This window comes from Lutra lutra, chromosome 13 (assembly GCF_902655055.1).
Source record: "Lutra lutra chromosome 13, mLutLut1.2, whole genome shotgun sequence".
NCBI lineage: Eukaryota > Metazoa > Chordata > Mammalia > Carnivora > Mustelidae > Lutra > Lutra lutra.
The window spans coordinates 17,006,089-17,550,870 of NC_062290.1; the positions used below are offsets into that span (position 1 = coordinate 17,006,089).

Sequence of the window (544,782 nt, forward strand, 5' to 3'; positions counted from 1 at the left end):
ATAAAGGAGACTTTTATCCACCTCGCTCTTGTAATCCCACCAGTTTTGGCCGAAGTACAGTGGTAGTTAGCCTTTCATAGCAGAACAAACTATACTTGGACCTCGTTCAGATCATATTTCCCCAAACGTAGCAGTTATGTGCTGTAAAAATAAAATTCCAGCAATGTATGCTCTCCTTTAAGATACCAACTTTATAAAGCCAGTGTTCTTAGGATGTGCTTTCATGTGGTGTGTTCGTGGTTGCGTGTGTATACTATATATATAATAGTTATTTTGTTTCATGAAAATTTTCGAATACAAAATTGAAATTTTTCAAATAGAAATGTAGATAGAATAGCTCATTTGACTTTTTCTTATTTATCACCTAGCCTTGACGGTTATCAATGCATGGCCAGTTTTTTTCATTAATACTTACAATTTCTATCACCACTCCCTGGCACCCTCCCCCGCCAAAAAACCCCTAGATTCTTTTGAGGCATATCCAAAGCATATCATTCCATTCACAAAACCTTAAAAAAGAGACATACTTTTTAAATCCCTATCAATATTACTTTTATCTGCACATCTCCCAGAATTGATGTGAGCCATCAGTCTACTCCGGAAATGAAAGACTCCAGAATTATTCATGCAACAGGCAGATATTAGGCACCTAACACGCACGTATTACTTAGGATAGAAAAGAGAATTGGACATGCTGTATGCCTTCAGGAGTTTAAGATCAGTGCGTGTATGTGCGTGCGCACTCTCACGCACGCGTGTGCGTGTGTGCGCGCATGCGCGCGTGAGTAGACGGGAGTGTGGATAGGTAGCTGGAGGGAGAGGCAGAAATAGAAAGGCGTAGGGTTGGCTACAGTGCGGTTTGCTGCAGGCAAGGGAGGACACGGTTTGGGGAAAGGCTTTTTGCGAAAACTGATTCCTTGCGTGAATCTAGAAAATTTATCTCAAAGCGATGATGCAAAGGGTGAAGGAAATTCCAAGTAGTGGGAAGAACACTGTGAACATCCTGACTTGTACAACATGCGAAATGCCTACTTGCCCATCTGTTGAAATGGCTCTATCCAATCAGCTCCCCAAAGGGGCCATTTGGCATCACTCTGACAGTTGGCTACAGCCAACCACTCCTTTCTCCAGACAGAACCTCTGAAATGAATCTAGTCTCAAAGAGAGGGCAGGTTTACTCATCTGTGACCTCTGACAGCATGCACTAGGATTTGTATCTTAGATCTCTTCGCCCACCTAGAAAAATTCTCAGTAGATACTGCATGGAAGGAGACATATGTGCATCCGGGCAAATCAGAAAGCATCAGCTACGGAGGGTGACTCTGTGCCATAATCCCTGCATGATATTACCCAATGGGTCTATTGGATTTGAGTATTTGTGGTGGAACGTGGCATAGTAGATAAATGATAGTTGGCATGCTAACAAAATCAATGAAATAGTCTCTAAATGTTGAGTTGTTCTTTTATGTGCTCCAATGAAAAATCGTTAAAATACTTGCAGGGAGAAATTGGAATACCACTGGATGGTATGTATTTAGAGGTATTTTGGTCTATGTAAGTATTACATAGACTATGATATTAATAAAAATATCATCTACTCCTAATTCCTATTAAGAAACCACTATGTGAAATAACTTGCTAAATCCCTTTTTATAAATGATTTAATCATGCATCTGCTATAGACTTATGAAATAGATCCTAGAACTATACCCATTTTACAGATAAAGAAAAAGTTTGAGGAATTTACTCAAGATCATAGAAGCAGTAAATTTGGTGTTAGCACCTAGGCAGTGTGATTTCAGAATCCATAGTGTTAACACCATGAAATATACCTTCATTATTAATTTTTTGACATTTTATGATTTCCATGTAGAGTCAGGCTATGCCATGGATCATTATGGAACTGTGAAGTTTCCTCTGTGAAAATCATTTGACTTTGATAACTTATGACCAAAAAGATGTACCTGTATACATATGTCAATACAGTATTATCTGTAATATAGTCCCAAATTGGAAATGGCTTAGATTGTCCACAATAGAATAATGGTTATGTATGTGTGTATATACTGTATGTGTGTGTGTGTGTGTATGTGTAATATGTCCATATGATAGATAGCCATGAAAAGGTATATTTAAAAAAATAAATGGGGAAATAGAATATAATTGAAATAAGGAAGTAAAAGTAAATTAAAGTAACTAAAAGTGTTAAATTTGGATAGAACTGCGAGTGTGTGTATATATGTATGTGTGTATGTATATATATGTGTGTGTAAGACACATAGGTAATTTGATATATATTGGATATTATCTATATCTATACACATTACATCTATATCTATCTGTGTATCTATCAAGAGAGGAAGATAAAGAGAAAAGACAGGATTAAAATGTATATATGCCAATATAGTGATTAGTAGTGTTTTAGGATGGGGAGGTTATGGAATACTTTTATTTCTTTTACTGTTTTCTACAATAAACTTATACTGATCCATTCAGAGAAAATTTTTATTCATGAGTATGTCTACCTCTATCCTTGAGGTATTTAAACTTTTGGTTGAAAATGTGTCCTAAATATAAGAGAATCATACATTTTACAAACCATACTTGTGTTCCAATGCAACTGACATTCCATTTTGGTTTTTTGTTTTGGGAGGAAGAGTCAAAGAAATCTTTATATTTAAATGTTGTGATCAGCATTTCTAGTCTTGCCTTCATCTCGGCCCATTTCTAAAGGATCTTAACAGAAAAGGATGATATACTTTCACTTATGTCACCTCTCTTCAAGCTCCTGAAGGTCTTTTCTTCATTGATAGTTATCTGTCATAGTGAACAAAATGATCAGTTAGTTCATATTGGCAGGAGGAAACATTAAAATAAAAGATGATTAGAAACTGCAAAATATTCTGTACTAAAGAGCACGCTGCTACGAAATATTACCCAGCTTCCTTCAATTTTACATGGAGTCATACTTCCTTCATGCCTCCTGCAACCTCAGAACCGTCTTCTTTAAATAATGCAGTGAGGAAATTAAATAATTAAACCTGCAGACAAGAAGTGTTAAAGACTTTACACAGAAAAGGAGGGAAGAGGACAAAGAAAGAAGTTCAAGTTCTCAGAGAAAACACTTGAAACTTTCAATGCATCTGCTATTTAAAGAGAAAGCCCACGTGAAGGAGATCTGAAGGGTTAGGGGAAGTGGCTTTATTTGTTGTTTTTTTTTTTTTTTTTTTTTTTTAGTTAGGCAGTAAATTTTAAATTACAGACCCATCAAGCCTCCTTCCGGATGCTGGGACTCATTGGAAACATGTCCTTGTTCTCTGGTTATTGTAGAAGCCAAAAGCTGACTTTGGGCAATATTGCTGGCAGACTGGCAACTTGTATGGGCAAAGTTCATGGTATTCCATTTTTCCTACCCAAGTCTGGTTTTCTCCATATGTTGAGAACTAGATTACTTTTAATGGATTTTAGATGTCTCAGAGAACAGACCCATTTTCCCTAATCTGATCAAGAATTTAGATCCTCATACTTCACTCAGAAATTGACTTTTATACTTAAGGGAAGACACAAAGTCATAAAGATTTTTCATTGGCTGAAGAGGGATTATTTGGTTCTTTTCAACTTGGAGAGTTGGAAAACTTTGGTCGAAGGTATAGAAAAATTTCAAGATCCCCAATAAATGGCCCTGAGAAGTATACCGATGACCAGAATCTTGTGTTACTTTTACTCTATTCAAACTCAACCCTCAAACTGTCTTTTAAAATTTATCTCAAGCTCTGCTTTCTCCCTGAAATCACCTAGACCACTCCAGTAGCATCTTCCGGATTCCCCTCAACACCTCTTAGTGTCAGCACTTCACACTGACAGTCAAGCAAATTAATTAATAACAGTTCACCACATGGTTTAGAGCTTTGCGAAATTGTGGCTTCTCTATTAGTCATTGATCACGGCACCTCACCCAGTGTTAAAAAAAAAAAAAAATTCTGCTGAGTAAATTTATAGATCTTATTGGCTTTATTCATCGATTTATGAATTGGGGAGCATCCAACCTAGCAGATAGGAAAAAAGCTCTGAGGGGCTGTACAAAATTAGAGACTTTTATAGGCAGAAGGGAGAAGGAACAAGGAAGTTGTCGGAGACAAAAAGTGGCTGGTTATTGTAAGGTCATTTTCCTTTAGGGGACGGCAGGGGTTTATTAGGCAGATGACGTAACTAATGCTGATAGGACGATTCCTAATTGGTTTAAGATTTCATTTCTGAGAGACCTGAACCTGTAATTAAGTCTCAGTTTGTTGATGTGGGGCTTGGCTTAGCAATGTCATTTTGGACCTGTTGTCTTTAACATCAGTATAGACTGACTGATAGACGGACAGAAGTATGGGTGGATGAACGGATAGATGAGTGGATGGATGGACAGATGAAAGCATCAATATTGTTAGTCAGGGCAGTAGATTTGGGGAATGCTGTCAGAGCTGAGATAAAAACTAATTTATTCACTGTATTTACTGGGCCACTTTGTTTGTTTAAATTACATGCCTGGTTCCTGTAGAGTTTGTGGCTACAAACCATTCTCTAATTTTTGGAATATGGGAGACCGAATGGATGTTAATCCATCCTAAGGAAAAAAAAATCTAAAACACACACAGCCTTTATTCATGTAGATATTCTCTGCAGTACTATTTACACCAAGGAAAAATTGGAAACAATTTAAGTGTCTTACACTAGAGTATAGTAAATTATGAGGCATCAACCCAATGGAGTATCATCATTAAAATGCTAATAGCAAAGACCATAGAGATATATTTATAGAATATATTATGTGAAAAATGCAGAATGTAAAAGTGGGTATGTATCATGTTTTTAACTTAATAAAGATACAATTTCCAGACCAATATGAGGAGGGAATACCTAAATATGAAAACAGCTACGTTTCAGCCATGGAAACATTACTATATTTTTCCTGTTTCCAAACCACTCTAAATGTTTTTCTATTGTTATTATTTATGAAGAGCTCAGTGATGGAAAGTAACATGTCATGAGTAGAAAAAGTGGTAGGGAACTTGGAACGAGGGAGCTATGGGAAGAAGAAGGGATAACGTGGGGTGAAGAAGTGAAATTTGCCATGCAGGAAAGAAGGAGATTCAGTTCATGCTGCGTCGCCCATGGTGAATTTCACTTGTATCAGACACCTGGCCAGTTACTTTTGCAAGCAGCTTTGTCTGTGGCTCTCAAAGTCCTACTAATAATTATGTGTGTCACCTGTATGTGTGGTAGGAGAACACAATGTTTGAAACCGCTTTATACGCACAATTGATGTAAGGAGGGGAGGGTCCAATTTTACAAATTCACCTTTGGCCATCTAGTGATCGCTGACTGAACCGCTTATGAGACAAGCCTAAGCTGGGATCCTTACAAGGATCCATTATAAGCAGACTCTTTTTTTTTTAAGGATTTTATTTATTTATTTGACAGACAGAGATCACAAGTAGGCAGAGCAGCAGGCGGCGGGGGGGTGGGGGTCGGGGGCAGGGGAGCAGCCTCCCTGCTGAGCAGAGAGCCCCATGCGGGGCTCCATCCCAGGACCCTGAGATCATGACCTGAGCCGAAGGCAGAGGCTTAACTCACTGAGCCACCCAGGCGCCCCTACAAGCAGACTCTTATCATGAATTCCAATAAGACCTCGCAACCGCTTCTGATAAAAGTGATGACATTTCATCATGAGTAAATCGCCATTACTCACATCTGTAGTTTGTAGGATATGGATAATTAGCAAGTGAAAAGAAGAGCTCTGAATTCAGTCGGGAAAGGAGTAAAGGCTTTGTAGACACAACCCATCGTACATACACATGCTTCCTAGAAACTTATGGGGCAGTGTTGATTCGGATCTGCATCTGGGGACGGAACTGAGGAGTGATTGGACTTTGAGGTGAAGAGAGGTGAAATGGGGGTGGAGAGAGGTCACTACAGCTTGATGATAAACTCAGGAAGCCCTGGAGGAAGGCCCTTGGCTTTGAATTCTCTAGTCTCTCTTCTCAATGATCACACAAGAATTTTCCACGGCAAAGTGACTGACAAAATGCACAGGGACAGAAGTGTATACATTGGAGGGCTTACCCCTGTAGAGACCCTGCTGTGACTCTGGGAAGGGTGAACTTGGCAGGATCTGGAACACCTGGATTCGGCCCACGTGCTCCCACTGACTAGCCGAGTGCAGCTGGGGACAGCATTTCAACTCCACGGTGTTAAGATCATGACCACATCACTTGGCGTGTCACCGTGAGGAGTGAACATGATAATAACTAGAAGGACCTTTGGAAAGGCTATGCAAACCCTATAGCAGTAGGGCTCTTTTAACAGTGGTCACCAAGATCATCTTCTGGGGCACAGTTCATCCAACCGATGCGATGGGATTACTTTGCCCTTACTATAGAGATTTGCCAATTTCCGTGTTTCCTTTTGATCCAGATGTTTTCAGGGCATTTTACTTTGAATTTGGAGAAAGGAAAAGGCCTGTTCCTGTCTAGACTCCGTTTGGCAGAGAGTTTATCATTAAACATACAGAGGGCATGACTAACAGGAAAATCGCGGCTCTTCAGGCCCAGTGTAAGTACAGGGCTATTGGATAATAGAATATTGATTAGATTATTTGCTCCAGACTCATTAATTTCCACACATAACTGAACCACTTCTGGAACTTCACATCTCGCAAATCACAGGACTCCATCGGCTAAACTCAGAGCTCCCCCCACCGCACACACACACTTGGGTAGTAAAAGTGTCTTCCAAAGTATCCTCATTAAATGCAAAATGAATTCCGTGTGGATCCAATTCTTTCAGTTAGTCCAGGATTTGGCCTTGAATATTTCACTGACCTTTGGGTGGTCAGGTTTTTTTTAGTTTTAACTTTCCTTCTCCATCTAACACCCAGCATCTGGATCTTTTGTACCTAGAAGTCTTAACTTCCCCCAACCCTTATGATTTTTTTCCTGATAATGCTTAGCCCAGTTTTATAGAATATCACTAAGTTTTGCATTGCTGACATTTTCTGCAAAATTCTTTTATTTGTCGTTTCGCTGCCAAAATGTCAAGATGCAAATATCCTATGAATTTGTCAAGTTGTATCTGTATGGACACACACACACACACACACACACACACACACACACATGACAAAGACTAGAATAAGAAATGATTAATGATACCAAATATATTGCCTGTTCTTTCTACACAGGATTCAGTCCATGCTCACCCTTCACCAGAGCTCAAACCAATGCTCTGATTATTTTCTTAAATAAACAGCAATACAACAGTATAGAGAAAGATATTTTCCTTACCCCCAACTCTAACTATGATGCATAGTATTTTCATAAACTTGGTTTCATCGTCACTCACAGAAGGCGATATTTAGCATTTACATGGCAAATTTATATTATAGTCTTATTGAGTACATCTCTGAAACAGGCTTTCACTGTTCAGATTTGGAGAAAATTGAAGAGAGAAGCCTGCCTCAGGGTCTCCAGTGATGTAGTGGACTCTCGATGCTTGATTTTCTGGGGAAGCCAACTAAGTCATAGGACTTAAAAGAGTAGCACTTGCCAGAGTTCAAATGAGAGTTAGCGTTTTCTTTATTCAGTCTCTGGCTTTGAGCTGTCACAGGGAAATTGTAAACACAGAGCCAAGGAAATCTTACACTTTTTAAAATTGGAAAGCCCTGAAAAGCTTCCTATTGAATTGTATTCCACCGCCTTTAGAAAAACAAAATTTTTATCAATGAATTATTTGTGAGTATGGAATAAGCTTTTTGAAAATGGAACGTTGCTGTCATTCTATATACAGAGTAGGAAAGACTAGGGGTGGCTCATTAGCATACGTTGAAACTGAACTCCTTCTGTTCCTGGTAAATTATGGCAGTGAGGTTGGGCCCTAGACTAGCTCACTGATAACTACCTTTACTGTGCATCTAAGGGTTAAGGTGAGAAAAGATATGCTTCTTTCCAATACATTACTAAAATCTGAAATAGGGACAGGGAAGCTTGTTAGGGAGGTGCTTGAATGATTGGGTACACAATGGTTTTGTAATACCTACATCCTGCATACGCCATGGGAAGAATGAAGTTATGTCATGCATAGTGACCTGGATATACAATTTCTGGAAATGGTGGAATGTAATAAGCATGAAGTATGTGCTTATGCAAGAGATTTGTGAAATAATTTTATCATAATTTATCTTGCTTCAGATAAACAAGTAAAAGTCATACTGAATATGTTTTGAATTACAATGTATCATTTGGCATCAACGAATGAGAGCTACTGCCCGGACTCCAAAAAAAAAAAAAAAAAAATTAAATTCATAGGGTCCATTTAACTTGGTCTTCTAAAGCAAGATCATATTATTAAGTCGGTAGTTGTTTAACTCCTGATGCTCTGAGAGGTTTAAGAATAAAAATAAAAGCCAAGAAAATGTTTTGGAAAAAAAGGGTCCAGAGGCACCCCAAAAAGATCAAGTCTTGATACTTGGAGGAGGGCTTCTACCATCGACATAGGATTGATTCCTTTTGGTGGGGGAGAAGTTCCAAGACCCTAGCCTGCATTTTTTAATTTTTTCCCACCCTTTCTGTACTGGCTTTTCTCGGGATTAGTGTCTAAGGTGAGAAGTGACATCACATCCATCCATCAAATCCATCTTGGAGGGACCCTGCTCTGGGATCAGGGGCAGAGGCTAGAAGGTGATAGACAGTTGGTGTCACTTTAAGCTTTGCTTTCAGCGGACAGCCTTTCGGAACCAGCTTGTCATTGCAGGATGTAAATGTCTACAGAAGAGGGCCAACTACGCCCAAGGAAATCCACTTCAAACAGGTCAAAGAAGCCTCCTGAAATCTGCCGGGTATTAGCATCCCATTAGCTACGTATTTCGCCATAAAGACAAAATTGAGCCCTGAGTTAACTCCCTGTCCTGGCTCCTGTGTGTTGTGGGTGACATTGTGTAATGGTGGTGGTGGAACACCTATGAAATTGGAGACATTAAGTCAAGTTTTCATTCTATTGAAAGTTATTTTATTAACCCTGGTTTGCCAGTCCGATCAAAGTCAATCCCAGGTTCATAGCACACTATCACTTTTGGTCTTCATGGCCATTCCTTTGTTTTATTTATATTATTCATGCATTGCAAACTTATTTTCCCATGATAGGATTGCTGTCTTCCAATTTAGTTTTATATTGGCCTTAGTTTTCTTCTTTATGAAATAAAGAAGTTAGATTCTCTGATATGTAGGTTCTCTTTCAGCTCTGATGCTCTAGGAATGAGATTAAGGCCTGAAATGTGTTTGGCTCAGTGCCTGGCATATTACTAGTCCTTAATAAATGGTAGTTATTATTACCATTTATTATTATCATTAAATCTGACAAATTTTCACTGCCAACCCTGAATCTGATATACTAGAAAACGGATTAGAATCTCCATAAATTTGGTGACTCTTCTCCCAGGCAGCGAAATTCCCAGCGGCATTTCCCCCCCTTCTCAGTCAGCTCCCAACTGTCCATTACCAATTTATTATTGATTCACAGAATCTCAGATTAGAAGAGCCCTTAAAGGTCAATTTCCAGCCCAAGGATGTAGCAGAGGAAGAAATGAGGTGTCTCATCAGGCAAGCTCTTTCCGGAATAATTCTCGTTCGTAGCGTTTAAGGATGAATCCTTACAGGGCTCTTGTTCACCTATCCTACGGAACTGCCTGGATTTCTGTTCATTGCCTTTCACTGCAATTTTCCTTTAAAGCTGTGAGGGACCTTGGCAGAGAGGCCAAACACTAGTGGGCCCTCATTATCAAGTAATATGTTGTTCAGTATAAGGCAGAGTTAAACTTAGAACTGCCTGATTTCCTGCCATATGGCACGCTCAGGAGGAAGAGTCGAGGGTCAGACTTGTGGAGCTACTCCTTGCATACAAAAAAATCTTGGATTTAGCTTCTTTGCCAACCTTAGGGATGGTTTTGCACTAACCGGTTCTATTCTATTAGTTCCTTGTTCCTTTGGCTACTGAAGCATTTCGAGCAGAGCCAACTGTGAGAACCAGCAGAGCCGAACGTCCTGAAAGATGATTTTTTTTTTTTTTTTTTTTTGCTGTAGCTCCTGATCCTTATCTGGAAGATTCTGGCTCTAATCAAGGAGGCTAGTGAGTTCATGAAGGCAGATCCCAAAGCCATGGCATGAATCGCAGGGGGGCTTCTTGGGTCTCACTGAAGTCTAAGAATCACACTCTTTGTAAGTGAACTTAGCGAAGGGAGCTACAAAAGTGATGGAGAAGACGATGAATGAGTCTACGCTCAGGAGTTTGAGTTGACAGATGTATGGGGTCCCAGATCTTGTTTATTTCTGGAACAGAGCTAGGATTTTCCCTTCCAAATACATACGCTTCCAAACGAAAGAATATACCCTTTGAGCAAAGCTAAAATGCTGGCCCAGGGATCGGTTTACAAAGCAGAAAAGAGGTTTGCCTGTTTCCTACCTCATTTTCCAATTCTGTCTCACGTTCAACGCAGTGAATGCTGTGTGCGCGTGCCAAGCTGGGCATGAGTGTTCATTGGAAAGAAAAAGGGAAAGACACCACAGAGAAAAAAATAGCAAGGAGTAGTTTTGCTGCTCTGAGGAAACAACCTCTAGGCCTCAGGAGACCAGGCTCAGGGATTCCCTCTTCATTTTATTCAAAAGTGGAAGCCCAGAGGCAACATGGCTTTCAAAGAGAAGCATTTTGTGCTGTCTTTGTGGTCCTAAACAAGAATGGCACCAGAGTCCCTGAGAAAACCACAGGCCATGCTTCCGGCTTGACTCATGGTGTACCTTGTGAGGTCCTCACAGGGGCCACCCTCCTGGGGATCATCCCCAGACGGGCTCTCCCTATCCTCTGACAGCTAATGCCCCCAGTTCCGAAGGGAGGACTGACTGATGTACATTGAGATTTGGATTTTGATTGAGCTCTTCCCATCCCAGAGGCTTCTGGAAGAATCATCCAAAGCCTGGGGATGGATGCAGGTGGCCTGGGAGGCAATGAACAGTGATCTAATTAGATTGTACACTTTCTGGATTCCAGACTGGGAATGGAGGAAGTGGTGTGAGCAGAGGGACTGGCGGGTAGCAAGACCATACTGAAACCGGAAAGCCCAGGCATAGAACTTATGCTTTTCTGCCTATAAATAACAATGACAACAATAGTAATAAACCACATCTAGAGTTATTCAGAGCCTGAATTCTGCTAATCCTTTGTGCTCCCTTTCCTCACCCTCCTCCCCTTTCTCCAAAGTCTAGCACAATGCCCGGCAAGTTCTAGGTGTTCAAGAGATGTGCCAAATCAGTCAAACAAACAGAATAAACTCTATGTCTTTCTGCAAAATGATTGAGCTTTTCTGACCTTCCACTTCATCGGTTAAGGAGCGGGGTGATGCTATTTGGTGAGTCTGGTTTCAGGATCCGATAACATGGCATCCCTTATGCAATGTGTAAATCGTCCTAAAGTGGTAATTAGTTACTAATTGATGAGTTACGAATTTCACTTTTTGAATTTGATGAACTAAATTTACGAATTTGAGTTTGCTGGTATGGTTCAGCTGAAGGGAGAAGGGTAGAAAGTGAAGCCCTAGGCAGATAAAAGAATCATTATCCAAAGCTAGAGATGGGGATTGGTTAATTAATCTCAGATACATTTAACCAGTGCTTAAGAAGAAAGATGTTCGGGGCACCTGGGTGGCTCAGTGGGTTAAGCCTCTGCTTTCTGCTCAGGTCATGATCCCAGGACCCTGGAATAGAGTCCCTTGTCGGGCTCTCTGCTCAGCAGGGAGCCTGCTTTCTCCTCTCTCTGCCTGCCTCTCTGCCTACTTGTGAACTCTCTCTGTCAAATAAATAAGTAAAAAAAAAAAAAACTTAAAAAAAAAGAAGAAAGATGGTGGTTTGGGAAAAGGAGGTGGAAAAAGGAGGTGGGTGGGAGTTAGGGGTATGGTAAATACTTGAAGCCAATTGAGCTATTTACATAAAGCATACATTTCCTTTTCATGGGAAATCATCCTGTGGCACCAAAAGAGGCAGGGAAGTTTTTCAGCAGAAACAGGGTTAATCCAAGCTCACTCCTGCCCACTTCAGTCACAGCGCTGGAGAGAGCCGTGGAGCCGACGCGGGCCCATATTTCATCTGAACTTTCTCTGTGGTCCTTTTTATATTGAAGTCTCTCACTGTTACAGGGCCGCGCTTGGAAAAGTTGGAAAACTTTTGCCTCGGTGGAGAAAAAGCCGCCCTCATCAGACTCAGTGGAACGAATGAATGAAGTTATTCCCTTGGCCCAACGTCTCCATCCGCTTTCATACCAAGTATTCATAGAAACATCTTTGCTCAATTCCGGGACTGGAATTTTACTCTCCCGTGGCGTTGCCTCGTATCAGATGCACAGATTTCGAAAGTCAGCAGGCAACAGACTTGGCTTGGGAGGCACCGGGGTTGGCTTTCAAGAGTCGATGCGCCTTACGGTCCTGCGTGGTAGCTTCTCCCGGGAACAGAGCGTGTAAAATAAACAGTTGCTGGAAAGCATGAAGAATTAACGAAGTGAAAAGGTCGGGTTATTTGTTCGGCAGTTGGCACGCAAGTGACCTTCCTAAATACTTCGTTGTTTAAGGAGGTTCAGAGCTAGGATGAATGAATCCTGGGGCGCTTGACTCGCACCAACGAGTAGATTTCCTAAGTCTTTCAGGAAGGGGCGGTAAATCGATTCAAATCCAAGGAGGAAAGGAAGAGAACGGGGCAGAGCGGCGACACCGGGAGCTCTGCTCCCAGCCCTTCGGAAAAGACTCGCTTTTGCAGCCCGGGACCGTTGGAGGTTCCAGCCCGGAGAACCCGGCGGCGCTAGGACCTGGTTGGTGCCTGGCTGCGGCCGCGCTCCGGCGGGCGGAGGAGGGAGAGGAGGAGGGGGCTGTGGGAGAGGAGGGGTGTTAGGAGGGCGGGGGAGTCATTTATGCAGAGCGGGCGCTGCTGCCATTGCCACTCACACTCCCCGCGCGCCGCTCGGAGCCGGAGGGAGCGCAGGGAGCGAGCTAGCGAGCGCTCGGAGCCCAGGCCAGCAGAGGGGGCGCCCGGCCGCTGTCTGCACCGCCGCCTCCGCCACGCTCCGGGGCCCGGGGAGGAGCGAGGGAGAGTCGGGAGCCCAGCCGGCGAGATCTAACTGCGGGAGGGCGCCCGCCCCGCGCCCGCCCCACTCCGCCGCCTCCTGCGCGCGAGCCGGAGAGCCCCCGCCGATCGCCCCGCGGGCCGAAGGGCAGGGAGCACAGGTCCCCGCAGCCCCAGGGATGGTCTAGGAGCCGGCGCGAGGCTCGCCGTCTGCTCCCAGCCGGGGCTCGCCGCCTGCTGCGGATCGGCCAGGGGCTGCCGGGGTCTGCGCGCCGGGCCGGCCCAGGCCGGAGAAGTTAGTTGTGTGCGCCGCTCCAGCGCGGAGTCCGCGAGCGAGCGAGGGAGGCGGAGAGGCGCCGCGGCCATGGGCTGGGGGAGCCGCTGGGGCTGCCCGGGACGCCTGGACCTGCTGTGCGTGCTGGCGCTGCTCGGGGGCTGCCTGCTCCCCGTTTGCCGGACGCGAGTCTACACCAACCACTGGGCAGTCAAAATCGCCGGCGGCTTCGCGGAGGCCAACCGCATCGCCAGCAAGTACGGATTCATCAACATGGGACAGGTAACGGCAGGCTGGCCCGGTCCTCGGCCCTGAAGCTGCCGGGGCTGGGGGGGAGGCCCCCGGCGACCTCGCGCTTCTTGCCCCCTCCTTGTCAACCCCCTTCCCCCTCTTCCAGATGTGCTCTTGCAGCTGTTGCCCTAACTCCTGCGCGATTTTTTCCTCTCTCTTTCATACACACACACACGCACGCACGCACACACTCCCCCAAAGTTACCGGGGGTGGTTTTGTTTACTTGTTGGTTTTTTTGTTTGTTTTTGGTTTTGGTTTTGGTTTTTTTTGCAAGCCACAAGGGACAGGTAGGGTCTCTGGAAAACTCCGGAGTGTGCATTCCCTGGTGGTGGTTTCAGACCCGAGCGGATCTTTTGGGCTGCGAAGTCGGGGAGCACTGGTAGCCTGAGCTCTTTCGGGGGGTAGGGGGGGTGAGCGCGCTCCTTGCGGTTCCTGAGAGCCAGGGTGAGGAGAAGGCGAGGAAGGGAAAGCCTTTTCTGCTCAGACCTGAATTTAGCCCAGAAAGTAGTTTCTGCTCTTGGGGAAGAGAACCGCTGGGCTCCGGAGGCGCGGGAGGAGCGGGGACGGGAGCGGGGACTGGAGCGGGGACTGGAGCGGGGACTGGAGCGGGGACTGGAGCGGGGACTGGAGGAGGGAGGCGGAGGGAGGGGAAGAGAGGGCCGGACCCGGCGTGAGCGCAGATCTGGGGAGAGACCTCCCGGCTTCCTTGTCTCTCTCAGGGGATCCGCGTGGGGGGCTCTCGGATCCGGGTCGAAAAAGGAGGTGAGACACTTCCAAGGCCCGCTGACTGGGTTCTGCTCTGGGGGAACTGCAAGCCTCCCCGCGGACAGGAACGTGCGGGGCCCAGAGGTGGCGCCGTGGGGCGAGAGCTGGACCGGCCGCAAGGCGCGGATTTTTTGCGGGGTGCCGCTCCCGGGCTTTCGGCAGGGCTGCCTGACTGGGGAACAATGAATTAAATGGGATTATGAGTATGATTGGAAGAGGAACAGATTTGGAGGTCCTTCCGAGCTAAACGGTGTTGGCTTCCCCGCTCTGCTTCCTGCAAGAAATGGGAGTGGAGAGGGCGGCGTACCCGGGTCCCAGAAAGTGACCCGATCATCCCTCACCAGCTCTGTACCCACACCCCTTAAACTCATTTCTCTAGGCTTGGCTGGAGGATGGGGCTCTGGCCAGATCTTGGCCTGACTCTGCCGGGGGTGGAAGGCGAAGGTGATGGGGCACCTTCGCAGCCTACCGGCTCTGGAGACAGCTCCGGATGCACGTGCCCTGCGTGCTCTGCCAGGGCGAAGGGAGAGGAGGGTGCTGCTCGTGCCCCGGGGCCAAGAGGGCACAGACGGGTTCTGATGCCATCGGGCTCCTTGGCCAGGAACCAGAGCCCTGGAGCACTGGGACCGCCGCTGCCTGGGGTATGCAGCACTGAGCCTGGAGGCAGGGCTGCCGTCACTACATCTGGAAGGAGATAGGGAGCGCTGGAGGGTTCAACGGAGCAGGAGCCAGAGGTTTGGGGCTTTGCGGGTCCAGAGGGAGGACGTGTTCCTGAGAAGCCAGTCCTGTGGAGGGCTGAAACCAGGGCAAGGGGCAAGGTCCTTATCTACCCCCACCACACCCCCTACTCTCTCTCTCTCTCTCTCTCTCCTAGGTCTGTATCTCACATACACTCCCTGAAGGAAGTAAAGGAAACCAGCCAGATTTTGTTGTCTGAGTGCCCGTTCTCTTTAGCAGAGATCATCCTGATGGTGTGTTAGGATTCTCCTAGCTTCTTACTTCGTCAGAAGAAAATAGAGTCTCTTCCTCCTTTTATAGGAGCTTCAAGTTGGGTGCTGGGTTGTGCCCCTGGTCTGGAACTGGGAACCCTAACAATGAATGTGGCCTTGTTAGTAATCTTTGTAGAGAAGCATCTCTCAGGTTCAACGAACAGGGAGCATCTCCCATATATGAGACATAATTAGAAAATAAGGTCTTGGATATACACTTTTTTGGTAATGGGCAAAATGAGCATTTGGGGTGGCTGTTCCCCAACATCCAAGACCCTGGAGAAGTTGACCCGCACAGGATCACCCAGCTAGACGGTGGCAAAACCATGATTCAGACCTAGGACTCTCAGGCCCAGTCCTCCTCCTGCATGAATCCCCCTTTTAGGGTATCCTCCCCAGCCCACAGGAGGAAGGAGGCACAAAGTAACAGCTCCAATCCCCTGAATTCTGATTCAGTGACTCAGTAGATGGGAAGCAAACATTCAGTTTTAATTCACAGACACTTAGTTCAAACAGACCTGTACTTGGTGACTCTAAGAAGCTTCGTGACCAGCAAGCGCAGAAGTACCTGTTTCTTGATGAACTCATTCAATAGAACTTGGATATCTCAGAACCCAGCAGAGTGAGGGAGGAGGTTCTGTCCCTGAACCCACTTCGAACAAGCAGACACTGTAGGGTTCCGTAACTTCACCTGACTGCGTTTTCAGGGGGCCCTCTAATGAAGAGCTGCGGCTTTTTATCTAAAAAGTAACGCGAAGAAACTTCCCATGCAGATGACCCCAAACACTATTTATTGTGGTTTTTATAAGGCCAATGAAGAAATTTAGTGCTTTTAAAGGTTATGGAGGACCCTTGACCTGATGCCATAACCAGTGTAAAAAGGTCAGCAAGTCTTACAGTGTGAAGCATTTGCTCTGTAGATCAAAGGGGAGTAACCCTATGCTAAGTCTTCGGGGCATAAATTGAGTTCACACCTACTCTATCCATACACTGTTAGGGCCAAACTAATATCTTATTCTTCCTTTACTGTTCTGACCTTTTAACCCTTTAGACATCCTCTTGTTATTCTTTCTTTTCATCAGTAAACCCGTTGAGGTTCCATGGAGGGCAGTGACTTATTTGCGAATGTCTCTGGAATGTTCTCCTGGTTTTGCCCATTTGGGCTTGGGGGTACCCACCTCATGGGTCACAAATTATGACTGAGACCTCTTTTTGTGACCGATGTCATTCAGTATCTTGGTGGTGTAAATTAAAAGCTTTAGTGTAATCTATCAGGGGATAAGGTAGTGAATTTTTGACCACCATAAAGGTACAGTTTTTACTACTCAGAATTTCTTTGTGATGTTTTCTGTAGCATCTTAGCACTTAGAACGGCCAGAGGTAAAATGTCTGGCCTTGAGATTTCTACAGAAAAAGAATAGGTGTGCCTCTTGTGCTCATGAAAAACAGAATATGTGGGGTAACATGAGGGCAAGCAAGCAAACAGGTGAGAAGGGCTCACTCCACGTCCTGGAAGGGAAGAAGAATGAGGCTTATCTTGTTGGCTGCAGAGATAGCATTATGTTTTGGGAGGTTTTCTGCCTAACGTTAGTACTTGCGAATGGTGATGCCTTGACAATCTGAAATGATGTCATAATCAGTAGTAGTAGTTGTCATCACATTGGTGCATATCAAGTTTCGCTCGGTGATCGATTTGCTAGAATGCCCTGCCTTTCTTCCCCTGCAGACCCCAACTGCCAGCCCTCCTAGGCTCCAGTAGGCCTCACACAGAGGGAAGGCAGGCCTTGGTCCCCCCTCCCAGATGGCTGATCTGACTCTTTGAACTAGCAGGTTCGTGGGCAGAGGGTAGCAATGACAGAAAGGAATGAAGACCTGACATCAAATTAATTGCGAACCTTTGTGTGGACTAACTCTACCAACCATGGGGCTTAATTTCTGGTTATTTGAACTCAGGGGGAAGGTCCCTCGTGAAGGTTGTTTGCAGTGGTCAAGAGCTGTTTATCCTTCTGTGAATTGCGTACAATCCTGGATCCCAAGCTGAGATTATCAGTAGTGGAAAAGCTCTTTTCAAACTGTGTGACTTACCTTGAGCAAGATTCCAGAAGGATAAAGCCAGATGCAAGCAATACTGGGGAAATATTTTACCTGGAGTTCCCATTGGAAGCAGAGACTTGGAAACTCCAGGAATGCCCCTTGCAAGGTCTTTGAAAGCAGCAAAGTCCATGAACTTAATGGAGCTCCTATTCCTCTGTCTGTAAAATGATGAATCTGTAGACGGTAGGCTGAGTTGACTCTGCAACGCTCAGTGCCTAGGTAGACTTGCAGCAAAAGGTTTGTTGAATCTGAGTCTGAAATCAGTGAGACTCAAACTTTATTTAGATAGGGTGAAAAGAAGACTTTTTTTTTTTTTTTTTTAATGGGAGATGCAAAATGTGACGATCAGGAAAATAAATTTTTAATGGCTGAGGAAAAAGAGCTAAATTAGAGCTTTGTAGACAGGGAAAATGGTTTTCCATTTCAACTAACAATATAAAATACTTAAAAAATAGTTTCTGTTGGACTCTAAACAATTCTAGCTGATTCCCATGGCGATGTCTTCCTCCCTGGTTGATCCTTTTTGTAGCCCATTAAATGTTATAGGATAAGCTCGCTGGAGATGGAAGACAGGGGAGAAAAATATCTGAAGACTGATAATTTTAGAAAACACGTTACCTTGGTACATTATGTGAGATCGTATTTGAATTTGCATTTTACTTCTGAATGTAGTTTGTATGAGGAAAGTTAGAAGCAGCATTTCCCGGATATCTTTAGCAGGAAGAGCTTTGTTCGGAGCTCTGCGGAAGGCCTCCCACTCTGCTGTTTAATTCTGACCTGCGGGTAACATGGGATGATTGAAATGTTGGTAAACAGCGGCCAGTGGGTTCTGGGTGCATACGGATGGCAGGGACACGGCCCGCCTGCTGGGCCGAATGGGAAACGGACCATGCTCCCCCTAGTTGAATTTTTAGGCACATTGTAAACAGCCAAAGAAATTAGGGTGGGAATCCCTCTGGCTTTGCGTGGGGCGGCCCTTCACACCCAAGAACCTCAGCCCTGACCTCCGCTAGCAGCTATCACATGCTTCGTTCTCATGAGCAGGAGAACCTTTACTGAAGAAAAAAAAAGAAAAAGCAATTCAGAGAGCTTGGCCTGATGATGGTGGTTCTGTTGCATTAACCTCATAGGCCAGGAATGGCTCATATGTGGCCCTTGGGATTTTCAGGATCTATTGGAAATGAAAAACTGCATTTTTGTGCACCCAAAGGCAGCTGAATTTGCCTTATCACTGTCTTTCGTGAGCTGCTATCCAGAGGTCTTAACCTTAAAGGTCAGCCAGAGAAGCAGGGTAGTGTGCTGGGAAAATGGCCAGCCATGTCTGACTCTTTGGTTAAGGGAGGGAGTCCTGACCCAGAAAGCTCCCCTGGGCAGGGAAGGGTATTTGCCCTGTCTGTTCCAGTTATGTGAAGCAGTGTCTGGGTTTTTCCCCGAGGCTGTAGTATCTCCAGGCATCGAGGCTGTAGTATCTCCAGGCATCGCTGTGCCTTGGGACTTTATCACTTGGCTAATTCAGGTTGGAATCAATGATAGAGAAGGCTTTGGCTTCCTGGATAGGAAAACTGAATGCTTACAGACCTTCATGCATGCAAAACGATAGCATGCAGATATCTGGACACGTGTATATCCATATATATGTATATATCTTAATTTTTATTTTTACCAAAGTAAATATGCACATCACTAGAATGGAATTGCTCATGCGGTATTTGTCCGGGTTTGAACAGATCAGATGTCTACATCTAAAGGTAGCGAGAAAGGACAATCAGTGCCCATAAACTCTTCACTGTGGGTTAATCCCTGCAGGGCAATGAGGTCAGGAAGAAAACATGAGTGGGAGTCAGCAAGTTGGTGGAGGGCTCTTTCTCTCATTAACCAACTTGACCCTCTTTGCCTCCTTTTTCAAAGAGGGGACCCTGACCCTAATACCTGCTCCAGCCAGTGGCAGGGTTGCTGAGAGATCACGTGCCTAATACAGAAAATGAATATACAAAGGAAATAAGACTAGGAAGCATCAGGTAGTCTGCAGGGGCTCTAAGGAGATGCAGAAGCTGCTCGAAGGAAAGTAAGAGCTTATCTGTAAGTGGAGTGACTGGTGATTTTCTAGATTCTTGTGCTTGCCCCTGGGGATCTAGTAGGGGTTGCAAGGAGATGGGGTCAGTGTTGGTCCTTAGCTTCCCCTGAAAGGACAGTGATAGCTGTACTTTTTCCCTGAGAGCCATGGACAGAGGTATAGGGCTGGGAGAACAGACTAGAAATTCAGCCCACTAAGGTCCTCCATCTCTAGGTTGGGCAGCTTTGTCTCTAAGGCACAGACAGCATGGAAGAAGCAGAAAAGTCAAAACACGGTCTTTTTTCTTATTGAAGTATAATTAGCATACGATGTTCTAGTTGTTTCAGATTTACAACATGTTGATCCAACCATTCTGTCCGGCAGTCAGCGGTCCCCCTGATAAGTGTGGTCACTGTCCGTCAGCATACGACATTATTACAATATTGCTGACTATATTCCCTATGCTATCCTTTTTTTTTTTTTTTAATTTTATTTTTTATAAACATATATTTTTATCCCCAGGGGTACAGGTCTGCAAATCGCCAGGTTTACACACTTCACAGCACTCACCATAGCACATACCCTCCCCAATATCCATAACCCCACCCCCCCTCTCCCAACCCCCCTCCCCTCATCAACCCTCAGTTTGTTTTGTGAGATTAAGAGTCACTTATGGTTTGTCTCCCTCCCAATCCCATCTTGTTTCATTTATTCTTCTCCTACCCCCTTAACCCCCCATGTTGCATCTCCTCTCCATCATATCAGGGAGATCGTATGATAGTTGTCTTTCTCCGATTGACTTATTTCGCTAAGCATGATACCCTCTAGTTCCATCCACGTCGTCGCAAATGGCAAGATTTCATTTCTTTTGATGGCTGCATAGTATTCCATTGTGTATATATACCACATCTTCTTTATCCATTCATCTGTTGATGGACATCTAGGTTCTTTCCATAGTTTGGCTATTGTAGACATTGCTGCTATAAACATTCGGGTGCACGTGCGCCTTCGGATCACTACGTTTGTATCTTTAGGGTAAATACCCAGCAGTGCAATTGCTGGGTCATAGGGTAGTTCTATTTTCAACATTTTGAGGAACCTCCATGCTGTTTTCCAGAGTGGTTGCACCAGCTTGCATTCCCACCAACAGTGTAGGAGGGTTCCCCTTTCCGCATCCTCGCCAGCATCTGTCATTTCCTGACTTGTTAATTTTAGCCATTCTGACTGGTGTGAGGTGATATCTCGTTGTGGTTTTGATTTGTATTTCCCTGATGCCGAGTGATATGGAGCACTTTTTCATGTGTCTGTTGGCCATCTGGATGTCTTCTTTGCAGAAATGTCTGTTCATGTCCTCTGCCCATTTCTTGATTGGATTCCTTGTTCTTTGGGTGTTGAGTTTGCTAAGTTCTTTATAGATTTTGGACACTAGCCCTTTATCTGATATGTCATTTGCAAATATCTTCTCCCATTCTGTCAGTTGTCTTTTGGTTTTGTTAACTGTTTCCTTTGCTGTGCAAAAGCTTTTGATCTTGATAAAATCCCAATAGTTCATTTTTGCCCTTGCTTCCCTTGCCTTTGGTGATGTTCCTAGAAAGATGTTGCTGCGGCTGAGGTCAAAGAGGTTGCTGCCTATGTTCTCCTCAAGGATTTTGATGGATTCCTTTCTCACATTGAGATCCTTCATCCATTTTGAGTCTATTTTCGTGTGTGGTGTAAGGAAATGATCCAATTTCATTTTTCTGCATGTGGCTGTCCAATTTTCCCAACACCATTTATTGAAGAGGCTGTCTTTTTTCCATTGGACATTCTTTCCTGCTTTGTCGAAGATGAGTTGACCATAGAGTTGAGGGTCTATTTCTGGGCTCTCTCTTCTGCTCCATTGATCTATGTGTCTGTTTTTGTGCCAGTACCATGCTGTCTTGATGATGACAGCTTTGTAATAGAGCTTGAAGTCTGGAATTGTGATGCCACCAACTTTGGCTTTCTTTTTCAATATTCCTTTGGCTATTCGAGGTCTTTTCTGGTTCCATATAAATTTTAGGATTATTTGTTCCATTTCTTTGAAAAAAATGGATGGTACTTTGATAGGAATTGCATTAAATGTGTAGATTGCTTTAGGTAGCATAGATATTTTCACAATATTTATTCTTCCAATCCAGGAGCATGGAACATTTTTCCATTTCTTTGTGTCTTCCTCAAATTCTTTCATGAGTACTTTATAGTTTTCTGTGTATAGATTCTTAGTCTCTTTGGTTAGGTTTATTCCTAGGTATCTTATAGTTTTGGGTGCAATTGTAAATGGGATGGACTCCTTAATTTCTCTTTCTTCTGTCTTGTTGTTGGTGTAGAGAAATGCAACTGATTTCTGTGCATTGATTTTATATCCTGACACTTTACTGAATTCCTGTACAAGTTCTAGCAGTTTTGGAGTGGAGTCTTTTGGGTTTTCCACATATAGTATCATATCATCTGCGAAGAGTGATAGTTTGACTTCTTCTTTGCCGATTCGGATGCCTTTAATTTCCTTTTGTTGTCTGATTGCTGAGGCTAGGACTTCTAGTACTATGTTGAATAGCAGTGGTGATAACGGACATCCCTGCCGTGTTCCTGACCTTAGCGGAAAAGCTTTCAGTTTTTCTCCATTGAGAATGATATTTGCGGTGGGTTTTTCATAGATGGCTTTGATATATTGAGGTATGTGCCGTCTATCCCTACACTTTGAAGAGTTTTGATCAGGAAGGGATGCTGTACTTTGTCAAATGCTTTTTCAGCATCTATGGAGAGTATCATATGGTTCTTGTTCTTTCTTTTATTAATGTGTTGTATCACATTGATTGATTTGCGGATGTTGAACCAACCTTGCAGCCCTGGAATAAATCCCACTTGGTCGTGGTGAATAATCCTTTTAATGTACTGTTGAATCCTATTGGCTAGTATTTTGGCGAGAATTTTTGCATCTGTGTTCATCAGGGATATTGGTCTGTAGTTCTCTTTTTTGATGGGATCCTTGTCTGGTTTTGGGGTCAAGGTGATGCTGGCCTCATAAAATGAGTTTGGAAGTTTTCCTTCTATTTCTATTTTTTGGAACAGTTTCAGGAGAATAGGAATTAGTTCTTCTTTAAATGTTTGGTAGAATTCCCCCGGGAAGCCATCTGGCCCTGGGCTTTTGTTTGTTTGGAGATTTTTGATGACTGTTTCAGTCTCCTTACTGGTTATGGGTCTGTTCAGGCTTTCCATTTCTTCCTGGTTCAGTTGTGGTAGTTTATATGTCTCTAGGAATGCATCCATTTCTTCCAGATTGTCAAATTTGTTGGCGTAGAGTTGCTCATAGTATGTTCTTATAATTGTCTGTATTTCTTTGGTGTTCGTTGTGATCTCTCCTCTTTCATTCATGATTTTATTTATTTGGGTCCTTTCTCTTTTCTTTTTGATAAGTCTGGCCAGGGGTTTATCAATCTTATTAATTCTTTCAAAGAACCAGCTCCTAGTTTCGTTGATTTGTTCTATTGTTTTTTTGGTTTCTATTTCATTGATTTCTGCTCTGATCTTTATGATTTCTCTTCTCCTGCTGGGTTTAGGGTTTCTTTCTTGTTGTTTCTCCAGCTCCTTTAGGTGTAGGGTTAGGTTGTGTACCTGAGACCTTTCTTGTTTCTTGAGAAAGGCTTGTACCGCTATATATTTTCCTCTCAGGACTGCCTTTGTTGTGTCCCACAGATTCTGAACCATTGTGTTTTCATTATCATTTGTTTCCATACATTTTTTCAATTCTTAATTTCCTGGTTGACCCATTCATTCTTTAGAAGGATGCTGTTTAGCCTCCATGTATTTGGGTTCTTTCCAAATTTCCTCTTGTGATTGAGTTCTAGCTTTAGAGCATTGTGGTCTGAAAACATGCAGGGAATGATCCCAAACTTTTGATACCGGTTGAGACTTGATTTAGGACCAAGAATGTGATCTATTCTGGAGAATGTTCCATGTGCACTAGAGAAGAATGTGTATTCTGTTGCTTTGGGATGAAATGTTCTGAATATAGCTGTGATGTCCATCTGGTCCAGTGTGTCATTTAAGGCCTTTATTTCCTTGTTGATCTTTTGCTTGGATAATCTGTCCATTTCAGTGAGGGGAGTGTTATTGTATTCTTGTATTCTTGTATTGTATTCTTGTCGATGTGTTTCTTTGATTTTGTTATTAATTGGTTTATATAGTTGGCTGCTCCCACGTTAGGGGCATAGATATTTAAAATTGTTAGATCTTCTTGTTGGACAGTTCCTTTGAGTATGATATGGTGTCCTTCCTCATCTCTTATTATAGTCTTTGGCTTAAAATCTAATTGATCTGATATAAGGATTGCCACTCCTGCTTTCTTCTGATGTTCATTAGCATGGTAAATTCTTTCCCACCCCCTCACTTTAAACCTAGAGGTGTCTTCGGGTTTAAGATGAGTTTCTTGTAGGCAACATATAGATGGGTTTTGTTTTTTTATCCATTCTGATACCCTGTGTCTTTTGATTGGGGCATTTAGCCCATTAACATTCAGGGTAAGTATTGAGAGATATGAATTTAGTGCCGTTGTATTGCCTGTAAGGTGACTGTTATTGTATATTGTCTCTGTTTCTTTCTGATCTACTACTTTTAGGGTCTCTCTTTGCTTAGAGGACCCCTTTCAATATTTCCTGTAGAGCTGGTTTGGTATTTGCAAATTCTTTCAGTTTTTGTTTGTCCTGGAAGCTTTTAATCTCTCCTTCTATTTTCAATGATAGCCTAGCTGGATATAGTATTCTTGGCTGCATGTTTTTCTCATTTAGTACTCTGAATATATCATGCCAGCTCTTTCTGGCCTGCCAGGTCTCTGTGGATAAGTCTGCTGCCAATCGAATATTTTTACCATTGTACGTTACAGACTTCTTTTCCCGGGCTGCTTTCAGGATCTCTTCTTTGTCACTAAGACTTGTCAATTTTACTATTAGGTGACGGGGTGTGGACCTATTCTTATTGATTTTGAGGGGGGTTCTCTGAACCTCCTGGATTTTGATGCTTGTTCCCTTTGCCATATTGGGGAAATTCTCTCCAATAATTCTCTCCAATATACCTTCTGCGCCCCTCTCTGTTTCCTCTTCTTCTGGAATCCCAATTATTCTAATGTTGTTTCGTCTTATGGTGTCACTTATCTCTCGAATTCTCCCCTCGTGGTCCAGTAGCTGTTTGTCCCTCTTTTGCTCAGCTTCTTTATTCTCTGTCATTTGGTCTTCTATATCGCTAATTCTTTCTTCTGCCTCATTTATCCTAGCAGTGAGAGCCTCCGTTTTTGATTGCACCTCATTAATAGCTTTTTTGATTTCAACTTGGTTAGATTTTAGTTCTTTTATTTCTCCAGAAAGGGCTTTTCTATCTCCCGAGAGGGTTGCTTTAATATCTTCCATGCCTTTTTCAAGCCCGGCTAGAACCTTGAGAATCGTCATTCTGAACTCTATATCAGACATGTTACCAATGTCTGTATTGATTAGGTCCCTAGCCTTTGGTACTGCTTCTTGTTCTTTTTTTTGTTGTGAATTTTTCCGCCTTGTCATTTTGTCCAGATAAGAGTATATGAAGGAGCAAGTAAAATACTAAAAGGGTGGCAACAACGTCAGGAAAATATGCTTTAGCCAAATCAGAAGAGATCCCAAATCGTGAGGGGGGAGAAAGGGGATAAAAAGGGGTTCAGAAAGAAAAAAAAAAAGAAACTATTAAAAAAAGAAAGCCGATAAAAAATATAAAAAGGAAAAAAAAATATATATATTAGATAAACTATTTAAAAAAACGTTATAAAAGAAAACGGTAAAAGTTAAAAAAATTTAGCAGAAGAAGAGAAAAAAATTGAAAAAGAAAACAAAAATAAATTAACTGCAAGGCTAAAGAATCATGGGGAGAAAGCCATGAGTTCCGTGCTTTGCTTTCTCCTCCTCTGGAATTCCGCCGCTCTCCTTGGTATTGAAACTGCACTCCTTGGTAGGTGAACTTGGTCCTGGCTGGGTTTCTTGTTGATCTTCTGGCGGAGGGGCCTGTTGTAGTGATTCTCAAGCGTCTTTGCCCCCGGCGGAGTTGCACCGCCAATCTGGGCCACTCTCTGTGGTCGGTGGGAGTTTCTCGCCTCCTCCTCTTTCTTGCCGGTTCCGAACAGCTGGACGGTTAATCACTGAAGGGACTGGAGAGGCAGCGGCGGGGACGAGGGCAGCAGCTGCTGCAGCAGCCTCTGGCCGAGGTGCGGTGCCTCCTGCTCCGCCCGCCAGCCCCCTATGCTATCCTTTTGCGTTCGACTCAGATGTGAGTACGCATGGAGTAGTAATGGAAAATAAAATTGAAATATAGGAATATGGGAATACAGATGGGACTCTCATAGGTGCCAGTGTTGAAAACCCAATCTCTTGCTGCTGAAATAAAACTAATAATCAGATAAGGTTTACACAGATCTCCATGCCATTAGGTGTGGTTCTGAAAACAGCAGCTGAACCCTGGGTGCAGACAGGCCTTACCTGATGTGTGCTTTCTTCAGGGCAAAACCTATCCCGACCTAAACTGGCATTAATTAGAGCATCAACTTGTTGTTGTTGCAGAAATACATTAATGAGTTTGTTTATGAGAATGGTGTCCTTGAGGCCGGCGGAGGCGTATATAATACGCGTATGGGCCCCTAGTACATGTCTCACCTAGAGAGTTCTGAATTTTGAAACATTCGAGATCCAAGAGTTTTTAAAAGGTGCTCATAAGTCTGTCCAGCTGAAAGTCCAGAGGTAGTGCTGATATCCTACTCTCACACAGGCCCTTTCCCCAAAGACAGCAAAGCTCCTACGATTCTTACTATCTCCCTTACCCGCTGTTGAAATTAACCCTGAAGAAGACTCCAGTTCTTCCTGAAAGGGTCATCTCTCTACTCAGAGGTCACAGACTTTGTCCACCGGGATGGCCATATGGGGGTGGGTCACCTTGGATCATGTGTTCACCCTTGAAGTGAGGGAGATGTTGACCATTGATGGGAGAGACAGTTCCCCAAGGGAAAAGGGGGGTGCTTTTGCTGGGGAATAAGGGAAAGCGGATGCAGGACGTGAAAACTTCCTCCTACAGATCTGGTTCTGTAAGACTTTAAATGCTTACGCTAGGGAGTTTCAAGTTCATCACGTCATCATGGAAGATAAAGAGTTGGGTTGAAATTCCCTGAGAAGAGACAACAACTTGCCACCTCAACCAACATGGGAGTCCACCGTGTAATACGTGAGACGTTCTGTGCTTTCCAGGAAGTAGGACATTTTTACTCACAGCTGCCATTCAGTGGAGGACAGATATGAGTGGGGTTACAGGCCGCATGTATCAGCAAAGGCTGTTGGTCGTGACACAGAAGCTGGCACGATGGGAAGAGAACAGCCTTGGATCCTTGCAGGGTCAGACTCAGTATGGCTCAGGAACTAAGTGGAAGTGGAGGATGAGGAGGAGGGAGAAGGTGAAGTTAACTATCAAGTTGATGGCCACAGGACCAGGAGGTCGAGGCGGTCTGCAGGAGCGCTCAAGAACCAAAGGATGTGTTCAAGCTCAGCGTCGTCATTCCAGAGAAGAGCATGCAGATAGAATGGGATTGCTAAGGGATATAGCATGAGGAGTGGAAGGTCGAGGGGGCGGCAGACAGAACTCTATGGGAATGTCTCCTCTTAGGGGTAAAGGGATAAAGGGATATTGAGGGCCACGGAGTCCCCGAAAGTACAGCCCAGAAGCCACGAGAACAGGTGTTCCCTTTCTAGGATGTGCACTAGTGGGAAGAGCTGTAGAGAGAATCTGGCCTGTGGGAACTGAAAAGTGGCTTAAAGATTTGGTGATGAGGAGGTTAACTTGATCTTGGTGCCAGAGCTTGGTTGAATGATGAGGGGGAACTTGAGGATGTGGGACAGGAGAGGAAATGAGTATAGAAGTTTCTTATTACATCTGCCTCGATACCTGTGTTCTTGCCCTGTCTCTGTCTCATGGATGCCCTGGGGTAGCTAGGTCACAGGTCTAGAACCAGAAGGGTTTGAGTCCTAACACTGCTGCTTCCAAGCTGGGAGACCGTAGGCAAGTGCCTTAAGCTCTTCGTGTCTCAGTATGTTCGTGTGTGAAAAAGATCCGATAGTATTTCCGTCATAGAATCCTTGAGGGGATTAGCTAAAAGCAGTGGACAGTAGTGCCCGGCACATACTATGTGCTCAGTGGATGTCCCTCATTATATCTTGCTTTTTGTTCTTAACCAAGTGATGCTCAGTCTCTATATACGGTTTCATCCTGTTGTTCTCACTTAACATTATATTGTGAGCCTTTCCCAGGGTTACTAAATAATTTTAGACAAATTTTAACAGCTCCATAGTTGAAGGTATCCTACCATGTTGTAGTTTGTGTGACGGTACCTCCTGTTTTTCCTGGGATGGTCCTGGCTTATGCGTTTACCTCCATTAAGTCTTTTCTAATATCCCCTTTTCCTTTCAGACATGTCTGAGTTTGGAAGAGAAATGATATGGTTACCCTAATTGTATGCATATTTGTGTGTGTGTGTGTGTGTGTGTGTGTGTGTAAGTAATTGCACATCTTTTCACTAGCTGGGAGCCGGACCCATGCCCTGGTCCTGTTTGTGTCCCCAGCATCTAGCACGGTGTGCACTTGGGATAGGAAGGGCCATGCAGGGAGCAATAGGTTTGGAAGACAAGAGGAGCTCAGCCCTCCCTGTGCCTCGAACTAAGGAGGACTGCAGGGTGAGTGGAAGACATAGGGGAGTTCAAGTTGAGGGGGAAAGGAACTATGTGTTGCATAGTTCAATCTTGTGAGTCACTTCTGAGGTGAGGGCCATTGGCAGAGACCGGGGAGAGCTGGGGGACGTTGGTGTCCAGCAGCCCCAGTGCTTTGATGCATGGTGCAGAAATTCTGGTAAGAAGCCATTAAAAAAGGATCAGATTGTGCCATTTGTGACAGTGGGGGTGGACATAGAGGTTTCATGCTAAGGGAAGTGAGTCCAGCGGAGAAAGACAAAAACCATATGATTCCCTCGTATATGGAATTAAAAAAACACCAATGAAGAAACAAACAAAAAAGCAGAAGCGGATTTATAAATACAGAGAACAAACTGGTGGTTGCCAGAGGGGAGGGGATGGGGGATGGGCATGATGGGTGAAGGGGAGCCAGCGGTGTGGGCTTCCAGGGGCGAAGTGAACAAGTCACAGAGGTGAAAGGCACAGCATGAGGAACAGCGTCAGTGGTGTCGCACCAGTGTTGCACAGTGACCGACGGTAGCTACACTTGGGTGAGCATGGAGTGACACCTAGACGAGTCCAGTCCCTACACCATGCCCCTGAAACTAGTGGAACATCGTGTCTCCACCATGCTCAGACTCAAAAAGAGTCATCAATGAGGAGTGACTATGAAAAGATTAGCTGAATCGCCCAATAACAATGAGGGTATTTGCTGCTTGTACTTAGTCACCGCTCAGAAAGTAGCAGTTGACTGTTACTAGTGAACAAAGGAAGCAATCCTTACTGTTCTGTGCTTTTGTCTCTCAGAAACCTGAGATTGGGAAAGGACAGAACAGGGAATAAGCATTTGCCAGTGTGAGGGAGAAGGGAGGAGATCGGCGGGAAGCTGCAGGTGGGGTCGGGGTACCCAGGACAGAATCGAAGTGCTCTTGGATAGGAGGGGGAGCACCTTTGACATGATGCAGCGCAGTGTCCAGGCTTTGAGCAGGGCGGAGGGGACCAAATAGGCCTAATGGGTCAAAGGAGTGGAGCGGGTATAGGAGCTGTGAGTACAAAGTCAAAATAGAGGGCCTGTTGGACTAGAATGGCAGAAGTGGAAACATGGGATGGAGGCATCCCACAGGTGTGTGTGTGTGTGTGTACTTTTTTTTTTTTTTTTTTTTTTTTTTTGGTAAGCTCTAGGTTGGAGCTGCTCTGTGTCATGATAAGGTCCCAGGTGTCGACATTCTGGTGAGCCGATCACGTAGAGAACAGGTGAAGGCCACTGGGTTAGACAGAATCAACTGGGATAGGCTGGGATACTGGAAGTCTTACCAGTTTGCATAAGATGAGGATTCCAAGTCATCTTGCCGGCATACTCCCGAGGCAGGGAAACATGGGGTTTGCCCCACACTGCAGTTCTCCTTCTATAAATTTAGGTATTATCTCTACTTTACCCATCCGTGTGCTATTATTTACACTGGAGGTCCTGTATCAACTTAAGGGATAAAAGGCAGATACCTGGGTGATTGCTTTCAACTCCCAAATGAGTCTTCCTGTATTTGATTTTAAAACTGAAGATTGCATTGAACATTGACTATAGAGGGAAGAGTGTCAGCAGGAAATGTGAAACCAGAAGTAATATTTAAGGATAATTTTAAGATGGTATATACTTGGTTACATTTTATGTTTGCCTCCACCTTAAGTTGTCATGTAGCCCACTTCCATTACAATAAATAATTATACCTATAACTTATTCACATGTCATGGATTCTGCCCTTTTAATATATAGAGTATAACAAAGCTGTGTTCTGAACATGTCTTTTATTTATTCTTAGTCCACACTTTATTGCCCTATAGGAATAGACATATATTTTTAAATATGTGTTTTAAAAATTATTTATAGATTGCTCTCTAATATATAATATTTTTAGATTGCTTCTATATAGTATTAGATTAATCTTGTCTGCATTCTTACATAACCTGATCATTAATTTAGGGTTAGCATCCCAAAGGAAGCATTAAATTTCTATTTAAATCCATGCATTATCTAAGAGGTTAACTCTGTCTTGGAAAGATCACAATGTGGGTCCCATACCAGCTTTGGAACTAGTTAAGTTTTATTTAAACCAAGTCCTTTCCATATATATATATATGAGATATACATCTATATTTGTACTAAGTACTTAAGGTCTGATATTTTTGCAATAAGTGCTTCAGGTCTGGTATTTCTCTACTCTGAGAAGCTCTTCCAGCTGTACAAATATCCCAGTTCCCTCCATGTCACTGTTCCCAGGCTTGTACCTTGTTTTTACTAGTTGATGTTTCTCAACCAAAATAAAACTGGGCAGTGCTCTCTAGCTCAAATGCAGTGCAGGGAGGGAGACCCTTCCAGTGCCTTTAATCTTGTAAGCAGATATCCAGAACTATAGGTTTAGAAGTTTACTGCATACTCGTTGGCCTGTTGTACTTATTTGCATTTAACTAATACCTATTTTTTTTTCCTGTGTGTATGCAGCCCGATTCATCAACTTCAGAGTTTTCCAAGAGAAAACTGAATTGTAGGCTGCTTAGGATTTATTACAGCATAGCTCCCAGCAAATCCTTTTTTCTTTCCTTTTGCTTTTCCTTTTCCTTTCCTTTTTTTTTTTTTTTTAAACTCTGGAGCATCTTTCTGTTTGGTTAGTGCTCCTGAGCCAATTTGCCAAATGCTACATTCCTTGAATTATCGTAGGATGATGTCATTGCTTGTGGGATGGATGGACACTGCTCTGAGAACCAGTAAGTGAAACCTAAGACAGAAGACAGGTGACTTGCATTCCCCTCTAAGTCCCATCCTGCCACTAATTTGCCATACACTTATGAGCTGGTCTGAGGCTTTCTCTGCCTTAAAGATTGGTTTTATTCATGGCTTTATTTAAAAAATTGTTACTGAAGGACACACCCGAGGAAGTGAAAAGGCAGACCACACAATGGGAGAAAATATCTGCAAACCATACCTCATAAGAGAGTTCGGTCCAGAAGATGCATTAGTAATAAAAAGACAAATAGCCCAATTAAAAATGGGCATAAAGGATCTGAATGGACATTTGTCCCCAGAACATCTACAAATGGGCATAAGCACATGAACTATATATAACATCAGGGAAATGCAAATCAAAACCACAGTGAGATACTAGTTTACACTCGGATGGCTGTCACAGATAATCACAAGTGTGGGCAAGGATGTAAAGCCATCAGAACCCTTGTACATGCTGGTAGAAACATAAAGTGTTAGAATCACTGTTGGAAAACAGTCTAGTGGTTCCTCAAAAGGTCAAATGTAGAGTTACCATGTGACCCAGCAATTCCACTCCTAGCTATATACCCCAAAGAAGTGAAAACCTTTGTTCCCACAAAAACACTCCCAAGTGGAAACAACCCAGATTCTATCAATTGATGAATGGTTAAACAAAATAAACAGGACTTTATTTTTCAATAAAAATGCATGAGGTCCTGATCCATGCTATAATATGGACGAACCTTGAAAGGACTTATGCTACATGAAAAGGGCCAGTCATAAAAGGCCACAGACAATGTGGTTCTGTTTTTATGAAATGTCCAGAATAGGCAAATCCAAAGAGATGGAAGGTATATTAGTGGTCCCATCGGGCTGGAATGGTTGATGGGGATAGGGTAATGGGGGTGGAGGGAGGGTATGGGGTTTCTTTTGGGGCTGAGAAAAAATGTTCTAAAATGAGTTGTGGTCATTTTCACACAACTCTGAAAATAACAAAAACATTGGGCAGTGAATTTTAAATAGGCAAAATCTATAGTATGTGAAGTAGGTCTTAATACAGCTGTTAAAGATTGTTACAGAGTGCCTGTTGCTTATCACCCAATCCGAGAGGCACAGTGCTGCTGTATTTGCCATTGATAAAGTACCTGCTCACGGGGAGCTTATAGGAAAGTAGGAGGAGACATATAAGCCAGTGATGAAATGAGTAAAACAATATCAATTATGATAAGTGTTGTTGGAAAGCAAAACGAAATGGTAGGGGTGGCGAGGCGTTCTGTAGACCCGGCTGGTCAGGGAGGCTCAATGGGGAGGAGACTCTTGAGGCAGAGACCTGAATATTAAGAAGGAACCAGCTACATGGAAGTCTGGGTTGGGGTCCTGTCCCTGCAGAGGAGATAGCCAGGGCCAACACTCCTGAGGAACAGAAAGCTGCTAATATCAGGAGAGTCTAGTTAACAAGTGGTTGAGCTTGAGATTGGAGAGTGTGATCTTAAAGCTTATTTTGGGGATGCCGTGTCCCCATTGAGAAACCACCAGTAGCTCCCGTTTCCTGCTGTCTTCAAAAGTTTTCTTCTCTGGGCTTTTCAAGACCTCTCCCCACTTGTCCTGAGATCCTTTTTTTTTTTATCATCTTTCTTGTTCTGTCCCTTAATACAGCCAACCTGGACTTCCCAGTGTTCCCCAGGTATTATGCTCAATGCTTTCCTGTTTCTGTGCCAGTCTTTCCGCATGGAATATTCACCTGACCTCCTTGCTCTTCTGGAAATCCTATCTCCTCTTGTTCTCTGTCTTTTTTTTTTTTTAAGATTTTATTTATTTATTTGTCAGAGAGGGTAGAGCGTGTACAAGAAGGCAGAAGAGCAGGCAGAGATGGAGAGAGAAGCAGGCTCCCTGCTGAGCTGAGAGCCCCATGCAGGACCCGATCCCAGGACCCTGGGATCACAATGTGAGCCAAAGGCAGACATTTACCAACTGAGCCACCCAGGTGCTCCAGCAACCCAGGTGCCCCATTCCCAGAGGAAGGCACATCTCCGTGTCATTTCTTTGTTATACCTTGCTGTGAAAGTATAGGTAAAATGTAGATAGAGTTTGCCCAAAATTCTCTTAGGGAATTTAGTGTAGTTTTTCTTTCTTTTCCCCCTCTACTCTTTTGGGGGATTTAATTATTATTCTGTATCATGCCAAGTGGTCTCAATCTATATAAATAATCATTAAATATCAGTTGAATCCTGAAATATTTTATAGACATGCAATGCATATAAAGTGAAAAATAAATCTGAACTGGAGAAAAATTACAAAAGAATTCTAGCCAGTCAATAAAGATGGCTCACAGCGTATGGTATAGTCTAGGAAGGACGATGAGTAGAGAGCGGTGATCTAGGATTGATGAGTCATTTGTGTGTGGATTCTAAAGTCCCGGGCTTCCTGGGAACTACCCTAAACCTTATCTTTAAGGGTTTCAGATCCTAGCACCATCAGCCGGGTCATTGCTTGTGCCTTTGACTTCCGTGAAGATTCTTGGTGTGAGAATCAGAGTACACTTGTATGTCATTGTCCACTCAGAGCTGAGTCTCAGATCATCCTACAACTGCTTCCCCATGGATCCCAGGGAACCTTAAGAACCCTGCCAGCTGTGATCATCTTCCTGGGGGAGGTGATTGAAGTCCTGGGTCTCTTGGAACAGGGAGAACAGCCCAGAAAGTTCCCCCAGGGAAAAAAGGGATCTGTCATTAAGAGGCCATTTCAGATCGCAGGCAAACTGTACTGTTCGTGTGGAATCGGTGGGCAGTAGCAAAAATAGGCAGATTTGGTGCATAGGAACGTCCTAAAGCTCAGGATAATGTAAGCAGTAGAATCTTCTGATGGCCAACGTCTCATGGCAGGGCTCACCTGGATCGGCCATTTTGAAGGACCAAAATGCCGAAGCAAAATTGGCATGGGAGATCTCAGGCTCTGGGACAAACAGACATAAAATTAAGCCCTGCAGCTTAGTCCTTAGGGAGTGGCTTCAGAAATATCCTTGAAGGTGGGAAGTAAGCTCAAGACAAATAGAGCAAATATCCATTGGGAATTAATCCCGTTGTAAAAGGAACACTCCCTTGTTTGGATGACATGGCCAGAAGCCAGTCTCTCCATCGAGATGGGTCTCCCTTTCTGACCTTTTCACTCTGATAAGATCTAAGCCTCAAATGACCAGTCTCTCAGGCCTACACAGAGGGAAAAGTGAGTTGTATTTTCTGGGTCAGATGAAAGGGAAATGGGAAAGTGCAGTGTTCTCATGCAGTTCTACAGTTCTAGGGTGGCACTCTTCTCTCCTCTCAGTTGGGATGGTCTCCTGTAGCTGGGCCCCTTGTTGCTTCTTGTTGGTACTATTGCACCAGTCCTACCCTATCCCCATTGTCTTCTCCTTCAAAGCTTGCCGCAATTGGCAGAATCATTTTCTTAGCACCCAATCTGGTCAAAAAGATTACTTCTCCCCCTTCTTCCTTCTCCTCCTCCTCTATTCGAAACATAATTCAGCCTGCACTCTTCGTCGTTCTTTGTACATGAACTGCCACACCCTACTCTTCTGCCCCAACTCATGTCATTCCTGCTGCCTGGACATCCTCATGTGCAGTGATCGCTCTGCAAAGCCCTTCTCAGATGGAATCAACTGGAGTAAAACTGCCTGTGGCTAGAACCTCCTTCCTTTAAATGCTCACTGAAATTTGTTTGCTGCTTTCCCCTGGCATTTGACATATTTAGATTGCACTCACTCTGTTTATGTGAGCATGCATGCGCATGTGCTAGATAGCCATCTCCTTAAAGACAGGATTTTTTTTGCTAGTTTATCTTTGTTTTGCATATGGTGCCTAGAAGAGCCCACACTACCGTTCAAACACCCTCAGAAAAATATTCTGAAATGGATAAATGGCTGTGTGTAAATAAAGGGGGAGGATAAATCAAAAGTGTAGCAGACATGAGTATGGTCCACTGGATATTTCTGCCGCTCCTCCTAGCCATGTGATAGGATTGTACTTCCCTATTTTTGGTGTCAAGGCAAGGCAGGGGTGTGTGTAACCTCTGCTGGCCAACGTCAAAATGTCGGAAATGGGAGCAGACGTGACCTGTTTCCCTTCTTTAACAGCGTGTGCATGATTTGCTGTGATCTGCAAAGCTCCAAGGGGTGGATGCCCCATTAGCCAAGGGTCCTTATGGGATCTGATGAACAGCCCTCCGCCAACGCCCAGTAGACATGTAATATGAATCTGAAACAAGTGTTTATTGTTTTAAGTCCCTGAGATGCATGGGTTCATTTGTTCCGTGCTGTGGAACCTTGCCCACTCCAACTAAGGCAAAAATACAATAGCTTTTCTCCTTAGCCTTGCACACAGCATAGGCTACTATGGAGGAAGGAAAAAAAGATAGTGATCGTTTGGATAAGAACCCTGTGACTCGCTGGGAAGACCTCAGTGGTCTCGTCTACATTTTCCTCATTATGCAAGTGATAATTAGATGGGTTCCAAAAAAAAAAAAAAAATCAGAAGCCAGAGATTAGATTTCTCCAAATGTATGTGTGTGCTTCTGTTGCTTAGAGATTTGCACTTCCAGAAAGAAACCCTAAAGGTACCAGAGCTTAATTGCACCGGGTTGCTTCTGTCTGGCCTCGCCAGCTCTCTGGATGAAACTCGTTCCGTGCGTTCAGATGTCCTGGAAGGCTCTTTGGAAAACGGAGGGTTTGTTCTTTTCCAAGAAGATGGAAACTTTGTGTATTACCGTTCGTCTTTAATCTTTCCCCATGACATGAAAACAATGTGCTACCTTTGTAGCTCAAATGATTGTTTAATAGGGAACGTGCTTTCTGCTGGCGGGTTCCACTTGCTTCTGCCTTCTTGGGGGGGCCACGCTGTGCCTTCAGAATTCTGACACCCACTGCTTAAGAGTCCACTTAAATTTGCCTCCCCGTTCTGCTGGCCGGGATGCCTCAGTTGTCAGAGAACCGGCCTCACCCACATGGGTATCTCTGTGCTTCCTGATTACGTGATGTGGACACAGCGGGGAACATCTGAGATTTAAAATGTTATGGCCTGAATTTTCCAACTGTTGAAACGAATCCAAAGCAGCAGATTTTTCTTCTTTGGCAAGACAGAATTGAAGCACCATGCAGAGATTTGGTTCGCTGATTTGCGAGCTTTTAAAAATCAGAATAACTTACGACGAGGAGAGTAAGGGCTGCATAACGTGAAAAATACTCTAAAGGTCACATGGTTGTGCGGTCTCAGACAAGTTAAGCCCCATGACACTAGGATGATTTTAAATGTATTTGAAACACCACATGTGAACACGTGAATTTTTTTTTTAATTTTTGCTCAAGTAGCCTGTTACCAAAGTAGTCAGAATCTTACTTAGTTCACTCCACCTTGGAAGAGACCAAGGTTATCATGACCCCAGAAGGTCCTTCTTCTCCTGCCTTCTAATCTCTCAGCGATGGAGGTCATTCCTGGTATTCACTTCCTTCATTTGTCGTTGTTCCCTTTGCCATCAGTCTGTCTTTTAACATTCACTTGCAAATATTTCAGAATAACCTCCCTATGCTAAGTACTTCTAAGCCCTGGAGATGTAGCTGGGCACAAAAATCTCTACTTGTTGGAATTTCAATACTCGTAGGAGGAGTGTACAGTCATATGTGAGCTTGCGAATGGACTGGTAGGTTCAGCTGCAGGGTCAGCCAGAGCCTGGCTGGTCTTAGATGCCTTCACTCCCCTTCCTGGTGACTGATGCTGGTTGCTGGCTTGGATTGGGGAGTGGGTAGTTGGCCACATGCCTCCCATTATTCATTCCAGGCTGGCGTGGGCTGCTTCTTCCCATGAGGACAGGTAGGTTCCCCAGTAGCCAGTGAGGGGGAATCCTTACAGTGTGAGCCCTTTGCAGACTTCTGCCTCGGTCTTCTGTACTACCGTCCCTGAAGTCAAAACAAGCCACGTGACCAAGCCGAGCTTCAAGAGGTGGAGAATTAAACTTCACTCCTTCACAGGGAGGGATGCAAAGAATGTGGCCATATTTTGCAATCCACCCCAGGGAGATTGTTGATAAACAGTTGAAAAGAAAAGCACAAAGTATGTCCATTGGCAGCAAGTGCTGTGGACAGAAAGCAGGGAAGGGGGAATGTCTGGACATTTCTTTTTTTTCCCCCAGTTGTAAACAGATTGCCTAGGGAAGGTTTTCATGGAGAAGGTGATATAAGAAGGTGATGTGAGTAAGGAGCCAGAAGAGGTGAGGTAAAGAAATGAGCCTTACATATATCTGGGGGAAACACATTCCGGTAGAGGACCCAGCCAGTGCAAAGGCCCTGGATACGAGAGAGCCTGCTATGATGAAGGAAGTGTAGGACCACCAGTGCTCCTGAGTCAGGTAGCAGGTGGACTGGGGAGGTCCCTGGGTGGGGGGGGGGGTGGGCTGGAGAGTGGAGATCGATCCTATAGATTGGTGCTTCTCACATCTTAATGTGCGTGGAAGTCCCTTGGGGATCTTGTTAAAAATGAGGATTCTGATTTAGTAAGTCTGGGATGGGCGCTGAGGTTCTGTGCTTCTAAAGGGCTCTTGTCGTTCCTCACGGCTGCTGCCCCTGGCCCGAGGACCACACTTTGAGGAGCGAGCCTGCTGGTTTTTGTAAGCCAAGCATAGTAAGCAGTAGGTTTTCTCTGAGGGGCTAGGAAGGCTGTCGGACAGTTTCGAGCAGAGCTCTGACCCGTTCTCTACTACGTGATAGGAGACGGAAAGGTTTACATACGGACGGTGCTGGGAGATGGAGTTGTCATGCAGCCCAGTGTGAAGGAGAACATTGTCTGAATTTAGCTTGCTATATAGGTTCAGTCATCTGAATGTCCTTCCCTCTCCAGGGCTGCGTCCTGACACTCCGTTGGTAAGTAAGCAAGAGCTGTATCTCCTGATGCCTCTTATCCCATCCCACTTCTGATCTGTTCTAGAATGACTGGGCTGTCTTCTCATAGTCACCCAAATTCTGATCACTGGAGCCGTTCTTACGTGGCCTTTTTGGTCCCTGATTCTCAACCCTGTTGACTCTGGTTCTCATTTGCTGGCCACACATTCTGGTCAGCTGGGAACCTTCGCTGATCTGTAACTGGCCTTAAGAGGGGTCTGGGCATTGGTATTCTTCAGTATGCAGCCAGGGTTGAGAACAACCCCTGTGCTCACTTCTTCCTGGGCACCTGACACATTGGCGGATCCCCCACAGCTCACTCAGGGCCTCTCTTTCCCTCAGAGATCCATTTTCTACCTGCCCCCCTCCGCTGCCCCCACCCCTACTCCCCCCAACTCTGGCCTCAGCCTTCGGTTTTCTCATTACCATCAATACACGTGAAACATTAGCCCATTTTCAACCCCATTGCATTTTGATGATTCCAGCCTCACTGCTCAGATTTTGTTAAATTACAATCTATCTGTGTTCAGAAAGGGGGATGATCTTTGTATAGACACACATATATGTAGTTTCCACATAGAGTGCCCATTTTGTGCTTTTTTTTTTTTTTTTTTTCATATAATGGCTCTCAAAGGCAATAGGCACATCACAGACCTTTAAGTGAACTCTAGGATCTTACCCAAGGAACAGGATCCCAGGAACATGGGCCAGAAGATCATTTGGCTCCAGGTTTGATGTTTACAAAATAACCCCCAATGAGCTTATGCATACAGTTTTGTGCTCTGGTTGAATTGAAATACAATGTCCATTTGAAAACTTCCATCTCGTGTCTCATTACTGCACTGTTCATGGGAAGTATACTCCTAATGAATGTGCATTGCACATTCTAAAACTATCCGGTGAATTGCATAGTTAGATTTTTGTATTAAGTAAATATGCTGCATATTTTAGCATTTTCTTTATCTTATAATACAACAGGCAGCTCAAAATATGGAAGTGGCCCAGGGTCTGTCTTAGCCTTTGAGAGGTCCTTCTGAAACCCGATGGGATTCCTGAGAATGCTTTTTCCCTCCCCTTTGAATTCAGTAGGTGTATATGTCTTATTTGAAGGTCCTGCTTGTTCTTTAATGACTTTATTTTCTAATCAGAGTAGGAAATAAGGAAAAATGAAAGGCACTGCAAAATGTTATCTGTAAATTGTATCACAAACTTGCTGTATCATCATGTACCCAGAATGACTTGTATGTGCATCATTAACTTGTAACAGATTTAAACTAATTATTAACTCAACCAGATGGGTTTACTTGAGTGTTATCATAAAGGGCTTTGTGATGTGAGAGGATGGCAAAGTTCCATAAAATTTATTGCTTGAATCTTGCTGGATCCAGGGTTCTACTAAGGCTCTGCCTTTGTCCCCACATCACCATATCATATCTGATTATTCCTTATAGTTGGGAAGGAAGTGTGTGTGAGGGGCATAGGAGGTGTATTAATTAATGATAATTTGTTTGTCTTGAAGGAAATGCCTTTTTCAACATTCTGTGGCTTGAGAAGGGTCCCCTTGATAATGTCCCCTAAAAACTGTAAATGCCCCTTACGTAGTTAGAACCATTGGATTGTAGAATTGTGGGCAGTGGTGTCACGTCACGCCTCACTCCTTCCCCCTTATAAAGAGGAAAGAAACTGAAACCCAAAGAGAAGAGGCTTGGATAAGCAGGGCACTTGGTGTTTAGCAGACCTGAGTTCTAGTGTCTTTAAGCTCCGGTTTTAAAAGTGATCCCGTGAGAGTTGCCTTATTACGTAGAGAAGGTTTTCTAGTCATCTTTTGTAGGATGTATACATATTTCTTTAAATGATTATTGCTAAAAATTTTTATATTTATCAGGGACTCTAGGAGAGAGAGAAAGAGGCATGTGGGAAAATTTTGTTAAGGGAATTAGAGTATATACATATGTGGTGTATGAGCAAATAAGTCGATTTGGGGGTCACTCTTTTTTTTTCTCTAGTTTTGTGAAAATCTGACTATTAAACCCTTTTTATTAAACTACAGTGAAGGGAAATATTAACTATTTTTTCATGCCTTCGATATAGCAAAATGTCAATTTTACCATTGTGTAGGAAGGGAAATGATTGATCTAATGGTTAAACGAAAGCATGAACGTTCTCAGTGGGTCCCCGGAACTAGAGAACTCTTTGCTGAGGAAAGTCAGAAGGCTCATATGGGGAAAGGTACGTGTAGTAATCACTTTTGCAAGTAGGAATATGGCCAGCTTATAATGGGGGTGCCTTTACCTGTTGTAAGGGTTGTAACTGCTGGCTAAACTCGGTGTTCCTTGGCTGATCGTGACTGCCTTACGGGATTTTATTAAACTGTGCAATGAGGGGTAAATTGCTTCATTCATCGTGGTGAGCATGTAAGTTCCTTTTATAGATCTCTGGAAGTTATGCAGTAACAAAAACAACAGAATAGAGACGTGCCCGCCTATCTAGTGCAGCCATGGTAAGAATTGAAATTAACACGATACATTTGAAACGGGAGAAAATGCTTGTGGCCGCTCAGAACCATTCTCCACCCTGAGTCTTTATCACTTTAGTTTATTGGGACTTTAAACCTATTTCACAACTTAGCTACAGAATGTTGCCATGTTGGAACTAAGAGGGAGGAAAGCGGTGAAGCCCTGTTCTTCTTCTAAATTGCCTGCATCTGTTTGAGGGATACAAATGTAGCAATCAGGCAGTATCCAGTGTTCGGAATATTAAAATAATTCATGGATTAATTTTCAGTCCTTTAGAAGCCTCAGATAGAAGGTGAATATATATTAAATACACTTTTTCTTCATTTATCCAGATATGAGGTATTTGTCCAGATAAGTGTATGTCTTCAGTTACTGTAAAAATCCGTAAACATTGCAATGATTCTTTCGGCAAAACACTGTATTGGGTTTATCTTTTATGTCCACAGTAAGTACTTAGGAATGATAGAAGAGAGATAACTTAAAACTCAATCTACTGCACCGAGTACATTTTCTTAAACGTCACTTCTACCTTTCTATTTTATGGATACAAACGTTTACTTGGTAGGCATAATAGTTATTTAAACTCTCTTTTTGGGTTTATTGGACATACATTTAAGACCCAGCAGGCTGCTGAGATAAAGGTCAATGGACGTTTTATGGTAAGAAAAAAAAAGTAAAAGCTTGGCACATTAGCCAGACTCAAGGATTGTTGAGATAAAGATATTAATCCTAAAAGTAACCAGGTTGGTGTTGAACCTTTAATAAAAATTTTAGCACAAATTATGATATTCTTTAAACTACTTGGGTTTGGTATAGAATAGTGAAAATGGCACTGAGCTTGGCATCACAAAAACCTGGTTTCCATCACTTGCCTGTAGTAAAAAGTTGGGTAAATCCCTGAATTTAGCTGGGCCTCTGTTGTGTTGTTTGGAAAATGAGGATGGTAATTCTAATTTCGCGGTTTTCATTCATGCACTCACTCATTCATTTTGTAAGTGCTTATTGGGCCCACTGTGTGCCAAGCACTGTGATGGGTGTGGGCAATATTGCAATATTTTAAAAGTTAGTAAAGAAATAAGCAACTTGACCAGAGAGAGAGAGAGTAACTGGGAAGGTCACTCAGTAGGGAACATAGAGAAGACTTTTTCTGATGAACTGTTGTTGGAGCTAAGATCTAAAAGACAAGAAAGGATTAGACAATAGGAGATTGGAAAAAAGGGAATCCAGGGAGATGGGGTAGCAGGTGCAAATGTCCTGAGGCTAGGTAGGAGAAGGCTAGTGAAAGAAGAGGAGGTGTTAGGAAATGGTGCTAGAAAGGTAGACAGGAGACAGATCTGATAGCTCCTCATGGGCCAAACAAGGACATTTTTTATTTTACTGTGAAAGTAACAAGAAGTAACTGGCCAGTTTTACCAAAGGGTATGACATTATCTTAATTACCCATATAAAACGATGTACGGAGAAGTACTTTAAAGATGGAAACAGCATGTGAATATAAGCAATTTTTTGTTACCTGGGATGGAATGAGACAAAAACATGTGACCCGGTGAATTATTTATCCTGTTTACAAGGTTGTAAAATTCTTCAAGTGGGCAGTGGGGCTAAAGCACGCAGATCATCCAAAACACCGGCATTCTTTTTTACATGTTTCAGGGCCAAGTGTGTGTGTGGAGGTGAGAGGCAGTAGATCTACTCTGGTAGTGTTTTGCTTAAGACAGTGTTTAGATTTTGTTGCCTGTGACCCGTGCGTCAACTGAAGAACTAGATGTCAACTGAGAACAAACATCGTAGGAAATATTTTACCCCAAGGTGATTGAAAGGCTAGATGGTCCGTGTATGTAAAATTATGAATTTGTAGTTTTTGAATATCATGGACAGATAGTGTTAATAAAAGAGGACTCCCAAGAGGAGATGTTGACATTTAATGGAAATAAAGCCTTGTTTTGTAAACGGAGCATATCTGTGGATATAATTGTGGCCATATTGGGGACAACTTTATCCTCTTCTCTGTACTTAATGAACCTTCATTCGGATAGCTGAAAATAACATTTTGCTACAAAGACATCCATGGAGATAGCAAAGCCCTTTTCTTGAGAAGAAAGAAAGACCTGATCTTTGTGCCTGAGACATGTATTGAAAATTTAGAAATCATTATTGATCTTCCTGTTTGGAAAGCAGAAGCTAAGGAGATAGAGTCCATGTAAAGCAGAATATGACAGGACCTAATGGTTATTATAGGACAACTTTTAATTTTTAATAGTTATAATTATTAACATGTATATCACCTGTGAAATTTTAGTTCCAAAACTTTACTCACTTGGTTCTGAAATGAACTGATCTATCACAGATAACTACACCTCTCTTAGTGCTGTGAACATTATTAATGTTTTTAATTATCTCCCAGAATTGAGGTTGGATAAAATTCTACTTAAAATCCAATTTTATTGTAAACTGCAATTGGGCTCCTCACATTATAAAAGGGTGAAACCTAGAATTAACCCCCTTTTTAACTATAGAGGTTGTGCAGGCTTGTGGAAGGCTAGGTTTGGCTTTATCTTGACTGCGCATGTCAAGAGAGACAACAGTGTGCTCATGTCCTATTTTATAAATGTTGCTTCATCATTAGGGGCCCCTGGGTGGCTCAGTAGGTAGTACCTCTGACTCTTGATTTTTGCTCTGCTCATGATCTCAAGATTGTGAGATCGAGCCCCACGTCAGGCTCAATGCTCAGCGTGGAGTCTGCTTGAGGATTCTCTCTCCCTCCCCATCCCTCCCCCCACTAGCACATGCACAAGTGCTCTCTCTCTCTCTCTAAATAAATAAATAAATAAAATCTTTAATAAAAAATGTTGCTTCTTCAGTCATGCATGGTGGCCATTTCCTCGTCTCTTCCTCTTGAGTTGGTTGAACAGGGCGATGACTGGACTCTGCTTCAGGTTGGGGGTGGGGCACGTCAGTCTGCCTTTGTACCAGGTTTACAGGTGACACCAGTCCTACTGGTTTGATGCTTCGAGTCCCAGAGCCACACTTGGAGAATCACTGATTCATAGATTTTTGCTTACTTTCCAACCATGTATTTTAAGGTGTGTGGTTAACAGCGCTCAGGAGACCCTGAGCCATTTATGTGTCCTTATCTTTGTTTCAGAATCGCCAGCCATATTTTCAGAGGTTACAGTCGTAGTTCATTTAGCACAGTCCGTCATGTTCTGTTGTGACTGAGTTCATCATGTTAGTGGAAAGCAGTACTGGACTAAGAAATGTCAAAATACTTCATCCCCTTGATAAAGCTTTGTATCTTCTGAATGATTCTCAGGGTTGCTATGTGTGTTGTGTAATTCCAAGAGTGGAAATGGTTGCTATAGTTTTAGAAAAGCCTCTCAATTGAGGAATGTCAATTTGATCATATATTTCTACCTGAACAACTTCTTAACTTTTTGCTTTTTTCATTTGCATCACCTTTCCAGTAGACACATTTTGATGTCTGAGCTTTTCCTTATGGACTTTAAATAAAAATGGGACCAGGTTTCCTGAGATGTCATTGCATACAGTAAAATTCATGTACAGCCCTGTAATTTTGGACAAATGAATGTAGTCATGTAACCATCTTCATAATAGAGAACTATTTTGTCACCTCAAAAGACTTTTGTCGTACTCCTTTGTAGTCGGCCTCTTTCCATGACCTCTAACTCCTGGCAGCCATTAATGTAATTTCTGGTCTATATGGCCTTTTCTAGAATGTCCTATAAATTAGAATAATATAGTATGCAACCTTTTGAGCCTGGCTTCTTCCCCTTCCTATAATGAGTTTGAGTTCATCCCTGATTAATTAATCAGTAGGTTGGCCCTTTTTATTGATGAAAAATACTATGTCGTGTGGATATACAAGTTTGTTTATCTGTTCTCCAGTTGTAAGATACTGAGTTGTCCTACTTGCTGGTGATTATCACTACAGACACTACAGACATTCAGGTACAAGTTTTTGCGTAAACGTAAGGTTTTGTTTTCCTTGGGGACAACATTTAAGAGTGGGGTTTCTGGGTCATCTAGTAAGTGAATGTTTACTCTTTTATGAAACTACCAAACTGTTTTTCAAGGATTCCCAGTAACCAGTATGAGCCCTTCATTGACTCACATCCTCATTATCGCTTGGTATTGGCATTTTTCCTCTTATCTTCTCTATTTTAACAGATGTGTATCTGTGGCATCTTTGATTCATATGACCTGTCCACAGTGGCAGAGTCTCATGAGCTATAAAAATAGGACCTAGTCTCCGCACTGCCAAATGCAGAACTTCTCATCTCGCTGGAAACCACACTTACTTTCCCTCTGCCGTTATGTTATAGGTGACAGTCATTTATCACCTGCTCTGTGCCCAGTTTGGGGGTCACTACCGTGCAAGTGCTACCTCTGGTAATCCCTAAGGAGGACCAAGATGGTGACAAAGCATCTGTGAGAAGCCATTACAAAGATGTGGGGGAACTTATCCTCCTAATAATTTTCTTTAGTAACTGGAAGTTTGTATCTCTTTGTTCCCCTTATCTATGTCACCCCTCCCCCACATACATCCCTTCCAGCAACTGCCCATTTGTTCTGTGTATTTAAGAGTTTGTTTGTTTGCTTTTTAGATTCCACACGTAAGTGAAATCATATGGTATGTGTCTTTCTCTGTCTTTCTTATTTCACTTTGCGTAACACCTTCCAGTTCCATCCATGTTGTAGTAATGGCAGGATCTTATTCATTCTTCCAGCACATCTTTATCCATTCATCCATCAGTGAACACTTGGGTTGCTTCCGTATCTTGGCCATTGTAAATAAGAATGCAGTGACCGTGGGGGTGCACCTGTCTTTTCAAGATAGTGTCTTTGTTTCCTTCAGATAAATACTCAGAAGCAAAATTGCTGGATCATATGGGGTAGTATGTTTAATTTTCTGAGGAACCTCCATACTGTTTTCCACAGTGATTGCACCAATTTACATTCCCACCAAGAGTGCACAGAGGTTCTCTTTTCACCATATTCTGCTAACACGTGTTATTTCTTGTGCCTTTGATACTATGCCTTCTGACTGGTATGGGGTGATCTCTCATGGTGGTTTTGATTTGCATTTCCCTGATGATGAGTGATGATGAACTCCTTTCCACGTGTCTGTTGGCCATCTATATGTCTTCTTTGGAAAGAATGCTTATTCGGGTCCTCTACCCATTTTTTTTTAAATTGGATTGTATTTTTGGTGTTTAGCTGTATAAGTCCTTTATTTATTTTGGCTATTAGCCCCTTATTAGATACATCATTTGCAAATTCAGTAGGTTGCCTTTTTGTTTTGTGGAGGGTTTCCTTCACTGCGCAAAAGCTTTTTATTTTGATGTAATCCTGATAGTTTATTTTTGCTTTTGTTTCCTTTGCCTGAGGAGACATATCCAGAAATATGTTGCTAAAACTGATGTCCAAGAGATTACTGCCTGTGTTTTCTTTTAGTAGTTTTATGGCTTCAGGTCTTCAATCCATATTGAGTTTATTTTTGTGTATGGTGTAAGAAAGTGGTCCAATTCCATTCTTTTCCTTGTAGCTATCTAGTTCTCCCAGCACCATTTGTTGAAGGGAGACTGTCTTTTCCCCCTTGTATGTTCTCACTTCCTTTATCATAGGTTAATTGACCATATAGTTGTGGGTTTATTTCTGGGATCTCTGTTATGTTCCATTGATCTGTGTGTCTTTTTTCAAGCCAGCACCATACTGTGTTGATTTGTAGTATGTCTTGAAATCTGGGATAGTGACACTTCCTAGTAAGTTTGTTCTGTTGTCTTTTTTTTTTTTTTTTTTTTTTTTTTAATTAAGGATGACAAAGCCATTAACTGTCCTGAATACACTTAGGCTCTATCACACACGTTTTGAATGCTCACAGCCTTTACACCCAGAATCTTCCCTTTTAAGAGTAAAATCTACCCTTTAAAATGCTGTAAAGCTCCAAATAGACTCTATTTACCAATATGATAAGATATTAGGATTTTTAAATCTGGTTATACTAAATTCATTTTTCTAATTTTTTTTTTGAAGGTGAGGAGGGCTTTTAAAATAATTAAAGAAATGAATTAAAAGAGCAAAGCATGCCAGTCTTTGGTGGCTGCCAATTAGAGATTTTTCTCATTTAAATGTATTTTAACTAATTAGATAGGAATATCTGAATGGGGACTGCCAAACTCAGAGTAAATTATTCTGTTTCTGCAGAATGTGATGATTGGGTTAGAACAGTGATTCTTCACCTTGGTTTGTATTAGAATGACCTAGCAAGCTCTTTAAAAATATACTGATACCCTGACCTTAATTCAGACACTTACATCAGAAGCTCTGGGATGGGTGTGGGGGGGGGACAAACACGAGTATTTTATTGAGGGCCCATATAATTCCAATGTATGGCTGGAGTTGAGAGTCATTGTATCTAAAGAGAAGATTTACCATTTCAGGAGTAATTCCAGAAACGTTTCCACCTATCAAAATACGTACTCTTCTCTGTTTGTTTCCATATACGCGGATAGACTTCAAGTTGCGCAGGTGGTCAGTAATGAAAAGAATCCAGACCTAAAGGCAGGCTACGTGTGCTCCCTCTCCCTCAGCCTCTCTCGGACGATTTCCTTTGTGGGTGTGCGATGTATGTCTTAAAGTGGGTGGAAGAGCTTAAATATTAAACAATAACTTCTTTTAGTTTCTCCAGAAATTACTTACAGCTGGGTTTTGAAGAACTTCGTAGAAAAATAGCTGATTATAAATAGCAGTAATGGATGTTCTTATCTGTGGAATGTACAAGGACTGTTTTACATGAAGGACGTAATTATTCATTGTGGGTAAAAAGGGACTGGAGAACATAAAAGCCTGATGCTATTTACAGCTCATTCTTAAAGAACTGTTACAAACATCGTATATGTTGGATGCTGAACCCAGTCGTTATCTCTAATCTACTAATAGGAAAAATTGAGTTTCTTTGGGGGGAAGTACTCTGAGTACAGAAGACGTAACTTTCAGACTTGTAGTTGACACAGTGAGGTTGTCGGAGTCAAGTCAGAAGTCATCTCTGCAGGGGTGTCTGGGTGGCTCAGTCGTTAAGAGTCTGCCTTCGGCTCAGGTCATGGTCCCAGGGTCCTGGGATCAAGCTCCACGTTGGGCTTCCTGCTCATCGGGGAGTCTGCTTCTCCCCTCTGCCTCTGCCTGCTGCTCCCCCTGCTTGTGCTTTCTCTCTCTCTCTCTGTGAAATACATAAATAAAATCCTAAAAAAAAAAAAAAAAGTTCTGCATTTTAGCAGAGGCTTTGTTTTTGTTTGCTCTGTCAGCAGCATCTTCGGATTGGTGCTTGACATCTCGTACACACTCAGTAAATACTTAATGTCTCGGCAGGCTGTGAAAGTACAGAGTAGAATATAGAAAATGACATTTAATATTCACATTGACACTGACACTTAAGAAAATAAAAATAGAGACTGGAGGAGAATCACATTAAAAAGGGTTTCTGAGGACTTGTTTGTTGACTAAGTTCATTCTGCTACAAACAGTTCAATTTTAAGCGACTTCTTCAGTTAGAAGAGCATCACCAAGAGAAGTCACGGGGTCATGGACTGCATCCGGGGTCCAGCATACCTGGAATTAACATGTGTTCTCTTCTGGGCCCCAAGCTTTCTGGGGAGGTGTTATACATGTTGACTTGTCTAGGAAAAGCAAGACCTGGGAAGACTTCTTGCATGAGGTAGAAAAAAAAAAAAAAGGAAAAACTTGGGTGTTCAGCCAAGAACAGGGAAGACTGAATAGGGATGTGTTGGCTGTCTGGCTTGGACTGGAGAGTTTGACCCTTCTGGGTTGGCTCCACAGGCTAGAACCAGGAGTAGTAAGTGGAGTCAGGCCAATTATCTGGGAGAAGTTTCTGACAAATGGGCTACCCCAGGAAATGCAGTGCAGCAGACCAGTCTGAAGAATGGATTCTTCCTCCAACGGAGTGAGTCAGATTAAAATCCTGCTAAGGTTATTTTTTGTTTTGTTTTGTTTATTTTGTTTTGTTTTTCCAATTCTGATATTCTGTGATTTGTTTTGAGGCAAGTCTCATGTCCCATGTGAATAGTGGGGCAGACTGCAGATTTCTCATTTGAAATTGGGAAAAGTTGTTCTTACTCTGTTTTCTGTCGCTTGCATTTCCTTGGTGAAATTGTATCTCTGTTTCTTGCTTGCTTGGGATTTGGAATAGAATGTTTTTGATAACTCCCTCTTAAGGTGAACTACAGGGACCTAGATTCTCCCACACTCTGCTGATCGGATAACTGTAGAATGAAATAATGAGGCCTCGTATTACTGAGGGCAAGGAGGTGGGATGGTGTGGGAATACTTGAGTATGCCTATTGAATCACATATGGTAAATCAAAACCCCTTGAAATATATTTTAGGCAGAAGTCAAAGTGCTATAGAAAAGGCTTAGCTTTTTGGAGTCAAACTCAGCTACTTTTTCATTTGGGCACATAACTTACCTTTTCTCGTGTTTGGATTCCATTTCCTTCTCCCTAAAATTAAAATACTTCTTCCTTTGTTGGAAAGATTGGAGATAATGTAGGAAAGCTTCAGTAAGTGGTAGCTTTGGTTATTAGTAGTGTTAATTACATGATGGCTTAGAAGAAATAAGCCATTTGCTAATTCTCTTTTGTTGGGCAAATATCCTGGTTTTCGAGTTTTTTGTTTTGTTTTGCTTTTGAGCATTAAACTTGATAATGCTAATGTAGGACTTAGCAGAGTGCTGAGGCAATATTCAACACTGTTATTATATTGGTATAGTTATTTGAAAATTGGTCATTAAATGCCCAGAGGGTCCCCAAAATAATGAAATATAAATTGGCCCCAAATATGAATAGTCCAACTTTATTTTCTTTGCTTCTCATGGATGTCTACTGAGGTGCTAGTTCTACCATCTAGTAGTTCCCTGTTGCTCCCGTAACAAATAACCACCCACTTAGTGGCTTCCAACAACACAAACTTACTATCTTACAATCCTGGTGGCCGGAAGTGCTAACCTACAATGAAGGTGTCCTCAGAGCTGCGTTCCTTCTGGAGAGTCTAGAGAAGACCCATTTCCTTGCCTTTTCCAGCCTCCAGAGGCCAACCACATTCCCTGGATTGTGGTTCCTTCTTCCACCTTCAGAACCAGCCATAGCCTTTTCAAATCACTCCCTCTCTCTTTTCCTCTCTTTATTTCTCCCCCTGACCCCGCATCTCTGCTCTGTGCTTCCATCTCTCTGTCTGACCTCTGCTCCCACGATCGCATCTTCTCTGAGTTTGCTGCCTTCCTCTTATAAGGACCCCTGTGATTACACTGGATCCACCCAGATAATCCAGGATAATCTCCCCATCTCAAAATCCTCAAACACAGCTGCAAAGTCCTTTTGCCATATCCAGTGACGTAGTCCTAGATTCTGGGAATTGGGATGTGAACATATCGGTGGGCGTGGGGGGATAGGGTGTCACTATTCAACCCATCATATACCCACAAATTTCAGAACACAGATTATACATCTTCCCTTGAGCACCCTGATTTAAGGAAAAAATTGTCATAGGGCTCTGCCTATGATTCACATACTCTGATGCCATTCTCTGAAGACCTCTCCAAAGAGCTCAAATGCTGAGCCCGAACTAGAAGGAATTCAGGAAGAAATCAGAAATATGCTCTGAGCGACTGATCGAAACTCAAGTGTAGGAAAGTTATCTGTGTAGTGTAGGAAAGAAATTACATCTTCACCTAATTTTGTGGCATTCTACGGCCCAGTGCAATGGTATCTAAGATGTGTGGAGCCAAGTAGTTCTTGTGTAATGTGAAATTCCCTTTGAACTTAAGAAGATATGTCTTAAAGGTACTTTCTCACATGGAGACACTAATGTAAGTCTCTTCTGCATGTGCTCCCAAGTCGATAGAACTATCCCTAGAAAACATCCGCTCTATGTACAGCTCTTAGGAATACAGTTTTTTGGGTCTCCCATCCAAATACTAGCCAGGCCTGACCCTGCTTAGCTTCCGAGATCAGATGAGATTGGGCATGTTCAGGGTGGTATGGCTGTAGACTAGTTTTCTGGGTAATTGAGATCTCTGGGTAGCTGTGGTTTTATGTATTATTTATTTATTTAAGATTTCATTCATTGTAGAGAGAGCACACACGTGCGAGCGGGAGGGGCAGAGGGAAAGGGAAAGAGATCCCAAGCAGACTCCACGCTCAGCGTGGAGGCCGACTCGGAGCTTGAGATCATGACCAGAGCACAAACCAAGAATCAGATGCTTAACCGACTGTGCCACCCAGGCGCCCTTGGTTAGCTGTGGTTTTAAATTCATCCTTAGAAACCTTTTATTTCAAACATCTCTTAGAGTAGTTAAGAACATATGCTCTAGGGTTAGGTTACCTGGGATCCTCCTTCGCAAGCTGTGTGGGCCAAGGTAAACTCTTAAACTTTGTGAGCTTCTGCTTTCTTGCGTGTAACATGTCCATCATGATACTTACTTCCTGCCGTTGTGTGATGAGGACACGGTATAGTAATGCTGGCACTTAGTCTGTGCTCTGTAAATATTAGCAGTTCATCATGTATCTGCTTTTATTTGCCTTCTCATTTACTATTTAATGAATTCAACAGCCTTGTTATAAATACCACTTTCGTTCAGTGATTCCAAGAGGTCATTGACTATGAAGGGACAAGGGAGGGAACTAAGAAACCTAAAAGTAGATTTTGGTGAGTAAGTGGTTGTTGGTGGTCGATTCTTGAATTTTGGACATGTTTACATGTGGTGACTTTATTCATTCAACATTTAGTAAGCATAAAGAGTCTGTTACATTATCTGTTAAAGTTATGTCTCAGGAAGGGTCATTAAGAAATGAGCAAGAAACTTTCCCAAAGGTTTAGATGCTCACTATTGTGTTAATTTCCCCCAGGGCAGAAGCCATTCACTCATTCTGCACCTTTGTTGGGTAAGCCTGGCTCTGTTAAGAGGAGCTAAAACTCATCCATCTGTGAGTCAAATAAAAATCCGTGCGTGCCCTTAGGGAGCTAACATTCTAATGGGGAAAGACCAATAATAAATGGGATAAATAAAAGGAATATATAATATGTTCATGGTGAGAAGTGTTACAGGGAGAAATAAATCAGGCAAGGGAGTGTGGTATGCGGGAGCGCATGATGGCAGTTTTAAGTTGGGAGAGGGTCAGTGAAAGCCTCCATGAGAAGTAGACATTTGACCAAAGATCTGAAAGCAGAGAGGGTGTGAGTCATAGAAATTTTAAAGAGTATTTCAGGCAGAGGAAAAGCAGGGACAGAGACCCTAAGGTTGGAGTGTTCTTGGTGACTTTGAGGCAAGCAGTCATGGCCAACCTCTCTTTGGTTCTTTTTTGAATGTTATAGAGTCTGGAACACAGAAGGCAAATTACTATAGTGGTTTTAATATTCTTAGGGAAGCAGAGAAGATACATCACAGTCAGTATTTAAAACAAAGAGAAGCAATTTATCCAGGTGCTGTGTCTACAAGCGCAAATGGAATTCAGCAAGTTAAAGTTTCCCACTTTTCCACTTTGGGCATCGGAAGAGGTTAGTCTGCAAGAACAGTGGCCTTAGTGACTTGGTTCTTCCCCATCCCACCTGAGGGGGTGGGACAAGGTGCAAACTGGAAGGTAAATTCCAGCTCCAGGTAACTGGGTTCTTGAGTTTTCCAGTCTGTCAGTCTACAGAATGACAGTAGAGGGGAATTTATAACTTTCCAAATCACCATTATTGATGTTTAATTTACATACCTCCGAATGCAGCCATTTTCGTAGAAGGCGGGATGAGTGTTGAACAATGTCTGTACTCCATGGTGTGCTGATGAATACTGAAAAGTGACTTGTCAGGAGGGTAAGAAGCCCTTATTTGTAAACTTTGCCAATTTCTTTGATAGGTTAATATTTCCGTCATTGTTGATTTCAAGTCATCAGTGTGATGTCATTGGACGGGGTGTTGGGAAGATAAGAAATTGGATCTTGTAAGTCTACGATGAGCTGGTTCCAGTTCATGGAAGCACTCGTTACCCAGTAATTACCACTATAATAAAGATACTGAATATTCCCAACATTCCAGATTTCTCCAGGTTTTCCCAGTCGATCCCTACTCCACACCCAGATGGTCACTCTAGACACAGATGTCTTCTATCATCATAGATCCCCTGTCCTAGGATTTCACACCAGTGGAACTATACCATGTGCGTTCTTCTGCATCAGCATCATGGTTTGATTGTCATGTTGTCATGTTTATCAACAGTTTGTTCCTCTTTATTGCAGCTTGTTCCACTGTGTGGATATACCACGATATATTTCCCCAACTACCTATTGATTGACATCTGCATTGTTTCCAGCGCAGGAGTGTTACTAAGAAAGCTGGTGTAAACATTTGTGTATGAGTTTTGTTTCAAAGCAGGGTTTCCTTTTTTGGGGGTAAACATGTAGAAATGAATTGTTTGGGTCATGAGGAGGATGTGTGTTTCATAAGAAATTACCAAACGATTTTCCAAAGAGGTTGAACCATTTTATACTCCCGCTGGCAATGTGTGAGAGCGCCAGTGCTCTAGCATCTCGTCAGAGCTTGGCGTTGTCTGTCCTTTAACCTGTAGCCATTCGGGTGTGTGTACAGTGCTTTTATGATTTTAATTTGCACTTAAGCATCTTTTTTAATGCTTATTGGCTGTTTGTATATCTCCTTTGGTGAAGTATCTTTTCAAATTTTGCCCATTTAAAAATATTTCTGGAGTGGAGATAAATAGCTTTTCAAAAGGGAGTTCAGAATTTGGATAAATGTATAAATTGGAGCGGGCAGGAGGGAGAACAAGGCAGACAAGTTTTATGGAGGTGGCCACAGGGCCCTTGACCTTGCTGCTTCATAATCAGGGTGACCGAATTTGATGGGGACTGCTCAGTTTAAGTATTGAAAAGTTCTGTGTCTCTGGAAACACTTCAATCCTGGGAAAACCAACATGGTTGGTCACCCTGTAGGACTATGTGTGAAAGATTTGCCTGCTATATGCCTGGAGTCATTAGACTAGAAGGGATTTTAGTCACAAGCATGGGTGAGATGGTTGGTGGTAAATGTATTCAGAAAGGCCACACAGCTCCTCATTGGGGTCAAAGCCATTGCAAAACGTTAGTCTTCTGGCTCCTAACTTGGCTCAGAATTCAATAGCTCCCTTGTGATGTGAGAATTCAGGTACACAGGGAAGGTTCCCTCTTGCTAGCAGAAAAACAAAAACCAAAGCAAAAACCCTCCCATAATTGTTTTCTGACAGTGATTGTTTTTGGAAATTGGAAACACAATGGTCTCATTTATTTGGCTTAAGTTTTAATTTTCTTATCAAATGCAGTTGTTCCTGAAAGAATGGAGACATTGAGTCTTAACCAGTCATTTACACTTTAGTATAAAATAATTCATTAAAAATAAAACTTCCTAAGAAGAGTTTGGTTTGCAAAAGGGTCGCGATAGGAAAACCCTGGGTGCAAGGGTGAGAGGCGGCCACTAAGGAAGAAAAGGCACAAACACTTGACAGAATTGGGAACAAAAGATGAAATTTATCAGCTTACTGTTGTATAGAATCATGTTGTGCTGATTGGCAGGGAAGAGTGTTTTGTGTGTGATTATAGAGAAAAGAAGCTTAAGAGGGTCAAGAAGGAAAGAATCATTCTCCTTCCTTTATGTGGAATTAAGGAAAAGGTTCAGTTTAGGCCATTCTCCTATTGATTTTGTACTTCATATATGCTAATAGCTTCTGATTTATTTATAAAACCCCCCTATGTTAGTTACAAATTCCTTCTTGTTTTAGCCCTTGTTGGTATTAGGTAACATACAAACACAGTCATTTTTTGTTTTACATTACCCTGGAGGAGCTGGGTGGAATGTCAGGTTATAGATAATATTACTGCTTTGTTTTCATACACTGTCTTTCTTTTGAATAGCTCTCAATATGTTATGATATTTTTCTTCCTAATGTTTATTAAATGCCCTCAGCATGCTCAGTGCTGTTGAAAGGATATGAAAGACACAATTCTCACCAATAAGGGACATGCATGTTAATAGACAAGAGACATAAACACGCTTTTAAATATAGATATTTAGATTAAAAAATGTGTATAACTCCATAAGGTGACAGATTATTTTGTGCAAATGATGTAGAATGATGGAGCTAACATGTGCTACCCTTAAGCTGTTGTCTTGCAACAAAAAGGAAAAAAAAGACTTAGGCAAAGCATGCAGGAGAGTTCTTGGCGTAACATTGATGTTGATATGATATTATTATTCTGATTTACTTTAGAAACTATAATATTCAGTAATATTCAATGTTAATTATTACTGTTTCTTTTCAGAACAGAGAGAAGCCCCTAGAAATTTTAGACAGGAGTATGACCAGATTTGCATTTTCTGGCCTTTTTCTGGCTGTGGTGTAGAAAACAGATTTGAAAGAGGAGGTTGGTGCGTATGGCTCTGAGAGCGCTGGAAGCAAGTGTGTTCATTTAACAGGTGGTCAGAACACAGTGAGTCCCCCGGGGGCCTGGGCCTCACTGGGGCCCATAAGCGTTCATGACTCAAGAGGTACATAACTTGGAGGGTCTCTAAGTTGTATGAGATTGTGTAAATGAGCAGCTACTTTTCCGTAAGTTTTGATCTCTCCAATTTTAGATTTAGCAGGGAGCCTTCTGCAGAATCCACTTAGTCATTCTACTTTGGAAGGCATTCAGTATAGACTATTAAATAGCCTGTAGAATCATTCGAGAAGACAAAGCTTTCAGAAGTGTTCCCCAATGCCACCTCACACAATAGGCCTCCCCAAGAGTTGCTGCTTCATCCCCAACAAAAAACCGAGGCACGAGGAAGCTACTCTGTTGCCCCCATAGCTCTTCTGTGATCTCTTAGCAATTTATCAACAAAGCAGGATGTTGCGAAACAAATGCGCAGAAAGCTAGCAGCCGGCATTAAGACCTCTGCCAGCATAACCGCTAAACACATAATGGCCCCCAAGAGCCCACCCCAGGATGCTGTAGTCTGCCTTTGATTGGCAGAACCTTAATCACATCAGAACCCTGGCTGCAAAGAGTGGAGCCCTTTAGCTCTGCAGTGCAGAGAAGCTCACGGAAGGTTGCTGGACCCGAGCCCACCTGTGGGATGAACTGTGCAGCCTAAGCTCAGATGCTAGCTAGCCATTCAGCAGGGATTTACATCCCCCGCCCCGCCCCCAGCCGGCCCTTTACCGTCCTAGCTGTGTAGGTGTGGGCACTCCCCGAGCTCCCACAACCTCATTGATCAAAGTGGAGGTAACGATCTTTATCTTCTAGGGTTCCTGGGGGAATTCAGTTAAATACAATCACCTGCAGAAGAGCTGGGCGATGCCTGGCACATGGTAGGCCTTTAGTCAATGAGCCATCACTCAGTCATAGAACACCGTTCCCTGACTCTGTAGAGGAAACAGGACCCCTGCAAGGAGGAGGTAAAGCAGAGCTTCCTGCTAGAGGGATCTCACGGCCTGGAGAAAGGTGGCCCTTGTACCAGGCACACAGACGTTGGGAAGTGGATTTGCCCCCGGAAGAGTAGGTGCCACCTGCGGGTGTACGCTAGTTCATTTAGGTGCTATTTCTTTCATTTTTAATTAGTTTTTTAAATTTAAGAAATAATACATACACATAAACAATGAAAAGAAAAGCGATCTCTGTAGTTCAAGTATTCTTCTTGAGATATCCTGTGCGTATAAGCATACATGGAGTACAGATTCTTTGTTCTCCTACAAAAACGGGGTCCTATTTTCTCCCTCCCTCCCTCCTTTTCTCTTTCTATTTCTTTCTCTCCTTCCTCCCTCCCTCCCCCATCCGTCCTTCCTTCCTTTTTTCTTTCCATCCTTCCTTTGAGATCAATGCTTTCAGCTCATATGGAGCCAAACACCTCCTGACTATAGCTAGTTGTTTGAGTTATTTTGCTTTACAGAATTTCTCCAACATCCATTCTTATACATAAGTGACTATATCTGTATAATTATTAGAAGTGGAAAAGCTGGGTCAGAGGTTGGGTACAGTTTATAATTTTACTGATATTACCGAATGGCTTTCCAAACAGTTGTCCCAAGGAGTGCTCTTTCCCAGTCCTGCGTATGCTGCATTTGTGCCTACATCCTTGCCAACAGTGTATCATCAGACTTTTTGAAGTTGGCCAGTTAAGATGAGGGAAGTCAAGAGGTGATACTAGGTAGGGCACAGCAAGAGGAATTCTGACCAAGGGATAGAGGTAAGAGATTGCAGGACAAGAGGTGAGAGAAGGTAGGAGTGAAATTTAAATTTAGAAGGGAAACCGATAATCAGAAACTACATACCCAGCAAGGCCTTGACCAGGCAGTGCACCTGTTATGCTTCTCAGTCCTTATAACCACACTCACCTGTACACATTTTTATCCCTCATCTGACTCTGATACCCAGTCTCTGTCCGCTGTGCCTGCTGTGTCCTTATTTTACAGTGAGGAACCAAAGCCCAACATAGTTCAGTGGTGTATCCAACATCCCAAAGCATGTTAAGTCAGGACGAGAGTTCTGTTTTCCAGCTTCGTACACGCTATGTAAGTCCAGGATTCCAGTCTTTACCAAAGAGGCCACAAAGGATCAGAATTAAATCTTCAGGACATATTTCATCCACATTTGAGTTTAATGGTTCAGTTGAATTCAACTATTTCCTATCATTAAAGAGGTTCCATTGTAGTTGCATGGGCATGGTCTGAAACTCATGGACCATATGCACACTGGTGCTAGGTTCTGTATAAAGTTCTTCCCCAAAGATTTTATGTCCCTTTCCACAGAAACTACTGCGTTTACCCAAGGAGCCTCTTGACAAAAGCTACATGAGATGAAAGCTCTAAGCTCCTTGGGATTTTAAGATTTTCTTATAAAGGATTACACAGCCCATTGTGAATTCTACCCTTAGTCCTCTGGAATCTTAAAATTGGCCTGTAAATCCCTCCTTGAAACCCTCTTGGACACTGAGGATATCTGTGGACATCTGTGTCTTCTTCCTCATTGTTTGCTGCTGTTTCTGAGTTCCCGATCTTTTCCTGTGTATATCTGGGCAGTTTCCACTTGAGTTAAAAATGTGTGACTTCAGACTGTCCTATCCAATGATAATTTGAGTCATTCATTTAGAGTGTAAAGTCCCAGGTAGGAGGTGACTCTTCAATGGCACAGTAGCTGGGTCAGTCATCTCACCAGAGAGATAGAATGATGCTCGAGAATCAGTGGAAAGAAGGGAATTAAAAAAATAAAACTTTTATCTGGAAAAATGAAGATGGGCCAATGAAGTTTTTTCCTTTTTTTTTTTTAATTAAGAAAGCCAACTGTTGAATTGTCCCCATTGGAAACCATCCTGTTGATGGTTATTCTTTTAGGGTAGAGCCATGATGTTCTGGAGAAATAGCCCATTTGATGTATTTGGGCAAAGCAAAGAAGGAAAAAAAAGTGTCATTGTCAAAGAGTAGAATTTGATGGAATTTGAGAGCTGCAGTGATCTTAGAAGTTAACCAGCCCAGGGGTGCCTGGGTGGCTCAGTGGGTTAAAGCCTCTGCCTTTGGCTCAGGTCTCGATCCCAGGGTCCTGGGATTGAGCCCACATGAGGCTCTCTGTTCAGCAGGGTGCCTGCTTCCCTTCCCCTCTCCCTGCTGCCTCTCTGCCTACTTGTGATCTCTGTCTGTCAAATAAATAAATAAACTCTTAAAAAAATAAAAAGACGTTACCCAGCCCAACACCTGGTTTTATAGGAATGGAAATGGAGGCATAGTAAGTACATGGGATTTAGCTAAGAAGCCACTTCTGAGCAGTGTCACCCAGAGCGAGAACCAGGCTCTTGGGTGTTCATTTGCTGTCTTGTTCCATTTCCATATATGTGACCCACATCTGATAATCTGCTGAGAGAACCTGATTATCTGGGATTTTGTTTGTTTTCTGAAAGTGCCAGTGACTTATTTTCAAAGCTATCCTAAGCAGACTGAAATGTTTTCAACAAAAGGGAGGGGTGCGCAGGTGAGAAGATGAGTATGTTGAAAGAAGGGGTTGTGATCGACTGGCTTGCACTGGCTTTACCCGGGTTGCTTAGCTGGTAGCTAGGGTATGCGATCTTCGTCTGGTTCCAGATACCGCCGCCCACTTTTAGTTTGTAATAAATGCATAACTGCGATGTTGTTATACTGCCGACTGAAGGCAGGAAACAAACTTAAGTAGTGTTTCCTTTGTGAATGACCAACTGCTCAGGACTGATTTCAAACTGATGATATAAATAATCTAACGAGGTCCTTCATTGTACATTTCTCGGAGCAAACAGAATGCAGCGTGTTTTTATAACCCGATCGCTATTTGATTTTTTTTTTCTCTTTCCCACATTTGGATATAAATGGATATAGAATTACTTAAAATGCTGCATATAAATTAAACATTAAAAGGGAGATACGGAGAGCTAAGCTTCCCCATTATAATCTTGAGTTCCGCAGTCACTGCCTCAAGGACACTCCATTTCATGTCACATGTCCTTCTTTGGAAAAGTGATCACCAGGGTTCAAGTAACATTTAAGCATAGAGGCAACTGTATAATTTATGGACCTTTTTTTGTTTTGTTTTGTTTTGTGTTCTTATTTTCATGCAACACAGGAACACAGAAGACTCTTTAATTCCCACTAACTCCCTTCTGGGCTTCTCCTCCTGTCTTTGCAGATCGGGGCCCTCAAGGACTACTACCACTTCTACCATAGCAGGACGATTAAAAGGTCAGTTCTCTCGAGCAGAGGAACCCACAGTTTCATTTCAATGGAACCAAAGGTAAGAAGAACCAGTTGGGGGTGGGAACCAAGAGGCGAAAGCTACTGCATTTTTCATTGGTAATAGCACACCAGCAACTGATGACCAGCGCGAAGACTCACATTTCGGGAGCCGTCCTATTATCCTTGGATCTAGTGTCTTGGCTTCCGCTTCAGACCAAAATAGATGAGGGCTTGATTTTCACCAAAAATGCCGTTATCGTCCCGCTGGTATGACAGCCCAGGGGTATCATGAGTATGGGTTTTCATGGAGAATGGAGGAGTGTGTGGGAGGGGAGATACCGATTGATTCGGATGTGTTGAAATAAGAAGAGTACCACACTGTGTACTGATTTGCGTGTAGATCTGAGGTTCTAGCCGAACTCCATAGAGGGGTCCCTAATAGAACCCTTAGGTCAGGTGTCAGGTCACCACGGATCCTTGCAATTTCCGCTGACGCTGGTAGAGCCATGCCCTTGGCAGCCGGAGGACTAGATCATATTGGGGATGGGAGGGATACTGAGCACAGAAGGAATGGAAGCTGGCTCCTGATCCCGAGGTAGGGCTCATCAGGTAATGTTCTTGCCCGTTGTCTTTACTCCGTGTCCTTTGGGGTTATATAAACAACATCCCCTTGGGAGTACCTAGAAGGAGATGTGATACGTCTACCTTCTCCCACTTCATTCTAGAGAGGCGAGGCAGCTTCAAACTGGGAGATAGGAAGCGGAAAGGTGTTGTTAGGGACAAATCAACCAGTAGCTGGCAGCTAACGCTCAGGGCGAGTTACACCCCTGTCCTTGTCAAGTTAGAGGAGGGCATTGACTCTGAGGGGGAGCTAGTTGGCCCCCCAGTTGTGGCAAGTAAAATGGAGAGCAAGGCAGCTGTACCAGCCTGCCCCAGTTCTTCTGTGGGCTCACTGGTGATTCCTTATTCATTAAGAAGGGTTTTTTTCCCCCATCCCCATTATGTTTTAGATTTCAAATAAGTTGGTGAACAAGTCCCTACAAGTGAGCACAGCAATCTCACCTAGAGATTCCACGAAAATTGTATTCCTCATTAAAGCAAAAAGTCCTTCTTTGCATTAATATGCAAATCAGGTTTGCCATTTGGAGTCCTGCCCTCTCTTATGTGCCACGGTTTGCCTTGTTTAATTTGTCTCTGGAATATTATCACATGGTGTTCATGATTGTGAACTTGGATCTCGGTGATCCGAGAAAGCACATTTCTTGTAGGTCCCAATTTTCTATAACCCAGTTTTGGGTTATAGGAACATCCCCTAAGACTTACACTCTGGTGGCCCGAGGATTGTTTTCCCCCAACCCCCTTTCATCTCTATTCAGACTTGAATGTCTCTGGAAAAGCAATCTGTTGGGATGGTCTTGAATTAGCTGAATTTTTGAAGCAAAGTCACGTTTTTCATCTGCTAAACAACTTTTTTCGAAGCTTTCTTGAACTTTGGTAATTAAAATGATTCCAATTTCATACCTCATGTGTGTAGTCAGTGTGAATTTGAGAAACCAAGTGCTAGTCGGTTTGGGAGGTAAGAACAGAATGTAATGAGGCATTGTGTTCATAATGAAGTATTTATTGACTAGGGAGCTGTTTCAGTCTTTAATGTCATCTTGGGGAATCTTGGTCTACTTGTTTTCCTCCTCCTCCCTTGCTTCTTCTTCTTCTTCTTTTAGATTTTTATTTATTTTTATTGGGGGTGCAGAGGCAGAGAAGCTTCAAGCAGCCTCCTCGCTGAGCATGGAGCCCAACGTGGGGCTCAATCCCACCACCCATGAGATCTCGACCTGAACTGAAACCAGGAGTCAGACACTTAACTGACTGAGCCACCCAGGGGGCCCTCCCTGGTCTTCATTTCTGTTCATCTCAGTACATCAGATAGCTTATGTGGGATCCCCCAGAGACCTTGGGCACTGGCGCACATCGTACCTGGAACGTATGCCCTCCCTCCCCCAGTCCAGAGAGTAGGGCCGTTTCAGGACAACTCTAGGACACATGTTCAGTTACCATTCCTCCTCAATAAAGAGAATACCCCTTGGGAGAACCATATCTTACTCTTTATTCGGATGCCTCCTGCCCCTCATTCCCACCTAGCCATTTATACAAGAGTGCCATACTCTACCGACTTTGCGGCTGGAGCACCCTGGTGGGGGCTGTCCCCGGTTTCTCTCAGAGACTTCTCATAGCTCATTCACTCATTGACCATTTCTTGAGCCATCAGTATATGGCAGGCCCTGTACTAGGCTTTGGGGCTCTGGAGATCTAGCGGTGCCCTGGGCGAACTCACCGTAGGCTTCCAAAGTAGCTGTCAGGGAAACTAACAAAAATCCGATGCTTCTCAGGTGTTGGGGATGGGGGAGCAGATGGATGGGACGGAGATGGGATATTCCTCCTCCTTCTCCAGCTCCGTCCTTGGAAAGCTCAGACCCACTTGGGTCATTATTATTGTTTTTTAAACTTGAAAAGCTTTTTACTTGGAGAAGTCATGGAAATGTGAGGAATCCCTATGTAAGCTTCCCACATTCCCCAAATGTTGATGTTTGTGTTTTACATGTTACCATACTTATTTGATCATATTCTCTCTCTCCTCTCTATACACACACCCACACCCACACACATGTCCATGTGTGTGTACAAATATATGTACATAACTTTTTTTTTTTTTTTTTTCTGAAAATTTGGGAGCAAGTTACACACACGATGCCCCTATGACTTTATGGATTTCACTGTGTATTTACTCAAACCAAGAACATTCTGTTATTATAAGCACAAGTACAGACAGTTAACATTCTGTAAAAATCTGGATATTAACAATGATTTAATATTATTATCCAGTCTACAGATTTCATTCAAGTTTTGCCAGTTGTCTCTTTTCTTGGCCAAGAACACATTTAGCTGTCAATTTGTCTGATGTCCCCTTTGTAGACTGTGTCATACTTCTTTTCCTTTTCTTTTCTTTCTTTTTTTTTTTTCCTTTCACAACTAACACTTTTTTACTTTTAAAGATTATTTTAGGGGCGCCTGGGTGGCTCAGTGGGTTAAGCCACTGCCTTCGGCTCAGGTCATGATCTCAGGGTCCTGGGATCGAGCCCCGCATCGGGCTCTCTGCTCAGCAGGGAGCCTGCTTCCTCTTCTCTCTCTACCTGCCTCTCTGCCTGCTTGTGATCTCTCTCTGTCAAATAAATAAATAAAATCTTTAAAGATTATTTTAGAGAACGAGAGAGAGAGCATGCACACATGCAAGTGGGGGGAAGGGCAGAGGGAGAGAATCTCAAGGATACTCCCGGCTGAGTGTGGGCCCATCACGAGGCTCAATCCTGGGACCCTGAGGTCATGACCTGAGCTGAAAGCAATAGTCAGATGCTTAACCGACTGAGCCACCCAGGCGCTCAGGCAGCTAGCAGTCTTTCTGAAGGTTACAGGCCTGGTATTTTGTAGATTATCTAATGTCATGATTAATTCAGGTTTAGCAAGAACACCAGAGGAGTGCTGGGTTCTAAGCACATCAGATCAGGAAGTGCGTGATGCCAACTTGGTTCGTTACTCGTGATTTTAACTTTGGTCCCTTGGTGGTGACACACATAGCGTCTGCCAGTCTTCTCCACATTAAAATGACTGGTTTCCTCTTTCCATGAGTAAGTGTTTGATGGGGAGATACTTTGAGACCACGTGAATGTGTGTGGGCTGACTTTGTATGTTTCACTCCTGGCAGATCCCATTGGGGGTGTAAAGCTAGTGTCTGTGTGACTTGCTTTCTTAGGAAGGTCTTCTTTTCTTGATTGTTGGGTGGGTGTATGGTGGACGGTTAGTGTACCAGAGTGGAGACGCGTGTGTGATTTGGGTGGTGGGACCGTGTGGCGTGGCTTGGTGGCAAACATCAGTGGTATAGCGAAGTTATTTTTGATTATCATTTTCTTAAGAAGGGGCATACCAGTGAATTGCAGGGAATACACACGCTAAATGGATCCTGGCTTTTACTTGCTGTAGTAAGTTGCACATTTGTTTGTTTTTTTTCCTCTGCTTTTTTTTTTTATTTAAAGGGTTCTAAAGAAGGAAATGCAGAAGTGGCCAGAAGGGTTGTAAGACCAACCCTTCTGGTGCTAAGAAAATGCTGTGGTCAGTAGGGGCACCTGAGCCTGGAGAACAAGGATAGCCTGGTTTCCATATGTTAACATTATGTTATGATTAGCTTTTTAAATGACAGAGCTGCACAGACTTCTAAGACAGCGCCACTAGTACAGTAATAACAGTTTTGCAGAAAATGTTGGTGCCGTGTTACAGTGACTCGACCAGTGAGTCTACAATATTCATATCCATACCTTTCCTTTTAAGTGGCCAGCTTTCTTCTCCAAGAGACCCAAGCTGTATCTTAGAAACAATGGTTTTGAGTTCACATTCTCAGAAGCCTCTCATTAATCTGTTTAGAAATCTTTGCCAGCCCTGTGGCATTTGGTCAAAGAGGCTGTCATCTGCGGATGGAAGTTCTTTTTTTTTTTTTTTTTCTTTAAGATTAGTTATTTATTTAAGAGAGAGAGAGAGGAAGAGTGCGTATGTGAGCAGGGGGAGGGGGTGGGGGGAGGAGAGACTCTCAGGCTGACTCCCTGCTGAGTGTAGAGCCAGATGTTGGAGCTTAATCTCATGACCCTGAGATCACGACCTGAGCCGAAATCAAGATTTGGACACTTGACTGACTGAGCCACCCAGGCGCCCCAGAATGGAAATTTTTTATAGCTTCTGTGCTGCTCATGCAGACATGGGCACGGGGCAGAGGCGAGATTTTTCATTCTCCTCCTTACCCAGAGTAGAAAAACCAGGATCCGAATTTTCCTATTAGAGTAAGCATTTAAAATTTTTAAAAAGGTAAACAAAACAAAAAACAAACAAACAACAACAACAAAACCCCATGCCATTAAGTTTGGTCCTCATGTCCTATCCATGTGTAATTTACAAGTATAGCTCCCTTTGCCCATTGGATTTGATCCTAAAGGTTCTGTCCTTTCAGTCTTATTATTTTTTCCAGCCCTTTTTCTGAGTTCAGGTCTGTTGACTGGTCAGTTTTTATCCAAATCTAGGTTAGAATCACCCTCTGCTATGGAGTAAGGGCTATCCACCTCTCCTGTCTAGTTTTTCCCTGAAGCTCATGTTTGTTCAACTATCCCATCGCATGGCTGTACGACAATGTATGTTATCGTGGAAAGACTATTCCTATGATACTATTTACTGCAGAATTGTAGGATCTTTAGATTGAGACTTTTCTCTTTCTTAGTCAGTGCTGGCGTCCCTTCCACTGTGCTGCTAAGAGGGATTTTGTTCAGATCTGTTAAGCATGCCCAGTGACGGGCTTCAGCACTGGACAAAGCAAACACCGCTATAATTGAAGATTTAACTTGGTGAATTCTAATCGGCTTGCCTGTAACATCTACCCGTTGGTTCTCTTTTTTTTGCCTTCCATGTTTATATATATATATATGTTTACATATATATATATATATATATATATATATATATATATAAAAACAGTTCAGTAAATATCAAAGGCTTCTTCTCCAGGAGCAGCAATTGTGCCCCTGTAAATGTGGCCCAGAGTTAAGTGCAAACCTTTAGCTCACAGAGCGAGTGCCCATTCATGACGTTGATCCATAAGCTATTTCGTCTGAAGAGAACTTTCTGGCAAAGCATTCAGGTATTATATAGCGACAAATAAAGGGGTCTGAGGAAGGAGTGCTTGGATGTAGTTAGCAAGATTAGAGGGAAATTAGCCCTGGGCAAGAAGACCGGGAAGCTAAGTTTCCTTACCAACCCAGGCTGGTACCTCTTGTGCCCAGGACTTGGTTTTCCGATGATTGGCATTTTCCTCTTGTTGCCTCAAGAGCGAAAGACCTGCGGTCACATGATGGAGGAAGGGTCCAGAAGGACCTCCCTCCGCCTAGCTGCCATGTTCCTGAGACGCTGCACAAATCCACTTCTCAGTCAAACCCCATCTCCCCCATGGACTCACTTTGTAATTTTGGAATATTCTAGCTCCGCTTCTGATTGATCTTTAATTGATCCATGGAGACCACAGCATCTGCCTTCCCTCTTGTTCTTAGCTCGGAGCCAAACCAGTTAGAAGTCGTTCACATGCACCCGATCTCCTAGCGGAGCCTCGGAAGGAAAGAAACCTCATTTACTGAGAAATAGATGCTCAGAAGTGTCTGACCTCTGCCTTCCCTGGCTCCAGGCATGAATCGCAGCCACGCCTTTTTACCCAGAAGATTCCATTGGGCCTGATGCAGCTGTGGGATTTGCCTTCACCTGAGTTCAGGTGCTTCCTGTTGGGGCCACGCTCCACTTCCTCCCGCCCCGCCTGCCCTCATTCCAGCTGCTGCTCCTGCGAGCTGTTTTCTTTGGCAGGTTAATTTTCCACTCTTTGCTTTTAAATGTGATAATAACTTAATGGTTTGACTTTCTTTTGTGAAGTACGGTTTTATCATCTCACGTTCCTGGGGGGGTGCTCGCCCAGCTGTGCAGGATGACCCCCGGCGTGTGGAGGTGGGATGACGGTGGCGGTGTTGTCTCGGGCAGGCACCCGAGTCCTCGTGTTCTCAGCATATGTCATAACTGTGATCGTTGCGCCTATGCCCCTCGGCATCTCGCAGGTGAATGGCAGTCACCAAGTATCCTGAGAATGGATTCCTTCAGAAGCAGCAGAAGCAGCGTGGGCTCACATCTGACAATGCACGGGGAGGACATGGACATGGCAGTCAAGGGGGCACATTGGGGGCTGTCTTGTTCCAAACTGTCTCCTCTTCGCCACCTTTCCAGCTGTGACATGTAACCATTATAGCGAAGTCCCATCTGGTTTTTGGTGGCATTTCTTTGTCTTTGAAAACCCTACTAAGAAGCATATATATTCTTGGCAGAAGCATTCCAGTTCACAATTTTTTGCACATTTTTGGTGATGGGATGGCCAGGAATTTGAGGAAGGCAGAAGGGGGTATGTGGGTGCAGCGTTCACTGTGTTCCCCACTGGCCCTCCTTTCCTGTCTCGTTTCCAGGTCTTCCAGAGGCCTGGATGGTCAGAAAACCAGAGAGTCAGAGTGTACGCTGCTGGGTTATCTGATGGGAAAGTTTCAGTCACGACCCAAATCCCTTATAAGCAGGAGTGAATTAAAAAATTAAATAAATACAATTCTCAGCTACTTTGGAAATGTTGCCAAATCTTTATTAGAGAGTGGTTGGCAGGACTTTGTTTTCAAAGGTTATAAACTCGCATGCCTACGGTGGGAGTGCAGATAACAAGAATGAGTGAGATGGGCCAGATAGAAAATAATGGGGCAAACAGCAAAGTGGAGAACCCTTGCTGTGGGGGGAGGGAACAGGTGCCTCTCTGCTGGGACCCCTGGTCATGTGGACAGGCTGGCTCGGTTCTGCCCCTTCTGAAGAACTGGCCAGTTTGGATGGCGACATTGCATTTCCCGATTTTAAAGGCTGGCAAATAATTGCAAAGCTCAAAAATATTTGTGTGGGCCAAAGACAACATGGCCGAGAGGCATCCCAGCTTGTGACCCCTTGAATAGGCTGTGTTGGGAGAAAGGGAGGAAGGCATGGAAGATTCCAGCACTTTTGAAACTTTGCCTGGGTCTTACCCTCACCTGAACACCAGCATTTGCTCTGTTGGTCATGCTCCCCTGAGTGGCTCACATGTGATTTTTCTCGGTGTCTTCATCTCCAAGTTGAAATACGAGGATCTTTTGGGCATAAGGTCACTCAAGTTCTGTAGCAAAGGGTCCTACCACCGAGGACAGGATGGAGGGCTCATTCTAGCTTCGCCTGAGCTTTGCCCCCTTTTCCACTGACACCTGTAATGTGCTGGGAGAAATAGTCTTAACAGGGAATGAAGGTTGGGGAAACAGGGTAAGTTGAAGAAAAGAACAAATGAAAGTGATGGTCATGGGAAAATAGGAAGAGAGATTTGACGGGGCAGAGGAGAGTCGCTACATATTTTGCATAAGTCACGTCAGCTGCTTGAAGGAAGGGTACCACATGTAAAATCTTTATTATTTTCTTAGATGAGATAGTATTGCCAGATGTCCGAACCTAAAGAAGTAGATGCTGGGTCTAGAACATGAAGGGTGATGACAACATTCTGAATTTCTAAGATTGGACGGTCTTACCTTTGTTCTGTTTACTTTGTAATAGGATACCAGAGTCTGGGTGGTTTATAAACAGCAGAAATGTATTTCTTTTAGTCCTGGAGCTGGCAAGTCCAAGACTGAGGTGCCGGTCAACTTGGTGTCTGGTGAGAACTCAGTTCCTGGTTCACAGAGACCTGTCCTCCTGTTGTGTCCTTACCTGGGTGCAGGAGCAGGGGAGATTTCTGGGCTCTCCTTTATAAGGGCACTTGTCCTATCCCTGTGAGCTCCAGCCTTGTGACCTGTTCACCTCCCAAAGGCCCCACCTTCTAATACCATCACATCGGATATTAGGGGTTTCAACGTTTGAAGTTTGGGGGTCGCAAACATGTCGTCTGTAACAGGTTTTCAGAAGGGGATTTTGGAGCCACAGGACATGCAAACCTAAAGAGTAAGTGAAAACAGTAAACAAGAAACAAAACCGAGCAGCAACAACACAACCCATAATCGTTTTAATTGCCTGGCTTTGAAGGGAAATCATACTGGTCCATGTATTTATTTTAATGAATGCAAGAGTGAATAAGAAATCTAATTAGAAGATCACCATTGAAAAGACCTGATTTGTTAATAAGTACCTGTAAATTTTGTTTCTGTGCTCAGTTTCACCAAATGTCAACCAATTCTCGCAACACCGAAGGAGGTAATATGGTGCAACAGAAAGACTCTTTGAGTTTTTGGTTCCAGCTCTGATCTCTGTGGGGTCATCCCTTAGCTGTCTGATTCTCTCCCACATTAGAACATCCATCATTGTCGCTGAATGCACACAAACAGAACACTTGAGAAGTATAGTGTCCAACACAGTATAATGAATTACACAGTGCAAGGAGAGATCAAAGGTACGGGTTAAATCCTTGTAACAAAGTAGTAAGTAGCCGATAAAGTGATGTTCTAAGTCTGTATGTACTGATAAGGAGAGTTCTTCAAAATGAGCCATATAAAAAGAACATCTAAGAGGTGTTCTCATTTATGTTTTAGGTTCAAAGGACAAAAAAAGGACCTGTGTGTATGTGGGTATAATTCCATGCAAGGTAGTTTTGGAAATGACTGAAAATGACTCTTAATAGTTACCTTCCACACCGTATGCTTTTTTTTTTTTTTTAAGATTTTATTTAATATTTATTTGACAGACAGAGATCACAAGTAGGCAGAGAGGCAGACAGAGAGAGAAGAAGGGAAACAGGACCCTGGGATCATGACCTGAGCTGAAGGCAGAGGTTTTAACCCACTGAGCCACCCAGGCGCCCCACTGTATGCTTTTTTAAAAAAACTATAGTGCATCTGCTTTTGTTGACATCCATAATGCTTTGATATCTCAAATCCCATGAGTGTATCTCTAGCCTCATCTGACTCTACCTTTCCTTTGACATAGTGGTCAGGCATTTGTTCCTTCTTGAAAAAAAGGACTCAGTTTCTCGAGACTACCTTCTTTCAGTTTTTTGTGTTTTTTTTTTGCCTCTCCTGCACCTTTCATCTTTGTCATTGATGGCATCCTTTCCACCTCACTTACCAATTTTGGAGAGCCCAGGGCTCACTTTTATGCTGGTGTCTTTGCTTCAAATTTATATCTCCTTCTCTCATTCACCTGACAACCCAAATTAAATGTCTAGTAAGCATCTAAAACATAGTATGACACAGACGATACTTTTCATTTCTACACATCACCTTAACCCTCAGCCCTTTTCTTTCCAGCGAATGGCAACATGATTTATCCAGTTGCTCAAGCAAAAACGGAGTGGTCTGCAAATCTGTGGACTTTCCTCTCCTGCACCACCACGGGTCTGGTCAGTCCCACTGTCATCTTTGATCTGGACCACAGCAAAGGGCTCCATTTCCACTCTTGCTCTTCTCCGCAGTCCTAGTCCACCGAGAGTATGCCTCTTAAGATACACAAAGATAAAATATTTCAATGACTTGCTATTGACTTGAGATTAAAATCTAGTTTTTTTGTAATGATCTTCAAAGGCCATCCTGACCTCGGCTCTTCCTACCTCTTCCTACCTCCCTGAGCTAGTTTTTGAAATGCCTCCCTTTTGCTTATTACGCTTTAGTATCTTGGCCTCTCTACCTCTCAAAACACTGAATTCTTTCTCTTTTTCCCTTTGCCTGGAATGCATTTCCTTTGGGCTTTTCCTGATGGTTATCTTCTCACCTTTTACACACCAAAGCAAAGGTCACCTCCTTTGAGGAACCTTCCCCAGTCCCCCTTCCTAAAGTAGACCTTCAATCTCATCCACCCACCGACTGTCTAGTTATGTCTTGACATGTCTTGACATGTGGCTTTCCTCTTTGTTACCTACCAGAATGCAAAACCATAGCTTCTTTATTTGGTTGTTGTTGGTTTTCCCCTTCCTGGATATAAACTCAGTGGAGGCAGGAGCCCCAGACATCTTGTTAATTGTGGTAATTTCTTGACAGTATAGTATCTGGCTCATGAAAGATCATCAGTAGAAGAATGAATGGACGGATGATATTTGAATGTTAATTTTTATGACAGATCAATGATGGGAGACAATAATAAAGCTATAATCTGTGATTTTTCTCTTAATTTTGCTAGAACCTAAATCCTCTTATGGTGGCATGCACAATACTGGCTCATTTTGCTGCAGACCTGGGAGCAACCAGTTGGACAGGCTCTCTGTTATCAGAGCCATTGGCCAGGCTTGTGATATTTGGATTCTGGTCTCGGCTTTACTGCTATCTCAGAGTTGCTATTAGCATGTCACTCCTCATTGAGCTTATCTCACTTATAAAACCACGGAGCAGATGAGCTACTTTCTAATGTTCATTCCGATCCATTAATTACCATCTTGAACCAATGTCACTTATGATTTCACTGCTGGTCCGCAGTGCCCACCGTGTGCCCTTCTCATATTCTCTTTCTAGTGTCTTTCCAAACTTTCTCCCTCTCCATTTCTCCCCAGGATTTAGAATGTTTCTTAGCACATTTAGCTCTCCTCCAAGACACTGTTTTACCTGGAAGAGCTGATTGTGCAATGAGACTTGAGATGAACCTTGAGGTTAGACTTAAGGCAACACACAGGATAAATGAGGAACAAATAATGCTGCTTCTTTGTGGTCGTCGTACACGTCGGTCACTGATATGAGAGTCTGATAACGGGAGTGGTCAGGATTATTGCTGATGTGCATGGATTTCAGAAGAAGGCCGTATCGAATAGCAAAACGTGGTACTTCATACAAGTTCTTCTAAAGGAAAATGGGATACCTTCTGGAATGACAACACGATGGAACAAATCTTTAAAAGCCTGGCCGCACAAATGAGAAATGAGCAGTATCTTCGGAGGGTGGTGGTAGGGGTATGGGTAGGAGGTGGAAAATAGAAGAGGCCAAAAATAAGATCAGATTGAATCAATGGTGGGCCCAGTTAATGAAAATTGTTGGTGGATATGTAGATTCTTTTCTTAATACATTGGCAAAGCTAAGTAAGCATTTTCATATCTGAGCTGTCAGGCCCAAGCTGCCATTCCAGAAAAAAAAAAATTATCAAAACACTTTAAAAAAAAAATGAACAAAACAAAAAACAAGTGTAGAAGACCAGCAAAGCTAGTAGCTGAGTAACAAGATGGTGTCCTTAGTACGAACTTGCTTGGCCCCAGATCAAGGGCAGCCTTTGCTCTAGGTGGAATGTTTCAGTAACTTGTCTTAAGATGGAGACATGCTTGGGGCACCTGGGTGGTTCAGTCTTTTCAGCGTCTGCCTGCAGCTCAGGTCATGATCTTAGCGTCCTGGGATCGAACCCCTGCATCCAGCTCCTTGCTCAGTGGGGAACCTGTTTCTCTCTCCTTCTGCCTCTGCCCCCTGTGCTTGTGTTATCTCTCTCTCTTTCTCTCTCTCACAAATAAATATGAAATCTTAAAAGAAAAAAAAAAGATATAGACATGCTTTTCAGATTTACCTTTGAACCAGTGGGAAACCCCTTTTCAACCCATCTGTGCACAGAGAGAAAATGACACAGTTGGAGCTTTCTTGAAAGATCGGGGAAAAAATGTGGTGATTCCTTAACACAGGGAAACCTGAAGTCCTCCGGGAATGAGGTAGCATGAGAGAGAGATCAGACATCACCCATTCATTTGCTTTCCCCATAGATGGGTTTTAGAGCTAATTGTGTAAAAGGTGCTGGGCCAGACATCAGAGATAAAACGGAAAAAGCAGATGTAGTTCTTGTCCTCGGGAAGCTTACCATCTAGTAAACCTGGAGTCCAGGTCTGAGGCCAAAAACCTAGTTTTCAGCCTCAGTTTTGATCCCCATATGCTGGCAACTGTGGAAAGCTGAGACTTTTGACGGCGTCATTTAACATATTTTAAAAGCTTTTCACTAACTCATATCAAGTTTATATTTACACCTCGGGCCATCAGAATTAAAAGAACACATTTTAACATGAGCGTGACCCAGATACTGGGCCATATCTATGCGAAAATAAATTATTCGTTGTGTCCTTGAAACTCAAATTTAACTGAGTATTTCGTGTTATTATTTAGTTAGTCCGGCAACCCTAGTTTATACCTAAATAATCTTGAGATTACATTTGGGAAAAAAACCTAGTGGTTCTGAGACACGTACACATAGTGAGGCACAGCTAAGATTGGCAGAGACTGACCGAAATCCCAGTACATGTTCCCCTCGTAGCTAAAAGTGGAGCGTTCCAAGGAACAAAATGGCATAAAGCGAAGGACCAGTGACCATTCATTTATATGGGGGAAAAAAAAACTGAGCATTTCCAGACCCCAAAAGTAACCCTTCATACGCTTTTCTGATGCTTTAGGCAATGTCTTGCTAATAGATGCACAGAGTAAATGGAGATACAGGTGCTCCCAGACCTAGTGCAAAGCTGTGGTGGCCGGCTTGAGGCAGAGGTGCTGAGTGTGGTTCCCCGGGAAGGAGCTCGGTGGTGCCGGGCTTGTGGCTTGGGGGGCGGGTGTGCTCTGCATTTATAATGGCTTGCTGCAAAATCACCATGTAGTTCTAGGTTTGTTTTTTTGTAAAAGTGAAAATACTCTTTGGATTTCTTCCAGTTGGCAAAAACAGGTACGAATGTAGGTCTTTTGCAAAAGTGAAGGGGAATAGTGCAAACTTTTGAAAAGTCAGGGATACTTGTATCTCATGAGTATGTTGGGGCATTTTGATTGGTTTCCCAGCTTATAATAGTACCTGTAATCCAGCCCTCAAATTCTCCCTGCTGCCCCGGCCCAATGATTGCTTCTTTGTTGTTTAGTAGAAAGGCAAAGAGAGAGAGAGAGAGAGTGTGTGTGTGTGTGTGTGTGTGTGCGCGCGTGTGCGTGTGTGTTGGGGTAGAGCATCGCTATGACTAACCTGGGAGCTGTCACTAGAAGGGCATTCTAAATGAGAGCATCAGCCTGATCAGCTCTCAGCTTTTGGGCTATGATTGTAAGCAAAGCAACACAATTTGTAGATTTCTAGATTTTGGAAATTTCAAAGCAGTGTAGTTGTAGCACTGCACCTGCATGGGGACAGTTCCGACTTCATAGGCATAAGCTCTAACCAGGGTATGGAATTAGCTGATAGGAACAGGGTCAGAAGTCCAGCCTGGAACAAATCTGAGAATGCTGAATTAACCCGAGAGGGCAAAGGCTCCCCATGTAGACCTGATAGCAAGATGAATCACCAGTCAGTAAGTTGGCCTTTTTCCTCTTTGATGACTCCATAGCTCAGAGCATGGGGAGCACTGGGATTACATCACTGAGAATAAAATTATAGACCCCTCTTCCCTCTGCACCAGTTCCAGCATCGTGAGTGAATTCGGTGGCAGGGAATTAAGATTCTGTAAGGGTTGGTTTTCTCCTATCATCAGTGGATAAGTAGATCCCATGCTCAGCCTTGTGTGTCTAATTCAAGTTTGTCGTGGAACAGACCCTGTGAAGCGACAGGCACAGCTGTGCATTTGTGGCAACATTTACAAGCTTTGAATCTGAATAATACAGAATAGGATGGGAGTGGAGTCATAAGAAAAACGATAGCTCACATCTTTCCAAGAGTTAATGGCATATAGTGTTATTAAGTCCTTTAAAATCCTCATTAGATGGCATGTATATTTTAGTTCTTCAGAATGGATTTTTTCCTATGTCGTGACCACAGTTTTCAAGCGCACAGCAAAATTAGAGAATTCAAAGTGAACACCCTTCTCCTTAGCATCTAGATCCACGATTTCCTTTACTTCCTTCATCACGTGTCTCCGCACCTGCCCGTCTTTATTCATCTGTTAATCCATCTCATTTCTCCAGGCATTTGAAAGTACGTTGCAGACATCTGCCTCTTCCTCCTAAATACGTCAGGGGGCATGTCATTAATAGGCTTATTTTTGGTTTCTTTTCTGTTGATATAAAATCTGCATATGGTGAAACTCACAGGTGTTAAACACAGAGTCTTCGAGGTGTGACCAGTGCGTACACGTACGTAACCGGAACCTCTGGTAAGATGGGACTATTCCCATCACCCCAGAAGCTTCTCTCCAACCCCTTTCCTACTAGTTAGTTGTCTTCCCCTAGAGGCTACCACTGTTTGGTCCCCTCCCCCACCATCAATTAGTTTTGAAGGGCTTATTTTTTTAATTAAGGTACAATATACAAAGAGTAAAATTTGTCTTTTATAGGGTGCAGTACTGTGAGTTTTGATAAATGTATAAAGTTGTGTCACCATGAAGTCAAGATCTAGAACACTGCCGAAGTCAAGATCTAGAACACTGAAAAATTGTCACCACCAAAAATTTTCTTGGGTTCCTTTATAGTCAGTCCCTCCCCCTATCCCCAGCTCTGACAAGCACTCATCTGTTCTCTGTCCTATAGTTGCCCTTTCTAGGATGTTCTATGAATGGAATAATATAATATGTAGCTTTTCGAATCTGGATACTTTCACATAACCTGATGCATTTGAGAGTGTGTGTCAGTGTTTGTCAGTGGTTTGTTCCGTTTTATATACTGAGTATGAGTATGATGGAATACTGCGTAGTATTCCATTTTGGGGACAAATCCCAGTTTATCCATTTACCAGATGAAGGACATCTGGGTTATAACAGGTTTCAACGATTACGAGTAAAGCTACTACCAAGTGAATGGAGTATGTTTTCTAGTCTGAAACAAGGCAAATTTGCCACTATGTAGGTTTTGTATTTATTTGTTAATTCTTAGTCCACTCCCAGAAATAAGACGAATGCACAATCGGGATTGCTAGAAGTGTGCACTGTATGACTTGGAAGGAAATTCAGTTCTCTCGCTCCCATGCAGTTTGCAGATTGTAAACCCAGGTTATCAGTATGCATTACATTTGCCATTTTGACTTTGGGAACCTGAATAACATTTCAGTAACTCTTTAAATTTCATAGTTTAAAATGTCTGTCTCGTGGGTGTTTTTTAGTTTTCTTTTTTTTTCTTTTTTCCAAGGGGGTTTTGCATATTTTTCTTTGCTGGGCAGGGCAAATGTTTTGATTTAACAGTTTCATCTCAGGAACAAGAATGTATAATCCAGGGGTGCCTGGGTGGCTCAGTGGGTTAAGCCTCTGCCTTCAGCTCAGGTCATGATCTCGGGGTCCTGGGCTCGAGTCCCGCATCAGGGTCTCTGCTCAGCGGGGAGCCTGCTTCCCACCCCCCTCTCTCTGCCTGCCTCTCTGCCAATTTGCGATCTCTGTCTGTCAAATAAATAAATACAGTTTAAAAAAAAAAAAAGAATGTATAATCCACCCTTCTGTTTCGAGCACCAAAGGTAATGATTTGAGGGTGAGGAGGCAAGAAAAGTGAGACTGGGGAAAAGGGGTAGGGAGAGGGGAGGGCTTCAAGAAGCGTTAACAAGCACTAATAAATATTTTATCGAGTCGCTATGTGGCAGTGGTTATACCAGGTCAAATTGCCTAACAGTAAGTCAGGTGGGTACACGGTTTAGTGAGCTGAGCGGAGGATGAAGGGATGCATTTCACCGTAGGACTGCGCTTTAGTTTTGGCCCGAAATCTGGAGCCAAATGTGAGAAGCCGCTGCCAGGTGCCTGCTGGGATGAGACCTGTTTGTCTCTTCTTGCTTCTCGAATTTTCTGTGAAAGCAGAAACAGTGTGGTAGTTTTATTTACGTGCACGCGCGTGCATGTGTGTACGTACACACACCCATTTATAATAGAGATGGGGATAACAAAAGAAAATATTTGCTTTGTTCGTTTACTCACTTAATTATTGAACAGAAATGGGTAAGCATCTGTCAAATCCCCACACTCTGGAAACTGTAAGTCAGAATAATCAGATCTTAATAAAAGAAAAAAAGATGTGGTGGTGTCACTGTGGTAAGAGTTAAAGGTAGAGATGGAATTTTACTCAAGAGCTTTTGTAAAACCCTGTGGGATGGGAAGCTTCCTTCTCTTCTTTAAACTCAGGAAAGGTCCTGAGTCAGTCTCATAAACCAAAGGTAGGAGAAGGAGATGGTGATGCAGAAAACTCTTTTCAGCATTGCCTGGGAAGGTATTAAGCTGATAAACTTCAAATAGTAACAGTGACATTATAGAGCATCTGAATGGTATGGCTTAAAGATCCACCAAAACATAGAAACCAAGCGATGGTGCAACATACCTGGTATATTGTTTCTAAAAAGAGGCCGGATTTTTTTTTCTCCCATACAAGAGTTTGTGTGAGGGTTCTGGAATTATCATCACAGAAGCATTTTTCTTTTTATGTCCATTATTGTTCAGATTAGGTTCATCAGTCACTTTAACACACAACTGACATCAATCATCTGTCTTTGTGTTTGTAAACCGTGATGTGGCTTATGAATTTATAAGCACCTAAGTTGGTTAATGAGCCTCCTGGGAGGGAGGGGCGGTGCATCCTTGAACGTCTCCCTCCCCCACTTCTGGTGTCCAAGAAAGCTGATGAAGCACCCGGGAAAACATTGTAGCACTTTATCCTTATTAGAATGATAGCTTTGTAACAAAGTTATTGAGTTACTGTGCCTTGGCTTCTTTCAAGATCAAATTTACTCATAATTGCAGCTGGTACAATGGCAATTTGTTACGCTTAAAATGCTTGGCTCTCCAGAACGTCACTATTAAGGAGAGTTAAGTGGGGGGTTGGCTGCATGGATCAAGTGGATTTAGCACTCAGGAACAAGGAAGGGGAGTGCAGGGTACCACTCGGGAGTGCGCAGCTGCAGACTCAAGCCAGCTCACAGGGAATGTGGCCTCAGAAGACACCCTACCCTTTTGCTCTGGAGCTTTCTTGACAGGAGACCCGACTGGTACCGCACTGTCCAGGGAGAAAGGAAAATTATGAGAGGACACACTTTACTTAGTACTTTACATAGTTCTATACTCAGTATTGGCTGACTACATATCTTTGAAATGTTGTCTATTTGCACATTCTGTAAGAACAATGAAATTCCTTCCTTCCTTCCTTCCCTCCCTCCCACCCTCCTCCCTCTTTCCCTCCCTTCCTTCCTTTCTCCCCTCTTCCTCCCTTCCTCCTTCTTCCCTCCCTTCCTCCTTCTTCCCTCCCTTCCTTTCTTCTTTCCCTCTCTCCATCCTCCCTCTTTCCCTTCCTCCCTTCTCTCTATAGACATCTTTCTTCCAAATATTTTTTAAATTCTACACTAAATATTGACTGTATCCTAAAAAAAAAAAATATTGACTGTATCCTAAGGCAAAACTCCATTGTATGGTTCATAGTAATTCAAAATACATAATTGGAAGGGAAAACTACCATGTATCAAGCCCCTATGCTGTGCTGAGCTCTGGGTTATACAGTTCCTGAGTGATGTCATTTGATGCTCTTGACAAACTTGTGAGAAAGGGGTGCTTCTTTCCGGGGAGCAGACCCAGAAAGACTAGGTCACTAGTCTTACCAAAGCATAGGTTATTTTCCTGCACCAGCTTTCTCTTGCCTTTGTCTTTCTTCTTTCTGACAAAGATACAAAGTTTGAGGGTAAAAAGTAACTGTTAAGGAAAATTGACATGATTTTGGCCGGAACTCTCAGGCGTGGCTGAAAATCAGCTTCCCTTCTCCCAACCTTGAAAGCCTTTTCACCAACACCCATTCTTTCAAGTCATTTTTAATGATTTAAATAATGTTAAATAGGTTAAAACACTTCAACTTTAGTCGCAAACTGTAGCTTCCAATTAATTCAACAATAGCATTTAATTGGAGCTGGGGTACCACGTCTCTAAAAATCAGAATAAAAATCATCACAATAGATACTTCCTGTGTACTTATTACATGTTATATATACTAACTCAGTGTTTCTCAATCTTTGTTTCATTACTGCCCTGCTAAGGAGAAAAATTTAATTTAATTTAAAATGAATGAAATTAAGTTGAATTTGAATTACATTTAATTTCTCCATAATGAGGAAAATTAAATATTGAGAGATACGTTTTTGTGAGGCAAGGTTGGGCTTTAGAGGATCATAGGCTGTTAAAATTTTCTAAGATTTTTTTCACCATTCAAACTAATATCCCTCTTGTTAAGAATGTGTGCACTCACTCAAATCATGTGATGCTCTGGTCACCCTGAGAGTTCGGTGCTCTTAATTAGTCTTTCCATTTTACAGATGAGAAAACAAAGACCCAGAGAGGTTAAGTAACTTGCTCAAGGCGGATTCACTAACAAGTTGCCAAAGCTTTCAATCTGTACGTCCTTAAGCACTGCAACCTGTTACCTCTGACTCCCTAGTCATAAGGCAGTGACGTCATCAGCAAACGCGTTTTATACAGTTGTTTCCCCCGATCCACTGGAAATATGTTCCCAGAGCCCCATCAGTGGCCGCCTGAGATGGCAGATTGTATCAAACCCTGTATTTACTGTGTTTCTTTCTATAGGTACACACCCGTGATAAAGTTTAACTGATGAATTAGACATAGTAAGAGATGAACAATAACCAACAATAAAACAGAACAATGCAACAATGTATTAGAATGAAAATTACATGATTGTGGTCTCTTTCTCAGAAGGTTTGGTTGGACCATACTTCCCTTCCTTGTGCTGATGTGAGATGATAAAATGCCCATCTGGTGAGCGGAAGTGAGGGGAATGACACAGGCATTGTGGCTTAGCGTGAGGCTACCGCTAACCTTCTGACAGTTTCTCAGAAGGGGGAGCATCTGCTTCTGGACCCCTGCTACCTGTGGGTGACCGAAGCTGGGGAAAGCAAAACCACGGGCAAGTGGGGACAGCCGTATTTATAAAACAGTAATATTTGATCACAGTATGTGACTGAGTGTGTCCTTCCTGGTTAACATAGAGTCAGATTCTGGCCTTGGCATACTTTGTGATGCTCCGTATGAACCCTTTCCTCTTTACCCTGCCTCAGTCCTTTCTTAAGTTCCTTGCGATGTTCTCTACTTCAATCCTCCTGATACCGGTGGAGCAGTGGGGGCTGTCACCCTCGTTTTACAGAGACGTCAGTGAGCTTAGGGAAGCTGCCCACAGCCACGGCCAGGAAACTTCTGGCCTGGGCAGACCCTCCAGACTGGTCACGTTCCCAGGCCCATGTGTCTCTTTGGTCCTTTCTGGACCATCTTCCAGGGCAGTCTCGGCTCGGGGGGGGAGGCGCTTCCGACATCTCATCACACATTTGAAAAGACGTTAATGTCCCTCAAATGTTTCTTTGAGATAATTCTAGATTCATGGACGAAACAGTGTGGCTCAAACTGAAGCTTCTGTGAAAGATAAGCGATTCATAGTAACAGTTGTGCATAATTGAAGGTACAAACTCCAGAGAAGTATTGGAACTCCGGCGGGCAGGCATTGCGGCCTGGAGCTCAGTTAGAGAGGAAAGCAAAACACTTTAGAACTTGGGGGGCGCCTGGGTGGCTCAGTGGGTTAAGCCGCTGCCTTCGGCTCAGGTCATGATCCCAGGTCCTGGGTTCGAGCCCCACATCGGGCTTTCTGCTCAGCGGGGAGCCTGCTTCCTCCTCTCTCTCTGCCTGCCTCTCTGCCTACTTGTGATTTCTCTCTGTCAAATAAATAAATAAAATCTTTAAAAAAAAAAAAAAAGAACTTGGGCAGGATTACTACTTAGATGCAGTTTTTTTTTTTTTCCCCTTGGTGGCCTGCCTCTCGTTGGTCTCCCCTCCATCCTTCGCCTTTTTGTCTTTCTGTTCTCAGTGCGCTCGCATCGTCTTCCTCAGCGATTCTCGGATGGGCTTTGGAAGCCTTCGTTCACAAGAAGCTGTGACAGGCCACTAATAGCTTAGGCAGAAATTAAAGCTTAGGGGATCAAATATGAAGGGGACAGTTGAGACTTGGAGCAGGGAAACTCCTTGGAGGGCCTCACTGAGCCCCTGGTATCGTACCCAATGGCTGATGTCCACAGACTCGCCCTAGGGCTGTTCCTCGGGTTCTGAGTCACACTGAGTGTTGGTTTCATGGGATTTCCTGTACCCCCACCTTTCCCGAGACCGGAGCGCCTGTGCTCAGGGAGGCCCACCTTCCTCTTCTGGTTACGGGGCCTCGTTTGAACCCAAATCTTGATTCAGTCCCAGCAGAAGGATGTGGGTCGAGTGATGAGCGATACGGCTCCTGCTCTTGGCTTCTCAGGGTGACTGTGTTGGTGGTCTTGTGTGCCTTAGTTTCTCCATCTGTTTCCGTGGAAAGGATCATCACATTCTTGGAGATCCCAGAATGGAATGTGCTGTATAAACATCAGGCAGTGTTGTTACAATAAATAGCAAATTAGTGACTCTTGCTTAGATTTCCTACACTTGATGACTTGTGGGTGGACCAAAGAATCAGAAATTGTTGCTGGGAGAAAAAAAAAAAAAGTACCCTCCCTCCTATCTTCTCACAGAAATAGAATTTGAGGATTTTGGCTACTATATTCTGAGAAACACAGTCCTGCTTCTCCCTATGGAGGGCTGACATGGTGTTTCCAGTTGAGTCTAGAATCCTGCTAATTATCTGGCTTGTTGATATCTGCCTCAAAGGTTCTAAACTGTCTAGCTTGTTGGTTTTCTCCTTCTAATTTTTACAAATCTCATTTTTTAATTTAAAATATTCTATTCAAATACACTGTAATAGTAATGCTAGTAACATTTTCCGTTAGGCAAGAAGAGAGGAGACTCTCTCTCTTTAATGGTCTGGTTTCTTCACAGGAAACACTCATATACATAGAGAGTAATTGTTTGCTGGTGGTTGTATGGCGAGACGGTTTCTCTCAGGTAATTTTGTTTTGAGAGATTCTGTTCCCATTGAGCGTCTCACCAAGGATCTGGGAGCCGGCAAGCATCCTCCTCTCTTACCTGAGAGGGAGAGTTTATGAAGCCAAAGAAAGAACAGTGACTTCCTCCCTGAATTCCAGATCTTACATTTCTCTCATGCTGTATGTGGTCATTTATTAGGAATACTAATATCTACTAATACTAATATCTGCCCTGTCTAAGTGGGTTGTTGTGACGTTCTAATGATATTTAAAACTGCTTGGTAAATTCAAGAAGATTATGTAAAAGCAACACATTATCGGTGGTTAAGTGTAAGGTCCAAATTGGAAAGGCCCACTTTGCTTTCTGCGATGCCTGAGCAAGAACAAGTCCCTTGTTCTAGAATCAATTAGCCTTTGCCCCGGTCCAGGCTCAGCGGTGCTCAGGACCTGCCCGTGGCTCGCTCCTGCCCCAATGGGGATACGGGGAGATTCGGGAGTGGGGACGGACGCAGTTTTATGAGGACATTTTCAGCAGACTCTACACTTAAAAGTGGTCTGTCCAGCCTGACTGTGAAGGACAGCTGGAAGAAATTCTGCTTTCCGAGTACCCACGTTTATCTACCAAGCACGCAGCTTGGAGACACGTTGTTCAGGAGGAAGGCATGAGCTTCAGAGGCCAAAACCTTGTGGTTACCCCCTAGGTAAGTGTCGTAAGCTTCAATCTGTGCCTCAGTTTATTCTGTCTTGCAGGGTTGTTTTGTAGATGAATTGAGATAATGTCTATGGAATTTTCTTCTTTCCATGGGAGACTGGACCCTTGATTTGGAGTCAGAAGAACTAATTCTATCGATCGCTCCATTGCACTGACAAAGAACACTGGGGCAAATGACTTTAGCTCTAGGAGCAAATGTTTCCTTCTGTACAAAATGGAGATGGTAATAAGCTCTCCCAGCGGTAGGAGGATTGCAGAGGTTAATTTCTGCAAAAGGCCTGTTGTAAATTTGAAAGCAGTATGCTAATTCATTTGTTGATCCAGTCCACACCGCGCGTCTACTTTGGAGTCTGGCCCACAAGGAGTTAGCAATCTAGAGGCCAGACAGTGACAACAAGGATGCCGTTAGGCCCCTGATAGAGGTATGCCCACAACGAGGAGGAACATGGAGAGAAGAGTTGGGGACTCTGCAATAGCTTCCCAGGGGATGGGGCGACCCTGGAGCCAACCCTTAAGAGAGAGAAGTTGGCTGGTGGACAAGAAAATTTCAGTGGCACAAGGACATTCTAAGGGAGAAGATGGGCCGAGTTTCAGATGTGTGACCAGAAAGGTCATTATTAAGGCCGCATCTCATTTTGGCTAGAGCTTAGGCATGTGTATATGGGGCGAGTGGGGTGGGGAGGGGAAGGGGTGGATAAGGCGGATGCTCTAGGGACCAGGTCTCAAAGCTCTGCTCATTCAGGGCTGAAGAGCTTAGGCTTCATCTTGCATGCCCTGGGGTGTCCTTTTGTATATTTGTGACACTAGAATTCCATGTTCTTATAGGAGGTGATGCTGCTGAGTCACCATGAGCTGTGTGTGCAATCTGGTACCCTCCTACCGACCGAAGGATTTGCATTCACCTGGTTAAGTTCTTGTTTGGCATTCCATGTCCAGCCGTGGTACACATTCTAGTGTGGCTGGTCTTGGGGCCAGCTTGGTGGCCGTGGGACAGACTGAGCTATTTGCCAGGTGAAACTTAAGAAGCCTGATGAGAGTCCTCCCCCACTGATGTCATATGCAACAATAAACATTCAGCTAGGAAGGCCATTCATTGGGCACTTGGTGTGTGTATGGCTTAGCACTGGGCTAAGTGCAGGGGAGAAATAAGAATGAGTAAGACAAGGTTAAAGACCTACAGGAATGATACTAGCCTTTTATGGGGTACTCAGTATGGGTCTGGTGTGGTTTTAAGTACTTCACTTGTATTAACTCATTTCAATATTCCAAAGCCCACTGAGAAGTGTGTTGTATTCCCTTTTCTCGTAGGTTGACATGAGTGCTTTTGTACACACAGTCCATTTTTTTTAAAGTAGGCAGAGAGGCAGGCAGAGAGAGAGGGAGGAGGAAGCAGGCTCCCCGCCAAGCAGAGAATCCGATGCGGGACTTGATCTCAGGACCCTGAGATCACGACCCGAGCCGAAGGCAGATGCTTAACCCACTGAGCCATCCAGGTGCCCCACACAGTCCATTTGTAGAGGAGCTGAGACTTGGACTCACACGTCCAGCCACAAAGGGCGTGCTCTAGCTCCTACTTCTGGTGGGCAATGGACACGTGCATACGACCAACTGTATGGGAGGCGAAGATTGAGATGGAGGGAAGTTGTAGGAAAAAATTATATAGGCTAGAACTAGGGTCCTTTTTCAACTGTAAAATCAGAATCACGCTGACAAATCTTTGTTTTGCCCTCATTTCTTAAATCCGGTCAGAAGAATCAATCAGAGCAATTGTCACATTCTAACAAGCTAGCGAGTTGGGGGAAATGGAGGGGTGGAGTGGGGAGGAACGGGATTCGCCTGAAACAGCCGGAGGTCAGGGAAGCTCAACAGACCAGATTTATGTGGGATTGAAAAATCTGAGAGATCTCCCAAAGCCCTGTGGGCAGCTAATCACCAAAAGGAAATGGAAAAAGAAGAAGAAGGAAAACAAAACAAAACAAAAAAGCATCAAGGCAATAGAGAGAAAGTATCAGAGAAAAATGTTAATATTCAGGGGAAAGAAAGGGCATGAGATCATGGGGGAAAGACATGATTAAGGAAAAACTGCAGCAGAGCAAAGGGAAATTTAAAACGCCCAAGACTGAAAATTGAATTCTGTTCGTATAAAGGCCAGTTTAGGCTTTTTATATCTCACAGGGTTCTGTTTGTGTGTTGTTCCCCCAAGTTGGATTTAGAGAGGAGAAGGTCAGAGGCAAGCATCAGGTGCACTCGGGACTCCAGCCGTGCTCTGCTCATTAATATCCAACAGCTGTTTCCCAGGTGCCTGCGAGGAGCTTGGTTCTCTGTAAGCTTCCATGACACATTAGAACCTTCCAGAATTTTGAGAGTGGAAAGAGGTGCAGATGACACCAGGACCCGAGGTTTGAACCGCAATTGTGCCGGTCCAGGGATGAATAATTTTAAAACTTAGCCTTGACTCAGTGACTAGGAGATGTGTACCTGTGTTTGATACAATTTGGATCGGTGAGTCTACTCTTTGAAGGGTCAGTTTTATGGACTCTAAATACGAATCAGGTATTTCCAGTGGAAATTTGGTATCCACGTTGAGACGTGTTGTGTGAAGCACATACCCGATTTCAAGGCCTTGGAACTGAGACACAGAACGTAAAATGGCTCCTTGATAATTTCTCTTTTGCTTACGTGATGAAGTGATAACAGCTTGGATGAATCGGACTGAAGCAGAGTATTAAAATTTATTTCACCTGTTTCTTTTTGCGTCTTTAATGTGGCCCCTAGTGAATTTAATCTCAGCAAGCACGTGGCTTGCATTCTCTTTATATTGGCTAGCCCTGGCTCGGGCTGTGTTCGCCACAGACAACAAGCATGGAGGCCGTGAGGTTATGGCCTCAGCAGAGCACAGGGGGTTCCTGTGGGAGGATGGACAGTGAACAGATACATGGAAATAATCAGCCTACATTCGGACTGTGGTAAGTCCTGGGAAGCGGTTAGGCAGGGGGTGCTCGGGCCCTGGGGGGAGAGACGCCATGTTTAGAGAGTGTGGTTGGTGGTGGTGGTGGGAGAGGGGGTGCCTCTAAAGGAATAATTGAGCCTGGAAGCCTGAGGGAGAGCTAGGAGAGATCATGAGTGTTCTTAAAAGAGGTCTTTGCTCAGGGCCTTGAAGGGTGGCTCTGCCTTGCTTCCCGGCCCTCATTCAGAAACCCTCCTTGGGCTCCCGGGTCAAAAGGAGGATGTAGAGAAAGCCGCTGGCTTGTGACCAGGCCTGGCAATTTGGGAGGCTCAGGTCAAGCTGGGCCAGGGGTCCGGCAGGCAGCCAGCATGTGGGGCGAGAGTCTGTTGGCAGATTCGTCATCCGGGAGCCTGCTGGATGTTCAGGGCTCGGAATGTGACAGGGTGGCTGTTCCTTAGGAATCAAAACCCTCCCCGTCTTGATGGCTGGGTATTCACAGCAGAACTCCTAGCAGGTTTAAGTGGGGGTGTGGGGGGGTGTGTCTGGCTCAACTTGGGTAAGGGGTAGGTCGCCCAAGGACACATACTCATTGTTCTCTGCTCCTGGAGGTCTCAGTGGAGATCTGGAAGTGGACCAAGAACCAGCGCTGGTGATGGGCACACGGGATCTGCCCCATGTGTAGAGAGGGGCCCTATCAGCGGGTGCCAGGGAGCTGGGAAGACCTCACCCCCGAGGCTGAGCCTGAAAAGGGACCAACAGAGGCGATGAGTAGCAACCGAGTTCTGAATAAGCCTCTTGACAGATCCAGCTTGGGTCCTGCCTCGCTTCATGTGAAAGAGGGTGTGTAGGCGTTCATTCAGTGGGTCCTGGAGGCAGATCTGGTCCGAGTCCTGGCTTTGCCAATTCCTGGCAGCGGGAACCTGGGCAAAGCACTAAACCTTGCTGAGTCCCAGTTTCCCGGCTTCCACGAGGCCAGCCAACCTGCTAGGACTGTTACAGGGATTACATGATGGGATTTATAAACAGCGTCTTACTCCTAGAAGGTGCCCGGTAAATTGTGGCTGTCATTATTGGCACTATTTTCATTAGTCACCTTTCTCTTTTTCTGAAAACACGACCGTATAAAAGCAAAGTTTAAAGAGACGGTGAGGCTGTGGCTCACAGGTTAGCGTTTTGGGGAAACTCGATCTGACATAATCAAGAGATTGCCCTGCTAACACCACTCTATGGGAAAAATCCTTTAATCCTGGCTCTTCTGGGCCGTAGACTTTGGCAAACCCACAGAACTCACAGCTTTCCTCTGCGCTTATTCTCACATTTCTAGTTCTAACAATTTACAGTGAAAATCTAAGGCGCTTTTGTGTTTAAAGTAAGCATCTTGGAGGAGCAACTGTAGAGGGGCATCTTTACCTGAATGGTTTTGTTGACAGTGTCTGCTGCACGGAGTGTCCTGACATTTACTTCCTGTGGTCCTTAGCCAACATAAAGTGGCATAGACTCGGTGCCAGGCTGGGGAGGGGCGGCTCGTGTAAGAGCGTTTGCTTGAGTTCATTTTTACTTTTGGTTAAAGAGTAATTCAGCGATTGAGTATCATCTAGTGGAAAAGCATGGGCTTTTCAGTTGACATCCCAGCTCTCGTATCCATGTGGTTAAGTTGGGACACTTCGCTGGGCATTTGGAATCTTCAGTGCTCAGTCTGAGAGATGGGCACAATATCCAACCTTTTGTTAAGAGGATTAGAGGTGAGGTAGGTCGAGTGCCTGGGACTGATACTGTGGATCTTGGCAAGCAAATGTGGGGACACTGGGGGCTGTTGTTCTCCTCTCCTGAGGGAACATGCTTAACAGTGCCTAGGGTGGGATGGTGTGGGCCAGGATACCTGAAAAGTCTAAATTCCATACCTAGGTAGGTCACCTCATAACAGGGGGAATGTCCTCTGGTAAGAATACCAACAGGTCAGGGCTCTAAGAACTTATATTGCAGTGTTTTTCTTTTTCTTGATATTTTTTACCTCAAGAGTGAACGTTTATTGCTCGGCTAATGTGTTTGAGAATATTGAGAGCGTTCTCAGAACACTCTGCCTGACATTAGCTCAGTGTGCCTGAATATTTTACACACATCTTGAGATAAAAACAGTGACATAACACTTGTGTTGAGAACACAGTTGAAAAAAAAATGCCAACATTGGAGTGAGTTCACAGGTGTGTGCATGTTTTCGAATGACTGACGGAATACGGCCCACAAATACCAATGCGTGACTAATAACAGAATTTCAGTTTGATGAATGCCATTATTAATTCATGGTTCATTTCAACTTCACATAGTAAGCCCGCACCACGTACTTACTGTCTGTGTGTGACAAGGCAATTTCCTTGTAGGAAATTCCGAATTCCATATTCCGATTCCATATTCCGAATCAGTACTTCATTGCCAGATTATATAAAGCTAAAAGTTTGTTTTAAAGAGCACCTTTGACATTGGGGAATGTATGTGCTATGGTGAGTGCTGTGAAGTGTGTAAACCTGGCGATTCACAGACCTGTACCCCTGGGGCTAATAATACATTATATGTTAATAAAAAAATAAAAAATTATAAAAAATAATAAAGAGTAACTTTGTCTCTTCTTGCCCGTATTTGGTGGGGAGTAGGGGAGGGTGTCCTTATCCATATTGGTTCAGTGATCCTACAGGCCAAGCATCCAGTGTTAGGCTGTGTAATGGTGGTGAAAAGACAGACCCAAGAGGAGAAAGACCTTTCTTATCACACACAAAAAGTATTACCTTGCTTGGATTCAAGTTCCTCATTTGTAAAATGAAGGGTTTGAGCTTGATGATCTCTAAGATCCCTGCCCGAATAGTCAAGGATCCATGGCAGAACACAAAAAGTGAACTAAAGAAAGCATACCGTTGGCTTTTGTCTTGTGTTTATTGGCGACTTCTTTGGTAAGGCTATTTTCCCCTTCCTTAGGTGTATGAATCAAAGACTAAAAGGTGTAGAAAGCTAGCTGGTAGCTTTTTTTAAGTCACTGATTCCAGAATAGGAGGGAATTCTTGGGAAAAACCGTAACCTGAACTTCCCAGCTGCCTCCCCGAGGGCCCTGGATTCCCAACAGAGATGCGGTTTGCAGTTAGGGAGCAGACTCCAGCATGTTGAGGCATCCAGGGCTTGTTGGAGAGACACGGCAGGCGGTACATGAAATACAGAAACAAGGAGCCGGGGTTTGCCCTGTGAGGCCATGTTGGCTGCCCTGGGCCCTAGTATCCGCTAATGCATCTAGAAGTTACTCTAGGGTAATTCTTTGGGGGCATATCAGCCAGTCCTGAGGCAGGACTGGAAGAGCCATGGTTTCTCACCCTGGAGAGACAGAGAGAAAGGAGAAATTTCTTTAGAAGTCTTTATGGAACTCAGTCTTAGCAGGTGGTTTGCCAACTGGGAACTGGCCACAGCGCCTGTCGGGCATTGTGGTAGGAGTGATTGGGGAACAAAACTCTAACCGTCGAATCATATTCTGGAGAGTATGAGCTCAGAGGTGAAAAATGACCTCACACTTGTCACTCCCCTAGAGAGTGGTTTTTAAATACCTACTTAAGATGGGTTATTTATTGAGTATTCCACCCCAAACCAAAAACTCTCTATCCCAACCTTGTGAGAATGTGCTCTTGAAAAATCTCCTTTCTTTCTCTAGAGACTGTTATGTTTGTAGTGGCTTCATGGATTTCCAGACAATTGAGTGAATTGCCGGTGGACTGACCCATGTTTGAACCCCCAGCATGTCCTCCTGACCTGTCGCTAAACATAAGACAATTTTGCCCCAGACTGATGGTGGGGGAGGGTGCGGGTTGGAAAGGAAATATTTTCTATCATCCCTACTGTGTGCTCTGCACGTTGGGTCACAAGAAGATGAGGCAACTGATAATGAGATGGGTCCAGTCCCTCCGTCAGTTGACCGAGTAAGTGTTGCTTCCTAGAATTAAATCTAGAGCCATCTAGTTTTGTCACCCCTATTTCTACACAACAAATACTGGGAAACCACTCATGGCTGCAATTTCTTTTATGTAAAGGAAAAGTAGTCCTGTCCCTACCTGGCTTCTGGTCCCATTGGTCTGGGTCATAGCCCGTCTCAGTAGACAGGAAAACTCCAAAGGGAAGGGGCTATTTCCCCTGGAGTCTTGCTACACCTACAAGGTGACAGGTGTGAGCCACAGCCCTGAAGCAACTAAAAGGTGCTAAGATGGACAGATTTTAGCAACAGCACTTGAGGATGAGGATTCCAGGTTTCTGTAGGGTCAACCCACTTCCCAGAGCGCAGTGTGAGAATATGCTGAAGCCTTCAAAAGGTTGTAGGAACGAACATTTGAGAGAAAGAAGGGACCAAAGGGAATCTTCTGTTGCTAAGACATGTGCCCCTTGGTGTTACAATAAGTCCACCCACTGGGCTGTGAGCGATGGAGGGCAGAGACCAGCCTTCCAGTTAATTGTCAGCAATTTACTAAATTGTCTTCCCTGTTCCAGGAAGGCAGAGGCTTGCTGGTGGGATGACTGATAAACCTGTGCCAGGCATGTGACAGGTGCTCAGCGAAGGAGTGTTGAACCAAACTGATTTGAAAGTTGAGCAAGGATTACCTGTATCCTCAAGGGTTGAAGTCAGTTCCAGGAACTATACCAGTTCCCCGGAAGTGGCCTTGACCACCAGTCTAAGTACGTTACAAAGTCCTCTGTAGGAATAGACAGATTAGTCACTTAACAGGCACTTCACGTCCCTGGTCCGCCAGGTGACCTGCCAAATGCCAGGGACAGTGATATGGAAAATATGGTCTCTTCCTTCTAGGAATGTGTGCTTTCATGGAGAAACCCGGTAAATAATTAAAATGCTTCTTAATTGTAGTTGTGGGAGAGAGAACCAGGTGCTCAGAAAATACCATAGAAGGAAAGACGCCCCTAAAGAAGGAATTTACTTACTGAGGTCCTCTGGCAAGTGCTTGGAAGGTGTAAGAAACAAGGGCCAAACTTGATAGAAATCCCAACAGGAGGATTCGGGATCTCCGTAAGCAAGAGAAGACAAAGTAAGGGTCTAAGTTAGGCTTAATGGCTAAGGAAATGCTAAAAGTGGTCCGATCTGATTTTCTCAAGGAGACAGACTTACCAGCTCTCTTGTCAGTGGTTGGGACCATGTGGAATGGTTTGTGGAATCCTTTGTGACCTTCTTTGTTGTGAGCTTGCTTACTTACATTACCGCAGACCTCATTATGTACATTGCTTCTTTGAACTTGGCTTTGGAATATTCTAAGACCTCAGTGTTCATTAGGATTCTTCTTCGAAGGATCTTGAAATCTACTTTGATGAGAAACATCCTGGCTGCCCTCAGTGGAGCTCTGACATCAACATAGCTTTCCTTGGTTCCAGTCTTCAAGGCTACTGCTGATGACTCCGTCAGGAAAAAAAAAAAAAAAAATTGAAAATTGATCTGCATAAAACAATGAAAATTCCTTAAAACAGCTTTAATTATTAATGATCTGGTTGCCAACTTTTGAAGGTTAATGCAGATCATCCTAACGCTAGACAAAATGTAGGTCTAAAAATTTCAGAGACTGCGTAGAATTTTACTAACCAAGGGATCTCCAGTCCTTTGAGAGTCTTCTTGGGTTATTGTATTCGAGACATGGCCCACTTTGGAGGGTGGAGAGGAGGGGGCCTAGAGCACTGATTGGTGCCATGGCTTAACACCTCCTTACCCCTTTGCTGGACTTGGTGGCAACTTTTTCACCCCTGGGGTCAAATCCCTAATCTGATTTTAACCTGTAAACTCATAGGGAAGGAAAGTGAAATCAAAGAGGTACAGGGCTGGATAAGAGCAGATCTCCTGACTTCCGGTCCGGTGTGCCTTTATAAAACTTCACGCTCAGTGTCACACTTGGTCATCTGGGAGTAAACCGGAGCTTGCAGCTCTTGGGCTAATGAAAGAATTCCACTCCTCAGGGGGCATCGTTTGGCACAGCAATGCCTTCATTGCATGGTGGGTATTCCCGTGCCAGGAACTGTGCTAAGCATTTCACGTGAAATCAACTCATTTACTCTTTGGATCCAATTACCTTCCCCATTTGACGTCCAGAGGTTAAGTAACTTGTCTGAGGTTAGCCTGCTTTTCAAGGGACGAGCAAGAATTCTGCAACACGGGCTCCTTGGACTATAGAGACCCAACTTTTTTTTTTTTTTTTTTTAAAGATTTTATTTATTTATTTGACAGAGAGAGATCACAAGCAGGCAGAGAGGCAGGCAGAGAGAGAGGAGGAAGCAGGCTCCCTGCTGAGCAGAGAGCCCGATGCGGGGCTCGATCCCAGGACCCTGAGATCATGACCTGAGCCGAAGGCAGCGGCTTAACCCACTGAGCCACCCAGGCGCCCCTAGAGACCCAACTTTTAATCAGTAACCATCATGTCTCCCTTTGTCTCCTCTCATCTTGTCAATTCCGTTTAATTCAGAGCCACGGGGTAACTAAGGATTTTAGTCGTGGTGAGTTCTTTTTGTTTTTGTTTGTTTGTTTTTTTAATTTGGGAAATTTTCAGACCTTGAACTTCATGTGCTCTTAAATTACAAGTCAGAAGGTGCCCTTGAGGGGGGAAAAAGAGGATTTTTGTCGTCATTGCCAATACTGGGCTAAGAATTCTCTTCCTGATTCAGATTTTTATCTTTCACTCGTTCGATATTTCTCCTGCCATTTGCAGACTCAGTGCGTGTCTTAACCCATTTTACAGTACTTGTAGCTGAGTCACTGAAGACTTCTGCAAAATTCCTTGGGTGGATGATAAAAGCTCCAACATGACTCTGTTTTCTATCTTCTCTCCCCTCCTTCCCTCACCCTTCACCCAGGAAGGCCTCTAGTATAATAATGGGATCAGCTTTGACTAAGCTCCAGGCATAGAAATGTTGCGATGGCCTAAAGGAAAGAGAAGAAGATGTGACCCCAACCTCTTCCATCAGCCACATACTTCAGAAGGGAGCTGCTGCTGGGGCGCCTGGGTGGCTCAGTGGGTTAAAGCCTCTGCCTTCGGCTCAGGTCATGATCACAGGGTCCTGGGATCCAGCCCCGCATCGGGCTCTCTGCTCAGCGGGGAGCCTGCCTCCCCCCTCTCTCTCTGCCTGCTTGTGATCTCTGTCTGTCAAATAAATAAAATCTTTAAAAAAAAAGGGGGGGGGGAGCTGCTGTGCTCTGTGGAAACAGACCTGGGCATGGGTTTACTTCATCAGAATGGTTTCTGGTCCCTTACTATCCAGTGACTTGACTTCCCTGTGCCTCAGGATCCCCACTGGTTAAACGATGATCCTTTCTTGGGACATGTGGGTGGTATAAAGAAACAGTAGGTAGACCTTATTCTGCACAGAACACGAACAAAAGATCAAGTAGTTGTGCTTCCCAAATCATTGTCACCAATGATTTCGAGACCCATTGGAAATCAAAGGACTGGAAAAGCCTACGACCATCTGTGTGATTTATCCCTTAGCTCAGCACACGATCACTTCCTTGTTTTCTCTTGAGCCTAATCCTGTCTGAAAATGTCATAAAATTGTTTCCCTCCTCTTTCCAGTAAGAGTAACTGAGAGCTTGCTTTTCTGGTTTCCTTTACACGTATGGGGCTGGGCCAGCAATGATTCCTGTAAGAGCAATGAATACAGTCCTCCCTTCTCTAAACCCCTAAGTGGGGCCCACTCTGGGCAAGGCACCGCGTGGCTGCTGTGGGGGGTCGAAGATGGTCTGAGGCTGCCCTTGCCCTCTTGGACCTTCACGAAATCACGGGATAATCCTCAAACTCTCTCTGGCTCGGAGGACCGCACTTTATCCTCTGCCTTCCCTCACCGGGAGCCAAGCTGCTAAGTGTCACACTCCGTGAAGTCTCAGGAGTGTGCTTGGGTGCGATAGTTTTGATGGCCCGTTCCCGGGTAGCCAAGACTCGGTAGGGTTGCTGGGAACTGTGGCCCAGGCCGGCTGCCGCTCCGGTGCTGAGAGCCCGAATGTGCCAGAGTGGAGCTCGGCGGAGGTGGGGCCGGGGGAGCCTAGAGACGATTGCTGACAACCCCCGGGTGCGTGCGGTAAATGCATCACATTTCCATGAACATTGACACCACGGACTCCGGGGTGAGGCATCCAAAACACACAGCGGGAAAGAAGGAAGCTGGATGGGGGAGAGCCTCCGCTCCTGGGTCTTCACGCTGAAAATGTGTCAGGTTTGATGACAGTGATGAAAATGTGTTTTCTCTCTCCTTCCTTGAGCCTCTGCCCCGGGGCTCCTGTAACTGACTGTGGTGGGTATGAATTACGAGCGCAGGGAGCGGGAGGCCCGTTGGAGTGACTTAACACTCCTCTGCTATGTCAGCGGGCCACCGGGGAGCTGGGAGCTGGCTCTGCCTCGTCTTCGCGGGGTGCAGGTGGAACCCCCAGCCCGTGCCCTCCAGCATCACGTCCCGTGCCAGATTTTTATGGGCTCCGACCTGCAGGTTTTGTCAAGTACCACCTCGCTGGAAGCCTCCTTGGTGGTTTCTGAGGTGAGGGAATGACCCTGAAATTGAGAAAACGTTTGGTTTGCTTTGGGCAACGGGATCTAGGTGGGAATATGCCAATTTTTTTCCTCTTTGGCCTGGGGATTTTGGACCACATTTTCCACCCCTGAGGCTCAAAGGCAGGCTTCTCCCCTTCCCTGACCAAAGTAGCTGTTTGCTAAATATTTCAGGGGGAGATGAGGGTATAGAAGATCTGCCACAATTCCAGTGTTTTTGTTGCAAAATACCCCTGCCCTCTCTGCCTAGTATAAGGTTAAGAGTTCCGGGGATTAAAAAAAAAAAAAAGAATATAATAGAAACCCAAGTCAGACACCCACTCCAAAGACAGAACTTTCTCACTTCTCTCTGCTGTTTGGCGAGGGGGGGCCCACCGTGGGGGTCTTCGTCCAGACTTCTCCCCACCGGTGACTTCATACTACTCACTTATGGATTTTTGAGCTCATTTTAGGTTTAAAAAATGTAGATGAAGCTCCAAAGAACATAGAACATTTAAGCAGACCTCATGCATTCACCCCTAAAATTACATATTTATCTTTTAGCAGCAGGGGGAAGAAAAGACATGGACTTTTAATCCAACCCCCGTTTGATTCATAGCTGGAGCTCGCCAACCTAACAATTGGTACTTTCTTGATTTCCGAGATTTGAAATCTTGACAATGAAGAGATTTAAGAGAAAGATTAAAAATCGGAAGTGACCGGAATATTGAGGACGCCTCACATTGAGAAAAGGAATTCAGTGGATGAAATGAAAACTTGAGGTACCAGACGGTGAAGTTAGGGGGTTCACCCTCCCACCCCCTACTTCGATCTTTCCAGTGTGGTCCAAATAGTAGAAGTAGGGTCCATGGAAATTTAGAAACAAATGCCATTGTTATTTGTATTTAAATAGCTAGGAAAACAAGTCATTCTGTGCAGTGAAGCTGTATTAGTCACTGGGGAAGAGTTTTTCTCCCCATGTGAATAGAACTTTCAGGATCATTGTTTGTGAGCTGTGGAATGAAGAAGCAAGATGCTGACATACTTTGGAGACTTAGCAGATCACCCCGTGTCCTCTGCATAGAGAAATAATAAGAATGACTCCCTTTCCTTTGCCAGAATTTGGCTCTTTTTTGACTAATCTCAGCTGAATCGAACAATTTCTCCACTCTGTGCAAAATAATGCTCGTCTTTGTATTCACTTGATAGGCAAGGGCATTCAGTCTTTGCAAATGCGGGTCTGGGAATATCCTGACTGATTGATACAGAGTTGCAGGATCCGTCAAAGAGAACCAAAATCCGTCAAGTGATTAACACTTGGTGGTAAGGTAAAATTGTCACTCTTTCAGGTGTCCCCACCTTCCCAGGTGCTAAGGACAGAATGAGAGGTAACTTGTCATGTCAAATAGGTTTTATTCCATTGCCTTGGCTTTCAAATTGCTTAGAGGATGATTATTCAAAAAAACAAATACATAGAGCATGAAGTCATGCCACTGTATTTTTAGTGCAGTGATAATCTTGATCCCAGGGTGAAGCTGGAGGGAATTATGTGCTGTCCCAGTTTAATCCCTGAATTAAGATTGCATTTAATCAAAAGTGTGAATTTAACCCCAGGTGGCATTCAGACAAGTAGGATTAATTTTAGATATTCTAAAATTTACTTTAGAATTCTATTTTCCTTGTAATACTTTTAAGCAATCAAAATTGTTTTCAAATTGCTTAAATTAATTGTCCTAAAGTTCCAAATAGAAGAAACTGAAATCCAAGTTAGAATATGCAAGATTCTGGGTGCCTGGGGGGCTCAGTTGTTAAGTGTCTGCCTTCGGCTCCGGTCATGATCCCAGAGTCCTGGGATGGAGTTCCACATTGGGCTCCCTGCTTGGCGGGAAGCCTGCTTCTCCCTCTCCCACTCCCCCTGCTTGTGTTCCCTCTCTCGCTGTCTCTCTATCAAATACATAAATAAAATCTTAAAAAAAAAAAAAAGAATATGCAAGATTCTTTTGAAATAATTTTGCTATTCAACAAGTTCTCTAATGAAATCACATCACCACGTGCTGGGTTTATGTGTGCACATGTGCGTGCGTGCGTGTGTGCGCACACACACGCTTTTTTTTTTTTTTAATTCTGTTTTACCCATTGGAAAGCATTTTGGCATGACTAGGAATAGGAAGCTTTTTTTCTTTTTTTTCTTTGAGAGGGCAAATTAAACTTGTCTCAAGAAACAAGTGCATTACATTTGAGACAGATATATAAGTATCTTGCCTTCAGGGGATTTTAATAATGTTTAAAGAGGGACACATCAATGAGGAAATGAACCTGAAATCTTCTGAGATTAGCTTTCCTAGAAAGGTAAAGGTAAAACAAATACAATATATTATCATTGAAAGTCAGCAAGAAACTGTTGATGATGTTGCTGTTGATATTATTACTGGTGACCAGGATGGGCAAAGCCTTAAATTTTAATGTTTAAAAATAAGCTTTCTTTAAAGAAATAGGTTCTAACATTTTCTTTTCTCATCGGTTTCGCACCTCTTCTCACTTATCTTTGAGTTGGTTTCTAGTTATTGCCTTGATCTTTGTATTTCTCCCTCCATAAATGCTTTTAAAGATTTTATTTATTTATTAGAGAATGAGAAAGCAAACCAGAAGGGGCAGGGGCTGGAGGGAGAGGGAGAGAGGGAATCAAGTAGACTCTATGTTGCGCGTGGAGCCCGATGTGGGGCTTGATCTCATGACCTGAACTTAAAATCAAGAATCAGATGCTTAATCAGTTAAGCCACCCAGGCGCCCCCATAAATGCTTGTAAAATCACACTTTGTCTGCTGAGTGATCTGACTGTGGACTAGTCCAGGCCCACTAAAATGTGGGAGACTTACTTTACCACTGGGAGAAAGTATCACTAGTGCTCTGGATCCATCAAATTTATTTAATCTTTGGGACTTTCTTGCAGGTTATGGGATGATGACTGGTATCCTCAGTAATGTTCCAGGTTCTCGACCTTTGTCAACAACTACTTAATTCTTCTCTGTATATCCATTTTAATTGTGAACCCTTTTTCGTTGCTTCTGAGATTTAGACTAGGGGTGGGGGGATGATCCCATCTCAAAAGATCAAAGTCTATAGAGCAGTAGGTTCCAAGTTGAGGGCGGGGGTGGTTGTCAAGCCAGGAAGGGTCCCATGATACATTAAAAATATATGGAATTTGCATGTCAAGCCTGGTTTTTCTCAATATACCTTTAAAGGTTTTTACATTGTTCCATATCTGGTCAAGTTGAGATTTTAAGAACCTCATTTTTAATTTGTAATAAAATTTTACAACTTTTTTTTTCCAAAAAAGTCAATGAACAGCAAGCACCTATTAATAAAGTTCTTAATAATTTTAAAAATGGAATTATGTATAGAAAGAACACATCCTTCATTAATACCTTGACATCTTCTTCATTCCTGGCAGCATGATCATCCTTGTGCTACCATCTAACTGTTGAAAAACAAAATATCCTATTATACTTGGTAGGATTAAGCAGATAAACCTTTTTTTGTACTCTCTCCAGTTTAAAATTTCCGGATTTTTTTGAAATAACCAGAAAACTTAGATATACTGAAAAATGTATTAATGCGATGTGAAAATACAGTCCATCCATCTCCAACTGTTTATGGAGGCCCTACTGCTAAACATTGCCCTTGATACTAGGGATACTAAGACCTAGTTCCTTTCTTCCAAGGAAATGGGAGGAAACGTGCCATATTAAGTCCTGCAGAGCCTCCATTTGTAAAACATACTATTTTGAGTCACACACCAATTTTAAGACATTTTACCTACGAAAATATAGAATGCCAGAATTTATTGTGATTTGCCCAGAGTGGCCAGGCTAATGATGGGTGGTCTACCAAGAACTCATGTGGCCTGTTTTCCCATATCAGGACCCTGCACTGCCGATCTGTGGCGTAGTCTAGTTAGTGCAGCTCTACCCACCACGTGTGTAAAGAACACACACTAGATAATTCTACGTAGAGCCCCACCAGTATTACTTTGTTTTTAATGTAACCTGTTTCAGTGTTAAATTGTTTTTGCAAGGTTTGTCCAACAGGTAGGATGTCCTTTTTCAGAGTTGCAGAGGTGGTCGCTGATAATGGCTGAGGTGGCCAGATTAAGCAACTGTGTCTTCTGATACCTCATATGATGTTCTAAACCTGCTCCTACACCAAATACCATTTTCTGCCCCCTCCTCTTCCCCTGTACTTGAATAGCTCACACTTGGGACACTTTCTGCCCTAGAAATCATTTAATAGTTTTTCTGCTGTTTAGATGACATCGAACTTGTGACTTTTTTCTGTACAAGGGAAAGAAAGGTCAGAATCTGCCTTACAGCCCCTTATTGGACCGGTTTATTGTGATGAGCGTCCCAAGGGTACGGTCGATAGATGTGGGCAAGGGTGTCCCCTGATGAGAACTTTCTTTAGGCTTCTTTCAGCTGAATTTGTTCCCATCAGCTGAAAAGGTGGTGAGTCTTCAGGGACATGCCTACCTTGAACCTGTGTCACTTTTAGATCGTATTTTTGTTGTCCAGAACCCCAGAACTGATGATCCGATGATGATCCGATGTTGATCCGACGTCTGTGAATCAGTTTCCATGACCTGTGAGACCCTCATTCTTTATCCACTGGAGGGTGCAGTGCACTGCTGGTATACTCGCCCCTGGGCCCTGACGGATGGTGATGGGCATCTGTGGCCTGTGGATAAGCTGCAGACAAACACACAGACATCGGGTCATTCCAGGTCTTCTGCATGAACGACTCCTGTCGCCTGTAGTATTTTCTTCTGAGCCATTTGTATGACTGGGTTCTTATTCAGAATTCTATTAAAATTCTATTAAAATCCTTTCTCAACCACCTTCGCTATAATATCGCCCTCCTTGACAGTCTCCAACACTGTATGCTAATTACTTTTTGTGCTATGAAAGTCTGTTACATAATCTTTTATTTATTTATGTGCTTATGCCTACCTTTCATTAGAATGGAAACTGCCCGAAAGTGGGAAATGGGTTATTTTGTTCTGTGCCATCCTATAGCAGTAGCTACTTTATATAGTATTTCTGGAGTGAATAGACAAAGGGTCTTGAAGGTGAGAGTAAATTTTGCTACTTTAATTGGATGCAACATGTATATTTTCGTTCCACGTGTCCTCTTATCAGAAGTGGGGAGGGGAAAAAAAAACTGGAAACAAATTAGGAAATTAAATGTTGAGAAGCATGCACGGGTTAGTGGAATCACTTAAGCCGCAAAGTAGGACTCCAATTCCCTGAAAGTAAGTAACGTGGTTAGACCAAGGAGGCTACAAGTTTTCCACGAAACAAAGAGTGCTGGGAAATTGATGACCCACTTCTGAAAGTTTGGTGCTGTCGGAGAAAGCCAGCTAATTGGAAAATGTTACAGTAGTTAAAGTTTCTCACTTGGGCCTGTATTGTCTTCAGTTACACTGTTCTGAACGCGCATGCAGTGTTTATTTCACAACTTTCTTCTCAATGACCTTCCAAAATTGGTGTGATTCCTTGTATTCCCAGCTAGATGGTTCTCTAATATAAGACTCTAATGTTTACAGTCATTAAATGGGATTCAAAGTGCCTATATCTCAAGCACATCAAGTAAAATCCTCCCTTTTGTTCACAAGTAGCTCTCTTAAATAAGCAGGCTCCAAGCAATTGGTGTTGTTTTTGTTATTTTTGTTTTTTTCTTTTTAAAGTATGGCTTGAATGAAATACCGATGTCAATATTGAGTAACTTGCTAATTACCGGGTAGTTACTAACTGGGGTAAGGCTTAAAGACCACAGTACCCTCGTTTAAGCACATACTTTTACTAGATTCTTTGCTGCTTTTACTGGTTAACTCTGAATTCTGGATCAGAGTTTTAGAAAAATTTTGGGATATGTTGGCTTCAGATTTTAGGGTTTGGGAGTGACTTGTCAGTACTAAGTTGTCTTCATCGACCATTCTCTTTCACAGTGAACAAGTACACAGCCCTCGTGCACTTAACTGATATATGTATATATATTTTAATCAAGGCAACTCTGTATATTTTGTTCTCAAAGTCAGAGAAGAAAAAGGAGGGGAGAGATCAGTACATAATCTTTTTTTTTGCGCCCTGTTTTGTCGATGGTGCTCAAAGAAGGATACAAACTATGGAATCCTACATATTTTATTTCCTGGCAACAGCTTCATCAGATCATGAAAGGAATAATATAATTTACTACACTCCTTTCTAAATATTAATCTCGTATCTTCACGGAATGACTTAAGATCATTTATCACCTGAAGCACCTATGTACCTTTATTGCATTTTGCACAAACTTTTTATTCCCAGTCAAATCGTAGAATAGAATATATAGATAAAATTTCAAAGCTAGAAGGAGACTAGAGGCATATTTTGTCTGTCTTCTCTCATTTTACAGATAAAAGAGACCAAGAAGATTTTTGCAAGGTCACACAGGTGGCCGATGGCAAATCTAACAGTAGAAGCCAGTTTCCCCAAATTCCAACCACTTCTTTTTGTTATCTGCATTTTCTCAATACTCGCCATGTTAAAACATTATACAAAGTCATTTGAGATGTTTTTTATATACTATTTTTCTCAGGCCTTCAAAAAATATGTTGTAATTCACACATTCGGTCACATTTGAGATCACTGGACTATACGACAGTAATCAACCAATACAATATATGTGTGTGTGTGTGTGTATGTATGTATGTGTATACAGACATAAATACATATTTGGTGGGCAGCAAAGCAAAGTTTATTGCACGATAATATGAAGCTCCTGAAGAGGGAGGGGCCCTGAAAGGGTTGCCCCCCAATGGAACTTATTAACTCAAAAGAAATTTTAAGTTGTTTTTGTAGATAACATATTCACGTAGTCCAAAGGTAACAAAGTATTAAAGGGCATGTAGTAAAGGTTTCCCTCCTATACCGAGGATTCTGTGTGTAATTACTGGAGAAATGTAAAGATTATAGTGTTTTTTCATAGACTGTGTCTTTCTTTTTTTTTAAAGATTTTATTTATTTATTTGACAGAGATCACAAGTAGGCAGAGGGAGAGGAAGGGAAGCAGGCTCCCTGCTGAGCAGAGAGCCCAATGTGGGGCTTGATCCCAGGACTCTGGGATTATGACCTGAGCCTAAGGCAGAGGCTTTAACGCACTGAGCCACCCAGGCACCCCTCTGTCTTTCCTTTCATTTCAAGTTGTATCATGGAGACTGTTTTCTGCCAGTACATAACTTAGTTACATTGTCTTTTATGGTTGCATTGTACTCCAATGTATTGCTATGTCATGATTGATTAATCTCTTTCAGTATACATTCAGGTTGTTTACAACTTGCATTTACTACTAACAGCGCTTTAGTAAATAGCCTTGCATATTTACATGTGTAAATAAATATGTAGGATAAATTCCTAAAAGTAGAATGACTTCTTATGAAATTTTTTTTAAATATTGTCCAATTACATTCCAAAGAGCTAGACAGATTTACATTCCCATCATTGTTACATGAGAGTGATTGCTATATCATGCCCTCACTAGTAGGATGTTATTTCGTTATATTGTTTTATCTGAAAGGTAGAAAAGTGATGATCTTGGTGTGGTTTTCATTTACTTTTGTCTTTATCTGCATGAGGCTAGGCATATTTTTATATGAATAGTTTAGTTTAAGAAACTATCTTTTCAGAGATTACTGTACTCCTATCCTTTGCTTGTTTTCCTCCTGAATTTTTGTCTTACTGATTGCATAAACTCTTTATATATGACGGAAATAGCCTTTTGTCCATAGTAGAGGCTGGAAACTTTCCCCGTTTGTCTTTTCAGAGATTACTGTGTTCCTATCCTTTGCCTGTGTTCTTACTGAATTTTTCTCTTATTGATTATAGCAACTCTTTATATATTAGGGAAATCACCTTTTGTCTGTAGTAGGAGCTAGAAACACTTCCTGTTTGTCATCTGCCTCGCTTTTGAGGTTTTTTTCGGCCATGCCACATTTATTTTTTTACGTTGTTAAATGTAGCACTTTTTCTCAATCACTTTTTTTGATTTGCATTATACTTCAACAAGCATCTTGCACGCTAAGATGATTTTTTCTAAATCTCCCATGTTTTTCAGGATACCTTTATGGTTTTGTTTAGTTTTACATTTCAATATCATTCATTTGGAATTAGTCCTGATGTAAGATGGTCGCATGATTTCAATTTTTATTCCCCCCCCCCCCCCAGTGGCTTGTTGTTGAGACATCACTTATGAAGGACTCTGTTTCTCTCCACATGATTTAGGAGAGCGCCCTTATCATGTACTATATTTTCATCTAATTGGGGGGTCAATTTCTTGACTTTCCATTCCATTAAAATCTGTTGACGTTTGCTACCAGTGTAAGTTTTAATCATTAGTTTTAATATATTTTCATATCTAAAGGGCTACCTCCTCCCTACTACAAGGCACACTTTTAAAGTGGCACCTTTTTTTTTTTTTTTAAATTCAGCCTTATTGAGGCATAATCAACATAGAAAATTGTAAGGTATTTAAAGTATATATTGTAGTGATTATATATATATGATCATATATGTATATAAATAAATATATATATTTATATGTATAAAATATAAGGATTTCCTCCATCTAGTTAATTGACATTTATCACCATATGTGCTGTGTGTGTGTGTGTGTGTGTGTGTGTGTATAGAGACATATACTAATTATTTTTTATTTTTTCTTTATTTGGTGAGAACATTTAGGTTTTACTTCCTTAGCAGATTTCAATTATAGGACCCAGTGTTATCAACTGTCATCACCATTCTATTCAATCTTCAGTCATACACTAGATCCTGAGACACGACTCCCCTTCCTGTTGAATGTTTATACCCTTTTACCAACCTGCTCCTGTTTCTCCCACCCCTCAACCTCTGGCAAATCCCTTTCTTACTCTTTCTACAAGTCTGGCTTTTTTTTTTTTTTTTTTTTTTTTTAAGAGTCTGCATATAAGTGATGACATGCAGTATTTGTCTTTTTTTGTGCTATCACAATTTGTTTTCCAAGTATATATAATAACTTCCATAATCTGTATTCCTAGAACTTCTTTTTTATCCTATTTCAGAAAGTTGTTAAGTTGCAAAATAATGGGATAGAAGCTCAACTGAGATGGTTGAGGGGAGGGGAGGTTTCCCAGAATGATCACTTAATGTGCTTTGCTTGACACGTGATATCTGATGAAAGAAAACCCCTTTCGACAAAGATTCTGGTGAGGCGGATGCCCCCTGTTCACTTGGGTCATATGGGGAGGAGAGCTGTGTTGGTAGAGGGAGGGAGTGTCCTTAAAACCATGGAGCGCACGTATGTTGAAGTTCGTGGAGGATACACTGATGACTTCAGAGGTCCTGTGGTTTTTATGGTCTGGATTATCTGTAGTTCCTTTATATACAAGAAATAGAACCTTCCGAAGTTAAACCAGTGGGGGAAAGCACACAGTTTTCATATTTTCCTGGACTGGCCCTAGTTTTATGAAAATGAATTTCTAAGCATCTTTTCTATGCATTGGGGCCTCTTGGCAAAAAGCGAAATCTGTGTAATGCATTACCTCTGAGCTTTTTCTTAAAGGGCTCAAGGACAGGCATATGGATAATGGCTTAAAAATATAAAACTAGTCTTTCCACTCATAGAAATCTTCCGATCCAAGAGGTGTTTTTCCCACTTTCCAAAATATGTAGGGCCATCTACTTATACTCCTAAAGCACCAAGACAAAATACATGATATCTGACACTAAAACAAAACAAAACAACAACAACAAAAAAACACTGTACTTTTCTTGCCTATTTCAACCCTGTGATCAGACGGAGAGACTTGTAGTCAGATCTAGATGCCAACGTGCGTGCCACCTTCCAGCCACCAAGCCTGTAACTAAGCACTTTTGTTTGGTTAAATTACAGAAGGGATGCTGTTCTGTAAGATATTTTGTTCTATTTTTGAACCTGCAGTTCGTCTTGGAAAATGGCTGTCACTTGGTTTTCTCACATACTTATCCCACATTTGTCTGTGTGTACGTGTGTGCTTCTGGGAAGCGCCGACTTCCAGGGTTGTTGCCGAAACAATGGTACACAACGAGACGCACCCCTACCCCCCACCCCAGCGTAGACTGGTTCTGCTCTCCAGCACTCCGTTTGAGATGACACCCCGGGATTTGACACTTTGTGGTTTAGGTGCACATCTAGGTGGCGATTCAGAATTTATGGAGGCTCTGTTAGGAAGAGCCACTGCCAATGTAGGAGTAGTTTGGAAAGCGTTCCATCTACACAGATCTGCAGCCTTCTTTTACCACACACGCAAACATGTACAAGTTGAATCTCAACTGGGATACGCCTCAGACAGCAACGTAAGGATTGCACGTAGAATCTGCCTGGTCAAAAATTTCACAAATGCTCTAATTAATAGAGCGATGGGCGTCATTCATGATGATAACTACATCTTTACGAAGTGGAGAATTGTGGAATATTCGCTAACTCTTTTTTTTTAAGATTTATTTATTTATTTAATTTGACAGACAGAGATCACAAGTAGGCAGAGAGGCAGGCAGAGAGAGAGGGAAGCAGGCTCCACGCTGAGCAGAGAGCCGGATGTAGGCCTCGATCCCAGGACCCTGAGATCCTGACCCGAGCTGAAGGCAGAGGCTTAACCCACTGAGCCACCCAGGCGCCCCAGGAATATTCGCTAAATCTTTCTTGGTAAAATGTTAAGTTCTTCAAAGCCGAAGACTGTTTTTGTTCGTCTTCATATTACCAGCACAGTGTCGGTGCCGAATAGACACTTAATGCTCATTGAATGAGTAAGTGGGCAAATGAAACTCCTTCCATAGCAAGATTATTTGAAAGGAAGAGATTAAAATGTTTCCTGGAAATAGAAAAAGTGCATGCATGCCCGTATGTGCTGCTCCACCTTGAGAAAGAAATTGATTTTTTTCACTTGTATTTTTAGAAGCCTGGTCACTTAAACATTACCCTCTTCATTGAGAAAAAATTTTACACGCATTGTTAATGCCACATTAGTCTCGATGTGATTTCTAAAGAGCAGTCTCTCGAGTCCAGGAAAAAAACGAGATCCTTCTTTGCTTCCCTGACAACCATGGTCCAGTGGTTCAAAGAGAGATACACAATCCCTTCTCCCCGGTGTGCACAGGTGTGTGTGTTGGGGGTGGTGGTGTGGAGAATGGTTCAGTGCTAGGGAGTCACTTAATTCACATTAATTAAAACAGGAGCGGAAGCAGCTTTCATTTTCTAGAATATTATTTTTCATTTATTGGCTTTTTTGCTGTCCTGATAATGTTGCCTAAATTACCTGTTGTGGAAGGCACATAGATGATGCTTAGCTGCGATCCTAATCATAAATGGATTTTTTATTTATTTAGGAGGCCATGTGATTCCATTTGCTTTGTTAGTGCTATAACTAGGAATTGGCTATTTAAATTCGTCTTGCGTATCAGAAGTCTCGTTGAATATATTTCCCGATATGAGAATCCGAGGAATTTATTAGCTTGGCTTTTGGCCTTAGTACCTTGTGTCGAGCAGTGCATTTAGAGCCCGTTAATCAGTGCCTTAGTAGCCCTTCTCCTCCAGCGATCTTTAATCAAGTGGGCAAAAGTGGTTTGGAGACTTTTACTCAATGGATGGATGTGGAATCGCTAGTGCACTACAAAATCTCCCTGCCCTCAATTTTTAATCCCTTTGTGTGGAGGAGGGATAAATGGTGGAACAGAACATTTTAGAGTATTGTGGCTAAAATGGCAGGAGCGATCGAACACAGGAGAACTTAGAAACAAATTGTAGAAGGCTACCAGGGCCGATAGGTCATTTCAGAGGCACCAGTCAAAATAGAACATGCTTGGGGCGCCTGGGTGGCTCAGTCAGTTAAGCCTCTGCCTTTGGCTCAGGTCATGATCCCAGGGTCCTGGGATCGAGACCCGCATCAGGTTCCTTGCTCAGTGGGGGCAGAGGGGCCTGCTTCTCCCTCTCCCTCTGCCTGCCGCTCCCCCTGCTTGTGCTCTTTCCTCTCTCTTTCTGACAAATAAATAAAATCTTAACCAAAGAAAAAAAAAGAACATGCTTAGTTTTTTTTTGTTTTGTTTTTTAAAATTTTTTTTTTAAGATTTTATTTATTTATTAGACAGAGATCACAAATAGGCAGAGAGGCAGGCAGAGAGAGAGGAAGGGAAGCAGGCTCCCTGCTGAGCAGAGAGCCCGATGCAGGGCTTGATTCCAGGACCCTGGGATCATGACCTGAGCTGAAGGCAAAGGCTTTAACCCACTGAGCCACCCAGGCGCCCCGAACATGCTTAGTTTTATGTTGCCTTAGTAATGACCTGTTTTTAAATAAGTGCCCCCATACGTAGCCCTAACATTTAGGTTACAATTCGGTATTAAACTCAGAAGTGCTCAATTGCTTTGCTTCAGCCAAATTTGTGGCTAAATATTCTGAGTTGCTCAAGGGTGGTAGGTTTGAATTTGAGCTGGCACAGAGCCTTTGGCTCAGGCAATTGAGTGATTTCCAATTTTGTGCCATAGACGCTTTGGGGCTTTGGTTGTCTAATTTCCCAAATATTGCTGTTTCCACCAAACCGTGTTGTAGAAAGCCATTTCTTTAAAAAAAAAAAAAAAAAAAAAAGTGATCCTAGAGCATTTGATCCCAGGATAGGTTTAAAATTTACTGTGTAATCCCAGAACATTAAAAAAAAAAAAAAATGTGGGTGTAGTATAAGGCAAAGGTCATAAACTGTGGCCCATGGGCCACATCCAGCCTGTCCTTTGCTTCTTTAAGTAAACTTACTGGAACGTCGTCCCACCTGTTCATTTATGTGTGTCTGTGGTGTAGGACAGTAGGAAGAGTAGTTACAGCAGAGATCCTATGACCTGCAAAGCCTATAGCATTTCTGGACCGGGACCTTTCTAGAAAAAGTATGTTGATCCTTCATAGAAGATAAGGGCAAAAAAACAAAAAAATTAGCATAAAAATTAACATGATCGGGTGCCTGGGTGGCTCAGTGGGTTAAAGCCTCTGCCTTTGGCTCAGGTCATGATCCCAGGGTCCTGGGATGGAGCCCCACATCGGGGTCTCTGCTCAGCAGGGAGCCTGCTTCCCTTCCTCTCTCTCTGCCTACTTATGATCTTTGTCTGTCAAATAAATAAATAAAATCTTTTTTTAAAAAATTAACATAATTTGCAACAAATTTTGAACAAAATACACTTTCTGAAGAAGCTAAAAAGTTAGCATGTTGTTGAGAGATAGGGATGACCTGTCATTAAAGACTAGAAAGTCGACCTGCGTTGAGAATAAAGGCGAACAAGGTCTCCGGAGACTCGGAGCCCCTAGACTGAGCATCGAGCTGCCGGCCCGAAGTCTGTGACTTGAACAGCCTTGGCTCAGGAGGGGACCTGCCCCTGACTGTCATTTGTATTGTGCTAACCCTGGTGGAACTTGAACACTCACCACATGTCCTTCTTCTTGGCAGGTGGAGTGGATCCAACAGCAAGTGGTAAAAAAACGGACAAAGAGGGATTATGACTTCAGTCGTGCCCAGCCGACTTACTTCAACGATCCCAAGTGGCCGAGCATGTGGTATATGGTGAGGCCTGGCCTGGGGCGGTGTTGTGCAGGGGACATCTTTGGGGTCTGGGAGGACACAGAAGCAGTTCGAGGGGACATTTTCCTGTTTCCAGACCCGCCACGGGAGATTGCTTGATGACTCGTGCTATTTTCTGGATCTTTTTGGAACTTAGCTCTTTGGTTCTAAGAAGGAAGAGAAGGGATTTGGGACTTACAGATCTTCTGTTTGAGAGCTTACTCTGTGTGGCTTTCTAAATCTGAGCCAGGGGATAGAAGGATCTACTGATCCTTCTATCAAGGCAGTTTTCTCTGCCTTGAAACCAGACTGGGTAGTGGATACTGGCTCCTTGGATTTATTGAAATGACCTTGCCCTGACTTAGGTCATCTGATAGGTGCCTGCCCACAGGAGATAATCCTTGATAAAAGCTAGGGAGAATAATATTTTAAACTAAGGATAAAATGAGTTGGAAAGTGAGTGTGCAGTGGTTCAAGCAAAAACTGTGAGTGAGGGGAATGTCCCTAAGTGTGGGGAAGAGCAGTCTGCCTGTCCACTTGACCTTGCCTCCTTTGAAGACCTACGTCTTTAGTCTCAGGGTTTTATGGTCACGATCACTGAGAACGATGTTACTTCTTCATGAAATCCCCATGTCTCCAGTTTGCGCTATAATCTACAAAGATACCTTTATCTTTTGTGGAAGTCTTGATTGCTCATTATTGCCAGGGGTTTCTCCCCTCATGTATTTTATTTTTTGCAGTCCCTCCTCTCCTTCCCTTTAAATCCATAGCATTGTGTGAACCTGTCTTATGCTTTTCTGCCTTCACCCTTTTCATTCTGTCTGCCTGGGGGTCTCTTTCTGCCCTTCCCCACCACCTTAGCGGCCACTGGCCCATTCTTCACGACACACCCCCGCGGCCCACGGCTTCCAGTTTCCGTTGTCCTCCCCTGTCCGCTCTTTCCTTCCTCAGCTGTCCTGGGCTTTCTGTCTCTGCTACACATGGCATCCTTCCCTTGGCTCTTTGTTTCCTAGCTGTCAATATTTTAATCATACTCCTCTGTTACACTGGGTGAGGGCTGGGGTCTCCTAGCCCCCAGAGAACCTGACCCAGCACCTGGCAATGACAGGAATTTGTGCTTATTGTGAGATGGTGGTGAAAGTGGTCGGTTTCTCCCCATTTCCCTTTTCTCACTCTTACCTAGAAGTGGAGGGTTGTGGCAACGTTTGGGACCCAAAGAGAATTTTACATAGAAGACTCTTTCAGACATAACAGAAAAAAAGAGAGGAGGGAAAGAGAGAGAGTTCCCTAAAGCTAAGTTCAAAGGGAGGTGGGACTCCAAATAGCCTTTGAGTAGAAATCACCTGAGGGGACAGTAGACACTTGACAGCTCGTTAGCTCTAACACCAAGGAAGGATGTGCCACATGGGAAGGCATTAGAATGCCTGTTGTCCAGGCAGACAAAATGATAAGAGTGCAGTGGGATTAAGAGGCAGGATGGAAGCGAAGTCCCTGTCTACTTCTGTTCATCAGGCCAGGGAGAGGCAGACCGTCCTTGCCTTCCATTTCTTCTTGCAAGAAAGAGCCAGACGGGACATTTGCACGTGTCCCACTGGATGGTTCACACAGATGGCAGCTTTCCCTGACCCTCTCATCACTCCAGAAGGGCAGCCTGGGATCTGGTAGGAACCATGGTCAAGGCATAACATGTTGACCAGCCCATAGAGTGAAATCTCTACCCATCCCCCAAGAACCATTGCTCTTTCTTTGGAAGTATGAGAAAAGGTTGAGGGAAGAGCTTTTGCCTGGGCATTTAAAATGTTCAGTGTTTTTCAACACCTATTTGATAATTCAAGTAGGTCACATTTTTATGGAGCCCTTCCTGTGTGCCAGGCAGATGTGCTCCTACTTTGAGTATGTTTGTAATGCAGTGTGAACAAAAGTATATGTATGAATATTGGTCGTTTTAAGAGTGAGGAATCGGTAGCTCCTGAAATTTAGACAACTTGCCTAAAATCAGCAAGCCTGAAAGTGGTAGAGCAGAGTTTCCAGACCTTTAGGCAGGTGGACGGTGTCTGTGGGATCGACACGGCCTCCTGCCCTCACGCTCTGCTACTGACCAGCACTATCAGAAGAAAGACCCTCTGTTCCAGCCTTCCAGGAACTTCTACCCATAGAGAAATGGCTAAAATTCAAGGCGGAAGTGGGTGGGTGCCATGGCAGGTGGACACAGTCTCTTGGAACAACTCAAGGGTTAAAAAGTTTCCTATTAAGTAGTTGCTTTTCCCTTAACAAAAGGGATGGGAAATCAATCACACACCTTAGGTTTATCTGTCGGAAGTAAGAGGACAGAATGAGAACTAGAACTTCAAGTCCGCCAACCTGGATGCAGATCCCCATTGCTTCACCCACTGTGTCCATGAGTGAATCACTTTAACTCGCCTCAACTATAAAATAAGCGTATCTGGTGCTTACATATTGGTTAGCTATCACTGTGTAACAAATCACAGGACGTAGTTTTTTAAACAATTGCCTCCTGGGTGCTGCGGGTCAGGCACTGAGGGCCCAGCAGTGATGGCTTCTCTTTCTGGGGTGTCTGGGGCTTGAGCTGGATGACTCAAAGGCTTGGCCACCGCTGGAGGATTCACTCGCAAGTGGCCTAGTTTTTGGCCTCACCACAGGGCAGCCCCAGTGTCCTCTTGAGGTGGTGCTGGCTTCCCCCAGGGCTGGTGATCCAAGAGATCATGTTAGAAGTGGTGACATCTTCTTTCATCTAAGCTCAGAAGTCACAGACTGTTTCTTCTGGAATTTTCTATCGGTCGCATGTGCCAGCTCTGACTCAGTGTGTGAGGGGAGTGTGTGGTGAGGGCGTGTATGCTAGGAGGTGTGAGGACTGTTTGGGAAGCTGGTCACCACAATTAAATGAAGAGAAGCCCTTAGCACAGTGCCTCTTTGGACACTAGAAAACCGCCAATAAATCTTAACTGCTATTACTCTCTGACCTTTTAATGTAAGACATGCTGTTTCCTTTTGTCTGTTGTTTAAACCGCCGCTAGTCAAGGAAGCGGGGGATCCTATGTCCAATGGGAACTCTTCAGAGCATTCTGGTGACCTATCAGTGACCCAGCTGAGGCAAGGTGCTGATTTTCTTCTTCCTCTTGCTGAGCCCTGGGCCCTGCTGCCGTGTTTCCGAGGGCTGCTTGGCGAGTCTCCATAGGGTCCTGCCTTCTACTCATTAGCCTGGGCCTGGACCTGTCATTCTATATTTATCACAGGAGAGTGGAGATTAAAGAATGGCATGAAGTGTGCCTGAGTGTCTCTTTTAATTAATTTAAAAGCTTTGCCCCTGTTGCTCCTCCCCTTGGAAACTGGTGTGTGAAACCATTATGTCTGGCCTTGGGGCTTGGGCAATTTATGCAGGGAAGCGCACATCTGCATCTATAGGAGTTGGTTACAGAGGAGACGATGGCTGTATAATTACTCCTCTGTCCTGAAACACGGTGCTCAGGCTTCCCGGAGCTGGGAGGGCCCGATCCTAAAAACAGCACTCATGCTCGTTACACTGACGGACTTCCTTCTGTACCACTCTTTGTCTGGCAAAGGGGGCAAGCCCTGAGGATTGAGAAAAACAGGATTTGTGCTTCCTATGAAGGTCAGTAAAGCCGGAGAGGAATATATAAGCCCAAAGGAAAGCTTGCTGGGCAAAGCACCCCTTCCAGAAGTTTCTCTGGGATCATGTACATACATGCAGCCTCTGCTCCTTGGGCTTGGGGCTATAATTCTTGTTTACAGGTCTGCTACTTTCTTTGGAAGAAACTAAAACTTCCTGAGCAGCTTTTTCAAACTTATCCAAGCTTGGGGCCACCCATCGGAGATCCTTGATGTTTTCGGAAATAGGACTCCAGTGGTGGGATTTCATCGGCACTCAGTCAGGACGGAGACGCACGGTAGCTAGATCAAAATGCTGTGTTACTCAGTGCCCTGAGTCTGGTTTGTAGGAAATGCTCAATAAATGCTAAGCAAATCAACAGTTGAGTAAACTGAACTAAAAGCAAATCTTCGATGATCTCCATAGCAGAGAACATAATGGCTCACACTTATTGAGTGCTTAGTATGTGTTAAGCACATTGCCAAACCTTTGCATGTATCCTCTTACCACCAGTGTTCCGGTGAGCTAGGGATGAGTACTGTCCTTATTTTACAGTTGAGGAACTTAAAGAAGAGACAAATTAAGTAACTTGTCCAAAGTCACCCTATTTACCAGGGATAGGCCCTAGTATTCAAACCCTCTGACCACAGAGGCTAGACTTCTAACCTGGACATCCAATTTGCACACTGGCAGGGGTCAGAATCATCTGGAGGGATTGCTGCCCGCCTCTCCTACACTCCCTAGCCCAGATCTGGAAATTTGTGTTTATAACAGATTCCCAATCTTTGCTGACGTTAGAGTCCCGGGACCCCTTTGAGACCTACTTTGGTCTCCCCTACCTCAAACATGAGTGTTACACGAACACAGCTGGCTTCTGTCTTCCCGTCCTCAGCTGGGGTAAGGAGGGGTTTTCAAACTTAGGGGACACTTTAAAGCACACTTGGTCAATTCAACTTGTTTTTTCTTGATCTACTTTTTTTGTACAACATTTTCTATTTGGGAAGCCGACAACTTTAATATGAGAGGATACTTTTACTTTGCTTCACTGATTGAAAATACTCTTGGCTTATATATTCTTTCAAGATGCTCCACAGACAAAGGTTATCTGACAGGAAAGGTCGTGAAGATCTGGCCAAGTCATTCGGAATTTAGTATAACAGAGTATCTATCTATCTATCTATGACTTTATTTATTCATCAGAGAGAGCACGGAAACGCACAAGCAGGGGGAGTGGCCAGTAGAGGGAGAAGCAGGCTCCCTGCTGAGCAGGGAGTTCAACTAGGGACTCGATCCCAGGACCCCAGGATCATGGCCTGAGCCAAGGCAGACACTTAACCGACTGAGCTGCCTAGGCACCCGAGAAATGCTTTTAATGTACCCATTTGGTGTAATGGATTATTTTGATCCTACTAAAGAAAATTCAGTGGGGCTCTAGAGACAACAGGCTAAGTAAGGTTACCCCCCTCAGGAATCTAGAAATGTCTATCAAACCCATCCAGGGAGTTAAATATTTTTTAACTTATTGTAAACTCTTTCTGATACACAGAAATTGTAAAGAATACCACAAGTGCTAACCACCCATTCCTGAACTAAGGACTAGAACATGACACTGTCGAAGCCCCTTCTGAGCCGGGTCCTAATAGCATCCCTTCGCCCCCCACGGAGTGAGCGCAGATGCTCCATTTGAAGTATGTGGGGGAGATCCCCCTTGTGGGCAGCTGCTTCTCTCTGTGGGAAGAAGATTCAATTTGCAGCAGATTAGCATTATTGGAAATCATCCTAAAACACCCATTCGTGGATAGAATTTGACACTTGGGCTCTTGACGAGCAGTCCCCAGAAGACCACCTTTCCGTGAAACTTGGGTGAAAAATTAAGTTTGATAGAAAAGGTCTTTGGTTCATTTTTGTCATGTAAATATTTTATTACATCAAGAACGTGATGTTGCATTGTATGATATCTCTTGTCTGACTTATGGAACTATTAATCTGAAAAGAAAAGAAAAAAGAACTAATAATGATTTTAGACAAGCCCATAGCAAATAACTTAAATTTTTATTTTTTATTTATATTTATTTATTTTTTTGCTTCTGCCTTATGGGAGGCAGGCTCAGTTCAAAAGAGAAAAGTAAAGAAGGGCTTGTGAAATCTCGCTCTTTGACTTTGAGACTCCAGTCGTTAGTATGACTGATATTCTGAACTCGTCATGTTAGCACAGTAGAATTTTATGTGATGACTCTAGGGTGGCCTATTTAATATGCATTTTTCAAGCCAGGCTCTAATAAATGGGCTCACTTTTTTGATGTACCACCTCAAGATTTCCTCAAACCTTGCTGGGTGGCTTTTCTGAGGCAGGGGTGGGGGGATTATATTTGTCGATCCGCAGAGTGAAAAATAGCTGAGTTCGACTATGCCTGTGGGGCAGATCTGCCAAAAATGATGAACTAGCTAGGATAGTAATTGTGAAAAATGATTTTAAGCCACATGATTCGTTCTCAGCCAACTGGATGGTATTCAGTACTCCAAGAGTTTGGGACATTGCTGTTTCTGTGGTTGGCACACATTTTCCTAATGATTTATACTGTCATTTGACTCTAATAAAAATCTGGTGGAGTTTGTGGCATTATTGTCCTGGCAGCTTGGAAATCATCCTTTTAAAACACCCCATTTAGCGGGTTTAATTGAAAATGCAACATGGTGCAGATCGGCGACCATGTGGTGCGTCTTGCTGCAAACAGGAGGTCTTCTGAGAAAGGACGGACTCCAGCCAAGCAACAAATGAGGTCCTGATAGGAACTAGTGGGGGCTGCGACACAATTTTGGTACACTTAAAGTTATTTCTAACTCGCTCTGTGGCCTGCAAAAAGGTATTTTAGATCAACCTTAGCCCATCTGAAAAAATGAGCCATGTGGACTAGATCTATTTTCTTCAGTTCATTCTTGCTTGAAGGTTCTCCACTTGGAGAACGTGGCAAATTCAGCTGGCCCCTGGGTGAAGGGAAACCACACACCACCCGTGGGCCCATGTCTTGATTTACAGCTCAGATAAATCCCATGAACTCCCAGCTGTTACGGACGATGCCTTGGTTTCCATGATGACTTCAGATTCACTATGTCCCCTCTGTTGGGGTTCTGCAAGACCACCCCAGGTTTGGTGATTCATGAGGAAGACTCTCATGATTCAGCATATAGTCTCACTGATGGCTATAATTTATTTCAGTGAAAGGGTACAACACAGAATCAGAAAAAAAAAAAAAAAAAGCCACATGGAGCAAAGTCCAGAGGAAACCAAGCCTAAGCTTCCAAGAGACTTATTTCAGTGGAGTCATCCAGGAAGCACTTAATTCCTCCAGCAACGAATTGTGACATGACGTGTGAGTTGTTGCCTACCGCAGAAACTCATTAGGAACTCATGTTGAGGGGTTTTTATTGGGGGCGGTTGTATAGAAACCCAGCGCCTCCCATGTATCCAAATTCAATGTTCTCAGAAGGTATGTAGCGTAGACCATATTGTTTGCATAAACACTTTAGGCACGATGAAACATTTTGTTGAAGGAGCAGGGAGAACTCTACCCAAATCCAAGTTCCCAGATGCCAGCCAAGGATATTTAGGGGGCCAAGCACACAAGTGGATGGGTCAAAGAGTAGCTCCAGCTTTATTAAAACTTTGTGTTCGGGTGCCTGGGTGGCTCAGTGGGTTAAAGCCTCTGCCTTCGGCTCAGGTCATGATCTCAGGGTCCTGGGATCGAGCCCTCCATCCCCCACCGCCTGCCTCTCTGCCTACTTGTGATCTCTCTCTCTGTCAAATAAATAAAATCTTTTAAAAAAATTTTATAAAACTTCACGTTCACTGAACAAATAAATTAACACTAAAGAAAAAGACTCCTAAGTATTCCTTCCCAAAAAGCCACCTAAATCCCCAGTTTGGTCCGTACTTATTTTACAGACTGAAAAATCTAGCTGAATCAAAGTTCTTGTAGTTATTCATTCATTGACTCATTGATTCAGTCATTCCTATTTAGCAGAGACACACTTTCCTCCCAGCACTTAAAATAATTCCAACACCAAGGATAAAATGGTAAATAAGGTGGCCACTTTAATGAAGAGTAAGTGCAACGTTTTATGGGTAGAAATTTGGATTATTTTACTTGGCCTAATCAATTGATGGTAGTCTGCAGAGACTGACGTAGCAGAACTCTGTTGCTTCCTTATTATCGTGACGATTGTGAGGACTTCCTGTGATGTCACCATCCCCCATGATGGTTGTGATGGAAGTCCCTCTATTAGGAATATGCAGTTAACCTATAATTAACTGGTCGTAGTGCTTCTAGAAGAGGCCAGTAGTTGATCATGATCCACTTGAAAAAAAAATTTTTTTTCAGTTAATCTTCATTCTTGGCAGGTGCAAAATATGACAATCTTGATGAATTTCCTTGAGTAAGTTAGAACTTAGCCTGTCCTGGTCACTCATCTTCTCTGCTTTATTTTCGAAGAGTAAAAATATGTGGGTAGTCTGTTCCTGTGGGCCCCACTCTAAGGTGATGAAGGGTCTGTTCACAGAAACAAAGTTGTGTTTATCAAGATTTTAGGCAAACCCTTTCTTTAATTAGTAACTCATTTTCTGTTAGAGAGTAGATAGTCACCGACCCTTGAGCTCACCTAATCTGTGGTTGTCTTCTTAACGGGCTGAAGACAGCTTCTTTTATCAAACCGTTTTCTCTGGATTCCTCACTTCTCATTTACTTTTCACCCCGTGGTAGAGCCCATTCCAGTGATTAAAGCATACTTTTGGCCTATTTTACTCCTCTCTCTGCCAATAAGTAGGATCCTCTTAGTAAGTACTCAATAAATGTCGTTAGGAAGTGAGGAGAGGATCAGTGGTTCAGCCTTCATCTGAAATTTTCCAAATTCATAGGACGGAGTTGGCTCTTCTTAAAAGATGATGATGACGTCTTCAAATGTCCTGTGTTGAGCAGTCAAATGCTACAATTATCTGAGGCATCTGGAATGCTGTTTTTCCTTCATTTTGGTTAGCAGTGAGCTACTGGAAATCAGTAGAATAAAGAAATAATTCTTAGCATTGCAGGGATGAAAAGAATCAAAACGCCCCAGCTGCCTGGGGAAGGGGAAAGTAATAACTGTCTTCAAATAGAATACACATACACATCAATGTGATTTTTCCAGTTTCTGAAGTGTGAGAAAACCCTTGGTAGACTGTCTCAGCCGATGGGATGGGATTCTGGGCTAGCAGTGGATAATCCAATATGGATATGGTACATGCTGAGAGACTCACTGCGCAACAGATGAAGGCAAATCACAGGGAGAGCGGTAGATTGAACCTAGAAATTCCAGAAAGAGAATTTGATTACTTAATTGCCTAGGTCAGAGTCAAAATTTGCTTCTAATGCGAAGCTCCTCTTCCTGACGGGAGAGGACGTGGACCAAGGAAAGAATGCGTTCAATGATTAATCTTTCCTTGATTAAAAGGAGAAGAACCTGGTAGATAATTTCTTCTTTTATGCTAAGAAAAAAAAAAAAGTCAGTTTGGATGGTGTCTATTCAAATCCTTAGTATAAAATTTATAGGATAGTCTTTAACAACTACTTGGAAGAAATGTAGCTTTTTTTTTTTTTTTGTCTGTCTTTTTTAGTTTCCTGGTGAGTCGAATTTTGACCCTTGTAAAAACCCTACTGGGATGGAAGTTCTGATCTAAACAGACTAAATTAGCACGTCTGAAGTAAAGAAAATTATGCCCAGGTAGCTCAGGATTGAGTTCGTTTAATGATCTCTTTGCGTGGTTTCCGGAAACCGAGTTAAATTAGTGTTTCAAAGCCTGACGTTTGGGGTTGTTACCTAGTGATAGAGAAACCATTTTTATTTTTCAGGGAACTAAAAGAAATTCACCAGGACTCCCAGCAGTCTTAAGTTAAGCATAGCAGGGCTACGTAAATGTGGTTTTAGATCATTCCTGTTCTGCTGAAATGTTTTATATGCCTGTTCTCATTTTTCTTTCATGCCTATGCCCTGAATCCCAGGCCCTTCTGCTTCACATCCATGCACACGACCTACATAAGCACACAGAGACCAGTGCTGTGCATGTTTTTGCAATTAGGAGTCTGAGTCAGGTGGTCTTTAAGAAGATGCGGGGGTGGGGAGGGGAGTTCATAGACCACCACGTTGGAATGAATCTGAAAAATAACTTAATGCAAGCCTTCAGCTCATGTTCAATACCCACGTTGTATATTTTCAGTAGCCAGAAGTGTACTCTCCTCAGCTAGCCCTTTCTTCCCATAATGAACAATTTCGTTCAAAAACACTTCCTTGCACTTGATCAGAAACTGATGTCCCTGTCCCTTTACGCACTCCTAAATTCCAGGTCGAAATTTCAGGTTGGGGATCACATCTGATTCCTCTTTCCCCAGCTTTCACTGCAAACAGTACAGAAACTTGGTGGAAATTGAAAGCAAAAGTGGAGACTATAATATAATGAACACCGTGTCCCCATCACCAGTTGCAATGATGATCAACTCAAGACCAATGTCCATTCATTTATTGCCCCCTCTACTCGATTATCTTAGAGCAATTCATACACTTCATTTCATCCCTGAATATTACAGCATGTATCTCTGTAAGATAATGGCCATTTTTTCCCACAATACAATCATCCTATCATTATCACTTTTAATAATAATTTCTTCATGTTCTCAAACACCCCATCTGTTTCAAATTTTCTCTGTGGCCTCCTAAGTTTTTGTTTTGTAATTTGTTGGAGTCAGGATCCAAATAGGGCTCATGCCTTGTGAGGGGTTGGTATTTCTCTTAAATTTCTTTGCTTCTATAGTTTACCTCCATTTTGAAAATTTGGGGTGGGGGAGGAAGAATGTAGGTTATGTAGAGCCCGGTGTGGCCGAGATTTTGCTGATTGTGTTTTCGTGGGGTCCTTGAGCATGTTCTGTGGCTAATCTTACCCCTAACTTGGTAGGTAGTAAGAGGGAGGTAAAGTCTCGATCAGATTCAAGTTCAAATTTATTTTTGAGAGGGTGAACGTAAGACTGAGCATTACCTCATTGGTGTGTGCGTCCCCTCAGCAGGTGCAGGGTGTCTGCCTGTGATCTTAGCAGCACTGTCCCCCCTAGATCCTTCCATTCTTTCTTAGGGTTTGCAAAACAGTGATCTTCTCTTTCCGTGATCCCTTCTTCACTTAATTGGCTGCAATGCTTTAATGGAGCGGGATGACTCCTCAGTTCTTTGGCATTATGACATATAGTTCCTACAGCTCTTTCATTATTGGAGATGACTTCCCTAGTGTTCACGGAAAGCTACCAGTACGTTTTTTTTTTTTTTTAAGTTTCATCACAAATGTGTGGATATAAATATACTTCATAGGTTTTATTTCATTGACATTATAAACCTTGTTCTTGCAGAAGGTGCCCCATCTTTGGTCAGTGAGAGCCCATCAGGTTAGCTCCTAGGTCCTTTTGACATGACCCCAGTAATCTTTTTGTGTGGTATGACAAGCTGTTCCATACTCCGCTTGTGTATTTCCTGTTCTAGACATGGAATCAACCATTTCTCCAAAGACCTCTTGCTGCCCCCTTTTCTTATTTTTTATTTTATTTTTTTTTAATATTTTATTTATCTGAGAGAGCATGAAAGTGAGAGAGATCACAGAGGGAGAGGGAGAAGCAGGCTCCCCGCTGAGCACAGAGCCCGATGCGGGGCTTGATCCCAGGATTCTGGGATCATGACCTGAGCTGAAGGCAGACACTTAACCGCCTAAGCTGCCCAGGTGCCCCACCTATTTTTAATTAAATTGATATTTAGAGACCACAATATGAGTTCTGAGATTCTCACTAGGAAATGTGCATTTTTATGTGTAAAATACACCCTGAGTTTATACAGATATATCTGATTTGAAAGCCATTCTACAGAGTTTATTTACCCCCATGAGTCTGACATCTGTATCTTTTCCTAGGCTGACAATTCTGTTCTCTGTGACACCAACCAAATTCCCCACTGCTTTAAATCTATTCTACCATCGTAGTAGTTATTTTTTTTTATTAACATGTTTTAGTTTATTCCACATTCTGTCTTGCCATTGGAAGAATAGGAAATATTACAAAGACATGCATTTCTCTAGCTTGTACAGGCAATAGATGGAGAGGAGTAAAACCATCTGTTCCAGCAACCTAATGTCTGGGAATTAATATTCTATTTTGAAGGAATGAAATTAACTTTACTATGTCTATGCACAATAGCATATAATTATTTCCCCTAATGTGCCTACTTTAGAAAAGAGTATATTAAACTTGCCATTCTTTATTAGTTTGAAAGAGGAAGTAAAACAGGACTAGAAACATGTCTAATTGTAGAAGTTTGTCCGAGGTAATGAAAGATTAAAGAGATCCGTAATGATCAAACCTGATTCAATCTGGACAAGAAAAAGGGAATGTGCAATGAACAAATCATTTAAACTGTTGTACACACTAATGAACATTGAATTAGTTCTGTCCTCCCAGGACTTAAGAATGGGGAGTTACCACGGACCGTTCAATAAAAGCATTAATTCAATGTGTAACAGAAGGGAAAATGAAGGAAGGGAACAGGAAAAGTAATTCCCACAGAAAAAAGTAAATTGGTAATGATTTTATTCATTCAACAACATTTATTGAGCTCCTCCTATGTATCAGACATAATTCAACCTGCAGGGGATACAAGTATGAAAAGATTGTGTGCTCTGCTCTGTGGCCAGGTCATCAGCAGACTAAGCAATCGCTAAATTTCTGTGCTAACAGTATAGGACAGGCACGCACGAATACTGTGGGGACCCCTCCAAGTATATTTAAGCTCTTTGATACTGAGCTACAATCTTTCATTTCAGTACCTAGGTCTCAAGTTTCTAGTGTGGAAATGAAGTGATTGAGATTAAGTGATGGTACATGATAGGATTTCTTTTTCAGGCAAATGAATAATTGCCACGGTCATTGTAAACCTTGTTTCTGATGGAACACAACTTTTAAGGGTGCCTAATATTTATCTCCAAAGTCCAGTGGTCTGGGACACACTGGTCTAAACAAACTTAAAAATGTTTCTTTACTGCAGGACTTCTCAGAGCCTTTATTATCCTAATACGTTTTGTGAGTTGGTAAGAGAGGGATGTAGATGTAAATAAATAGTTGTTTCTCTAATTTATTTGACCCACGAAAATATTTATGTATATATTTTTTAAAGATTTTATTTATTTGACAGATCACAAGTAGGCAGAGAGGCAGGCAGAGAGAGAGGAGGAAGCAGGCTCCCCGCTGAGCAGAGAGCCCGACGTGGGGCTCCATCCCAGGACCCTGAGATCATGACCTGAGCCGAAGGCAGAGGCTTTAACCCACTGAGCCACCCAGGCGCCCCCCACGAAAATATATTTTAATGAAATGTTTCATTTGATATTGTTTAAACTCTCAGTTATCAGAAAATTCAGTCCAGGCTGAGGGAAGGAAAAGTAATAGAAAAGAAGGAATTGATGGGCTCATGTAACTTCAGACTGACACGCCTCTCTTAATCCAGGAGATAAAGCTGCTGTCTAGGACTCTGGTTCTTCCTGCCACTCAGTGTGCTCTGCTCTTTCCACTTGTTGGTTTCATTCTCCACCAAGCTTTCTGCTCATGGTTACAAGATAGCTGTCAATAATTCTGAGTTCAGATCTACTGGAACAATGAGAGCTTTTGCTCTGATAATTCTGAGAAAAGTTCTTGGGGGCACAGACCTTCTTGTCCATCTCCCCTTCCCCCTTCTCCCCCTTCCCTAGTCTATTCTTGTTTTCTGACCAGTGAGCCTTGTCTGGTTGTTGGACACCTTTGGGACAATGTGACTTAGAGGGAGAGCTCTAGGAAGGAGGTCTCTCCACCATGTCCAAAATCATGGGTCATGGGTGGGCATCCTTGTCATGCGTGTTCCATGCCCAAGTGAAAGCAGCTGTTAATACAAATCCCTCACCCAACAGCTTAAAGAAGAGACAGCTGGCATGCCTCCTTGGCGAGGGCGCAGCATCTGAGGGCAGTGGGTGGTCTGTGGGACACTTGGCATCACAGCCACTTGGCTCCTGGTGCTGCCAGATGCCGGCTGCCTCTCCCTGGATCTTCTCGAAGTCTTTCATTATGGCAGGAACTCCTTGCTTTATGCCCTTTGGGGCTTCACAATTAAAAAAAAAAAAAAAAAAAAAAAAAAAAGTTGTGCCTGTAGTACTTTCTCCCCAGTGGTTCATTTTGATAAATTTGAAAGGTACACATGAGCTGAATGACGAGTAGGAATGTGTACATTTCATTCACCTTGATTTTTACCAGAAGTTAATATTCTGTCTCTCTTCATACACACACGCACACATTTTCCCTGAATTCTGAAAGTTGCAGACATTATAAAAACATACCCCTTAATATTTCAAAGAGCCTTTCCTAAGACTACTTTCCCATATAACCACAATATCATTCTCCTCACTTCTATGAAAGTGATCTTACCCAATTTATTATCTTCAGATCTCCCCAGTGGTCACAAAATATATTTTTGTCGATCTATTCCTTTTCATCCAGAACTTAGAATCCTATATTCCCATTATTCATTCCATGTCTTTATTTCTTGTAATCTAGAAGGTTCCCCTCCTTTTACTGGGGGTGGGGAGTGGTCTTTCATACCGATGGTTTTGATGAGTGCATGTTAGTGGTTGTAGAATAAATCACACTTTGGATTTGTTTGGTTTTGTTTTGTTTTTCTGTTTTTCGGGACAACAGGGAGGCTTGACCATTTTTGGTACAAAAATGATCCAGGTAAAATTATACCCTTTTCTGTGCTTCGTGTCAGAAGGGTAGAAGTCCTATTTTTGGTGGTGGTAAATTTATTTACTTGGTTGGTCGAGGTCTCTGCTAGATTTCTCCATTGTAAATGTATATTTTGTCTCTTTAATCACAATTTTGGGCAGTACTATTTCAGGTCTTGTGAATATCATGTTGCCAGTCCCCAAGACTTTAACATCCACTGAAGATTCCTGTCTACATTGATCACTAGGTCAGTGGTTGCAAGATGAGGCTTTAATTTTCTAATTCTAATTTTCTAATTCTGTAACCCCTTCTTCATTATTCTTCCTTTTCAATATTGTTAGGAGCGCATGGATTCTTTCTTTCTTTCTTTTTTTTTTTTTTTGTTAAAGATTTTATTTATTTATTTGACGGACAGAGAAGCAGGCAGAGAGAGGGAGAAGCAGGCTCCCTGCTGAGCCGAGAGCCTAATGCAGGGCTCGATCTCAGGCCCTGACAGGTCAGGACTCTGACCTTCGAAGGCAGAGGCTTTAACCCACTGAGCCACCCAGGTGGCCCGGATTCTTTCTAAATATAATGACTCATTACTGACATGATTTCTTTTCGGTTCTTAAAGTGTGCCAAGTTTGAGGAGTGGGCGACTTTTCCCGTTGACTCCTGTGTCGTTTTGGGAAGTCCCCAATCAGGTTTGCAGTGCTTTCTTCCTCTGGAATGGAACAACAAAATGTTCACTTTGTATTTTCTCTACCTCCGACCTAGAGAGACCCATTTCTTCAACTAGATGGTTTCTCTTATTGAGGAATGGTATTTTAAAGTCCAGATTTTGGTAGTAAGGGGGTCCTTCATTCTAGGCCCCTTATCCATGGGCAGGGCCTAGAGATCTGTATCTGGAGTGTCCTCGTTTCACCCCAGGCTTGATCCAGTAGCACACGTGCACCCACTGTGAGCCAATTTCAGATTCTGTCCCCTCCATCCCACAGTGAGAATTCTGGTTCTCATCAGTATAATAAATGTACTACTGTACACAGAAATGGTACTGAAATTACGTTACCAATACCACTGCCAATGACAGACTTAAGTAAAATTCAAGATTTCTTTTTGTTGTTAGAATAAATCCCACAGAAACAACACAGTCAGGCTACCGGAATCAAAAATTGCTTGAATAGGGGCGCCTGGGTGGCTCAGTGGGTTAAAGCCTCTGCCTTCAGCTCCGGTCATGATCCCAGGGTCCTGGGATCCAGCCCTGCATCGGGCTCTCTGCTCACAGCAGGGAGCCTGCTTCCTCCTCTCTCTCTGCCTACTTGTGATCTCTGTCTGTCAAATAAATAAAATCTTAAAAAAAAAAAAGTTGCTTGAATAAATACTTTTCTCCTCTATGATTTGATCATTAATTTGATATATAGCTAGCTTAATCTGTTTCTGTTTTGTTCCACTTTAGAGCTCTCTCCCCCATTTTTGTATATTTCATTTTATTTCTTTTCTTTTTGGAATATGTAAAACATATGGTTCAAAATAAAATGCATAGAATACTATACATGCATTTTTTTTCTTTTTGCTTTTATCAACTCATATACCCGAGAAATCACTCCGTATTAGTTCATAGAGATCTTTTTTGTTTCCTTACAGCTGTATTGCAGAAGAGTTACCGTAATTTATTTAACTAGACATCAATGAATGCAGTTCAGTTCTTTGCAATATTTCGATTTTATAAGTAACTCCATACTGGGTAACCTTGTGCGTAAGCTATTAGAGTTTTATTTTCAGAGTAAATTCCTAGTTATGGGAGTGCTCAGTCAAAAGGCAGAAGCAAGGGTGCCTGGTGGCTCAGTCGGTTAAGCATCTGCCTTCGGCTCAGGTCATGGTCCCAGGGTGCTGGGATCGAACCCCACATTGGGCTCTCTGCTCCTCAGGAAGCCTGCTTCTCCCTCTCCCACTCCCCCTCTGTGTTCCCTCTCTCGTTGTCTCCCTCTGTGTCAAATAAGTAAATAAAATCTTTAAAAAAGGGCAGAAGCAAGGGTTAGAGTTTGCCTAACCAGCTCCCCCTCCCCCACCGACGTCCAAGCTGGGGCTAGAAGACTTTACATCACTGTCAGTTCTGTTTAGGAGGACCTGCTCCCCTCATCTGACTGTGCTGTCACTCATGATCTGGGCTAATTTGGGAAGTGAGATTTCTGTGTATGTTATCTGATATTAGGATTACAGTGCCTGCCTTGGCCATTCCTTATTCTTAAACATTGGAAATACTCTGTTTTAGGAGTTAGATTCTGTCTTATGAGCCAATTTAAACATATTTTTTTAGTGGTGACCTTTAAGCTCATTGACATTTATAAATATGACCAAAAAGTCTCAACTCCTTTATAGTACTTTATATATATCTGTATCTATATAGATATCTATAACATACATATGTGTTTTATATACATACACATACATAAATATGTATTTAAGGCACAAATATATTTTGCATACATACATTTTATATACATATATGTATGTTACTTTATGTTATATACATTATATACATTATATATTATATACATGTATATATTATATACATATTATATATTATATACTATATATATACATTATATATTATATACATTATATATGTATTTATCTGTAATGTGTTATTTTTACTGTGTTTCCTTGTATGTTTTTTGCTCTTTTAAAAAACTTCTGGTTTTGGGGAAGGTTTCTATTATTTTAGTGATTATTACAAATAACATTTATGTGCTTTCAGTTCCTGTTTTCCTCCCTTAGGCTCCTGTGTTTGGATTGTCAGCTTTAAAGGATATTCTTCAACTCTTACCTATCCAATCATTCATTAGTTTATTCGGTTTTATCATTTCTATTTTTTTCTTCTTCCATTTCAGTTAATTTCTCCTGCTTTGTCAGAGCATGTACCATAAACTTACTTTTCTTCCATCCTTGTTCCTACCTTTGCTTTTGGTGTAAGATTTACAATTAAATATATTTCATGCTCATTGTCAGTTCGTTTGCCTATTGTGTTTTGGTTGGATGAAGCATACCCTTTGCTACACTACCTAGAAAGCATTTATTAATGTCATAAATGTAGACTTGATACTTGAAAGATACCTTGATTGATTGTTTTTTACCTTGCTAGTGACTGTTTTCTCTCTCTCCCTCTTTCTCTCTCTCTCTTTTTGATCCAGAGACACAAAATTTTTTTTTCTTTTAGAGTAGTGTTAAAAATTAGACACTGTTGTAAGTATATTGGATCTTCTTTGCCTATTTTCTTTATTAGTTATTTGCCCTTAGTTATTTATTAGTTATTTGTCCTTTTGACCTCTACTATGCTGTTTTATTCTTTTTATACATTTATGCGTTTCCTCAGTGCTCCTGATTATAGCTTCAGTTGAATCCATTCTCTGCTGGAGACCTTGTAATTTAATTATTATTTTTAGTATAGTTTCATCTTTGATTTATTTCCAGGGTTTTAATCAACATTAGTTTCACATCTTTCTGGGTTTTTTTTTTTCCCTATCCATATGCTTTTAAATTTTTAATTAGAGCTATATTCTCATATCTGCAGGTTCTATTTCAGTGTGTTTCATTTGGGTTCAGGTGTTACAGTTTTGTTCTGTTGCAGATTTATGAGCAGGATTTCACTAAGCTGGAATATTTTGATTCCCTTCATATTTTGTTCTGTAGAAACCTTGCATGGATATTTGTCTACTGGTTTCCATTCATTTTGAACTGTTTTATTTTCTGAGACCATTAGTAGCAGCTGTGTGTAGAAGGAGGCGGGAGTTTGGACGACTAGTTAAGTTCTACAGTTCAAGAGCACACTGGCCTTTGGAGGGCTTTGTTCACCTGTTTTGATCAAAGTTTTTAAGAGGATATGGTCTTCTGACGTTCTTTCTTTTCTTTCTTTTTTTTGACTTCTTTCTGTCTTTTTCTTATCATCTCCTTCTCCATCAAGTCCTCAAAGTGTGCCCCCCGACAAGGTGCTCCCTAGTACCCGTAAGTGATGTCTTCCAAGACAGCCACCTCTGCTCCTTTGGATTTTGAACCCTAGCCAGTCTTCAGATCTGTTGTTACAATTCCTCTACTGAAGATGAAGCTTTCTCATTATGTAGTACTTGCATCTGTGTTCTACCACCATTGGGATTCTGCTGCCTCCTTACTCCACATAGGTGCTTTTTGAAGGAGGCGTGAAGAGGTTACAATTTAGGTGGTTTTCATCATCGTAGTCAAGCCAGCATTAGATTCTCAGAGCCTATTCTGGGTATGAAGAAAATGGAACACTGTGTTTTTTCTTCTCTATGCATTCCTACTCTAGCAATCTTAATTCTTCTCTAAGAAACACAGAGGCAATTGGTTGAACTAGGAGACATCATAATCAATAATAGACAATTATTATCATCCTACAGAGTTTCCTTCTATCAGAATTGTGGTACTAAAGGTTGCCATATTTAGCTAATAAAAATATAAGAAACCTAGTGAAATTTGATAAATAGTAATTCAGATAAATAATGAATAATTTTTTAGTATGTCAGGTTAAGGATGGGTCTGATACTGATGGGCTTCTTCCTCTTGTGAGGAAAAGCTTGTTGTCACTTCCTCCTTCCTTCTGCATGGGATACTAGTGAGAGATGTCAGATGTGAAGCTGTGGCAGTTTTCTTGCAACCAGGAGGCACTTTAAGGGGGCAGAGGTCAGCTAAGCATGGTGGCTGAACAGGCAAGACCCTGGTTCCATAGTGATACCATTAAGCTGCTGTGCCAACCTTGGAATCCCCTAGTACCTGATTTCTTGAGTAATAATTAAGTATCTCTGACTTTGATTCATTTGGTCTTCTTTTCTTTGTAGCTGAAAACATTCCAAGTTAGTAGAAACTCATTCCAACTAGAAAGTAACTGCAGAAATTTTAAAGGTTAAATCCATCTTTTTATAGGAAGTTTTATTTTTTGTTTGTTTTAGTTCCCAGGCTCTTGGGAACCATGACCTTTCACTTTATCGTTTATTGGCCTTTTCTTCCCTCCTACTAAAAATATGGAGAAGGCTAGGTTTTCTCTCCTAGCCATCAAGCAGCCATTTGAATCTCTTTAACACCCGATTTAACATCTTTCAAGATCATTCTCCACTTTCTCAATGTTGGAAATTTCTCCCCTAAATCAAAGGTGGAAACATAACTGCTGTTAGACATCAGGGTGTTTGGGACCATGACCAACTGTGAAGTACTTATATTAGTTCTCCATGAAGAGCCTCCTAACTGAGTAGATAGATATGACAACAGATGTTTGGGAAACTGTGTTGTAAGATAGATAGTGTAGTCCTGGCGTGTGTGTCCATGGAAAGTGCAAACACTAGTGTAGAATTTAACTGATGAAACATTCCTCCCATTAGTAAATGGGGGGGCGGGAGTGACCTGTGTTACAGGAGCAGTGTTCTAAGAGTTTACCCTGTGGTAGGAGTTGCCACAGAGAAGGTCTGGTGTCCATGCCCTGAAAATGAAGATGTCTTACTATGTTTGTATAGTGCTTTCCTGGAATTACTATGTTTCTCCTAGCAAAGAAATTCTGTACGATGCTCTTAAAGCGAGTTGTTTGGTTAGATTCTTTAAAGGATTTGACTTTTTTTTTTTTTTTTTTTTTTGGTGAGAAGAACATTTGCAATTACCCTTGCTAGTGTAGGATAAAAATGACTTTGTTTTCTTCCTCATTATACTTCTGGGTCTGAGGAGAATCTTCACCAGGTTGAAGAAGCAATCTTTTCTGTGGTCTCCTTTATTGAGTAGCTCATCAAATGTATTATGGAATCCTTCATCTTTTCTGCAGCATCTACTGCTTGTGCCATAGTGGAAGAAGCACTAGATTTATTATTGGCCTGTCCAAGCAAAGTGTTTCCTGGTCCTTACAAACAACTTTGTAGATTTTATTCTAGTTGGTGTCTTTAAATAAACATTGAAAGCAACGATGTCAGGTAGATTTGGACAATTATTTTGACTCGGTCTAGAGGGAACAATATTAAAATGGGCTTTTCGGTAGCTATCTGAATTGATTTTGTTGATTGTCAAAGGCGAGATTGTTTTTGCTTGGCGGTAAAAATAGATTTATTTTTCTCTGGAGCCATCACAGTAATAGCACATTTCACACTCTATATTGTTGGGGGTTCTTGGACTTGGGAAATTTTTTGTTCTTAAATTTGTATTTGGAATGGTTTTTGTTTTGCTTTTGTTTTCATTTTAAATGGCCATAGGTCTGGAACCTCAATTTTGCTCTGGCATGCTCTTCTCGGGCTGGGATTTATTGCCTCCTCCTCATAAAGATCTCTTTTCAAAATGAAGTTTCTGTGTTCATTGAGTAAAGTTCAGCTTAGTAATAGCAAAATGGTTAAAAAACTCAATGTATACATTTAATAACACGTTTCCCCTGATGTTTTCTAAAATCTCTTTTGTTTCTTCTGTAACTATGACCATAATCTCTCATTATACTGTGTGTCTCATTTGTCTGTTTATAATCTGTCTACTCCAACTTGAATGGAAACTTGGTGAAGGCCAGACCCTGTTTTCTCATTACCTGGTGAAGACTCAACCTCCAGAAAACCGTTGAATTAGTATTGCTTAGGAAGTTAAAAACAAACTTATATAACATAAGTGAATGAAAGATATGTCTTGACAGTTAACAGCTGTAGAGAAATGGTATAATGTAATTCCCATTCCTCTGGCTATTATGGGATACCATCATTACACAATAGGTACATGTCCTTTGGGAGGACTTGGAGATCACTCAACCGGGACAAATAGACCTTAATAACTAAATCTTACACATAAGGTTTGAAGATTCTCCAGCTGAATAAAGAAGCCATCTTAAATTTCCATATCCGTCGAGCCTTCAGGGACCTACAGCCCCAGGGATGTCTGGCGGCAACTGAATGGGAGGCCCCAGTTAGAGCCACCCACAAAGCAGACCCTCATGGAGCACAGCACTATAAGCCATGGTAGTTGGGTTTTCGGCCATTAAGTTTTGGGGTAGTTGGTTTACACTACCCCAAAAGGGTAGGAAAGTGTAGGAAAGAGAGAAAGTTGACAGTACAACCTGCATTTATTGATACTAATGACTTTCCTCTTTTTCTAAGTGGCACACTTTTTTGGTTCCATTGTACATACCAAGCCAATTCCTTGATCATATAAAAACATAAAGACTAGATGACACTTGGAGAATTCATGTTACTAGGAAAAAGAAAAGATGTGTAGGTGTCAACACAGGCTCTTTGGCTTGGTGGGAAAGTGTAGGGGAATTGCGATTTTGTCTGCAACTGGTTATGACTCAGTGGGTCTTGACCATGCTCTCTCTCCGGATACGATTGCTTGATTTTTAAGAATAAGAATTTGACACACTGATATTATTATTCCATCTTTTGGGAGTTTCTATACAATTACTGTGGGTTTCTTATAGAAATAAATGTATTTGAGGTAATGACTTATTAAAGTGTGTGGTGAAACCTTCAGAGACTTGAGAGTGTTCAGAAAGTTGAGTCAGTAATCTATCCAGAGAGAAAGCTAAAAATCCAAAAGGCTGTTTGAAATTCCACGTCCCATTAGTTTTTATATATAATTCCAACAGACCACCAAATCTTACTTGTCCTTTAATGGTATCTACTTCAGTGCCTTTTCTTGAGACAAAAATTAGGGCGATGAGCCACTGTTAAAGTTTAAGGCCAAACTTCTGCTTGACTGTATCTTAAATTTTGACAAGTTAAGCTTGTGTTTTATAAGGGAAGTTCAAGTGGTTTTTTACTCTGGAAGGGAGGAGCTTATATAATAGTTCTACACATCACTTGAATACCGGAGGCTTCGCTTTTCTTTTTCTTCCATTCCTCTGTATCCTCTTCCACGTACATATCATGTGACTTGGTCTCGATTGACAACTTCCTTTCGGAACATCCAATCTGTGGGAATTTGGGGAGGTGACTTAGTGAAGCTGAAGTAGCTTTTACTGTTCCGAAGTTCTGCGGAGTTCTAGAAAGGGGCTCATCCTTCATTAAAACTTTGACAGAAGTCAAAGCATGGTAGGACTTGCAAGGTTACCTGCATGTATCATTTATTTGTTTTCTGTCTGTCGATCTGTACATCCACACATCTATTTAAGAGAAACCATTGATGTGGTCAAACCTTACCACAGAACAACGGAGGGTTTGGGAGGATCTTGTATAAGTTTGTCCCTGTTCTTTATTAGTTTTTTTTTTTTTAATTGAAAAATGGATTTTTTTCCTCACCTTAAAAATAGCTGCCACTACCATTATTTTTCAAGACAATATTGCCATTTTCGAAATAATACATATGAAGAGACATGACCCCTTAGTAAGATTGTGTTTAAATATCTTCAAATGATATTCAGATTCTTTCTCCCTGACCTTAAATGTCTCCAGTGTTAGAAAAAATTGTTTTCTGTTTTTCCTCCAGATTTCTTTTGTGATTTTGAAAGGATAAAGAGAGGGGCGCTTGAGTTCTGAAGTCAGTTGTTAACGCTTACCCTAACCATACTACATTCTGCTCCTGGCAAGGGGAAAGTCCTGCAATCTCTTAACTCCTCTTCCTGGGATCTCAGTGGAAAAAAGTAGAAAAATTTTCTGAGCCAGATTTGTGCATAGAGATCCAGAAGGTGAAGAGTTCCGTGCCAGCAGAATTGTGTACACAATGTAAACAAAGAAATTACATTTTAGAAAGAATAAGGCTCATTATTGATGTTCGCATAATTATTAAATAATGCTACTCCATTGCTTCTAAAATTCATTTTCATGAGCTCCAACATAGAAATTGTTTCTTGGATTTATAGGCGCTTAGGGAAAACATTTTAATTGAGATCATCCTTAAGTAAACACAACTTAACTAATTTACTGATTGCTCCATTTGAGGCAAGAGGAGTGCATTACGAATCCCAGGTTCTTGATGCACAGTCAGCCAGAAAGAAAGGCCTTTAGTCAAACTGAGTTTTTCCTCAACTCATAGAAGAGTTTACCTCCTGACCAGAAGGCAAAACCATATTAGAAATTAACCACTGACCCAGGACTGGAGAAGAGTCAAGAAGTGCTTACGTCCATTGTGCCATGTGTTGGTCCAAGGGAAACAGACCTGTGCCCTGAGCTTCTCTCTAGCCTGGCGAGATCTCCCATCAGGCCTGTAAGGGGATAACAGCGTGTCTGTCCCTGTGTTGTGTCTCTTCTGAGTTCTTCTGCCAGAACTACTAACTGAACGTCACCAGTGGCCCATTAGCATAATCAGGACCCTCAAGTGAATGTCTTCTTTTCTTCTCCCATAATTCTTTGCGAAGCCTTCAGTCCCTGCACATTTCCTATGCGGTTTCTTGAATCTTCTCACTGGCAAAGTTGAATCAGCAGGTGCACCCTTTTAGGAGTCCATGTGTGGAAGACCAAGATTTCTAGATCCCACTTGAACCTTTTCTAATACCTGTTACCTGCATGACGTGTCTTAACTATGTAAATTACCTTCTGCATTTTACCCAGTTTACTTCTGCCTTCTCTGTTCAATAAATACAAACTTAACAATGATTGAGTATTTCTACCGTGAACTCTAGAGGTTACAAAGACACAGAATACAGACGCTAGTTCTTCAAGAGTCTTGTCATTTCATTGTGAAAATAAAACCCATATATCATCAGAGATTTCTGGTGTGAGTGCTGAATGGGGGAAGCAGGGAAATGCCAGGCTCTCTGAAGGGAAGGTTCGAACAAATGCACAGCGATCCCAGAATTCACTTTAGAATCCCATATATATATATACACACACCCATTTACGTGTCCTCCTGGCTGTTCCTCTGTGATGTGTCTGTGATGACACAGACAACCCTTCTCTTCCACATAAGTTCTGCCAACCGAATGCTCTCATTTTTTCCTAGGTTTCTGGGTTCGGCCTACTTCCTTTAGACAGATAACCTCATATGCCCGTTAGCTTTTGCTGTCTAAAAGCCACTCTCAGAACTTTGTGCTTTTGAAACACAGATATTTATTGTTTTTATGATTCTTCACATCCTCTGTTGGGGCTGAGCTCAGCTGAGCCACTCTCTGGTTTCATGTGGGGTCACTCATGACTCCGTGTGCCATTCTGGGTCTGCTGGGGGCTCGAGAGTCTAGCATGGCTTTAGCTGGGACAGCTTTCATCTCTTCAGTGTGGTCACTAATCTTTTAACAGGTCCCCTTCTCTTGCTCACATGGCCACTGGGAAGGGTGACAAGAAAGAGCGTGGGAGGTGTGGGACTGGAGCGCTGTCACTTCTGTTACGTTTTTAGGGGCCAAAGCAAGTCGCCAAGCCAGCCGGAAATTGAGGAGGAAGGAATACCCTCATAGTTTGATGGGAGGAATTCCAAGTGCCACAGGTGTAGGGGAGCGGTGGAGAATTATGTCCGTTTTAGCTTCAAACACATCTGATGATTACCCCAAATTTTGCTAAGACCATCACATTTACACAGTATATGCTGCCCTTAGGCATTGTTTAACTTTGAGGCAACAAATGGCACCAAGACAGTGTGCTCACTGCCAGATGATGGAGTGACTTAAGGGGCGAAGATGTTAATGTTTTATAGACATGAACAGATTTGAGATGGGAAATAGCCCAATGCCAAAATTGTAGGAAGAAATCACTTGTGGATCTGAGCAGATACTTGAGATCCACGTATCCGATTGTTACAGGCTACTGCTATGGGGATGTCACTGTAATTTCCATATTTCTAGAACTGAAGTCGGTATTTTCATTCCCTAACCAAACTTCATCCCGTGCTGCTTTTCTCAGGAAATGATCCTACCATTTGCTGTGTAGCCCAAGCCACCATCTGATGATTCTTGGTTTTTCTCTCTCTCACCATATTTAGTCATTGTTACTAACAATAACTCTTTGGGATGCCTATTAGGTATCACATGCTGGAGTGTCTCCTGTCTCCGCTAATCTAGACCACTGTCCTCTCTCCCTCAGTAGAGCTGTCTCCCAACTAATTGGTCTCCATGCCTTCCTTCATGTTCTGTAGGACCCACTGTGACTTCTTAAATGTTCATCCAGTTGGCATCCAATGACTGAGTTTTGACTATGTGTTAGACTCTGTGGATACAGAAATCAAGGCAAAGTGACTGCCTCTGGCAGTCTGTAATCTGGTGTGGGAGACATGATAGAGACAAGTTGATAGATGACACAGTAATTAGGAGTGCTGTGAAGAAAAGGAAATCAGAGTCAAGAGTAGAGAGTGACGCAGTGCTATTTCACATCGCTGGCTTAGGGAAGGCCTGTCTCCGGAAGTGATCGTGGAACATCAGAGAGGGAACTGTGTGGCTATCTGAGTCAGTATCAGCAAATAGCAAGATTTCCAAACCTTGGGATAGGAGTAGGGTTGGGATGGAACAGAATAGTTAGTGGAACTGAATGAGTAATAGGGCAGGGAAGTGGCTTCCCATCAGTCCATGGAATAGATTTGGTATATTATTGAAACTGTGAGGGGAGGGGTGCCTGGGTGGCTCAGTGGATTAAAGCCTCTGCCTTCTGCTCAGGTCATGATCCCAGGGTCCTGGGATTGAGCCCTGCATCAGGCTCTCTGCTCAGCAGGGAGCCTGCTTCCTCCTCTCTCTCTCTCTTCCTGCCTCTCTGCCTACTTGTGATCTCTGTCAAATAAATAAATAAAATCTTTAAGAAACTGTGAGGGCAAAGTCATTGGAACTGGAGAATGATTGGCCATGTTTATTGAGAATACCTCTGACTTCATTTACGACCGCTTACAATGACCACTGCTACAAGGAAAAGAGGCTGTAGGGGAATAAGAGGGAATAGTAGCTTGAATCAATGTGTAGCCCTGAAGATGGTGGGAAGAGGTCAGGTTTCAGAGTTCCTTTGAAGGATCTCCTGACGGGCGTTTGCAAGGAAGGCAAGGAGGCCCAGGTGGTGTAAACTGGCATGGGGAGCATGGAAAATCCCGGGTACGAATGGATTTGTAGGAACCAGAAGGAGAAATCAAGTGGTTTTCTTGGAATTCGGTTTGACATACATTTTTTAAAATTTATTTTAAGATTTTTATTTACAAGAGAGAGAGAGAGAGCATGGGGAGGAGCAGAGGGAGAGGGACAACCAGACTCTGCACTGAGAACAGAGCCTGATACGGGGCTTATTCCCAGGACCCTGAGATCAGAACCTGACCTGAAACTAAGAGTCAGACACTTCACTGACTGAGCCACCCAGCGCCCCCAGTTTGAGATGCATTTCAGACATCCAAACTACATTAATCCCTGTCTTAAAACCCTTAAGTGATTTTACACTGAATTGTGGTAAAACTTCAAATATAACGAACAAACATGGCTTGTAAGAGCATTTACGGCCTGGCCCCAGTGTCTCTGCCGTATGATCTCATTCTACTTGCTCTCCTCCCTCACTCCTCTCCCATCTGTACGTGGCAGTGGTACCAGGTTTCTTTCATTTCCTTTACTGCTAGAGTCTCTCTTTGATTGTTCTCTCCCCTTCCCCCGGATGAGCACCTCCTCTCCATCCCTTGCTTACCAACCCCAGCTCAGTCAGCTCCTCTGGAAGCTCCGCTGAAGTGTCACTTTCTTTAGGAAGTGCACTCAGCCTCTCTTCACCTCCCCCTGACTAAGCGTCACCTTCCCACGGTCTTCTGGCAACCCTAGTTCTAGTGCTAGGCAGGTGTTTTTGTGAAATTGCTTGGTGGTCACACAGACAAGACTTGAAGGACTTGAGCACAGGGACAGTGTCCGAGCCCCCATAGAGCGACCAGAATATAGTAAGAGCTTGATAAAAATATTTTTTAGATGACAGAGAAATAGATTGGAAGCCTAAGATTGGTTAGGGAGGTAAAAAGTCCTGGATTGGGGCCAACAGCCTACACTTCAAGGCTCTGTGAACACTGGGGGCACTGCGGCAGAATTATAGGAAGAAAAGAGGAAGGGGCAGAGGTTTCAGACCCAGGCTTCCAAAATCCGAGTGTTTTTAGACCTGCTGCATTCGAGAGTGGTGTGAATCCCGGCAGTGCAGCGGGCTGTGCACGTCAAGTGAAGCTTGGTCTCAGGGTCTCGGAAACGTCCAGTGAGTTTTAGGGCTTTGGGTTACCCTTTAGCAACAACGCTGGGTGATGCAGCTCAGACCCGTTCTCTGAACATGAAGACAGGACATGTAGACGTTCTGGGAAGGAGAAAAGATTTGTTTGTTGGCTTCTTGGGTTTCGCTTTGATACATATCTTTAGGACTGAAAGTTTCTAATTCAAGACGCATCAGGGGCGACCAGATGCAAAGAGGATCCCACAGTTTACACATGAGAGAAACGGCTGCTCACCTAAATGCACAGACTGTCCAGTGATCCTCTGGTGGTTCTGCCTCAATGCTGCTGCTGCTTTTTTTTTTTTTTTTTCCCAAGATCGCTTTTTTTTTTTTTTTTTTTTTTACAATGGTTTCAGCTTCACAGTAAACTTGAGAGGAAGGTATAGAGGTTTCCCCTATGCCTCCTGCACCAACACCTGCGTAGCTGCCCACATTCTCACCGTCCCCCACCAGGGTGGCCCCTTTCTTGTAGTTGATGAACTTACACTGATGCGTAACCACCCCAAGTCCGTGGTTTGCATTAGGGTCGCCCTTGGTATTGTACCTTCTGTGGTTTGGGACCAACGTATAATGACCTGTATCCAGCACGGGAGGATCCCGGACAGCATTTGCACCACTCTGAAAATTCTCTGTGCTCCCCTTACCCTTCCTCTCATCCCCAATCCCCAGCAACCACTGATCTTTCTACGGTCTTCATAGTTTCGCCTCTTTCCACAGTGTTCTATAGTTGGAATCTTCTGGGGTGTAGCCTTTTCAGATCAGCTCCTTTCACTGAGTAATTTAAATTTCCTCCATGGCTTTTCATGGCTTGAGAGCTCATTTCTTTCTAGCACTGAGTAATGTTCCGTTGTCTGGACGTACCACAGTTTGTGCGTTAACCTGCTGAAAGCCATCTTGGTGGCTTCTGAGTTTTGGCATATGTGAATAAACACACTGTAAATAAGCACCCGTTTGCAGTGTTTTGGTGTATGGATATAAGTGTTCAACTCCTTATAGTAAATGCCAAGGAGTGTAACAGTTGTATGGCAAGAGCCTGTTTTGTTTTGTAAGACACTGCCAAACCGTCTTCCAGTGTGGCTGCCATTTGCCTTCCTGCCTCCATGAATGAAAGTTCCTGTCACTCCACAGCCTCACCGGTGTTTGACAGGGTCCGTGTTCTGGATTTCGGCCATTCTAATAGTTGTGTGGTGGTATCTGATTTTTTTTTAAAGATATTATTTATTTATTTGACAGAAAGATCACAAGTAGGCAGAGAAGCAGGCAGGGGGATGGTGGGATTCATGCTCCCTGCTGAGCAGAGAGCTGGATGTGGAGCTTGATCCCAGGACCCTGAGATCACGACCTGAGCCGAAGGCAGAGGCTCAACCCACTGAGCCACCCAGGCGCCCCTGGTATCTCATTTTTATTTGCATTTTTCTGCTGACCAATGACATGGAACATCTTTTCATATGCTTATTTGCCCTTTATGTCTTCTTTGGTGAGGGGTCTGTTAAGGTCTTTGGCCCATTTTTTAAAAAGATTGTTTGCTTCTTTATTGTTGAATTTAAGAGTTCTTTGTATATTTTGGACATGTCCTTTATTAGATGTGTCTTTTGCAAATATTTTCTCCTAGTCTGTGGATCATCTTCTCAATGTGTTGATATTATCTTTCACAGAGCAGAAGTTTTTAATTTTAATGAAGTTCAGCTTTTCAGTTATTTCTTTCACAGATTGTGCCTCTGGTGTCGTATCTAAAAAGGCATCCTCGTACCCAAGGTCATCTAGCTTTTCTCCTGTGTTATCTTCCAGGAATTTTAGTTTTGCATTTTACATTGAGGTCTCAGATCCAGTTTGAGTGAATTTTTGTGAAGGATGTAGGGTCTGTGTCTAGATGGACTTTAGTCATGTGCATGTCCCATTGTTCCAGCACCATTATTATCTTTGGTCCGTTGTAGTGCCCTTGCTCCTTTGTCAAAGATGGGTTGACTATACTGCCTCAAATTCTTGATCCCCAGTTACCAGTAGAATTTTTTTGGAACTGGATTTTTTCCCTCATGTTCCTCTGTCTAGGCATGTTTTGTACCCCCCGAGGCCTTTCTTCTTCTTAACGTCCGCTGTTTTCTGATGTTTCTTGGGTGTTATGTGGGACATCCTTGAGATTTTGTAACTGAGAAATGATCCTCTGTCAAAATGGTATTATAGTAAATGTGAACCATGGTTCTGGAAGGGTTGGAATACTGGTATAAATGTGTGGAGTTTTAAAAAAAAAATGAAATGATTCATAGGAGGCCAGCTGACCAGTGTAACAAGGAAGAGTTGGACACTGTTTTCTACTCGCACATCTCATCCCTAGTCTCTAGACCTGCAGCCACAAAGGTAAAATATTCAGGTCATCCCAGCTATCCTTACAAAGGATCAAGTGACAAAAAAAGAAAGAAAAGAAAACAAAAACATTAACAAAACAAAACAAACAAAAAAGGATCAAGTGCCCCTTCAAGTTTGTCTGACCTGCCTTTCCAGACAATGAAGAAAACCGTTATCGTATTATTTTTGTAGTAATCCTCTCTCTCTCTCTCTCTCTCCATAATTAGTGTTCTTTTCTAAACTATTGTGTACACTCATGCCTCCTATGACTGTGTTCTCATCAACAAAGGATTGTAGTAACAGCAGCCATTTCTTATGTACTTTATCTTCTTTAATCTTTATGGCAATTCTCTACATTCAAACTATAGGTTAGGTTTTAAGAATGTAGGGAATTTAACAAACTTATGTAGCTGGAAAGTGGCAGAGGTGGGATTTAATTTTTCTGATAACTCCAGCTATAGTACTTAGTTGCTATGCTGAGTTTCATGTCGTTAAAATAGACTGGGCTTCTTTGGAATTTCTGGAAAATCTACAAATTGAATAATCCTCCTTGAATAATTGGTTGTTAGAACTGTTTTGGCTAGGGACAGCTTTTTGTTGTTGTTGTTGTTGTTGTTGTTTTTGACCCCATATGTGTGATAACAAAGGATTTCAAGTCCATCAAATTGACCCATAAATAGAATAGTACATGTCTAAGGGCTCTAACTTAACTGAGATTTTCAAAAATCTGTGAAGTCATCTTTGGTTTTGGAGTTATAGAATCTCTACTTCATCTATCCCAAGAAGAAGCATCAATTTATGGCCTCACAAAAGTCCAAAGTCCAATATCTCTAGCTAACCCTGAGAAAGAAGTCAAGGAAAGACCTTTTCCAAATAGACACAAGAAGTAAAATGATTGTCTGAAACTGTGAAGGGGACTACTAAGCCTAGGTACTTAGCAATAGTTCCCAAGTACTGAGAAGCAGATATCAGATCCATTGGAGGGGACAATTTCATCTTAAATGGAGCAAGACTAACAGTGGAGTGAGCCATTTCCTGTGGTGTTTTGGATATGCCTTCTGAGAGCTCATAAGAACTTACTGTTACAGACTCAGGAATTTTGTGGAGTGTGATAGTTTAAAACTCTCCATGATGTGGGTATTTACACCATGGAAATTGGCAAACACTACAAATAAGGGATTTTTTTTTTTAAGGTTATTTAGGTTTTTTTTAGTAATCTCTATGTCCAATATGGGGCTCGAACTCACAACCCCCAGATCAAGGTCATATGCTCTTCTGAGGCAGCCTGGAGACCCAAAGGAATTTTCTTTTCTTTTCTTTTCTTTTTTTTTTCTTAAATGAATTGAGAGGTACCTTGGGGGCTCAGTCAGGAGAGCCTCAAATTCTTGATTTTAGCTCGGGTCCTGATCTCAGGGTCATGAGATGGAGCCCCATGTTGGGCTCTGCACTCAGTGCAGAATCTGCTTTGGATTCTCTTTCTCTCTCCCTCTGTCCCTCCTCTCTCTTTTTCTCTCTCTCTCTCAATGAATGAATGGATGAATGAATTAAGTAAAATCTTTTAAAAACTGATTTGCCAGCACATCTTTGGCTATTTAGCAAAGAAGTGAGCTCTATGTCACTGCAACTAAGAAAATAGAAACTTTACGATTTCCTGAAAGATATGTTGGAATACGTGGAATTAGGGAAAAATTAGGTCCCTGCGGTCTTACTCAGCTGTGTTCTACCTTATCCCCTGAATGCACTAATCTCAGTGCTAAGGCAAGTGAGATTTGTGATTTGAATGCCTTTACCGATGCTCTTTTGTCGAACACCCACTCCTAACCTACTCCTGATTTCTCACATGTTACATCTTCCTCTAAGCCCCTTCTGTTTTAACTTCTAACAGAAGAGTTTCCATAACCCTGTAGTCTGGTGTCAGATTGTTTCCTTTTGAATCCTAATTTTAATATTGACTAGCTGTGTGAACTCTGGAAGGCTACTGAGGTTGATTAAGCACTCCCCCCCTCCTTTCTTTTAATCTGTTAAAAGCAAATGGTTGGAATACCTCCTTCAAACAGTTGTTCTGAGTCTTAAATGAAGTAATTAGTCCAATGCTTGGTCATGATAAGACTCTTGTAGGTGTCAGTTCTATTTCCCCTAAGGGAGTATCGATCCTGGGTTTTGTTTTTTTGTTTTGCTTTTTTTTTCTTTTCAATTTCTTACACCTTTTGGACTCCAGCTTCTACAAAAAATTTCAAGTATATATACACTGTACTAGGTTGACTAGCTATGTTTTTGAATTAGTCTATAAAACAGAATTTTTGTGTATTCTGCATTCTCACAAAGCGTGTATTCTCAGAAATGCAGTCTGTGGAGCCACTGTATTGATAATAACAAGAGATGTTTTCAATGTTAGTGAGTGAGCTGTTGGCAGCATATAAGGGTCCTTTGAAGACCCTCAGAACTTGGAGAAGTTTAAAAAGAATGACCTTGAGAGTCATCCCCCATCCATCCCCCAAGAAAAGGATGGCAAAAACATAACAAAAGTGTTTATTTTTAGTAGAAACTGTTCTTTCATTGAGCAAGCACTGTGATGTGTTCGTGAAAACACAAGAAAAGGAGACACACCCAGAGTGATTTATTTTTTTTTTAATTTTTATTATTATGTTCAGTTAGCCAACATATAGTACATATTCGGTTTTTAGTGTAGTGTTCAGTGGTCCCTTAGTTGCATATAACACCAGTGCTCATCACAACACGTGCCGTCCTTAATGCCCATCACCCGGTTATCCCATCCCCCCACCCTCCTCCCTTCTTTAACCCATAGTTTTTTTCCCCCGAGTCCAGAGTCTCTCATGGTTTGCCTCCCTCTCTGATATCTTTGTCTTCAGTTTTCCCTCCCTTCCCCTATGGTCCTGTGTGCTAGTCCTTAAGCAGAACAGCTCATAACCCGGGTGTGGAAAAGGTCACTTCTAGAGCCCACAGAGCAAACTCTTTCAAATTGCATTCCCAAATAAAAGCTTTTATGGATAAGGAAGTGAGAGATGCAGGTGGCAAGCATCGTTCCTATTTTCCATTTTGTGTCATTTCTCTAAATATTTAGTCACTTGTGCATAGGCCATCATTGAAAATATAGTACATTATTCAGAAACAAATGCGCGTACATTTACTGTAAGTATTTATATATACTGAGCATATATGTGGTTTGCATCATCTTCAGAGATCCTAGAGGCTCTGAGTGGACTCTTTTTGAATACCGGTCGATGGACCACATATGTGGTGACACATTTCTGGAAACTAGCCTTGAGTTCAGCTCTGGCTGAGATCTTCGCAACATTGATTGACTATGTCTGAGGAAATTCGAACTAATCTATGTTCTTTTTGCCTTCGGGTGATGCTATAGCATCGATTCCTGTCAAGGAAATAGAGCCCAGTTTAGAGACCATTTCAGTGAGGCAGTTAAGGAAGTGATGAATTCATTCTCCTCTTGGGTCATTTTGTTGACTGGCACTAGTATATTCCATAGTCTTTGCTCTCTGGATACCTTGGGTATATGAAACAACCACATCAGAAACATGTTTGGAAGCCTAGACCACTGGAAATGTGTGTTTAAAAAAAAAAAAAAAAAAAAAAAAACAACTAAAGATCACATTCAGAATTTAGGATTCTGATTTAAGGGTCCTCTAACCTTACTACTCATTTGCAGGAAACACCCCAGGCCCTGATTTCTTTTTCTTTTGACATGTTGGCCACTTGCTATATTAGATGATCCGAATGAATTAGCTGTTTCCCCTCCTTCCCTTTCCATGTTGGCAGATGAAAAGAAAAAAAGATGGTACAAAAATATTTAATCTGTAAAAGTCGGTTTCAACAGGGGCAGAGGTGGAAGAAAGAAACCTAATTGCTGCACTTTTAACACACACGTTTTCCATAGACGGCTGGTTTTCTTCAGTTTTCATAATTACAATTTCAGGCAGCATCCCTCCACTCCAGGATGGCTATCCCATTTGTGGGTCACTCATTTCCTACACATTTCCTTCCTCCAGCCCACCTCTTGGCCACATTAACATTACTTCATGTCACAAACGATACCCCAGGTGGCCAGAGTTCTGAGAAAGGGAAAATGACGTGGAAACCTGTCAAGGTTGCTTTCTGTTACATGAAAGTGTTCGGTGAGGAGAGGCCCACACTCTTGGCCAGAAGGAGACTTCTGGAAAACATAGACATTTCGGAAATCATTTCTTTCATGATTATCTCCATTAAGTAAGCATTAGCTGGCTAGGCATCCCTGACAAGGTTGGAGCAGCGAGCATCACAGCAGCTGTGAACTTGGAAATGAGGTTGAGGATATGCCTTCACTTCTGGCATGTGATCTGTCGGCCCAGTATTTACCACAGTCCTAGGTTAGACTTGGTTTAATGCGTAGTCTTAGAGGGGCTTACAGTCAATAAGACAAAATTCACATACAAGATCCAACAGTCAAGAGCAGTTCAGAATTTATTAAGGGGTTGGATTTATTAGGGATTGGGTTGTGTAGGACAGAATGTGTGTGTCTGTGTCTGTCTGTCTGCCTATATCCTTGAGTTCAGGGATGGGATAGAGACCGATGAGTTGGCTGAAGTCCATGAGAAGTCTTTGTGAGAAGAAGTGTAGGAGCCGGGCTACGCCTGGAAAACTGGGGGGAGGTGGAGAGAGTGGAATCTGGGTCAGTGTCATAGTAGAGTGAATGTGTGGGTGTGTGCAGAGCCTCAAATGCCAGAAAGAAGTCAAGAAGGTGAGGAAAACATACAGATGTTCAAAAAATATATAAGCCCTCATCCTCCACGAAATTGATATTACCTGCAGTGAAAAGTGGGTACACCCTTTGTGAGAATGAATCCTCAAAACTGTCAAGTGTGTTGATAACATTGGATGAAAGGCAGTCTCATTTGGAGAATAAATTTACAAATTCTTATCAGAGGCTGTTAGAGGCATCCATCTCTCATTAGCTCCAGATTTTGATGGATGACGTTCGGAAAGAGATGAGCTTCCATTGCTTTAGATTGTTGTTGGAACAAAAGCCCTGTCATGCCTACAAAGCCCTGGATGGTCTGACCTCTCTTCTGCTTCTGATTGGCTGTCTTCCAGACCATTCTGTCTCTCATTCCCTGAGCTTCAGCCATACACCACCTTCTTTCTCTTTCTTCGGTATGCTAAGCTGTTCCCCACCTTACGTTACCCTGGCATTGACTGTGTCCTCTACCGAGAAGAGACGAATGTCTAGGCTGTTGGGCAGAGCAGCTCTTTCTCACCATTCATGCGTCAGCTCTGATTTCACTTCCTGAGACCAGAGAGTCGTGAGCCCTGGTCCCCTGGCATTAGCCGTCATATCACCCTCTTTCATTCCTTTAAAACCCAAGGAGGGCTCTGAATGGTGTCTCTCCTTTGGAAGGCTCATTAGGACAGGAAACTTACCTGCCTGCTTGCCGCCATACCCCAGCGGGTAGTAGGTGCTCAGGAAACTGAGTCAGGGGCAGTGGGGGCTCCATTATACTCAGAGCCTATAAAGCTGGCATTCTTTCCCACTCCCGAAGATCTGAAGTGTTACAAAGGCAGCAAGAAAATGGAGAATGGTAAGGTCCGGGGCGGCCCATGTCACAACGGCATTATGTTACAGCACGTCTTTTCTCCTTTGTTCCTCTGTGAAGTCTTCTTTTTTTTTTTTTAAGATTTTATTTATCTATTTGACAGACAGAGATCACAAGTAGGCAGAGAGTCAGGCAGAGAGAGGAGGAAGCAGGCCCCCCGCTGCACAGAGAGCCCGATGCGGGGCTGGATCCCAGGACCCTGAGACCATGACCTGAGCCGAAGGCAGAGGCTTTAACCCACTGAGCCACCCAGGCGCCCCTCCTCTGTGAAGTCTTAAGAACCTGGGAAACAACACCCCTTAGGGATATTTCAAAGAGGTGGACTTGGAGGGGTCATTGTGTGGATTGGATGAATGTTAGTCTAACAGGAAAAGCTGCTGGTTTCATGCATTTCTTACTATGTTTATACGTTGTAGCCATTGTGGAACCAAATGACTCTGAACCTAATGAGCTAAGACCCGATGTTTCTCCAGCCTGCTCTCTGCTCGTGGCACACATTCCTGTCCCCTTGCTCGTTCCCTTCTCCAAGTACCACTGACCAAGTATGTCTGCCCCCTACCTGTCTTGGTGTGACAGCTCTGGTTAATTCCACAAAAGGGATATGACGAATCTGTTACTTTGTTTCTCATTCATGGTTTCTGACAGTAGCCCCTCTCCCCCTGACACCGTCCAAAAGCTGCCTGAGTTCTCAGCTTTGGCTTGTTTGGCTTCCAGGCGCCTGGTTAAGAAAGGATCAAGTGGGTGTTGTGTCCTTGCCTAGTTTGGGTTTATGAATGAAATGTTACAATGTGGGAGCCTGGGTGGCTCCGTGGGTTAAAGCCTCTGCTTTCGGCTCAGGTCATGATCCCAGGGTCCTGGGATCGAGCCCCGTATTGGGTTCTCTGCTCAGCAGGGAGCCTCCTTTCCTTCCTGCCTCTCTGTCTACTTGTATTCTCTATCAAATAAATTAAAAAAAAAAAAAATTAAAAAAAAAAAAAAGAAAGGATCAAGTGGGTGTTCTGTCCTTGCCTAGTTTGGGTTTATGAATGAAATGTTACAGTGCGGGCGCTTGGGTGGCTCCATGGGTTAAGGCCTCTGCTTTCGTCTCAGGTCATGATCCCAGAGTCCTAGGATTGAGCCCCGTATCAGGCTCATGTGCAACGTGGGGAGCCTGTTTCCCCTCCTCTCTCTCTGCCTGCCTCTCTGCCTACTTGTGGTCTCTGTCTGTCAAATAAATAAAAATCTTAAAAAAACCCAAAAAACAGAAATGTTACAATGCCTTTTTACGTGCCACTAATACGTGCTACGATAAAATGACACACCCCCAATTGTGCCACTGGGGTGTAATTTATTTGACTCTCTTTTTTCTAAAGGATCTATGGCATTAGGATAGGGCAGAGCTGGCAGAAGATTTCTGTCCCACTTGCCTTCCCCAATCTACCCTTCCCACCTTCTCTTGGTACTATGCTAGAGACCCGTGCTCCTGCTCCATGGGCCACCTCCACATTTCCATTAATGCGCTCCATTACCTCCACAAGGAGGTGATTTTCCCATCTTCCGATGATTAGTCCTCCACGCTAATTCTCCCTCCTTCTTCCTTAGCACTGCAGTGACAACACACATCCCTGCCAATCAGACATGAACATCGAAGGAGCCTGGAAGAGAGGCTACACGGGAAAGAACATCGTGGTGACCATCCTGGATGACGGCATTGAGAGAACCCACCCAGATCTGATGCAGAACTATGTGAGTGTGTGCTGTGGTCGGAACCCCTTCCCTCCTGGGAAGTAAGGGGACATGAGTGAAGATTGTCAGGAAGTAGGGATATTACTGAAAAACTCAGCTAACAGAGTAGGCTCTGCGTATTGCTTCGTCTTATGAAAAGACGTGCCCTCTGAGTACAGGGAGCACGAGCTACTGCTTTCAACTTTCCAATGCCTTTGATGTTCTAATGACACAAAGCAGGGGATAAAGCGGCAGAAACCCCACCCCACCACCCTCTGCTCCAGAAAATGACCGCTCTTCTCAAAGACTCAGCCTCGCAGCCATGCAACGGGCTCTGTTTCTCTTATGGAAGAAAACATACTTAGAACATTCCTCAAGTTTTTCTACTGGCCTTTCTCTCTCTCTTTTTTTTTTTTTTTTTTTTAAATTCTTCTTTTTCAAAGGACAATAGTGATCAGCCTCCTGCTTGTCCTAGAAGCAGTCACTTCCCTTTCTTAAGAAGGAAGTGTGATTCCAGGACTCCAAGAGAACGTAGGATGAGCCCAAGACCACAGAGCAAGGAAAGTGCTGACACGCAGTACTTTGAAAATCCTGGTTTTGATACCCAGGGCCCATGGAACATTGGGGTCAATTTCTGCCCCTTGGGTCTCTGGGTCCCCTCTACCACAATTGATATCTACTGCCCGGAAGAAATGTGTCCATGATCTCTCTAAACTCTACCCTCCAAGCTCATTCCTTCCATTGGCTTCTGCTTTCTAAGTTCGGTTGAGAGTGCCATAATTATCTCTCAGTATGCCATTCTCTGTCGGCTCCAAATTTGCTTCCTGACACCTTAGTGTTCTGTCTAAAATATAGAGCATGGGGACACCTGGGGCCTCAGTCGGTTAAGCAGCTGCCTTCAGCTCAGGTCATGATCCCAAGGTCCTGGGATCGAGTCCTGCATCGGGCTCCTTGCTCAGCAGGGACCCTGTTTCTCTCTCTGCCTCTGCCTGCCGCTCTGCCTACTTGGGCTTTCTCTCTGACAAAAAATAAATCTTAAAAAAAAAAAGTAAAATATAGAGCATGCAACAATCCCCTGTTATCTGCAAATATAATTCTGATTCCCATGACGGCTCGGCAGAAAATCCCGTGGACCCCACTCACACCCATGTTTTCTGACTTCCCCTCAGTCCTCTTGTGACAAATGTTTCCACCCAGAAACACTGATATCACTGAATGCCACTTTAACGAACCCCTTCACCCCGCCTTCCTTCCTGATTCCAAAATCTGGGCTGTGTCAAGTGTCCCCAAATTATATTTCATGTTGATACTGAAAAAATTTCTCTTAAAATCGGTGATTTTCTAGCCACTGAAAGTTTCCTCTCCTATCCCTGGAAATACAAGCAGCTCTAAATCATGGTGAAGTCTACTTTGCTACCCTTTGCAGGAGTCTTACTGACCCCAAAGGAGGAAAGTCACAGGTCGGGGTGGGAAGCTTTGCCCCATGTTTATGGAGGGGACCCATAAGGAATCCTGAGCTATATGACTGGGAGGACCCCGTCTCTGCAGAATTTTGTCTTCTATATTCCCTTTCATGGTCATTAAAGGAGTGACTTCAGCCAGCCCAACCCACCACCCTGTGCCTGAGCTGGCAGAGAATGGTGAGGCAGGCCCTGCCCCATGGTTGCCCCTGCCCAACGGCACAGATGACTTCCCGGCATGCTTGCTGCCTCAGTGGACACAGAGTGGCCCTGGGGGATGTTGTCCTGGGCTCACTCAGAACGGACCTAACTTTTTCCTGAAGGCCAAGTTTCAGAGACAGGGATATGATGCCTTCTTGAAATCCAATCTCTCTCTCTCCTCATCTCCATCTCCCTCAGCATGAGAGGGTTTAGTTTCTGGGCACCACAGGTATCCCCTCCATGTCTTCTCTGGCCCCACTCCCTCTGCCTCTCCCTCTCTTTCTCTCTCTCTCTCTCACGTACTGCTTCAGCTTCTGAAACCATGTAGAGAGAGCTCGCCATATTGTTTCCAATGTTCCTTTCTCATTCGCTCAGTCTCACTTCTTTCAAGATACTGACTCTCAAATTAATTCTCCTGAAGAGACTCCATTTTTTTTTGCAAATAAAATACCTTCAAGCCACTTCTTTGGTGCCCGGGAAACTCCCACTGGCTCACAGTGACCCATATTTCTGACCCACGGAGACCTTCCTCCACACGAACCCCCGGCGTCACCTCACACTTGAATCTTTCCTCACAGTCTTCCATCCTGTCAGCCATTTCGTGTCAAACATTCAGCCAAGAAACTTCACAAATTAATTTTTTACAATGACATACTGAAACAATTTCCACTAAATTAGATGATTTTTCCCTAAGGTTAAAAAGAGAGAGAAAGAAGGAACTGCAAATTCATTTCCTTCTCATTTGAACAAAATGTTTGAGTGGCTGCTCTCACCCTGCCTCCAAGCACACACAGGCATTCACAGCGTAGAATTTGAGAGCTAAAAAGAAATTTCTGTTCATCTCCTCTCTTGATAACGGTAGAAGCTGGGGCCTGACTGCTACAGTGAGTGAGCCCAGGTCAAATAAAGAACAGAATTGTGGGGACCTCTCTCCCAGCAGAGAAGTCTTTCTGGTCATACACAGCGTCGGTTTTGGGGGGGGGGTTCCTGCCCCCCCATGAGCTAGAAATGTATTTGATGAAACACAGACAGCTTTAACCTAATTGTGATTGCATTGCTTGCCCCTTTCGTTTTTATCCTCCCTTGAAACAGAATTCTCTAGAACATATCTGTGTGGTGAGCAGTACCAATGATTGTCAGTTGTCCCATGTTGGATCTGGTAAAGTGCAGAGAAAAGCACATTGGATGGGGTCAGGGGGCACATGGCCTGGGTTTGAGTCTTGGTTCCACAGGCTGGTATGCTTCATGCCTTTGGCCAAGTTATTTAGCCTGTCTTAAGCCTCTCTTTCCTTGCAAGTAAAATTAGTCGGTTACACTTGATACCATTCATGCTCTAGTGACCCGTATGGCGGGGGGGGGGGGGGGCTGTGGGGCCACCTTTGTATGAGAAGCAGGGACTTACCTACCACCTTTGTATGTCCAGTGGATTTTACATAATTTCTCCCGCTATCAGACTCTTTGGTACTACACATTATTTCCAGAAACCAGAGCCTTTGATAAAGCCTGAAAACAAAGATAGCATTGACTTTCACTAAAACTGAAATCAGGAGTTACCCTAAAGCATCAGAAAATACAAAACTTTCTAAATTAGTCCTACCTACTGTGATTTAAATTGGAGTAAAAGTATAAGCCGGTAATTTGTTTTTGGAAATTTAGAAAATCGAAACAAAGAAATGTGGGAATCCAGAGATCTTTCACAATCACTTTTAAAAGCAGACAGACCCAGCTTTGGCTTCACAAATGCTTTTGCCTCATTCCGAAGCCTTGACCTACAATAAAACTGTGTTCTTTATTTTGGTTGGGGCAGAGGGTCACTGGTTATTAGTAAAAAGTCTGAATTACAGACTCTTCTATGATAGTTACAACATCTGGAACCAGACAGCTCTTGCCTGGTGGAGATACGACGATAACCCAATATAATAAATTTCTAATACTGATTTTTAATTGGCTGGCCAGTTATTTGTGAATCATCTTCCAAAATCTTTGAATTACCAGGAATTTGCACACTCCTGAAATGAAGCAAGGAATTGAGAGAGAATCCCTGGAAAATAAATCACTTGGCTTCTAGAGAGTCCAAGAATACTTGGTGGTCACTGGGGACCTCTTCAGAGGAATTGGGTGAGAGGTCAGTTCCAGAGATGAGGGAAAATGTGTTGGCAACAATCGTCTGGGTTCTTCCTTGGTCTGTGGAGAGTATGTCTTCACCTTAAGGAAAAAAATACAACAGTGATTATCACTGAACAAGGCATCCTGACACCACTGAACCATGAATGTATTATTTAATCTAATTACTCTCTTGCAGAAATATGTTTAAGAATGTATGAGCCTTCAGGTTAATGGCTAATTACTAAACGTCTGTCTCCTCCTCTTTCTTGCTCTCCTCTGTGGCTGTAGGATGCCCTGGCGAGTTGTGATGTGAATGGGAATGACCTGGACCCAATGCCTCGATACGATGCAAGCAATGAGAACAAGTAAGGCCCAGCTGAAGGGTGGGTGGCTTGTGGCTGCCAGGGATTTTTGCTTTCTACTCTTACTGAGGGAAGTATTTCCTTAGAAAGCCTTGGTAACAAATGATCTGTAAATTTGCTCCAAGGTGTCCTTCCACTAGCTTCTGGGTAATCAAAAGGGGATGGCCTCCATGGCGAGAACGGTGACAGAGAGAGCCCTGGGGAATGACTCAGCATTTCCATATCTTGAGGGCACAGCTGGGGAATACTGCCTCTCATGAGGTAGTTGGCCCCTGAACCGTTTTGGGGGGTGGGGTGCTAAAGGGAAAGGCAAAACAAAGTATACCCCCCAAAAGTTACTTTATTGGGTTAAATTCAACAAATTGGGTTGACTCCTTTGCTTGAGGTCTCTGCCAGGGGCTTTCTTATTAGCTGCTCTGTTCTGTAGTGATTGTGTTTTCCACTAATAGACGTGAAATACCTATAAGGTTCACCATGTACAGAACCCATTACCTTTCTTATCTTCACATTCAAGAGTCATAGAAACCCATTTAAGCACTTTTCCACTCTCCAGTCAGTACAGTAGTTCTTGTGAGAGCAGATGAAAACATACAACCATTTGATACCATGGAATATCTTAACATTCTTCAGAAAGTAAATGGGAATGGTTTTTCTTGCTTAAGATGACCCAGATTCTTTAAAGGATTCTTTAAAGTAGATATTTCTAATCTCTAGATCACATTAGCTTTTTTCCTTTTACTGCAAACCTCCTCCAGGATAATGCTATGATTGAAACGCTATCATTTTGATTTTTACTTCCATGTTTTAGTCTGGAATCTCAGAAGTAGCAAAGAGGGGTGTTTTGCCCATTTTTTAATGTACGATTTTCAGCCTGTGTTTTTCTTCAGGAAAAAATTTCTCAGCAAGTTTGATCTGATTAACTAACTCAATAAGTTTAGCTAAAATCATCTGACCTAGATAATTGTGACTGCACGTGGGTTTCTTCTTTGTCTTTTTTTCCTCTTTTCACCATCTCCAAAGAAGCCTCAAGAAAGTTACTGTGGAAAGCGTGCCGTTTGATAATAATTCGGTAAACATTACAGAGCAGATTCAGCGGTAAAAGCATTAATGCATAAATTGATTTTGATAGAATTTTTCAGAGCCTTCTAAACAAAAAAACAAAGGAGTCTGAATTAAACTGGATAGCTTTCTTTTAGTCCTGGCCATTGCTGTCCAGATTACACTGTTTAAAGTTAATAGTGACTATCACACCAAGGGTTAGAAGGTGAGGCAATGTGAACTAATGTATTTAACCTAATTTATGAACTAGCCTGAAACACTGATAAAGAAGCTTGAAGCTTCTTTTTTTTTTTTTTTAAGATTTTATTTATTTATTTGACAGACAGAGATCACAAGTAGAGAGTCAGGCAGAGAGAGAGAGGAGGAAACAGGCTTCCCACTGAGCAGAGAGCCCAATGCGGGGCTCGATCTCAGGACCCTGAGACCATGACCCGAGTTGAAGGCAGAGGCTTTAACCCACTGAGCCACCCAGGTGCCCCAAAGCTTGAAGCTTCAATACCAAAAAGTCTCCACTGATAAGTTTCGCTATACAGATCATTCTACTGTAGTGCGACATAGGCCTCCCTAAAAACACTTGTGCTCTGCAAAATCTAAAACCGCCAAGTATAAGACTGTGAAATTTGAGCTCAGCCCTCAAAGACTTCATTGGTGATGCACACACAAAAAATGGTAGGGATCTATTTTTAAAAAATAACCCGGTTGTACCCATGTTAAATGGTTATGAGATATGTAAAGTTATAATAAATGCACCACTTTATCTAGAAAAACACCTGAAGTTTGCTTGTGGAAGTGTGTGCACATTCCATCCGATCCTACTCCCATGGCTGCCGCTTTGTGTGCAAGAGTAAAAAAGGAGGGGGGAAAAGAGATGAAAATTTTGAAAAAAGAACAAAGAATAGGGAGGAAAATTAATCAGTTGAGAGGAGAGGGGAAAAGAAACAAAATGGAAGACACCCCCTCCCGCGGCCCCCCCAGTAGCCTTGGGAATCATGACAACTTGCCAGTTACCGTAAGGTGGAAGGTGAGGTACTCGAAACCAGAGAGTAGGAGCTTCAAATGTGGACAAGTGTGGAGCACGGCGCAGCTCGGGTGTGTAGTTGTGCGGGGTTTGTATTCCCATGGCGATGCGTTTTCTACATTCACTGAGAGTTTCTAGGACCAAATTGTGCATCGACACATGTAAATTTCACATTACGCTTACACTGCTCTCCAGTACATCAGTGGTATCGGGAGAAATCTGTGTTTCTGAGGCAAGCTTTAAGGAGAACTGTACGATACTAGATCCATGCATTTGCTTTATTCCACCAACATTTGTAGAGCGCAAAGAGGGACAGGAAAGCTACAGGAAAGACTCAATCATGTTCACACCCAGGGTATTTTGAGGCAGGATATTGAAGGGCAAGAGCGACTACAGGTAGAAACCAGAAACAAATCATATCCTATAGGCCATCTTGTCTGAATTCATATGTGGTGAGTTTTTGCATTGAAACTCTCCGTGATGATGGTGACTGTTTCCCAGGGCGTGTCAGACGTGTGACTAACATTGCGAACTACAGAGGCTCTGCTTCACAAGAGACAGCTCTTGGAGTGTCGGCTTGGATGGCTTTTTACAGGCTGCCTTTTAAGAAACCGTATCCTTTGCGAGGATTCCTTTCAAACTTGGCCCTCTCCAAGACCTGTTCTCAAGAAGCATGGCCATGGTTCTGCTCGCTCTGGCTTACTCTGGTGTGCCCTGTTTTAACCCCTTCCAAGTATGGTCCAAGGTTCATTGAGGGCCGCGTGGGTTTGGTTCTTGGAGCACGTGGGCATTGTTCCTGATATGGGCTTGCCTTTGTAGTCTTGACGGTGAAATATGGCATTTCCAGAGGTACACCACCAGCATTCCCTACCTCTGTTTTAGGAGTGTGACCTGGGACAACAGACGTCCCTTTACCTCCTCTCAGGAGTGCCCCCTGATTTTTTTCTTGGCCAAACGCAAGCCATGTACTCTGGCATTTGGGGTTAAGATATCCTCTCTGCTCATTAGACCATAATTATAGATGTGATTGATGGATCTGTCTTTAAGCTAGATAATTCTGTTGGAATAGAAGTCACTTGGCACCAGGAAATTAGCAGTGACTTTGTAGTTCAGAAGAGCTGACGGTTAGTTTAGGGTCTCCTGAATCAGCTTTATAATCTTTGGGCCTGAGTCCTCTGAGCTTTCCTCCTTTTTGTTGTTGTTGTTTTTATTCTCTTAAATTACTATAATAATACTTCCGCAGTTTAGCAGTAAAATACCTAAAACACCAGATGTACAACTGACTACATATTAGGCGCTAGATAATTTATAATTATGATTACAGCTGTTACTATAAATTATGTGTTCTATTCTTCTATCTCGTTCTTGATAAATAATCGATTGAAAATCACGGTCACCTCAAAATATATGTGCCTATGAATATTTCAGATTTAATGTAAGACTTAGAGGTCTCTATCTCCGAAGTTAGTGGTTTCGGTAGGTTTTTCTGCTGCTTTAGGTGGCGAGAGCGGTGACTCACTCAGTCTGCAGTAAATCTGCTTTTCTGTAGTTCCATTTACCCACCTCCTGGAGCAGAGCATGAGTCTTTGAATCTGGTGCCAGATAGCGAAGGGGAGAAATTTCTAATCGTCGTCAGAATGAAGCGGTTCAGGCATCTGCTGTGCGAACACCTCCTCTTTGTGTGATCTGACCAGTAGGCTCCAGAGCTTATGTGGAATAATTTCCTGCTTAGCTACATCTGTTCATTGATTCCACGGCACTCCGCGAGATCCTGCTTTGCGAATGGCTCTGTGCTACATGCTTGGGGGTTACGCGATGAAAAAACTTGGGCTCCGACCTAATGGATTTAATTGGTGGATGACTTGAGAAGTCCTAATGCCGGATGGGCTTTAGTACAAAGAGAGAAAGCACCCTCAAAACTCCATGCCAGTCATCTCTTTTAGACTGACATGATTACATTTCTAGCGCTAAAGCTATTTACTGGGTGACAGAAATCACTGCAGAAGTACAAAAGTTATATATAAAAATTCCTTTTTTGTCACTCTTTCACATCCCCCATAAGAGGTGCATAAAGAACTAGCCTCAGTAGAGGAGACCATAAAAGCTGTCCTTCCGTTCAGCTTTGCCTGCGTTCGTATTAGCTTGTCGAGTAAAGGTGACTGTATTGTTCTAGGCTTAAAATAGAAAATGCCTCCCTACAAATGAAAGAGTCTCCTGGCATTTCATACCACTACTCCTATTTCTGATAAATGAATTATTGATGTCTGTGTTAGATCTTCCCTTCCCTAGGTTGCTTCTTGTTAAATGTTCCCTCCATTTAAAAGTCATAGCAACATATTTAGTGGGAGGTGAGAGCACACATTGTATCTTGAATGGGTGATATGTGGGCCCAGAATCCAATTCCTTTTGAAAATGAACCAATCCATAGGTAGATGACTTATTTTTTAAAAGGAATTAATCTTTTTTTCATTTTTCTTTCTGATCTCTATTTTTCAGGAAGATTTAAGCAGAGTAGATGGAAGCACATTTTTTCTGGTTCTTTAGTCTACTTGTACATGTCATTTCTGGTTTTAAGAATGTCACTGTATTGTAGAAACCAAAGTGTGCGTGGCCTTCTCTTCCTCTTACCTGCAGATGAGGACTGTTTTCAGGAGACAGTGTTCCCAAGCAAAGCCAATGAATGTAACCAGTGTTTTCTAAATATAAAGGAAATATTTTAACTCCATTCTAGAGGGGAAAGAAACTAGATCTATGACCTTATCTTTCGATCTATAACCTTAACAGTTAGAAGCATTATTTATTTATGTAAATTTTTTTAATTCAAGTACAATTAACATACAGTGTTAAATTAATTTCTGGTGTACACTTCAACGATTCAACACTTCTATACATCTCTCAGTGCTCATCAGTAGAAGCGCACTCTTAATTCCCTTTATCTATTTTGCCCATCGCCTTTACCTGCCTCCCCTTTGGCAACCACCAGTTTGTTTTCCATATTTAATAGTCTGGCTTCTTGTTTGTCTCTTTTTTTTTTCTTTGTTCTTTTGTTTGTTAAATTCCACATGAGGGAAATTATATGGTATTTTTCTTCCTCTGACTTAATTCACTTATTAGCATAATACTCTCCAGGTCCATCTAAGTTGTTGCAAATTGTAAGATTTCTTTCTTTTTTATGGCTGAATAATATTCCTGTGTGTGTGTGTGTGTGTGTGTGTGTGACATCTTCTTCATCCATCTGTCAGTGGACACTTGGGCTGCTTCCATATCTTGGCTATTGTGGATAATGCTTCAGTGAACATAGAGGTACATGTATCTTTTCGAATTAGTGCTTTCATTTTCTTTGGGTAAATACCCAGATGTGCAATTACTGGATCATATGGTAATTCTATTTTTAATTGTTTGAGGAACCTCCATACTGTCTTCCACAGTGGCTGCCCCAGTTTGCATTCCCACCAGTAGTTCGCAAGGGTTCCTATTTCTCCGCATCCTTGCCAACACTTGGTATTTCTTGTCTTTTTGATTTTAGCCATCCTGACAGGTACAAAGTGATATTTCACTGTGGTTTTAATTTGTATTTCCCCAGTGATTTGTGATGGTGAGTATGTTTTGTCTTTTGGCTGTATGTATGTCTTCTCAAAGCAATCTTCAGAGTTAATGCCATCCCTATCAAAATACATTTTTCACAGAACTAAAACAAATAATCCTAAAATTTGCATGGAACTACGAACAACGACAACAACAACAAAAAAACCCAAAGAGCCAAAGCAATCCTTGAAAAAGAACAAAGCTGGAGGTATCACAATCTGAAATTTCAAGACATACTACAAAGCTATAGTCATCAAAGCACTATTGCCCTGTCACAAAAACAGACACCAAGAACAATGGAACCGAACCGGAGAGCCCAGAAATAAACACACGTTTTTATGGTCAATTAACCTATGACCTAGGAGCCAAGAATATACAGTGGGAAAAAGTCTCTTCAACAAATGGTAGTGGGGAGACTCAACAGCCACATGCAAAAGAGTGAAACACAAAAATAAACTCGAAATGGACCCACATGTGGGACCTGAGACCATAAAATTCCTAGACAAAAATCTGTTAAACAGTAATTTCTCTGACATCGGCCTTAGTGACATTTTTTTAGGTGTGTCTCCTAAGGCAAAGGAAACAAAAGCAAAATTAAACTATTGGGACTATCCCAAAATAAAAAACTTCGCAAAGCAAAGGAAACCATCCTCAAAACAAAAAGGCAGCCTATTTAATGGGAGAAGATATTTGCAAATGCTGTATCCATTCAGGGGTAAATATCAAAAAAATATAAAGAACTTACACAACTCAACCAAACAACCAAAAAACAATGAATGGAATTTAAAAAAAATAGAGTACCTGAAGAAACATTTTTCCATAGGAGCCTTATTCCTTTATACCCAGGATTTAGCCAAACACTTCAGATGAAATTATCTTATAGCTAAATAGTTCAGAAAAAAATCTGCCAAAGATGAGCAGAGCCAGTATCAGTGGCCGATTTATTTTTCCAAATATTTCCAATATTTTTCCTCCAGTCTTTTTGCAAAAGAGCACTGTAATAGACTACACAGTAGTTAATCTGTGATTATCAAATGAATTCACAGGACATTGACTACAATTGTACATGTTAGAGGCTTAATGTACCTAAAGCAGATAGTTGTGAAAAATACCTGACCCTTTTTTTTTTTTATAAGCATACACTCTATGTCCAGGAAGGAACACACCGTAAATATTTTAGAAAATCTGTTTCTGTCACATGGCGTCATGATGCAATACTTTGAGATCAGTAGAATTTTTGACCTATCTTCTCGATTCTGGAAAGTGGCTGGGTCTGGGGCCTCAGAAAAGTTGGAATAGAGCAGGTAACGGCTTCTCTCAGCCAAGAAAGCAGCCCACCCTTACCAGCCGTTGGTCACCAGCCCTGCCTTCCTCAGCATGTTCGTCCTCCTCTTCAGTATCTTCCCCAAGAGTCACACGCCTCCATCCCTCCCTCCACTCGAGCTGTCTGTTGGTTTGTCCCTTCTCCCACCTGCCTCCTTGTAAAACTTCCTCAATGGTTTCCCTGTCTCCAGGCTCACCCCAACCTGCTCTATAAATAATTTATAAATATAAAATGTACATTATAAAAATTATTTTATAAATAATTTAGAAAAATATTTTCTATATTCTAAAAATATACAATTATATAAATTAAAATTAAAATTAAATATACATAAATAAAATAATAAATATATATATATAAATATATAGATTTTTTAAAAAAATCTTTAGTGTCTTGACATTTTTTTGAAAGTACAAGACATTCTGTTCCCCACTCCTCCCTCATTAGTAAGCCTGCTCTGCCCCATGTGTCCCTTCCTCTCCCACTGTATTTATCATCCCTGCCGATTTGTGGAGTTCCCTTCATGTGCTGCAGCAATACAGCCTTCTACCCATCTGCACCTGTGTGATCCCTCCTCCCCCTCTGGCTCCTGTCACTTCCCCATGATGCCTTCTCTCACTTCCCTCATCTGAGCTAGATACCCTCCTGTGCATTGTCAAAGCACCTGTGAGTTTACTGCTTTTATGAAACCCTTCACGTTATAGGTAGGGTTGCATTTACCATGATAGAGAGGCAAGAGGCAAGAAGAGATAGGGAGATTTCCAGTGTAGTTTGGGGTATAAAATATTTGTTAGGGGGTGCCTGGGTGGCTCAGCGGGTTAAGCCTCTGCCTTTGGCTCAGATCATGATCTCAGGGTCCTGGGATCGAGCCCCTCATCAGGCTCTCTGCTTGGCAGGGAGCCTGCTTCCCCCTCTCTCTCTGTCTGCCTCTCTGCCTACTTGTGATCTCTGTCTGTCAAATAAATAAATAAAATCTTAAAAGATCTATATCTGCTAGGTCTTACAGTAATTAGAAGACTATCAACCTTGATTGCTCATATAGATGAATTAGTGAAATGTATCCCAAAATAGTAACTATTAAAAAGGTGATACACACACACACACACACACACACACACACACACACACACACTGGCTTTTGTGCTGAGTATCTTCTTCTTCTTCTTCTTTTTTGACCCTCCTCCCTGCTATGTATTCCAGAAACCTGACCTCTAAGGACTGTATCAACAGACTCCCTTGTCCTCTGGCTTCCCATTGGATTAGGCCAATGGAAGTTTCAAGTAGGAGATCACTGAGATACCAAAGCATAAAGAAGGAGTATTTCTTCTCTGCATCCTCCTCACTGGACCGCTGGGGACTAGCTAGGTACCTGAAGATCCTAGCTAGTGTCCAGTGGCCATAAGGCTGACTTGCTGAGGGTTGTCCTTTATGGGCATCGGTACCCACTCATTCCCCACAGCCCCTTAGATCTAGGGGTTTCTGGGGCACCTGGGTGGCTCAGTGGGTTGGGGCCTCTGCCTTCCACTCAGGTCATGATCCCAGGGTCTTGGGATGGAGCCCCGCATTGGGCTCTCGCTCGGCGGGGAGTCTGTTTCCTCCTCTCTCTCTCTGCCTGCTTCTCTGCCTACTTGTGATCTCTCTCTCTGTCAAATAAATAAAATTAAAAAAAAAAAAGATCTAGGGGTTTCTAATTAAGAACACCGCACTATTCCCTATTGGTTTCTCCAAGTCCTGCCTGCCTCTTTATGTGAAGTCCCTTGAGTAAATTATTCTCACATTACCCAGTGTAAAAATGCCCAGTGTTTCCTGATCAGCCCTGACTGACACAGGTATCTGAGTTTTTTTAGCCTGGTATCCTTGGTCGACTAAGAGAAAAAATATCCAGGCATTTCCAAGAGAGAAAATAACTAGATTCATAGGTGTGTAAAGGGCTATGGATTTTTTAATGAGAACTGATAAATACAGAAAATAGTTATCTAATCTAGAACTCCTCTATACCTATCACTTGAAGTATAAGTATTAATTTTTATAAAACAATCCAGTAATTATTCTAGGGATTAGAACCGTGATAAGGCAGGATTCATACTCCTTTGTTCTTTGTCGATTTCAGTGTGTTCTCCTCCAAGATTTGGGGATATGGTATCTTGGGGTTCTCAGTAACCGTTTCAATAAAGAGGCTGATTGATGCTATAGGTTAAAATGAGGTTTGGGTATAATTTATGCAAACCCAGTACACTATTGACATGAATAATTGATAGTTGCTTCAATTTAAATTTCTTATTTAAAAAACAAACTCACAAATTCCTGAGGCCTCTAAAGCAGATGGAAATTGCAGTAAGGGAAAGATAAGTATCCTTTTTAAATAATGGATTAAGAATTTGAGCCGGGTTTCCAGATAGGTGTATTTATTTATCTTTCTCTTTTCCTTTTCTCCTCTAACCTCCACCTTGGATCTTTCTATGTTCTCTTCTTTCTTTAAACCCTGAAATATGTAAAATTGAGAACACGAAGACCTTGAGAGGTCACTGTGAGCAATGCATTACCTGTATTATTCAGAGCCGTGGAAAAGTCATCCAAGACGCTCCAAGTGCATTTAGCCAATGGACACTCGTGTTAGATGCTGAAAAAGAAGGCAAACTCTTGAAAAAAAGAGCCATGTTCTGCTTATCTTGCTCCATGTATGGATACTAAAAGAGGCTGAAAATGTTGTCAAGCTGCAGAGTGGCTAATTGTTCATTTTAGTATTAACAAGATATTATTTAAATATTGATTGTCTTCCTATTCAGATCAAATGCTTTCTAAGTTAAGGACTCAAGTTAGAATCTTTTTCTTTTCTTTTTTTTCTTTCTTTTCTTTTTTCTTTTTTTTTTTTTTTTTACTAACTGAAAGGGATGTCGTAATTTTTATGTTTGAGCAATTCGGCTAATTATAGTCGAAGCCTGTTGTTCCGATGGCCTTAGGTATGTGTGTTTGATATCAGCAGTCAGGTGTGTATTTCAATTACAATCCTCAATAAAAGGTGGAAAGGCAGAAAATAGAACTTTTAGGTCAGAATATATTTGATTAGTTCTCATAAAATAGGTCACCAATGAAGGCAAGGTGATAGAGATTAAAAAAATAATAATAAAATAAAAGTCCTGCTTTTGGATGGACTTGGAGAAGCATCTCTATCAGAGACTCCCTTGCCCACATCAGGATGTCAATGTCCCTGGCCGACTCAACCAAAAAAAAGATCTGAACGTCTGCGGGGTTGCTCCTTGACTATATATGAATGTGGTATAAGCAACTGCTCATAAAATTAACACATCTGGTTGCTCTCTCGGTGACTGCTCACAGCAGCCCACATTCAGAGCGAAAGTCGAGAGAGGTGGAGTAAAATGCCTAATGTCACCCGGTGACAGTCAGAATTCGAGCTCATTTATTCCTGCAGCATCTTTTTACCTGCATAGCTTAATTAATCTGTGGTCAAGTAGGTGAGAAATTAATTCCCGTGTTGAGCCCGTGCTTCAGTAACTTTACTACTTTGGGAAAACTGTAATCACTGGAATGCTGCACTACAGTGCTCCGTAAATATTCAGGAGCTTGGCTCTCCCAAGTCCTGGTATTCTGAGCCATTTCTCCCCAGAGAGGGGATTGGGCCACGAAGGTCGCCAGCACCTTGTGTACATGTGACTTCGAACGAGGGACAGAGATTGTTTATTACAGACCATGATTGTATAAGCCTGACTTTACATTGGATTTGTTCTATGGAAATAAATGAAGGCCACCCAAATGAATCTGGGGGCTATTTAGTCACAGCTTGCTATAGCGAGGGACTCTGCCACCATCCCTTGAAGGGACACAAGGGCAGACACATGACTGGGAAAGCTTTATCCCTGAAAGAAAAGGAAAGAAAGGGGGAAAAGGAAGGTTTCAGATATGTTCTGATCAGGGTTTGGCATGGAGAAGACACAGTTAGAATCTCAAGCAATTTTAGTTCTCAAGCAATTCTGGTGTATATTGATAGCTTTGAAAGAAAATTGAATGAAAACCAGGTGATAATAATGTAAATAAATGTTTTGGGAAATTATATGAAATTGTCAAAGGTATGGATGTTTCTAATATTATTAAGGTAGTAGTAAGAAATAAGGTAAAGTCTTAGTCTAATTCACAGAGGGCAGGAGTTAATTTTCACATCTCTCTATATGGACTCTTTGAGGTTGGAATCACGTAACAAACAGACACTTTCCTGAAATTTTTGTATTTAAATGACAGCCCCAAGAAGGTGCTCTGGAAATGTGGGCTGTGCAAGATTCTCTGTAGGAGGGCAAGACTGAGCCCAAGTATATCAGAAGTCTTCTCCTGCCTTAAGAAGGGTGTGGGGTCTTGAGGATGTGTCCTGCTTTGGGGAATTGTGGTGAATCATTTTGCAACTAAAAATAGCTTGAAGAAATTGAGAAGAATGGTTGACTACTGGAGGTTTTCCAGCAAATTTCCCTGAATCCCCATTTTCTCTGCAGCATGTTCTCATCACAAGCTGCCATCTCATGAGTTTTAAAAAAGACTGACCTTTGTTAGGAGAGTTTACCTCTTCCTATTTTTAGATACCCCCACACCACCTGCATATAATTTACATATGCTAGTAAATGCATTTGAATTTGCATGAATTGCAGATAAAATACCTTGTGGTGACACCCTGGGCAGAGATCAGCTGACTGCTAAGGATTTTCTATGATCTTTTTGCTCTTGGTTGGTTATGCTCCTTCTGAGGTTCATCCTTACAGGGTCACACTCCCTCCCACCCCCATCCCCAGTACCAAATAGAGACTTATCCCCCCACCCCCCTCCGCAGCCCCACCTGTATCAGGCTGTTATAGATCCTTTTCTTTTCTCACCATCCTGATACCTTGGTCTTCCCATAGGCACCCGCATGATGCTGTCTCCATACGGAGGAGGCACACATCTGCCTTGAGCAATGGCCCCAGTCTTGGCACCAATTTATATACTTTGTACTAGAGGTGATTCGACTTTTGAACTTAGGTGTTCGGTAATCTTAATTGCAACCCTTGTTGTTACTTTTATTGAACATCAACTCTTCCATAAAATTTATTTATTTTTCTTCATAACAGAATGATAAGTCCCTTTCATGCTTTTCAAAGGAGTGGCAGTATAGGACACGAAAACACTTGGTTGTGTTTTGTTTCTTGTCCATCCATCTCGTGCCTCATGTGGGAAGTATGGGGGTGATACAGCAGAGCATCTGAGAAGGAGATGTGGTTTGAATTGAGAAGAGCAAAGAGTTATAGCCCTTGGGTTTGTTGACATTGAATTCAAATGGAGACAAATGGGGTCTTCAAGTGAGGGGCGATCTCAGAAGCAGCTCCATTAACAACCGTGCATTTGCCTGATCATCCACACTTTGAGACATACCATTCTTGGGGCAGCAGTGGCCCCAGTTGTGATTAGAATATTTCCCACTATGGAGATGCCACAGCAACTGTGGACGAACTCTTCTGAGGGTTGAATTTATATCAAACTCTTTGGTTCACAGTGGGGAGTAATATTAGTTGCACTGTCATAGTGGAACCAAGTTCCATAGTCTGGAAATATGGAACAAGGGCCCTTTCAGTGGTGCATTTATAGGAGTGTTTATTCAAATTTATTGAAGTCTTTGTAGCTCAAATGCAGTGAGCTGGTACTCAGGAAAGCCATTGCAAATTATGTGGATGTCCATTCTTTCATGTTTTGTGATCTTGCATACTATTTTACATCCATTGATTCCATTTATCCTCATCCAGCTTTCTCATTGTGTTTCTATGAGCTTTTGTTAGAATCCCCATTGTAAAACTGATTTCAGTTATAGGGGATACTAGCTCATGTTTAATCCATCCTGGTTGGAAAAAAAATATTTAAAACTCTGTTATGTTTTATCTTTGTCTTTGAATAGGGAGATTCTTCTTATGCTAAGTAAACTTTGTGAAGGATCCGTACTCCTATTCACCTGTTTTTCTTACAAGATTTATGGGTTTCTGAAGTCTATGAGAATATAACACATTTAGATTTCTAAGATGTATATTTGGAGTGAAACAGGACTATGTATATGGGGAGGGAGGTCCAAGTAACTGCTTGCTAGGTATGTTGTTTAATAAAATAGAATAATCCTTTTATCCACTGAGAGGGTATTTTGAGCAAATAACCTATAGAACTGAGCCTATGCACACATGGACAGACACTACATGTGGTTCATACTGGAAAAGTTTCTGTTGTTATTATAATAATTTTAAAATTATTTGGCTTTCTGTGAGCAGTTCTATAGCTTTGAGAAGTTTGGTACATGATTTGGGTGGGGGATGCAGAGAACAACTCCGTCTCCCTAGAAACCCTTGACTTGTTTTGCCCTGGGCTAGAAATTCAGCAAATTCTAAATCGAGTTCAGTGGGGGGGTCACTATATGTTTTTCATGAGAGAATGAGAAAAAAGAGGAGGTTTTCTAGTTCCCTCGAATGACATTAATCCTTCCGAGTCATCTCAGAGCTCATCGTCTCGAATACAGAGGAGTCACCTATAAAAATACTTATCTAGAACTTTACAGTTCACAAAGCATGCCTACACATATTCTCGCTTGACTTGTAAAATTTTCATGTCAGAGAAATAGTAGGTAATTGTTTTGGAGCCCCGGTATCTGAATTCTTTACATAGGAAGAATTCTCTGTCTCAGTGGAGAGCAAAGACTATTTTCTAGTATGGCAGCTGAAAATGGCGGATGCTATTAACTTGCTCAACCTTCCTTGCTCTATTCTAGGGCCCAGGCCAGGGGATATTGATTCTAAATCAGACCAGTTGTGCAGGCTAGTGACCTCAAGGCCAGGCAAGCTCTCAGTCATTTACTTGGGTTCTCCTCCCTGTCCCCCTCTCTCTCTCTCAGCAGAGCAGCTGTGGTTTTCTTCACCCTTATCCTCCATCTTGGTTACTTTGTTCTCCTAACAATTCTGAGCTTCCCAATATCTTTTTAATAAACTCTTTTCTCCTTCATTCTGCCAGTTACAGTAAAGATGCTGTAATTAAATCTCATTATGGTTGCCCCTCCTTCCAGAGGAAGAAAGTGAAATTCGAGGCAGATTCACATAACTTATGAAAGTGAGTCTGGCTTCGAAACTCATGTTCTCTGTGTCACATAATATACTCTAATTTGGAGCGTGGTACTAGATGTTCTTTTTTTGAATATAGTATTTGTAAACAATAGACACTTTTTAATTCATGTAAATGTAGTAAGTTGATGAGAATTTAGTGCTTATTTTGTGGCATATAATTTCATTCAGAAAAGACTTTTTGAATACTTATTGGGAGAATAGCATTTTGCTTTGGTTATTTCTTAAAAATCAAACTAGTGACGTAGTGATGGTATGTAGACATTGAACATTGATCCATCACTTAACGAATAAGGTACAACAGGTAAACCAGTAGCCAGGATGTGGACTGGAGACCACTGGTTTTCGAAAGGTATTTCACGGAAGCCTAGATTCTGTTGATGGATCTCTCAGATTGCCCAAGTGTCACTCAGGTGACCATATGGAATGAGTAGAGCCCTCTGTTCCTCAACCAAGTCACACCCCTTTTTAAAATCTACACCAAAATCTATTTTGGGCTGTTGGATTTCTCCTAAGATTATATTTGAAGTAACAAGCTCTATTTATACAAAACAAACCATGGTAAACCAGTGCTACAGGCCAGAGGAGTGGGTTTGGAGGGAGTGTTACTGGAGGGAGGCAAAAATTATAGGGAAGGCTTCTAGAGGGGGTAGCATTTGACGTGGGTTTTGGTAAAGGACTGATCGAAAGTAGTAATCATTACTGAGAGAATGTCTCTAATGGCCGAAAATGTCTCGGTATTAGTGAGCTCCTTACGAGCTTTGGGATAAAAGGCATCCTTTTTTTTGGCCATTTGGGGTTGTTTTTTTTTTTTTTTTTCTTTTTTGTTAAAAGAAAAATCCACACATTTTTCATTTTCTCTAGAGCCTTTATCTAAAACTCAAATCTGAACATGTTTTCCCCCTACCTTCAAACCCTTTATGACCAGGTCCTTAGGTGTGTGCAGAGAATTTATAATAGATCCATTGTCTCTTAGCCTCATCACCTAACACTGCATTACGCTCTCGTTTTAACTGATCTTTTTACAGCTCTCTGGAAAGAGCATGCTTCATTTGTACTGGAGACTGGTGACTCGTAAGCGCTCCGTAAGTGGTTATGTTGTTATCATTCTACCATGCTTATCAGTTGTTAAATAGAGGTAATCTTGATGTGCATTGTGGCCATTACTGGTTTAACCCAGTTAGAAGCTGAGAATTGCTGTGCCCCCGCTCTGTGGCGGGCTCGCTGTCCCCTTTTCACTTTAGAAAACAGGGAAGCAGAAAAGGCCAAGAAATGTAAAACACCATACTTTATGGTTGAAGAATCTAAAACCAGTGTCCGAGATAAAGGTTTGAGTGAAATTGAATATGTTCTTATCCTTATAATCCAAATTATTGTGCAAAATTGCCCTGCCATTTTTGGGTTTGTTTCTGTTTGTTTTAAATAACTATAAATAACTAATTGTTTCAGTAACAGGGAAAAACCTCTTTATACCAAGTACTTATTGCAGGTATTTTCTGTGGTTAAAATTAAGAAGCTTCAGTTTAGACTTGACAAACAGAGTGCTGTTTGCAGGGAAATAAAATATTGCAGATTACCTGGGGCTGTGTTCATTAACATCAACTGATTCTTATTCTTAGCCAACAGAAAGGAAATTATAAATTAATTAAACTTTGATTTAGGTTTTAATTTTCTTTCAGGTGTTGTGTGCAGGCCTTTCTTGAAATAAGGAGGTAAATCAAGTAGTAGAACTTTTGAAAAATGTTTTTACTAAGTAATTTTAGGATGAGAAGGTAAAAATGGGCCATGCACATATAATTACTGATAAGCAAAACTTCTAAGATAATTCTTTGAGAGATTTGAAACTTAGTGAAAATCAATTTCTTTCTCCTTCTGTCTCCTTATATATGCACACACAAACCCACACACGCACACCCCTACTTTCTTATTAAAATTGTATTCTTATTAGCTGTAATGTTGATCTTAAAAATTAAGGTCAAACTCTTAAATATTTAGCATAAGTAGGAAAGCAGTCAGAAATAATTGAACCACTTAAGGAACACCTTCAGATCTAAAAGTTAGCTGAAAACTTAGAAATAATAATAATCATGAATGAATTGTGCATACTCGAAAAATAGCAGTGGTTGAGGTCAGGCTTTTCTGCATATATTTATCTTGTACTAATATGAGAAGATTAGAATTGAGGAGATTAGAAATAGACATGGTGATATTTTTTAATTGGGGTTACAAACTGGAAATAGGAAAGTGTGTCTGGACAGGAGGATTATGAAAATCAAAGTCTGAAACAGGTAAATAAGCTCAGTGATTGTAGGGATGACTTGGGCAAGACTTTTGGCCACTGGGAGACCTAATTGTCTTCTGCATATAAAATGAGGACGAAATGAGCTACTTGGAGTTTGCTTTGAGAACTAGAGATAATGCATTCTGAATGTTCAGGATACCATGAGCCCAGCTAACCTTCATACTAACTGATGGTATTAGAGTTAATGTAAAGATTTTGTCACCAGGAATGCCTAGTGACAGAGCTGCAAGTCAGATGAATCATCGACACTTTTCATCCTGTTATTTGTCTGGAGGAAATTATTTCCACCCAACTTACAACACTTATATTCTACATGTGCAAACAGTGGGAGTGGAATCTGGATTTTTTTCTGGCAGAGGAGGACATCGGTCTGAAATTCTCCTGGAAAGATTACATGGACCTAAGAGTTTCAGAGATCATCTCTGCTCTGTTACCGTTGGTTATCTCAGTGGTCCTTTCAAAGTCAGGTTTTTTTATTGCGGAGTTCCAAAAAAATGGAATACTGCTTCTAAGGAAATAAAATGGACTACAGTACACTCATTCTCTGTAAATCTCCATATCCTGCCTCATGTGTTTGGTAAGAGAAGATAGAAGAGGAACATGATCATAAATTTTGAAAAGAGTTATTAGATCTAGTGGATTACTCCAAGCTTTTCTTAATAAACACCCTTTAAAACTCATTTGATATTCACATTTTATTATAGTATTCATCTGTGGGACTTACCGCAATTCATCCTCTAAAGAGTGACCAAAAAAACACACACAAAAACTATAATTACTGTGATATGGGAAGAGTCGCAACAGTAAACCAGTGGTGAATTGCTTGCCCACCCAGACATCTCTGCGTGTTCTTGAGCTTAAACTACGCTCTTTGTCCAGATGCAAGAGAAAAGTTTTAAAAGAGTGATTATTTCAACATTCTTGTTCAAAAATTTGATCTACCTTGTTTTCACCAGTTGGTGACTAGTTTCCATGGAAATAGAAATGGAATAAGCATTCCTCATTTTAGATTCTCAGCTGCCCTATGCCAACTGAGAGCTGTAAATGCCATTTGGTTAACAGCAAGGATCCAGAATTCTTCCATTTTAAAGTGGCAGAGGGAGAGGAAAAGAAAATGTTTGCCAAGTCATTTTGCTTTTCTTCCTCTGAAAAGGACACAATTTTAAGATCGTCTGAGATATTGACTGACAGTTATCGGACACATACGAGGTCTAGTAGTGCCTCTTCTAGCTAATCAATTTAACTGTCTTTTCCACCCTTCACAGAGTTCCTTACCTCATTGTGATTTAACTGGCCTGCGGTTGCCTTCCTGGTTGTCCACCTGCTGTTCCAGAGATGGGCACTGAGTAGGAAAGTCGTCAAAATGTCGGAAAGAGTTCAGTGTTCTCAGTGATCTATGACCTGAAGGGGCAAAAAAAAAAAAAAAAAAAGAAAGAAAGAAAGAAAGGAAGAAAGAAAGAGAGAAAAATATCTATTGGTAGGAGGAGTGAGTAGGGGACAATTTACAAAATCCTCACTCATGAGAGAATGTCCATTAATTTTGCCATTAGCATCCTCCATTTCTGAGCAGTTGTCACCTATGCTACATTTTCTGGAACTTTTCCATGAGGGAGATAGTGGAGAATATTATAACAGAGGCTTTCCCATAAAATGTTTGCCTATCAATACAGTTGTTTTCTTTTGTCTTGTTTTTTTGGAGCCTGAAAAGTTGAATCAGTGTAAATGCTACAATAAAACTTTAATAGCCTTAACCCATGATATTTTCTTTTCTATTTTAAGATGTTTAGATACTAGATGGAGGGCAGTGTGATTCTAGCTCTTAAACATCACCCAGCGTGGTTCTATGAGCACACTTCTCTTGGGGCATAAGAAGGAGTTTCTCTATGTCCCAAAGTCTAAATTTAATAAAGGAAACCAGACATAATGGCTTCCAGCCATGGGCTGCCCCTGCGTCTCTAAGTGTGGTCTCACACCTAGCCAAAGCAAGTAATGTGTCAACTAAGGAAATACGATCCTTATCCGAGGCTTGCAAAACTGCATGAATACTGCGGGGGAAATTGCCCAGATGCTAGGCATGCAGTTCAGGGCCTGACATTTTCTATTATGACATTGTGTTCATGGGGGGATATCACCGCGATAACTGTTTTGGCATAAACAGCTTGTGTGCTCCAGTGTCTTGGGAAAGAAGCATTTAGGGTACAGAAAGGAGCCTGCTTAGAATATACATTGAAGTTCAAGATTACAAGCCAAAAGGGATATGACAGGAACTGCGTAACCTCTGTGACTCCTTCTGCTTCCCAGGATAGGGGAGCCGGTTCCTGGGTCTCTTAATCCACAGCTTTCCTGCACTGGAGAAGCCATGCGGGGAGGGACTCAGTACCGAGATAAATGGGAGATGGGGGAGAAGACATTAAAAAATGAATCCACTCAAATTGAGGCCAGAGTCTTGTAATGAGCGATGAAAATGGTGTTTTATTTTAAACAATAAAACCCAAATGATGAAAATACATGTAGTTTATTACCAACAGCATATGTAGCTATAGCCATTCTTACGTCAAACAAAAATGAATCATGTTTAAAGTTGTAGTCTTTCTGTAATATTACAAAATTCGAATTTTAGTAGAGTCATAAATGGACTCAGTTTATAAAAATGTTTATCAGTTTTCTAAGGGCCATTTGGAATCATTTTATTGACAAATCATTCTCATTTAAAGCCACTGTCACATTGCCAGCCTTTTTCCATTTTTACTAAGTCTCGCTCTTCTGGATTCTTGTTCGACACAGCTTTCAGTGCGATTAAAGCTGCTCTGAAACTCACTGATTGCATGAAATCCTGTGTCTTTTGAAAGTTCATTAGGCAATTGATTTGCTTGATTTGCCTTGTATTGTTTGTTTGCATTTTATGTTTACGCAAAGAGAAAATTCTGGCACTGGGAGAGGATAGGGCTGCTTGAGTCAGCAGTAATTTCATTAGTGATGGGATCAGTCGTGAGTTATCTTTTTTACTTATTTAGTTAGGAAACCTAGTAATTATGATACCCTTTAAAAAAAAAAAAAAAACTCATGGGCAGTGATCCAAAAAGCTTCAAAGATGCAACTTCTGAGCCTTCTTCTCAGGAAAGGTCTCAAGTCATCTTTATTTTGTTCCACCCCACTAAGTATATGCATGCCAGAGGTCGTATGTGTGTCCTTCTCTAAACATACTGTGCCTTCACTGTTGCAGAAACACTAGGACCCAGTGTTGGGGGATTTGGGTTCATGTTCTTTGGCAGTACACTGGCTCTATTACCTTGGTGAAGCTACTTACCCATAAGAATTTCTATTTCCTTACCTCTGACATGCGGATAAAGGTACATGTGATGTGTGCAAGATTATTGGAGAGAGCAAATGAAATATGCGAACCTAGGCAAGTAAAACTACCTGGCAAGTAATTAATAAGTCATCTTTATCACCTTTATTGATTTGATGTTTGTTTTGAGAGAGAGAGCATGTGTGTGCACATGAGCAGGTTTGGGGGGGGTGGTGCAGAGCAAGAAGGGGAAAGAGAGAATCTTAAGCAGGCTCCTTGGAGCCTGTCGTGGGGCTCAATCTCATGACCCTGAGATCATGACCTGAACAGAAATGAAGAGGCAGAGGCTTAACTGGCTGAGCCACCCAGGCGCCCCCTGATTTGATGTTTCAGTTGCCCGTTGGATTTCGCATTCTTTCAGATGGAAATTATTACATCAGTGGAGATGAACCAATAATGCGTTATATTTGTTGAGGTGATTAATCTACATAAAATAGCATTCAGTGTGAATATCAAATCAAAGGAAGTGGAGTTAGAAAGGCAGAAGCATATGTTTCTTGGTTCCCCAGAACTCGTAAGGAGCTAGGACTATATTTACCCTTCATGCCTAGAAACCACAGGTTAGCAAACTACTGGCTGCACGTCAGATCTGCCTGGTGACTCTGAGAATGTTTTTTATTTTTTCAAAGGATTAAAAAAGGGGTGGGGGGAGGCGGATAATGTGATGGAGACTGTATATGGCCCTGTAAAGCCTAGAATATTTGCTATTTGGCCCATTACAGATGTTTGCCAACCTCCGCTGACATACTCATGCACACACCATCATCATAAAAACCGACTCTTTGTGTCACGCCCAAGTTAAAGAGGTATATGCTAGAAGGTTAAATCGATAATTAGGGATATGCTAAATCTACGCTTTGGAAGGGAGGCATTCCTTCATTATCGTTTTTGTAGTACCCTAATTTTGAGAACATTCCATTGTGTAAGGACATGACTCGGGTGAGCTCCGCAAGGAACACCAAGAGCAGTGATCAGTGAATGGAAGGGCTGGCAGCCACTTGGTGTAGCTGAGCTGAAATGAGGTCAGCTCAGTGAATATAAGGGGTATAAGTTTCCTGTCTCTACTTGAGGACCCGTTTCTCCAAGTGCCAAGAACCCCGGGACCACGGGCCACCAGACTTCTCAGAACCCTGAGTGTGTTGCAAGAAGGAGGACCAAGGGAGTCCTCTTGGATCCTCATTCTGGAGCCATAGTTTACCTATATTTCAGACAAATAGGATTATGTAATAGTCACTTCTTTAAGATCTTTTGTCCCTGCAAAGGAATGCTAAAGTCTTCAGAAGTGTTTTGACAGTTTGTTTATGATCTGGAAACCATCTCGAGCTAAGTGAAGTCAAACACTTACAGAATCACCTTTTGCTATCAGTTAGTCAGGAACAGATTTTGAGCAAAGCAGCAAACCATTTTAGCCTGTTTTACAGTGTATAGTTATTGAATGATATCTTTACCAGAATAATTGAGGAAAAACAAATAGAAGCAGAACCGTTAAATTGATTACCGCTAAGTGAACAGAGACTTGTGAATTATTGCCTCTTATTCAGGATTTCCAGGCCAATGGAATTCATTGAAACTATATTATATCATGTCTGTTTTTCTCACTATTGATTCCTTAGTGACTATTTCATTCCTCAGCATGTGGTAGGTACTCAATAAATATTTGCTGAATGAATGATTCAGAAAAGTTAATTAATTATGGGCCAGTATATGGGAATAGTCTCATTATGTCTACTTAACTATGTCATTATAAGAATAGTCATAAAAATGGAAGTTTATATATAGGAAGGTGTCAAGTTGAAATATTGTCCGGGTAGAGCACATTCTAGCATTTTGGTCTCTGATTTTTAGGATTATAGGAATGAGGTGGCTTTCAGCATACATTGGGAGAAGAGAAATATGTATGGAAAGAACTAGACCACAAGAAAATCAAAATTATAATTTGATACAGGCCATTATTTCTTTCATTATCTTTATTGATCTTTCTCCAGTCTCTCAGTGTATACACTCAGTATATACTTCATATTTCATGCTTTGGTGAGTTGTAATTATGAAATTTCCTTTTAATTATGATGCTACAAAATTATAGGAAAATCAGTTCAGGTGGAAGGAGGAGAAAGTTGTTTAGATTGCATACCAAGCATTTTCGCAAACACCAACTTCAAGCCAGAACCCTTGGAGCAGAAATTCCTATAACACTTTGTCCATAAACCTTGATTAGCGTGGACCTCGGTACTTGGTTAATTACTTGCATAAATCTTACGACACCCCCATCCGTGGTCGTAGGTTCAATTGGTGGTCAGTTGAACTCCTAGAACTATTAGTGGTCATTAGGAAGATAAGAATATAATGTACCTGTGGGCTAACATCAGCTGTACTTCTCCAGTAAGGGTGTTCACCAGTCCCCAGATTATTTTCTATTCCTCTCCTTTCCCCTCGATGCCCAAATGACACCTCAGTTGCACAAGAAAGAGCCATGCGAGTGGGTAGAAAAGTCACTTTGCCTTAAAAGCCCTATGCTATTAGGAACAATGCTGTTCCTTTAAATAGCCTATGGCATCCAAGGAAAGCCACACCCAATTTCTAGAGTCTCCTCTCAGAAGCCCAAAGTGCAAGACTTCTCATCATGTATCCAGCATCCTGGCCACAGACCTCTCAGTGCATGGTCATTCACCAAACAGGGTTCCTTTTTACCATGAGCAGTGATCCTTGGTAGCGGTATCTCACCTTTGCCCGATATCAAGGGGGGACAGAGCTAGAAAGTTGAACCAAAGTAGTTTTCCCGTAGAAAAGGAAAAGAGGTTTTGTTCATCCTTTACTCAGAATCTTCTCCACCAAGATCGTGAGCACCACAGCTGCTGATTCAACTGCGTGTATCCCTGGCTTAGAAAATGCTTGGGGCATAGGATGTGAATTCTCTGGGCTTGAGGAAGGAAGGAAGGAGCGAGGAAGGAACTAATATTGTTAACTAGAATCTTTCTTGGGAGGTACTTTGATAATTTTCAAGAAAACATTCCTGACAGAGTTTATTCTTTCCATTAAAAAAAAAAGTGTTACAGTTCTGTTTTCCAGAATTATAGGTAGTACTTAACCCAGGAAAGCAGACAGATGTCCAGTGGAAAAGATCGGCATCACTTTGTGCCCTCTGGTTCTGAGGAAGAGTTGGAAGCTCCAGATCCACATTTATGAACTTGGAAGAGAAAACACTTGACTCCATGCTCACTGAGAACAAACCTAAAATGAATCAGCAGGAATGACTAATTTCTGTCTATTCATAGTCAAAGGGTAAGGGAGACAGTTTTGCAGTCTTCCATTCGTGGTAGAAAATGAGAGCAAGCTGTTCCCAAAGTTCTAACTACATAGAGTGAAAACTAGTAGATCTGAGTTTCAGACAGTAAACAGAACCCTCTCGTAGAAGTTAGAGAGCTTGGAGAGTAGGGTTGTCAGCTCTTAATAGACCCCGTGGGGGAGAAATAGCAGCACGCAATCACCGGGGAGTATAAATAAGCACAGACAATCTGAATTCATAGAAATAATTTCATGTATGTCAAGAAAAACTAATCATTAGAATAAAAAAAAAACTGAAAAGCATGCTAGGTAAATCGATAGAGAACCAGCGAGCGGAGAAAAAGGGCGTCATTCCCTCATAATTAGTAGATTTCATCAACAAGGATCTCTCACATCCTGTGGCTTTGATTATGGTGTTGATCTTTAAGATAAGGGTAGGAAGAGAGTTATGCTAACTGAGATCTTGGTCGGGACTATATACATACACTCGTATGTGCTTGTCGTGCCTTAATGTACTTCAGTCCATGCAACTTCATATTTGAGAAAGCAGCAGAAGTGAGGTAACAAACTAGATTTTCTGACAAACCAAGCTATTTTCTCGTTGATATACAGGCTGCCATAGTTAACAATGAATTCAGGTAGTAATGAATAAGCTATTTTCCTAGGCTGGGGCAGACAGAAGGAGGAGGGGGAAAGAAAAGATGTCAAAGGTCTAGGCTGGAAGAGGGTAAAGAAGAGGGGACGTGGCAGAGGTAAGAGAACACTTTTAAAACCACATATTGACAAGAACAATAAGTATCTAAACTGCAAAGGAAGACATGAAAGTTTCATTTTTTGCTGATGACATGATACTCTATAGAGAAAATTCTGGAGACTGTGCCGGTAAATACCAGAACTGATAAATGAATTCAGTAAAGTCTCAGAACACAAAAGTAATGTAGAGAAATCTGTTTCATTTATATGCACTAATAACGAAGGGGATAGAAAAAGAAATTAAGAAAACAATTATAATTGTACCAAAAATAATAAAATAGCTAAGAGTAAACTTAAATAAGGAGGTAAAAGACCTGTACTCTGAAAATGATAAAAAACTAATGGAAGAAATTTGAAGATGACACAAACCAGTGGAAAGATAGGCCATACTTGTAGATTGGAAGAACCTGTGTTGTTAAAATGTTCATACGGCCCAAAGCGATTTACAGATCTAAAGCAATCCCTATGAGAATACCAACGTTTTTCACAGAACTGGAGCAAATAGTTCTAGAATTTATATGGGACCACAAAAGTCCCTAAGTAGCCAAAGCAATCTTGAGAAAGAACAACAAAGCTGGAGATATCGCAGTCTCAAATTTCAAGATACACTACAAAGCTGTAGTAATCAAGAGAGTATGGTACTGGCACAAAAATAGAGATCAGTGGAACAGAATAGAGAGCCCAGAAATAATAAACCAATGCGTATATGGTCAATTAATCTACAACAGAAGAGGAAAGGATAGAAAATGGGGAGAAGACAGTCTTTTCAACGAATGGTGGTAGGAAAACTGGACCATTTTCTCACACTATAAACTTGAATAAACTCAAAATGGATTAAAGACCTAAATGTGTGTCCTCAAAACCATAAGCTTCCTAGAAGAAAACATAGTAATTTCTTTGACATTGGCCTTAGCAACATTTTTCTAGCTATGCCTCCTAAGGCAAGAGAAATCAAAGTAAAAATAAACGTTGAGACCACACCAAGACAAAAAGCTTTTGCACAGCAAAGGAAACCACCAACAAAATGACAAGGCAATTTACTGAAAGGGAGAAGATATTTGCAAGTAATATATCTGATAAGGGGTTCAGATCCAAAATATGTAAAGAACTTAACACCAATAAATAACCCAAAAAAATAGAGGACCTGAATAAACATTTCTCCAAAGAAGACATACAGATGGCCAATGCACACATGAAAAGATACTCAACATCACCAATCAGGGAAATGCAAATCAAAACCACAGTGTGAAATCCCCTCATACCTGTCAGAATGGCTAAAATCAAAAAGACAAGAAACAGCATATGTTGGCAAGGATGTGGAGATAAAGGAACCCTCGCGCTCTGTTGGTGGGAATGCAAACGGGTGCAGCCACTGTGGAAGACATTATGGAGGTTGTTAAAAATTAACAGTGAAATTACCGTATGATCCAGTGATTTCACTGCTGGGTATTTAGCCGAAGGAAGTAAAACACGAATTCAAAAGGATACAAACACCACTCTGTTTATTGCAGTATTATTTATAATAGCCAAGATATGGAAGCAACCCAACGGTCCATCAATAGATGGATGGATGAAGATGTGGTGTACACACACACACACACACACAAAATGGAATTCTATTCAGCTATAAAAAAGAAAGAAATCTTACTTTTTGCAACAATACGGTTGGACCTAGAGGGTATTATGCTAAGTGAAATAAGTCAGAGAAAGACAAATACCATTTGATTTCACTCCTATATGTACTTTAAGAAACAGAAGAACAAAGGAAAAAGAGACAAAAAACAGACTTAAATCTGGAGAACAAACATGGTTGCCAGAAGGGGAGTAGGAATGAATGAAATAGATAAAAGGGATTGAGTGTGCACTTATCGTGAGCGCCGAGAAATGTATAGAATTGTTAAATCATTATTTTGTACACCTGAAACTAGTATAACATTGTGTTACTTATACTTTAATTTTAAAAAATAATTTTAAAAATTTATGAAAAATATAAAAAAATGTATAAAAGGCAGTATACTGACCACTAGGGTTTTATTTATTTTATCGTCAATATTTTGTGTCCTGACTAAAATACCCATCTTGAATTATAGTCAGTATTTCAAATAACTATAGGTTCTTCAGACCTACAATCATTTTTAAGTTTAAAAAGATTACAAATCTCAAGAGGTTGCAAAAATAGTACAAGACCCCCATATCCTTCATCTTGACTCCCCCACTGATGACAGCTTATGCAATTCCAGTGAAATACCAAAACCAGGAAATTGGCCTTAATACACTCTGCAGACCATGTTCAGATTTCACCAGTTTCTGTGTGTACTTGATGTGTGCCTGTGTGTGTATGTGTCAAACTAACAGTACGTTTAAAGCTCTCAAAAAATCTGCTTTTTAAAATCCTTTGCTGGTCATTGACCTGTGATATATCTGATGCCTTTTAGTAGTGTCCTATTACTAGTTAATATTATAAAATATATTTTTTATTCTCTTGCCCACAACATATCTGTTCCAACTTTGGAACAGTTGATGAATGCTAACTTTTATTAATTTCTTTAACTATTGTATATCTCTCCTTGAAGACGGAGAGGAAGATTCACAATGTCTTTAGCTAAGTATAAAGGCTGTGATATTTAAAGTTTATGCTGAAGATTCTAACAGTATTTGGTGATCAGAGTGTCTCTGTATATCTTGTTTTATATAGCTATTGGTTATTGTCTTAGTTGAAGCTGCGATAATGGAGTCCCATAGAGGGGGTGGCTGAAGTAGTAAATACTTATTTTTCACAGTTCTGGAAGCTGGACAGTCCAAGATTTAGTTTCCAGGGAGGGCTCTCTCCTGGTTTGCAGAAATGTGTGCGCACAGGATGGAGAGAAAGAAAGGAAGTTTGTTCTCTGCTGTTCCTAATCCTATCATGAGGCCTCCACCTGTGTGACCTAAAAGCCTCCCGAAGTCCCCAGCTCCAGAGACCATCACACTGGGATTAGGTTTTCAGCATATGAATGGAGGGTGGGGATGGGCGCAAACATTCAGCCCTTAGCAGTTATTTTCAATGAGTTTTTCTGAATTCCTTCCTTGTATTAAAAAAAAAAAAAAAAGTAATATTATGGAAGCCTCAGGGACTGCTTGTAATTGTAGTCACATCAGAAGCTAGGATTTTAATTGTCTCACAAAAACTCATCACCAAAAAGTGGAATGGATGATTTTTCTACTTTTTAAAAGTTTTAATTTACCTTTTCTTTTTTTTTTTTCCTAACATGTTTCGTGAGCTTTAGTAAAGCTTTTTGCTAAAGACAGGGCCATAATCTATTTTCAGCTGTTTTCCATTCTTCTTAAGTTTTCATTTTTAAGATTCCTGGCATTTTCTCCTTCTCACTCAAGGTGAATAATTTATTAGGGAGATTCTATAAAATATACTGTCAAATATCCTGTCATCAATAGTAATGAAGGAATAAGGTCACCACCATGGCATGGAATAAGTAGGGGAGCCAGCAAAGAATTCGTGAAATCTTGGCATCCGTTCAAAGGCAGGACTGTGGGCCCTTCTGACTTCTGTTGGAACCACGAAAAGACCTCACAGAAGGATTCCGGAGAGCTGGATCTAGTCTTTGCCCTGCCGTGTTTTGTACCTTCCAGTCCCCATCTGACTGCTGGAATATTCTCATTTGTCAAACTAGAGAAGTGATACCTGTTTTGCTCCAGAGGGTTGAGGTGAGAATCCATTGAAGTTCAAATACTTAGAAATGGTTGGCGTGATGTAAGCACAAGGTGGGAATATTATCAAGAACAATGCGAGCAGTCAGAAACATGAGTTCGAAGTGGTAGTTTGGAGAACACATCAAATACATCATTATTTCTTGCCCTCCCTTTCTAAGGGAGCCTTTGAAATGGAAAGTTTTCACTCCGGTTTAAACAAAACCAAAATACGCCAAAGAGAAAGGGCACACCAGATGTCAAAAGGGAATTTCTATTCAGTGAGGGGGTAGACCGAATCCATGAACAGCTGAAGATGTTTGTTTCAAGAAGGAAATGGGATAGAAGGTCTTTCAAAAAAAAAAAAAAAAAGTAGTTTTTCTCCAACTTGTTGTTGCTCGATTCAGACAAGTGTAATTTTGACTTGTGAGCAATGAGGTAGCAACGTAGGGGTAGACATTTTCCATGTGTCTTGATGTCTCAGATTCGTTGCTGAGCTGACTTGCATCTTCACATCTACAGTAAAGCTCAAGTACGTTAGTATTTTCATCCCCACTCATTTATACAGAAGAAACAAAGTACACAAAGCAGTGGGACTTTGTGACTAGTCTGGGGCTAGGAGAAAGCAAGAGAATACACGTAGGCAGTATTTTGGGGTCAACTACGAATTCATATTCTGTATTCACTTCACTTCGCTTGTTTGAGTTCACAATATTATAGAAATGAATTAGCAGGCACTCTCTGATCTCATTTTCCTTGTTTTCAATCACAGAGCCCAGGTAAAACTTCTAAGATCTTTAATTGCAGTGGTTTATTGTTGGGAACAGATCATGTAATAGATGAGAAGACTTGGAATGGTAGAACAAGGACTCTCATGATCTGTCAGTCAAGATGCTCTTTAAGAGCCAAACAGTTTATTTAAATAAAAATTATATGACAGAGCATTTTGTGACTTACTAGGGCACTGGCAGCAATGCCAATATGCTTAAGAGAATTGGAGAAGCGATGCCTTTTTCAATTCCTAGTTTGTGTGCATCTCTTTTTTTTCTTTTTTCCTAATAATGTCTAACTTACTTTGCCACTTGTCTAAATATCCATTATAATTTATATCATTGGGTTATCTTCTGGGGTCTCAGAAAAGAATGTGTCTTAGCAGTAGCATAAACATATACAAAGAAGCTAAACAGCTAACTAATTTTCCAAGGGGTGTTAATGTAGAAGTTGGCTAGTAAATTCTTATCCAGGTGCATGTAGGTCAGAATGTAATAGAATGAGCCCATCGTTTTTTGGACTAAGATCTACTGAAATGGTCCTACTTACACTGAAAATACTCTAAATGCTCATCCTCTATTGTCTCTGAAGAAAAATACATCTGAAGCAAAGACGATTGTCTGTTTTTGTGACTTTTATAATTAATGGACATCACGAATATACTTAATGCTGATCACCCTTATTCTTTAAGGAAGAAATTGAATCTTGTTCCTACACTTGAACAGGTCTTGATGATATCCATTGTTCTATGATCTGTTTTAAATCCATCAAAACACTGAATCCAACTAAGGTACAAAAATAAAAAGATGATTAGTACTTTCCTTGGAGTAATGATCATTGTCATCTGAAGAGAGTGGGCTGTTTAAATGTAGTTGAGTTAGCAATTTGGACCCTCAACTACAGCATGTTACAGTCTATTACTTAAGTGATACTTAAAATATATACATCAGTGGTAGAGCAATAACTCCCCTGTTTCCCAAAGATGGTTCATCATTGGTCATGATATAGAGCGATATACAGAAATCTTTGCAAAAATGTTTTTATAAGGAAATAGTCACTCTTTCTCTTCACATAGGAGAATTCACTGTACATTAATGATGCACATAATATGTGCAGGGTTTTATTGAATTTTAGGAATACAGAGCCAAGTTACTTCTTATGTTTTAAAAATATTATGGTAGAAAAGATATTTAATTAAATCTCTCCTATTGTAGTACATCTAAAACTCCTGGGAAAATACTAAAGAATTTTTTAGTGCATGGTGGGGCTAATGGGACACACAGAGTATTTCTTTGTGAAAGCTCGGATCTGTAAAGGGCGTAGGCAATAGGTGGACACTAGGAATTTTCCAGAGTGATCAGCTAAACCCAGCCAGCCTGGAGCTGGATTTTTAAAAGTGCAAGGATGGTAGTGAAGTGAGAAAACACTTGCATAAAACAGAACCCTTGATGCATCACCCAGTCCAGCCTCAAAGAATTCACAAAGATAAAAGCAAACAACATGACCACCTAAATGGACCGTTCACCCCCCACATGGGGAAAACATCACCATGGAAACAATCTAGCAGCAAAAAGAGCAGAAGTAGATTGAAATGTTTGAGAATTATTACATATAATTCACATATATCAAGAAATGTATGTTTCAGTACATAGAATTGAACAGTTTTTTTTTTTTAAAGAAACTATTCAAATTAACCAGGTGGGTTTGAAAAAGAACTTTAAAAAAAAGTAAATAAAACATATAACACTTAACACGAATAATGCAGTGATGGGCTAAATAGCAAGTTAGGCATGGCTGAAGGTAAGTGAAATACAGAACTGAGCAAATTATGGGGAGAGCAGCCTAGGGAGAGAAAGCTATGCGAAATCTGAAGGTGAAATGGAAGATTAAGATAGCTTTCAAAGGTAGCAGCTGAGACTCTTGATGATTTAAGCATTAAATCACAGGTCTAGGAATTCTAAGAAAGAATTTTTTTTTTTAAGATTTTATTTATTTATTTGGCAGAGATCACAAGTAGGCAGAGAGGCAGGCAGAGAGAGAGGAGGAAGCAGGCTCCCCGCGGAGCAGAGAGCCCGATGTGGGGCTCGATCCCAGGAACCTGGGATCATGACCCGAGCTGAAGGCAGAGGCTTAACCCACTGAGCCACTCAGGCTCCCCCTAAGAAAGAATTTTTAAAAATTCAAACATCAATGTCTTAATGAACCTGCAGAGTAGAAAAGACAAAGAGAAGATCTGAAAAGTGCCCAGAGAGAACTAAAACGCCAAGATGGCTGATTTCTCATTAGAAACAATAAAAGCTTGAAGACAGTGGAATGGCATTTTTGAAGGGCCATTAGTCTAGATTGTTATTCCCAGTAAAATTATTTTTCAAAAACAACAGTAAAATAAAGTCATTTTCTAAGGCCACCAAGAGACTCCCTGATGGACGCATTTATACAATATTCTTCAGGAAAAAAAAAAAAAAAATCCAGGATCCTAGAAGGAGTTATAACTAAAAAAACAAATAGAGCAAAGACTATTTGTATATCTAAACAAACGTTGATTATTCAAAATAATGACACTAATGGGTTCGTTTCCAAAGTCAAAAATTCCAATGTATAACTGTAATCATGGGGATTTCATGTGCTAAAGAGTAATCACAATTAAAACATTCTAGTCTGTGGGACACCTGGGTGATTTAATCAGTTAAGCATTCGCCTTTGGCTCAGGTCATGATCCTGGGGACCTGGGATCAAGTCTCACATCAGGCTTCTTGCTCAGTGGGGAGCCTGCTTCTCCCCCTGCTTGTGCTCTCTGTCTCTCTGACAAATATATAAAGTCTTTTAAATAAATAAATAAATAAATAAAGCATTCTAGTCTGTATCGTTTGGGAAAAATTGAAAAACGTATTGATGACTTATAGACTTTGTGGAGTTAGGTATCCTTGAGCAAATAGCAAATAGCTACAGTAAGCATTAATATAACAATGGGATTTAGTCTCTGTAAATGGACCTATTTTTAGTTAAAGACAAACGTAGCCTAGCTTCAAAAAAATGTAATTATATTCTATTTATAAGAGATATAAGGGGCGCCTGGGTGGCTCAGTTGGTTAAGCAACTGCCTTCAGCTCAGGTCATGATCTCAGAGTCCCGGGATTGAGTCCCACATCAGGCTCCCTGCTCAGCAGCGACCCTGCTTCTCCCTCTGACCTCTTCCCTCTCATGCGGTCTTTCCCATTCTCACTCTCTCATTCAAATAAATAAATAAAATCTCTTAAAAAAAAAAAAAGTACTCAAAAAGTTTGGGGCACCTGGGTGGCTTAGTTGGTTAAGTGGCTGCCTTTGGCTCAGGTCATGATCCCAGGGTCCTGAGATCAAGCCCCGCATTGGGCTCCCTGCTCAGCGGGGAGCCGGCTTCTCCCTCTCCCTCTGCCTGCTGCTCTGCCTACTTGTGCTCTCTCTCTCTGTGTCAAATAAAAAAAAAGAGAGGTATAACTGATATGAACACAGAATGTTTGATAGTAAAGGGGACAAAGAGGTATGCGATTTAATTATTAGCCCGGTTATTAGCCTGGTTTCTTTAATTTTTGTTTTGTTTTGTTTTTACTGCAGGAATCCCAGAGTTTTACTGAATTTTCATAAATAGTTTCATGAGGAAGATTTAATCATTCCATTCTAAATAAAATAAAAATTGACAGAACTGCAGAAAACAATATCAAATCCATAATACAATGAGCAAACTTGTCATAATGGACTCATAAATAACAATTGGAGAATGAGAATCAGATCCTTATGATCCCATAGCACTTTTCTTAGTTAATGATAGATATAGTGAAGTTTAAGAACAATGGACTCATAAAGGGTATTTGACGTGTGAAGAAAAAATTACACCATGAAGTAATACATAATCAGAGACTAATGAAGAATTATAGTAAATACTTGCTGAGCTCAGGGGTAAAATTAGTAGTTCAGCTTGTAGTTTACAAATCTTTTTTTCTTTTAAAAATGGATCATTTTTTTGATGATGAAAGTGGTATGACCAGATATCAGTAGGGCAAGGTAATTATGAGTGCATCAAAATTAATTGCTTTGCGGAACATCCTAAAATTGCCATAAATACGATTGCTGTGTTCCAAATAACACATATGGAAATGTATGTACAATAGCTATGATGGGAAAACAATAAGAAATTTTGGTCAAAAGACATAAACGATTATTCTCAAAGCAAGAAATAGAAATAGCTAATAAATATTTGAAAAGATGGACAATAACAAATGTAATCTGAGGGGATAAAAAGAGAAGCAACAATGAGATAACATTTTTCATGTCAGATTGGCAAGGATGAAAAGATTAAAAAACATACCTAGGGGTTTATAGACATGGGTCTGTTCAGATATTTTCTCCATTCTTCATATTGTCATTTGAGTAGGCTTATGGTCTTTTTTTTTTTTTTGGTCATGCATAAAAATATGTTTTTTAATAATATTTATCCATCTTGCAAAGGTTTTTTTTGAGGTTTGGTTTTATTACTTTAATCTTCCATTAACAACTTGACAATATATTCTGCACTCTTTGATCCAGTCATTCCACTTGTAGAATTTATCTCAAGTTATCCAAGTATATAAAGGCTCGAGATTGTCTTTCATAGCCTTGTTACTCTCAGTGAAAAACTGGGTCAATTTCCAGAAATCAAGCACTTGAGAAATAGATTATGGGCGGGGTACCATTTAAAAGATTACAGGGGGTAATAGTTAGCTTTTTAACGACATACAGGCTAATATTGACATAGTAAGATAAGCGTGACATTAGTAAGTGGACTAAGCAGAACATATGTCTGTTATATGAACTTGTGTGTGTACGTGTCCATTTGTAAGCAGTCACTCATTTACAGTTGCACAGATGGTAATCCTAGCCCATGATGAACGTGGTCTATGTTGTAAAATAAAAAATAATGACATAGTATTTGGGGGACCTGAGTCCTAGTCACTATTAGGCTGATTTCACCCTATCTTCTTACATCTCAGGGCTCCTTAAGCATCCCCATCTCTAAAAATGAGGGTGAGGGGTTGAGCCTTGGACTTCATTAGCAATAACTGATACCCCCGTAGCGGTTATCATACGCCTCATACCCCTGTTCTGCATTCAGGGCAGTTAGTAGCCATCAGCCCTAGTCTCCTTTCCCTGGGCTCAGCCAGACCTCGGGATTCTTCTCAGCAGAGCGTTAGGTCAACATTTCTAAACAGACTGTACTTTGCACTTGGAACTTCTTTGCTATCCTTGCATGGGATGGTCTTAGAAGTCCTTTCAACAAAAGGATTTTTTCCTGAGGAACAAAGTCACTGTGATGAGAAATAAAAGGAATGTTTTCCAGAAAAAGGTGTCTGCTTTTCTAGTAGCCGTGTTTTTAAAGTGGTGGAAACAGGTGAAGTAAATACGGGTGATACATTTTATTAAATAACAGATTTCATTTCATTTATAGAAAACAAGTATCGTGGACTATTTCACGTTGTTTTCTCATTTACAAAATCTTAGAAATCCGGTGTATAGTTACAGCACATATTTTAGATGACATTTCACTGCAGATACTTGATCTCTACTTAAATTTACAGTAAGAAGCAGATTCGCATATACTGACGTTCTTAAATTTCGTAGTAATTGAATTGAGTGCCAGTTCCTTAATTAAAATTAAAGTTGAGATAAGGTCACACAAGCAGCATTTCAAGTACCCAATAGCCACAGATGGCTGGTAGTTACCATTATTGGACAATGGGAGTTTAGAGAATACAAAGAAACACACTATTCGAGTTTAGCTTTCAAGGAGATTTCCTGATTGGGAAGTCAAGGTATAAGGAATATGTATATCAATCAGAATCCGAAACAGAATATAATTAAAAGCTGGCAGTGGGTAGGCTAAGGGCTACTTGGGTAGAAGTTCCAGAAACATCCACAGCTTGACGCAGGCTTCACGCCTCTGGAGTCCAGCTGGTGGAGAGGACATTGCGAGTTGGGAAGAATGGAGTGTCTTCCTTGAACACGTCTGTGTGTTCTCCCTGCAGGCACGGGACCCGCTGTGCTGGAGAAGTGGCAGCAGCAGCAAACAACTCTCACTGCACGGTCGGAATTGCTTTCAATGCCAAGATCGGAGGTACGGGAAACAAACGTGGGTAGATGGAGCACTCTTTCAGAGCTCAAGACAGGGCTGCGTTGGCAGGGCAGTGTTCAACTGTGGCCGAAAAGGACCGTCTTCACGTGTGTTATTAAATAAAGTTCAGGGCTTTTGAAGCAGTACCCTTCTGGGGGTGCGAGCACAGATGTTTCTTGATTTAAAACAGGCATGAAGAACATGTCCAGTCATGAATTTGGGGTCATTGACATCTGTCCCGATCTATCCAGTGGCTGCCTGGGTCGCAAAGAACTGATCACCTTAATATCAGCCCGTAGTGTCTCTATGGAGAGAGACATTCTGAAAGTAATGTCAGAACAGAAAATCCATTTTTTTCCCTTTTTCCTTATGTTTTACCGAAAGTTCCTTTTTAATGGAAATTAAAATGGGAAATGGTATAATCTCCTTTTGTAGACCCATAATAAAGCAATAGAGTAGTTGTTAATAATCCCAGATTTTGTATGTACATTACACACACATGCGCAAACTCAGATATAAGTATGCCTACCACAAGGACCTGACTAAGGGAGTATCAACGTAGGCATTGACAGAAGCAAACTCCTTCACATTTGTAACCATCCTCGTCAGCTGTCACCTGATACGGTAGGCACATGGTAAGAGACAGGATAGATCCTAGTGGCTTGAAGGTGTCCCCTAGGGGGTTTTCCTAACCAGTGTCACAGATGAATGACCTTCCTGGTAACTAGACTGACATCTTCATTTCCAGTACACTATTGTTGCCAAGTGGTATATAGAATTGCATTTAAAATAAAAATAACTGTCCTTCCTAGAGTAAATGTAGAGATCTCGTAACGTGACATATTGGGGGTGTTTAGTAACGGTGCTAAGAAAAGGTTCCTGACACTACCTCAAATATCAGTGCTCAGTGCATTTGACCTCTTTCTGTCATTTATTTCACACTGAATTCTTAGAGTATGGCAGCTTGTTAACCAGTAATTAGCTGTACTCTGAGAGCATCTGTTGTGCGTCAGGGGGAAGTTCATGAGGGAGCTAAGGAAAGGAGACAGAAACTTCCCCTGAAGAACGATGAGGGTGCCGGACACCCTTGATAGTCTCAAGAGTTTCCAGTGACCATGGTAGCTGCTAATCAACCCTGCTTGCTGTCCCAGACACGACACACACAGTCCCTCACATGCACCAACACACATCCATGTTCGTGTCCTCCCTCTCCCGTGCTAACCCAGCATTCACTGACCTTGAGGGGCTGAAGGAACAAAACCACAGACAAGCTGCGGATCTCGCCAAACAGGACTTCAATGAGAAAATGAACGGATGGCAGTGACTCACCAATGTTCTGTCATCCCCCAAACAGGAGCATTCTGAATTATAAATTAACCCCCCGGTCCCAAAGCATGAAGGCTTACAGTCAGATAAAGAAAATTGGACCTTTCATCTTAAAACTTGAGGAAACAAAAATAATTACTTGTTAATATTTGGTCAGAAAAGGAATATTATCCTCTAGATACGATTTCATCAAGCTTTTTTTTTCCCGGACTTCCATCAGTTGTAGACCTAGAAACTACACCCAAATATTGTGTAACTATTCCTCTGTGTTGGCAGTGGTACAACCCAGTGTTTATTTCTTTGTACCGATAAAATACAGTTGATCCTTAAACAGCACAGGTTTGAACCGCGTGTGTCCACTTAAATACAATTTTTTTTCAGTACATACGGTTCAGTACTATAAGCGGACTATGTCCTCTGTAAGATTTTCTTAATAACCTTTTCTTTTCTTGAACTTACTTTATTGTAAGAATATAATCTGTAACGCACATATCTTATAAAATATGTGTTCATCAACTGTGTATGTTATCGGGAAGGCTTCCAGGCAATAGTAGGTTATTAGTAGTTATATGTTTGGGGAGTCAAGGTTGTACGTGGATTTTTGACGGCGTGGTGTTGGGGGAAGGTTAGCGCATCTAACCTTGAGTTGTTGAAGGGTCAACTGTAGTTCATTTTATCCTTTGAAATAGCAAGAAGTAAAAATGGAGGGCCTACGAAATAGTTCTTGTTTTCAGTAAAAACCGTGCAGATGAATTTTGAATATTCATGTCAAATTAAACCAAACCAGTGGCTGCTTAGGACCCAGTACACACAAAGAGCATCCAGCTGGACATTCTACTCCCCTAAAACAGAGTGCTGAAAAGCCTTCTAAGTACAGTTTCCTTTTGATAATTTTTAAAGTAATGTATTTATAACCCTTGTGATCCACGTCACTTGTCTATACATCCCTTTAAAAATCCAAAGGTCTCAAGGAAATGACAGTCAAGAGATATTACAAGCAAGTGCAGTGTCTTTAGGGGCGCTGGGAGGAAATGTAATATGTCCCGAGTGTTGACTTCCACTGTTCTTTTGGAAGTAATTATTCAAGGATATAGGACCTATCTGTCATGTAGCTGAGAAAGGTTCCCCTGGAAATATGGCAGAATGTCACCAGTTAAATGTTGTCTGTCTCCGGCCTCATGGTCATTTCTTCTGTTTTGTATGTTTGCAAATTTTAGAGTTTAAAGTTAAACATTTTTTTAAAGCACAAAGAAGGTGTAGTCTTTTCAAGAATTTGTTGATTTTCCACCAGAAGTCCCGCCTCAAACCTCCTAGTATCAAAGCTGCCTGATTAGGGTTTTTATTATTTAAGCCCCACGTGTTGGTGGCCAGAAAAACTTGAAATCCCGCTAGAGAACAAGATTTTTCTAAGGAGTAAACTTGAGCTGTAAAGATAGAATTGTAAAATAATACAGCGTCTCAATGGTGCTTATTAGCTTAAGCTGAAGGAGATATATGTTTACTTCACAATTAGAAGTTTCATTGTCGTTCAGAGTCTCCAGAATAGAAGGACAGAGAGAAGGCCTGACATTTGATGTGTAATTTATTCTTGGGTGTCTGTGTCTATTTTTTTCCTGTTAAGGTTAATAACAAATCCCTGTCTGTCTGGCGGGAATATACATAAATGAAGATTAATGACTGAACATGGTTAAAACCCTTTGAGACATAATTGATGTGTTACATGCACAGAGAGCATTCTCATTTATTATTTGACTTATAAATAACTTGGCAAAGAAATAATATATTAAGTTCACATCAGTCTTACAGATTAGGAGATATTAAGGAGAGAGGAAATTAGACCAACCTAACTAGGCAGCTTTCCAAATTTTGTCAGCCCGCTAAGGTCAGAATGCTTTATACCAATTATGAACACAAGTTACCTAATAAAGAGAAATTTAGGGAAGATGGATTGCTTGAGGCTCTCTGTCAAGTACTCTCTGAAGACAGGAATAAAGAGAAGAGAGAGATTGTGGGAACTTTCAAAAAGAGAATAATGAATAAAAAAAAAAGGTTTTAAAGAAGTTTTGCTCTCTCACATACGACATAACTTACTTTCTCTCCAAGAAAACTTTGGAAGAGTCTGTGTTATCTTTTTCAGGGGGGAGAAGATGCTCACTTAAGTGTTGATTAAATGTTGATTCTTTGCCCCCCAATTGCTGTAATTGGAATATGTCTTGGGCTGTCTGGGGGTTCTACAGTGAATGCTCTATTCAAGCTAATTCCCTTCTGTCTGGAAGGGGTTCGGATGCTGGATGGAGATGTCACGGACATGGTTGAAGCAAAATCGGTTAGCTTCAATCCCCAGCACGTGCATATCTACAGTGCAAGCTGGGGCCCGGATGATGATGGCAAGACCGTGGATGGACCGGCTCCACTCACCCGCCAAGCCTTTGAAAACGGCGTTAGAATGGTAGGTTTTAAAAGCACCTTGGCTCATACTTTGTCCTTCGGTGATGGTTCTCGTGGGAAACCGTCTCTGCAACTGTGGGTTCCAGTCCTTGGGTCTAGAGGAATGGACAGAGTCCATAGCTGAGCCAGAAGACAGGTTTATAGAAAGAGGGACTGAACCCTTAGTATTGTGTGTTGCATCCGTTTTGCAAATGAGCTAAGAGCTAGAGAGTTTCCCCTGACCAGAACAGAGGTGTATTTGACTGCTTAGGTTTGCTCAAAGGAAATGTATCCGCTAATATGTGAATCTTGCTTTTGGAGCAATAAATTCTTAGCTCCGTGAGATGGAAGAGAAATGAAAATACTGAATCTCTCCAGTTGAGGTCATCCAGCAGTGCCCTTCTGCGCCTCCCCCTTTCATACACCCTTCCCAGGTTTCACTTCTTTCCCAGGAGAATATTATTGTTATCCTGGCTCCCAAGTTCTCTAATGAGGCTGCTCATCAGCATTTTTCTTCATTTCACTAAGAAATTCACACACCACTCCTCCCCTCAAAACCTGACCAGGAAATCTACTGTAATAGAATTTCTCCTTCAAATTACAGCTCTTGGGCGCCTGGGTGGCTCAGTGGGTTAAGCCGCTGCCTTCGGCTCGGGTCATGATCTCAGGGTCCTGGGATCGAGTCCCGCATCGGGCTCTCTGCTCAGCAGGAAGCCTGCTTCCCTCTCTCTCTCTCTCTCTCTGCCTGCCTCTCCGTCTACTTGTGATCTCTCTCTGTCAAATAAATAAATAAATAATCTTTAAAAAAAAAAATTACAGCTCTTAAAAAAATCCCATTTTATTTTCATTAAATAAAAAATAAGGTCACCCTATAGTTGTAATCATGGAAGGAGGAGCGCTCTGTCAGAAGATCTCCTTTCTGTTTCTTACTTGTGAATGAAACCTTGGGTGATTTAAAGCATGCATTTTAATCATGACCTGGGCCCATCCTCCCTTTCCTTCATCATCTCTTTTTACGTTTTCTGTAATGGAAGCGCAGTTGGCTCTTCCTATCCTTTACCATGTACTGTTTTCCCTGCCTCATCCCTATGCCTTATGATTATACAGCCCATGCTCTTCCACCAGCAAGCCTCCATTAAAATGCTGCCTCTCCCCAGAAGCCTCGTCACTGCCTGAACTAGAACCAAGGGCCAGCAATCCCTACTCTGCACCCACGAAACTGCGTATTCTTCCCAGTGTCACACAAAGTCATTATCATAGTGTGCTTTATGTCCGTTATTCTGGTCTGTGTCTTCCTCATTAAATTCTGTGTCGTGGGATAGTAGGGCTTATGCCCATCTTGGGAGGCTTTGCAAAACCCACGAGTGCACAGAACTCTAGGGAGTGCTCAGTAAATGTTTGTTGAATTTCATGTAATTTACTACGAATTACGCCAGCCACGGGACGGTTGTGCATTTAGCCCAGATCTGGGGTGGTGGAATACGTGCAGCAGGTTAATGCAGTGTTGGCAGCTGGAGTACAAGTAACCCTGCTGCTTCCACCTTGGGGGGGTTGGTGCTGGGGTGAACTCACAAGACTAAGCCAAGCTGTCTCCCGGTTCTTTTGAAACAGACTGGAAGGGAAGTTTACGCACTCGTTCAGAATATACTTCCTAACTGAAAAATAGTTCAGGCTTGGTTAAGACATCCTTTCTAGTTCTGTCCATTTTTAGGTACTCGAGAGCCCTTTAAAGCTATAGAATAGGGTATAAAATTGCTTTGCCTAGAATTTTCCTTTCAAGGTGTCTGAACACCAAATGAATGTGCTCTAAGTAATCTGGAGATTGCATTACCAAAGCCCTAGACTGCAGAGTTGTATTCTCTCCAGGCCATCCACTGAATGGTCATTCAAGTGAAAGAAATCAAACTTAGTTCATATTTAATTTTCGAATTGTATGTGTATGGCCTTTGATATAATAAAAAGAGTAGGCTGGGATTTCTCATTGGTATAATGTATTAGTAATTAGTAATTACTAATCTCAGTAGCGTACATATTGAGATAATGGGGACCGATGTTTTTCAAGTTTTTGCTAAGGCCTCTCATTCAGTGGTAATCTCACCTGGAAGTTCAATGTGTAAAACAAATTAAAAATCTGGTACTTCGGTAGGAGGAGGAAAGGGTTAAGAAAGAAAATCATCTGAGGAAGCTATTCAAACTTATGGGAAGATTATATTTAGAAACAAACAGTTGTGAAAAAAAATTATATTCATTATTAAGTACAAAAGTAACCCATGCTTATGAAAATAAATCCTACTACAAAGATGAAATTAAAAACAGATTCCCCACACAAGTAGATAACCATTGTTTTTGGTGGTTTTTTTAAAGATTTTATTTATTTATTTGTCAGAGAAAGGAAGAAGTGAGAGAGAGAGACTGGGCACAAGCAGGGGGAGCGGCAGGCAGAGGGAGAGGGAGAAACAGGCTCCCCATTGAGAAAGAGCCTGATGCGGGGCTTGATCCCATGACCTGAGCTGAAGGCAGACACCTAACTGACTGAGCCACCCAGGCATCCCCTAGATAACCATTATTAAGAGTATGGATTCCACCTTTCCCTACTTCCATGTGCATTTCCACAGCAAACAGGGACCACTGGCCTCTATGTTGCTGTTTTTACTTAACTGTGTGTGACAGGCATTCTTCCAGGGTAATTCATAATGATAGAACTCTTTTGTATTAGAATGTTTCACCCTTTTTGGAATATGGCAATACCATAATTTATTCAACATTTCACTGAAGATCTTTCAAGGTTTTAATCTAAAAAAGGCGAGGGGGGCATTTAGCTATTCATTTTTAGAGTTAAGGTAGTAACAAAAGAAATAACTCTTGAAAAACAACAGACTATTCTCTGGCTGCTATCATGACACATGCAATTATGGAAGACCAGCAGCGACCCATTTAAATGTGTTTAGATCAACAGGATAGAGGTTTAGTGTGTTTACTACACCTAGGCTTCGAACTCAACCAGCCAGAGTCCGGGATCTGTCATTTACTGCTCTCTGACCTGATACAAATCAAATTACCTCTGCTCCCATTTCCTCATCTAAAGTAAGGCAATAAAAGTTCTCACAGAGATGTCATGAGTGTTAGATGATAATGCTGCTAAAGCTATTGACAGAATCCCTGGAATATAATAGGTGCTTAAGAAATACACTTTATAGATATCTGTGCATGTAAATATACATTTTTTTTTTCGGAGAAGAGATCATGTCCTTTCAAAAAACTTTCTAGTTCTCCTCAGTCCCCGAACCTTGTGTACCGTTTCTGCACTACAAAATTCTAGATGATCCCGTAGAGTTACTTGTAGTGGTGGATTAGAAACAGTATATAGAAATAAGCATAGACTTCCTGTGTTCTTGCCTGTCATAGACTTTTTTCTTCCTATGTCTGTACTCACCTTCAATTTCATTTGCCCTTAAAGTACCTCTTCCATTTCGAGGTAACCTCCTGATAACAAATTCATTCTACTTATCTCTGTTCATCGTCTTGAATTTAATTTATATTTTCCCAAGGGAGGTTTCTCTAAATACCTACGAATATATAATTTAACATTTTTAAAGCAGTATATTAGTCTTCCGGAAGAAAGAAGGCTTCCACTTCTTTATTATCAAACACCATATGGTACAGTACATTCTATAGTCTTTGAGATTTTATTCTAATTCGTGTTCTTTATATAATTGTCAAACATATAGAAAATGATAGGATGAAAACTTTATACAAAGTTAGATTATAAAGTGCAACTAAGAAATGAGTGATTTATTGGCTGCATGACTTAAGGAATGAGGGAATAAATAACTACTAAAGTAAGTCCCTCAGGTAGCTGGCTAAAACCCTGTGTGATGGCTTAAAGTCACTCTGGCCTGTTAGGGTTTTGACTACATCACTTACAAAAATACAGGAATTGAAATTTATATATTCTTTCTATAAAATTTAGTGAGCTCCCACTTTCTGTACCACATGGATAAAGCAATGAAGGCAACATCTAAGTTTTATATGCAACACATGAAACTGTACATTCTAGCAACAAGACAGGAAACAAACATAGATGCCATCAAAGATGATAAGCTAATGATAAGTGTTAGAAATGAGAACAGGTGAGGGGGCAGGACAGAATTGTCGTTCAGGAGGATAGAGAGTCCTTTCTGAGGAGGGGGGCACATGAATGGGGACATAAATGGTAAGAGGCCAGTCCTGTCGAAGGAATGAGTTCTGCAGAAGGAACAGCAAGAGGAAAACACCCCGAGTGGAGGGCGATTGGGGTGTGTTCATGGAACAAAATGCTGATTCAGGTGATGGGAGCGATGTGGGCGGAAAGCAGGAGGTAGGAGATGGTTTGGAGAGGTAGTTAAGGGCCGGCTCCACAGGGCTTTGTGAACCATGAAGGGTGTTTGCGATTTATCCCATTGTGGAAAACCCTCGGAGGTTTTCCAAGTAGTGGCCCATTGGGACACAAAACTTTTCAAAGGTCAGTGCCGTACAGGGAATGGACTCTGTGGGAGAGGGACAGGGAGGTAGGAGCGGAAGACTGAAGTGGTCCAAGAAAGAGGTGACGATGAGCCGGACTTGGGGAGGGAGGGGGGGTGGCAAGCAGGAGAAGCCTACATATCAAGACAGATTTTCCACAAAGGAAATATATTTTGTTCAGGGAATCCAAGTATTGATCACATCCACTCCTTCTGCTTGCTAATCAGAAAGTGTAGCAAATATTGGATTTCAAAATGCTCCCTACTTGTTTTTCTATAACACAAGTATTGGGTTCAGTAGAATGTAACGCTCTTCAAAGACTAACAAAGTCAGAATTGATTCAATTTACGGCCTGAGACAAAACTGTGTTGAACAAATCAAGTTACAATTGACAACTTGCTCTTTTCCCCAGAGACTGTATTTTATTTGATGCTAAGGAGCTGTAAAATTAAATGCAGGAATTAGAGGTCCATAATTTGAGTTGTGTACAATTAATAATGATGATGATACCAGTAGTGGTAATCATCCTAATAATAATGATCCTAAAACACTCAACTTTTGTCAATCTGTTAGCATATGGTCAGTCCTTTGAGTCCCAAAATAGATACCATTTTTTTTTCAGTTTTATTTTTTTTCAGTGTTGCAAAATTCATTGTTTATGCACCACACCCACTGCTCCATGCAATACGTGCCCTCCATTATACCCACCACCAGGCTCACCCCACCGCCCCCCTCAAAACCCTCAGTTTGTCTCTCAGAGTCCACAGTCTCTCATGGTTTTTCTCCCCCTCTGATTTCCCCCAACTCACTTCTAATTTTTAATCTTCACAGTGGTCACCTAAGATAGGTCCTATTCTCCCCAGTTTTACAAAAAATAGATACTCAGCAGGGCTAAACAAGTCACAATGTGGCCCTCAAAGCAATTGAATAAATTATTTTGCGTGTCATCATTTCCGCTTTATTCGGCACAACCGACCTCCTTGTATCATCCGTGACCGCATAGCAGAGCTTTTCCCCTGTCGTTGTGGTGAATGAATTTCTCACCTTCTGCCTAATTCTACCTCCTCCATTTCTTCACTGGATACCTCAACCTCTCGCCTCAACTAAAGGTGCGGTTCAATCAGTTCTGTCTTCTCTCGTCATCGAAACTTCCCTCTCCTGTGTGTTGCTGTCGTCCACATACTGTCAAGTTCTTTCTCAGAAGACAGAGGGGAGACTCTCTCTGTGGTTTTCTTCTATTTTTCCAATTACTCATTTCCAGAAACCATTGTCCATACTTGTCCTCTACAAGCTCTTTTCCACTGTCTTTTGAAGCCACTCATCAGAACCCTGACCCCTCACTGCACCGTGACTGTTCTTGTCAGGGCCACCGTGACCTTCCTGTGTGAAACCCAGGGCTCCTCTCTGATCCATTGTGTCATTTGTCCTGGGAAGGAGGCCTGCCTGCTTCTTCTGGTCCACAATAAAATACACACGCTCCAACCCTTCAGACCCTTTTTCTCCTTCTATTTAGTATATTTCCTTATCTTGTTGATGAATTGTCCCCACCCCGCCCCACAAAGGCTCGGAGACAGAGTGTTTTGTTCTGTGCTAGATCCCAAGGACCTGCAAGAGGGTCTGTTGAGTGATAGGTGAGCAAACGTGGGTGAATTCCATGCCCATTTGCTGTGCATACTGAATGATAATTTATTTAAGGATCACACTTGCATTGGTTTTCTTTTTTTAATTAATAATATGGAAATTAGTTACTAACATACATGGTATATTCTGGTGATTAATGCGCGCAGACCGTGGATTCAGACTCTCTGGTGGGTTCCGGTACGTTCTTAACCGTGTTCAAGTTAATTAGCCTGAGGATCAGTTTGTTCCTCTATGAAATGGAGCTAACTGCTAGTAATTACTTTATAGGACTGTTGTGAGGATTGTATGATTAATGCCTGTAAAATATGCAGCAGAGTTTCAGGAACATAGTGAAGTCTCTAATTATGTTATGAGTCTTAATCACTATCACTTCTGAAAAGGCCAGGGTAATAAACGTGAAATGCCAGTTAATTGTGTAGAATACCATAAAAAGCCTTAATTGTCCAAAATCTCTGGGTTAGTGAATTAATTCATTTAGTATTTCTGAGTGATCCTTAAAGAAGTTAAATATGCAGTCTTGAGAGTATTATTAAGGCATGGCCAAAATAAATGGGACAAAATAGCCAAGAGATTTTTTCCTGAATTCTATTCCACAAAACACTAATTAATGAAATACCTCAAAGAGGGGTGGGGGTGGGTGAAGGATTTTGCTATCAAATAGGCTCAAGAAACACCACTTCTTATTTCCTCCCTTTCAGAACTTGAAAGATATTAAAGGCTCTGAGAAGTTCCGCAGTAGAGATGTGTGTAACTTGATTTACTCAACGTTCTAAACTTTACCCAAAAGCTTTTATTTTTGTGACTTGTTTCGAATTGGTGTTAAATTTAATTTCATTTTACATTGTTTGGAACTGCTTCACAAAGATTCAGCTAAACCCATTAGACCTTAAGAAACAGAATATTAGAACTGGAAACAGTTTGAATGGCGGAATTGTTCTTACCAACATTTGTATATTTGTTTCCTGGTTGATGTCACTCCGGTTCACCCCATCTACCTTCCTAAAATGTGTGATTTCTTCTTTTCTTCATCCAGTAAGTCTTTCTTTCCTATCTTCCTAAAAGTCTATGGAATGTGTCCTCTTGTCCTCACAATTAGAACCAGAATCTCTCAGATGGACTTGAGCCCACAACATCCTTCCAAAGCTTCCATCCTCCTCGCTTGAGCTCCAACTTTCAATTCAGCATGAGCCTTGCAGCCAAAGAAGTATTTTTTTGGTATGTAAATCTTGTCCTTTGTCTTCTCTTTAAAACTCACTTCTCCCGGGTGCCTGGGTGGCTCAGTGGGTTAAAGCCTCTGCCTTCAGCTCAGGTCATGATCCCAGGGTTCTGGGATCGAGCCCCACATCGGGCTCTCTGCTCAGCAGGGAGCCTGCTTCCTCCTCTCTCTCTGCCTGCCTCTCTGCCTACTTGCGATCTCTGTCTGTCAAATGAATAAGTAAAATCTTTAAAACAAAACAAAACAAAACAAAACTCACTTCTCCCTAGGATTGACGAAGAATATTCTAAGCTTCTTAGAAGGCCACAGAGGTCTCTCACCATCTTTGCAGGGGTCTCAGAATCGAAATCTTACATGTCATCAAAGGAAAGGACCATTGAAACGTTACTCTTGTTAAAACTGACACGATTCCACTTACCACGGTGAACCTTTGGCCTGCCTCCTCGGCATGCCTGGCAAAGACTTCCTTCAGGGGAAACTCTTTGCTTTGTCCATCCAGAAGGTTCTAAATAGGAAAATGGTTTTATAACATGAATGAGTCTGTTGACAGTGTTTCAGATATAAGTGACCCGAGTCTTGGTACCAGAATAAGAAGCTAACTGCCTGAGCTTTTCTTGGGTAGGCTCTCTATTCATTCATTTATTCCGGATTGCATTCAGGAGACATCCACATTGGGTGATTATCAATATTCTGGGTACTTTGCGAGCTGGTAGTGAAAGAAAAATAACACCAAGTTGTTGCCTTTGGGAAGCTCACCATGTAATGTTGAATAAATGTTTTAAATAAAGTGTAAAGCAAATTCCCCAAGTCCCTTCAGTGGCTAGAATCTTGTAAGCGATGAGGAGGACAGATTACATAGCACATAATTACAAAACTTTTTGTGTTCCGTCTAGTTGCCTTGCAGTCATCTTTCTTTTTTTCCCCCCCATTTGGGTTATTAAATTTATTAATACTTGGGACCTTTTTACATTTGTCAGCAGATATCTCGCACACTGACAGCTTTTCACAATTTCCTGACAAGGGTATTTTATAACATCCTTTAGAAAACAAGCAAAAAATTAGAACTGAATCTCTTCCTTTTTTCATAATCATACAACCCTTTATTCAGATTAGCAGTACTTCCCTTATTGTCTTAATCAAGAAATAGTTCTCGAGTCCCCATTACATACCAAGCACTGATTTGGTATTTATCTTACTCAGAGCTGGAGAAATCGTGTGGCTCATTGCACATATTCTAGAAGCATAGAGTCTAGATTTCACTTAATTATACTATCTACAAGTATACTTTCAATTCCAGATCATTTTTCTTTGGGATTATCCATGAAAGCCTTCCAGGGCATTCGTAACAGAACCAATGTCAAGGGTGGGAAACAAAATTGGGGGAAATCCAGATGACTGGCCCCTAATCTCCCTTCATGGCATCCTCTCTCTGTTTTCCAGATGGAAAGCAGGACATTTGATGAACATCTATTACTACATGCCTGGCTTTTGAGCCTCTTATGAAGTCTCTGATTAATGTATCCCTTTCCCATCATCAATTTCCTTTTCACTTTACCAGATATGACACCTGATTGGATATTTGGAATATTTGCTGAAAGCACAGAGTTTCTTTACAAGCACAACCTGGCCCTTATATGCTCATACGTGCACATACACACGTTTCTCCACCCTTAAATTAAAGGCATATGTTCACCAGAAGGGGAGAGAAGAAGTATAATGAGCTCGTATAATAAACGCAGTAATAATAATCATAATAAAATTAACCAATTCCACTTGGGAAGAATATATTTTTATCTGATACACATCTTGCTGTAGCAGGCTTGGTACCAGTTTGGATTTTAATAAATGACAGATTGCTGTTAAATTAGTTGGCAAATGTTTTAAAACTTTGGAACGGTCTGTGGATAGGCAAAGATAGACAAGGGAGTTTATTTAATATTGGCTCCGCGTAATCAAAATTGACTTTAACTGGGGTTTGTTTTAAAAATCCTCCGTTAGTATTTAACTGTATCCTGGTGGAAACTCTGTGTCTTTAGGGCTGTAACAAAGCTAAGAAGTGATTTGCCAAATGGACCCAATCTAACGTTTTCCACTTTGGAAACAAAGAATTGTTTGTCTCTGTAAATACATGTGTGGTTTCACATTCTGTAATCTTCACCAAGTTATCTGTTATCCAAGGATCAGATTTCGATTCCTATGTTATTGTGACCTGTGATGCATTTGTATGACAGGAGCACAGATCTCTCCTAGCCTTGTGTAGGTGCAAAGGTCAAATATTTACTGTCACCTTCTTTTTAGTCATAGAGATTCATTTTTAACTCCGTGAGTGGTTAATACTGACTTGAGCAAATGCCATTCTAATTGCCTCTGTTCTACTTAGGGATTAACCAGATATCGGTAGCAATCCTTTTTTCTTTTCTTTTGTTTCATTCTATATATACTGACATATAGGGGAGGATATGAAGCCTTTATCATGGGCATCATCCTACTATAGTCTGGATGTTCCTAGTTACAGGGAAAATATAAAAATCATACAGGGATTGGATTAGGGCAAATTGAGGTCCAGACCAGTCCTGAATTTCTGTGATTCAGAGCATAAATTTAAGAAAGGTAATTGAAATTTTCTTTAACAAAACTTGGAAGTAGCTGGGATTTAAAAAAAAAAGCCACTGTGAAATAAACAAGGATAAATTGGACTGGGTTGATAATAACAAATGATTTTAAAGTACATAGGACTTTTATAACAGATTTTGTTCATTTGCCCTGAGCTTATGGTTCTCCTCTTTTAAGAGGAAGACAATCAAACTTTAATATTCAGGATTGTAAACGTTATGAGGACTTAATTCTGAGAACCACTTGGGTTAGGAATAAGAATGCTCTTCATAGGACCTCACCAGTTTATAGACTTGGAAACTAAGTCTTAGCAAAGTAGGCAACCTGACCATTATGAAGCATAAGTGTGGCCCTGACTCGGTCTGTCTTCTTCACCACCATGTTGTGTGAATCCACTCCTGTCAGGTGTGTCATATGGGCCTGTCTGTGTCCATTCTCTCTGTCAGTGGTAGCTGTCATTATGGTCATAGAAGTGGACGCTACCACAGGGACCTCTCGCTTCCCTGAAGTCCTGGGAAGCATGGTTGGGACAAACTGACTTGGCATATTCTCAACTTCATTGTATTGTCTCTTTCTCGTCCTCCCTGGAGACAAGCTGTGACAATGTAGAAAGTACTGACCTTCAAGTCACAGAGAGCCAGGTTGAAATCTTCTTGGTTTTCCTCCAGTGTTTTGACCCGGGTTAAGTTTCTAAGTTATCAGAGCTTCTGCTTTCCTAAGAAAAAAAAACTATGATGATGCCACTTTGTGGAGCCCTCAGAAAGACTGGCTGAGACCACACATATGCAGTGTTCAGACCTGCTGCTTGTCTTCTCCTCAGAGGAGAGACCATGTTTGATGAATCTGTGATGTATCTACCACGGAATCTTGTAAATAATAGAAGCTTAGTATCAAGTGTCATCTTTTCAGAAGTGTGATTTGCTTTCATTGATACCAGGATTGTGTTTATGGGAAGAAACTGTGAAGGGCTGATTTTCTGTGTTTCAGAAATGTTATGGGCTGCTTCACAAAGACTGAGGCTGTGACCTTCAAACCCCCTGGTGGGCTTTGCGGAGGGGGCGGGGGACAGCTTGCTTGCCCTTTCCCAAACTGGGAGTTGGGACCAGTCCACCATGGTGAAGCATTCTGTGACCTAACATAGAGAAGAGTAGTAACCTTTCATTACAGCTAGAGTTTCCCTCTGTCTTCCTTTCCAAATGCCTTTCCAAACATTTGCAATAAATTCCTTTCATTCCCCTGTTGATAGTAAATACTTTTTTCTTCTCTTTGAAAGGAATCTTTCAAATTTAACTCATTTAATAGAAATTTAAAGGTGTGGTATCTTCCTGGGCAGTTTCAGAATAGGTACCTAATATTAATATTGGAAATGTCTTTCTCCATTTCATAAACCTGTCTCTGCTAAAACAACCCTGAGCATGATTTTGCCTTTGCTCTGGGATGATCCAAAATACAGAAACTTTTCTCACATATGCTGTCTTTTTCTCCCCAAAATGGGAATGCGGGAATAGTGGGTGTACCCAGAATGGCTGCATCGGTCTGATGGGGCGCCTGGGTGGTTCAGTTGGTTAGGCGGCTGCCTTCCATTCAGGTCATGATCTGGGGGTCCTGGGATCAAGCCCTGTGTCAGGTCCCCTGGTCAGCGGGGAATCTGTTTCTCCATCTCCCTCTGCCTCTCCCCACCGCTCATACTCACTCTCTCTCAAATAAACAAATAAAATCTTTTTTAAATTATTGATTGTGATTAGTTCAGAGAGCATATAAGATTCACAGGTATTGTTAAAGCGGGTTGGAATGAGGAATTGAGAAACATAATTTGCATGTTCCTCCTCCAAGCCAGCTTTCGAGGCACCCCCGGCCATGGGAAAACAGCTTCAGTAGGGCTCAAATCCTGAAGGCTGTGGGAGTGACCAGAAGTAAATAATAACCTGGGTTCGCTGAGTTTCATTGAGTCTGATGAGAAAAACAAGGCCTGAGAAAAAATGGAGGATTGACCATTATGAGTTGACCATAGAAAAAATAATAATAGCAGACAATTATTTGGGAATTGTTGATTTGGCAAATGAGACAAGGCAGGAAGAGAAAGGAGTTTTGTCCAATCCACTACCGTTTAGCAGCTTTCCCTAAACCATATTATTACACACTTTTAGGAACACCCCCGTTGCATTCCTAGTCAGTGGGGACCAGCATTTCAGTCGAAGTGGAAGTGGACCCATCTAGTTCTGGCTCTGCCAACTTCATTTCCTTCATTTTCCAATGTAGGAATTTAAAATTTTGATGGATGAACCTCTCATGGGTCCAGTTTTAAGTAATATCTATAGCACATTATTCAGCTCCAAATTTTCATTCTATAAAGTTCCTAAATGTACAGACTATCTAAAGGATCATAGGAATACAATTCTTTTGCTTGAAAACATATTTATTTCCATTAGTAAACACACCTGGTTTTTATTTCCTCCTAGATCTTCTACCTTTTCTCCATGAAGGACTGATTTTCTTTTTCCAGTTATACTTTACAAATAAACAAAGCGAAAGAAGTCCACCCTGTTGTAATACTGTTGTTGGAAGCCAAGGACCAGACCATTGTGCACTTTGGTGATAAAATGTCAAAAGCTATATTATGTGTACAAACCCTCAGTGTTAACATTCTGAGGAAGAGGCAGCTCTAGGACAGGGTTGGTCCTACCAAGCCTTTAATGAGTGGATGTTCTACTAAATTTATACTCTGGCAGATAGGGTGGATAACAACTCACTTTTTAAAAAAAAAATTTTTTTTTTTCTATTCACTTGATAAACATAAATGTAGCCTTTTATCAGGAACCTGAGTCTGGGGAAGTTCTGAATTTATAGAATTGACTAATTTTTATGTTTGTTTTGACCATTTTTTCCAAATTCCTTTTATAAAACTGAGCCAAAGTCACCTTTAGGTTCCCTGAGTTGAGAGCATCAAGCTGCTTGTTCAGGTACTAGAATGTGAACAATGTAAAAAGATGTAGCTTATAAGCATAAATGAATTTATTATTTCACCAGAAATGCTTGCAACTACTGTCACCAATAGTCAATCCCACAGTCATAAATTGAGTTCTCTATTCCTTTATAAAGGGAAGTTGTCTACCTTTGGTGTGCTTAGAAAGCATATAAGACGGCTTTTTGTTAAATTAATATGATCGCTAATAACTGCATCTAATATTTTCAACATATTAAAAAGCCTACAAAACATTTAGAAAATGCTTAGTATTCACAGATGAGCCACCCATCATGTACACAGCAAACGAGAAGAGAGAAAACCTGACTAGGGGTGGAAAAGATGGGTGAGGTTGAGATGAAGGGGAAGAGAGGCTGAAGTCCTATCACACAAGAAAAGCTAGGAAGACAAAAAATGGGGAGAAACAGCTCACATTCACAAAAGCCTTCTTCACGTCACTTTTAGTACTTAAAAAAAAAAATAACTGCATATGTATTTTCAGTATTTTTCAATCATCAACCATGCTTGGACAGGGTAAATAGCATAGAATGAGAAGAGTGAAGACCCACCCCCAGAGTGTTTTTTGTAAGTCCGTCTCTTGAGGTTTCGACAGTCCTTCCTCCAAATTGGATTTAGAGCTACGTGGCAGCCTGGGGGGTGGCCATGCTAAAGTGGGTATGAATAGATTAAGAATAGCAGTTGGGGGAGGCGCTGGGGTCCAGGGAAGGTTGAACATCAGCAGGTGTTGACTATCTGTTGAATCGTCTTTGGGAAGCATTGCTAAGCATTTTCAATCCTAGAACGTTTGCTTGGAAATGAGTGGAATTAGTGAGCTATTGGCTGCAGTCTAATTACCAAATAAACCATCATTGATGACAGTTTGGTTTTTCCTGAAAGTAGTTCTTCTGTTTCACTTAACGATTCTGAGAGCACAAGAATGAAGTATTCTGAGAACGGAAGTAGAATCCAGTGAAACCTGTATACTCTTTACATCAGGCACTCTGACTCAAGGAGTGAGTAAATCATACAAATAAGGGTTCCACTTGCATATTTTTTGGGTGAGGAAAGACATTGCAGTAGAATCCTCACTCTAACAAATTTAGGACTCTGGCACAGCACTGACAAAGCAGCACTTAACCTCCAGATTCCTAACCCTCAGAAGACCATCTCCTTTTACTCTTTAAGAACATTTCATTATCTGTCATCTTGGATTCCCTTGTGTTTTGGTGGGGGTGACCCACTGTCTTCCCTGGGTCCAGATGAATCTCACCTAGAGCTGCCCCTTGAACAATGTGGAGATGAGGGACACTGAACTCCTACACAGTCCAAAATCCATGTATGATTTTGAACTCCCCCAAAACTTAACTACTTGATCAGTAGTCTTATTGATAGCACTGTCAATTAACATGCATTGTATATGTTATATGTATTACATACTGTCTTCTTATAATAAAGTAGGCTAGAGAAAAAATGTTATTAAGAAAGTCATAAGGAAGGGAAGATAAATTTACACTGCTGTACTGTATTTATTTTAAAAATTAACATATGAGTGGGTTCGTACAGTTCAAACCTGAGGTATTCAAGGGTCAACTGTAATTAATTTTCCTACCCTAATCCCCATCCTACTCCAAGGAACTGATTGAAGAGACAAGTCACAGGGTTTAGTCTTTCCCAAAAACGTCTTACTGAATCTATATCATGACTACATTTTCTTGTTGGATTCCCAAAGAAGACTTTGTCCCACCAAGTTCCACCGAAGTTTTCTCCAGGCATTGGGTGACTATCTGCTCCTGACATGTCCTCAATTATGGGTTGTATTTCTTCTTGGATTACTTTTTAGGTCACCTTTAAGATGCCTTTGTTTTCATGTGAATCATCTGTTCTACAGGTGATAATGATTCAAAGGATTATTAACTATTAACTTTAAAAAGTAATACATATTTTAGAATTCTGGGACATTTTGTGTGAGAACTAGAAAAACCTTTCAGAAGTGTGTTGTTGTCATCTTGCCTTTGTATTATGTTTCTAGACCAGACCTATTTTTGTCAATGAACCTGCTCTGTTGAGGAACCAGATTGATTTTGTTAAAAAGATGATTGATTCTGTTTAAAAAAGATGAACAGTTCTTCATATCTCAGCTACCACATATTGTAGGTGTCCTTTCCTATGCCTCTTCTGGTCTCAAGCCCCTTTATCTCTTATCCGAGTGTGGAAGAGCTTCCTGGAGGGTGATACTCTTTTCTCACTGAGAGAACGAACACCCAAAAAAGATGGCAAGTGGAATGGTAAAGGGCTTTAGTAATTGGGTACGCAGGCTAGGCTTGGAAGATGTCACAGATAAAGGAAATTTCCTTATCATGTGTTGTGTCATCTTGTCTCTTTGTGTTGACACATACAGATCCGCGCCTTCTGATCAGCGTCCTTGGGACCTCCATCCTCTGTCTCTACCACATTCTGGTGATATGACAGCATACCTATTACTTAGTGTTACTTGGTTTTCTAATCTGTAAAATACATATCTGACTTGCTGGAATTGCCTAAATTAACTAATATTTGTGAAAGCACCAGCACAATGTCCAGCCACATTTTTTTTTTTTCTTTTTTTTTTGTATTTCAGAAGTCTCTGGTCACTTATTCATGCCCCTTCAAGAATTTTTTTTTTCACTTACTCATGCCCCTTCAAGAATATTTTCTAAGTGATAGGGGAAAGAAAGTAATATTAAAATTCCAAATAAAATCTAATTGCATTGGCTGGAAAATTATCACAGCATTTTAAAGAAATGTGGTTCTCTCAACTCTCTAGATTTCAAAACCTGGCTTGGGGCATAGGACTTAATTGGTAACACAGCATAAAGTAGCCTTTTCTGATCTCCAGAAACATAAGAAGTTCAGTTCCTACCTAGCCTTTAGTAATAAAACTGTGGGAGTTGTAAATTGATGTTTGTAGGGGCATACATGAGAAGAAACACATGCAGAATTAAATACACAATGAAAAAGAATAGAGTTTGGCCAAATGGATCTTTTATGGATTTCACAATATATTTTGCCTTGAGTTTACTTTTAACTTCTTACTCAACTAAATTGGAAGATTTTTTTTTTTCATCCAAAGTCATATTTAAATAACCAGTTGCAATCACAATACTTGAAAATGTCATTTCCTACACTTCAGGAAAATATGTGTCTCAAGAGTCTTTACTCTCTATTCTACTCTGCCCACCTTCCTTTCTCCCTACGTCCCACATTAGGATTTAATTCTTCAATTACTCTGAATTTTGGAGAAATGTCTAGATTCTCTTTTGCCACATATGTTTTGATTTTCTGAATATTGCACTCTAATGGGAATCTGCTGTGCATCTGTAGTAAATAAATCTTTGAATTGCTAATTGTTTCAGATTAACCCCATAGATCTTTAGCATAGATCTTTATGGCATTTTCAGCCCACAAATTAGCCTGTTTATTTCTGGGACTTTAATCAGAAACCCTACACACACGCACAAGGGTCAGAATGCCTGGTGGATAGTGTAGCAGCGGTGTCTATATATTCTGTTGCCTCCTTGGGGGGCAGGCCACCCTCTATTTCCCCCTCCCCTCTTGTATGAGTCAGCTTGCGCTGCCATAACGGAAAACTGCAGGCTGGGTTGCTTAACAGCAGAAATGTATTTTCTCGAAGTCTGGAGGCTAGAAGACTGGAAGTCCATGATTTCAGGGTAGCAGCAGAGTTGGGTTCTGGTGATAACCTCTCTCCTCAGCTTAAGAGACAGCCACCTTCTTGCTTGTCTCCTCTGTATTTAATATAGTCACACTGGGGGTTATAGTGTCACCAAATGAATTTGAAGGGGAGGGGATGCAACTCACTCTGTAACATACCTTAAGGACAGTGCCAGTTGTCTCCCATGGGATTTTCCAGATGCTCTCTCCCCGTCTCTCCACAAGCTCCGTGCTCAGGGAAAATGATCCATATGACTTCTGGTTTCTGGGAGAGAGATGATCCATATGATCCATATGACCTCTGGTTTCTGGGAGAGAGATGGGAGAGAAGAAAGAGATAAGGGTCTCAGTTCATATTCCCCTGGTCCCCTCCCAGCAGGGCCAGCAGGGGTTGGTATGTCCCTATTCATGTCTTAACTCCTGTTAGCCCTTCTGTTTCTAGTTCCCGTGACAACCCCTCCCCACCACTCCCCAGCTTCTTTCTATCCTATGGGGGGTTGGGATAGTTATTGATCTCATACTGTCCTTTGATGTTTCCCTTCACCATGCCCAGTTATAAAGTAATTCCCTCAAATCATCTTTGATGGAGGGATATCACTTCTATCTCTAAAGGGCATTTTTGAGGGCAGTGGCAACCCACTGTTCTTTTAGCCATTCCTTCTGTCATCCCAGCGAATCTCCAGAGGACTCCATAATAAGTCCTGTTTCCTTTACAGTGGTGTTCCCTCTGGATGCCGCCATGATGGAATGACTTGTGGTCCTACTTCTGAGGGAGCTCCGGTCAGGTTGGGATTTCTAGGCAGAATTTTGCGTCTGAACCTATGTCCTTTCCCCTTAGAATGCTCAGGACCATACATGCCTCCTTTCTTTATCATTTTAATCCTGTGACCAATCTGGAAAGAGCTTAGAGGGCTGGTCTGCTCTTAGGTTTGAAAGCCGAACTTCAATGAAGACACTGGAGCTTTGGCTAAAAATAGTACAGCAACAACCAACCAGCCTTCTTTTTGCCCAAAAGAAGACTATTGTTGAGGGTAAAGAGCACAGGCTTTAGCTCTAGTTGGATTTCAAGGTCTGGCCCTAGCATTCATGAGCATTTCTGAGCCCCAGTTTACCCATCTGTGAAATGATATAGACTTAAATTGTGCAGAATAATGTTTATATAGTGCTTGGTGCATAATAAATGTCGATAAATGTTAGTCTCTTTAGTGCACAATGAACCTTCTGTGTGTAAAACCTCTTGTGATCATAAAGTAAAAATTATCTTTTAAGAATTGGCCCTGTGTTTCCCCTTGTAAGAGGGGAATAGATGCGTTTGTTTCTGTTTATAAAAATTGCATATGGTCATGGAAGGATGATATGAAGAAGAAAGAAAAAAAAAAATCTTTCCTAATCTTACCAAACAGAATTAAGTTCTGTTACATTGTCACTTTATGGTAACTTTATGCATTTAACTTTATACACATTAACTTTTTAAACACACCACACACACACATACACGCGCACACACACACACACACACACACAGGCACACATACATTCTTTTTCTAAACTGAGACCACATTACATCATTTTGTATCCTCCATTTGTAATTACATTGTCAAAACTACCTTCTAAATATTTCTTATTAAATATTCTTTTAAAACCAAGTATGATCTTTTCAGTGAATTATACACATAGGCACCCAGTCATAATTTTGAATGTGTGTGTGTGTGTGTGTGTGTGTTTGTGCCAGACGTGCTTTTTCGTGGTTTTGTGGTTCTTAATCTATTATCTGTTCCAGTGCTGTTTAAACCAGGAGTGGTTTTTGCTTATGTCATACATTCTGTGGACCTGTCAGATAAAGCTACAGTGTGACCACGTCTTTGCCAGCAACACAGCCTCTCAGTCTGTGATAGAGAGGGTACCTATTGATGATGAATTGGACCCTTCCTTCTCTGGCTATGATGTTCTCTCTCTGAGGTGAGGGTATGAGTCAGTCATTAGAGTTTCTCAGTCTGGCCATCCACACCATAGTGAGCGGTAATTCCTTCTAGAGATTTGCAAAGCATTGAACAAAATCCCTCATTTATGATGGCTGAGTGAATTTTGCATCCTTCTGTACATTTCCTGAATAGTCTGATGACAACCTGAAGGATGGTAAACCAGATCCAGCTGTCAAGTGGCAGTAGTATCCAGAACTTTTTCTCCCTCTCTCTTCATGAATTTTCCCCATTCCTGTGCAATCATATTGTATTTTCCACATTGAAAGACAAAAAGAAATCCACGTTCAGGTCAAATCATGTCATAAATATTCTGTTTCTTGAGGTTTCGAGGTCAGAGACAGTTTATCAAGGATATTTCAAATTCTTTCTCGTCTCTTTCCTTGGCTCTTTTACCAAAAATTCCAATACCACATCCCAAACTACTTTCTTTCCACCTGAGACCATAAAAGCTAGGGCCTGAAAGCAAAAAAGAGGGTCTGCCATCACCAGCTAGTGACTTCTGTTCTCATTCCCTAATTACCAAATAATAGATTTGGCCTGTGTGTCCTTCAGGGTGACTTCCAGTTTTAAAAAAGTAAAATTTCTGAGGGATTCCACTCCACCTGTTCAGAAAGATACACATCACTTTGGCCAACTTCTCTCTTTTCTTATGAAGATCTTTTTTTTTTTTTTTTTTTTAAAGATTTTATTTATTTATTTGACAGAGAGAGATCACAAGTAGATGGAGAGGCAGGCAGAGAGAGAGAGAGAGAGGGAAGCAGGCTCCCTGCCGAGCAGAGAGCCCGACGCGGGACTCGATCCCAGGACCCCGAGATCATGACCTGAGCCGAAGGCAGCGGCTCAACCCACTGAGCCACCCAGGCGCCCTCTTATGAAGATCTTATCTTACGGAACCAACTAGTCCTTATGCTTTGGTACCTCTATGTTCTACTTTGCTTCTTCTCCTTAATTATTTTATGACCTGAGGAAACGCTGTGGATGGATGCCACGTTTTGACATGAAGACTGTAACCCCATCTCCTAGCTTTGTAAGAAAAATTTCACGGATGGGGTGGAAGAAAGTATCCCACCGTCAAATAGGTTTGGAAAAAAAACCATAGGATAATATCTCCCATAGAGTTTTGCAAAGAACAATCACTGAGTTCTACAGTAGGGGAATCTGTTTCATTTTGATTAACTTAGAATTTCCCAAACATACTTAATCTTGATATTTTTTTTTCATCTCGGGAAGCATCTGTTAACATCCTTCATTAGTGTTCATTGCATACATAAGGGAGGCACAGCTCTGGAAGTCTCATTGTCCCTAGTTCTGCTCCTCACCAACAGTGTGACCTAAGGATAGATCGCACAACCTCTCCACTCCTCATGTTGCTCATATGTCGACTGAGGGAGCAGAAGAGCACCATTTCATGTGGAAGGAGACTCATAGCCCTAGTATAGGTCTGTAGTAATCACAGCTAATGACATGCCCACTCTGCGGTCTGGCTGGGGGGTTCAAATTTCGTCTTTCCACTTTCTAGCTATATGACCTTGGGAACATTTCTTAATTTCTGTAGCTCAATTCTTCATCTGTGTAATAAGGACAAAATCGTACCATTCCCACAGCTGTTGTTGGAAGAGTTGAGTCTGATTCATGTAAAACAATTACAATTGTGCCTGGTCTGTGATGGGACCTCTTATTGTTGTCATTGGTACGCTTGTGACCTCTATGACTGTGGCGTGTGAAAAGGATTATTTTAGGGTTTTTTATTGGGATGTAATTGACATGTAACATTATATTCAAGCATACAAAATGCTGCTTTGGTATTTGTATATATTGGAAAATGAATACCACAGTGAGTCTAGTACCATAGTCTTTAACGATGCTGAGTTACATTTTTTTTTCTAGTGTTGAGAATTTTTAAGATCTACTCTCTTAGCGACTTACGTATAAACAATACAGGATTATTAACTGGAGTCACTGGGCTATACATTACATCAGATTATTTTAGTTTCTGAAAGTAACTCCTCTTGGCCTGGGTGGGTGAGTAATTAAGTGTCCAGTTCTTAATTTCAGCTCAGGTCGTGATCTCAGAGTCATGACATCGAGCCCTGGGTCAGGCTCCACGCTCATCACAGGGTCTACTTAAGATTCTCCCCATCTGCCTCTCCCCACCACCCCGGCCACAGGCTCATGCTCTCTTTCTCTCTTAAAAAAAAAAAATATATATATATATATATGTGTGTGTGTGTGTGTGTGTGTGTGTATGATAAAAAGCAATTCTTCTGACCTCAAAAAACAGCCTACATCCAGCGCATTACTAAAATAGCATCACACCCCTCCTACAGCTATTTGATGTGCCCCCTTGCTATTGCTCTCTTCACTTAGAGTCTGTGATCTGTGTCTTCTGTCATTTAACTTTTTCTGTTTGTGAACAGGGGCGGAGAGGCCTCGGCTCTGTTTTTGTCTGGGCCTCAGGAAACGGTGGAAGGAGCAAAGATCACTGTTCCTGTGACGGCTACACCAACAGCATCTACACCATCTCCATCAGCAGCACGGCCGAGAGTGGGAAGAAGCCTTGGTACCTGGAAGAGTGTTCGTCCACACTGGCCACCACGTACAGCAGCGGAGAGTCGTACGACAAGAAAATAGTACGTAACATTTGAGTGTCCGTGACTTACTCATTTATCTTTCCCGGTGAAAGACAAAGGAAGAACCATAAACTTATATGCACAAGCAGTATACAGAAATAGACAAGTAATATGTGGGAGTCAGCTGCTGGCTCAACCCACGTATTTTTAAGTGTTGTCGTTCCATTACCAATTCATTGGTAATTCGCTCAAGGAAGGTTCTGGCTTTTTGGGTGCGTCTGATGGAAAATTTCAAACACCTTTGCAGTTTGCTCTTGATCATAGTTTTATAAACTGTCTCAGGGTTTGTCTTTCTAAAGCGGAGCTAGGCTGCTTCTCTTGATACTTTTCAGCTGTGGCTGAGACCCTGCTCTCAAGTCTTAGAGATTCATGCAAATCTGGGTCACCTCTGACTTTCACACAGCGGTGGAGAGACAGGTGATATGATACAACTTGCTTTATGTAGTGCTTCATTCACATCCTTTTAGTTCTTCTTGATTCCTGGTTCTATGTAATTGTCATGTGTGACTTCTCAGCTATTTTTTACTAACTTCTTTAATTGCATTTTTTTTACTGATTTAAGTAGAAAGTGCCTACCTATATATATCCCATATACCCCTATCTTTCCCTAATTCCTCCACAATAACTGGATTAAAAAACATGCATTGGGAATGCCTGGGTGGCTCAGTCATTCAAGCATCTGCCTTTAGCTCAGATCATGATCCCAGAGTCCTGGGATCGAGTCCTGCCTCAGGGCCCTTGCTCAGTGGGGAGCCTCCTCCTCCCTCTGCTTGTTCTCTCTCTCTCTCAAATAAATGAATACAGTCTTAAGAAGAAGAAGAAGAAGAAGAAGAAGAAGAAGAAGAAGAAAAAACACATGCATGAGTCCACTTTTAAGTACCTCCATCATTCATTAGTGAACATGACCCTGCAGTACAAAGTAAAATGTAAAAGGAGAAAATATGGAGGTGACAAGTTTCACAGTGTCCTGGCTTTTGTAACGAAAAGTGACATTCCATGTTTTACCTTCATTATGAAAATGTTATAATCCAGGAGTACCCCTTATGCTCTCATATATGCTTGTCTCTCAGTACTTAGGGTCACGGTCCTCTAAATCTGAGTGGCATCCGTCAGTTCTGCACCATAAAAATCCTGATGGAACTCTCTGGAGTAAGAGTTCTCTTCCAGTACCTCTCAGATCTGAAAGCAAACTTGCCGTTGCTTCGAAGTAAATATGCCCATCGACTCCTGTTTTTGCTTATGGGCTGGTTGCCATGGAGGGGGAATTGTTAAGTTCATAAAGGTCTCTCTTAAGAGAAATGTACAATCCAGCGGGCAAAATCTCCAAGGAGAAGGAAGGGTTTTCTGGGTCCTGGATGGGAGAATGCAGTATGGACAGAGGGACCTCAAAATCCTTATGTGAGATTTACTCCCCAGACCTGACCTTCCTGGGCCCCCATCGTGCTATGATGCTTTGATCGCTGCTATGACTGCCCCTGCCTCCATGACGACAGGTGATCACTTAGGATTCTCCTGGGAAAGGACAGAGTGATCCAGTCACTGGGTAAATCCAGTCCATCATAATAGACTTCACTTTCTTTTTTTTTAAGTATTTTTTTTATTTATTTGACAGAGAGATCACAAGTAGGCAGAGAGGCAGGCAGAGAGAGAGGGGGAAGCAGGCTCCCTGCTGAGCAGAGAGCCCAATGTGGGGGCTCGATCCCAGGACCTGCGAACTTGACCTGAGCCGAAGGCAGGGGCTTTAACCCACTGAGCCACCCAGGCACCCCAGTCTTCACTTTCTCCAGACTTGCTACTTCTGATACCAAAACCTTTACAGACTCACTCTATATATTTAACTTAAACCTGTTTCTACCTTCTGTTCGATCTCTTTCTCCCATGTTCATCACAGCAATCTGTTAGTAATTTTTCTCCATCCGGTTCTTAGAGTTTCTTTATTTTGTGAGACTCCCCAGATCACCATAAATTGGAGAGGAAGTTTGGTAGTTCTTCCAAGCTAGAGTCTCTGGCTTCAGACACATCTCAGTGGCTCAGTGAACCTTACTGAGTCTTGGTTACATCATCTGTAAAATGCAGGCAAAACCCTCACCAGCCTCATTGATTTTGGGGGAAGATGAGGTGCTGGACATCAGGGACTCACACCGCACCAACACAACAAGCCTCTCAGGAGTGGCTGGTGCCACTGTTCCCTAGGACGGTGTCCTGTTCTGAATCCTGGGAGGCGAGGCTGGCCATTTTTCCAACTGTTGTTAATCAGGGCTCTTGTGGCACCTCTGTCTTTCCAATCTACAAAATACTGCGATCTGCACCACCTACCCCATAAAGAAAGGCACTTTGAACATGAACATGTTAACGGTTTGAACGTGAGTAGAGTTGGCAACGATGTCAGCCTTTTCTGGTCCAGCTGACCCCTTTTCCTCCTAGATGTCAGAATGACAAATAATCCTGCATCGTGCCTGGGACCTTTTCTCCAGCAGGCTTTGAACCAGATGCCCTGAGTCCCTCAGAGATGCCCGCTTCCTGGCCATGGCATTGTGATTGAGTGTTGCAGAAATGGCGGCGTCTGTCTCCCTTTGTTCTGGGGCTCTCCTCCCCGGGCTATTCATTTCCTTGTGCCACTGGCAGCTTCTTCGGGAGAGCACGGTTGTCATGTCTTATTTGTAGAGCACCTTTGTGATTTGACCCAGGCAAATGGCAAGGATTCAGAAGAGAGGAAAGATCCCTCTGCTTCTGGAAAAGCACTTTGAATAAATTTCATTTGCCTTCAACAGAATGTCTTGTCATGGTATGCAAGCAGGAAAACCTTGCCCTGGGTTTCCAAACAGCCAGATCTCTGTCTCTTGGTTTCCTGCCCCTGTTATTAGTACAGTCATGGACCTTGGTATTTCATTCATGCTTTAACAGATTCAGATCAGCCATGGCCTTATGTCTCTTTACAGCGAGGGAAGCATCCAAAATACCAAGACGACTACAACAAGAAACTCCCCATTAGCTAAACAGAAATCAGTTGAAATGCCTGGCTATTCTAAAGCTCTGTGATCAAAAAATACGGTTTTATTAATAATAATGCATACATCTTATTCCATGTTGAATACATCCTACATTCACCGTGATATTAACATGCCATAAATATGGAATTTTTGTTATTCCTCCAATTAGTACCAGGTACTGCACTGTGCATATTAAATGGACCATCTCCTAGTATCCTCAGAACACTGCCCAGGATGAACAGGTGCCGTCCTGCCTTTAAAGATGAAGAAATTAGTGCTAGAAAGGGTAAAAGAAAGCCAGGCAGGAAGTGGTAGAGCCTGGATTTCTACCAAAGTCAGGATGGACACCCACGCCCGTCTTGTCACCAGTACGTGGTCGTGCTCTGGGTTCTTTAAAAGGATGCCTGCTCTGGAGGCGTCCACAAGCAATGGTGCTGCTCTGGCCCATGTGGGGTTCTTTTCACAGTGATAAAATACACACACACACACACACACACACGTGTGTGTGTGTGTGTGTGTATGTATATGTGTGTGTATATCCAGAGAGAATATGTAGTTATCCATTATTTTTCACTACTTGGTGGATTTATTTTAATTCTCATGTTGTAAGACCTTCTCACAATCCCCTCAGACCGTCCGTCCTCTTGCAAAAACCTGTAGCTCTTCGCCAGTCTGGATTGCTGGGTCCTGTGGCAGGATATCAGCACTGAATTCCTCCAGGTTACGCCTTTTGTGTGACCTCCAAGCCACGGCTCTCTGTCTTGCGGCAGGTGTCATCTGTTAAGGCGCTGTTCCCCCCAGATAGCCTTAATTTATGCCTCTTGTAAAGCATCAGCTCAAGGAGGATTTTCTTTCCCACCTCCCTTAAAATCAGGGCACTCCCACCCCCCACTCTTTATCTGTTCAATTTTCTTCCTCGTGTCCTTAGAACGATTTAGGATGTTGCACGTTTTCTTGCTGTCTGTTTTGGAAAAACAGATTGGAAACTGTTTGTGAAACACTAGATTGGAAACTACACGAGGTTGAAGACTTTGCCTTATTCCTTCCCAGAGCCTGAGCTGAGTAAATATTGGTGCATAAATCACCATCAGACACTGGGAAGGATGGGACCTTCACGAGCTGTTTGTATAGCTACAGAAAGACAGGAAGATGTTCTATTTCTTTAAGAGGAACTCCTTCTACTGGTCAGTCGGTGAAAGGCTAAGGGTATTTGACGGTAAAATATTTGGCATAGGAAATGGCCCACAGGACTCTTGCTACGTGATAAAGCTGTACCTACAACCTTTGTTCCGGTCAAAGGGCATCAAAGGTCCCGCCTGTCACCCTTCACTGCCTCCTGACATCTCTCCCTGGTTCTGTTTGGGGAATAAAGCTTCCCTCTCTCCCCAGCCCCTCCTGTCATTAAATGATCCCTTTCTTTGGGGACTAGTTCAACCTTTGCCCTTTTTCCTCTAGTAATTTGTCTTAGGGCTTGGCATGTGGCAATGATCGGATTCCTCCTGGGAGGGGTCTTGTGAGCCAAGGGTTGAGAATATAGGCTGTGCTCAGCCCTCTCCTGACGTCATGTTATTTTTTGTGTTCAAAACAAACTTGCCTCCTGGAGTATCTCAGGCTTGGACTGAGTGACCAACTCCATGTGGAGGAATTCTCTTATTGCTCTCAGGGTTCCTAAGCAGCTATGCATTTTCTTTTTTTGCAGAAACATCTCGCTCCCCGCTCCCGCCCTCCCCCGCCATCCCAATCCTTATTCCGTTACAGCTACCGTTCGTGCTGGGGTTGATTTCTATCATCTCTCTGTTTCTTCTTTCGATTTGAGAAATGTTATTATTTTTCAAGCAGAAGACGAGCAAACCCAGATGTCTGTAGTGCGTTTGGAAAGTTGGACACATCATCTCTAGAGAATGTTAAAAAGAAGAAAGGACAGGGGCACCTGAGTGGCTCAGTCAGTTAAGCGTCTGCCTTTGGCTCAGATCATGATCCCAGGGTCCTGGGTTTGAGCCCCACGTCAGGCTCTCTGCTCAGTGGGAAGTCGACTTCCCTCTCTCCCTCTCCTTCTCCCCACTCTCCTGCTCATGCTTGCTTTCTCTCATTTAGTTTCTCTCTCAAATAAATAAAATCTTTAAAAAAAAAAAAGAGGAAAGGACAGTTTATTCCTCAAAACTTCTAATTTCCACTGTGGCCCAAAGGAAAACGTCGATCAATGCCCACTTGCTGATGGGAGCTGGATCTCAAGACCAGTTCTACCGCCATGGCCGGGGGTGGCCTGGAGTGGCCATCTTGGCTTTCATGGAACGGCTACCCCCTGTGACTCAGCTTTTCCTTTTGGGGCCATGTCAGGATTTTTTTTTTTTTAATTTTTTATTTTTTCAGCATAACAGTATTCATTATTTTTGCACCACACCCAGTGCTCCATGCAATCCGTGCCCTCTACAATACCCACCACCTGGTGCCCCCAACCTCCCACCCCCCACCCCTTCAAAATTCTCAGATCGTTTTTCAGAGTCCATAGTCTCTCATGGTTCACCTCCCCTTCCAATTTCCCTCAACTCCCTTCTCTTCTCCATCTCCCCTTGTCCTCCATGCTATTTGTTATGCTCCACAAATAAGTGAAACCATATGATAATTGACTCTCTCTGCTTGCCATGTCAGGATTTTATCCTCTACCACTTACCCATCTCTTTAGTAGCTACGCTTCCTTGGGCAAGTTGTTCCCTCTGAGCCTCCCACTTCCTGAGTTAATAGTGTACTGAGTGTGCAGAGGTTCTGTGGATTTAAATGTAGTTTTATGCACACTCATGCGTGTGCACACATGTAAACACCTGTTGTGTGCCATCCCCCTTGTTGCAAGTGGTGATGGTTTTCTTTTTTTTTTTTTTTAGATTTTATTTATTCATTTGATAGATAGAGATCACAAGTAGGCAGAGAGGCAGAGAGAGAGAGAGGAGGAAGCAGTCCCGGCTGAGCAGAGAGCCGGACGTGGGGCTCGATCCCAGGACCCTGGGATCATGACCCGAGCCGAAGGCAGAGGCTTTAACCCACTGAGCCACCCAGGTGCCCCTGGTGATGGTTTTCTAAGCCATCCAGCATGGGGTAGCAACAGCGGTGGTGAGGAAGAGCTCTACTTTAGGCCCTGGATTACACGCACACGTATACACACGTACTCTTCTATAGGTGGCTTCTAAGTGTATGTGAGCTTTATTTAGAGATTTGACAAAAACAAACAAACAAACAACAACAACAAAACCTTAAAGTCTTTCTTAATAATTGGAGGGACTTCAAGTAGAGTCTGAGGGAGCTTGATGTTAATAATTCAGCTTAGCCAATAAATACTGTGCTGCTGCTCCCTACCTAGCACAGAGCTGAACATGATAGAAATGCAAAAATCATCGATGATGGCAGACTCCTCCAGCAACAGCGGCCTCGCCTTTGTAAGCAGAACCTCCCATTTGCACTTCTCACCTCCAGATTCCCCTAGCAACACGGGGCTGGAGTGCTGTGTGGCCTCCTCGGTCACGACTGTGTTTTAGACCAGACTTCGGTTGAACCCAGGGAGCATGAATTGGTCCTCCATTGCATTTTATTTTGCTGTGGTTAATAAATCAGCTTCTTCTGTTTTATTCATTGACACATTGAAGATTTATTTTCTGCCTTCATTCCCCCATCGCTTGTTTGAAACAGCTTTTCTGGCACATTCCTCATCCAAATCAAACTCCACACCAGAAACAAATTCAACGTAACAGACAGTAGAATCATTTCATGTTTTAAAAATATCTGCTCGGTTGCTCTTTTAAAAGCTAGGAGACAATATGGCCCCTTCAAAATAAAACCAGTCGCAAGATATCAGGGAGATAGAAACTCTTAACTCCAGGGTTGCTGTTAAGACTTGCCACTCATGGCCAAAGTCCGCCTGAGCTGAGGTTCCCTGGAGAATTTCCTCAACAGGCTGGAATAAAAGATCCAATCAGCCCAGCTAATGAAATGTGAAATATTAGGAAATAAGAGTTTAGGATGAGAAAAGGCCAGGGTTCTGCTCAGAGGGTGAGCCGAGAGCTGAACGACACCCACCCCTTCTCACCAAACACCAAGGACATCCCTAATGCGCTGGCATTCCCCAAACCATCTGCTCTTCATCCTGGGACAGGCCAAACGTCTAATTTGCTCACCAGGATAGCTTTGATCTGGCTCGAGGCCCGGTGTCCTCTCCTGTTTCCCCCACTCTGATGGGTAGGGAGGATATTTTCTTGAGCAATCTGAGAAGTCGCATGCAGGAGAATTCTGTTTCTGATTTGGTAGTGAACTGAGGGAACCTGGAGCGCGCGAGATGCATCCCCGGGGATCAAAACCAAATTTCGAGACTTGCTTTAAAATGGAATCGAAACTTCCAGGCTTTAGTTTTCTGTTCTCACACGTAGAGCCTCCAGCCTCCGTGACGCAGGCCGACTGTTCCACGCAACTTGGCTTTTAAATTATGCTGTCAAGGTTTGCGTGCACGCGTTGTGATTAATGGGGTCCCCCATGTGGTTCCAGTTTTGGGGACATCATTTTTCTTCGAGACTGCATTCTCCTTGGTGGTCTTTGCCTTTTCGTTCTAAAGAGACACCTCCAAATTCCCTGATACTGTGACTTCTCCTTATGATGAAAAGCCTGCCTTAGATCTTTCCAGTAATTTATGCCTAAATATTTCCACCAGTGACAGTAACTTCCTCTTGAAAAGACCCAGCTGGAATTTCCCCTGAAAGCAGGGTGAGAAGGAGGGAGAGGGAGACTGCTTTTGTTTCTTTCCTCTCCGTTCCTTTTTCCCTTCCACTCTCCCTGGCCTTCATACCTCACCCCCTTTTCGCTCTTTTTTCACTTCTTAGGTTTCCTTTACATAAAGTGCTTGAAAAATAAATTTAAAAAGGAGAGCCCAGCGCCAGTCGGGAATTCCACAAGCGTGGCCATATTGAGAGCGTGTAACATGTGGTTGGTGTTTGTATAGAAAAGTACAGAGCGGCTTTTTATTTACGCGTATAGCATGTACGTCTCTACCTGGGGACTCTGTAGGGATTAGCCTTCTTCCTGTTGTGGACCTGACATCCCAAAGTTTTTATCATTCATGTTGAAGGTTGGTGGGAGGTGGCTCTTTATTCGACTCAAAAACGTTGCACACACTTGGAGTGTTTATCCTGGATGAGTTTCTGTGCACAGCAAGGGTCTGGTACAGCTGAAGGACAGGCAAAAGGAGCCAAGTGGGGAGACTTCGTGAAAAATCTTGAATCCAGGCACAAGTCATTGAAAAAAAAAGAAAATTTGGCCAAGGAATGTGACCATGAGAGTGAGGTAAAATGAGAAGAATGCAGGCAGGGCCATCTCTCAACAACAGAGGATCTGGAGACTCGGAAACAGACTGTTTCTGGGGTGTTTATGCCTTGACGTACGGACCAGGACTTTGGAAAACAAGGCTGCGCGTTGACCAGCAATTTCAAATGAAGTAGATGTCCCTTTAATGGTCCAGCAGTCCCACTTTTGGTCACTTAGTCAAAAGAATTGAAAACAGGATTGTGAAGAGATCTTTGCTTCTCTGTGCTCTTGGCAGCATTATTCACAAGAGCCAAGAGACGGAAGGCACCCAAATGTCCACTGACGAAGAAAGAAAATGTGGTAAATACATACAATGAAATATTATACAGCCTAAAAGAAGGAAATCCTGCCCTGTACTATAACAAAACGAGACTTGAGGACATTATTCTGAGTGAAATAAGCCAGATCTCTCTCTCTCTCTCTCTCTCTCACACACATGCGCGCGTGCGTGCGCGCGCAAAGACAAATACATACAATTATGTTTATATGAGGTACCTTGGAATAGTTAAACTCATAGAAACAGAGAGTAAAATGGTGGTTACCAAAGGCTGGGAGGAGGGGAGAATGGAGAGTTGTTTAGTGGGTGGAGTTTTTTATTCATACAAGATAAAAATGTGCTAGAGAGATCTTTTGTACAACAGCGTGCATATAGTTAACAATACTATACTCGACCCTTAAAAAGTTGTTGAAATGGTAAATTTGCGTTACATGCTTTTTTACCTCAACAACAACAACAACAACAAAAACAAAAAAAACTCAAAAAATACCTTTTAAAGTCAATGAATAAAGATCCAGAAAGTTTCTTATGCAGGAGTGGGTAGGGCTCTGTTTACCCAAACATCTTATAAGCATCCAACACGGAGGTTCAGAAGATGGCTAGTTAACCACGTCTGTTCATCAAGAAACAACCTCCCTCGCTTGCCAGACACACTGTGGGGGCTCTTGGCCACCATTCACTTATTTAAGAAAAGAGGGTAAGGCTTGCCTCCTCTCTCCCGCCACCATGGCTTATGGCTCTCTATATTTTTGTTATATATTTTTGTTCATTCTGCCACTCCTTGGGTATCGGTGCCTCTCTGGTATGGATGGTCTGGTGACATTAAAAGTGTCAAAAGGAACAAAGAAAAGAGAACTGTTGGCCCTGTGTGAAACTAGGTCAGCTATCTTGTCAATGTAGATCTATACCAGATAATTAAAGAGTCCATTCATACATCCTCAGGGGACTCTGAGGAAACTATTAGGGGAAGGCTCATTTCTGAAGACTTAGGCAGCACTTTCTTCCTGTGAAGATCAGATTTCTTTCCAAATCAACCAGTCTCCACACTCTTCTGGAAGGATACACCTTAGAACCACAGGACTTTGCCTTCAACTGCCTTTGTCCCCCCACACCTTTCTGATGAACTTTCACCTCAGTTATCCTATTTGTCCTGATGCCAAACAAAGCTTAACCGCTATCTTCCAGTAACTTCGAGATGGGCTCCAGCTCACCTCACGAGGCTTGTGCATTCCTGGCAGGAGCAATATCAGCCCCAAGGAGACAAAAGTAGATGCTTCTTGGGGAGGGAGGGTTTTTTAAATCTTAGCTATTTCACTGGTTTGCAAAATCTTACCCCAGCGTGTTTCATTTGTCTTGTGAAGGAGAATCTCACTTCAACTTCTTCTCCCTGAGTGAAATGATCATGAAGGGGAGGTTTAAAAGCAGGGCTCTTGCTGATAGGAATGTTATTCAGCCGCAGCTGAAGTAAACTGGATTCAAACCAAGAGGAAAAAAACGATCTAGTTCTCACATTCTGATTTCAAAAATGGAGAAATGGCGAAATGTCCTTCTGTAATATACCGCCAGGCCCTCAGTGCGGTAACTTCCCCTCAGGCACCCTGGGTTCAACCTTGTTTTGGGTATTCACGTTAAATCTTTGAGGAGGTCTTGGTTCTTCCCTGCATCATTTCTGTGGATGCCGAAAACCCACGTTCCATCGATGGCAGAGCACGCCTTTGCTTAAAACCCTTGCTCCTCCCAAGGAATCCGTTCTGGAAGGGCAAGGCCAGACCGTGTGCTTTCATGCTTCTAATGCCTACCTCAGCGTCTGGTGGTTGCTTCAACATATCTGATCATGAAAAATGTTGGGGTCATGAAAGAACTTTAGTTTTAACTAGAGCTGGGTCTGGAGTGAAGCAAGTGGCAAGAGGGGGTTTGAGGGGAAAATGGAAGGGCACACCGGCATAACCCCTATGTTCCCAGCCAAAGACTTGCCCTAGTCCTGACCCCAGTTTTAACAGAAGTGGAGTCTGATTTCCAAATGCTTCTCTTTTCAAAGTTGATTTGCACAGGCGATTCTCTAGAAGTGATACAGTCACGGAAGTACAGGAACAAGGAATTTAAAACAACTGTTTGAACACCCCCCCTCCGTTCTGCTTTTATGAGGGAATTTCATTCTACTTGCATGTGACTCCCATGGCCCCAGAACCCTAAATTTTTCATTTCTGTCTTCTAGATTACTACAGATCTGAGGCAGCGCTGCACGGACAACCACACTGGGACCTCGGCCTCGGCCCCCATGGCCGCGGGCATCATCGCACTGGCCCTGGAAGCCAAGTAAGCCTTTATCTCCCTATGTCTCCGCTGATGACAGCCCCTCATCTCAAGGACCACTTACCCATCCCCTATGATAGAATCCCTAGCACAAGAACCCAGAATGGAACCTTCTAAGTCCCACCTTTAAAACGCCAAAGATGAAGATTTTAGCAAGAATTGTTTCCCTATATTAAGGGAAAAAAAAAAAAAAACAAAAAACACTTTTTTTTTTTTTTTTTGGTTTTTATATCCTTAAAAAATCAAACTGTGTAATTATTTTATTATGGAGTCATAGTGCAAGCGTGCCAATTGGCTCCAACACTCTTGCCTTGTTGAGGTTTTTATTCTAGTCTGGGAATGTTCCTGTGAGTCTCAGAGCAGTCGGGGCCCCTTTCCCTGAGGAACAGTGAGGCAGCTCAAATTCCAGGACAATAGCGCTTCCCCTGGGGGACAGACTGTGTCCAGGTCCTATGACGGAAGCGCAGGGACAGGAACAACCCATCTACCTTCTGTCCTGTTCAACACGGTCAAATTCTATGTCTGAAAGACCCGTTTGAAGAGGCCCCTTGGATGATGTGCGGTCGGTCTCACCTTTTTCTAAACACCAACAGATTTTTCTCTCTTAACTCTTTGAAATCACTGACCTTAATTCTTTCAAAACCTCATACAGATCTACACTCTCTTACCCTCACTTTCAAAATCCAAAACGTCCAGAAAACGGGAAGTTCTTTTGCACATTTGACACACAATGTCCTCTCATGGCAAAGCTTGCCCTGAGCTGGTGTGAGGCCTTCTACAGTCTTTGTTGTGAAAATTCCTACATTTTATCACAGAAACATGAATGTATTTGATTACAAGGTGCTGGCTCAGACCCCCCCACCCCCACCACCTCCATTGGAAGTTTTGTGTAATATGTGCTCTGGATGCCATATCTGAAAAATTTTTGAATTCCAAGCACATCAGGTCCAAAGATTTTAGAAAAGGGACGGTGGGCCTGCACTCTGACCCCTCCTACAAGGGGACCATAAAAGCAACTGAAGTAATAACATAAGTGTTTTTCCAAAAATAGCCTTGCACCTCTGCCTGAGGGAGGAAGGGAAAGATCCTTCGATTTAGTCCTACCCTAACGTACAACAAATGCAAAAATCATGACAAGACTCAGTACTTCAATAAGAAAGGTTCTGGCTTGTTCTCAGTACCTTTACAGCTGCTGCTTTTTAAGGCAGGGGGCCTGGTGAAGGCTCTCGGGCCTTAAAGTAATATAGAAAGTGTACATTATAAGCCATGGAAAGCCTTGGAGTAAGACAGGCAGAAAAACAGAGCTTTGGTTGTGGGCTGCTGTAGTCTGTTCAGACCACTATCACAAAATACCATAACTGGGGTAACTTATAAACTACAGACACTTTTTTTCTGCTTTTTTTTTTTGGAGGTCTGGAAGTCTAAAGTCGAGATACGGGCAGATTCGGTGTCTGGTGAAGGTCCATTTCCTAAGTGGGTCCCGTGGTAGCAAGAAGGGGCTAGACAAGGGAGCTCTCTGGGGTCTCTTAAAAGGGTACTAATCTCACTCATGAAGGCTCCACCCTCCTGACCTAATCACCTCCCAAAGGCCGCACGTCCTAGTACCATCATGGTGGGCAGTAGGTGTCTACATATGAATTTTGTGGGGATGAAAACATTTTGGACATGGCAGGTGTCGTATCTCTTCTTGGCCTCTTGCCTAAGCATTGGTGCTAAGGGAAGCCCAGCTTCCCACAGATGTTTGTTTTCCTTCCTTTTGCATGAGGTTAAATATTAGTCATTTCAGCATATTCTATCTTTTAAAGATTTTATTTATTTATTTATTTATTTGTCAGAGGGAGAGAGAGAGAGCACCCAAGCAGGTAGAACATTCTGTCTTTTAACGTGGTGGAAGTTCGGGTGTAGCAAAGAACTTGCACTGACCCTGTTACATTTCACTGGGCTGTTCTGCCCCCGGAAGTCTCCATTAACTGTCTGTTTTTAAGATGGTCACTGTTGGATTTTTGAAAATATATTATCTTCATCCTGAAATTCTGGGGTGTTTCTCGGGAGTATTTCCTGAGGCACAAAATACCGAAGGGAAAGAAAAGTCTGCATCTCCCCGTTCCCCCCCAAAATGGTTGTCATCTCAAACTCAGCAACCAAGGGTCCTGTCTGTGACTGTAGACCTACGTGATACTCAGTTCCTCGGGATATTGCTGTAACACTAATATTTCAACAATTCTTTTGAGCACTATTTAAGCTCAAATGGAAAATCCTTAACATTTGTGCCCCAAACAGCCCACTCAGAGAAGTTCACTTTGGGGCTGGGAACACTCTGAAAGTCTTCGTCTGTTTTCTCTTTGTCAGCATTTTGAGCATTTTTAAAGACTCATTTTTGCCACAACTGTGATGGGTGGAAGGAAGGTTGCAGGATATACTCTACCTGGCAAAATGGACTGTAGATTAAGATTTTAAGCAGTTCAGTTGGATCATGGGGCCAAAGTAGAAGGCCAGTAATCTGATGAAATAAGAAAGGATTGGCCTCGCTCTTAACTCCATTGGCTTGTTCTACAGGCCAGTCTTTGCCTCCGAGTGAAGGTGGAGGCTAGGAGAAAGCCGTCTGAGGATTAAATGAAAGGGTCAGACCTGATTGATCTATGGGGATCAATAATTTCCTCCCACATAAGGAAGATGTACCTGGAACTAAGAAATTGGAGCCAGGAGCTCCGCCAACCTCACCCACTCCACAGCCCCCACACCCTTTCCCGAAGATCTCCTCTTATCCTAGTACTTTCTAGCAATACTTGGACCTTGGTATTTGGAGAGTCTCCCTCTCCTCTCACAAGCTGAAAAGCCTCATCTACAAGATAGTCCCTTGTAAGAATAGAGGAGAAAAAGGCAGAGTGAGGCAGTTATGCCCCAGGACACTGCCACACTGCAGACACGCATCCCCTGTGCAGGTCAGTGAGGAACAGCGAGACTCAGGGCTGGGATGAAGAACCACCGGCGCGGGCTTCGGTCCCTGTTGATTGGCATCGCCCAACCCTCCGTGTCCTGGAGGGAAGCAGCTTCATTTCTCCGAAGGTCACTAGACTACAGTATCTACTCAGGGAAAGCTCCCACCTCCTGACCTCCCCGCAGCCTGATTTCTCCACACCTGCAGGTGCCTGCCTGCGTCAGAACAGTAGATCTCCCTTTGGAGCCCATTGAAGCGTTGGGCTCTCTACCATTCAGATTCTTCCTGCTCCCCTCCCCTTGGAGATTTTCCCAAAAAACAAATGAACAGAAGCCCAAAAAAACACCTTGTTAGGAATCGAAGAGGAGAGAAAACAAAAACAGATGCAAGCCACAGAAACAGATAAGCTTCCAGGGTGCAGATCTCTTATCCCAGCCCGACAAAAGCTGGGTCATGAGTAAACTCGGCTCACAGGACAGACACCCCTCCCCCAACCCCCGGCCCAGGCCATCCTTTTCCCATGAATGTGTAGGAACATGTGTCATAACAGACTCCCCCATCCCCATAGCGCACCGCAGATCTCAGGTAAAGTGAATCCTCCCAAGACAGGAGGGATTTGGAATGGCTCTAAAACTCTGCCACCTTTCCTGCTCTTTCTGGGTTTGAGCTCTCCTGCCTCTGATGCCTGATCTCAGGCTTTGCCTTTCTAGTAAATAAGGTAGTTTCCTTCCCTCCCAAGGACGTGGCCCGGGCACCAAAAGTTGTACATTTCTTAGCTTTCTAGAAATCGTAAGCAATTTCAGAATGAGAGATAAAAGTGCACTCTCGAAAGAGAGGGGAGAAAACTTGTGTTGGGGTGCTCTTGTCCTGTGTTAGTTCAGTGGTTTATGATATTTCAGTGATTTGGGTTTTGTGGAGCTGGAAGGAATTTTCAGGTTTTTCAGCAGAGTGGGAATATGTAATCAGTGATTAGGAGTGAACTAATTATCATTTGGGCTGTTGCCGCTTCAAGTAATGTCTTTTTGTACAGCGTAACTCAGAAAGTTCTGGTAAAATGAGTGTTCTTAAATGAAGAAAGTAGTGAAGCATGACTAATGGTTTTAGGGGAGCGGCCTAGAAGAACACCAGGTCACATGTAAAAACAGCCTTGCATCTTGACACAAATATATGTGTATATATTGCTGGTCCTCTAGCCTCTGGGAAGAGAAAAGACAGTTGTTAGTACATGACGGTTCCTACTAAGCGGTTTATAAAATAAAAATTGAAATAATTGATGTTCATAAAAAAATACTGTTCAGATTACTTTTTTTAAAGACTTTATTTGATAGAGAGAGAAAGAGAACATGAATGGGGGAAGGGCAGAGAGAATGAGAGAAGCAGACTCCCCACTGAGTATAGAGCCCAACATGGGACTCGATCCCAGAACCTCGAGATTATGACCTGAGCAAAAAGTAGAGCTTAATGAACTGAGCCACCAAGGTGCCCCTACTATTCAGTTTCTTATACTGTTTTACTGAAAGCTTCCCTGATCTGAGTCTGTAACTATTAGCTTATTCTGAATATCCTGAGCTAATGCTGGTAATTGAAAATATAAAAGATTCCAGTAAACTAGCTCCTCTATTAAGTTTACTAAAGAGGGAGCCTGCTTCCCTCTCTCTCTCTCTCTGCCTGCCTCTCTGCCTACTTGTGATCTCTGTCTGTCAAATAAATAAATAAATCTTTTAAAAAAAGAAAGAAAGAAAGAAAGAAACCTTTTGGCCTTAAGTTGCAAATAGGTCTCTCATTAGAAATTTGAATAATATATATTGAGCAATCAAGAATTGTTGTACAATGAATGGTCAATAAAAGGGACTGGGTTGGGTAGAAATTCCTAAAATTATTTAGGACTCTGCGAAGGAGTATAACTGATACACAGAACATTCCACTGATCCTTGTTTTAAGTGACCCGGAAGCATTTTCCTCAGATTTCAGATCTCAGGGGCCTCAGGAATACCTTCCTTTGAGAACATCTCATCTCACATATCTGGACCTAACTTCAGAGAATACATAAATTAGGGTGGCAGAAAATACACAAATTCTGTACTAGAAATATACCTGAAGTGTATGAAGCATTTGCTGCTTCTGGTATGCTAGCTTCATGAGCACATAGACACACACATCTCTAGGTAGGCTCGTCTCCTTCTTATTACCTGTCTGTTCTCTCCGAGTTCAGACGTCCCACTGGAACATATCATACACGTATTTGTAGAACACAGGTTCTAGAATGTATAGAGAGAGGATATAGTATTAGGTAACTTAGTTAATTTGTTGTTGTACTACAGATGTTTTTATATGAATTCTCTTCCAAATGAGGCTTAAACTCCTTGAGAAGAAGGGTTGTACCTTTCGGTCTTTATTTATATGCATATAACAAATATCTGATACATACTAAAAAAAAAATTAAAGCATCATGCTACATGCTAAGTGAATTAGGCAGGACATAATTCAGATATTTGCAAAACCTGTTGCTTGCCTTCAAAGGGAGGCAGATGTACACTAACATATATGCATGAATTGTTTACAAAAGCCAGTGCAATCATTTTGGGGGAGTGTGCAGGATTTGGCGGAAAACAGAAATGGCCAGCCTCCATGATCCAACTTGGAACTTTGGCTCCATGACACTTTCATATCCTCCGTGACATCTAAGCAGAGTGTTTTGCAAAAGGTCATTTCCAAACAAACATTAGATCAATCCATCTAGTCCAGCCTTCTTATTTTTGTACCCAGGAAATGAGGTGAACAGCATTGCTCAATTTCACATATTCGTTGTTTTTATCTTTTAGTTCCTCTCGTTGGTGTTGATTAAGTGACTTCTCCCCACCCCACATCAACTCATCCCTTACCCAGTTTACTGATTGTTCCTTAGAACTGGGCTTAACATGGGTAAAATAAAGGCATGATGTTATTCCCTCCCTTCGCTTCCAAGAGAAGTCCCTCTACCTTTGATCTTTAGTGAAAGGGATAATGGAAGACACAGAAAGGTCAGTGTGTGAAGAATTAGAGATGTGTTGAGCCACAAGATGATTCACACCATATGCTGTTGATTTCAGAAAAACCATTCTGAAAATTCTCTTCTCAGGAAATTCAACTTACCATCTGCATTTCTTATAAACCTACAACGTCCATCTATATAAATGTTACGCTGTTCCTACTGATCAACCACTTTATGCCTTTGCTCTGCCTTTCATTATAACCTCTGTCTTACCTATGTATGTTTCCAATGGAGGAAAAATATGAGGGAATGCCCTCAAATATTTGATATTCAATTACTGAGAGAAATCCATACCTGGGACAGTTGAGGTGGTGCCTGGAGTTTTTAATAAGCTGAGTTAAAGTAACTAATGGAGGGGCTTCAAAGTTCTAGAACTGACCATTGTGTGGGGAGCCCACATAAGAAAGACTTGATAGACATAAACATTTCTAATTATTGGGGTTAGCATCTTAGGCCTGATATCTTATAAACTCTTCTTATCTTCTTTTTTTTTTTTTAATTAAAAACACATTTCAGTATAAAATGTTCCATCAGAAATTCTCCTAAGGGCCACATTCCTCTGTACGAAATGCTGCAGTGGGCAGGGAGGCAAATGCATTTGGTTGTTGAGGTAAAATAGCAGAGAACATATCAACTCTTAGCTTTTAGGAGGATTTTCTTATTTCACTTAGAACTTCAGAATCACATGCACAAAGAGTGAGAATACAGGCCAGGAGCCCCGATTCTGTAGAATGACATCCTTACAGGGTAAGGATGGAGTTAACACGCTCTCCCTCTACCCCCACACTCTCAGAGTTTCTCGAGTACTATAATGTTGTAGTTCGGGCTTAGCATTTAGCCGAGATTTCTGGCATGAAGGGTTGGGATCGGAGCATGAGGAGGGTGGGGAGACTTAAAATGTGATCAGGGAGGAGAGCTGAAAAGGTTTGTGAGGTAAAAACAGCGCACATTTCCACTTGAGGCCCAGCGGACAGAGAAGGGATGCACGGTCCTGGATGATTCCCTATAGTGAAATAATTGTAACCAGACCCACAGAGCAGTTACTGTGGGCCTTCTGCCAGCACTGTGCTTGAAAATAGCTTTGTTATGTCTACACACACACAGACAATACACTGTGTCCTCTAGCACTTTTCTAGTTCAAATTATGTGGAAGCCAATTTTCGCCGGTCTCAGCTTTGTACCTAACTAGTGGTTAATGGCTTAAAACAATGCAACTTCCAAGGGTGTCCTGTATTGCAGGGAAAGCCCTGGTCAGGAGGCTTCTTCAGCCTGTATTGTCTTGAGATTAAGCCCGATGTTTTCTGTCCCCTTCCTGAGATGAGGACACAAGGAAGGGATGGATAGTTGAGTCGCCCGGAGACTGAACTGATGACAGAGAAGTCATCAGGTGATTGTTAGCTGCTGCTTTTGCTTAGCTTTATTTTAAAAAATATAGGATTCACTGAACATATTTTGCTCTTATCACTGTAATAATGAAGATTGCTTCTTAAGAAGAGTAGTTCTCGGTTCAGTTGCGATCGCCAGCATTTTTCCTTGCCAGGTGTCATATGTTATGTTAGAAATGTCTCATGTTGTAAGTATCTGATTTGTGATTTAACCTAAGCAGGATTGCTTTAAGATTGAAGGTGGGAATCGAGCCCTGCATTGGGCTCTCTACTCAGCAGGGAGCCTGCTTCCTCCTCTTTCTTGCCTGCCTCTCTGCCTACTTGTGATCTCTGTCTGTCAAATAAATAAAATCTTTAAAAAAAAAAAAGATTGAAGGTGGAAAAGACCTTTATGGTGTCTTCTGGGACTTGACTCGTTTTATAATAATTATATCATTATCTATCATATGCCAGGCTCTCCACTATCTTGACAAGAATTCCATCTAAAAGGACCCTATGCCTGAGAATTCTATAAATAATGATACCACTTTGAGAAAATAGCAATGTAGAAAGCTTCTCTTGGTTGAAGCCTAGGGTTGGGGCAGTGGGGTGGAGTGTGTGAGAAGGGGTTTTGAAAGGAAACTTCTGATCTCATTTTTCTCATCTCTGAAAGGTGTGTAAAGAGAACATGGGTATTGGTATCATTGAGCTTAGATGGGATCATCCATTCATTGAGTAGACCTGTATCAATGGTCTACTCATCGGTTCCTACTCTAGACATTGTGAATTGTACGGTGGGTTGGCAAACATGGAATTTTGTCTTCTTTGGCGAAGCAGTCTGTAACAAATATAATAAACTTATAGATGATAAGTACTAAGAACAACACAAACAGTAGAATAATGGAGAGTAATTTGATGAAGGGAACCATTTTATCTAGAGTGATCATGGAGAGACCGTTTGGAGGAAGTGACGTTTTAGCTGAGACCTGAAATATACGAAGGCTCACTGGTAGAGAACTGGACGAAGCATGGCAGCGAGAGGGAGGAGCAAGTTGGGAAGACTGTGTAGTTGGAACAAGGTTCCTGGGTTTGAGAAATGGGAAGATAAGCATGGACACTGTGAGCTGAGGGTTTGGAAGAGTCCAGATCCTAGAAGGCATCATAACAAGTAAGCATGACTGAGATCTATGGAGCCTTTTAAGAATGGAGAAATGATTTGATTAAAATTTTTAAAGATCATTCCAGCTTCTCCATGAAGAACTCTTGGTGTAGGAGCAAAGCAGGTACCATTTTGGAAGCTAGTACCATAGTTCAGGAGAGATTAGGGTAGCCTGGTCAGGGTGATGATGATGGAGACAGAAAGAAGTGGATAGATCTGATGTTCATTCTGCAGGTACAGCAAACAGGGAATGAATTAGAATAATGTGCTTTGGGGGAAAAGAAAAACTCAAGGCTGAGGTGTAGTTTCTTAGCGGAGCTCTTGGGTAGATTATATACCATTTACTGAAATAGACACCCTTTATTCTTTCCATGGGATTCTGAGAATTAAAAGAAGCATAAATACCCATGGGACTAGATCTCTGGGCCTCCGTGTCTTGCAACAAGACCCATAGCCAGTAGCCAGTTTCTCTTACAATTACTGACTGCACTTTGGTGCATTGGCTCCCCCAGCAATTTATTTCTTCTTAGAAAATGCTTTTCAGGGGCGCCTGGGTGGCTCAGTGGGTTAAAGCCTCTGCCTTTAGCTCAGGTCATGATCTCAGGGTCCTGGGATCGAGTCCCACATCAGGATCTCTGCTCAGCAGGGAGCCTGCTTCCTCCTCTCTCTGCCTTCCTCTCTGCCTACTTCTGATCTGTGTCTGTCAAAGAAATAAATAAAATCTTTAAAAAAAAAAAAAAAAAGAAAATGCTTTTCACTAAGATCATGGTGGCTATAAAGGACTAAGACCATTTGCATTTTTAAAAAGAGAGAAAATAAAGAATATGGATTTATTTACATTATAAATGGCTCATCTACTGCTTTATCCTTTCATTTTAATAGGATGATAATAGCAAATTGACTTTTATGCAGTTACCCCATCAGATGGCTTAGAAAACCTAATGAGTTAGTGGGTTCTTCAAGAAATATCTAAAATTTAGTATTTAAATTTAATCCCTTGAGGGTTTGTGGATTTTTATTCATTGCCAGGAAATTTTTGTTCTTGATAATGTCTATGGTAACACCCTAAATACTATCAAATATAATTTTTCTTACTAAGAATAAGAGTAGCTCCCATCCCCCCAACCCTAGATCCATTATAGTTTCATACCATAGTTTGCTAACTTGATCACTTTAATCAAAGCATACTTCAATTCATTCTGCAAAGTGACTTACTGTATGGCTTCATCAAATACCACTATCTTTGTACTTAAACATTCTAAGATATATTCCTAAACTCTATATTGAAACCCAGTTAGAACTCAACGCTATTTTTATATCGGTTCTTCTTGAGTTTTGAATCAGTCTCGTATACGGTCACGTTGTCTTAGCCTATCATTTTTTACTTCTAGGGTATTTTTGTGTCATTTGTTCAGAAGAGAATAATTGTTCCTTGTGACACTATTATTATTCTGTGTTTAGCTGATCCCAGTATTCTTTTTACTCTGTTTTTGAAGAATCATAATACATTTTGCCATCCATAGGAGAGAAATATAGAGAAGTAGAAACGACAGACTGAAAAGCATGTCATTTCACTAGCATACAAGATTAATGCATTCTGACCTCAACAAGTGGATGATGGCATTTAATTTGTCAAGAGCTCAAAGCGACAAACTCACAGTGAAGTAATCTGGGATACTGGAATGCAACCTGCACACAAAGAGAAAGATATTTTGTGTGTCAAAGACTGGCTTATTTCTGGCCATCTTGGATTTTCTTTTCTCCATTTGTGATGATTCTGAACCTTACTGAGTAACCATATGGGTGACCAAGGCAAAGTAATCTTTTATGTTCTTTGCATATCCTGGAAAAACAATATTCCTGTGAAGCCTGGTAGTGCCTTTCTAACCCATAAAGACATAGTACATCTGACCACGACATGCTGTGTAGGAGAGAGAAGTTTCTTGTTGCCTCAGTTGAGTGTGGAAATAGTGCATCAGAGTGCAAAAAGGTAAAATCAAAAAATAAAATGATGAAAAATAAAAACAGCAGACGGCTGTCACCGATTGCTTGTTCTGTGCCAAGTACGGGGCAGAGATCTTCTATGGGTTATCTCACTTAGTCCTCAAAGCAGTGCTGTAGGTTGGCATTAGCCTCCTGTTTCAGATGTGGGAAGAGGCTTAGAAGTTTATCCAGGTGAAAGGGGTAGATCTAGAAATGGAATTCAAGGTGACGTGACACCAGAATGCACTATTACACCACATCACCTTTCCGCTGTAAGAGCTATAACAAGATATGCTTTATTGCAAATGGCCGCCAGGGCCGGGAGTACCGAGAAGGGTGGCAAACTTTGAATAGGGATGATTTAGGAGGACTTTATAGAAAAAAAAGGAATTCAAGCTATACTCTGAAGATTTTTTTTTTCAGCTTTAGTACGTATGAGTCATACAGAATCTTGTTTAAAAATGTAGATTTTGAGGGCACCTGGCTGGCTCAGTCAGGAGAGCATGTGACTCTTGATCTCATTACTGTGAGTTCAAGCCCCAGGTTGGGTATCAAGATTACTTAAAAATAAAATCCTTTTTAAAAAAGCAGATTTTGAAGCCCTCAATATAGTTTGGGTGATTCGATTACATGGGTTCCATAGACCACAGGAAGAAACCATCACCCTAGCCTGTCCGCTGCCTTGAAAGTGAGGTTGTGCAGTAGCCCCAACAGAACCAAGAATAATATTGGGCACATAGTAGGCAATCGAATATTCATGTAATGAGGGAATGAATCCGTGCAGAGAAGGAAGTCTCCCTTTAATTATTGAAAAGTATGAATTAGATATCTGTTAAGGTAGCTGTAGATGGTAGGGTATCCATGCCAACAAATTTAGTTTTAATTCCAAATGTTGATTGACTGATTCAAGAAATACTGAGAGTCATGCTTGTTACCATCATCTCTATTTTGAAACACCTTCTTCCCCATCTTGGAAACTGCAATACACGTATAGTCATTGTTGGAATCTTTAGCATCAGAATTCTGATGTAACTCTAAGTGTGTCTGGCACCATGCGTAGAACTAGAATACATCTGTGAGCAAAACATGGATGTTCCATGCGAATCTGCCAGAAATGGTACAGTAGGTTCATCCCAAATGCATGTGATGCTTTGAACCTGGCTCCCAGAGAACATGCATTCCAGCGAAGGGAGGCATACAAGTTAATTACATCTGACAGTAAGTGCTATGAAAGAAAAAAATAAAGGATGATACTGTGATAGCATGTGCTGATGGGCTAAGGGTAGGGAAGGGTCATAATGGCAAATAAGGGAAGGATTAGGTAGGGCCACCAATGAGATGACAGTATTTTTGCTGAAAGTGAAGTCATAAATGTGATCCAACTTACACTTGGTTTTTTTGAGTTTTCCTGAGTTATTATTTGATTGCAGCATTAACTGAGTTTCACCCTTTCTTATCCAATGCTACTTGACATCATGACAAAGCCTTAGATAACAGAAGTCCAAATGAAGAAGAGAAATAATCCATATTTTTTAATTTCTACCAATATTTAGAAATATGCCTGTACATGATTGAAAACTGGACATCCCTTCAAAGTTTAAAATTATTCACCCAGAATCCAGTAAAGGCTTTAATTTGTCTTTTTTAAAGACAATTAGTTATCTGTTTTTGACAACTGTCTTTTAAATTAAATTATCTTTTTTTTTTTTTTTTTTAGGGGTGGGTAGGGACAGAGGGATGGGGAGAGAATCTTAAGCAGGCTCCATGCCCAGTATGGAGCCAAATGCAGAGCTTGATCTCAGAACCCTGAGATCATGACCTGAGCCAAAATCAAGAGTTGGAAGCTTAACTGACTGAACCACCCAGATACCCCTCAATTTTATGTTTTTGGTGGGCATGACAGTTTATCTGGAAAACTTGATATACTACCAGGGTATGTTGGGAGGAGGAAAGAGAATCGAGGGAAATTTAAGGCAGGCTCTCAGAGAAGTCTGCTTGTTATTTGGCCATTGGAAACCTTTATAACTGACTTGAAAGAATATAAGAGGGAGATTCCTGGAGAGAGTATGATCTGGGAGTGATCATATTAGTCAAGCTGTATTCTTATTCATCGCTCTGAATTTAGGTGCCATTGGAGTTGACATCTAATAGCCCCATTACCATAGCAGATGTATCCCATTTTATAATTTTCATTGTGCTAAAATTCTCCATTATAGGCAATACTTTACCTGAAATATAAAATACTTGTGATCAGTTTGTCTGAGAAATCATAACATTGGAAGGTTGCCCAGAGCCCATCTGGTCTGTAGAGATGCTATTTAGTGAGAATGTTCAAGGATCACCAGGCAAAGGAGAATAATATTGGTAATGTAAAGTAAGTTATTTTTAAAATAAAGGGCTTTTTTTTTTTTAGTTTAAAAAAAATTAAGTGGCTTATTTGGAAATTAAGCACTATTTTGGTATAAAATTTTCTTAATTGTATGAAATGATGCTGTCCTTATTCAGCGAAATTAAGTTATCAGCCTTCCACAGATTTCATTTGCACTAAAATATTGAACACTGAAAGATCCCAGAAGAGCAAACCTATCTCCACCAATATTGCTAGCAGTAGAACCATTTTAAAAAATAGATTGTTATTACTAAAATAATACATACCTGTTGTAAAAAAGAGACTATAAAGAGCATAGAAATATAGAAGCAAAAATCAAAACCCTCCCTACACAACTTTCAACAACTCAGCAACTTTTTTATGCTTGAATAGTAAAGTAACTCCATAATACTATGATGCCCATTCCAAATATTCTTAATGTATACAATGTATTTATTGCAACAGTGTTTCCTACTTTATTGTCTTCAATCTGCCTGTCACCTTCCCTTCAGATCTTGTGTTCATTTTGTCTTCCTTCTTCCATTAGTTTTTTGTTTTGTTTTGTTTTGGTTTTTGGTTTTTTTTTTTTATCAGTTTAATGCAAAGCCATCTGTTTTACCTACATAATGCTTTGTCCAACATAAGCAAGCTTAGAATCAAGAAGATTTTAGGTCATTGTCGGTGTCTATGGCTACTTGTTGGAAATTGGGTGTTGAGAAATTCCTGAATTCTAGGAACTAAAGTTCAAATTGAATTACAAAAACATGGTTCCAAGCCACTCAAAATGGATGTAATGCTGTGAAACCTCTATGAATGACGTACCAATCTTTTTTGTTAATATTTTTCTTATCAGTATATGCTCCATATATTACCTCTGACCATAGTTATTACAAATAGTTTATCAATTTGTCATTTGTTTCAAGTTTGCTTCATATTGTTTTGACAGATGGGACTTTTTTCTTTGTTCTTTCATTATTAGTAGTCAATTCTCTGTGTCCTTGATAAATTCTTCAGTTAGTCATGACTCATCTTTTTGTACCTCCTGAAGAATGTTACATATGCTTATAAAAACTATGTATGCTTTCCCCCTAAAATAATCCCAAACATATATATAGCAGAGGATTTGCTGTACCCCAGGGTAATCTATGGACCCCAAGTTAAGAGCTCATATTAGAAAGTCCTTTCCAAAAAAAAAAAAAGTCCTTTCCTATGTCAATTACCAACTTCCATTTTTCATCTAGGGTTTTCTCATTTCATTTTTCAGTAGAATTTATTTTGGCATTCAGTATGAGGATCTAAGTTGAATTTTTATAGAGATCCATTTACTCGATGCCATTTCTTATGTAATCCATCTCCAAAAACAATTTGTTTTGCGTTCCAGTCATTGAATTTATCAAGGTCTCCCTTGAGTTTTCTGCTTATTATTCTGTCAGTTCTTTTGACATTTCAGTATCATTCCACTTTTTAAATTTTTCTTTAAGCGTTTTTACCTATTTATTTTTCCAGGAAAAATTTAGAACCCTTTTTCCATGTTGCCCAAAACAGTCTGAGTGACAATTTACGACAACTGTGTGAATCTGGGCTTCTTTATAACAGTTGGTTTTCCCATTCAAGATTATCTGCCTCTGAATTATTCAGATCTCTCTTTTATTGGCAAAATAACATTTCAGGCTTGTCCTTAGTTCCATACTTTTTGGTTTAGACTTATTTTCGGAATGGTAAATATTTGTATGCTCTGCTGTTACCATTTTGCCCTTAACTAGTTATTGCTCATGTTTAACACATACAATTTTTTGTATATTTTTCTTTTCTCTAGCCCCTTTAATTCACAGTACGTTGTAACTGATTATCTTGTTTTTTGGTGTATGTGGGGAGGGGTATATACATGGCTTCTGGCTATAGTAATACTTAATCTCTGTTCATTTGAGGTTTTCGGTGTTTGTCTTTATTGTACAAAGTAGTCATTATGACTTCAGGTTTTGGAGTAGGCTGGCTTCTGTTCGATCCTTCCTCCACCTCATTACTACCTAGGTAACCTTCAACAAGTGAAAATTGTGTTTCTTGACCTTGTTAAATTTCAGTTTCTTCACCTGAAATTTGGGGTAATTACCCAGAATCACCAGATTGTTGCCAGGATGAAATAAATTTGGGCATTTGAAAAGTATTACAAATAGGGAAGCTCATATAATCATGATTAGTGTTTCTATTATATTAGGTAACCATTTAAAATATTAAGACTGTCGGGGCGCCTGGGTGGCTCAGTGGGTTAAGCCGCTGCCTTCGGCTCAGGTCATGATCTCAGGGTCCTGGGATCGAGTCCCTCATCGGGCTCTCTGCTCAGCAGGGAGCCTGCTTCCCTCTCTCTCTCTCTCTCTGCCTGCCTCTCCATCTACTTGTAATCTCTCTCTGTCAAATAAATTTAAAAAAATAATAAAATAAAATAAAATATTAAGACTGACAATAAGCTTTCATGTCTAGGTCCTGGTTTTCTCTGGATTTTTTTTAACCTTTGTTTCACTTTTTGTTGATGTGTGCTTTTCTTCATGTGGCTATGCAACATTTTTGGTTTTACTGAGATTTTGTTAAAAATGGAATTTGGGTCTTTTCTCAGTATCTGTTGAGATTTTTTTATCTAGATTCTCATACTGAAATCATTTATAGGATTTGTTAGAATAATAGATTTTTAAATATTATTTGTTTATATTATGAATGAAATTTGGCTTCTTTAGTATGCTATTGGTTTAATATTAGAATATTTTATATATGGCTTTGTGTTTATTTTCCTGAGTGACATTTATAGTTTCTTTAACTGAATAATGTGTGTGTGGGTGTGTGTGTATGTGTGTGTTCTGTATTGTTACAGCAGCTAGCTAATATTAATTGTGTACTAATGGACTATAAAGAGAATCTTGTCAAGTATTCTTTATTTTTTTCCCATTTATCCCTCAAGTATATGGTAGCATAAGTAGTAAATGAACAGGGAAGCTTCCTAATTCAGATTGACTTGATCTGTCTGTACTCTGCCTCTATCTCTGCCAGATTTTTGTTTTTTTTGTTTTTGTTTTTGTTTTAATATATTAAGTGATGTTAAATTCACAAAACAAACTGTGAAATTTTGTATCTCTTCTTTTCTCTGGAGACACTTGTGATCACTATCCTTGTAAGTTTGAATGAAACCATCTGTCCCTAACTCTGAGAGGTAATTCTATGATAAATTTTTCAGTTTTAATTCTTTCTATCTATATTCTCTAGAACTGTGTCCATTTCATAAGATCAAATTTGTTCATTAATATTTATATATAATTATAAAGATAACTATGATATAATGGCATATTTTGTTACTTATAATATATTTTAATATATATCTAATATTAATATAAAATACATATTATATAATATTTTCTTTGTTAGATGTTTTGTTACTATTATTTTTTTCAAAAGGCCAGTTCTTGGATTTCTTCATGAGTAATGCTGTTTTTCTTTTGTCCTTTTTTTTTATTGTGTTAATATCTTTTCTGTTTTCCTTAGGATCACTCTGCATTTTCTTATTAATCTTACTGGATGAATCATGGTTCATTTATTTTTCCTTTTATATTAGTATGATTTTTTTCAAAACTGCATATTTACCTCTGAAGACACTTTTGGCTGACTGTCATTACTTTCTAAGGATATTTGGGCTACCTCCTTGGTAGAATGACAATTGAGAATAGTACTTTCAAATGTTTAACAAACTTTGTTTCTCTTGTTATTGACCTTTTTTTCCATTGTATGCTGGTCAGATAATGAAGCTAGATAATCAACCACACTAGTGGTGTGTGAGGTATTGTTTTTCCTTAGGGCAGTTGAAATTTCCTTTTGGCTCAGTGTGTCAGCCAACTTTTTCAAAGCTCTTTAGTGGATCCATGAATTCTTAAGAAAAAAGAAATAACTCTTTGTAGGAGATATGTTTTAATATTATTAAATTATATCTACTATATAAACAAATCCTTTATAGTCTTTACCCTGAAATAAGTAGATTAAATTACCTGAATAGTAATCTGGATCCCTCCGTTACTCCTTTTTTCTTATGGTCTTTGATCCATACATTTTGGTGAAAACATTTCATCCTGTTAGATATTTATTATAGATACAACCTTATCTTGCAGCCAAATTGTACTTCCTTGTTCTTTTCAGTATTTTTATGTCTAAAATGTTACATCATTTGCAACTAATCTTGCCATCCATACATTCACGTGTGTGTTGTGGAAAAATCTGTGCCCTTTCTTTTTTTGTTTATACATTTTATTTTCTTAGGTTAAAAAATGATTTTAAAATAATGTCAATAATTTTTAGATACCATTTTTAAATAAAGCTGATATTTAAAAATAAATATATCTTGTAATTAGGGACTTACCCCTTTGACTCCTTGCTATATGAACTTGGTTTAAATTTACTTTGCTTTCCCCACCTGTACTTACTTCTGCATGTTTAATAGCATAATCTGGATTTATGCAACGGGCTGTTTTAATTAATTTATTTCTTACCATTATTTTTTATTTTCTTTTCTGAAGAATTGTGCTAAAAGACTTATTAAGTCTCCCTTTTGTGTCTGATTTTTGAGCCCTTAGAAGGGCTTTCGTAACAACAACATATTGTAGGGTTTTTAATTTTGATTTATGTATTCATCAGCTGAAACAGATCTTAAAGTTATCTGTTTGCTTTATTTTGGTTTTCAGAGCATGTGTTTGTAGAGAGGTAGGTTAGTTGACTTAGTCAGTCCTAGCAATGTGTGTTTCTGCATTTACTCATAAAGGACAGGAGCGTAGTAGAAAATTCTTGGGCTTGTTTCCCTTCACTGGTTTTAACTGTCCTTTTTCATTGTCTCCTGTAATAAGCTTTGCAGGGAGTCCTAAGACAGAAATTCTGTTTTTTTGTTTTTGTTTTTGTTTTTTTTTAAAGATTTTATTTATTTATTTGTCAGAGAGGGAGAGAGAGCGAGCACAGGCAGACAGAATGGCAGGCAGAGGCAGAGGGAGAAGCAGGCTCCCTGCCGAGCAGGGAGCCCGACGTGGGACTCAATCCCAAGACGCTGGGATCATGACCTGAGCCGAAGGCAGCTGCTTAACCAACTGAGCCACCCAGGCGTCCCAGAAATTCTGTTTTGTTTTAATTCCTAAATTGCTTTAAGGATACTTCTCATTTGTGTTTGAAATTACCTCTCTGCACACATACACATACATACACTCATACGTATCAGGATGAGTGTCGGGGATGCAATTCTTAGTATTTCCTGAAACCTACCAAGTCCTTTGAGCCTCCCTTGGGCATTTTTAATCAAGTGAGATTTTGATGACTAACAAAGCGTACCATGGGCTTCAGAGCTTGAGCCCTGGAGTCTGAGACACCCGGATGCAGAGCCGTGTTCTTGTTCTCACTGTGACGTGACTTTAGGAAAGCCTCAGCTTCCACATCTGTAAGAAGAAAATAGTAAGTTGTTGACCTCATGGGGGTGGTTTTGTGTGCATTAGTGCAAAGCACCAGTGGAACAGCTGGAAAGAGGTGGTAAAGGCAGTGTCTGTTGGTCCTCAGGAGCAGGCAAAGCTCGTCTCTTGAAGTGGGTTTCTGTTTCCTGGCCTCCAGATCGGTCATCTTGTCTTTCCTTGTCATCACTTCATTATTTTCCTTGAAAAACAAACAAAAACTGGGGGGGATATTCTTCCATTTGTAGTCCATATCATTAACCCCATTTTCCACACTTTCAGTTTCACAGGACCCACATCCATTATCAATGGACTCCCTCTCGTGCAGGCTTCACTTTTGCTGATACTACTCTATGCTCCTTCTAGTCTTTCTTTCTCTCAGCTTCTATTTTGTCATCTACACTTACCTTCTGTACTGATGTATTCCCTTTTTGTTCACTCTTTTTTCCACGGGCTCTATACTATTTTTCTTGTCTTTTCCTTTCCCTTTTCTTCATTTTCTTGTCCCTGTACTTCCTTCTTAAGTTTCTTGTATTTTTTTTTTTCTTTATCCTTCCCTTGGTTCTTCCTCGGTTCCTATTTTTGCCCTTTTAAAGATTACTCTCAATGAGAAACTCTGGCTTCAAAAAGGCTGTGTTGCTATCCTTGCTCTATTTGCCTCCCAAGTACAGATCTATTCAAACTTGCCCTTGAAGGATGGGATGATAAACAAGACCCAGTGGTCAATTCTCAGGTCCTGGTGGAGATCCAGACAGTGAGGAATGCCCAGGGAGGAGAGGATCTAGGCAGAGGCTTGCCAGCAGCGCTCATTGGCTTTTCCCCCTTGTGGCCCCTCCTCCAGTAAAAGTGGGCAGGGCTGGAGTGGGGCAGAACCAGGCTCTGGAGTCAGCCCTAGCTAATCCTATGACCCTGAGCAGGATCCTGACACTTTGTGTGCTTTGATGTCCTTATTTGGGTGATAAAAGTAATAGCATCTCTTAGGATTGCCAGGAAGAATAAATGAAATCATGAATATAGTACTTCTCACAGTGTGCCTGGCACACAGTGAACATGCAATAAGTGCTCTGTAATACGTGATAGTTTTGGAGATATATCTGAATTACATTCGGTACCAAGAAAGTATAGTGGGTACAGCAGGAAATCCACAAGACCTTGGTTCAGAAACTCAAAGCTACCAAAGCTGAGTCTGTGTTATTCTCTCAATATGTATGTATGTATGTATGTGTTTATTTATTTTCAGGATTTTTTAAAAATTTGAGAGAGCATGCACAAGTGGGGAAAGGGGCAGAGGGAGGGGGAAACAGACTCCCTATTGAGCCACCCCAGGCACCCTTCTTTCCGTCTTTTCTTAATGGCTGTTGCAGCTCTAGCCATCATTCTTTTTTTTTTTTTTTTTTTTAAGATTTTATTTATATGAGAGAGAGAGAGAGCAAGGAAGAAGCAAACTCCCCACTGATCAGGGAGCCCAATGTAGGTCTTGATCCTGGGACCTGAGCCAAAGGCAGTCGCCTACCCAAATGAGCCACCCCTCACATCCACATTCAGGTAAAAGGAGGAAGGAAAGAATGAAGGATAATTGGAGAATGCCCGTAGGAAGAAAGAGAAGGCTTTCTCAGAAATACCCAGTGGACTCTTACTTATGCTTTATCACTCATTACTCTATTTCTTGTGTATCCCCTCCCTACTGGGGAGTCTGGGGGACATGATTTTGGCATCTCACATGAGGGGTAAGGGAGGCAAAAAAAAAAGAAACTTGGAATATACCCCCTAATTCCTGTCATAATTTCTAGGACTTGAGAGTCTGACAATAGGGACAGGAGAGGTAGAGTTAATGCTTGAAAATTTAAAAAGAAGTACAGGTCTGGTGCAGAACCATGTGTGTACTTTTTTAGGCCATGAGTATCTTGGGTCTTTAATTCAGGAGATAGATGGGCAAACAAGGGTTAACTTTTGGGGTGTCTTTTGTCATTTCTCCCCACCCCCTCCTTTAGGTGATAAGTCAGCTCTGTTTTCTAAATGTAAAGTATGGAAACGTTAAACAATATTTTTCTTATTCCAGTCACATCAGCCATAAGGTTACTTGAAATAAATTTCTGTTAAAGATTTCCGTTAATCTTAGTTGATCTTTCCCTCAGTGTGTGTGTGCCGTGCATAAGACTTTTAAAAAATATTTTCTGTCACCATTGACATCTAATAATTAGAAAGACTGCTAGGAGTTGACATGATAAACCAGGAGTTTCTAAAATAGAATAACATTTACTTAAAATTCTAGACAAAATGCATACTGATTTTCATTGAAGTTTAAAATGCAGGTGAGCATTGAGAATCCCTATTTTAACATATGCTTCTTTGATAAGCAGGTAGAAAGGCATCACTTTAATCCCTTTTATTCAACAGGGGAAAAAAATGAGAGAAAATGCTGTAATTTAGGATAATAGTGGTAACAGAGATGCAGCCGAGTATTTCTGTCACCTGTCCAAGGGTTCGACTTCTGGCTTTTGAGGCAGGAACTCTGCAAATCCCTGAACTCTTGTAGAAAAGTTTCAAAAACACTGCCATCCGGCAGTTCAGTTAAGCAAATGCGTATGTGCAGTCTTTTGTCCTAACATTTGGTACCATATGGCACACCAATATTTCCTGAAGAACCTTCTACCCTCCTCTACAACACCTCAGTGGCCAACAGTCAAGAGGAAAGATGTTTCCACAAGTAGAGAGGATTTGTTACAGTCACGCTGGGTCCAGGTACTTGTTTACTTAACCAGTCATGAGAAATAAAAATAACGTGGGTGACAATGTCTTCCTGCAGGATTAGGTCAGTTGACTTAGAACTGTATATTTATTCATGCTGAGTGCTGGACAACCTGCAAAACAAGCAGAAAAGGGAAAGTAAGCACTGTCCTCCAGCTTCCTTCCCAGACTTGGGTTGCTCACAGCTTGACTGGGGTAACCTTGAGGGGAAGCGCTCATCTTGTCACATTTTATCTACTTCAAAAGATTTCAAAGCTCGGAGATGAAAATGAGGGTCAGACTTGGATTTGAGGTTGCAGGGTACATGAAGAGAGAGAGGATTTTAGAATGGCCAGGATTTACAGCCTCGGGGTGATACTGTTGGAGGGAATTGAGTGTACAGGGAGAAGTAGGATGGAGTTCCACTGTTGTGAATTGATCTCAGTCTATGTGATCTCAAGTTAGCATAACTTTGTGTGACCATTCGTCAAATCATATTCCCTAAGAGTTTAGGTAGCGAAGTATTTCAGGGAAATGATTATTGAGTTTACCAATAAAATACCATTTTTTTTGTAAAGCTGCAGAAAACTTAATTGATGTTTTTGGTGTAATGACAAATCCTGAAGATAAGCCGAGATGTATAAAGGAAAAAAGCAATTCAATTTCAGTGGCAGCATTTTCTTTGTCAGTTAGGGACTTCCTTCCCAAAAGTGTGTTCAGAGACCCAGTTTCTGTACCTTTCATTTATACTCACTTCAGGTAATCCGTGAACGATGTATATGAAAGAGTATAATATAAATTTGACTTGGATAGTCCTCAACCCATCTTCTCTTTTCTTGTATCTTTTCTATCTCAGTTCAGGTATGGATGGATCATAGGTAGGTGTCTCGGTGATACCAGGAGAAGTCATATTTCCATATTTGGAGGTAGTATTAACTGTGTTTTCTGTTAGTACACCCAATTTTAGGCCTGGAGCTTTTGAATTCACGTAGAGTACAGTGTCGAGCACAACACAACAGAACAAAAACACGTTCCCATTAGCAGGATCTACTCCTCTTTGCAGTGGGACTAATGGTCCGATGGTCCTTTTGGCAGATTCATTACCTGACAAGAGAAGATTGGTTTCCTTTGTTGGATGGTCAGTATTTTATTCTAGAATCATCATTGGCATGTACTCGGTACAGTTCAGAATAATGTTTTTACCAATCTCCGTGGGCTTCAAACACTTTCTGTCTCATCTTTCTTGTTCCAGCTCACAATGACTCTTTCCCCATGATTGCTGATTTATTTAGCATCTGTACAGTGACATTAGTTTTCTGGCTACATTTCTATTTTACACCATCTTAAGGAACATAAAACGAGACTGTTTTTTGTCTTGGATTTTTTGGTTGAATATTTAGTCAATTGGATTATGGCTGATGGGTCATGCAATTTCCCCATAGGACTGGTTCATGAAGTTGCTCATCACTGCATTAGACAGAATCATTCTTCTATGTACAGAAGATTGCCCCATTCAGGAAATAGTTTTCATTATCTGGGTTTGCTGTTGCTGCTCGTGTTGACAAATTCTCTTTCTGTACCAAGATGTGTATGTGTTGTCCTTTTTATCGGTTACCTCTTAACTGCCTGTGATGATAGGTCCATCTGGGGGGTTGGGGGGATGGGGGAAGATTATTTCTTGTTTCTTTTTAATAAATGCAGGTGAGTCAGTCATGGAGGCTCCAAAATTCGTCCTTTTTTTTAAAGCACTTCCAAGTATAGATTTTATTTCGAACAGTTCACACATGTGTAGAATTAGCTGAGAAAACTCATGGGGAGAAAATTTGTTTTGTTTTGTTTTGTTTTTTTCATTTAAGTGCTAGCAGTTGAACTTAGGAGCCCAACAAGAAGCACTGGACAAAGTGTCTTTCTTGGGATGTGTCTTCCTTCTTCTAAATGTGCTGTTAGGGCCATGAATGCTTCTGAATACACTCAGAACGAAAATAGAACACCAGGTAGCAGTCGTGTCATTAATTTTCCTGTTTTTGCTGCTGGAAACTAGAAGTGTTTGAAATGGGGTTCAGATGAGCTCCCCGACTGGAGAAGTATTACCCAACCAGACTATAAACCACATCAAAGTGTAAGCATGTCAAGGAAGGTGGCAAGTTCATAACCATAATGTTAAATGATACAATGTTATAACTTATAGTAGAAGCATGTGATACTCTTATCAGAATAATCTGATATGTCCCAGTTTGGTATCTTTCCATTTACTTTCGAAAGAATGGGCCAAAGTTAAGGTTCGGAACCTTAATTAAGACTTCGGAACCCAAATTAAGACTCGAGGATCTCCTGAATTTGGTGGCAAACAAAAATCTGCCAACTGAGTTGACAGACAGTGCAGTTATGACAGTATGTGACCACGAGGACATGACATGCTGCACTTGGCTTCCTGATCCGGTTGTCAAAGAGCCACCCGATGCAGTGTTCCACGTTGGGAGTGGGGGGGGAGAGTTCCATCTGGAAATGGCGTTAAATAGTAAGTGAGAGCAGAGGATCCACAGCCCACCAGGTGCAGCTGGTTTGAATGGTAGCCCTACCACCAACTACCGTGTGTACTCTTGAGTTACTGTGTGTAACTCTTGAGTCTCCATTTTGCTATCTGTGAAATGGGAACAAAAGTATATAATCTCTGTTCATAGGATGTTTAAGATTACGCAGTAATAACGCGTGTACAACACGCACCACCTGGCCCTGGCCAAGGGCTCATTGAATGTTGGTTATTAACTGGAAGCCCCTGAAGGAGGCAAACCTTCCTAACAGGAAAAGATTACACCTACAGGCCTCCCCAGAGAATCATGGATTGTTTATTGCCTGGAAAGCTCATAGCTAGCTAGCCAAGATTTGCAGGCATTTATAAATGTTACCCTTCTAGTATATATTGTGGTTTAAAGGTAATTGTCAATAATTCCAGGGAGGAAGCCTAAGAGGGGGGGAGGGGTATGTGGCCTAAATCCTGTGGCTTTTAATGGGCTCAGGCTCAGAATTGAGAGGAGCTGCTCCTTTCCTCCTGGTTATACTTGTGGCCTCTTGATTATCGTTTGCCCCCAAAGCTCTTGGCGCCCCATCTCCTGTTCTTGGTGGTGAGAGGGGTCTTGGTGTTCAGAAGTCAGGGTAGTGTGCCTCCAGGGTAATTGGCAGAAGGGGGGCCATTTTAGGAGTTCTTACTTCACCACTGTGGCCTAGAAAGTTCCCCGCACAAGGCATACAGCCTTCTCTTTGCTTTCGCTCAGTATATGACATTCTAGAAGTTTCCTAGTCTGACTTCACTTCTATGAATCCCTGAAAGCATAGATACAAATAGGTCATAAAATAGAAATCAGACTTTCCCCTAAATACAAGCCCTCTCAGGATACCAACAAATTAACCTATGGCTATTTCCTGAACCACTAATTAGTTACCCTCCCACGGGTAGAAACACCATGGAGGCAAAAATTCCTTGGTTTCCTGTATTAACTTCCTCGCTTTTGGCGAAATTCAGGAAATTTTGAAATTAAATGATTTCTGAAGTTGTGCATTATCAAACGTCAGAGTAAAATTACCTGAATTACACCGTTTCCATTTCCGGATGTTGATTTCTTCCTTCTAATTACAAGTACTCCAAGAAGAGCTAGTTTTTATAACCCAGCATGAGAGCAAGTAACTCGCGTTTCTTCAGGCTGACTTCCTGAATCGGCCTGAATACAACTGCTTAAGGCTCAAGATAAATGGTCCCTGTTCTGTCATCGTCGTCATCATCATTATATTTTACGTGCTAAGGGTCACTAGGGAAATGGTCTCCTGATGGTCAGACCTTGTGCTTGATGTTTCCAAAGGAATCTTTCCCTGCTGATAGGTAACATAGGAAACTTGTTTCATTTCTTTTTCTTTTTCTTTTCCTTTTTTTTTCTTTTTCTTCTTTTTTTTTGTGGTTTTCCATAAAGAGTAATATTTACAATGAGGACATTTTATCTGTGTGTTTAATGTTATTTTAAACTCATTCGGTTGGTTTAGACATATTTATCAAATCCAAGTGTACTTTTAGGTATCTTGCTGTTTGCTTATGAGAAAAACCAAAAAATAAAAAATACGCTTGTCCATTTGAGAGGATTCTGCTGTACCATAAATAAGTGGCTGGAAAGTCTTGTGAGACAGCTTTTTTGTTGTTCATTTTTGCCCCTCTCCCAAATAACTACCATGGGAAAGAGAAAGGAGATGAGCTTTACATCTCTGGCAGATCAGGAAAAAAGTCTTAATGTGACCCTAGTGTTCAGAATTATCCCTTGACTCTTTTCCTAATTTTTCTAACCATGGTGCATGGTCTCTACTGAATGATTATGTGGGTTCAGTATCAATCAGCAAAGGGCCAAATCATGCTATTGGTTTTTAGAAGCAAAACTTACCCACCTCCTGGGCCCCATCCCACAACCTCCCTCCCTTTCTCTAGAGTTCGGTGCATTGTCAGGTTCTGAGCTTGGTTCCTAACAAGTGTTGTGTAAAACAAAACAGAAGTAAGTCTGTTTCCCTTGTTCTTATATTTTTAAAATTCATAAGGTTGGGTTTCAATTTCCTTATATAAGTTACGTTATGAAAGTAACCTCACAAAATAGTCTACATCCGGTCTTGCTCCCTCTTTGGAAATGGTGGTAGTGTCTCTCTTATTTTTAATCTAGGGGCAGAGCAAAACGGTATCAGAACTCTATCGTACTTTTCTCTCCCCATCTGCTTCATGTTCAAGCCACCACATGGGAACCGTGGCTCAAAACTTAGCAGAATGTTGTACTGTCTACCACTTCTTGATGGCTTATTTCGCACCAGGAACTAGGTTAAGTACGTGCCGTCACTTTCATTCGATCAGTACAATGAAGTAAAGTAGATATTAGCATCTGCGAGCTAATTGGGGAACCTGAAACTTTGAGAGGTCAATTTCACATAAGTAGGAAGTGAAAAGGCCAGAATCTGATCACTGGGCCCCCACTCTCAAAAACACGAACGTGGTAAATGTGATGGGAAGACGTAGTAGAAAGTAAAGCAGTGTCCTGCTCCATCATCGAAAATCAGCTGTAATTAAGATACCAGGTTTCCCCTCTGCCTGGGAGATGCCAGCGTCCTCTGCGTGCATATGAGGGCTCATAGAATTACCACGTGCTCCTGTCACACCTCAAGGAAGATAGCAAATCATCATCCCCCTACCTTCAATGTTCTGACCCAGCCTTGGCAAACAGCCTTCTAAAATGAAAGTGGAGGACGAGAAGCAGAGTAACTATCCAGGCTGCGTGATAACTGCCATATTTCCCAGTTAAGTAAAACACTGTCACCCTGACATTCAGGACTGAAATGAAGAGGTGTCATGATGCGAATTTCATGCATGCTTTGAGTCAGATGCCTTCCAGTGTGTATGTACTCTTTGAAAGAGAACAGGAGTCCCTGCACCTGTACCTGCATTTGCTTTCTGTATGTTTAGGAGTGGTATTGTGGTTCTCCAATGAAAGCGACTTCTGCTCCATGTCTTTGTGCTCTTGGGCTAACAATCACAAGAAGTAGGTATCTAATAACTTAATATAATAACTACTTACTGCAGATTAAGGGTACTCCCATAGCTGTGTCTTGGAGCCCAGCTTTGGGCTCTGTACCGAATTCTCTTTCTTTGAGAGCATTGACACCTGGGGACTCGGTTCCATTGAGGTTTTTTCCTATATCCCATACATCCATGCAGGATACTAAGTTCTTCGTTAAATTACAAATCAATTGCCTGGCGATACAGCTGGACAAGGAATGTTCCAGAAGACTTTGGTTTTTGACTTTAGCTGATAGCAATTTTCAGATGATGATGCAAGCTTCTACACAAAATACGACCAGGCCAGAATTGGGAGCCATTTTGTTGAGGAAACTGAAAATCCTCACCCTTTTAAAAGACTGAGTGACAGCCGACTAATCCCACATTATTCCCTAAATTCAAGGTTGCATTTTCTGCCTCCCTCAGACTAACATCACTTCTCCACGTTGAGAAAGAACCACAGCGGCATTTGGCTTCTGTTGACCTCCCCAACCCAAATCACTGATCCTTTGTTTTTAGTACTTTGCCATTTTGCTTTTGCTTTTTTAATTTGCTTGTGACTCTCTGCTTCCCCCATCTTTTTTTTTTTTTGGTACAATGATTCTTACCTTGTCTTTCCCCAGTCCGTTTCTGACCTGGAGAGACGTGCAGCATGTTATTGTCAGGACTTCCCGTGCGGGACATTTGAACGCTAATGACTGGAAAACCAATGCTGCTGGTTTTAAGGGTGAGAATTTCTTTCATATTCTGTCACAGGCAAAATATTTTTATTTTTCCCCCATTTTAAATGGAGAGCTGAAAGTAGAATCCCTCCAGAGAAACTTGAAATTGTGTGCTGACACACAGAGAGCTGGCCCTTGGAGTAACTAAAAGGCAGATGGATTTTTTTTTTAATTCAGACAACACATAAAAGGCAGATTTCCTTGGCTTCCCACATCATAGGTCAATTTCTTAAAAGACAACTAACTTCCAAGTATAGTCGACCTATGGGGCTTCTAGTTAGTTTGGGGTTGCTGTCATTGGTTACCTGAGTGGTGTTTGTAACAATGTATGTGAAACATCCTCCTCTTCTATAGTGATTACTTCCGTTTCAGTAAAGACTGGTATATTTTGTTCACTGTTCATTTCTAGGCCATGCTTGCTCTGTTTTTGTTTTTGTTTTCTTAAACTTCCACCAACAGCTAACTCTAAGACATTACTTTATGCAAATGAAAAGTGCTTATGCAACTTTGTAACATACAGTCTTTATACAATTGCACGCATCATATCACAAGTGCTGACTGTTTTTCCAGTGGCTAAGGATTATAGTTCCCTCAAACTGTCTTACTAATGGTGGGCAGTTTGTCATCACCCATAATAAACGTTATAACAAAAAGAAATCACATAAGGCAGATGTCCTAAAGTTTCACATGACTTAAATTTTAATCCACTAATATGTTATAGCAAAGATTACTCTCGGTCATATCTGCAGACTTAAATTTACTCCCAAATAATGTTGGTATCATTATATATCCCTGTGGATGAAAACTAGTGTCCCATACCATAGGGGATATCGGCTCAATAATTGAGCTTCTGGTCTTCACATCTTTGGTAACGTGTCGAATAATTCTGGGCAAGTCATTTAAGTACTTTGGGCCCTAACTTCCCCATCTTGAACATTTTAAAAGCTGAATAATATTACCTACATACGATTTCTTAAATATGATTTTAATATATCTTCAGTGAATTATACCCAATGTATGCAAATATCCATGCTGCAAATGTAAAATGTAATTTTAAAAATTACTTGCATTTATAGTCTCATGCTTAGCCAAATACACCAGATAAGCAGTGTCCTATAAAATATTTCTTTGGTTAACATCTTCACTGAAGACGTCACTCCATGTTTAGAAAAAGAATATCCCTCTGTTTTTGAGTAGTAGGAGCCACCTCCCCTTACTCTTAAACTATATAATATAGCAGTGTTCAGTGAGCTTTTAATCTAGAGAGTTGTAAATCCTTGTTGGGATCACATTGTCTGAAGCCCAAATCACGATACTAGATCCCAAAATAGCAATTGCTTCACATGGCATCAAAAACATGTGAGATCTCAGTTGTTGGAGAAAATCCAGGATGTGCTTTGCCATAGGATGTTTCTTTTTGACGAGCCTCTGCACCCTCCCAGCTCTTACTATCTAAATCCATGAGGCTGAGAGGTAGGTCTGGGAAGAAGGAGGAAGGGACCAAAACAGAACTTTGGCTGGTTCAGGGCTCTGCAGTGAACTTTTAGCAGAAGGTTCACAGACTAAACACATTGACCTCCATGAAGCGGAGGAATCAACTTTAACCCAAATAAAAGTCTTAGTTTTACTTATTCCTTTTTGGCAAATTAAAAAGAGCAAATGGTTCTAATAAAAAACGTAGCTCTTTTGAAAACCTCTGTTGGTTTTGGAGAGGGGGAAACAGAGGATATAGACTAACTCCCCAGATCCAAACCTGAGTCTGAAGGGGGCTCTGCAGTGCTCGTGCAAGGAGGAAAGAGCATTTTACTATTGCACGTGACAATATTTAGTATAATGTTTCACCGTTCTCTTAGCTTGTTGCCAAGAGTAACAATTAAAGTTCACTTTTTCATAGATGAATTACCCTGAACGGTCTGGACTCTCAGTGGAATTGTTTTGTAATTTTGTTGATGGCAAGCCCCATATTTCATCTAAACATGATCAGAATAATTTTTTAAAGAGCTATGTTTTTCCCTATCCTAAGCATTACCATCCCCTCCCTGGTGTCCCACAAATAAAAGTGATTAAGGCAGAGGCTCGCAGGAAAAGCCACGTGCTTTGGGGAAGGAAAGGATGCAGGTCACTGGGATAGAACAAAGATGGGCGACTTTTTATGAAATAAGAACTGAGCAAACAAACAAACAAACAAAAATAGCTAATGCTTGGAAGGGCTTCATGCAATGAGAGCTCCATGAGAGCTCGTATTTTAAATGAGGTCAACTAGTTTTTGCAGCTTAGCAGGAACACATGGCCACACATTTCTCCTTAGACGGGAGAAGCCCAGAAGTTGCCTGCAAACAGGAGCCTGTGGCCACTGGCTGCTCTTCTCTGTGCCACTTCAGCCCTGATGCAGAGTGAGGTGTGTGCCTGAAAGGCATCCAAACACATCTGTGCTCCCCAGGGCTTGCTTTTGTTCCCTTAATGTTGACCAGTTTAAGTTGTTTGAAGAGTGTTTAAAAAACAAAAGCAAACATGGGGTGGGGGAAGACCTGAGAAGAGTTGCAGGGATGGCTTGGTAGGTGCACGTCTGCACTGGGGATGTCAATATCAACTTGAGAATTTCCTTCTGCCGCTGAGAGTAGCAACCAATTCAGTATGGGGGTCTTGTCATCAATACACTCGATAGTCATCGCTGGTAATTTCAGAGAAGCCAACACCCTAAAGAACAATTCCTCACCAGACCCTGCCAAGTCCTCACATTTCTGCATGCAGGGTCCTTACATTTCTTCAGACAGAGCCATATGTAAGACAGCCCAGGCAGAGAGCAGAACCAGATGATCGAGCAGCTGGATTGGTGTGGGCCTCTCCGCCAGGCAGGCTTGATGCATGCTAATCCACATGTGTTACGGACCTGGAAAATGCAGCTGCTGGCTTTCCGTTGACGGGCACAGGCAAGGAGGTTAGCCTTGAAAAACCAAGGAATGTGGCTCTCTGCTGACTCATCTGTATGTTTCTCCAAGAGTGGGATTACCCTGGAGTTACATGCTGATGAGTTGGATACACAGAGTTTCCTCCTCCTTTTTCTGCATTCTCTTTATAGGAACATGCTATAAACCATCAGATAGATGAGCTCACAGCGAAGGGAGCCCCTCAAGCTGGAAGTTACTCATCAATATTTTTACGCTAATTGTATCTTAATTTTTAACAATTTTAAGTGAACTAAGATGATTCTTTCTGCTTTGTAAATAATAATAATCACTTATAGTTTAATTAAAAGGTCTTTTGCACATGATCTGTTTTTCTAAGTAAATGTAGTCCAAGGAATGCATACCTATGGAAACTGACTAAACATTATTTGGATGGTTCATTGTATGAGTAATTTTAGCTAAATTTCATACACATTCTGACTTTAAACTTCCTCCAGAGATAGTTGCCTTAAAAGTGAATAAATACCATTCACTTATCAAAGAATCTCCTTGCGGTTATTCATGAGGGTAGGAAAGTATTTGTAGGAGGCCAGATGAACAGATGTGATATTTGCCACTAGAAAACTGAAATCCGAATTCCCGTATTCTGCTACTGATCAGCATTTGCAATGCCGGGAGATGGCTTTGACATTAAATCATTTATTCGGGTTTTTTTTTTTTTCCCCCCAGTGTTATTTCCTTCTCCTTTGATGCCTTCCTTTCCCTCTTATGAAAAGTCTTGTCTAGTTTTTTGGTGGGTTTTTTTTTTTTTTTTTTTTTTGTCTTTTCCATGCTTTTTAATACCCCGTCCATGCTCCTTACAATGCACAAATCAGCTGTAGAAGCAAGGGCTTTTTGCCATTTGAGCAGTTTTCTTCACAGGACTTAATTCATGCAGTCTCTTCGTTTACTTATTTACAAATACTTGCTGAGTACCTTCAGCACACCAGCCCAACACATGACATGCACCCAGAAAGGGGAAGCAAAAGGAAATGTCAGGGGGGCCCCGTGGCATTGTCTAATCCGATCTGGCCACAGAATGACTTACAAACAGAAACAGAAATTTACGCTGCACTTTTCTTCCCTTCCGTCAAGCCCAGATGATCTGCCAGGTCATGTTTATAAATAAAAAGTGTCAATGCAAACTTCCCTGGTCATCAAAAAATGCAGCCTAACTTCCCCAGGAAAAGGCATCTGACGTAGCGACTATCTTTCGTGGCAAGTCACAGATATTTTGACCAGCTCTGTTTGTGCATAGAGGATCCATGGACCAAGCCCAGCACGCTGAGGACTTGCTGAGGACTTTCATTCGGCATTCTTCTAGAATCCATGGCTCCTGTCATTTCAGGAAGCACTTAGCTCTTTGTTCTACTGCTTTAATCTGTGGAATTTGCAAACCCACCTCTCCCATCCTGTGGGAGTTGCCTGGGCTGTGCCCAGCAGGCTGATCCTCCCCTGCCTCCTCTCCTCCCCGCCCCCCCCCACCATTACCTGTGGTTTGTGGATACACTTACAAGTACAATTGAATGCATGCAACACTGGTGCTCTAGTTTTTTTCAAAGTGTCTGTATTTGGATTATATGACTGTATACAGTTAAACTCTCTTAAATTTAGGAACAGGAATAGACATCAGATAATAAATTAGGACCTTCTGTCATCTTTACTAGGCGAAAGAATGAAAAAAATGTCATTGAAAATCAAAAATGACAACTAAGTGAGCGAGGTTACCACGCCTTCCATTTCACTGCCCTCCCAGACTATGTAAGTCTCTCTTTTTCTACCAGCATGTTGCTGAATCCTCCTCATCCCCACTGACTCTTTCTTTGACCACCACTAAACTACTAGACTTTTTTTTTTTTTTAATTTCTAACTGATTTTCCACCATGGGAAAACAATTGACAGTCTAACATGACTTCTTAGCCTCCAAGGCCCTAACTTTTAATAACCTTTATTACCTTTAATTGCCATCATTTTATTTCCACTGGCAGGGCTGGTAATTTTAAGATGTTCCAATATATTTTTAATACCTACCTGTCTTGCTTTCAGTTTGTAACACTTATTAAAAAGAATTAGCCGTGCTGAAACCATTAAGCATGCCATGTGTTGAATTGAAACTAAAGGTTTTGAAATGTGTTCTTTTTGGAGGGTGTGAAGTGATTTCTGATGTATTACTGTTTGAAAGGGTAAAGCTATATTTTATGTTATTATTTCGCTGCACAAATAATAGTTCATCTTTGCCACTTAGCACATTCATGAGATGTTGGTTGTGATGAATAAAGCTACATAATGCGCCTTAATTGGTAATCTGCACATAATGTTTTTTTTTAAAGAGCGCTTTTTTTTTTTAAGGATTTTATTTATTTATTTGACAGAGATCACAAGTAGGCAGAGAGGCAGGCAGAGAGAGAGAGGGGGAAGCAGACTCCCTGCCGAGCAGAGAGCCCAATGCGGGGCTCCATCCAAGGACCCTGGGATCGTGACCTGAGCCGAAGGCAGAGGCCCTAACCCACTGAGCCACTCAGGCGCCCCTGCACATAATGTTTTTGAAGAAAGGTCAAAGTGAAACGTTATTCACCTGGTCAGTGTCGGGGTGGTATTAGAAACAGATACTTGATTCCAGTCCCCGTGCAATCCATAGAAATAAGTCATTGAGTTCTTCTCTTCTAATGCAAAGAAAAACAGGAGTAAATACATTTGATTCTATGGAATAAAATGTGCTCATTGGAAATACCCCCTGATTTTCTTTCAAGATTCCATGTTTTATACTGTTGTACTCTGTGAACTCAATTTCATTTAATATGATTGCTTAAAACTTTTCCTGTTTACTGATCATTGAATACATGAGCTTATCTTCTCGCTCAATCACCAAAAAAAAGATGTGAAACCCGTAATTTCAGGATTTTATCTTTAGCCATTTGTCTGGTAGATGATTTACCTAAATATCTACCTGAGAACAATAATACAGAACACCTGACAGGAAATTGCTTGATCGCTGCTTAATCTAGAGTCCCGTGTCCAAAATATCCACCTGTCCCATCAGAGGGTTCCACTCATGCTTCCTAAACATGGGAGGTTTAAAAACGCCCTCTACCAATGAAAAATGGTGTTTTCTCCATGTTGATCTTTGAGCGGTGGCGTTAGGTTTGTTAGACTTTAGGGACGTTTTGTTCACTTGTGTTTTGCTTTCTCATCTCGAAGTACATAAGTTTTAAATGCATGTGGTTTCACACTTAAAATCCGTCTTCAAAATGGAATTAAAATGATGGTTGCTCTAAGTGACTATTATCTCTCTACCAGATATAATTAGTTAATGAAGGGAATTATGTGTGGAGTAGTTCTGTGGCTTTGCCACAGTCTTAAGAACCTTTAAATTCTAGTATACAGTCTGTTATTGATATTTTCTGTGGCCTTTGAGGAAGCCAATTAAAGTTTCTGTATCTTGGTTTTGTAGAATGTGGGTAGCTCATACCAAACATAATGAGAAGGCTGAGTTGAATGAAAAGTGCTTTGAAAATGGAAAACACCAAACATAAAAAGAGTCCTTTAAAAAAAGGGGGGGGGGGGTCCTTAAATATATATTTTCACATGTCACAGCTTCCTGCTCCTTGAAATGAGGATACAAATATAGAACTATGTTGTGAATCAGAATGCTCGATTGAGGTTGAAATTAATTAAATTACCTTGAGTGGGACGAGAGACAAAATGAATTAAGGACTTTGTAATAAAATCATCACTAATCCATCATATACTTTTTAATCCCATAATCACATATCGATATAACTGTAGTATAATCATATATCAAACACAGCTACACTTAAGTTCTTTTTTGCAAATGAGCCTTAATGTTTAAATGTCACCTTGGCTTCAACCTACTAAATCTTAACAGTTGTAATTAATTGCTTCAACATAGGAACTAGTGATAGGAATCTGAACTGATTGCGGCCATCCATGTCCTACTGACTCTTGAGTCATTAACATACAGTATGCAAGCTGTGAGCATAAAATGTTATTTTTTAACAATATGCAAAAGCTTGTACACTTCAGAGAGAGTGGATGTCCCTTTTTGCGTCATCTCCTGATGAAAATCAATTTCACTAATTCTAATGAGGCTGGAGTTCCCAGGTATTTCTCAAAGTCTTCCTTCAGCATATAAGTTTGGCTATTAATGGCCGCCAATCTTGGTATTTTGTGGTTACAACTGATATTCCAGGCAAAGATAAAAATCATCAAGTCCTAAACCTGATGATCAAAATGCGATCAACCAGGGCCAAACCTATTTTCAAGCCAAAAAGTGTGTTGTGACTAAAAAGTAATGAAATGGATTTCTGTGAAGCGCTAATAATTGAATTCTGACTCCAGTTACCAAAAAAGATACCCAAAAAGGATTTAAGCCAAGACTGTCTTATCAGAATACATATACTCACACACGTTCTCTTAGAAAAGTTTTGTTATTGTTGTTTGTTTAGAAATGCTTTTAAAATTCAACAACCATTTTCTTAATTGGAGTTTGGTGTTTGTTTAAAACAAGACAAAAAACTCACTCAATAGAGTGCTTCAGAACCTGGGCTCCCAAGTCAGACAGCCTGGGAACGATTCTCAGCTATCTAGACAAATAAATAGTATATCTGGTCATCTGTATATATTCTTAAACCACATTATTAGAGTAAGTTTACCTATGATTAAAAAGCACGATTTTAGGGCGCCTGGGTGGCTCAGTCGGTTAAGTGTCTGCCTTCAGATCAGGTCATGATCCCCGGGTCCTGGATGGAGTGCCCCATCAGGCTCCCTGCTCAGCGAGGAGTGTGCTTCTCCTTCTCTTCTGCCCCTCCCCCTCACGTGTTCTCTCTTGCTTGCTCTGGTCTCTCGCTCTCTTTCAAATAAATAATCTTTAAAAAAACCCACACACATGCCATTTTAAGTATACACATGTGTATGCCCACGTACCCCTCACTGGAATCAAGGAGAGAACATTTCCCTCACCCCGGAAAGGTCTTTCGTGCTCTTTCTAGTCGCCTACCCAGCCCCCCATCCTACCCGATGCAACTGGTATCCTTTCTGTCACTAGAGATTATGTTGTCTTTTGTAGACTTTTATATAAGTAGAATTATTCCGAAGTGGTTCCTTCCTCTCTATATAGTATTTTTGAAGTTCCTCTGAATTATTAGTTATATAAGGAGTTAATTCCTTTCTATTGCTAAGTGATTGCCTATGAGGGAAATGTACCACAGTTTATTTACTCATTCAGTTTTCATGGATGACTTTGTGGTTTCCAGTCCAGGGTTGTGCACTGAGCTGGTATGAGTATCTAAATACAGGTCTGGGGTGTGGAGAGACACAGCTTTGTAAACGTGAGACAGTCAGAAAAACTCTAGTTTAAACAGCGACCCTGAGGAGGGAGGAGCTGCGCACGTGTTTCTAACCAGCTGTGTAGAGCCTCAGACAAGGCAGGCAACTTAGACAAAGATTTGGTCAAGGAAAAAGTAGGAGGCCGTCAGAGCTGGCATGTGCGGCAAAGGGAAGGCTGAAGAAAACAGTATTTTTTAAAAAAAATTTTTTTAAAATTTATTTGACAGAGATCACAGGCAGAGAGGCAGGCAGAGAGAGAGGAAGGAAAGCAGGCTCCTTGCTGAGCAGAGAGCCCGATGCGGGGCTCGATCCCAGGACCCTGGGATCATGACCTGAGCTGAAAGCAGAGGCTTTAACCCACTGAGCCACCCAGGGGCCCCTGAAGAAAACAGTATTATAGACAGAATTTGGCACAGTTCTTCATTCGTAGTTTGCACGGAGCTAGAACTGCCATCTGTAGGTCATAGCATCGTTCTCATGTTTAATATTGAATTAATAAACAGTTAATTTTCTGTTAAGACTTCTGTATGATACAAGTTGAGCATAGAATGTGTGGACGTGTGTCAGGTTGTGGCCATTGAAATGCGGTGGGGGTAGCTTAGCAATTCAATGAGCTCCCCTCCCACTTTCACATATTACACACCCTGCTTTATATTCGCTTTTTTCTTGTAACACATCAGTTCTCTCGCAACATATCTTTTTAGTCTGATTTGAGTTATGGTTTTCATTTGTCAGTGATTTTAGTGGATGATTCCGGATGAAGGGTTAACTTCCTTGTTTGTGTGCTCTGTTTTTCTCTAAGACTACTTGGATTTCAATAAATGGGCTTGAACATTTTGAGAAAAAGCATAATCTGCTGATCACTAATGAATTGTATTAATGACACATATATAAACTCGATCAGAGGCATAAATAACTATAATTAGAGGGCAGAAGACTCTGGAGAACTTGACTTACCATTGGGAACTGAAGCTGGTCTGAAATAGGTTCTGGGGTGGCTACATGTTTTGTTTGTTTGCATTTCTCCGAGGATTGGTATTAAACATGGATGAGACCTCCCCGGGGAAAATAATAGTCACGGGGGAGAAGGGAGAGGGACCAGTGTGTATAAAGGGGCAGATGAGGTGTGATGAGGAAAGTAATTGAAAGGAAACTGACAGCAAAGCTACTTGAGTCCCACAGTTAGGAGTTCTCGTTTCCATTTGAAGAACATTTTGGAGACACTGCAGGGATTTGAGAAAGTGAGTTGGTAATAGTAATGACGTCCAAGCAAGTTGATTCTAGTTGCTTGTCTGATGTCAGAAAGAGATTTATTTCTTAAAATGATGATATAAATCCATTGGTCCTACGATATGTCCTACAAAATGATATGTTAGGTAAGAAACCTATTTGCTAAAATGGATGTGAATTCTCTCGCGGTGATCATTTTATATTATTTTAGTATGCAGTTGTATATTCCTGACCTTAAAGGCTGTGACATTCAGTGAAATTTTTGATCATCTCTTGCCTTCCTTCTAAATGAGGGGAGTTCTACAGTTGAGATATATAATCATCTTGGCTATTTTTTTTTTTTTTTTTTTTTAAAGAAAGGGAAGAAATTCTTTTTGAAGTGACTCTTTAATAAACCCAGGGCAAAAAGTGTGAGGACAAGATGGCTCCTTGAAAAATGTCAGGTCAGTAATTGTGCTTCCAGAAGGCCTCACACATCCTCTTTGACCAGAATCTTTTCTCTGGTCATCCTCGTTCACCGTGACCTTCCGAAAGCCACTTAACTTCCAATATTCAAATTACTTTTCACAAGCAGTTATAGTCTTTGTATTCGCTTTGTTTTTGCATATGACTTTATATTTGTATATGACTTTAGAGAAATTTAAAGCAAGCAAGCAAGCAACATAATTCTGGGCTAGCCTCTTGAGTTGCTCTAAGATGGGTGCAGGTTGTGTGACAGAAGCAGTGACAGTTTATAAATGACTTTTGCTTAAGGTTTACGTGCATATATTTTTTCTTTGCCATGAAGCAAATTTAGAATCATTGTCTATAATCCTAGGAAACCGCATTACTCATTTGAACCCACCAGAGGCTACCACTATATACTTTCTTAATGTACTGTGCGAGATGGTTCTGTCTGGAAATCATTTGCTTCTTTTCATGTTGTAGCCTCAGAAGTATCCTCCGAGCCATGACCGAAGATCTGCGTTCAGCTTGGTTGTAGAATTTAATATTGTGCATCTCAGAATTCCCTGTCGAATTCCAAGCCACATTTGGCAAAGCAGATAGACAAAAATGTAAGAAATATCTGGGGTTGTCTGATGGGTTGCCATTGTTGGTTGCACAGGTTATTAACTGCACTAGGGAACCAAACTGAGGGGTTGAGTAGAGATGGAAATCCAGCCTGTGACCCAGTCACCAAGCTGTGTGCCCCAGAGGGGAGACGATGTCCACCTAGAGAAAGAATTATCTTTCTCTAGTTCATGGAGATCCCACATGGCCAGCCGTATTGCACAGAATTCCACGGTAATTCCTCTCAGAATTGTTGGAGGCATGAATATCTTTTAAAACATACTGACCCAGAGATGGTTTTGTTCCTTCTCACCTTCAGCTGTTGCTTCGACCTTGACATTCACAAAAGCACCAATAGTGAACTAACTCAGTGTTACTAGAGTCAAATAGAGCCTCCCAGTGCCCGTGATGATTTCATCAGAGCTCTCTAGACAAGCGTTCGAAGTAAAATCTTGGAATTTTAAGTGAGTGTGAGTGCTAAGTACAAATCCTTTATTCTTTTATACGCTTTTTACCTTCTTTCATTTTTGTGACCAAAAATGATTGATGCTTCATGAATTCAAATGTATAATCTCTTTCATTTGGGGTCAGTAGAAGATTCATATTCGGGGTGAAGCATCCTTTTGAATATTGACAGACAGGGGCTGCCTGAGCACAGACATAAAGCAGTGCTGAAGGCTTTCTTCGAAGCTTCTGTGACTATCATCCAGCTGTCATGTGAAGGTGCTCCCCATGGACCATCTTGTCTCCTGTCTGTGAAATAAAGTTTTAAATGTGAAAGGAGCCATGTGATTGAGGCACACGGGAGAAACTCTGGTAGGAACTTGTACATATCAGCTTGGATGCTGACGTCACTCTTCCCAGCATAAAGGGCAGTTCTCTGCCCCGAATCCAACTTGCCTGTGACCACACTAAGTTGGTGGTAAATGGGCACTGCATTAGCTGTGAAGACCGGTTCAGGATCCATGAGGGAGCCTGAGTAAATAAGAGGGAAAAAAGGGCCTTCTGATGACTCTTTTTAAAGTATGGTTTTAGTAAAGATGGCATAGCCCATCCTTTCCCCCCACCCGCCAAGAGATCTTGATGTCGGTGCCAGTGCCTGCAATCAAACCAGACCCAAAGACTCAAGGAAATCCTGAAAATGAATCCTGTCCTCTCTGTACGGGTAACTTCCTTAGGCCAGGGCATCCGGCAAGGTACGGTTACGTGCCGGGCGATGGCTTTGCAGAACCCATCTGGATACATCTTCTGTGAAATAAACAGATCCAGACTTTTTTTTTTCCCCCTTAAAATCTCAATCCAGACTCTTTACACATGTTCACATCTTGCTAGCCTTAGGCATTTCAAAGCAATTAAACTTGTATCGCACATCCCGATAATGGCTTCAACAGGCTTCATTTTATGGTATTATAGCAGAAGACATGGTACATCCAGAGTCCTCATTGCAAAAGCCAGAGAAAAAGGGTGTTATGATCGCTGCTGGATGTTAACAAATGTGAAGTCGTTCTTTGCTACTCGGTGCTGTTCTGCCACCTGCGCATGTCTGGCTAGCTCTAATTTGGGAAAAAGAAAAAAAAAAGGTTTGGGCTTGACTATAAAATAAAGGATCTTTTCCATGTTAATAATATCTTCACCCTCAGAGAAAATCCCTGATAGACACGACTGAAGGAGGTCATCCTCAGGAAGAACAGGGGAAGGGGGTGTGGGCCAGATGTTAACTTTCCCCCCAAGCCCCACATATATCTTTTTCTGCCTGGGATATTTTAATGAGCTTTGAAGAAGAGAGCCGTTTTCATGCTGCTGACTTGCAGAAGGCAAAGAGGGTAAAAATGTTCCTGTGTTCGTTTGTGGTAGACAGAGTTGTGACAGAGAAAGCTGTGAGATGTCTCTACCCTCTTTGCCACTTCGTCATTCTGAGGATGATGCTTAATTCGAGAAATGAGTTGCAAGAAATACTATATGTCTTATAGACACGTAGTCTGCTGTCATCGACAGATATGTATGTGATGCAAAGATTCTGAACACTTGGGATTGAGTCCGTGAGACTTGGGGCAAGTTCTTTTATGTTTATGAGGCTTACTTTTTCAGCTGTAAAATGTGAATAGTACTATCTTGCCAATAGGACTGTTGTAAAGATTTCATTAGTTAATACGTAATAAAAAGCATATGTGAGATATTATTTTTACCTCCCATATAAAATTTCTTCTGGGCATCTTATTTTGGGAAGCATGCTTGATACATTAAATGTTCTTCAACTATAGAGACAGGAAGATTAGTTAAAATAGCGAGATTTAAATGCATTAAATAGAACCTTTAGAGCATTTACTATTTTTCAGCATTGTTACTGAGCTTGGTGTTGTATCTCAACTCTGTCAAGCCCAGATTCTGGCCTGGGAATGAACAGAGTTTAACTCCTCGAGTGATGTGCCTCCGAAGAAGGAACTATCTAGAGCAACCGTGCTCAATGAGTGAGGGATATCTATAGGTTAATTAAGGGAACTTATCTCCCTAAAATATCTCTATAAGGGAAGCCATAATGTGTGTGGTAACCCATATGAAAAGACATTAGCATGATTTACCATAGAGTCAGCTTTCATTTCTTGTGCTGCTAGCATGAGGGGAAGGATATTAGGAACGCTGTCCCCAGACTCAGACCCCGTGTTGGAGATTAGCCTCATTAACCAGGCTTTATTAACTGGGGTTCCAGGATTGATGCCGGCCCTAAGACCCTCAGGGAGTGGTTCTCAGGACCAACATCAACTTTATCTGGGAACTGGTTAGAATCTAATGCAAATTCCAGACCTTAATTTCTTCATTGTTGGTTTTTGGTTTGTGTTTTTTTTTTTAATTTGTATTTAAGTAGAGCTGACACACAGTGTTACATTTGTTTCAGATACACAAATGATTCAACTTCTCAATACATTATGCTCTGTTCACAACTGTATCTGCCGCCATATGCAATTACGTTATCACTGACCGTTCTCCCAGTGCCATGCCCTTTGCTCCTGTGACTTACTTATTCCCTCTCTGGAATCCTGTAGCTCCCACTCCCTTTCCTCCCCTCTCCCTCTGGCACTCATGAGTTTGTTCTTTGTATTTATAGGTCCAGTTCCACTTTCTGTTCATCCGTTTGTTTTTTATACTCCGCATATGAATGAAACCATATGGTATTTGTCTTGCTCAGTCTGATTTACGTCACTTGGCATGTTGTCACAGATGGCAAGATCTCATCCTTTTTTATGGCTGTGTAATATTCCAGTGTGTGTGTGTGTGTGTGTGTGTGTGTGTGTGTGCGCGCGCGCGCATGTGTGTCTGTGTACCACATCTTCCTTAGCCAGTCATATATCTGTGGACACTTGGGTTGCTTCTATAATTTGGTTATTGTAAATAATGCTGCGATAAACATATGGGCACAGATGTTTTTCTAAATTAGTGTTTTTCCTTTCTTTGGGTAAATATACGATCGTGGAATTCCTGGATCATGTGGTATTTCTATTTTTTAATTTTTTTAGGAACCTCCCTACTGTTTTCCACAGTGGCAGCACCAATTTCCCATCCCACCAGTAGGTCACAAGGGTTTCTTTTTTTGCCACCTCCTGGCCAACACTTGTTGTTTTTTGTGTTTTTTTACTTTAGCCAATCTGACAGGTGTAAGGTGATCTCATTGTGGTTTTGTTTTGCATTTCCCCAATGATGAGTCACGTTGAGCGTCTTTCCACGTGTCTTGTGGCTGTTTGTATGTCTTCTTTGGAAAAAATGTCTATTCAGGTCCTCTGTTCATTTTTTAATCAAATTGTTTGGGATTTTTTGGTGTTGAGTTGCAGAAGTTCTTTATATTGGACATGACTTTAAAACCACTAAACAATGGGACCCAGCAGTGTGGGCTTCCCCAAGTCCTCTGGGTGATTCTGATGCTCACGCTAGTCCCAGAACCGCTGACCCAAGAACTCCCCTGCACATAGTGAATCACCTTTTTTTCCTGCACGTCTAAGTGCTAAGTGCTTCTAAGGTGCTGCCCTTAGAAGACATGGAAACATAAAGTCTCAAATCATTTCTTTTTCCAGAGTTTGGATAGGGAATCCTAAATCTGAAAAGTGCCTTTTGCACCCAACTGCACTCATGCTTTTTTTTTTGCCAATTGTACTCTAACCCTCTGTTTTCAAATTTTGTATCTGCCCCCCACCCTTGGAAGAAAAACAAAAACAAATAAACCTTTTCCATCATCCTACTGCCTTCATTTGGTCCTCCCTTATACAACTAAAAATTCCCAGCAAGTCCTCTGAATTAGCTGCTTCCTTACTGGTGAGCCCCTCTGTAATTCTCTGCAATCTTGTTTCCACTTCCACCTTTGAAGTGAAATTACTCTATGAGACTTTCAACCATCTCCTGCTTGCCAAATCAGAAGCCCCTTGTTTTTCTGGGAGGTTTCCTGCTTTTGATCTACCCAATCCACATCGCTTCCCTTGCCTTTTGTGATGCAAAGCCAGAGCCCTTGCTCTGGGACACTTTATTGATGCCTTTCTCTCCCTTCCTTTACCTTAGCCATTCCCTAAAGTCTTTGGCTTGGAGAGTTCTGGAGGGAACAGTGCACACTCTCCCCACCTCCTCTCTCCACGCTCCCCCCCCCCCGCCCCACCACCTCTTAATTCCTCAGCTTTTCTCCCCCCATCTCTGCCTTCCTTTCAGTTACAAGGATCACCTCCTTATTAGTGATTTTCAGTTCTACATCGTCAACGTTGTCTTCATCCATTACCAATCTAAAATCTCTCCACAGAGCTCCCCCTATGTCATTGCAAACTCAAAATTCCAGAAACAGGATCTTTCAGTCATCTTTTACAAAACAACTTCTCCCAAAAAGGTACCTCGGTCATCAGCGGGGACTCTTCTCTAGATCACCCCGTTCACCATCTTCCCTCTCCCTCTCCTCAGTCTCCCACGATGTGGGCATTGTGACATTTCATTGCCTCCTCCTAAGTTGACTTCTTGTTTTGGTCACTGTGTCCATAACCTGGTTTACCATCCGTCATACCTGCACCCTTGAAAGAACCAGTTTCCTGCTTCCTTCCTTCTAGCCTTTCATATCCTATATACAATTGCCAGATCACTCCTTCTAGAATATCTTTTGAATTAATGTCATTTCCTTGATCATTGGCTACTGACTGCCTGAGGTCAAAATCCATCCGTGGGTTTTTAGGGCCACACAGCTTTCTTGAGGAAGCCACCATTCCAGATATCCTGCTTTCATTTCCTAGCCCCAAAGATACCTCCATGAATCCACATCTTACTTCAGGATTGAAGAACCATCTCAAATCTTTTTCTTTTAAGAGGATACACAGTCCTCATTAATGGCCTATTTTTTTTCAGAGTTCACAGGCATTTCCATGTTATTGTCCCTAAAACTTAAAAATGATTTGAGTCTTATGTAAATGAAAAGGAATGTTCATGAGAAGCCTTACATAGTACTTGAAACTTAGAAAGATAAGTGGTAGCTTTCTTCCTAATGAGATGGTGACATTCCCAATCACAAGGAATACCTTCTTCTTTGTTGTCCCTCTGCTTTGTGTTTTGCAACCATCAAAGCAATAGTGGAAAAAAAAAAAAAAAAGCAACAGTGAGTAATGGCTCCGTATCACATGAACCATGGACGAAATAACCATGTCTTTACAACCACTGTTAACCACTACCTGTGAAAATGCACTCACCGGAAATCAAGATCAACCAGAATTTCTGTTCCTTCCTTTTATGAGAATGTAAGGACAAAGCAAATATAAAGGAAAATTACATGAGGAATTACCTAAAAATAATATGTAAATGATTCACAAATGTGAATTTTGGCTGCCCGTTCACCAAGATCCTAGGGTGGTAACTGTTGGTTCAAGTTACATACCAAGAAGATCTAGGCTGGTGAGCTAATAAAAGGGTCAGTCTAATCTTCAGTAAGCTTTTACCCGAAGACTTTTGGAGTACATTTTAGATCTCGTTTTCATCTCTGTCCAAACGATCTTAGTTTCCGAAAATAAGCACAGTTGTGATCCGCGTGGACCCTGGGATACATGGCTAGCTCTCTCCAAGCTGCTAGAACATTTTCCTACCTCCGTTTGAGAAAGACTGGTCAATTATCTTAAGCAAATGACTTGCTTATTATAACCACATTGGAAGCAAATTAAAAGGGAATGGCCAGAGAAAAGAAAATAATTAGACTTTTTTCTTAAAATAGAAAAGGGCCCTTGAGAGAAGGCTGGCATATCTCCTTAACTCTGTAAATTAAAAACAAAAAAACAAAAACTAATAGATATTTTTACATATGCATATGTGACAGAATACATCATGTGTCTATACTCCGCATCTAATTAAGTCCATTGCACATGGAGAAGGGCTCACCAGTGTTTTCCTCAACCCTTCTCACTCCTTGTCTGTGCAGTGATGAGCCTGTCAGACTCCTGCAGCTGCTGACCAAACCCATCCCTCGGGGAGCTTTGAAGTGCAGACCCCGCAGGCAGCCAGGTAGCAGTGTCTGGAAACTTCCCACATGCAAGGCCTCAACAGCGCCAGTGATGGCTGGCATGTTTGGATCTGGCTGGAGTTGTTAGTAGAGCCTGAGATTTTAGGAAGAGCGAGGGAAAGATAAAAACAAGCCGTGCACAATAAGGAAGGTGTCGCTCCTGCTCCCCCCTGAGTCTGCATTTTACACCACGGGACAGAAGAAAGCGCTGAAACTGTCGCTCAGGCTTTCTAAGAAGCTTAGGTACCTTTCACCCTGAAAATCTTTTAAAACAGTATGAAAGGGGGTGCCTGGGTGGCTCAGTGGGTTAAGCCGCTGCCTTCGGCTCAGGTCATGATCCCAGGGTCCTGGGATCGAGCCCCACATCGGGCTCTCTGCTCAGCAGGGAGCCTGCTTCCCTCTCACTCTCTCTCCCTGCCTCTTCGCCTACTTATGATCTCTATCAAATAAATAAATAAAACCTTTAGAAAAAAAAAAAACAGTATGAAAGGAAGAGACTGATGTCGGAGAAAGGGATTAAGGAAAGGGACGATGTGGGTAATTCTGGAAGCGTCCTCCTTCCATCTGTCTGTGATATTTAGGTGTCGAAATGCTGATAGAGGACTGAGGAGCTTTGCTTCCCACCTTTTCATCCTTAGGAATCTTACATTTTATGTTTTCCCATTTTGCTATTTCTTTTTACTTGAAAAGGGCAGTCCTTTAGCGGCCACCTAAGGGAAGTTAAGTGTCATGGGCCCTCTCCTGTTTCATCCTTGCCCCTATTTCGCACATTTGGCTTGGTTTGATTAACTGGCTCGGAGGTGGGAGTTGCGGGGGGGCGGGGGGGGCAGGGGGGAGTCCCTGGCGGGAGCAGTCATCTCAGAACAGGTGGTTCAGCACAGCGAGGATCAAAGAACCCAAAGGTGTGAGGCCTCCAACAGCTGCAGGACCTCTTTGATCCCAGGTTGGAGGCTGTCCCCACACAGATCAAGCAGTGCCCCTCAAGACAGGAATTTTGCGGAACTCCCTTTCAGTCTGGTGGTTTACTTATAGGTAGATGAGAACCGCAGCAGCCCAAGGGCGAGGACACCCCCCCATCATGGTTGGTTCTCAGCTGCCCTGCAGTCTGCTCTCACCCCCTTATTTCCTGCTCTGTGTTTACCACTAACGCCCATCCCCTTCTGACCACCTACCCACCACACCACCCATCTGGGCTTGCTGGTTTCCTCCTCGCCCCAGGAAACCACACGCAGACCTGGTGATCATTTGTCCAGGAGGCTGCGTCCTGGCCCCTGGAACGTCCTCCCTGCATCTCCACCTGGGTTGAAAAGTTACCAGGTGACAAAGCGCAATCCAAATTCCACCTTCCCCTCCTGGGTCATCTTACCTGACTCCAAATTTCAGCTCACGTGTATCCAGCACTTTCTCTACCAGGTTCCTTCATTGCCGTTGTTTGTTTGTTTGTTTTTAACCCATGGATTCTGTACGCTTTTCAAGTCTTGTTACTCAGTCGGTTCATTTGTTTGTCTCATGGTGAAATCGTTAAGTTGCCCTTATCTCGTGCCTAAGAATACGTATCATTTTCTGTTTCTTCTGGGCCCTCACCGAGGTGACTATAGAGTAGCTGCCTTACACCCCCATGAGTGTTACGGTAACTAATCAGATCAATTATTTGGATGTGTTGAAACTGACCCTTTCTCATAATCAAATAAGGGAACCTAATTGATCAACCATGTTTCATATCTTGGTGATTATGGGCATCGTAACCAGTACAAATAGAGTCCAACATGCCCGCTCACCCTCCAGTCACTCAATTATTGGTATTAAAAGATAGGAAAGCTCAAAAGCTTAAAAAACAAAAAATGTTTTTTAATCAACCAAATCCTTATAAATATAACTAAATATAAATAACTAAATCGTTATTTTTAGAGTCAGCATGAACTTTCCATTTGGTGTAATATTAAAAAAAGAAGAAAGAAAGAAAGAAAAAGCTTCAAAATAACTCACTCCACTGGGTGGCTCAGTCAGTTAAGCAACTGCCTTCTGCTTGCGTCATGATCCCAGGGGTCCAGGGATTGAGCCCTGCCTCAGGCTCCTTGCCCAGATGGGAGTCTGCTTCTCCCTTTCCCTCTGCTGCTCCCCTTGCTCATCCTCTCTGCTCTGTCAAATAAATAAATGTTTAAAAATCTTAAAAAAAAAAAAAAAAAAAAGCTGGCTCCAGGAAGGACACTCCACTAAAAAGACATAAAAGTATCCCAAGTTTCACTCATTGGTTATAGCTTCCTGTGCTCGGGAACTCCCCGCCGCCACCCCCCCCCCCAACTTTCTAGCTGAGCTTTCTAGCTTTTCTCTGGAATTGTTAAGGCCTCCTAGCTAGAGCTGTTGTTTCAGCTACGGGTATCTGCTTCCAAACTGTGCAGTCATTTCCTTATGTGCTTAACGATTAGCTTCCCTCGGCGCTTCTAGTCTCATCAGAAAGTGGAAACACACCTGCTGGAGAACATTATCTATTTTCTTGCCTTCTCTCGTTCATCTAGCTGGCAAAAGCAAGGGAAGCCTTCAGATTCCTTGGAATAAAAACTAGCTATACTTGGGGCACAAGACAATTCCACTCTTCTCGACTTATCTGCATAAACAGTCGTGCAGCCTAATGAGGCAAATAGAATGTTTTTCAAGTATTGCAGATTCCCTTTTTTTCAGCTTGCCTGGTATCATTCTGCTTTGTGAAATCTACCTCAATAACTTTGCCTCAAGATCTTTAATTACTCTGTAAACATGCTTTGTTCCCTTGATAGCTTTCTAAATATTGATTTTTGAATCTTAATTAATGTTCCAGCTATTAATTGAATGTTTGCTGCCCACACTCATAGAAATGAAAAATGCAGTTTGAGCTGCTTGGATTCCTCCTCACACCGTTATAGTATCTAACTTTATAGAGTTTTGCATTTTACACAAAGCTTGCCCAGAGACAGCTCTGCTTGATCATCATAAAGTGATTTTCAGGCTCAGGTTTTGCTCTGAGCTTGGCATGAGAAACGTGCACAAATAAAACTAATTTAGGTACGAAGGGCCATAGCACTGCAAGTTGTTCTCCTGGTATATTTGCTATGATTGTAATTTTTTTTTTTAAAATGTGAATATTGGTTCTATACTTAAATAAATATGGTGTGTTAATGATGACTTTACAGAAGTCGGTGATAAAAAGAACAGAGCTCTAGATTCCCCTTATAATTCTCACGTAAACACTTTATGCCGCTTGGTAAATTAAATAAAATTTCTCCTCTATCAGTTGAGTTTCTTCACAAGTATGCATAGAAGCTCTCCTCTAAGCACAGGTGCTCTGCAGACACTGGTGGATGTTCCCAGTAACGGTGTGATGGCCAACTAACTTGACCCAGATAGTCACCAAATAAAGATCTGTTTTGGGGCACCTGGGTAGCTCAGTCAGTTGGGCGTCTGCCTTCAGCTCAGGTCATGACCTCAGAGTCCTGGGATCGAGCCCCTTGTAGGGCTCCCTGCTCAGCTGGGAATCTGTTCTCTCTCTCCCTCTGCCCTTCCTTTCCATGCTTTCTCTTAAGCAAATCAATAAAATCTTTAAAAATTAAAAAAAAATCTGTTTCTGAATTTATAGGTCATTTTAAAGTATGAAAACTGTATTTTTAAAATTGTGTCAGTTATAATCATATCTTTAAAAAAAAAATTAATGCTTCTGAACTACTTAATAGCTATTTCCCTGGTTAACATCATGTTTTAAAAGAGTTTATCCGCCAACATGTTCTTTGTGCGATTATTTTCTCATTAGTATTTACTGAAAACCAAACAAGTAATTGCCAATCAGAATACGTGGAGTTGGTATATTGCCAACATCACCACCCCTCTTAAAAAGATACACATTTATTTTCTTTTTTTCTTAGGCTGGGTATCATGACTGTGGACAAATACACAATTTCCAGTATTTTAAAATACAAAACCTCTCCATGACTGAATAGGCTTTACCGATCTAATGGAATTCCTTCATTTATTAATATTTTATTAATATGATGTTTTTTCCATTCACCTGCCAGTTTGTAGTTGAACTGGAACTAGCCAGCCTCTTTTCTGAACATCTACTTGGGATAGATGCATGAATGGATATTGTCTCTGGAGGGTAGGAATAGACTCAGAAAAGGAATCAAATTTAGAGCCTTTATAAAGACTCAAGATGCTTTTCTACTTAACTCAAGTTTGTTTCTTAGGCTTGAAGCATTTGTTGTATTTGTTGACTCTGGGTGTTAATTTATGTCCTAAGGGTTGTTAGGCTGACAGTTACTGGGGACAGGGATGGGGGGAGGCAGCAAGAGCCCCTAAGCCAGAGTCCAGGCAGCCCTCGTTTTGCCCCCCCCGACCCTCCCCAGTTCCTACCCAACCTCTTCCCCTCCCCGCGCATGCCAATCAAATCTTTCATCTTTTTTCCCTAAACTGAGATCAAATGATAAGTTGCGCTACTTTAAAACCGCCTGATATGATCATGGGGACATTTGGGTACTGGGCAGAGTCAGAGAGCCTGGCATGGCAATGCGTGTTTGGCAATAATTTCAGTCCCTCTAGGGAAAACAATGCCTTGAATGTTCACGATAAAATGATATAGATCATTGCCTGTATCGATGGTTAAGTGATAAGTGAGAATCTGGGATATCCATGAACTTGCATAAGAAATGTCCACGATTCGGTTTCCTTAAGCCCACACTTGACATTCCTCCTATAACGCATGGATAACTCTGACTCTGTTTTAGCTAAGGAGGTGAGATCGCCTCATGTCATGTCCTGTAACTGAAACGAAGTTGTTGATACAGACCTGCTAATATACAGTTACCAACCTGTCATGAAGTTATTGATGAGTTTTGCTTTCTTTATTTGCTTTCTTCATTCCTTTCTGGCTGTATTTCCAGGTTTTTACAATATATATACATTTCTTTTTAATCAAGAAATAGTCATTTATAATAGCAGTTACGAAAGTACATGTATGAGAATCCCACATATATTCTTGCTATCCCTAAGTCAGTTTATTCAGTTTCCTTCAGTATGTCCTGTCCAGCTGAGTACCTGATATTATAATAATGAGCCCTTACATTTGTATAGGTCTTTTTTTTTTAATTTTTAAGATTTTATTTTTATTTATTTGTCAGAAAGAGAGAGAGAGAGAGCGAGCACAGGCAGAGGCAGAGGGAGAAGCAGGCTCCCCACAGAGCAAGGAGCCCGATGTGGGACTCTATCCCAGGACGCTGGGATCATGACCTGAGCCGAAGGCAGCTGTTTAACCAACTGAGCCACCCAGGCGTCCCTTTTTGTATAGGTCTTGATGAAGAGTTTCTCACATGGGACAAATAGCAGTACTTAATCAACTCAGTAATGGTGACAGGATAGACAATCATATCACAAGGAGATTGTGGGTTAGCTCTTTTTTCTTTCTTGCCAAGAATTATGTAATTAGCGAATAGCAAGGATAAAGCAGTAATTCCTAATCCTAACACAGTTTTCCTTTTTTATATGCAGTCATTTTTTTCCCATATGTATAAATTTCTGCTAAATCCCATGAAGCATATGAAGAAATATCAGTCCTAGTTCCTGTCATCAAGCAGTTTGCAGTATAGCTGGGGTACAAAGACATTTGCTCATGGAATTAGCCGTTCGATTAATAAGACATAAGTAAAAAGTGCAGTGTGTAAGGCAGTGTCTGGGACATAGAAGGCACTCAAGAAATGTTGGATGGATGCATGGGTGGGTGGCTGGATGGCTAGATGGGCAGAAGCTCAGACAGACGGACAAATTTATTAGAGTTATAGGGACTAGTAAAGAGAGAAGTTCCTTCATGACAGATGGCTGAGTTTCAGTAAACATCTGTTGACTTTCATTGATCAGAGGATGTTTCAAGCCTTCTAAAACTTGGGAGTAGAGTGTGACCCTGTAGAGAACAGGAGGGAGGGAATTCCAGGCCAGGGTCTCAGCATAAGCCAAAGCAGTGAGGCAGAAAAAACAAGGTATGACGGGGAACTGTAAAGGAATGACCTTTCTAAAGCATAGATTTTGGTGAAGAGGTTGTTTTGCAAGTAGAATGGGACTCTATCGTAGAGTGTCTTGAATTTCAAGTGGAAGTACTGAAATCATCCATAAGCATGGGCAGCGACAGATATTTTCGTGTAAAATAATATTATACAGAAAATGCCTTATAGGCAACAAATCTGGTAGCAATATGACTTTGTGTTAAATATAAAGATATGAGATGGTTTGATAAGTATTTGCTGGGATTTTAGAGTATTTTTTAGAAAGAACTACACATGTGGATATTGCTGTATCGTCATTAAAATACTCCTATATGCAGGAAACAGAGGGTCACTGGAGGGATGGGGTGGGGGTAACAATAAATTAATTTAAAAAATATTTGTATATGTGACTGAAATTTCTGAGACCATTATGTCAAATGCAGATTTAGATCAATAGGTATTCTTACTGAGAACCAAAAGATTACAACATTGGAAGACACATCTAGAGGCCTCCAAATATTGCATGCGTAAAGTTTAATCAATTTTTCCTATGCTGGAGGAAAGGTAATAATTGTTGTCTTCTGAGATGTCCAGCCTTACTCCTGGATATGTCAGAAAACTGGCATTTCTTGCATGTCCATTCTTATTGTGCCAAGAGAAGGTGTAGACACTGTCCTTTTTCCTTAAAGCTATTCATTATGTTACAAAATTGATGAGGTCATCGCTTAAAGTGGTTACCAGGTAAGGCCTTGAAGCAAAAGTCAGTGGGTTAGAATCCAGCTCAACCGCAGCTACTCGGTCTTAGTTCTCTCTCTGTTCCTCAGCGTTCTTGTCCCATGAATGACGATCACAATAGCACCAGCATCTTAACATCATGGAGAGGGTTACATGTTAAAAGACGGTCGAGTGCCTGCCACATGGTAATAATCGATACACGATAGTCCTGTTACGAGTCCTAATACATCATTGCTGAATAATAGACATCCATTTTATGACCTTGTTAGGTTTGTTCACAGGTGTTGTTATATTTGTTTTTTGTTTCTTTTTTTTAATCATGGCTAGAAAGAATGCTAGGATCCCATGGGGATGTGTCTGGGCTCTTGGCCAGAACTCAATATAGACAGCCTAGGTTGATTCTAACTTCCGTGAAGCTGACCAGCCTCTTGCCTCCCCTAGTGAGCCACCTGTATGGATTTGGACTGATGGATGCGGAAGCCATGGTGACGGAAGCCGAGAAGTGGACCACCGTTCCCCAGCAACACGTGTGTGTGGAGAGCACAGACCGGCAAATCAAGTAATACTCGTGGCGAGCAGTCAGCATAGCAATTTCCTGAAAGAGATCAGGCCGGCACAAGTGCTCTAGACAGCCTTTGTTGTCCATGGAAGCCGAAATCTTGTGTTGTGTGGTTTTTTTTTTCTAGCGTAATTATAAAATTCTCATAGAGTGGCTAGGATGCTAAGCTGTTAAATCCACATAATAGGACCCAAGGATCCTTAAAAGCATATCGCAACAGGGGATTTGGAGGACCCTTACAAATGGGCATTCTTGAGGTTTCTACTCAGCCAATATTTCTATTTCATGGTGCAAATGTTCTCCCTAAGTCAGCGTACTCCAAAATCCTAAACTTGATATTCTGGAAACTGAGCTCTGTAACGTGCAATAATGAATTATATTTTCAGTATAGTATATAAAAATAACAATAGGTTGGAAGTAACATGGATAGACAAAAAGAAGTAGGGGGCATGAAGGAAGAAGGGTCAGCCATAGGAACAACAGCCAAAAACAAACTAACTTCAGGCACAATCTCTGAGGTGGGAAACGAATCACCCCCAACTTGAACTGTTGTCAGTGTGACCAGAGCCCCGTGTTTAGGGGAAACAGTGGCACAGGAGAAAGCTAGTGAAGAAGCCAGGCACATTCAGGCCAGAGGAATCGTGGGTTATAGAGCAAGGAAGTGGTAGACCAGGGATTTGAACCAAGGTCATGGTAACCCCCGAGCCTTCCCCATACTGCCATACCCTCTAGCAGGAGTCCAAAAAGTATATTCCACAGATTGGCAACATCACTGTCACCTGGGAACTTGTGAGAAATGCACATTCTTGGAGCCCCCTCAGCCCCACTCAATCAGACATTGCAGGCAGAGGCTCAGCTCTTTGCGTTTCAACAAGGGGATACCCTCAAGTTTGATAGCCCTCTCTGCATGAAGATAAAAGAACCCCACTTCCCCCATTTTCTCTCACTTGCATCTTTCCCACTCTCTGATAACCAGGGTTAATCCTTGAAGGGACCTTGGGTGATGGCACTGTGTCTTTTAGAAATCAGCCACCAGCGGCTTGTGTGACATGGCGTCATCATTCTGGGCCCACAGTTCTACGCAGCCCAGCCCCTCCAGTGCTCTGCTCACACTCGGTCTCTCTCTGTTGCAGGACCATTCGCCCCAACAGTGCGGTGCGCTCCATCTACAAAGCTTCGGGCTGTTCCGATAACCCAAACCACCACGTCAACTACCTGGAGCACGTCGTCGTGCGCATAACCATCACCCATCCCAGGAGGGGAGACCTGGCCATCTACCTGACCTCGCCCTCAGGAACCAGGTCTCAGCTTCTGGCCAACAGGTACTCTGATGGCCTCTGGCCACCGGTGCATACAGGCGACACCAACACTCTGCTGTTTTGGAAGGTAGAGAGCGCCACCTGCTCTTGACTCAACCCTAAGAACCAGCTTAGGGGGCACTTAGATGTCAAGATGGCACAGAGCTCTCACTGCCCATACATAAATGAAGGGGTATAGGGGTGCCTGGGTTGTGGTGGTGTCCAACTCTTGATTTCCGCCCAGGTCATGATCTCAGGGTTCTGAGATCAAGTCACATGTTGGGCTCTGCACACAGCAGGGAGTCTGTTGGAGATTCTCTCTCTGTCCCTCTCCCTTCACCCCTCCCCCCCAAAATAAATAGAATCTTTTTTTTTAAATGAGGGATGAAAAACTGCCTAGAATCTATAGGAATGGGACAGTGTAACATTTAATACTTGGATAATATTGCAGTAATGCCACAAAAAGAAGGCCACCTGTTGTTTACCCGAACAAAGAATTACAGAGTACTACCTCCTTAGGCCTTTGAGATTGTCTCCCCTGCCCTTAAACGTCTGCCAGGGTTTGTTACAGATTAACTGAATTCTCTGGCCCAGTCCTTGTCCAAGGTTAAAGGAAATTCTATGTGATTGATTGATTGATTGATTGATTTATAAGATTTAATTTTTGTTTTGGGGGGCTTTCCCCCCCCCCCTAAGATTTTATTTATTTATTTGACAGAGATCACAAGTAGGCAGAGAGAGAGAAGGGGAAGCAGGCTCCCCATCAAGCAGAGAGCCCAACACAGGGCTCGATCCCAGGACCCTGGGATCATGACCTGAGCCGAAGGTGGAGGCTTTAACCCACTGAGCCACCCAGGCGCCCCATTCTATGTGTTTTAAAACAGGTGTGGGCAAATTTTTTTTCTGCAAGGAGCCAGTTAGTAAATGTTTTGAGCTTTGCAGGCCATGTTTCTGTGGCAACTGTTCAACTCTGCCTCAGAGCGAAAAAGCACCTAGGCCGTGTGAATGCATGGGCGTGGCTGTTTTCCAATAAAGCTTTATTTACAGAATAAATAAACAGGCAACAGGCTGGGTTTGGCTTGAAGACTGACTGTAAAGTTTAGCCCTTTAGTCTTTATGGCCCAAGAGGGTACTCAGTTTCTTGTCTTAGCCTCTTGCCTTTTCCCTGCTCCTTCCAAACACTGATCCAGGAGGTAATTGCACTGCCACAATCCTGCCGAAATTCCAGAATGTTCTAGCAACCAGTTTTCTTTTGCTGCATAGGTTTTTGAATGGTTGGGAGCATGGGTAGCAGGTGCTTATCAAAAAGTGGGACCCGAATGGGGACAAGTCAGGTTGTCTTATACACTTTGTTCCCTCTGTGGTTCTAAAATGTAAACCACAGCTAGAAGCCTAAATTTCTTTAATTTGATCTTTTTTCCTCCCAGACGAACATTTAATGGGAGCAGAAGTCTTATCATGAATGGCATATATATGAGAGCCAGTCTTTCATGCGGACATAGCCACCTGCCCACATAGCCAGGTGACCGTGGCAGTGGTGGTCTTTGTTAGGGCTGACCATAGGCCAGCGGGGTTGAGAGGCCTGGGGCCGATGCAGTCCTACAGAACCTAAAGCGAGATTGAGCAAGTGCCAGTTGCTTTGCAAAATCCCCAAATTGACCTGCTCTAGGACTGTGAGAACGAGAGCAGTAGCAGTTCTGGATGATAGTATCTGGAAGTACAGAATCCGAAATCTTCAATTACATTTTGCATCTGTGCCTGGCAGACGTGTGTTCTTTAAAACTTCACATCCTCCATCAGTGCATGGGAAAACGTGGGCTTAGGGCTTGATGCAGCGCAGCTTTGCCAGAATGAGGGGATGCAGGTGCAAAGAAGGGCAGGCTGCTCTGGCCTCAGATCCCTGGACTTGCCACCCGTGCCCTCCTCCCGCCGCAAAGTGGGGTCGCAGCTGCTGCCTGCCAGATGCTTCTTTCCAGTGGGCGAGGCCTTCCCGTGCATGGTTCCGTGATTAGGAGGTCACACCAGCTGCTGCTACTGAAGCAAGGGAAGACCTTTTCCCCTGTTGTTTTCTTTCTCTTTGCCTTTATTTGCGTTAAACTTGAATGCGTATGCAGGTGAAACGCGGGGGCACAAAGGTTTGCTTCACGCATGCGCGGCTGAGACCCCTCCAGCCTCCTCTGTTGAAAAGAAAACAGCCCCTTCATGGTCGCTGTGGGCTTGGAAAACTCAAGGTCCTCAGACTTTCTGGGCTTTCCCTGCCTCTGGCGTTATTTCTAGTCGGCCTCAGCCCGGGATGACTTCAGTGTGGAGGCTGATAAGCCAAGGAGCTGTGGACCCCATCACCGGCTTTGGTGGATTATCCTGCGCAGGCTTCTGTCCAGCACGCATGCGCGGGCTTCAGTCCTGCACGCCTGCGCAGCGGCGGAGCTGTGCTTTGCCCTTTGCAGAGTGCGAAACCCAACACTGCAGCTTGGCTTGTGCTGGAGGGGGAAAAAAAAAACAGGTGCTTCAGATACTCGGTGACCAGCGGTGGGGATGTTGACCTCAGTTTCCCCCATCAAGACTCCCTGGGAATACAGTTGCTACTCGACGTGGGTCTTCTCTGTCTGGAATGTTTTCTCCAAGGGCTGGTCTTCTGTGTGTGTGCCATCTCGTTGCTGAAAGGAAGGAGGTGGATGGACCCGGGGGGGGGGGGGGCGGGCAGAAGGCCTGGAGACACCCCAGAGATGTAAAGGATGTTATGAGTTCATTTGTCCGCGGTTCCCCGATCACATCACTCTGAGCAGCTGATCTCTGAAGCGTAAAACAGTGGCACCCAGTCCCAGAAGCACGTCTGGTCTCTGAGGCCACACTCCCCTGCCCTTGCTGTGTTTGATGCCCGGAGCATTCCTTCAACTGAAGTGGCTAAGGAGAGACAGGTCTTTGTGGCATTTTCTTTCCTTCCTGGCATGTTCTGAAGCTTTCCTTTTATGAGAGGAAGTGTCTCTTCAGAACCTTCTAGTCTCTGACCTCGGGGGGGGGGGGGTCCTTGTATCCCCTCACCTTGGCCCTGTTTCAAGGCCCATTCCCTGGATTGGGAGCTGAGGACAAGCAGCATAGGAGAGGGGTGGAGACAGGCCGAAGGGAAGGCCTGCTCCCCTCCTGGTGGCCTTCACGTTGGCCTGCAAGGCAGCAATACTTCTATATGGAAAGGGAGCTAAGTCAAGTTTTGGAAGGAAATTGTGTGTCAGTGGTTATTAATGAGAGCAATAAATGGTACCCCGGTTGGACACTTATCTTTCTTTCAAAGAAGTCAAGATTTCTAAGGAGGACCACGTTAAAGCAAAGAATGGCATGTATCTGAAAGTGACCTCTCAATGGTCACAAGAGGAAGTTTCCGGAGTGAGGGGTCACTTGAGATGAAGAGGCAGAGCTGAGGTGTCCCGGAGCCATCCCCGCGTGTTTCAGTGCTGTTTATCCCCACCACACAGCAATTCCTTTGGAATCGATTTTCTTCGAGGTCACTGAGCACTTGCCCATGTGGGCCGTCTGGAACCCCTCAGTGCCTCCCCGGTCCCGGCTGACAGGCACTTGCTAGAACTCCCGTGGAGAACAGCTGTTGGAGGAAGAACACTTACCCAAGCACCTGCAGGTGCTGGACCCTGGAAGGCACACAGCAGCGTTCAGAACTAGTCCAACGTGAGCGCGCCCCATTAGCCCAGCATGTGAGCACCCCTGGCAAGCCAGGTTGATAATTTAGGGGGTGGGAGCGCCGAGTACACAGAGCAGGCCTGGAATGGGCAGATGGTTAGTTTCTTCTAATCCCTTTGTTTTCTCCTGCCCTCCCAACCTCCCAGTCCTCCTCTTGGCCTGTGCACCCTGCCTCGCAAAAAGTCGACCTGAATAATCAGCACAAATGATTTATTTCAGGGGAGAATCTGGAGGTCTTGAATTGGTGGAGGGGAATCTAGGTGAGCTTGGGCTCCTTTAACATGTTTTTAGACAAGCATAACTTTAGATTCGCCTTTTTTTTTTTTTAATACCACCACATATTCAAATTCTGCCTTGCAAAAGTTTTGCAACAAAAGCCAGCTTTATGAGATTCTTCCTTCAGCTGCATTTGTTAGAATTATGAAAAGCGGTCTTTCTCCCCCTAAGTCTCCCCTTCCCCCCAAGTCAGTGAGTTCGAGATTTAGTGTAGCTGTATTGGCCCTCTGTTCCAAATTTTGGCTTCTGACTGAAAGCTGAAACTTTGCCTTTCTTTCTAAATTTGATTACAGACGAATATTTCTGCTTCTAATTATGTAGAGAGAAGGTACACTTTCGAGTCTGCAAAGCCTATAAGCTTCTATAATTAACTATGTTTAAATGTGGTGTTTATATTTGAGTCATTTCTGTTGCTGCCCAAATGTTCAATGACAGACTATTGACATTCGTAAAGGATCACGCCATGTAAGTGCATTTGTGGCTTGAAGTAAAAATTACACTTCGGCGGTGGAAATTTTGCATTCCAGTAAGGCCTCCCCATAAGAATCCTCTTCCTTGCTCCAAAAGAAGGTACAGCCTTTGGAGTTAGAGCTGGGCTTGTCTGGATTTCACCAGTTTCTATGTTTGACTTTGAAAAGTGAGTCTCTCCACTAGAAAACAGATGCCAAGGTTAGGGTCCACCTCACACGGTTGTCACAAGTGTTGAGTAAGATCACTCACAGCAAGTCCTTAGCACCACTCCTGGAACACACAGTAAGCACTTATTAAGTGCTAACCCTGATTTACACAGTGCTGCCCAAAGCACCTGATGGAGGACTCCATCAGACACAGATGGCTGGGCCCCTCTCCCAGAGTCTGATCCTGTATGTCTGGGTGAGGTCCATGAATCTGCATTTCTAAGAATCTTCCAGGTGATGTGGAAGTTGCCTGTCCACAGACCACATTTTTAATAGTACTGGTTTAAAAGATCACCCAGCTTTTCATACAACATTCTTGTTATGTTCGTGTCCTCAAAAGACTTGCAGGCAGAACGCTGCTGGGTGCTGCGTGAGTAATTTACAAAGGCGTCTGTAATCAGAAACAGATACTTAGATAAAAGCTATCCACTCTTAAATGGAATAAATCTGCAAGATTACAAGCATACATCATAGATCCACAACAAGGAATGCATGTTGGGCCCAGTCAGTAGTAAGTAATAGTATGCAGGTTGAAAGTCTTTTTTCTTAAAAACTCATCTTTTTAGTATTTCAGGTCTCTAGAACTAGTCCCTCTCTCTCTCAGCCTTTCTTAAAGAAGTAATTTCAATGAGGAGAGACAGAAAAACTTAATAGTGTGTTTTAAACACCCTATTTCAGAAGCAAATCATTTAAAACTTGCAAAAGCCAAACAGCTAAAGAAAATAAAAAACCACATGACAATTAAGCCAAATGAGCGCTTCGAGCGCTCTGTAAGTCCTACGTGAAGTTGCGATAAAGCACTAAAAAGAAAATAATAATTAAGTAATTTCAGGGACAGAGAAAGAAAAAAAGGAAACTTCTAAAAATATCTGTCTAAAGTCTAATTCTGTATGAACATAAATACTGTTTGGGGAGTAGTAGATGATTCTGAAATTAAGATCCATTTATAACTTGAGCAATAATTATATGATAACACATAGCTGTCAGTACTTATAAAATGTCTTGTTATTTAGTTGCCACAACAGCACTGAAGAATGTTGTAGCCTTGACACATTGGCTAGACTCTTTAAGCGAAAGGGGGAAGAAAGCTTCACTAATTATATGAGTTATTTCCTGAGTTAATTCCTCAAAAGGATGTACCACCCTTAATGGCAGTCTTTTCTACCAGCCTTCATCCAAAGTAATTTATTTGAAAACCACTCACAGGGATCGGGCTGTGGGGCACCATTTTAATAACTGGATGCGTAACTTGTGCTACCACAGGTGTATATCATTTCGTAGAGCACGCGATTATGAAGTCAACTTCAACAGACAGGGTTTCGCTGTAGCAGGCGATGTGGATAGGCCATGGGGGTAATTAGTCCAGGCTTCTGCACACTGGCCCTGCTTTGTGGACATTTCATCCATGCTGATAACGTTGGCATGTGTTGGGTTTCTTCACTGTTGGCCCGGCACGGACATTCAGACTGGGCATTGGGACTTTTTAGCCGATAAGTGGAGACCACACAGAATCTCTTTAGCTGGTGTCCAGTGTGGTTGGACGCTTGCTTGTCTTGAGCAAGTGTGTTGTTTGCAACACAAATCGAATCTACTACCAGCGTTACCTTTTATGACACACAGATGAAGCCGGATTGTTCATTGCCACGATGCCAAAAACTTGGGACGAGTTTAAGTGCTGAATCAGAAGAAAATAAAGAACGGGGTGAGACTAGAAATGTGAATGGTCAGGCTAGTCAATCCAACAGCAGTCATCAGTGTCTGTTTCTTTCCCCATCGACTCTTTCAGCAAAATGCAATGATCGTGTTTGGCTGCATTTTTAATTCCTCTCCTCAACTTTTATGTCCACGTGAAATTAATGAGCATTCAGCTCTGCATAAAGGAAAGAGACTGGGGTGGGAAACCGCTTAGCCCGATAGACAAAGCCCATTTATATTCGGGCTTTGAAACACTTATTTGAATGCCGATTATGGGTATTTCTTCTTGGCACCCAGTTTATATTTAATTTGGGTTCCAAATGTGATTTAAAAGTGATTGGCAGCAATGGAATGATTTTCAAAGGTGGACAGGAAAGGGTGGAAGGGGAGAAACACAGGGTCTGCTAATCCAGCAGTCAAATAATTGACCCGTGAGTAATTAGAAGTTGGCTGGGGTTGTGGAAACAAGACTGCCCTTCATGTGATGGCAGCCTCAAGTCTCCTTTGTAGTTTTGGACGTGAGGCAGTGCGCCAAATGCTCTGTCTAAACTGTTTGGGAATTGCTCTTAAGTTTGGCACTCTTGGAAAGGTATTATGTGACAAGTTGTTGCTCTGGTGCCCTCATACGGCACAATGGCTTCAGCGATCTCAAGCCTAAACTCTGTGGGCTGAGAAGTGGTTCTAGATTGGTTTCTGCTTCCACGCATTTCCACGTCAACACACTCCCTTTTGTAACATATGTCTGAGAGGAAAGGCGATTTGAAAAGCCTCCTCCTTCCCCACCGCTGTTTCTCCTTTTCATCCAGCCTACCCCCCCCCCCCACTTTAGGTTTATGTGAAGGGCTCTCTGTATGTAAGTCAGTTATATAATGGACCAGCAATTTCTTCCTGGCCAAGTCTAGTTTTAAGCCATCCGCTTATGAAGCAGGCCTTGTTGTGGTAGTGCATACATTATAGGATCTCCATAAAATGTACCATCCCTAATCTAGTGAAGTTCTTTTATAGATCTTTCATACTAGGAAGATATTCATGTAAGGAGCCACTATTTCTATCCCTGTTACCATGAGGGTAAGCCACCACATTCAATATGGCTCTCATTGAAATGCCACTCCTCTCTTCAGAACTAACCCTTACACATAGTCTACAGATATTCTAAAAAGAGAAAAAGGGGACTCTCACTCTTAGAAGCTTTGAAAATCACTTCCTACTGTTAACCCCATTATGGAAATTAACAAAACATATCTGAACATCCCAGACATCTGGGATATTCTCCAGTAAAGAGATCTGTTGGACTCTGCCTCAGCCTTTCTCAGATTTTGCCCAGTTTTCTGACCATGGGACACTTTGAGAATGCTGATAAGTACTTGCCTTTTTTCTTCTTCTAAGGTCTGAGGAACAAATAGAGGTGATTTTTCCCGTTTATCCTGTTTCTCTAGAGAAAACTGCCAAGTGTCCGCCATTTACATGATACTCCCCCGTTATGCCAACCACCCCTTCAGTTTCAGGATCCAGCTGTCATTTTAGAGGGATCCTCAAACATATCGGAAGAAAGCTTTTGTATGTAAAGAATTAGAATTCTGGTATATTAAATTATAAGGAGATTAAACTGGTTATTTTTGGTTTCAGAAGGGCACTTTTTCTCCCAATGGGAAGATATACACAGCATGCAGATTATACCCACCAATTCCCTTGGTGAGCATGAAATTAAAGCGAGTAGAGTTGATTGCATGTTCTGAATAGCCATCAACATCCAGTTGCCATGAACTTTGTCTCCATGGAAGGACAGATATGTCCCAGAAACAGGACATGGTTGCTTCTAAGACCATACTAAAGATATTTTTGCTTCCCTGTTTGCCTCTCTAGCTCTCAAGTTCTTTCTCTAGACACACATAATTTTTTAAGTTTTATTTAAAAATTTTAAAAAACTGTCTCTTGCCCAATCTTTAACTTTTTAACCTTCTACTGTCCCATCTCTGTAGAAATCTTTTTCTAAAAGTAGGTTGTACACTCAACATGGGGCTTGAACTCATGACCCCAAGATCAAGAGTTACATGTTCCAGTGACTGACCCAGCCAGGCACCCCCTATAGAAATCTTAATATTTCTTTGGGTCATCAATTATATATAAAGTGCCTAGATAAGTGACATGCCTCTTTCTTCACGTGCTTGTTTTATACATTATCTATTGACGTTTCTTTATTCTTAATGAGGATTCTGTTTTCTTCTTTTCCTTCTTGTTTTGTATCCCTCAGGATTACATCACAGGAAATAATGCTAGCTATTTCATATAGCTAATATAGGGAATTTGGAGCTTAGAAAATCATTAGAAGAGCTAGAAGAGCAGAATGTAGGCTGAACTTATAGGCATGACTCCCTCAACTGGTTAAGATGAGTGGACAGGGTCTTTTTACTGAGTCGTAATTTATGAACAATACAGTTCACTTTTTAATGTGAGTAATTTAGTGATGAATAATGCTCCATACACCATTATTTTCAAGATATAAAACAATTCCGTCACCCCTGGAACTTCCACCATGCCCCTTCTTCCCTCCCACCCCCTGGCACCCACTGATCTGTTTCTGTTTATGTTGCCTTTTCTAGAATGTCCTAGAAATTGAATCCTACAGCACGTAGACTTTTATGTCTGACTTCTTTCATTTAGCTTCAATGCTTTTGAAATTAATTCATGTTGTTGCATTTATTAGTAGTTCAATAGTTTTTATTCATGGGTACTGTTTTGTCATATGAATATACCAGAACTTGATTACCCATTCACTAGTTGAGAGACTTCTAAGTTGTTAACAGTTTTCAAGAATTACAAATAAAGCTGCTGTGAACATTCATGTGGAGTTCTTTGTATGAACATATGTTTTCACTTCTTGGGTAAATGTCTGGGAGGGGGATTGTTGAGTCACATGGTAAGAACTACCAAACTGTTTTCAGAGCAGCTGTTCTGTTTGGCATTCCCATCAGCAGTGTAAGAGAGTTTTAGTTGTCCCACATCTTTAATACTTGGTATTATCACTCTTATGTGTAGAGTCATAGCCTGGTTTTCCCGATACCCAAATGTTTACCCCTTGCAGAGTTGCTATTACAAGGCCACCACTGTGCCTATTTGGCTGTGGTAGAATGATGACACGCATTTGGGTCTACTCATTGTCAATGTCCAAGAGGAAAATGGCCTCCAGTATTGAGCTGAACCTGCTGATGGGTACAAAAAGATCACTGATCATGGTCTTGCCTTGACCTTCACTGGATTCTAAATAATGTAGAAAACAATGCTTTCTGGTTATCTCACAGGCTTTTTGATCATTCTATGGAAGGATTTAAAAACTGGGAGTTCATGACCATTCATTGCTGGGGAGAGCGAGCCACCGGTGACTGGGTCCTTGAAGTTTATGATACCCCCTCCCAGCTGAGGAACTTCAAGACTCCAGGTAGGAACTCCCTTTTCTATCATTTGGTTTACTCTGCAGAAACAAGTGATGGAATCTATTTTGGCCTGGAAGGTTTTTGCATTTATATATCAACATCATCCTTTCTCATGTGATCCTATAGTTGGAGTATCTGTACATATTCCAGTTCTCAGTATTACCATTTGAGGGGTAATGATTGAAGGCTCAAAGAATAAATGTTTTGATCTAAGTACAAGATAAAATGTGACAGCTATTGATTGACATTTCAGAATATATGCTCCATCTAACCAGCTTCCCCCAGCTAGCCTCATCTAGAGATGGTTTCCTCAATTATCTGTTCCTCTGAATTTGTTCTAAAATTAATTTTTAGTGCACACGAGACATTGAGCTTGGCCTGTGCAAGCTATGCTGGTTACAGTAAAGAAAAATGAATGTTGGTATTCTGCCCCATGTGAGCCTAAGAGCTAAGGGAAAGGAATACTTTCTAGATAAGTAAAATGTGGAAATTACGATGTTAACAGAAGCACATGGCCTGCCTCCATCTTCCTGCTAATATACGAAGCTTGTTTGTAACACAAAGTAAGGGAAAGTACAAATGTAGTTTGGGGCAGGAGACTGAAGATTTTCACAGCACCTGTGTTATCCACAATGGAGCCCTACGTAGTACTTGGCTCGGGGACAGCTGATCTGTTTCACAACCACCCCAGCTCCCACCCAGCTGTGGACACATCTGCAGCCATCTAAGAAATCCGTGCTTCCCAGTGCTCTCTCTGTGCAGCCCATCTGAAGAAGATCCAGGCCTGAGGGCTTGTTTGGACTAATGGGTATCCAGTTCTAGCCCTCTCCCGATCGCAGAAGAAATTAACCCAGACATTCCGTAATTCATTGTAAGGGTGTGTGTTACTCAGAGAATTGTGTGCTGCATAGGGCAAAGGAGACACACAGCAGAACAGAGGAATGAAGCAGCCATTTGCCTTACTTTTGCCCACTGGTCAGGGAAAGGTACTCATTCTGAGAGATCCATTTTTGGCAATGCATTTGGCGATCTCTTCTCCCTAATTCTATGATGTGGTTCCTCTGTGTTGCCTCAGAAGACCCACACTCAGGTGGCAAGGTCACAACGAATCAGGATATAAGATTTATTAAAGGGTATCCAGTTCCAGCTCTCCTCCAGCATGCGTCATGAATATAATGCTTGCCAAAGTGTGATCGAGAAATCAAATGTTGGTCAACAAGGCAAGATTGAAGGGAACCATTAAAATAAACTAGCCCCTGGTTTCTAGATGCTTTCATTGGTTCCTAACCTACTTAGTCCCCAGGAAATTCCTTTCCCCTCCCTTCCTCTTTCTGGGCCATGCTCAGTGCTCATGTGATAGAGATACACTGGGTTGTGGCATTCAGGGGCAATGGTGGCTTGGTGACTTGGCTGTGCTGCCCAACCCCAGTGGATCCATCGGCAGGTGACAGTTGAGGGCTCTTACGTCTCAAGAGATCCCAGGGAATTAATCACTGTCCAAATATGATAGTTGTGTACCAAGGGGTGGGGGGGGGTGATGCCTTAAGGCACAGACATAGGGGTACACTATCGAGAATATAAGACTAAAAGTGACTGTTCTTTACTGTCACCACACAACTCTAAAGAATGTCAGTGATAAAATGCTTCTCCCCACAAGAGCAAACTATCCCTAGGAGCACACTCCTGGTAGACCTGGTATTTATGTGCAAGGGTCAGGGGCTGTGAATGTAAATCTCTCTGCCCTCCAGGAGTTCAGACTTCCTCCAGAGTTGGTGACGATCATCTGTGTTAGAGGCTCTCAGCAGTAGCCCAGATAATCTAGAGTTGTCTCTTTCCCAGCACTGGCTTCCACTTAACCGTTTAAATGTTCATGCGTAATTCTAGTCACCTCTAGGCATTTTACAGATGTTCTTTTCTGCCAGAAGAGAGATAGCCTAATGCTATTACTGACCTGGGGTCAGGAGGCTTTAATAAATTCACACAGTCTTTGAATATCCTTCCTTTAACCAACCTTCCTGTTTAGGATTAGTCACAACATTGAAAAGGGACTTGTACTTCTATGTGTGGGCATGTGTGTTTCTTTCCATGTGTGGGCATCATTGTTTCTCTGGTGTACAGTCCTAGGGAAGGCTTCTCTAACTAGTGAGGGATTTTTTTTAGTAAGCTAATAGAAATTCAGCTAGAGACTTAGCCCAATTTCTAGCCCAATTAAATGGTAGAATCATTCCCAAGTATATAGGTTCCTAATTCCGAACTGAGCTCCTATCTCTTTGTTTCTTCCCATTTCTTCCCATTGTTTATTCCCATTTGTTTATTATTAAAGCACATATTAAGGATTTTTTTTAATTGAAGTATAGTTGATACACAACTTTACCTTAGTTCCGGTGTACAACATGGTGACTCGACAAGTCTGTGTTAGCTCGGCTCACACAGGTGTGGCTACCACCTGCACCACACAGCGCTATTACAGGACCCTTGACTCTATTTCCCGTGCTGTGCCTTTCATCCCTTTGACTGTTCATTCCATAACGGTAAGCCTGTACCTCCTACTCTCCTTCTCTGATGTTGCTTCCTTTCCTTTCCTCTCTGGCAATCACCAGTTTGTTCTCTGTGTTTATGAATGAAATCGTATGGTATTTGCATTTCTCTGTTTCACTTTTCTCACTTAGCATAATCCCTTCTGGATTCGTCCATGTTGTTACAGATGGCAAGATCTCATTCCTTTTTATGGTTGAGTAGTACTCCACTGTGTGTGTGTGCGTGCATGCGTGCACAGGTGTGTGCGCGACTATGTATATACAGAATATCTTCTTTATCCATCCGTCTATCAGTGGACACATAAGTTGCTTCTACATCTTGGCTATTGTAAATAATGCTGCAATAAACATAGGGGTGCATGTATCTTTCTTAAAAAGATTTATTTATGTACTAGAGAGAGAGCACACTAGTCTGGGGACAGTCAGAAGAAAGAGAGAAACTCAAGCAGACTTCCCATTGAACATGGAGCCCAATACAGGGCTTGATCCCAGGACCCCAACATCATGACCCGAGCCAAAATTAAGAGTCAGATGCTCAACCAGCTAGGCCACCCTGGCGCCCCTGCATCTGTCTTTTTGAATCCGTGTTCTTGGTTTTGTGGGTAAATATCCAGTAATGAAATTCCTGGATCCTTCGGTATTTCTGTTTTTAATTTTCTGAGGAACCTCCATCCTGTTTTCCAGAGTGCAGACTGCTCCAGTTTGCATTCCCACCACCAGTGCACGAGGCTTCCTTTTTCTCCACATCCTCGACAACACTTGTATCTTGTCTCTTTTATTTTAGCCAATCCGATGGCGTGCAGTGATAGCTCATTGTAGTTTTGATTTGCGTTTCCATGATGATTAGTGATGTTGAGCATCTTTTTGTGTGTCTGTTGGTCATATCTGTGTCTTTGGAAAAATATCTATCCAGGTTCTCTGCTCATTTTTCATCAGATTGTTTTGTGTGTGTGCCAGGCTGTGTAAGTTCTGATACATTTTGGATATTAACCCCTTATCAGATATTTCATTTGCAAATATCTTCTATCCACTAGGTTGTTGTTTTGTTTTGTTGATGGTTTCCTTTACTAGCAAAAGCTTTTTAGTTTCGTGTAGTCCCAATAGTATATTTTTGCTGTTGTTTCTTTTTCCTAAAGAGACATATCCATAAGTATGTTACTAAGGGCAATGTTTGAGAAATTACTGGCTGTGTTTTCTCTTAGGAGTTTTATGGTTTCAGGTCTCATGTTTTATGTCTTTCATCTTTTTGCGGTTTATTTTTGTGTCTGGCGTAAGAAAGTGACCCAGTTTCATTCTTTAGCATGCAGCTGTCCACTTATCCCAATACCATTTATTGAGGAGACCATCTTTTCCCCATTATGTATTCTTGACTTCTTTGTTGTAGATTAATTGACTATAGAAGTGTAGGTTCATTTCTGGGCCTTCTATTCTCTTCCACTGATGGATGTGTCTGTTTTTGTGCCAGGACCATAGTGTTTGATTACTCCAGTTTTGTAGTAGATCTTGAAATCTGGCATTGTGATACCTCCAGCTTTGTTGTTCTTTCTCAAGACTGCTTTGGCTGTTCTGGGCCTTCAGTAGTTTCACACCAATTTTAGTATTATCTGTCTGGACATTTTAACCATATTAATTCTTCTAATCTGTGAGTGTGGACTCTTTTGCCATTTGTTCTGTTGTCTTCAATTTCTTTCATCAGTGTTCTACTTTTTAGACTCTAAATCTTTCACCTCCTTGGTTAAGTTTATCCCTAGGTGTTTTATTCTTTGTGGTACAATTGTCTGGGGGATTGTTTTCTTAATTTCTTCCTGCTACTTCATCGTTAATGTATAGAAATGCAGCAGATTTCCAAATATTAATGTGTATCCTGCAACGTAACTGAATTCATTTATTCTAGAGTTTTGATGGAGTCTTTAGGGTTTTGTATTTATAATGTCATGTCATCTGCAAATAGTGACACCTTTACTTCTTCCTTACCAATTTGAATGTCTTTTATTTATTTTTTCTTGTCTGTTTGCTACAGCTAAAACATCCCAGTACCATGTGTTGACTAAAAATGGCAAGAGTGGGCATCTTTGTCTTGTTTCTGATCTTAAAGAAAAAAGCTCTCAGTTTTTCACCATTGAGTATGACATTAGCTATGGGTTTGTCATATATGGCCTTTATTATGTTGAGGTATGTCCTTCTAACCCCACTTTGTTGAGAGTTTTTATTATGAATGGATGTTGAATTTTGTCAAATGCTTGTTCTGCATTACTGAGACAATCCTGTGATTCTTATCTCATGTTATTATTGTGGTATAGAACAGTGATTGATTTACAGATACTAAACTACCGTTGTATCCGTAGATTCAATATCACCATGAATGTCCTTTTACTGTATGGTTGAATTTGGTTTCCTAGTATTTTATTGAGGATTTTTACATCTGTGTTCATCAGGGATTTTGGCCTGTAGTTTTCCTTTTTTGTAGTGCCTTTGGTTTTGGTATCAGAGTAACATTAGTCTCATAGGATGTATTTAGAAGCTTTCCTTCCTCTTCTTTTTTTTTTTTTAAATAGTTTGAGGAAAGTAGGTATTAACTCTTGTTTAAATGTTCGGTGGAATTCACCTGTGAATCCTTCTAGTCCTGGACTTCTGTTGTTGGGAGATTTTTTTTTTTAATTGCTGATTCAATTTCTTTACTACTAATTAGTCTGTTCAGATTTTCTATTTCTTCCTGACTCCATTTTGAAAGAGTATATGATTCTAGGAATTTATCCATTTTATCTAGGTTCTCTAATTTGTTGACCTGTACTTTTTTATAGTAGTGTCCTGTAATCATTTGTATTTCTGTGATGTCAGCTGTTACTTCTTTCATTTCTGATTTTATTTATTTGGGCCCTCTCTTCATTTTTCTTGATGAGGATGGCTAAAAGTTTATCAATTTTGTTTATCCTTTCAGGGAACCATCTCTTGGTTTCACTGACCTTTTTATTGTTTATTTAGTCTCTGTTTCATTTATTTATACCATGATTTTTATTATTTCTTTCCTTCTACTAACTCTGGGCTTTTTTGTTCTTCTTTGTGTATTTCCTTTTGGTGTAAGGTTAGATTGTGTATTTGATATTTTTCTTGTTTATTGAATTAGACCTATATTGCTATAAAATTTCCTCTATGAACTGCTTTGTTTCCCAAAGATATGGAACCACTGTGCTTTCATTTACATTTGTCTCAGTGTATTTTTTTGTTAACCCATTGGTTGACAAGTAGCATGTTGTTTAGCCTCCAGGTGTTTGTGGTTTTTTTCCCACTTTTCTTCTTGTAATTGGTCTCTAGTTTCATACTATTGTGGTCAGAAAACATGTGATCCATCCTGGAGAATGTTCTGTGTACACTTGGAAAGGATGTATATTCTGTTGGTTTTGGACAGACTACTCTGTATATCTCTTAGGTCCATCCGGTCTAAGGTGTCATTCAAGGCCACTGTTTCCTTATTGATTCTCTGTTTCGATGATCTGTCCATTGGTGTAAGTCTGGTGTTGAAGGCCCCTACTATTATTGTATTACTGTCAGTTTCTTCTTTTATATAATTTTCTGTGAATTTTTTTTGCTCCATTGTACATAGATATTTACAAGTATTCTATCCTCTTGTCCTCTTGTTATAGTTTTGTGTTAAAGTCTATTTTGTCTGATATACATATTTTTACCTTGGCTGTTTTTATTTTGTTTTTTTTTTTCTGCTCTCATTTTCATGGAATATCTTTTTGCATCTCTTCACTTTCAGTCTATATATCCCTTTAGGTCTCAAGTGAGTCTCCTGTGGACAACATAAAGATGGGTCTTGGTTTTTTATTCATTCCACTACCCTCTATCTTTTGATTGGAGTATTTTGACCATTTACATTTAAAGTGATTTATTAATAGATATATACTCATTGCCATTTTGTTCATTGTTTTCTGCTTGTTTTTGTAGTTCTTGTTTCTTTTCTCTTGCTCTGTTTTCTTGTGATTGACGACTCTTTAGAGTGTTATGCTTGAGTTTGTCTTTACTTCTTATGTATCTGTTAAAGGTTTTTAGTTGGTGTGTACCATAGGGTTCATATATAACCTCTGAAGTATATAGCAATCTATATTGAGAATAACTTGTTTGAACACATTCTAAAAGGACTTCATTTTTACTTACCCCCTCCACATTTAACATATATGCTGCCATATTTTACATCTCTTTATTTTGTGATTCCCCTTAACTAATTTTTTTTAACATATAATTGACTTTACTACCTCTGTCTTTTAACCTCTATACTGGCCATAAGTGATTGTTCTACTACCTTTATTCTATGTTTGTTTCTACTCATGACATTTTTCCCTTTCATAATTTTCTTCTGATTATGGCCTTTTCAACTAAAAAAGTCTCTTTTAACATTTCTTGTAAGACTGGCTTAATGGTTATGTTTTGTTTGGGGAAACTCTATCTCACTTTCAATTCTGAATGATAATCTTGCTAGGTAGAGTACTTTTGGATGTGGAGTTTGGTTTTGTTTTGCACTTCAGATATACCATGCCACTCTATTCTGGCATGCAGTTTTCTGCTGAAAATCAGCTGAAAGCCTTATGAGGTTTACCTTGTGCATAACTAATTATTTCTCTCTTGCTGCTTTTAACATTCTCTTTAATCTTTGCCATTTTAATTGTTATCTGTCTTAGTGTAAATCTCATTGATTTCATCTTGTTTTGAACTCTCTCTGCTTCTTAAACCTAGATATCTGTTTCCTTCCCAAGGCTAGGGAAGTTTTCAGCTATTATTTCTTCAAATGAGTTTGCTGTCCCTTTCTCTCTCTCTTTTCCCTCTAGGATCCCTATAATGTGAATGATTGATTGCTTTATGTTTTCCTAGAATTCCCTCAGCCTATCCTCATTCTTAATTTTTTGTTTTCTTTTTGCTGTTCAGCTCAGATGCTTTCTGTTACCCTGTCTTCCAGATCACTGATCCATTCTTCTGTATCCTCTAATCTACTATTGATTCCTTATAGTGTATTTTTAATTTCAGTTAGTGTTCTTCAACTGATTGATTTTTCTATATATTTCCTGCCTCTTTGTTGAAGTTTTGAGCTCTTCCACTCCTCTTTAGTCCCCTGAGCATCTTTATGACCATTATTTTGAACTGTTTATCAAGCATATTGCTTATGTACATTTCACTTTGTTATTTTTATGAGGCTTGTCTGTTCTTTCACTCTTTTCATTTGTCTACTCATTTTGTTTGGGTGTCTGCATTTGTTTCTAAGAATTAGACAGAAGAGCTACTTATCCTAAACTAGAAGGACTGATCTTGTGTATGGTCATCTGCTTTGCAGACTGTATGTGCCTGGTGACTTTAGCTGGCGGCTGGAGGTCCCAGGTCACTCCATGCTGGGACCACCCTGGTGGACTGGCCTGAGTGTGTCAGGGTGGTCCTGAGGCAATCTATGCAGGGGGCACCACAGTCTAATAGCTGAAGCTGAAGTGGGTACCAGCCTCGGGATCATAACACTCTGTACAGAGGGTATCCTGGCAAGATAACTAATACTGAAGTGGACATGGGCTGGGGTAGTCCCAGTTCTCTCCACATAGAGAGTGTCCCAACAGAGCAGATGAAACCAAAGTACATGTAAGCTGGAGGGGTCACAGCACTCTTTGAGCAGAGAAGCTGAAGTGGCTACAAGCTATGGGGTTCCAGGGGTCTTTGTGCTGAGGGGCACCTTGGGAGGACAATTGAAGCTAAAGTAGACCCAAGCTCCATCTGAAGCCCAGAAGGCTCAGGCCAGGAGATCATGGGGCACCCTGTATCAGGGAAGTCCTGGCAAGTTGTAAGCCAACTTGTGGGCCTAGAGTATTCCTGGATACTTGGCACATGTGTCACCTTGGTGAGATGGCTAGAGCTATAGTGAGCACTGATCCAGGTATCCCAGTGTGCACCACGCTGGGACTGCCTTGGTGGGACAGCTGGGGCTGATGTGGGCTAGGGGTTTGGGGTTTATGGAGGTAGTAACTGACAAGGGCATCCAGACCATGTTCCTGTCTATGCTATCAAGGTGGAAGAGGAACGCAGACCATGGCACTCACCAGCCTCTCTGAGCCAGAGGGAGTTCCAGCAGCTCCCACAATTTGGCTGAGTTTCAGCTGGATCCTTTAAATTCCAGTTCCTCTTTTAAATGTTTAAAAGCGTGAGCTAAGGGCCCAGAGCTCACTAAGGCAGCAGAACAGCATTGGCTCTAGACCCTGCTCCTCTCCATGCTATCACGGTGGAGGGGGAATGCAAACCGTGGCACTCACCAGCCCCTCCAACCTGGAGATATTTCCACAAATGCCCCTGCCGTTTGGTGGAGTTCTAGGGCTGGATCTTACATGTTCTAGTTGCCCTTTTAAACTGCTGCAGTTCATGGTGTTGGGGGAGGGCAAAGTCCCTTCATGACTCTGTCTCCATCTTTCTTGCCATTCTCTATGTGGTCTATCTTGTATGGAACCTGTTCAGTCAGCACTTAGTTCTACTTCAGGAGGAAGAGATTGCGTGTGTCTGTGGAGTTGGTGAATTCAGGGTCTTCCCACATCTTGAATTAGAAGTCCATAGGAAGGATTTTTTTTTTAATCGTTGTCTTTGTTTTGTTAGACATTAGACCTATCTTGGGTTTTCATCCTTGGGCAGATTGCACTTTTGTACCAACATGTACAATAGATTTTTCTCATTCTGTATTTACACAGTGATTTCTTAACAGAAAGTTGCATCATCAACTGCAAAATCTCCTAAGTAATTTAGCAAATGGAAAACATTATGATAAGGGAAACATGATGGCCCAAATATGGCAATATCTGATGTGAACTGTGTTAGATTCTAAGGAAATAAGGTTACATAATAAGTGAAACATAAAGGGATGAATTGCCCAACAAGTATGTCCCCAGTGGGCTTACAAGACATTTCAGGAAGGACACAAATGGAAATAATCAATTATGAGTCAGCATTCTTACAAGTATTATACAAGGGTAAATTTTAGATCCAAACTGATCTTAGGTTAAATGAGCCAGGTTTTAGGGTGACTGATGGATTGGATTTCCGACAGTGTCCTTGCATTACATGCTCCATTTGTATACCTGAGAGTTGCCAAAGAAAACTGTGTTCTCTTTTGCATTGCTATGTAAAGGCAAGCGGGTCATGAATTTCGGTTAGACATTCATTTCTTGCCACTATGTAACGTATAACACTTGGAATTCTGAGACGGAAAGGCACCCTAATTATGAAAAGCATAGTCATTAACATGTAAGTCCAAGGAAAAGCTGGCAGAGGGCAAACACATATAAACCAATGGGCTGGCCCAGTGCAAATGTCAAACAACAATGAATGTGGCATAGAATATGTTGATTTTTAAACTTAAAGGTTCTAAACTCTTGGAAATAAACAGGAAGGTTGTTTCATATAATGGTTTAAGAACACTGCATTTGGGGCACCTGAGTAGCTCAGTCAGTTAGGCATCTGACTCTTAATTTCAGTGCAGGTCATGATCTCAGGGTCATGAGATCAAGTCCCACTTTGGGCTCCACCCACCCCTGCTCATGTACTCAATCTCTCTAACAAAAACAACAAAAAACAGCATTTGGCTTCTGAATGGCTTTTCTTTTTTCTAAATTGAGATATAATGGATATGTAACATTATATTAGTTTCAGGCATACAACCTAATAATTTGATATTTGTATGTATTGCAAAATGATCACCACAGTAATTCTGGGTTTTCTTTAGATTCAGCATACAAGTGAGATCATATAATATTGTCTTTGACATTTCAATTCACAGAAGGCCCTCAAGATCCATCCATGTTTTCACAAATGGCAATATTTCCTTTCTTTTTATGAATGTGATTCTACTGTATTATTACCGCTGGTAAAAATACATTTTTATTATTTATCCATCAGTGGACACCTAGGTTGTTTCCATATCTTGACTATTTTGAATACCATGGGAGTACATATACTTTTACAAGTTAGTGCTTTTGTTTTCTTCAGATATACCCAGAAGTGGAATAACTGAATCATATGGTAGTTCTATTGTTAATGTTTTGAAAAACCTCCATACTGGTTTCCATCACAGCTGCACTGATTGACGTGTCCACCAAGAGTGCACAAGGGCTCCCTTTGCTCCACATCTTCACCAACACTTGCTAGATCTTGTCTTTTTAGTAATAGCCATTTTAATAGGGCCAAGGTGATACTGTGGTTTTCATTTGTATTTCCTTAATTGGTGATGTTGAACATCTCTTCACATACTTGCCGGCCTCATGTATGTCATCTTTGGAAAAATGTCTATTCATCTTCCCAACCCATGTTTTAATCAGATTATTTTTCTGATACTGAGTTGTAGGAGTTCTTTTTATGTTTTGGGTATTAACCTCTCATGAGATACATGATTTGCAGATATTCTCTCCCATTCAGTAGGCTGGTTGCCTTTTCATCTTGATGGCTTCCATTGCCGTGCAGAGCTTTTTAGTTTGATATAGTCAGACTTATTTTCCTTTTTTTGGTTTTGCATTTGGTTAGATCCGAAAAAATTATCACCAAGACCGATGGCAAGGAGCTTATGACCTTTTATTATTATTATTATTACTGATTCCATCTCTTTACTAGTAATTTCTCTGATTAGATTTTCTGTTTCTTAATGCTTCAGTCTTAGTGGGTTATATAAGTCTAAAAATGTACCCATTTCTTCTAGGTTGTTCATTTCGTTGATGATAGTCTAATACTTTATATTTTCATGGTTTTTATTTTTATTTTGGTCATAACTTCGCATCTTTTTTGTTTGTTTTTTTTAGAGATAGTGTATGACCTGGGGGGTGGGGCAGAGGGAGACAGGAAATCTTTTTTTTTTAATTTTATTTTTTATAAACATATAATATATTTTTATCCCCAGGGGTACAGGTCTGTGAATCGCCAAATTTACACACTTCAAAGCACTCACCATAGCACATACCCTCCCCAATGCCCATAACCCTTAAGCAAGCTCCGTGCTCAGCATGAAGCCCAAAGTGGGGCTTGATCTCACCACCCTGAGATCATGACCTGAGCTGAAATCAAGACTTAGATGCTTTTGATTCTCTCTCTTCTGGGTGAGCTGAAGTATAGATCTGTCCATTTTGTTTACAGTCCTACGTTACCAGTAAACATAAGTCCTGCTGGCCACCAGTGCCAGCAACCAAGAGGTGTCCCCTGGCAGGCAGCCATAAAAATTTGGGTCCCAGATCAGTTCAGGTTCCTTCTGGGAGATACTAGTGAGTTGGAGCAAGACTGAGGGAGAGAGCCAAGATGGTGCCCGCTGGAGAGTATTTCAGTAGGCCCCTCGCTGTATGTAAAGATAACCAGATAAGCCTCTCTCACAGAAAGTCAGGACTTTGCAATTGGCTGCCTCTGCCTTGAGCCTTGGAGCTGGTGGGTCCACACAGGCAAGCTTTTTTTTACAACTAGTCCATTCACTGTAGCCTTGTGGGTCTCAAGCCCAAATTCGTTTTCAAAGCTCGAGGTCTTGGGGACTCATCTCAGGTGTAGATCTTAAAAATTATGGTGGCCGATATGGGATTCAAACCTTCTTGCTTCTTGTGGAGAAACGTTGTGGGGTTTTGAGTCCTGATTGTGGGTCACAATGCCTGGGGTGGGGTTTATTGCAAGATTGTGTCTCGTCCTCTCTTGCCGGCTTTCATGCGGGTTTTCTGTTTGCCTCTTGTGTGGGAGCCACACAGCCTGTTGGTTTTGTTTTCTCTTTCAGAGATTGTTCCCTGTATAGCTGTAGTCTCAGTGAGTCTGTAGGAAGAGGTGCCTTCAGGATCTTCCTACACTGTCCTCTTAAACTGGAACCCCCAGATGGGTTTTAATAGCCGTCTGTACTCTAGTGCCTTTGAGAAAATTATCAACCTCTATGCCTGTTTCCTCATCTCTGTACTGGGAATTCAAGCGCCTACCTCCCAATTGTTGTGAACATTGAATGGATTCAAACTTAATAAATGGATCAGCTGACACCTCAAGTTCACTAGTCCTGGGGCTGTGGCAGAAACCTGTCCCCCACCGTGCCTGGATTCTCTGTATCTGGCTGAGTGGAGGAGGGACCTCAGGGAGGTCCTGCTTCCTCCTAGCACTCTTCCATGTTTTTAATGGTTTTTGTCTTAATCACTTTGGCTTATGGTTGATTCTTTATATGAATCTTATTAAGCTTAGTGACCTGTAAGCAGTTTTTAAAAGAAGTAAGGACTAAAGCAAAATGTTCCTTGAGAACCTTCTCTGCAAAGGAGTTAAAACCTGTGGCTCCTGTCTCAAGGCACTCTTGACCAGAAAATGGTTCATTGCAGCACTGTCTGCTAGAACATTCTGCAGTGGTGGAAATACTCTTGTCTTTACGCTATCCATTGTAGTGGCCATTGGCCACATATGGCTGTTGAGCATTTGAAATGTGGTTAGTATGACCAAGGAACTAAATTTTTAAATTTTAAGTAGCCAAATGTCTAGAGGGTATCAGTGGACAGTTCAGGTCTATAGCTTAGCATAGTGAAGTATTATTAAATGACTCATTCAGGTAGATGGAACAAAGTTGTTTTGTCTTTTCTATAAATTTTTTTAAAAATTTAAATATGGTATTTATATGTAGAAAGACAAAGACCTCTGTAAAAATCTGGGGTTCTCTTTTTAAACACCCATAATTTGAAATCAGCCCTTGGTCCAGCTGAGAGGCACTCACTTCTCAGTCTTATAAATGCTGATTAAATGAAGGCTTATCTAGTCAGTATGTATGTGATAGGTCAGTTATTCAACTGGTGGAAAATGTGCGATCCTAGCTCTGCACCTCATGCTAGGATTCATACGAAAATGCTTAGCCAACTCTTTTGCTTTTTCTTAATGAGAAGGAATGAAATTGTAAAGCTCAAGAGTGAGTGTGGGGTCATGCTAGGATTTCATTTTTGTTTCTCAAGGAAAATTGAAAGAATGGTCTTTGGTCCTCTATGGTACCTCCGTGCAGCCATACTCACCAACCAACGAGTTTCCTAAAGTAGAACGTGTCCGTTACAGCCGAGTCGAAGACCCCACCGAGGACTATGGCACAGACGATTATGCAGGTGAGCTGGCTTCCAGCGGGGACGGAGGCTCAGGAGATAACTCCTGTACATCACCCCACCATGCACAGATCAGCTTCTAGCGATACTCTGATATATTTTCTTCCATCTTCTTTTCTAGTCCTCCCCAAATACTTGCACGTGTATATTCACACAGCACTGTTGTTTTCTTCAAAGCAAAAAGCACACTGCAGAGAGTTTTCATATTCTTTTCTTTCTCTTGTGGTTATTAAGAGCATATTTCCCTGGTGTCACATATCCTCACAACAGATATTTAAAAGACAGTGTAACATAACAGTCCATCCCACGATTGTACTACATTTAATACATAATCTGGGATGTATAGTTTGCTGGGAGTTTTACATTCTTTTAAATAAGGTTTGGATGAACATCATTATTTTATCAGTCCTTGTTTATATCTTTAATTATTTCCTTAGAATGGAGTTCTGAGAATTACTGCATCAAAGGGAATAATCAGTTTGAGAGCTTGGATACATTTTGTCACATTCCTTTCCAGACAAGATGTACCAGTCTATGCTAGGACCAGCTGTGCCTTTATTATACTCCTTCCTGCCAAAATGGAGTAGAAACAAAAAAAGTAAAAAAAAAAAAAAAAAAAAAAAAAAAAAAAAAAAAAAAAAACAGAAAAAACAGAACATTTTAAAAGTTTTATGGCTTTATTAGTAAATCATTTGTCCTCCTTAGTTCTAGGAATTAAACATAATTGTATTGTACCCATTTTTCTATTCAAATCGGCACCAGTTTTCTTATCTCTCACATTTGTCCATACAGTAGTTCCCCCTTAATTGTTTCCTAGTAGTAATACCACTACTACTAAGTAGTATCCCATTACTAATGGTCAGGAAGCTGATGATCTTCTGATAGATCATCGGGTCAGTAATAGCTTTATGCTACATTACCATGCCTGTACCAGTGCCCTGACTTCATTTCATCATGCAGGCTTTGTATCATCTCACATTGTCACAAGAAGATGGACAGATACAAGATTTTATAGTATGTTGATATGATTGTTCTGTTATTAGTTTCTCACTATGCCTAATTTAAAAATTTAATGTTATCACAGGTTTGGATATGTAGGAAAAAAGCATGGTATATATAGGGTTTGGTATTATCCGTGGTTTCAGGCATCCATTGGGGGGCTTAGAAGCTATCCCCTGCAGGTAAGTGGGGGGAGAACTATTATATTTCCTGAAAACATTTCCTCAGTTACTGCTTGCTTCTAAAATGTAGTTTTTTGTTTCGTGTTCTGTTGTTTTGACACCCCCCCAAAAAAAATGGAGTGTAAGGTTTATAGTTTCAGATCTCACTTGTATTTTTTTAAAGAAGTTTTAATCTTTAAAATCAACTGAATATCCACATGCATTTTTTTCTAATCTCTGCTTTTTACATTTGGCCATTAATTCATCTGGAACTTATTTTAGTTTATGATATATAGTATGAGATAAAATTGTCTTTATTTTCCACTAACATTATTGGCTGGGTTATCATCCCATTTTTAAATATTTATTGGAGAGGGAGAAGCAAACTCCCCACTGAGCAAGGAGCCCGACACTGGGCTCAATCCCAGGACCCTGAGATCATGACCTGAGCTGAAGACAGATGCTTAACTGAGCCACCCAGGCACCCCAGGGTCTTTCCTTTATAATAGTAGAATAAATTTTTTTTTTAAGGATTTTTATTTATTTTAAGAGAGGGAGAGAGAGCATGAGAGGGGAGGTCAGAGGGAGACGCAGACTCCCCATGGGGCTGGGAGCCCAATGTGGGACTTGATCCCAGGACTCTGGGACCATGACCTGAGCCAAAGGCAGTTGCTTAACCAACTGAGCCACCCAGGCGTCCCAGTAGAATAAATTCTTAAACCAGGGTCTCTTCTGGTACCCCCGTTTCTGATTTTTTAATCTTAATCCAGTAACACCCACACTATATTTTACTCTCTGTTGAATATTTTGTTTTCATAGTAATTCTTAAGTCCATCTCTAAAGATTCCATTGGAATTTAATGTGAATTTACATGCAATCCCATGGGAAGAATTGTTTAGGTAAGAATTACTTTTACAATATGCAAGTCTTTCCATCCAAAACACAGACCGTGTCCCATTTTACCAAAATCTTTTAATTTTATGTTCTATTCTTCTTTTTAGTGTTATTCCTACATATTTTGGGGTCGTGTTTCTGTTATAATGGAAAAGATGCCGTATTCTCTAACTGGTATCTGCTGGTATCTAGGAAATCTATTGGCCATTGCATATTTATCTTCTATCAGGCTATCTGCTCAACTTTTATTATGTTTTAGAGTTGATTTTCTGGGGCAATTACAGGTATTACAGCCATATCATCTGTATTTTTTTGAAAGGAGTTGATGTATTTGAGAGTGGGAGCACAAAGCAGACTCCCTGCTGAGCAGGAAGCCCCACGTGGGGCGCGGTCCCAGGACCCATGATATCATAGCCTGAGCCAAAGGCAGACACTAAACCAACTGAGCCACCCAGGCACCCCTCTGATTTCTGTCTTGCTGTGCTGACTACCACTTAAAGGAGCATTCAGTGCTCCTGGGATATGACATAACACTTAATGAATTAAAGATAGAAGTACTTCATTAATCACCTTAGCAGAATATCGTAAACATGCACATGGTTCCTTTTATTCTTAACAGATAGTATCCCAGAGTCCATCATAAGCTGGAATAATTCAAGCAAGCTGAGGTAACCGGAGCTCGATCGTGTTAGATTATCTCATTTTGTTTTGAGCTTGTAACATTACTATTCCCGTGATAACTAGCAAACCATTTCATCTTCTCTGTTAGGAGAAAGGACATCCAAAAACATAAACTGAGCCTAATAACCTGTTGCTATATGCCTTCTGGTAGGTTTCCAATTCACATTCTGGGAATCTCAAAATTCTGAACAAACGGTTTTCTATCTCTGTGGTTTTTCTCATTACCTCTCCGAAATATCCACATTGGCACTTGTGAGAGAACAAAGACAATTATTTCATTATTACCCTGCAACCTAGAATGCTAAACTGCATCTGGGACAGTTTAAGATTACAAAAGACAGCACAGCCTGTGAACTGGCCATACAGAGCCCTTTGGCACGTATAAAGCGTAAGTTTAGTGGGGGGCTGGTTAATTGCAGAAATCATCTGGTGAAAATTTAGGGCCACCCATGTTTCCTTTTCTTCAGAGCTGTGACTTTCACCTTCATGAAGAAGTCATCCTGGCTAAAGGCACAGATGGCATTATCATAACCAGATTCCTAGTACTGTTTCCTCAAATTCCAGGGGCTATAGGACCCACAGCTGGCTGAGTTCCAACCCTTACATAGAGACTCTCTCTCCTGCTGTATCATAGCAGAGAGCTGATAGGTCCTAAGTTACACTAGCTCTGGAATTCTATTTAGAGATCAGTTTTAAGGCTTGGGAGAACACAAGGAAGCTGGATTAAGAAGGTGGACCCGGGGCGCCTGGGTGGCTCAGTGGGTTAAAGCCTCTGCCTTCAGCTCAGGTCATGATCCCAGGGTCCTGGGATCGAGCCCCACATCGGGCTCTCTGCTCAGCAGGGAGCCTGCTTCCTCCTCTCTCTGACTGTCTCTCTGCCTGCTTGTAATCTCTGTCTGTCAAATAAATAAATAAAATCTTTAAAAAAAAAAAAAAAAAAAAGAAGGTGGACCCATGTTGATGATGCTGGGCAAGCCACTCTAATTCTTAAAAAGTCTGTTTTCTCACCAGGTAAATGAGGGTGTTTGAATACTAGATTTTTCTCTACGTCATTCCTCCGAGGTTCTACCATTTCAGTAACCGTAGAACAGAGTCCTATAATGACCAAAGGAGATCAAGGTTCAACAGTAAATCCTTTTGATTTAAATAAGTATGGTTCAGACATTTCTGACATATCAACTTACTGTTTGTACATTCTGTGCATGTTTATTACTAGTTAAAATCATGTGAATTTTTAACCGGAAAGAGCTTGAAGATTACAAGCCCAAATGTCCTAAAGTATGGGCAACAAGGAAAAAGGGAGTTAGTTCAAGCAAGCAAAAGGTCTAGCCCATGTCATTAGAAAGCTTTTCATCAGTTATAAAAATCTCCCATCTTTTTGGCTTTTTTTTTCTTCCTGTGAATTCTAACTCTAGACCGAAGAATATGTCATGAAAGATTAGCAACCTTCATCCTAGGTCTGGAATTCTTTAAGCTTGCTTGCATTTTTAAAAATATATGTCTAGTTTTCTTTTGTTGAGTTGCCCACCAGCCTGTGGGTAAGACACGATTTTAAATCTGGGCCTTAAGTACCTGCTTTGTAATCCCAGACCAGACACTGATAACCTCGCACCAGATGCCATAATGATGTTTCTTGCTGGCTACAGCATCTCAGAGGTATTCTGTGATTTTAATGACCATGGGCAAGCCAGACAATCTGGTCCAGGCGTGGAATAATCAGCTTTCTTTTTTCTGTCAACAGCTTAACTTCTCATTTTTCTGTAAATCCAACATTTTTATCATGATGTATATTTAATTGCCATCAGTTCTCTTCCAGTTGCCACAATGACATTGTTCATTGGAATTCTGAGATATGTGTTATCTCCCACAAAGCAGCCATATGTGCCTTTTTGAAGCCCAGGCCATGACTGGATTTTCATTCCTGATACTTAGGTAATTGAGGTTTTCCCCCTAAAACGCCAGGAGTTCATCTCCATGCACAGAGCCATGGTACACATTATTCCTCCTCCTTAAAAGCTCTCACTGCATAAGGAAGAAGAAAGGTCTCCTTTTATACTTTTATACCAAATTCAAAGTAAAACAGACCTGTTTTAAAATGTTTTCCAAGTTTTTTTTTTTTTTTTTTTAAAGGTCCCTGTGACCCTGAGTGCAGTGAGGTGGGCTGTGACGGGCCAGGACCGGACCACTGCAATGACTGCTTAAACTACTATTACAAGCTGAAAAACAACACGAGGTAAGAATCAGCCTGAGTCCGATCCCCCCTGCTGTGTGCTCCCAGCGGTCCCACAGGCTGCACTGAAGCCATGTCTGCTGACGTTCTCCTCCCAGGACCTAAGCTGAGAACAGAGGCTGCTGCCCTAGCCACCGCCTCCTGGTGTCATTCCAAACGTTGAAACCCATACTAAGTGTCCCTGTATGCTGTCAAGCTGCAAATGTCTTTACTCACATTTGGAAGGGCCGTAGGGGAGCGACTAGTACCACACAGGACTGCTCTTCCCTCTAGACCTTTCCATCCATGGATGTCTGACGCTAGACCTCTGTTGGCCCTTCATGAAAACGCCAGCATGCAGCCCAACAGATGCTTTCCCGCATTCCTGTGTGGCAGAGGTGCCGGGCCCTGCTCATCCTCCCTATTCCACTCTGGGCACTGAGGCAGACCTACTTGGTTACCATAACTCTGAGCCCCCAGTGTCTGCCTTGAGTTGTGCAGATCTGTCCACAGGGAGGCTCCTGGGGCAGTGATGGCCCGTCAGAGGCTATCTGCTTCAGAGCCCTGACCCCCTTTCCCTCCTCCTTCAGGGAAGACTTACTACAGGAGCTGACTTGCCATGAGTCCACACTTCAGCCATCCAGACAGACCCAGACACGTTCTAGTTCCTGTTTACATGCATGCTGGCATTTCAGTTCCTTAGAGGAAGGGCCCTTGGCTACTGTAGGACCTCTCATTGCTGAGACCAGCAAAATGCCTAACATTTTACTTGGTACTCAGTAGTAAATATTTGTTGAATGAATAAACAAAGAGCTGTCCTTCAGTTCAGGAAGTTCTTTTTTTTTTTTTTAAATGTATCATAACCAAGTTTAAATATATTTAGATGAATTTAGACAGTAACCCACAGCCACTGCCCCTAGCTCAGAGGATCCGTGGGACAGCACACACAAACAGAAGTAACCGCTTATTAGCAACCTTTTTTGTATAAAATGGTGGTTCCCACATAGTATCCCTCAACCCCATGCCACGACCTTCCTCTTGAGCCTCTAGTTTCTAACCATTATCGCCTTTAAAGAGCTAGTCCCGAACCTGAAAATGATTTGGACCAAGACATGCCTTCCTTAGCGGACTTGGTATTGGGAGGCTGCCTTGCTGCCTGAGCACCCTACACAGGAAAGAGCTTCGACCAGCAGAATTTGGCTCTTGGGATATGGTGTTACCGTCGTGTTTTAAAAAGGATTTTTGAGATCAAGGCTGCTGTTGGTTGAGCATCTCCCAGAGTGCCCAGGACTCCGTCTCTGGTGATGCTGCCCTTCTTTCTTATCATCCCACAATGCAGGATCTGTGTGTCCAGCTGCCCCTCTGGCCACTACCATGCTGACAAGAAACGATGCAGAAAGTGTGCCCCCAACTGTGAGTCCTGCTTTGGGGGCCACGGTGACCAATGCCTGTCCTGTAAATATGGATACTTCCTAAATGAAGAAACCAACAGCTGTGTTCTCCACTGCCCCGATGGATCATACCCGGACCCCAGTGAGTCGATTTCAAATATTTGGGTTTTAGAGAGGAAAGAGAAGGTTTTCATTTGAATGACATTAAGAGGGAAATTGAGGCCTCGCTTATATCTAATAGGATCTCACCAGGTTTTAAGAGAACACATTAGAGTTGTAAAAAAAAAAAAAAATCATTTGTGTAAAAATGCTTATAACTAACTAACTGTCAGGGACTCCTCAGGGCCCCTCCCCACATTCAGTGATTTGCTAGGAAGACCCACAAGACTTACGATGTAGTTGCACCCATGATCTCATAGTTACCATGTAAGATCAGGAAGAGGTACATAGGACAACGGACGCAGAAAACCAGCACTAGCTTCTTAGTTTTCCCCCAGGATGAATTTAAATCCCCCAGCAACAACTGGTTACAACATGTGTGAAATGTAGGCTACCTTTCAATGTGGGAACCTCCTTAGAGCCTCAGTGCCCCCGGGTTGTTGTCACGAAGACACTGTCTAGCTGGCACGTACCAAAATTCCAGGCTCCTACAAGGAAAGCACATGTTCAGCATAAACCATATTGTTTGTACAGTTTAGGCACCATGAGCCACTCTTACCAGGTAGGTTGGTGGAAACCCTCCTGAAATCCAACTCCCAGATTCTAGCCACGGGCCAGCTTCAGATGCAGGCTTTCAAAAGATAGCAGGCGAGCCTGCTTTTTTCCATACAGTAACCAAACGAACCAGGCCGGTATGGTATCAGTGTTATATTTCAGAAAGTTTAGAATTAGATATGTGTCAAAAACTACTAATGAAGGGCCATTAAGAAGGAAACCTTTAAAGTGATAAATGGAGTCAAATGCTATCAGGTATCCCAGCCCACTATGAAAGGCAAAATGAAATCCATTTGCTGAGTTAGAGACAAAACTGAAGAAATTCCAGAGCGAGTAGAGTAGGAGGATCCTGAACTCACCTTGTCCCTCAGACATACTGAGATAACGCTACGTTTGTTCACCTAATTGAAAGGCACCTAGAGTCTGGCAGATCAGACTGGCCACGGTTAACGGTAGAGAGAAGGCCACCTTGAAAAGGGTAGGTAGGATGGAGACATAGTTGGAAATCACACCCCGGGTGCCACTAACTACAAACAGGATGGGACATCACGAGTGTGGAGGAGAGGATCTGACTCCACACGGGGCACGCCCAGCACTAGGAAGAGGAGTCCCCCGCCCCCCCGCCGCCACCATGTCTGGCTTTAGAAACCAGGAGAGCTTAACTCTAGTGGGCCTTAGTTCCAGGAGAGCCTGAAGGCAGTAGGAAATGGAGTCTCCATCATCCTTAAAGATCCAGCATACTAAATAACGCAGCCCAGACAGCACAGCAGAAGCAGTTTGAGAAGTGTCTGCGATTTTAAGTGAAGGAGATACATTGACTAATCTGTCCCGGGCAGGGAGGCACAGAATATTTCTCTAGAAAGAAAGTGCTGGTAGATGGCATTCCTCTCCCCAACACCCCGTCCCCAAGCCCTAGCCAGCTGGATGTTGGTGAAACGTAGCACGGACACTCTCCGTCTACTTCGCTATAGCGCTATATGCTCTTCCCCATCCACGCCAGCTGGCAGTCCTCCCTTCAAAGTGGCCCCTGCCCCACCATACCTACTTGGAGGGTGCCGCTCCCAACTGCCTCACGCCCCGGGGAGTGGGAGAGAAGCCACTCTAACAGCACACTTGCAGTCCCCGAAGTGGAGCTCACAGCTGGCTGCGCAGGAAACAAGCCCTGCCCATGAGTGTCCCCGTCACTGAGCCAGAGGGACTAAGTGCAGACAGCTGGGCTCCCTCCTGGCCCAACTCACCAAGCCTGTCGTCGTTTTAGACCGCCCTCAGCCCTACCCAGGACACTGAGAGCCGGCAGAGGGCATCACTGCGGCGGGCTGGGCTGAAGGCACTTGCCACTTAGCCACAATAGGGAGGCGCACAGAGCCCACACCGAGGACACCCATGGAATGCCTGGTGTTCTGGTAACCAGGGTGTGGCTGCACTATAGGACAACACAGGAGCTCTTCTGAAAACAAGGCCACTACTTTCAAGACCAAGAGACAGAGCTGACCGTCCTACTACTTTAAAAACAAACACCAAGAGACAAAATGAGACGGAGGAATATGTCCCAGATGAAAAAGAGACAAAATCACAGTAAAACAGCCAAATGAAATGGGAATACACAATATGTGTGATAAAGGATTCAAAGTAATTATCACTGAGATACTCACTAGACTTGAGAAAAGAGCCAAGGATCTCAGTGAGACCTTCAAGAAAGAGACAGAAAATGTAAAAAAAAAAAAAAAAAAAAAAAAAACCCAAAACAAAAAACCAGAGCTGATAAATTTAATAACTGAAATAAAAATACACTAAATGGCATCCACAGTAGCTCAGAAGATGCAAAGAAGACATCAGTGGTGTGGAAGATGGTAATGGAAAACAACCCAGCTGACAACAAGAAAAAAGAATAAAAAATGAGAATAGGTTAGGGGAACTCTGTGGCATCATCAAGCATCATAACATGCACCTTTTGGGGATCCCAGAAGGAGAAGAGAGAAGAAGGGGCAAAAAACTTACCTGAAGAAGTAAGAGCTGAAAACCTTCTTTCCCGAACCTGAGGAAAGAAGCAACACCCAGGTCCAGGAAGAAAAGCCCCTACCAAAGTGAACCCACAGAGGTCCACAGCAAGACACACAATAATTAAAATGGCAAAAAGTGATGATACAAGGGAAGGCAAATAAGGCTATCAGCTGACTTTCAGCAGAAACTCTGTAGGCCAGAGAGGAGTAGCATGCTTTATTCAAAGTGCTAAAACAAAAAACCCTACAACCAAGAATACTCTGCCCAGAAAGTACAGAATTCAAAACAGAAGGAGAGAACAGTGTTTTCCTGAAGAAGAAAAGTTAAAGGAGTTCACCCCACTAAATCAGGCGTACAAGAAATCTTAAAGGGAATTCTTTAAATGGAATAGGCCATCGTGTCAAGAAAAAATTATAAAAGCAGAAAAATTGTAGAGGTCAAAGCTAAACAGGGTAAAAAATAATCACTTATAAAGCCACTGTGGAGTTTAAAACACAAAGTAATACAATCAATATCTAGAAAAATTAGACAAGGGAGATATAAAGTAAAACATCACACACATAAAACATGGAAGTGGGAGTTAATTTTAGTACTTTTACAATGTGTTGAACTCAAGCAACCCTCAACTCGATATAGAACCCAGTGGAAACCACAACTCAGAGACCTGTGATATACACAAAGAAATAAAGAATCCAACCATATCACTAAGGAAAACTGTCAACTCACAAGGAAAGTAAGCAAGGGAAAAAGGAAGGAATCAGGAAGAACTCCAAAAACTACTTTCAATATAAGTAAACTAAATACTTCAATCAAAAGACATACAGTGAATGAATAAGAATGAGTAAGAAAATATTACCCATCTATATGCTGCCTACAAGAGACTCACTTCACACATAAGGACACATCCTGCAAGTGAAGAGATGAGAAAACATAAGCCGTGCAAATTGAAGTGGGAAAAAGAACAACTCAGGGTAGCAATACACATTCTTTTCAAGTGCACATGAAACATTCTCTGGCATATATAACATGATAGGCCATAAAGCAAGTCTCACTGTATTTAAGAAGACTGAAATCATATCAAGCATGTTTCCCAACTTAAATGGTATGAAAGTAGAAATCAGTTTTACAAGAGAAAAATGGAAGGGAAAAAAACCCAGATACATGGAGGTTAAACAACATGCTAATTAACCAAAGTCCATGAAAAAAAAAAAAAAAGATGAAATCAAAAATGCATGGAAAAAAGTGAAAAGACAATAGTCTAAACTCTTTGGGAATTAGCAAAAGCAGTTCTAAGAGGGAAATTTATAGTGCTATTAGGGGACTCAAAAAAATGAGAAAAATATCATGTAAAGAACCTAACCTTAAGCCTAAAGGAACTAGAAAAAGGAGAAAGGAACTAGAAAAAGAACAAAGTCCAAAGCCACTAGAAGGAAATAATAAAGATTAGAGCAGATTTAAATGAAATAGAGACCAAAAAAAAAAAGAAAAGATAAATGAAACGAAGACCTGGTTCTTCAGGAAGAAAACAAAACTGATAAATCTTTAAACAGACTTATCAAGAAAAGAGAGGAGACTCAAAGTCAGAAATGAAGGAGGAGAAATAATATCAGAGAAATACGAAGAATTGTAAGAAAACATTGAAAAATTATCTGCCAAACAATTGGACAATCTAGAAGAAATGGATAAATTCCCAGAAACCTACAATTTTCCAAAATTAGGAAGAAAAAGAAAATCTGAGCAGACCAAGTACTAGTAATGAAATTGAATCAACAGTTAAAAACTCCCAACAAACAAAAATTAAGGACCAGATGAATTCACAGGTGAATTCTACAAAGCATTTAAACAAGAGTTAATAGCTATTCTCAAATGATTCAAAAAAATAGAAGAGGAAGTAAAACTTCTAAAATCATCTATGAGGCCGCATTCCCTTGATCCCAGAGCCAGACAAAGACCTTATATAAAAAGAAAACTACGGGCCAGTATCTCTGATGATAACAGATGCAAAAATCCTTAACAAAAGAATAACAAACCAAATTGAATAGTACATTTAAAGAAAAACATTTAGGACGATCAAGTGGGATCTATTCCAGAGAGGGAAGTGTGGTTCAATATTCACTAATCAATATGACATCACATAAATGAGGAAGAACAAAAAAATATATGATCATCTCAACAGATGCTGAAAAAGGATCTGACAAGATACAACATGCATTCGTATTAAAACTTCTCAAAAATGTGGGGTTCAGGGGAACATACCTCAACATAATAAAAGCCGTATTTGATGAACCCACAACTGACATCATACTCAATAATGAAAACTGAGAACTCTTCCTCTAAGACAAAAACAAGACAAGGATGTCCACTCTCACCACTTTTATTCAACATAATATTGGAAATTCTAGCTGCAGCAGACAAGAAAAAGTAATCAAAGACATATGAATTGGTAAGGAAGAAGTAAAACTGTGACTATTTGCAGATAACATGATACTATACATAGAAAATGCTAAAGACTTCACCAAAAAACTGTTGGAACTGATAAATGAATTTAGTGAAGTTTCAAGATACAAAATAATGAAGGAGCAGAAAGAAATGAACGTAACAATCTCATTTGTAAATTGCACCAGAAAGAATAAGATACCTAGAAAGAAATTTAATCAAGGAGGTAAAAGACCTGTATTCTGAAAACTGTGTAAGACACCGATGAAAGAAATTCAAGATGACACGAACAAGTAGATAGATACACCATGCTCATGGATTGGAAGAATATTGGTATACTACCCAAAGCAATCTACAGATTGATTGCAATTTCTATTCAAAATACCAAAGCATTTTTCACAGAACTACAGCAAATAATCCTAAATTCTGTATAGAACCACTAAAGACTCTGAGTAGCCAAAACAATACTGAGAGAGAAGAACAAAGCTGAAGGTATCACAATCCCAGATTTCAAGATCGCCTACAAAGGTAATCAAAACAGCACAGTGCTGGCACAAAAATTAGACACAGATCAATGGAGCAAGATAGAAACCCCGGAAATAAACCAACATCTATTTGTTCAATTACTCTATGACAAAGGAAGCAAGAATACACAATGGAGAAAAGATGGTCTCTTCAGTACATGGTGCTGGGAAAACTGGACGGCAGAATGCAAGAGAAGGAAACGGCACCACTTCCTTACCCCATACACAAAAATAAATTCAAAATGGAATAAACACCTAAATGGGAGACCTGAAACCATAAAAGTCGTAAAAGAAAGCATAGGCAGTAATTTCTGGAACATTGCCCTTAGCGACGTATGTATGGATAGGTCTCTTCAGGCCCAGGAAGCAACAGCCACTATATAGGAACTTCACCAAAATGAAAAGCTTTTTCACACTAAAGAAAACCATCAACAAAATAAAAAAGCAACCTAGTGAATGGGAGAAGATACTTGCAAATGATGTATCTGATAAGGGGTTAATATCTAAAACCTATAAAGAACGTATACGACTCAACACCCAAAATACAATGCAATAAAAAAAAAATGGGCAGAGGATCTGAATAGAAGTTTTTCCAAAGAAGATACACAGATGGCCAACAGACATATGGAAAGATGTTTAGCATCACTCATCATCAGGGAAGTGCAAATCAAAACCACAATGAGAGACCCCTCACACTCACACATTTTAGAATAGCTCTCAAGAAAGAACACTAGTCAGTATCAAGAAACAAATTGCAACAAGTGTTGGCAAGGATGGGAAGAAAAGAGAACCTTAAAGAGCATTGCAGTGGGACTGTAAACTGGTGTGGCCACTGTGGAAAACAGGGTGGCAGCTCCTCAAAAGATTCAAATCAAATGCCATAAAATCCAGGAATCCCACTATGGGAATTTGCCCAAAGAATACAAAAATGCCAATTAAAAGTAATGTATGCACCCCTATGTTTATTGCAACATTATTTACAATAGCCAAGGCATGCAAGAAACCCAGGTGTTCACTGATAGATGAACGCATAAAGGAATATCCATTCATCATACATGCACACATACACAATGGAGTATTATTCAGCCATTAAAAAGAATAAAACCTTGCCATTTGCAACAACATGCATGAAGCTAGAGAGTATAATGCTCAGTCAGAGAAAGAGAAATACCACAGGATTTCACTCTAAGAAGAAAAACAAATGATCCAAGGAAAAAGAGACAAACCCAAGAAGCAGACTCTTAACTATAGAGAGCAGAGTGATAGTTACCAGAGGGGGGTGGGAGGAAGAGTGAAACAGGTGATGGGGGTTACGGTGTACACTTGTCCTGATGAGCACTGGGTGGTATATGAAGTGCTGAATCACTGTATTGTACACCTGAAACTAATATAATACTGTATATTAACTACACTGGAATTAAAAACTTGTAAAAATTGGCATACACACAAACACAGTGGAATATTACCCAGCCATATAGGAGAGTGAGATTTTGCCATTAGTGACGACACGGATGGAGCTATACGGTATTATGCTAAGTGAAATAAATCAGACTGAGAAAGACAAATACCATAGAATTTCACTTGTATGTGGAAGCAAACAAACAAACAAAAATAAAGACCCTTAAATACAGAGAACAACTGGTGGTGGCCAGAGCAGAGGAGGATGGAGGGATGGGCAGAAAAGATAAAGGGGAGGTACAAAGTTCCAGTTATCAAATAAGGAAGTCACAGAGGTGAAAAGTACAGCTAGGCAGTATCGTCCATAATACTGTAATAACACTGCACGGTGACAGATGGGGACTGCAGTTACCGTGGTCAACAGTGAGTAATATATGGAATCATCAAATCAGTCTATTCTATATCTGCAACTAATATAACATTGTTAATTATACTTCAACTGAGAAATGAATAATTTCCTACCAGGCAATACAAATCGAATTTGAGGGGCTTTTTCCACACAAATCTTTTGCAACAAACAAAAATCTGTAAATGAACACGTCACTTCACTTCAGGAGTCTGGGCCCTAATCAGTCATCATTAGGAAACAAACAAAGGTACATTCACTGGAGAATTAAGTAATCCTTGGGCTTTCCTACCTGTTAGTGCTCCGGTAGCACCCTTCTGCTTTATTTCTGAATTCTCGGTAACTAACAAGCGTGTCACACCATGGTGCATGACGATGCTGATTCTCTCCTGTTTCTGCACGACCTAAGAAAGAAGACCCAAGTGTAAATGAATAAGAGTTGTGTTTCAGAAATCAGGCAACAATATTCTTAAGAAGTCAGCGTCCCTTGACTCAAAGGCAAGCATTTTTTCCAGAAGGCAAATGGAGTCTCACTTTACCCTATAGAATGGTGGGTAGGATTTCCGTGTAGTTCCTTTTCCCCCCAAATTTGGAACATGAGCGTCATTCTGATAGAGAAAGGAAAAATAAGAGTGGGGAGGGGAGTGTGAGGGATCCCCAGAAATAAGCAGTATTTCTTGTAGAAAAAATTCAAAATTCTATCCAGAAGGCGGAATCTTGGCAAAGAAATTTGGTCTGAGGTGGTGCATAACAGGATAGAGATAACTGAGAGTCAGTCGTGTCCCCAGAGCCTGGGACGTTTGTAGTGGAGGAAGACTGTTCAGACAGTGGCTTTGCTGATACGAGTGGTCTCTGCTTCTCTCTCCTTCCGTGTAACTGACTTTTGTTATATTTTCCTCCTGAAGACACAGTGATCAGATGTGATCATGACTGGTAATAATTACTGTCAACACATTTACAGTGCTTTCAAATTCACACAGTTCCCCTGAGTAATTTCATTATCCCCTCAAGATAGTTACCTGAAAGGTCAGCATCACTGGAATGTCTGTGGAGCAGAGAACAGAGACCCTGAACCTGCCCACCGGAAATACTAAAAGCAGAATTCACATCTAGGTCCTTGGACTTCACATCCTGTGCCATGTCCAGGAATCTCAACGGCAGAGTGAAGGGAAGACCATGTGGGGACTACCATAAGATTATAAAGCACTTTGTATTTCATGGGGAAGGGTAGGGGAGGCTCAGACTCGAGAAAGGAAGTGGACCTTTGGGAGGTCCTTATAGGAATCCATTAAAGTAGTATTCCTCCATGGAACCTTGAAGAACGCTAACATTTAAGGAGTAGGTGGAGGACAAGAAGCCTGTGAACAAAGCTCATTCAATCCCACACATACACGTGGTTATAATTCACTTGCAGCTCAGAGATGGTATTGAGAATCACCGTTTTTCACTATTGCATAAGCATACATTTGCCATTTTTTTCCAATGGGGATCGATCGGTCTTTGGGATTAAACAGGAAAACCATATTCATGGTGTATTTGCTCTAATCCAGTATATTTCTATTCTCCAGAATGGAGACGTATCTGAACTATAATAACATATCAATGTCACAGCCACTATAAAGTATGCAACACTATTCTAGACAATACAAGAAATACATTATCAACCCTTATTACCCTGCCATCTTAAATGCAGATTCCCTTTTCTGGTGGCGTTCTTCAGAGTGGTCTACACGCTGTGAGCATGAGGGTCCACCTTTCCATCCCACAGCCCCAGACACCGCTTCTCAACCCTGACATCCTAGCATTGCCCCAGCGTCTTTGTTAGCGGGACTGTCATTGTCAGAAGTGAGGAAACCCTGCTTGGGAGAGAGAAAAGGGGGCGGGGGGAGCCAATCAGCTATTCAACTAAGAAGTCAATGGGCTGTGGTTCCTTTGTCTGCAAAATGGAAGATGTGAGGCATGTCCCATCCTGCATTTTCCTACCTTTGTTCACTTTGCTGGAAAGTGAGAGCAAACGTCCAGTGTGGAGCTGTTCATAAAATATTCGGCTCAAGGTCACGTATGTGTACTGTCATGTACATTAGCAAACATCAGAACGTCTTCACCTGCTTTTATGGAATCCAATGACCAACTGATTTATAACTGTTACTTTTGTGTGTATGTGTTGTGTTGTTTTGTTCTGTTTTTAACAGAGAAAAATCTTTGCCGGAAATGCAGTGAAAACTGCAAGACATGTACTGAATTCCACAACTGTACAGAATGCAGGGATGGGTTAAGGTAAGAGAGTGAAGGATCTTGTTAAGTCACACAGCCCAAGGAGTTTCTCAGTATAAACACAATATGTAAAAAAGTAATCCTCTTACCATCACCCTTGGTTTGACTCCCATTCAAACACCTGATTTGCTATTTGCATTATCTTTACCATTATATGTAACAAATTGGATGCCATCTTCGCTAAGGGAGGTTCACACACCAAGGAAAAATCTCTTCAGAAAAGATGGCTCTGATACACAAAAATAAAAACGGCTTTTTGAGAGGCTTTCTCAGTGCTTTTTGGCCAGCACAGCGCCCCCGTCAAGGATTAATGTGTAGGTAATACCAATGAATTATATTTAATCCTCCTGATTCATTCCTTTGATGGTCAGAAACTCTTCCCTTATCTGTATTATTCTCTCCATATAGCCAATCATGCTCTTATCTTAAGTACCTCAGGCTTGGTTCCATTATGCTCCGGTATGCACATAGATTTAACACCTGGCGATGTTTTTCTGAACTGGACGACTTGCTCATTGCTAAAGCCAGATATCTGATAGCTTCCGCAAGAGAACGAGACACAGCTCGCATGAACTAGGTAGCCCCTGGATTTCCACAGAGAAGGTCAGACCATCCTCTGCTGAGTAAGGAGTTGGACCCTGAGTTTGTAGAGAGCCTGAAATCTGCTGCATGCAGATCTTTTTATAAGTACTGAGAATACCTCTGTTTCTGCCTTTAATTGGCCAGTGAACTCAGCAGGCTCCGGGCAGGTGATTCTGTATATTTAATATCAGAGCATCGGGGCACATGGATGGCTCAGTCAGTTAAGCATCTGCCTTCAGCTCAGGTCATGACCTTGGGGGTCATGGGGTTGAACGAGGGGAGTCTGCTTCTCCTTCTCCCTCTGTCCCTCCCCATATTCATGCTCTCTGTCTCTCTCTCAAATAAACAAATGAAACCTTAATCTAAATAAAAATGATGTTCTAATATATCTTTTTTTTAACCCTGGGTTTTTTTCATAAATACATTCAGTAGTAATTGGCTTAGTACCTTTCATCTCAAGACTTCGGGCCTTGATAAATATCAGTCTAGTCAGCCCCCTAATTCTTTTTGTGAAGTGAGACAAGGTAGATGTGGGCTCAGACCCTCTTCTGTTAGTCAGCTGTGGGATCCTGGCCAACTCACTGAGCCACTCTGAACTTCAGTTTTGTCATCTATAAAATGAGATACTAACCCCCACATTGCTGAATGATGAAAAGGATCAACTGTGATAATATTTGTGAAATCTTATTCCAGTAACAGACACATAATTGGTCCATGAGAAATAAAAGATTATTTACAATTATTTTCTATACAGTTGACCCTTGCACAACTCCGGGATTAGGGGCCCCAACCTCATGCAGATGAAAACCGCATATAAGTCTTAAGTCCTTAAGTTACTCTTAACTACGTAACTACCAATTACTATGGTTGAAAAGAAATCTTACAAATAACAGTCAATTAATACATTTGTGTTCTATGTATTCTACACTGTATTCTTACAAGAAAGTAAGCCTAGAGAAGAGAAATGTTAGGACAATTATAAAGAAAATACATTGGAAGGGGAGGTGAACCATGAGAGACTATGGATTCTGAAAAACAACTTGAGGGTTTTGAAGGGGCGGGGGGGAGGGGGGTGGGAGGTTGGGGGAACCAGGTGGTGGGTATTAAGGAGGGCACAGATTGCATGGAACACTGGGTGTGGTGCAAATACAATGAATACTGTTAACGCTGAAAAGAAATTTAATAAATAAAATTACCAAGTAGTTAAAAAAAAAAGAAGAAGAAGAAGAAAATACATTTAGAGTACTGTATTGTATTTATTAAAAAAAAAAAAAATCCACTTAGAAGCGGGCTCATGCAGTTCAAACTCATGTTGTTCAAGAGTTCAGTCAACTGTGGTTCTTAGGGAACATTTTACAGAGTTCATTAACCAGCGCTCTCCAGTGGAAATACGAGAGCCTTATATGTTCATTTTATTTCATATATGCCAGTAGCCACATTAAAGGAAGTAAAAAGATATGGGTAACATTTAAAAAAATATTAATCAAATATATCCAAAATATTACTGTTTCAATATGTAATCAATAGAAAAGACCTAGCAAGAGGTTTTATGTTCTTTTTTGTTGTTATACCAAAATCTGGGGTGCATTTGATCCCGGAAAGCACAATGCACATCTCAATTTGGACAGGAATTTTTTATGAGAAATACTTGCTCTGTACTTGGATTTTACAAAATTTAGTCAAAGGAGATTTTAGATAGCCAGCTTTGTGCCAAACTTACTCAGTTTTGCCAGTAACTGAACCGAGGGCCAATTTGTAAAATGACCGAAATTAACTAAAAATAAATAAAGTTTAAAGTCCCATTCCTGGGCCATACTAACCACATTTTTAAGTGCTTGGAAGCCACAGGCACTGAAGCATGTGGGACAGCAGGATTCCAACCCAACTAATGGATCACAGAAAGAACCCAGGTGTCCCCTGTACCAGGCAGGTTAGCCACACCACCGCTGTATTTTGGAAGCACCAGAAATCTTCGGGGTATACACAGAGCCTGCTCTCTATTGCACAACCCACTTACATTCATTCCCTCCTCACACAACACAGCCTCTCAACACATGCCAACCTCAGAAGGAATGCCCTTTACTAGAAATATGAGGCAGCTTTTTTTTTTTTTCAACTTTGGTAAGTTTTTTGGCGGTCCTATTGCCTCCCACAAAAGGATACATTTGATACAATGTCCTTTTTTCCAGTTCCATGGGAAGGACAGAGATTTTCTCTTACTGGCTCTTTAAATGACATCGCTCCCTGGCCAGTCAGGTCTGTGAATGGAGTACACTTTGAGTTACGCTGCCTTCTGTGTCCCTGAGACTCCCTGCCCTTTCCTTAGAGGCTTTGAAGGTTGACCATTTTGCCTTAAGAGATCTATTATTTAAATTATTATTGTTACTATCATCATTGTTTAAAGAGTGGCTAAGAACAAACAGAAATACATACACTTAAATTACGGGAAGGAAGTGGATTAAAATGTTAACAGGACTGTTTGGGATCTGTTTTTATCTGTTTTTGTTCTTTCCAATAGAGAAAAATAAATGCTACTTTTCCAAGTTAGTGTGATCCAAATACAAAGCACAGTCAACTAAGATGTGCACTGGAACAATATAGAGTCTCGGAGAGTAAAAACCATTTGAACCTGTTGCTTAGATAAAAACCATTGAACCTGTTGCTTAGATACCCATCTTGTAGGATCATCTCTTCGGTGACATAGGATTATAGGTGCTAATCTGCAGCTGCAATCACGCTATTGATTCAGTGAGCAATATCTGTAGATAAAAGGTCCTAAATTCAGGGTTTAATTTAAGAACTGATCTATTCACTATGAAAACTATCATAATCGATATTAGAAAAGAGAAAAAATACGCATTCCTCATTCAACATTCTGGCAACTGTAATAGATACCAAGAGCTCCAGAAAGAGAAAAATAGGGTAGAGAGAACAGCTGGAAACAATAATACAATTAAGAAAAGTTGGGATGTTTAGGAAATCAGCTGTATAGGCAGGACATTTTACAACGTTATTCATTAGCATTTAAAATAAATCAGGAAATAGAGGCAAAGTGTATTGCAGTCGTGTGGTTCTGATGGGAACCAGTAGAAGAACTAAAACCAGAAATAGAAACAAAAGTAGCTAGAGAGAATAGCGGCTAGCTAGAGATCACTGTGCCCTTTATTCAGTTGGAACTCTTGTTACCCCGTGTTCCTACTGTTTTGTTATAACAAAACAACTTTTAAGTTTATTACATCATAGTGTTGGCTATCAGAGTTGTCAGGCGTATTGCTAGGTAATGAGTTTTGTGAGTAAGATCCTTTTAAGCACCCCCAGGGTTGGGGGGTTTAAGGTGCAAGAGCAAAGAAGGGAGGCGCCGGCCAGCCTGACGATGAAGAGAACAGTCCACGGAGCTCGGAGCGCGCATACAGGCTGGAGACATCATCACAGGCACAGAGAAGCAGGATAGGCATCGGGAAGGAGAAGAGAAGGGGTGCGCAGCGATTTCCCCGGCTTGGAAGCTTGGCCAAGCCATGGGTCTCGGGGAGGTGCGGCAGCATTGCACGGGGAGCCGGGGAGTCATGACCTCGTTGCTTCGATCACAGCGTCCGTGTGTCTGTCTTCAGCCTGCAGGGGTCCCAGTGCTCCGTCGCCTGCGAGGACGGCCAGTACTTCAACGGCCACGACTGCCAGCCCTGTCACCGCTTCTGTGCCGCCTGTGCTGGTATCTTGTCCCCGTCCTGTGGTTTATTCCTCGGGCTCTGGTTTGGCCCTTGCTGCCCTGGCGTCAGCCGTCACTCCCACAGCCCCAGTGGATAGTGTTAAAGTAAATGCCGGAGAAACCCAGTTCTCCTCCAGGACGCCTGCCTGGATTCTCAGAACGGCCGCGGGCATTCCGTCCCTGGCGCGACACGGACACTTGCCGGGGAGACCGCTGCCTCCTTCCGAGGGCATTTGATGGTTTTGGCAAATGGGTTCGATTTAAACGGGGAGTGAGTGGTGTTGTGGTTTTTCTTCCCCATAGAATGTGAGGGAAAGCACAATACGAAATTGTGACTCTTAAAATGACAACGTATCCGTGCCCTGGTCACCAACCACGCAGGCCGCAGCCCATCGTGCGAGCTGTTCTGAGATTTTGTCTCTGTTTCCCGCCTTTGTCTTGCTTTCAAGGGCCGGGCGCGGACGCGTGTAGCCGCTGCGCCGAAGCCTACTTCATGGAGGACGGGCGCTGCGTGCAGACCTGTAGCCTCAGCTACTACTTGGACCGCTCGGCAGAGAACCGACACAAATCCTGCAAGAAGTAAGTGCCCCGCGCCTTCCGCCCCGCCCGGGAGCAGTTACTATGCTGACATGACTTCCCAGATTTTTCCTGTGACTCTGCCCTGCAGCTTTCATCCAGCTTCTCTCGAAGGCTTCGTTTCCGTCCCAGGAGCACTTTAAAACCTTTAAAGTTGGGGCGCCTGGGTGGCTTAGTGGGTTAAAGCCTCTGCCTTCGGCTGGGGTCATGATCTCAGGGTCCTGGGATCGAGCCCCGCATAGGGCTCTGCTCGACGGGGAACCTGCTTCCCCCCAACCCCGACCCCCGCCTCCCTCTCTGCCTACTTGTGATCTCTGTCTGTCAAATAAATAAACTCTTCTAAAAAAATAAAATCTTTAAAGTGGTATTTCGGTTTCCAGGACAGTGCGCTTGGCCATTTAAAAGCCGTCTACCTGCTGGGCTTTAATGTCGGCAAAGGTAGCAGTTACACTAACCAGACGCTTCTGGGCCATCTTCCAAGGGGGAATTGAGTTTAAAACGTCTGTAAGAGGGACGCCTGGGTGGCTCAGTGGGTTAAAGCCTCTGCCTTCGGCCCAGGTCATGATCCCAGGGTCCTGGGATCGAACCCCACATCGGGCTCTCTGCTCAGCGGAGAGCCTGCTTCCTCCTCTCTCTCTCTCTGCCTGCCTCTCTGCCTGTGATCTCTATCAAATAAATAAATAAAATCTTTAAAAAAAAAAAAAAAAAAAAAACGTCCGTAAGAGGTGGGTAGCATGCGTCTTTTCTCGAGCCTGACGTGAAAGCACGAACTGTACGTTTTCCCCGTAGATGTGATGCTAGCTGCCTGACGTGCAATGGTCCGGGCTTCAAGAACTGTACGAGCTGCCTCAGCGGGTATCTCTTAGACTTAGGGATGTGTCAGATGGGAGCCATCTGCAAGGACGGTGAGTACAGACTGTTCCTTTCCAGCCTCGTTTTCTGTTGAGATCCAATATATTTCCACATAAACTATCAAGCATGAGTCGGCTAGAATGTGCCCAGTATCTTGCTGGCATTCATTCATCTTGAACTCACACCCTCAGTGGGTTTGGGTTTGGGTTTTTTTGTTTTTTTTTTTTAGTTAAAAGAAGTCACCTGTAGCTCCACTGGCCAAGATGGCCCTAGTTATGTTTGTTTTGTTTGTTTTAATTAGCAAACTTTGTGGGTTTAACTTTAGAGTTTTAGGGGTCACAGCAAAATTGAGCAGAAAGTACAGAGATCTCCTATATATGCCAACCAACCCCTGCAACACACACACACGCTCCCCCGCTATTAGCGTCCTACACCGGACTAGTTACATTTGTTATAATCCGTGAACCTTCACTGACACCCCATTATCACCCAAAGCTCATGGTTCACATCAAGGTTCCCTCTTGGTGATGTACATTCTGAGTTTGGACAAATGAAGAAGGATACATATCCACCACTGTAATGATCATACAGGACACTTTCTAAAAAGCCTATGTGTTCCGCCTTTCCCTCCCTCCCATCCCCCCGCCCCAGAACCTACTAATTTTTTTTACTGTCTCCATAGATTTACCTTTTCCACAATGCGATATCCTTGGAATATAATAGGCAATATTTTCTAATTAGTTTTTTCATGTGTGTCTTTCTCGTCTCTCACCGTATGTACTTTTGACAAGATGTTTTAAAATACCATGTACATGGAGGTTTGTATCCTGCTTTTTGTACTGTTAGACATAAACATCATCCTATGTTTAAAAAGTCCTCAGAACCTTCATTTTTAATTACAGCATAAAATTCTATCATGTGAAGATGCCAGTTTATTGCCACTTTTTGGATTACTTAAATTTTTGACAAGTAAATTATAATCAAATGGTACCTGAATCTTTTATTCAACCTGAGAGGCAAGGAATTAATGATAGACCCAATGTAGAACTTAAGACTTCTAAGTGTTGGTCCATTTTTTTTTCTTTGCATACGTGGTTCTTAACTAAAATGCCAGGACCGCACACCTTTCCTGAAGATTCCTGGGAAATTGGTCTGAGGGTGCTATCTAAGTATGGATATTTTTAGAAACTTCTCAAGTGTTTCCCAGATTTGGGAATCTCTGGCTTACTCCATTCCCCCTGACAACCCGACAAATGCCAAGTTCTCTCAGTTTTCTAGCCTCAGCTTCCCCATTTATAACTGAATGAAGCTAAATTATTCCAACTTTAACATTCTGTGAACTTTGAGTCTCAGTATAATTCACACAGAGGGGGCCCTAAAATTTGAGTCTGGACTTTATGCGGACACACATCTCAGTGACCTAGAAAGACATCATTTTGAACCACCGTTATTTTTAAGTACCTTCGGATTGTTTGAAAATAGAATAATAAAAAACTCTGTACTTGGAATAGTCTTCCTGGACAAGGGCCTTTCCCTTGGTTTATTCTCTGCCTTCCTTTGAATGGGCCCTCTTCTAGAAATTTCACAAGAAGTAGAACAGTGCTCTAGTTGGGAGAGTATGGATTCAGGAGTCAGAATACTGTCATTCCTTTCTGGGCTCCAGGTCTTGGGCAGGTGATAAACTTCTCTGGGCCTCGCTTCCCTCACCTGTAAAAATGAGGCGGCTAATACCACTGACCTTGTATGGTCATTCTAAAACTTCCCATGAGGCATTTCAAAAAGACATCCGAAAGAATGGGGCACATGATGAGACGTGTTAGAGCATCATCAACGGGCTCATTTCCACAGAGCATCATAGGCAACTTTGCGTCTTCATGGCTTCTTGGCCATAGGATTAGTCCAGCAGGGACGGGCCAGACCCACTCAGGCTCTGTTTCCTCACCACACAGCGCAGGGATACAGGGTTGGGGTGATGGCACTTCAGGGACCATGTAAGTATCACTTTTTACGTAAAAACATGGTACCATACATGGATCTGACCAGAATTTTGAAGTTGGTGACAGGAAACAGGAAGATTTTCTGGACTCAAATGATCCACAGACGCTTGAAATTTTCATCCATAGCACTTGGTGCCAGGCATGGCCACGTCTGTGATGCTTTAACTGCCTTCTCTAAACCATGCTAAACCTGGGATAAGTTATGCCAGATGGCACGCCGGTAGAAGGGGTGCATCCAGGATTGTGGGAAAGAGTAGAAAATGAAGAACCGTCTCTCGTAATGAGCCCATTTTAGGTCAGCTAAATCACAAAATCACCGGTGGCTCACCAGGCTTTTCAAATCACGTAGCAATTGCATTTATGAGTTTGTGATTTATTCTCTTTCAACTGTCATATTTCAATGATTCTAAGACATACTTTTTTTTTCTTAACATTTTAACATACCTGAAATCAGATGCATCTTTTAATTTATGGCAGCCTGCAGCCACTTTGGTCCACTAGGTTGATGTGACACAGCTGTCCTTGCCTGTGACTTTGTCACGGACTTAGGTACATGGTTACTACTACATGTGTTGAACTGAACTATAGTTTGGAATAGTTTCAAATAATTGTTTAATAATCAAAGGAAGAGTTTATAAGCACAGCAACAAAGCAGCCTGTTATAGAACTAATATTTAACTAATATTTCCATAAGCATAACATTAATATTCTAATTGAGGAGGCTCTTGGGTCACCATGTAATAAGATGCATGAAGCACGTTCTTTTCTCGATAGTACGTAAAATAATGGTGCATCTTAAATCCAGTGTCTTGGACTCAATGAAATATAGTATAAATGACTGTATACTCTCTGCTCTAGGTAATTCTGAGAAGACAAATTCCTTACTTATATTGTTATTGATTTCTAATTTATTCTTTTTTTTCGAATCCTTTTTTTTTCCTTTCATAAATGGACACCAATCACATTCACCACTGGACCGCAATCTCTCTTCTTGAAAAACAATGCTGTTGACTGAAATCACTTTGCGTGGACCCAATTTCCTCCTTGTTGACTGCTCCTCAATGATCTCTTCCAATCCCCCCATCTGCCTCTCTGGCCAATCAAAACCTTCTTCCACGTGTACATCATGCTGCCCTCGTCCTCACCTCCCCCTCTGTCTTGCTGACTTCCTGGAAAAGCAACGGAAGAGTCCTGGGCCGAAGGAGGCTTCTGTATGCTAGTGAAAAAGAACAATCTGTGCCAGAGGAAGGTTCTTCAACAACTTTGCTGCAAAACATGTACATTCCAAGGCTGAGCGGCCATCTTAGATTTCTCTGTTCCTGTAGACTTATAGATTACTCCATATTATTATTAAAAAGAAAAAAAAAGAAAAAAAAAGCAAGCCACCTCTCTCTTTTTCGCTCTCTCTCTCTCTCTCTCTCTCAAATTTGTGCAGGGAGATGGTGAACTCTTTTGTCAGAACTTAAATGGAAAAAAAAAAAAATAAACCTACAACAAGCCTACCTTTTATACCTGGGTGTTTAGTGCTAAACAGCCAGAACCACAGAGACAGTATTGTATGACCAAAGCATTTGATGCCAAAATTTGACGTTAAAGTAATGATTTGATTTCCTGCCCTGCTTTTGAAGGTCCATTTTTTTTCCCCCTTTGCATTTACTTGTTGTTTCCCCTTTGAGACGCCTAAAAATACCTTCCAAAAACATCACAAGAGCAGACATAGATCAAAATCAAAGAGAAAGCTCTTGCATCTGTCATTTTTCATGCTTGAGTCCACCGTTGGGGGAAATGACAGCAAAGCGGACCTAAGGGCATTAAGAACATCCCTCAGAGTTGTATTCAATGTCGTTTGTCTTAGTTTTTCACAGTTGAACATTGATCCTTTCCACACATAATTTACTTCATGCATTATGTGCTGGTTTTGGCATTATACTCACTTGAGAAGTCTGCTGCACTGGTTTCATCAGATAGACTTGCTGCTATTGGCCTTGGCTTTGCAGATTGGGTTATTTTACACACAGCTGGTCAAATGGGATCACTCCGCATAGTCAGATTGGTGATGGACAGAATGCAAAGTTACACAAAATAGCTGGGCCTCATCCAGCTCCCCTGAAATCTGGAGTGTTCACTTTGTAGACCCTGCACAATCTCCTGGTGCTATATGGCCATTATCCCCGTAGCATTTTTTTTTTTTTTTAAGTCCATCAGAAATTCCATTTGTTGTGATGGGAAGCATTTTGGATATGATGCAGGAAATTTCTTCCTGGAGTCAAGTTTCTAAAAGGTCCTGTATTTTTTAAGAAATGGAATTATTTAAATAATATTTAAGCTCGTGCCCAAGTCGGCCGGGCAATGTTTTTCAATGGTGCTTATTAGAAGTTTTATCATTTTGTCATTTTCAGAAAATAAAACTGGAAATTGAAGATGGGTGGCATGATTGTACCCTCCTGGTTCTGTTATTTCCCATTCCTCTGTCCCTCTATAACCGTGCTATGATACATCTGTCCACTGGATGTCAATGAGATCGTCTGTTTTCTTGGAAATATCCTCACCGGTTTTCTACAACTCTTAAGTACATCCTGGAATCTAGCAGACTGAATTATGTGAAAACTATTTGGGATCAGTGGTTAGAAAGGATGCCTGATCTTTTTACCGATTCTGAGCTTCTCTATTTAGGGAAGGATAGACTCTTATCAGTTTTCTTCACTTTTCATATCAAACCTCCATTGGTGACCTCATTTTCTTTGGGAGTGACCAGCCATCTTGCAGGCTTGATGCTGTGAGAGCCTCACTTCCCAGATGTCACTGGCTTCACAGCTGAGAACAGGGATGATATCAATAGGGATTATTGGAGGAAGGAGCTGGGAAGTGGATGCTGAGATTCCCACCCAAACAACAAGCTAGGGAAAAGCCTACCTTGAAAATATTCATTCCTAGGCATCAAAGTTAAAGTCTAATCTAAGGTGAATAATTTGAGTCTAATGACCCTCTTTAGTAGCATTATAGTAACACTGAGTCACAGAAGGATTCATCAGTAGGGACTCCATTGATTTTGCTGAGCAGCTTTCATTTTCCTAACACTGCAGGTCCTTCTGACCTGAAGAAAGTAAATTAATCCAGGGGATGGCAGATAGAGTCTCACACTTCAAGTCACAGTCTCTAAATAGACAAATCTAAGCGCAAGCTGAAAGCAAAGTCAAGCAGATGGCAAGACCAGATTTGCCGCAAAGGAATCCATTTGATTGAACCAGCCCGTACTAGATGAGACACAAAGTTACTACGATAGGAAAGATAAAAAATGACGTCTGTGTTCTTAAACAAATAACCATCAACAATGTCAGCCAAGTTCACTGAGGTCCACCAATGTGTGTTCCATTCCCACCGACCATGCAGGCGCACATCATGGAAATACTGGGTTAACTACTAGTGTGTTACTGCCTCGTTTATCTACAGATTATTATTAACTAGGACATAATGCTTTCAAAGTTTAAGTTAATGTTATATATTATGTATAAATATATATATTCATAATGAGATATATGTAATGGATAGTACAAAGTTTGGAGACTTAACAAATGCTCTAACCTTCTGGAGACAAAAGTCCTATCTTCTGTTTTCTTTTGTCTTTTTTATTCTTAATTAGTGATCCACTGTTAAATCCAAATCCACTTTTACTGAAAAATACTGTACATGTGTAAAATGTTCAGTTGTTTTTTTGTAAAATATAGTAGAATGGTTGTAATTGATACTGGCCAAAATCAATGTTATTCCATATTTTATTTTTTCTATTAAATTAACCTAAGTTCCTGTTTATCTGATCTGTTCCTACCCATGTGTAAACCTCTCTGAAAGGATAAGATAAGGAAAACCTTCTGTTTTCACACAGAAGCTGAATACGAAGGAAAGGATGGAAGGGAAAGGAGCATCTAAAGTTGGAAAGGCAGGGGTGAGCAGAGGACGCAGTGGAAAAGGAGAGACAAAATAAGAGCAGTCTAGGAAAGGAAGAGGTTAGACTTGGTCCTGAGTGAAGGTTATCTCCCATTTTTTTTTTTTAAAGATTTTTTATTTATTTGACAGAGAGATCACAAGTAGGCAGAGAGGTAGGCAGATAGAAATGGGGAAGCAGGCTCCCTGCTGAGCAGAGAACTCAACGCGGGGCTGCGATCCCAGGACCCTGAGATCGTGACCTGAGCTGAAGGCAAAGGCTTAACCCTCTGAGCCACCCAGGCACCCCAGGTTATCTCCCATTTTTAGAAAGCAAGTGGAGAGAAAGATCTATAAAAGCTTGGCACACTGGTTAGCAGATCCTACAGAAGCCAGCCCCAGGATCTGGGCCATCTGGGCTCTTGTCCTGCACTCCCCCCAGGATATGGACCACTGCACACTCACTAGTGGGTATCTGGAGAGGTGGGGACCAAGGGACTGTGCATGAGGTGGTGGGGGTGGGGCATGAAAGCTGTTGAAAGGGGAAAAGGCTTTGTTCAATTTGCTGATATCCTGTGTGAAACTGACAGTGGGTATAGCCCCAGGTGCCTCGAAGCTAACTTGGTCTAAAATCTCCAGTCCGTGCCACAGCGTGGGACTGTGTAGTTGGCAAAGACCCACCGTGGATTACAGATCTTTGCGAACCCTGCCTGTGAAGCAGGCACTAGCTCTGAAGGTTCAGTGCCCTGCCTTTTGGGAAGAGAAATAAGAAATCAGTGCAAGCGACATGGGAATTGAACTCCAAAGAGGCTTAGAGATCTAGGGCTACAAAATGGTGTGAGAGAGAGCCTCTGCTGTCATGAAATCGCATTATGAGGATGGGCGACGGGGACTAATTGTACTGAACTCTTACTATGTACAGCACAATGAGGGAATAGAGAGTATACACATACTGATGTAAATTCTCTTAATTCTCACAAAAACTCTAAAGCAAAGTATGCTCAGTTTCCAAACTATCACTACTTTCTGTTTACAAACCGGAAAGCTGAGGCAGATGGGCTTGAAATAGGTTGACTGGGATTACACAACCAGACAGAACAATAGAAACAAAGCTTAGCAGTAAGACAATTAACATCAGTGAATTCTAAGTCTGAGATGAATGGGACACTAACTTGTCAGGTTCAGGCCGGCAGAAATTCCTTTGAACTGAACTGGTCAAGGCAAGTTTCGTAAAGTAAGTGGAACTAGGACTGGTTCTGGAGCTAGGCAGCCAAGGCCTACCTAAGGAGATGGGACGAGAGCAGGAGGAACATCACCAGTGAACTTCCTACGGAAGAGAGGGTTCAGGGAATCAAGTCAATTGTCTTAATGGTTTAATCTAATCACTACAAAGAACAGTGATTCAACATCCAACAGATTAGTCAGGAAAGATTTCCATTTCCACGCTTTCCAAAAAATAAGTAGTGTGCCCATCCTCAGCCCCCATACCCGTGGCAGACCCTGCCAATCACCAGTGTCCAACCGCGGATGGATCAGACCTGCCTCACTCTTCACCCCAGCGTTGGGGGCTTCGCATCATGCTGCTGAGCTCTTCTATCGGACTCACCGTTTGCCACTCAACACTCTACTCTTCATTGTGAGGAACCTGCCAGTTGTGTGCAAGTGAATTCAGGCAGTGAAAGTAGAAGTAGGCATGTGTCTTTAACTCTTTTCCTGTCGCCCTTCAGCTTCACGCAAAGAGAAATGACAGCAGCAGCCTGATGCATTTGGAGAAAATTGGAGGCAACGTTACACTACGGCCTGCCTAGCGCAACACTCCCTCCTCCTTCCACCCTCTAACCCAAAATGTAGAGAGAACGCGAAGGCCAGCGGCAGCTGGGCCCTGGGCCCCAAATCAGTATATGTCAAAGACACAAAGCAATAACCTGCTTCTGGGTGACTGCCACGTCCAAATGTTATTTTTGTCGCAAATCCATAAGATCCAAAGTTCTCGGCAGGATACTCCGGAGCCACTGACAAATTTAGAAGGGCAGAGCCAAGCAGGACTTAATGTCGCTGTGGTTCATGGGAGCTGCTTGGCACTAGAGGCGGGGCTGTGATGCATACCGTCATGTCTCCTCTTCATCGTGAGAGGTGGACATCTGGCCCAGAGTCAATTCGTGGGCAAGGAGGAGTCATTGGGCAGCATCACAGAGTCTCAGAGGGCCACTCTGGGACCTGGGAATGCCAGCAGCTCCTTTCCACTCTAACTGCAAAGGACTTAGAAGGATGTTTGTCTTCTTACTGACGCATTTTCTTGCAAGATCTTCCCTCCACCTGAGACAAATCTGAGGGCCAATTGTTGCTTTTTCAAAGCCAGGGATCAGGCAACAAAAGATATGTTGCATCCCTGCTTTGAAAAATTCCCAGAAACATTTCCTGGGGCCTAAAGTGTATGATCTTTTATTATTATTATTATTATTAATTATTTTAGGAAAGAATACATGATTTTAAGAATCTATTATTTTAAGGCAGACTGAGTTTTACTGAAATTGCTTTGATTTGGCCCAAAGACACTCAGAGGCCAGTGGAGATTAACTTCCTGTTGTAAGATTCACAGCTAGTAAAGGGTGTGGTTGGGAACGGATCCCACATCAACCTGCACGAAGCTGCCTCCTTGCCAAGAATGCTGAAGGAAAACACTAAGTCCATATTACACAAACTGCAAGGCAGGGGTTAAGAGCCCTTTCTTGACTACAGGTAGAAGACCCACTGGCTCCCTTGACTCGGCTTTTTCCTCTTTATGAGCTCAGCTTAATTGCTTCCAAGAACAGGAAGTCCCTGTCATATACAAGCTCTGAGGTCCTTCCTGCCCTCTACAAGCTGATAGCCTAATGGCGGGCAGAAACACAAAAACACATGATGGTAATAGGAAGCTATTTAAGTGCCTTTAAAAGGGCATAAAAATATCATGGGGGCATTCTAGTCGAGCAAGCTCACTTTCCCAATTAAGTGCTAAATGTTCCCTACCCTTGCATGAGAAGTTTCTAAGGGTTTCCAAAAATAGCATGCTCCATTAAAAATACAGTTACCTCTGAAATGTGCAAAAGCAGATGAGGTTTTAACTAAATGTCTACTAAACGCAACATGTCAAACTAGTCAGTTGCAACTCAGCTCTTAAGGAACCCCATAGAATTAAATTTAATGTAGGATAAAGGTGAATTTTAATACGTATGACATGATATAGGACCTACAGAGGCAGGAGAACCTAGGAACTGTTGGGATCTTTTTTTTTTTTTTTAAAGATTTTATTTTTTTGACAGACAGAGATCACAAGTAGGCAGAGAGGCAGGCAGAGAGAGAGGAGGAAGCAGGCTCCCCGCTGAGCAGAGAGCCTGATATGGGGCTCGATCCCAGGACCCTGGGACCATGACCGGAGCCGGAGGCAGAGGCTTTAACCCACTGAGCTACCCAGGCACCCCGGAACTGTTGGGACCTTAATATAACCCTGCAAAGGAGGTAGAAATTCACTATTCATGCTGGGGGTGGAGAATTATATATACACATATACTATATATATATATTCCTGCTCACTTCCCTCAGATTTCTACCTGTAGTTCCAAATAGCTACGGGACGTTGCCCTTTAGACAGCTAAGAGGCATCTCAAAATTAACATGTCCAAAGCAGACTTCAGACTGCTCAATCTCCCAAATATTATTATCTCCAAATGTCTCCCACCCCACAAACGGCATTACAACCCATTATTACAACCCAGTTGCTCAAATCCAAAACCTAGTCTTTTTTTTTTTTTTTGCCCCCAAATCCAATCCGTTAGTAGAGCCCCAATAACCGCACCTTCGCCATAAATCTCTCAATGGCCCACAGTTGCCATTCTGGGTCATCCTTTCCATCTAGGACTACTGCAGAAGCCTCCCAACTGGGCTTCCTGCTCCTTTCTCCTCCTTTCTTTTTCTGTCTTGTCCCAGCCCCTCTGCACAGAGCCAGCAGCACTATCACCAACACAAAATCTGATTTCTCCCCTTTTTTCCTGTTTGCTTGGGATCAAATCTGAGCTCCTTACTTGAGATCTTTCTCATCTCTTCTCGTACCCTTCTCCCTTGCTAATCTGTTCCAGTCATAACAACTTTGTTCTTCCAACAAAACTAACATGTTTGTGCATCAAGACCCCTGCCCTTCATATGGGCAGTTTTCTCCTCACCCAGCAGGTCTTAGTTAAAAATGGCTCCCTTGGAAAGTAGCTCCCCCCACCACTCATCCCACACCTGCCCACCTTTTCTGGTCTTTCCATAGCACTTATCACAACATGACATTCTATGGTTCATTTACTTGTGTACTGGTAGTCTCTCCCACTAGGACATCAGCACCGTGAAAGCTGGGGCTTTGTCATCGTATTTGCAGCCCTAGCCGGTATGTGTAACACAGTGCCTTGCTTGATAAATGTTTGCAGATTGAATGAATAAAAAGGCTTAAGTGAGAAATGACATTTGACCTGAGTCTTGAAAGATAAGCAGGAATTTGTAAGTCAATGAAGGTGAGGATGTTGAAGAAGGACTCTCTGGAGAGAGAACTGGTTCAAGGACACAAAACCATTAAAGGGTCTGGGGGCAGGGCAATGGGTAGGCAGGGTAGGCAGCTGGAGGGTAAGGATAGAAAGATCACAGAGGTCAACTTGTAAAAGCCATGGATGGGTTACTGCCCTCCTTCTGGCTCCTTGACAGAGTCATCACCCCTCTTTCCAGAGAGGCTAAATGACTTACTCAAGGACCCCACCCTGTCAAGTCACGGCCTTCTGCCAACATACTTGGAAAGCATTCGTTCAGACAAAATGCTAAGGAGATCATATTTGCTTCAGTCCCTAGAGGACTAGTTACACTGAGCCAGGCAATAAAGGGACAGGTAACTAAGCAGACCTCAGCTGTCAGAATAGCTCACATGAGAGGAGACAGCCCATAGCCTCTTTTCACTGTGACATGCATGGTCAGAGCAACAAATTTGTCATGGTCTGTTTGTGAGACTATATTTGGGGACAAGGGCCTGCTCAGAATCCTCTTCTCGTTCTAAGAAAAAAACCAAAACAAACCAAAACAAAAACAAAGAACTTTTCCCTCTAAATTACCTCCTTGTCAAGAATGCCAGAGGGAAAAACTAAGCCCATATTACACATACTGCAAGGCAGGGGTTAAGAGCCCCTTCTTGACTGCAGGTAGAAGAGCAAAAGGAAAGAGTGTGGTGGGCTGGCACCTTTCTTCCCTAATGATGAAAATAACAACAAGAACTCCCACATACAGAGTACTTCCCATGTCTAAGTTCTGTGCTGTTTGCTTTGTATGGGTTATTCCACTAATTCGTACCAATAGCCTGTTTTTCTTCTCTTTTTACAAGTGGGAAAGCAGGAGGAGGTAAATGCCTAAGGCAACCCATTGATAAATGGAAGATCTGGGATTAATTCAAACCCAGACAATCCAACATCAGAGTCTCCAGGAAAAGTACAAGTGCCGAAGAAGATGTCTGTCAAACCTTCCTTCAGGTTATGACCATGAAGCTTACATGAGGATTATATATTTTCATTGGGGATGTCTGATTCAGGACCCCCTGCTGTCTCCTGTGAATAGAGCAACATTCTACCCAAGACTACGCACATGGCCACACAGCACTTTGTGTGAGCCAAGCCGGGAGTGGGTATCAATATCATCATGAGAATTAGTAGCGACCATTGGGCCATGTGGGCAAAAAGAAATTAGACTGGACCTAAGGGAAATGAGGCAGTGGCTGTTAAGAAATGAGGACACGATGCCTCCTTTCATGCTAATTTTTCTCTGTCTGGGAAGCCATCATTAGCATTTTCTAGTCCCAGATGAAATGACAAAGAAATAGAATGGAGATATAGGGAACAGAGTAAAACATGACAACGTTGAAATCATCACATAATACAAATTCCCTGAGCTCCTTCGACAAATTTGGTAAAACAAATTCCTTCCAGGTGGTATTACACAAGACTTTCTTGCCACCTGAATCTTAACTGTTATAATAGCACCTAAACTATTCCGAAAATGTGAACTTTCTGTTATATATAAGAAGATGATCTGTAACTGACTTGTGTCATGAGAAGAGCCACAAACATGACGGAAACCGGGAATTATCTTGACCATCTCTCCCAGCTCCCCCATCTGTCCCATCAGCAAGTCAAGACAACTCTCCCTCCAAAATATGGTTCAGATTCATTTTCTCCTTTCACTTTTACTGCCCCCCAACCTAATCAAGCTACTTCGAGGCGAAGCTACTCCTTACCTGGACTATTGCAAAACTTCCTTTCTAGCTTCATCTAATGCACCCCTTGTGTCTATACTCCCCCATGTTCCTACTTCCTTCTAATCTATTCCACACAGCAGCCAGAGTGCCCTTTTTAAAAATTCAAATCTCACACAAGGCTCTACTATTTAAAACCCTCCCATGGCTTCCCATTCCACCTTAGATAAAGAAGAAATACCTTCCTATGGCCATCAAGTCCATGGTCAATCTGAGCCACCTGACTTCTCTAAACTCATCTCCAGCCATTCTCTCCCTCCCATTGTATTTTTCAACCACACTTACTTTCCCTTGTTTTTCTATTCTGCTTTGTGCCTCAGACCTTTCCCCCATGCCATTTCCCCTACTTTCACGGTAGCCCATTCCTACTCATCTATACCGGGCTAGCACTTACGTATTTGGGCCTCAATTTAAAATGTCACTTCTTCATCTTCTGAAGATCTCCTCATTATAAGCTCTCATGGAAGCCTCTACTTTACTTTCATATCAATTACACATACCTGCTTAATTGTAGGAGCATCTGCTTGATGTCTGTAATGCTCACTACAAAGTTTGTTCCATGAGGGCAACGTCTGTAAACGCCTTATAGAGCATAAAGCTAGCAAAATGTCTAGCATAGGGTAGGTGTTTGATACCTCTTTGGCCAACAGATGAATAAGCCAATGAATGAAGAGGAGAATAATTGAGTAAATGACAGGGACGAAACCATCCTGGCCCCGAAACGGAGACAACCAAGCTCTAATCTTGAATGACATCAGTGTAGCTCTCCATGTGTCCATACCTCAGTTTTTCCCATATTCAGCCTCACCCTGTGAACCGTTCCAACCCTTCTATTCAATGGAAAAGGGAAATCCCAGGAGATTTCATGGCAACTCTGTCACTGGCCCTAAAACACATGTAACATCTCAGGCACACACTCAATAAAGCTAATGCTTTGGGACTTTGCCACTAAACGCATACAGCAGCAACAGAAGCTGTGAGTTGGCTAGAATGGTAGCAGGGCTCTGAGGTGTCCCCACCTAAGATTCCTGTCTGTTTGTTATTCGCTGCTATGAAGGTACTTTGCAGATGGAATTAAAGGTGACTATCAACTAACCTTACAATAAGGAAATTATCCTGAATTATCCGTGAGGACCCAAGGTAAAGTCAGTCAGAGGGATGGAGTGAAAGGAAGCCAAGAAGGCAGAGGAAAGAATTTGATTCGAGATGGTGAGAAGGAGGTGACCTACAGTCACTGGGTTTGAAGATGCAGGAAGGAAGCCATGAGACAAGAAATACATGCAGCTTCTAGAAATGGAGAATAATTCCCAGCCAGTGGGTGGCAAGGAAACAGGGATCTCAGTCCTGAAATCTGACACTGACACTGACATGAATGAACTTGAGCAGACACATTCCCAGAGCTCCCAGAAAGAAGGCCACCTACGACACCTTGTTTCCAACATTGTAAAACCAGAGCAGGGAAGGAGTTGAGCAGCTGTGCCCAGACTGCTGCCCTACAGAACTGAGAAATAATAAATGGTGTTGTGTTAAGCCATGACAAAATGGTCACTTGTCATAGCAGCAATCAAAAACTAGTACATATTTGTGTATCTTCATAGCTGAGGTCTGAGGGGCAGGTTTCTGGTTTGTCGCACATTTAGGGACCTACTTAGATGCACTCCTGGGACAGAGGCTAGTGGATGTCATCTTTGCACTCTCCCTCTCCCTTGCTTCGGATGGCTGGTATCTCCTGGAAAGGAATCTGTACACTCATCTGGTGCCCTGATTTTTATAACTGCTGCCCAAGGGACACCTCTAGATCATGTGGCTCTGGTAGCCAGTGGCACTTATGCTTGCATTCTCAAAAGACAGTATATATTTGCATAATTTAAAAGCTGTGGCCTGAGGGTCTGACTTTCAATCAATATGTGCGGAGATTCTCCCCTTTGGGATCCTGACAGCTATTGGCACACCCTCAACAACTGAGGCTTAGTGACAATAAAATAGGCTGTTTGGACCATCACAAAGGTTTGAGAAACAGCAAAGATCTAGGGCAGACTTGAATGATAAGTTTCATCTGCTACACAAGACCACGTCTTCAAGAGTAGGAGAGCTGACTGCTTTATCTTACGCAGAGAAACTAGCACGCAAAGTCAAGTCAATGAAAAAACAGAGGAGTATGTTCCCAATTAAATAGGATAAAATTTCAGAAAAAGTCACTAACAAAATGGAGATAGGTGATTTAACGGATAATAGAGTTCAAAATGATAGTTCCCGAACTGGAAGAAGAATGGATGAACAAAATGAGGGCTTCAGTAAATATATGAGATTAGCAAAAAGGAAGTCACAGAGCTTAGGAATATAATAACTGAACTAAAAAATGCAACAGAAGTTTTCAACAGCAGACTCTGAAGCAGAAGATGAAGCAGGAGAAACAATCAGTGATCTCAAAGGGCAGTGGAACTCTTTCAATCAAAGCAGCAAAATGAAAAACACACTAAAAAGTGAAGCTAGCTTAAGGAACTCATGGGACACCATCAAACAGACCAACATTTACATCACAGGACTCCCAGAAGAAGAGAGCGAGCAAGGGCCAAAAGACATATTTCCCAACAAAAGTGACTGAAAACATCCCTAACCTGAAGAAGGAAACAGACCTCCAGATCTAGGAAGCTTAGAGAGTTTCAAATAAGATGAACTCAAAGAGATCCACATTGAGATACATTACAATTAATGAGTCAAACTTAAAGGGAAGGTAAGAATCTTACAACCAGCAAGGGAAAAACAGGGGACATGCCAGGGAATCTCTTAAGACCATCAGCAGATTTTTCAGCAGAGACCCTATAGATCAGGAGGGAGTGGCATAATACATTCAGAGTACTGGAAGAAAATAAAACTTCCAACCAAGAAGCACCTGGATGGCTCAGTGGGTTAAGGCCTCTTCCTTCGGCTCAGGTCATGATCTCAGGGTCCTGGGATCGAGCCCTACATCGGGCTCTGCTCGGCGGGGAGCCTGCTTCCTCACCCCTCTCTCTGATTCCCTCTCTGCCTGCTTGTGAGCTCTGTCAAATAAATAAATAAAATCTTTAAAAAACAAAACAAAACAAAACTTTCCAACCAAAAATACTCTACCCAGCAATGTTTTCAGAATTTAAAAAGCAATAAAGAGCTTTCTGGACAAGAAGAACCTAAAGAAGTGTCTCATCACTAAATTGATCTTAAGAGAAATGTTAAAGGGACTTTATTAAACTGAAAATAAAGGGCATTAATTAGAAACAGAAAAACCTATAAAAGTATAAATCTCATTGGTGAAGATAAATATATGGTAAAATTTAGAATAATCAAGTGTCACAAAGATGGTGTATTAATCACTTATAAAGCTAGGATGAAGGTTAAAAGACAAAAGTAGTAAAAAAAAAAAAACAATTATAACAAAAATAATCACTCAAGGGATACACAAGATAAAAAGATCTAAATTGTGACATTGGCGCTCCTGGGTGGCTCAGTGGGTTAAAGCCTCTGCCTTCGGCTCGGGTCATGATCCCAGGGTCCTGGGATCGAGCCCCGCATTCGGCTCTCTGCTCAGCAGGAAGTCTGCTCCCCCCTCTCTCTCTGCCTGCCTCTCAGCCTACTTGTGATGTCAAATAAATAAATAAATAAATCATAAAAAAAAATAAATTGTGACATCAAAAACAAATCATGGGAGGGATGGAGATAGAATATAGAGTTTAGGATCTGTTTAAACTTAAGTTTCTATCAGTTTAAAATACATTATTATAAATATAGGTTATTATATGTAAGCCTCATGAAAACCACAAATCAAACATTTATAATATAAACACAAAAGATAGAAAAGGACCTAAGCATACTACTACAGAAAATTATCAAATCATACAAGAAAAGAGCAAGAGAAGAAAGGAACAGAAGAATTACAGAAGAGTCAGAATACAACAAAATGTCAATACATATACAATTACTTTAAATATATGCAGACTAATTTCTCCAATCAAAAGTCAGAGAGTGACTGAATGGAGAAGAAAACAAGACAAACTCTATGCTACCTATAAGAAACTCACTTCAGATGTAAGGACACATACAGAAAGTGAAGTGATAGAAAAAGATATTCCAGGGGCACCTGGGTGGCTCAGTCAGTTAAGCATCTGCCTTCTACTCAGGTCATGATCCCAGGGTCCTGGGATTGAGCCCTAATTTTGGCTCCCTGCTTCTCTCTCCTCTCCCCTTACCCCTACCCCTGCTCATGCTGTCTCTCTCTCAAATAAATAAAATATTCTTAAAAAACATATTCCATGCAAATAGAAACCATAAAAAAGCTAGGGTTGCTATATTTATATCAGAGAAAACAGATTTTAAAAGACTGTAAGAAGAGACAAAGGAGACCACTACATAATGATCAAGGAGTGAATCCAACAAGAGGATATAACATTTGTAAATACTTGTGTACCCGAAAGAGCACTTAAATATATAAAGCAAATATTAACAGACCTAAAATAAGAAATAGTGATAACACTAATAATGGAGGAGAGCAAAAGATCATAGGAGATTACTATGAATAATTATACACCAACAAATTGGGCAAACCATAAGATATGGGAAAATTCTTAGAAACATACAACCTACCAAGATTAAATCATGAAGAAACAGAAGATCTGAACAGACCAATTACTAGCATGGAGAGTGAATCAGTATTCAAACACCTCCCTACAAAACAAACTAAATGACCAGACTGCTTCACAGATGAATTCTACCAAATGTTTAAAGATTTAATAATAATCCTTCTCTAACTCGTCCCAAAAGTAGAAGAAGAGGGAATACTTCCAAACTCATGTTATAAAACCAGCTGATAACAAATCAGACAAGGAATCCACAGAAAAGAAACTTGCGGGGCCCCTGGGTGGCTCAGTGGGTTGGAGCCTCTGCCTTTGGCTCAGGTCATGATCCCAGTGACCTGGGATCGAGCCCCGCATCGGGCTCTCTGCTCTGCGGGGAGCCCGCTTCCTCCTCTCTCTCTCTCTCTGCCTGCCTCTCTGCCTACTTGTGATCTCTGTCTGTCAAATAAATAAACAAAATCTTAAAAAAAAAAAAAAAAAGAAACTTGCAAGCTAATATCCCTGATGGATACAGATGCAAAAATCCTCAACAAACTATTAGCAAACTGAATTCAACAACACATTAAAAGGATCATACACCATGATCAAGTGGGATTTATTTTAAGGATGCAAGTATGACTTAACATCTACAAGTCAATTGATGTGATTCACCACATTAACAAAACAAAGAATTAAAAAATCATATTATCTCAATATCTGTATAAAAAGCATTTGACAAAATTCAACATGCATTCTTGATAAAAACTCTCTACAAAGTGCGGGGGCGCCTGGGTGGCTCAGTGGGTTAAGCCGCTGCCTTTGGCTCAGGTCATGATCTCAGGGTCCTGGGGTCGAGTCCCGCATTGGGTTCTCTGCTCGGCGGAGATCCTGCTTCCCTCTCTCTCTCTATCTCTGCCTGCCTCTCCATATACTTGTGATCTCTCTCTGTCAAATAAATATATTAAAAAAAAAAATCTTAAAAAAAAAAAACTCTCTACAAAGTGAGTATAGAAGGAAGATACCTCAACATAATAAAGTTCATATATGATAAGCTCTCAGCTAACATCATATACAATGTTGCAAAGCTGAAAACTTTTTCTCAAAAATCAGGAATAAGATAGGATACCCATTCTCATCACTTTTATCCAACATGGTATTGGAAATCCTAGCCAGAGCAATTAGGCAAGAAAAATACATAACATGCATTCAACTGGAAAGAAAGAAGTAAAACTGCCACTATTTTCAAATGACATATTATATATTGAAAACCCCAAAGACTCCATGCCAAAAAACTTTCAGAACTAAGAGCCAAATTCAGTAACGTGCGATATACAAAATCAGTATACATAAATATATTGATTATACACTCATAGTGAAGTGCTGGAAAAATTAAGAAAACAATCCTACTTATAACAGCCTCAAAAAGAATAAAACCCCTAGGAATAAATTCAACCAAGACTTACATGCTGAAAACTATAAGACATTGATGAGAGAAACTGAAGATGACACAAATAGATAGGAAGAATTAATGTTGTTAAGCTGACCATGCTACCCAAAGCAATGTATAGATTCAATGTAATCCCTATCAAATTCCATTGGCACTTTACACAGAACTAGAACAAACCATCCTAAAATTGTTAAGGAAACACCAAGACTCCAAATAGACAAAGCAATCCTAAGAAAGAACACAGCTGGAGACATCATGCTCCCTGATTTGAAACCATATAGTATTTATACAAAGCTATAGTATTAAATAGTATAGCAATTAATAGTATAGTAATTAAAACAGTATCGTATTTCCATAAAAAGCAGACATATGGATCAATGGAACCCAGAAATAAACCTACACATATAGGGTCAATAATATTCTCACAAGAGGCCAAAGAATATGCAATGGTGAAAAGACAGTCTCCTCAATAAATGATGTTGGGAAAATGAGGTAGCCACATATAAAATAACAAAACTGGACCACTATCTTACACCATACAAAAACTCAAAATAGATTAAAGATTTTGATGAATTTAAGACCTAAAACAATAAAACTCCAAGAAGAAGAATTGCTAAGCTCCTTGCCAATGGTCTGGGCAATGATTTTTTAATCTAACACCAAAGTAAAGGAAACAAAAGCAAAAAATAAATGGGACATCAAATTAAAAACCTGCACAGCAAAGAAAACCTCAACGAAATGAAAAGACAACCTACTAAATGAGAGAAAATATTTATAAACTATATATGTGATAACGGGTTAATAAATTATATATGTGATAAGGGGTTTATATATAAAATATAAAAAGAACTTACACAACTCAAAAGCAAAACCCACAAATCCAATTTAAAAATGGGCAGAGGGGGTGCCTGGGTGGCTTAGTCATTTAATTGTCCGACTCTTAATTTTGGCTCAGGTCATGATCTCAGGGTTGTGAGATGGAGCCCTGCATTGGGCTCCACACTGGGGGTGTGGAGCCTACTTAAGTTTCTCTATCTCCCTCTGCCCCTCCCCCACCAAAATGGGCAGAGGACATGATTAGATATATCTCCAAAGGCATACAGATAGCCAAGAGGTACAAATAAAGGCACACAGCATCACTAATCATCAAGAAAATGCAAATGAGAACCACAAGGAGATATAATCTCACATCTGTTGGAATAGCTTATCAGAAAGACAAGAAATACCAAGTATTAGTGAAGAGGTAGAGAGAAGGGAATCCTCATGCACTGTTAGTGGGACTGTAAATTGGTGCTGCTACTATGGAAAACAGTATGGAGGTGCCTCAAAAAATTAAAACTAGAACTATCCTATGACCCAGCAATTCCATTCCTGGGTATATAACTGAAAGAAATGAAATCACTGGGTCACCTGGGTGGCTCAGTGGGTTAAGCTTCTGCCTTTGGCTCGGGTCATGATCTCAGGGTCCTGGGATGGAGCCCCCCATCAGGCTCTCTACTTGGTGGGGGGTCTGGTTCTCCCTCTCTCTCTATGCATGCCTCTCTGCCTACTTGTGATCTCTCTCTCTCTGTCAAATAAAGAAATAAAATCTTAAAAAAGAAATGAAAGCACTATCTCAAAGAGATATATGCACCCTCATGTTCATTTCAGAATTATTTAAAATAGCCAAGGTATGAAAGACACCGAAGTGTCCACTGATAGATGAAATGGATATAAGAAATGTGGTATAATATACAATGGAATGTTATTTAACATAAAAAAGAAGAAAATCCTGACATTTGTAACAACATGGGTGGATTTTTAGGGCATTGTACTAAGTGAAATAAGTCAGATATAAAAAGACAAATATTGCATACTCTTTAAGAATTTATTTATTTGACAGAGAGAGAGAGAGAGCGCAAGCACGCACCTACACGCGTGCACAAGCAGGGGGAACAAGAGGCAGAGAGAGAAGCAGGCTCCCCACTGAGCAGGTCCTGGGACCATGACCTGAGCCAAAGGCAGACATCCAACTGACTGAGCCATCCAGGCTTCCCCAAATACTACCTATTCTCACTTAAATATGGAAAACCAAAAAAAGAGAGAGAGAGACGGAGCACTTAGATGTGGAGAACAAATTGGTGATTCCTGGAGGTGGGGGAGGGTGGATTAAATGAAGGGGGTCAAAAGGTACAAACTTCCAGTTAGAAAATAAGTCACGGGGATGTAATGTACAGCATGGGGACTATAACTAATAATACTCTAGTGCATACTGGAAAGTGGCTAAGAGCACATCTTTTTTTTTTTTTCCAAAGGAAAAATGTTTAATATAAAGATTCAAGATTCACATCATGATAATCTAAAATTGAATACTTGTGTTTAAAGTTCAACTTTTGCATTAACTTATCTTGCCATCTTTTTCCGTTTTTCTATTATTTCACCCCACCTCTCTCTATGGTTACAATGACAGATTCCCTCCCTTTCCCCAGTGGTATATAAAGCCTACTCCTGCAAAACATACAGTGATTAACCCTAATTTTAAAACATCCTTTAACTTGTACAACATTTTAGTAGTATCTGTAACATTCCTTTCACCTACTCCCCAAGTGTACTGTTCAGTCCATCCTCCTGGGTAGATATGTGACATGTAATTTTGTTTTCCTTTTTGATTCTTGCTGTGGGAGGAAGGTAATATATATATTGTGTGTAAGCATTTATAGACCTCCTAGATTGTTAAAGTATATCCTCCAGTAATTCTTTCAAAGAGGGTATGGAAAAAACAAACTTTGTGAATTCTTCGGTATCAAAAAATGTCTTTGTTTTTCCTTCAAAATCAAATGCAAGTTTGGCTGGGTATAGGATTCTAGGTGTAAAGCCTTTTGCCTGCAGAACTTTTTGACATTGCTCCACTGACTTCTAGCATCTAGAGTATCTAATGATAAATCTGCAGTCAATCTGGGACGCCTGGGTGGCTCAGTTGGTTGAGCAGCTGCCTTCGGCTCAGGTCATGATCCCAGCATCCTGGGTCGAGTCCCACATCGGGCTCCTTGCTCGGCAGGGAGCCTGCTTCTCCCTCTGCCTCTGCCTGCCATTCTGTCTGCCTGTGCTCGCTCTCTCTTCCTCTCTCTCTGACAAATAAACGAATAAAATCTAAAAAAAAAAAAAAAAAAAAAATCTGCAGTCAATCTGATTCTTGTTCCTCTATAGGTTATGTCTCTTTTTCTGGAAGCCTTTAGGATCTTTTCTTTATCACTGGAATTCCCAAATTTCACCAAGATATATCTAGGAGTGAGTCTCTTCTCATCAATCTTACTAGGTATTCAGTAAGCACTAACAACCTCAAGACTTGAATCCTTTAGCTCTGGAAAGTTTTCTTCTATGATTTCCTTAATTATTTCCTCTGCTCCATTCTCTTTATTACTTTTTTCTGGAATTCCTATCAAACGGATGTTGGAACTTCTCGATCTATCCTCTATGTCTCTTGACCTTTATTTATTATCTGTTTGGCCATTTGCACTGTATCCTTAGAGAATTCTTCAATACGGTCCTCTAGCTAAGAGCACATCTTAAAAGTTCTCATCACAAGAAACAAAAGTTTTGTAACTCTGTATGGTGATGGGTATTAACTAGACTTATTGTGGCGATCATTTTGCAATAAATACAGATATGAAATCATTATATTGTATACCTAAAGCTAATTTTATGTTGATTAAAACTTCAAAAATTTAAATTAAAACTTTTCATTGTAAAAAATAAAACTAATACCATTAGACCAGACCTACTCAATCAAAATATGTACTTTTGCAAGATCCCAAGATGATCAGCAAGCACATCAAAGTTAAAGAAGCCCTGTCACAGATGGATACTGAATTTGAGAAGCTTTCTCTTGATTTACTGAGAGCCACTACTGCAAACTTCATGTTCTTAAATAGTGGACACCCAGGAATTAGGCAGCTGAGTATCCGTCTTTGGCTGGCCACTAACTGGGAGAGCTGAGGCAAGTCAGCGGCACTTTAAAAATTTTTTAAAGTAACTAAGGCTGATCCCCAGTCTGTAAGCCTGATCAACCAGCGCTATTAGGCTGAAAATGTGAATTAGCAGTTTGTTTATAGGGACCCCAAACTGGCTTTCAGCAGTTGATCAGGTAACAAAGTCTGTCCAGACATGAGTAAAGAATCCAGCCATTTCTCAACACAATACTAACAAACTGAATTCAACAATACATTAAAAGGATCATACACCATGATCAAGTAGGATTCGTTCCAGGGATGGAAGGATGGTTCAATATCACAAATCAATCAACATGACACACACATTAACAAAAATAAGAATAAAAATCACATGATCATGCAATAACAGCAATTGGTAAAATTCAACATCTGTTCATAATAAAAACAATGTGGATATAGAAGGACAACTTCTCAACACAAAAAAGGCCATATATAATAAACTCACAGCTAACATTATACTCAACAGTGAAAAGCTGAAAGCTGTTCCTCTAAGATCAAGAACAAGACAAGAATGCTTACTCTTACCATTTTTATTCAATATAGTATTAGAAGTCCTTGCCACAGCAATCAGACAAGAAGTTAAAGGCATCCAAATTGGAAAAGTAGTAGTAAAACAGTCACTATTTGCAAATGACATGATAGGATATATAGGAGACCCTAAAGACTCCACCAAAAAAAACCTCTAAGAACTAATAAATAAATTCACTAAAGTCACAGGATATAAAATTAATAATCAGAAGTTTGTTGCATTTCTAAATGGTAATAATAAAATAGCAGGAGAATTTAAGAAAACAATACCATTATTAAGAAGTGAACTAGTGTGATGAGCACCAGGTGTTGTATGGAAGTGTTCGATCACTATATTATACACCACAATCTAATATTACACCATATGTTACCTTATTGGAATGAAAATAAAGACTTAAAGAAAAAAATCCCATTTACAATTGCATCAAACAGATAAAATACCTGAAAATAAATTTAACTATGGAATAAAAGACCTATACTCTGAAAACTATAAAACACTAATGAAAGATATAATAAATGAAAGGATATACCATGTTCATGGATTGAAAGAATTAATATTGTTAAAATGTCGACACTATCCAGAGCAATCTATGATTTAAAAGCAATCCCTAACAAAATTCCCATGGCATTTTTCACAGAACTAGAACAAATAATCTAAAATTTGTATGGAACCATGAAATACTCTGAATAGCCAAAGCAATCTTGAGACAGAAAAACAAAGCTGGATCTCCTCTCCCTCTGCCTGCCACTCTGCCTACTTGTGCACACTCTCTCCCTCTCTATCAAATAAATAAAATCTTAAAACAAAGGGGGCACCTGGGTGGCTCAGTAGGTTAAATGTCTGGCCTCAGCTCAGGTTATGATCCAAGGGTCCTGGAATTGAGCCTGCATAAGGCTCTCTGCCCAAGAGGGAGCCCACTTCTACCTCTGCCTGGCACTCTGACTCCTTGTGTGTACACGTTCTCTCCCTCTGTCAAATAAATAAAATCTTTTTTTTTTTTTTAGTTTATTTACTTATTTGACAGAGAGAGACAGCAAGAGAGGGAATACAAGCAGGGGCAGTAGGAGAGGGAGAAACAGGCTTCCTGCCAAGCAGGGAGCCCAAAGCAGGGCTTGATCCCAGGACCCTGGGATCACAACCCTAGCCAAAAGCAAATGCTTAATGACTGAGCCACCCAGGCGCCCCTCAAATAAATAAAATCTTTAAAAAAAAAAAAAAAAAAGAACATCAATGCCAGAGGGATCAAACGTCCTGATTTCAAGCTATACTATAAAGTTATAGTACTCAAAACGATATGGTATTAGCACAAAAACAGACTCACAAATCAATGGAATAGAACTGAAAGTCCAGAAATAAATCCACACTTAATAGAGCCGATTAACCAATGACAAAAGAAGCAAGCATATAAAATGAGAAAAAGACAGTCTCTCTAATAAATGGTGTTGGGAAAACTGGACAGCTACATGAAAAAGAATAAAACTAGACCACTTTCTTATACCATATACAAAAGTAAATTCAAAATTCAAAAAAAGTAAATTCAAAATTCAAAATGAACACTTAAACGCAAGACCAGAAATCATAAACCTCCTAGAAGAAGACACAGGCAGTAAGCTCTTTGACATCAGTCTTAGCAATATATATATATTTTTTTTTTTGGTTGGGTCTCCTCAGGCAAGGACAACAAAAGCAAAAATAAATGGAACTACATCAGACTAAAAAGCCTTTACACAGTGAAGGAAGCCATCATCATCATCAAGAACAACAACAAACCAGCCTGCTTAATGGGAGAAGATATTTGCAAATAGCCAATAAGGGGTTAATATCCAAAATATATAAAGAATCCATTAAAAAACCAATAGCCTCCTCCCACAAAAAAATCCAATTTAAAACTGGGCAGAGGATGTGGATAGACATTTCTCCAAAAAAGAAATCATAGATGGCCAGCCCATGAAAGCATGCTCAACACCACGAATCATCAAGGATATGCAAATCAAAATTATAATGAAATGTACCTCACACCTGCCAGAATAATGGCTATTATCAAAAAGACAATAAATAACAAGTATTAGTGAGGATATGGACAAAAAGGAACCCCCATGCAGTACTGATGGGAATGCAAAACGGAACAGTCGCTATGGAAAACAGTATGAAGTTTCCTCAAAAATTAAAAATACAGCTGCCATTTGATCCAGCAATTCCACTTCTGGGTCTTCATCTAAAGAATGGGGAAACACTAATTTGAACAGATGTATGCACCCCTATGTTTATGACAGCATTATTTAAAATAACCAAGATATGAAACCAATGTAAGTTTCCACCTGTGGGGGCGCCTGGGTGGTTTAGTGGGTTAAAGCCTCTGTCTCCAGCTCAGGTCATGATCCAGGGTCCTGGGACTGAGCCCCACATCTGGCTCTTTGCTCTGCGGGGAGCGTTCCTCCTTCCCTCTCTGCCTGCCTCTCTGCCTACTTGTCATCTCTGTCTGTCAAATAAATAAATAAAATCTTTAAAAAAAAGTTTCCACCAGTGGATAAATGGATAAAGAAAATGTGGTATAAATATACAGTAAAATATTACTCAGCCATAAAAAAGAATGAAATCTTGCCATTTGAGACAACAGGGATGGACTAGGGGGAATTATGCTAAGTAAGTTAGAGAAAAACAAACACTTTTGATTTCACTTATATGTGCAATCTAAAAATCAAACAAAAGAGACTCAAGTACAGAAAATGATCCAGCGGTGGCCAGAGGGAAAGGAGGGTGGGGATGGGTAAAATAGGGGAAGAGGATTAAAAGGTAAAAACTTCCAGTTACAAAATAAGTAAGTCACAGGGATGTAATGAACAGCATAGGGAATATAGCAATAATATTGTAACAACTTTGTATAGGGACAGATGGCAGCTAGATGTATGGTGGTGATCCCTTGGTAATTTATGTTGAATCACTAAGTTTTATACCTGAAACTAATATGATATTGTATGTCAACTACATTTCAGTCAAAAAAAAGAAAAAAGAAAAGAAAAAGAAAAGAAACAGCCAGCTCACAAGCAAGCTCTGCCTTAGTACCACTGGTGCTCACTGAAATCAAGTCACTCTCTCCTTATGACCATTTTCCATGCCTATTCTCTTCAACAAGTGCCACCATTAACCACATTTTTGAAAGATGGACAAGTATGAGCCATATCCTTCTCTGCTTCCCTTACTGCAGACTCAAATTTATCACTGGAGGTCATGGGGACGAATGGCACAGCATAGGGAACATAGTCAATGACACCCTAATAGGGTTGTAGGGCAACAAATGGTAGCTACACTTCCCGTGGGCACAGCATAACCTATGGTCTTGTGGATTCACCACACTGTACCCCTGAACTAATGGAACACTGCGTGTCAACTCTACCTTAATTAAAAAAGAGAGTATGTATCATTTGCTGATCACCTACTTCAGGTCAGGCACTGAACTACACCTGCTGGGTCCATTACTTAGCAATTCAGCGGGGTTGCCCCCCTCTTCAAGGTCAGGAATCAGAGGACTAGAGTGGTCAATTGCTCTCTTCCCATCACGTGATTAATCATACCTTCTGGCTCTGATTCCATCCCCCTTCCTCTAGCAGCACAGCTGCCCCTGTTCCTGTTCTTTCCACGTCCCAGGAGTCCAAATCCTTCCAGCCAGGCAGATCTCCCACTGTCCCTGCTCTTTAATGTAGTTAAGAGTGGAGACTGGGCTGAACCTAGGGTAATTTACTGGGTAGGTTTCCATCCATGTCTATCTAAAGGAGTCTCTCTCCATTTTTTTTTTTTCCAAGAGATAGTTCAATGTCAGAGATATTTACAATGTTAAGAGATAGTTACAATCACAGAACCCGGAGGGAGACTACCTAGATTCAAATCATGATACTGTCAGTTACTAGCTGTGTGATCTAAGGAAATACACTTAATCTCTCTGTGCCGCTGATTCCCCATTTGTAAATAAGGATAACAATCATATTTCTCATCTAGGGATGTTGTGAAGACTGACTTACAATGACTAAAGCACTCAGAAGAGTGTCTGTATGTATTAGACCCAGTATGTGTAATTATTATTGCCTAATCCTGAAACTGGATTCATCCTTGATCCTACCCTCTTGTTCTAGAACTATCACCAAATCCTGTTCATTGTAGTTCTTAAAACAGATCTGCCCTCCATCCTTTCTACTAACACACAAGGTTAGCTACCATCACCACTTGCCGAAAGCAATCTGCGAACAATTCTCCTGTACCCTCTTTAGCCCCTGGCTTTCCAAAGAAGCCAAAATGGTATTTTCAAAATGCAGATCTGATCACAACACTCTCCTGCTGAAATCTGTTGCCTTTTGGATAAAGACAGGACCCTTTAAGGTCTGTAACACCCCGAAAGTTCTGCCACACACCCATCATTCTCAATTTCTTCTCCCTCTCCTGCTCCTCTCTCCTCCTTCCCCCTCCCCCTCTCTCCCTTCCTCTCCCTCTCCCTCCTTTCCACTCCTCCTTCTCCCTCTCCCTTTTCCTCTTCATCTCTCCCCCTCTATCCCTCTCCCTGTCTCCCCTCCGTGCACTCTGGCCTCTCCGTCCTTCACATTTCCAAGTCTCTTCTCACACGCAGCAGTCTCCGCAGGGATTCTGTCCCCACTCCCACCCTCTGTACCCTCCATGCCCAGTTAAATCCTCCCCTGGCACCACTGGTGTCACAGTTTTACATTTGCTTCTGTGATTATTAATATCTCCTGAGCCACCTGGGTGGCTCAGTCCATTAAGCCCCCAACTCTTGCTTCCGGCTAGGGTCCTGATCTCCGGGTCCTGAGAAGGAGCCCCAGGTCATGGGGGTCTGCACCCAGCAGGGAATCTGCTTGAGGTCCTCCCGCTCTCCCTCTGCCCACCCCCCCATTCATGCTCTCTAAAATGTCCGGCTCCCACCCCAGACTGTAAACTCCATGAGGGCAGGAAGGACATTTGCTTTTTCTCACCCATTGTATCCTTCATACTTAGCACAGTTACTGGCCCATAACACTTGCTTCCTAATTAGTTTCTGAATGAGTCAAAGAAAGAATGGATGGATGAAAGTACTGTGGCACAAGGGTAAAGGCGGGATAAGTAAGGCTTTGGTGCTTCCGTGGGTTTGACTCCAGCTTGGGGACAGAGAGGATAGGATTACATGAGGTAAGACCAAAAACTTCAGTCACTGGCCGGTTAACTGTCAAGCAGATGTACCCTTTGCCGGCACATTGCGAACTATGTTGGAAGCAGCTGACTGAGCCCAGAGGAACAAATGGCCGCAACCACAGTCTTTCTCCATTCACCCGACTCACTATTACTTCTTTAGGGCTACTGCCTAGAAAGATTTCATCTTGAGATTCTTTTCCTCCCACCAAAATATATACACCTCAGTTTACTACTATCTCATTACTAGGTTAGACCTTGATGTTCCTTTACTTTTAAGCAGCCTGCCACCTCCCCGCTCTAGCTCTGGGGGAGTCAAACATAGTGATTTAGAATGCAGACCCATGTACACTGCTCCCACCGAACACAGCATAAGGAGGTAGCCAGACATCTGCAGACCAGGAGAGTTTTCTAGGGGTGGACTGGGGCAATGAGACCTCTAATATCTGTACCGAAAAGAACCTCAAAGATAGATCATCCAAGAATGTCCAAGGTTGCCAAGTGAGGCTAGAGAACACAGAGGCCCGAAACCCTCAACCGGAATCTAACTCAGGCCCTCCCATGCTGTGATGGGTGTCCTCCAGGCTTCTCATCGTTGAAGTTCATTCTCTGGTGTGTAAGCTCCAAGAACACAGGGACCATATCTAGCCCCCAGAATTCCAGATACAAGCAGGTGCTGTAAATATGTAGCTATGATGTCAGCAGAAACAATGTCAGTTTCCTTTTGTTGCCTGAGGCTAGCTAACAGACAACCTGAAAACAGAAGACAGCTGATGGGTATTCGAGTCTTACCAAGGGTTTCAGGTCAAAGTCACTCTCTAGGCAGTCAGAATTTCTCAATCTGTGCTGGATTCCTCTTCCTCTCTCCAATGCCCTCCATCAAAACGCCTTATGCCTTAGCCACTGTTCAGGATGGCAAATCTGGAACGTTCCTGCACCCTGTACATTGGCCATTAGCTTTCTACTGCTTGTGCTAAGTTGTGACTTAGAGAAGCAAGCGGCCTGAGCCTGGGCCAACATGGCCATCATCCTTCCCAAGGACGCCAAGAACAGCAGAGACAAGTGGTTTTCAGACTTGAGCAGGCCTCACCATCCCCTGGGGAGGTTGTTTGAATGCAGATTCCTGCTCCCTACCCCCTCACCCCCAGGATTTCTGATTCAGTAAGTTCTAGATAAAAGCTGAGAATTCACATCTCTCATGAATTCTCAGATCTCGCTAATGCTGCTCGTCCCACCCTGAGAACCACAGTACTGATATGAGGTGCAAACCTAGTAATTAAACTAGAGGGATGTGGGTTCTAGTCCCAGCACAGCACTAACCACGTAACCTTGGTTAAAGTCCTTAATTTCCCTACTGCTCATTTTCCTCCTCTAAAAATAATAATGACACCATTACTGAGCTTTCAAAAAGATGATGCAAGGTGCTGTTCCTCCCCTCAGCAAAAGAGAACCCCTTTCCCTATCCCATCTGCAGCCTCCACTCTCCCAGGGCTGCAGGATGCTCCCTGTGACTCCCCCCACCCACCCCTGCCCAGCGGGACTGCTGTGAAACATCTGGGTGATGGGCAAGGCACAGTGAATTTGGCTTCCAGCTACCTCTCTCCAGAAGCGTCCTACCTACAAGGTCAGTCCTGAGGTAGCATCAGGTGCCCCTCAGCCCACCTTACAAAAGGTAACAAGGGTATTGCATGATACTATTCCTGCAAATTGGGTCCCACGTGGCTTTCTTCCCTGAGACTAAGAAGTTAAATGAGACTCATCCAGCTCCTAATGGCAGAGCTCCCAGGTCAAGACAATACATCTTCTATTCCCGACTGACATTTGGAATCTTGGTATATTAGTTTCTTTAGCTGCTATAACAAATGACTACAATGTTTGGCTTAACACAATACATATGTATTGTTCTGGAAGTCAGAAGTGAGCAATGGGTCTCATTGGGTAGAAACTGCGGTGTCAGTCAGACCCCTCTCCCAAGAGTAAGAGAGAGAACATTTCCTTTTCTCCTAGTTTCTAGCACTGTCTGCCTTGCATTCCTTGGCTTGTGGCCCCTTCCTCCATCTTCAAAGCCAACATTTGCATCTGTAGATAGACAGCTCTCTACTGAGGTCATTACTTGCCTTCTTCTGGATTAAAGTCTCCCTTTACCTCCCCTTTTTAAGGATACTTGGGTCTGGCTTGATAATCCAAGGTTATCTCCCCATCTCACGATCTTTAGCTTAATCACATCTGCAAAAAATCCCTTTTATCATGTAGAATGTAACATGCGTAGGTCCCAGGGCTGAGGACCTGGCTATCTTCGGGACCCCTTATTCAGTTTAATACCCTTACATAGACTGCCTAACCCTCTGAGCCATCATTAGAAAAGTAGAAATAATAATACACCCTTGTGAGAAGATTGCTATGTAGTACATTTTAAATTACTAAGGAAATGTACTCTGGATTGATAAATGCTTCCTGCTACTCTTTTGTTACACTAATTCATTAGCTCTATTCATCTACTCAGCTTTTCTTGAACACTTACTATATGGCAAGTCGTGCGTTAGGCACATGGGATATAATGTAATGAGGAACTTTGCCTATATGGGTTTTATAACACGACCAAGACAGACAAATGCTACAGGAAAATGCCCTGATGTGCTATGAAAAGGAAGGCAAGGAAATGCTCTATACAGATGTCACAGAGTGGGTAGTCAGTCCTCAGGAGAGAAGGCAGGAGTGAAAGGATACAGCTGGAAGAAGGGACTGGAAAAGGACAGGAAGGTGCAAAATAGCCTAGAACACCTGGAAAGTTCCAGGAGTTTCTCCCTACTGGAGCCTGAGTGTGAGGAGCTGAGGCACAGTGGGAGAGCTGAGCTAACAGTGCAGCCCAGGGTTGAGTGTGAATGCACCATGTGAGGATCTGGATGCTCTCATGTGAGCAAGGAGCCCTAAAAATTATAATCAGCCCCCCTGACATCCCATCTTTTGTTGATGTGGGGGCTCCTAGCTGGACACCCTGATGGCTCTAGCCTCCTGACAGACACCAATCTTGGCAGAGTTCTCTGCCACGCAGTACTGCTTGAAGGGCCTCTTGCCTCTCCTTCCTTCCTGAGATCCTTTGTGGATAGATTTTCAGATTTTTATTTTTAGAGCCTCTTGTTATGGCGAGCCATTATCTTGCCTAGAATCTCTGCCAGCCTATTGAGATCATCAATTACTAAAATTCTTCTTATACCCCTGGATCCCATTTAACCCCCTACTCTGATTCTTTTGGAGAAAGTTCAAAAGATAAATGCATTGTATTATTAGTACATTAGGCACAGCGCAATCACTGTGATCACCCATGCAATATTTTTCCTTTCAACCCTAATGGCTTTGCTGATAAAGGAGATGTGAATTGAGTGGAGAATGTCTGCTCTCCTCCATGCAGAATCCCCAGTCTCCTTCACCCCTCCCGTATCTCAAGCCTAGCACCCCTCACTAACATGCTTTTGTCTACTGGTAGCCTTCTCTCCACAAACTTTAATAAACTGGCAGGGCACTTCTGTGCTGGAAAGACATTTTGCATTAAAAATTGGATTCACAGCAGGCAATCTGCCTGGGGAGCACATGTCTAGGAAAGCAGTCATTTTTAACTAAGGATATTACAAGCCTGGATAGAATAGGGCTTACATACTTGAAGCTCCAATGTCTGTCCTACTGGAGGCAAGATCACTGTACTGCATGTTGGTAATTAACCTTGTCAACTAACCTTCAGAACGACTCCAGCCTAATCACACACTCTCTTCCGGCGTTCTACTGCTGTGGGTTCTGGATCCTTCTACACTCAACTACATACAACCTGCATTCCCATTCCCTCTCCTTGCCGACACCTTCATTTGCTTATTCTCTTCCACCCCCTTCCCCTATGGCTTATATTAGCTTCTAACCACACTAACTATGCAAAATGTTCCAGTTTATTGCATTTATCATGCACTATCTCCTGTGCTGTAATGTCAGCTCCACCAGAAAGGAAACCTGTGTTTTGCCCAGTATTGTATCTCAAATACATGGAACAGTGCCTGGTGTGTGGTAGGCGCTCAAGAACCATGTTGACTATAGGACACCTGGGTGGCTCAGTGGGTTGGGCAGCCAACTTCTGATTTCGACTCAGGTCATGATCTCAGAGTCCTGGGATCCAGCCCCGTGCCAGGCTGCCCCCACAGCAGGGTATCTGCTTGGGGATTCCTCCTCCCTCTGCCCCTCCTCCCACTCACACTGTCTCTAAAATAAATCTTTTAATAGTTTTTGTTTTGTTTTGTTTTGTTTTGTTTTTTTGTCAGAGAGGGAGAAAGCAAGCACAGGTAGACAGAGTGGTAGGCAGAGGCAGAGGGAGAAGCAGACTTCCTGCTGAGCAAGGAGCCTGATGTGGGACTCGATCCCAGGACGCCGGGATCATGACCTGAGCCGAAGGCAGCCGCTTAACCAACTGAGCCACCCAGGCGTCCCTATAATAAATCTTTTAAAAATAAATACATAACCATGTTGAATGTTCATGAATATATTCCCATGGAGCTATCAGCTACCAGATAACTCCTTCGCATTCCCAACACCAAACGTGTCCATCTATTAATGCACCAAAATGTTGTGATCACTTTTTCACATGGCAACTAGTGGTCCAAATCGTGGGAAATTATTCTTGATCTCAGAGAACACCTAGCTCCAAGGAGGAGACACATGTGCGCAGAAATACCAGTTGATATGTAGAATAAAAATATGTATAAAGCACTAGAGAGCACAGGAAAAAAAATTCAGCTGTGTAATAGCATGGAACAAAAGATTCAGAGAAAGCGCATAGTGGAGGCAGCTTTGGGTTGTAAAGGAGTAGAAGTTTTCTGGGAGAACAGAGAAGGGAGTAGAAACAAACAAAAGGGATATTCTAAGTGGGACTGTACATGATGGGTGAGGGGAATTAGAAGTTCCGTGGGAATGCTGGAGCCTAGAGATATGCCTCAGTTGTCCCCCATCCCCCAGCCACACTTGAGACAAAGACTCAAGTACAGAGGTTTATTTGGGAGGGGAACAAAAATACCAAGGGTAGGGGTGTCTGGGTGGCTCAGTGGGTTAAGCCTCTGCCTTCAGCTCAGGTCATGATCTCAGGGACCTGGGATCGAGCCCCGCATTGGGCTCTCTGCTCAGCGGGGAGCCTGCTTCCCCCATCTCTCTGCCTGCCTCTCTGCCTACTTGCGATCTCTGTCAAATGAATAAATCTTTTTAAAAAAAAATGCCAAGGGGCGCCTGGGTGGCTCAGTGGGTTAAGCCGCTGCCTTCGGCTCAGGTCATGATCTCAGGGTCCTGGGATCGAGTCCCGCATCGGGCTCTCTGCTCGACAGGGAGCCTGCTTCCCTCTCTCTCTCTCCGCCTGCCTGCCTGTCTACTTGTGATCTCTCTCTGTCAAAATAAATAATAAATAAAATCTTTAAAAAAAAAAAATGCCAAGGGTAGAGTGAGAAAGTGAGAACAGAAAGAAACGATAGCCGATGAAAGTTACGTTGTCATGCCAGCTACCACGGAGGTGACAAGAACTCAGTTCTCAAGGGAAACTCTGGAAAATGGTATGGAACACAGGCCTCCGTTATCTCACTGGAGGGGCAATGGAGCTGTGGACTCCAATCACCAAATCCCCATCACCGGCTGAGAAAAACTTCTAGGTGTCAGCAACCTGGTTCTTCTGGCCGGCCATGTGGACTCATCAGAGCAGCTTTCTAGGGCACTGGAGAAGGTCTCACACTCTTACAAGCAGGTGCTCTCCCCAGAAGCTGGTTTCTGCACACTAACATGGTAGAGCCCTGTGTGTTGGGCACCAAAAGAGTCTGCTGCAGCTTACAAGGGGAGAAGCAGGAGGCCTGGGTGGCTCAGTTGATTGGGCATCTGCCTTCAGCTCCGGTCATGATCACGGGGTCCTGGGCTCAAGCCCCGCATCAGGATCCCCACTTGACACAGAGTCTGTTTCTCCCTCTCCCTTTCTCATGCTCTTGCGTTCACGCTCTCTAGTAAATAAAATCTTTTTTAAAAAATGAGAGCAGCAGGGGAGAGGCTAGAAACTGAAGCAAGAGCCAAAATTTGAAGACACTCATTCTTTGGGGCTTTATTCTGTACTGAGGGAACAGCACTGGAAAATCTTAGGTGGGAGAGTAGTACCAAGTTTGAATTGGTGAAAAATCATTCTGGTTACAGAATGGGGGTGGGATGGGTAGAGCAGATAACGAGCCCAGGAGACCAACATGGAAGAGAAATCCCCCACTTGAGATAGGATTCATGCAGTGGTGCTGGACACAGGGAAGAGAGGACAGAACTCAGATGTTCATAAGATAGAGTGAACAGAAATTGTGAGATTTGATGTAGGGAAGGTTGGAGCAGAGAAGTTCCCTATGCCGGCTCTCCTGAGTGGATGGTTGGAAGCGCTCCCTGAGATGGGGAGTAGAGAAGGGATACGGGTACCGGAGTAGGGATAAGGGTACCTGAGTAAGATGCTTCGTCTTGTGGAGCATGTGGAATTAGAGATAGCTGCCAAGTATACATGCACAGAGGCTGGTAGGCCATGGAAACAGGATTATTGAACTCAGGAGATGGAGCTGGACTGTGAAGAGCTTGTCAGGAATTTCCACTTTATGGAAGATATTTGGAAACAGGGAAGCAGAAGACACTTCAGAATAGAGAACTAGACATTTACCATGGGAGAGGGTTCATTGAATATTACTACAATATCCTTCTAATAGCAAGTCCTTTCCCCACCTAGAAATGGCATCATCGATGGTGTCTGGGTACGGCTTTGCCATTATCTTTTGCATAATCTCACAATGATGGTCCCTCCCACCCCACCTCAGGATAGTTGGATAGGAATAAGGAATAAGACAAATTGTGGGATTTGGGGTAAGTTGTATAAACGCTATGGTTGGCTTCTTCATTGGGGAAAGGGGACCTCCTAGGTGGAGATCTGCTTGTCTGAAGAAACTTTCAAGGACTTTCCAAACCTTGCTCTTGCTCCGAAACACTAGAAGTTATCAAACTCAAGCTCTTAACTCACTAGGCACTTAGCCTGGTTGGTAGAAGACACTCCCCCTGGAAGGGGGAAGCACTGCCCCCACCAGCATGCACCTTTACCCTGATCATACTACTTCATCCTTTATGAAAGACTTGGTTACCAACTGAAAAACCACCTTTTAGTAAGATCACGAAATCCAAATAAGCAGCTGAAACCACTGGGATATATGCCCCTTGTGACAATTTACCTTCCTTCTGCATGGGTTTTCTGTCTGAGTGTCTACAGATGCAGGACTTTTCTGCAAAACAGTCATCCTGGCCACGCACGGGATGACCCCTCCATTGGAATGCATAGGTGATGACATTTCTTTCACTCTTTTGGCATCTCAACAGGACACTCTATCTGGTAACAATGCGACAAGCTCCCGCTGGTTTATGGCATCTGTGAACGCCTGCACTGTGTTTGAGTCCATCAACTCTCATTACGCGGGTGTCAGAGAGGGAGCCCAGCCGCTTGATATGGAGCAGGCCCAAAAAACAGCCACTGTCAAAAGAGTGCCTGTGGCATGTGTATAAACATAAGAGCCATGCCAGGAGTTGCAGTTTCAAAACATCTGCCAGATCGTCACAATCAGCTTCCCTCCCATTCTCAGACCATCAATACTACCATGGTCTCTTTACTCACTCAAGTTCAAGGCCATGGACTGCACTCCGCTTCTTTTACTCATCTCCTACATGCAGTCATCATGTAACCATTAATAGTAATAGTATTGATTCATCATTTATTATAGGTCGGGCAGACCCTGTGCTGTGTGCTTGCAAATGCCTGATCAGATTTGGTTGTCACACCTTCCCGAGATAGGACTGTATTTGTGCCATTTTGCAGCTGTGGAAATGAGGGTCAGAACAGGAACCCCAATCACAGTGCCGGAAAGTGGCAGAGCTGGAATTTGCATCCCGCTCTCTGCCACTCAACTGTACTCCATTCCCTTCCATGGAACATTAAAAGTCTTATGTCCCTTTCTTTGATGAGGCACTTTGAAGATTCTAAAACACTGTCACAAGCCATATTGACCATCCAAACAGGCCAGAGTACAAAACAGGACATGGATTGTCACCACTGTTGCAGATGTAGGACTCACAGTTTACCTGACTTGCTCAAACCCATCCTGGTTGAGCCTTGGACTCAGTTTCTGACTTGTTTTGCTATTCCCACAAATATCGTGCTTTTCACTTAGAGCAGCTGTTACTTTCTTTTGAAATGACCAATGTATGAAATTCCCTAGAAGGACAGTTTTGGCCTTATACAGAGACGTTTCTGATGCAGTTCTCCAAGAGCAGAAGAGGCAGTAGTGAGTTCTCCATGCCTCTCCATTTTCACCCAAACACTGGGCAGTCACTAGACTAGAATGTTATTGAGACAATTAAGCCTGATCCCTGGGAGGGAGGGGAAAGGAGGCCACTAGAGCAGATGTGCTCCAAAGCCCAGCCCTCCCTGAGATCCTGGGACTACGTTCTGTGGGAACCACCATGTCACGACCATTTTGGTTACTCTAGCTCCATCCCCTCCCTCTGGCCTACTGAAGCCATCTCCTAGTTGAATTCCCAGCTGTCCCTTCCCATTCATCCAACTTCACTTCACCAGGGTGATCTTCCACCAAATGTGTTCCCATCACTGACTCTCTTCTAAAATGGCCAATGACTCTCTTCAGCCAACCACACCCACTTGACACATCTTTGTCTGATGTTCCACGACCTATCTCCATCCTCTATCCAAACTCATTTTCCATTTGCTCAAACTCTATTTCTGCTTGTCAATACAATCACTGGCCTAGGTCAGAGACATCATGCTTATTTCCACCTCCACTCCTTTGTTCTACTCTCCTAAAATATTTTCCACTTTCCCCTTGTCCGCCTAACCATATCCACTTTTTTCAGGCCCAAGTCAATTTTGTTTCAGTACAGAGAACTTTAATGAATTTCATCCCCCCTAAACACAAATCAAGTCTAAGAACAATTTTCTACTCATGTAGCAAAGCCATGGGGACCCCCAAATGAACAAGAAATGGCTGTGTCCTCTGGGAAGACTACAATCAGAACCAGCTGCTCTGTGCAGCCATTAGATTTTGAACACTTGATTCTACATCAGCTTATGTTCCTCGATATGTGAGCCAAATCTGTCAGTCTCATGAAGCGTACATGCGGAGCTCTTCTGACACAGCTTCCAGAAAATAATAAGCAAGCAAGTTAGGGGTTGCATGAGGGAGAGGTCTAGGACTGCCTATTCTGAACTTATCCTGTAGTCCCTCAGACACACACACACACACACACACACACACCCCACCATCACCACCAATTATTTGGATTTCCAGCATAATGGAAAGTACACATGACACCTGAAGTCAGAGAGACCTGGAATAAAATCCCATCACCACCACTTTCTGGGGAAAAGGAGTGGAGCAAAACCCCAGTTAGACGGGTAGAGTGTGACTTTGAGAGGATAGGTCCCAGCTCTGCCACAAGAATAATCATGCATCTAGTAACTCGTTGCCTCAACTTTTAAAACAGAAAAATGAGGCCCACAGTGATCCACAATGCAGCCCATGGGGTTATTATTATAAGGACAGAGGGCATCTGTGTAAAGCGTTCAGGACAATTCGTAGCATATGGGAGGCACTAAGTGCTAGCTATTCTGATTAGCACTAATTCAGTGACCTTGGCCCAATGAGCTAAATTTTCTGAACCTTAATCTTCTCATCCTTATGAGAACAGTTCTTATCACTATAAGCTGCTCTGAGGATTAAACATGGAAACACCAAGGGCACCTGGGTGGCTCAGTGAATTAAAGCCTCTGCCTTCGGCTCAGGTCATGATCCCAGGGTCCTGGAATCGAATCCCACATTGGGCTCCCTGTTCTACGGGGAGCCTGCTTCTCCCTCTGCCTCTCTCTCTCTCTCTCTCGCTCTCTCTCATGAACAAATAAATTCTTTTTAAAAAATGTGGACGCACCAAGAAACCACCTAGCTTTCCCAAAGAAGATTCCCTTATCTCTGACTTAAGGCCTGGGCTTCTAATCACCCAACACCACAAGGAGATCTTCCTCTTGGCAACTGTATCCTTCCATCATTCATGCTACCGTAGTAAGCGCTTGTTTTCATCCAATAGAAAATGTGGGCCTCTCACAAATTCATCTTTAGAAAATTACAACCTCATTACACTGAAAGATTGCATAAGCAAAAGACCATTCAAGCTCCCCCGAGCCCACACGCAGTTCTTCCGCAGCCCATCCCTGCCCATCTCTGCAACAGGAGAGAGGAATCGGCCCTCCTTGGGAAAGGTCTGGGGCCCCAGGCACATCACACCGTGTAAAATCAGGTTAAGAGGAGTATGAGGAACAACGCTGAAAGCAAAAAGGAGTTAAAGCAGGTCAGACAGCCCCTGCGGCAAGTTTGGGAAGGGGAGGAGAGCCTGACTCACCACTTCTGCCTGCACAGATCATGGGAGCTGGGTTGCCAGGGAGTCTCAGGCTTTCTGAGCTCTGGACACTGAACCCCGCCTTGCTGCCTGGCAGCTGCGGACCTGAGCCAAGGGCTGGGCCCTAAGGCCCTAAAAAGGGGGCCCAGATCTCTGCCTTGACTGCCTGTTCCCTACAAGTGTTGAAGAGCCCCCAACCGCTAGACAGCAACGTAACCAGAGCAGGAAGGTGCTATGGTCCCTTGGGGAGATGCCAAAATTCTGCTCAGGGTGAGCCAGGCAAGAGAGAGTAGAGGTTAGGCCAAAGGGGCAAGACTTCGAACTTACCTTAAATACTGAGGTGTCTGCCTTCCAGCCAATCTGGCTCTTTTCCCAGGGGAGCTGAATTGTTCTGGAGGCTCCCATAGACTTCCTAGAGCTGTTGGTTTCTGGAGGAATGCAAGGGGCTTTTGCAAGGTCCTCCTCTCTTCTCTATAGCACTTCTGTCTGAGTAGGTTGAGAAGGCAAGTTCTCGGGTCTAAATGGTGGAGGGATGCAGGGCTTAATTCACTGCAAAACCAGGCTCTCTGTGGCATGGCTGGGGTGCAGGAATGCACACTGGGCATCTAAAGGAGATAAGAAGGCATTAAGGTACAAGGTAAGAAAAGAGCACATTGAGTCATAATATTCTGGAATTTTCTAGTAGGGCCAGAACGGTCTCATGATATTAATAATGCTTGGGGTGCCTGGGTGGCTCAGTGGGTTAAGCCTCTGCCTTCGGCTCAGGTCATGATCTCAGGGTCTTGGGATCAAGCCCCACATCCGGCTCTCTGCTCAGCAGGGAGTCTGCTTCCCTCTCTCTCTCTCTCTCTCTCTCTCTCTCTCTGTCTGCCTCTCTGCCTACTTGTCAAATAAACAAGTAAAATCTTTAAAAATGATAATGCCTAAGAGACGTCTCTTGGGTTTATGTTGAAGTTGTGCAAATTAATTCATAACCAATTCCTGACCACTGTGTTAAAAGCAGAGTAAAGACCAGTTAACATCACAATTTTATGTTATTCCTAAGCAATGTCACCAAAACGCAAGGAGAGAGACAATCCTGGGCAGAGGAATAGCTGACCTGCCTTTTCTGTCAAATATTGGTTTGGGGTGGCCACAATTTTTTTTTTTTTTTTTTACCAAGTTAATAGTTCTAGAACTGAGGACTTGGGGTGGAGAATGAAAGGACAGAGGGTTGCCATTTTCTTGGCTAGAACAGACTGCACTTTGGTCCTAATCGTACAGGACCACACCTGTTGAGTTATTAAAAGTTAACAAAATGGTTAATCCAATTGGAGTCCATTCTTCTAAGTGACCCCTGAACCGTGGGAGAGGAAGAAAACCTTTTCAAGATATTTTTATATTTATCATGCAGTTCTAAGCCAATCAGAGTAGAAGGCAGGACATTATCACCTGCTCTTAGGCAGGTAAAGAACAGGGAGCTACGAAGTTTGGGGCAGCTGAACTTGCTTTCTAAAGCTGGAGAAAAGCGAAATAAATTTTTCAAAGCCACCCATACAGTAAGAAGGGAGTTGAGGCTTGGTCGTCTCTAAAGGTTTTTTGTTTTTTTTTTTTTTTTTCCCATTCTCTTGTGCTGCTTATCTAGGGGACCTGGTTGTGCTCACAAGAGTAGCAACGGCTAACTTTTCCTGAGCATTTACCGTGGGCTGGTAGCTTTCAAAGCACATTTTTTACATATTAGCTAATTTAAATCTTTGGACAATTTTATGACACAGCTGCGATTATTTCCAGTTGAGTGGACGGAGATTAGATTGCTTTGCAAGCTTACAAGACCAGCACGAGGAAGCCCTAAAGATTTACATCTAGGACAGCTGGTTCCAGGTACATGCACTTCACCTGTGTCATGTTTCTCCCCAGAGCAGGCAGAGCACGACCCACAGTCATCTAAGCACATGGGGGAGGGAGTGGTGGGAATGGGAGGAATCTTTAAGGGGTGGAAAGGCAGCATTCTATGATAGGGCCCAGGGAGGTTTCAGTCCCAGATTCCATGCTCCGGACAGAACTAAAGTTCTAATGGGATGCAAACCAAGTAGGAGGTTGCTAGGCAGGAAGCACCTGGGGCTCTGTCTCCTACACCTGGGGATTTGGGACCTCCTGCCTCACGGCTCCTCCACCCACCCCCTCCCCGCTCACAGAACACACACGCTCACAACCAAACAACACTGCCCGTTTTCATTTTCACCTGCTTATGTGCTCCCCTCTCACAGAGGGGAGGAAACTGCATCTTGTCCCAATGCCCCGCTCCCACCCAAGTGAGGAAGCACGGTCCATCCTGGGACACTCATCTAAAGGAGAAGCAGGTAGTCAGTCCAAGCATGGTACCAGCTCTGCAGCGGGGCCAAGAACCCCACGTCCTGCACTTGACTCGGCGTAACTCCGCCAGGAGGAAGCCCCCCTGTGTCCCCCGTTCACAGAGGCTCACCTACGTCTCTGACCGAGTCGTACTTCAGCAGCCTGGAAAGGGCGCTGCCAGGGCTCCAGAGGGCAGGAAACGCTGCCTCTCTGGGCTCTGGTGCAGGGAGGCTAGCGCCCGAAGGGCTGCTTATAAAGACGAGCTTGCGTGGGTGGTAACTTGCAGCTGAGCGACGTTGAGAGGTCGTGGCTCTCCATCCACAGGGTCAGTAACAGTGGTTGCCCCCATTGCTATCACCATACTCAGCCAGTACAGTTTTCCAGTCCCTGGGGGTTGAGGTAAGGCACAATTTGGGATCCAAGCAGACCAGGGTTTGAACAATGTTCCGAGAGAGAACATTTTGACACCTAAGTTCCTTATTTGGTCCAAATGGAGCGGACACCCCTCCCCCACCTTATTATTGGAGGCTCATGAGAGAACATTGAGTACCTGATAATTATCACTAATACTCTGAAATCCACTGTGCTCAGGTCCATTTTCTCATTTGATCCTCACCACATTCTCTGGGACAGGATCCATGGTACAGGAAGAATGTCAGAGAACTCTGTGACTTAATTAACATCAGACAGCTGGAGGAGGAAGCCCAAATTAAACCCGGAGTGGGGATGATTCCAAAATGTGTGTATTTTCCCAGCCCAGTGCTTCCTACAATGCTGGTACCCAGTGGGCACCTGAAAACTTTGTTTCCTTTTTTTATGTCCACACTTGGGCTTTTTAAAAAAGCAGTTTGGTTACTCTCAATAAAACATATGGCATCTCAAATAATCAAATGCTTACCCAGTCACTAAGGGGCTGAGGGATTCTGGGTGCCACACTCCATTCAGACCTGTCACTAGGCAAACCAAGAGAGTTCCTAGAAGGCAGCTTCCACTGCCTGTGAGTGGGCAGCATTCATGATGACCCAATAAAACACTGAATGTCAATTACCAGCTACAGTCAATTACCAGCTAAGGGCAGAGGGAGCCCTAGGTCTCAGAATGCAAATTCCCTGTCTTTCCAGGAGCTTCTCTTTTCTCTTAATTAGAGATTAGGCTGCAATGTTTTAGACCTGCAGGTTGGGAGTGAGGAAAGACTAAGGGAGTGTGGGAGAAGAAATATGAAGCCAGCTCTTCCATCAGTGTGTGGCTACAGTGGTAGAACAGAACGGTAATTTAAGGATGTTCCCTCCCCTGGCAGAGGGGAAGGGTCAGCAGCTATTTTGAAGGGTTTAAGAGCAAGTAATAAATGAGGGCTAGGGAGGCTCTTTTGGTCACCATAGAAATGAGAGCGGGTGGTAACAAGTCCCATCCTTATGCCTGTGTTTCAGGATTCCCTCCACCACAGGGAACATTTTGAAGGTTTTAAGCTCCTCGGGAAGGCCTTTGGGCTTTAACTGATCTGATCTGCATGCTGGGACCCTTGTTTAGTTCAAGCATGTCTGGAATGCCCAGTGGTCCTATAGTCACCTGCCATCCTTCATCGGTTCTAGAGGAGGATGTGAGACAACCCTTCGGGCTCCACAGCACAGTGCTCACAGGAGTGCACACAAGCGCTCTGCCCACGGCCTGATCTTCCAAGTCATTCGCTTTCTCAGTTAGTGTGCTTCAGTGCCTCTCACCCGAGGGTGACCTCCCTCAGGTTATCAGCAATTTTTTCCAGAAAGTAAATGAGTTTTTCTTTCAAAGGATGGTCACCTAGTTCTGTCACTGTGTATTGAACCCCAAATCCTCTCACTGTGAATGCATCAGATACTGTACAGTTTCCCCCATGAGAGTGGTCCCACAGCAGCCACAAATGGTGGGAGTACTGGGGGATAACATCATACCCAAGGTGTAGGGGGATTGTGTGCACTAGAGAACCTGCAGAAATTCTAGGCTCACTTGCAGGAGTAACGAAGACAGCCCATCAAATAAAGACTGGCAAGACATTTACACACCTCAGATGGGTAATAAGTGGACTCTGTCTACCACACCGTGCTCACGGGGAAGTACTCATGATTCTACAGACTGGATGATGGGCTTTATTTTGTTTAATTGCAGTTAATAATCACACTCACGCCATTTGTCCCTCTCGTCTGGTTTTGCAACCAACTGTTCAGTGTTTTAATTTTGTCATCCTTAAGCTAGGATTTGGATGGACTTTTCATAAACATAGAGGCAATGCAAAATTCTCTTAGTGGAGGAACAGATCTACAGGAACCAATCCATCTATACTAGATTTTCATATCAATTGGAGGACCTGAGAGAAGTTGCTATAATTCTGGTTATAAGCTATTTCTGAGGAGACAGCTTATTTTGTTTTTGGACAGCAGTTAAGCAGTACAGAAAAGCCCTGTGCAGAGCTCCCACAAACTATTTTACCCACTCCAAAAAAACCCATCTTTGGTTTCCTCTTAGGAGCTTCAAACCTAGTGAACAGAACAAACTGCTTGTAAAATCTCAATCCGATAACTAGAATTGCCTCTTAATAAATAGTGACCATTTTATCAGAGGAAATAAATTCGAAGGGCATATTCAATCATTGAGTAAACCTGCTTTGTGCACTGTGCCTGCTCCAAGTTCATTTGTTTTCACAGTGAATTCCTTTTTTTTTTGTTTTTGTCCCACAGTGAATTCCTTTTTGATACCCTTACCTCACCAAGTGGTTTAGATGAGGTTTGTGCTCAAGTTCTTTCTTTTTATAAATAGCAAACCTACTTGGAACACCAAAAAGGGAAATGAATCCGTACCAGGAAAACACTGCAGAGAAGGCATGGCCTCAGGCTCAGACCCACCTGGGTCACAGCCCAACTCTGTCCCTTACCTCGCTGCATTAATTTATGCAAGATATGGCATCTCTCTGAGCCTCAGTTTCTCATTGATAAAAGGGCTATTATCTGGATTAAACATCCTATAGAATGGCACTCATAATAGGGTAGTTGTCGATGGATGGGAGCCTTTGTGAGTGCTGTATCACCACTGTAGTCAGGTGTGTGGGCCAAGACTTCACTTGGGATGCATTTTTTTTTTTTTTAGCAGCCCAACTGTGGTCAGGGCCCAAACAATGGTGGACACAAAAAGGATCAGCTCTTAATTCCTTGCTCCTCAGACAACATGCAGGTTGGAGGAAACCAAACATTTGTAAGCATGTTGGATCCACAATTTAGGATCCATTCCTTTTTGCAAGAGTGTCAACTCATGGTAGGGCAGGGGCCAGCGTAGCATTTAGAGCATCTGCAAAACCATGCAGGTGAACACCAGCACCTGAGAATAAAAGGGAAAAAAAAAAAAGCAATAGGACTAGGAAGAATAAGTTCTGTCCATCAGAAAAGCCTGTGGGGGAGGGAAAGCAGAAGTCACAGTTGAGAGGACAAAATAGAAAAGCAGTGGCCCCCAGACATCTCTGGGCTGTGGAAACAGATCTCTCTTTCTAGCTGCTTAATGTTTATTCTGCATTTGTTTCTCCAAGGGAAAACAAAAACCAAAAACCAAAACAAAACAAGAAAGAAACAACAGTGTTCCATCAACCGCATGTCTCCACTTTGATGGGATTTACCCATGTATCCATTGATTGTCATTATCACAAGACATCTCCCAAGATTCGGTTCAACAAACTGTCTCCCCCCAGGTGGTTGGTGCTCTTTGGACTCATCCCCAAAGGCCAGACCATCCTGAGGTTTTTGGTTAAAATTAAGTATTGACCTCGTAAGGAACAAACTCAGTGTGCAGACTTATGTGTGTGTGTTGGGGGGGAGGGGAGATATACATAAGAGATAAAATTTACTGTTTTAACCATTATTAGTGTGTAGTTCTGTGCCATTAATTGCACTGACATCATAATGAAACCAACACCACCATTCCTCTGTCTCCAGAACTTTTCCATCTTTCCCAACCGAAACCATGTACCTATTAAGCAACAACTCCATTCTCCCCCTCCCCTTAGCCCCTACCAACCCCCATTCTATGTTCTGTCCCTCTGAATTTGATTACTCCATGCAACTTATATAAACGGAATCATACAACATTTGTTCTTTTGGGACAGGTTTACGTCACTTAGCGTAACATTTTCAAGATTCATCCACGTTGCGGCACGTGTCAGAATTCCTTCCTTTTTAAGGCTGAATAATTGTGTAGACTTATAAGTAAAGCTTCTGCGGTCTCACTTTATGGCCTCATATTTTGAGACTTGCTGTAAAATGTCACACTCAACAAGGCTTTAAAAACTGAATTATTTCATTAGTATATAACTTGAAAGTACTACTGAGTATTTATTATAGCTGGTGAAAAGTAATAAATGCATGGATTTCTTTTCATGAGAACTGTCTTCACACAGCAGTATCTTAAGTTGGAAACTAGGTATTGGCATCCTTGCAAAGAAATAGTGTTACTTGATTAGTGCCTGTGGCTGTAGAGTCACTCAGGAAAGTCACACTCTGTGATTCCGGGCATCTGAGTGAGAAAACACATACACAGAAGCCTACAGGTAATTCAGTATCCCAAGGTGGCTCACCAAAATCACCAGATCAAAACCACACATGGCTGATTTCTCATCAGATGCTCTTCCCATTTTCTCTTATTAATCACCCTTGCTAAAAAATTGTTCTCCACTAATATCATTATCTACTTCTGTGTTTATTCATTTGTGTGTGTGTGTGTGTGTGTGTGTGTGTGTATTTGCCCAAATATTACAACATATATAGCCCTAATCCAAAAAGGATATTACAAAGTGCAAAAGAAAGCCTAGCATTTCTGCAGGAGAAATGGAAGTTCTCCTGGTCACGTCTGCCTAAAAATTATTATTATAATGAGTCGTGATCATGTTTGGACTTAGATTTGCAAACACAAACATGTTGTACAATGTTATCAGGAGGAGAAACAAGCACAGCAAGCCACTTACTCGTAAATTTTTCAATGGACGAGTATTAATTCTTAAACTGTGTCTTCAGCTTTTGGGACATCACCTCTTTCCCCATGAGACATCATTTCCTCCAAGTCCTTTGAACTATTATAGGATGGGATGAGAAAGGAATGAATTTTTTTTGATCACAGTAGAAAGATAATTTGGACTGAATAATAGATGAAGACACCAGAAGGAAGAGCTTGTAGGATGAAGTGGAGAACAAAATATTGGCCCTTGAAGTCTATGCTAAAAGTGATTTTTTCCCAAGAATTTTGTATATCACGCCTGTCATAAACATTTAGTTTCATTGTGCAATGAAGACAGATGACAAGAATTTGCTGCTCCAGCAACCCCCCCCTCAAAAAAAAAGAAAGAAAGAAAAAAAGAGGAAAAAAAAAAGGCAACTTCACTATGTCCTTGGAATCTGCCTTTTTTTGGTTTCAAATGTGCAGTGGAAAACTTGGGCCTGGAAGGGCTGGGGCTGGGGACAGTTGTTTATGTAAGTAATTGGACATCTACATAATTATGGAAATCAGGACAAGTCCCTCTATTCTCATCTGTTCCAAAGCCAGGGCTTGCTCTAAAGTTAAGAGGCATGCAGGCCTGAGAGAAGTACACAGCTTAGCTGTCCTATGCTGACTCACGTAAGCTTCAAGGTTATGAGGGTTTTCTTCATTTTGTGTCCAAATGGTAGGAGGGGAAAACATGTCTTCAGAATCAGTTCTCAGGGAAGAAAAGTGCTTGGGCAGTTCTTAGGTTAGGGAGAACTTTTGTAGATCAGAGGATGATGGGAGATGTGAAGAAATGACTGAAGACAGACTGGGGGAGAAGCATCCTCAAGAAAGGTCCAGAGCACTAGATGGACAGCTGACAATGGCGAGGAGCTACATACCTTCCACAGAGAGAAAAGACAAGTGAACAGACAAAGGGCTGATATACAAGATCTATAAAGGACTCCTCAAACTCAAAACACACAGAACAAATAATCATGTCAAAAAATGGGCAGAAGACATGAACAGACACTTCTCCAAAGAAGACATACAAACTGGCTAGCAGACATATGAAAAAATGTTCATCATCATTATCCATCAGGGAGATTCAAATCAAAACCACATTGAGATTACCACCAGTTAGAATGGCCAAAATCAACAAGACAGGAAACAACAAGTGTTGGAGAGGATGTGGAGAAAGGGGAACCCTCTTATACTGCTGGTGGGAATGCAAGTTGGTGCAGCCACTTCGGAAAACAGTATGGAGATTCCTTAAGAAATTAAAAATAGAGCTATCCTATGACCCTGCAATTGCACTACTGGGTATTTATCCCAAAGATAGAGATGTAGTGAAAAGATGGGCCACCTGTACCCCAATTTCATAACAGCAGTGGCCACAGTCACCAAACCATGGAAAGAGCAAGATGTCCTTCAACGGACGAATGGATAAAGAGGATATGGTCCATATATACAATGGAGTATTACACCTCCATCAGAAAGGATGAATACCCAACCTTTATATCAACATGACAGGAATGGAAGAGATTATGCTGAGTGAAATAAGTCAAGCAGAGAGAGTCAATTATCATATGGTTTCACTTACTTGTGGAGCATAAGGAATAACATGGGAGATGGAGAGGAGAAGTGAGTTGGGGGAAATCGGAGTGGGAGACGAACCATGAGAGACTGTGGACTCTGAGAAACAAACTGAGGGTGTTGGAGGGGAGAAGGGTGGAGGGCTGGGTGAGCCTGGTGGTGGGTATTAAGGAGGGCATGTATTGCATGGAGCACTGGGTGTGGTGCATAAACAATGAATCTTGGAACACTGAAAAAAAATAAAATTACAAAAAAAAAATACAAGTGAACAATCACAGGAAAGATAGAGAGGGATTTTGGCATCGAGAAAAAGGATCCTAGAGAATCTCAGTATCTTATCAGCAAATGAGGTAGTGAGGTCACCTTCTGAGAAAGAGTGAGTAGAACTTGGGTCTTGGAAGTTTTGGCCTAGCCCCGGTAAGAAATGCAAGGGGCTACTGGACAGATGAATGGAAGGGTGATCAAGAAGGTAAGCTAGAGTCATAATGGGTAATTAGAAGGGTATTCTGGAGCGGTTATTTGAGACCTTGGAGACAGGGTGATTTCAAGTGACCATTGTATCTAAGGTGGCACTTTTTGAATACCAATCAAGGTCATTCCAGCTGAGCAGATCAAGTACAAAGCCAAGGTATCAGTGCCACCTACTGGCTTATGGAAGCCAATGAGGAGGCAAATGAGAGATCTAGAGAACTCTAAATTTTCATAGTACTATCTGAATAACACTCGCTTGACCTAGCCTCTGTAATTAGAAAGGATGCTTTGGGCATGGATATGGAATAACTCCCAGAACCATCTAAATAGCATTTGATTTAGCAGAGCAAGGTGCATTTAGCTTGAACTCCTACCCTAGCAGTGGATCTAAGACACCATGGAGATTAAGATGGACAGATATCAGGAATTAGGAAAACCAATCACTGTGATGCCGAGGCAAAGTAACAGCCTTTGCCTCTAGGTCTAGCAGAGTCCAGTGTATGCCTTGCTCTTCTGTCCCAATCTAGACTGTCCAAGGAAGTCAAAAAGTCTCCTGGCTAGCATTTGAATTATAACTATCTCTTTACAAATCATTCTCCTCAAAAATCTTTGAGAACCCAAGAGCATGTTCTTTTCATTTTGTATATCTCTAAATTTCACCTAATACCTAGCACCTAGATGTTCAAAGAATATCCACAGAATGAATGAATGAATGAATGAATGAATGAAGAATCTATGATCCTACATTTCTCTAGAATACACTTTCTTTGGCTTTAGAAGCCTCTGGGAAACCCATCCGTCATTGCTGTTCCATTCGGGGCACACTTTTGAAAGATGTGTAGCTACCATCCAACTCCATAAACACAAATGACTAGCATTGGCAAGGTAGGCAAGACCTACTTTTTCCTAGCAGGTCTGTCCTAGATCCTCTGCTCACTTTCTTGCTAGTGTCTGGACTGATAATTACTGCTCAGCTGGTTGTGGCAAAGGTCACACTGTGCCAAAAGTAAAAGATTATAGCAAGGGCAGTAATTAAGAAGTGGAATGGGGAACCTGAATAAATAAAAGGCTGCATAAATATGCTTCCTCCATTGAGTGAGACAGTCTCAACTTGAAATCACCCACTCCTACAAGACAGAAGTCTCAGCTTTTTTTTTGCTTTGGAAACCAAGCTTTCTTCCTGATGGCCAAGAATGCAGCTGGTCCATTCTAATACCTCTGTGTGAATTAGTAAAAGGCATCTCCTGCAGAGGCAGAGGCAGCAAACACCAGAGTGCATGGCTTGATGAGATGAACTTGGGCTGGATGTCTGCCCACTTGACCCTGGGGCAGTCACCTTGTGCAGTGAACAAACTGCATGTTTACATTCTTTGCCCCCATTGGGGATGCACTGTTTCAGGCTTCCGGCTCCTGGGAGTCACTCCCGAGCTAAGAACCATGGTTCCATCCTAAAAGTTATATATCAAATTCCTTGGCAACAACTGGAAGACAAAGAAGAGCAGAGTTTTAGATGGGAAGGGTGTGCTGATGTTAGATAATTGCACTGCTCTGTATATGTCCTTTCCCCTTTAGTTAACAAAACTAATAGACTACCTCTACATCAAAAGACAAACCCTACCTACTCTTCATTTTCATTTTTGTGGTCTGGTGCAACGGAAAGAATTATGTACGTAATTATGTACTTCTCCCAACTACACTAGTTCAGTAAAGCTATGGGACAATGCAGAGGGGTGGACTTTCCTCCATTTCTCACCAGTCAAGTCTGTGTTTCCAGGGCTTCAAAGCAAATACAATAAATCAGGCAGCAAACCTCAGGGTTTCAGTAAGACGACTTGGTTAAACCATGCATGAGTAATTGGTACTTCACTATTCTGGCTGAAGCCCAGGTCAACAATGTTCAGACATATTTACAGGGGGTGGGGTGATTCTGCTGAAATCTGAAACTATATTTTCTGAGCATGATCAATTTCTAAACAATATCAAGTAGTTCTTTGGATCAGACTGAATAAATTTGTCGATTTCTTTTAGGACAACGGGAGGGGAGGACGTGTGTAAGCGTTGAGTACAGGACTGAATTCAACGAGTAGAGACCCATCATTGGTTTTTCACTAGGTTATCACCTCCAAAGAGGTTAGCCTGTCTCCACCATCTTTACTAGGACAGTAATTTCTTAAATGGTCATAAGGAGTTTGTAAGGTTGGACTTGCTTCTGTGGAAAGGCCTCCTATGTGTTTTTCCTTGGGAGAGATAAACTTTCCAATTAAATGAAGAATTCTCTGGCTATCTCTTCACTGTTACTCTTTCAGGGTAAGATGCAGCTCACATCTGTCAAATGTTAGCCAAGCCTCAACTCCCCTTCTTAACCAGTAATTGCAATACTCCCAGAATGGCGGGTGGGTCCTGCTCGTTGCTTGACTTGAACCAAGGCTGTAAGTGGGGTCTCTGGAGTCCAGGAACCTTCAGCCTTTAACATAAAAGTCAGAAGGGGATCAGTAAAGGGGTCCTGTGAGAAGCCCCCCTTGGCTTCTCTCTACTCATAAAATATGTAACACATGTTGACTAGATCCAAAATTATGTCATTGCCTCATAATTTTTTGAGGTTCCAACTTCCAAGGCCCTTGGGAGAGGAGCAGTTGTTATTGTAAGGTCAGGATTTAGGAGCGGCAACTGAAGCCATTCAAGGTCTCCTCGCCGCGTTGTTTCCATTGCTTTTAGGCAGCCACAGAGAGATCTGGCTGCTCTCAGACTGACAGCCCAGGCAGCACTGCCATGTAGGAATGCGGTAAACAATTGGATTTTTTTCCCCTAGGAGAATACATTGATGAGCATGGCCACTGCCAAGTCTGTGAAGCCTCGTGTGCCAAGTGCTGGGGGCCAACTTGGGAAGAGTGCACTGACTGTCCCATCACAAGGTGAGTGGCCTCCCAGTATCTTCTGTGGTTGGGAGCCCATGGGTGGCAGGATGGGGAGAGGAGGTGTTTACCACCTTAAAGTCACCCCCTTGGGTCTACAGGAAAAAGAACCAAACTCCTTCCTGTAACACAAAAACCCTCCATGGTCTGGCCATAGAGCCAGCTCTGTAACATATTCCCATGATGCCCTGCACCCTGTGCAAGAAACAGTTACCTGGACACTAGAGGGGCTTTCCCATCAACGAAAATGGTGTCTTTGATGGCTGCAATTGCATCCCCTTCTGCACACCCATCGTCTCCATCTGCTGATCAAACAGCTCCTCATATTTCTAGAGTCAGTTCAAGGATGAACTATTCCATGAAGGCATTGTGACCACTTCCCAGAATTAACCTTCTCCTCTCCATGTTCCTCTGGGCTCTGTATAAACTTCCATGAGCACCTGTGACGTTTTAAGACATTAATTTACAAATCTCTATCTCTCTATAGGGGGGCTATATTTCGAGAAGCCCCGTGAAATACTCATCTTTGTATCTCCATTACCTATCACAGGGCAAGGAAAATAGTAGGCACTCAATTAATGTTCGGTAGCTGAATGAATGGGGAAATAACAAGCATCTGAACGGAATGAGAATCTGCTAATACACTGGGAATTTCTAGCATAGAGCGTTGGAAGCCTGTTGCATTTTTAGTCAATATTCCTCTAATTGGAGCCCTTAATACTTGCTGGCTGACTGAGTGTTTGAGTGTGTAGCCCCATCACTGCTCTACTAAGTATGTAGGAAGCAGGCTCTCTCCAGACCAGTATGATGAGTCTGCTTTGGCAGCAGATAAATCCCCAGGATGGACATTCCCTCTGCTTCATACAACAGTCATTTCACCTAATTCTTCCTCAAGACTATAATCCCCTGAGTAGGAACTGTGGTTGTATTTGTGTCCCTAGTCTCCCCCAGTGATCAACACACAGTAATGATTCAAGAAATAATAAAGTGTATAATCAATATCATGGGCTTGACTGTCCAGATAGCTTCCTCAGAAAGAGAAAAAAGGAAGGGGGAGATGGAGGGAGGCGGGGAGAGAAACACCAAAGAAGTCTTAAAAGAATTGTCAATGCTCACTGTGGCAACATTTTCCAAGTGTCTCTTTTAGATATCTGTGCCTCTACATATTGGATTTGCTTTCAAGCAGCTTCAGGACACACTCTTGGGTACAGACATCATTCTGAATATAGGTCCTGCTTCTCCTAACTCCTCACCATATCAACAGTCAAGCCCCACTGCATGTTTGGACATCTTTGAACTAAAGGAACTTACTAGCATTTGTTTACTATGGCTATTACCATCCTCCAGTGTATACTGCAGAAGTCAGGATTGTCCCAGGATCATCAAAAGTCAGAAAACAACAACAACAACAACAACTCTACTACCATAAATAACCATGAAAAAAACTGAAGCCCATTGGTACATTAAGATCAGAGATACAGTTCCTGGGACATTGGGGTAGCACAACTGGCATAAGCAGCCCATGATTTAGCTTTAAAAGAAAGAAAAGCATGCTCATGGATCTTGAACTCATGTGTTCTCCTACAGGAATCATGTTTCCCAGGAAGAGTTTTCTTCTCATCTCCCGGAGCACTCCATTTCGCTCATCTCTCTTCCTTGATAAAAATTACTTGCAAATATGTCCAAGAGAGGGCATCATATCATAGCAATGAACTACCTGACTTTTTTTTTTTTAAGATTTTATTTATTTATTTGACAGAGAGAGATCACAAGTAGGCAGAGAGGCAGGCCAAGAGAGAGAGAGGGAAGCAGGCTCCCTGCTGAGCAGAGAGCCCGATGCGGGACTCGATCCCAGGACCCTGAGATCATGACCTGAGCCGAAGGCAGTACCTGACTTTTTTTAATCTGCATTTTGCTAGAACAGGGTTGAGACGATGAGGAGAGAAAAACTATTTGGAAAGATGTTGATGTTGACTGAGTTGTTCTTAAAAGACAAAAAGTATTTTTCTTAAGTATCTTCCAAAGAATTTTCTTGAGTGGAATCAGATCCCTTCAAGATGGTCTTGAGCACCTGCTCTATGTCCAGCTCTGAGTTAGGTCCACGAATTCTCACAGGTAGTTCAGGAGGTCAAAGTCAAGAGTTGGTGAAGTGCTCAGGGACCAGCTTTAACACTCTAGACCTGAAGCAAAAGCTGCAACCCTGGGGGGTGGGGAGGGGGAGGCTAGCTTGATAGAAAGTAGGGCTGTAGGGGACACAGCCACTCCAGAACCATGGAAGGAGGAAGCAGAGTTACAGCTCCAGGGGGGGAATAAATACCCCCAATCTCTCTCTCCTCCCACCTATAGATCTGCTGGTGATTTCTCTTGTCTAGAATTAAGTGGAGGCCAGTGGGAAACACCACTTACAAATGGGAGGAGTGAGCCTGGGGAGGTAGGGTCTAGTTGGCACACTTCCAGGACATGGCAGGACAAATAATGACAAAAAATGGATCTGAGGCAAGGGTAAGGAGAGAAACAGAATACCCAGGACAGTTGGTCTGTCTGAGTTTCTTCCTGGTCTTAAGCTTTTAGATATCTCTAGTCCTGGCAGAAAAAAAATCATCCCTAAAGATGTTTGTTGTTTTTTTTTTTTTAAGATTTTTTATTTACTTATTTGAGAGAGAAAGAGAAGACATGAGCAGGAGGGAGGAGCAGAGGGACTACGAGAAGCAGACTCCCCACTGAGCAGGGCGCCTGAGGCAGGACCCTGAGATTGTGACCTGAGCTGAAGACAGATGCCTGAATGAGCCACGCAGGCACCCCCCAAAGGAGTTTTTATCTAGGAAAGAAGTATTCATATTTAAGTTATAGGCTTGCTTCAAAATGATATGGGAGGGAAGTAAACCAATGGGGATATAAATAAGATTGGCCATGCAGTGAAACTGTTGCAGCTGAGAGATGAATACAGAGGAAAGGGTACTTTTATGTCTTGTATATGTGTTTATTTTATATATATTTATTTTTTTTTTCCTTAGTAAAGTTTTTAAAAATAACATAACCCCAAACTTGCTTTACAGAAAACCAAACTTTAGGAAGCCCTCTCTCTGTATTCTAGTTCTCTCTTTACATTTCCATTAACTCTTGGGCTTAGCTCCTTAGAGAGGATTGAAAACTTGGAGGCAGAAAGAGCCTCCTTTGGCACTGCTATCTAACATGTAGAGCCCTCAGTACTATGGCCCTCATGGCCCTCCTGGTCCTTCTGGCCCAAGCTGGCTTTTCAACCCAGTTCTGAAGGAGTCATAGAGTCAATGAACCAATTAAAAACATTAAAAGTTCCCTCTGTTCTTACCCAACCTCAAATGCTTTATTTGATCTGTTTCAATGAATTTGGCAGGGGTGGGGGGCGCAGAGAGACTTCTTGCCAGATTTCATTTTGCTTTAACATTATCTCCCTCTCCCTCTGCCCCTCGCCCCTGTTCACTTTCTCTCCCTCTCTCCCTCTCAAGTAATAAAAATATAATCTTACAATATAAGAAAAAAAAATTAAAGTACCAAGAAAGTACATTAAATGCCCTTGTGATGACATACTTGGGCCAAACCAACAATCAGCAGAGGATCCACTAACCCTGATTTACCGTCTTATCTCTTCTAGTTTGTATCTCTCACACACACACACACCCCGGATGTCGGAAAATGTAGTGCCAATATGGAGAACATGACCTCTGCCCAGCTCACTAACACTCGGTTCTGCCGACTTCTTCCTTTCCATAAGCCCTGTTGGACCTGGAATGGTTCGCTGATTATGAAAAGGCTAAAAGGACACATGAGTTGGGGAAGAAATGCCTTCCCTGCAGAGATTAGCTTGCCCAGTTTTCTCAGACATCCAGAGTGGGGGACAGGCGGTCCTAGAAAGGACTTGAGTTGGCTTTACAAGAAATTGTCTTCAGCCCCACGGAGCCCAGAGCAAGGTTATCTGTTCTCCACTAGGGAAAATTTGTTAGTGTCAGTGGAAATCTGACCCACCTGAGCTGGTTCTTTTCTCAAGTTCCTTAGCAGTTTTCCTTGAGGGGGATGGGCGTGCAGGAGACGGTGTAATTCAGTGCCTTTACCTAAACATGACTGTTTTCCTTCTCTGTTTTGATCTCTAGAAAGAATCACAATCTTACAAAAAACTGTACTTCACCTTCGCTTTCCTTAGAGTAGATATGAAGGGAGGTGGTTTAAAGCACCATTATGTGCTTGGTACTTTCTTAAAATTAAGCACTCAAGTCAGAAAGGCTGCCCCATGCATATATTAACATGAAAGTATTACACCCTCGGCTTCACCCCCCCCAAGTCTGCTGCCCCCACTTTCTGGATGCTTCTAAATGGTTCCCATCATTGAAGAGTATTAGATCACTCCTCCCAAGAGAAATTATTTCCCCCTAAATAAGTTCATCAGCTCTTTCGATAAAAGGCAAAAATGATGACATACTTTTCATTCCCTTTGCAACTGAATTTAGAAGGAAAAAAAAAAAAGAACCCTCACTAATAAACATTCCCATTCTCCCTTCTGCAGAGTATCTAGCAGCTTCCTTGTTTAAAAACCTCAGAAAGCTCTTACACAGTTTTTCTTAAAGGGAGGTTTTGGGTTTTTAACTAGTCACATCCAAATGATTCCTTAAAAAATCTAGCTCAGATGCCAGAGCTGGGGTTGGGCTGGGATATTCCCAGTCGGCATTAGTGCCATCAACTAAAAGTCTGGGCTGGGAGCGCAGCCTTCTCATCAGACACCATGGCACAGGGGATCTGTTTTGACACAGACAACCAGATGTGCATTTGTGTCTGCTCAGGGCTGGGACTCCATGCCCTGCAGTGGGCCACAGGCCTTGTTCACTCCAGCAGTGCTCAGTATGGTGACCAGAAACCAAAGGGCAGAGAATGCAAGAACGAGGTAGCTGTCTGTCTTATCATGTTGGTGTTAATCCCACTGTTGCCAACAGATGCAAGTGACACAGACTTTCAGGGTGTGGAGACGAGATGGAAGATGTCAAGCAACACCCTACTCAGGTTGCCTTGCTCCCCTGCCAACCTCCACAACCCTGTGACTGAAATGGCCCATCCCCGGCTCAAGGCTGGCTCTAGCTGTGGAAACAGTGGGATTTAGACACGCCAGTGCACCCCAGGCCTATGCCTGCCCTTCCATGGGAGGTCTGGCATGGTAGGGGGAGAAAGGCAGCAGAGGGAGAAAGGAGCCCTACCTTTGCTGACAGGCCCTCCACTCTCTCCGGTGAGGATGCTAATGTTATACCAACGGGGATAAGTGTGTGCTGCATGGTGAGTTAACCTCACAACTGAGACAGTAACTACTGCTGTGAAGAAACTTGAACTGATCCAATTGGACACCACCTGTGTTAACTTAGGACTCATTTAGCAAATTCCACAGTCATCCATACTACCAGTGAGCAGAAGGCAGAACAGCAGCTCTCAAACTGTGTTCCCTAGACCAGCAGCATGAGCATTGCCCAGGAACTTAACAAATACAAATTCTCAGCTCTCTCCCCCAAAGACTTACTGATTTAGAAACCGGGGGCGAGCCCCGCGGCTCACTTCGTCAATCCGCATTACCTATCTGACTCTTGCCCTTGCTAAACATTTCGTATTTTTCTGAGCAAAATTTTTGGATACAATTTACTTCATCCTGTTTGCTCTTGGGATTACTTTGCGAAGGAAGAAAAGAAGCAAAACTATGAAAATATCAACAGTGACATTATGATATGTATTTTATGTGTATAAAATCAAAGGTTTTAGAAGCCCCCATTCTAACTCATTCGTGGTGCTCATGTAGGTGTTTGCAAACAAGATGAAAAAAAAGCTGGTACATTAGGCATCAGGAAGCCCTTACAAAAATGGTGCACAAAATCAGAGTTTATCCATTACTTTGCCTTGTGCATAGATCCAGTTTATAAGTAGCACGTAAGCTACGGGACCATGCTTCATTCTACCCCTTTGAGAGCCCTTGATGTTGGCATTTCCCTTATAAAGTGTGCACATGCTGATAACTAAAGGAAGAGTATTTTCTCCAAGGCCTCTGGATGCAGAGGCCCATTTAGTGTCTTGAAATTTTAAAGACCTCCATGTGACTGTTGACTGTGTTTGGCTGGGGCCCACAGTATGGGTTTAATCCCTGCAGGCACTGGTTAGCTTATTTGGAACCAGACTTGGGACTGCATCCTGAGCCAGTTTCTGGCATGCCTGCTGTTGGGTCCAAACCTTGGGCCAAGGATGGGTACGTGACTAATATTCCCCATGTTCTAAGATGATCAATCCCAGGCATCCCCCTTGTTTCTGGAACAATGAAACCAAGTCTGTGCAGTGAAACATGAATACCACATGTTCTCATACTTAGAGCCGTTCCAGAAAGTCACCCTTACAAACTCTGAATTCTGCTCTTCCTCTAGGACTTTTGACAATGGCCGCTGCGTTTTCAAATGTCCCTCCGGGAAATTTGAATTTCAGAACCAATGTCATCTATGCCACCACACCTGCCAAGAATGCCAAGGAAATGAGCCTTCCAACTGTACTTCCTGTGGAGTAGGTGAGAAGTCTGGCTGCTCTCTTCTTCCTTTCTTTAAACCTGTTCTCCCCCTGGTTTGACTCAGAAGCTTCCACTCTGGGGACAAGGGGTTGATCTCAGAAAGCTATTCGCTGGGGAGTGCATACAACCTTGAAGTTTCTGCTTCTTGTCAGGAAACGAATTCACATTATCGTAGACACAGACTCACTGTCCCTAAGGAGATGAGAGAGAAGCTAAGACATGTCTTTCCGGAGAAGGAGAAAGGTCATTCAGACATGATGTCAGACATGAGACCGTCAGGAAAGCTAAGATTTGTTGCGGTGAAAGTGAAAAGTGAGGATGTTAAGGGAGACACATTCAGTCTTCAAGAGAAATATTGAAATAGAGGCTGGGTCAAGGTCTCCTCAGCCCTGAGCTATTTTATTGAGAAGTTGTCAGAGTCCTACTGTAGGAACAAAGGAATTTTTTCAACAAAAATATTGTTTTGTCTCAGCTTTAACAGTTCAAGTTTCTGCTGTCATTGGATTATATTTCATGATATCAAAGGTCCTCTGCAGTTTGACCCTTGACTCCTTTCCAACTTCCCCTCATATGTCTGTCCCCCACTTTTACCTCATGTGGGCCAGATTTGTATTTTATTTGACCTTTTAACATTTCAGCCAAATTTAAAAATTGGGAAATTTCAAAGAAAACCTTAGTTTGTTTTGTTTTATTTGGTTTTGTTTTGGTTTGTTTTCTCTGAAAACTTGGAGCATAACACTGGGCACCACTTGGCCTACATTCCCCAAATGACTGACAGGAGATCAGAGGAGGCTGCTCTCCCCACCACTCCCTATTGTCTCACTGATCCCAAGGCCATCAATTACCACCACCATCATGCTCACATGTTGTTTTTTTTCCTGGTGGAAGAGAACTATTTATCTTTATTAATATAACCAAGAAAAATGAAGACTGAATTGAGAATATCATGCATTTGTAGGAAAATGGGAGATAACACATTTCTTTGTGTAAACTAAAATTGTTTCTTTGTGTTTGTCATGTAAACAAGGTAGGTCTATGTCAAATTTTCTCTCTGGTCTGCTCCTTCTGTTTCCTTCCTCATCTATAAGATGGTGATAATGGCTTTCTACTTTTAAGATTATGAAAATAAAATGAGGTTAAATGAGATAAAATAACAAAGCACTTAAACAGGGCTGGACACAAATGAAGTACTCAATAAATACTAAATACTACCCTTACTATCACCACTACTACCACCACTGTTATTGTTTATACCTACTTACTCCTGTGGGCATGCTAATTTCCCTAGCTGTTCAAAGACTTCACTGGAGATTTTCCTCACTTGTTATCTGCCTAACCTCAATTTATTTTGTGGGTGTCAACATCATTTCCTCAATGAGGGATGTCCCAATTTCCTTGTCTCGGATGGGACCTTTCTATATGTGCATCCTTGGAGCTTCTGCTTACCCCTTTACAGGCATCCTCAATCTCGATAGCTATCTTGTCCATAAGACTCTATGTCCTATAAAAGCAGTGAATGGTTTCTACCTGAGCACTAGCTTTGAGCACTGGGACAGCACGCAGCATGCACAGTATAACTGAATAAATGAATGGTTCAGTAGCAGGTCAGTACCAACAACCAGGATAGAACTGGGTTCTAGTTCTAGTTCTAGTTCTAGTTCCTGCTTTGTGACTAATGAACTAGAAGACATTTCTTCACCTCTTTGAGTCTCTCCTTGTTAATTTAAAAAAAAATGGGGCTGGGGGTGACACATAGGCAAGACAGCATCTAAAAAATTCCCTTTCACATTAAAAACACACTGACTCTTCATACATAGTCCAAAATTAAGGATTCCCTTGAATACTGAACAAATGTCTAGAATGTTCTACGCATCCTACAGTTACTTGGGCCAATCCACACAAAAGATGCTTTGACACTTCTCTATTTTTTGTTTAAAAGTCTATGTTTACTCTCTATCTTAATAAAAGTTCACCTGTGGAAGTTACTACACATAGTGGTCATGGGACAAGACAATAAATGATTGTATGATGCTTGCCTTCAAGGAGTTGACAGCCTAACAGAGGGATCTGTGCTAATAATGGATTATAAACACAAGAAAATATTAAAGACCAAAGGAAGGAAGGAATCCTACCACAAGTCAGAGAAGAAACATCACCTTCAGCTCTAGTGAGCGGGAAAGCCTTGCCAGAGGGGGCATTGTTGAGTGGACTCTGATTTCCCTCCTCTGCAGAGCATGTTGTCCCTAGGACATATCTGAGCACTGCCAATACGGGAAACAGTGGTAAAGACAAGGGATCCCTGACCTGAGGCAGTTCCATATCAACAGGCTTTGATACTGAGGGATGCTTAGGTGGCTCAGTCAGTTGGGCCTCCAACTCTTGGTTTTGGCTCAGGTCATGATCTCGGGGAGTTGTGGGCTCAAGCCCTGTGACAGGCTCCACGTTGGGCACAGAGTCTGCTTGAAATTCTTCCCCCCTTCCTCTCCCTCCCTCTCCCTCCCTCTCTGCTCCTCCCCTTGCTTGCTCTCTCTCTCTCTTTCTTTCAGATAAATACATAAATAAAATCATTAAAAAAAATTAAAAGGCTGAAATCCTCTGGCTACAGGGTGCCGCCTACACATGAGTGCCTCCCAGGAGTTCACAGAAATTTCGCCTTTGGTTAATCGTAATTTTGTTAAGATTTAGGTCTGAATCCTTTTTGGAAATACAGACCTCCAGCCCTGGGAGTGAAGATTCCCTCTAATGTTCTTGTCCAGATTTGTCCTCTATGAAATTGAACCCAAAACTAAATTCGACCAATCATGCAACAGCTACAGTAAGAAAAATGTTGAAGTAAACTTTATAAAGTTTATTTTCAGAATCTCTCAGCCTTTTTTTTTTTAAGATTATGATTTTATTTATTTCTTTGAGAGAGAGAGCGAGCATGAGCAGGGGGTAGGTGCAGAGAGGAGGGAGAAGCAGACGCCCCACTGAGCAGGGAGTGCATCGTGAAACTCAATCCCAGGACCCAGCACCCTGAAGGTGAACACTTAACTGACTGAGCCACCCAGGGGTTCCCTCAGTCGTCTTCACATGAGTCCACATTCTCTTCTAATGAAATTATCTGCTCTGGAAACAGCTAATTGCTCTTAAGTATAAATGAAAGCCAATCTCGGAGTTTCTTGCACTTTCACTCTTGTCTCATATTATCACATGAAAGGTTTGCACCTAACAAAAATATCAGCCCTTCTGTTACTAGAACCAGCTTCTCCTACATGTTGTCACAATAATTTAAATTCTGAGACTCTAGTCAAGTAGCCAAAAATGTATGCATGGTAATTTAAATCCGTAGGACATCAAATTACCAGTGAAAACTAAGTGAGCTGCCATACTACCCAGGCTATTAGAAATTTGAGCACATCTTGGGGTAATTCTAGACCAAACCTGTGGGAAAATCTGCCCATGATCAAGGCATCTAAGTTAACTCCTTTACAGGGTCCGTGTATTTTAAATACCAAGACCATCCAAATCTGTTTGTTTTGTTTTTTTTTTTTAGCTCAAATGGCAATACCCAAAGTGGTTCAAATAACAAAGCCATGTCTGAACAATACAAATGGGATTGGAGAACATTTCCTCTGGTATTGAAACCCATCACTGTTAATTTTTATTTTTAGATTATTGATCCAGTCGGTTACATTAGAAAAATGGGAATATTGCTAAATATTAATGCACTTAGCTACTCGATCATTCCTACAACAAATACATATTTAGAACTTGGTATATGCCAAGCTGTCCCCAAGCCTCTGGATCCTGAGGTGATGTCATGTGAGGGTGTAGGGGATCCGTCTACACCCTACAGCAATGGCTGAATGGAGGAGGGAATAACTTCTCACTGTTCTCCTCAGATCTTCCTAACTATATCTCAGAAGTATGGCCTTCTGAAAAACAGGATCTTTTCTGAATGAGTCTTGGTAGAAATGGGGTTTGCTAGGGTTTCATAAGGTGTCTGAGAAGAACATAGCTTGGAATGTTCGCCCTTTTGTGGTGTCAAGATTCCACATTCTACCAGGTCAGGGGTTTGGGCTCCCTATCAATCCCCAAATGCACATGACATCCTCCCAAACACTCTTCTTCCCTTAGAGGAGAATGTTCTTCCAACTCAAACTTGGAGAGGGCTGACACTTTGTTGCACTCCCCCAGGGAAGTCCTCTTTATTGCCTTTGTCCCATGGGAACCAGCAGACTTCCGGTTGGAAATCACAAACACTAAAGAGGTAGCTTCAGGGCTCATAATCCAAGGGTGTGATTTTTAAACTGGATTTGAACTAGGGATTTAGTTAAGACAAACACCGGGTTAGATCATCTAAGAGTGCCAGGTTTAGGGACACAGAAATACTTGAATGCTGGCAAGGACTATTACACTGATGTTAAGATTCTGCTCTTGCAACATGGGGTGAGTGATATCTCTATCCACAGATTCAGCAGCCTTGCACCTTGAAGGTCAATGGTTCTGGATCTCCACGTAGAATATCACAAGTGAACACTAACCCCGGTTATTTTGGGAAACACAGGTCAGCTGTTCTGCAGAAGCAGGAGCATATGGGAGACTTAATCCAGAGAAGACAGATCCCTACACACACTCAGCATAAACAAAAACTCCAGGAGGGCGAGGGCAGGGGACCTCCAGGCACATTTAGTTCATCTTGTTTTATGTGTATATAAACTGATTCTAACCCTTTGTCACTCAGTGTGAGTTTATAATTGGTTCTAATTTTCTATTCCCTCCAAAAGCAACTTCCCGTAGTCTCGTATTAGACATACTGCTAATTCTTTCCATGTAGACTCCAATGTTGACAGAAGCTCAGGACTCCCAAAAATCCATTTAAGGAGTCAAAAAGGTGATTGTCCTCCTACACTGTCATCGTAGGAACTGGCAACCATGCAAAAATTCAGACTTTGGGACGGTTAATACGAGTGTGTGATTTTGATAACTGAATTCAAAATCATTCTAAAAGTCGGGACTCTCACAGAAACCGTTCTATCAGGAAGCATTTGTTTATTCTCATAGGAGCCCCATAGCTCCCAAGTCTGAGACCCTCCACAGAAACCAAAAGGAACCCTTGGGAAAGTTAAACACTTTCTGATTCATAGTTACTCACAGAGCGTGGCTTCTGCTTTTGCAATGACATCCTGGATGGTAGTTCCGACTCACTCAAATGTACAAAATACTCAAAAATTATTCCCTGCAATGAAAACTTCTCGACCATAAGCATATAGATCTTGAACTTTTCATTAAATGCATTCTTATACTCCTGGTCCCCTAGCAGCCAAAATACTCAGTTACATCTTTCTTTTAAAATGGGGCACTCGGGTGGCTCAGTGGGTTAAAGCCTCTGCCTTCAGCTCAGGTCATGATCCCAGGGTCCTGGGATCGAGCCCCGCATCAGGCTCTCTGCTCAGCAGGGGGCCTGCTTCCCTTCCCCTCTCTCTGTCTACGTGTGATCTCTGTCTGTCAAATAAATAAATAAAATCTTTAAAGAAAAATTTTTTTGGGTGCCTGGGTGGCTCAGTGGGTTAAGCCTCTGCCTTCAGCTCAAGTCATGATCTCAGGGTCCTAGAATCGAGCCCCACATCGGGCTCTTAGTTCAGCAGGAAGCCTGCTTCCCCCTCTCTCTCTGCCTGCCTCTCTGCCTACTTGTGATCTCTGTCTGTCAAATAAATAAAATATTTTTTTAAAAAATTTTAATCTTAGGTTACATTAGTTTCACAGTTAATTTTGTACATTTTTCTTTTTTGTTGCCCCTCCATCTGTTCAGATAAGCATGGCCAGGAGCGCTTCCTTTATCAGGGGGAGTGTTGGGAGAGCTGCCCAGCAGGCCACTATCCCGCCGAGGGGCACACCTGCCTGCCCTGCTCAGACAACTGTGAACTTTGTCACAGTGCACACATCTGCACACGATGCATGGATGGCTACTTCATAGTGCCCAGCAACCACACCTGCCAGAAGTTGGAGTGTGGACAAGGTAAGGCTGCTCTGGGCCAGTCTTATACCAGGAGGCAGCATGAGGAGCTCTACCTCTGGATGGCTCTGAGATTTGAATTGACCTCCTGGCTTTAATATTGGCACCTGGGATGACTTTGTGTGACTGTATGTCCAGTGGGGACACTGATGGCTGCTCCTCCCTCTTCCTCCACACACCTTTCTCTGGGTCTCTTCAGACACATTCCAGAGACACAGAATGCAGCTGATCACAGAGACATGGATATTGAATCAAGGGTTTGTGGGTGGGGTATAATGGAGAGAAAATCAAATCAGAATTTGAAGGTCCTGACCAACAATTTTGTCCTTTCCTATTACTAGTTATGAGACCCTGCACAAAATCAGTCTAATTTCTCTATGCCTTTTATTCTTCGTGTGGGAAAGGGTGAACATTGCACCGAGATGGTTGCTGTGAGAAGCCGAAGAGAATAAGCTTACCTAAAGCTACTTGAAAATATGAAATGTCCTATAAATCATATGTGTTATTGCTACGGCCCAATTTCGTATCTTACATGGGAAGAAGATTAAAAAATAGGACTTAAATTTTTTATTCTTTTCCATGTAAGAATGCTACAGATTTTCTCTGCTCTGTATAAGAATTATGCCTGGTCTGGTGCTAAAAAGAGCTCCAAGATGTTTCTAGAATAATTAAGACATTCATTCCTTTTTCTGCTTTATGTTCACTAATGTAGTATAGGATTTAAATCTTGAAAAAATAATTTGGGAAGGCAGATTTAATAAGACAGAGTCTGTTCACTTATATACCCAATTCCATATTCCCAGAAATGGAACTTCTTGATGTCAAAACTAGTTGCATGGCATATAGCCCAACTTACTCTGTTTGTACCAATCTGATCCAATCTATTAAATTAATGGAAAGAGATTAGAAGGGGGATTCAGGGTGGGAGTGTAAATAGACTTTGAACTCATCTCTCCCTACAGACACTATAATTTTATGGCTACATGCAGAATAATTTTCCTCCAAAAAGGACCTGAGAACTAGATAAAGAGCACCTCTAAAACTAAAGATAAAAGAGACACATCAAGGGGAACCTAGGTGACTCAGTCAGAGAAGCACCGAACTCTTGGTTTTGGCTGAGGTCATGATCTCACAGTCATGAGATCAGGCTCTGTGATGAGTGGGGAGTCTGCTTCAGATTCTCTCTCCTTCTCCCTCTTTGCTCCTCTCCCAACTCACTTGCACTCTCTCGCTGTAAAATAAATAATAATCCTTTTTAAAAAGAGAGAGATACACAAGAAGACACAGAAAAAATATTCAAAGAAATAATGGTTAGAAACTTCTCTAACCTGGGGAAGAAAACAGACATCTAGGCCCAGGAATCCCAGAGAATTCCAAATAAGATGAACCCAAAGAGAACCACACCAAGATACATAATTAAAATGGTAAGAGTTAAGAGAGAGAATCTAAAAAGAGGTGCAGAAAAACAATTTATTTAATGTACAAAGAAAACTCATATGCCTATTAGAAAATTTGTCAGCAGAAATTTTATAGGCCAGAAGGGAGTAGCAGATTCAAAGTGGTGAAAGAAAAAAATTTCCAACCAAAAACTATCTACTTGCAAAGGTTATCATTCGGAATAAAGGAGAGGTTAGGAGTTTTCCAGATAAGCAAACTCTAAAGGAGATCATTACCACTAAAACAGCTTCACAAGAAACGGTAAGGAGATTTCTCTAAACTAAAAAGAAAAAACACTAATAATATGAAAACATATGAAAGTATTACTCTTACTGGAAAAGGTAAATACATGATAAAGGTAGTGAAGAGTAGATCTATCACTTACAAAGCAAATTTAAGGTTAAAATACAAAAATAGTAAAATTAATTAAAATTAAAATAATTATGGATGCATAAAATTAAAAGATGTAATATATGTCATTGAAATTATAAAATGTGGAGATTTGGAATGTGTTCAAAATTAAGATGCTGTCAACTTTAAAAAACCTCTTATATACATGGGATATTATATGTGGACCTCATGGTAACCACAAAGGAAAAAGACCATAGTAAATATTCAAAAGAAAATGAGGAAGGAATCTAAACATAACACTAAAGAAGGCCACCAGACCACAAGGGAAGAGAGAGGAAAAAGAAACAGAGAGGAACTTCAAAAACAGCCAGGAGACAATTATCAAAATGACAGTAAGTATATACTTACAATAATTACTTTATATGTAAATGGACTAAATTCACCATTCAAAAGATACTATATAGCTAGAGCTATCTTGAGAAAGAAGAACAAGCTGGAGATATCATGTTCCCTTACTTCAAACTATACTACAAAGCTATAGTATTCAAAACAATATGGTGCTGACACACCAAAAAAAGAAAAAGAAAATAGACATGTAAGTTGATAGAACAGAACTGAGAGCCCAGAAATAGACCCATGCATATATGGACAATTGATTACGAAGAAAGAACCAAGAACATACAAAGGAGAAAAGAGTCTTTTCGATAAATGGTGCCAAGAGAACTGGTGAGCTACATGCAAAAGAATGAATGTGGACCACTTCATTGTACCATACACAAAAATTAACTAAAAATGGATTAAAGACTCATCTAAAGAAGACAAACTGATGGTCAATGAGCACATGAAAAGATGTTCAGCATCACTAGTTTTTAGGGAAACACAAATCAAAACCACAATGAGATACCACCTCATACCCATTAGAATGGCTATTATCAAAAGACAAGAAATCACAAGTGTTAGAGAGAATGCAAAGAAGAGGAAACCCTCATACACTGTTAGTGGGGGTGTAATTTGATGTAGTCCCTGTGGAAAACATATGGATATTCCTCAAAAAATTAAGAATAAAACTACCACATGATCCAGTTACAACACTACTGGGTTTTTATCCAAAAAACAAGAAAACACAAATTTGAAAAGATATACTCATCCCTGTGTTCATTATGGCATTTACAATAGCCAAAAACCTGAAAATAGCTAAATGTTCACCAGTAGATGAAGGGATAAAGTTGAACCATTAAAAAAAAAGAATAAAATGTTGCCATTTATAATATGGATGGGCCATGAGGGTATTACGCTAGTGGAATAAATCAGGAGAAAGACAAATACCATATGACTTCACTCATATGTAGAATCTAAGAAACAAAACAAAACTGATAGATACAGAGAACAGACTAATGGTTACCAGAGAGAAGAGGGTGTGGGCTGGGAGAAAGGGCTGAAGGGAGTCAACTATAGGGTGATGGATGGTAACTGGATTTTGAGGGTGGTCACTTTGCGGTATATACAGATATCAAATTATACTGTATACCTGAAACACATAATTTAAAAAATACATTAAGAAATACTCAGAAAATAAAAATGTGATCCTGGAAATTTTTTTTTTTAATTATAGAAGAAAGGGGGAGGGGACACCTGGGTGGCTCAGGTGATTAGGCATCAGACTGTAGGTTTTGGTTCAAGTCATGATCTCATGGATAATGAGATCAAGCCCCACACTGGGCTTCATGCTCAGTGGAGAGTCTGAGATTCTCTCCCTCTGCCCTCCCCCAATTTATGCATACAGATGAGTGGCGGGGGTGGGGGGCTCTCTCTGTCTCAAATAAATAAATCTTTAAAAGCAACTATAGTGGGGCACCTGGGTGGCTCAGTCAGTTAGGCATCTGCCTTCAGCTCGGGTCACAATCTCCAGGACCTGGGATCAAACCCTCCATCAGGCTCCCTGCTCAGTGGGGAATCTGCTTCTCTCTCTCACTCCCTGTACCTCTGCCCCACCCCTGCTTGTTCTCTCTCTCTCAACTGAATAAGTAAAATCTTTTTTAAAAACTTTAAAATCACTGAGACAGTAGAACTAAAATAAAAAGTTAAAGTAGAAAACGGAGAAGAGGGAAGAAAAATTCAGGGTCAACCCAGGAATTCAAATAATATAGGTTTTTAAAGAGTAAACAGCAAAAACAGAATAGAGAACATTAACAAAGAAATAATTCAGAAAATTACCCCAGAACTGAAAGGCATGAATTTCCAGATTGAACAAGCCTTCTGCATGTACAGCCTAACGGATTTTAAAAAGACACACACCAAGGCACACCACTGTAAGAATCTGGAAAATAGATTTCTTTTTTCGGCAAAAGGAAAACCCTAAAAACTCCTATGAGTAAAAAAGCAGGTCATACAAGAAGGATTGGCTATCAGAATGACAACTTCTCAATAATACTGGAAACTAAAACATAAAAATGGGACAAAAACTTCAAACTTTTGAGAAAAGAAATCATTTCTCTTTTCAATCCTAAATTCAGTCAAGCCATGAGTCATGTGTGAGGGTTAAAAAAAGAGTATTTTCAATCATGCAAGTTTTCCAAAACTTTACCTCCCATGCATCCTCTCTTGGGAAAATTACTTGTAAAGGGTACATTCCACCAAAAAATAGAACAAGAAATTAGAAAATATGAGGTCCAGAAAATGGGGCATCAAAGGAAGAGAGGGATGAAAGGAATCCTCAGGATGACAGTAAAAAGATATAAATACAAAGGAAACAGTGAACAAAACAAAAAGGCAACCCATGGAATGGGAGAAGATATTCACAAATGACACTACAGCCAAAGGGCTGATATCCAAGATCTGTAAAGAACTTCTCAAACTCAACACCCAAAAACAAAATAAGTCAAAAAATGGGCAGAAGACATGAACAGACACTTCTCCAAAGAAGACATACAAATGGCTAGCAGACACATGAAAAAATGTTAATCATCATTAGCGATCTAGGAAATTCAAATCAAAATAAATTTGATTTATTATTTACATTATTATTTGTTATTTATTATTTGATTCTTACAACAGAATCACAAAGATTAACAAGGCAAGAAACAACAAGTGTTGGAGAGGATGTGGAGAAAGGGGAACCCTCTTACACTGTTGGTGGGAATGCAAGTTGGTGAAGTCATTTTGGAAAACAGTGTGGAGAATCCTCAAAAAATTAAAAATAGAGCTATCCTATGACCTGTCAATTGCACTACTGGGTATTTACCCCAAAGATACAGATGTAGTGAAAAGAAGGGCCATATGTACCCCAATGTTCATAGCAGCAATGGCCACAGTCGCCAAACTGTGGAAAGAGCCAAGATGCCCTTCAAAAGACGAATGGATAAGGAAGATATGATCCATATATACAATGGAGTATTATGCTCCATCAGAAAGGATGAATACCCAACTTTTGTATCAACATGGACGGGACTGGAAGAGATTATCCTGAGTGAAATAAGTCAAGCAGAGAGAGTCAATTATCATAAGGTTTCACTTACTTGTGGAGCATAGGGAATAACATGAAGGACATGAGGAGAAGGAAATGAAAAGTGAAGCGGGGGCAATTAAAGAGGGAGACGAACCATGAGAGACTGTGGACTCTTGAGAAACAAACTGAGGGTTTAAGAGGGGAGGAGGTAGGGAGACAGGTGAGCCTGGTGCTGAGTATTAAGGAGGACACATACTGCATGGAGCACTGGGTGTTATACATAAACAATGAATCTTGGAACACTACATCAAGAACTAATGCTATCTAGTGACTAACATAACACAATAAAAAAAATTAAAAAAAAAAACAAAATAAACTAATGCAAGAGCTGGGAGATTTCTACTTGTACAGTTGAGGATGAATTAAGGACAGATTCTGTAAAAATAAATAAGGAAGCTAGAAAAATAACAGCATAAGAGAAAACAAAAAGGTATACAAGAGCCCAAATATCATCAAAATGTGAATAATAGTATAATCATACTATAAATATTACAAACACTATAAATACTGAATATTAATCCAACAAAATTTATCATTTGGGAGGATGGAAAGTAGGTCTATGTCTGTTGGAATGGTGGTGAAACAAAGCTAGTCTTGACCACTACAGGTAATGCCTAAGAATAAAATCAAGAGGTAGGTAGCATCATAATCATGTCATTTAGACATTTGGAGGTTAAAAACAAAGAAACAGCTAAAAGAATTAAAATTTGTTGCCTCTGAGAAAAGGAAAGGGCAGAAAACAAGTTACACGCCAACATATTTTCATAGCAATGAACGCATCTCCACTCAGCAAAAATGAATCGTTATTTCTCACTCTTCCTGTATAGGTGAAGTTCAAGACCCAGACTATGAAGAATGCGTGCCTTGTGAAGAAGGATGTCTGGGATGCAGCTTGGGTATGCCACATTTTTTTTGTTACCTTAAGAGCTCACGTAGTTTTTTTTTTTTTTTCTCTTTTTTCCCACACCTCTTAATTTTTTCAGCAGGAATGTCATTGTTACCACCAGTAAACCCAAGTTTAAGGAAAGGACAGGCATCTTTTCCTCTGGTCGTTAGCTGTCTGGCAAGGGATACCTTCAGCAACCATGTTTCCAGTTACAGAGGATGTGGCCTCTCCTTGGCTTCTCAGGGTCACAAATAAAGAGATGAACCATGGTGGGAGAAAGAAACTCAAGCAAAGAAATGCCTAATTAATCTAATTTATTTGGCATGTTATTCACAAAACCCCAAGTTTGGGGGTTTTCCTTTGCGGAAATGACTCCATTGGCTGAAGCCTAAGACAATTCTTTGAGAAGAAAGCAATGTGGTGACTGAGTTGAAATCCCTCCATACAATGAACAGTCCTCGTCAGTCTTCCGTATCATTCTCTAATTCAAATCGCTGATCCCTTTCTCCCCATGCATGCCTGGTTTTCCTGTGGCAAGGAGGAGACGGACAGTCTGGACAACACAGAACCATTGTAATGGATATAAAATGAAATATAGGGAGGCCACCAAATTCCAGGAATGTATCTTAATGTAAATTTAGTCAAGATACTGAAAATTATTAATGCTTGGGTCTGTAGATCTTTGGGAGGAAACCCAAGCTAAATTAAAGAGAGTAATTTCTGTTCATGGAGTTTCTCTAGGACTGGATAACTCCTCCTTCTAAAACTTTAATGTGCACACAAATCCCACGGGGGATTTGTCAAAATGCAAATTCTGATTCACAGGTCTGGGTCGGGCCTGAGAATTACCTTTCTAATAAGGTGCCTCGTGAAGCCAAGGCTTCAGCAAACACTCATGAGATTGCAAGAGGTCAGGCTGTGCCAGGATTAAGTAGACTTTTTATCGACTTTACCTAAAGGATTTCCTTGAATTCTTAAATATTATACATGAATTATAATTTATCTGATGGCTGTCACAGATTCTCTCTGCCCTCAATGGAAATGATGCATTTTTATAATATCATAATGAAACAGAGGTTTTAGGAACTTGAATGCCATTCTCCCATCACTTTCCATTATGAAGTGGGGCATATGTTATTGGAAAATAAAATCTAATAATGAAATCACACTTAGGAAGGGGTTAACATTTAGAGTAAGAGATTTAAAGGCAAAAGTGCTAAGTTTCTGGGAAGCAAAAATAGACCTAAACAGACGTAATAAAACTACTAAAATTGAAAAGATAAGCAAATTCCAGAGTTATCTTGTGAAGTGACAGGAGGTGGTCTTCCTTGCAGGGAGCAAGGATAAATGTCCTGACTATCTTGAGTTCCCATTTTGCCTATTCCAAACTATATTCCTCCATTAGATTTCATATTCCAGCTAATTTTTGTGGTTTCCTTTTGCACCTTTGTTGTTATTATATGTTGTGTGAACATGCCAGCATCTTTGTGTATCACAGAGAGGGGTGTGATTGTTTGTGTGTGTGTGTGTGTGCGCGCGTGCACGCGCACGCGCGCCTACCTGTAAAATCCCCGAACCGGGAAACAGTGACAACCATGGTCACTAGGGGTCTACAAAATGCCCACCCTTCCCTTAGCTGATGTAGCTCCAGACAAGACCCAAGTTCAGCCACTGGAAAATAAAATCCTTATTAGACGTAGGCCACTTGGGGACTTAAAATCCAAAAGAATCAACTTGCAAAAAGAGGTAAGTTAGAAAGTTTGGTTCACTCTGCAAAGTGCTACTGAAACATTTAGTTCATTTACTCTTTTACGGAAATTTAATGGTTTACAATGTGTTGAGTGCTCCCTGCGGCACCGGGAATTCAGAATTGAGATGGTTGTGATCCCACTGTAAGGCCCCCTCTGGCTGGTCCATGTAACTTACCTGGAACTAAATCTTTTACAAGGCAAGCTGCCAGAATAGAGAGAGGTACAGTGTTCTGTGGGATCACAGGAGAGTGCCTAGTACATTCTAAATGCTGCTAAATTCTCATCTTAAATTAGAAATTTTCTCTTATGAAGTCTCTATACATTGGACCTTGTGAATTTTGAGGTTGCCCTGGCTGAATTCAATTATCACCTTATTTGCAGAGTCTTTGTCACTTTTTGTACCTGAGTTAAATCTCTTTTCTTGCTTCCCCTTGTTTCTAGGCCAGCAATAATATTTTTTACAGCTGATCTGTATAATATTTGGTGCATACATACCTTTCTGCCTCACTAAACTACTTAGCATAAGCTCTATGACTTACACACTGTGCTACGAAAAGAGCTAGCAGCAGGCCTAGGATATAATAAAGATACAAGAAATTTATCATGTATAATGTTTGTTGAACTGAATTTGAGAGTTGCCAAAACTTAAAGTAGGAGATGCATGGCTCAGGATATCCAGGGATCTAGAAATGAGGTTTTCTCTATTCAAACTTTGTTTGTGGGCCAAGAAGGGGAAATAAATCATATGATAAATAAATAATTTTTCATAAAATATTAGAACTATAAGGGAGATTTGAAGGGGACATGGCTTATCTAATTTCATTATTTTAAGATACAAATATAAATTTTAAAAGATATGAATAATTTACCTTAGATTTTCCCAAGAGTCTTCTTGTGAGAAGGTATACCATCTTTTAGAAAGAAAGAGCTCCGTTTTCTTCCATTTTAATAACGTAGATTCATCTTTGAACCTGAGCTAGACAATCTCTAGAAGAGTTATAGAAAAGTAAAATCAGTTACTTTGAGACATTTCTTCTATATCATGTAAAGGTGAGTTGTTGGAGATGGTGGAATTCTTTTTCTGAGTTTTTTATTCTTTTTCAGATCTTTGGTGCTACTATAGATTAAGATTTTTAACACCCAATATAAAAGAACTCAAATTCCAGATTGACTCTGATCTTGTCTAGTTCCTGGGTGGAGATACTTATTATTTCAAGGGAAGATTACCAGAAAGAGAAGAAAAAAGGAAATCTGATCAAAAATGGCTATTGTATTTTGAGGAAAATACTGAATTTGCTATTCTAGAATAAAACAGGAGTGTTTTTATTATTACGGGGTTGGATTTCTCTTCTTTTTTGAGATATAATTGACATAGAAAATTGTATTCATTTCAGGTGTACAAATAATGATTCAAAATTTATTTACATGTACAGTGATCACCACAATAAGTCTAGTTAATAGTTGTCACCTTAGAGTTACAGACTATTTTTTTGTGATGAGAATTTTTACAATCTACCGTCTTAACAACTCTCAATATACAGTGCACTGTTATTAACTATAGTCATCGTGCTACACATTACATCCCAGGATTTATTTATTTTATAAGTAGAAGTTTGTACCTTTTGACACCCTTCACCCTCTGCTTCTGGCAACCACCAATCTGTTCTCCCTTAGACTTCTCGCCTTGATTAGGCTGAAAACAAAGAGAGCATTTTATATAACACCATCATGCTCCGAGATGATTGGATGAGAAATTCTGTCTTTCTAGCTAGTATCTTCAATGGAAATTTTAAGATAAATCAAAGTTTTCTAAATTATATTTCTTTATTAATTGAGAGAATAAGTAAAAGGAGTCATTTTTTACTTAATATCTTAAGGTGTGTTTTTTTTTTGTTAGTAATAGGTATAACACTTGATTATAACTTGATTATAACCTAAGATTTGGGGCCCATACTTGTAACACTCTAACTTAATAATTGATTTTAATCCAGTCACTAAGATCTGTTTGCTTCCTTACCTTGTCAATAAAAAAGACATCAGTGTGCCTTTATTTTGGCTTAGAAGTAGGTGATAAAAATCCTTTCATTTTCACCCATTTAAATGGCTTTAGTCCCTACTCTTGGGGGAAAATATACACAAATTTAAATTTTTTAAGTGCTTGTAATACAAGAAAAAGGCTATAAGGATCAAACTGTTCCAAAAACAGAAGAGGAAGGAAAGCTCCCAAATTCATTCTATGAGACCAGCATTGCCCTAATACCCAAACCAGACAAGAAACTACAAAAAGCAATAAAAGAAAGCTATAGGTCATTATCCCTAATAAACATAGCTACAGAAGTCCTCAATGAAGTTGTAGCAAACTGAACTCAACAATATTTTCCTTTATTTTATTTTATTTATTTGATAGGCAGAAATCACAAGTAGGCAGAGAGGCAGGCAGACAGGGTGGGGGGAAGCAGGCTCCCTGCTGAGCAGAGAGTCCGATGTGGGGCTCCATCCCAGGACCCAAGATCACGACCTGAGCCGAAGGCAGAGGCTTAACCCGCTGAGCCACCCAGGCACCCCTGAACTCAACAATATTTTCAAAGGATCAAGTGGGATTTATTCTGAGAATACAAGAATAGTTCAATATTCATAAATCAATCAACTTGATAATCACATTAACAAAGTAAAAGATTAAAAAACATATGATCATCTCAAGAGATAAGAAAAAGTATGAGACAAAATTCAACATTCATTTGTGATAAAAACTCTTAACAGAATGGGTTTATAGGGAACATACTTCAACATAATAAAGGCCATATATGAAAAACCCACAGCTAATATCATACTCAATGGTGAAAACTGAAAGCTTTTCCTCTAAGATCAAGAACAATAAAAGAATGTCTACTCTTAACACTTTTCTTTTTTTTTTTTTTTTTAAGATTTTATTTATTTATTTGACAGAAAGATCATAAGCAGGCAGAGAGGCAGGCAGAGAGAGAGGAGGAAGCAGGCTCCCCGCTGAGCAGAGAGCCCGATGCGGGGCTCGATCCCAGGACCCTGAGATCATGACCTGAGCCGAAGGCAGCGGCTTAACCCACTGAGCCACCCAGGCGCCCCTCTTAACACTTTTTTTCAACATAGTACTGGAAATCCTAGCCTCAATAGATAGGAAAGAAAAAGAAATAAAATGTATCCAAATCAGAAATGAAGATGTAAAACCATCACTATTTGCAGAGGACATGATGCTAGATATATACAAAACTCTAAAGACTCCACCAAAAAACTGATATAATAAACGAATTCAGTAAAGACGCAGGATATAAAATCGATAAACAGACATGGGTTGCATTTTTATATGCATAGCAGAAAGAATTTAAGAAAACAATCCAATTTATGACTGCATCAAAAAATTAAAAACCTAGGAATAAATTTAACCCAATAGGTGAAAGACATGTACTCTGCAGACTATAAGACAGTGATGAAATAAAGTGAAGATAACGTAAATAAATGGAAAGATATTCCATGCTCATGGACTGGAAAACTTAATATCGTTAAATGTCCATACCACACAAAATACTCTATAGATTCAGTGAGATCCCTTTCAAAATACCAACAGTATTTTTAGTAAAACTAAAACAAATAATCCTAAAATTTCTATGGAACCACCAAAGAACACAAATAGCCAAAGTAATCATGAGAGAAAACAAAGCTGCAGGTATCATGCTCTGTGATCTCAAGATATACCAGAAAGCTATAATAATCAAAACTGTATGGTACTGGCACAAAAAGACACACAGAGAGCAACAGAACAGAATAGAGAGCCCAGAAATAAACCAACACCCAGATAGGCAATTAGTCTTTGACAAAGGAGGCAAAAATGCACAATAAGGAAGTCTCTTCAACAAACAGTGCTAGGAGATCTAGACAGCTCCATGCAAAAGAATCAGAGTGGCCCACTTTCATACACTATACATAAAAATAAACTCCAAATGGATTAAAGACCTGAAACCATCAAACTCGCAAAAGAAAATATAGGCAGTAGTCTTTTTGACACTAGCTTTAGCAAAATATTTATGGATATATCTCCTCAAGCAAGGGGTACAAAAGCAAAAATAAACCACTAGCACTACACCAAAATAAAAAGGTTTTGCACAGCGAAGAAAGCCATCGACAAAATGAAAAGGCAACCCGCTGAATGGGAGAAGGTATTTGCCAATCATACACATCCAATAAAGTGTTAAAATCTAAAACACATTAAAGAACTTATACAATTCAACACCCAAAAAACCCTCAAACAATCCAGTTGAAAAAATGGCCAGATGACATGAATAGACATTTTTCTTAAGAAGACATACAGATGGCAAACAGACACATGAAAATATGCTCACCATCACTAATTATTAAAGAGAAGCAAATTAAAACTAGAAGGAGCTATTATCTTACACCTGTCAGAATGGCTACAATCAGAAAGACAAGAAGTAACAAATGTCGAGGAGGATATGGAGAAAAAGGAACCCCTGTGCACTGTTGGTAGGACTGTAAATTGGTAGAGCCAGTGTGGAAAACAGTATGAAGTTTCTTCTAAAAATTAAAAACAGAACTAGGATACAATCCAGTAATTCCACTATTATTTATCCAAAGAAGATGAAAACACTACATGTAAAGATGTAAGCACCTTGATGTTTACTGCAGTATTATTTACTATAGCCAAAATAGGGAAGCCATCCAAGTCCATCGGTAGATGAGTGGATAAAGAGGGTGTGATGTGTACACACACACACACACACACACACACACACACGTGTGCGCGCACGGGCGTGCAGGAGTATTATACAGCCATAAAAAATGAGCCTTTGCCATTTGTGACAACACAGATGGACCTAGAGGATATGACACTAAGTGAAAAAAGTCAGAGACAAATACCATACGATTTTACTTATACATGGAATCTAAAAAACAAAACAAAACAAAAACAGACTCATAAATACAGAGAACAAATCAGTGGTTGGCAGAGAGGAGAGGGTTGTGGAGTAGGCAAAACAGGTGAAGTTCTACAATAAATAGGTCAAAGAGAGAGAATGTACAGTAGAGAGTATAGTCAATCATACTGTAATAACACTGCAGAGGGACAGACGGTGACCACCTTTGTATCATTGTGTGCATCGTGTATAGAATTGTTAAATCACTGTGTTGTGCCCCTCAACTAATATAACACTGTATATCAACTATACTTAAATAATAAATATTTTTTACAAGATAAAGCTCATAAAAATTCAGTGCCAAATAAGGGGACAGACATTCATAGCAATAGAATCTAGAAAAGGAGGGAATGTCTGGGCCCTGAAGTGGTCAAGGAAGGCTTCCAAGAGGATGGGAGTGGGAGTTTGCATGGAATTTAAACAGCTAAGAAGGCAGAGCTGCATTATAGAGGCGATTTCAAACTGGAAAGCAGCAGCAAAAAGGTCTGGAGGGTAGAATTTTTGCCATGGACTTTAGGACACCGAATGTACCAATTTTGCAGAAGGAATACAATATAGTTGCTCACCACCCCCAGCCACAGATTCATATTACATGGTTTCAGTTTTTTGCAGTCAAGTGGGGTCCAGAAGCATACGATCCCCCTTCTGACGTGTTGCCAGAAGGTCAGCGGTCACCTAACACTACGTCACGATGCCTTTGTCATTCTCCTCACTTCATCTCACCACATCATACTTTATCATCATAGAAAGGGGGAGTATGGACCAATAAGCTATTTTTCAGAGAGAGAAAGACCACATTCACATAACTTCTATGATAGCACATTATTATAATTATTCTATTCTATTATTAGTGTTAATCTCTTATGATGCTTCATTTATAAACTAAACTTTATTCTAAGTATGTACATCTAGGAAAAAACATAGTACACCTAGTGTTTGGTTTTACCCATGGTTTCAGGCATCCACAGGAGTCCTGGAACATATACTCCAGAGATAAGTTGGTGGGGTGGGGGGGTACTGTTAAGTAAATATAAGAGAATAAACAAAGAGAAGTTTACAGAAGTGGTAGAAAACCATATCTTGAATTCTGGATTAATGAGTTTAAAACTATTCTGTGGCTAAAGGGACTAATTAAAAGTTCTTTAAAAAGAGAGAGAGAGAATGTTTTGCAGAAGTGTTTTAAGAAGATTAACTTGGTAACTGTGTTAACTGTGTTCAGGATAACTGAAAGGGAGAATGACAGTAGGCAGAGAAATCAGCAGAAGATTATTTCAGAAATCTGGGTATTAAGTCACAGGAGCCTGATCTAGAGTAACAGCCAGGAAATGAAGGAGAAAGAAGTAGGTTTTAAAAATCATGTGCAACAAATTGCCCTTAAGCATAAAAAGAGATGCTTAACCTCATTCATTTTACAGGAAATGCAAAGTAAAACTACCATGACATACCATTTCTTGCATGTCAGCTTGGCAAAAAGTCCTAAGCTTACAATGCTTTATACAGGCAAGGCTGTAGGAAAACAAACGCTCTGGATTTTTACTGGTAGGAAGAATATTACAACAACTGTAGCAGGAGATTTGGCAGTCTAGAACACAATTACTTATGCATTTATCCTTTCCCTACAGCATCTCTTCTGGGAATTTACCCTGAGGATACACATCCACAAATTCAGAACAGGATATTCAAATGTAACTCTCTGTGGCATCATCTGTGATAGTAAACTATTTGAAACATCCTAAATGCTCATGCATGGAGGGCCGGTTGCATAAAGTAAGGTACACAGGCACTAGGGAGGGCTGTGTGGCCATAGAAAGAGCAAAGAAGGTCTATATGAACTGATAGTGATTTCACTAGGTACTGTTAAGTGGAAGGAGAGATGCAAAAAACACACAGTAAACTATCTTTTGAATAGATGTGTGCTCATATACATTTTTAACTACTTTTTGAATAAGAAATACAGAAAGAATAAACCAGAAAGAGATGCCTGGGTGGCTCAGTCGGTTGGGCGTCTGCCTTTGGCTCAGGTCATGATCCCAGGATCCTGGGATCAAGTCACGCATTGGGCTCCTTGCTCAGCGGGGAGCCTGCTTCTCCCTCTGCCTGCCAACACCCCTGCTAGTACTCTCTCTCTCTCTGACAAATAAATAAATAATTGAAAAAAATTAATTAAAAAAAAAAACAGAATAAACCAGAATACCAATGAAAACATTACCTATACAGAAAGAAGTGAAGGAGATGGAAGGGAAGCTACTCTAGGTATATCTTTGTACAGAGTTTTCATTTGAATCATTGTAACTAGTTTACATATTCATAGGAAATGACACAGTAATTAGTGTGAATGGTTACTACTGGCCAATTTGGGATAATTGGATCATCAAAACATAAGGATGATGAAGAATCACAATTCAATTAATAAAATAATCTATGCAGCAAAATAATATTTAAAGAAGACAGAAAGGAATATTTAGGGAAAATAAAGGGGAAGGCTCTTTACAAGAGTTTCAGCTGGCTTGTATGCAAGGAAAGAAGTAGAAAATTATCATTTTACATACCCTAGTGTATTGACTCAAAAGAGAGTCATCAGTGGATGCTAAAATCATTAGATGAAAAACGGAACAGGATGATTGTAGAGACTCCAAGTACTTCTATAGTTAATTACAATGGAGGGATTTGCTGGTTACCAACTTAAGTTATTATACTTGGTATGGTAAGTTCCACCCAACTCGATACCATGTATTTCCTGCTGTGATACATTAAGGAGTACACAGCATTACCTAGTATCCTTGACAACATTACACAACATTACTTAGTATCCTAGTATCCTTGTCTAATCCAATGCTTCTCAACTGGAGGCGACTATGACCCCAGGGACATTTGTCAATGTTTTGAGACATTTTTGGTCGTCATGACTGGGGCATTGTTACTTGCATCTAGTTACAAGCATCAAGGATGTTTTTAAACCTTCTATAATGCACAGGACTGGCCCCAACAACAAAGAATTATCTGGTCCAAAATGTCAATGCTGAGGTTGAGAAACCCTTACTTAGCTTGAAGATCACTAGCCTGAAGATAAATCCAGAATGTGGGATAGTGATAAGGCAACTGACCCACACTCTTAAAATAAAACAAAACAAAAGAACAACAACAACAAAAACACAACAGAATGAAAAAACAGAAAGAGAATTAATCCAGAGAATAAAGAGCCAAAACAACTTAAGAAAATGTGTAAATATTTATTGGAGCCTGGATTTTTAAAGTTTTTTATTAAATTATTTTATTTATTTATTTGACAGAGAAAGAGATCACAAGTAGGCAGAGAGGCAGATGGTGGGTGGGGGGAGCTCGAGGAAGCAGGGTCCCCACTGAGCAGAGAGCCCAATGCAGGGCTCCATCCCAGGACCCTGAGATCATGACCTGAGCCGAAGGCAGTGGCTCAACCCACTAAGCCACCCAGGTGCCCTGGATTTTTAAAGTTTAAAAAAATATATTTGGGGGTCCATTAAGAATATCTGAATATAATTGAATAATACTGAATTAATATTTCCTCAGCTGTGGCCATTGTGTTGTATTACATAGGAACTGGTTCTCTGTGTAAGAGATGGATGAAAAGGTATTTAGGGATAAAATGTCATGATGTCTACAAATTATTTTCAAACGGTTCGGGGGGAAGATCTAGCTAAAGCACATAAAATTATTCATTGCACTATTTCAGCCATTTTGGAGCTTAAGAAAAACGTTTTTTTGTTTGTTTGTTTGTTTGTTTGTTTGTTTTGTTTTTAAGTTGGAGGAATAAAAGTACTCCGTGCTCTGTCAGCTGAGAGGATGTAGAAACAAAGACATCTCAGTAGCAATGAGCACACCACGGGTCCAGATTTTGATTTCCTAATACCAGTCTCCAAAAAAGGACATTGAGGCTCATGGAGAACTGGCTGATTCTGGGTCTGGGCAGGAAATATACAAGATGAACCTGCAGCATCTTGTAGTGATAGAAAATGAGGAAGTCCTCCAAGAAAGAAGGACTCCACAGTGCTGGGGGGTATCTCAAAGGGACGTAGGGAAGACCTGAAAAAGTTCCCAAGAGCCAAACTGGGAACAATTTGAGCAATGACATAAATATAGTATTAGCTTATAAACCAAAGTATAAAATAAAAATTCATGAGTTTTTATCAATATAAATAAATAAATGGTTGAATAAATAAGTAAATGGAGAAGAAGGGACGAATCTTCAGGGCAAAAGAATTCCAAGTAACTTATTTGGCACTCCTCCCCCAGGGAGTGGGGCATAACTCTCCATCCCCTAAGTGTAGATGTCACACAGTGACTTCCTTCCAAGAATGTAGCAGGGAAGGGAGGAGGGGAGAACTTTATAGTGGAAATACCTGGCAGGCATTACCTCATCCTTGTGGTCAGGTCAACACCAATAGTGTTAGATTAATAGCACACACCCAGGGCTCCTGGGTGGCTCAGTCGGTAAAGCATCCAACTCTTGCCTTCCGCTCAGGTCATGATCTCAGGGGCCGGGGATTGAGCCCTGTGTCAGGCTCCATGCTGAGTGCCAAGTCTGCTTGCCTTCTCCCTCTGCTCCTCCCTCTGCTTGCACACTCTCTTGCCCTGTGTCAAATAAATAAATAGATAAAATCTTAAAAAAAAAAATTAGCATATACCTTTGATATGATGCCATGAGAATGGCACTTCAACTCTGTGGTCTTCTACTCCAAAACCCACACCCACAGGTTGATCATGAAAAAAACATGACAAAGCCCAATAGAGAGGTCTTTTGTCAAATACCCAGGTGGTACTCCTTAAATCTGTAAAGGTCATCAAACAGGTCAAGTCTGAGAAACTGTCACAGTCAAGAAAAGCCCAAGGAGACAAGACAGCTGTATGCAATGTGGTGTGCTGGAGGGCATCCTGGGATAGACAAAGACCCGAGGTAAAAACTAAGGAAATCTGAGGACATTACAGACTTCAGTTCATAATAATCATGCCATCATCATAAAGGGTAGGAGACAACTATTTGGCATGTTGGAAATGTCCTATGTCTTGATTATCAGGGGTGATTATATGACTACACGTTTGTCAAAATTCATACAAAGGGTAAATGTTACATTACAAAATATTTCAATAAATCTGACATAAAAAGCACAAGGTTGGAGTAAACCTATTAATCCCCCTCTTTCCTGTCCCTCCATGGCCTAACTCTAACAGTAAACTAATTGCTTTAGCATTTATGTTATGCTTACCAATGTTCCAGGTGCTATACTAAATTCCTTAAGCATATTTCCTCTTTTACCTCTAAAGAGTAGATGTCATTGTTGTTCACATTTTACAGATGAACAAATTTAGCTTTGAACAGTCAAGCAACTTGTGTACGGTCATGGGGCTGGTAACTGATAAACCAGGAATTGATTCGGCAAAGCCCAAGACCCAAACCCATGTGTTTCACAACTCTTCTACCCAGACCACCAAATGCTCTTCTCTTCTAATTCTAGAGAAAAGCGTATTAGTATTGGGCTCTATGGAATCATAAAAAGATAAAAGGAAACCTTACTCCCTGCCCCCTCCCTCAGTGCTACACACAACAACCATGGTACTTTGTTGGGCTACAGCTTTATGCCCAATGACATGAGTGAATGTCCCAGTCAGTCAAACTGTTAATTATAGCTGCGGAAATTGAATTGGGGTCGTTGTTCACCTGAAACTGTCAGCTTTCAGGACCTACATCTGGAATGTTCTGACACTGGGCAGAGCAGACAGGGGAATCCATAACTGAAAGTAGGCAGGCATGCTCTCAGTTAGCTCCAGATTCTTCTGCTGCCCTTAACCTCCACAGTTTTATTCACCTCCACAGAAACTCCTTTGCTCTTTGACAAAACTAGGTTCCAACCTTCTCTCCTCCACATGAATATGAAGTGTGCTCTCTCCACCCTGTCCCAGATTAAATTCAAACTTCAGGTCCAGGAATTAGAGAACCAATCTCATTTACCCTTGCTACTTTATCTTTCGATGAAGGAGTGAGACCTCATTCATAGAAGAAACAAATGTCTGAGACAAGAAGTTCAAGTTCTAGTTTTCCAATGAGGGACACATGCAGGGTTTTTCAAATCAGATACCGTGATCACGGATCTCTAGTTCACTTGTACCCATATATCCCATTGGACCTTTTCCAAAAATGTTCAGGGGGAAAAATATAGTATCAAACAGTTTGGGTACCTTCCAAACCAAAGGCATCACCCACTGTCCGGCCAACCTTAGTGCATGACCGAGGTGGCTTCCTAGATCAGCTCCATGGCTAGTCCAGGATGGCTCTGGTCTTTAAAAGGCCAAACACAGTCCAGCTTCAGAAGAAGGATTGGAGTTTAAATGCACTGTCACAGTTTGCTGACGAAAAGCCAACTCCATTAGACAGTCCTGCCTTGAAAAAAAAGCGTAAACCGCTTGTTTTTATTTTTTATGAGAACCTCCCTCTCCCCACATTTTCTAAATGATACCTCCTTTCAGAGATGAGCGTTTTGAAAAAAACAAATCCTTAGGGGCACAGGTTGAGTGCCTGACTCCTGATTTCGACTCAGGTCACGATCTCAGGGTCGTGAGATCGAGCCCCCCGTAGAGCTCCATGCTCAGCACCAGTCTGTTTATCCTTCTCCCTCCCTGTCTGCTTCTTCCCTATCCCTCTATCAAATGAATCAATAAAACCTTAAAAAAGAAAAACCTTAAAAAAGAGAGAACCCAATGTTGGAAGAATTTGCAGCAGTTCCTAAGTGCCCTCATCTCTTACTCATCCCACCTTTCCGCATTAATTCAATTAGCAAATATTTATCGCACGGTTTTGTGCTCGCTGCTGTCCTATCACTTGCTCCGTTTATCCCACAAAACATAGGGCCGTATACCCTAGTGTTTATCAAGCTCCATCACCGTTTAGCGCACCGCTAAACCCTTAATGTTAGATGATGTGTTCTCACATCTATGATCCAATGATTTCTACAGATGCAGAAACTGAGAAGTGGGGAGGTGTTGAAACTTGACCCATTTTATGCCTGTAGGAAGTCAGAGCAGTTAGATAGCCCCAAGCAACCCGTGCATAACTTTGTTTTACTCTGTTGGCTTAGAAACTCTTTGTCGCAGGCACAAGCTAGGATAGGCAGGGTTGTGCCCTGATCACAGAGGATCCCCAAATCTCAAGAACTTAAAGCAACAACAGTGTTTTTCACTCATGCCACATCCCCACTGTGGGTCAGCTGGTCACGGTCGTCAACCCAGGACTTGGGTTGGTGGAGTACTCACTACCTTGTCATGGCAAAAGAAAGTATACCGGCTCTTAATGCTGTCCCCAAGATGTGGCACTTGTAACGTCTGTTTACATATATTTTGGCCAAAGCAAGTCACAAGACCATGCCTGAGCTCGCGGATGGGGATGGGGAATCCCCATCTTGCCATGTGCCTGCCAAAAAGACAAACACTAACACAACGAACACCCTGGTGATGACGGGGACCTCGGCTGGTGTGTGCTGAGGTCTCACATCATATGTTTGTGCACGAAATTGTCCCAAACATGTGCCTGCTGTGTTTTCCGGATTTCTCTCTTCTGTCCCTCTGGCCTTGCCTATTATCTTCCCTTGGCAGGGTCTGTCTTTCTCCTTCTATCAAAGGAATTCTTTTGAAGGAGTTGCTATTTCTTTTTTAGCTGATGGAGTCTCTTAAAAGTATTCTGCTCTCACTTCTCTGATCCCTTGGCAACTGAAGAGTCAAAAAAAGGTCCAGTGATGAGTGACATGTGGTCAGTGGGTGGTGAACTGTCAGCTGAAAGGACCTTGACCTTTCTTTACCCCACTCTTTCAAATCCCCGGTGTGAGAATAACAATGGGCTAGTACCCTTGCCTTTATCTGCTGCCCAAGGAATGTGTCCATATGAGCCCAGTCTTGGGGATTTGGACAACTTTCTTTCATTTTTAAAAATCTGGTTCAAGAAATATTTGCTAAGCATCTCCATCAGGCTAAGATGGGGATATGAAAAAGTGTAAAGCATGTTCTCTGCCCTCGAAGGGCTCGCATGTAGATGGGGAAGGCCAGTGGCTCTCAGCCCTAAATGAACATTCGAATTGCCTGGGGAGCTGTAAAATGCAATGTTGGGACCGGTTCCCGATGTTTCTGATTTCATCGGTCTGGGGTAAGTCGCAGGCAACAGTGTTTTTTGAAAACTCCCCGAGTGATTCCAATAGGCAATCAGAGTTGATTAAGATGGGGATATACAACCGCTGATGAAGATGGGCATAGCAACATATAATTTCAACATGCTTAGAATACTTTGCTGAGAACGGAAGCTGGAGCAGAGGCAGATACACTGTAATAATTATAACTTATTGTCAACCTCATGCCAGGTGCTCAGCTAGGTGGGCACTTTGCAAGCACGATATTTATTTAATCCTCTGCACGATCCTCTCTGTTTGAAATCCTTCTCTCCCTTTTAGAGAAGAGAGCACCAACTCAGGAAGTTGATGTCACTTGCCCAAGGTCACAGATCTAGCCAGTTTTAGAGCCAAAATCAAACTTGGGACTATATAGCTCCAAACGCACAGACACCCAAATATTTGCTCTTTTTCCAAAGTAGACTGTACTCATACACCGTGTTCTGAAAGAACATAATGACAGCCACGGAAAGGTCCACAACCTGCCATATTTGTTTTGTTCCCAGTTATACTCCTTTGCTCCTCAGCTGCGCCCCCTGAAGTTTCCCCCTGCTCCCTGCCCTATGTTCAAGTTCACATTCTTCTACTTATGGGTAACAAGAAAATAGTGGCGAGGTATTCTAAGTTCAATTCTAGAGCCATGAGCTCATCATCTTGGCTCTTGGTGTTATTACGCTGTTTTCCCCCAGAGCCGGGTATAATCAAAATTCCTCCTACTTGTTGTGTAACTGACCTGCAAAGTCGAGCTGCAAGCCAAGGCTGTCTGGATCACGTATGCTTGCACAAAGAGAATGGAGCCAAGCACTTCCAAAACAAACCTAGCGGAAAAAAAGCACAGAGTGTGGCTGAGCACAATATACGGGGTGGAGGGTTTCGGAAGACAATCTACCATTCCTAAGAGCTATGTGGGGTTCGTGGCATTAGACTTCCAGTGACTGGGGGTCAGGGCAGTTGGGATGATGGAATGGATTTCACCTTTCCAGAAGTATCTAGAAACCAATGAGAGTGTCTCTTTTGCATGTTTAAGCATAACAAGTTGGAAAGTGTTGTCAAATTACTTTCTTTTGGTTGAAATAGGTTTTCTAAAATCCTTCAGCAGTCAGGATCTCAGCCTACATCTCTATCAAGTTCAAAACAAAAGGAAAAGAGACCTGCAGTAATGACTAGAACTTTGGAAGGCTGGGTCTCACTTGATTTTATAAAAATGTGGAAAATGGAATCTGAAATCTTAGGATCTTTTTAGCTCCATCCTTCCCCTACCACAAAATCTTTGAGCAAGCCGTATACTCTTTGGTTTCCTAATTCCATTCTGTTTTACGAAAGAAACATCTGTAAGTTGCCCACCTTCTACCTTCTCATAAGGCCATAGAGATTATAATGAAACTAAAAGGGTATCGTGACTCAAGTTCTTCAAAAGAGAGAAACGAAGAGATACCAAAGTAAATTTTATTTGCTTTCTCTCCATTTCCACCCATTGTCTTTCCTATCATATCTGCCACCCTGCAGAGGCCACACCTCTAACCTATGTGTCGCTGTGTCATAAGCACTTAGAGTAGTGCCTGTCACTAGGTGGGCACCTCGCAAACACGTGGCTTCGGTGCCTGTTATTAGGGCTCCTCGCTTTACCCCATGTCCCATCTCCCTATGCCACTATCCCCTAGCCATTTCAAGTCCTTTACCAGATGGTAGCAAAAGCTTCAAGCTCCACTGGTTAAGGAGAAAAAAATCAATTTAAGCCACAGAGCAGACACCAGAATAGCGAGAAGCCAAGTGTGGGTGAGGCAGGAGCATCTGCATATTGGTACCCAGCTGCTCGAAAGGCAAGTCTCCAACCAAGAGTGAGGCCAACAGTGAATGTCAGTGAATTGCCTCCGCACCTCTAGAGTCTGAAATTCCAGCCTTCCAAAAGTCAACGGGAGTGTAATTTGGTACAAGTCCAGACTCATCCTTTCCATGAAGTCTCCCTGCAACTCCCACCAGACAAACCTTGGCTGCAGCCCTACTGACAGCCTGCAGCTCGGCTTCCAGCACCGTGGGCCAACCCAGGGCGTGAGCAGCAGAATGGGGACCAAACAGCACAGCATGCCGGAGGAGGCAGGGGGCTCAGGGACGGGGTCTGAGCAGGGCCATGCCTCATTTACCAGCCCTTGGCTAAGTACTCAAAGGCAGAGTATGGGAAGGCAGGGGGTATCCAGGCTGATATCTCCAAATACTAGTCATGCTCCCACTGGTGATGTTGCTGGGTCAGTTGAGACTTTTTTCTCCTAGCTGTGCCCATGGCCATCAGTAGAAGCCAAGGTATTTTGGTTTTTTTTTCCAATTTTTTCCCATAAAAACCATATTCTATCTATCTGTAAACGATCCACCACTAGGAGACACATGAATGTTATTTTGTATGAATCAGGCAGGCAATGCAGAGAGATGCCTGCCCCGGGTCATCAGGGACTGGGAGGTCCATGAGGACCCTTGGGGAGCAGCATTTCCACCTGAGGAGCCCACCACCCGCAAGGAAATAGATCACCAGCAAATCCAAGGGCAAGTGTTGCCTCCAAAGGGGTAACGTGCAATCTAGAGATCTAGAGGGTGGAATATTAGAGTAGAAAACTTTCTCAAACTCTCCAAAGTCTAATTTGAACCAGAAAAGAGCCGACAGCTTGATTTATCATTATGATAGAACTTTATGCCCTAAAATAATTGCTAGAAACCCAGATGTTCCACTAGAAAAATGAATCAAGCTAAACTGTGATCTCCATATTACTGTGTCCTCTACAATTCAGTGTTGACATTGAGCCTTTGGGTGAGGGTGGAAGGTGAGCCCTGAAAGAAAAAGGAGGTTGTTTGGAAGGGATGGTCATTGGAAAGCCCAGGACAATCGTGCTAGCTGTCCAAGCCAATTGTAAAATTGCAGATTTATTATGTTTAGCAGAATGCAGCCTGTACATTTGAAATATTATCCCAATGACCTGGCTTCCACTTAGAAATCTTCTATGAATTGAAACAAGTGAATTAGGGAAGCCTCTTGCCTTTAGCCCTGAGGGTCTTGGGAGGTGAGTCAAGAACCATTTATAGTAGTGACAAAATACTATATCTAAGGCTGTAAAAATTTGGCATACAAGGTCTCAGTTCAGAACTAAATTCGTTTTATGTGCTCAGCAAAGGAGCAACTGAAAAGTTTTACAAATGGGAAGTTCGACCTACTGAGATTTCAAAATAAAATCTGCCGATTATTCCTTGGGACAAGGTATAGTGAGTACTGCCCTTGAATGTTAAAATGCAAATCAGACCCATGACGTCAGTAAGAGCATAACTTTACCATGGTACACGTGGCCCATGACAGTTACCCAAAGCCATTGTCCAACTGTCCCATTACATGCCCAAATGGGCATCAATGGGATGGGTCATTTGGGAATTTAGCAAGTAACCAGGAAAAAGCTTTAGAACCCTATCCAATGAGCAAATACAAAATCTGATGGGTCATGATGCTTTTGCTTTTTCAAGAAGCCCATGATCCTATACTTGGGAATTCCATGGCTCCAACTAGAACTGGTAGATAATGCTTGACAATCAACAGATGTGTGCTTTACTCAAAGGAGCCTTACAAATTTCATCTCCTCCACATCTCTGGCCTCGTCACTACTGACCTCTCCCCGTCACTCTCCAGACACACAGGAGGGTCCTGATCTGGATTGCTTCTTGCTGATTCCTGCTCTCAGACCCTTCACGAGCTGTTTCTCCTCGACCTAAATTGCTCTTCTCAAGATATTAATGTGGCTGGTTCCTTCCCATTGTCCCGTCGCAGTTCAAATATCACCTTTAAGAGGTTTCCCTTCAGCGCCCAGTCTAAAGACAGCAGCATCTCTCTCTCCTTCCCTTCCTCCTCCTCCCCTGACCTCCCAGGCCCCCGTCCCTGCCCCCAATATGTCAATCACCTTATTTTAATTCTGGCACATCACACACAATTAGCTGATATTTTAATATTTTTTTGTTTACTTGTAAAACTTGCTCTATTTCTTTCTTCACTAAAATGTAACTCCTGGGCAGATAGAAACTGTTATATTTCTGTATAACTCCTCTAATCCTGCCTGCCCCATGTAGATGCTCAGTACATGACTTGTGATCCCATAAATGAGCAGACTCCTCCCAGGTACACTGTGGCCCACAGTTTGAAAGAGCTTGTGGAGGGCAGAAGAGCCCAGTCCCTAGTCCCAGAGCTCACTTTAGGCAAGTCATTCCCACTCCTCTCTGGACCTCACATACTCATCTAGAAGCAGAGGGACTGGACAGGATTTGTGGTCTGGCACCTCCATGCCGTGAAGCCCTCTCTCCCCTCTCACCCACTACCCCAAATTTAGCCAGACAGTCTTGGCTGTCATCTTCAATAAACATTTAAATCCTCAAGTTAGTTAAACCCCATAACTATGAATATGTTCCCTTAACCACAAAAGGAACTTAAAGATGAGATTAAGGTTAGAGTGCTTAAGAGGGATATTGTCCTGGGCTATCGAGGTGGGCCAGGGCTAAGCAGATGGGTCCTTGAAAGCAGAGAAGTTTTCCAGCTGCAGTCAGAGAGAAATGAGAGAGCAGAAACGTACCATTGCAGTTTTAGGCTCCCTCCCCTAAAATGAATGCAGGTGGCATCAAAAAGCCAGATGTGACCCTCTGTGGACAGCCCGCCAGGGCATGGATCTCAGTCCTACAACCACAAGGAAATGAATCCTGCCAACAGCTCGAATGACCAAAGAAACTGATCTTTGGCGAGAGCCCCCCAGAAAGGAACCCAGTCTTGCGGCGACTCTGATTCTAGCCTAGCGAGTCCCGTCGGGAACTTCTGACCCACAGAACTGTTCCACAGCACATCTGTAATGTTTTAAGCTGCTGTGTGGTAATTTGTTCTAATAGCAATAGAAAACTGCTACACTCTTAAAACACATAACCAAGTGAATGGCACATGGCCAGGCTTAACAAACACCAGCATTTCTTATGAATATTATTAACGGCATAATTATCAATATTGTTTTACTATCTCAAAAAGCTCTTTCCGCCTTGATGCTGAGCTCTGAATTCTGAAACTTCTCATCCTGTCTCTCCTGGCATAGCTTCCTTTTAGTTTTTTTGGGGAACTGGTCACCAGCTTCACGAGCTGAGTGTTGTGCTAGAATTGAAGTGAGAGCAAATTTCCTGAAAGATGAAGGCAGTAGTGCAGATTAGACTCCCCAAAGATCTGGATAGGGGCTACTTCGGGATAGGATGCCTTGAAAAGGACACCATGTGACCTATGAGCAGTTTGGCTGGGAACACTTAACCTGAGTGTAGACAGGAGGAAATATCAAGCAAATGCCAAAGGAGAAACACGCTATTTAAAAAAAAAAAAAAAAAAAAGGACATGTTGCCTTTTTAACATGTCAGTGTCACAAAAGACAAAGACGAGCCAAGGAGTTGTTCCAGATTAGAGAAGACTAAACAGACAAGGGGGCTAAATGCAATATGTGATCCTAGAATTGGGCGCATTGAAAAACAAAAATGGAATATGGACGGCAGATTACGTAAGAGTATTTAGTAACATTAAATTTCTGGAAGTTGATGGCTGCACTGTGGTTATATAAGAGAATGTTCTTAGTCTTGAGAAATAAGCACTGAAATATTCAGGGGGAAAGAGCCACAATGGGTGCGTCTGACTTTGAATGAATCAGAAAAAAAAAAGAAAGAAAGAAAATAAAAAAAATAATAAAAACCTATGCAGAGGGACAGCAAGTGAGCAAATGATACAGCAAACAGGATGAAAAAGTAATTAGTGAATGTGAATAAGGATCAAGGGTTTTATTCTTCTCACTTTTCTGTAAGTGTGAAGTTATCATCAAATGAAGTGATACAAGAGAAACCAGTCAAGTTTGCTGCCCAGTAAAGAGAAGGAATCATTAACACATAGTGCCCATTCAAGCCACATTTTCTTTTGATTTATCCTTCCAGCTGCACCTCTCTTATTACAACTGCCTGTTTTTTCAGACATTTCAAATGCGTAGCTTCCAAAATTAGCCTAAGACTGAAAATTTCCTCAAGCTTCCCTTTAGGCATATTAAATGTATGTCCTGGTCAAAGAGAGTACAATTTTCAAATAATCCGCTACTTTAAGACGACATAGTTCTGAGACCCTGGAACGCCAGCTTAGTACATCTTAGTACAGGGAAATATTCATATCGTAGACGCAATAGACATGTTTCCCCAAAAGGGTGGCCAGGCTGTCAGCAAAAATGTTAGATGAATGAAGTAAACAGTCCATTGTCAAGAGCAATTGCACATACTTACACGGAGACATAATTGACTATAATGGGTCCGAAGGAGGGATTGCCCTGGCTTGCGTAAATCACAGGTGTGTCTGAATGTTCCTAATTGTGTGTCTATTTCATTCTCATTGAAAATAAGCCCTCCCACCTTTTACAGTGTTGGTAAAGCCCAATGTTTTTGTAGAAACTGAATCCCATTCTCCTCTATTCACGTAACCAAAGTATGTGAGCGTTTGAGCCTCTTGTGGTCATGCCAGTCTCCCTACCACCGGTGCCGAAAGTTTTAGAAAATGCCAGAGATTCCCAAAACGTGTCAGTGCTTGGGAAAATTGCCTCATCACCCGCAATGAACACTCCCGCACTTAGGCACCCACGTGTGCTTCTAGCATTTGATAATGTCTCATTCAATAGCATCTCAAGAACCAGGAATGAAAATGACCGCGGCTCTTCTACAAGGTTGGTGGCTTCTCTCACGGCGAAGAAAGAAACCCGGAGCATGCTCATCCCTGTAATTGTGACCATTAGAAAAATTGGGAGACCCTCTTTCATTGCATCCCTTTGGCCGAACAACGTAGCCCATCTGGAGCATAAAAGCTCTAAACCTAGAGAAAAGAAACAGCACAGACAAGCAGCTTCCGTGCACTTTCTCCATTCAGTGGGGGCTAATAAGGAAAAATGCTGAATTACGATGATTACCCGTGCCTTGAAAATAGCTTATCACCTGCCAATATGAATGGAGGGCCCCTGCAGGGCTGCAAAATGACAGCAAGAACAATGGCCTTGGGGACAGAATCTGTGGAGCGTCTGCTTTGTGGTCAGCCTGACCAAATGGAGCTCTTATTCTAAGTGGCCCCTGCAGACCGGTCCTCGGGGGTTCCTCTCCGTGGAGAAGAAAAATAGAGGAGTTCCGCCGAACAATCAGACCCATAAAATGTGAAAGAAAGGAAAGACAGAGCCAACAATTATCTGAAGAATCAGACAAGATACACAGCCAATCTAAGTTATTTCATGGTGGGACCGAGCGCTCCCCAAATTTGACACATAATCGTCAACCTGCTTTTTACTTGTGTTATTGTGTAGACTTAATCATACTGTGAAATCTCTCTTGTTTTCAGACCTAAGTGCCACTGGAATGCTGTTCGAGTGGTCACATGAGGTTCATTAGGAAGAAGAGCTTGGCTTTGCAGGGACTGGGTGTTGGGCTGTTCCGAGGAATCTTTTCTCTGTCAGCACAAAGCTCCTGTGGGAAGACCATTGTAGACTCCCCGGTAGAGCGTTTCCAGCCCTGCGAGCCCGAACCCCCCAGACATAATGTCTCAGTGGTGGCCTGCCTCACTGGCAGGTGCCAAGCTTTTATTTTTATTATAATAATGGCTTCATTTCCCCACGAATCGTTTAGATTAAGTATTACCACCGCCTGAGTTCTCTTTTATGGCCAACTTTTTGCTTTCCTTCCGGCAGCATCAAAACCACCAGGATTTGTTTATTAATCTTTTGTTCTCTTTGAGAATGGCTACTAGGAGAAAAGGCTCTCAAAAATTTGAAGAGTATTACCTTTTTCCCAGTAATTTATTGCCCACCCTCACCAAACCTACATACATGCTTATGGGTACACACACACACGCTTACACCACAGGCATAGCATTGTTCTAACATGGGATTGGAGGGGTGGATAGAGCCCCTTTGTGCTGGAGACAAGGACATGTGCCATTTATTACTTGGAGGGGGGCAAGGAACATAAAAATGTTTCTAATGTTTCACTACCTTCTAGGTAAATCAGTGTTGGGCTCATAGTAGTGCTTCTAACATTCTTCCATCTTGTTCTTAATTTCTAGCCCTCAGATCAGTCTACTCTATTTGAAGCATCTTGAAAAGCTGTGACTTTTGGAGAATGTACTCTGAGGGTCTCTCTCTCCTTCTTGCCCATCCCATCCCCCACACATGCACACTCTACACCTGGCAATGTGTTTCTTTATCCCTAAAATTAATGCCCTTCTTATTTGAAGTAACACACAGGGTGTTTTTCAAAAAGCTCGTAATGACAAAAGTTGGTATAACATTCACCTGTGTGGATCTGTCCAGTCCTGGGTCATAGCAGAAAACGTATTTCCTGAGTACTGAGTGTGTACTCCATTCTGCAGGAGACAAAGAAGCCATAAAACATGGTTTTCATCTTCAAAGAACTTAAAACACCAGACTAGTGGTCAGTAAATTGGATTTAGTTTTCGAGCTACCTCTAAAGATTTTTTGGTTTTGGTCAAGTCCTGAAAACACTAAGATCTCAAAATCTGTTTAGAAAAAAAAAAAAAAATTGGGAGGAGGTGGAAATTGAAAATTTCAAGGTTCAAATACCTACTGATGCCAGGATCAGGGGGGCCAGCCAGGGATTCAAGGCCACAGGGGATACCCATCCAGGAGCCATCTATAACTCAACCCACCAAGTGTTGCAGGCAGAACCTCGAGTATCCAGATTTCCATGAGAAGTCTTCTGACTTCTTTGAACCGGGTATGGGTCAACGTTGTGCTCGCCAACAAAACATTTCTGCAAACCAGTTAGCAGCTTCTGGCCTACAGGCAGAAGGCCCACCAGGTCCTTCTTTCTTATTTCATATGATGTTTGGAGTCATCCAACAACTGGCATGCAAACCAAGTATTCAGAAGGGCATATGGACCACAGGAAAGATGGTCACTGGGTCCCTTGGGCCATCAAATGATTACAAATTGTGCTCATCATTCATCACTGTTTCAGCAGCTCCAAGTGTTACTAATGAAAATCCAGATGGGACTGCTGCCTTTTGAGAAGGAGAAAGAGGAAGAACAATGAAAGGAAACAAAAGGCAATTTTTAACAGTAAAGTAGCCCTTCCGGGCGATGGTGTGTGTAAGGAAGAGGAAGAGGAAGGGTTCTGTAGGATCTACCCACTGACTCTGGAGACTCAGCAACTCTCCTCCCCCACAGCTATTAGAAGGGAAAACACAGAAGTAAAGAGAAAGGAGCGATCGAAACACACCTCGTGGTCCAGAGAAGCCATCCAATCACACAGGACAGAAAACATAGAGCAGTGAGGAACGCACCAAACATAGTGAAACTCTCAGATCAAGGGAAACATTTTTGAAGACAACTATTTCCAACATCTGTGAAGTTTTAAAAAGGTAGTATCAGAGGCAGAGTCTCCAAGTCTGGGGGAAGGAGAGATTCTCTGGTTGGTGCCTCCTGATTAATGAGTAAAAAGTGATCCAGTTGCCATAGTAACTGGAAGATACACAAAAGAAAACATCTCCTCTTTAAAATAGTCCTGATGATGAACAGGCAGAGTCTTTAAAAATATCTTTTTAAAAAAAATGTAAGAGGCTGTTTTCTCTTCCCCCCTGTAAAAGCATATCACAGAGGATGGGGCTGTGTTTGTTTCCCCAGATAACAGGACTTGCTTACACAAGCCTGAGTTTGCTTACACAAACCAGCAATTTGGGCAAAAGGTAATGACCAGAAAATATGTCTGTTGGAGAATAAATTGTTTTTCAGCAGTTTTGTTTCTGTTTAGGCAGCAAGGGAGACAAATGTTTGTTGTCTTGGTTTTCCTTTTTCCTAACAATATGTTTCACTGGAGTTTCCTTGGATGCTGAGAATGTGAAATGCACCTAAGCAGAGTCAGGAAATGAAGGGTTAGGCTTTCTGTAACCTTCTCTTGTTGTCTAAATGGAGAAGTAATAAAAAATATGACTTCGGTGGGACTGCACGCCGAGTCCCTTTGCCTTCTCCATCTTGGCTCCCGCTGCCCCGGACACTTATTTCAGGATCCAAAGCATTGTTCTGTTTTGCTCCAGGCTGTTCAGCTTTGGCAGAATATCCTGAGTAGATTGGAGATTCCAAGCAAGGTCTTGAAATGAAAAATGTAATGATAAAATATCCTGGGGACCCCTTTCTGTAGGCTGTGGAAGGCTCTTAATTGAATGATTGGGGTAAATGGTTGGTGCAAAGCCCAGCTAAGTGTCCCAAGCCCATGGCCTGGATAGTCTTTAGCTGATGATGTGATGGGGCTTGTACTAACCAGTAGAGGGGTCAATGGACTTGAGTAGCATGGCAAGGCTGCATAATATGGTCTTTTAGAGAGGGTGTAAAAATATTTTAAGCAAGGATATATAATCTTAACTAGACACAGTGTGGAGGAGACTAAGAAATCATTTGGAGTTCATAGGAATGGAAGTTTCCAAATCTGCATTTGTTCTGTAGGACCATGGACAAGGGACTGAGGTCCCCTGGGGCTCAGCTTACTCATCCTTAACATGAGGAAATGGGACCACTGTCAGGTCAGCAAACATATGCTACATGTTGTCATCTCCCACCTGTGTCTTCAACAGACCTGACTCCTAAGTGATATGGCTCAGAATATAGCACCATCAGCTGCTCAAGCCAAAATTCTAGAAAACTCCATTTCTCCCTCTCCCTCTGAGCTTATTAAAAAAATAACTCTTTCCAAGACTGAGAACCAATGAGCACTAAGACAGGGAAAGGAGGGGGCAGGGTGGCACATAGAGAAAAAGATCAAAGTATCGACTTGAGTACTTATGAAGCTAAAATGGTGAATTCAATCTCTGAACTGGGAGCTTCCGAACCCTCCCTGTCCTCCCTGCCCTGCAACAAACTTGCCATCTCCCTCAGGCACGGAAAGTTCCTTCTCTCAAATTCATGAATCATGGAGGATAAAGCATTCCTCTTTCCATTAAAAAGAAGCAGGTGAATGAGCTGGCTATCTAGCTGAGTTCCTGGGACCAGACGAAACTAAGGTCTCCTACTCCTCCGCCATCTTGATTTCCAGAATCCAGAAGTAGGTGAATGAGAAAGGAATGGTAGTTATTTTCCCAGTATTTCAAGAATCCAAACAGAAACACAGGGGGAAATGCTGTTTGTAAAATATTTGTTCTATCACTGTATTAGTTTCCCAAGGCTCCAGTAACAAAGTACCCCAAAGTGGCTTAAAACAATAAACATACATCTATTTCTTGGTGTTCCAGAGGTCAGAAGTCCAAACTCAAGGAGTCAGCAGGATTGATTGTTTCTGGAGGCTCTGAGGGAGGATCCTTTCTCACCTCTGCCTAGCTTCTGGTGGTTGCCAGCAAGCCCTGGCATTCTTTGGCTTGCGGCTGCATCACTCCAATCTCTGTCCTGATGGTCTCATTACATCTTCCTTCTGTGTCTATGTGTCTGTCTTCATACAACCTTCTTCTATGGACATCAGTCATTGGATTTAGCCCCCCCCGCCCCAATCCAGTGTGACCTCATCTTAACTTCATTATACCTGCAAAGACCCTATTACCAAGTAAGGTCACATTCACGGCTACCAGAGGTTAGGACTTGAACATATTGTTTTGGGGGACATAATTGAACCCACAACAGTCACCAAGTCATTTCCACTTCTCACATATTTCCCCTTCTGTCCCCTTGAACCCATCTCCACTACTACACTTGAGGCCACCCACATAGCTTACCTGGATAATGCAATCATCTTCTCGCTGATCTCCTCTGGTCTTTTTCTTCTCTTTCACTCTTGAAATCCATTCTCTATGCCACTATTACAACGTTCTTTCTAAAATTTAAACCTGATCATTTACAACCATCTACAAATCTAAGTGATTTCTCATGACTCTGGGCAAAGTCTGTCCTCCCAAGCATGGCATAGAAGTTTCTTCATAACCCAGCTTCTTTTCTTTTCTGTCTTCCCTTCCTTGTTTCTTCTTGCTTCCTCATTACTCTAGCTACCCTAAACCCTTGGCAACCCACTTTGTATCTTTCCTATTCTTTTATTTAAATTCCTGTGTGTTTTTAAGGTCAGGGTAACCATGCTGTATTCTGACAAGATCTTGTCCCCCCCTCTGAGTTTCTTCAAGGGGGTATCTCATGAGCCCTTTTACTAGAGGAATCATCCCCAGAGATTTAGTTCTCTCTGCTTTCAGGTCTTCCCAGATGGAAAGAATTTACTCTCTCTCCCTCAAACTCATTTTTCAAGTTCACTAAACCTTCACTTCCTTAAGGAACCATTCTGCAACTGCACTCTGCTCCCAATAAAATCCTGGTTTAGGTATCACCGTATTTCTCCTTAGTCAATCGTTCCCAATCCCGTTAGGAATGCCTTGCTGCATTCCTCCGTACACACTGAGCTCCCTATTGTAATGGGAATTAGTCATCACTTTAGCCCTAGCAAATACTAGGACTCAAAATATATTTGTGAAAGAAACCATAGCGTGAGGGCATAACACATAGGAGTAGGGCTGGTGAGATGCTGATAAGATATATTTCCTGACCATGGCAGATCACTCACCATTTACCATACCCCAACACGACCAGAGCTGCAGCAACAACACAAAGTTTACCAGAAGCTCAAACAAAGCAAAACAAGAAAACATGGATTCTTCCAGAAGAACTACAGGACTCAAAAGAAACAAATATGGGTGACTGGGTGGCTCAGTCGGTTAAGCGTCTCCCTTCAGCCCAGGTCATGTTCTCCCAGGCTCAGGTCATGATCCCTGAGATTGAGCCCCACATTGGGCTTCCTGTTTAGTGGGGAGTCTGTCTCTCCTTCTCCCTCTGCCCTTTCCCCAACACTCGTGCTCTCCCTCACTCTCTCTCTCAAATAAATAAAATCTTTTTAAAAATGCTTCATATTCTTATGACATCTAAGCTAAGCCTAAGTCTAAGTTTCCTTCTGGCTCTTATATTTTATTATTTCAGGTCCTTCCTTAGAATTCTGAAGAACTTTCTGTCACTGTTTTAGTCCTTTTGAAATGACTGATGTTGCTTGATACAACAAATTTCCAAGTCCTCTTCTCACAGTATTTTCCTTCTTACATACTATGACTATGTCTCTTTATCCTTCTCCACAGCCTAAGAGTTGTCTGTTTTTTTGGTTATTCTGCTATTTCACTATGATGAATCTTCTTGTAGATTAAAAAATAATAATATATATGTTTATGCTTATATATGTTTAAGGTATGTTTAATAATACATATGGACCAATGTATTAATGTAATAATACATTATTACATTATTAATACATAATACATTATTAATAATGTATTAATGTAATAATACATTAGGACCAATGATTGGTATCTTTTAATAATTCTGGAAAATTCTCAGGCATTCCTTTTTTCTTTCTTTCTTTCTTTTTTTTAAATACACCTCTTCCCTATTCTATTATTTCTTTTTGGAACTTTGACATATGTTAATTCTTCCCATCCTAACTTCCTTGTCTCTTACTGCTCTTTCCTGTTTTCTACCTTTTTGTCTATCTGAATTTTCTATCTTTTCTTCTATCTATCTTTGAGACCACCAATTCTCTTTCTGCTGTGCCTAATCAATTGTTTAATATGTCCATTCAGTTTTAATTTTGAAGTTTTATGTCTTCCACTTATAAAGGTTATATTTGCTTCTTTTCCAAACTGGTTACTTTTCTGTTTTCAAGATGTTCTTCTGTTTCTTTAAAAATATTAAAACTTTGGGGGTGCCTGGATGGCTCAGTTGGTTAAGCATCTGCCTGCAGCTCAGGTCATGATCACAGGGTCCTGGGATCAAGCCCCATGTCAGGCTCCCTTCTCAATGGGGAACCTGCTTCTCCCTCTCTCTCTGCCCCCCCCCTCATGTTTTCTCTTTCACTATCTCAAATAAATAAAATCTTTTAAAAATATTAAACATTTGTTATTTTTATAATCTGTGTCAGATCATTTCAAGATTAGTGGTCTCTGTGGGTCTGATTCTGATGTCTGTTATTTCTGCCAACTTTCTCTCAGAGTGCCTAATTTCCTTGATTTTAAACTGTGACCAATTTCCTTTAAAATTTACCTGTGAAAATACTTTGTGATCAGAGTTGAGATTACATTTCTCTAGGGAGGATTTGCATTTGCTTCCACCAATTGCCTTGGGATGCTATCTACTTAGGACTACTTTAAATTGAATTTACCTTTTGAGATGTTCCCAAACACACAGATAACATGAATTCAGATAGCCCAGGTGAGATCCAGGTTATAGTTATAGATTCTTAGAGAAGTTCTGTTGTTAGTTTTTAATCTACTCAATGCCAAGGCTAAGACTGGGATGATGTTTTTTGCTGTCCCCTTCTCCCGACAATTTTATTTTTCATTCATCCTTACACAGAAACTGTAGTCCTTTGGTTCCCATTTCCGTCTTATATTTTATCTGGCAACCTTAACTATAATAAAAATGCTCTGAATTTTTCTATTCAAAAAGAGAGATAAAGGCTAATTAAGTGGTAAGAGAGAAAGAGAATCATAACTTGGTTTCTTTCAGGCCCCAAGCAAATATTTCTATGGTATACTAGATTAGAGGTTTATCTATTCTGTATTTTGCCACACTGTGGTTTCTTCTCTAATTAGCTTTGCTAATTACTGTCTCCTCATCAAATTCCTTGAGGGTGGGGATTGCCTTTCTTGTCTGTATATATTCCTCATAATCACCAAAGCAGCGTATGGACCTTCCTACAGGATCAGCTAAGTATCTGTTCATTGCTCCTACACCCATCCGCCTGTTGACTGTTCCTCCTTTCCATCCACCCAAGTACTCAAGCCAGAGCCAGGGAGCCATCCCACTTCCTCACCTCCCACATCATATCATCTGATCTTCTCAATTTTTATCTTTTTAGTTGCTCTCAAATCTGATTTATCTTCATTACTGCAGCCATCGTCTGAGTTTATGCCTAACCATTTCTCCTGCAGTATATTCCTTAAAAGAGTGTTTCTCAAATGTGTTACATGGAATCTGAGTTTTGCAAGATTTAATGGATATAACCATTTCCAGAGTTAAAGAAGTCATTTTCCATGCAGCACCCACAGTGATCATTTTAAGACATTCAGATCACATTGGATATTTTTTATAATGTTCCTCATTACTTTTAGGTTGAATGCAAACCTCTTAAGCCTGGCCTATAAGATGATATTTGATCTCACCCTGCTTATGACTTTAGCCTTATCTCCTGACTCTCTCCCTCTCTTTATCCACTGTAGCCCCACTGACATTTTCCGTGTTCCTTGAACAGACGAAGCTTTCTTAGCCTCTGCCTGAAACACTGCCCTCAGAACCCATATGGCTATCTCCTTGTTACCATTCCCATCTCCACTCAAAGGTCAATTCCTAAAGGCCCTCTCTCCAACAAGCCTATCTAAATCAAGACCTCTTATCGCCATTCTCATCACTCTCTAAGGCTTTATCTGATTTTCTGTACTTATTTATATGTTTTTCTTCTTCATTCATGTGTATTTTTGGAGCTTCTGCTATGTGCGAGGCAAATACTCATGGTACCAAGGTACAGGAAAACAAAATGAAACGACTTGTCCTCATGGAGCTTGCATTTTAGTAGCTGTTTCATGTATTTATTGAAGATTTGCACCTTATTTTCATTATGATAATTATCTAATTTTCCTTCTTTTGTCTATTTTCCCTCCAAAATGTAAGCTCCAGAATGAAGGAATGAGTGAACAAACAGCTGTAGTAAGCAATCCTCATAGACACTCAGTTGTGTAATTCAGCTGTCACCTCCACCTGTTAGTTGGTTGAGAAAATAATGGGAATCCAGAAACAGCTTTCCTATTAGGATATTCCATTGTTGGAACCAGAGGACTTGGTAAAGACTAGAGTCCAATAGAGAACCAAGCCCTCTTTTTAGCCAACATTTGTAGACAATGATTTAGATTATTTATTCTGGTCTCTCTACTACTGTGTCCCTCCAGGGGGTTGTGCCCCATTGTCAGCTGTACTATTTACATTATTGCCAATTCAAATATTTATTCATTGTCCTTGGACACCAGGGAGGACAAAATGATTGAAAATCATCAACAGGATACTTTGTATCCTAGCACCATTGAACCTTCCAGAAAAATCTTCTGTTTTGGCAAAGCTGGTCAAAGGGTCTGTTCTATATGTGAGTGTTAATTACTTGAAGCAGTTCTGAGTACAAGGCCTATCTGAATTACATACTTTTTAGTGCTCTTTGGGGCCTATAATTAGTTGCACTCTGTGGGCCTATAAATCTCTCACCAGTCATTATTTTTGTGTGGAATGAAGACTGTCAGTGTCTCTCTTACAGATTTGTATGGCATCATGCAATAACTAGTACATATTTACTCTGGGAAATATGCATTATTGACAACGTGCTTAATTAACTCCCAAAACAATTTAAGTATTGGCTGCTTATAATATTGTCTCTCCCCTCAAGGGAACAGTAGTACATCTCAGTAGGGGATGGACACTCTGCTGACACGCCAACAAGGCCATGGATGCCCATAAAGAGAATTGCTTAAGAACGCTTGGCCCAATGACAGTACCTCACCCAGTTGGCAAGTCTTGGGGCAGAGCCAAGAATAAGCTCATTTCCTAGTGATCTGCCTCCTTTACGGAATCCTATCAGAAAAATATTTCAAATTAAAAGTAAATTTTTAAAAAGGAGTTTGTGTAAACATCTGCCATGGTTTTAACCGAGCCCCGTGGAAGATCTGTCTTGCCCTGGTGATGGAGCATTAGGAATTGCTGAGAAACAAAATGGAAAGATGAGAAAACAGAAGCATGCAGCAAAGCAAGAGGAAATGAAGAGTGTGACCAAAAGACCAGGTCTTTGGGAAGAGGGGTCTGTGGAGAAGCCCATTTCCAGATGTGTGACACAAATGATGCTTGGAGCTCATAACCTGAGTGCGCACATTCTTTCCTTAATAGAATTTTTTTTTCTAACTAAGTCCATAGCACACATTTATTAATATGGAAATATGTATATATACACATAAATAAAATCAGAAATAACTACTATAACATGCTAGCTTTTTCTTCTGATTTTTGATAGTCCTCTCTGTACACACAGATCGATATGCATACATAATATATCCATATGTAGATATGGATTACCTTCCCTATTCACATAGCCTGGCATGAAAATGTTTCCATGTCATTAAATATTCTTGAGAAACAAAATTCCAGCATATGAATGTACCATATTCATACCAGATGAACTTTCACGTTGTCTTTCATAGCGACATAATCACTGGTTATTTCAATCCAGAAAGTTTTCTCTGGGGGAATACACCAACATACTAGAGCTATAGAGGGTCATGGAAGCATGAGGAAAATGGAATCAAGTCATATCATTCAAATGCGTTCATTACTATCTATATTTTAACTTAGTTGCCCACCCCCCAAAATACCAAGTGAACAAGTTAGTTGGAATCATAAAGTTTGTCTATAAATATAGAAGGGCTGGAAGCTAAGCACAGGAAGTCCTTATATACATGCAGATGTGTGAGCCCATCAGAGAACCAGTCCTTCCAGTTACCACTTTAAGCGATCAAATGTAAAACATATTTCTGGAAAGTTAGTATATGAATTTATAGCCTCAGAGCTGGCATTGTGTTTGGTATGGCCTAAGTTACTTGTCTCCCAACAGAAGTATGCAAGACAACCCTCTGGCCTGGAGAAAAAGATAGAACTTGTATTTGCAATCATTTTATTATCAAATTTTCTACTTATCTTTCTACTACATATTTTTAAAATGTAAAACTTTCATGCACTAGCACACATAAATAATTCACACACACACATACATGCATTGCAGGCACGTACTAAATTTTCAAACCCATGGGGTGATGAATCGTAACAGTATGGACATTGCTACTTTAGATTCTGTAATTAGGGAGCTTATAGAATATTTGGGGCTAGAAACCTATAAAGAAGGGGCAATACTCTGCCTAAGTTGGGAAGCACTGGGAAAGCATACATAGCCCCAAATCTGGTTGAGCCTAAAATATAGGTGATTGGAACTGGGAAGGTAAATGAGCCAAAAGGTTGAAGTCGTGGGAAAAGCCAGAATCCAGGGCATGATGAATTACAATAAAGCAGGTGCTGCTTTATGGAACACTTAATGGATGTGGCCTAAGAGGTCAAAGCAAAAAGAGCCTAATGAGTCAGCGCCAAGGAGGGACTGAGGTAGGGGAGAACCCAGGAGCCTCCCAAGAGCGTAAGTTTAACCTGCCCGTTAGTCTAGCGCCCTAGGCGGTAACTAGTAAGTCTGTGCAGTAAAGGACCATAGAACAGATCAGTTTCAACAGGCAGTGGTAGAGGGAGGCCTGGGGTATGGAAGAAAGTTCTAGAAACCTAAAAATGAATCTTGAAAGACATACCACTCTGACATTAACTTTTCCCGCATGGTCTTGCAAAGAGGCCATTCTGCTTTAACAATATACCTGATCCCTGGCTAATTCTGGCCGATCTAGATTATTATATGATAAAGTATTATTCTTTAAAAAACCAAGTCTTTTGTCTCCTTCAGATGAAAAATAAACATACAGTAAGACTGTAGAAAAAGCAAATTAGAGTCATTTTAGCTTATCTGTATCTTTAATTGTGTGACTCCAAGTTTATGTTAACCATAAACAACAAATTCTTTTTCTCTACGCATTTTGAAAATTTGGTTCCATTTCAAGCTTAAAAATCTGTCTTTTCTGGTGCATTTTGGAAGTTACATTTGGAAGTTACCCCTAATGTGGCCCTGATCCATCTGCATGCAATGGTGAAGGCTATAGGAATTACTAAGAACAGAATAACATGGCGCAGAATGTCAGGTGTCCACTGATGGTGGAGTTGAGAGCAGCCATCAACACCTCCATGACAAGAGTGAGTTTCTCATGAGCCCCAACTCTGATAAAACTAAGGAAACCATGGAAAAGTGAAACAGAGGATCACAAAGACAGAGGGGACACCGTGGTCCCGCCCACCCCACCCCACAGAAAGGAGACGATAGACATGGATTTCCTGAAGAAAGGCAGGCTGTCCTGCCATCTTGACGAGGCATCTTCACACACATTCTCCTTGGGGGGATGTGAGCCGCTGCCGGAAACCAGTAACTGTTTCTGAAGGCTTTTTTTTTTTTTTTTTCCAAATGTGTGAGGCTGTCTCTGAATTCTGACTGAACTTGCCCCATGTCCTCTCGAACTATGTTCTCTCAGCTCTAAAGTTTAACAACACCAAGTAAGCAGATCCATTTAAAGACCCCACTTGGAACACCACCTTCTGAGACAGAATTCTACAATTCTAGCTTGTTTGGACTCTTCTACCCCGAACCCCCGAATACACACACACACACACACACACACACTCTCTCTCTCTCTCACACACACACACACACACACTGGAAGAGCCCGGAAAATTCACCTTTCTCCTTAAGCCAACCCTCCTTACCATCCAAATGCCAACTTGACTTAGAGTCAACTTCTAGGTTTGCGATCATTACCTTTCCTTAATCCCAAAATCTCAGTGGTCAAGCTAAATCCATTTATCTTATGTCTGACTTGTGGACCTTCTGGGGTGGAAAATTTTTTAAAAATAATTCTTATTCTTCAGAATAACCGGTAATAATGAGAAAGACTAATGGGCATTCATAAGCTGCTCTAAGACATATTTCCTGTTCTATGCATTATTCATTTATGCAAACTACTGTAAAGGTACCAAATTCGCTGTGCATCTGGGCTGGAAAGGTCCCCGGACTCAAGACTACATTGGTATGCACGTTTCCGAGGCTTGCTTCTGTTTAACATTTTCATCACTGACCTGCTTAAGGGAGCAGAGAGCAAACTCATTAAATTCCTAGATGGGAGGGATGGCCAGAATGTTAGAGAACAGGATTAGAATTTCCCCAGCCCTTGCCAAATTAGCAAAACTGTCAGAGTCAAATACGTTCATCAGAGGCAGGCAGGGAAAAGTAAGCCGCCCAACGTGAGCTAAGTAGTAGCCGCTTATTTAGGAACAGAACGGAAAAGGAAACAGATGCGAACACAGATGCACAGCAGGAAATAAACTTATCCAGTGGAACCCCTAGTGTTCTCCAGGGCCTTTGCACACCCCCTTAAAATGGCCCGTGGAGACATAAAGGCCCATCTGCAAAAGTTCTAAGAATTCCCGTGAGCTTTTCTTTCTCAAGGCACCTCTAGTTTCAGATTCCTTCTATCATGCAACTAGCCTGCTTTATGGTTCATTTCCCTGTTCGGCTCCGGTCTGGTTGCCCTGTAACAAACCGTGTCCCCACACAACAGACACAAAAACCATTTCCCTACTGTGAGCATATCCTGGCCTCCTGCCGAAGGGTCTGGCTCTGTCCTTGGCTGTCTTGACTCTTGTTCAATGCCTCCTGCAGCAGGGCATGGCTGAATCTGGCCCAAGAGTGGGTCATACCTTGCCAACCCCTGCCAGACTTGGTTTCAGAATTTTTACCTTTTGAAGAGTCTTAGCAACCACCTTCTCCGACCACATCATTTTACACCTGCAGAAATGAGAACCCAGGAGTCAGAGCAACATTCACACAAGTTCACAAGGCAGTTAAGCCAGGGTTAAAACCCCAAACTAGAAACAGAGAGCCCAGTTCCCAGGCCAGTACCCTGTCCGTTGCATCACCACGAGGCTATTTCCAGAAGGTTCTGTCAATGTCTGATTAAATGGCGGAGCCTCTTACAGAAATTTTCCCGCAATAACTTTTGGTGTAAGGCATCAGCCACATAATGTGTAATACACCATCGTGTTGTCTGGCAACACCCCTCGGAGGGCCCAGGATGAACATCTGGCTAACGATCTGAGCAAGGGGGCAGACTTTGTGAAAACCAAAACAGAACCTAGAGTAGATGAGAAAGGAAGGCTATACACAAAGTTCAAAGGACAAAATTTTGTTTCGTTTAAATAAAGTTAAAGGTCACATACGATCCTCATGTACAAGAGGAACATTCTCAAGAGGAGCGGTTGTTTGTCTGTCTCCTCTCAGAATGACGAGAACAGAACTGGAGTAGGACAGACACCTTGCTGGAGGTCGCTCTGTGAGTCACCGGAATCGCCAGCCAGCAGGAATCATAGAATTCCCTTAACAACTGGATCTGGGAACCGGCATCTTTCAGGGAGGGTTACGAGGAAAGGAAATTGACTGAGTGATTCACAAAGCCCTTGCGCTCTCATTAAGTCCCCTGCAAGCTGTAGGAGAGAGTCCTTCTCGGAGCCAACAGGGACACATTGAACCATTGTACTTAATGAGAACAGGACAGTATCTTCAAGAGGTTTGTGAAGTACCTAAAACAAAGCAGATTCTGTATTGGGGGAAAAAAATTGTCCAGATTTCAAAGGAGCCTCCCAGATGACACTCCTTCACACTGGCCAGCATTTGGGGTAGCTCATGGAAAACCTGCCATTCAAGGTCAGGAGCCCGCTGCCCCTTCCAAATATGCCTTTGTAGACACGCTTGGTGCCTCTCCCTTGGTAAAGGCCAGGAGGGGCTTAATGTGGATGCTTCTCAATCCGCAGTTTGAAGACCAAGGAGCTTGGGACTCTACTTCCTTGAAAATCAGGACCAACCATTCCTGAGACTCTTAGGCTACTAGCTTTGAGAAAACTAAATCACAGCATACATCATGCTATTAATTAAAAATGGTATAACAAATAACATGGAGGACAAGGGGAGTTAGAGAGGAGAAGGGAGTTGGGGGAAATTGGAAGGGGAGGTGAACCATGAGAGACTATGGACTCTGAAAAACAATCTAAGGGGTTTGAAGCAGCAGGGGGTGGGAGGTTGGGGAAACCAGGTGGTGGGTATTAGAGAGGGCACGGATTGCATGGAGCACTGGGTGTGGCGCAAAAATAATGAATACTGTTATGCTGAAAATTTTTTAAAAAATGGTATAATCTGGAGGTGCCTGGGTGGCTCATGGGTTAAAGCCTCTGCCTTCGGCTCAGGTCATGATCTCAGGGTCCTGGGATCGAGCCCCACATCGGGCTCTCTGCTCAGCGGGGAGCCTGCCTCCCCCCCCCTCTCTCTGCCTGCCTCTCTGCCAACTTGTAATCTCTGTCCGTCAAATAAATAAAGAAAATCTTTTTTAAAAAAATGTTATAATCTGTGCAAATGTCATTTCCGGAGGGTCCCTTTCATGAAAGACCTCCAAAACATTATTTGTCTCAAGCCACAAATTTTCCAGAGCCCCTTTGCCAAATGATGAACTCTTGGTAATTAGTATGTCTCATTATTATAATTTTCTTCCAGATAATCCAGGAACCTGTACATCATGCGCTACGGGGTATTACATGTAAGTCTGGCATTTATTTTTTTATGGCACTAACTTTTCTGCAGTTTAAGCAATACTGACTTAATCCTCAATCCAGTGATTAAAGCAAAGAGGCCGGGCAGCCAGAAGCGACTGTGCCCTGTCAGGCTATTAATGAACAATTCTTGGATTTAGCAATAAGAGCCCAGCTGTTTTCTTGCCTCCAAAGGAGGCCCTCTTTTTCTTGGTCCTGGAAGTCACCCAACCTGACACTGGTGTCTAGGAATCTCGCCATGGGTTACCAGTTTTCAGACCCTGCAGTTCATGGACAAACCTTAATGACAGACCTGATCCCAAGCAAGCTATTTCCAAACATCTGCGTAGAGACCTTGGCCTTAATGGGAGTCAGAAAATCCAGGATGAAGCCAGGTACTTTGTGAGCTCTGAATCACCCCCTGGGTAATGAGAGACACAGAGCACTGGGGTAAATGAAACACAGATTAACAGACACTCCCAAAGTTCTCCAATTCAACACTACAAGTCAAAGATGGGAGGTCTCCATGTCGCCTCCCCTTCCTTTCCTAGTCGGCCTCCTAGGGCACACTGGTTCCTATCTTGGAAGAAAAGCAAAGAAGGTAGAGTAGAAGAAAAAGAAGGCCCGGATTATACATAAACTATGTAATTCTTCCCTGTGACACTAAGAACTGGGTGATGGCCTCACCCCCAGTTCTTCTCTTCACCTTTCCACAAACTCTCATGCCAGGGACATGAGATTGATGTTACTCTCCAGAGGAAGAGACTGAAGGTCAGAGAGGCTGTGGGTTTCCTCACGTTACACCACAAGCCAGCGGGGGCGCGGGGGTGGGAGGAGGGCATCCAGGTTCAGGTCACCTCAACTTAAGTGGACTGGTTCCTCCTGTTACCGCACTGCCTTTCGCCTCTAGCACCCCTGAGGGATGGTCATGGGTAGAAAAGATGCTGACAGAGGTCAGGGGCTTGGGAGGGAAAGGGGAGCCCAGGAAGCTGAAGCTTATCACAAAGAGTCAGTTAGCCTTATCATTACCTAAGCTTATAGTTTTCATTCAACTCTGGTAGAGTAGCCTGATGCTCTCTATATGAACTCTGTGTCTCCGCATTTCTGACCCACTGATTTAAATTACTGCTCCATGAACAGGGGAGGAGGGACAGAGAAGAGGCCCCAGACACGATTGCTGCAGGGTAGAGCAGACGAGTAAAGGAGCAGAAAGCCATCTGTCAGCATGTTCATAGCTGGCCTTTACCCACCACAAAGCCCACCACAGACCACCCTGGGCAGAGATGAACAGCAGACATGCAAACACTCTTTGGTGAGGACATATGGTCGGGGGCACAGAATGTTCCTCAAAGAACCGAGGAAGGAGAATTTAGACTCAAATAACCACCATGCAGAAGTGGGTGAGGCGGAAAAAATAAGACATAGGTGAGGAATTCTCCTGTTAGGTCCTCATTCTCTGCGTCCCTCTGGTGTAATTGCATCCTTCCTCAAGCAGACAGGACAGCACAGCCCTCCACCTGCAACTGCTTCCCCTGTCCCGGCCCTGTTCCACCTTGTAGCCAGCCCGATGAGCCACGCCTGCGCACCGCTGGCCACTGAAGGTCCCATAAAACCCTTGGAGAAACAAATACAGGGAAGGAACAAGCCCAGTACCCCTTGGGGGTAAAGGACACCATGTTTGTTTCCAGAAACACACAAGTATAACCCTATAGAATGTTTTGTAACTTTGAAGATAGTGAATAAAACATTGTATCATAGAAGGTGCTAATGAAGAAATACAAAGCTTTCCTTGGATACTTCCTTGATGCTATGAAATTCACCAAAGGGCAAAGGTCAGCCCCTTCAAATGGACCCCTAATTCAGTGGAGTCTGGAATACAACATTTGGGGTGGCTGACTGGCTCAGTGGGCTAAGCGTCTGCTTCGGCTCAGGTCATGATCCCTAGGGTCCTAAGATCAAGAGTGTCACATTGGGCTCCCTGCTCAGCTGAGGCGGGTGGGACAGGGGGGTTGAGGGGGGTTTCTTCTCACTCTGCTCCTTCCCCACTTGTGTGCATGCTCTGTCTCTCTCAAAAATAAATATGTAAATAAAAATTAAAATTAAAAAAATAAGTTTAAAAAAATGAGATACAAAATTCTACTGTAGAATGAGAAGGGACAATATCCTTAAAAATATAAATACATAAAACCTAAGCCACTTCATTCTTAATATTAAAAATCTAGCTTTTTAAAAAAAATAATTAAAAAAAATCTAGTAGACATTTTGGTAAGTTACTTGAACTCAACACTGAGCTGTTTCCAAACATCCATGTGGAGACCATGTCCTTAAATGGGAGTGAGAAAATCCAGGATGAAGCCAGGTACTTTGTGAGCTCTGAATCACTCCCTGGGTAACAAGAGACACAGAGCACTAGGGTAAATGAAACACAGATTAACAGACACTCCCAAAGTTCTCCAATTCAGCTCTACAAGTCAGAGGTGGGAGGTCTCCACGTCACCTCCCCTTCCCATTGCCATGTGACAGAACGAACAGATGTTCAAATCCCAGGCCTGACTTTGACTATGTATGGGACTCTGAGCCTGTTACCTCGAGACTCAGTTCCCCTATCTAGAAATTAAAGACATAATAGCTACCATCTGGGAATCGCATGGAGGTTGAAATGAGGACTTCATGCACCATCAGTACTCCATAAATAAACACTGGGACCCCTTTCCTACTCCCCAGCTCTTGACAGCTGCCCTGATGTTGGGTCCTCGGGGTCCAGAGGGAAGCGGCCAATGACATGTTTGGTGAGCACACAAAGACCAAGCTTTTGTCCTTGACACCCAAATATCTATACCTGTTAAAAATGACGTGTAGACAGATGTCAGGATATTAAATTCTGGTGGTAAAGAGAAACAACGTCAATGTACCTCATGGAGGAAACTCTGCCTCCTCTCCTACCCCCTAGGTCTGAACAGCACTGCTACAAGACCTGTCCTGAGAAGACCTACAGAGAAGAATCCGAATGCAAAGCGTGTGAGACCAACTGCGGCAACTGTGACCAGCGCCAGTGCTACTGGTGTGAAGAGGGCTTCTTTCTCCTGGGTAAGCCTGAGAGGCGCAGGGTGGTACAAAGGAAGAACAAGGCTCCCGAGCCCCACCCAGAAATGAGAGCACGCACTTGACTGGTTTCACACTCTTCCTGTGCCTCTTGTCCAAGGATGGATTTTAATTTGGTTTGAAAATGAACATTAGCCGGCAATACTTCCTTCTGCTTCTATTACTGAAGTAGAGTGCCTGTCGCTCATTAATGTCCGACATCGCCAAGCTGATGGATGCAAGAGGGACGGGGGCGGGGGGGGGGGGGGGGAGGTACGTTGAAGGTAAATGCCTTAGAACAAATCACCTAGAATATTCACAACCATGACTCTTTCCTGGGGACTTAATCCACACTATATATCCCTAAGCACTATTAAAGATCTACAAGATCCTTTGTCTTCAGTTTGGGTCTGTGGGTTATGAAAGAACCATCCTAGGGGTCTTCCAGGGGAAGGACTACTGGCCAGAGGCTCCCGAATCTTTGCCGGATCAGCCCCCACTGACCTCCGTGGTTCTCTATGGAGATTTGTTTGATTCGTGCTTCTCCAAGCCCTGAGAATCCAAAGTTCTTTACTCGATGCCCTTCACTCCTTCACCCCTGGAGCAAACTTAAATGCTTGGTTAAAAGCAGACTGACGTGTTGGATTGGAGACACATTTCTTGGTTAAAATAAACGGAGGCCAGTTTGGTTTCTTTAAAAACAAATGCAAACAAAGAATGTTCCTGAGTTTCCCCTCGGCCTGTTTAGAACCCAGCCTTGCACAGGGCGCCCAGCCGAGCCCGCCAGGGGCCCACCCCCATGCTCCCTCTCTGTGTCCTCCCGCAGACCGCTCTTGCGTCAGGAGATGTGGCCCTGGCTTCTACGGCGACCCAGAGCTGGGACGATGTGAGCGCTGCCACCCGGCCTGTGAGACCTGCACCGGCTTTGGACACCAGCAGTGCAGCAGCTGCTGGGAAGGACAGCAGCTGCGGCAGGGGACGTGCGTGGGGCCGGCCCAGATCCAGGTGGAAGGGAGATTCTGGAATGGTATGTACGGGAGAGAGAGAGAGCAGGTGTCCAGCCACCTTCTCTGCCTGTCTCCGTCCCTCCCTCTTTAACCCTTGCCTTTGGGATATCCTGAATGAGATGAAGGCACGACTGTGAACCAAAGCTTGGAGTCGGAGAGGGGAGGAGGCTGTGGTTGGTGGGTGTCTGACCTGGAGGGAAACCCGAAGTGCAACTTAATGGTTGGTGTGGCCTGTTTGGTGGGGGAGAGCTCGGAGCGGGTAAACAGAGTCATGGAGGAGAATGGCCCAAAGACCACTATCTCAAAGATCCAGAATAGCTTCTACCTAAGGCAAAGGAGAAAGACTGGCAAAGGTGGGCTTTTTCAGTCACACACGGAAGAACGACCCTTAAGAATTAGAACTTAAGCTGAGACAGCCCATCTTTCCAGCTGCTGATTAGAACTTAGCATCATTCAAGCTTGCCTTTTAAAAGTCCCCCTCCAGGGGCACCTGGGCGGCTCTCTCAGTTAAGCAATGGACTCTCGTTTTCCGCTCAGGTCATGATCTCCACGTTGGGAGATGGAGCCTGGAGTCCGGGTCCCTGCTAAGTGGGGAATCTGCTTGAGATTTTTCCTCCCCCTCCCCCAGGGGCTCATGCTGCCTCTCAAGTAAAATAAAATAAAAGTCCCCCTCTGGCTGCGGATGGGGAAAGTGGGGATTTTGATGGGGACGGGAGGGAGGGTGTGGGAGCTTGCCATCTAACAGTAAAGGCTTGCGTCTGCTCATCCCGACCCACGTCCTCCGTATGGACTTCCTCGCACTGGAGCCAAAGTCACAGGCTTCCTTGCAAGGTAGTTACAAGCTCCAATGACCTCTCTGTGTCTCTGGGGGTTAAAACACAAAACCCTCTTCCGACTGGAAAAATCTGACTCACATTCTATGAAGAGATGCTCACGAAAACAAGAGATGTTCTCTGTTTGATTTCGAGGCAAGGATTTATTAAAAAGGTCATTTCAGTGCAGCAACAGTGGAGGTCCGCTCAGGATACGACTTCGAAGGGCCAGGGAGAGGGAAAGATCCCGGGCAGGAGAGAGGCTCTCACTGGGTCCACGGAGGGACATCCATGGCGACCATCCACCATGACCGTGGCGCATATGAGACTTAAAGGAAAAGCAGCTCAGGGACCATCACAAACCCAGCAGCCAAAGGACACGGAGAACATGGGCCAATTTCAGAGACATAGCTGGGAAGAAAATCATTCACTCCAGACTGGGATATCTTCCGTGAATTATAGCTGGACCCAAAGGCTGAAAACGGGTTTGTCTGGCATTCAGGCATTTAAGAGGCAGTGCAAGCCAAGAGGAAAATCGTCTGGTGCTGTGTTCCTAGCTCAGAACATCTGTATTTTATCTGGCATCCAGATGATGAAAAGGGCCAGGGAGCCAAGAGTCAAAGCAGATTTGATTCCCCAAATGATTACACGTCCCTTTCAACTGGACTACGCGCTCTGCAAGCAGAAATCAGACCTTGATTGTTCCCCTCTGTCAGAGCACCACACCCAACCCTCTGCATTTTCTACTATCAAAATATAGTGTTTTTGAAGAAGGGACGGAATTAGTCCATTTGGGGATTCAGCACTAATAAGGGATTCAGGAAGCAGATGCGAATGCTTCTCATGGCTGGACAAAAGCAATAAAGTCAATGGCACGGCCGCACTTTTCTATGATCTAGGAAATCAGACATGCAGACTCCTCACAGGGAGGAAGGACTCATTCTTCACGAAGCAAGGTACAGCTGGAGCTCAGCTTCCCAGGCAGAGTTTAGACTGAGGTAGATAGTAAGTGAGAAATGCATTCCATAAAGTCCTAGACTCGAGTATTAGAGCCAATGCCTACAACTGTACCCTGACTTCTAGCTCTTAAAAACAAGAAGCAAAACAAACAAACAAAACAAGATTGGGGGTATAATAGGTGGGCAGAAGTTTCCAGAAAACAGTCGCTAATTAGCCACCCCTTTACGATGATGCTAAGCAGGTTGCATTCTCCCTGAGTCAACTCTGTGGGAGCCCAGACAATTTACAGAAGGATTTGAAAAGAACAGAGCTGCCTAGGTGCTCTCAGCAAGGTGGTACTGTGCTTTTCAACTCGGTCGTGGATCCACATAAGGAAGGTAAAACGGGACAAACTTCAGTTCACCCACACCACCCCCAGCAGAAACAATCAGCTCTTCTTTGCCTCCAAAGACTACGACTGCCCCCATTGCCTGTGCCAGCATGTGGAGAGGAAATAGCCTTAAAATAAAAATCCAACTGGACTTCACTGAACCCCTCTCTTAATAAGGTGGCTGCTCAGAATGAGAGGACCATCATTCTTTGTTAATTATGCACACGGTGGGACCACCTCCTGCCCCAGTCTGAGGATGGAGAGTTCCCTACACGTTGGACCATGCCCGGCAGGTCCTTCAGCCAAGGCTGTGTAATGTCCAAAGATGGCCGCCCAACTCTGCTCTCTCTGCCAGCAAAGAATCACTCCCACCAGAGTACGGATCTCCCAGATCCCCTGTCCTAGTCAGTAATATCCTCTGGAGATTCCTAGTCCAATATCCCCGCATGGCAGCCACAGACCCGATGTGAAACAGGCCACTAATGGCTTCCACAGTGCCCCGGGCATCACAGGGTGACCGTGGGTGAAAATGTTGGGGCATTCAGCTGCCTTCCTGAAACCACTGTGGGGAATGGAAACGGTTTACTCTATGACTGTTAAATCATTTGGATTCTCTTAAGTGGTTTTCCCCCGGTAGTGCCGGAAAGTCCTAGGAATAACTCCCACACATTTCCCCTACCCACCTATTTCCATCATCGATGAAAACCGTGTTTGTAGCAGGCTCTAATGACATAGTCCGAGGGTAGTTTAATCTACAAAGCGCAGACGCGGGGAATTAACTTTTTATCTTTGACCACATCCTAACAATTTCTCACCAGCCTGTCTTTTGATCTGGATTCCTGTGCCCTGAGGAAGCCTGGACTCCCAGAGTCCCTCACAAACACTGAGCCATGTGCAAAAAATAAATCTCAGCGGTGGGGAGATACATTGCCTGTGTGTAACTGAATCTTCGAGAGCTTTAAAGATGCCACGAAAATCTGATTTTTAGAAGGACTTTGTAGATATATACAGTTGCCTTGCTTAGAAATGAGGACCTCATTTTTATTTAATTATCCAATCAGAACTCAGTGAAGAAAACCCGGGACTCTGGATGAGGAAATGACTAAACCTTTGGCCCACAGGATCCCTGAAGGAACCACACATCTGCACTAGCCTTGATTGTCAAATACCCAGGAATTTTGATAGGGGATCATTAAACCATAGGCTGTGATGGGAGTATTTACCACGGAAATCAGCTAACACTATAAGTCAAGTTTTTTGTCTTATGTTCCAAAAAGCCATTTTACCGGTACACCACTGCTTTGACCTCAACCAAACTATTTTAAAATCCAAATTAATTACAAAAAGTCTCTCTAGTGGATGTAGGCTTTAGAGATAAGCATACCAGGATTCAAATCCTGGCTCTGCTCTCTACTAGCTGTGTGACCTTGAGCAAGTTACTCATTCTGCCTGAATCTTAATTCCCTCAACCATAAAATAAGAACATGGAACTACTTCAGCCAAGGTCATTCTGAGAATTAAATGGGAGAACACATATAAAGCTCCCAGGACTGAAGAGGACACAATAAAAGTTAAACTACTCCCCAGCCCTTTAACCTGACCCAGTTTTAACGCAGGAAACACTAGTTCACTTTCAAAACAGCCTTCCATGTCAAATTTGAGTATTTGGGGGAAGGGGGTGCTAGACTGGGGAAGAACAGTCCCAAAAAGAAGGCAGCAAAGAGTGCTAGCTGAGATGCCTAGGAGCCAAGCCAAGTCCTTTATATCCTGTGTATAAAGGTGTCCATAGCAGCTCCATTTATAAACCCCCCCCCCCAAAATTAAGTGAATTATGTTTCATCCAAATACATCACCCATTTAAAATAGTGTATACAAAGACTTTTAGGAACAAGAGAATATGCCTATAAAATCTATAATATCAAACTCAGGGGTGCCTGGTGGCTCAGTCGGTTAAGCATCTGCCTTCAGCTCAGGTCGTGATCCCAGGGTCCTAGGATCGAGCCCCACATGGGGCTCCCTGCTCAGCAGGGAGCATGCTTCTTCCTCTCCCTCTGCCAGCCGCTCCCCACCCCTACTTCTGTGCTCTCTGTCAAATAAATAAATAAAATCTTTTTAAAAATGCAAAATGTAGGATCTGTACTATATACAGAGAAGACATAAATGATTTCACACACAAACACATACATGATTCTACTCCCACATTCAATATGAAGATGGGAAATCCACGTGCTGATGTCTACCCCACATTTCTGGGTGGTAAGGTGATAGGCAACAGTAACCTTCTTTATCTTTCTTGCATTAAAAAAATGAAACGCCTTTTTTTTTTTTTTTTTTAAATAAAAAAGAGCCCGGGCCCACTGAAAGCCCATCTTCGGCGAGGAGCCTTCCACAGAAGCAACGGCGGAAGTTTCAAATCAAAAGAGGTAACAGGGAAATAGGGAAAAGACCATCACACCGAATCAAAAGCCTCTGTGACCTAGAAACCAACCTGAGAAGCTGAACTATAAGGAGCAAATGGGGGTGTGGAAGTCCTCAGACAAAAACAGAAGGAAGGTGGTAACCGCAACTTGGTGCTCAGAGGCCAGAGACCGGGAGGAAATTCAGCCGTGAAGCTTTCTGGAACATTTAAGGGCGTTCCTGATGTGCTGACTGGTTATATCTGGAGAGGCTATCAAGAAAAGCCTCTGTCCTTGCAGATCTGTAATAGCCTGGAAAAGCACCTCTGGCCTCCCTGGTCACTGCTGTAGTATTTGAAATAGCAGAGATTGGGGGAAAAAAAAAATACTAAGCAGTCACCAACGGTTACCAGTTAGAAAAATGAAGTTTGATATACCCATGCAATGGAATGCTGTGGAGTCACAAACAAGAATGAGGGGTTCTTTATGTGCCAGGGCCCCCCAAATACATTATTACCAGAAACAAAACAAATGGGTTAAACAAGGTGAATAAGTACAGTTTATATAGAAAGGATGAAGGGATGCTTTATGATATATTCCCTTTCTTCAGTTTTTTGGTTTTTTTTTTAACTGTGTTGAGTATTGCTTATTTTAAAGTTTGTTTTAAATAAAACTCCTGTTTTATATGGTTTAGCTATAGTCATTTCTAAAGGACAGACACTACATTTTCTTGGTCAAGGTGTTTTGTTTTTTTTTTCCCCTTTGAGGTCTTGTCCAGTCCAAATTTCTGGAGTGGAAAAAAAAGAAAAACTATGATCAAAGTCAAATACTTGTGATTAAGTCACTAATCTTTTAGGATAAAAACCTGTGCCTGGCAAGGATGATCCCTTGCCCACACTTAATTGCTGTTAACTGTGTGTACAGAGCACCCTCTAGTGGACATGTGCCGACATTACAGATTTTTTTATATCTAGTGTGTCCCAGTAAAATCTCAAGCTGCCAGAATGTGAGATGCGTAATTATAAATACGTGTAGATATATTACAAAAATGTGAGAAAATTCATTAAAACTCATTTCTAAATAAAAAAAACTTTAGTATAAAAATGATAAAATCGGGGTGCCTGGGTGTGGCTCAGTTAAATGTTTGCTGCCTCCTGCTCAGGTCATGATCCCAGGGTCCTAGGACAGAGCCCCACTTCTGGCTCCCCTCCTCTCCACTCTTGTGCGCTCACTCATGCGCTTTCTCCCTGTCTCAAATAAATAAAATCTTTGGGGCGCCTGAGTGGCTCAGTGGGTTAAAGCCTCTGCCTTTGGCTCAGGTCATGATCCCAGGGTCCTGGGATGGAGCCCCGCATCGGGCTCTCTGCTCAGCGGGGAGCCTGCTTCCCCGCCACCCCTGCCTGCCTCTCTGCCTTGTGATCTTTGTCTGTCAAATAAATAACAAAAATCTTTAAATAAATAAAATCTTTTTTTTTTTTTTTTTTTTTTTTTTAAAGATTTTATTTATTTATTTGACAGAGAGAGATCACAAGCAGGCAGAGAGGCAGGCAGAGAGAGAGGAAGAAGCAGGCTCCTCACCGAGCAGAGAGCCCGATGCGGGGCTCGATCCCAGGACCCCGAGATCATGACCCGAGCCGAAGGCAGCGGCTTAACCCACTGAGCCACCCAGGTGCCCCTAAATAAATAAAATCTTAAAAAAAAAAAAAAGATAAAACAAAAAATTTCAAACCCTGAGTCAAAAAAAACTCAACTCCTGGCCTAGACATATAATACTATTAAAGACTGTCAAGGTGTCTGGTAAATATTAATTTGCTATTATTTTTTAAGAACTGCTCTCAGCCATTGTGTTTTTTTCAGTTCCATTGAAATACAATTGACATGTAACATTGTCATGTTTAACAAGTATAATGTGATAGTTTGATATATGTATATATTGCAAAATGATTACCACCATAAGGTTAACATATCCACCACCCCCAGTTACCTTGTGTGTGTGTGGTGAGAACTTTTAAGAGCTAGCCTCTTAGCAACTTCCCCATATACAACAGTATTAGCTGTAGACACCACATACTTAATCATCTTACAACTGGAAGTTTGTACCTTTTGGTCCCCTTTCACCCATTCCCCACCCCACCCCGACCCCTGGCAACCACCGATCTATTATAAGAGTTTGGTTTCCTTGTAGGTCCACATATAAGTGAGATCGCAGAGTATTTGTCTTTCTCTCTCTCATATATTTCACTTAGCCTAATGCTCAAGATTTATCCATTTGTTGCAAATGGCAACATTTCCTTCCTTTTTATGGCCAAGTGGTGCTCCTTTATACACATACAGCACATCTTCTTGATCCATTCACCCATCTATGGACACTTCAGTGGTTTCTCTATCTCAGCTCTTGTAAGCAAGGCTGCAATGAACATGGGAGAACAGGTGTCTCTTCAAGACAGTGATTCCATTTCCTTCAGTTACATACACAGCGTGGAATGGCTGGATCGTGGGGTAGCTCCATTTTTCATCTTCTGAGGACCCTCCGCACTGTTTGCCACAGTGGCTCTCCCCACTTCCAGCCCCACCAGTGGTGCACAAGCGTCCCCTTTCCTCCACGTCCTCACTGATGCTGGCTATGTCTTCTCCAGCCTCGCCCGGCTAACAGGTGTGAGATGCTCTCACACTGCAGTTTTGATCCGAATCTCCCTGGGGATTAGCGAGGACTGATGTTGGCAAGGGACCTGTTGCTCACTCTGCCGCCTTCTCTTTTGGGTTAAGTGAGGCTATCAGGTTAAAAAGGCCTTCAGGGAGACTGTTGGTCTTGTGGTTGGTTGATATTGTGGACAACAGGGAGACCTGTTGTCTTTTGCGGGAATCCTGCGCTGGGCTCTGCTCTGCCCAAGGCTAACTGAGCTCTTAACAGCTCTGCCCAGGTAGAGTACAGCAGTGAGTCAGTCTCCTGGAAAACCAAGGCATGTTTCTCCTTCCAGACTAGGAAGAGAACTGCCACTTAGCGTAGCAGAATGATCCTTTATGTCTATACGTCTCTATCTACCTCCATGCCAATCTGTCTACCTCCCTACCTGGGGATCTAGTTTCCTCAGTAGCTAATCTCAGCAGCTTATTCACCATGGCACCTTCGGAGAAACCAAGCACTGCCTCCCAGGGCCACTCAGGTATGGAACAGGGGAAGAAGAGAGAGAACTAAAGCTGAAGCTTGGGAAATGGGGAGGTATGTACCCAAGGAGAAAACTGGGAGGAAGGAAGCAGAAGGTCTAGCATTTACTGAGCCGCTGTGTGTGTGCATTATACACAGTTTCATTTCATCCCACGACAGTTCTATAAGGGAACGATCATTGGCTCTCATGCTAGAGACATGGAAAATAGGACTCTCTGAGTTTAATTCCCGTATCCATGGTTACTCTCCCAGAAGTGGCACAGCTGGGCTCTGAAGGCAGTTGTGCCTACAGGACCCACTTTGTCAGACCGACTCTCGAAAGGGCTGGAAGGAGCCAGAAGCAAGGGGGGTGGTCATAAGATGCCAACAGTCAACTGGGGGTCCAGATCATTCCTATCCCACATCCTGAGCTAGATCTTCTTTTTCTAATTTTCCCCCATGAGACTCATGCTGATTCCCAAGCAGCTCCTGAGGTTTGGTCAAGATCTCATGTCCTCATTGAGTGATGTCACCAAGGCTGTTCTGTAGGTCTTTGAAATTGTCCCTCGGACTTGCTGACTCTTGGGAAAAGCCTGGCCATCGAAGGAGAGCTCTTGGGGGGAAAGGGAGAGAGGAACACCTCCAATGTTTCCCAGGTGGATGGGTATTGAGCGGGAATGGCCCACTTACCATCCGACCAACCAGAAAACTCGCAGGTGGCCCCATTAGGTGAATGTTTAATGATGATTTGAGAGGAGATCAATTTAGGTTTGCATTCCACAGTGGTCACTCTGAAGAACACAGAAACCCAAACATTGACGGATTTTGAAACCTAGTTCCAAAGAACAAAAAAAAAAAAAAAAAAAAAAAAGGAAAGAGAGGAGGGAAGGAAGGGAGGGAAGAAGGAAAAGAAAAAGTTACTCCACAAAAGACACAATGAATTCTGTTATCATCTTGGAGTGAAGAGAAATGGTCATCTAAGAATCTTGGGGAAAGAAGTAATGACCTTCAACTAGAAAATTCTTTCATGATGCATGCCCACAAGCACACACTCCCACAGATTTTTAATATGTGGAAGAAGGAACACCTGTTAGATTAAACAACCCCATTGCATTTAAGGCTATCCTGTCACTGGAAGTTTGCAAACCACATCTTAATGATCAATTGGAAGGAAGAGAAAAAAAGAATGAAATACATGAATAAATGAATAAAGTCCACTGCACGGGTAATGAGTGGGCATCAGAGTTTAGCCAATGCAAAACTGAAGGGATTCTATTCTGGGCAGGAAGACGAGATGACCCATGAGATCCTTTCCAATGCTGTAACACTGACTTCTGGTTTCTGTCCCTACACAGACATTTTGAGAGGACACCAGCCTTGTCATCCTTCTTGTAAAACCTGCAATGAGTCTGCAACGCTGTGCACTTCATGTCCAAAAGGTCAGTGTGGAATATGACAGGAGGTGGCCGTGGCCCAGACACTTCACTGTCACTCATGTGACATCTTTATGTAAAAGCTTTGCAGGACTTGATCCAGTTCTCACTGTTCCTATCACAATGGCTCCTCTGGGAAAATGCCAGGACCCAGACAGTGACCTCTAACAAAACTGGTATTCAGGGGCACATGGCGGGTTCAGTCGGTAGAACAAGAGACCCTTGATCTCGGGGTTGTAAGTTTGAGTCCCATGTTGCGTATAAAGATTACTTAAAAATAAAATCTTAAACACACACACAACTAGCTTTCAAAGGACCAAAAAAGAGAGAGAGAAAGAAAAGAAAAACATCAGCGTTCTTATCCAAAGACATGATGAAGTTATCTGTTGATCCGGCCACAGAATTTGCTGGGTCTCTGGGTACCTGACATTTCTAGAGGTTCCATTACTCTTGAAAGTGCATTAGCCAAAACAAGAGAACTGAGGGTAGAGATTCCAGGGGAGGGTAAGTACCCTCCTTCTTCTTTCCTTCTTCATTTCTGAATTTAGGGGAGAAAAAACCCAAAGAACGACTTTTTTTTTTTAAGGTTTGTTTAGTTGAGAAAGAGCATGAGCAGTGGGGAGGGGCAAACGGGGAAGGATAAACGGGCTCCCCACTGAGCAAGGAGCCTGATGCGGCGCTCAATCCCAGGACCCCAGGATCATGACCTGAGCCGGAGACAGACACCCAACTGACTGAGCCACCCGGGTGCCCCATCCAAAAAACAACAACTTAACAGGTCAACAGATGCACTGCTTCATCGTTTATAATAACAAAACATCAGAAATAGCAACTCCCCTGAATTCAGGGGATATTTTATGAACATGGTTCATTAACAGTGAGAATTTAAGAATTAAAAGTCACCATGAAAGCAGTCATGGTGTTGGAAGGCGCAGTGTTCATCGTGAGATGATGCAAACTTTAAAATTTCAGGTGTGCCATGACTCTACTCCTACGAAATATAAACGTTTACAACCAAAAACTGAAGGAATTTTCTTGGGATTTGGGAATGGAGGGTGATTTTTACAATAGTTTTCTTCAATAATGATGATATCTGATTTTTTTCAATTAAAAATAAGTAGACAGACCATCCACGCCAGGTGGTACTGGATGGAAGAGTTGCCACTGGGTTAGCAGCCTAGCAGGAGAGGCTTCCAGAAGCAGAAAAATAGACTCTAGAGGGCTGCACATGTGCCTTACACTTGGACGAAGGTGTTAACAGACCAACTGGACAGAAGGAAGCCCCTCGAGACCTGCACCAGTATCAGCAGGAAAGTAAAAGAAAGAGGGCAAGAGGGCACTTGGGTGGCTCAGATAAGTATCTGTCTTCAACTCAGGTCATGATCTGGGGTCCTGGGATAGAGTCCCACATCGGGCTCCCTGCTCAGCAGGGAGCCAGCCTCTCCCTCTCCCTCTGCTCCTCCCCACCCCCATTGTGCACTCACACTCTCTCTCTCTTTCTCTCAAATAAATGCTAAAAACAGAAAGAAAGAAACAGGGCAAAACCTCTGTTGTCGATATCCTTTCTGGCCATCAAACTGAATGTGGGAGGCCCAGCATCACTAATAAGTACTTGCGATTGTCAGAAATAAATATTCAACATCCTTGGGTCTTTGCAGAGGCTCCAAAAAGGAGTTTGGGCTGCTGTGGGTCATCTGTCCTTTGTGCAGACACAAGTGCCCTTGGACCAGACACAGGATGACCGTCTGTCCACTCTGCCTTCTTCCCTGGGTTTCTAGGCACATATCTGCTGGCCCAGGCCTGTGTCTCCTCCTGTCCTGAAGGCACGTGGCCCTCGGCGAGGAGTGGAAGCTGCGAGAACTGTACAGAGGACTGTGTCTCCTGCTCTGGAGCTGATCTCTGCAGAAAGTGCCAGACATCACCAGACCTCCCTCTCGTCCTCCACAAAGGCAGGTGCTACACCAGGTGCCCTGAGTAAGTGTCCCTCTGCCTTTCTCGTCCAGCTCTGGTTCATTCCCCTATGGCATCTGGAGGGCAATTCCTTCTTGCACCAGGAACGCCTCCCTATCCCCAGTGATGGAGCCTAGGGATGTATCCCCAGTTAGACGGAGCTCTAACTGACAACACTATTGGCCATAGCAGCCAAAGCGTGCACACTTTTCCCTCGGGACTGTGATATGTACATGTTTTTGACTTTTGTGAAAATACGCGTTTCTTCCACCTTGTGGCTGTGATCAAGGAGTTGTCTTTCTTCCATGACCAAAGTTAAGGCTGCGAATACAGGAATCTCTTCTTAAATGTTTGCAGTAGGTGAGGTGTGAGGTGTAAATAATAAATACAGAATCAGACCTGCTAAATTATTTATTGATTCCTCATGGTTTCCTCAGTCCTCTGGTTTATAATTCCTTTTCTCTTCCCATCAATGGTTCCACCTCCAGGATGTAAAAAGGAAGTGGAAACGACACTTGGAAAACTGCATCTGGGAACTTCCAGTGACAAGCAACATAAATTCTAAGTAGAATGACTGAGACAGTGTGGGGTTTGTCATTGCATGGACCAAAAAGCTTAAAATCTAGCATTGGTTACCTCAGCAGCCAACACTTCGTTAAAAACCCACAATCTTTCCGTTTTGTTCTTGTATCTTCTTCAGCTTGTCATCCCCTGAGCCCCTGAGCCACGCTGTCTGCCCCGTGTCCAAACCTCACCACCCTACACAGCAACAACCAGAGACAGAAAAGGGCACGTTTCCCCTCCTCCATCTCTTTTCCAAAGGAAAGAAAACCAACTTCCCTTCACATCTCATTAGCCAGAATGCATCCCTTCCATGCTCCAAAAATGATCTCTGGCCAGAAGGATGGAAATAGAAAGACCAGTTTCGGCTACACAAGATTCACCCCGAACACCTAAATAAAATCAAACACTGACAGCCAGGAGGACTAGAAAGAGGGAGGCGAGGAGGGAGTTTGGGGGAGTGACCAATAGGATCTATTTGGGGGAATCAGAAATTTCCCACTGATTAAAAGAACTTGACGCTAGAGCTACAAGACCTATGATAGAAGTAGATCATTAGTTTCTGGATCCGCTACTGAGACAGATCCTGTAGGTGCAAACACCAGTCAGGGTACTCGAGAAGCCTCCAGGCTAGTGAAGAAGCCAAGCGTATTCAATTCTGTTCTGCAGATAAATAGTTCACATCTGCTAGATATAAGAATTGACAGCAGAAGCTTAGTTATAATCAACTGAAGCTTCTCCATGTGGTCCCAGAAAGCTAAGATACTACTGTATAAGGGAGTCTGGTCTTAGCTTTCATCTGGATACAATTTGGTTCCCTCTCTTCTACAAACTGCTGCTTCTCCTATTTTTCTTTCATAAAACTACATCAGATACATAAACCTATTCACCCCTGTCCTATTTCTTCCTGATACATTCAGTACATTTTTGTTTCCTGAATAAATACAAGAAGGGCTGAAGGAATGAGGAAATAGATGTGAATGAGTTCATTAAAACATCAAGTAAAGAGGCCGTATAGGATGCCTCATGGGCACTGATTCAAAAAGGAATCTAGTAGATGAGTTATTTGCTATAATTATTCACCCTTCCATGGACCTATGCTCTCTACTTGTCACTTTGCAGCAACTTCCACAGACATTGAATGGACTGCCTTGATCTTGACTTCGGGCAAGTTCATTTGCTTTGGCCAACGGGTTGTTAGCGGAAGGGAAGCAGAGCTTTACAACCTGTTTGCCTGGATGAACTTGCCCTCTTGTTCTCTGTCATGGCTAAGAGAAGAATGTGCCCCAGGAGGTCCCTGTGCCAGAGAAGATAAAGGGACAGAAAGACCAGAATCCAGGGTGTACCTTGGGGCGCAGCCTCCGTCCCCCAGAGTACATGCCTGAGTAGTACACGTACTGAGAAGCACATGTGCTTCCCCTACATGACATATGCCTCTTTGAGCACAAGCTCAGCCTAGATCTGCCCTCCCACAGACACACGGGTGATGAGTTTGGGGGTGTTTTGCACTATTATGGCAACAGCTGACAATAAAATGAAAATTGTAGAAAACAACTGTAATAGACACCTAGGACATCGAAGTCCATATCCTCTACACTGGTTTGTGATTTTCCCGCTTCTGCACATTCCAGCTCTTTCCTCCAGCTTTTTTCTTCCAAGGAACTGTCTATATTTTCCTCATCTTCCAAATCTATTTGAAAAGTTTGAGGTTTTCATATTTCCTGTGTTCACCAGTCAGTATTAATCTATGGCGTGATAACGTAATCACCGAGAGGTCCGATATATACAGACAGCAGACTCCACCTGGAAGAAAGTCAGTCATAGAAATATATCCTCCTGTGTATTTGTAGGATATGTTTGTGCTGTAAATATGTTTGACACGGTGTGCAAACATTCTACGCGTGTGTTTGGAAGAAGCCACTGGAGACTGGTTGAGAGGAGCTGCAAACAAAAGTGGTTCTAATTTTATAGGGCATTAAACCTTCTGAGCTTTTTAAAAGTAACTTTTTAACTTAATTATAAATGAACATTTTATATTAAAGACTAAATTCAGTAATTTAGTAAATGAAAATTTTTCATTAAAAATGTATTGGATAAAAAGCATTTTCTACTCTAACATAAGGCTCTTATTTTTAAAAAAGGAATAAAGAATAAAAACCAGGGGCGCCTGGGTGGCTCAGTGGGTTAAGCCTCTGCCTTCAGCTCAGGTCATGATCTCAGGGTCCTGGGATCGAGCCCTGTATCGGGCTCTCTGCTCAGCAAGGAGCCTGCTTCCCTCTCTCTCTCTCTCTCTGCCTGCCTCTCTGCCTGCTTGTGGTCTCTCTCTCTGTCAAATAAACAAATACTCTAAAAAAAATAAAGAAATAAAAATAAAAATTGGGAGATAAAATAGGGAAACCAGAAGTTGGCTGAACTATGCACACATTAACAAAAGTGGCTTTCAAACCAACCACGTTCACAAGGACAATACCTATCCTTTTCATCTTTCTCTTCCCAGATGTGATTTCTGACCCCTCCTTCCTCCGGAAATCTGACCGCCTTGTTCTGCCCCACAGTGGCAGCCGCCCTCCCAGCGTCTTCAGTTCCAAGCCCTCTGCCACCACGCATGACTCATTTCCCCAGCCGGAAAGCATCTCCAGTTGTGCTCTGTCTTCCCCACAGGGGCTTCTATGCAGAAGACAGCACGTGTAAGCCCTGCAGCTCTCCTTGCAGAACCTGCGAAGGAAATGCTACCAACTGCCACTCTTGCCAAGGAAGCCTCACCCTGCACCAGGGAGCATGCCGGGAAGCCTGCCCCAAGAGGCATGTGGCCGTGGAGGGGGTGTGCAAGGCTTGCCCTGAGAAGTGTCAGGACTGCATCCATGAGAAGACGTGCAAAGGTACGTGGGAGCATCCCAGGGGAGAGTGTGGCTCTCCCAAGCCACCGCTCCTGGGGACCGACTATGGCAGGGGGTGGGAGCAGGGGTGGAGATGTCCATGCAAAATGGAGGGAACCAGTCTCCTTACCTTTACTGAAATAGATCCACCTCCCTGCCCATCACTGAGGAAATCAAGGGCGAGATTAAAGCCTCACCATTATGGGTGCTTCAAGCAAAGACAAATGAAAGCCCTGTTTCTGCGGGATTTCTCCCACACAGGGGTCCTGAGCACTTAGGGGTCATCCCAGCTGCTGGAGATCCAGACAAGAACCCAAAGTTCCTGCCTCTTTGGGCACAAAATCTCATAGGGAGGCTGATATTAAGGAAACAGAGGGAGCTAGAGAATTGCAACTGTTATAAAAGATACGAAAGAGAAGTTCAGGCGAAGACAGTCAGGCTCAGGAGAGCACTCTGGCTAGGAGTTCTTTCTCGAGAATTATCTCCAAGACGGGCTAATCTCCTCTCCAGAGTAAGACCCATTGAATGATGCTGTTCCATCGAAGGGATTCTCTTGGTGTGACCCAAAGTGTTTTCTTGGTTTCCCCCCCAAATAAGAGAATGAAGACAAATGAAAGAAACCCACAATGCATTCCTCCCACTGAGTAATTATGTGTATGTCACCGGTCGACCCTACCAGGGAATGAAAACGTAACTAATGCAAGAATGTTTAAACTGCTTTTGCACTGAATACAGCCTGCATTTCAAGTTTTCACCAAAACCTCCAGCATCTCCTCCACAGCTGGTCTACCCCATCACTGCAATTTTTTTACACCTCTAAGGGGCAGATCATTTCGGGCTGTAAACCCAACACCAGGTCATTAGCCCACCGTATGTGGTCTTCTCTCCCAAAGCTTAGAGACATGAGGCTTGGCACGGGGCACACACATGGGACACGGAACACTCTGGTAGAAGGAGCCAGTGGGGTCTGGATAGGCTAGCCCACTCCAGAAGGAAGGGATTCCTCTTTCCTGTGCCCGAGGGGGTAACTGGCTGCTTCCTACTCCCTGCAGAGTGTACGCCTGCGTCCTTCCTGTTCCAGGGTATGTGTCATCAGTCCTGTCCCCGTGGCTTCTACGAGAACACACGCGAGTGCATCCCCTGCCACGAAGACTGTCTGGAGTGTAGTGGCCCCTCGGCAGATGACTGTGACCTCTGTGCCGAGCCATCCCTGGTTCTCTATGATGGACGGTGTTTGGACGAGTGTCCAGGGGGAACATACTACGAGAAAGAGACTAAAGACTGCCGAGGTAACAGCTTGCACGAGTCTGACCAGGCATCCCCAGAGCACCCGCCACCACAGGGGTGTTTGCTGACACAAAGCACGTGTTGGGTCTGCGGGGTTCCAGCCCCGGAGCTGTCATCCCACCCGTTTCCCTCCTGCTCAAGAAAGCAGACTTTTGAATCTGCTCTAATTCATTATTAATTTTAAATGAATTGTTCATCAGCTTTGACCAGGTAACTTTTCTTGAGAACAAGTCAGGGTGACCCTCCTCCCAACACAGGCTCTGATCCGCTGATCAAAAAGAACTCCCGTGTGAAGCTTCACAGCAGACACGAGCCTTCACAAGTCACCCACAATGGAAGTGTCTTGGTTTTTTCTCTTTAAAGATTTTATTTGACAGAGATCATAAGTAGGCAGAGAGGCAGGCAGAGAGAGAGGAAGGGAAGCAGGCTCCCTGCTCAGCTAAGAGCCCGATGCGGGGCTCGATCCCAGGACCCTGGGATCATGACCTGAGCTGAAGGCAGAGGCTTTAACCCACTGAGCCAACCAGGTGCCCCTGGTTATTTTTCTTAAACCTTGAAGCTGCTAAAGGGTGACAGCAGCATGGGGAAAGTTGTGCCTTGGGGGGCAGGGAGGGTGTTCTTGGTGCCTCTTGGGTCCCTCATCAGTTTGCTCCCTGCAGTGACCCTCCATGGTTCCTCACCTGCTTCAGCAGGTCCTGCCCTGGGACACCCCCCACACTCATCGCATCAACCCCGACCCATTTAGGCGGGATCTGCTCTCGTTGATGCCTCCTTATGTTTTCCCTAGGTATCAACGGTTGGCCTCAGAACAGGAAAAATAAATGGTCTATCGTTAGAATTCTCCATTAAATGAATCGCCCTGGGCTAACCTCTCCAGAGTCCCAGTGATTCGCTCCCGCTAGGCAGCCAGGGCTAACTTGGCCCGTGTCGCCACCAAGCAGGCACTGTTAGGCAGCTCTGCGGAGGTGGCCCCAACAGCAGTGGGAGCTTGAGGGTGAGCGCCTGGGGCGGGAGAAACCCGAGGCAGCCACGTTCTAGAATGTACTCAGAAGAAAGACTTCCACGTCACAGGACGTGGGGATAGAGCCGACTCCTGACAACTTTCTGCTCCAGCCCTAGGATCTGGATCCACCTCATTGTGGGTTTGATCTAAGGCACCCTTTAGTGTCCATGCCCCCCCCAGGAAAGACCATAGACTAGAACACGGTAGAAGACGGGGCAGGAGAGAGCTTGGGGCCAGTTCCCTTGAGAAGTTCAGCAACTCAGCCAAAGGCCGCCATGCCATCTTGCCTGTGCCTGGACAAGAACCAAGGCTCAATTTGTGGCCTTTCTCTGGTGTTCAAGAATCTGGTGATCTGCCATACACAGAACTCTGCGGGCCTCATTTACTTGACTTACCTGACTTAATTTTCTCTTTGAGAAAGGCCCTTGGTTCCCATCCCTGGTTGCCCATTAGAATTACCTGGGGAGCTTAAAAAAAAAAATACACACACACACACATATATATATCATATATATATATATTTATATATGTATTATATAATAAATATATTAGTTATATTTAATAATATAGTTATATATAATATATATTTATATGTGTTATATATATGTTATATATAATATATTTTATTATATAATATATAAATATATTATATAATAAAATTATATTTTTATATTTATATTTATATTTAAATTATATATAATATATAATATGTATATAAATATAAATTATATTTAAATACATATTAATTATATATAAAAATAAATATTTTATATTTCATATATATATGGATGTCTGGGCTCCCCTCAGACCAACTCAACTGTTGGGAACTAACTTGAAGGCTCTTCCTGCAAGGCAATGACTCCTTCCACCAGTCCAAAGTCAGGCTGAGGGAAGCTGGTACTGGAAGAAATAGGGTGACTACCGGACTTTCCAGAGAGAAGAAATAAAGGACCTGACCTGAAAATTTAAGATTTAGGTAGATGTAGAGAAGCATCCAGAAGTAAGAAGGATCTAAGAAACACAGACTTGGGATCCATTTGGGTCACCCAGATTATCCTCTATGAGATAGCATAGGCACCTCTAAGAATCCCACACCTATCCCAAGGCACTGGGGCAGAAATAGCAGGAGCTCTGATTAAGCTCCCAGGTTCAACTCCTAACCCTGCCCAGTTCCAGCCAAGTGACTTGGTACCTTCAGCCTCAATGTCCTGCTCTAGGTGTCTATTCTATTCAGTAAACACTCATTGGGGGCCTCCCATGTGCTGTGAGCACATGGAAGACAGACCCTAAAAAAGTAAGTCAAAAGGAAAAGTTAGTCAGGGCAGGGGAACAGGAAGTTGGGCAGGATGGAGTTGAAATTGGAGCAAAGGCAGCCTGAAGACATCATTGAAAATATAATCCACACATATATTGAGGAGAACCACAAATATACTCTAGGCAGAGGGAACAGCAATGGCTGAAACCCCGAGGTAGGAATGAACTGTTTTGATTTTATCTGTCTAACAAATTAAAGTTACTGAGTACCTGTTACAAGCCAGGTCCTCTCACTGGAATAAAAGAGGCCTTTTTTTGATCCACAGGTTATTACAATACATCCCAACAACTGTTGTTAGTGATAAGCTCAGGGTGTTCTGGGAGGGTTAGTGGAGGACGGCAATTAGAGTTATGGGGTGAGCAGGCCACAGACCGGTGTGTGACCACACCCTACAGAACTGCTTATTATTCTGTTGCAATTCTGGTAACTACACTGAGTCTAATATTTCTGGATTTTGCAAGAAGGGGTTCTCTAGATATTACAGAGATGAAACAGTCATTTTTCTTCTCATTTGACAAGAATGCTCTACCCAGAGTCCAAGGGCTCTACCCAACTGGGTGGTGCCCCATGCCCTAGTCCAGAGTCCTAGAAATCTCTGAAAGGAAGGAGGAAGAAATGTGAACCCGCCTTCCAGGTACACCCTGATCCTCTCCCCCTTGGTCTTGTGCCCACAGATTGCCACAAGTCCTGCCAGACCTGCTCATCCCCTGGGACATGTGTGACCTGTCAGGAAGGTCTTCTGGTCAACCACCACGGGGACTGTGTGCCTCACAAGGAATGCGCTCTCTCTGAGTACTGGGACATAGAGGCTCTGGGATGCAAGCCCTGCCATGCCAAGTGCTTCCACTGCACGGGGCCTGCCGAGGACCAGTGTCATGCCTGCCTGAGGGACCATCTTCTTCTCAGTGAGTCACGTGTCCTCTGAAGGGGGCTCTCTCCTCCCCTGCATCTGGGAAACTACCTTCCATATCACCTGGCACCCAGTAGATGTTTGGTGTCTTTCTAATTCTTCACTTCCTATTTGGAAAATTCTCAAAACTACAGAAAAGACAAAAGTACAAAGAACACCATACACGTGCCCTTCACCCACCTCGCCCACTGCTAATCAGATACCCCATTTGCTTTATCATTTGTGTGCTCGCTCTCATCTCTTTCAACGTGTGTGCCTACATCATCCACAATAAATTTCTTCCCGACCATCTGGGGATGTGATATACAGAGCGTGGCTCCTTTCACATAAATACTTTAGTATGTATTTCCTACAACTAGGGATGCTTTTTGACATAGCAACTGTACAGCTGTCAATGCAACTGAATTTAACATCAATACTTCACTGTATCACCTGTTTTATAATTTTGGCAATTTCCCCTGAGAACAGGATCCCGTCTCCAATCAGGTATTGCTTTCGGTTCCTGGGTCTCTGTAGCCCCCTTTAATCTGAATCATTTCCACAGACATTTTTTTTCTATAGAATATTGACGATTTATTTTATTATTTTTTAAAGATTTTATTTATTTATTTGACAGACAGAGATCACAAGTAGGGAGAGAGGCAGGCAGAGAGAGAGGGGAAGCAGGTTCCCTGCTGAGCAGAGAGCCTGATGCAGGGCTTGATCCCAGGACCCTGAGGTCATGACCTGAGCTAAATGCAGAGGTCCAACCTACTGAGCCACCCACGAACCCCTAGAATATTGACATTTTAGAAGAATACGGTCCCTATCCCTCTATGGGAGTCTGTGTGAGGTTTCCCATGATTAGATGGAGATGATGCTTTCTCAGCCAGAATACTCCACAGGTGATGTCATGTCCTCCTGGAGACCCAGGATGTCACCTGCCCCTCACCAGTGATGCTAACTGTGGTCACCTGTCCAGAGTGCTGGACAGGGTCTCTGCTGCTTAGTTATTGTTTTCCATTGTGAGTAACAAGAAGTGTGTGGAAAGACACTTTACAATCATGCAGGTAAGCAGCCCCTCATCAAAACCTCCCTTGGATTTTGCATCTAGGGTTTAATAAATCTTCCTGAAGTCTGGCATGGTCTGAGGTTAGCTACCTCCAGCAGATCACACTGGAAGGTTATCACTGATGTGAAGCAATGCCCTCAGGTTTCCAGGTGACTGGGCTGACACAGGTATGCAAGAAAGAAAATGAAACAAAGCTCACTCAGCTAGAAGAAGGAGCAGTGGAGGGGCGTGGGAGAGAGGGAAGGAAGAGATGAGTATATTGAAGACCTAGAAAGGGTTAGCATCTATCTCCCTAACCCAGGAGACCTGAGAAGCAAGACACTCCCAAGGACATCGTCTCACTCCTCCTGCACCCTCCCGTCCCGCCATAGTGAACCATGGCGAGCGCAGAGGAGGTTTTGCAGACACGCGTCATACCTGATACCAAAACAGACTCTTTTCCTTCCTTGGCAGACACGACCTGCGTGCAGGACTGTCCCGAGGGCTACTACGCTGATGAAGACAGCCACCGATGTATCCCCTGCCACAGCTCTTGTAGGACGTGTGAAGGGAGACACAGCACACAGTGCCTCTCCTGCCACCCAGGCTTGTTCCAGCTGGAAAAGGAGTGCCTGCTGCAGTGCCGGGAAGGGTAAGGCACTCAACACACGCTTCCCTCGTTTAACCCCAAAACCACTCCGGGCAGCACTACTGGCAAACCCATTTTGCAGATTAGGAAGATAAGTTATATCACACCGGGTTGAAGTCTCAGTGCTAGGAAGAAATAAAGATGAGAGTCCATCCAAAATCTACTGATCTCTAAAGGCTCTCAGCTAGGGGCACCTGGCTGGCTCGGTCCATATGGCACGTGACCCCTGATCTTGGGTTCATGAGTTTGAGCCTCATGTTGGGTGCAGAGATTACTTAAATAAATAAATATCTTAAAAAAAAAAAAAAAGATTTCAGCTAGTTCATAGTAATGGACGAGGACACAGGAGAGGCAGAGTGACCCAGTGAGATAACATGAAGGGTCGATCATCAAGTTAGAATCACGGGTCACACTTTGTTACTAATTTGAAGGTATAGGCAATCACAAGGCAGAGGCAAAGCATTCTTCCCTTAGAGAAGTCTGAAACCATAAATATAGGTTCTTCTTCTTCTGCATTAGGATTTGTTCTGATCAGATTTAGGTGAGATCTAAGCCAGGTATGCGGAACATCAATTTTACAAAGGGAAAAATTTCAATTAAATATTCCCCCTTACACGCCACCAATGCTCTAACCTCTCACTCCCCCATAAATCTACAATGTAGAGGTTTAGGTGCCCTAAGCAACCTAGATACATAGATGTATCCTCCTAAAAGCACGTCACAAATAAGAACTCTGTAATTTTTTTTGCTAGGAGAAACTATAAGTGTATTTATCAGAAGGTCTGATTCCAGCATATTTGAAAGAGGATTTGACGGAGTCCTCCCTTTTCTCCCCCTAGGAATCTCCAGTACAGAGAAAGATGTAGATTATAGGCCCATTGCTAATTCTTCCTTCCCAGTCAGTCACCTAAGGCACTGAGGGTTTCCAGACCCAAACTGAAAGGCTACCCCCTTGGACTTTCCCCAATGCTTCTGCGCAGATGAGACCTCACGCTGCTTTCCTTCAGCTCTACAGCAATTCCCGCCTGCACTGCTGAACCCTGCCCTCATCCATTCACTCGTTCATTCCACACATGTCTGATGAAGAACACCCTGGATGTAAAATACAAAGATTTTGACCTTCAAGAATTGATCCTTCCTGGGGCGTCTGGGTGGCTCAGTCAGTTAAGCATCTGCCTTCGGCTCAGGTCATGATCCTGGGGTCCTGGGATTGAGCCCCGCATCAGGCTCCCTGCTCAGCGGGAAGCCTGCTTCTCCCTCTTCCTGTGCCCCTCCACCCCGACTCATGCACGTGCTCTCTCTCACTGTCTCTCAAATAAATAAATCTTTTTTTTTTTTTAAAGAATTGATTCTTCCTATATATTTCTTTTTTTTTTTTTTTAAAGATTTTATTTGTTTATTTATTTGACAGACAGAGATCACAAGCAGGCAGAGAGGCAGGCAGAGAGAGAGGAGGAAGCAGGCTCCCTGCCGAGCAGAGAGCCCGATGCGGGGCTCGATCCCAGGACCCTGAGATCATGACCCAAGCCGAAGGCAGCGGCTTAACCCACTGAGCCACCCAGGCGCCCCTGATTCTTCCTATATATTTCTTACCAAGAAAATCACAAACCTGGAAAAAAAAAAAAACCTCTTATTTTTACACATATTACTACAATACTCAGCACAAAGTCACACACCTCAGCCCTCAAAAACACCAGCCGTACGGATCCACGAACAAAAGGCCGTACCCGACAAGAGCAGGGAGAGGGCCACCTGGCTTGGCCTTTCCTCTTCATTCCAGAAAGTGCCTGAAAAGATCTGGATCCAATGAAAGGAATCTCCATCTCCCTCAAATCAAGTCATTAAACATTTTTATGCACAAAAGGGTATAATCCTGTCATCTAAATAGTTGTAGACCATCAAATTAAGATAATTGTTCTGTTGTGAAGTATGTGAAGTTACCCACTGGGAAGAGAGGCACGAGTTGCCATAAATTTCTTTAATGAGGAACAAATGGGATATTAATGAGGTATAAGTGGAAATATTTAACAGAAATGGTTCCTTGTACAAAATCAGTGTTCCACGCACATTGCCTCAACCTCATATTAAATCTCTTTGCCCTGGAAAGGCAGGTATATGATCCTCTGAACCCTTTACCCACACACATGATTTTTTTTGTGTTTAACCTCAGAACAGGTTTTTTTAAAATATTGTATTTATTACTTTTGAGAGAGAGAGCACAGACAAGTGGGAGGGAGGGGCAGAGGGAGAAGCAGACACCCTGCTGAGCAGGGAGCCCCATATGGGGCTCTATCCCAGGATGCTGGGATTATGACCCAAGACAAAAGCAGACACGTTAAGCCACCCAGGTGCCCCGGTGCTTTTCATCTTAGAAACAACCTATTGACATTTGTAATATTAGTAAAGAATATATATGCTGCTTTGAAGTTTACAAAGTATTTCTACTCAGAATAAATTTTTATATTATGATCTGGTTCTCCAACAATACTCAGAGATTGACTTATTCTCCCCATTTTACAGATAAGAAAATAGAGGCTCAAAGATGTTAAGTGACTTGCTGAATGTCACAAGGCTACTAATACACAGTGGGGCCAAGACAAGACGTCAGATCTTCTGACTTCAAGTCCCTGTATTGTCTGTGTGGGAAAGTGTGGGTTTCTACCTTTTCCCGTAGCTTTCTCTTCCTATCTTCTGTGGCCTTTATTGGCTCTTCAGTTCCTGGCTGATGCTTTCTTTGTCCTCCCTTCATCACCCGGTCTCACCCAGGCTCCCTGACTGACTCAGCTGTAATTTTCCTCACCTGATGGCAGAAGGTAAAACAAGGCCTGATTTGCCACAGGCTGGGCCACAGAGATACAAATGCCCTCACTCAGGTCAGGGACAGCTGGTGACAGAGAGGCGGACTCGTGCTACCTTGCCCTGGATTTAGTTTCCAACGACTTTCGTGGAACTGAAATAAACTTTAGGGAACCCAATGTGGCAAAGAGTCTCAGGCCAGAGAAGCCAAGGGCAAACCATCAAAGTTTCTAGAATAGCTTCAATGTGCCCATGTCCAGAGATACCAAGAAGGGTGGGAGGATGTCTAGAAGTTCATCTTTGTCAATGATTTCTTTTCTCTCTTCTATCTTACTGGAAAATTTTTTATTTACTTAGCCCTGCTTTGTTAGAGTGGTGAACAGGTAGGTTCAAATCACATGAGCTCGCTTCACGAGCAGTCTGACATTAAGCCAACTGTCTGAATTCTCTGAGCCTCAGTTTCTACTTACATAAAATAGAGATGATAATATCTAAATCATAAGGTTTGTTTTGAGATGTAATCATATGATCATAATTATCACAAATACATGTGATTCATGATGTGCCAGGCGCTATTCTAACAATTTTCTCAACAATAACTTGTTTAATTTTAGCTACTAACATTGTCCCCATATTACAGACCTGAGACACAGAGATGGTGTGGGACTTGCCCAAGGTTGCACAGCTCGAGTGGAATTGCTTGGCTTTGACCCCACGCAGTTTGTTCCAGAAGGCAGGCTCTAGCATCTTACTTTTAGGTTCAATAAGGTGAAATAATGCCTACGAAGTCCCGAGAGAACTACCATGTATTTAGTAAAAGGTTAATGAACAGTGATTATGGCTATATTTAGCCTCCAAAAAATTTTTTCAGAGGTTACATCTATTATGATATAAACATTAGCATCACTCATGTCATTTTCTATTTTAAGATAGATTTTTTTTAAAAGATTTTACTTATTTATTTGTCAGAGCAAGAGAGAGCATGTGCATAAGCAGGGGGAGAAGGAGAAGCAGACCCCCGGCTGAGCAGAGAGCCCAATGAGGGGCTTGATCCCAGGATCCTGGGATTATGACCTGAGCTGAAGGCAGACACTTAGCTGACTGAGCCACCTACGCGTCCCTAAAGATAGATGTTTTTAAAAATTACAAAACCAGAAGAATCACTCAGAGGTACACTGAAAACATCTTCCCTACCCTGATTCCACTCAACAAAACTTGAAGCTTGAATTTTCTGGTGAAGAAGCACATGGTTATAGAGAAGGCAAAAGTAGTGAAAAATTACTGCAGCTCAAAAGAACTAAGATAAGTTCTTTTGTGTGTGTTACCGAATTTAATACATACAGCAGGGGAGGGACTGTAGTGCCCAATTTAAAGATAAGAAAACTGACTTATACTGTAGGACCCCATTTAAAGATAAGAAAACTGAGTCATCAGATTTATTAGTCTCATTACAGGCACACCTTGGAGATCCCACAGTTCACTTCTAGACCCCTGCAATAACGTGAATATTGCAATAGAGCAAATCAAGTGAAGTTCTCGGATTCCTGGGGCACATATGTAAAAGTTAGGCTTATGCACTACTGTAGTCCATTAAGTGTGCAACAGCATTATGTCTAAAAGAGCGATCGACATACCTAAGTTAAAAAACACTTGAGGGACGCCTGGGTGGCTCAATTGGTTAAGCAGCTGCCTTCGGCTCAGGTCATGATCCCAGCGTCCTGGGATCGAGTCCCACATCGGGCTCCTTGCTCATCGGGGAGCCTGCTTCTCCCTCTACCTCTGCCTGCCATTCTGTCTGCCTGTGCTTGCTCTCTCTCCCTCTCTCTCTCTGACAAATAAATAAATAAAATATTTTTTAAAAAATTAAATAAATAAATAAATAAATAAATAAATAAATAAATAAAAAACACTTGACTGCGAAATAAGGCTAACCGTCGCCTGAGCTTTCAGCAACCACTGATCACGGATGACCATAAGAAGTATAGTAATAATGGAAACGTTGGAAATGTTGCAAGAATTACCAAAATGGGACAGAGACAGGAAGTGAGCAATTGGTATTGGAAAAAACAGCGCCCAAAGACTTGCCCCAAAGCACCGGCAAAGCATGACAAAATGAGGTGTGCCTACAGTAACCTGTCCACTGAGTAACGTTAACGAGTAGTCTTAAGTCACACAACTCGGAAATCAACACTGTGTAACTAACCCGGACGTTTCCACCACGCCCAGGTTAAGAGCAAAGCTTAGTATTCAGTGTTCCGTGTGCCCACTTGGTTCCAGGTATTATGCAGAAATCTCCACGCGGCGGTGTGAGCGGTGCAGCAAGAGCTGCAGGGCGTGCCGGGGCCCGCGGCCCACCGACTGCCTGTCCTGCGACAAGTTTTTCTTTCTGCTCCGCTCCAAGGGAGAGTGTCTTCGCGCCTGCCCTGAGCATTACTATGGGGAGCAAAACACACAGACGTGGACGTGTGAGAGATGCCACCCGACCTGCGACAAATGCAAAGGTGAGGGTGTGTCTGTCATTTTGCACGGGTGTGGTTGGGAAGATGAGGATTCCTCTGGGCCTGGCCCCTCTCTTCTCATCGCCTGGAGAGCGCCGTCCTGCTGTCTCTTCGTACCCTCCCATCCTTCCAGGTCCAGACACAGGCATCGTCTCCCCCAGGAGGGGATTCCCACCAGCTCTGTCCTCCTCTGCTTGTTGAACTTGGAATCTGCCTAGGGAGTTTTATTTTTATTATTTCAACAACTGCTTAAGATGTCTGTCTCCAGCTAGCCCAAGCTCCGTTCTAACCTCCCTGAGACTTCTCTATCCCAGAGAACCCGAGAATCAATGTGTCCCAGAGTAAACACAATCTAGGCTTCCTCTAGGAGTCACTCTTGCTGTTAATGGACCCAATGTCCAACCAATACCTTAACGACTTCCTTCCCTTGCCCCCTGCTGACCCACCTGCTTCTTAACAAAGGTAAACTTCAAGGTCTGCTGATTTTCCCTCCTGAGCATTTATGTACTCAGATCTCTTTTTCATTTTTACTCTCCTCATTTTCCATTCTCAGCATTTCGCAGTCAACCTTCTGAAGCACCAGCATGTGACTTGGACTCTGGTTTGGCCACCCCCCCCCTCCCCAGGTCACCCTGCACAGTAATTCCACACCGACTGAAAATTCCCCTCTGCTGGGCGTGGCAAGATAATCAGGATGTATTATTCTCAACATTGAAGAAATACCTCCTACAATGTTTTAATTGTTAAAACTTACTAGGTTAATATTGGTAGTTGGCCCAGTATATTTCCTCTATCCTTTACAAAATTATCTTGGCTATTTCCAGCCCCTTTTCTATATAAATCACATTTCATTAAAAAAAAAATCCCTTGGATATTAATTGGCTTTACACTGAATTTATTTGGGGGGAGGGGAATCCATCGTTCTGATCCTGAGTCATCAGATTTATGAACATGGTCTATCTCAGCAATCTATACGTTTACTTGTCGTCCTTCCAATAAATCCAGTAATTTTTTTTAATTTTTAAAAGGTGATTCAAGTTTTTCCCCAGCCAGTCATTTTAGCTTAGGACCTTGCCTCTCCTTCCATGTATTATAGAACCTAGAGCCACTCAGCGCCACCAAACACGTCATACTTTCATGCCTCTGCACCTTTTGTCTACATGCTTCCTCTTCCTGGAGAACAACGCTGTAGGGAATGCTCAACTTAGAAAGCCCAGTTTGGGTGTCATCTACTCTGGGAAGCTTTTCTTTTGGGGGGGGGGGGGAGTTTTTCTTAATCCTCTCAGAAATGCTCTTCCTTACTCTTGATTCTGTAACATACTGTTTTATCATAGCTTTTTACATTAATTTTAATCATGTCCATCTCTCCTAGTAATTGTGAGACCCTCAGGGCTGGGACTGTGCCACATTTATTTTGTATGCTCTGTTCTAGTCTAGACTGTAACACATAGTAAGCGCTCCTTTAGTTTGCTGAATGAACACAAAACAAACAAATCCTAAAGTCTTTTTGCAAACTGGAAAATTTGCTATTATTAGACCTCCGAATGTCGTGTCTCCACCCTTTCCTCTGATCTCCTTCTTGGGAATTCCTTATTGAATGTCACTCAAACTTTCCTGCTCTGTTTCCCACCTACTGTTTCATATTTTTATTTCTTTGACTCTCTGTGGTTTATACTAGGTTAATTCCTCAATACTTTATTCCATTCCTCCAATTTGTTCTCTGTATTTAGTTTGAAGTTCAGTTCATCTATTATTTTAGGGTTTTTTAAATTTAAATACCTTACTTTAAAATTTTAAAAATATTTCTTCTTTATACCCACCTCTCTTTTAAGATTTTTTGTTATTTGACAGAGAGAGAAAGATAGCGAAAGAGGGAACACACAAGCAGGGGGTAGTGGGAGAGGGAGAAGCAGGCTTCCTGCTGAGCAGGAAACCTGATGCAGGGCTGGACCCCAGGACCCTCGGATCATGACCTGAGCCGAAAGCAGACGCTTAATGACTGAGCCACCCGGGTGCCCCTATACCCATCTCTTTTTGTTTCATATCTTCATGTTTGTGTTTCCTAATTTATCCTTTCCTAATCAATATTATCTTTTTATTTTTTAATATCTTTAATATACTGATTTTTAAAACTTTGTCAAAATTCTCTATAAAATTGGTATTATTTGAAGTAAATTCACATTATGTTCTAATTGTCGATTGTATTTGTCATCTTAATGTCCATTTTCTCCATATATTTTGGATATTTGGTCTTGAGTTCCTTTTGAATGGGAAATTTCATCCTTCACCCACCCCCTTTATCCATACTCCTCTCAGCCTAGTAGTTTTTTGGTTAACTCTGCCCCTGCCCCCCACCCTGAAACTGAGTCCAGAAATAGGATATCCCAGCATCAGCAACCCAGCTGGCAGCCCTGGGGAGTTCCTGGTCTGGAGGTGAGGTCTACAGGGGCAGTGTCCCCCTCTCACTCTTATTTTAAGATCTCAGCCTGGATTTTGGCCCACATCTAACAGGAAGCACTTTTTAGTTCCTATTATGATAGAAAAGTTAAACTCACAGACACCGGGCGCCTGGGTGGCTCAGTGGGTTAAGCCTCTGCCTTCGGCTCAGGTCATGATCTCAGGGTCCTGGGATCCAGGCCCACGACGGGCTCTCTGCTCAGCAGGGAGCCTGCTTCCTCCTCTCTCTCTGCCTGCCTCTCTGCCTACTTGTGATCTCTCTCTCTCTCTCTCTGTCAAATAAATAAATAAAATCTTAAAAAAAAAAACAACTCACAGACACCATCCCCTCCATCTAGGCTCAGAGCAAAGCAGATGGGTGGCATCGGTCAGACAACTATTATGTATTTATATTCCTTTTCTGGTCCAAAGTGATTTCATCTTATTTTTGAGCCCACCTAACCTTTCATTTATTTATTTATTTTTGGTTCTGTTTATATTTATTCTACCATTTCAGTCCGTCGAGTGTATGGGTTAGCTCAGAAGCTGAATTCACATGTGATTTTTTGATGTAGGTGTGTTACTAATGGATAATCAGATTCTTGGAAGAGCACCAGGCCCTAAACTATCCTTCTGCTATACAAATGCCTAGGGCTTGGGTAGAGTTAGAGTTGTTTGTTTTGGGTTTTGGTACTTAATACTGTTAGATGAAACAAGCAAAGGCCAGCCTGTTACAGCCTGCTTCTACTCTTGCTTCCTTTCCCTTCCAAAATGATTCATCTCGGAGCAGTCAGTTGACCCCATAGAAACATCAAAAATGCAGATGAGAAATTCAGCTCCTTCCCCACCCTGGGAGAAGACCGTCAGCCACCCTGGCTGTCTACCCACAAAACTGACCTTCCTAAGTACCATCTTGATGATATTTTATAATAACTTCTCCCCAGGTGCTTCCCAAGTACATAGGAATATAGTCTTCTCCAGACTGAAGGTGGCTTCCATTATCACTATGCCTTAATGCCCCCCAAATCTACTTCTCCTTCCCAAATGGTTTTCCTGAACTCTAGTTCCATACACCCAATTGCTTGCTAATGAGTTGCTTGACACCTCACACTTGAAATGTAAATGCAGTTTTCTCCAGCCCCCTCACCCCATCCGTAGACCACCTTCGCTCATGCTCCGCATCTTGATGAACGGTTCCACCACCTACCCAGTTGCCTGAGGCAGTAACCTGGTCAGATTATCCTCTGGTCCCCCTGTCTCAACCCTCACATTTGGTTTGTCCTCAACTCCTGTCCATCTACGCCTATCTCTTAACCCCCTCTCCCCTCTCTTCACTTTGTAGTATCAATGCCTTAGTTTAGACTCGTATAGCCCCTAACCTAGTTATTCACCAATCTTTCACTGGCCTTCTTGCTTCCAGTATTAGCCATTGTATACCAACCGGTCCTCCATTATGTTCTCAGATTGATCTTTCTATGTGACAAATACCGTAATGTTACTTATCTGCTTAAAACTGAATCTCCCTCGGCAGTGCCTGCGTGGCTCAGTCAGTTAAGTGTCCAATTCTTGGTTTTGGCTCAGGTCCTGATCTCAGGGACCTGGGATCAAACCCTGCATCAGGCTCTGCATTCAGCAAAGAGTCTCCTTGTCTCTCTCCCGCTGCTCCTCCCCCATGTTCGCTCGCATTGTATGTCTCTCTCTCAACTAAATGATAACATCTTTTTAAAAAATGACTCTCCATTGATTCTAGGATAGAATCTTAACTTAGTTAACTCTGCATATGAGGTTCTTCGTCTTGGGACTCATCACACCCCTCACCACCTCCTCCACCACTCTCTAAATCCAGATGTAGTCAGTTTCTGCAAACCTGAGCCAACCTTGCCCTTTCTCTTTCCGCAATACTTTCCCCAGTCTGCTGTGCCTGGCTACCTCTTTCTAACCCATTAGTCAGTATTGCCTCTACAAAGCCTTCCTTAATCCCTCTACTGTGTTCCTTTAGTACTCTCCATTCATCCATCTGCTTAGTTATCCAACCAATGTTTCTCCTGCAGTATGGCCCAGACAAGGGTTCAAGGGTGAACAAGGCAGTCAGGGCCCTGGAGCCCAGAGGGCATATTTATGTTATTTATTCTTTCTCTCTGTCTCTTTAAACTGAGATCCTCAAAGGCAAAGATTAATGCATCTCATTTGCCTTTGTTTTTTGTTTGTTTTTGTCTTTAATCAATTCATTTACTTATTAGAGAGAGAGAGAGAGCACACAAGCAGGGGTAGGAGGGGGAGAGGGAAAAGGACAAGCAGACTCCCTGCTGAGCAGGGAGTCTCGCACGGGGCTCGATCCCAGGACTCTGAGATCATGAGCTGAGCAGCCACTTAACCGAATGAACAACCCACCTGCCCATCTCACTTACCTTTGTATCTCCAGCACTCAGCACCGTCACAGAGATAGGCAGAGTCAGCGGCCAGTGGCTCCAAGGGCACCTCAAGCAAACGGTGATGGTGCCAGGCAGGGAGGCCATGCTTGCTGGGCTAAGGCCACCTCTAGCACAGTCCATGACACATATGAGACAGTGGAGCTCTGTCCTCTGTAGGCCTCTATCTCCAGCCCATCATGAAGGTGACCATCAGAGTGGCCCTCCATGGCTGAAGCAGCAGGGGAGTCCATCTCCTGCAGGCAGGGGCTGGAAAGACTTAAGGCCATGGTGCACAATCTCCAGTTCTCCACTCTGCGATTTCCAAGGGCACCACGGACTTCATCTGCTTGAAGGGCAAGTTAGGCAAAAATCTGGTCATGTCTCTCCAGGCCTGCCTCCATGGCAAGGTCGTTAAGCTTGGCAGTTTCCCTCAAGTCCACAAGGTGCACGCCGCCAAGTTCAAAACCAATTTCCCCACATGCCAGGGGATTCGTTCTCCCATGACACAAAGGAAGAGAATGAAATGTTGCCCGAAGAGAGGCCAGGCACGAGTCACCTGGAGGGGCCGCCCTGCAAAATGCGCAAGAGTTGGCCCAGGGAGCAGGTCATGGTCAAGGTGCTTGAGAAGGTCGGGAGATAGGAAACATGGACATCCCCGTGCTGGACCCACAACAGGAGGAGATGACAGGCCGGAACTTCCACACCTTCAACTTCAGGGACACCTGAACTTCCAGGCCAAGGCGCATGCCGCGAGTGCGCCTGTGGGCTTCATCCAAGCCCTGGGCCGCCTGAACCTCCCGTGGAAAGGCGAGCAGCGCCAGGCCACTGCCTGCTCCGGAAAGTTCCTCTGGATTCCGAACACCTGAGTGACGCCTCGCCAAAGAAACAGCAGCTCCAGGCGCAGAAACTTTAGGAGCTGGGGGAGCAAAGACGATAAAAGCGCCAAGAGAAAGAGGCAGAGGAAAGACAAAGAACATGAAGGGGAGAGAGAAAGAGGAGACGCTTCCCAAGAGGGAACAAAAACAGAGCGGCCGTGAACTCCGTCCGGATCAGAAAAAGCTCAAGATGCTACAAGCCGAGGAGCAGAAAAAGCTACGAGACAAATTAAGGTGGCTGAGCGGAAGCGGCGTTCAGCGGAAGCGGCGTGGACAGGCGGTCGGGCCAATCGCAGGGCTGCTAGGCCGGGCCCGGCACCACCCACGGGGCGTGGCTGATATCTGCAGCTCCGAGCCACCTGTCTGGCTCTGGGCTGCCACCTGCGTATTTCTCTGAACTGTGGAGTCCATGTCACAGCCCACCGCCCCACCGCTTTCTTTGGGCTGCTTGCAACCATACCACCTCCCCCCAAAAATAAGTCTTAACACTAAGAAGGATGACAACAACAACAACTTGGAATATTCAATAATTTTTAAGTTATCTTGGAGTGACTATCAGTGACATAAACATTAATCTTAGCTACGAAGTGTTTAGACTAGTGGACAGTCTAAACTAGCCTGGGACTGGTCACATGCTATCCATACCAGGCCTAGAATTTCTTTTACGTAACTCACAACGCGGTGTATCAGCACTATCCAAATAAAACGTAACACAAGCAATACACATATTTTTAATTTTTTTAAAAGATTTTATTGATTTATTTCAGAGAGAGAGCAGAAGCACAGAGAGCATCAGGCAGAACTGGGAGAGTAGGCAGAGGGAGAAGCAGGCTCCCCGCTGAGCAAGGAGCCCAGTGTGGGACTCGATCCCAGGACCCTGAGATCATGACCTGAGCCGAAGGCAACGGCTTAAACCACTGAGCCACCTAGGCGCCCCCATACACACATTTTTAAATGTTTCAGTGGTCACATTTTAAAGAATAAAAATAAATGGGTAAAATTAATTTTAATAATATATGTATTTAGTTAACATATCCAAAATATAATCATTTCAACGTGTAATCGACGTAAAAATTGAGAATGTTTTCTGCGAAGTCTCCACAATCTGATGTTTATTTTGCACTTACAGCACAACTCAAGTTGTACTAGCCACATTTCCAGGGCTCAGTAGGGATCAGTAGCGCATGGGGTTAGTGGCTACCGTACTGGCCAACACAGTCTAACTTAGAATAATGGTTTCTACTATTTTGGTTATTTCTAGTATATCTATTATTTCTAGTATTTTGGTGGGAGACCATCTTCTTCAGAAGAAATCTTAGGCTGGATCCTACGATGCAAATGGACCCAGGCAGAGCCACTCAGATTGGAGTGGGGAGCCCAGGCAGAATCTCAAAAGCCCCAGAATGCCCTCCTCTGGCCCTCATACCACTCCCAGGCAGTCCTGGAGGCAAGGCCATGAAAACTCTGCCATGCTGTGGCTCCCACCTTCCCCTATCTGCAACTGACTCCCATCTTTGAAAGAACTGGCCTTCCGAACACACTTGCATTAAGTTACCATTCATTTGTATTCTCTTATTTTCATTCCAGAGGCATCTATAGTTCCTGCTCAAAACTTGTAATTAGAATAAGATAAATGAGGAGATAAATTGAATTGGGGGTACGGTGGGAGGGTGGTAGAAAGTTAGCATTATCCCTACCCATATCATAGTAAATATGGTGTTGGCTTTCCATTAGATTTTCTGATACCGCCATTACTAGATGCGTGGGCCTTTATTCTAACTAGGATTGCCAGATAAAACCCTATATTCTGATGTGCTAAATCTGACAATCCTGATTCCAGTGTCCTAAGGCATTGCAGTGGGCTAGAGCCCTTGGGTTTTTCATCAAGACCAGGCAACCATCATTAGGTTATTTAATGTCTCAACCTCAGCCAACCAAAACAGAACACTAGCTTTTTAAGAATTTTTTTTTTTTTTTTGGCGGGGATTGTAGAAATTATTAGTGATCTTGTAAGCACAGTCTGAAAACGTATAAATATCTTTAATTGGGTTTGAGATCTCCTCGGTGGATTAAGGATGATGGTTCTGAAGATTCCCGGTCTCAAAAGTTCATCAACACATCCAGAACCATGAAATACTATTCAGGGCCAAAAAGGGAGAGCAATCAAGCCACGACAAGACACGGAGGAAGCATAAATGCATATTACTGTGTGAAGGAAGCCGATCTGAAAAGTCTATAGATTGTAGGATTCCAACTGTGTGACATTTTGGAAAAGACAAAACTATGGTAGAAACAGTAGAAGGCCAGCGGTTGGTCGCCAGGGGTGATGGACAGAGAGAGATGAAGAGACAAAGCACAGAGGATTTTAAGGCAGTGAATATACTCTGTATGACAGTCTCATGATGGATATGTATTATTATACATTGGTCCAAACCCATAGGATGTACAACAGCAAGAGAGAACCCTAAGGTAAACTAGAGACTTTGGGTGAAAATGATATGTCTATATAGGTTTATCTTTGGGTAAGAAAAGGAAAAAAAAAGTACCATGCTAGTGAGTGTTGATAACAGGGGACCCTATGCACACGGTAGGAGCAGAGTCCACAGGAAATCTCTGTGTCTTCCCCTCTATTTCGCTGTAAACTTAAAATTCCTTTAAAAAAACAGTCATACAAAAGAAGTTCATCAACACATTCTACCTGATAATGTACGCGAAGGATGGCTGGTCCTAGCTGGGTGCATCTCGCAGCTGTTCGGAGGTCTCCTCCTCCTGTATTTGACTTGAACCCTAGATGGGCCTGCTGGAAGCCTTCCATGTGTGGGGCTCACTGTATGTACCATCCTACGCTCACCGTGCCGCACACAGCCGGGGCTGCTTAGTGAATCTTCCGGTTTTGCAAGATCTAGATTACAAAACTGGGGGACAGGTTTGCTCCTGGGTTATAAACTGGGTGAAAAAAAAGGATGGATTCCAAGGTACCTCCCTAAAACACTAGCTGTCATACTACGAAATGAGGAGACACAAAAATTACAGGGAAAATTTTGTAACCTAAATAAGCAATTTACCAACTGGATTGCATTCATTCACAGTTGACTGTCCAGTGGTATCTATCAGAGTCGTAAAAAAAATATGCCAAAGCACTGGACAGGGTGGGGGTAGGTGACAGATGGCCCCCCCAAGGCCTTATATTACCTTTGTATGCAGTTGGTTCCTCCATAATTATCTCATTCCTTACCTTTACGCATTTAACTTTTTATTTATCCTCCTCGCAAAATTTTTTGAAATAAATATCCATGCTGGTAGCCAAAACCACTGTAGTCTTTCCAGCTTCCTCTTCCCGTGTGGAATGACACCATGGATGTCCTCAGGGGTTGCTCTGCGTTGCTGAACTCATCCTGTGGGGGTCAGTCCAAGGGAAAGCCAGTAGTGAGTTCGGAATTCTAAGGAAATCTCAAAGCCATCTTTATAGGTCCCACAGTTGCTGCAGATTCTTAGAAGCAATGACAAATGTAGGTTGTTAAACTTGGAAACAATAGGAAAACAATCCGGAAATTAACAAACTGCCTTTGGCAAAAGACTCTGCGTACCCAGGGTGTATGCATTGTGCAATAAATCAATATAAGGAGATATAACTGGTGACAGGTAGTGCCTTTGGGGATCACCCAGGTATATATATCCAATAAGGGGTTAATAGCCAAAATATATAAAGAACTCCTACAACTTAAAGAAAAAAAAATCTGATTGCAAAATGGGCAGAAGTCTGGAATAGACATTTTTCCAAACAAGACATGCAAATTACCTACAGTCAATGAAAAGACATTCAACATTACTCATCAGAGAAATGCAAATCAAAACCACAATGAGATTTCTACCTTAGACTGGTCAGAATGACTAATACCAAAGAGACAAGAAATGGCAGGTATCGGTGATGATGTAGAGAAAAGGAAACCCTTGTACACTATTTGGTAGGAATGTAAATTGGTACAGCCACTACAGAAAACAGTATGGAGATTTGTCAAAAATTAAAAATAAAAATACCGTATGATCCATTTTACTCAAAGAAAATACAAACACTAATGTGAAAAGATATATGCATCTTAAGTTTCTAGCAGCATTCCTTACAATAGCCAAATTACAGTAGCAGCCCAAGTGTCCATTCATAGATGAATGGCTGAAGAAGACGTGGTATACATACAATGGAATGTTCCTCATCCATAAAAAAAAAGAATGAAATCTTACCATTCATGACAACGTGGATGGACTTAGAGCATACAATGCTGAGTGAAATGTCAGACAAAGAAAGACCAATACCATATGATTTCATTTCTACACGGAAGCAAAAAAAAAAAAACAAAAACCAAGATAAATGAACAAACAAGTAGATTTGTAACTACAGAGAACAAACTGGTGGTTGCCAGAGGGCAGGGGGTGGGGTGGGAGGATGGGTACAATAGTGAAAGGGATTTGGAGGTACAAACTTCCAGTTATAAAATAAGTAAGTCACAGGGATGAAAAGTACAGCATAGGGAATATAGTCAATAATATTGGAATAACATTGTGTGGTGGCAGATGGTGACAATACTTGGCATGGTGAACACTTCATAATGTACATAATTGTTGAATACTGTTGTGCACCTGAAACTGATATAATACTGTATGTCAACTATACTTAATTGAAAACTTAAAAATAATAAAATGGCTTTGAATTGGTGTCACTACAGGCAAACCCCAATCTAAGAAGCTGCTGGATAATGAAGGCTTATTCTCTAAACTGTTGTTCAGAGCTCAGAATTTTTTTCCATAGAAACACCATATGATGGAGCTCACTGATCAGAAATGAAAGTTGATTTAACTACTAGTGATTGTGAAGGACAGGACTCAAGGATCTGCTTCAAATTCAACTAACCACTCTGTACAGTATTCTTCTTGTGGGAAGACCTATATCAAGTTCCAACTCACAATGTCAGGCACATTCCATGCCCCCCATCCATCTCCTTGCTCATTTTTGAAATTCTCAGCAAAAACACCAGGACCTTCCTAATGGAATGAATGAGAATTCAGGTCTCCTGTCTCCAAATTCTTTCTGGAAGTTATCCCTTAATATCTGGGCAAAAGGTAATGCTTGAATCAGTCATTCTTAGAGTCTCTGAATTAGGAGAGTAGGGTGTTACCTCCACAAAAACGGAGCCTGTAGATTCTGACCTCCTCTACTTGGTGGGTCATAAGGGGTTAAGGCAAAGAGTATGATTGAAAGAACATTTACTGTAGGTCAACAAATGTGAATTTGAATCTTGACCATTATCTATGTACACTTGAATGAATGACTTGACATATCTGGGTCTTACTTTTCATTTATTTTAAAAAATAATAAATAGGGGAACCTGAGTCCTCAGTCGGGCAAACATCTGACTCTTGATTTCAGCTCAGGTCATATCAGGCTTGCAAGATCCAACCCTGTGTCAGTCTCCACACTGGGCGTGGATCCTGCTTGGGATTTTTTTCTCTCCCTTTCTCTCTGCCCCTCTCCATGTCTGTCTGTCTGTCTGTCTGTCTCTCTCTCTCTCTCAAATTAATTAATTAATTAATAATAGTAATAAATAAATAGCATGCCAAATTTTTGGAAAGAAAGTTTTTAGCTTTCAAGAGAACTTCTAAGGAATCCATCCTCCCCAAATTAAGAACAAGTGGTCAAAAGGATCTGCTAAATTCTTTTAGCCCTGCCTTTTAAATTCTAAGTCTAGTCTTTCTTAGGAGATGCCTGACCATGATTTCCTCACCAACTGAGTATCGGGACCCTCCAAACCATCTGCTATCATTCTCCTTCTTCATATCAGTTAAACAATAAGCAGAATGACAAAAGTTTTATACCCTTTCTACATGATTTCCCATTCTCCAAAAATCTTTCTTTTTGCTGTCATCAAAGATCTATCACTTCACAACCCTCCATTTCCAAATGAGCATTTACGTTGACTGGACTTCTAGGTCTTCACTTGGTGTCTTCCAGACTTTCCCACCCTACCCATCTCCTCAATCAATCCATCCTTCTACATGTCAATTTGCTTGACATGTTCCTTGCTCCTAAGAATTTTGGACCCAAGACAGGTTGAAATCTAAGGTCAGCCCTCATAATTTAGGATCACTTTATTTTTTTTTCCTTTCAGGAAAAGGAGCACTTAATTGCTTATCCTGTGTGTGGAGTTACCATCTAGCAGGAGGAATCTGCACCTCGGACTGTCTGGTGGGAGAATACAGAGTGGGAGAGGTACTGAGAGCTGGGCAGGCTGTGCCCTCCTCCATTTCTGCAGAGGTGTGGGAGGTCGTTCTGGGAAAATCCGAAGTCTTACAATTCCCATGCTTGCTCTAGTTTTATAACCTTCTACCACCACATCACAGAAGGGTGCTACCCACCTGTAGCCTTTATCTCCAAGCGACTGAGATGACCTAAGATAAATAATGGGGAAGTTAGATAATGAGGACCTCAGATTTATCTCTACATTCATTGCTCATGATCTTAAAAATTTTGGCGCCACTTAAGAATATTATATCAGAGATAAAAAAAATATTAGGGTGCCTGGGGGCTCAGTCCGTTGAGCATCAGACTCTTGATTTTGGCTCAGGATCATCATCTCAGGGTCCTGGGATCGAGCCCCAGGTCAGGTTCTACGTTCAGTGTGGAGTCTGCTTGAGATGCTCTCTCCTTTTCCCTCTGGTCCTTCCTCACTCAAACCCCCCCACCAATAAATAAATCTTAAAAGAAAGAAGAAATATCTTCTCTCCTACTCTTCTGCTGTCTCACCTGAAATGCCTGAATAATATCAAAACTACACAACTGCTGCAGTCCTTCCATTTCCTCCACCCTGCACAGTGTATTAAGAGAGATATATTTCATTTCCTTGCCTAGAAACCAGGGAAATTCTGAATTCACTAACATCTTGTGTTCCAAGCTGTAGAAACTAAGCAAATCTCTTAATGGTGAAATTAACATGACCCAACATATTCATATAGGAGTTCTCTTTACATCCTTCCACCTTGGAGAAACTCCTCCATTTCAGAGAGATTAGATAATTTGCTAACGATCACCTGGGTAGTAAGTAACAAAGCTGGGATTGAATCCAGGGGTCCTGACAGCTAACCCAGGATTTGGTAAGACAATCACAGCTGAGACAGGATCAGCACCTGAAATGTGCTCAAAGGCTCAACAAAGGCAATTTCCATTCCTTTCTTTTCTACCATACCACCCTTCCAAAGCACAGAAGTAAAACAGGAAGACATCGACATTTTTAGCACCACCGAAGCAGCCTCTTGTCAGGAGGGAAGCCACTTTCTCCTTATCTCTTATTTCACTGTTTTAGCTAAACACTCACAAATATTATGACGGGGCAGGGCCACACACGGCATCTAACAGCACAAAGGCCAAGTGGACTAATGAGTTCAGGTGTCGGGTCAAAGAAAACCCCAGGGCAGACCTGATGAAACGTAGAATTGGATGGGTCACCTGTGTTGGTGACATTGGAGCAAGGTTCTGGGGATTCTCTCAACTAGGACAGCACAAAAAGAGGGTCCCTTCCCCTCAGCTGTCTGGGATGTTGCCATGTGGGAGTGATGACCATGTTGACAGTCTAGTTTTTAAAGAGAAACTAGGAACTGATTTACAAGTGAAATATCCCAGTTTTGAAATGTGGGCAATGAACTGAAAATTTTATAAAGGGTGAAGGTCCATTTCGTAATGAGCCAGACACAACTTGTCCTTGACCCGGTACAGCACATGAGCTGTCTGTTCTGTAACTTGAGCGGTTCTAGAAGCCTGTTCTCCCACTGTTGTTACCAGAGGATCTCAGATGCAGAGACCCAGCAGTGGTTTCCCCCAAGTGCAGCCAGGTGGGCCTTTCACCTTAAACCGTGAAAGTGGACCCAGAACAAGCTGTCTTTCTTCTGTCCCCCACATGCCTCCCTTCCTCATGGAGACAAAATGGAATTCCCACCTGGGAACTCCAGTGCCTTGTTGATTCCTCCACACTCAAAAAGAATCTCCCAATTATTCTTACCAGGGGGAGAAGTTTAACTGTGAAAAATGTGATGAGAGCTGCGTGGAATGCAAGGGACCTGGCACTAAGAACTGTACAGTGTGCCCCGCCAACTTGGTGCTGTTTGTGGATGACGGCCGTTGCCTACACTGCTGTAATGGGTCCGATTCCTCTAACGCCCAGGACTGCTGTGACTGCCGGAACACCACAGGTGAGCCGAGAGGAAGAGCAGCCTGCAGAGGAAGGGCCTAGACTCCAGAAGGGGATGAGAGCACAGGGGAGAGAGGATAGAAAGTTCTGGAGAACAAATAGAGCGATCTTTTTATTGAGTGCCTGCTATGTGCTTACCATCCCTAAAACTTTCTGTCCATCAACTCATAGAAGTAGATCCTTTTAATTTTAAATTTTTTTTTAAACATTTATTTATTTCAGAAAGAGAGTGTGAGATCACAAGTCGGGGGAGGGACAGAAGGAGAGGGAGAGACAGAATCTTCAAGCATACTGCCTGCTGAGTGTGGAACCCAAGTCAGGGCTTGATCCAAAGACCCAGAGGTCATGATCTGAGCTGAAATCAAGAGTCAGCCACTTAACCAACTAAGCCATCCAAGTGCCTCTAAGTAGATTTTTTAAGGAATCTCTACACCCAACCTGGGGCTCTAACTCATGACCCCAGGAGTCTCATGCTCTATCTACTGAGCCAGCCAGGCACCCCTATAGGTAGGTATTCTTAATCCCCTTTTGCAGATGAGGAGACCAAGATTCAAAGGGTTTGATTAGCATGTTCAAGTCCACAACAATGTTAAGGGATCATCTGGAGTTAGACTGTAGGTCCTTCAGACTGCAAAGCCTGCATTCTTTCCACTACCATGCCGCCTCTAAGATAACTCAAGTTGGTCTAGAATCTCATCTTTTAAAAAAGATTTTATTCTACAGAAGAGAGAAAGTGCACACACACACATGGGCATTTGAGTGAGGGGAGAGGGAGAGGGAGAATCTCATGCAGACTCCCCACTGAGTGTGGAACCAGACTCAGAGCTCAATCTTATGACCCTGAGATGATGACCTGAGCGGACACCAAGAGTCAGACCCTTAACAGACTGAGCCACCCAGGTGCCCCTAGAATCTCTTTTTTATAAACTTACTATCTTCTTTTTTATTCTTCTCTCCTGGGGGAAAAAAAAAAAAAGGAAAAGAATCAACTATCAAAGAAGCTGATGTCAGTGTTACCTTGATTCTGCTATAGACTCATTCTATGGAAGTTAGCCCAAGTCTAGGGCTCCCCTTAGAGACTTAAAGCATTTTATTTATTTTTTTTAAAGATTTTATTTATTTGACAGAGAGAGATCACAAGTAGGTAGAGAGGCAGGCAGAGAGAGAGGAAGGGAAGCAGGCTCCCTGCCAAGCAGAGAGCCCGATGCGGGGCTCGATCCCCGGACTCTGGGATCATGACCTGAGCCAAAGGCAGAGGCTTTAACCCACTGAGCCACCCAGGTGACCTGACTTAAAGCATTTTAAAAATGAATATTCAACAAAGGCTAAAAGGAAACAAAATTCCTTTTACCTATTACCAGGCCCTCAACTGCCTCCTTCTCCCAAACCCATCCATATGTATATGGGTACTTGGGCTTCACAGGCCACAAACTCAGAAAGATCCCAAATGGAGTGATTCCTTCTTAAATAAATAACTAAATAAATAAACATTTATTTATTTATAAATATTTATAAATATAAATAATATTATTTATTAATTATATTATTGTATTATTATATTATATTATAATTATTATATATTATATATTATATATAATTATATATATTTTATATGTAATATATAATTTATATATAATTTATTTATATATAAATATATATAGGAATATATAATTTATATATAAATAATATATAAATATATGATTATGATTATATATTATATATAATTATAATTATATATAATTATATTATATTATGATTATATTAATTATTATTATTAATAATAAATATAAATATTTATAAATAATATAAATATTTATAATTATTTATTTATTTATAAAATATTTGTATTTATATGTTTATTATTTATTATATATTTTTCTTCTTAAAATACATTCTCTAGTCCAGAAGCAGATCATTTCCTTGGGGTTCAGATGTATCCTGGCCTGACAAAAAGACATCATATTTACGTGAGCCTGTCCATGTATAGGTGAAGTAAAGCTCAGACCCATGACTGCTACTGGCCATTTTAAAAAAAATTTTCTTGTTAGCTTTTTCAATTAAATTCTAAAATCATCTTTCCAAAAAACGAATGATTTCCTTCTTTTAGCTTTCCCACCCCCACAAACACCTGGTCTCTACAGCCTCTCATACGTAACCACCATCAGGCTCTGATTGCCTAATATCCACGTTATGTCTGCTAAGAGTAATAACCCTCATTACATCAGTGGCTTTAAATGAAACCAGAAGTGTGTGCACACTGGATGCAGAGTTTCTCGAAGACTGGTCCAACTAACAGCAATTTAATCAGCCTTCCTGGGCTTTCTGTGACACTTGAAGATCCCCCTGGGACCACTCTATAAAAGTCTAAATACTCTTGATTACCTGCTCATTTTTTTTTATGGAGACACTCTGCTCCTTCAAAGAAACCAGATCACAGAGGCTGACCCTGACTCTGCAGACCTAAGCCTGGAGAAGAGAAAGACAGGATTGCATATGGCGCCCTAGTACCTGAAACAATCTCGAAATATCTTTTATGGATTCTCCTGCCCTAGGCCATATTTCTCTCCAAGTACCACACACAGATTGCTTATCCGTCCCTCTGCTGCTTTAATATTTCCTCCAGGGAAAAATTCTGTGCTGATATTGTTAATGTCAAAGGCAATTATGAGAGTGCTATTATGTTAGAAGAGGAAATTCTGTTTGATGGGGAAAATCCCATGAGGATGAAAGTTTGGATAAAACAGGCAACTTATTTATCACTAGCAAAAAGAAAGGGAGGGGCGCCTGGGTGGCTCAGTGGGTTAAGGCCTCTGCCTTCAGCTTGGGTCATGATCCCAGGGTCCTGGGATCGAGCCCTGCATTGGGCTCTCTGCTCATCGGGGAGCCTGCTTCCCCCTCTCTCTCTGCCTTAATTTATTTTAAAATAAATTAAAAAAAAAAAAAACAGAAAGAAAGAAAGAAAGAAAGGGAAATACAGAGTGGTGGTGAATCAGACCTAATTGGCCAGTACATAATAAGCAAAAATAATGGCCCCTCAAATAATTGGCAGCAGAATTACATCCATTAAGCTAGTATATATAATACACCTAGAATCTCATAAAAGAATCCTGGGGGCAGACCCTGGTGGTTCAAAAACCATGTACGGAAAACTTACCCTGTATTTCAACTTGTACATCCAACAGAGCCTGCTAGTTTTTTCCCCGGTGCTCTCATACTCTCTTTCACTGGTGGATGAACAACAGGGGAACAACAGGGGGACAGTAGGGGGCAGGGCTCTCAACTTTAGAAATTGTCATTATGATACAAGAGTCCCCTGTCCCTCAACTTGGTTGTCAGAATTTTTTTTTAAATATTTTATTTATTTGACAGACAGAGATCACAAGTAGGCAGAGAGGCAGGCAGAGAGAGAGGAGGAAGCAGGCTCCCTGCCGAGCAGAGACCCAGGGATCATGACCTGAGCCGAAGGCAGAGGCTTTAACCCACTGAGCCACCCAGGCGCCCCAGGTTGTCAGAATTTAAAGAAGTTACATCTCTTCCTATCAGATTAGGGCTACAGAATGCATGACCCCAAAAACACAGTTGTCAGAGTATATGCCCAAATGTCTCTGGTCCCTAGCATGCAATCTGGATTCCTGGGTTCAAATTTTAATTGCTCCACAGACAAGCTTTTACCTCTGACAGGCAACAATTCGTCCTTTCTGTGGGCCTCAGTTTTCTCAACTGTCAAGCAACAGACTGACCTAATTTCTTTTGTTTATTGTTTTTTTTTTGTTTTTTTTTTGTTTTTTTTTTTGTATCGTCGCATTGAGTTCTACTGATTGACCAGAGTAAGTCAACTTGGTATTTAAAACAAATCTCCAGGGGCCCCTGCGTGGCTCAGTTGGTTGAGCGTCAGAATCTTGATAATCAGCTCAGGTCTTGATCTCAGGGTCATGAGTTCAAGCCCCATGTTGATTTCCACACTGGGCATGTGGAGCCTACTTTAAAAAATAATAATAAGGGACGCCTGGGTGGCTCAGTTGGTTAAGCAGCTGCCTTCGGCTCAGGTCATAATCCCGGCGTCCTGGGATCGAGTCCCACATCGGGCTCCTTGCTCAGCGGGGAGCCTGCTTCTCCCTCTGCCTGCCTTGTGCTCACTTTCTCGCTCTCCCTCTCTCTCTGACAAATAAATAAATAAATAAAATCTTTAAAAAATAATAATAATAGTAATAAATAATAAAACAAATCGTATTCTCTAGCTGATTTGCGTTTTCTCTACATTTAGCTGTGGAGAGTCTGTCCTGCCAGTCTTCAGGTCATTTCCTGGGTTACTTACATTGATGTGGATGTTATCTAGATGGGATACTCCACCATCTTCTCCAGAAGTCTGACCTAATTAATTTCTGAGTCCCTCCACAACTCTAAAAGTCAATGGTTTGGGGGCACCTGACTGGCTCAATCAGGTAGAACAAGTGATTCTTGATCTCGGGGTTGTGAGTTTGAGCCCCATGTTAGGCATAGAGACTACTTAAAAAAAAAAAAAGTCAATGGTTTTATAATCTTCTCTGCCCTTGAATTTGGACCAGGTTGAAGGCTACCTGAGGAAAGGAATCAGTCTTAGAGAAAGTCAGAGTTGAAACAAAAAATAGAGCATTTAGCAGTAACTGAAGCACGGCCCAAGATGGAGTATTTTATTAAGAAGGAAATAGAAGAATCGATTGGTCGGGTTGGATACCTGGCGACTGACTCATGAGGTGTGAGGGGACTCTATGTCTCAAACTGATCTTCAGCCTGGAAGGGTTTGTTGAACTCGTCAGACACAAACAGGGACTCTCAGGAGATACATGGTACAATTCTGTAGAGTGTTGTGCCCTCTAGGAAAATGAGAGGTAATGATTCTGCCATTTTAGTTTTTGAAGATAAAGCAAAGCTTTTTACTTCAGAAACTAGTTTTCCTCGTTGCTTTTCTTCTCTCCCACGCTTCTCTGCTCTGCTCTTTCTCTGGGGTCTTCTTCCAACAGAGGAGTGTATCTTTCAAGCAAGTGACATTGGGCCTGCCAATGAACATACCAAGATAGCCCTGTTCATCACCTCCTCCATTATGCTGGTGCTTCTGCTCGGGGCAGCTGTGATCGTCTGGAGGAAATCGCGGGGCCGAGTCCAGCCAGTGGCGAAGGATGGCTATGAGAAGCTGGCCAACCCTAGCATGTCCTATGTTTCCTATAAGAGCAGCCATCGTGAAGACACCAGTTTTGAAGAGGATCAGGTGATTGAGTACAGGGACCGGGACTATGATGAGGATGATGATGATGACATTGTCTACATGGGCCAAGATGGCACTGTTTACCGGAAATTTAAGTATGGGCTTCTAGATGATGAAGATGAAGATGAGTTGGAATACGATGATGAGAGTTACTCCTACCAGTAGACAAGAGCGCCCCCCAACCCTGCCCCATTCCACTCACAGGCATTCATGTGAGTGTTATAGTTTGGGGGTTTTATCCCCACACAGTGGGCTGATGTGTGGGTGTTTGTCTTTGTCTCTTAACCATGAGTCCAACTAGAGTATGTAAGAATGCTGAAATAATTTGTTCTTCTTTTGAGTGGTTAAACTCAGTTCTGAGGAACAAGGATAAAATTCAGAGAGATTTCCCTCAAAATAATAAATCAAAATACAGGAAGTAAAAAAAAAGTGAGATTTGTACATTTCATGAGATTTTAAAAAAAAAGTGGACCTCTAGAAATTCTGTTTCTCAGCTATCCTGTGGAGATACTTGCTGCCTTCTGGGATTCTGGTATTTCTGTAAATGTTTTGGGGGGTGGGGGATGGGGAGACAAAAGAGTTGTTTGTCTCAGGAAACTTTCCTCCCCTGTTAGTGTCATCTTTAGGCAAAGGTTGGTTCTTTTGGGGTCATCTAAAGAGGGTCCTCCTCCTCCTGCTACTTATCAGTCCCCTCCAGACTGCCCCTGAGGAGAAGATGATACTACCTGTGCTAAGGGGGTTCCCAACCTACTTGGAGAGGAGGAAAGAAAAGAGAGCCAGCATCAGAGCCAAGGAGCCCTGTGCTCACTGGGCTCTGGTTCTTCTGCAGGAATCCACAGCCAGTCTGTTCTAGGGACGAGCAAGTTCGGGCAGAACATAGGTAGCAGCAAGCTAGCAGGACAGAAATCATTACATTTCCAAGAATTGCAGCATTATACCCTCATAGTTTTCTAAGAGCTTCTGTGGTGGGAAACACCCACTAAGACATCAATAATAGAGAAAAATGGTAGAGTTAACCTAACATAAATTGGGGTAAAATGACAAGGACTGCATCCACTCTGGAAAAACAAACAAACAACTTTTTAGTGTTCATTGACAGCCTGTCATGGACCTGAGAACTCACAGTAGAAAAAGTTGGAAAGGATTCTAACATGGAAAATCCCAACGCCCTGCTCGCAAGTGTTATCCCAACCTTCTAGCACTCTCTACCGCTAAGATCCATTTCTAGACATCCTAGGCTCTCCTTGGTCCACTCTCTTGTCAAGTACAGGTTCAGATTTGTGCACTGGGCCATTTTCTACCAATAGTAACAGAGAGAGAGGGGCTCTTACCATGTGAAATTACATAAGCCGGGTTTTGCGGATTTTCTTGTCCAAGCAGAAGTTACAGGCAGTGCTGGGAGGGGATCACACACACACAAAAGACATTTTCAGACAACAATGCTGCTCATAAAAAAATTTATCACACACCTCCTATAGGTATCGAGATAATTCCTTTAAGAAAAAAGTCACTCCACTTAGTATCAGGACATCATGGTGTAGGTACTGTTATTACCCTGTTTTTATAGGAAACCTAAGACTTTTGAGAGGTTAAGTAAATAGCCCAAGGTCACAGAAAGCTAATAGGGATTCCAGCAAAAAGAATGACCCTGATGGGCATATTCTTAATAGCTATGCTATACTGGCATAAAATAAGAAGCAACCTAAATACAGTATAAAAGGGTGGTTATTTTATTTCATGATATGGCAACTATATTATCTTTACTAAATTCATGCATTTTTCTTTTCTTTTAACATAATGTATCACTGACACAGGAAATTTCTGTGAAGAAGCCTTCAGAGTACTGAAGGCCTCCATGTTTCTTAAAACAAAGGTTGGCAAACTTTTCTCTGGAAAGGGCCAGATAGTAAATATTTAAGGCTTTGCACAACGATCAACTTGGCCATATGGCACTAATGCAGCCAATCCAGAACAAATAAGTGGGCCACATTCCAATTAAACTTTTTTTATGGGTGCTGAAATTTGGATTTAAGGCAATTTCCACATATCATGAAATACTGTTCTTTGATTTTTTTTTTTCTTCCAGAACTTATAAAGGTAAAACCATTCTTAGCTTGGGGAAGTTCAAAATCAGGTAATGGGCCAGACTGGCCAACAGACTATAGACTGCTGACCTCATCTTAAAAAAAAAAAATCCTTAAGAACCATGTGTATTTATACACACTTGATATGCTTCCAACAGTTTTGATCATTTAAAATTATCCCTTCCAAATCTATCATCTGAAGTTCTGATAGTGCCCTTTTTGATTCTTAGAAAATAAAAATGGATGCAGGATAGCCATCATATGAATGGGAGACTTCTTTATCCCTTCCCGTGTAATTACAGAGTGTAGACTAAGCATGAGTAATTTCGTTCGTTCTGTGTTGGTTTTCTTCCCTGGTAATTCTGAAGCCCTGATAGACTGAGTTGTACATTTCTTTGTGTAGCCTGGAAATGGTTTTCCAAGCAAAATCTGTGTTTATGATGCACAGTTAAAGATTCAATGAGGTTGAGATGACCTTGAATACCAAGAAAAATTGTGTTGTTACCTTGTGTGAGCCCCCCCAAAAAAGGCCTGTGCTGTGTGTTGGTACAGTTTGACATCTTTCCTTCCTTGTTCTTGGTCATGCCACCTTATCCTCGGGCTTCTTTTGAACACTGTGCTAACAACTGTCTAAAAGATAAATATGTGCTTGGAAAACAAACTTACTTTTTGGTTTTCTGTTTGCAAATAACTTGGAAATACTGAAAGGATCCTTATAGACTGGAAAAGCACCAAGAGGCTGAGCAAGGGCTTGGAAAGTTCCCGTTCATAGACAGCAATTTTTAAAATTGGACCCAAAATTAAATCAAGACCAGATAAATGCGATGGGGACTGGCTTATTCACAGCCTATTTCTGAGCCCATTGTGGGCCTGGTATTATGATTTACCAAGTAAGAGACACAAAACAATGCTGTTTGTTTGTTTTAAAGATTTTTATTTATTTGACAGACAGAGATCACAAGTAGGCAGAGAGGCAGGCAGAGAAAGAGAGAGGGAGGCAGGCTCCCTGCTGAGCAGAGAGCCCAATGCGGGGCTCAATCCCAGGACCCTGGGATCATGACCTGAGCTGAAGGCAGAGGCTTTAACCCACTGAGCCACCCAGGCGCACCAACAATGCTGTTTGTTAAGAGTGCTGTTTTTCCTTTGTATCCATCTACCTCCAATGACTGGAGCTAGTCATAGCTGTCATGAAACTTCTTCCTGAAGAGCAGTCCAAACCATCTGTCAGCCCCACCATCACTGACTCAGTTAGATTCCCAGTCTCTCTCATCTGGACCTTTCCTGCTTCCTCTTGAATTTTGCTGAACTTCAGTCTTTTTTTCTCCCAATTTACCTCCTATCCCTTTAGCAAAGATCCACCAGATCTCTGGTCCACCAGGCCATTGCATCCAGAGCTCCCCACCATTCATGCTGACTTTGACATTCAAAACATTGCAAGACAGCCACTGCTCTCTCACCAACCAGTGCCCACCCCTCCTTATTTCTCAGATTCCCCATCTGTCCTGAATTGCTTCTGAGTTCCCCAGGACCACATGCTGGCACTTCCTGTCCTTGGGAACACATGGTTCACTCTCCTTAGCATATTCTTCCCTCGCCTTGACCAATTGAAAGTTTCCAACCCTCCTTTAAAATCATGTTCCCTTCTTAAAACCTCTCTTGGGTGGTCTCCCTTGACTACCTTTAAGATGAATCAGTCTCACCTCTCTGCCACCTAGATGCTCCGTGTGTACAGTTTTTCACATCATGTATCAGTATCTACTACTCGATTCTGTGAGGCGGCTACTATTTCCTTTCCAGAACCTGGCACAGTGCCCAGAACTTGGTAAGCAATCAGGAGCTCTTGGTGGAGTTGAGCTTTAGGAAGACAGGACTCACATATATGAAACAACTGGACATTGATGATGGTATTGAGGGCAGGGTTAAGTGGGAAGGGGGAGGAGAGGTGGTGTCGGTTAAGTAGGAGGAGTACAAGGTAACTGCAAATTAGAGCCTGTGGGGGAGTGTTTCAAGGGGGAGAACTGTGCTTTGACTTGATTTGAGAAAGAGAATGTAGAAGGTCTCCCTCAAAATATTCACTGGAGGGGCGCCTGGGTGGCTCAGTGAGTTAAGCCCCTGCCTTCAGCTCAGGTCATGATCTCAGGGTCCTGGGATCAAGTCCCACATCGGGCTCTCTGCTCGGCAGGGAGCCTGCTTCCTCCTCTCTCTCTCTCTGCTTGCCTCTCTGCCTACTTGTGATCTCTCTCTGTCAAATAAATAAAATCTTTAAAAAAAATATTCACTGGAGTTAATAAGTAGTTGGTCTGACTTTCATGATGATAGTAGTGATAAGATTAATTTACCAAGTATACATTAAGAATCGACCATGGGGTGCCTGGGTGGCTCAGCTGGTTAAGCGTCTGCCTTTGGCTCTGGTCATGATCCCAGGGTCATTGGATCGAATCCCACATCAGGCTCTCTGCTCAGTGGGGAGCCTGATTCTCCCTCTCCCTCTGCCTGCCACTCCCCCTGCTTGTGCTCCTTCTGTCAAATAAATAAAATCTTTTAAAAAAGAAAAAAAGAATTGACCACGTGCCCAGCATTGTTCTAGATGCTGGAAAACACCAGCAAGTGGAACCCATCAGATCTTGGGTCTTAAGGAACTTGTGATCTAGCTGGGGAGAAAATAATTAATCATAACAATACAACTATCATTTTTGATGCCTTCTATGTGCCAGGCATGGTCATAGGCACTTTTTTCATTTGATCTTAATTAATCTTTAGAGCACAATGGCTGGAGAGCAATAATACAATCCCCCTTTCCAAAGGACACTCAAGGGGCCATCAGTGTGTCTGTGAGTGGTCCAACTGGGTGGGATCTGAGTTGAGGACTTTCCAGTCCCTATTTTTTTCTGCTCTACCACTCTGCTTGTAAGTGAAGCAGTCCTTGGATCTCTCCCATTTGGAGATTCATTTTAACTGCATGGAATTTGCCAAAACGACGACTCACCCGAGGGTAATGCCAGGGAAGCATGAAGGAGAGCCCGCAGCTCAGGGGCATCATCTCACCCAGAGGTGCTGTGAGCATCAAGGAGGAAAGTGATTATTTTAGGTAATCATACACATTAACTATATATAAGTCAACACATTAAACTCAAGATAAAGACTTAGGTCTTTACTGCATACATTTGACACTGAAAGAGACATTGCAAGATCTGTTCAGAGTTGAGGAGGTCTGCTTCAGAGTTCATGAAAAAAGAAACTGCAGCGTCTTACCCAAGCTTAGATGCCATCAGTTGAAATAAATAGTGGTCAGCATTTTGCACCAAAGTGTAATACATGTAAATAGACTGTGTTTCAGAGAGAAACATAAGAATTCTGTCAATGTGACCAGCACAGGCTTTGATTCTAACTGATGATCATCACATATCAAGAGCATCTAGTAATAAATCAACATGACCAAAATTTAAGGATGTATTTGAAGATTCATGTTTAAAGCTACCTATGTCTACCCTGCATTGCTCTCAACACAGGCAAAAAAAAAAAAAAAAAAAGGCAGGTGGGAAAGGTCAAAAACCAGTCATAAAGATGAGGAAAGATAAAAGGAATGACATCTATTTTGTTTATTCTATTGTCTTAGTGACCAACACACCCAGTGGTACAAAGGCAAATATTCACTGAGTGCTTCCTGGTATAAAAATAATTACATATGTTCGGGCCTTCTGGGCTCAGAGTACACACCAGAACTAGGTCCTGTGGCCACACTCAGCTGTAAGGAAGGCTTGAAAGCAAAAATCGGATCAAGAGTAATGAGATCGATTACCTTGTTGGGTTTATAAAACTCATGACTCATCTTCTGGGAGTTTGCTATCCACAATGAAAGTTTTCCCTTATCAAAGAAGAGGAGAATAGGGCAGTGGGGCTGTTAGATAACCTAATAAGAACGTCTCCCACTCTAACAAAGGAGTGCATTGAAAAGAGCTGATCCCAGCTGCCAAGGGAAATGATAGAAGGTTAATGAAACCATTCTGTGGAGGAGCAAACATGTGTCTGTAAAACAATGAGAATGCCAGAGCCCAGCAAGACGGAGGTTGGGAGGAGGATTCCCCTCTCTCTACGTTATGGTAATCAGTGGAGCCTCCTCCCTGGCTAGGAGGGGGATTCTGCACCAGATAGAAATTCTGCTGTATCCTTGAGGCTGCTTTCAGTTAAAAATTACAGAAGGGTCAACCCAAACTGGATTCAACTCCAAAGGAAATTAGTGGCTCATTTAATCAAAAAGCCTAGGGTGGGATTGGGTCCTACTGGCAATGAGCTCAGCCCCAGGCCTCAGGTACTGGACAGTCTCCACTGCCCCTCTGTCCTTTGCTGTGTTGGCTGCTTCTCACTGCAGACCTGTCCTCAAAGAGGCAGATTTTTCATTATCTTGGGTCTACATCCTACAGGAAGAAGGCCCCATCTTACCCCTTACCCCTTACCCCTTTGAGACGGCAAGTCTCAAAAAAAAAAAAAAAAAAAAAGTTCTCGGTATCTCATCAGTTCTGAAAATGTATTTGCCAGTTTCTGTGGTGTAAATACACCCATTGTGGCCAATTTCAAGGTCTAATGTGATGTCGCTTGATGTGGAGCCTGGAAGAAATGTGAAGAAGCAAATCCTTACGGTATTTCTGCTATACAGAGGCATGAGAGACAAAAACAGCGTTGGGAGTGTAACTGATAGGAAAATGTAACATGATCAGGAAGGGAGGAGTTGGGGGTATCTGTTACCTGTGTGTCTAATACAGCTTCTTCAATTGTTAGTTTTATAACTGAAGTTTTAATAATTGCCAAGTCTAACAACTGACTCAGAAGATTCCTGAACAATTAACAGCTGGCTTTTGTAAGCCCGGACAAGCCAGCTTCAACACACCACTTTTTTAAGGTAATATCTTTCCCTCTGATTTTTTTCTCTTGCTGTCAAATCTCCTAATCAGAAATTCCTGTCTTGTTTCCCTATTAGTTCCCCCACTCCAATGCCATCAGGATGCAACCAAATAATGACTTGTTTGCTCGTTTCCACCAGCAAAGAAAAACTTAATGAATAATGTTTTAGCAAAGACTTTAAATTAAGCACATGATTCTGGAGTTCCGTCCATTGCTACCTGTAGTAGACATGGACTGCCTCGTGTAATACTTGGGACAGAGTGAGCCAATGTACTCATTTGTATTACTGAATGACTAACTACCACAAATACGGCAGCTTAAAATAATACACATTTATTATTTAAGTCTTTTTTTTTAAAAGATTTTGCTAATTTCAGAAAAAGACAGCATGAAGCGGGGGAGGGAGGGAGAGGGAGAAGCAGACCCCCTGCTAAGCACAGAGCTGTATACAGCCTCCATCCCAGGACCCTGGAAGTGTGACCCGAGCAGAAGGCAGACACTTAACTGACAGAGCCACCTGGATCCCCTTATTTCACAGTTTTATAGCCCAGAAGTCCAGGTAGACTTGACTCGGTTCTCAGCATACAGTCTCACAAGGAAAAAATCAAGATGCAAGCCTCTTGCCTGGAGGCTTTGGAGATGAACTCATTTTGCAAGGTGTTCGGGCTGCAGGCAGAATTCAGTTTCCGGCTGGAGGTCAGAGGTCCTCACTTACTTTTCTGGCTACTGACCAGGGACCACGCTCAGCTCCTGGAGGCCACTCTGGGCTTGTGCATGGTCCCCAGCCCCTTTCAAAGCCAGCATCCATGCACTGAATCCTCACGCTTTGATTCCTTCTGACTCTCTCTTGCTATCGGCTGGAGAAAACTCTTTGTCTTTTTTTTCTTTAAAGATTTTATTTATTTGACACAGAGAGAGAGAGAGAGAGATCACAAATAGGCAGAAAGACAGGCGGCGGGGGGGAAGCAGGCTCCCTGCTGAGTAGAGAGCCCGATGTGGGGCTCAATCCCAGCACCCCAAGATCATGACATAAGCCGAAGGCAAAGGCTTAACCCACTGAGCCACCCAGGCACCCCAACTCTTTGCTTTTAAAAGGCTGGCGTGATTAGGTTAGATCCACATGGAGAATCTCCCTTTGACTTTATTATAATTATTTTTCATATTATATATATATATATATATAATATTATAATTATACAGCATAATTATAGGCATGAGATCTCACCACATGCACAATCCTGGGGATCTGAGTGGGAAATCTTTTTTTTTTTTTTTAAGATTTTATTTATTTGACACAGAGAGAGAGAGAGAGTATAAGCAGGGGGAGTGGGAGAGGGAGAAGCAGGCCTCCGGCAGAGCAGAGAGCCCAACATGGGGCTCAATCCCAGAACCCTGGGATCATGACCTGAGCCAAAGGCAGACGCTTAAGGACTGAGCCACCCAGGCGCCCCTTGAGTGGAAAATCTTGAGGGGCCACTTTACGACTTTGCCTACTATGAAACTCTTCTGGAAATCAGTTTAGCAAAAACTGTGTTGAGTCTTTTCAGTATTCTTTCTATTTGAATCCACTAAGTCCTTACCAGGAAATACAAACAGTACCAAAGCATTTATAAAAAAAAGTTTTGTTTTTGTTTATAATTTAAAACTAGTTTACAGTACTCTAAAGTAAGTTTATAAAGACTACACAAAATATGCTATAATAGTTAATAGTTACATGTGATAATAAGCAAGATATAAAAGTTTATATATACTGGGGCACCTGGGTGGCTCAGTGGGTTAAAGCCACTGCCTTCGGCTCAGGTCATGATCTCAGGGTCCTGGGATCGAGCCCCTCATCGGGCTCTCTGCTCAGCAGGGAGCCTGCTTCCTCCTCTCTCTCTGCCTGCCTCTCTGCCTACTTGTGTTCTCTGTCAAATAAATAAATAAAATCTTAAAAAAAAAGTTTATATATACTGCCATTTCAAGTGTATTTCTAAAATTAAAAACCTATGTGGATTATGTAAGCTGAACTGTAGAACGCAAATAAACATTATCTGCTCCCAACGAGTTTAATATTAAGGTGAAAAAAAACAAATATGTGTACAAATAATGACAAAGTGAGGGATAGTGCAAACAATGTAATGATTCAGGGGGGGGAACCTACAGCAAAATCATTAGAACACAGATTCTATGAGAAAAAGCAAATTGATGTCTTTACGTACTCTTTTGGGAGAAAAGCTGAGGGAGGTGTTTGGGAGAATAAAAGTGTCTGTCAGTCTCAGTAAGAGTGAGCACTAAGTCTCTATCTCAACTTTCCTATCCTCTCTAAAATGACCAGCACGGTGGGGACGCCTGGCTCGCTCAGTCGGTAGAACGAGCGACTCTTGATGTCCAGGTGGTGAGTGTGAGCCCCATGATGGGTGTTGAGATTACATAATAAAAAGTAGAACAGAATGATAAGCACTTCTCACGTGAATTCGAACTCACAGCTCTATTTCAGCTACACGTGATAAAGGCCATCAGTTCTCCTGCAACCCGGGGGTTAGCAGAGAGGCAGGGCAGACCTGGCAAGCAGAGACTGTATTTGGGGGACCCCACCTTCTCTTCAGATCATTTCCCCCTCGTGTTCGTTTCTTAGGAACCCAATGAGCCTCAGTGGGAACGCTGCGCAAATGTCCACAGATTTGGCTCAGGGCTGGCCCCCCAAAACTATGCCCTCACCTCAGTTTCAATAATTACATCTCATCCTGTCCATTTGTAAACCATTCCTAAGTAGGAAGGCCCCCCCTTTTTTCTTAAATCTTTCCCCAATTAGACTCACCATGTCTGTATTCATTTTTATAAAGACGATTTGGCATAACAGAAATACCATGACTTTGAGAGTTCAAGATTCCTGGGATAGAATTCCAGCTCTGACCCTTCCTTGTGTGGGATCTTGATCAAATTATGACGCTCTGATTCCTCATTACGGATGAGGAAACTTGAACGCCAGACTTCGCAAGGCTGCCGTGAGGAATGAACAACATTACATATGCAAAGGGCCTGGTATACAGGAGGGGTTCTATAAATGCTAACTCCCCCGCCCACTCCCTCCCGTATCATTTTAGTGGCAGTGAAAGCTTGTTAATAGTCTCCCTCCCATGAACCCACATTTTGAAAGGATTTGTGAAGCAAGATTACATGAGGGAGAGAAAAGGAGACCTAACCTGCTCTACACACTTAATCTGGAAGCAAATACACACCAGCTCAGCACTTTGTAACAATGCCTTGGCCTTGGCAAAGCAAGCACGTTGGATGAGTGGTTTTAAGTAAGCATATCATAAACCGGATTGTCTTACTTGATTTCTCAACAGACAGGGAAACAGGAGATTGTTCTTTCAGAAACCCAGTGATTTGCCCCCAAGCCAGGAGGAAATCAAATCCTTTCCTCACTGAAATGAGGAAAGTTCTGGTTAAAGGACCATACATGGGGCACCTGGGTGGCTCAGTGGGTTGAGCCTCTGCCTTTGGCTCAGGTCATGGTCTCAGGGTCCTGGGATCGAGCCCTGCATCAGGCTCTCTGCTCAGCAGGGAGCCTGCTTCCCCCTTCCCTCTCTGCCTACTTGTGATCTCTCTCTGTCAAATAAATAAATAAAATCATTTTAAAAAATAAAAGACCATATATTCAAAACATGTTGGTCAAATACGTGACCTGTAATGAAATCTGTTCCTCTCTCTACACCTTCTCTTTCTCTAAAAAGCAACCAAGCTCTACCCCAGCAGAACACTGCTTTGTTCTTGTTGTTTTTTAATCATCTTCCACACCCAACACGGTGCTCGAACTCATGATCCTGAGATCAAGCGTTGTGCGCTCTCCCGACTGAGCCAGCCAGGCGTCCCCACAGAATAGTCTCTTAATAGAAATCCTAGGGACACCTAGACTGTCTCAGAGAATCCACGCTCCTCCAATAAACCCCTTCTTTCTCCCCAAGTCATTACAGATTCATGTTGGACTTTGCTTATGAAGCCACAGGGAATCTTGGGCGCGTACTGAGAATAGGGACAAGGAAGGACAGCCATCCAGTCTGTTTCTAGGTCACTTTGACTGTGAGTCCATGTAGAAAAGTTTACAGAGTTTGAAAGCAGGCCTGTCGGGAAGGTGGGGCTGAGAACTCATGCAAGTGTCCTCGCCTTTGCCTCTGCAAAGTGAGTGGAGGACAGCCTGGCAAGTATCATGGTTCTCACTGCAGGTGGCGGGCCAATGGATGCCCAGCAGCGAGGAGCTGTGACGTGGACCTCAGACGTCAGCTTGCAACCGGGGCTGTAGCCACAAGCCAGGCCGACGCAGGAGATCCTAGATCAGGCAGCCAGGTGGAAGCCGTGAAAGCCTCCAGTCTGGGCGCCCAAAGAGGGTCCAAAGGGGCTCCCGCTGACACTTGAACCACATGGGTTGGGACCACGCGGGTTCACTTTCACACTAAGTACCAGACAGTTCCGTGAATAGGTTTCCTCTTAGATTTTCTGAATGATGTCTTCCTTTCTGGAGCTTTCTTGTAATACAGCATTTAACACTTATAACATACAAAACATGTTCAGCGACTGCTGATGTTATCGGCTAGGCTTCCAGGCAACAGTAGGCTGTTAGTAGTGAAGTCTGGGGGGAGTCAAAAGGCAGAGGTGGGAGTTTTGGAGGCGTGGGGGAATGGGCGCCCCAACTCCAGTGCTGCCCAAGGTCAACTGTATTTAGCCTGGGTTCCAGACTTCAGGTCTGGGGCTGGCCGGCTTCTAAGCGGGGACTAGAGCGGTATTTTCAGTATTGATTTGCTCCTGCAACAAAGGAACACAGAAAGCAAACCAAATTGCTCATCAGCAAGTAGCCAGGCAAAGAATCCTTGACAAAGGGGTTTTCAGTGGGACTTTGTGATGCCCATCCCGGGCCTGTAAGGGACCTTGTGGGATCTCGGTGACTGAGGCTCTAAGGACACTGTGTTCCCGTCTCTCTCAGCCTGGGATTGGAAGTATTATTCCCCACGATCTCTCTGGCCAGACTCCACCAGAGTCCTTTATTGCTTCCGTGACTTCCCTTTGGAGCACAGCTGTAGAACATCTGGCTAATTTCTCCGTCCTGATTTTCCACTGATTTTCACTTTTAAAGACCTGTTTGCTGTTGGCCTGTGAGACCAGTTTCGACTCCTGTAGCAGATCTCCGGTGGCCTTAGATAAGCTTGGATCTGTACGTTTGCTTATGAGCAGGAAAGGACCTAATGCATGGGAAAGTCTGTTGTAAGCAGGAAGGTGCTACACCCAAGTTATCCTTCCTCTGTTCACCTGTGCGGTCACTTCTTGGGTAGAAACTGGAAGAAATCAAACAATAACTCTGTGGCCAACAATCTGGAGGTGGTTTCTCAGAAAACTGGGTGGCTGCATAATCCATGGGGCCTGGTGTAAAAATTAAGAATTTTGGTGAGCAGCAGAGCAGGGAATCCAAGCCTGGGGCCCTTGCCCTTCTAAGCCGCAAGCCCTATACAGCTGCGCAGGTGGCTTGCCCCTGACGCTGGATGTGACTTCGGTATGTCTTCAGAACCATGCAAGGCTTGCCAAATGCATCAGTTACCGTATCCGCCTCCACCTGCAAGGAGGTCTAAGAATTTAGATACAAAGGTGGAAAGGTTGGAGGAGAGGGAAGAAGAGCTCTTTAAGATCTACAAAATACAGAGCTTTAAGGAAAAACCCAAGGAAGATGGCTTGGTATAGAAGGAGAATAATTTCTTTTCAGCCATAAGAAGCTGCATTAAAAGAGAGCTGCTGTCCACTCTCAGGTCCTCCGCATTCCCATTGTAGCCTGCGTGACACTGGCCATGTTGTCTGAGGTCCCGGGTATGGCTGTGCCTCCTGGACTGTAACTTGTAAAACCGCACACCACCAGCTCAAGAGGAAACTTCTCCTGGTGCCATTTTTTAAAGATGGTTCTTAGCCCTTCGGAGCTCATACGGACATGGGCCTCCCCTACAGGCAGCTGTAGATGCCTTCCAAGGCAATGGCTAGGGAGGGCTTTACTTGGTCCCAACTCAACCTTTTCTTTTTTCCTCCCGGTTTCGACTCCCTCTGGGCTAAAAACGAAACCAAGAAAGATCCCCCACCCTGTCGGTTGGTTCATTTCCTCTGCAAGCTGCTCTGGAGCCTTCTTCACCTCCTGAAGGTTAGGAGGGGGCAGGAGGAAGGGCTGGTCAGGCTGACCCAGCGTGACCTCCCTCCGCTTGTGACATCAGAGCCCTGTTTACATAGCCGGGGGCTTGGCACTGTGGGGAGGGAGGGCAGAAACCACAGCACATTCCCCACTCTTTCTGCTGCTGGCATCTCAGCTGCTCTGAGCCAAGGAAGGACGAAATCTGGGACTCTCCTCTCTCATTTGGCACCATCTGTTTCCTTCCTCCTTCCTTTCCGGAAAACTCTTTTCAGTAAACACAGTGAAATAAAACACCAGAGGATATATACAAGAGCAAATTCATCTTTTCCTGAAATGCTGACTTTTGGAGACCTTTGGTATCTGCAGGAAAGTCTCCGGTGTTGCTTTTTCTTCCACATTTGGAAGGTACTGGAAAAAAATGAAGGGATGTGATGCTCCTTTATTTACTACATCTGGGTAGTAATTTCCCAGTATTTCCCAGAGACCTAAAATATACCAGGAACACCATGGAGGTGAGGAGGATAAAGTCAAAAAAGCTGGAATTTCTGTGGGAGACTGCCTGGAGGTTGCCTGGAGTCATGGACATCAACTTACTTCACTTTGTACCCCTCGCCCAAAGCACGGTCCTAGCACACAGTAGCTGCTCCATAAATATTTGTGCATACGTTTTCTGTTCATGGAAAGCATTGTCTACGGCTGACCTAAAGGAGATTCTCTGCGTACAATCTAAGGAAGAGTTCGCTGTGTCCTTAAAGTTGCAATGTTATCTTTGGCCGGAGGAAGAAATACCCAGTAATGACACCATGTTTCCCGGACGACGAGAGGCACTTTGCACGCATCAATTTGTTTAATCCTTACAGTCATCATAACAACCCTGTGAGGTAGGCCCTGGTCTAATCCAGTGGCACAGATAAGACACTAAGCCACAGGGAAGTAAAACAACTTGCCTGGGGCTGTCAGGGTGGCTCAGTCGGTTAAGCCTCCGCTCAGGTCGTGATCTCAGGGTCCTGAGATCGAGCCTCGCATCGGGCTTGAAGTTGGTTTGGGATTCTCCCTCTTTCCCCCACTTCCCCAGCCGCTCTCTCTTTCTCAGATAATAAAATCTTAAAAAAATAAAGATAGGGGCGCCTGGGTGGCTCAGTGGGTTGGGCCTCTGCCTTCGGCTCGGCTCATGATCCCAGGTCCTGGGTTCGAGCCCCACATCGGGCTTTCTGCTCAGCGGGGAGCCTGCTTCCTCCTCTCTCTCTGCCTGCTTCTCTGCCCACTTGTGATTTCTGTCAAATAAATAAAATCTTTAAAAAAAAGAAGAAAAAAAAGATAAATGAAAATAACTTGCCTGTTTGGATAGAAACTAGCTGAGAGGGCTTCTTATTTCCCAGATGGCAGCTGCCTGATCCCTCCAGAAGGAAACACAAGGAGGGGAAATTAAAACAGGGACTTTCATTTTTTTTTTTTTAACTGCAATTCACAATAAAAAAGTTTACACCAACACCTCTTTATAAAACTAAAGGAAACGTTTGAGGAAACCATAATTATCCAAATTATATTTTTCATCATATTCTAATAATTTCTTTAAGCTGACCACAATCCACTAATTTGATATCACAATGCATACTATTTAAGAACCCAAGACATGGGGCGCCTGGATGGCTCAGTTGTTAAGCGTCTGCCTCAAGTTCAGGTCATGATCCCAGCGTCCTGGGATGGAGACCTGCATCAGGCTCCCTGCTGAGCGGGAAGCCTGCGTCTCCCTCTTCTGCTTCCCCTGTCTCTTGCTGTACCTCTCTCTGTCAAATAAACAAACAAAATCTTTTTTTTAATTTTTTTATTTATTTGACAGACAGAGATCACAAGTAGGCAGAGAGGCAGACAGAGAGAGAGGGGGAAGCAGGCTCCCCGCTGAGCAGAGAGCCCGATGCGGGGCTCGATCCCAGGACCCTGGGATCATGACCTGAGCCGAAGGCAGAGGCTTTAACCCACTGAGCCACCCAGGTGCCCCCAAACAAAATCTTTTAAGAAAATAAAATAAAAACCAGGGACAGATAGATCATAATTTTTTTTTAAAGATTTTATTTATTTATTTGACAGAGAGATACAGCACAAGTAGGCAGAGAGGCAGGGAGAGGGAGAAGCAGGCTTTCCGCTGAGCCCAGAGCCCAATGCAGGGCTCAATCCCAGGACCCTGGGATCATGACCTGAGCCAAAGGCAGATGCTTAACTGACTGAGCCACCCAGGTGCCCCGATAAATTTTTTTAAAAGCTGTATTAGGTAAGAGCCCAGCCCTAGTCCCTGCTTGGCTCTCTGAGCTCACTGTGTTTAAAGGATTCCCTCTGAATGTTCCCCTCTGGAGCAATTCAATTGCAATGTGTGTGGTAAGCCCAAAGCCCCCTTTAGGTCTTTCAGACCCTGGGCTTCTGGAAATCCTCTTCTGCCTGTCTTCTGGGTCACTTCTGGGTCACAATCCAGATTGCCATCTTAGATGGGCCCCCTATCAGATTTCTCTCCAGCCATATCTGTACATCTGGTCCATGAGAAGTACACACCACTGCTCCCTTCCCTCACCCCCTCTCTTGAGAGTGCAAGAGCCATGTTTCTCTGCTCTGTTGTCAACAGCCGAACTAGCCACAGATTCTCATACAATCCTTACATCCTACCTCCCGGGAAACACAAGCTCTCTACTTGATGCAACTGAAAGGGGTCCAACAGAGCGTACTGAGATAATCTCTAAATGAGCCCACCCTCCCTCCCTAACTCCACTCCCCTATAGGTGGGAGGGTGACCGACAGGATGGGCTTCTCCAATTTTCTCAGCACGACCTGCATTTTCTAGGACCTAGAATTGGAAAATGGAGTTATTTTTAAAATTTAAATTTTATTTATTTTTAAACTTTCCCCTTCCAAAAGTATAAAGGAAAGTTCCATACTCACATGATCTCACAGATGGGTGGGCTACAGATAAGTGAAGGGAATAGAAAGAGAATGAGCAAAGGCTTGGAGTCTGGAAGAGACAGAACTCGGGAATTACTAGGGAACATGAGCTGCCTGGGGAGTGTCCATTATGACAGAACTCTGTGGGGAACAAGAGACAGAGGTCAGTGAAATAGCCAGAGGTAGCCTGAGCTGCTTGCCGGGGGGCTGAAGGCTGAAGTCCGGATACTCTGCCCTAACATTAGTCAACCCTCCTGGTGTGGTCTGGGACCAGGACCCCTGGCACAACCCTTTTCCTCCAGACTCAGAGACCTCCCTCCCATCCACAACGTGCCAATTGGGTTAGTGCTTATGTGTTTGTCAACTTTCTGTCTTTTTGCTGTCTCGATTAAAAGTGTTTTTTTTTTTGTTTTTTTTTTTAAGATTTTATTTATTTGACACAGAGAGAGATCACAAGTAGGCAGAGAGGCAGGCAGAGAGAGAGGGGGAAGCAGGCTCCCCGCTGAGCAGAGAGCCCGATGCGGGGCTCGATCCCAGGACCCTGAGACCATGACCTGAGCTGAAGGCAGAGGCTCAACCCACTGAGCCACCCAGGCGCCCCTCGATTAAAAGTTTGATCTCAGTTTTGCTAACTCTATTCTGTGCCTGAAACAGTCTAACTTGCCAAAGCAAGAGCCAAGCAAAGGATGAGCTTCCATGTTGTGCCAAAGCCGCTTGGCTGGTGGACCCGGGCGGGGGATCATTCCTGCCCACCACCACAATTCCCAGGGTCCCACGTACACAACTCCCATAGGGCTAAGCCTCCATCAGCAAAGACTGTTTCCCTCTTGAAATGGGTTGGACTCCAACATGCAACTCTGAAACTTTCTTCCTACACAGCTTGAGTTGGACTGAGTTGATGTTTTCATTTCTTTATTTGAAGTGTGGTAACGGTATCTAACTAAGACGGCTCAGACTTATTGCGAAGAACGTTGAAATGATGTAAGGAAAAGCACACTGAACTCCTATTACTACAACAGTTCAAATTCACCTCTGGTCAGTAGAGGGAATATAACCACTCGTATTTTGACTGTGGTGAGACACAGGGTCCTTACTCTTCTTCCGAATGCTAGATGTGTACCCAGTTATCTATGTTTGACTTTAAAAACCATGCTCTTAAAAAAAAAAAAAAACAAACCACGATATCCTCAGTGCAGTGAAGCTATGGCAGAAACAGGTATTTCATTATTATCCATCCTTTTGCAAGACTGTAAAAAGGAATGAAGAAACTTTCATCAAGGGCAGGGAATCCAAGATAATGCTTCCTTCCATCTTCTAAAACTTGGAAAGTACTTAAACGAGTTCTATAGGAAACGGTAGAGAACAGGTCTAGCTTGTCGGGCTCCGGGCCAGGGAATGTCCTAGTTTTGAAATATGGTGGAAATCTCAGGATAGTAGTATTAAGTTTTGTTGGGTTTGGGAGAGAGTTGAAAACAAAACAAAAAATTTCATTTGACAAGTTTTGTACTGGTTGGAGAACCTTTAATAAACTTGAAATTCCAGCAAATCTGCAAGCAAAACGACGTCCCAGGCAGCCGGAGAAAACGTTTTGAGTTCTCAGAAGCCTAAAGGGACCCTGAGATGAACTTGGACTTGCCACAAGTGACTCTGTTAGCAGCAGGTATTTCTTTACAGGGATCCAAGCAGAACCCACACCAGGGAATCTTCTCAGTGCCCCACAGGGAGTGTGACTCTTCTAGGACTTCTATCCACCTGCTTCCAGAAGAGTGCTTACTGACGCCATCTAGTATGTGCACAAAATGAAATTGTTGACATTGGAAAAGAGAAAGTGAGCCTTGAGGGAGGAGACGCAAGTGGGCTGATCCATCCAAGCAGAAGTTGAAGCATTTTGTAGCCATGGAGGCCTTTAATCGAATGTAGTCTTTGCTAGAAACCACAGAGGTAGAAGTTCAAAGTACTACCTTCAAGTGAGGAGGGCAGAGATCCCCTTGCTGGCCCAGCCCCTGGTGTACCTCCAGGAAGCTCTAGGGCTCTTCCAAGAACACTCTGAAAATTGGGGTTCCTAAGAGTATCACTACTGAGACAAACACTGGCCCAAGGCTTCCTGCAAATCAAGATAAAAGTGGAAACACTATGGATTATATATTTTTTTCCTTTATATAAAAGAAACAAAAGGTTCTAGGAGCACCAGGATGGTGCAGTCAGTTAAGCGTCCAGCCCTTGGTTTTGGCTCAGGTCATGATTTTGGGGTCGTGGAATAGAGCCCCACATCAGGCTCTGTGCTCAGTGCGGGATCTGCTTGAGCTTCTTCCTCTCTTTCTGCCCCTGCTAGCGCACGCATGCGTGTAGTGCTTTCTCTCTAAAATCTTCAAAAAATTAAAAAAAAAAGGTGTTCATCAGTCTCTCTGGAACATGATAATCTGGGGATGAGTGCAGGAGAGGACGAACAGCAGGTACTCAGATTGTTTCCTTCAGAGTTAGATGATCCAAGTGGAGACTTGTCTTTTTTTTTTTCTTACCATCCATTAACCCTCGTTATGTTTAGAGAATTCACTTCCCACTGCACCAGCCTTGATGGAAAAAGTGCCTCTCTCTGCAGGAGCTTAAATAGGAACGCAGTTTTCCAGCCTACCCTTTGCCGCTAACACGTGACCAAAGCTCGGCCAATCAGATGATAAAAATCACAGAAAGATTGGGGCGCCCGGCTGGCTGCAGTGGCTGACACTCCATCTTGGGTGTCAGGGTCGTGAGTTTGAGCCCCACGCTGGGTGTAGAGATTACTAACTGAGCCACCCAGGTGCAGAGGCTACTTAAATAAAAACTTCAAAAAAAATTGTTAAATCACAGAAAGATGAGTCTTGGGCCAACAGGGCCAGCTATGTGACCGTGGCTCCGCTGGTGCTTGCTGGGAAGCTAGGGCACGCTCGCTCCGCAGCAGTGGCACTGTCCTCGAGGAACCAGCTCTCATGTGATTTTGACCCCGGTTCTGAGGTGCTCCATCTTTACCCAGCGTCCAGCTTTCCTGTCCACCCTGAGTAACCCATCAGTCTTCTAAAGTAACTTCACCTCCTGCTTAAATAAGCCAGGTTCCTTTTTGTTATTTGCAACCAGTTAGATTCCTAAGCAAAACAGTTAACATAGAAGGCTGGGTCTGCTGTGGGAAACACAGATCATAGAGTGCAGTTACATAATACTTGGATTTAACTTGAGAATTCAACTATAAGACAGACTCACTGGCCAAGAGCATAAGCAAGAATAGAAAGATTCATTTTATTTGTTTAGTTATCCTTGCCTGTTCGAAATCAACCAAGGCTTCTACTGTCCCAGGAGGCAGCCCTGGCCAAGATACAAAGTAACATAAAAGAATTAAATTTTAGGTCTGAGCGGCAAAAAACCCAGGCTTTAGCAATTTAAAGCTAAGAAATGTTCACGGGTAGCTCTGACTTTTCCACCTGCCTATTGGCCACACTCGCTGATCACCTAAGTGCTTCCTAAGATGAGGCTCTCCCACAGACAGCAACAGTGAGTGCTCAAGACTCTGTACGGGGACTGGCATGCACCCCTTGCCCACACCCTCCAGCAGCTCTGCTCTCCCCCTGTCCTGGGTGACCCATAGAACTGGTACTGGTTTTCAGCGCTGATCTTAGGAAACGGATCAAGACTAATCTGGAGGACGGCAGTCTGACAACTCAAATCTAGTTCCAAAGCAAAAAATTACAAGTATTTTATAGATGATGCTTTTGTACCTTATTCACTCCCAACCCAATGGCTCACGTCTGTTTCGATTAGAGGAGAGAGAGCGGGAGACAGAGGAGGAGGGGAGGAGGAACAGGGGAAGGGAGAGAACAGGGAACGAGGAGGCCACCTGACAGGTTCCTCTGTCTGTTCAGGCTGCTATAACAAAATACCCCAAGACTGAATGACTTATAGAGGACAGAAGCTTATTTCTCACGGTTCTGGAGGCTGGAAGTCTGAGCCAACATGGTTACGTTCTGGTGAGATGCTTCCTGGGTCGCAGTCTGCTGACTTCTCCTTACATCCTCGTCCTCACATGGCAGAAAGAACGAAAAGTTCTCTGGAGTAACTTTTTCTAAGGGCAAGCCCATTCATGACAGCTCTAAGCCCAGCAAAGGTCCCACCTGCTCACACACTGGGTGCTAAGACTTCAACATATGAATTTGGGGAGGCGGGCACAAAAAATTAACTTCCCATCCAGTGCTGGCATCTTGTAATCATCTACACCTCCAACTAAAAGAGTAAACACACAAATTCACCTGGACACTCCAGATTTGAAGAGATGAATAACCACTTTAAATCCATACCTATCCTCCCCAGGTTTTATTTGGAGCGGGGTGGTATTTATTATCCTGACATTGATTTTACCTCTGTGTATCCATATATCAACTTACCAAGTCATAAAATTCAAATATGTGCAATTTGTTGTCAATCGTACCCTAATAAAGCTATAACGAATTTACTTAAATTAATATATGGTGTTACATTAGTTTCAGGTGTACATGATACTGATTCAACAATTCTGTATATTACTAGTGCTCTCCACCATTAAGTGCAGTCACCATCTGTAATCATACCTTATTAAGTATGTTCCCTGTGCTATACTTTCCATCTCCGTGACTTATCCTAGAACTGAAAGCTTGTACCTCTTAATCCCCTTTATTTCATCATCCCCCACCTAACTTCCCTCTACCCAATTTTTATTAACCCTTATTTTACCAGTTTTTAACACTCATTTCTTTACACATATTAAAGTCATTTCAAATTCTATCTGATAATCCTTCTACCTGTCATGGTAGAGCTGGTCCTAGAATTTGTTTCTGCTCTTGCTTCTGATGGCATCTCTTCACGGGGCACATTTATTTCCCAGCTCGGTCTCTGATGGTCAGACTGGATCTCCTCTATCAGCCTCACATCCATTTCCCGAGTCAGGGGAGTGGGGCAGGGGGATGGGGAGACAGGAAAAGGCTGGCACTTTTACCAGGAAAGCAAAACAGTCCTCCTAAGGTCTAAGTAATCTTCCGGCTTACGTCTCCCTGATCCCAGCTGTTACAACAGTAGCCGTAGCCGCAAACGCATGAGCCCCCACGGTCCACAGCACTGGAGAGAAGCACTGGAGGAACACGCGTGTGTCCCCGCATACACTAGGCACAAACGGGAGTTCTGAGGGACTGCTAGTCACCAAGACAGCAGAATCCTGTTTTGGAGCAGGAATTATGGAAGGGAACTCAGACTTCTATTCCTCCGGCTCTTAGGACTAAAAATATAATGGGGACCCTCACCCTCAGAAAGTAGGCTTTTGAGAACTGACACCCTACGAACAGATCGCTCTCTGGGGCGCCTGGGAGGCTCAGGTGGGTTAAGCCTTGATTTTGGCTCAGGTCGTGCTCTCAGGGCTGTGGGATCCAGCCCCGTGTCTGGTTCTGGACTCAGCGTGGAGTCTGCTGAGATTTTCTTTCCGCCCCTCTCCCAGCTTGTGCTCTCTAAATAAATAAATAAAATCTTAAAAGAAAAAAAAAAAAAGAATAGAATGCTCTCCAAATAAACCTGTGTTGCAGGCATCAACAGGGGCTTGTCGAGGCAAAGCCCCTGGTTCTAGAACTACCATGCATGCAGGTTCCCCCTCCAGCGGCCCCCGGCAACTCGCCAGTCAGGCCCTCGAACACACCGGCAAGGGACCACCAGGCGGCCAATGAGGAACCTACACACAGACAAACTGACACGGGGGAAAAAACATCATTTAGGTAAGATTTATTTCAAGGCCTGAAATCAGATTAATCAAAAATGGTACTACTGCCATTTCTTATAATACATACTTAATATAAAACTTTAAGAAGTGTAGACACTATTGGCTCTCACACCTCACAATATACGATTTTCAAATTGTAAGGTGACAATATCAAACTTCACACATTTAATGAGGACGTAATTAGCAGCAGGCTATTCAAACACAAACCTGTTTTTACACTTTCCATGTCTGTTTTTATCTTTGCTTTCTAAAGCCACTAATAACTGTGGCTTCTTTCAAGTAAAGCATCTCTAACGTTAAATTATATTTTCTCAATCTTTTTATAAAACAAAGACACATATACTACCTTGTTTGCCATAAATTCATAAATCAAAAAGCAAAACACAATCCAGCTGAAGATATCCATGCTTCCCCTTTCTCTGGATGTTTTAGGTGTTTTTCCAAATACTTTATATTTTTCTTAAAATCTGTTCTCTATGCAGATCAGGGAAAATGATTTATAATGAGTTACTTTTAAAATTACCTTCTTCATACCTCTGCTCCCCTTCCCCACTCCAAATCTGGTGTTTAAGTGAACAATAATGCCACGTACTGTTTCAGAGGCCCAAACAATTTGTAATCTTAATCTCCTAAATACCCAAAGATTTCAACTTTCTGCCAAATCAGAGTCTCAAGTAACCGAAAATTATTTGTTAGGAGGAAGAAAAAATGCATAGTATGAGGATTATGTAACTAAAACTTAATTATTTATGCTTTTCCCCCAAGCTACAAGCACTGTTTAGCATTGAATTACATTGTGCGTACACAGCTCCAACAGTTTACATTTGCTCAGGAATATGTAATTACATTAAAAATAAATAACTTTCATAATTTAATTGGCTCTTAAATGGTTTCCCCAGGGGGAAAAACAAATGTTTTGTGTTCTTTAAGAAACTGGTATTTACAAATGAACGGCTGTGTGCTCAGTTAAACTTGAGGAAACCTAATGAAGTTTTGGGGATATTTTTCCTAAAATGCAATACAGATATGCTCTTAATCACTTTATATAGTGAAGGGATGGAATGGTAGATATAGAGGCAATCTTTTGTCTAAATGAACAGTTAGTTGTACAGCATTCTAAATGGGATAGGAAAAAAAAAAGACACAGTTGTTCCAAGGAAAAAGAACCAAAGTCAAGAAAAATACTGAACATCTGCTCTTAAAACGGAGAAGTGTCATACAACACAAAAATGAGAGCTAGAGATTAGAAAAACACTCATTTTACCGCTTCAGGAGGTAAACAAACAAATGATAAGGAGAGGGAGTCTAGACCAATTAGAACTTAGGCAGCTGTAAAACAAAATGAACACAGTGCAATGATCTGACCTCATAAAGGAAATGACTAACCACAATGAAACTTTACACAAGAGAAAAAAAAAATTCACATGTCTACATGTTTGCAACAATATATTAATGCACAAAATATCAAAAATATAAAGTCTGGATTTTTCCCCTTAGGTTTATAATCAACTCTCATACCTCTGTTGAATACATTTACTTTGCTAAGCCTGCCCTACTGAGCAGCACACACTACACAAGTATATATGTACTACTGGGCACCATGAGAATTACTAGTTCTCATCTCAAATCTCGTGACTTGCCTTTTTACCCATACTTAAATACATTTTCATGTCCATTTTAAGACACTTAAGACCTTTCTAGTGGTACATTTTAATCAACATATTATATCAAAAAGAATCTTGATCTTTAAAATCAATCACTTTAGTACTATAGCATGATGGGTTTGATTTGAATGGTTGAAACATAACGTGGTAAAGACACTGTACTGTTTAAACTAATTCACAGCTGTAAGAAAATATCTGATTTTCAAAATATAACGACGGAGGAGTTATGAGCAGTAAAATATTAGAAAACAGTAAATGAATAAATAAGAATAAGGTGATTTTTTTTTATCAGTGGCCATTCATTATTTTGCCTTTAGGAACTTGGAAGAAATTGTCTTCTTTGAATTTCAAATGTTCTGGTAAATCTAGTCGTTTCTTAGCTTCCTCAATATCAGCTTGAATTGCTGAAATAAGGGACTCTGCAGAGAGAACAGAGCAGGGAAACGATGAAAAACTGCTGCTACACTCTGACTACCCCTTTGTTCGGACTCCTAAAAACCCCCAGGCTAGCAGCGTCGTTAGCACAGAGCAGCTACCCAGTAAAAGTTTGTTTCATCCCTTCTTCCAGATTTAAGCAAAAGTCAATGGTCTACAAGAGACGTCCCTGATCTTCTTGCAATTTCTTAGAGAAGGGCATTAGCACGAAGGTATGTCACAAATACCAAATGGAACAAATACTCGTGATCAAGCCTCTTCGGTATCCACATTTATCAAATTCTACAGTAGAACTGAAACAGCCACACTATACTAACATACTTGATACCACTCGCTTCGAGTACGGACTTAGTTTCTTACACGTCAAGCACTGCAAAGCAACGATTACTCCTCTCAGCATTCATTCTCCCTTATTCCTTAAAATATGAGAAGGAAAAAGATGTCACTAACTTCACACTGTTGGGAGAGAAGCAGCCAGCCTGGTGGGCCGGAATCTAGGCTCCACCACATACTGATGTGACCCTACACAAATTACTTAACCCCTCTCTGCCAATCTCCTCACCTGTGAAAGGGGCAAAAGAATCCCTCGTATGTTTTGGTGGAAGTGAAACACGTAAGGCACAGAGTAAATGCTCGAATGTTCTCTCTCCTGCCATGCTGTTACTGGGAGAAGCAGCAGAAGAGCTGCAGTAATACTTCAGAAGACCGAAGCACAACTTACCTAAAGAATCAAAGTTCTTTTCCGGTCTGAGGTAGCCAACAATGGCCACATTGAGGATCTCCCCATAGAAGTCCTCTTTGAAGGTATGCATGATATGAGTTTCCTAGAATTAAGAAATGTGAAAAAGATTACATGAAATTACAGAGTATCTGAAATTTGAAATATATCTCCACACTTATGGTGGGCATAACTTAAATAAAACAATCAACCCTTAACAAATTTTTATTTTTATTTTATTTTATTTTTTTAGTGCAAAAAGGTGATTTTATTAAAGCACGGCGACAGGACTCCTGGGCAGAAAGAGCTGCTGCAACCCTTAATAAATTTTTTTTTTTTTAAAGATTTTATTTATTTATTTGACAGAGAGAGATCACAAGTAGATGGAGAGGCAGGCAGAGAGAGAGAGAGAGGGAAGCAGGCTTCTCGCTGAGCAGAGAGCCCGATGCGGGACTCGATCCCAGGACCCTGAGATCATGACCTGAGCCGAAGGCAGCAGCTTAACCCACTGAGCCACCCAGGCGCCCCTCCTTAATAAATTTTTAAAGACAGGTTAAAATCTAAGTGCAGTTTTTTCCCAAATTCTTTCATCAGTCCTGTTCCTGCCTCTGACCTTACATATAAACATTATAACTAAGTAAGGCAGATGTTATACCACAAATCTGGTATGATTTGCTGTTTATATATTAAAAAAAAAAAAAAAAAAAAAAAAAAAAGGTTGGGGGGCCACCTGGGTGGCTGAGTTGGTTAAGCATCTGCCTTCAGCTCAGGTCATGATCTTGGGCTCCTAGGATGGAGCCTCATGTTGGGCTCTCTGCTCAGCATGGAGTCTGCTTCTTCCTTTCAATCTCCCTCTGTGCTCCTTCTCTCTCAAATCAAATCTTTAAAAAAAAACACAAACTAACATGCAGGGGTGCCTACCTGGCTCAGTCAATGGAGCACACAACTTGATCTCAGGGTTGAGTTTGAGCCCCACATTGGGTACACCCACACTGGGTGCAGAGATTGTTTTTATTTTTAAATAAAATCCTTAAAAAAAACTAACATGCAAAGTGATTAAGTCTTATCAAGGCAAAAAACCCCACAAAAAACAAAAACAAACACCCATGTCAAGACACTGCCAAGTAAGGAGCAAAGTATTAAGAGATGTTACTATTAAAAGAACCATTTCTAAGGTTAACCAGGATCCATATGTCTGTGACACACGCCATGTTACGGAAACTTCTGAAGGTTAGGCAGAGCTGAAGACTGACACGCAGGCAGAAGAGCCAATGTAGGATCCTGATCAAGGGACGATGTTGACAAATGGGTACAGGACAGGTCGAAGCAAAACGGTGGAGGAGGTAGATGATAATCTGCAATCCGAATTCTAGAGACTGGGCTAGGGCGGATGCAGAGAACTTTAAACAATCTAGAAACGTGAAACTTAAGAGACAGAGGCATATTTTGTGCAGGACTTTAGAAAATCTAATACATGAAGTGATACTTAGAAACATCAACGCTGATCCTTATAAAACATCACTGAGAAAAATGGTAAAGATGTCTACTCTTCCTAAATTCATCTACGTATTTCATGCCACCCCTGTCAAAATCCTAGTTTTTTTGCCTTTTTAATGATGGAAAGTGTCAAGTCATTCCAAAATTTGTAAGGAAATGTGGAAGGTTGAAATTATCCCTCCAAAATCTTGAAAAACAGAAGTAGAGGACTTACACAGTCAGATAGCAAGACCTATTATAAAAGCTATGGAAACAAAGACAATGTGGTAATGACCCAAAGACAGACTAGGAAACCAAGTCTGTATGAGCACATTTTAGACTCACACATATAAAGTCACAGGGTTTATAACCAAGGTGACAGTGCAGCACGGTCATGAAAGAATGATATTTCAATAAATGCGCAGACTCAATATCCGTATGGGAAAAAATTAATTTTGACCCTTACTTTGCCCCATACTCAAAAACCAATTTGATGAGAAAAGTTTAAGACAAGTTTTTAGAAGAAAACAAAGAAGAGTATCATAATGACCTAGGGTAGGCAAAGTTTCCTTAAACGGGCTATTAAAAGGCGCTAACCATTAAAGAGAAATGATGAATTAGATATTAGCATTAAGAACCTCTGTTCTTCAAAGAGACCACACCATTAAAACAAACAAAAAAAAGGAATAGAGAAGGCAACAATATTTGCAATACATATGACAACAAAGCAATCAGATCTCGGACATACTAAGAACTTCTTTAAGTTAATTAAAAGAACCAATCCAATTTTTTTTTTAAAGGGAAATAGACTTAAACAGGCACATTGTAGATGTCCGGTATTGGCAACCAAAGAAAAAAATAAAACCTGAAGAGTATGAACCTCCTACCAATAGAAAATTGAGTTTCTTCTAATTCTGGCAGGACTTGGGCTTGCTACAGTCATAGTCCTGTTAGCCTGAAATTTGTCATAGAATAGCTTTCCCTCTCCTCCTCATTTCCTCCCCATCTACAGAAAACGATTTTGTATTCTCTCAGTAGTTCTTTTCCTTATCTACTCCAAATAATTCCCACATCCTTAATACTAAAAAATAAGAAATACTGAACACAATGTTAAGCAATTCTGGGCCATTTCTACAGTTTGTACCAGAACTTAGCCCTATGGTTTTCCAACTGTGACACGCTTCTGCAAACTCTTCAAGGACTAAATTTAGATCTACTGTTTTTCCACACACTTAACCCCTGACCAAGATCCAGCCCTATCTAGCATATTAAGCTCTTAAGTGGCATGGGTACTGCAAAAAGAACAGAAGGGTACACCTTCCAAGTAGTTTAAGAGGGGAAAAAAAAAAAAAAAGCATCACCTTGCAATTTTATTAAGACAGCACCATCTATGGAGTAAGCAGTTCTATCTCAGCAGCGTGAGCAAGTAATTAAAAGGTGAAGGAACTATATTAACTATAGCAAGCGCAACTTTATCTCTCAAACATGATCTTAAGTAATTCGTTTGTTTTTTTAAGGGGGAATGTAGGAGAGGGAAAGAGAGAATCTGAAGCAGACTCCACGCCCAGCACAGAGCTGACAAGGGACTCCATCTCACCATGTTGACATCATGACCTGAGCCGAAATCAAGAGTTGGACGTTCAACCCACTGAGCTACCAGGTGCCCCAAGTAATTCACTTTTGTCTCCAGTGGAGATAAACACATGGACAGCTATGAAAATTAATATTTCAATTATGGCTTGAAACTCCACTTTTTATTTTCTACGTGATTTAAAAAATAAATGCATAAAAAATATTACTGCTTTTATTGGGCACACAACGTATAAGGATGTAATTTGTGAGTTTTTATGTACTATTAAAACTGTCATAAATCCCAAATAGATTTTATAACTGTAGAAAGTCAAATACACTCCTCGCGGTAACCACAAACACACACACACACACACAAATTCTATAGAAAAGACACAAAAGGAAAAAAAGGAATCAAAATGTGTCACTACAAAAAAAATTAAACAAAAGGCAGTAATGGAAGAAATAACAGACAAAAAAGCTGAAGGCCTATAGAAAACAGCAAAATGGCAGAAGTCCCTCCTTACCAGTCATTAGCTTAAATGTAATGGACTGAACTTTCCAATGAAAAGGCAGAGATCAACAGAATGATCAGAAAGCACAATCCAATTATACTCCCCCTTTTACAAGGGACTCACTTTATTTTGTAAGAGTTTCACTTTGAAAGTGAAAGGATGAAGAGTTAATCCAAACAGTAACTCAACACTTCACTTGAAAATCCTTCAAGAAAACTGCCAAAAATTCTAGTAATTTGGACTATGTTGTGAGTACCGCTGATGATTTCTATGTGCATCTAAAACTGAGTATTAGGTTAAATTACTACCCCGTTTCAGAGACAGACCTAAATATAATTCTTACCATAGACTTTTTTGTATTCTTGTAGTATGGGTTCCATCCTATGCTCACCACCATCTTATGAACATCTCCATTTCCAACACTGGCCCAGCCATAATAAATGCCAGTGGATACATCGGCTGGAAGATTATCAACTACTTGTTCCGGAAAGTTAGCTAAATAACAGAAATAAATATTCTGAGTGTTAACAGTTTCATAGCAAATATTTATAAAAATCGCACGAAGGCTAGCCTAAATCATTACGCTCATAAGTTTCCTGGAATCCTGCCTACGATAGGAGGATCACCATTCTATAGTCTGGCATGGGCTTTTTTTCTCCTCTTCATGTGGCAAGGTTAAGAACAATTAAATGTATACGACTCTCCAAAAAACAAAAACACCGACACTCTTGAGGTAGATGAAAACAGGTGCATGAACAGCTGTGTGTTGTTTTTATCCACCCCCGCCCCGCCAGACCTGGTCTTTCTTAAGGAGGTTCAGAAGCTCTTCAAACGATTCTTATTTTCAAAATACACACGGCTAGGTCCCAAACTCAAAGACCAGGGACAACCCTGGTATGTATTTTTAAGAATGAATTATTCACACAGTCAGGTCCTGACTACTGAAACCGATGTAGACAGACCAAAAAAAGATACCTGATTCTCATCCAATTGCTAACCAGACATACAAAGAGAACCAAAAAATTGGAAATTTAACCAATCTGGTTCACATTACGTTTCCTAATGGGGATGACGCGTGCCACGCCTGGCAGCTCTAGCTTGGTTGGATAAAGAGGCGGGAAAGGGGGATCCCGAAACTCAGCTCGGCTTTCTGCCCTCACCCCCCCTGCAGCCCGATCCCCGGTAACCCCCAGCCGTGGGTAAGGACGACTTCCTCAATGTGACCAAAGGTCCTCCCGCTCAACGAAGCAAGAACCGAGCGAAGGGAAGGGCATCACCTCTGCCGGCAGCCCCAAGTCCCGCGTCTGACGTCCCACTGGACCCAACCCCGGGAGCCGGGGCGGGGAGAGGGGGCCCCGCGACCTTCCGCGCTCACCTGTGGGGATGCCCAGCTGCTTGGAGCCGCGGCCGAAGCCCCGCACCACCTGGCCGCGGCAGAAATACGGCAGGTGCTTCATGACTCCGTCCGCTTGGGGCTCGGGCTGCGACCGGGTCTGCGGGTCCCGCGAAGCCGCCGTCGAAGCGGTGTCCGGAAACCCCGGACCGGACGTGGAACACGAGCAGGAGCTGGGCTGATGCCCGAATCCCCCCGCGGGCGGCCCGGAGGGCAGGCGCTCAACGGGCCAGGAGGCGCCCGACGTCACGCCGCAGTGAGCCCCTCACCGCACTGAACCAACAGAAAACGCCGAACGACTAAAACCCTAGGTCTACCCCGGAACCGGCGACGGCGAATATAAATGCGGGCGTGGGTGGGAACGCCGTGGGTCAGCGCGGAAGGGCTTGAGCCCGCCCAACGCCGCAGGCCTGCGCACACTTCCTCGGCCAGAAGCCTCGGAGTCTGCTCGGCTTCCGTAGCCCCGCCCCCTGCGTGGCCCCGCCCCGAGCCGTGGTCCCGGAACCGCCGGTCGGCCGCTTCTGTGCTTCTCCGGGGGCTCCGGGCGCTGGAGTCGGTCGCGGGAGTTCGTCTTTCATCTTGTTTGCTGTGCAAATACCGTTCTCGGACCATCCCGAGTGCTTTTCCCCCCTCCTCCTTTTTATTACGATCCTGACGTCACAGACGTTCTTCAGCTTCTTGGCAGCCGCGAGCTCGATGGTCATTCGTCATCCGTTCGTTCTTTACACGTTTATTAAAGTTCCAGAATTCCAGCTCAAGATCACCGCTTCGTAGAGGTTTTACCTATCTGCGGGAAATGGCCCTCGTCTCCCCCAGAGCACCTGACCGCGGTCTGAAGTTCTGTCGGAATGCAAGCGCCGAGGAAGCAGGTTCTGGTCTAACGCGGCAACCCCCGCGACTAGCGCAAGGTTGCAGTAATGCAGTTTTCTTTCAGGAGGGGTGCAGCTGCCTGCCTAACCCTCCCTCTGGGAGGGGTAACCCTGAGAATTCAGTAAACCCGACAAAAGGCGTCCTCTGTACTGCGGTGCCAATTTGTGGGCCTTCTAACCCTTGGAGCTGTAAACATTACGTAGGGAAGCAGCTCAAGGGAAATTTCAAGAAAATTACAAGGGTCGGTCACAAGGTGCATCCTCTTGTTCTTGAGAAGAAAGTTTTAATTGTTCTCTTTGCTTTTCTCTATGAATATGTGTGAAATCCTGTCCAGACTTTGCAGTCCCTTGTACCTTACATGTATGTACCTATGATAATGCTTACCCAATGTTAAAATTACATTCTGTCTATACTGGTACCGAAGGGGTCATTGTTGGCAAGACTGTCATATTTCCCTAAGACTAGTGTACTGCGTGGTTCATAGCAAACACTCCGTGTATTTGCAGAAAGAACGAATTAAGAGACCAGAGTGTGCCAAACACAGTGCAAGGTTTTGGGGGAGCAAAGGGGACCAAGACAAGTTCTTGGCCCTCAGGGACTCAGTTTAGTGAGAGAGACTGACTGGTGAGCCTGATTCCAGTGCTTTGCTGTCAATATTCCAACAGAAGGCCCGACAAAGTGCTTGGAAGGCTGTTCAGGGAGCAGACCTCACAGAAAAGGCTCGTTGTATAGTTAATAGTTAAGAGCACAGGTGGTTGAGCTAGATAAGCCAGGGTTTGAATACAAGCCTTGCCTCATTTAATTGCTGGGTGACCTTGGGCAAAGCACACTGTGTGAATCTCAGTGTCTGTATCAACTAAATGGGAATATTAATAATTTTGTGGGATTTAAGTGAGCTGATGGATGTACAGCACTTAACAAATTGCCTGGCCTGTTGTAAAAATTATCATCATCATGGATGTCTTCAGTGATGCACCAAATAGAAAGGCCTGGAGGCAAGAGCCTGATAAAGCAGACCTCTACACCCCAGAGTTCCAAGGAGGTACGGGAATGAAATGAAATAAGATAATTAAATGAGTCATGAGAAATAAATGAGGAAGGGTGGTTTTAAGAATTAAATGAGATAATGCTAGGTAATTTACATACTATCTTATACAATCCTCACATCAGTTTTGGAGGAAAGAATTAACCCCAATTTATAAAGAGTGAAAGGGGGGGTTGGAGAATTCCTAAGGTGGAGCATTTAGGCCCCAATTTTTTTTTTTTTTTTTAATCCTGTTGCCTTTTCAGTGACTGTGCACAATTACTGTGTAATCAGCATAAGCTATGGAAGGGAGCAGCCTGATCCTTTTCCACTCCTGCTCGATAACCCTCAGTGGCTCCCCCATCACTTTAAAAATAGCCTCTCAAGGGTTCCCTTCAATCTGCCATTGGGTTTTATCCCTAAAGTACTTTACTACTTAAATCAGACCTCTGTGTAGAGGCTGCTTTTAGGCAAATAGGCGTAGAAGGGGCCCACAGCGAGCACCTGTCTGGATGCAGGCAGTTCCTTGGGGAAACCTCAAATATCCACAGGCCCTAACTGACCAATGGACTGCTTACTAACAACCATGCACAGTTACCAAAAAAGGGAAAATTCTTATGGCATCCTACCTCCTCATCTTCCCCCTTTAAATGCAGCCGCCTACCCACGGCCTCCTTGCAGACAGCCTCTCCTGTGTGGTCCTACTCACCACTCTCCTGTGGTGTATTCAGTAAATGTCTATCACCTTTTTTTTTTTTTTTAAGATTTTATTTATTTATTTGAGAGAGAGACAGTGAGAGAGAGCATGAGCGAGGAGAAGGTCAGAGAGAGAAGCAGACTCCCCGCGGAGCCGGGAGCCCGATGCGGGACTCGATCCCGGGACTCCAGGATCATGACCTGAGCCGAAGGCAATCATCCAACCAACTGAGCCACCCAGGCGTCCCAATTTCTATCACCTTTGTTGTGTCTTGGGTGAATCCCTCCACGGTCCTCACCACTGGCTTCCACCCAGTGGATCACTGCCCCACATTTGGGGCCCCCCCCCGTCTAATCAGGAGAAACATCATGTTTTGACACCACACCCTGCACTCCACCTCAGTGGCCAAAGAACAGGCTTGCAACAGTTCAGGTGATTGTTCTGTAGCCTGTAGGATACAGCCTTTTTCCCATTCATTTGACTGCAAAAAGACACTACCCAGCATTCATAGTTCCCATTGTATACATAAATCTACAATTGAAAGTGTGTGTGTGTGTGTGTGTGTGTGTGTGTTTATCAAACTTAGTGCTTTTAACTAAGTATTCAAAACATGTCTTCTATTTCTGTGTCTGAGCTGTTCTAACAGCATCCTTTCTGCTCCTGAGCAAAGAGCCTGCTTCTCTGGTGTTGAGATGTCTCTCTGCAGGAAGAAAGACCACAGGTAGAACTGGGAGTGAGTAGAACTGAGAAGACGTGAAGGGAAGAAAAGGCCCACTCTATGGAAACAATAAAGAAATGAGTCTAAAGAACTCTTAAAATTTGACAGTAAGTAAACAACTCAATTAAAATGTGGTCAAAAGATCTGAACAGACACCTTACCAAAGAAGATATCAAGATGACTAATAAGGGGCGCCTGAGTGGCTCAGTGGGTTAAGCCGCTGCCTTCGGCTCAGGTCATGATCTCAGGGTCCTGGGATCGAGTCCCACATCGGGCTCTCTGCTCAAGCAAGAAGCCTGCTTCCCTCTCTCTCTCTCTCTCTGCCTGCCTCTCCGTCTACTTGTGATCTCTCTCTGTCAAATAAATAAATTAAAAAAATCTTAAAAAAAAAAAAAAAGATGACTAATAAGTATATGAAGTTGTTCCACATCGTGTGTCATCAGGGAATTACAAATTAAAACAATAAGATACTGGGGCGCCTGGCTGGCTCAGTTAGAAGAGCATGTGACTCGTGATCTTGGGGTTGTGATTCTGAGCTCCATGTTAGGGTGTAGGGATCACTTAAATAAATAAAACTTTAAAAACACAAAATAATAAGATACCGCCACACATGTCTAAGACTAGCCCAAATCCAGAACACCGACATTGCCAAGTGCTGGTGAGGACGTGGAGCTACAGGAACTCTCATCCATGCAGGCGGGAATGCAAGACGATGCATTTTGGAAGACAGCTGGCAGTTTCTTACAAAACCACCACATGAGCCGGGAGTCACGCTCCTCAGTATTTACCCAACTGAGTTAGAAAAGTATGTTCACACAAAAATCCGCTCCAGCTTGCCAAAACTTGGAAGCAACTAAGATGTCCCCCAGCAGGTAAATGCATAAATAACTTGTGGCATATCCATATAACGGGATGTTACTCAGCAATAAAAAGAAAGGATCGAGCCATGAAAAGACATGGAAGAAATTTAAAGGCATATTATACTAAGTAAAACAAGCCAACCTTGAAAGTCTATGTATGACATGATTCCAATTATATGTCATTCTGGTGGGGGCTAAACTTTGGAGACGATAAAAAGAGCAGTGGTTGCCAGGGGTTAGGAGGAAGAGAGCAAGAAGTAGACAGAGCCACAGAGGATTCTTAGGGCAGTGAAACTCTTTGTTACTGTAATGATGGCTATGTGACATTACGTATGTGTCAAAAAGCATATAATGCTATAGCACAAAGAGTGAGCCCTAACGTAAACTATGAACTTTAGTTAATGATGATTTATCAGTATTGGCTTATCAGTGATAACAAAGGCCCCACACTAATGCAAGATGTAAATAATAGAGGAAACTGTGGGACAAGGAGGAGGTGGAGAAAGGGCCATATGGGGGAAATCTTTCTGCTTTCCATTCATTTTTTTTGGAACCCTGAAACTGCTCTAAAAAAATAAAATCTATGTTTAAGAAATGCATCTAAAAATGACTGACCTTTAAGTCTGACATCAGAGGTCACAGCCTCCATATCTAAGCAGTCACCAAGTGTCCCATGACCTATCTTTCTCCCTCGCACCTGCTGAATCCAGGTCACTGCCTCTCACCTACCCACTAGACGCAGCCTCTTTTCCATTCTCCCAGCCTTAGATTTGACCCCATACAACCCCAATCAGTTATCTGAGGTGCAGGGACATTTCTCCCATGCCTTTCTGATCAAGCCATACCAGTGGCCTTCCATGCTTCTCATTACCCTAGGGTAAAGTCTAAACAAAGCCATTACCCCACCCTCCCCTGCTTCTGCCCTCGTGCCTCTCCTGAACCTTTGCAGGCCCTCTGACACACTTCTGGGCCTCTGCACAAACAGGCTTCCTAGCATGAACCAATGCTACAGTGGACCAGAGAGGCGGGAGAGCCCCACGAATCAGGAGAACTAGAACGTGCTTTCCAGAGATAAGACTTGACCCTCAAGATGGCTGTGAATTGGCTATACAGGGAGGAGGAAGGAATGGTGTCAAGTTGGGGAAAGCTGCTGAAGCAGGAATGTGCACTGTGCACACCAGGGCAGGAAGATTCTACACGAGGTGACAGAGATCCGGAGAAGGTAAAAGGGGACCCCGGCTTTACCGCTTCTTTGGGGACCTCAATTCACCTCTTTGGGACTGTAAGATGGGACGACTAACACTGGCCACCTCATAGAGCACTGGAAAGACTTAAGAGTTAATGGGTGAAAAGCCACTAAATCAGTATCTCATGCATAATAAGGCTTCGGTATTAGTTATGCCATTAATATCACCTGTTGATGGGGTGCCTGGGTGGCTCAGTGGGTTGAGCCTCTGCCTTCGGCTCAAGTCGTGATCTCGGGGTCCTGGGATCGAGCCCCAAATTGGGCTCTCTGCTCAGCAGGGAGCCCGCTTCCTCCCCCCCTCTCTGCCTGCCTCTCTGCCTATTTGTGATCTCTGTCTGTCAAATAAATAAATAAAACCTTTAAAAAAAAATCACCTGTTGGGTATTGTGGAGGGCACGTATTGCATGGAGCACTGGGTGTGGTGCATAAACAATGAATTCTGGAACACTGTAAAGAAATTTAAAAAATAAATAAAAATTTTTGGGGCGCCTGGGTGGCTCAGTGGTTAAAGCCTCTGCCTTCGGCTCAGGTCATGATCCCAGGGTCCTGGGATTGAGCCTCACATCGGGCTCTCTGTTCAGCAGGGAGCCTGCCTCCTCCTCCTCTCTCTCTCTCTGCCTGCCTCTCTGCCTGCTTGTGATCTGTCTGTCAAATAAATAAAAATCTTTAAAATAAATAAATAAATAAATAAAAATTTTTTAAAAATCACCCTTGGTCTGTCGTAGAGAATATATTATAAACAGACCACAGTACAAATGAGCTGGTTGAGGGGTAAAGTGTCTTCAGAATTCCCCCCATGAAAACAGACATGCAAAATCTCACACGGAATCCCTATATGAAAAAGAAGCAAAAGTAGTATTTTATTGTCTCAAATGTATCTTGGAGTTTGAACTTGGAAAATTTCCTTTGTATGGCATAAATTTCTTCCATGAGGGCATACTACCATGCTGACAGCCTCAAACACATTCAACTTGGGATCATTTCCCTGTATATGCTTTTATAACATGACCAATGCAATATTATTTTAATAATATTATCTTAATATATAATAATATTATTTTAATAATATTCTGGAAATGAGATTGATAAAATATTTACATGGAAATTTGGATCAAATATTCTGAAACCTCTAGAGGCACACAGTTTGCAAATTACCAATCTGGTCTACCATTTTGCAGAAAGGGAAACTGCGACCATGTAAGCCTGGGATTTGATAAACCCCAAAGAATGGAAGAATCTATGAAATACCAGGAAGCCATCCAGTCCAGAATTCAGCCTTCAACAGTGGACCTAAGATCACCCTTTCCGGGAGAGTTAACCCATCTCCTTGTCTTCTAGACCCATCTATCCCATAACAACCCATAACGAAATGTTTGTTTAGGTGAAAATACAACCCTCTAGGAACCTGGGTGGCTCAGTTGATTGAGCATCCTTCTCTTCGTTTTGGCTCAGGTCAGGATCTCAGGGTTGTGAGATTGAAGCCTGCTCCTCTCCTTTTTAGGCTCCATGTTCAGCTGGGAGTCTTCTTAAGATTCTCTCCCACTGTCCCTTCCCCCGCTCTCGCATGCATGCGCGTGCTCTCTAAAATAAAATAAAATACACCTTTCAGGTAGAAATGGACAATTATCAATAGTACTAACAAATAATTTTTATATGTTTTTGGACCATAAACATAATTTTATCTTCTAGCCAAATGGGACATGGATATTTCTAGAAGGTCAGACCCTAATGTCAGGCCAGGCCTGGAGACCAAGAGCTGACCTGAAAAATCAGGTTTAGAAAAATTCACTCCTTCACTCACTGTGCTGCTTCAATATGGTACACTCCAAATCGAGACTGGGATGATTACTCATGTTTTTTTCATACAGTCCACTCAGATTTGAGTATCCACTGCTCTTTATGATTTTCCTGTACTTTTTCTCAATGAATAATTATTCCCTCTGTAATTGGGACAAATACCGTTTTAAATTCTCCCCGTGAGGGAAAAAAAAAACCCAAACCAAGAACTAGAACAGTTCCATTCCTCGTGCATCCACAAGGGGGCAGGCTTCCACCTTGCTTTTCCCTTGGTAGACATTTGCCATGAAAAATGCAAACAAAAATTCAAGTTAAGGAACTGCACTATACACTGGAGAATTCTATACGCTCTAGAAGAGTTTGGCTTACTCACTGCTTCACGCACTTGGACTTGGCTCCTCAGTGAGTCATGACCATGGCAATGTCTCCTCCATAACAGAAGTATCTGGTAACAGATTGTTTTAATTTGAAAAGTTATTATTTTTGAAGCTTCCTTTGAATCTATGTTTCATTAAGAAGTATGGGCAGGGGCACCTGGGTGGCTCAGTGGGTTAAAGCCTCTGCCTTCGGCTCAGGTCATGATCCCAGGGACCTGGAATCGAGCCCCGCATCAGGCTCTCTGCTCGCTGGGGAGCCAGCTTCCTCCTCTCTCTCTGTCTGCCTCTCCACGTACTTGTGATCTCTCTCTGTCAAATAAATAAAATCTTAAAAAAAAAAAAAAAAGAAGTATGAGGCGGAGAAAAGAAGCCAGAATTATACAGTAAAAGAATTGAGACTTCTTTCCCATCAACAAAACATTTGAAATTATATATTTGGTACGATAATGGTATAGAACCAGAAGACATGCCAGAAATTTCTGAGAAGAGGATAAGAAATACTTCTTATTCTTAGGGTCCTGGAATATTTTCACAATAATTAGTAAATACGTTTCAGGGTCTGGATAGAAATTTCCTCTTCTTTGAAAACCTCTCCTTGTTAAGGCAGGATGTACTCATCCAAAAAATTAGCCATCCTTCAGCTGCGGTGTGACCTCCCGCTCCGTGTTCTCTCACCCTCATGAGACCTCTGCCACATGACGACCGCAGCAAAAGCATCCATGCTACTGAAAGGAATTGCATATTTAATCATTTTGGTTTGTCTCTGCAATTACCGGTGTTTCCTTTTTCCTTTTTCACAATTGAGATATGCCATTTTATTCTACCCAGAATACAAAATTAACAGAGCTGCCCTGAAAAATTCCCTAGGGTTGTTTTCGGTCTGGACTACAGCTGTATTTTGAAGAGGGGGGAAAAGTGAGACACCCAGATGGTTCAGGCGGTTAAGCATCCGCCTTCGGCTCTGGTTGTGATCCCAGGGTCCAGGGATGGGGCTCCTTGCTCAGCGGGGAGCCTGCTTCTCCCTCTGCTTGCCACTCCCCCTGTTTGTTCTCTCTCTGACAAATAGCTAAATAAATTTTTTTTTAAATAACAGATTTTGTTTTGGGGGTGCCTGGTTGGCAGAGTCAGTTAAGTATCTGGCTCTTGGTGTTGGCTCAGGTTGTGATCTCAGGGTTGTGAGATCGAGGCCAGTGTTGGGTTCCACAAACTTAGCCTTCCGCGCATGCTCTCTCTCTCAAATAAGTAAATCTTAAAAAAAAAAAAAAGACAAAATACAACTTTGTTTTTAGAGCCACTTTAGGTTCAAATGAGCAGAAAGTACAGAGTGCGGTGGCTACCCCCATACAATTTGCTCCACTATCAACTATCAATGACCCTCACCAGAATGGCCCATTTGTTACAATGGATGAACCCATGTCAACATCACTTCCCCATTGGCATTAGGGTTCATTCTGGATGTTGTACATTCTATGCATTTCTGACAAGTGTAAAATGATATATATCCATCATTGTCATATCATACAGGGTAACTTTCACTGGCCTAAAAGTCCTCTCTGCTCTGTCTACTCCTCTCTCTCTTCCTCCGACCCCCAGCAACCACTGATCGTTTTACCATCTCCATACCGTTGCCATTTCCAGACGTCATACGCTGGAGTCATACAGGATATAGCCTTTTCTTCTAAATTTGTTAAGATGTATTTTATGACCAGAATGTGGTTCTTGTTGGTGCACGTTCCATGGGAGTTGGAGTTGTACATTCTGCTCTTGTGGATGGAAGTAGTCTGTAGACATCAGTTAACCTAGTTGATTGATGGGGTGCTATGGGGTCCAGCCATGCCCTTGCTGATTTTCCGCCTGCTGGATCTATCGCTGATAGATGGTGGTTGAAGTCTCCAAGCATAATGGTAGATTCATTCATATCTCCTTAAAGTTTTATCTGTTTTTGTTTCGTGTATTTTCATGCCTTTTTGTGAGGTACATGTGCATTAGGGATTGTTCTATCTTCTTGGATGACTGACCCCTTCATCATTATGTAATACTTGTCTTTCTTCCTGATAATTTTCCTTGCTTCAGAGTCTGTTTTGTCTGAAATTAATACAGCTACTTCCATTTTCATTTGCTTAATGTTAGCATGGTATTTATTTCTATATTCTTTTATTATTAACAGATACGTGTCTCTATATTTAAAGTGGGTTTCTTCTAGACAAAATATAAGAAGTTGGTTTTTGCCCACAATTACACTTGTACATAAGCATATACATATATATATACACACATATATATGTATATGTATAATCAAATACATTGTTGCTATTATATTTGGAACAATGATTTGTTTGATCAGTTAAGAATAAGAAAAATAAGAGGCAATTCGCTGGCTCAGTTGGTAAAGCATGGGACTCGTGATCTCTAGGTTGTGAGTTCGAGCCCCACATTGGGTGTAGAGATGACTTAAAAATAAAATCTTAAAAAATAAATAAATAAAAGAATAAGAAAAATCAAGGTTTTTTACTTCTATTTTACTTTACTCTTTATTTTACTTTACTTATTCTTCCTCTATTGGTTTTCTTCCTTTTGACACTTCAAATATCTCATTCCACTCTATTCTAACTTGTGTGGTTTCTGAGGAAATGCTTTTTCTTTTTTATGCATATCCAAGTTTCTAGCATATATCATTTTCCTTCTCTTTAAAGAACTTCTTGTAATATTTCTTGCCAGGTAGATCTATTGACAACAAATTTCTTCAGTATTTCTGTGTCTGACAGTCTCCACTTCTACACATTTGAAGGATAATTTCACAGGATACAGAATTCTAGGTTGGTGGTTTTTCCCTTTTGACACTTTAAATATTTCACTCCACTTTCTTCTAACTTGTGTGGTTTCTGAGGAGAAGTTGGATGGAGCGCTCACCTTTGCTTCTCTAGAGGAAAGGCGTTTTTTTCTCAGGTTTCTTTAAAAAAAATTTTTTTTTTGTCTTTTTTGCAGTTTGAATACGATATGCTTAGGTATAGTTCTCTTGACATTTACCTTGCCTGGTGTTCTCTGAGCTTCCTGTGGTTTGGTGTTTGACATTAATCCGGGGAACTCCCCAGTCATTATTGCTTCAAATATTTCTGCCATTCCCCTCTTCTCCTCCAGTAACCCCATTCTGCATAGGTTACATCTTTTCTGGTTGCCCCATTGTTGCTGAATGTTATGTTTCAATTTTTTCCATCCTCTTTTCTCCTTGTTTTTCAGCTTTGGAAGTCTGTATAGACATATCTTCAAGCTCACACAGTCTTTCCTTGGCCCATCAAAGGCGTACATTTCTGCTACAGAATTTTTTTTTTTTTTTTAGCTCTAGCATTTCTTCTTTTTTTAAAAAAAAATATTTTATTTATTTATTTGAGAGAGAGAGAGAGACAGTGAGAGAGAGCACGAGTGAGGAGAAGGTCAGAGGGAGAAGCAGACTCCCCGTGGAGCTGGGAGCCTGATGCGGGACTCCATCCCAGGACTCCAGGATCATGACCTGAGCTGAAGGCAGTAGCTTAACCAACTGAGCCACCTAGGCGCCCTCTAGCATCTCTTCTTAATTCTTTCTTAGAATTCCTATCTCTCTAATTACATTGCATACCTCTCCTTGCATGCTGTCTACTTTTTCATTAGCGTTCTTACATATTAATCTTAATTGTTTGAAGTTCACTTTCTGGAAATTCTAACACCCCTGCCATATTTGGGCCTGGTTCTAATACCTGCTCTATCTCTTCAAACCGAATCTTTTCACCTTTGGCATACCTTATAATTTTTTGCTGAAAGTTAGACATGATACACTGAGTAAAAGAAACTGCTGTAAATGGGCCTTTAGTAATGTGGTGGTAAGGTGCAGAGGGCAGGGAAGCATTCTGTGGTCCTAAAGATTAGGTCCCTGATGTTTTAGTGAGCCCCAAACTAGGGTTGTTTAGCAAGGCTTGTTACATAGATGACTTCCCATTGGTAAGAGTTGTTAAGATTCCTCCTCTTCCCAGCACAGGAGAGAGAGAGACAGCTTTACAAATGGAATTTTTTTTTTTTTTTTAGAAATATGTATTTCCTTTATGAACGGAAACCTGTGTCCTGTTTGTTTATTTATTTATTTATTTATTTATTTATTTTTAAGATTTTACTTATTTGAGAGAGAAAGAGAGCACAAAAAGGGGGAGAAGCAAACTCCCTGCTGAACGGAGAGCCCAACATGGGGCTCCATCCCAGGACCCTGGGATCATGACCTGAGCCAAAGGCTGACACTTACCAGCTGAGCCACCCAGGTGCCCCTGTGTCCTGTTTTTAAAGCCTTCCCTGTATCTGCTGGCTCTTGATGGCCTTTAGCTCAAAATAATGCATGTGCCAGAGAGGCATAATTTTGGGGTGACATATTCTTTTATTATTATTCTTTTTTTTTAGATTTTTTTTTTTTTTTAGTTTATGTGACACAGAGAGAGAGAAAGCACACAAGCAGGCAGAGAAGCAGGCAGAGGGAGGGGGGACACAGACTCCCCGCGGAGCAGAGAGCCCAATGCGGGGCTCAATCCCAGGACCCCGGATCACAACCTGAGCAGAAGGCAGAGGCTCAACCCATTGAGCCACCCAGGCGCCCCTCTTTTATTATTATTCTTAACAATATCTGCATTTGTGAGAGAGAGTGCGTGCATGCGCAAGCTGGGGGAGGGGCAGAGGGAGAAAGAGAATCCTATAGCAGACTCCGCACTGAGTTTGGACCCAGATATGGGGCTCAATCCCAGGATCCCAAGATTATGATCCAGGCGGAAACCCAGAGTCAGCTGCCCAACCAGCCGCACCACCTAGCACCCCTGGCACGGCATATTCTGCCGCCCCTCACTGTGTAGACTTCTCAAAGGAAATCGCTGACACACAATTACACAACTCTTGGATCCCTGATCCAAATCAAGTTTAAAAATAGAATATGGAGTGGGGCGCCTGGGTGGCTCAGTGGGTTAAGCCGCTGCCTTCGGCTCAGGTCATGATCTCAGAGTCCTGGGATCGAGCCCCACATCGGGCTCTCTGCTCAGCAGGGAGCCTGCTTCCTCCTCTCTCTCTGCCTGCCTCTCTGCCTGCTTGTGATCTCTCTCTCTGTCAAATAAATAAATAAATAAAATCTTAAAAAAAAATAGAATATGGAGAAGAGGGAGGATTTATGAAGTGGTTTATTTATTTATTTATGAAGAGGGCTATTGTGGCTCTCTCGGAATCCACTGCTTTCAAAGGGATGAGCTGTGGCAGTAAGAAGCCTCAAAGTAGTTTCAAGGTTTGGGTAATGCATGTAACTCAACAGTCAAATTACCAGACTGAGAATGTGTCCCGTCAGCAGGGCGTGGCTGAGCCTCACACACCTGCTGAATGTTCATCCTCAAGCAGGAAAGTGAACTCTATCAAGCAAATTTTAGATGGACCAGAGGAGGCAAATAGAAAGTTTCAGCCCACCCCCAGAGTCCTTTGTATCCAAAAGGTCAGATATATACAGAACACTTAGATACATGCACAACTTCTTACACAAGAAACTGGTTGTGTTGGTGGCTGGAGTGGAGGGAGGGCAAGTAAAATGAGAAGGCAAGTAAGTTTTTCACAGTGCATATGTTTCCTATCGAAGTCCATTTTTAAAACTTTGCTTAATTTTCAAAATATAGTCCTAAAAATAAGCTGCCTGAAGAACATATGTAAATATGTACTAAATCAAAGTAAATGTTCTTGAATATAAAATTGTCTGCATTGTTATGGAGTCTCTTGTGCGTCCTCAGAATCGTTTGCTGCTTATGTTACCAGCCAGTATCACAAGGTAAGTTGTTATCAGGTGTTAAAAAACAAAATTCAGCGGGACGCCTGGGTGGCTCAGTTGGTTAAGCGGCTGCCTTCGGCTCAGGTCATGATCCCAGCGTCCTGGGATCGAGTCCCACATCGGGCTCCTTGCTTGGCAGGGAGCCTGCTTCTCCCTCTGCCTCTGCCTGCCACTCTGTCTGCCTGTGCTCACTCTCGCTTCTCTCTCTATGACAAATAAATAAATAAAATCTTTAAAAAAAAAACAAAACAAAATTCAGCTGAGTAACTTTAAAAGGTCTTATTGGCTTTAGTCAATAATCCATGAATCAGGCAGCATCCAGTCTAGCAGAAGGAAAGCATCTCTGAGGAGCTGGACAAAATGCAAGAATTCTATAAGCAGGTTGGAGCGGGAACAAGGAAGTTATACTGGGCAGAAAAGCAAGCTGGTTATTACAAAACCACTTTCCTTTAGGGAATGGCCAGGGTCTCTTAGGCAGATGACCTAATTAGTGCTGAGCAGACAATTCCTGAGTAGCTGGTCTAAGAGAGAGAACCAAAACCATAAGTTTCTTCTGAGAGAACCAAAACCATAAGTAAGTTTTGTTTTGGTGACATGGGGCTTAGCATAAGTGACTCCATTCTGTCTCGTCTTTAACATGGGTAAACAGTAAATAAGTTAGATTTCTTTCTGAATGAAATTGGAATACTTAATATTATAGCAAAACTGTTTTATAAATCAGTGTACCAATTTTAATGTTTCTCTTTTATAGTTAGAAAAGCTCTGACTTGAAACCTACAGTTAACAAATTCATAACATTGGGGCACCTGGGTGGCTCAGTGGGTTAAGCCGCTGCCTTCAGCTCAGGTCATGATCCCAGGTCCTGGGTTCAAGCCCCACATCAGGCTTTCTGCTCAGCAGGGAGCCTGCTTCCTCCTCTCTCTCTCTGCCTGCCTCTCTGCCTACTTGTGATTTCTCTCTGTCAAATAAATAAATAAAATCTTTAAAAAAAAAAAACAAATTCATAACATTAATATGAGTTGCTTAGTTAAGAACTTGGTCCTTTTTACCTCATTTGGTTTTCATATACACCAGACTGTTCTGATTCCTCTAGCAATATTCATAATATAATTCATCAGTACCAAAATATAAACGTTAATATATAGGTTAATTAAATTAACTTCCTTACATTAGCAGGATGAGTAAGAGATTTATGTTAACTCTGTTATCTTAAATTGTAGCATGATATCAAAAGATTCGTTTGATGTAAAATTTACCTACATTCTAAAAAGTTTACTTGACTGCTCTAAATTTTTCAAGAGATTTCATTAAAAATGTGAAAAGATGGGGCATCTGGGTGGCTCAGTGGGTTAAAGCCTCTGCCCTTCAGCTCAGGTCATGATCCCAGGGTCCTGGGATCGAGCCCTGCATTGGGCTCTCTGCTCTACGGGGATCCTGCTTCCCTTCCTCTCTCTCCGCCTACTTGTGATCTCTGTCTCTCAAATAAATTTAAAAAAAAAAAAGTGAAAAGAAAGTGGTCAAATTTCACTCATAACCTTGGGGTTTTGCTTAGAAGATTGAGCATTATTTAATGAAATGGAAACATGTCTTCGTTTTAAAAATAAATAGAAGAGTTAATGAGTAAGGTACATAGATACCAAGAATAATTTAATATTGTGTTAAAGTATTTCTCTCCACCCTCTTCAAAACAAAGAAACAAAAGAACACAAAAACCCTTGGGATTTTCTGTGTGTCCTTCCATTGTGAGTTGTCTCTGCCCTGAAATCACCGTTGTTCAGTGTTTTGAGGTACACTGCCATGTTTGCTCTCCTGCATCCTGGCAGTAAGAGGGGATTTAAGCCATCACAGCCACCTCATATTTATCTAAAACAAGCCTTGCAGGACTTCCTTTCTGTTTGTTTACATCGTAATGTAGACACTATTAAGACTTTTTAGTTTTGAGGAGAATGAGAACGCTTCTTTTGTGATCCTTAGCCATTAAGAGGGTATGAACCACAATTGTGTAAGCCTGATGATTCACAGAGCTGTCCCCAAAAACAAATAATACATGATATGTTAATTACAAAAAAAAAGGAAGAAGGTATGACCCACATGTGGTCATGAGTCTGTCCTTTACTTGCCTTAAGTCTAAACAATGAGGTAAGAAATTATTTTCTTTGGAATCATTTATAGTTAGCTATTGGTTTTTTATTTTTTTAATGATTATTTTTTAAGGTTTTATTTATTTATTCACAAGAGACAGAGAAATAGAGGCAGAGATAGAAGGAGAAATAGGCTCCCTACTCCTCCTATACGGGACTCCATCCCAGGACCCTGGAATCATGACCCGAGCCAAAGACAGACGCTCAGCCGACTGAGCCACCCAGGCACCCTTTAGCTGCTATTGTTAAAAAACAAGCCAAGAGGCCCCAAATGAAGTCACTTATGCTAAACCCTGTGTCACAAAACCAAGACTTCATTCAATTATAGTTTTGGCTCTCAAAGCAATAGGATCTTAAACCAGTCAATCAGGAATCACCTGATCAGCACGAGTCAGGTCAATTGCCTGGTAAACCCTTGCCATCCCCTAAAGGAGAGTGACCTTGCGATAACCTACCTTTGGTCCAATAGAACTCCTGGTTCCCCCTCCTTTCTGCCTGTTGAAGTCTTTCATTTCGTATTGCTCCTTCGAGCTTTCCATCTGCAGGACTGGATGCTGCCTGATTCGAATTGACTTTTTGCTCAAGTAAACCCTAACGTGTTTATTATGCCTCAGTCTATCTTCTACCACCATGACGTTTCTAAAATTCTTTGCCTTGGGGCGCCTGGGTGGCTCAGTGGGTTAAAGCCTCTGCCTTCGGCTCAGGTCATGATCTCGGGGTCCTGGGATCAAGCCCCGCATCGGGCTCTCTGCTCTGCAAGGAGCCTGCTTCCCTCTCTCTGCCTGCCTCTCTGCCTACTTGTGATCTCTGTCTGTCGAATAAATAAATAAAATCTTTAAAAATAAATAAATAAAATTCTTTGCCTTAATAACTACAAGTAAAATCGAAGGAATTTTCTCCCAGCTCCCTCTTCAAACTATAAGGCAGGGGTTACTGTTTATGGAGATGGCAAAAGTAGCATGTGGAAGCAAAAGGCCATCCTGGAGGCTGTCACAGGTGAAGGATATTCAACAAAATGCATCCTCATCCTTGTTCACACACCTCGGGGCTCATCACGGTGTATTTTCGCAGCAACTAATGGCAAGCCAGCAAGATTATAAAACATGTCACATGTGTGACTGTTTTGTGGGTTCCTGCTTAATCTGCACAACCCCAGCGATCTCTCTTTTCACTCTCTGTGCATAATCCCTATAGCCCCCGTGGTCTTCACCATCTGACTTAAGTAACTTTTAAAAAATTTTTATTTATTTGACAGAGATCACAAGTACGCAGAGAGGCAGGCAGAAAAGAAGGGAAGCAGGCTCCCTGCTGAGCAGAGAGCCGGATGTGGGGCTCGATCCCAAGACTCTGGGATCATGACCTGAACCGAAGGCAGACGCTTTAACCCACTGAGCCACCCAGGCACCCCAAGCCACCCAGGCGCCCCTGACTTACCTAATTATTGGTTGATGCCTGGCACAGGGTTGTTGCTTAAATATTTGTTGAATGAATAAATGAAACAAAATAATAAATTGTAAATAAAGTGTAAATTGTTTAAAATGTAATCAATGGTTTCTATCCAGATTGTATCGTTACACTCTCATTTGCATTTCTTCCAAATGTAACTTGAGACCTAACATAAAAGGTACTGTTCAGAAATAACATTTAAAAGAACTAATTTGTTTGAATATGTGACACGTGCACATGGTATAAAATTGGAAAGGTAAAAATCATATAGAGTAAAAAGTAAGTTTCCACCATCACCACTGCTCTCTGGCCTTGAGCCACCGCCAAATTTTCCTTTTTCCAAATCATCTCAATTACCAGTTTCAAAAAACATCTTTCTCTCTCTTTTTTAAGTAGGTTCCCTACCCAACATGGGGCTTGAACTCACAACCTCAAGATCAAAAGTCACATGCTCTACCAACTGAGCCAGCCAGGTGCCCCCACAAAGAACATAATGAATATGGGGCGCCTGAGTGGCTCTGTGGGTTAAAGCCTCTACCTTCGGCTCAGGTCATGATCTCAGGGTCCTGAGATGGAGCCCTGCATCGGGCTTTCTGCTCAGCGGGGAGCCTGCTTCCTCCCCTCTCTCTCTGCCTGCCTCTGTGCCTGCTTGTGATCCCTCTCTCTCTCTGTTAAATAAACAAATAAAATCTTAAAAAAAAAAGAACTTAATGAATAAAAGAATCATTAGATGTGTCCCCCCGAATTCGCATATTTCTTGCATATCCACAACAAGAAAGGAACGGTTAATGCTCCTGATTTTTTTTTTCATGCTTCCATGAGATGGGTATTCCACAACTCTGATGGCAAGGAGTTTACTGAGATAGAATATTTTTGTTTGTTTCTGAAACGGTTGATCAAAGACTTGTTTTCGCTCAAATCTGACCAAGCTGATTCACAGTCAAATGTATCTTCTTAGAACGATGTTTTGACATTTTCATTTCTACCTTGCATTCGGCACACGGTGGTACACATTCCAAAGTGTGGTTTACCTTTGAATCGAAGGTAACGGAAGTTGACTACATAAACATTTCTGAATTGTGATGGTTTCTAAGGAGTCACCAGGGGTGGGGAAGAAACAAAGTAGGCTGATTTCCCAATCTTGTGAAATAAATATCCATCCTCACTGATAAGACAAAAATCAGCCTCTACTATCTTGTTGAGTGTTACGGAAAGTATCTGGCACTTCAATACTTCAAATGTTTGTTCTTTTTTCAAAAGCTAAACAGAACCTGTAAAACAAAGCATTTGTATGCAGCAAGTGCTCTGAGTAATGCAGAACTGGGTGACAGATAGCTTAATCTTTCTTTTTTTACTCTATTCAAAGTGGAAAGGCCAGAAGTTCCATTTTCGTGTTAAGGCAAACTGATTCATTTATCCCACCTCAGAAAACAGTAAAAGTGAAATCAGCCAACCTACAAGTTGACAAATTTTGACAAATCAACAACCAAATGTACTTTTCTAGAATTTTCAATAAAAAATGTCCATTGAACCACCATAAAAGTTCACATGAAAAAACATGACCGAAAGGCTAATAAGACACAGTAATTTTATTTTTATTTTATTTTTAAAATACTTAATGTTTACCCATAGTACGGGCTATCAAGTTTAGGCAACTAGCTAAATATTTAAGAAAAAATGAAGTTACCTCTATACTTTATAACATACACTAAATGAATTCTATCTGAATTAAATATTTAAATGTAAAAAAATGTTAAGTGTTTACATGTAAAAACGTATGGCAAAAGTAATATAATTTTTTTTCTTTTAAAGATTTTATTTATTTATATGACAGAGATCACAAGCAGGCAGAGAGGCAGGCAGAGAGAGAGAGGGGGAAGCAGACTCCCTGTCTAAGCAGAGAGCCTGATGCGGGACTTGATCCCAGGACGCTGGGATCATAACCTGAGCCGAAAGCAGAAGCTTTAACCCACTGAGTCACCCAGGCGCCCCAAAAGTAATGTAAATTATAGGTAAAATTTAACTATAAATTACAAGTAAAATTTCTTAGTGTATATGAGGTATTTAAAGATTTTATTTATTTATTTGACAGACAGAGATCACAAGTAGGCAGAGAGGCAGGCAGAGAGAGATGTGGGAGGCAGGATCACTGCTGAGCAGAGAGCCCGATGCGGGGCTTGATCCCAGGACCCTGGGATCATGACCTGAGCTGAGGCAGAGGCTTTAACCCACTGAGCCACCCAGGTGTCCAGTGTGTATGAGGTATTTAGATATTACTAAAACTTTCTGGGACCCTCAACGTAGAAAAATATAAAGGAAAACACTGTTTCATTTGACTACATAAAACTTCTGCACAGAAACAAAATCCTTATCACCTCTCAACTAAATAACTACTGACAAACTGGGAAAAACACTTTTCTTGAAGAACCTTTCTTGACCCAAGATGGAGGGAGTGGCTTCTGCCCAGAGTGTCACGTCCTCAAATCAAAACTTAAATACTTTTCATTTTCCTGTAAATGCTTGGATGGACCAAAGACAAAGTACAGCCAGGAAGCCAATTCCCAAATGCCAAGCCAACTTTGTGCTCCATACTTACTTTTTTTGTTCCTTCTCACTCTAAACAAGGTTGACTGTATGGCCGCCAGCTAATTAAACTTAATTTTTCTCTTCCTTACTCTTTATTCTTTTTTTTTTAACAATGTTTTAATTATTCTTTTTTTTTTTAAAGTAAAAATTCAGTTTATTCATCTGTTTATGACACAGTACACAAGAGGCAAAGTGTTTCACATCATAGATTTCACTTCCAAATCCTTGGAATGTTCATTTCTTTGGCTAAAAAGAGAGACTAGACATGAGAGGCAGGCAATGCTTAGGCAACTGCAATAAGGATGGGGAGCGGGTGATACTAATGCCATCCCTGCGGGGACGGGCACAAGGGGACTATTAGTCATAAGCTATTTTCTAGAATTGTTAGCTGGAAACAAAGGAGCACCACTCCTGGATGCTTAAACGTTGTGGGCCTCAGTCATCCCCACCACACAGGTACAGCAGCACTTTCTGGTAGTTGCCCTTCGTGTCTTGCTGGATGTAGTAATACAGGGACTTGCCATACTTTCTCTTGAATTCAGACCTAATTTTCAACATGTCCACTTCACTGCGAGAGACCATGATTCTTATCAGAACTTTATTCTTAAACAGACATGAGCCCAAACACATGAGACTTTCTATTTTTAAAGATTTGTATTTATCTATTTGACAGATGGAGATCACAAGTAGGCAGAGAAGCAGGCAGAGAGAGAGGAGGAAGCAGGCTCCCTGCTGAGCAGAGAGCCCCATGCGGGGCTCGATCCCAGGACCCTGGGATCATGACCCGAGCTGAAGGCAGAGGCCTCAACCCACTGAGCCACCCAGGTGCCCCTACTCTTTATTCTTTATCCCATAAACACTTCCCGCCTTCTGCTTTATTCTGCGGTTCTCTAAAAGAACACTCTGCTTCATGAAGTGCTAAATAAAGGTTATCTGTCTCACCTAAATTGTCTTCTTTAATAATTTTCTAACAATATGCAAATTTTATGACAAGTAACACTGAAAAGAAATAAAATGAAAAAAAGAAAAAAAATTTATGACAAATAGTCTAACATATAATAAATTCTTATAAAACAATAAGCAAAAGTCCCAATAAGAGAATACAATAAAAAAAAAAAAAAGCAAAGGGGGTGCCTCATTGCCTCAGTCTCAGGGTATGTGACTCTTGAACTCAGTGATGTAGTTTTGAATGTAGGTGTGGTTTGGTGCGGTGAGGTGCAGAGCCAATGGCCAAGAAAGAATTCTTGAGACATCTTTGGTGCAAAATGGTGGCTTTGTTAAATAAAGCACAGGACCTGTGGGCAGAAAGAGCTTCTGTACCAGGTTTGTGAGTAGGGACTGATTATATCCTTGGGAATTGCGGGCAAGGAAAAAAGGGAGGTTTTCAAAAGAATTGCTGTATGAGGGGCGCCTGGGGGGCTCAGTGGGTTGGGCCTCTGCCCTCGGCTCAGGTCATGGTCCCGGGGTCCTGGGATAGAGCCCTGAATCAGGCTCTTTCCTCGGCGGGGAGCCTGCTTCCCCCCTCTCTCTCTGCCTGCCTCTCTGCCTGCTTGTGATCTCTGCCTGTTAAATAAATAAATAAAAATCTTAAAGGAAAAAAAAAGAGAGAATTGCTGTATGCTAAGAGGACCTACAAGATATTGGAGGTCTTGCCATTGTCAAGTTGTTTTTCCCTCTAGTAAAACATTAACATTAAGACAGTTTGGGAGCTTCCTTGTGGAAGTTAGGTTATTGATAAAAATGCTTTTTTTCCTCCTAAATCACTATGACATTTGTAAACTGAGGGAGACTTGAGTCTTGCAGGACTCTGTTCTCTATAAATTAACCATCTGCTCCCCTTCCCTTAGCTTCAGGGCAGCCAGGAGTGCCTGAGGAATGTAACACAGATCCCACCTGGGGGTGGAGGTGGTAAGGGGTTGTGGAATGTCAGCTTGTGCTTTGTCCTCAGCTAACCTTCTGCCCCCTCATCATCGGGATCATGAGTTCTAGCCCCACACTGGCTATAGAGCTTACAAAAAAAAAAAAAAAAAAAAAAAAAGCAAAGGACACAAAAACGAAATTTTGCAAGAGAAAAATTCAGTTGGAAAATACGTTTGTGAAAAAATGTTCATTGTCTGTTATGGGCTGAATTGCATCATCCCCAAAGTCATACGTTAAGCCTGTAAGCCTCAATATCTCAGAATATGACTTTTGGGGCATAAGGTTGTTAAAGAGGTAATTAAGTTAAAGCAAGGTGAAACTAGTTTCATTATATGAAAAAATTTGAACAGATACAGAGGGAAAACCACATGAAGACACAAGCAGAACAAAGCCATCCACAAGGCAAGGAGAGACACCTTTGAAGAAACCAACTCTGCTGACACCTTGGTCTCAGACTTCCGGCCTCCATAATTGTGAAAAAATAAATTTTCTGCTGTTTAAGCCCCCTAGCCTGTGGTACTTTGTTTTGGTTGTCCTAGCAAACTAATATACCATCACCATAAGCAAAAGAATGCAAATTCAAACACCAGTCGTAACTCTCAGATTGGCAAAGAGAAATTACCATCTGTATCAGTCAGTGTTGATAAAACAGTCATACACTGCTAGCAGTCATATAAGCTGGTATTCCTTCCTGAAGGACACTTTATTTATTTATATTTAAAGATTTTTATTTATTTATTTGACAGACAGAGATCACAAGCAGGCAGAGAGGCAGGCAGAGAGGAGGAAGCAGGCTTCCTGCTGAGCAGAGATCCCAATGCAGGGTTCGATTCCAGAACCCTGGGATCATGACCTGAGCTGAAGGCAGAGGCTTTAACCCACGGAGCCACCCAGGTGCCCCTGAGGGACAATTTAAAAACAAATATTAGAAATTTTAAAAAGTGAATACACTTTGACCCACCAGTTTTACTTCTGAGAATGAGTCATACGGAAATAATCAGTGATGTACAGAGAGGCTCATGACAGCCTTCTTCAAGCATGTGAACAATTATAAATCTTCTAGCTAACAAAAATTAAGGATTACTTTAAGAAATGTTAGCTCCCAAAGCTGGAATATTAAGAAGTTATTAGAATGTTATTTTTGTGGATTAATTAGAAACATACGTTATTCGTTCATTTCGTGAGTGATTTCAAATATATAAAAATAAACAATAATATTTTGAAAATGTTCATATTCTGACATACTTGCTTTGATTATTTTAAAGAAATAACATATCACAGATCCAAATGAATGATCTTTGTGCCCTTCCTCAGCAGTATTTTTCTTTTACAATCATCTTTATCTTCTAAAAGGTAATGTTTCTTAAAAATTAACACCCAACATTTTATTTTCAAGATCCGTTCATTTTGTATCATGTAGCTCTAGCTCATTCCTTCTAATTGTAACACAGTATTCCATTATATGAATACACTGTAATATAAATTTGTCTTCTTTTGGTGATTCACTTGAGTTTTTCCAATTTTTTTCCTATGACATATAAAAGGCTGCAGTGAACATTCTTGTGCATATCTCTGTGGGCACATTTGTGATGTTTTCTCCAAGGTATATATTTAAGATCAGAACTGTGGCACACGAAACAGATGCCTCTTTAATTTCACTATATATTACCTCAATGCTTTCCAAAGTGGTGGTACTAAAGTTAGACTCCCACTATATATTAGTTAGTCTTTGCAGTATAATAAACCATTCTTTAACTCAGTGGCTTAAAACACAAACATTTGTTATTAAATGCCTTTCCCAAGAGCCCTGCATTGCGTACAGTGAAATGTAGTGAAATGTATTTCTTCGTTACAATTAGAAATATCTTAACTCTGAAGAGAGGAAGGTGTAGTCTGGCAAGACCTTGTATTATAGCCTAAGTATGTGTAGAGATGTGTACTTTTGATTTAAACTGTGGGAATTTGTGAGGCAAGAGATTCACAGCATTTTATTTTCTTTTATTTACCTTGAAGGGGAATATTTTTAAGGAATGGTTCTATGGTTTACAATGAATGTAAAGATGGGAACATTTGTTTGCCAAGGCATCCAATGCCAAGATGACTACCTGAGTTTCGGCCAAGTGTATCCTTTCTTGGGTCCCATCCTTTATTAGGACTATCTTGGCCTTAAAAATGAAAAATGGCAACATTCCACTGAGCTCCACGATATACGATGGTTAGTGCCATTTGTATAGTCCCCCAACTGCCATTTCTGTTCACTTAATCCCAAAAGGCTTCTAGATGACCAGGGGCCTGGGGGAGGGGTATACCATGGCATCTGTCAAGGGACTGAGAACAGGAGAAGTCACCCCCTCCTACAGGTGGAATACACTGAGTGTCTAGCTTTGGTTCCATCTTGCCTTAAGGATGGCTACATTGCTGACAGCACTCATGTTTTAAAATAACATACACAGGGGCGCCTGGGTGGCTCAGTGGGTTAAGCCTCTGCCTTCGGCTCAGGTCATGGTCTCAGGGTCCTGGGATCGAGCCCCATATCAGGCTTTCTGCTTGGTGGGGAGTCTGCTTCCCCCATCTCTGCCTGCCTCTCTGCCTACTTGTAATCTCTCTCTCTGTCAAATAAATAAATGATCTTAAAAAAATAAAATAAAATAATATACATACACATAGGGAAAAAATTGGAAGAATATATATTGGAATAGCTCAATTGGAGGAGTGGAATCACAGGTTATTTTTACTTTCTCTAATCTGTATTTTTTTTTTTAAGATCTTGTTTTTAAGTAATTTCTACACCCAACCCGGGGCTTGAACTCACAATCCCAAGATCAAGAGTCACATGCTCCACCAACTGAGCCAGCCAGAAGCCCCTCTGGCCTGTATTTTCTAAAATGAACAATTATTACCATTAGAAAGAGATTAAGAAAATAAATTTAACATGTTAAAATATTTTGGTAAAATCCCCAAAGAGCTAATACCAACTGGGTGTACTGCAACTCCCTTCTCTCAGTCCTCCACAGACTGCCCTCACTTTATATGGTGGCCCTAACTGGAGTGCCCAGGAGACCTAGCAGGGTTCCACTTGCACTTCTGACCTATTGTTTGCAGATCTGGGAGTTCCCATGACCCACTTGGGTTTGAGGATTTGTTAGATCAATTCATAAAATTCAGGAAAGTAGCTACGCTTATGATTAGAGATTTATTACATAGGATTCACATAAGGTGAATCTGGGAGGGAACACAGAGCTTCCCAACCCTCTTCTTCTATAATCAGGGCCACATCATCCTCTCCATACATCAATGTGTTCACCAAGCAGGAAGCTCCAGTGCGCTCTGGTGGCCAGAATTCTTATTGGGGTTTCATTGTGAAGGCATGGCTGGTTTAATCACTGGCCACATAACGAAACTCCATATGCAGCCCCTCTCACCTCCCCAGAGATCAGGAGGTTGGGCTGATATAAAAATCCCAACCCTCTAATCAAATGATTAGTCTTTCTGGTGACACTTCCCCAACCTGAAGCCATCTAGGGCCTACCATGAGTTATCTCATTAGCATACCTAAGACATGCCTATCACTCAGGAAAGGGTTTCAGAAGCTCTGGGCCAGGAACCTGGGACAAAAGTCAGACAAATTCTTTAATAAGCAACATAAAATAGATTACATCAGTCCAAAAAATATGTGAGTAATCAAAATTAAAATTGTCTAGTGAAAAAAAAAACAGTGTCTGAATTTTAAGAAGTCTAGTATCTACTTCCGTATTATCTTTCATGTACCAGACAGAATAACATGTGCTAGATTAAATAATAAGACTGGGCCCTTCTATTTTTTTCTTTTAAGTAAACTCTACACCCAACACGGGACTTGAACTCATGACCCTGAGAACAAAAGTCATATGTTCTACTGCCTGAGCCAGTCAAGCACTGCCCCCCTTCTATTTTCTAATGGCAATGACTCTTAAGTAAGTCTTCCATTTCCAGTCCTTCAATAAAACTTACATCCCTTAATCATTGTGAAGTGCACAGTTGTGATGTCAGGAATAAGTAGGCTAGAGAGATTTCCCTGAACCATAGATCAGCAGTCATGTTCATGACCCAGTGGTACCAAGTTCAGCCCTAAAACAAAAAAGCAAACAAACAAAAAAAACAAACTATATTGGTCAACTTGGGTTGCCACAACAAGATACTACAGACTGGGTGCCTAAAACAATAGAAATTGATTTCCTCACATTTCTGGAGGCCAAGGTCAATGTACCAGCACAGCTGGTTTCCGGTGAGACCTTTCTTTCTGGCTCATACATGCTGCCTTCTGGCCGTCCCACTGTGCATGTACAGAGAGAGGGAGAAGTCTCTGGCAGGACACTGGTCCTATCAGATTTGGACCCAAACTTCTGACCTCATGTAATCTTAATGATCTTTCCAAAGGTCCTATCTCCAAGTGCAGTCACGTCATGGGGTTAGACTTCAACATATTAATTTGGCGGGGGGAGACACCATTTAGTCCGTAATAAATACTGGACCCATGAGTAGGAAAGAACTCCCAAGATCAGGGTTGTCACAGAAGAGGATCTTAAGTTTACCAATAAATTCAGCCCCCAGATTGCTGCCTTTAGTAATAAGAATTTGGCAAAGTGCTCATTAAGTAGTTCCCACACCTGTTAAAAAGATACTTGCGAGATAAAGTATGATAGGGTTCTCCAGAGGGTGTCCCTGACGCACAGCCTTCCACAAGCGATAGAGAGGCTGGGACAGTCACAGCTTCCCCTTAAAAAGTTACAACGCACAACAGCATACCAAAGACAAAAAGTTTGGGGCACCTGGCTGGCTCAGTTGGTAGAACATGCAACTCTTGATCTCAGGGTCGTGAGTTTAAGCCCACATCAGGGGTAGAGATTACTTAATATTTTAAAGTTTAAAAAAAAAGACTAGGGGCACCTGGGTGGCTAAGTCAGGTAAGCGGCAGACTCTCGATTTTGGCTCAGATCATGATCGCAGGGTCATGGGATTAAGCCCCACATTGGGCTCTGCGCTCAGCATGGAGTCTGCTTGTCCCTCTCCCTCTGCTCCCTCACCCCCTTTCTCTCACCATCTCTCAAATAATAAATAAATAAATGCAATCTCTAAAAAAAAATTTTTTTAAAGACTAAAGGTTTCATTTTTTTTTTTCAGGTAATATTAGATGGTTACTATTTTCTAGACAAATTGCTAGGCTGTGAATAATTCAGGGAGAACAAGAGGGACCTAAACTAGCATAGGAAGTTCAGGCAATAGGTTGGTTTTGTTGTTGTGCTTCCCAGTTTTTTTTTCCTGGTTTTATCAAGATGAAATTGACACATAACACTGCCTAAGTTTTAGATGCACAACATAACAATTTGATCTATGTCTTTATCGTGAAATGATCACCACAGTAAGTTTAGATATCTATCATCTCACATACTTAGTTTTTTTCCTGCGAGAACTTTTTAAGACTTTATTATATTTTTTTTGTGAGAGAGAGAGAGCACAGCAGGGGAAACGGCAGACAGAGGGAGAAGCAGGTTCCCCAATGAGCAGGGAGTCAGCATGGGACTTGATCCCAGGACCCTGGGATCATTACCCAAGCCGAAGGCAGACGCCTAACCAACTAAGCCACCCACGCGTCCCAATGAGGAGAACTTTAAAGATTTTTTTTCTCTTACCAACTTTCTAAAGCAAAAGGTTGTTGAATCCTGGCTCAAAATGCCACCAACGTGGGCTGTGGACAAACCCAGACTTAGCTGAATGTTCGTCAAGGTAAGGGAGTTTGCTATTGTTACAGACTCTTAGTAGCTTCTCAGGAGGTTGAGGGCAAAGGCAGGATATTTACGAGGTTTTGGGAGTCTGGATTAAGGCGGTTATTTTGATGGAGAACTTGATCAGGATGAGGGAAGTCTGTGACATCACAGTTTTGTATGGTGGACACACCAAGGTGAGAATTAAGAGTAAACAATCTTCACACGCTATCTTTCTTTCTGAGAAAGTCTACTTACTTTAAGGAAGGCAAATTGAATTAGCTGATGTTTGGATTAATGGGTTTTCAGACGATTCCTGGAACAAACAATAAAACTGTTTCCCATTTCGTTTCTCTGGTTAAGAATTTCCTAGAATAGGGGCACCTGGGTGGCTCAGTGGGTTAAGCCTCTGCCTTTGGCTCAGGTCATGATCTCAGGGTCCTGGGATCGAGCTCCGCATTGGGCTCTCTGCTCAGCAGGGATCCTGCTTCCCCGTCTGATTCTCTCTGCCTACTTGTGATCTCTCTCTGTCAAATAAATAAATAAAATCTTTTAAAAAAAAGAAAAAAAAAGAATTTCCTATAATAGGAAAATCAGACTAGTGCAGATGATAGGCTGTTGAATGTGTAGGTAGTAAGTTATTTCAATTTCTCAAAAGAAAGCTCTTTTAACTTCTTGTAATCTAGTATTTCACTGGCTCAACTGAGTATGACATTTCCTTTCTCATAAAACCCGTTAAAAATTTTTTTTAAAGATTTTATTTATTTGAGAAAGAGAGAGCAGGAGCTGGGGGGAGGGGCAGAGGGAGAAGGAGAATCAGATTGCCCATTGAGCAGGGAGCCTGTTGTGGGGCTCGATCCCAGGAAGCTGAGATCATGACCTAAGTGAGATGAAGACAGATGCTTAACTGACTGAACCACCCAGGAGCCTCAAAATCTATTAACATGTTAAAGAACAGACCATAATAAGCGCTAGAGCAGGAAAGAATTTCTATGAGAGCATTACGAAGCAGCGGTTCTCAAAGGGAGATTCCCAGACCAGCTGTGTCAGCATCACTTGAGAACTTATGAGATCTTGGCCCCATCTACTAAATCAGAAACTCCGTGGGTGGGGTTAGCAGTCTGTTTGTCACCTTCCTGCGACTTGGGTACCAGCTCATGTTCGAGAACTGATGCCATAAGCCTTCCCATCCCTGAATTCCCTGTTCTGTTTTCATTTTTCTGCCCAGTGCAGAAGGGAGACCTGAGGGTGTCTAAGCAGGCTAACACCTGGCATTGCTTCAAGGAAATGATCCTGGAATATTTGTCTATATGAACTTGGTGGAGATGATGGCAAACCCAAGTCTGTAAAACCTGTAAGCCCCTTTCTTTCTATGTGATGCCTACTCTGATGTCCCATCGTCTTCTCTGGGCTCTTCCAAAACCAAAACTCTCCTTGCACAAGGATTAGTACATCCCTGAGGAATATAAAACTTGCTCAAGATTTTAGAGCAGAGATGGAGGAAAGGGGCTGGATACCCTGGTAGAAGGATTTTGTATTTACTTTATTCATTCATTCATTTATTTCAGAGAGTGGGGGGAGGGGCAGAGGGAGAGAAAATCCTAAAGCTGACTCCCCGCTAAGCACAGAGCCCAACGTGGGACTCGATCCCCAGACCCTGAGATCATAACTTGCGCTGAAATCAAGAGTCAAAATGCTTAACTAAATGAGCTACCCAGGCACCCCCACCCCAGATTTTGTTTTTAAAATAATAAATCCCCCCACCCTCACCCCAAAGCATCTCTTTCCCCAAACATCTCTTACTGGCTTGGCAACTCTTGGGTGGCCTTTCTCTTCTTGCTCCTCCTGACTCCACATCTCTCTGACCTTGGCTCCTAAGAGCAATTCAGTTCATTTCCCACAGAAGTTTTCAAAGTATTTATTGCACCTACAAGTTAATACCGACTTTAAAGAAACGGAAGGAATTATATTGAGGCTGAAGACATTGTTTGCTTTGTGAACAACAGCTTCTCCAGTTCTTGGTCTTCACCAAAGCTGTGCTGAGTGAGCTTGGTGGGGAGGACACCTTGGATCCCCACCTCGGTGGGGAGGACATCTGAGTTACAATGGTGTCATGTTTTCAGTTTGTTTGGGTCAGATTCTGGGGTCCCTCTAGGATTGGTGTTTCCACTTGGCCATGCCCCCTCTTAGTGTGGTTCGGGTCCTGCGCTTCGCTCTTCTGTGCCCTCCTGGTGGTTATTGGGAGCAAAGCCCAGGAGGAAGGATAAGGCCATGTCTACACACGCAGACTGTGTTGCACATTAGAATCATCTGGGGAGCATCTAAAAATGCTGATTCTCAGGCCACACTCACGGTCCCCCCCCCCCAACCCAACACACACACCAACTTAATCCTTGGTACAGACTCCAAGCACCAGAAATTCTTAAAGCTCCCTAGGGAATTCCCACAGACAGTGAGTTCAGGGACCCCTGGCCAAATGGATTACAAAATCACACACTATGCTAAAATATTCTAATTATTTTGTTCAAAAGCACTTCAAATAACTGAGAGTTATATTTGCATCCCATTCTCTGTTTTACTGATGGGAAATTTAAGACACCTGCAAAAAATGTGACTCATATGAGAATGGCCACAGGTAAACTGCTGAAGGTGGTACAGAAGGTGTGACCTTCTACCAGTCACTGTTCTGGTTAAGGCATAAGATGTGGGAAATGATATTATTAGTCTCTGAAGTTTCCTGGGACCAAAAGAGTCTATAGAATCTTAATGCTGACGCAGGAAATTGGAATGGAATCATCATGCATTAATTTCTGAATTAAGGCTTTATACCTGAAAAACCCAGTGCCTGAAGAGGTAAAGTAATCATCATTTTTCTTAAATTAACAATATGGTTTTGTTTTATTTTTTAATTTTAAATTCATTTAGCCAACGTATGGTACATCATTATCCCAGATGTAGAGTTCAATAATTCATCAGTCCCCAATAGTACCCAGTGCTTGTCACATCATGTGCCTTCCTTAATGTCCATCACCCAGTTATCCCATCTCCCCAACTGCCTCCCCTTCAGCAACCCTCAGTTTGGTTTTGGTTTTAATAGTAAAATCTGAAGAAGAACTATGGAAAATGCTCACATATGTTCGGAATCAACATCAAATAGTTTAACCTTATTCCATAGCAATTCACACAAGTCATTCCAGGAATGTTTCTGTTCACCGGCTCTGGCTTGAAATAAATATCATAAAATTCAGACCAAAGGTACTGTCAGGCCACAGAACCCCAATCTTGGTGGTTATAGAATATTTAAATCATAATGGGGATGGTATAAGAGGAAATGGGTTGATAGGGATAGAGTTTTTATTCTAAAAATTCATGTTTTAAATTGAATTTCCTATATTTAAAAAAAGATTTTATTTTTAACTAACCTCTACATCCAAATTCCGGGCTTGAACTCACAACCCTGAGATCAAGAACCGCATGCTCCCCCGACCAAGCCACCTAGACACCCCAATTTCATACATTTAAGTAAGCTTTTTTTTTTTTAAGTAAGTTTTTTTTCTGATTGAGTGCTTAAGTTGTAAATTACTAACCTCATCATTACCATCACTGGCCAGTGAAAAGAAGTCCAGAGATTAATTTGAGCAGACCTGTATTTTAGTTGCTTCTGTTACTTCCCTATTTTGCTTTCCACAGCCGAGGAATTTCTACACTGGAACAGGCAGGACAGAAGACACTTACTGGAAAGGAGAAGCCATTCGATTTGGGATGATTAAAGTGGAGGCCTCCTGTCAACCCCACTGAAAATTGGTTTTATCTGGACATTACACAGGATATCCTACAACTATAGGAATGGAAGTTCAAACTGGAAACCCCTAGACTTTGTCCCAGAAGAGTTCCCCCACCAGCCTGCCATTGAGTCCTGAAATTCTTCCACCAGCAACTCAACCCTTAGAATAAAATGCCATCTGCCTTGTTATAGGTCTTGTGAGTTCCCCACTCAGCACCCACTCCTCCTTGCTAACCTAGGATTGTCAGATAAAGCACAGAATGCCCAGTTAAATTTCTTTTTTTTTTAAAGATTTTATTATTTATTTGAGAGAGAGAGAGACAGTGAGAGAGAGCACGAGCGAAGAGAAGGTCAGAGAGAGAAGCAGACTCCCTGTGGAGCTCGGAGCCCGATGCGGGACTCGATCCCAGGACTCCAGGATCATGACCTGAGCCAAAGGCAATCGTCCAACCAACTGAGCCACCCAGGCGTCCCTCCAGTTAAATTTCAATTGCAAATAAATAGCCAATGATTTTTAGTATAACTAGGTCCCACATATTACGTACCTACACTTAAAAAAAAATCGTTGTTTATGAGAAAATCAAATTTAAGTAGGCATCTCACCTATTTATTTACTAAGCCTGGCACCACGATGCTGACCAAATGGATATTCTGTTTGGGGCAGCAATATGAACATCAGCAGACATTCGATCATGATTGCTCTAAACTGATTGTGATTATATAGTCCTCACTTTCCTAGACTTCTTGCAGCTGGGAGTGTCTGTGTGATCAGTTCTGGCCATTGGGACATTAACGGAATTCTGAGAACGTGTAGGGTGCAATTTGAAGAAAAAAAAATTTTTTTTTCTGGCAAGAGACATGACTAGTGGTGCCATCTTTGCTCCTCCTTCTTGCCCAGAATGCGGATCTAATGATGCTTGGCGGCGGCAGCCCCATCCTGATTGTAAGGGCAAGCCAAGCCAACTGGACAACTGTAGAGACACCAGCGCCGGTGACATCAAGTCCTCAAAGTCAAGGCCAGTGGCTCCTGCTTCTAGAGACCTTGCTTGTAGGAAAGACAAGGCCTTCCTTATATAAATCACACGTGTTTACTGTAACTTATAGCTGAAAAAACCCTCCTGAAGAATGCAAACATCTAAGGACAGGCACCTTTTTATGTATACCTTGATGTGAAGTCATTTATTGGCACTGACAGTTGGCTCGCTGAGAGGGAGTTTTCATTGAGTGGTCACTGAGGGAACCATCGGCTTGGAGCAGGAGGCACTGCCCAGAGAAAATGGTGGAGGAGATCCTGCCGGGCAGTAGATACTCCCTCACAGAGCCGCTGCCTCTCAGCAACACTGATCCACAGGGCTCTTAGCTCATCTGGAATGAGCTGAGATTCCTGAGGAATTCTCGTAGATTTACACCTGGGGGCGGGGCAGAATAATGTCCACGCCCATATCCCAATCCCTGGAACCTGTTAGTATGTTGCATTAATTATTTCAATATACTAACATTAAGTACTAATGTTAGTATGTTGCATTAAATATAGTTAGTATGTTGCATTCAATATTGCAATACCTTAATTGCCCAGGGGAATTAAAGTAGCTAATCTGCAGACTTTATGAAAGGGAGATTATCCTGAAGTTTCTGGATGAGCCCAATGACATCACAGGGTCCTCCAAAGAAGAAAATGAAGGCAGAAGAAGGAGACAGAGAATCAGAAGGAGATGGGAAAAGAGTACCAGATGTAGGAATGATCTAAGACACGACCGACCACTGCTACTTTGAAGGCGGAAGAAGGGCCCACAAGCTAAGGAATGTGGGTGACCTCCAAAGCTGGAAAAGGCAAGGGAATGGATTCTTCCCTAAAGACTCTAGAAGGGAATGCAGCCCCACTCACAGCTGGATTTTAGGCCAGTGAGACCCACGTCAGACGTCTGCCCTGGAGAACTGGAGGCTAATAAACTTGTGTTGTTTAAAGTCATTACATTTGTGGTAAATATATTTATTCATTCTCTTATTCCCTTATTCATTCAGCAAATATTACTGAGCTCCTACTTTGAGTCAAGCACTTTTACAGATGCTGGGGATATATTAAGAATGAAACAGATTAAAAACAACCTCTACAGAGCATTTGGGAGCATTAAGCATCTGCTTTCGGCTCAGGTCATGATCCTGGGGTCCAGGCATCGAGCCGCACATCGGGCTCCCTGCTCAGCGGGGAGTCTGCTTCTCCCTCTCCTCCTGCACCACACCCAGCTCGTGCTTGCTCTCTCTCACTCAATCACAAATCAATAAAATCTTAAAAAAACAAACAAGCAAACAAACAAAAAAACCTCTATTCTCACGAAAAGCTTTCTATTTATTAGAGGGGGAACAGGTTTCTTTTTCTTTCTTTTTTTTTTTTTAACTAAGTGAAATCTACTTGTATTATGCATTTTAGATGCTGGAAGTGCTCTTGTGGAAGAATACAAAGGTAAGAGCAGACAGAGAGAACTGGGGAGGGGTGTTGCCATTTTAAATGAGGCGGTTCATGAAGATAACATTGCCAGGTTATGTCCAAGCCCAGGCTGGTACGGGATGCAGAGGGGGGGAATGCGGAGGGGAGCCTGCCTGGCAGAGCAGCGGCCCGTACAAAGCCCCAGAGATGAGACTATGCTCCGTGCTGTCTAGCGGGAACAGGGAAGTTTGTGTGCCTGGACCGGGGGGAGTGAGGAGGGAGACAGAAGATAAAGACAGTTTGTGGGACCAGCTTTATATTGGCCACTGGGAAACCTCTGGACTTTACCCTGAGTCAGGAGCCCTAATCTGCATCTGAGAATGATCACTCCTGTTGCCAGGTACCTAACTGGCTGCTGGGGCATGAGGGGACGTGGGGACACCTAGTGAGGAAGGGGGGTGGGGGAGGTATTTGTTGATGGAGTGGATCTAGTCCGTGGGAGATGGAGAGCCAGGGCAAGGATGATGCCCAGTATTTGGCCTGAGCAACTGGAGGGATAGGGCCGTGAACAACAGAGTCGGGGGACAGCAGAGAAGCACGCTGGGAAGATGAGGCACTGTACATCACACATATCTGAGATGCTGATCTAGCCTCCAAGGGCAGGTGTCAACGGAGTAGCTGGAAACATGCATCTGGAGTTCAGAGGAGAGGTCCAGACTGGAGATAAAAATTCTGAGGATGGCCATGTTAAATATGGGTATCCTGAACAGCCTGAGCCTGGGTGAGTTCACAGGGGAGGACCGTGGAGAGAAAGGACTTTGAGGACTTTGAGGCCTCAGTCTGGAGGCTCTGCAGGGTCACAAGGCCTGGGAGATGAGGAGGAACCAGCAGACTTGGGAGGAGTGACAGGAGAGAAATGGGGAGGATTCAAGGGGTTTCAAGGACATAGATTTGCTGGAATGCTTCCGACCTCTCAGCATCGGAGGAGTTGGACAAATGCCGACTGGATTTAGGAACAGATGGGATCTGTGATCAAAGGAGCGAGACTGATACAAAGCAAAGGTCAAGCAAAGCTTTATTTCACACCAGCATCGAGAATCAAACCGACCAGTCAGGGCCATCTCCTATGGAGAGAGCGACGACCCCCAGCCTTACAGACTAACTTTTATAGAGCAAAAGCCGTGTGGTTAAGCCTCACCACACACAGGTGGCCAATCAGATTGTAACACAGAGAAAGTGGCATAGTCATGTTAGGTCACATGCAAGTGGCCAACTGAATTACAATTTACCCCATAGGAGCTGTTTGAACTAGCCTATCACTCTGGTCAGAATTGGCACCCAAGTTTGGCATCCAAAAGGTTTGGTGGTTTGGGGAGGTAGTATGTGTGCTTTTTACTGACTGGATGTCTCCACTTGGCCTGACTCGTCCTTGTATTCTGGGCTTTGTTATCAGGAACTGGCCAACCATATTTTACTGGTTTCCCGGACTTGCTTCTAAGTAAGTTCCTCTTGGGGGGCAGGGTCAACTTAAGTTTACTGCACAAACAACAAAATGGCTGTTTAACCAAGATGGAGTCACTCCGGCTAAGTAGGACCTTACAGAACAACTTGGACCTGACTTTGACAAGGATGGTTTTCCCTAGGGACATCGGAGGAAGCAGCTGGATGAGGGAGGGTTTCGTAGAGTTTGCAGACAGCAGACACAGCCAGGCTCTTCCAGAAACACCCTTCGCCATCCTCCTAGGGAGGTTTAGGTCCCCTGGCCCTCTGCACTGTTCTGGAGATGCCAGCTAGAAGCCTGTGGAGTGCAAAGGCCCAGAAACAGCTGTGGCTGCTTCCTGCTGGATGGCTTGGAGTGAGGGGGGCTCATGCTGGTCTTCAGGGAAGCGAGGTCAGTGAGCTAGATGAATGGCCACCCCGAGTTCCCTTCTGTGTTGTCTGTGATGGCTGGCAGCTCCAGGCCCAAGAGTTAAGGCTATGGGACAGAGACCACACAGCCCACAATGCTTATGATCCTTTCTACCAGGCTTTTCCAGGAAAAGTTTGGCAAGCTTTGCTCTAAAAGAGAAAAAGAGAAAGAATGAAGGAATGAGGAAGGGCTAAAGAAAGAAGGGGCTCTTGAAAAGGTCTGGAAGAAGGGAGTCGTAGCAGAGAGGACTGTGGGGAGGTTCTCATACATGAAGAAGGCTGGGAACCCAGCACCCAAGTAGAGTTGCCTGACTAGCCACAGAGACATAGATGTCTTTACTTGCTATTCTATGAAAAAAATGTGCAACCACACACCTGAGAGAACTGTAAGATTGAAACTATTTACTTCTGTTTGTACCTGTCACCATGGACAAAGACAAAAGACTGACGCTCGGCTGTGTTGGCAAGTATGTGGGGAAACAGGGAGTCGCGTGCTGTTGGTGAGTGTACAGTGGTACATTTTCTATAGGGGAGGCCTGGGCCTTCAAACGGGATTGTTCCATCTTAAAAAATCTCCCTGAGGGGCGCCTGGGTGGCTCAGTGGGTTAAAGCCTCTGCCTTCGGCTCAGGTCATGATTCCGGGGTTCTGGGATCGAGCCCCGCATCAGACTCTCTGCTCAGCAGGGAGCCTGCTTCCTCCTCTCTCTCTCTGCCTGCTTGTGATCTCTGACTGTCAAATAAATAAATAAAATCTAAAAAAAAAATAATAATAAAAAAATCTCCCTGTAAAAAAAAATAAAAATAAAAATAAAAATAAAAATAAATTTAAAAATTTTTTAAATCTCCCTGTAAAACAGACCTTCCATTCAGCTCTGCCGTGATTGTTCAGGAATGATCTGGGATGATGAACACTGGGGTCTCCAGAACATACAGGGAGTCTGAGGGGGCATGAACCTTCTTGTGAGTGCAGCAAAGGAAATTTTCTGAAGACCTAACTGGATGCTCACCTCAGCAACAATGTCTAGTTTATCCTTCGGGCAGAGATGGCGGCTGAATTTCCAGCTCCCTGTGGTCTTCCTAGAGTCTGAATAAGATTTTAAAGAAGGGAGAAATTACATCATTGTATGCTGATAAGGAAGATTCGATGGAAAGAATAAAAATTAATGTTGCAGCAGAGAGGATAGCTGGGGAGTGTTCTCAAGTATGACAGAAGGGTGGGGACGCTTCTGTCTTTCACCTACACGTAAGGAACTTGTTCCCTCCGCTGTGTCTGATGCATTTCTTGCCAGTCACCTTCACCTTTGAAGGTAATGACTCAGAGGGTAATATCTATCAACTTTTAAAATGTGGATACATTTTGAGCAAGCAACAGCACTTCTGCCAATTCATCCTACACATACTTTTCAGACATGAATGAGGCTCTTCATTGCAGCATTCTAATAGCAAGAAACTGGAAACAACCTAAATACCCGTTAAGAATCTACTTAAACATCATGGTACATCCCCTCAACTGTGCAGACATTGAAAAAAAGAGAGAGAGAGAGCGAGAAACTTTACATAAACTGATGTAGAAGGATTTCCAAAATTTTATGTTAAGTGAAAAAGAGGGAGGTCAAGAACAGATATGTTAAACAGGTATTGATAAATTTCCCTCAGTGTGGTTCAAGGGTGAAGATAATTGGTGAAAGGTATCATCAGAGTCAGGCAAAAGATAACACATATGATAAAATGTCCAGAAAAATCTCTGGAAAGATATCAGAGGAAAAACAACAACAACAACGACAACAACCAACTGCCCTAGAACCTTCAACAGTGATTACCTTGTAAGGAAAGTGGAGGGGTGGAGGCTATACAGTTTTATATGTTTTTGAATGCTGAATGCATGAACAGCATTCAAAAAAGAACATATTGAAGAGAATACACATTTTAATAGAAAAAAACAATGAAGGGAGCCCTTATTAAGTTCTTAAGTAAGGGAAGGACATAACAGGATCAAAACTGTTTTAAAGATTAGTCGGGGCGGGGGGACTGTTAGGCACTGAGTGAACTGAAGGAAGAATTACAGTGGAGACCGTCAAGTTATTGAAGTATTCCATGCTTGAGGTGTTCACGGGTCTAGACTAGAGAGGAAATGAAAGGAGGTTAAGAGGCTGAGACCAGATCATTTGGCAGAAGTCAGAGAGAGATCTGCTTCAGCTTCATATGAAAAAGAGGGGTCTGAAGATTGGAGCTACTGATGGTGGAAAAAAAAAGGGGGGGAAATTACCTAACATGATGGTGTTTACACAAAAGCTGGACAATTATATGATAAAAGTATCATAAACATAAGTCAAGTGCTCAACAGTGAGTGGGACAGACTAGACAGTGCCTAAGATCTCTGCCCAATGCTGAAATTTCATGTTATGAGCAAGGCTTAGGGATACCCAAAATTCAGCAGCAGAGGAGGGAAGGAGTCAGAGGAGTGACAACACAGCTTTGAGGGAGAGCAGGACATTTGTCACCTTCAAAGAATGAAGGTCGTAAACAAGGATCAGGATGCAAAGATTGGGTAGCAAATGGTGGGATTTGTTGCTGAGGTGGGAGAGCCATTGGATTTCACAGAAAGATGGAGTTACATGAAGTCTCCACTGCACTCCATTATTGCTATTACATTACTATGTAAGAGTAGTTTTCATACTTTGCAGGTAGACATTTGAGGGATGCGATTTTTTTTAAAGTGGACACAGAAGAACAGAGTTTGGAAACACCGTGGTTAATAGAAAGGAGAGTAAAGACTCCAATTACACATACGCTGTACTACTAAGCGATCCCACAGCCGACGGATGTCTTGTTCATTTTTTCAGTCTTTTCTGTCTCTCTGATTAGTTTTCCATTCCTATTTCAGTTTCTATTGCTGTCTCTTCAAGTACACTAATCTTCTCTTCTTTCCTCTCTAATCTGCTGTCAACTCCAGCTAGTGTATTTTTTCCATCTCAGATATATTTCTGATCTGCAGAAGTCCAATTTTAGATGATCCTTGTTGCTCTTTATCATGCTCCATCTTTCTTCTACCTTCTTGAACAGATGGGATAGAGTTATAGTAACTGTTCTAATGTCCTTCTATCATCATTTAGAAAGAACACTATAAATTGAAATTTCTATAAATAAATAATAAATAAATAAATAATAAATAAATAAATAAATAAAATATAAATTTCTATAAATTGATTTTTTCCTCCTTATTATTATGGGTCATATTTTCCGGCTTCTTTGCATGCCTAATAAATTTTGATTGAAGGCCAAACGTTATACATTTTACTTTGTTGGGTGCTGGTTATATTTTGACTCCTACAAATATTCCTGGCCAGGGGATGCCCGGCTGACTCAGTCGGTAGAGAATACGTCTCTCCATCTTGAGGTTGTGAGTTCAAGCCCCACGTGGGGCATATATATATATTTTTCTTCTTGGCCTTTTCCTGGGACACAGGTTAAGTTACTTAGAAATAGTGTGATCTTTCTGAAGCTTGCTCTTAAATTTTGCTATTCAGGATCAGAACAACTGTTATTCTAGCACTACCATGTGCTTTATCTAATGTCTCTCGAATTACAGTTTCCACTCTGGTGGTGGAAGTAGGAACTATTCTCTGCTTTCTGTGAGCTCTAGAGATTGTTCCCTCTACTTCCCCCAGAAGGTTCTTTCCTACTACTCAGGTAGTTTCCTCATAAACATGGAGTCTCAGATGGAGACCTGAAGAAGACCTTCTGCAGATTTTTGGAGATCTCTCCCTATGTTGTTCTCCTGTTTCTCATATTGTGCCCTGTGGAGTCTAGCTACCTTGACTTCTCTGGCCTCCTTGAGCCATCTCTATACCTCAGGAGACCCGCTGAGTTCTGCCTGAGTTACCCTTCCTTGAGTGGTAGCCTGGAAACATTCTCAGGGGAAATCACAGGGCTCACCTCACCTTTGTCTCCCATTTTTCACAGATCACCTGGGCTGCCTGATGTCCAATTTCTGAAAACCATTATTTCAGAAATAATTTTAATATATTCTGTATGATTTCTTATTTCAAATGGGAAGTGTTAACACACAAAATGCAACTGAGGAAATTGTGAAGACCTTACTGGTTTCATTCAATGGTTTATCAATAGGACAGCCTCCACTCTATTATCTAGAAAGGATCTCTGAGGACCTGGACAAAATGAAAAACTTTCTTGGCTGAAAGGAGCAGGAAAGGAAAGTTATACTAGGAAAAAAAAAAAAAGTTTTGTTTGTTATCACAAGGCCACTTTCCTTTAGGGGAAGTCAGGAGTCTGTCAGGCACATTACCTAAGTAGGGCTGATTAGATGATTCCTGATTGACTGGCTTAAGATTCCATTTCAGAGAGAGCCAAAACTGTAATTAAGTCTTGTTTTGGTGACATGGGACTGAGCATAACTGACTATTCAAATCCTGTTGTTTTTAATGGAAGGTAAATCTGATCCCTGTTACTCCCTCTTGACTGGAAACAAATTCTACCAAGCTCTTTATTTTAAATACTAGCTAAGTGTTGTAGATTTTTTCTGTGGTAAAAACCGACTATATTTACTTCTCTCATCTAATATACATAAAAACCAGAGATGATTTTCATCCTGTTTCTCCACTGCTCTGCCTACACAGTCGGTTTCAGATTCTACCACCAGAGGGCACCTTGGTTACATGTTAACCTCTACTTGCAAATCAGTATTAAATAAATAATTTTATATCTGGGACATTCTTGTTCATTTAGTAGGAGAATTATAGTGCCAGGCTTGAAATATGCTGTGAGCCTACCTGATCCTTTTGTCTCCTTTAACAGGTGTCCAGGATACAGCGTTCATTTGTTTCTCCTCTACACTCTCCAACCCTTTCCCCTTCCTATGCTGTGCCAGGACCTTGTAATTGTAAAAATTCCCCACAACTGGGGCACCTGGGTGGCTCAGTCAGTTAAGCATATACTTTTGGCTCAGGTCATAACCCCAGGGTTCTGGGATCGAGTCCCACATCGGGTTCATTGCTTGGCGGGGAGCCTGCTTCCCTTTCTGCCTGCAGCTCCCTGTCAAATAAATAAATAAAATAAAATAAAAAAATTTCCCACAACTTCTCCTAGGGTCCTTTCACCCCCAAAAGAGTACATTTAGTGTCATGGCTGCACCATCCTTTTCTAGGTGGCTTCTAAGTAGGAAACAATGGAATCTAGGCATATTTCCAGAAACCTGGATCCCTCTGCTCCTCGAGAGCTTATCATCATCGCAAACTCAGTGTGTTCAGATCCTCCCCAATATTTGCTCTCCCCTTTGTTTACCCTTGTAAAAGTTTTCTCAAACAGGTATTTTTTTAAGCAATTTTATTGAGATATAGTTTACATATGAAGGAGAACAGAATTTGTCACCCCACCATATGCCTCTTAGACATAAAGATTATCTTGGTCTGGTTATTTTTGAGAAACAGTAGATACAGGAGTAGCTCTGAAAAACCTGAAGAAGCTATCTTTTGTAAAAGATATTTACATTTATAAGGGAAATCACCATCTGTCACGGTCTCTCCCGCTCTGTACCAGGAAAACAAAAATGACTGAAACTATGGAAACTTAACAACGGAGAAGGCAGCAACTTATATCTACTTAAAAACCTTACCTCGGGGCGCCTGGGTGGCTCAGTGGGTTAAAGCCTCTGCCTTCGGCTCGGGTGGTGATCTTGTGGTCCTGGGATCAAGCGGCACATCGGGCTCTCTGCTCAGCAGGGAGCCTGCTTCCCCACCTCTCTCTGCCTGCCTCTCTGCCTACTTGTGATCTCTGTCAAATAAATGAGTGTAAAAAAAACAAAAACAAAAACAAAACAAAACAAAAAAAACCTTACCTACTATGCTTTTTCTGAAACTTCCCATAAGTACCCTCCATCCCTGCAACATCTTTTATCTTTTGCTTGTGATGGCATTTAAGGGGATGCCTTGGCCCATTTCAAGGAGTTACCCCATTTTCTAGGGTATCTCCTGTCAGGGAGGAGAAAATTTTAGACTCTCCTTCAAGGTTCCTCTCACTGGGCTAAATTAAAGTGACATGAGACAGAAATCAGAGAAAATCAAACTTTATTTTGTATGTCTAGGAAATCCACATAGACATAGACAGGCAAAATGAGGTATATATGTCACCCTGAACTCAGAAGAAGGGGAAAGGAATCGGATACTTTAAAGAGAGGGAATGGAATTCATAGGAAAATGGAAAAAGAGTTAATGTTTGATAAACAAATGTCTGCTGGGCTCCTCAGAAACAATGGGACATGAGGGAGAACTTGGACCAACAAGCCCAGCTAGGTTCCAGCCTGTCTACCGTACCCAGCTCATATTATCATGTAGATATCTGTGATGATAACTCTCTTCCCAGAGGTCCTCTAAATTCTTGTAGGCAGAATGGGGTGAGGTCTAAGTTTCTTTCTGAGTCTTTTGGGCTTTGATTGTTTTCAGCTCAGCCTGATCTGCATGCCAAAAAGGTCTGTCTTGGGGTAGCTTGCCCATGGCTCCTACAGAGGTATACAGGTTATCAAACTTGTTTGTTTTCTCCCTGTTAACCTATCTTGTATTACAGGGCTGTCTCAGCCAAGAATCTAAAAGGGTAGGGGGAAATTATTTTCCCCCCATACCTATGCAGTATAATACATCCATTTTAAGTGGCTACTTCAATGAGTTTTGCGAAACGTATGTACCCATGTAATCACTACCATGGTCAAAACAAAGAACATTTGAATTATCTCAAAAAGCCCACTCCCCCCAGTCCCAGATGACTATTCCCCTTTCTGTCACTAGATTTACCTGTTCAAACTTTCAAATATGTAAATGTGAATCAAACAGTATGTTCTCTTACATATAAGCCTTCATCTCTCTCACAATTACTCATTACAACTCTCACGGGCTCTTAAGAATGAATGTTATGGTTGGGGGGTGGTGCCTGGGTGGCTCAGTTGTTAAGCTTAAGCTTAACGTTAAGCTTTGGCTCAGGTCATGATCCCAGGGTCCTGGGATTAAGCCCCACATTGGGGTCCCTGCTCAGTGGAGAGTCTGCTTCTCCCTCTCCCACTCCCCCTGCTTGTGCTCTCTCTCACTCTCTCTCACTGTGTCTGTCAAATAAATAAATAAAATCTTTAAAAAAAAATGAACATTATTGGGACACCTGGGTGGCTCAGTTGGTTAAGCTGCTGCCTTTGGCTCAGGTCATGATCCCAGGGCCCTGGGATCGTGTCGGGCATTGGGCTCCTTGCTCAGCAGGGAACCTGCTTCTCTTGCTGCCTCTGCCTGCCTCTCTGCCTGCTCCTGTGCGCGCTCTCTCGCTCTCTCTCTGACAAATAAATAAATAAATAAAATATTAAAAAAAAAAAAAAAAAGAATGAATGTTACCCTGTCTCCTGTCAGTCTGTTTATTGTCACTTTTTGGAGGCCCCCTCAACCATTCAGAGGAACCTTGGATGGCAGAGGACAAGTTTTCCTTCCAACAGCAGTTACAGAAGCCTATATCCATATGCCCTCATCAGTATTAGGCTTATCAGTCTTTCTTAACTTTGCCAACCTGATTGGTGAAAAATGATTTCTTGT

At 42.2% G+C, this 544,782-nt stretch overlaps 2 protein-coding genes, 2 long non-coding RNA genes and 1 other non-coding gene across 9 annotated transcripts; 1 reads left to right on the plus strand and 4 right to left on the minus strand.

Moving 5' to 3' along the window:
- The first annotated feature begins 12,994 nt into the window (after nt 1-12,994).
- PCSK5 (proprotein convertase subtilisin/kexin type 5) lies at nt 12,995-474,866 on the plus strand. Of its 5 annotated transcripts, none has more exons than XM_047699474.1 (39): nt 12,995-13,695; nt 59,287-59,391; nt 106,410-106,523; nt 143,542-143,685; nt 147,720-147,796; nt 182,083-182,171; nt 185,771-185,943; nt 206,961-207,173; nt 217,996-218,096; nt 245,321-245,424; nt 269,668-269,785; nt 270,919-271,107; nt 280,721-280,857; nt 294,339-294,482; nt 299,345-299,447; nt 300,763-300,956; nt 310,486-310,570; nt 314,758-314,855; nt 315,302-315,431; nt 316,218-316,333; nt 366,877-366,979; nt 373,399-373,535; nt 379,330-379,536; nt 385,654-385,722; nt 422,952-422,994; nt 425,937-426,073; nt 426,894-427,094; nt 431,562-431,639; nt 436,113-436,196; nt 437,969-438,164; nt 441,363-441,580; nt 442,630-442,866; nt 445,857-446,087; nt 447,597-447,774; nt 452,845-453,068; nt 464,949-465,049; nt 466,836-467,022; nt 472,022-472,266; nt 473,350-474,866. In XM_047699474.1, the coding sequence occupies exons 1-39, from the start codon at nt 13,504-13,506 to the stop codon at nt 473,389-473,391; spliced, it is 5,544 nt and encodes a 1,847-aa protein (XP_047555430.1). In that variant the 5' UTR covers nt 12,995-13,503; the 3' UTR covers nt 473,392-474,866. The 5 variants fall into 5 exon arrangements, with proteins under 5 accessions (XP_047555430.1, XP_047555429.1, XP_047555427.1 ...); XM_047699473.1 differs by having other exon boundaries at nt 473,363-474,866; XM_047699471.1 differs by having other exon boundaries at nt 472,022-474,866.
- On the minus strand, nt 294,533-308,685 carry LOC125083274 (uncharacterized). Its single transcript, XR_007122229.1, has 3 exons — nt 308,586-308,685; nt 301,369-301,461; nt 294,533-295,049 (listed from the first exon to the last, which is right to left on the minus strand). It is a non-coding gene; the product is annotated as an uncharacterized LOC125083274 (long non-coding RNA).
- LOC125083273 (uncharacterized) lies at nt 460,914-477,818 on the minus strand. Its single transcript, XR_007122228.1, has 3 exons — nt 477,334-477,818; nt 473,595-473,658; nt 460,914-462,182 (listed from the first exon to the last, which is right to left on the minus strand). It is a non-coding gene; the product is annotated as an uncharacterized LOC125083273 (long non-coding RNA).
- Nucleotides 477,819-494,070: 16,252 nt separating this feature from the next.
- RFK (riboflavin kinase) lies at nt 494,071-502,243 on the minus strand. The gene is made up of 4 exons (XM_047700014.1): nt 501,836-502,243; nt 500,804-500,955; nt 496,904-497,006; nt 494,071-496,166 (listed from the first exon to the last, which is right to left on the minus strand). Exons 1-4 carry the CDS (start codon nt 501,915-501,917, stop codon nt 496,036-496,038), a joined length of 468 nt encoding a protein of 155 aa, XP_047555970.1. The 5' UTR covers nt 501,918-502,243; the 3' UTR covers nt 494,071-496,035.
- Nucleotides 502,244-519,240: 16,997 nt separating this feature from the next.
- Nucleotides 519,241-519,313, minus strand: TRNAK-UUU (transfer RNA lysine (anticodon UUU)). Its single transcript has one exon. It is a non-coding gene; the product is annotated as a tRNA-Lys (tRNA).
- Nucleotides 519,314-544,782: the final 25,469 nt, after the last annotated feature.

Coding starts and splice junctions, on each gene's coding strand:
- RFK (XM_047700014.1), bottom strand. CDS start 501,917: ATGAAGCACCTGCCGTATTTCTGCCGCGGCCAGGTGGTGCGGGGCTTC. Junction 500,956..501,835: donor GCAGCTGGGCATCCCCACAG/GTGAGCGCGGAA, acceptor TCTGTTATTTAG/CTAACTTTCCGGAACAAGTA. Junction 496,167..496,903: donor AAAGAACTTTGATTCTTTAG/GTAAGTTGTGCT, acceptor TTCTCTCTGCAG/AGTCCCTTATTTCAGCAATT.
- PCSK5 (XM_047699471.1), top strand. CDS start 13,504: ATGGGCTGGGGGAGCCGCTGGGGCTGCCCGGGACGCCTGGACCTGCTG. Junction 280,858..294,338: donor GAGGAACTTCAAGACTCCAG/GTAGGAACTCCC, acceptor TTGTTTCTCAAG/GAAAATTGAAAGAATGGTCT. Junction 316,334..366,876: donor GGGAGCCATCTGCAAGGACG/GTGAGTACAGAC, acceptor TTTTTCCCCTAG/GAGAATACATTGATGAGCAT.